A 461486-nucleotide genomic window follows, 5' to 3' on the forward strand; every position below is an offset into this window, starting at 1 on the left:
ATCGCGACCGGGGCGTGTGGAGCATCTCCAGAGACCGCTCCCTCTTTCGGACACTCTCGATAGCAACGCCCAGGACTCGACGGTCCCGCTCGTACGATACGCCCTCGTCGGCCACCGCACGACTCCGCAACGTCTGCTTTCGGGAAGACTGACTCCATCGCGGGATTCCGGCCCATTCCAGACCGGACGCCTGCACGCTCGTGCCGGCCCAGCAGCGTGGGTTCGGGATCTTCTTCTCCGCCGCTCGGCTTCACGAATGACGGTTGGGCGATTGGTTTAGGGGTACAATGTCTGCTTCGCACGATTCTGGACTCGGGCACGGCGGATGATGGGTTTCTATTATTCAAAAAAGGAGCCCGTATTGCCTAGGGACACCTGTATTCACTTGAGAAGTGTGCAACCTATGCTCCCAGTTCAAGGCGCTTAGAAATGGCACAGCCGACGATCTGTATACAAGATGGCGCCTGCCGAGCACCATGGCGGGATGATTATGGACCTACACTCGAGATTTTCTTTGGCCCGAAATTTAGCTCTGCAGAACGAGCTCATTGGGGAAATGAACCACAGGACATAGAGGGTCTGCTTGGTAGTACGTGAACACGGTACGAGATTCCATACCGACCACTCATAAGCACTTGCGATACTGTAATCAAAACCTCTGGAAAGGGAGGTACGTGGATAAAGTCGGCCGGTCAAGACCGAGCTATGGCCTCCCGTGTGCGGGCCGAGAACCCTCTCCTACTGGAGGCTTGGAGCGGAAAGGGAGCAGAGACAAGATGGCAGCCTCCGAGAACGACGTGCAACCCGCCCGGCGGACGCAGGCTCCGTAGCACGGCACCGGCGGCCCCGAAGACGAGGTGTGGCTCGGAGCCGGACGCCTGGCTACCGTGATTTGGCCTTGAGGTCACTCGACCCAACCCAGCCAGCAAATACGAATATGCGACGTGCTCTCTGAATGACACCACTTCTCGGCAGCCCGGCACCGCCGTGCAACCTGAACCCAGAGCCGAGGGCTTTGCAAAGCAGATACGCCGCGCGACGTGCCGACCGTTGCGAAGGGGTTGCAGCCCACTGGGTTATCTGCTACGAGCACCGTGACAGCTAGTTGGAGACTTTCCGGACAGAAGGTATGGACCAAGCCTCCGGACTTCCCCGGACGACTCCATGGGCACGATGTCAAGAGCTGGGTGACTTGCGTCTGATACCCAGCACGCCGGGTCCAATCGTTGCCTCATCGCTCACTCGGCTCCATCTCGCATCCTCGGAGGACAGCCCGGCTGGCTGCCCCGCGTCGCACGGGCTACCCGGAACGGTATACGGCAGCGATGTCAGCGTTGTCAGTCAGCTATTAGAAACCTGAGGATTCTGAATAGCCTTTGGGAGTGGACTTGGGTTTGGCTGGCCACACACATGGCCAGCCAAACAGGTTTTTCGGTATGATAGGGTCCGAAGCGCATGCGAGACTTGGATATGGTCTTTGAGTCGGGGATACATATAGCTCCCCGAATTTAATGCGAAGCAAAGGTGCCTTTTTTCAAAAAGTTAGCAAAGACTCTGGACCGCACGCTTCTTGGGCCCGGAATGGAACTCGACAGCTAGCGGTGGACTCTCGCGATTCGAGGAGACGCGCCTACAGTCACTCGAGTCTTCCACCATCACTTGTCATAACCGTCATCAGACAGCCCCCCCTTCAATCATTATGGCAACTCTGTTGGCGGGGCGACTCACCGTGGTTGTGCGCGTGGGCTCACGGCAGATGCTGTGAGCCAGCCTCTACCCGGCGCGGGCCTGTGCCACCGTGACATATCATGACAGCGTCCACGCCCGGCAAGAAGGACGGACCGCGCCCGGAGATGTCTTGAGCCCGCTCCAACCCGGCTCAACGCATCTCGCCGACGGAAGCTGGTTGCCGGGACCGTCCTGTCCGTCCGATCGTCACACCCGTCATCTCAACTCCGCAACGTGCCCAACAGCGATGTGCTGCATTGTCGCGTGAGAGTGTCTCATGGAGAAGGGTGGGATGGCGCATGAACAAGGGATAAACATACTCACGTGAGGGGTTTCCCGTAGTCTCTCAGCTAGGTAGGTGAAGCGGTCTGGTGGTGAAGCGAGATTCTGCGACGAGAACCTCCCGTCAGATTGATGGCGCATCTGAAACACGTCCGCGACGCCGGCTGGTCTTCAGGCTGAACACGACCGGCGGTCATGGGAGCAATGGATTTCGTGTTTCACTCCATCGGCGGACGACCACCGACTCCTCATTGGATGAGATGGTAAAGCCCGAATTGCAGGATGAGGTTGAGTTGATATGTTGCACAGCTGGCGGGAAACCGACCATCCTTTGGTGGCATTCGTCCCAAGTTGAAATGACCCCCGGAATCGAGGGCCGGGATACTAAGCGAGTCCCCGACTGCTCGATGAGCCAGCCTGATTTGGTCAATGGATCGAGAGGCGTGAAACTTGTTACCAAAGGAGGTCGAAGGCCATGATCCCATCTGGCTGATCAAATCCATTCGTCCAAGGGTTGTCCCGTCTCGAGGCGGGACTCCCGACTGATGGCAACTCAGGGACAGCCTCCCGACCGGTTGCTGAAACTTTACGAACGCGACTAGTTGATAGTTGCTCCCTTTCTGTTTGTAAGGTACACTTGTCAGGTTCAATCATCGACGTGGGCGATGTTGCAGAAACCCCGCTACCCCGTGTGAACGAGCGTCCCCGGCCTGCACATACACCCAGCAGCGTCCCTTCGAAGGAGGCTGCCTATAGCTCCGACAGGCTCAACCTAAGTTCCACGATGCTCGTCATTCGATTTGCTCAGAGGCTCGGACGTACGCGCTGCGTCGCTTGGGCATATTCTTGACACTGCAAGACGCCATATTGCCCCTTGGAACACGAGCATAGAGGTCAAGGTCTGGGTGAATTCCAATATGCTGGAGATCACAAACTTGATTCCGGTGGAGAACTAGCCGAATGCCAAATACTTCTATGCGGTTTGAGGTCATCGAGCACGAGGCACGGTATGCCACGACCGGCATCGGACGAAGTGCTTTACCCAGCTGTCCCTCCGAGTGCGATTGATGACAAGCTCGCAGTGCCTCAGAAGACAGCAGCAAGTGCCAAGCTTGTCCTTACATCAAAGCTGACTGCGGCGCTTGGCGGTATCTCGAGCGTCAAAGCACTTGCATTTAGCTCAATGTTTGTCAAGTAAACGAAACAGGCGCTTACTGCGTTCTGCAGCAGACTTGTCAATGACAAAAACAAGCTACAGCCTTGGCTTGAGCTGCGGTCTCGAGTGAGGTAGTCGTCGGCGTCGTTAACGGATGTGAGACTTGCCGAAGCTTGGCTAAGCTTCCTTGCGCGCCCGTCAGTCTGCAGATCCGAATGAGAGGGCGGATGGGCGAGAAGCCGCCTTCTGTCGTAGCATCAGAACCTCCAGAGGATCAACCGTCGTTCACCACAGATGCGAGACAGTGGAACACAGCATTGCTGTCTTGTCGGTCGAGTGTTCTGGCAATTTCAATTGTCAGACAAGACGTGTAGGTTCCCTCCTCTCTTTCTCAGGGTCCAAGTACCCTTTCGTTCACATGACACCTGATTGGCTAGCTTCGGTGATCTGAGCACTTGGCCTTGGAGCGACAGGCATAGGCCGCCAATGATATCCCCGTCATCAGGGTCTTTTTGAAGACATTTGTTCCTTCTGTCTCAAGGCGCTTGCGAGGGTGAGCCAGGCCGATCGTAATGCCAGCTCCATTTCCCTGTGTTGTCTCGTCGCATCGTCAATGAAAAGCATGACGGCACTTGAAAGGGCCGGCGCCTTGAGCGGCTTCCGGTCTCTGGCGTCTGTGGCTCTAATGCACACAAGAAGGTTGATGGAAATTGCCAGATCCACCAGCAATCTGGATACAGGGAAAATGACCACCGAGAGGCTACGGGATAAAGCGACGCTGGGATGGGTCTTCCTGGCGGTTTTCCATTTGGTGGCTGCATGTCCGGGGGGCGCACCCACAGCGCCAGACGGGAATAGTAGTTGCAGCGCCGTGAGCCGTCGCTGCACGGTTAAATTGGCTTCTTGTTTGAGCAAAGGCTGCTTCTCCCCTGGAGAGCTCCACCTTCTTCATTACTACACATCGGTTGTCGCTGTCTGTGTACTCAATCTCGTTGGCCGACGAAGGAGTGAAGCCATGTCAGGGTCCCGAACCGGACCGGGGACAACTCTCTGATTGGGGAAAGAGCTGTTGCGTTGCGCCCGCGAGGCTCAGGGGCCGAAGGGACGAATTATGATAATCATCTCGACATGGTTCGGAAAGCCCGCTGCAAGCGGGTCTGCCAGGTTCAGCGTTTGCCTCTTGCTACCGTATCACACCCATCGTACCGCGACTTACATATGGCCTGATTTCCTCCCCAGAGGCGAGTCTGTCGGTAACATCGGAAATGGTGCAGGAAACAGTGTATATATTGGCAAGTTGATTGGAGAGCGGCATCTGTCATACCGCTCGTGCCCGCCAATCGCACTACGGGGGATAGGGCGTTAAGAAGTGCTTTGATTAGGAACCGTGTTGTAGAGGCTTAATATGGTGGTCGTTATTCGGCTTTGGCTAAGAGCCATATGGCCTCGAGCCTGGCTTCGTTGTGGTATTGGGAGACCCATGGACGCTGGGCAGCCAGATGTTGTTGACGTCTTGGTTGAGCGCTGCTGAGATGCCACTGTGTTTGCATTATACGGCGAACACGAAGCACGAGAACCATTGACAGTGCGCGAGGCTTGCTCACGTCTTGAGCCTCGACCTTCAACGGCGTCGCAATCTTACCAAGATCCAGGGAAACCGAGGCCTGGACCCTTCAGCAAAGTGCAGCCAACTGGCGCTCGCATGAGGCTCGAGCCACAGCCCTGGATGGCCAGGTGCGCTGCATGACCTCATGACTACTTAGTTGAAAACGATTCCCGGATCTTGGGAGGAAATGGTTCATGCACAGTCTTTCGAGAGAACATTTGACTGGAAGAAAGTTACTGTCGGAGCGCCACCATCCAGGAGGGCTGCAATGAACGATCCCGGGCGGGAAAGGTTTCGTCGTTGTTTCCCCAGGCGCTCGGGTCAGAGTTCAAAGGATGACACAACACGGACGGCTGGGAGGGTTGCGAGTGTAGGAACCGCTGCCCGCCGACGAGTGAAGCTGGAGGAAAATGGAATGTTGGTTGCTCGTTCTTCGATCCTTTGCGCGCGGTCAGCTAGGTCGAAACAGCCTCTGGACGAGCCGGTTCGGCGAGAACCATTGCACCGTTTCATCGGATCTCAACGTCCCTTCCGTTTCTTCGTGTTTGGGCAAAGACGAGGTCCCAATAAGAGCATGCGAGATGATGTGCGACATTACAAAGCCGTCAGTTTGTGGCGGTAGCCTTGGACCGAGCACCAGCCGTAAGCTTGTGGCCGAAGCTGCGTGTAATTAAGACCTGTTGCGTTGGAAAAAGCACTGCCAGTGCTGGCGGAGAGATCTGTCAGTGCGGCACAACACTCTCGACTTTCGTGGGCATGGGGGGTTTGGGCCAGGACATGATTATTGGCTTGCCAGAGAGCTAGTTGAGGGAGCTTGCCATTGGGGTCTGCCAAGGCGATTATCACTCTGGGGAAGGCAGGATGCCAGACATGGCCGAGAGGTTTGAGCACCTGCACGATGGCGCAATCGATCGGGAAGGTACCTAACAGCAAGGACACGGCATTGCGGAAGGAGAGATGGGCAGTGGTGATGGGCGACCATGACCCGGTAAGTCGAGGCTTTCGAAAACGGCCCTCCTGGAGCTATCGGCTTGGTACTTGACGCATGCTGCGCGTGTTGTTCTCTTCACGGATTGATCCTTTCGTCGAGCTAGCGAACCAGGTATCGACGACGTGATGGGAATGACGGAGGAAAGCAGCCCATGATATTCCCCCGTCAGTGCTTTGATGCGACTAGTTCTGGCCCAGCACAAGCACTCTGCTAGTGAAAGGTGTGTCGGTACCTGCAGCAGAGATGCCGCCTCCTGCATGACACATGACTATGCTAAGTCATTCGAGGCAGCGACATCAAGAAAACCCTCACCCTCGCTCTCGAAATCAGACGGAGGGCATCGAACGAGAGCACAGGAGGAGCTGGAGTGATATAGACGAGTGTAACGCTGTGCGACGTGGCAGACTGCGTTCGAACCACTTGTGGACGCTGCGGGGGTTCGCTGTTTCCATAGACAGGCAACACGTCGAACAAACACCACCGGCGCGCGATGTGAATGGCGTGTCAAATGTGACAGCGCACGGGGGACGTGGAGAAGCTCTGGCCGGGAACTCTCGATATGAGGCCCCGAATCCCAGTTCTTGATGGATCCTACGGTACACCAAAGTCCGCAGTTTTCTTTCTCTATCTCATCCCGGGCAGGTTCGACCAAAAAAAGAAGCTAGGCGTTGGGGGCTGCCCGGACCACGCTTGGTTCCCAGGCCTGGCCTCCCTTGAAGTTGACGGAGCTGATTCCACCGGTGGAGGCTGGAAAGGTCCGGGATTCCAGTGTCCCGAAAAGGACAAGACCACAAATACGCCAAAGAGGCAAGGGATTTGATTGGAGGAAGGCAGCCAAAGGCCCCTGATCCCGAAATTGATTAAGGCCTTGGGCCGTGGCGTCAAGAACCTGGGGAGTGCGTGCGGGCCACGATACCACGGCACCCGTGCCTTGCAGGGATGAAATGAAGGAATCGCGCAAGACGTGTTGGTTGAGAAGAGTGACGGGAGCCGCGGGGACTGCGGGAAAGGCCAGGTGCCGAGAACAAGGCGAGGCGCATTGCAAAAGCCAAAAAGTTGGTTAAGCAGGGCGGCAGTCGGCGCTGCGGGGGATTCTAAAGTTCGGTGACTTGGACAGCAATGGGCTTAACCGGCGCAAACCCGCCGAGTGGATAGCGGACGCGGATGAGTTTGTACACCGGATAGGGAAAGAGAAAGATGGCTGACAGTTGGCAGGCGTTTATTCCCCAGAGGTTAGTAATGCATCGTTGTACGTAGACAGGTTTGTTTCAAGCAAGCCGATGTCTCGGAGATGGAGGCCGAGATGGCCATGTAGCCTTATCGTGCCCAGCACAGCACAGCGATGCCTCGGCGGTACGGGGAGTTAGTTGCACAACCACGAGCTGTTACCTGCGTTGGCTGCCGATAGTTTATTGGGCTGGGTTCGGGTCGAGTCGAACTGAGGAGGGTGAGATACTTTCCGGCCTCGAAAGGTCGAGCCGGGACAGGGCCCGAGACAGTGTTGGTACGCGACAAGGTTGCGAAAAATGGAAGGGAGCCGGAGGGAGACCTTGCGTTAAACTTCCAGGCGGGTGGGTGGTGGAAGAGGAGGACTGACTGGCGTCGGCTCCGAGGCCGAGGTGCGAGCAGTGGAATGTCAAGACCAGATTGGGATTATCATGGTGAGCGTCCCGGGCGTGGGATGACATGCTTCGAGGGCACATTTAGTGGGCTCGACGAGCAGCTGGCACACGTGGCTGATGTGGGAGCTGGGAGTCGGTGGCTGTAGGGGAGGTGCAAGACGAGCAAGAGATGAGAGGAGTCGGGAACGGGGCATGTTTTCGGCGATGCAGCTACACTCAAATCATCTGCATTTGTCACAGAGGGAATTGGAATTGGTCTTGGTCACTCGTGGCCGAGGCAACAATGAATGGTCTCCTCCTCGCTGTCCTGTTTCGTCGAATGCTCCTGGTTGGAGAGGACGAGACCGAGATGCAACTCAACCGAGATGAGGCAGGCGCGGGACGTGGTCTGGCTGCTGCTCAGTAAGCTCCTTTCCTCCCTCACTTGTCGATAACCTGGTACGAAAGGAAGGTGACAGATGGAAAAGCAACGGCACTCCTTGACCGAGGTGTTTCCGCATGTACAGTCTCCCACAATGCCGCATGATAGTTACAACAATGTGACTTGGGGAGGCCCGGCGCGATGTTGTCGGTTGTCAACAGACCATTTCCTTGCTTGCTGCCGGCACCTCAGCAGGTCCCAAAACAGACCGTCGGGGCCGTTTTTATTATGATTAGCCGGCTGTCCGACGGCCGGGAGATTAAGTTGTTTCCTCCCCTCTGAAGCCCCAAGACTAAAATGCCCTTAGCACGGCAGCTAAAAGACAAAGGCCAGCAGGGTTCGGGGACGAATACCTTGTTCGTTAACAGCGCAAACCCCTATTTGCTGGCAACCCTCGGGCAGCAAAGCATCGCATGTTCAATAGTGTTATTTGTCAGTATCTTCTCCCCGGTCCGTCTCAAAGTCAAGTCATGGGGTTGCGGCCGTCCGAGACGATGTGGCCATCGCTCTTATGCTAGAGGCGAAGGAGGAGAGGATGAGGAGGAGCAGGAGGAGAGAAGGGTGGCACGGCAACGGGTGATGATCAGGACGAGAGTGATGGATGCACACTGCAAGGAAACGTAAATGATGCCTCAAGGTCAATGCTGATGATGCATCACATACTCTTTTTGCCGAATGCCAACCTAATCCGTCTCTGTTCTGCTTTCGTGTTGTGCGCCTCGTCCCCGGAAGACAGGAGGGTCCTGCCACTAATTTCCTTCCTTCCTTTCTTGCCATCTCACCATCACGTCCAACCCCTGAAGGCAGTGGCAATACCTAGCCCTGGACAGGAACAAACAGCACCTGCAGCAGCCAGCAGGAATCGTCAAAACCCCATTTCCAACTGCACCCATCTCTTTCTGGCGACATCTTGCAGCGGCAGATGCAGACACAAGAACCATACATACGCTCGCTCGCTCGCTCACTTACTCACCGCACACCCATCCGGGAACCACATATTCGGCATCCCTGCTGGGTTACCGCGCTGCTGCACCCACTCAGAGGACTGAACCTGCACCCAATCCCGAGCCTACGTATCCCAACCATCATCCTCTCCCCATCCTTCGTCATTATCGCTCCGCCAGAAGTACCGTGACTGCAGAAGAGGCGAGCAAAGGTACCCCCACCACCCCCGGTAAGCACCTGGCTCTTGGTTGCATCCACGACCACGGCACCACACACCACCACGGCCGTCCATTTTATTCCCCGGCACCTTGTTGTGTTTAACCTTCAGATGTATGTCCCTGCTCCTGCTGCAATCACCCACGCATTACGAAGCGAATGCCGCCGAGGCCGCTACTCTAGTTGTCGGTGGGTGGGAGGGACGCACTATTGTCGTGGAATGGACTGAACTGATGTTCGAATGCTTCCCTCCAGGGCCTTCTCTTTCCTGTGCGCCGTCCAACCCTGAGATTCGACTGTCACTGTCTGCAGCAGCTGCTACGGACACGAATCAGCCTCCCTTTGCTCGTTACCAGGAACGGCAAGACGGGGAATAAGGGGTCCCCTTCATTGACAAACCGAGTCCTTACATCTCAGCGCTGGCCACCTTTGTCCTGGCCTGGCCCAGCTTCGCATTGCATTGCATTGTCCACCAGAAAACCTACACCTCGCTAACGCTAACAGCCACATCCTCTCCCTGACCTCACTTTGCTCTCAACCTTGCGAGTTGCGTACTCCCCACCTTCCCGAGAACTGAGTTTCTTGGTTGGCGTTTTTACCGTCCGCGCCCCCGGCAACACTCACTCCACGCCCGCATACGCCAGCTCAAGACAACGGGCACTTGTCTCGTTCACACACAGCTTGGGGCATTCCTCCCACAAAGCACATTGGGTACGGCAAAGGGCGGCCCCTCCCTCCCTTAGGACACTCACTGGTGGACGCCATTCATCTGATCTGATCTGCTCTCTGTCCCGGCAAGACTACGACCTCTTCTTCCAACTCTTCCTCATCTCACCTCGCCTTGCCTTGCTGTCCTGCTCTGGCCGCCTTACAACACGACACCATCTACCAGTCGCACCCCGATTCGCATCCATCTCATCGCTGCTGTCCGACTGGCTAACCTCAATCGCTTACCTGGGTACACCTGATCACTTCCCTGCGCTTCCCGGTCCTTTGTCCCCTCGGGGCTCGCTCGCTCCCAAGAAACATAAATAAACACACTACGCAGTACGGATACACACACGACAAGAAAGAGGCCGGTTAACTATATGCAACGGCAGTCAGGGTCATCCAGGCATCTCGAAACCGCTGCGAGGTTGTCCTGCGTTAAGCTCTGACCCTGCACACCCACCCCCTCACCCCCCCAGTTGAACCGCCGGCCAGTTGTCTTCCCGTCGCATTGCCCACCATGTCGCAGCTTGCGCTCCAGACTCAGAGTGCCCAGGGCTCAACTTCAGATTCTGATGTTTCTGGTTCGACTTCTTCCACATCTGGTCGCCCTGCCGTTACCGAATCCACCGATTCTCCTGTTCTCGCCGGTGCTCCTGGCACTCATCACCCTCGCCTCCCTCACCAAAAACACCCTCTTCACCGACTCCAGGTCGCAGATGTCTCCTCTCACTCTTCTCCTTCTTCCAAGGATAGCCCCACGACAGGCCTCTTGATCCCGGCATCTGATCCTGCAAGCATTAGCATCGGTACCACCACCACCGCTGCCAGTCACAGTCCCAGCAGCACCACCAGCCCTCTTCTTACTCCATCTCCAAGGTACGTTCCACTGCCTCCACTGGCGCTGCTTACCAAAGAAGAAATGGTCCACTCTTTGCTCTGCTTTGCTTCGCTCCCAGTTTGCCTGTCTGCTTCTCTCTATTGTGTCGCTGTGCGTCTTGCTTTTTCTCGCTGTCGCTGCCGCTGCCACTTCTTTTCTTCCTTGATCCTACTACCTTAACTTTCCTACGCCCGCAGTAAGGAATAAAAAACACCCCCAGTGACAGAGACCTACGAGTCGCTTGCCTATCCCACGCCCACGACTGTTTCTCAACGCGCGAAAGAGCGAGAGAGCACTCACCCACACTCTTCTCTCTCTTGGTCACCGGTCTGCGAGGATATCGTGTGCCATCGTCTTGGCGCTTCACGGCTCTTTTTTTTGGCTTTTCGTTTTGCGCCGACTTCTTTAGCTGCCGTCCATCCTGCTCCATTGTGGGACTCAACACACGACTTTGGCCTGGCAGCACATTAACTGATGCCCTCCTCCACCCTATAGATCCCTCGGCGCCCGATACCCAGCCCACTCCACGAGACTACCGCCGTCACTTCCCCGACGAGTCCCTTTTCGCCTCGCTCATCATCCTTTTTCCCACCAGCTGGGAATCCATACAAGCAACGCTCCCGAACCCTTCCAGACATCGTCACGACACCTACGGACGATCTCCGCTCGCCGGTAGACCTTTCAGGAGAGCCGCAGACATATTACCAAAGTGATTCGTCCAGCTCATCGATACCCGAACGCAGCACACGGCGGTATGTGTGCGCCCTGTTTCTATCTTCCGATTTGACAGCCCGGCCATCACTCCCCGCGCCGCCATGTGTAACACAACTGACAGCAGCCAGCCACAGTAGACCGAGAATATCACCACTGCCCACGAATGACCATCGAAGCTCTTCCGAGCCCGTTCTGACCTCGAGGCCTCTCGCAGGCTCGCTCCGATCTCCAATGTCTACTTCGGGGGCTCGGCCGCTGCAGCGCGGTCCAAGCCAGGCAAGGGCGCCCCGCGCAACTCTTCCATGGACTCTACCATTTCAGCCATCTCGACAAAATCGCAGTCCCAAAGGGGGGCGACTGCGAGCCAGTCTGACACCACAGACATTGCGGCGCTAATCAAGACGGCGGGCAGTCCGGAGGCGGTGATCCAATACCTCTTGAAAGAAAAGCATTCCCAGTCGCAACAAAACGCACAATTATGGCGCCTCGTCGATAAGCAGAGAGCCATGATCCTGGGTCTCAACAAGGATCTGGAGCGAGCGTTAAAGGACAAGGAGAAATACAGAAAGAAGTTGAAGGAGGTCATGTCGATATCAGAACCGGCGGGTGCCGACGGATCCAAATCCGCCAGCAAAGTTCTCAAAATGCCCATGAGCAAAGGAATCCCGACAGTCGATGTCAGTGCCCCAAGGAGCGGCAGGTTGTGGCACCGGATTCCCCTACTCTGGATTCCGACAGCCAGAAGCACTCCCCTGTGGATATGGCCATGGCACCCTACCCAATCACACCTCCAGCAGACCAGCCGAATGGCCCCCCGTCAGCCGTGGGTGAATTGCTGGATCCATCACACGAGATGCCCAAGGCACACGAGCACGCCTACGACCAGTTTAACCACGATGCAGAGGAGCACGCTGCGGAGATGGCTAGGAGGGAGCTCGAGGCTGAAGAGATCATGGATATCCCGATCAACATGGGCCTACCACCATCCCGAAGCCTACCAAGCCAACCCCCAAGCATGCCTCCGCCAAAGCCACCGGTGGCCTCCGAGTCTGTGTCCAATGCCGATGAAGGCCTATCACAGTTCCCTGCGCCGCCACCACGCAAACCCCCGCCGGCACCCTTGCAGCTCCAGGGCCAGACTCAACCTACCCGCGAAGACGAAGACAGCGAGTCCGACTTCGACGACCTTTTAGAAGTGAATGAAATCCTGACTGAGCAACGTGGTCGACGTAGGACGCGCGAGGAGGATGACCACGACAGGGAGATTTTAGCCATCCAAGAGGCTGAGAGGAGGAGCTTGTCGAAAAAGAGCTTAACGGGCACACCAACACATGCGATCTCGGATGCCCCTACGGAGTTGCCACCAAGCCCTCCCAAACGAATGCAACGCGACAACGTTCCGGCTTCGCTCGCTGACGTTCTGAGCGTCAGCAATCTCGAAGCTCCGCTCCTCAGCCCTGGTCTGCCTTCCAGCCCCCGTCCGCTAGGGGCCTCGACAACAGACAGCCCAGCAGCCAGTATATCATCATTCCCTGCCGCGCCTTTATCGCCTCGACCACCACGTCAGCCAATTCCTCTCCCTCCAGGTCACTCCCTTCAAACGCCAGCAGAGCCCATGGAGCTTAAGAGCCCCCAACCGCTGAACATTGTCAAGAAGGGATGGGACTCAACCAGCGATAAGAGCCGCGGAAGCCCGACTGAGCGCGGCCGCATCTTCAAAGGATTTGTTACCGAAGAATACCCTGATCTGCTGCTTCCGCCTAACGTCCTGCCTACAATCCGAGTCAAGGTTGCGTCCTCACGCATGAAGCCATCGCGCGCAAGTTTGATGTCCCTGACACAACTGGAAGAGGATCCGGTCTTCACCCTTGCCATATTCTCACGCTCTGAGCCTGGTGAGCTCTGGCGTGTAGAGAAGGACTCGGCGTCGCTCGCTAAGTTGGACCAGAGACTCAAACAATGTTCTGCATTTACCGCAAAGACACCGGAGAGGTCGCTCTTTAGCGGACATGCACCTGCCAAGCTTGACGCCCGGCGGATCGCTTTAGATCATTACTTGGAAGAGCTTTTGGATACACCCCTGGACACTGCGAGCGCCATCGAGCTTTGCAAATACCTGTCAACTCATACACTGCCCCCCAACGCCGATGATGCTGGCTCGATGGAGAGCATGGTCGAAGCCAAGGTCAAGTCGGGACCGGGCGGTCGTCCTTTCAGAACCGGCTATCTCACTAAGAGAGGGAAGAATTTTGGCGGCTGGAAGGCACGCTTCTTCGTTCTTGATGGTCCTCATCTGAAGTATTACGAAACACCGGGAGGCGCCCACCTCGGTACAATCAAGCTACCTAGTGCACAAATTGGCAAGCAATCCCAAAGCAATGAGAACCAGTCGCCCCAACAGTCAGCCAACTCAGACGACATGGACAATCAATATCGCCACGCATTTCTGATTCTGGAGCCGAAGAAAAAGGACTCGAGCAGCCACGTAAAGCACGTACTCTGCGCCGAGAACGATAAGGAAAGAGATCAGTGGGTAGATGCCTTGCTTAGATGGATCGACTACAAAGACCCCGAAGAGGATGAGAGCCACACTACGAAGCATCATGCGCAAGACCGTCAAGGTTCGGGCACGGCGGAGCGTGCCGAAAAGAAGAAGCAGCAGCGATACAAGAAGACGGCCTCACAACATCAGCCCTCCGAGTCTGACGGGCTCATAGGTGTTAGGTATGACGCTACGTCCCAAGGTGATCTCCCGCATCACGGCGCTCCTGCACGGCCCAGAACTGCCGGGCACATGCCGGAGAACCTTCATCCTGCCGAGGCGATGACAATGTCTTCTCAGCCGTCTATGATGATTTCCGCTCCGCGAGACATGCAAGTCATTGCAGACTCCGCCCAGTGGGGCAACAAGGCTGGACTCGGGGTTCCGGCCAACGAGGAGAAGAAGATGAAGAAACGCAGCTTCTTTGGCTTCGGTCCCAAGACGAGATCCTCGTCTGACGGCCAGGACTCGCTATTCGGCGGAAGTGAAGGAGGATCGTCGACGCCTCCTCAGGGCGGCTACCAGGGCCCCATCCGTCAGGCATTCGGAGCCCCGCTAGCCGAAGCGGTCAGATACAGCCACCCTGTCGATATCAATGTGCCATTGCCGGCCGTTGTGTACCGTTGCATTCAGTACCTGGATGCCAAGAATGCTATTCTTGAGGAGGGTATTTTCCGTCTGAGCGGCTCAAATGTCGTCATTAAGCAGCTTCGTGAGCGATTCAATACTGAGGGAGACGTCAACTTGGTCACCGACGAAACTTATTACGATATCCACGCCGTTGCCTCGTTGCTGAAACTCTACCTCCGCGAACTTCCGACGACCATACTCACCCGTGACCTTCACCTAGAGTTCCTGGCAGTAACGGAGATGTCGGGACAGAAGGAAAAGATTGCTGCCCTGTCCGAGTTGGTTCAGAGACTACCGCAGGCAAATGCTACCTTACTGAAGTACCTGATCGCCTTCTTGATCAAGATCATCAACAACGCAGACATGAACAAGATGACGGTCCGCAATGTGGGGATTGTGTTCTCGCCGACGTTGAACATACCAGCGCCGGTCTTTGCCATGCTTCTGCAGAATTACTTTGGCATTTTTGGCCTGGAGCCCGAGGAGTATGAGCTGCCCTCCTCGTTCGCGGAAGCAGAGTCGGGTCGTGAAAGATCTGGCTCCCTGCCGTCCATGAACAATGGGCTTCCCTCTCGACCTTCTTATGACACGTCGCAGCATGCGCGTCCTTCGACTTCAGCTGGGTCCAGCCAGTCACCGCATCGTCAAAGACTTTTGGAAGCCATGACGGGCCAGCAAAGGACAAGTGGCACGCCGCCGCCCTTGTTGCAAGATCTTCAAAGTGCCCGATCGTCGCCCACCCCCCGCCGAATTATCCAACCAATCGTTCCACGGCGTATGAGCCGCAGTATCTGCCACAAGGATACCAGAGCAATGGGTACCATGGACCGGGTCGCGGCTACGATAACGGTTCTGCCGGATACGACCAGCAAAAAAGACGCGAAAGTGCCATCTTCATGGGAAACGTGGTTGGCCTGAACCCTCAGAGCTCCAAGAGCCGACTACGAGAGGAGACGCAATTTTAAGTCAGGTCATCCTGCCACCTACTTGCTCTTCTCATTCTCGTTTCTACCCAATTACTCCTCAACATACCCATTCGTTCAAACGCAGCGTTGATACCATGCCTTGCACCTTTTATTCAAGTTTTGATTTTTGTTACCGCAAGCCTGACGGGCATGGACGACATGATGGCGCCAATATACCCGAACATATCACACCATTCCGGACCGGCGCCAAGCGCTCCACATACTATTTAATACCGATCGCTACCTTCGCAATCGTAGCTGTTTTCCGAATTTTTTATGTTTATGAGAGAAGGCTTAGATGAGCTGGGATGGGTTTACCGCCGTAGACGATGATGCTACCCTGGGGGAATGGGGGACCGGCGGGCCATTTCAGGGACAAGATTTGTATCATAGGGACACAGACGGTCGGCTTTCCAAGGCGCGACTGCCTCGCAGGAAGCCCTGGGCGGTCCATGTGTGCTCTGATTCGCGAATTCCAGCATGGCGTTGAAGGCATTGAACTGCGTCTGGCAGTTTGGTCTCATAGTTTCCAGGTTTGCATTTAGCGTGGGTGCAATACATCTTTGGATTATTAGTTTGTTGAAAATATCGTGAAATCTTTCATCAACTCGCAGCTCTGTGATGAAAATTGAGGTCACGGCTTTTTGTATGGTATCAGACTTGCCAGGTCTGCGCTTTTGTTCCACGGCACGAACGGGAAACCCAGACCTCGGCATCGTGGGTAACGCGACGGCCTGAAGCTGACTAATATTCGTTATGTAGTGTCGGAAGTATCGGCACTTCCCACATCGGCCCCAATGCACCCCGAGCGAAAGTCGGTATTTTCTGTCGCCGTCACCGATCATCCGATACTAACCCATACCACCGCACCTCGCCGAGCTCATGATGGACAACGGCGCCGCAGTCCTTGACCCAGCACTACGAAGCGCGGAGCCCTTGAGCCCCGGAAGCAACAGCCTAGACGGAGGTCCTCGAACAGCTGCGGCGCGCGACGGTGGCGGCGCGGCCGAGCGACACCAGGAACAGGCGCAGGGACAAGAGCAGGGTCATCATGTTCATCACCAACAACACCAACACCACCCCGAATCGCCCGAGTCGCCTCACTCCGGCCACGGCGGTGGATCGAGTGGCGAGACACCGCAGCACGATGCGCTACACGGCACGAACTCCGACGATCCCAAGAGGCCGCGCGCCTGCGAGGCGTGCCGTGGGCTGAAAGTGCGATGCGAGCCGGACCCGAACGACCCCGAGGGTCCGTGTAAACGATGCAAAAAGGCCGGGAGAAATTGCGTGGTAACGATGCCAACAAGAAAGAGGCAGAAGAAGACGGATAGCAGGGTTGCGGAGCTGGAGAAGAAGATTGATGCATTGACGGCGAGCTTGCAGGCCCGTGGAAGCTCCGCCGCGCCGTCGGCTGCTGCTGGTGGCAGCGGTGGTGGTGCATCTACGGGCGTGTCGGCAGCGAGGGATGAGAATCCATATAAACAGCAGGGTTGGGGCAATTACGGCATGACAAAGAACTGGAGTACGAATACCGTCGCGGAGACGCCAAGCATGGCCGCGGACGGGTTCGGGCTCGACCAACAACAGTTGCACGGCGGAGATAGAGGTCGGTTCGACACCCTGATCCCACCCGCCGCTGGGCAGAAGAGGAAACTCTCGGACCGCGGAAGCACACCAGGAGATATGACAGAGAGCGGTAGTGGAGGCAGGCCAGCGCCGCCGATACACATGGGCAGCGACTACGCCGACGTCGTGGAGCGCGGAATCCTCAGCGCCGAAAAGGCGGCGGAGCTGTTTGAGCGGTACAACACGCAAATGATGCCGCATATGCCGGCAGTGGTATTCGCGGCTGGCACGACGGCCGAGGAGACGCGGAAAACGAAGCCTTTGCTGTTCCTTGCCATCATGTCGGCGGCGTCGTCCGAGTCGCCCAACGTGCAGCGCAGGCTGGTCAAGGAGCTGATGCAAATCTTTGCCGAGAAGATTATCATTACAGGCGACAAGAGTCTGGAGATTGTGCAAGCTTTGCAGGTTGCCGTGATTTGGTACTGGCCGCCCGAGCACTTTGAAGAGCTCAAGTTCTACCAGCTCGTGCACATCGGCGCTGTCATGGCGCTCGACATCGGGCTGGGCCGGCGGACGGCCGGGAGGAAGATGCTGGTCCCGTTCCAGTGGCGGAACCACCCGTTCAAGCGGGCGTCACCGCCGGACCCGGCGTCCATCGAGTGTCGGCGCGCGTGGTTGGCCGCGTACTTCTTGGCGGCGAACACCTCGATGGCGCTGCACCGGCCGAATCTGGTGCGGTGGACATCCTTCATGGCCGAGTCGATGGAGGTGCTGCAGACGTCGGCGGACGCGGCGCCTACGGACAAATACTTTTGTCACCTCGTGTGGACGCACCGGCTCGCCGAGGAGGTTGGGATGCAGTTTTCCATGGACGACCCGGCCATTGTACCCAACATCACAGACTCGCGCACGCAGTATTCGCTGAGGATGCTGGAGAGGGATTTGGAGAAGTATGTCACTTCTGTACCCAAGGAGGAAATGCAGTGTAAGTGGTTTTGTGGCTGATGGCGTTGAAGACCTTGGCTAACACGGACAGCAACACTCCGCATGTCCTTCCACGTCCTTTCCCTCTACATGCACGAGATTGCCCTGCACACTCAAATGGACGATATGCGCCCGCCCTTCGACACAGCGACCCTCAAAGACAACATGCTGACCAGCCTCACACTCACAACCTCCCACATCAATGCCCTCTCAGCGTGCCTGTCCGCCATTGACGGCATCTTTGAGGCATTTTTGGCAATGGAAGTCCCCAGCATTCGCTGCCTGCCCGTTTTCAACTTTGTGCGTGTCGCGTACGCCGTTGTCGTACTCATCAAGATGTACTTCTCCGCTACGGCGCCCGGGTCCGAGTTGGGCAAGGTGATTGACAAGGATAACATGAGAGTGGAGTACTACCTCGACGCGCTCCTCGAAAAGTTCCGCGCCGCGGCTTCGGATGACCGGAGTCGACCGGCTGCCAAATTTCTGGTGGTGCTGGTGATGTTGAGGAGCTGGTTCTTGAAGCAGAGTAGAGGGCTGGCCGTGGGTGCGCCGCCGGAGGCGGTTCATTCGTCGTTCAAAAGTGCTCCTGCGCCTGCGGCGCCAGCGGCATCACAGCCCGAGCAGACCCCGGCGTCTACACATGCTTCCCGACCTACAGAGCCGACCCCTGCGGAGGAGCAGCAGCGGACGTACCAAGCGGCTCCCCCACGATGCAAGAATACCCCGCGGCCAACACGCCGCTACACCTACTCTCCGAAATCGCGACGAACGATCGCTCGGGCCGTGTGGCGAACAACATCCTATGGAATCCGCCGCCGTCGTCAGGAAGACAATCCTTTCTATACAACCCCAACGCCGTGACACCCACGCCGCTCGACGGACCGGGATCCGGCCCGACTACGGCGTCCAGCGGCGCCATGGACAATGCCACCTCTAGCACAAATCCAAGCGTTCCCAACGCTGCGGCGCCGTGGCTGAACCCGGCTTGGCAGTTCGACCTCCAGGACATTGGCCTCGACATGGGCTTCACCGAGGGGTTGTCGCTCGAAGAATTCACCACTGGGTTCGGCGCGAGCCCGGGGAGTCTGAGTAACGGAATGCGGTACGTCATGGCGCAGGATCCCTGGCTCAGCGGGATGGGTGGGCTCGGGGACATTTTCGACGGGATGCCCGGAGCGTCCGGTCCGCCCATGTTTCCCATGTGAAAGCCGCCATGTGTTACGAAGCAAGGAGTATGTTGGCGTCCCTAGCGTCTTTGGCTCTCTTACTTCTCAGAAGAGAAATCTCGGGAGACTGGCGTCAAACTGATGAGCTTGGAACCGCCGGATGTCACGGTTGGATGCCGTGGGACGGCCTGAATTCCATCTATACCTAACATCTCGCCTCCACTTGTCCTACAAGGACGCAACGTCCAAGACAACCACGATCGATACCCTGATATCCCCCTCCCCCATCCCCTCATACCAAAACACGTCATGACTTCTGACTCGAACGATTCACTTGGGAACAACTGGCGCCAGTCTATCCTCGGAAACCAAAAGGGAACGAGACGGGGCGCGAACGAAGGGAGACAGAAGACGGCAAGCAAATAAAAGAAAACAAGACCAGAAAAAGTTACTTTTCTGACACCTCTCAAGGGCCTGTTTAGGAATTTGAGGGTCACGGGGGCAGAGGGAGCGAGGACTACGACGGCTCGCCTAGGAACAGCGAGAGGGGTAAGAAAAACGAAACGGGACGGCTGAATCGCAATTCTCTCTACATGCCTCACATCTCAAACCTCCCCCCTCGCGTCGACTCCCCCTTCCCCCCCGACTTTCCTCTTTCCCGTCCAGCGGGTAAAGGAAGGAAAGCTTGCCCATGCCGAAAAGAAGAAGAAAAAAACTGTATTTTTCGCATCATGATACCTCGGGGAGACCCTGTACTTGTACTTGTCTAGTTGACTTGTCAGCTCGTCGGCCTGGCTGGAAAAGGTGGGAGGGAAAAGAGGGGGTGGGGAAAGGAAGAAGGAAGGGGAGCAATTGAGATTGCCCATCTTACAAATGGACGCGTGCCTCCCGGATGGGACGGTACAGCACTTGACAACGGTTGGCGTGCGCGAGTGCGTGATATCACAGCCCTGCCAGGAATGACAGCTGCTCGCCGCCGCCGCCGCCTCCTCCTCCTCCTTAGGGGCACGGCTCCCTATAGAGACCTCGATCCCTGCCTCGGCGAATGGGAACGGGATACCAAACTTCCGGAATGGAGGCCCATTTATACTAAATCCCACGCTGACGAAGGCTTGGGGAGGTTAGGTGCCGAGACTAGCGAGACGCGCACTCGTTCTTCTTTGCATCTTCTCACATGTTTTGTCAACATCTTCACCATGCCCGTTTCCATTAGCGGGTTATCAACAAAAAAGCTGTTGGACGAGACCACGAAACTTTGCATTCGGGCCCGAGCGTGTTTCTCTGGGTAGCTAAGTTCGGCGTTAGTCACCGGCCGTTAATCCGCCTCTCATCTCGGGCGATGTGCCCGCAGCCCTTTGTAAACCCGCCCCCACTCCGTCTTGCTCTGAGCCATGTGCCTATCATGCCCCCTCAAAGACACAACCATGGTTTCGCACACTTCACCCTCTGCTGCGCTGTCAACGTCCATGGCCCCCATCCTCCGTACCGATGCCTTCGCTGCTGCGTGACGGCCAATGATGCAACGATACAGTAACACTACCCCCCTCCCATACACCAGACATACTCATGTCAGTGTGTCGACACCATCAGCAATCGCCGTGATGGGCCGCAAGCAATAAGTCAGACGTCTTTTTCCGGACCAATTTTTGTTTTGGAACCCGAGGTCTTGCAATCTGCGATCGTCCTCCCCAAATTCCCCATGCCGTGTGTGAACTCCTTGTGAAATTGCACTTCCATTCCGCTTCCGTGATAAATATGAGACAGAGGTCTCATGTGCATGTGGTGTGGTGCTTCCCCGCCCAAAACGAACCGCAACCAGGCTTTGTACCAACCAGCCGAACGCCACGTGGGGTCAAGTTGACACAGGGAGTAACCCCCCAAGGTAAAAGATAAACAGACTAGGATGAAGAACGCTCGATACTGGTGAAACGCTTGATGGTCTTTTTCTCGTTTTCCGTTGGAAATTCATGCTTGTGTAGTGCGAAGCCATCGGGTATGGTGATGATTACGATGGCAACATCAATCATAGTAGCCTTGCCCGCATGAACTTTTCAATCCATGTAAAAGTCGCCTTTCAGGATGCGCTCCTGGAAGGCATCGGGCTTCGGCCGCTCAGGGGCCTTGGGCTTCATGGTAGCAGCCTGAGCAGGAGGAGCAGGCATCTCGGAGACGGACTTCTGGCGATCATGGGTACCGGCGTTGCTCATGCCGCGGGGAGGGGACGACGAAAGGCCAGAGCCAAACGAAAAGGATGGTCGCGGGCCCTGAACAGAGCTTTCCGCGCGAGACCTAAGCTGCTCGGACCAATTGAAACCTTGGTCTGGGCGCGAGAACACGTCAGAAGAGGATCTTTGCTTGTGTGCAGTGCTTGCCTGTGCAGTGCTGCTAGAGCGACGCCTGACCGACGACAGAGCAGCCGCGATGGACGAGGTGTTGGGCGGCGTGGCATCTACGACTGAGCCGCTGCCCCGGGCAGAATGGTGCATGCTGCTGCGTCTGTCGGAAGCAGGCGTACTGGGCAAGGGGGTAGCAGAGACGGGTGGTGGATTATTACCGTTTGATCCAGGGCTTCCACCGCCAGTGCGCATGGTGCGCATTGCCTGAGCTCCAAAGCTCATTCTGCGAGTAAAGGGTGTGGTGGGCGCGGTGCGGGCGTTGGGGGGGATATCCTCCTCATCGATAGCGTTCTCATCGATGGAGTCATTGGAGTTGGTTGATAGACTTCCCCGTCTCAGAGAGTTGAAGGCGCTGCCAGCGGTAGGAGAGGTGCCAGCAAGGCCGAGACCGGTGGAGACCGAGAGTCTCCGTCTCTGTGCGTCGCTGGTGCCAGGGAAAGCAGCTCCGTTTGAAGTAGAATTGCTTCTGAAAAGGCCGGCAATGGCCTGCTGGGTAACGGAACCGCGTCTCTGGCGATGCATTTCGTTTTGGTTGTTCTGGTTGTTGGAGTTTGAGTTGTCGGTCGACATGTTGAGCAGAGTTGGAAGAAGCGAATCGGGGGTGCAGTATATGTAGTCGGTCGAAGGGCTGTCGTAGTCAGAGTGTTTGTTGAGGTTGTCAAAGGGTAGTCCAAGTTTGGTGTTTCGGAGCGAGTCTTGTGTGGGGTGAGGTCTAGGAAGAATCGAAAGAGGGATCGAACGGGGGATCGTTCGACAGGTGCGGATGTGTGGAACACGGCGGTTATATATCGAGGTGGCCGATGGACTGATTTAGGGTGACACTAAGGGCGGGTTACGAAGGCTTGCTCACAAGGAGGGCCAGGGATGGGACGAGCGTACCTCTGTAGCGCGCCGTGGGATAGTGCCGATCAAGGGGTTTGCTGGCTGGTGGGAGTCAGAAAGAGAGACTTGATCGTCTTTGTGCTCGTTTGTGCCGGGGGATCGACGGACGAAGCGTCTCTTTGCGCGGCGGGCTTGCACAGTAGGCGGGTTGAAGCTCTAAATTGAGTGACGTCGAGCTTGCTTGGGGGGAGCCGGTTGGCAGGGCCAGAGGGTTTGCGCGTACTGGCAAGAGTTAGGGGGCGGATGTGCGGTGTTCTGTGGTGGTTTGGCTGAGATGGTGTGCTTGGACGCTTAGGGGTGTGCTTGGGGGATGCTTGGCATCGGGCAGCGGCTGGCTGGTCGCTCTGGAATGCTCAGCCCAGGACAGGCAAGTGATGGTGGGATGGCGGGTGCGTGTGGGGAAGAGGCAAATGCGGTGTCGGACGGTCGGCCGGTCGGCGTGTGTTTGAGAGCGCCGCCGATGCCTCTGGCGGTGATTTGACTGCGTCTGCAGAAGAAGCGAACCGCCCGACGTTAAACGGAGACACGCGCAGATGGCAAGATAGGCCCAGGAAGATTGGGCCTACGTATGGGGTCAAACAGGACAATGGCTGAATGACGAAGTGATTAACCGGCTGAGTGACGGAGCGGCAGAGCACACTATCGCAGTGATGTGCGTAGGTTTGGTGGGTTGCTGATGTAGTGCACTCGTCGTCTTGTGGAGGGCGAGAGCAGTCGATCGAGAGAGAGTTTGATGTCAATGCAAGGATGGATGTGCTGATTGAGGAGGGACCAAATGCGGGTTTCACTGACTGACTGTGCTACGCTGGGGCTTGCCAAGTTGTGATTCTGGAATGGATGGAGACGAGAGGGCTTATTTGATAGAGAATCGGACAGCTCGCGATTGCTCCTTCCTCTTTGCCCTCCCCTAGCTGCTTGTTCTGTCTGTTCCTTCTTGCTCCTTCCTGCCCTTCCTCTTTCCCGTTCTTGCTATTCCTGGTAGCGGCACCTGCACCTGCACCTGCACCCGCACCTGCCTGTGGTAGGTAATGGAGAATCTGTGGAGGGGAAGATGGCAAGGAACGGCACATAAAGAGGCCAGACCCCGGCCAGCCTGAGAGGGTTGGCGCGGAGGCTACGGCAGCATCCACCCACCCACCCTGACCTGAGCAAGCTCTCGTCCACGTCCCTTAGCCTTAGCAGGAGCTCGCAGATGCGTCGTCCAATCACCGACGAGATGGCCTCAGCGTTGCTTCCAGCAAAGACACCTTCGCGGTGCGCACCGGTACGTATCTCCTCTTAGCGTGGTGTCTAGTGCTGCCTTAGCGTATGCAGCCACTTGACGGCCGGCCTCTAAGCCAGCCAGACCCCCGCTTGTCGACGTCACCCAATCGAATGATTTGCGGGGAAATCAAACCAGCCGCCAGAGGTGGGAAAGAGCGACGTTTGGAAAGAAAAGAGGATGCGAAAAGGAAACCAGCGAGAGCCACTTGCGTTTGCTGCACATGCTACAAGTGCACTTGGGTCGGGTGCAAGCATGGACGCTAGCCATTCGTTCGAACCAAACCAAAACAATCCAAACTGAACCGAACCAAACCAAACCAAACCAAAGGAACCAACGCACCAGGTGAGCTGCAGAAGGATTCTGGCAAGGGCCTTCAGGCCCAAGTATCCGTTCCGCCCATCAGTCAGGGAAAGAAGGGGTCCTCTTCACGCTCCTTATGACTTTCTCTCGTGTCTTCCTCGGGAGTATCTTATTGAGAGTAGGAGAGGATTTAACCATCTCTCTCTATCTCTATCTTCTTCTCCTGGCTGCCCGTTTTCCCTTTCCCATCCTTTGCCCTCACCCCGGCTCATACCCCCCTCTCTTTCTCCTCTTTTTGTAGAAACGAGCGTCTCAATACGTACTGCATCTCCCCTCTGACACTCACACCCCCGTCTGGAGACTCAGAGACATTCGAATATCCACATGTCCCCCAATCCACCACCCGTACGGTTGCACCCAACCTGGTCGACATTTCCAAACTCAATGCCGCCTCCCGTCTGGACCACCAAACGGCACAAGGAGAACGGACTGACGTCCCATGTTGCGTGCCATCGCATGCCCGCTCTCGCCACCTGGGACCACCATGGACTCATCCGCGAGCACCACCATCTGCCCATCTTTGTGCCACCTAAAACATCTCGAGCTTCGAAAAAGAACCTTAAACTTTGGTCGGACGAAGGCCATGTCGCGAACTCGTGTCACTTTTTCAGACTCGGGACCCCGATGGCTCTGGCTTTTTCGTGAAGCTTTCCGGTTTATGGTTGGCGAGACCTATACATCGAATTGTCCATTTCCCTCTAGCAAGTTGACGCGCTCAACCATCTCCATCACCCCCAACTGTGATCGCTCTTGTCACCATCTCGTCCCCATCAGTCACGCAGTGTGCGCTGTACGTGCACGATTGGTAACCAAGCTATCTTCATCTTAGTTCGGTAGGTTGGGGCCCATTCCACTTTGGCAACGACGACTTGGCGTGCAGACGGCCCCTAGCAAGCGCTGCCCCGGATAGATAAACCGCCCATCAGCAACATGCACACCGCGCCAATAACCCTTGGCCGCTTGGACCAGGGTAAACTTCAGGCGGCACACCGGATCTAAGCAACGAGAGATTGGCGAGCTCGCCTGGTCTCTCAGCCGCTGGAGGCAAGGACGTGAGCAGTGGGGGGCTGCAGCCAGCAAAAGACCCTTGAGCCCTCTGTGGTTTTTGCCCGTCAGGAATTGTCGAAAAGTAACGTTGAGTGGATAGGCGCCTCCGCCCAGGTCACCCGAGTCAATTGACCAACCGACGCATGAGGGATACTTGTTTCCTTCGACGCATCTTCACGACTCGCCATAGAGTTTTCATGCTTCCTGGATGCCATCTCGGGCACTAGGCGGCAGGCTCCAATGCGGTGCCTGGTATATCGCAGCACATATTGGATTGTGCGTCGTCTCTTGTTTGCTGCAGAATCCCACCCCTCCCCGAACCTCCAACGTCCCCCTTAGACCAACCAAGATGTCGCCGCCAACCTCCCCGAACCCCAGTCTGGCTAGGTATCTTCTCTGTTCGACCTTCCCCCAGACTATCCACATCCGCAGCTCCCTCCCTGACTCGCTGCTAGGATCATGATCCGTCTTCATTCTCGAATGCACCCAACTCGGCTGTTTCCCCGCAAAATTCGGGTCCCGATAGCAGCTTGCACGCGGTCTTAGTGCTTGGCCAAATGGTTTCCCGACCTGCCAGGCTAGCCCTCCCGCTAGTCGCACAACAACCCTGAACCGTTTCTTGGCCATGGCGCCGGCTTATCTGGGCACCAAACCCAGACGGCCTAGTTTGTCTTGTCCCACATAGGCCATGCGTTTTGTTGTGTCACGAGAAAGCTTAATAACGAGAGGCCTGGTTTTCTGGTAACGACCATGGTGTCCGACGGCCATTCTGCCGCACCTTCCTGGATACACAACAGTCTCATCCTTACTTCGATGGGCGTCCTTTGCTATCACGCCTAAGCACACTGCAATTTCTTGCCAGAGGTTCGGCTCTGCGCCGCGACACAGGATTTCTCAGTGGAGCGTAAAGTCGCGCAACTGGCCTCGTCAGCAACATGTGCAATAATGGTCACGCGCAGCATCTTCTCCAAATCCTGTTACCCCGCCTTTTTCGGGTTCAGGTACAAGGTGCTGGGTGAAAGTTGACCAGTTTGCCAATCTCGATGCTTATCTCTATGCTCGGTTCGGGCTTCCCTGTCGGCACCCATGACCTAGTGACGAAGGTGACGGGATGATTTCCAGGGAGGGTTGAAGTCAAGCGGTTGCGCATCCCGCTAGGTTATCTCTGGAAATGAGTAACGGTCGTAACACCATGTATCGACTCGTAGAAGTACATGGCCGCTCTTGCGATGACACCAGAGTTACACCTTGCACCGTGGGATGCAGTCCCAATCGAGCCAAGTCCAAGTCATAACGGGGCTGCAACACATTCATACGCCTGACAAACCAAGTCAACCCTATTTCAATGGCTTTGAAATGTGAAATCGATGTGAATTGGCCCAATAGCCAAGTGTCCATCATCTCTGGTCTTGTCGTCGCGCGCGACAACTCTCAGAGACTTGGCCACTGCTTTTCCTGTTCGATGAACGGGTAGTAAAAGAGGCTTGGCTCCGCTGACTCTGATGCGTTCGACTGGGGATCACTTGCCCCGAAAGCCTCAAGCTTCCGTCATCAAGTCTTTGACTGAATGTGCCGGCCTTCCTTTTCATTGTCTCATCCTTATGCTCCGGAACTTGCGAGACATTTCTGGATTTCTCCGTTTTTGGGTCAGGCTGGCTGTCAGCCTAAGTTTTTACCAGACGTAATGTATTGCAAGAGAATCAGCTCAATAACACTGATTCTCATCGGCGCTGCGTTGATTGGCACGCCTGCAGTTGGATTGAAGGGCTTAGGCCTAAGCCTTCGCTAGTACCTCACGTTGCCTCGGTCTACCTAGTTGCCATAAGACCTGTATTATGTCTAGCTCTACTAATCTCTTCATTATCTCACTTGATTGTTCCCGCGGGTAGAATTGTAGGACGATAGAGCCAAGCAAAGGCGTAAGAAGAGTATGACGAAGCCTTGAGCCTTGTTGTTTGGTTACCGCCTATAGGGCGTAGTAGAAGAGCACAACACGACTGAACATCTGACCACTCCTTGGTAGTGGAAATGTGTTGAGTAGTATCATGGTCCAACCGGGGAGCCGGCCTCCCAGCAGTACTCATAACTGAAAGGGCACATGGTCTAGTCACGGTCGGAGAGCTCGGTTGCATTGCCAGCCACCCACGCGAGACGCCTTACTGCTGCCTGGCAAGAATGGCATAATGTTAGTAACCTCGGATACTTGGCGTGGGCTATGAGAAACTCGTCAGCTTGTGCAAGTAATCTGGGAAGAACGGGCTTGAATACATATCGAATGATACGTGCCGTATTGGTAAGGCCAGCAGCTAAGGGTTCTCCGAGTTGACGAATTCGATGTTTATTAGAGGTTAATTCAGCTGTCTACTACACCTTCTTCCGGAAGTAGGTACCAAGCAATCCCGTCCTGGACGATGAATCCTGTAGCGAAAAGCGAGTGTTTCACTCGCGGCTCGACTTTGCAGAAGCTGATCGAGCCTAAGTGCTTGGAGTTTCATTCCTGCGATCGGGGACATCTCGGTTACAAAAAGCATCTCAGCGGATTCATTGGCCATATTATTGGCATTAACAACGGGTTAACCTTGCAAGGTCGCCCATAACTCCACCATTCCTCTATCGCGGCCCGTATGTCTTGGGCATCGGAGCCGGAGTCGACTAGGGAAAAGGACAAATCTTATAACTTTCCTGGATTCTTTGGGGGTCAGCTACTCCTTGTGTATGGCGAAGGCCGCAAAACCGGTTTCATTTTGCTTGCAGGAGGAGCTCATTCGAAAAAGCGACGGTCGGTTGATCTTTGCATGGGACTATGATACGCCATGCTCGGAAGTAGCTTATCTGTGTGCTTCTTATTCGAGTTTGTCTCTTCTGGATTTATCCCCGGCTGAGTTTCTAAGATGTAACGACATCGTCATAAGTATACAACCTAGTCCAAAAAGCCATCCCCTTCGTCATAACTCAAATGGGCATAAAGACCAATGTCCCTGTCATGTTCAAATATGAAGGAAGCCCCCTACAAAGGTGTGCACATGCCGTCTTGTGGTGTCGCCGGAAGGGCGATTAAGACATCATCATGGCCTTACCAGTGAAGCTCGATAGAGAAGGCTGTTATGGGACCGGTCCGTTTCCTAGACTAGTTGACCAACAATGGGCCACCTCACCCTCTTTCAATCATAGTCTGTATAGGAAGACGAAGCCCCTTTGTCAACAGTCAAATCAGTTCTAATATAGTCCCAATTGGATTTAGTCTTTGTCCTTCGTTCTCTGACGCCTGGATATTGCGTTGACAGCGTTGGCTCACCTGAGACTGGGGGGGGGGGCTGGTTTCTCATATCTTGGCGCTTGATTAGCCTCGCAGGCGCTACTGCAATTATCAACACCAAAGCGGACGGCCTTGTTCGCATACCGCTAAATGACCTATACATATGGGTTCGAAACTAATATGAGAGGGGAGTCTTCCTTCGTCAGCCGAAGCACATTGTCGTCGTTGTCGAACACAAACATCTGCCCGACACAGCATAGAACCCTGAGCCTCTGCTACCTGGGCAAATTCGACCATTCAGGTGAAAGATTGTAATATAACCGCTCGGATTCCAGTGGACATCGGCCTGGAACCTCGGATTGACCTGACCATTGAAGAACCTGCGCTCAAGCTCTTAAAGACATGGCTGGCACTTCGCTGCAACAAACAATGTCACTTAAGAAGATTTGTATAACTTCTATCTTGACCACTACATGCGGGATATACATTCACACTAGCTATAGTAAATCGAATGCTAGGCTCGAGCTAGAAAGCTGGTTGTATAGCTGAAGCAATTTCAATGATTGCCAATGTTCCATGCTTCTTGTGGCCACTTTGCAATCATACAATGCTAGCTTCTCAAGACACTTGGGAGAACCGCCCAACTTTCGAATTTAGTGAAACTCTGAGAATGATTTTGATTAACGATCCAGGTAAAATAGTAATGTGACTTCTTCTGGTATCCATCGTTTGCTATTGCCTGATAACCTTAGGGTCAGTTTTGACCCTAAAGCCTGAGGAAATATGGACGATCTTGCCTTTCTTTTCATTGTGTGCCGGGATGTTTGTATGGGAGTATTTTCCGGACCTGTTGATGAGCGCTTTTCATGCACATGCACCTATTATCTTCAAAATCTTGAGGATACTGTTCTTGCTCTGGGGTCTGGATGCTTGGCTGATGCTTGGCTGAGCGATTTCATACAAAGCAACAAAATGATCGACCCGATGACATAGGCTAGGGTGTTGTCTTCATTTGGGTTATGCCCGGTGGACTCGGAGTCGAGTGGAAATCGGATACTTAAAGTTTGAGCTGGCTAGTTGAACCTTATAGCTATTTAGATAACAACCGAGGCTGCTTTGATCACTCAAGAAGAACACTAAGTAATACTGCGGAGTTGCTGCTAGCAGAGGTTCTTGCATGTAAAACATTAAATGATTTGCAGACGGCAATCGCACATTCACCACGCCAAATCTTGTTTGATTGTCACTTGAGTGTTAGGATAACTTGAGTACCATATCAAGCGTGCTTTGAAGCGAACCGGTCGGTCTTGGGGAATAACTTGGCATGAAACTTCGCAAGTGAAATAGCCACAGAAAGTATGAAGAGATGCATGGCCTGACACTAAAGTGACATAACGCAGAAAATAGCTTCGGGCTTGTCAAACGTGACTACATCTCCTAGTAATCCATACTTCTTATTCTTTCAACTACCTCTGGTTCTACTCTTATTTGTCTAGGTCTATCCACTTAGGAGGATGATAAAACGATAAAGAACGGAACAAGAGATGAGCCGCCGGATTTGGAAAACAACCCGGGGTATTCCAACTGTGTTAGGTTCAATTGTACATAATCTTTTAGTATATGAGTTCTTTGCATATGTATAACTGATTGAGATCTTAGGGTTTACGAGCTTGCACTTGATGTTCTTGCTTGCATTTGCGCCAAAGCACCCCTCCCAGGACAGACCGACCATATTCATTCGACAGGTAATAACGCCATATTGCAGTCTCTAGTGAAATGAGCGGATCAATTAGCGTAGAGTTCATCTTGTATCAATCTCGCTCATTTGGACGAACGGCTGGATCAGCTCTACGTGGAAGACGTTATTAGAGCCGATTGAGAATGGCTTCAATCACGTCAACTTAGTAGGAAGTAATTTGCGAGCCTAATACAAGCTTTGATATGAAGCGGACAAAGTCGGACTTTTTACAGCCGACGCATGGAGCAATTACTATACAAAAAAACCACCTGCTATCATGAGCCTACTCTGTGACTCATGCAAGATCTTGCTCTTACTGCCCATTCCCCAGAGCTTTTACCTAAAGGATTTGGAGCATTCCAGAAGCTTGCGTCATGGACATGTTCAGACCTCTAGTACTTGATTCCCTAAGAGAACCAAGGCTACAGTGGATAGACTCGAGTCTTGAAGACCGCATACTCGTGACCAACCTCTGTCTCATCCCTTATGAATGAAAGCAAAGTCGAGGGAGATCAAAACTTTCCTCGACGACCCGGAAGCATGAGCGCCGCACCGATCAATCTCCATAACCGAGTCAACGACCGGCAAAAGCTTTTTGGTGGTAAACTGCTAGCCTGTAGTCATACAAGAAACTCGTAAGCTGCGTCTGCGGCTGCCACCCTACCAACGAGCTGTTGTGAGCTTAAGAAGACTGGGGTGACCTTGGATTTGTGGTCCAGGTTGCTAGATTCCGACTACGCGTCACCCTAAAAAGAGTAAATGCCTGACAAATAAAGAGTTTCGCCTGATCCGCGGCCAAAAAGTCTCGACTTACATCTCCGCACAATGGGGCTCTTGTTACAATAGCTACCAGACACGGACCAAGAACCACTCAGGCCATAACTGGTGAATCCGAATGAGACGGGCGGCCTGCACGCTTTCCCCGAAATTTTACCTAGTCCTCACCACCATGCCGACTAGGTTGACCGAGGAGACTGAGCTGCTGTTACAACAGAAATTAATGGGCTGGTGCCGTGTAATCCCTCAAGCTTCATTGCGCGATTGAGACGGATGAGAAGATTGCCAGACACAGGGCTTATCGAGCTCAGGTTCGTGTTGACAGGTGTTGGGGCCACAGAGCACAACTTGACTGGGAAAATCAGTTGAGTAACGCAAGAACAAGTAAAAAGGCACTGACACTTGTAGCCGGTGAAATAATGAGCTTTCTTGACCTCGGATCGGCAAACCAGTGGAACGAAACGTCATGAGCATTGGCTCGACGACACAGATCTTAGTGGTAATGATGGGACGATAAGAATACTCATCTAAATCACCTACATCTAAATCACCTAGGCGATTGATTATCAGCTAATAGTCTGCAGGGGAAGAAATCTAGAATTACAGTTACCCCTTGAAGCTCCTTAGGCAGACTCCGTTGTGAAATAAGCGTCACAGAATTTTAGGTCTCGAACATGGTTCAAACAACAATGAAGGAGAAGCTTAGCAGTTTTCGCACTAGTAACCAGTTTTAAATCTTTGCAAACCCTCCTTGCTGCAGGAGCGTGCCATTCTAACCTTGTCGCCAGAAATCCAAACCCGTCTCTCTTCACTAACCACGGGGAAAGCGGCAAGGCGGATGAAAGACAAAGGCCGGCCAGACTATCAAACGGGACGGAGATACCCGCGGGAGGCCGTGTTTACCAGCCTCATCCCACTTCCTATCGATTTAGAAGGCCCACATGCGGCCGGTTATCCTGGTAATGCAGGGTTCTTCCTAGCAGCATAAACATCCTGGGAGCGAACGCGAGACTCGCCAAACCTTGTTTGGGTAGTCGCGCTGCTGGTGTGTGCATGCGTACTGGTGATACTAACTCTTTGTGGAATGCACTTTTCCCATGATGCCAACTCTGCCGACGGAGAGCAACACTTGTGGGGGGAAAATTGTCGTTTTTGGAATCAGATGTCACTAAGATGGCCCGATGAAGCGTGGTATATTCAGCTTACTTTCGAAAACCACAGACGTTACACTTTGGCTTAACAGTTGCAGATTATCGTTTTGTTCTATATCGCTATGTGTCTTGCAACCAAGCCCTTTCAGCCCAAGCAAGTCCTCGCGACACATTCTCGAGATGACGAGTCCGACAGGGCTTGGCGACCTCTTGCTGGTCTCCTAAACCATCAAACACCGTGCGCTAAGGTCGGTCACGGTTGCTGAAGCGATTGGCAGCTTGTTTATAGGTACAATTGAAACAAGCTCACGAGGCGGACGCCTACTTCTTACACGACGCGCCATCTAACCGAGTCAGACACTACGATGACCGGTACTTGGTGAACACAACTAGGATTTGCTGATTTGTCGCAGACGATCTAAATGCCCACAGAGATCGGGCAAAATTAGGTGGACCTGGTGCCTGAGTTGGAGGAGAAGGGAAAGCTTGACGAGAGAAGTCGGGTCCAGACCGCTGGGAACCGGACTGTGCGATCATCCTCACGAGCAACGGTTCTCGCCAAGGAATATGACTGGAGGATTGCGGGAGGGAAATTCGGCAACGACGATCATGGACCCAACTGTCCGTGCCGTATTCCATGGCCTGTCGCACTAAAATTCCTCAGGTTCGTACGATGGGGACGCTTCTGGTTGGCATGCATTGAATAAAGATTTGTGGATCCCCAGTCCCAGGGCGAGCAACATTGAAACACGTACGCTGATCCTAGCTACCCACTGGCTGAGAAGATCAGCCCAAAACACATGCGGGTAAACCTTCTTCTTTTCGACTCCACATGAAAGCTTGATTTGTACAGGCCCCAACATCAGACGGACTCAAAAGTGTATGCGCGGGGTCGCCGTTGTGGATAACATCTCGAAAAGCTTCACCGGGCAGGAGCGAAACCACCCCTGAAGGCGTCGCGGCAAAGAGCAACTGACTTCTATGTTGTGCTTTGGCAAGGGTCTTCGGCATTCTCGGATGAAGTGTATTTGCTGAATCGTGTTTGAGATGACGACGCAACGACGGTGTCTGAATATGTTCTTGTCCCATTTGACCCGCCAGGCAATGAGTACTTAACTCTCATGAAGATGCCCTCTGAACTCTCTCTCTCTTCACCAGTAACACACCGCTCCAGAACATCAAAGCGAATTACCAGCTTCACTCTTTACTCAGTCCATCACTTGCACCGCTAAAAAGCTACTCAAAATGCGCTACACTCAGCTTATCCTCTCCCTCTTCTTCTTCTTTACCTTCGCCATGGCTCTGCCTGCGCCGGCGCCGGTAGAAGCCGTTGCCGCCGCAGATAAGAACAATAACAAGAACGGCACCAAAGCCAACGGAACTAAGGGCGCAAATGGTAGAACTACCACTAAGGGAACCACAGCCAAGTCCAATGCCAACAACGGCAACAATGGCAAGAAGACTAACGCAAACGGCAACGACTGTGCTGCAGCCAACAAGTTGGCCACTGGCATTGCTAACAATATTGCGGTCCAAAAAGAGGAGCAGTCTGACGCCAACACCCTGACAAATATCATCAAATCGGGCAATACCGCCGGTTTCGCCTCGGCCAAGCAGAAGTTCCTCAATACGATCACCAGAGGCATGGATATCCGCAAGAAGAACCAAAGTATTGCGCCCAAGAATAACGCTGCCATTGCCGGCTTGAACAAGGTATAAATTGCACTTGTTCCAAGTCTACGAGATGTCGAAGCTAAAAGTGTGCGAAACAGGTCGCCGACGCCCAGAACAAGGAGTTGAGCCAGGCAAAGGGTCTGCAAGGAAATAAAAACGATTTGAAAACTCTTCAAACACTCCAGAGCGAGTTCACTGCAGGCATCAATCAGAACGAGATAAACAGGAAGGATGTGAGTGCGCACAAACGTTGATTATGCGGAAGGCTTTACTAACATGGAGCAATAGGCCCTCAAGGGTTGCTAAGCTGGTGGTGATGTGCTGGGATTCAGATCAAGGGACAAGACCGAAACGCCTTGAAGTGCTCTGAAATTGCTTGCAGAACAAGCCGAGTCTGTATATGGGGGATTCTTTGTAAATATAGCAAATCTAGCGGCTTAGGACATTCAAATGCACAGATGTTCCACAAAATCTTGTTAGAACGTGAACGAGATTCCGTCATTGTCAAGGACGCTTCGTTGATGGGAATGCTGCTGAGACTAATACCGAACTTGTAAAATCCGATGAGAGAAGACCAGATTTGTGAGGAGGTTTGCTTGGGGTTATAAACACCAATTTGAAATAGCCACATGTTAAGACAATGCAAGTTGGGTCGACTTCGTGTCTTACGTTGATACGAGTTCATTTATGACGTGGGAAGGTGTTGGCATATTTGTGATCACTAAAGCCAAGCCGATAGATAATATATTTTCTGGATCTTTGTGGTCAAGTGAAAATCGATAGGATGACTCTGTGTCATAGTAGTACTACCTGATACAATGTAAATAAGGATGCATTTGTCTTTACTTCCCAATGACCTTGAGACGATGTAGACAAGTAACACCGAATAGATATCCTGCCATTGAACAAACTGTCTTTCAGATTATTGCTTGCTACAGAAGCGATTTTTCGACAATAGAAAGCAAATATGTTGCCAAAGAAGTGGGTACATCTTTGAAACAAAAAACAATGTGCTGTCGTACTGACAGGCCCTTGGAGTCAACCCCTGAGCTGGGAACCTGGCTAAAAGCCTAATGCAAGCCGTTAGACTTTTTATGCTTAACGTATCTATGCATCTACATTAACTGTTTGTTCGATCTCAACCTACTATAAAAAGTTTACTTGATTATCTCCACGAGGTTGGTAAATTTCTGGAATCCCTTAGTAGTGCCGTAGTGATTCAGCCAGATTTGACGAGAATCATGACGACGTGGAATACAATCGGTTCACACTCATGCTGTAGTAGCGGAAGACAAACGAGACAACAAAGTCTTTTGGGCAACTTTGAAATCTAATAATCCTAAGTCTGGTTGAGTAAGAATATCTAAAGGACACAGAAGAAAATCCAATACATGGGCCAATATGACATGCACATATCATAATAGAGCCCGTCAACGGTTCCGCCCAAGACGGGTGTGAGCTGAGTACATATCCCTTGAAGGATTTATCCACACATTGGTCAGGCGGAAACACTCTTGACGAAAAAAGTGGCACACAAGGTAGACAGTTCTGTAACCTTGATGATGATCTGCCAATCCTGTGAATTGCCTATGGCGTTGATGGCTTGCCTTTGCTTCACACGTTGTCGTTGATCGTTGAAGCAGTCACAGACATAACCAAGGTCAGCTCTTGAAAGTTACGAGTTCACACCAAAATACCCATGTCGATCGAGATAATGGTGCTTTCCTGTGGATAAATGTATTGCTACTCTTAGACCGTGCTCTCTCCGCTATTGCAGATCACCTCGACGAAGCCCGATCCCTTGCTTTCAGATTCCGAACGAGATCATACAATTGAGGATACGCTGAATCATTGCTATTCGGTGTAAGAATTTACTTTTACCCTCATGCCTCACCCTAGAGCATCCTCTGCGCCCACTCGCCTCAATACATGGCTGAGGCCGCTCAATGACGAATGTAGTCTTATATTCCTGGAGTTTGTACACCAAGTCATTTGGAGCGAAAGATCTGTGCTGAACAAAGCCCTTCGTGCTTTTCTCCTGCTGCAGACCGGACATGGTGGGATGGCTTGGGCTCGGGCTTGAGAGATGTTTTCGTCAACGCCGAGAAGCAATCTTGCAGTCTCGCCCCTCGCCTGGTAATCCCACTTACCGGCCATTCACAAGACAAAGTACTGCAAGCTTAGGGACAGTCCGAGCAGTTTTGGGTGGGGAATAATCTTCTTTTCTATGGAGTGGACGTCGGGGAGTTTCGGTCATGAGCCCAAAGTGACAGCCACTTGCTCTCTGAGCTTCCGTCCACACCCGCACCCGCGCTCCTCGCCTCGAATCCCGCAATAAGAGATTACGTGCCGTGCTCGCACGGCAAGCCCACTGCGGACAAAGCCCACTGATTAAAGTTGGACTCGGCTTCATTTGAGCCTAAAGGAGTCGTGGCGCAGAGTCCAGTGTCCAAACCGGCCGCCAGAGGAATTTGACTTTGTAACGCTCAAGGGAGACTGGTCTTGTCAGCGGCCTTAGCGCGCCATTTTCAAATTTCTAGCCGTCAAATTTGAAGCTGAGGGATTGATGCAGACCGGTAGTCGTAGTTTGGCGATTGAATGATCGTCTCCTCGCATCGTGACTTTACTGGCTGGAAACTGGCTTAAGATGGACTTATGACTCGTAGATCCCTAACACGGGCAGTTTTTGTCGACTTGGGAATGCTGGCAGTGAGGGCGGGTCTCGAGGATTTTGTTCCAGGGCGCATCAAGTGGAAAGCTTCCGGTTGCCGAGCCGAAGATTCGGTCAAGAAGGCCGGAGAAGGCTGCTTTATGGGAGTTCTTATCCAACGAGCGCTGCCGTGGACCGCAACGCCGGTTCTCTCCCACCCTCCATCCCGATTCTCAACAGTCCAACATCCAAACTGACAGCTTGGCAATGCAGCCGATGCGGCGTTGCACCACTATTTTGGCCCGATCACCCATCGGGACGACGAACCGCCAAAGATACTTATTTTTCCATTACTTAATTCTGTATTAAATGTCGGTTCGCTAATCTTCTTGCGTTTAGCTGTGTGTCCTTATCGCTTCTTCGCTGCAGGAACTCTCTCGCCAGACAGGGTTTGTCACAGGTTTCATCAGTCGTGACCAAGGCCACATCCGTCCGCACCGGAAGCAGAGCGGCACAAGACCTGCGACGTTTCAAGTCTGCCGACCCCACCAAGCCTGTCCTGCTTCGTGCCTGAAGAGTCCTCGAAAACGTCTCTTTCGCCCAGGGATCATCCCAGGGTATCTTGAAGGGAACTCAGATCGTGACGGGTTGAGGGTTGTGTAGCGTCGTTAGCTCCCGTCCCTCCGGCCCTCGGTTGCATCCGATGGAAGCGAAGCTATGATCGCCGGGTCATCAGCGACAACACATTAGAGCCGTTCTTTTAGTGACCGGGATCATGCGGCCGTTGGGTTGAGGCTCGAATTTGGTATTTGTAGTCCTAGAGCCGCTCTTTTGGCCGGCTCTTTCGCTTTTTCATCCGGTCTTCGCTTTGCCCTGTCTCACTATTCATTCACATCGTGCTGGTCACTCGTTTCTTCTACTTGACTAATTTCAACACGGTCATTCCTATACAGCATTCCAGACTATTTCTTCATTATCTCTCCCGCCTACACGAGTCCGCTGATTGTCCTAGTAATCACTTCAAAATGCGCGCTTCGATCACTGCTGCTACGGCACTCCTCGCCGCTATGGTCTCGGCCCATGGCAACATAGTATCACCTCCCGCTCGTGGGCCTGGTGCGGCGATGGCTGCAGCCTGTGGAAAAGAGAACGTTCAGGTTGTGACATCAGACCCTACTATTCCGCTTGAGGATCTCACCAACCCCCCTGCGACTTGTAAGCCGACATCTTGATGTGATCCCAAGATTCCTCTTCTAATAGTACCACTTTAGGTCAACTGGATCTCTGCCGAGGTGCAAAGTTCGAGGACAACAAAGCCAACGTCCAGACCTTCAAGGCAGGCCAGGTTGTCAACATGAGAGCCGAGATACCGATCCCTCACGAGGGTCCCATGAACGTCTCCATCGTCGACACGGCCACGAACAAGGCCATTGGCGAGCCACTGATCGTTTTCGACAGCTACGCGGATGAGAAACTCGCACAGCTGCCTGCGAACAACACCAACTTCGACATCACCATGCCCTCCAACCTCCCGGCTGGCACATGCGCTCAGGCTGGCCAGTGTGTCGTGCAGTGGTTCTGGTTCGGCACCAACGCAAAGCAAACTTATGAGAGCTGTGTAGACTTTGTGATGGGATGAGAGGTTAATATAATGATGGTCTACTTCTGAGATAGAGATGTGGGTGGCTTTTTGAGGGCGTTTGAGCATGTAGATCAGCGTCACATCCGTCTGAATGCTACGTTACCATGAGCAAATTTATTGGTTTGATTGATGTCACGAATCTTGAACAACCCCTTTTCAGCTGCTCCGTTCATAAATGAGGTGATAAATGGCGGTTATAGGTTGCACAGTTGAGTCAGATAACCTGCGCCGGACCCATATCGTGCAACTTCCACAACTGTGAGGGTGCTGGTTGGTGCCTAGTCTTTCGCCAAGATACCTACGTAGTCCAGGTACCAAGTAACAGATCAAGTGGCATATTTTCCATGAAGTCCAACGAGGCCTCGTTGAGTAACATTCGCAAGCTTGGGTCGGCAGTGTCGTCGCCAAAGTCGGGATGACTTTCGCCGTGGAAGGCAAAGTCGTTTTCGCTTGGTAGATCGATAAAGTTCTGCCTCGGCGATACCAAGTTACTTAGCGGTACGGCTGTTAAAATCTCTGGCTGGGGCGCCGTAACCTGAAGGTAGGCTTGATCTTGTTCTAGATCCAGCTGTGGAAGGTTCCGAAATTGGCTATGGATGCGCTCGAGCATCTCCAAACATCTTTTGGCTGATCTGCTTTTCTGCGCTAGCGTTTTCAGACAGGCGCGAGATTTGGAGACTGAGTGCTGCCACGCAACTCTATCTTGTTCCGACTGGGCGGCTTTCGTGAGGTAGTTCGCTTCAAGGACAAGAGTTGCTTGGAACAGGAAGTACGTTGCGTACCAGATGATTCCCTGGTGCAGGGAGCCCTCGAATGCCATGCAAAATACTGCGATGTCGTGGATGCTCTGCATAGCGACACCGTGACATTTCTCTTCCGCGTTGACTCTGGTTGGCAGGTAGCTGTGTTGTAGTTGGCTTCCGCGCCAAAGGAGAATACGGAGGTTCTGCTTTTTCCAGAGAACGACCGCCCTCGGTGCTCGGAACCACAGAGGGCATTCGGTTGCGACGAAATAGTCGGGAAGAGCTTGCTGCCAGCGGTTAAGTTCTCGCTCCAAAGTCTCAGCAACGCGGTACTCGATTTTGGTGCCCGCAGTCTTCGCCAGCAGAAATTCGTGATAAACAGCATCGGCTATCTTTGCGAGTTCTGCATGTGCAATGATTGTCGAGTACGTCGTCGGGTATTCGGCTGCCGGAGGAACAGGTGCCTTCAATGGCAACTCCTGAGTAATCGTCAATATTGCTAGATATCCAGTTTATGGGTTATCGACCGTGGTACCTTGTCATCAATGTTCCGAGGAACTCGAGTATCCACAAACTCTTCGGACATGGCTGGTGGCCTTCCGGTCGTGATGTTGAAACCGCTCTCAAAGCAGTAGATAGTCCAGAAGAGCTGCCGACGTCGCTCATGCCCCAAGGTATCCTCCGACCCTGGTGGTTCCCGATGTAAGCCAAGACCCAGAGCCATTCTGTATGCCAGGCCGCTGAAGTTGTACCCCGTGTTGGTTCGGTCCCTCTTCTGCAAATAGTTGCTCATGAGCAAGAAAGCCTGTACAGTTTCAATAGTGCCAGATTCGAGCATCTGAAGTGATAGACTCGATCTCGCAGCACTGTAGTAACCTGATTGTAGATGTTCCGACTCAGTACTAGAAAGCCAGTGCCCAATGGCCAAGACCATCTGATAGACTACACGCCATGGCGAGGGGACCGGACGCTGTCTGCGTCCTACATCAACTCTTTCGCGAAAGGTCTTTTCGTGAAGAACAGGGTATGAGGTGTTGTAGAGAACGAAATATGCGTCTATCAGCTGGTTGGCAACATAAGAGGATTGAAGACCAAAAGACTCCGCCGGCAAGAGTCCTACCGAGCTTGAAGATCTGCGCAGACGTTTGCGATGCGGCGCTGGGTATTGTTGCTTGGCAGCGCTGGAGACGTGGATAACAGAGTCAATCTCCCCGAGTAACTGGGAACCAGAACTACTTCCTAAGAACCACGGTGCGCTCGTCGGTCAACCGTCCTCCGCAGGTGGTCTGGGATTGGCTTACCTAAGTATCCAGAGTCGTGGGTCGACAGCGTGGCCATGCCGTCATTCTCATATGTTGAAGACTTGCACTCTGGGGATAAGGAGCCCTCATGCCACTCGTAGCTGTGAGGGGTAATCTCATCTGATTCTTCTGGAGTATGCGAGTCATCGTCATCTCCCGCTTGCTGTCCGTCTGCATCTCTGAGGGCCGACTCAATATCAAGATCCGGGTTCAGCGACCGCAGGAGGTTTCGCAACTGCGTGCACCGGAGCTCGGCTTTGTCCAGGTTCTTCCGGGTCAGAGGCGTCCGATCGGGTGGGCTCTCGAAGCTGCACGTCTTGCCTGTTTTGGCGCAGTACGAACATGGGTCATTTAGAGCGTTACCTCTCATGCAGCGGCTCTTTCTCTTCTGGCAGTTGACGCACGCTCGAACCGTGGTTGAGTTGGAACATTTACGGAGAGAGCCCGGCATATCGGGCATGACGTCATCGAAGGGCGTCGAAACGTTGAGTAACAAAATCCTGGTCTCCAGCAGGTAGATATGCTGTCACGACGTAAAATGGAAAACGTTGTATGGCATCACAACGACCCACCAACGCTGCTTTCGAGATTTCCCTGCAACGGGCTGGAGGGTTGCCAGCCACAAACCGTGACTTTACCCCTCAAGAAACCGCTCTCGGAGCACTGTCGACCGAAACGACAGCGCCACACACCACAGCCACAGGTGCGGCGCGGCGTTGGAGATGCGGGGGATGCTGGGCGTGGGGGAACAGTGTGGGAACAGGGGAGAGGCCAAGACGACTGGCGATATGGTACACGTCGAAACTGTTCTTCTGGTAACACACGGAGGAACGAAGTCATCCTACTCCCCCATCTCCTGGTGAACAATAACAGATAACAACAGTGCAAAGAACAGTCGCATCTCTAGAAGCTCGAGTATAACCCCTAATAGACCCGAGCCTCCATCGAACTGAGAGACTGAGTCCTTGCTTCTTCATCGCGCATTACAGATATTAAGTAAGCATTATCTGTATTCTAATGTCTAGTCTATAGTCATAATCTACTCGTTATCCGTCACATTAATGACAGTCGACTTGAACTTCCTAGCAGGAACCTTGCGGTTAAACAAGATGTCCGCCTCACGGTAGGAGCGGTGCTTGAGCTCAGGAAGGAAGAAGAAGGCCATGACCCAACACACAGAGGCGGTAGCTCCCCAGACATAACCGCACTTGCCAGCGAGGTTCCACCCACTTGGGTTAAGCATCTGCGAAGCCAAGTAGATCATAGGGATTTCCGCAACGTAGTAGGCGGCACGGCCAACAGCGGTACTCAACGAGCGAAGTCGGACCGCAGATGTCTCGGCAATGATGGTGTATGAGATCGGTCCGAGGGTACCGGCGAAGACGAAGGAGATGAGGATACCGAGAACGGCCTGGGCGTAGTTGGTCGCAGTGCTCTGTTGGACGGAGGCGCAGATGCCAAGAATCATGAGCAACGTAACGTTGGTGACTGTGCCCCAAAGATAGATAGTGCGGCGGCCGAACCAGGCACTGAGGGGCCAGGAGAGAGCGTTGGCAAAGAGTTGGAGGCACGAGTTGATCAGATTGAGATCGAAAGCACGGTCATGAGACATTCCAGCTTCTGAATTAGGAAGTCAGCAGTCTGGGTTAGAAAAGACATTAGGAAGGACGCCACTTACGCTCAAAGAAGAAAGTTGCTTGGTTGGCGATCAGGTTACCAGCAAAGTTCTGCGACGCGTACATCAAGCACGTGATGGTAGTTCGCCTCAGGTCGACACCCTTGAACAGGTCAATAAGGCTGGGGCTACCACCCATCTGAGCTTCAATTTCGACGGTTCGCTCGATCATGGCATATTTTTGTTGATTCTGGTGAGTCGTGGCGCTGGAAGCACCGAGGCGCTTGACAGAGTGAAGTGCCTCCTCCTTGCGTCCACGGCGGATGAGCCAATAAGGAGACTCGGGGGCAAAGAAGATGATCACCATCAGCGGGGTCTATGATGAAATGTCGTTAGATTCTGTAGACATAGGTTGTGAAGAGAACAAGAGAGGGGGATATTATTCTCACAGGAAAGATCCATTGCAAGGCAAGAGGCCCTCGCCAAGCCCACTCGTCCGTTCGCTTGTTGTACCCAAGGGTAGCGCCGGCGACAATGATTGAACCGATAGACCAACTCATTTGTAGAGTAGCCGTGCAGGCACCTCGAAGGGCAAGAGGAACGATTTCGCTAGCGTAGGCAGGGCCAATGGCAATGAAGAATCCCCAAGGGACGCCTTCCAACGCTTGTCCGACCGTAAGAAGTTCGATGGAGTTGGCCTAGACGGAGTTCATTAGACGATGGGCTCCAGAAAGGGCAGGGTTGGAGCGACTTACAAAGAAGGAAACGAAAATTGTGGCGTTCATGAGAATCAGGGCGAAGATAGTAGTCAGACGGTAGCCGAAACGGTTGACAACGGGTCCCGCCAAGAAGACACCGACAAAAGCACCACATTGACCGGCTTGGAAAAGTGCACTTTGCCATTTGGTTTGTATAACATACTCGTCTCCCACCAAGACACCGTACTCCATTTGAAAGGCACGCTGGGCGACGAAGTTACCGTTCAAAAACATGTCGAACGACTCCATGACCTACCAGATGTCAGTTGTAGTCTTACGCATCTGGCTTTCCCAGAAGCGAGAAAGAGGGACTTACAATCGTGAAGCACATGATGAACGCCCAAAAGCAAGCCTTTGGGTGAGTCTTGACAGCCTCCCATAAACCCTGCTCGTGCTCCTCATTCTCGCCATCGAAGGCATCATTCATGAGGTCCGAATCGGCCAACACTTTGGAGTGCGCAGCATCGATGTGGTGGGCGTCCGTGTCTTTCTCGTTGAACCGGCCACCATCGTGCCCCTCCTCGACGACTCCTGTCGACATCTTAGGAATTGGCTCGTAGAGTTGCGGTGGTTGAGCCAAGGGAATGATCAACGAAGCCAAGATATCAAAACGAGGCTAAGTGAGCGGTGCATAAAGCCAAGGAGGATTAAGAGAATGCCAAGAGGAACCGCACGGCCAAGAATTGGGGAATCGGGGTATTTGGTCTTATACTTACGTCGGCGGCGCATCTGGTGGTAGGTAATGTTCATATCAATGTCATCGGTTGCACCTGTGTCCGACTTGTCGAAAGATTCGATATCCCATTGGTGCGCGTGTAAAGGGTTGATTCAACTGGGGCAATTGATCGTTTCCTTGTTGTGTCCGGGGTTTCCAGGTTTATAATAGGTGGAATATCTCTAATTACCGGGGTCATCAGCATTTTCACTAACATGCGAGAACGAGAAGATGGGTCTCCCCGGGTTATGCGGAGGCGGGGAATGGAGATGAACCCATTTTCGTCCCTAATCATCTCCAAAAGACTGGAGACTGGCCTCTAGCGGAATCCATAGCATGGACAGGTAGCCAGTGAGGGCTTGAAGATCTAAGTCGCGTCTCATTGAGACTTGATGCATGTGATCTCCCTATAGGTCTGATACGGTAACGCTAAACAGAGCCTGTTTTTGCCCTGGAGGAGACCTTGGTCTCCAAATTTCTCTCGGAGAAGGCACCCAAATAGGACTGTGAAAGAGGAATCTCTCCAACTTCTCCACCATTTTGTATCGGTTGCATACGAGCTACACTGTCAGCACACGTCAGACCAGAGAATGGAGAAGCGGCACAAACAACTTGCTTCCTCGGCCTGCACACGTGGAGCTGAATGCTAAAGGAAACCGACGGCCAGACAGACTAGCACCTGCGTCGAATATCAATCCATTGGCTCCAATCCCGAGAACCCCGGAAAACAGGCGGACAGTCATGAGAACGACGGCTGGATGACCTAACAACTAGGGTCAGGGTTCCAGGTACAAGTTGAGCTCTCCGAAGACTTGGAGCCAACTGATGTAGATAACACCAAAACATAACCCAATCTGTAGAATGGATACATCTAAGAGTCTTGCTGGTCATGGCATACGTTTCTCTCGTCACACAAAATATTGTTTACCGCCAGTTCCTCCAAGTGCGGAGTAGCACCAACAAAAGTGAGGGGGCAGACAAAAGGTCTGGAGCTAAGGTTCGTGCGGAGAAGAACTGAACTTTTTCTGGGGCTAACGGCCCCGCCGCCCCTGTAATGTCAAACCAGGGACGGGCTTGGCGAATTGGTAACGTAACTCCACGTCAGGTTCATCGATTCCCAGTAGTGTAGGTTGCCAGTGCTGCAAGCTGTTGCTCTAGCATATCATACTATTAGCGGTGGAGCATTGCAGCAGCGACCGCCTAACCTCGGCTGATTCCCCAGCCGTCAGTTCGAGAGGTTTCTATCCATCACTTTCACACAGAGTCCTGGGTTCCCCACTATCGCTGAACCTTTTCACTGTCACAGCATCGACTTTGGTGAACACGCCGATGACTAACCAAGCGTCGAGGTCCCCAAAGCGCCGTAACCTCACCTCGAGAACTACGCCAGCTTTTCCAGTTGTTTGCTCGATCGAGATGAGACATTTAGTACGAGACGCTAAGAGCCCACAAAGTGACTGGGGATTACCGTATCTGATGGTGTCGTAGCATTGCTGTTAACCTGAACCACAACTTGACATCACTCTTGAAATGGATCATCTTGCGCCTAACAAGAATTTCTGGTACAGTGGCGCTTTTGGCGGCACGAGGGTTTGAAGTCCACAAGACGATTGATTACACTTGTGAAAACGGCCTCATCGCAAAACTGGCATCGCAATGTCATATCTCTGAAACAGACGTAAGGTCCTCGGATCTGTATCGCGATGCCCAATTTGACAAGCGCACCACGCTCGAAAAACATTTCTTACTCGGCTAGAACATAAGCGTTAGCAGCACTCCTCCACGTGTTCCAGGCTCCGTGGTATTGGACCTGAGACACCGCATGAACCGCAGCAAGGATTCAACGCTATCTGGGAGATGGTGACCGCTGGCAAGGAGACCTTATGAGATAAGACGTATGTGAGTGCTTCACATAGACCCACACTCAATAATGCCTCTCTTGAGTAGCTGGCATTGTGCTTATATGCAGATCTTCAATGAGTAAGAAGCATGCTGGTATCATAGGTGAGCCGGCCTGATTGACTACTTGGTAGTCGTTACTGCTTGCAACGGTAAAACAGTAACGCGATTCCTCAATGAACATGGGTTAAAAGATCGACAATATTTCGGTTAGCTGGAAAGGAGCTTCGGCTCATGATCTGGAGTGTGACACTTATGTGCGCTCTCATGAATGAGACGATTCACTTTGCTTGAGAAGACAAATTTGCGTTCAAACAATGAAATTTTACCCAGTGTTCCACTCACAAACGACACAGGTTGATTCCTTTTCTCCATGGCCAAAGATGGTTTCTTCAGTTATAAATTCAATGTTGTCCAAGCAACTTCCAAATGCTCCACTACGCGGCTGCAGCACTATATATGCATAGTTGAGAAGTGCCTCAGCTCGGATTTGATGCCTGACTCTCGTTTATGAGCACGTTGACATTGGAAGACATCCAGTATAACCCGACCGTACTTTGGGGTCGCTAATACTTCACCCACATGCTTTCAGCCCTGACATAAAACGATACATCGATAATAGGCAAATTTAATTTAGCTCAACCGAAGTTGGGCCCAGCTGTTATCATGACTCATCAAACACAGCGTTCACCGGTAAACTGTGCCACCAGACTTTGCCAACCTTCCCCTGACTAGGTATCAAGCATCTTCCTCTCCCCCCCTATACAATCAAATGTTCTTTTTTTTTCTGTCTTACGAGTCATGCGATGGTTTTGTATGTCGTTTAGACTATCGGGCAAGACAGGGCCGATGAACTATTGGACGAAGCCATTCCAGGAACCTCTACCCCAACAACATCTCCATGTCTTCGGAGCACAGCACGCCGACAGATAGGTTCCAAGTTCGTGGCCACGCGAGGCCCTCGCTTCCTCAATTTCCTGACCAATGTTGGGTCCATAGCAAGCATAGTATGGGTTATCTGGGGTGAAGTTCCCGGTGATGCCTTGTCTTTATGTATAACGGTATCCCCTCATCTTGCACCAGTGCCGTGAGGCTTTGATCGGCTCAGTATCTTTAATATATTGTGTTGTAAACTGATCAAAAATATTGGATGCCTTTTAGTGAATACAAGCTTGGCCTTTACTTACTAGTGTTGAAACTCAGTAATTATGGAAGTCTCTTATGGAGAAGCCGGTGAGTAGTAAAATCTAACAGAGTAAGGATTTGGACCTTTGTGCGAACTGACTTGCATTTTTAGGCTACAAAGGGCTCATTCATGAGCCTTACATCCTTTTTCTTGCTTGCTTCTCAAGCATCGGCGGTTTGTTGTTTGGGTAAGAAATGCTGAATGCTATATACATATCTTAAGAGGCCAATAAGACTTACGATGAATCCATAACTACCAGTTACGATCAGGGCGTCATCAGCGGCGTTCTTGTAATGGACACATTTGTCGGTCCGAACACACCTTCCCAGCAAACAGTAGATATCTAACTATATGCTTACAGGCTAAGCAATTTCCAACACTCTCCAAAAATACAACACTTCAGGGATGGATGGTGGCTGTACTGACTCTCGGAGCGATGGTTGGTGCTCTGGTCAACGGTCCAATTGCCGATGGCCTCTCCCGCCGTTGGACCATCCTTCTTGCGAATGCCATCTTCCTCATCGGCTCCATCATACAAGCCGCATCGGTGAACGTTCCCATGATGTTCGCCGGCCGCTTTATGGCCGGAGTGTCGATTGGTCAATTGTCCATGGTCGTCCCCCTATATCTTAGCGAAATGGCGCCGCCGAATCTTCGTGGTAGTCTTGTTGCACTCCAACAGCTTGGCATCACAACTGGAATAATGATTGCGTTCTGGTTGGACTTTGCTACACAGCATATTGGCGGAACAGGAGATAGTCAATCCCCTGCGGCGTGGAGGCTTCCGCTTGCTCTCCAATGTGTGCTCTCTATGATTCTAGCTGTTGGCACATTTTTCCTACCGTACACACCCCGGTGGCTGTTGATGAAAGGTCAAATATTATGTCTATGATCAAGGACCTCTAGGGTTGCTAATATATAATTTCTAGATCGCCATGAGGAGGCCTTGGCCACACTCGTTCGCCTCCGACGCGTCCCCCAAACTGATCCGCGACTGAAGCTTGAGCTTTTGGAGATCAAAGTGGCCGCCCGGTTTGACAATGATACAAGCTTCAAGATGTACTCTGGAGTAACCTCAAAGCTCCAGCTCACCATCGCGAGATATAAGTCGCTATTTGTGGTTCGTCACCTAAATAGACGCTTGCTAATCGCGTGCTTGCTTCAAATCATCCAACAGTTCACTGGTATCAACGCCATCATATATTATGCACCAACGATATTTAAGAATATCGGTCTGTCCGGCAACTCTGTCGACTTGCTGGCAACTGGTGTTGTGGGAGTCATCAACTTCTTCTCCACTATACCCGCGATCATGTTCATGGACCGGTGGGGACGCAAGAAAGTATTGCTTATTGGTGGAGTTGGCATGGGCCTTTCGCAGCTCATTGTTGGCACGCTCTATGCCGTTTACAGAGACTCCTGGGAAAGCAACAAGTCGGCAGGCTGGACTGCAGCATTCTTTGTTTGGACATACATAGCAAACTTCGCCTTCAGCATTGGATGTGTTAACTGGATTATACCATCTGAGATCTTCCCACCTGGTGTCAGATCACAAGCTGTCGGATTGGCCATTGGAACAAACTGGTTGAGTAATGTAAGTTTTGAAGTTGTTTGCAGGACAAATCACTCACGATGGCAACTAGTTCATTGTCGCGCTTATTACGCCCAGGATGTTAGAGGCTATCAAGTTCGGCACATTCTATTTCTTCCTGGGTGAGTCATGCCATAATTACCTGATGGCTGGATGCTAACGACTTTAGCTTTCTGTGTCATCCTTATCATTTGGGTATATTTCTTCGTTCCAGAGACAAAGGGCGTTCGGATTGAGGAGATGGATAAATTGTTTGGCGGCAACCAAGGTGTAGCGGACATGAACAGAATGGCTACCATCAGACGTGAGTTAGGTCTTACGCCTGACAGTGGTGGCCTGAAGGCAGAAGCAGATGTCAATGTTGAGGTTCGGGAGTTGGAGAACGTTTGACATTCCGAAAAGAGAAACCTAGTCATTCAACTCTTAGCGTAGCGACTCGTGTTGCTCCTGCAAAAAGAAAAAAGAAAGAAACAGCCGATAATGTACGGATATGGATACAAAATTGCGCAACCACTTCGGTATCTCTCCGAAGCATCAAGGTTCTGCTTCATTATCAAGGAAGGTGATTGGATACTCATGCAGTTGCAATTACAACATTTGATCCGATTGGCCCCAGGGGTGTCAGCTCTTGGTACCGATTTCAGCCTACGAATGGGAGCTCCTATTCTTAAAACGCCCCTCCAACAGGCGAGATGAGTTGTGCTATGTCAGCATGCGAGAACATCTCCAAATTCAAACCATTGTGCACTCTGACTACCACGTCGCCTTCCCTGACCCTTCAACATTGCGGTTCGCGGTTGCTAACCACCGCAAGCAGTGGCCCTTATCAAGCCCTTCATCTTGGGCCTATTAAGTCGTACAAACAACCAGCGCATAGTTATTCTGCTACCCACTTGCGGTCAATGCTGACAAAATGTCATCCAATCATCCGTCGGCTGAGGATGATTGGCAGGGCGTGGCGGACGCCAAACTTCGTAGAAAGCTCCAAAACCGGTTGAATCAGAGACTAACTCGTAAGTCATCAAACACACCTGTCCCGTGTTGATTGAAACATGAGCCGATCCAATGGAATGTAGGAAAAAGAAAAGCTGCCCAACGGGAGGCCATTGCAAAAGCTCTCACAGCTCGTCGTGACTATTTCACCGCAATACCTAGACCAATCTTACCGAAGCCGCTAGCCCAGTCGGACGACACGGATAAGCCAGCTTCTGCAACTCAGGGGAAAAAAGAAAGCCTTCGGTCAAAAGATAAAGGGTTTGCTGTTGCCAACAGCCACCGAGCAGAAAGTCAGCAGGCACTTGGCCTTCTGAAAACACTTCCAAGGGGAATCAGTATTTTTCCTGCGACATATCCCGACCTAACGGATGCACATTTTATAAGGGTCTTCCAATATAGTAAGCATATCTACGTAAAAATCAGTCGAGAAGAAATTTGTTAAACATGTCTTCCAGCTATCACGACCTTACTACCTACGGTGGGCAGCGAAACGGCTACCGGTGAGCCTCTTCAAGCTCCTCTCTGCCGTGCCGCGATGTCAGACCCACTCGTTTTTCATGCTGTCTTAGTCGGAGGAGCATCTCAGCTCATATGCCGCACGAAGTCGATCGAGGATAACCGAGTACTCCTAAAGGCCGAGAGTCAGATCGCCCGTACAGTTCGTGAACGACTCACTGTGGGTATCACCACGATTTCTGACACAGTGTTGTTCGCTATCATGAGTATTGCCCTCAAGCAGAATACATTCCTGCTATCGCTAGCACCACAAGATATCTATGCTGGTAACTTTGATAGCCCAGTCAAAACTCTTGGCGGATTGGACTGGATGGCTATGATCGATGTGGCACCGAACCACACAACCATGTGGATGTATCTCTTGGAAGCCAGAGATGCTTCGCTCAGTGATAAAGTACCGGGACTCATTGAGTACTTACAGGGGGTGGATCTTTTGAGAGCCAGTGCGCTATTGCAAAAGCCCGGTTTGGAGATGCAGGAAACGTTCCGTTTAGTGGCAGAAAGAGTCGCTGCCACACGACCAGATATCACTGAGGCGGATAACTTTCATGTTGACACAAACTTCAAGAACATTCTCCTTGACATCAGGACATGTTGTCAGCTTATCGATGCCTTCCCTGAGAGAGAACATCCGCACTCCTCCAAGACTAGAAGGTTAGTTCATCACCGAAACCTGGTACTCTACCGGCTTTTGTCGCTGCCACCGGGAGTGTCAGAGATGTGCCGTCTCACCGCATTAATATTCAACTACGGCGTGTTATATCCGTTTCCAGACCCACGGTTACTCTTGAAGCTCACCGGAAAGCTTGCGCCTATGCTTTGTGATTCACAACACACCAAAAATGAAGATGCTGGGTTTCTGCTTTGGGCAGCGGTCATTGGAGGCATCGCGGCTGCTGGTACAGAGACTTATGACTCTTTTGCCGACAAAGTCAACGAGTTTGCTGGTGTACTTGGATTGGACAACTGGTCTAGCGCGTCGGCTATCCTTAAATCCTTTATTTGGCTTGAGCAGGCGTGTGGCCTTGGCGGGAGAAATCTATGGGCGCGGGCGCGGGTGCGGGTATTGAACACCAAGGTTCGCGACCCCTCTGCCTGTTAATCTCAGGCGAATAATAAAGAATCAACAGTTAAGACTAGGTCAATCAACGGGTTTCTTAAGACATCCTCGGAAGCCGAGATACTTATACATGGGACTGAACGGCGCCGCATCATTCCACAATCGTGTCTTTACGTTTCGGAATTCATGAAACATTATATAGCCTTTGAGAGATGGCACAGTCTAAGGAACTCGTACAGTTACTGGTCTCAACATATTTAAGTGAGTTTATCAGTTGTCCATCTTAAAGCGCCATCCGCTTTCAAGGTCTGCGATTCTTTAGATGACTTCCTACATACTGACCTTCCACATCTCGACCTTGTCTAGAGATCAAATCTAGCCAAGATTGAGAAGACATTTTTGTACCGATGGAACTTGCAGTTATAGCCTCAAAGGATCAAGCCATATGCTTGGGTCCTGCTGATTTGGTTCTGGCGCAGGAACGAAGGATGAAGCATCTAGGTCTGGTTGTACCGAAGAAGGGGGGGTAGTGTATTTCAGACGGTAAGAAGGATGACCTGCAAGTGCTGAAGACTCCAGAGCTTTGGCTTTCGGTATCAGATTTATGGACTAGGCGTATATCAAAAGCAACAGCGAAGTCGCTTATGGCAAAAGCTTTGTGCATATGTCCACAGTAATCGTAGAGGACCCATTTTCCAACTCAAACACACAAATAACAACACGAACCTCGACATGAAGGCCACAGCCATATTCTACGTCCTTATTGCCTCCATTGCTGGCGTCAATGCTGCTGCCATTAAGGAGAGCCAGAACGCTCTCAAAACTGTTGTAAGCACAGTCACCAAACTTCTCCATGTCAAGGAAAAGTTTTCAATTCGGTCAGAAACTAATAAAAGACCAAATCGAGGCTCGCTGCTACTGTGACGGCACATGCTGTGGCGGCTCTTGGTGCACCGATACCGACGTTGGACTCTGCTGTAACGATGGTCCATGCTGAAAGAAACCTCGTTGGGGCGTGAGAAGAATGCGAATCTTCATATAGCGCGTTTCGTCAGATGAATATGGTTCAAGAGCATCACTAAGGCAGAATGGCACTTGCAGGTATGGTGGTCCTGCAGAAAGAATTTAAAAATCTCTCATCGATTTCCCTTCACATTAATTCATAATGTACCAATGTATGAACAAAAACAGTGCATATCGATCTGTGATTGCGGAAGCCGTGTTTTTACTTCTTAGAAGTGTCATTCTGATTGTTCTAGATGCTAGGGAATCCCTTTCAAATAAGCTTTATGACCAAGGTCCCCCAAAACCCAACGTAATCTACTTGAAATACCGGTTTCCTATATGCTCCTATCGGTAGTCAAACCCAGTTTGCTTGTCGCCAACCTAGGGTCAATTACTATGCTGGACCCCAATCTGTGACTCGCAGTGTCCAAAGCCATCCGATACCATTTCTGGGAAGCCGAACACTGAGAGGTCATTATCCCGAGTCCATTTCCCCGATTCACAAGTGGCCCGATGGAACTGCCTCGTCAGAATACTATACTATTGGAGAGATTGTACAGACCCAAAGTAAGTGCCTGGAGGAGAGTACTTGCGATCTCCGCCCATGGTATTGATCCATGCGTTTTTTCGGATGCTACTTGTTTCCCCATGAAGATCAAGCACTTTGGTGAAAGGTTAGGTTAAATGACTGTTTGAGATTTCATGTATCCTATTGCAGGAAGTTTTTCAGCTAGTTTGTGTAAGCACTCAATGTGCTTCCACACTTCTAATCTCGAGAAGTTTGGTCGTTTGGGACGAACACGGCCCAATGTAAATCACGGAGTGACGTTTCTAATTGATGCATAGCACTCGGTGCACTCTCAACAGACTATTCTTAATCGAATAAATACGCCATCACAAGAATGTTGATCAGAAAAGAAAGAGCAGTGGTTTTTATCATGATAACTTTCTCAAATGGAAAAGTTGTTTTATCGTTCGCTGTTGGAATAGAGATTTGCACGCATTCGTACCTATCCAAGCGGCAATGCCACCTGTACATTAGTCAGCAGGATCCATCCTATATAAGGGCCAGATCTGCCAGATATCTAGGACTTAGAACATTATCGGCAGCAAATACATTGACGGTCAACCCCTATTATCGTGTGCCTCCAGCAACGCGCGAGCTATTCCGATATTCGCTACTTGTAAAAAATCAAGAATCTAGTCAGCCAACCGATGTGACAAAATGCGCCAGACGCTGCTAAAATGCCGCCTATCATTCACGAATCAGACTCTGCAGATGCGTCCGGTTGCACTCGTTCCTCCGATAATCTCGGGTTCCTCAACGCAAAAGCGAAGCCGACCATTGGCACACAAATGCACATTCCAGCAATACAGAGCAGCCTCTGGACATCCCTGTAGCTGTCAATGATAGCATCTCTAATCTTTCCGCCAACGGGGTAGTGCTCGATGGTCGAGAATGGCGAGTTGTAAACAGCCTGAGCCAACGTCGTGTTTGGCTGGAATGCAAGGTTCTGTTGCAAAGACGGGTAAAGCAGCTGTGTCCAAAGAGCTCCCGACAGGCAGTTTCCCAAGGCACTACCCACGTTGAAGACTGATAGATACAGGCTGGTGACAACAGCGACGTGCTCACGATCTGCGGATGCCTGTATAGACGCCTGAGTCGGGTACGCAAACAAGCCGCCCGCCAATCCCATGATAATTTGGCCAGCAATGAGACCGAATTTTGAACTGGCAGTTGCTCCCCCAGGATATAGGATAAGAAGACCGAATGATGCTGTGAAGATGCAAGCGCCTGCTACGATGATGCCCTTGAGTCTGCGGATCCTGTAGATGATGATGCCGACCAAGACACCACTGAAAACGCCAAAAAATGAGAAGAATGACAAGATGCGGGTTGACGTCTCGATGGAGAAGTCAAATGCTACCACGAGCACGGTATACAAGTAGTTTCCTTGGGTCGACCATGCAAAGTTGAGCAGACTCCGCACCGCCAGAGCTGACCAGACTCCGCGGTCTTTGAGAAGGCGGAAGGGTATAAGAGGGACTTGAGCATAACAACGTTCCCAAAAGACGAAGGCGGGAATGCATGCCAGGCCGAAGGCAAGGGGGACTATGATTCCGGGAGATTTCCAGTGGCTCACTGTCCCTCCGGCCAGAGTGAGGGGTGCCAACGTGAAGGAGAAGGCCGCGATGAGAATGGCCAGACCGACAGCGTCCAGTTGGTGAAATAGGTCAACCGCCGCTCTCTTCGACTCAGGGTGAGTCTCATACTTGCGCGTCCTTTTCCCGAAGGAATAGAGACTCGTGAGCAGCGGGGTGGAACAGATGGGCAAAATTATCGCCCACATACCAATGCCATATCGCCATGACAGGACGCGTAGTACAGCAGCCGTTACGTTTCCGCTAATCCATGTGTTGAAGACGAAAGGGATAGCTGGGATATAGCTGAAGAAGACCCGAGAACGCATCGACGAGAAGTCGGCGACGAGAACCTCGAGTAGTAAAACGATGCAGGTCCAGCCGATCTGGTATAAAATAGCGCCAACACAAAATAGCTCAACGGACGTCGCGCTGGCCTCTAGAAGCGTCCCGACAACATAGAACAAAATTGACACCGAAATCGCTTCGAAACGGCCATATATATCAGCGACCTTGGCGACTGTAGGTTGTGAGGCCACGGCGACGACGCTGCGCAGGACGTTGATGGTCGAGTGGGATGAGTGCAGGTTTAGACTTGAGGTGGCGTATGGTTGGTAGGTTGATCGGACCTGACTATCCAGACCGTAGGCGTAGCCGACGAGAAAGATCCCGACAAAAAGCCAGACACGCTCCGCATGAGTGATTTGTTCTGCAACGGTATCGGTTTGTGCAACCCCGGAGGACGGATCCTGGGGGGTTGCGTTGGGGTTCCTTCGGCTCGGTGCTCCGACATTGGAGGCGGTCTCGGATTCGAGGAGCGGCGATGTCTCACTGCCCGGGGCTGAGGCGTTGCGCTTCGTCCACAAGTTCGGCATCGTCTCAAGATTTACGTTCTCGTGTGATCGGCTGAGATGTTTGTGCTCAGGACAATTCTCGTAAGGTCTCTCAATGTTTCGTTGACGACCGTGGCCGTGCACTCGTTGTTGGAGACCACCCAGAGCTTGCGACCGTAGATTTCCTGATCATTCGTGAGACGGAGGGATTTTTTTTCTCGCGCGGTTACGCATTCGTATTACGCCTGCTCCAGGGGGTTTCAGTCAGCAGGGGTGGCTGCAATGGGAATACTTGGAGCGGCGTACGAAATCATGACCAAATGTTGGGAGGAACTTGGTGGGTGTGATTTGAGTGAAGGATGTAGAGAGAAAATCGACATCGAAACTGCCTGCACCTTGGGAAAACGAGCCGGCAGGAACCTGAAATCCCCCGACACTGGACCGGGGGATTCGTGCTCTGTCAGCAGGCGAAGACCGGGGGGACAACACACGCATCGGGTGATCAGATTAGATCATCTGATAAGATGCCCCATATTTCCCAGACCAATCAATGCACGCACTTCGGGATGGCCCGCCGCCTTAACCGCCAATATTAAATCTTCATTGTTCGCAGACTCTTCTTCCTCTCATTGCTGCTCAGAAAGAATCAGTCGATCAAATTGTATCAGTTGGAACTTTCACTGCGTTTTTTTAAGTGAGAAAATGCGTCGTGAAATCCCTTAGCGCCCGAGCAGCTTGTATTCGTTGACGCAGTGAGAGCTAGCGATAGTCTCGTCATCATCGACCCGCTAATTACAACATTGGAACCTCGGGTTTCCGGCATGCATCGGCTTCCTCTCCCCACCGTGCTGATTGTTGCAAAAACCGATTCTACGTCTTTCAATAATGGCACATATTCTGGGGATGTTCTGTATCATTGAAGACGCCGTTATCCCGATCGTCAAGACCAGCCCATACTTTTCCGTCTCCAGATGCCCACAACGGCCCGGGAAACAAGCATTAGGGGTCTTCGGGTAGCACCGGAGCATCGCATCCCAGAAAAACGACTGGCACCCCTGTACCCGCCCTTTGCGCTACCTGTGGTAGTCGACCTCACCCGGGAAACGGAAATTGAGCAATCCCCAATTGAAGATGGAGAAGTGCATAACTGAATGAGTCCGTCAGATACCTTTTGAAAATGTACCTGATGCGACTAGACCTGTCCTTTCGACGGTGCCCGCCCTAAGGAGACACTGCTATGCTATAGAACGGAATATGATTTGCATGTCTGTCTTAGACGTAGGGTGTTCGTCAACGTTCTGTATGCAATGTCGATAGGTCCATCTTCAAAACTAGATGGTACTTGATTGAATGAATTCAGACAAGTATTCCGATTAAGCCTTTTTTTCTTCTTTTTATGTGTGGCAAAAATACACATAAAATCAAACTGAGGTCAGTCTAGCGGTTATCCCATCAAGTGCCCACTAACGCCATTGCTGCCAAGGGCGGGATAGGCCAATAAGCTTCATTGTTTAGAGACTTTGAGCCGATCAAAGTTTCGGAAAATACTGCTCTTGGAGTAAAAGTGGGTAGAAAACGGGAAACCAAAAATGGCGTTAATTGGCACTCGATGGGATGGTCTGTAGATATCTGAATTATGAGATCTATTGGATGGAAGGGTCGGATCTGTCAAGGCGAAGGCAATATACATCATCAGCGGCCAATGTGGACCTTGTCGCCAGCAATGTCAGGCCCAGAGCTGGACCGGGTCTAGCTACCCGACTGAATCACTTCTTATAGCGAGACAATGCCAGAAGTCGGGATGACAGCATAGTAGATAACAACATCAAGGGATGGTCTGATCAACGGGCGACATTTAATCGGCTCTGACAGATAGACACGCAAAAGGATCACTAGTAATGTTAGGTGCTGGTGACCCCTTGAGACGTAAGAAAGCCAAACCTCAGAACCACAATAGTAGGCAAAAACAAGGATAATCCACCCAATTGGACCCACACGCGATAGCGGCGTTTTGCAATATAAGGATCATTTAGCACCCGGATTCATAGACAGAGGACTGACATTGACCAAACCATCGTGATGAACAGTTGAGCCAAAAGGGTTGTCAGTACTTGCACACTTGGGAGTGCTGCTGTCAACATCACCTCAATGATCTGGGCGCACTTGTCTCATGACAACTGCCTCCCCCATTTATGGTCGTCTCGGTCCTCAGGATGCCAGCTCCCCTGTCGGTCTTTGTCTCATTACCTGCCATTCGGCTCCTTAGTCGGAGACCTGTACAAACAAGCATTGATCCCTAAAATTAAGTTTACTCACATGCGGAGCCTTCCCCACATACATAGGGCGCCTCCGGTACTATCAGCCCAGCAGCTGCCACTGCCGCCCACGAGCGTCATAGCTTCCTTCCACCTTTTAGCCCAGCTTAATGGACCGTAGGCGTGCAAGCGCAAATGAACAGTGGGCTGACAATGACCGTACCGTCGCAATGAACCATTAGGTCAGAATGGTTTGCCATTGCTCGCATGCCTGCAAGCGCCGCTGTTCATATTGCTCAAGTGGGCTGGGCACACCTGCCCAATGACAAAATAGGTCACTTTCAATGCCACGTGCATCTGACCCCTGACGGTGCAAAACATCCAAAAGTCAGAACGACAACAGTAAACAAAAAGGATGATCCAGTCAGGCAAACACCGCCATGATCTGCAAAATGGGCTCTTCCAAATTTTCAGCCATCCGAATGCGTCGTTCCGATCCCGCATCAGCCCACGTGCATCTGGCCCCTTGCGACAATATGAGGTCAGAAGTCTGGATGTCGGCAAGCAGGTATCAACAGGGTTACCCCTGTGTCGTTTCTTCTACTCGGTTTTGTATCAACTATTGTGAACCTGTGTCACCTCACAAACGAGCGCCTGGGCTACGTACCTCTGTAATGCGGCTTGGAAGGATACTGCTGTCTGTTAGTCTCTGTTCTCAAAGTGTTCTTGTTTTGTCCTCTGGTCCTACCTATTTCGCTTCGTATAGCATATATCGCTATCTGCATGTCTTACTGAGCTTTTCCGTCGCTCTCAATCCAAGAGTCGCCTTTGTTTCCCAGGATAACGTTCAGCGCAAGTCCAATAAAACCAACAGCAGCCAACTCCAGCCCAAGGAGATGGATTCACACTGTATGCATCGGGCCGTAGTTACCGGACCTACAATTTGAGAAAAAGGATGGCAATTTCTAGGTAGACCGGACGATGTGGCGCAAAACACGGCCGGATGAAGCCGGACACATTGAAACAGGCGGTGAAGGGGCATCAGTCAGGGTACTACGACTCATAAAGGCTGATACGAAGAATACGAAGAATCATATGGCATGCCGAAGAGCTGATATTGAATCTCCTTTCTACCTTCCTGAAAGAAAGCGAGGATGGGGGAGCTTTAGGCCTGAGCTGATCATTACAATTGCCGGTTTAGACTAGTAGAGTGTTGAGTGAATGTTCGTATTTCTTGCGAGTCACTCTGCCCGGAGTACAGATTCATGTCCATGATCCACAGCCCTATTTCTAAGCTAACCCGAATCGTATCCCGAGCCTCAGCCCGAGTCCGAAGAAACCCTTGCTGTAGATCCTACTTACCAGTACTGTGGTATCTCTATCCGTATTCCGAAGGAAGACTCCGCTTTAAAAAAAAAGCAAAAACAATGGTCGGGTTAGATATACCACCCGTTTCACTTGTTCTTTATTTGCCTAATCATTCGAACGCGACACACTTATCTATTCACTCAAAAATCTACGCTATAGACAGAAAGGAGGCACTGGTTATAATTTACAAAAGAAGGAATGAGCTTTTCCCATTCACAAAAGCATAGCTAGAGGATTCCCTTCTCATATATGTTCGGTTAGATTTCGTGGTGGTCTCAACAACAGCCATGCCCCTACACAAAACTCATCGCCCCGTATTGGGAATCAAATCTGTCAAATCATCCCGACAAACTCGCATTCTGATTCCAAGCATGCCCGACTGACACAGGTATCATCGTGTTACCCCTCCCAAGCACCGGTCCAATCTCCCTTAATACGCATCGCAGTCAGCAACATCGCGACTTGGCTGTGAAAAGCCAAGTGCATGCGTGACTTGCTTGACCCTTACACTTTCAATAAATTGGAATGGTCACCCAGCGAGTCATTAAACCGTGCTTGTCTTCCAACTTCAAGTTAGGTAGTTGTGTCGGCTAATCCAGAGTTAATCTAAGCCTGGTCTAGCGCGGTGCCGAAACCCGATGGTCCTTGTGATATTGTCCCAAAGAAGCTGGTCCACAGTCAGAGACAACCATGTCTACTTGTAACCTCATGTCCAATCGCATCCCATCACCTCACAAGTACATATACACCGCTGCTGGAGAACAGCTCAAACAGAGTCTTACCCTGTTTCCTGAAATTAATATATTTTAATTTAAAATCATGAATTCTGGACATTGTTGCTTATCTTGACGGCTCATTAGGGAAGTAAGTTGGATTGTGTGATGACAGCAGGAGCAGTACGGACAAATGAAGCACGGCCAGATGTCAAACTTATAAGAAGCAGCTATTATTACCTATAGCTCTGTTAGAAAGCGATAAAGAAAGACAGCAAGAAAACAACTACTCCCCACACTTCAAAAAAAAAACTTCTCTCCAAACCACCTCCTTTTCCAAAAGAAAGTATCTTTACAATCTCCTCAAAATGCAGATTCAGGTAAGCTTTTAGAGTAAAGAGAGTTTCTACAGTTAACAGAAGCTGATACTACTTCTAGGTCGCTGCCGTGCTCCTTGCCCTTCTCCCAACCTTTGGCTGGTCGTGCGCTGTTTACAGCTTCTGCAACTGCCAAAACGCCGACGGTAGCTTCCACGAAGCAGCGACAAAGGCAGTTTGCGCCCAATTCGCCGGAAACTACGACAGATTCAGCGACGGCAGACATTACTGCTCTGCCAGAGTGGTCAACGCCGGTTCTGCCGGAGGAGTTGTCCTAGACTTCAACAACTGCCGCTTCTTGTCGGCCTGCCAGAAGCACGGTGCTAATGGTGGCTCTAACTGCTGGGGAAAGGAGTAGGCTGGGCGAGATGGACTTCGTATTAGATGGCTTGTAATGTTGGTGATTTCTTCGATTCGACTGATGATGGCCTGAGGGTCGTCGACAGCAGTGTTGTTGCACGAAAAATCATTAGTGAAAAGTGATCATCATGATCTGAGTGATCAGGTTGATGACTACAGTAATCAGGGTGGTTATCTTAGGAACAAGTTATAGATGAGTAGATAGTGGAAGGGAAAGGGTTCTACCTGTACTTCTTTTGCGAATTTAAATTTTCTCTTTCAGAGCCAATTCAATCAGATTTAGCTAGGCAGTGTCTGCGTACACTTGGGATTAGCTAAGGCCAACTGATACTCAAAACCAATCCTCAGAAACACGCAAGCAGCAACGTATCTTGTTGATATTGATAGCATCGGCGACGCCTTTTAGGGCTTGAGGTTCTTGTTTGGACTCTTGTCCTACACGCACATACATACAGCTGAAAGTAGTTATCTAATACATGCAGCATAACATTTTGATGACACTTTTTATTGATGATTTCAAAATGTACCTCCATCGTTCATCAGATACAATTCTTGCGTCCCGTTCGGATTACAATAACCCCTTCCGGCTAGTTGATTACTCACACATGCGGCCCAAATGTGCACACCCATAATCTATTAAATACATATACTGTCGAAATAGCTCGCGCGCTGCTGGAGGCACACGATAATAGGGGTTGACCGTCGCTGTATTTGTTGCCGAGAATGTTCTAAGTCCTAGATATCTAGCAGATCTAGCCCTTATATAGGCTGGATGCTGCTGACTAGTGTACAGGTGGCATTACCGCTTGGATACGTACGAATGCGTGCAAATCTCTATTCCAACATATACATCATTTTACGTCGACTACAAACATCGCAGAATCAATACTTGTGTTCTTCGGAGTACCAGAAATAGCGATACACAGCCGGTAAGAATTATCGCATATTGATTTCCAACTAGACTCAACTCATCCTTCGACGGAGATCAGGTACAATTCAAGCGCAAGGGTGAGCTCAACATCGTGTCGCGTATAGACACAGCTAAATGTCGCATCTATCGTTCATAATTCGACGACTGAGTCGATCTAAGCTTCATCTCCATCTTCGTCCAAAAATACGGATCTGCATAGGCCATTCCTCTGATTCGCCCTCTAGAACCTTGATGATATCTTTATTATACCCCGGCAGTGAGGCTGCTGACCATTGACATAGTTCAGCTCTTTGCCTTGTACCCTCCAATACATTGTTTCCTACCATACGGGGAACAAGTAATAGACCTGTCGGCATACGTTCGCTTGGAGAATACTTCTCTTTATCCTTGATACCTAGGAGTAAAACCACTGCACCTGGGTTGTTTCGGCTGAACTCCATGGCTTCTTCACTGGCAAGCTCCGGTCCATTAATAGCGGTCCAATGTTCCATGTCGTCAAGGTCGATTATTCCGCTTCAACCCGCCTTGCTATCCAAATGTGTACCAGCTTGTTGAACATGCATACCTTCTCGTGGAAATGTCCCCACATTATACCGCCTAGGTCGACAGTTGAAAACTGAGCCGTTGGAAGCATGTCCTTGAACACGCTGTTCCTTTCGCCGTATGTCTCATCTGCAAGGCGACGTGTTGGTTGTCAATCTTGCGAAATTCCCCACCCTTTGCGGACTTCAAGCGATTTTGTAAAAACATGCACCTGGCTCATGATGGGATCGCGCTTCAACAGTTTCCGTCCGAGCTCATCTTTCAGTTCTTAAAGCGGAAAGTTGCGTCTGGGGTCACGGCCTGGTCTGGACTTCCCAAGTCTGAATCCGAATACCTGCATGATGCCGTAGACGCGGTCTGCTTCGCGTGATGTCCTTTAATGTCGAGCAGCATCGAGAAGCGTAATCAGTAGCTGCCACCTAAGACCAGCCATACCGCTGCGCTCAAGAGCTTTTCTTAATCGTCGTAAATGTTCGTCATTTCGAGTGACCATTAGCTCGACCTGCTCATGATAGACAACCAGCTGTGAGTGCTGATCGCAAAAGCTGATGAAGTACTCAAGCAACACTGGATCTTCAGCGGGGGTGTCGCTGTCAGAAAAGATCAAGGACTCGCCCGTCCTAGTGAGAGAGATCGCCTTAGGGCAGAGATATAATTCCTGCAATGTCCAGAGGATTTCAAGGGCCCGGTTGAGGGGTCGATTAAAGTGCTCAAAGACGCCATGGGTCATATGTCGACACAGCACCCATAACAAATGACATCCACTTCATCCGGTGGGAAAATGGGTCCGTTCTCATACTGTGCCGCCGTCTAGTATCACACAACTGCCTGTTTCCACTATCAAGGTCACAGTCCTGGAGTTGGAAGGCTGGGGAAACAACTTGCTCGAGACCCACGAAACCCCACGCCGAGGATGTTGAATCAGCGCGGTACGCTAAGGCGTAGGTCACGAATGATGGAAATGGTCTTAAGTTCTAAAAGCCGGCCCTAATCCAGTGTCGCGACGAGGACCGACCAAGTCCCGGACCTTCGTGCTTGATAACGGCGATGAATGAGCCCTTTGTCACTTTCCAGGACTTCATCATGACCGTGTACCGGTGGATGAGTGCTCTCGAAGGCCAAATCCGCAGCACAAAAGACGTGTTCAGAGTAACTCCCGTGCCCCCAATATCGACCTGTTTCTCGATATGCTTGCTCGAAAGCGAAAGCGAATGTTGCTGGGTTAAACCAAACGTTCGATTTGAGGGCAGCGGGATATTCCCGATACCAAGAGGTATTTGGCAACTTGTTTTGAGCACAATAGGGCCCATCTATCGTTGTCCTATGGACCCCCTTTGCTCTGTTTTTGATCTCTGGTGCGGAGGAAAAGCCCCCGTGCCCCACGGGCAGAGGGGCTGGGTAGTCCATCCCACGTCGCATCTCAACCCCGGCTGAACCCATATGGATATCAACAGGGTAACGTGAACTCTATTATATTGAGGCAAACTTATCGGCGCTCTTGCCAATCTTGCTACCTCTCACGAAACTTTTGAATGCGCGAATTGTGCCGTTCGACCGATTGCTTGCATTTCTCCCCTATCTACATTCGCCACTGGAGCGCAGGAACCGCTTTGGCATCATTTTTTCCACGACGTTGGGCCATGTCTCATAACCATCCCCTACCTTTCAAAGTCAAGTTGTTACCTAAACTTATTCTGCGTTTTGTGTGCAGGTGACTGACTTCATTGGGTGGGGTTCATTACGCTGAGTGTGAGAAGCGATCAACCCTGTCGACCACGTGTCGTTACTTAGTTATCAGGAATCAAATTCTGGATAATACGGTAATCGTTGGAATTGCTGTTACTGAATCGCCGCAAGCGCGTGCATATTGCAGACGAGCGCTTGTCCTCCAGACTGTAACAGCCCTCTGGCATGAGGGGAAATGACACCAGGAGTTTGAAGAGAAGGACCTTGTTCGGGATGACGTGATGAACCCTGTGGTTTCCTCTTCTTGTTGAAGAAGGAGCATAGCAATCACATATTATCATTAACCTCTTTTACGCCCTCCATTTCGAGGACAGGAGACCCGGTGTCCGAGAAGCCCGCATCTTCTCACACCCCATCTATAACCATTAACATACAGACTGTATTCGTAGGGGGGTTACTCTGTTATGTTTCCTCGTTTCAAATCTCGGTTGAATGCTACTGACCATCCTGGAACTCACTGGCGCTCTCTCTGTCTGGCCTTGTCATAGTGCCATAGAGTTTGTACAACGGCCAACTCCACTAATTAAACTTTATTTCTTCACCTGCTGGTTCTGCACTTCGCTTCACCATGTGGTTGCGAATATTGCATGGGTCTAATCTCTATTTGGTATTGATTTTCCCGCTTCTGTGGCGAGCAATCATAGGGGCCTCTGTGGCCCCTTTAACTGAACCTGGCTGGAGGAGATGTTGTGCCCCTTACATTTTCTCTTCCACCTTGCATATACCCAAATCCTTTCGCTCGGCGATCAAACTCCCTTGTCTTTGGACGCAAAGGAAAACTGGAAGATACAGGTTGGCACACTGCTGAAGCTAGAAGTGGATCCTGGGTTGGACTTAATCGCCGAATGGAACTGGACCGGCGAACACCGAGCGCTCCGGGTCCCTGGCAGTTTTGGACCCCAAGGACGACGTTCTCATTCCTTGGCAGGGCCCCCGATTTAGCTGCTCGTTGAACCCTCATTCGCCGGTCGATTTTAAGTTCTCATCTATCAATAGAGGCCTAGCAAGACTAACATCGAAAACCTACATGGATTTGCAACAAGCAAATGTTACCATGGACTTCCTGACTTCCCGAACGCTAATCCATGGGGCCAAATCATTGCGCCCGTTGGGCTTCGAGACCAATGTGGTCCCGCAGGCATCAGATGGGTTATGACGGACATTACCAGCGAACGCGTTGCCGCTCTCTTGTACAAGTAAAGAAGCCAAGCCGACGAAACCTATCGTGAGAGTATAACGATCAACTTTTGGTTGCCTTGGAGGATGAATACCGGGATCCTGGGCATGGTCGGCAGGTACGACATCACGATAATTTCATAATACTCTTCAGCAACATACAGCCATGTATAATCGCAGTCACACTCTTTCGCCTCTACCTCCGGTCTTACGACATGGCCTGAAAGCCGTTGTCATTTTCTCTTGCCTTTCACTCGTCACATCTTTCACACTTCTCGTCTACCTCATCGGCAGACTGGCGCTCTGGTATTCAAGCACGAATCCGGAACAATCGCAATCAGCTACAGAAGCGAACCCTGTCGATGGTTTACCTCGGGAGCTTGGTTTCCAATACCACGAAAACGGATATGGCAACGAGAAGCGAAGACGTGTTCCGAATCAGTTTCTCATACTTCTGCTCAACGTCCTTCTGGCAGATACGATCCAGTCTTGCGCTTTCTTCCTTGACATAGTATGGCTTGTGGAGGATAAGATTGCCGACAGTTCACCAGCGTGTTGGGCGCAAGGATGGTTCATATCGACGGGAGATCTGGCTGCCACCGCCTTTATTGCGACAATTGCAGTCCACACCTACCTTACACTTGTACGAAAAATCAGGATTTCATGCAAGGTCTTTTACAGCATCGTTTTCTTCTTGTGGTTCTTCACACTTCTCATGTCCGTTCTTGGTGTAATTATTACCAACAACGGCGCAGACGCTGGAGGGTTCTATGTTCGTGATATAACTTGGGTAAGTATCCTTCCTATTTGGTAGCTGCCCTAAAGTTTGATTGCTGATATTGATGTGCTAGTGTTGGATCAACGCCAACTACGAAGCCATGCGCGTATATTTGCACTATGCTTGGATGATCATATTGATCATCACAGGAACTGTTTCTTACATTCTGGTCTTCGTTCACATTCATCGGAAGGATAAGGCCTTTCGGGAAGCGAAAAAAGCCGCGGCTGTTGCGGACGAAGTATCTTCCGATCGCATTCTCAGTCCCATAGGCCTGCCTCCTATAATGACGCACATGGACCAAAAGACCGAGGTACACAAACGCATCCTCTTCTTGTTGTACCCTCTTGTCTTTGTCTTATGTACAGGGCCGCTGGCTCTGGGTCGAATCATGAGTAGTGGCGGCGTTACACTCTCGCCGCAGTATCTCATCTTCGCTGGCGCCATGATCACCTCCAAAGGATGGATTGACGTACTCATATTCTCTACTACCCGAAGCGGCATCCTCTTTGATGCACCCGTCGACGAGCAAAACCTGGGACTCGACACATTCAACCTTACCCCGCTGGGCCGGCAGTATGGTCACAGAGTATGGATACGAGGTGGACGGCCGAGAGACTCGGAGCACCACGGCAGGCCACGTAATTTTCGGAAACCGTCTTGCCGCCAAAAGCATGGCTCTGAGAACAGCCATGATCGCAGCGAGAGCCAAACATCATTACACGAACAGGACGTGCTTGGCCTCAAAGGCATTCAGATGAAAACTGTCACACGAGTTTTCATCGAAGAGGCCGTCACTCCATCTGGTGATAGGAGACACCAAACTCGCAAACTGACTACAGTGCCTTCAGAAGAGACTGTTGGCGAGCGCGTTCAACAGAGCATTGACTCCTACAGGTGAAAGCAACACATCCAAACGACCATGTAGTTTCGTCCTCGGATCTCGTTCTTGCGCAGCGGTTGCAACTGCAGAATCCTACATGGTTAAGTGTCAATCGGTATGAGTCATTAGTGACCGCGGTGACTTTGTGGCGCCGTGGCTGGAGGCCATTGAGCTGGTTCTCGAAGATACGTCGTCGAGGCACCGCCACCACTTAGCTTTCGCACAAAACACACCTGAGTCCCAGACATAGACACCTATTTCCTTGCATCACTCACGAATTCCTCCGAATCTTTCAAGATGTCTTTTATTGCATTGGGCCTAGATGACGATAAGGGACACCAGTCGCCCATTCCTTTCCGCCAGATCAGAGCGCACTTCGATGAAGAAACAATTACTGTTTATCAAGCTTATAACTCGTACATCGCCACAGCAGCCGTTGAGGCTCAGAGACTCGACGCGTCGCCAAGCTTCAAACTCACCCGGATGACATGGATCAAACCAAGCTGGGCCTGGATGCTGTATCGCGCAGCATATTCGTACAAGGACCCGGGACAAGCGCATATCCTTGCGCTAAAGATGAGGCACGAGGACTTTATAGGCTTGCTTCGCAAAGGAAATCTGGCTCATCATGGAGGCGGAAGCAAAGATAGTGGCGGAGTAAGGATTCAGTGGGACCCTGAGCGAGACGTGCGCTTGGAGAGGCTGCAGCATCGCAGCATACAGATTGGTATACCCGCCAGCATCTGTCAAGATTGGGTTGTAAGAGGGATCGTTGGGATTGAGAACGTCACGGCCCGTGCTAGGAAGCTGAAGAGAATCTTGGAAGAGCGGCCTGGCATCAGTGACGACGAGTTGGTCAGTTTAGGTTTGCTGCCAGTCGAGAGGGAACTCGTGGTACCGAAAGATGTGGAGGAAAATCTCAGAATGAGCGACTCCCAGAGAACAAGTGGTCAAACGGTGTTGGAGTAGGATGTTCTAGTAATAAATGTCGCTCTGTATTTTTCCCCGACTTCATTGCAAAGTACAAGATGTTGTAGTTAGAGGCCAATGTCTATCCAACCGGCGGATGGCAATAGATTTAGAAGCTAAGTTATGTTCATCAACTAAATGTGCACAATCGATAGCACATTATGCTGTTTGAAAGTACGTGAAGTTTTGCACAAGTTTGATCAGGGCAAGAGAGAACTGCGACGGATTCGTAAGAATCTCGATTGTGAGATAATCAAGAAGAATGATTATCGAGATGCCAAGAGCAAGAACACCGTTTAGTAACCTTGGCGTTAACAACAGATTGACAATATCTAACCCCACTTTTCTTCTCTGCTGTGCTGACATGCCGGAGCAGTGGCCGTGAGATCTCCGGTTTTGTCTCCGAGAAAGCGGGGCCGACAAGCCGGAGTTTAGAAAACTAGCCGCGGGGTAACTCCAAAGTCCCTCACTCCCAGGCATCGAATCAAGGGCCCCGTTGCCGTCGATCGCCTTTTTCCTTTCCCAAGAAGCGACACATGCGAGGGTGACTCATATCGAAACCGCGGTACAAACCTTGTCGAGGCACACAGCAAACCGTAGACATGCCTGCAGGCGAGCCCAGAATCTGGCACTAATGCTTGGAACTGTCTACAGGTTCAAAGGCGCTACGCGTTACTTCACGTTTTAGGCTGCAGAGGCGTTCACGAGCTCTCATCCTCGGATAGTATACCTAGGCACCTAAGGAAACTTTGCAGGCTACCCCACCAGGTAATACCAACAGATAGCGCCGGGATACCTGACTTGGTAAGTGAAAAGTCAAACCACGTTGCTGTCTGTGATATATCCCTTGTAACAAGCAAGCTAAATTCCGGTGCACACCGCCTGCGTGTTCAACCCGCTGGAAAGCATGTGCATGTTCTTGGCCGGTCGTGTTGGGATACGAGCTGTGCTCATATGTCGGATGCGCTCCCATGCGCCTTGAGACAAGACATCACTTCCCGTTGCAGCAAGTGCCGGTCTGGGTTGTGGGTCATGTCAGCGAGTTGCAGCTCTTGGTGGGTCTCGTGAAATTGCTAGTTTTGAGCCGCAGAGGTTTCTGGAATCAATTTGTTTTTTCTTGACAAGACAGTCCGGCCTGAAGTAGATATTGAATTGTCCAATGGGGTCCTGGTCCTTCATTCATTGTCAAGGGTGCGGTGCTGCGCTCTCCTCAGGGAAGCGACTGGGAAGTCTGATCAACAATGCGTAAGTCACCAATGACGTTGACAAGGAATTAGCTTGACTGCGGGAATAGCAGAAGCTGCAGCAAACACCGAGTCTTCGAGTCGGACTGACGTCCGTGTTGTCGGCTAGCCACGTGAATTTCAGATTCTCTTGAGTCAGTAAGAACGCCATTATCCTTAAGTCCGTGTCGTGCTTCAGATGTTGGCCGAATGCAAAGCTGGAAACGGGAGCTGGAAGCGGGTTCGCCACCCACGCTAGAAGAGCGGTCGAGACTGGCTCAAAGTCCGGCCCCACCCCCAAAGGAATTTGGATTCCGCCTGCTGCTGAGCGAACGGAAGCTTGGCTCTATCGGGATTAATAATGACGCTTGTCTAAGATCCAGTGCACATGCGAGCTCCGTTGGCATACATAGTACAATAATTTTGGGCTGTATGTCATCATTGCGGCCGGTGTGGTATTCACCCTCAGATAAGGGCTTTCCGAAGGGTACCCATCTAATCTCTGCGTTGGTCATACATCTCTGCCACGGAGCTTACGCGATTTGATCGACTCCATAAGGTCGAATCCTGCCGAGACGGGGAAACGCAGCCAACACTCCCTTTTTATGCAAACCATCCATCGCAGGACCCTTGTGTCTGCGGGCTGACGGCCCGTCAAGGATTACAAAGCCAGCTCCGCGGAGTGCATGCCGGGACGGGTACCCCCAATTGAACGTTAACGGCGTGTGAGTCCGAGTGGGGCCAACTTAGCTTTAGACGACTTGACATAATAGACGCAGTGCCCTCAACGTGAGTATTTGTGTCTGGTTAGTCTTCTGGAGAGGCAAAGGCCGGCTCTGCACCTTCCGCATCGTGTTTCGCCGAGATTGCTGAATCTCATTGCTCGGTTGCCTTGTCACCAACCTCGCTTCCTTTTCTAGGCTTTTTCCCCCATAGACCCGGCTCATAGACTTGCGACCTCCAAGATACCCTTGCCGTTACCCGTTTCAGTATTTTGCAATAGCACCATGGCCGGAACATCAAAACCGGAATCCGATGGGCGCTGGGGCGAAAATGCGGCCGGCGACATCTCAGTCAACGCCGCGCTTGAGGAGTTTCACGACCTCGAGAAAGAATTAAGCACACTCCAACAAAGGCGCTCTGCCGCATACCACCAGAAGCCGAAAAAGCAAGATGGCGATGCTGGCGGCGAGAGCGATTCTACCATCGCGCCCAGCCTTTCTGGTGAGAACTCATTCGACCTGCCCGACTTCCTCAGGAGGGGAATCATGGACATGCGCACACCGAGTGGGGGTCCAGCGAAACGACTCGGCGTATCATTCAAGAACTTGACGGTCAAAGGCATCGAGTCATCGACAAAGCAGGTCGTCACATTTCCCCGGGATCTGCTAAACACGTTCGGGCCCGACTTTTACCATTTTATCACGAGCATCTTTCCGAGACTCAAACTTCACAATGAGCCCACCGTCGACCTCATCCGGAATATGACAGGAACAGTGCGACATGGCGAGATCATGCTGGTCTTGGGTCGGCCAGGTTCTGGATGTTCGACATTCCTCAAGGCTATTGCCAACCACCGAGACGAGTATGCCCAGGTTGACGGAGAAGTTTTCTATGGTGTTATTCCAGCTGAGGACCAGCTGCAACGTTTCCGAGGCGAGGTCGTCTACTGCGAAGAAGATGATCGCCATTTCCCCTCCCTTACGGTTTGGCAGACGTTGTGGTTTGCACTGAAAACCAAAACCAGGAAGAGAGAGCAGTGGACCATCCCGCTCATCCTCGACTCGCTTCTCCAAATGTTTGGTATCGAACACACGAAGAATACGCTGGTTGGAGACGAATACATTCGAGGTGAGTCAATTCCTTGATTACGGGCTCAGGAATGCGTAGCTGACCCTGGACAGGTGTTTCCGGAGGAGAACGCAAACGTGTGAGTCTGGCAGAAACGTTAGCCACACGAGCATCGGTGGTTTGCTGGGACAACTCAACTCGAGGCCTCGATGCCAGCACGGCCCTCAGCTTTGCCAAGTCGCTTCGTGTCTATACCGATGTCAGCGGACGCACTACTTTGGTCACGCTTTACCAAGCAGGAGAGTCGATATACGAGTTGATGGACAAGGTCCTTGTAATAGACGACGGTCGTATGCTGTTCCAGGGACCAGCCGACGAGGCGAAAAAGTACTTTGAGGACTTGGGCTATCTGTGTCCCCCAAGACAGTGAGTGATGGCGCGTTTCTTATTTTGGTTGCAGCAACTGATCTGACGGTTGCGCAGAACAACTGCCGACTTTTTGACTTCGATCGCCGATAAGAACGCCCGACACTTCCAACCCGGCCGAGAGGAAACTGCTCCCAAAACGTCCGAAGAGCTCGAGAGAGCTTTCCGCGAGAGCGAGCACTACCAGCGCATACTGGAAGATGTTGAGGACTACGAACGTGGAAGTAGGTCGGCAAACAACGACAAGCACCGAATGTTTGAGGCGACGGTAAAGGATTGTAAGTTGAGCCTTTCCAGCCGCCTCTTGATGCCGACTTCTGACATTCATTACAGCCAAAAGCAAAACTGTCATTGGCGATTCCGTTTATACCGTTTCATTCCTAAAGCAGGTCGCCGCCTGCACCAAGCGTCAAGCCTGGCTTCTTTGGGGCGACAGAGGCTCCTTCTACACGAAGCTCATCATCATCGTCGCCAACGCTCTCATCGTCTCATCCCTCTTCTACGGCGCCGGACAAGATACGTCCTCGGTCTTTGCAAGAGGCGGTATCGTGTTCTTCTCCATTGCCTTTATCGGCTGGCTCCAGTTTGCGGAACTCCTCCCTGCGATATCCGGGCGAACCACAATCGAGAGACAACGAGTCTTTGCCTTTTACAGGCCATCTGCCGTGGTGATTGCAAGGATGATTTTGGATTTCCCCCTGATCCTGATCATGACCATCCTGTTTTGCATACCGGTCTATTTCTTAGCCCAGTTCGACGTCGACGCGGCCAAGTTTTGGATCTACACACTGATTGTGTACACGGCGACTTTCTGCCTCACGACCATGTACCGAATGTTTGCATCTCTTTCATCTACGGTAGATGACGCTGTACGCTTTGTGGGTGTCGGTAAGTCTTCCATTCGCTGGCCAGGTACATTTCATAAAGACAAGGCGCTGATTCGACTTAGTTTTGAACATCATGTTCATCATGACAGGATACGTTATCCCCAAACCCGCCCTTCTCAGTGACGCCATTTGGTTTGGCTGGATTTACTACATCAACCCTGTCGCGTATGGATTCGAAGCGTTGCAGACGAACGAGTTCTTCGAGCGGCAGATGCAATGCAGCGAATCACAACTGGTGCCTCGAGGACCAGGCTCGGACCCCAATTACCAGGGATGCTCCCTCCCCGGGTCAACGCTGGGCAGCACAACGGTCAGTGGACCAGCGTACTTGGAGGCTTCGTTCCAGTAGTAAGCTCGCCGAGATCTTCCATTACTCCTCCCATCCCTAACAGTCCTTTAGCTCGAGGGCAAATCTGTGGCGCAACTTTGGAATCATCATTGCCTTTACTGTCTTCTATCTCGGTGTGACCGTCTTGGCCGTTGAGACGATCAAGTTCAAGGGCACTGGAGCCCAGTCCTTGATGTTCGCCAAGCGAGGAGGGGCGAAAACAGACGAAAGCGAGAAAGACAATGCAGCCGAAGAAACGTTCGAACCCATCGGCGACGGCCAGAGCGTCTTCACATTCAAAGACATCAACTACACTGTTCCTTATGGCAACGGCGAGCGCCAGCTACTCAACAAGGTTTGCGGATACGCCAAGCCGGGAAAGATGATTGCGCTCATGGGCAGCTCCGGTGCCGGCAAGACGACTCTGCTCAACACCATTGCCCAGAGACAGAAAATTGGAGTGGTGTCCGGCGAGATGTTAGTCAACGGAGCTAACTTGGGGCCCGAGTTCCAGAGAGGCACCGGCTTCTGCGAGCAGAGGGATATCCACGAGGGCACCGCGACGATCAGAGAAGCGCTGGAATTTTCTGCATTGCTCCGACAAGAGCGTGCTATTCCGCGTGAGGAGAAGATTGCCTATGTCGATAGGATCATTCATCTGCTGGAGTTGGGCGACTTGCAGCATGCCATCATCTCTTCCTTGACTGTTGAGCAAAGGAAGCGAGTCACCATTGGAGTTGAACTCGGTAGGTCTTTGCCTGGCCATGTAACGGCTGGAATAGCTTTGTTAATGAACATGTGCCCCATCAGCTGCCAAGCCAAAACTCCTTCTTTTCTTGGACGAACCGACAAGTGGCCTCGACAGCCAGTCTGCGTTCTCCATTGTCCGATTCCTCCGAAAACTGTGCGACGCAGGCCAAGCCATCATTTGCACCATCCACCAGCCTTCCTCCGACCTCATCGAGCAGTTCGACATGATTCTCGCCCTTAACCGGGGCGGAAGAACCTTCTACTTCGGCCCTGTTGGCACAAACGGCTCCGTCGTCGTCGACTACTTTGCGCAAAGGGGTTTCCCGTGCCCCCCGAGCCGGAACGTGGCCGAGTTCATCCTGGAGACGGCGTCAACGCCATCAGTCAAGGACGGAAAGCGCATTGACTGGAACGATGAGTGGCTCATCTCCGATGAGCACAAGGCGATTGTCGCTGAGATCGATCAGATTACCGCCGAGAGACGCCCGCCCACTACCACATCGGCCGCTCAGACTGAGTTTGCGGCATCCACCGCATACCAATGTCTCCTGCTGACGAAGAGGATGTTCGTTCAGCACTGGAGAGAACCCCAATACTTGTACAGCAGAGTCTTTGTCCACACCATCATGGGTATCTTCAACGGATTTGTGGGTTTCGCCAGGTCTTCGAGTTATGTCGAGGAACGTACAAGCTAACTTCAGCCACAGACATTTTGGATGCTTGGAAACGACATTGCAAGTATGCAGAACCGCATGTTTAGCGCCATCATTCTCATCTTGTGAGTTCATACGAGAAACAAGCCCTTCGGGCCTGTGGGAACCCTCTTGCTGACATGGAGACAGCTTCATTCCACCCACCGTAGTGAACTCGGTCGTGTTGAAGTTCTTCCAGAACCGGGGTCTCTGGGAAGACCGGGAGCTACCGAGTCGCACCTATGGGTGGGTTGCCTTTTGCACTGCCAACGTGGTTTGTGAGATCCCCATGGCCATTGTGTGTGCCACCATCTACTGGCTACTGTGGTACTTCCCCGTGGGATACCCGGCGACTGCATCGGTCTCGGGCTACACCTATCTGATGGTCCTCGTCTGGTCTCTCTTCCAATCGAGCTGGGGGCAATGGATCTCCGCCTTTGGACCGTCCTACTCCACGATCTCCAACGTAAGTTTTCCGCTAGTACCGAATGATAAATAGCACCAGCTCACATTCTGGCAGATTCTTCCCTTCTTCTTCGTCATGGTGGCGCTCTTCAATGGCATCCTCGTGCCGTACGCCTCCATTCCTGTCTTCTGGAAATACTGGATGTACTACATCAACCCAACAACTTGGTTTTCTCGCGGCGTTCTCTCCGCGGTCCTTCCACCGGCTGCAGTGCAGTGCAGTTCTGCCGAGTTTGCACGGTTCGACCCCCCACCAGGATCGACTTGCGGCCAGTATGCCAATCAGTTCGTTGACGATGTCGCCATGGCCGGATACTTGGAGAATCCCGACGCGACGTCCAACTGCGGCTACTGCCCATACCGCAACGGCGGCGAGTACATGCAGACGCTCAACGTCTATACTACTGACAAGTGGCCCTCGTTCGGCATTCTGGTTGCCTTTGCAGTCGCCAACTGGGCTCTGGTTTACTTCTTCGTCTACACCGTTCGGATCAGGGGGTGGACTTTTGGCATATCCACAGTCACAACGCAGTGCTCCATGATGCTGGGTCGACTCAGGAGACATAGCAAACAGACCGAAACCGAAGAAGCCTAGATTACACCTACGTTGGTACTGGCTTTTGAAGGTGTCGGCAAGGTCACGCATGCTGTGAGGCTCCAGCGCGCTGCGTATCAGGAGGAGAAAAAAACCACGTTAATAGGGAAACATGGCAGATGGACACATAATATAAAGCTTGGAGACGGGCATAGAGCCTGATAGTAGCGCTCATGCAACTCTAAGGACATGAATGGTTCAGCAGCTCAACTTGAGATCCCAATTTGCAGTAGAAATCAGAGACGAAGAACGCAGGCACCTTCAGTCGTGACCTATCCCGCGTGAAAGCATCCGGAAAGGTGTTCTGGTCCCCTGGGGTCATTGACTTCATTGTCCGGAACGATGACCGACTGATTGAGACGACTAACGTGTGATATGCCTTTAATTTGACGGCGGCAAGTCAATCATTGCTTAAAGAGTCTTCTGTGCGTCTTCTTCTGGGAAGTTTACAAACATACTGGTCACCAGGCCAGACTTGGCGATGGATTTGCAGTTGTAACTTTGTGGGTTACAACAAGAACGGAAGTGACTCAGGTATCGACCATCACAAACTTGGTAGGTTCGCAGCTACGGGCCGTTTAAGACCAAGGAAAAAAGCCACCATCAAACCAGCGTTGTATGTTGATGCCGAGATAGCTTTATCCAGTTCAAATTTAGTATTACGTCATTACGTATGAATATGGAACCATCTGATTTCGCCCTTCTATTGCTCATAAAGATATCAATGATATTACTGGCGCAAGTGCGACATTTTGACGGCCATATGCATCACAGGTCCTTCTTGAGGTCGTGCTCCTAAGTTGCGGCAACATGGTCAGTGGGTCGGACAACTGATGAATATCAAGGGCATGCAGCTTTCTGAAGCACCGCCCATGATAACGAAAGAAGCTTACAGGCTTGTGACTCGTCTCGTAGTCGACGTGGACAAACGCCCTCTCGACTCCAGGCAGCTTCTCAATCTTGATCTGCAGCGCCTCGGCCACGTCGTGGGCGATCTCGAGCCTTTCGTGACGGTCCATGACAATGTCAATCTCGACGATGTAGCGGGGACCGCTGTGGTAGGCACGAACGGTGTCGATTTGCTTGACGTCGGGCGAGTGGGTCATGGCTGTGCGCATCTTAGTCCCAGGCTACGCAATTGCAGGCCGGATCACGACGACTCACCGATGTACGTAATGAGCTGCAAGAACTCGGGGTCGGCAGAGACGCCAATCAGCAGCTGAAACTCCTCATAGGCCGTCCTCAGCCACAGGCCAGCGATGAGGCACGACAGGATGATGGCGCCCATCGGGTCGATCCACCACCTGATCTTGCTTCCAGCCGAAAAAGTAAAGATACCAAAGCCGTTGATAAAGAGGTCGTTCCGGTGGTCACGCCAGAGGATCTCAACCTGGGAGTAAATATGCTTGATCGACCAGCCTGCACCAAGGTCAGCACGCAGCCTCTAAGCAACCACATACACAACGTGAACTCACAGTACAACCAGAGACAAAACTTTGTGCCAAAAGCAATCGCGACGGCAATCACGGACGGGAAATGGAACTCGTTGGTCTCCTTGTCGGAACCGGCAGCCAGGTCTCTCGCGGACATGACGATCAGCACCAACGAGACGGAAAACATGACAAAGGAGAAGACAATGTTGCCGGCTGTCGAGATGCGCGCCCTGCCCGAGGGGTAGCGGCGCGTGTCGACCTTCTTCACGGCGCGGTGCGACAGCATAAGCAAGATGCCGGACAGCGGGTCGAAGACGGCGTCCGCCATGGTAGTGAAGAGCGACAGCGAGCCCGAGGCGGTGGCGGCGTACAGCTGCAGCGCGGCAAGGATGATGTTGGCGGCCAGGCTGCCCTTGACGGCGATCTGGTACTTGAGGTTGTTGTCGCCCTGCGTCTCCTTGGCCTCGCGCTCGTGGTCGTCGACGCTCTTGAGCAGGGAGCGGATCTTGTCGTTTTGCGAGCGGTAAAAGTCCTGTAGCTTGGCCTCCTTGGCGCCGCCGCGCGTGAAGCTGTGGTGGATGCGCTTGCGCGCCGAGTTGGACTGGGGCCTGGAGGTGAGCAGGCCGATGTCCGCGTCCGACTTGATGTGCGTGCCTAGGTTGTAGGGGTCGTTGATCTCTGAGGAGGAGAAGGAGCGGGATTCCGGGTCGGGCGCGCCGGGGAGCGGGGAGAGGTCGATCCCCGTGCTCGGCGCGCGGTTTGTGGTTGTTATTGTGGTGGACATTCTGGGTGATTAGAGGAAAACCATGAATGAAAGTTGGATTGATGGCGGTGACGGATGTCTAGATATCAAGGCAGTACGCCCGTCTAATAATGGGATGGGATGGGAAAGTTGAGACGGGGCGAAGTTGGGTGCGAGGGAAAGTCGAGTCGGGGATGCGAGAGCAAAGGTGGCAAGTCTTGACGAAATGGGGGCGGGCGAGGGATATTTGAAGCGAGCCAACAGCTGCTGCCTCGTCTAAAAATCCCTCCCGCGGATCCCTTGATCCCTGTTCCTAGCATATGAGCGTGATCTTAATGGGCTCTCTGATTTGGTGTGCGGCGGGTAGGATTTTGCCGCTTGAGCCTTTTAGGGTGGCCGGTCGCGCTGTCCCCAGACTCCAGTAGGCCGTGGCCAAGATCTGCTGGCGCCGAATTGCCGCCAAGGGGATCTGCGTGAATGGTGGTGGGTGGGTGAGAAAACAGTGCAGTACAGTAGGTAGAGAGGATTGGGGGGGGGGGGGGGGGGGGGGGGGGGGGGGGGGGGGCTGTGTGAGGGACATGATGAAGCCTGGAACCTAACGTAAGGGCTACAAAGCCACAAAGGTCCAGAATCTTCGCTACCTAACGGGCACGTGGTTTGTTTACTGTTGAGTTGGGAGGCATCCGTAAGTCGGTGTTGCATCAATGATGTGTTTTTTCCATCATGCACCCGCCGACTGTGTAATACGGTTGACTTTCGGGTTGGTCGCCGTTGTCCACAGAGCTTCGCCAGGATAAGCTTTTCGTACATCCTTGTCACAGCTCCTAGCTCATGCACATTTGGCTCTTGCTGCAAGAGTTGTGGCTTTGCCAAAAAATTCAGTCACGTCATTGTCGCTTCGCTCGTCAACTTTTGACATTTCTGTTGGATGTCTATGCATAGAGCTGGTGCAAATATCCCACCTGTACTGATACCAAATCGCGCAGACGCCTAAGCCAATCCTGCTGGACAAAAACCCGCTTCCTCATGCAATCGTGTGCGGTCATGCCAATGTCACCACCCATCTGATTCCAGAACATGTTCCCATATATGAACGATGAATTCACCCTCATCACAACAGAAAGGGAAAAGCTCCCGCCCTCTTAAAACGGCACGCCGTGGTCATTGTCAGAGCCGTTGACTGGAGCCCCGTTGGCTTTTGATGACATCGCAAGCGTCTTCTTGAACATTGGTGCCAACGCTCTGATAACGGGCTGAACGTCTGGTGCTTCCGGAAACGAGGAAATGCTCATTTTCTTGACCGCTGCGACGACGTCGTTTCCATCGCTCGAAGCAGACCCACGTTTGCCCTGCGCCGGCAATGCCTTGACGTCTTTGCCCTGGCGAACAGGGCCTATTGGTCTTGCAGGCGTAATGAGAGTCTCATCCATCAGGGATTGCCACCGGGCAAGATAGACGCCTGGACCAGCCATATTAGACGAGCCACCGTCAACAATGGCTTGCATGCGAGCAAGCGAGAGTTCGTCTAACTCGCGCAGGTAGGCAGTATGCGCATCGATAATCGGGATGAGCGCCTCCTTTGTCCTATCGGGAACCCGGCTGAAGATGCCGCTCAGTTGGCTCTCGATGCTCTCGCCGCCCTTGTTGGTCTTGTGGAACGCCACCAAGGAGTCCTTTGACCATGCTCTGAACTGATTCATGACCTCTGGGCAGTTCTTGCCGACGGCGTGCAGCCACTTGTACAGGAGATGCCTGTTGTTCTTGCAGAGCTGAACAAAATCCTCAACGGTCGGCATGGTTTCGGGGTCATCCTTTGACTTTCCCTTCTTCGGCTTGCTGGTGGCGATGAGCTGGTCGAGGAACGTCTGGGCGTCCTTGAGGTGGTCCGACAGATCGACCTTGTTGTGGACAGCGCGGATGATGGGGTCGAACCCGGCGACGGCTTCGCGTACTGCTTGGGTGAGGAGGTCGGGGCTCTGCTTGCAGAGGATGTTGATGATTTCTTCGCGGTCTCGCATGGCGAGCAGTGCCGCGTAGTACTCCAGGCACATCTTGTGTTCATCCTCGCTCAGGTCGGACAGCAGGACCGGGTTTGCCGTCTCGAGGATGACGGCGATGATGGACTTGTCTTCACGTAGGCTCTTGGCCCTAACAGCTTCGCGGTCGTCGTGGGACGAATCGGTGTGCGCCCGGATGGCATCGAGAGCACCCTTGCTCGGTCTGTTCTTTGCTTTGGAGATCCTGTCGATGGTCTTCTTGAACTCTGCGCAATCCCAGCCAAGAATGACGGAAATGATCCTAGTTCCCATATCAGCTACTGCGCATCTTGACAGTACAAGCCCGACAGTAGACTTACCTCTGCATGAGGTTCATGCCGTCAGCAGCATCCTTTGTTATGCCGAACCAGTTCGACACTGAGCCGACGCTAATCTTGGCCAAAAAGATCTTCATCATGCCGGCAATCATAGTCGCGGCGTTTCCGACCTTGAGGGTTTGCCGGACCATATTGTACGGCACCATCTTGTGGACCTGCTCCAACAGCTTGAGCAGGTATTGTCCCTCGGGAGATACAATCAGAACTTGATGGGCAAGGCTCGACAAGCTGTCTGTGTTAGTCATGGTCCTACGGCCGCCGCGAGCAGACCGTGACTTACTGAATGATGATGTACTCGTTCGCCGCGCGCGTCATGGGGGAATGCGAATCAAAGTCGTCCGTCTCGGCCAGGTGGTCGAGCAAGTCGTCGCAGAGATCCTCGTAGACGAGGTCATGCATGGCATCATCCCAGGCCTGCGCCAGGTCTTTCGCGCTCTTCAAGTCGTACTTTGCGGGCCGCGTGGCCGGGTCACTGTAGGGGGCACCGCCAATCATTCCTCGGGCGACAGTCTCGATGACGGTTGACGAAGCGGTGGCCAGGGTCTTTCTAATACCCAAAGCACCCTTGTCATAGCTTTCCGACAGGTCGGCTTCGGCCAAGTTTGTCAAGATGCCCTGGACCTGGACGTTCCAGAACTCGGGCGCAAACGTGGAAACGCCGGGAAGCTGCAGGATGAATCTCGTAAAGATGGACTGCAGCAGAGGCGCCGAGGACTCGGGGGCGTAGGTGACATCGGAGCGGGTACCGGGGCTTTGCGCAAAAGGGTAGCCATAGTTGGAGATGGTTTCGGGCTTCTTGAACTCCTCAACCTCGTGGTACGTCTCGAAGTGGGTGAGGATGTTGAAGAGCGCCTTGATCTGCTCGGCATTGAGGGGTGAGGTTTGTGGGAGGGCCATGACTGTTCAACGTGTGCCGCCGCTAGCCATGAATGTCCAGGGTCGTCGCGGTACTGGCAGCTGGGTGGACAGTGTCTGTGGTTGCTTGTCGGGTAGATATACTCGGGCGGTCGGCGGCGCTGTCTGTTTGCGACGCTGTGGATGGTGTGGACGTTGAGTGAGTGAAAGTCGTGAAGCGTGGGCGAGGTGAAGGAAAAGTCTCGTTTTCGGAAGGTCCCGGTGGTTGTCTTCAAACACCCCGTCGGTACTCCTGCTTCTAGCAAAATTGGGGGGGGGGAGGGGCACAGGTGAATGACGTCACAGCGGACGCTCTTGTTGGATTATTCACTGGAAAATGCACCGAGTCGTGTTGGGCTGAAGTCGAATTTTAAGTTGACGGGGGTGGGAGGGAGCTACATCACTTAATATTTCATCTTCGCAGTGAAACAAAAAAAAGGTAGAGAAGGGGTCTTTGACACGTCCCTTGAAGAAACCACGGCTGTCTCCGCGACACCCGTGTCAGAGTTCATGGCCTGCCCCTGTCGGACCCCGATAAGCATTCGGCTACCTGCAACACCTGCAGCATCTGCAGCTGTGCAATGATGTATGTATGTAGGTACCTTTCCCCATCTGTACGTGAAGCATCCTCAGAAGCATCTGATGCTCCTCTAACAGCATGTGCGCTCCATTCCTCCCGAGGCAACACCCGCTCAGCTTGCTCTCCTCGTTCGTCAGCTCTTCGGCCTCTTCCTTTTGCACCTTTGTGCATCAAATCAGATACGTGTCCTTCAATGCCTTTTCTCCCAAACTTCGTCGTTTTCCCGACTTGATTGGACGTCCCATCGCATCTGGCTGTCTCGGACCTTGGACTGCTGCCAAGCTTAGCTTCATGTCGGGGCTGTGTAAACTCCTTAATGCTACCCACCGTACACGAAATGGCCGAGTAATGAGCCCTAGTCAATCCGCTCAGTCAACTATCGCGAGCGGCTCCGTGAGGGGAGATTGGATCCCCCCAACACCTCCGGCAAATGGTTTTTGGATCGTTGTCTGTTTAAGAGGGTAGTCTGGGGTGAGAAGATTGGTTGCGCCAGTCCACGTTCGGCCACCACGTTCGGCGACCGGCTGGAACTCTTTATGCCTGTTGAGGCTAGATTTGCCTTCTTTCTCTCTCCGGGATCCGCCTTCGGCTCGTGGACGGTGACCCGGCCAACTGTTTCCTCTCGGCAGGCAATGCGGCACTGTAGATCCCCGCAATCGAGACAAAATGTCCTCAGCCTGTCATGACCCAAGTCAGTGTCCGCCCCCACCCCGGGAACGAGTCCGAGAGCTCGGGTCCAAGCACGAGCTCATTGCCCAGAATGGAAACCAAGCCACACGCAAGTCTTGGGCCCTCGAGCTGGTTTTGTAGTACGAATAAGCGTCTAGTCTCTCATGTGTTTGTTGTGGCTGAATCCAGACAGCTGGCTCAAACATCGTTACTCTTCCTCGTAATCCGAATGCGCGTTTCCCGTCCCGAGTCCGGTGCTGCTGACGAATACGCCATTGGTTTGAGGTAGCATCTGAGATAGTGACATGATTGACAAACACAAATAATTGTGATTCGGCCGCTACTTGGCACGTCTCAAATCTATCGCCGTGATTGAATCGGACTGAAATTCTTGTGCTTGACCGAGCAAGCACTAATTTGCCGATTGGGGGGTTCGAGAGGCAAAGTTTCCCTGAAATTCTGCATGACTGGCCGTATTCAGCCCAGCTGAGTGCAATGTCATCGTATTGTATGAGATGGTTTCCCAATTTTGCACCTCTTATGCGTTGCTCTCAGCTTCATCAATTCCTCGATCTACCAGATTATCTGAGGGTCTGACTTGGGCACAATGGATCAGCATGTCTCGGACAATGGGAAAATCCATGTGACGACATCAAGATCACGACTTGGGCAAAATCCAGCGGGGCCTGATTCACAACTGCTAGAGGCAAATGTTCAATCCCGAATGAGGCCCTAAGCTGAGCATCATCGTGGTATTGTTGAATCGCATATAGTCGAGATAGACCACTCTGACAAAGAAGTTGTCCACAAAAAGGTCGGCTCGTTGAGCCGGTCTTGGGACTCAAGCCCCTCCAGATCCTGATTGCAATCACTTCTCGACTCCGGATCAGACGGACCCTTCACCAGCCTTTCTTCGGTGTGGGAGGTCCTGGTTCCCTTTCATCCGGGTCGAAGCGCTTCGGTAGATCCGTCTGCCGAGTGTCTCCAAAGTTTGGACTCGGTTCCTTTTCGCCCGAGACACTCGATTCCCCACACCGCTGTCCACGAATGGGGATGTCGTGGCCAAGCTGCATTCCATGGCCTTCCTATTGTGCGCAATCTGGACAACAGGCAACTAGCATTCATCCAGCTTAGCGGTCCCGCCGTTGAAGGCTCAGTTTCTGAACCCCTGGATCATGCGGGGAAATGCTAGATTTGAGGTCCTCACTGCAGGGAGGATGCGGGGGACGGTTGATGGCATCCTACATGGCCCATTTGCCGAGATCCGCTGTTAATGACGCTGCCGGGGTAGCAAACAATAAATAGTGATGGCTCTGGCTCTTATGGCTCTGTTTTTCTGTTGTTGTTGCCTTCGATATACAGTGCCGCGGTTTCTCCTCCTGGCAAAGCCGGAATATCTGCAAATATGAAGTTGTCATTGGGTACACTACTCCTCGGAGCCGGCTCGGTGCTTTCTGCGCCTGCGCAGCGATCTGAGGTGGACGATAGACACACCCTCTGGCTCGCTGGCGACAGTACCATGGCCCCGGATGGTGGACATAATGGCACCCAGGGTTGGGGCGAATATCTGCACTATTCTCTGGACACATCAAAGATTCGGGTCAACAACTCCGCCTATGCTGGCAGGAGTGCACGCACCTTTACAAGGGAGGGCCGGTTCCAGCGCATAATCGACGAGGTCAAACCTGGCGACTGGGTAGTCATTGAGTTTGGACACAACGACGGTCGTGAGTTATCATGTCCATTGTGATTTTGTTGTGGATTTCTGACCAAATATGACAGCGGGAAACCCCATCAACGACACCGTGAAAAACAGAGTCGACTGTCCTGGCATCGGCAACAACACGTGCCCGGTGACTTTCAAGTAAGTCGCCGATATACCGACTGTACCGTGTGTCTGCTGACTTTGTTTACAAAGTGGTCAACCCGAAATCGTCCAAACATACACCACCTACCTCCGCAATGCGTCCTCGATCTTCCTCTCACTTGGCGCTAAGGTCGTGATCTCCACCTCGACCCCAATTAACCCGTACCAAACCGGGGCGTTCTCCTGGAAGCCGACCATCTACTCGTGGTACTCGTGGTACGTCGTTGAGTCCCTCGGCGGTCCCGCGGCCGGCATCTACTACGTCCCGCACGGCAACTACAGCGCCCAGGCGCTTGACGTCCAGGGTCCCGAAGCTGCCGCTGAAGGGTACCCGATGGACTCCGTGCACATGTCGCCGAAGCTCGCCGACTCATTTGCCGGCGCTTTCGTTCTGGGGCTAAAATGCGGGACATCGCCGTTGCAGCAGTATGTTGTTAATGCCACGTCGAGACTGGAAGGAAGTAGGTTAGGCACATGTCTCCAGGTCAACGCGACGCTACCTATCTGAGCTTTGTATGCCGTGAAAACGAGCGATATTATGCAGATATATCTCAGCGCTAGGCGAGTGACAACCACTGCCTGGAAACGACATGTACACTGGCCTGGAATGACGATGTTGATGAAAATTGAAGTTGATGTCTATGGCCATAGAACGGAAGTGAGGTTCCTCTGCTACTTGTAAATATGTACATATCATATTAGAACCATTCATCGTGGGTCTGTTAGCAGCTGCAAAAGGATATCGTTGCAGGGCCAAAGCCAGTTTTTCCATTAGTTTGCCGCCAGCAACATCTTGCACCGCATACTTCAATCGTTGAATTTGCACAGTTAAAGTCTCAAATTAAAACTGAGAAAAGATAAACTAACAAACGGGATACTCTATGAAGCGGTCAAATACAAACGTCAATGCTTGTCCGTCAAGCATTCGTCCTTAGAGTCAGGCAGGAGACTGACGTCATGTGCGTACAGATGGCCGATAACAGTCGTGGTCAACTAATAGGAGCGCTGGCAGCTGGAGCAGCAGGTGAGCTGAGTGTTACGGCCACGCTCGATGACCTGGCAACGGATGCCGTTACGGTAGGACAGACAGTATACAATGTCAGACTGGTGCTTGCTGATGCTACGGCCGCACTGGCGGCACTTGACGACATTAAGGACGTAATTGCACATGGCGAAGACTTTGGGGTCGGCAACGAGTCCTGAGAGATGTGTAAAATCCGGTCACTTAGCGTGAGTAATGCAGACGGTGTAGTCTAATAGATGTGGTGTGTTATCTTGATAACTTTAAGTTGAAAGTGATACCAGAAATCGTTCTGCAACGGAACTACTGGATCCATTATATCTGTAAGATAAAATAGAAAGACTCTCGCCAGTTTTGTTTGGCTAATACTTTTGAGCAAGAGCAAATCCTTTCAGCGTCATCAGTTCGTCAAGGGAACTTAGCCATTGTTGCCTGCCAATTGGGGAGACAGCATGTTCCAAGACACAGAGACAACTCTGCTTCTTTAATGTTTTCTCTGTTCGTTGGCAGCAAATTTGGCAACAGTCACACTCTTTAGAGTCAGGAACGAAAGAGAAACGACCTTGGTCAATTGAGACCAGACCATCTAGATCAAAGGAACTGTATTCTACAACCGTCGGCCACAACGCCCGACAGCTTCAAAGTTGAGGGATTTAGATAGAAACGTAAAAGAATATTATTGTTGCTGGCTTCAAAGTCTTGCATATTTAGAAGCCCGGGAATGAATCTCAGAAAAATTTTAGGGCCAATGTTCCACATCAATATTCCGTCTATGACCCCGACGCAGGCCAATTCATGGCGAAAATCCGCCACTAATTATGACTTCAATGGCCTTCAATAGGACGGTACATATTGAAATAGGATGGGTGGTGTTTTGAGCCCAATGGCTAGGGATTTGATCTTTGCTTTTATGTATTGTCTCATGATATTGGCCTAATCCGAAGGATAACTTGACTCACTCATCATCGTCATCCTTTTCATGGGGTTTGAAATCATCAGAAACCTGGTTATCCAGTATTATGACAAGTCTTCTATGTTGTTTTACAGTCAAATGCGATGAACACAGGAGCTTGGGATTTCTTTACCTTCATTTGCTGCTGTTATAAGCTATGCTATGCTATGAGATGGGCTGTTCGGGCCTGGGGAGTCCTCCGGAATAACGCTTAAGTAATGAACCTGTGTTCCACCAAAGTACGCATAATTGCCAGCGCCTTTCGGCACCATAGTCAGTCTTTCTCGGAGCTATTGAAAGCTGATGCGTCCTAGAAGAATCGAGTCTTCCGCGAGGTCACTATGGCCGTCGTAACCGTTCGATAAACAGCACGCCAATCATGCAGATACTATTTCTTCTTCTCACAGCAGGTCCATAACGTATCCAGATTGGGATCACAGTACCCCCTCTACCGCTGAAAACAACGTGGCAAAAAAGCTACACGGCAGTTTGTGCCTCAAGAACACTAGCGTTGGAATTTGCGGCCTATTCTTTCTTGATGTCTTCGTCTGATACTGGTACCTTCAACAGCCAGGCTAAACCCTTGAAAACGTCGACGTGGGCCTTGATCGACGACTTGAAGTTTAACCCTCTCAATGCAATGTGAGCATGCACAGCACCCGGGTACACCTCTAGCCTGGTCTTGACACCATGGTCCCTCAGAGCTCTTTCATACACATTTCCATCGTCCCTGACAAAGTCTGCACCGGATACCTGAACAAATGTCGGAGGCATTCCTTTGTGCGGGGCTTTGGAGTTGAAAGGCGAATAGTCTGGAGACTTGGCTTCTGGCACATACGCAGCCATCATCTGAGTGAAAATTGCTCTGTTAAAGAGTGCAGCGTCCGCGTTCTGCTCTCTGGAGAAGAAAAGGTCGCGGTACTGGGGAGAAACAACGTCTTCCTCCACAATTATCGGGTTGCAAGGCCACAGACCGGTAAGCGGAGGAGTCAGTGCCCCGGTGCCGTCGGCAATCCTTTGTGCTGTGACCGCTGCCAAATTGCCACCGGCCGACAAGCCACCGAGAATGAATCCGGCAAGTGGATCGCCTCCGAGAACATGGGCATTTGCGGCAACCCATTTGAGTCCATCCCAGACGTCGTTTGGTGCTGCCGGAAAAGGATTGACAGGCGCGAGGCGATAAGAGAGATTGATGACTATAGCGTTGAACAAGTTCGTTGCTATCCGCGCTTGCTCGCCCAGCTGACGACATTTGCCCATAACAAATCCGCCACCGAACAGGAGAACGATGACTGGCGACTTGACCCCCGACGACGTGGATGGCTTATAGATACGGGTCTCTGATTGGTAGCGTCTCGCATCCGAACATTGATCGAATATTCATAACCCATATCGTGGTAGCGAGGTACTGGTGGCTTGTCAAAATGGATATCTTGGGATCGGACAACCTATTGTATTTCCGGGCTGCGAAGCTCAGTCAGCATTGAAAATTGGGAACAAAGAATCCTAGAACCTCAAATAACATACTCAAGGCTACTCAATCGAGCGATTTTCCCTCTCGTGTCGTACTCCATTATCCTGGGACAGGCGGTTCAAGATATAGGTATAGGCTGCGAGGTCTTGCAAAGTATTCAAGTCTGTGGATCGGGGATAGTTGTCAGGTCACCTATGGCGATCACAGCTGCAAATGAGCAGATACTGGTAACGCGTGATTAACTATAGGAAGTCTAGATGCAGAGGGAAATATAGTGTGCGTATATATACCCCTAGCAAGGGATGCAACATGAAGCTGACCGGGGCAAGTCGGCCCGCACGAAGACGTCTCACGATATTGCTCTTTTTGAGAGGAACATCGTCTATTGACGGAGTTGATAAATAATCAGCTTGCACTACACTGTCTATGCCCGGACAGAATTACGGACAACTGTGGGTCGTTACGGATCTTCGTCTTAACCCGGATTCCCGACGTAACGTGGGGGTCGAGTTGCTCAACATCACAGTTAAAGTTTCGGTCGGCGAACTGGACTGAACTTTGCTACGCATCGCTTCTGGGACAGCTAATGGTGTCGCCTCACTTGTAAAAAGTGGTGGGATAATTACCTTAAGCCTCACTATGCGAGCCATGCACGTTGGCGATGGAAATCTTGTGGTTATGTACCTGACGACCGGCGGCCTAGGCGTTTTGATTGAGGACTCTCTGCTTATCTGTGAATGCCAACCGGTGAACTAAATCTTAGAGGACAAACCCTAGAGTCAAACGACATGGGTCATTTGCGACACAGATGAGTCCCTTAAGGAGCTGTCACAACTGTTCCAAGCTGAAGCACTTCAAGACGCGATGATAAGTCACTACTTGGAGACCGGCCATGGCACTCTCAAACCCCGATGTTTATCGCCGAAACATACAATCCAAGAATATTGACTTTATGACGCTGCCCATCATACCGATAATGCAGCCCTTTTCATTTGCCCGCTTTAATCTTGTTTGGTTGGCTTTAAAGAGATGGAAACTCCATTCGACATGTGCCGCGCCTTCCTATCCCGTAAATTTTGGATTAAAGCCGTGATCACAACATTAGGTTATACCATCAGCGTTCTAGGAAGGAGAAGTCAAGTACCATTGGCGTTCATGGTATCTGTTATTAAGGAGAGTTGGACCAGGAGCCTTCTTTGGTCCACCTGCGAAAGCTTTAATTAGGTACGCTACCATAAACCTTGTTTCCATAGGTCGAGTGCTGATCTCGAACACCTTCTTTTGACATGGCTAAGTATACACATCAAATCTTCTCATTCACCGTCATAGGGCGCGGCCGCGAAAATCACACTCGTTCCTGGTAAAACAAAGTCAGTCTCTGGCCACCAGCGAGGCAAATGGGCTACTGCCATACATGAATTGTTCATGGTCGTTGGTGGCAATTTCGATCCTGTCAAAGTTTTGACTTTCCAGATCGGCAGGCTTCGACCGTATCACATGCTCTTGCTTGGGTTCAGCCTCTTGCAAGATTACACTACTTTCCAGCTTTTTGTTGTCTGTAGTACTACCGCTCTTTGTGTCTTGCATGTCAAGAGTGCCTGCGACGGCAGCAGGCCCGGTCATGCTGCGATATGTATTCAACTCAATGTCTTCAGAGTTTTGGTTGCTAGGGTTGTTATTGTTGTTCTTGTCATATCCAAGTGTGGACGCCTTTTCCTTGATGAAGACTCGTAGCACTGGAATGGACGAGCCCACTATCGCAGTAGCTGTTTCGACGGCAGTCCAGATAGTGACGTCTTTCCCATTAACTATTTTGGCAATCAGTCTCCGAGTTTGGACAGTTTTCGGGGTAGTGACCACTTACAGAAGAAGTCTCCTTCTTCCAGTTGTACGAGATAGATGCCCTTGATGATTGCGCATACACCTGCCCTGTAGAACCAGATGATTAGTATCCGCCGCAGTTGGTCTTTGAGTGGGCCTGCTTACAACCATCCGAGACTCATCGCAAAGCAAATGCCGAGCTTTTCATGTCTTCTCAAGCGCATTCCCCAAATCAGCTTCCACGGTACCAGTGCCAAGACGAAGTCCATGAAGGCACACCAAGCGGCGTTGAAGATGCCGTAGTTGAGCGTCACTGACTCATCCCAGCAGGTCCCTTCCATTTGTCTGTTGAAGTTCTTCTGTACCGGTGTGCACTTCAACCACGTCAAAGTTGCGCTGGGAAGCATGACGGCGGTCAGAGTCACAACAGCAAACCAGACGAACCTCCTGTACCAGCCAGACGTGAGACGCAGCAGCGTAACACCGAACCCTACTTTGCTACCCGTTGAGGCGAAGCAGGATACAGAGGCTCCGACTGAAGTGTACATTGCGATTGTCAAAAGGTTTGTTTGTGGGTTGATGTTGTAGTAGTGCCGTCCGAATCCAAGATTGATACCCATTTGTGTGATTATAGACTCGATGAAGAGGCAGGTCTAGGCAAGTTAGTCAGTTTCTAAAGTCGTCATTTCCCTGGACTTGACTTAGGAAAGACTTACCCACGAGAATATCATTATGTAGTCGTCCCACCACAGTTTCTGGCCTCGACTCAGCTTGGCGTACACACGCAGAGCCAAGAAAGCGCCACAGAAGAAACACAGAAACCAGGTGACGGCACCTATCAGCGGCCCATGGGTCTCGATTGGAGCCATGGCGAGATCATTGGACAGAGCAGTTCCTTCCCGACTGTCACGCCAGTCGAGTAGCTAGCATGCGGGCGTAGGTTGAATCGTAACAAGCAGCCCCAAAGTCGACGACGAACAAACAAGGCCCACTTACGCGGGTTCCTGGCTCTAATAATGGGGAGCGGTCCAGGCCTGCCAAAGGACTCCGCGGTGATCGAGCTAGTGGCACAGCTTGGCTCTTCATGAACCACCTTCCTGAATAAACTTTGCTTGCGGCGCACGGTGGCGGAACCACCTCCCTCTGGCCCCAGCCGGGGCGGGAGTCGCAAGCGTTTCTGTCCTCTCATAGCAGCCAAACACGTTGAACGGGGAGACCGCTGTCGGCGATGTCGATTTAGGAAGTACAAATCAGATGGCCTTCGGTGACAGTGCTGAACTGGGCCAACCAAAACACAGTTCCAGATCTCAAAACAAAGTAGGGAGGTTCGGAAGACGGCCGGTTGTGGACTATGCCGCTAGCGACCAAAGTTTATTCGCCATTATGACGGGTTGTAGATCGATGATGGCAAATATCGAGACCGAATGGCCAAAACTTGGGCTCGCAAAAGAGGGACTTGGGGGAATAGGCCACATAGTTGCTCTTGCCCCGTGGAACATAGAGGCGAAAAATGCATTCCTGGTTAAATTGGGTGCCATTGGTGGTCTCTCCCCTTTCCCCCCATGTTTTCGGACGAGGTTGTCTTGCTAACTTGGCGATGTCTTGACTTTCTCCAAAGTGGAAGCCGTTGGACCGAACATCTAGATGATCCCAATCTCGAGTTGAACATCGGATCTGGCTTCGAACTATAACTTCCAACGCTAGTGAGATTACGCTGAACCTTGCGGTCACTGAAATCCTTCTAGTGATGTTCCAGACTTACGCAGCCTGTTTGGCTGCTAAAGCTCGCATATGCTCAGGCACTCCGTGTACGTCACCTACTGCATGCCTCTTCTATGCATCAGTTGCCGTCACGAATGTCTACATCTGCTTGGCACAGAACGTCTGTATGGTCGGTTTCATAACTTCCCTACCCTGCTGCTGACGTCGAAGTTTAAATCGGACAACGCAGCCCTGTGGTCTTCTCCGCTTAGCCACGGACCCTGAAGACACCACCGGCGGTGATTACCCCTTCGATACCCTCCCAAACCGGCGGTATCCTCTCGAGGGTGTGTGCTCGCACACCTTGCCGTGTGGGTTGTTACTAGTTCGGGCGACCATTTGGAGTCCGCATAGGGCCTCAGACTATGGTGAGACCCCGCTTAGTCCGGTTCACCGTCTACATCAGATGACCAAGACGGTCTAGATGCCTCTGTCGACGTTTGTTCCGACCTATTCAGCGAGACCGGTGGGTGTCTCATCAAGGTAGAGTCCGGTTTCTCAGATAAACAATGGCGAAGCCGGCTATTCAAACCGATGATGCGCGTAGGCAGGCTCGCCAATTGCCGATGGCGAGGCTTCCAAAGGTTCACCAAATATTATTTGATCCCCCGCGCATCGAAGTCGTGCTATTGCCAACCGGGCTAGGCTGTCGGTTTTGCTAGCCTACCCGACAAAGCCGTGCCTCACAATGGTTGCTCTACTCCAAAACATCGATCCCTTGGCCCTGCCGGTTTGTCTCGAGCTCTGGAACATTGGAATTTCCCCAGGCAATCCAAAATACGAGACATTTCAAGGGGAAGCTTAGTAAGGTGCACATGCATCCAATGCCGCAAGTATCACGGCCAAGTCGCATGGGGGCTCGGTACGGACCGCTGGATGGAGCCCTGGATCCGCTGTGGATTCAATCACACACGGGACGGGCTGCTTTTGAGAGTAAGGAGACCCGATCTCTGTAGTAGGAGCCGCTAGGAAGGGAGTATGTAAGTCAACAAAGTCCCGTGCATCGAGTCGGTTGGAATTTGGGTCCTGCTGTTCGAACTGGGCTATTTACCCACTAAGCTGAGATGCCAAACCTGCTTCAATGTAGGATCTCTTGCTGACGGGGTCTCACCAAAAGAGTCAGCACTGCGTTTGATGTGCAGAGGTGTTGTCGCTGTTGCACTGAGCCATCCATACCGCCTTAATGAGGGGTAGGGCACGGACGATAGGCAGCAAGCAGACAAATGTGAGATCTCAGTGCCCAAGATTGTGGCCGGGTGGCACATATGCAACCAGCGGAAAGTGTTGACACTCTTCCAGATCAGCACGTCTGCTAACCTCAGCGGCAACATGAACAATTGCACTGTCGTCACATTCTGCGGCATCAGCGGGCTTCGGGCCAGACGAACGGCAAGGCCCCGAGAGCACAAGCACCGGCGGGATGGATGGCCACGGAGCTGGTGGAATGAGGCGCGGAAATGTTGCCGTTAGTGGGCCGGTGCATCGAGAACGAAATGGAGTTGGCCCGTCAGTGTCGCGAAGCCATGGTCTCGATCTGAGATGCGGAAAACCATGTCCCAATCATGCCAATCATGGTGTAATGCACAGGGGAAACGCCAAGCACGTAGTGCATCAAACCAGTCCGCCGCGGTCTGCTCGGGAAGCCGGCCGTCAGTTGGTTTGGAGGCTCGCGACTAGTATCAGTAACGATACTGAATGTTTCAGAAATGGTCCTTTTCAGAATTAGAAAGACGAACGCACACGCACCGAGGGCCGAACATAATGGCGTTGTGAGCAAGCCACCCCGGAAAGCCTTCCTCCATCTGGTCCCCTGGTGCAGTCAAAATGGGATTAGATGGGATCTTGCATGCATGTCCCCAAATTCGGCCGGCGCCCCTGGGGTCTAATACTTGACTGGTGGCAATCCGAAGGGTTCGGAGGATGCTGCACTACTGCGTAGGTAGCAATCAGGCTGTCAATTGATTAGGCGAAAGTTGAAGGCTCTTCCGATTCGCCATCTTACATGATTCTGTAGGAGCGACCTGCGTCTGTCTTATGCCGGGCTGTTATTGGATTGTCTGATGTGTCAGGCCACATGTAAATCTGTATCTCGAACTCTCGCCGTCTTGGAAACATTGACAGGCTGGGCAATCCTATGGTATCGCTACGTTTTATTAGCACGCGAATTTCTCAATCGAGAGTTTGCTTCGTGCCGCCTTGTCAGCACCATCACTGTTCAGTCGATGCAGCGGACGGACCAACGTTGCCCGTCGGCCCCCGCGGCCCCTCGACATTATTCCGTCTTATTCAGCTCTTATTCTTCAAGTCCTGGTGGCCCCCCATTTCCGGCACTGCAGCAAGCGCTAGGTGCCGTCACGGCTACGACACCGTTGAACCGTGCTTAACGTTGGAGCCGGGAGGGCCTCCCCCTCCAAACGGCTCAGATTGGAACTCCATGCCTGGCACCGAGTGATAAGACGGGCCAATAAGAAAGCGATCGGCACGCCCTGGCAGATGCTGATAATCCGTCTTACTTTTTTCGGTGCAGGCTGCGTCCTTGGAACAACACCATGTTGTGACAGCCCTTGCGACTCAAAGTAAAAGCTAGACTCCTGGCCAGAACACGTGCCTTTCAGTCTCACACTCTGGAGGACAGTACTATGTAAGGTGCTATAGGAGAAACCCATGCAGCGCTCAAGGTTGGGGTTGGGGGGAAGCTGTCGCAGGACGCGCGGCGCGCCCATAAGCTCTCGTCTCCCCATGCTGCAGAGAGAATTTGATGAGGGTACCTCTTGGCCTCTCAGTCTACTCCGCGTTGACGCAGCACCATACCGGGGCTGAATGTCCTCACCAACACGGGCAGCCGTGACCTAACTGATCGGGCAAAGCTGCGAAGAAGCACAACCAGGGGGGGGGAGGAGGGGCGCCCACATCCCAAGATTTCCTCACCGGGTACCATCACAAAGCTACTCGGCCCACTCAGTGTGGTGCCGAGGCCGGCATGACGGGGATCATGCAAACAGGCGACGTGCAAGGCAATTAATCCGCCGCCAAAAGGGCATCCGCAGTGCTGTAGGAAAGTTTGCCCAGTCGCCTCAGAATGCCACAGAGGCTTTACTTAGCAAGCGTATCGCGGCCTCGAAGTCTCAGATATGCATGCCGCTACCTACGCCGTCTCCGTCTGATGTCGGGCGTCTTCAGCCCTGGGAAGAGGAAACTCAACTCAACGACATGCAAGTCTTGCTCGCTGACGACTGCTTGATGAAGCTTGTCTGTCCTTTTCTCCACCTTGTAGGCTACCTATTCTTATCCATCTCACTCATGCCTGCGCCACGCCTGCGCCGTTAGATTGGCAGCAGAGCTCGAATCGTCGTCCCCTGTCAGTCCCCGGTTTTACCTTGCCGTGCCACCCCCCCAGAAGATTCCGTACGAACTGTCGTCTTGAGAGAGGTAAGTACCCTTTTTGCAATGCTGATCCCACCCCACCGCGACTCGTATTCCGTAGCTCAAAGGGCCCGGCGTCTATTTCTTCTCTAACACTAAAAAGTCACTTCGGACTTGTCTCGCGGGATCATGATTTCTCGCCCATGACAGTCGAGCCACGCATGCGAGCGCACAGGACAAGCGAAACCCGCGTCGCCTACGTTCTTTTCCCCCCGTCATGGCTGCCACTCGGTCTTGTTTGCGCCGAGCGCAGGCGGTGGTCGGGAACGGCGCCGGCCTGATTCCGTGTCTCGCCGCGCTCGGACTGGTGCTTCTCCAAGCCGGCGCCGCCGTCAACCTCTGGAACACCCGCGAGCGAGGGCAGTTCAACTTCTCACCATCGTCGAGCTTGGCGATATCCGAACTACTTCGATTTCTAATAGCGACGCTTCTGTTGAAGCGCGAGACTCGCACGCGCGCCGCGAGCGCCGAGTACTTGTCGCTGGACAATAGATCGGACGAGCTGGATCATGGCAACGAGGATGGCCGGTCATCAAGCGAGTTTGCCGTCGAGAAGTTCTCGCGCAGTGCGCCCATTGGAAGCGCCAGGGCGCTGTGGCGCTATGCATGGGGAGACGCCGACGTCAGGTTTGGGCTCATGAGGATCGCTTTGCTGCAGATGCTCAGCAACAACTTGGTACGGGTTCCGGAGCGTTCGGATGAATGGTGCAACTGGACGAACGAGGGCTGACTTGGCATCCCATGGCGTAGATGTTTCTCAACTATCTGGTGACCGACCCAGGCACCGTCCATCTAACAAAGAGCGGAATCGCCATCGCCGCTGCTCTCTTCACCACGCCAGCCTTTGGCCTGAAAGGCCCAAAGACGCGGTGGATGGCCTTTCTGATTCAGGTAGGTCGCACGCAAATCCGTGGTCGCTTGGAGACACAGCTGACGACGTTAGACTTCTGGCCTTGTGCTATCCCAATTCTTGCCGCAACATCGCACAAGGGCATCCACGTATCAGCTCCATCTGTACACAAGCCTCGTGAGCCAAGCAAGCTTCAGCGCCCTGTCCGACATCTACAGCGAGAAGCTTCTGAAAGGTACCATCCTCGGCGCGAATGGCGCAAACGCCATACTGGGTGCACTGGGGGCGGTGCTCAACCTCTTTGTGCACATCCTCGTCCGACACTACAGCACGTACGAGCCCGCATTCCTCGACGGGTATGACAGTAAAGCCCTTTCGGTGGTGGTGTTGACAACTATTGTGGCTCTGGTAAGCACTGTCGCGTACAGGAGTAAGTTTCCCTTGCGCTGTGATGCCGGATACCAATGGCTGACTCCTAGTAGACGTCGATGCGTGGGTCAGATGGTTCACGAACGATATCACGGCTGTGGTTCTGCTACTTGTGTCTGCGTTTTGCTTCTCGTCAAAGTACAGTGACTTTCTCATCCCTGGTACGGCCCTTATGTTCATCGCCTCCTTGGCATACATGAAGTACGCGCCCTTGAAAGACCACATCTCGTCCCCTGTGGACTACAGGACGCACGATTTCCCGCCGTCCAAGGCTCAAAAGGTAAGTCTGCCGAGACTTTTGAAAGATCCAGACGATTGATATCGCGGCAGAAACTTAAGCTTGGTCTCCTCGCCATTGCCGGCTTTCTCGGCGCCGGGATCGTTCCGTTCGCAACACTCGCCGAGCCTCCCCACACCCCCGAATACAGACTAGTCATGCGAGACGACACTGACGGCCATTGCCTCACCCCTCCAACCAACATCATCACTCCATTTACGGAGAAGAAGGAGCCTTACAAAATCACATCAGGCCCGGGCAACCTGACCGCTTCGCCCTTCAGCAACACGCTCGCCATGATCCGCTGGAACGCAAAACGCATGGAGCGTGTACCGCTGCTGCTAAAATACAAACCCTTTTTCCACACTGTCCACATCTCCATGCCGGAGATGATGGACGACAAGCCCGAAGACTACCACAACCTTACTCACTCCCAATACGCGCACCACGAGACGATCTACATGCAGGTCGCGCACACGATGAAACTCATCCTCGATGAGCAGCCCGACATCGAGGGCCTGATGTACTTCCACTTCGACTCCTGGATTGACCCGATGGCTTGGGTCGACGAGAACCGCCAGTCCATCTGGTTCCCGACATCACATAACACGCGCCAGTTCGAGGGCGACGGGCCGCGGTACATGTGTATGACGGACTGGCAAAAGTTCCCGCAGTGGTGGGGATGGTACCACAAGTGGAACGAGAAAGCCGTCACCGTCAACGGCGAGATTATTAGGATGAACCGCGGCTACGCGGTCGAGGAAAAGGAATTCTGCGTGGGCTGGTCGGACATCTTCTACATCCCGCGGCGCTTCTTTGCCGACTTCATCTTCTTGTCCTACGTCTACGGCTGCGCGGACCTGTTCCACGAGGTGGCGATCCCGACGATGCTGAACATTATCGACCGGAGCCGCCGAAGCGAGGCGGCCAAGTTCCAGTCCGTCATTGACCGTATTGGAGATTGCTGGGGTGGATGCTGCGACGACTCGGCCACGGCGCACGACGTCAAGTGGACGCGATGCGGACACCGGCTGAGCTACCTGAACCATGAAGTTGTCGATGCGCATTACAGCCGTTTGGAAGAGCAAACGGCGTGGCTTGGCCAGACTGAGAGGGCAAAAACTGGGAACGGAAGGCGTTAAGATGACTTGTTTTTCAGGGAATGGGGCATTAGACGGAGCGTGTATTTGTTTCAAGATGTATTCACTTTTGTACATACCAAACTGTTTGGCAAGAAAGTTGTCCATGATGACCTCAGGTTACATTTCCTCTTTATCCTCCGTCTTTAGCCTGGACTTGCCTTGCCTCCGTCACTTCCTACATATGGCATCCAGGTACGATGTACTGCGCCATGCGACCCAACAAGCGAGTGCAACGTGATCAAGAGTTTGTTAGTGCCCCTCCATAGCACATGCCATACCGGCAATCAACAAAGAATAGAATCCATGTGAACAAGGTGTATGAGGCCCATGTGTTGTTCCAAAATAACAGGCAGTCTTCTTGAACATAATATCAATCCAGATCACTCCAAGAGTTTGCTCACGATGTTTGTCATGTAAGGGGTGGACGGGCGGCACAAACATCTATATGCACCGTCACAAGGTATTCCAGGTACATTTAGCACACTCAATATTCGTAAAAACACACAGATAAAGACCAATAGTGAACGTACTCGTGATGTGATTGACATCACAAAGAAGGCAGGAAGCCCTTTCTTGGGTTAGCGTTCTCGGTTGCTCTTTCCTTGAAGCCCAGTTCGACTTCACAATAATAGAAACAAGAGTGAACGTTGGCGGTGAGAGAAGGAGCCGGCTCTTGACATTCTTCGCTCTTTTCTCTTCTTTTGTTTCTGGAGTGTACTGTTCTTTCTTGAAAATAAAAACTCATCTTTCTCTGGTCTGGATTCTGCTTTCGAATCCTTACTCAAACAACCTCATTCGCCATCCGAAAGAAGACTTTCCTTCTTTTTACCTAACAGACCAACAAAACCAGAGCCAAACAAAACCACTCTACGTTATTCAAGATGAAGAACCTTTGTATGTTCGCTACCTAGCCTCTGGAGGGAACTTCGTCTCACATGTCAAACCACAGTGCTCATTCTCACCGGCGTCGCTGCCCTCGTCACGGCAGGCACTGCTGTGAACCCCCATAACACTGCCTACAATGCCCGTGAGGCCATCACCGAGCAGGGCCATGACCACAACGACGTTAATTCTGCCGAGGAGACCATCACCCTCCGTCGACGCGAGTGCGAGATCTCCTGCCCCATCAGCCTTGGCTACTGCTACTACGCTCCCTACAACTACAAGTGCGACCGTAACGGCAAACTCCAGTGGACCCAGCGAGATATCAACTGCGAGCACCCGACTTGGGGCTGCTGGTGCGGCTGCGACTGGCGCGTCCCCGGCATCGAGAAGAAGGGCGTCTCTAGTGCTGAGGTTGAGTTCTAAAGGGCTTGACACGGGCTCGACAAGGATTCGGTTGGGCTGATCATGGATGTGGGATCTGCGATCATTCAATGTTACTACAAGGAACTAGGCAAGTTCTGATTGGAATGGGCTCATCGCAAGCTCTCCCATCGAGTTTATAGTAGTAGGGCTCAGGCATCTCGAGCGACTAAATCGAAAATCAAACTAAGACCCACTACACACCAAACGTATTGGGACTGCTTGCTTTTGAACTTCTTGACTTGAGAAGCTGTATTTTCTTTGGAACAGTCTTGTTTTCTCTGGAATTTCCTTGCCAGACTAATATGAAGAAACCTAGTTGTCTATAAACGCTCCAGACTTCATCTGTAGTATTGTCTAGTACACAGGCGTAGCCGATTCAGACCGTCATGGTTAAGCCACTGCTGAGCCTAGAGTACATGCTCAGTCAATCATTCTGTGACGCGCGTGACACATGCGTTTACAGGCATCACATTAAGCCAAGTGTAATTTCCTCTACATTTTACAGAACGGTGCCTTCCTCTCTACATCGTAGACAACGTGATAAGAGTCACTCTCGGAACTTACAAGAAGAAGAATATCACGAATTCAGGAATCGAAAGCAGTGCATCTCACAGAATGTGTGACCTAAAAGGGCACTAAAAGGGCACTAAAAGGGCATATAATAAAGTGTGTCTACTATATTAATGTAACCTTCCTTAACAAATAACTTTGTCCTAATCTCCTACCGTTTCTACGGCCCGTGACCTCACAATCTCTCATAGCCTTGGCATATTTATATTAGTAAACTAGGCCAACTCGAACCGCCTTTTCTGCACAATTTCTCATTTTCCATTGGACCATGCGCGTTCATCCTGCTCTGTACCCGACAAACAATCAATCAGGTCTCATCATTCATCAGAAAGCTTGAGGATGCGGCGCTTGGTAGACACGGTTCGAGGCCGAAAGCAGCGGCGTCGCGACCAGGAAATTGAACGGCCGCCACCACCACTCCCTCTTCTTCCTAGCCAGCGGCCGCGGACTATTACGCCTGCTGCTACGGCCGCTGCTACTACTGCCGACAACCTTGTCGCCGCGCTCGGTACCTTCGCCCGTCTATCGCCGGAGCTGCGCCGACGCATACTCATAGCCGCCTTCGGCGAGCGCACTCTCCACTTGGACCTGCGGCTCGCGCCGCGCGGGCAGCGGGTGAGCACCTCGATATACCGTTCGCCCGCATATGAGCACGGCCGCGGGGCGGCGCCCCTCACCTGGTCTCGCGTTGTCGTGCCTCAGGACGTCCCGGGCGATGCGACGACGACTGCGAAGTCTGCGGGTTCCAAGACTAAGCCGGAGACGGAGGCGGACTGGGAGTGGGAGTGGCGCTGGTACGGCTGCGTATGCCACCGTGTGCTCCCCCGCGGGTCGGCTATCGAGCGCCACGCCTTCACAGCCCGCGGCAAGTCCCCGTACATCTGGCCGCACCGCGACGCCTGCCTCCAGGGCGAGGCCGAGACGTGCCGGCTGTGGCCGCCGGGGACAGACACGTGCGACTGCGCGATCGGCGCCTTGGGTTGGCTCCGCGCGTGCCGACAGGCCTACATCGAGGGCGTCGAAGTGCTGTACGCGACCAACACGTATTTTTTCGAGAGCCGGGACATGCTGGACGCCCTCTCTAGCCCTGACGGCAGCCAGCGCCTGCTCCTCCCGCAGCGTCTGGCCACGATACGGTCGCTCGAGCTGCGGTGGGAGGTCATGCTCTTTGGGGACCCTTACCTGCCGCCCATGTCTCGCCACAGCGACAAGGAGAGGATGCGGCTGGTCCCAGACTTTGCCGGCCTGATGGTGCTGTTCCCGAACCTGCGCTCCCTCGTCATCTCCTTCTCGGAGCATCTCTACAACGACGCGTCTGCGCGCCCGGCCGCTCGCCTGCCCGAAATCGACCGCCTGCTGCTGCGGCCGCTCGCTCTCGCGCTGGCGCCCATCGCGCCGCGTCAGGAAAAGCACGTCGTGGTGGAGCTGCCGTCGAACGTGTTCCGCGACCTTAAAGGTCTCGGCCTCGAGGAAGAGCAGCGAGGGGACGCATGGGGCCACGGCAAGGGCAGCTGGCTGCGGTACGCCATCGGCGAGTCGTCCTACTACTACATTAAGCAAGGTCAGGAGAGTAGCCTGCATTGGGACCACGACGGCAACGCGCGGCGCGCGTCCGACTACCTGAGTCGTTCGGGTCCGGGTTATGCCAATGCTATGTGATGGGGGATAATAAAGAAGGAAAAGAAAAGAGGTAGAGAGGCGAGACGATTTGCACGAGTTCCCTCTGTCTCTCTAATAGCTTTGCAAAATGCAATTATCTAGATTTGCCTAAATTCTAACTAATAACAAACATCTCATTACGCCCGCTCACCATGCCGTCCTGGATTGGCGTGGGCGTCGCCACGGCCCCGCTGGTTGTGGTGGTGCTCGGCACGGTGGCCGATGACGACTTGCCGGTGTTGGTGCCGGCCCCCCACCCAACGCAGACGTAAAAGTCGGGCTCGAGACAGTCGCACGCATCCTCGGCGGCCGGGTTCCAGGCCTTGAAGTCGGCCAGGGTGATGTCGCCCTGGGAGGCGATGGAGCTGCACGTGTCGGCACTCGAGACGAGCCAGAAGCTGGTGCAGTCGGACGCCATGCTTTCCTGCTTCGGGAGGTCTTCGGCCGCGGGTTCCGTCTGCTCCGGAACGGGCGTGGTCCGCATCGTCGGGGTTAATAAGAGGTCGGTTTTACAGCAGGGAACTGCAGGTGGTGGTCGCCAGTAAGGTTGCGAAAGACACCTAGCACGAAGCAAGGCCCAGGACCACCGTCGAAGCAATGGCAAGGCTCATCGAGGTCAAACTCACGTAGACTCGGGAAAAGCTTACTCGAGCTGAGGCTGGAAGCTACTGCAATGGATAGATCAAAATTTTCCTTTCAATGTGACTTTTCCTTATGCTCCCCGTGTCTATGGACCCGGCCTGGATCCGGAACGCCAGCTCGGCCGTCTGTGTAAATGCCGCCCAAGGTATCAAAGTAATCTACATCCCTCATGGTCCCTTGAAATTCCATTATAACCCCCACATGCCTTCCTCCCTATCTTTGCGAAGGGTATAGATACCTTGCCGGTTGAGGCTGCACTTCGGTCGCCGGCATCTCCACGGCATTCAACGGAGGTTGTGACGCCTGAGGGGGCGAGGATACGGGCAAAGACGCGAGCTCAAATACCCCGCCCTGCTGTTGCGGCGGCGGCGGAGGCGCGTACGCAGCCTGTGGGTGGTGTCCCCAAGCGTGCTGTTGCTGGGCCTGCGCGTACGGCGGCTGCGGCGAGTTGGTCGCCCACGTCTGCGCGCCGGGGCTCGCGCTCTGCGTGATCTCGGACACCGGCCTCCACCCGGGCTGCTTGTTCTCGTTCTTGTACTCCTGGGCGCCGATGTAGGCGGCGCCGAACCCGCCGCCGCCGCCACCGACGCTCGCGGACGGGCTGTACTCGCTATAGGGGCCGTGCTGTGGGTCCCGGCCGCCGACGGCGCCGACTCCGCCGCCGAGCATCGGCCGGTGGGACTCGTCGTGGGCGTCGCGGCTCTTCTTGATGCGCCAGATGTAGGCGGCGAGGCAGATGAGCGCGACGGCGCCGACGCCGGCGCCGATACCGATTCCGATCTTGGCCGTGGTGCTGAGCCCCGACTGCTCGGGTTCGGTCGTCGGCGTGGAAGTCGGGGTGTTTGTGACGGTGATGGTGGCGCCGCCCGTCGTGGTGGTCATAAAGGTGGTCGGCGTCGCGGACGTCGCCGTCGTCGACAAGGTCACGGATAGGGAGGCGGTCGCGCCCGTTGCGCCGAGGTTGAGGAACTGATCTTCCGTCAAGGCAATGGGCGACTTGGAGTCGGAGCATGCGGTGCTCATGGACTGGTATACGGTGCGCAGCGTGTCTTTGGCTTCCTTGCCTATGCACGTCGCGGCGTTTGTGACGAACTTGCCCTTGGCGTCGCTGCAGAGGCACTGGTTCATCGCGGCCACGGTGTCGCCGTCGCATTGGCTGGCGTCGGAGGCGGCGTATAAACAGGGCTGGGCCGTTGCCGGGTAGAGGTCAAAGTTGTTTTGGAATTTGGCGACGATGGGGGTCGCGAAGAGCAGGAAGCTCAGGAAGCCCAGGGCTTTCCTCCTTGCTGGCGCCATTGTTGCGGTGATGTGAGATTCCTCGGAATCGATGTTGGTCTGGTGTTGTGGTTGTAGAGTACAGGCAGATCGTTGGCCTTCAAGTCGTGTCAAGTCCTCGCAGGGGCCTGGTGGGAAGGTTGTTGGCGTGCGTCATGCAATTGTCAGTTTGAAGTCGAAATCCAATTAGGTTTCTCGTAGGACAGTGTCGAGATCAATTACAGTGAGATCTCGTCGTCGTCGTCGCTGTCTTCGTCTGAAGAGCACCCTGGTGAGGATCAAAGATTCGGATGTGGGAGCAGGGATGTTGTTCAATGTCGTCCAGGGGTATCGAGTTGATCGTAGGTGGCGGGGGTCGAACTTCGAAGCAACAGACCAAATGAACGAGGCGCGACGGACGGTCTTTAGAACAAGTGCGACAATGATTACGGATGAGCTGGGCTGAACTAAAAGCAAAGGAATGGCTGGTGTCGCTAGCGTCGAATGGACGGATCGAGGCTGAGGCTGGACCAGGAGACGGGGTGAGATGGACGAGTGAGTGGTGGGGAGCGATGTGATGCAGCGACCGACACAATGCAGAGACGATGGTGAGCTTGTTACCCTCCACTACCTGTCCTTGTTCATCTTGGTCAGTTCTTTTCTTCCCTAGGGCTGAGGGCTGAGCACCTCATGCGCAGCCATGGGTGCAGCCATGAGCGCAGCATGTGGTATTTCCCCTTGCGCTTTTCCCGAATGATGCGGTGACATTGAGACTGTAAGACACGGTTGGGGGAACAAGACTGGCTGAGAGAGCGAGGCACGGAAGTAATCTTGCAAGGGGCTGTGCCTGCAAGCAAGCTGCCTGCAGCTGATGTTCCGCAAGGTAACAACAACCACAGCAGAAAGGGACTCTCTCGCTCCTCGGGTGGCACAGGCAGAAACTTGAGGCACAATGAGGACATGAGCGAAAGCGCCGTGGGATCGGCGCCCATCCCGAATTCGACGAGCCGGGGCTAAATTTAGCGGTCAACAAGCCTCCAAATCGCCTGCGTGTGGGATGACCATCCCCCGACGGCCACACACACACGCCATCAGCCACATTATTCTTGCCAGTTTATTGAGTTCCAAAGGAGAAACTGACCACGGATGAGAAAAACCAAGAAAGAAGTGAGATTGTCGAGAAAGCGGTTCAATCAATGATACAACAGGCTGTTATCACACCGTGTATTGTAAGATCAAATCATAAGAGCCATGCATCTCAGTGTGCGATGAGTGAGGTCCATAGAATGAAACCCGTGTTCAAATTGCGACAGACTGTCTCATAAGGTTTTCCCATTCCACTCCTATTCTCCAGGAAAATTACCCATCTACCATCATCGACCTCTATTCCCTTCATCCCATCTCGCGCCTATCCGTGAGGCTCAGTTCCCACCCGGTCACCCGGCTGCCGCTGGACCCGAAGCACGCCGGCAAGTGAGCGAGCGTGCTCATGCTCCCGCCCATGTGCGCAACAAAGGATTCAACGATGCGACGGCCGTGGAAGGCTGCAACAACGGCTCGAAATAAACCGTCAAGCCACACGGATCCAACTTGCCGAAATCTCGCTGCCTACACTGTATCCTAGCCGAGGGGACCAGGACGTGGTAGCGCCCAGCCACCGCTGTCAGCACCTCATCTCGCTCCCATACTCGCCCACGCAGGCGCTATGTTCTGACTAAACCGAAAGCGACCCTTCTTTCGCCGTTGCTGTGGCCCTCTCAAGCCCCTTGCATCATACCATTCTCTCGATAATGCAGTCGCTAGCTGCACAATGTGAGCCTTGAAAGCTTGTAAAGACACCGCAGAATCGCCTGCTGGAGCGCATTGACTGGATGCAGCAGGATTAGATATCCTTCTTGATTGGAGCAGGCCAGACCATAGAACCACCGACCATGTTTACTCGCGATCAGCGTCATACCACACGCAAAGTATGCCTTCGCTTGTGCTGCCCTGAAACCCAGTCTCGGCTTGTCAGGAACATCACAAAGGACCGAACGGAGACGGGTGGCTTGAAGGCATGAGTTTATGTTGACCACGACGCTTGCGGCATCAACAGCCTCCATAGTTCACATGGATTCAGCCGCGATGTGACGGCTCTAATCCAGATACCCTTCTATTCCTATCTTGCAAACCCTCGCATATGATATTCGGAACATGTTCCCCAGCACATCCTTCACTTGCCCTCTTCGCCCACAGGAACAAGCCTGCCGACAATGAGATACTTGTTCTCGAACGTCTCCTCCCAGCCCCGCAGAGCCTCCTCCTCGTCGGGTCCCAGGCCCTCCAGCGTGTCCAGCGGGCCGTCCAGGTCCTCCGTCAGCATGTCCTCGTCGAAGCTGCCGCACGCCAGACCGCGCGTGGCGTCCCGGCCGGCAAAGTTGGAGTACGGGCCGCCGGGACCGTAGAAGTTGCTGCCCGCCGTGACGTCGAAGACGCGGCCGCGCACCGCCACGTACACGGGTTTGTTGTTCTCGCCGGTGAAGGGCAGCAGGGTGCGCGGGGTGAAGGTGCGGAAGACGATCGCGGGCGGCTCTTTCGGGAGTATCGGGGGCGGGGTCGGGCGGAGGAGGACGTAGATTGTGTAGCCGATGATGAGGAGGAAGAGAATGTTCAGGGGAGTGAAGAACGCATCGCTTCTGGGGGGAAGGGTTAGCGGCTTGTCATTGATTGAAACCCAGGGATGCTTCGGACGTGGGCAGGGAGAGGGAGGGTGGTTGTCTTGCCTTTGTGCGTCTTGCTGCTTCACGACTTGCTCCTGCAGTCGCTTGTCGACGTAGTCCATTGTGACGGTGTTTCGAATGCAACCGTTGCGTTTGTTTTGTTGTGCGAGGTCAGCGATGTATCCGACAAAGACAGCCTCTGTCGAATGGCTGCAGGCTGCGCAGATATGCGAGGTCGTTGGGGAAGGCGAGGTTGCTCGGGTCCAAAAAGGAAGCAAAGCGAAAGCCGTCTCTCCGTCGGAGCTCTCCAAGTTCCCGTCGATGGTTTGGAACCAGCTCCGTGCACTGCCGTGGCTCTGCCCCGCCAAAAGTGTCCCCTCGGACCTATGTCATCTTCGCTGTGATTGGTCATAGCTCCAGCGGACTCACGGGCTGTACATCTTCCGCTGTAGGACACGTGACGGCTACCACTATTGCATGCATGCAACAGCAGCAAAACGACATGGAATCGGGGCGGAACTCGCTTCATAGTCGAAACTCGTCTATAGTTCGCATTACCAGGAGGTTTCTGATGAATTAAAGCTCACTTGTCTGTAGCGGAGTCTAGTTTGAGTTGGTTGTACTTGGCGCAAGAGATCCATTGTGAAGCTCCTCGTTGGTGACAAGGACAGCCACTATGAGTCTCTCTAGCAGTCTTTTTCTAGTTCTCTTTTTTCCAAAACTTTTAGCCAAGTTCGCTGTGTCTCCGTCTTATCGAAGAAGTTCGCAAGCCTACACAGTTAATCCTTGCCATGGTATGTTCATGACGACACCGGGTCCATGTTTTTCGGGGTTTCTATGGAAGTGAATTCGCCGTGATCAAATAGTGGCCCCTCTCCCATTCCATCGAATCTTTGTCATGTTTCGCATTTTGTTAAGCTTGCGATGTACATGAGCTTTCCAAGCATGAGCCTCGCAAAAGCTGCGATATGAAAATCAGGCTGGTGTCTTCGGATTGACATGAGAAAACTGAAGATGTAAAGTCTTGAAATGCCCTTGGAAAACTAGGTGATTCTCCGAACTTAAGCGTACTTGAATCGAAATCGATCAATTTCGGACGAACTCTTCGATTAAATAAGCCTGCTTGGCCTCATGTCGTGCTTCTGGCAGGCTCACTGAACAACAAAGGCTCTTTGTCAACCATAGCTGTGGAATTTCCCGTTCATGCTGATTACAATGTCTTTGTGCCGTGACAACAACAGAGAACAACAACCTTTCAGACCAGCCGCCATCCGGCAAGTCTTTCTAAACAAGTCTTGAACATGACTACAGATTGGCGAACGGATTTGCGTCTTACACAAAGTCATTATCGATGTCTCGTAGCAGCAGCGCTGCCCGATGGCAGCTTCGTTAGAGAATATCCAATCACCATGTTGAAAACAAGGTCTTGAACAGAATGACTGAACACATTGATATCTGAAGAGACTCTTTGGTATTAAGCTGTCCAGTTATCAACCCAATGACGCTCCTCTCATCAGTACAACTCACAACAGACAGTTTCATTTCAGCTTTTCCTTCACTCGATTTCGCAACAGGTTACTCTTCCCTTCGTAAACGTACAAAGCCACGAGCGTCAGTCAAGATGTCCACTACTCGCAACAATGATAACCCTGGCCAAAGCGCCAGCCCAGTGCACCCTAGTACCCCGAATGCCACTCTGCCCTGTGACTATGCTGATCTCCAGAGCCAAATCCCGCCCACTCCGGACCATCTGATTGCCACAGTCGCCCAAAACCTTGGCGATAGCCCTCGTGGTCAACCAATGCGCGTCTACCTGCCAGACGGTATTGCTGCCCCCTCTTTACCTCCGGTGCCTGCCCCGTCCCGCTTCCGTGACGTTGACCCGCACCCGCTCCGATCTCCTTGGCCCGCGGAACCCAACACTAACTTCGGCCCGCTGAACAACTCCCCGCGCTGTCCTCACCAGGATGTCTTCCCTTGCTTTTGTCGCCGCAACACGGATCGCCGTGGTTTGGCCTGCCAGCGCTGCCGCTTTGATCACTGCTCCGTGTATTGCTTACTCCAGCGCGGATCCGTAGAGGAGCTCGAGTGCGTACTTGTGGCCGAGCTAGCTCGCGAGCGTGGTGCCCAACAATTCGAGCAGGAGCTTCGGTTTGCACTGGCCGCTGCTCGCCTGCGCGAGGCTGCTCCTGCTGACCCTGCTGAGCTGCAGCGTATTGCCGAGGCCGGGCTGATTGAGCTTGAGCGCCTTGACTTTGCTGCGGCGGATAGACATGGCACCGATTCGGCTTGAATGCTGATGAGCATAATTCAAAAAGACATGCGTCACAACTTTTGGGCAGTCGCTGTCAATGCCTTGCTTAAACAGGGAATGATTTCAGCAGGTAGGTGGTGGTATTTCGCATCAGTTCATGCTCATGCTAATAAACTCATCAATACACCCATATTACTGTATGTTTCCCCCATAAATGACATGTCCTAATTCGCCTTTCCGATGACCGGATGGTTCATCTCCCTCATTACATATGTGTGTCATGCATCATTTAAACAGCAGCGGCGACCTTGAGCTCCTTCTCGACAACCTTGACATCCGACTTGCCCTCCTCGGCGCCGTAAGAGTCACGGCCATCGGCGAAGACGGCCTCGAAGTCATACTCGGACCACCGGATCTCGGGGGCGAGGCCGGCGAACTTCCAGACGCCGTCGACCTTCTTGTACCAGTGCTTGTTGTAGCTGTGGGCGTGGCCCTTGACGGCGACCTCCTTGCGGGAGGCGTCGGTGTACTTCTGGTGGGGCACGCGGAGCTGGTGGTGGCCGATGACCTCGGTGTCCGAGACCTTCTCGTAGCGGGTGCCGCCGATGAAGTGCTGGGTCTTGAGGAGGGGGTTGCCGAGGACGGACTTGTCCGAGATCATGGCGATGAACTCCTCCGCGGGCATGGCCTCCCAGATCTTGTCGAGGAAGGAGCGGTAGTCAATCTGCCGTGGGGTCAGTACAGAGGTCCGTGTTCTCAAGGAAGGTTTGCCAGGCATGGGTCAAAGTCCCCTGGAGGAGTAGGGATCGCTGTTCGTTGCCGGCTAGGCCCGTTGCGGTTCACTCACGCGGAGCTCAGGGGCAATGCATTTCCTGAGACGGTCCCAGTCCTTGGAGTCGTAGCTGTCAGCCCACTCAAATACGGCTGTAGAGAGGCCGAGGTAGTCTGCGATCCGCGGTCAGCATTCCGTCAGCAGCGGTTCGTCGAGATTAGTACCCACCCTCGAAGGAGATGTTGCCAGCGGGGCTTGCCATGGTGTCTGATTGGTGAAAGAGAGTAAGATTGAAAATAGGAATTAGCTGGGATGCCAGGTGCAAGAGAGCAAATCGAAAGGTAAGCAGGGAATGGGATATCGGGAAGTTTATAGTTGGAACATCAAGCCATTGGGCTCCTGTTCTATCATCGAAGGATCAACGACCGTCCCATGTTAGCGCCAGGCAACCGGACTGCCGCCAAACGCCCGGGCCCAGGTACGGAGGCCCGGTCGTCGTGTTAGCGGCCCCCGCACCCCTTTTTCCAGGAGGGGAACGTGTGTGGGACCCCTAGGTGCTCTGCATCGTCATCCACCTTCGTTCGGACTCAGGTGGGGAGATGCCGGTGACCGTCCTGGCCTCTGCCCCGACGGCGCGAGAATGCTTGCCGCCATGCGTCAGCCTTGGGATGGCCATCCAATGACGGCGAGATCCCTGCGGGGATTAAGTTAGCACGATCTCAGGTGAAGGCACGAGTTGAGACGGCGGTCGAGACGTGTTCTTCGAGCGGGATTGCGCTCATTGGACGGAAGGATTCTACGGAAGGGTGGCGTTCCCGCGTTACTGAGGACCTGTGGCGCAATGAGCGCGATGAAGCGAATGCACTATGGCGGGCCGACATACGGATGAGCTGACAACCTGTTCTCCTAGTTCTTGTCTTTCGGTGTCGCGGTTTGGGTGGTGCAGCGCGTGTCCGCGTGTCCGCTCGCCCTTCGCTGTTTGCCTTTCGAGACGAGAGCCGCGAAGATGCATCAGTCGTCCGCCGTGTGGTGACTTGAGCTTTCCAGAAACTGTTAGCGTCTGATTCCATCCCGTCTTCGAAGTGCCAATCTGATTGAGACAGGAATTGCCTTTGTCCTAAGTTTGAGTTCCTCCAAACTCAACATGCATTGGCCAGAGGCCTTCCTTTGGCATGCACCCGAAATACCTTACCCCGCAGAACGCCTTGTCGATATGGCGATCTCGGTCTTGTCGCTGCCAGATACAGTGGTCTTAATATTGACAACACTATTGTCACATAACCGTCCTGTTTATTGGACATGACGCAAGCCGTCTGGCAGTAATTGAGTCACTCCGTATGTATCTTAAAGTTTGCTATCCAGATTATAATGAAAGGTCACCCTTTCGTACCTGAGAAGTCGAGATGAATCCAATGTGCTTTGTTTGAATACCGCCTGGTTTATTCTTGTCCCGTACAAAGTGATGTCTACATGCAAACGTCTCGCATGGTTAGAGCCCAGTCTCCAGCGACAGTGACCTCAGCGGCGACGCCACTGAGAGTCGTACTTCGCCTGGGTTGGGAAACCGCAGTAACTAATTACCTTGTCGCCTCGTCAGCCACGCCGTTGGAACCAACCAAAGGAGTTGTCGGACCAATTCCGAACACCAAATTCTGATGCTGCTAGCTAGCGCAAAGTTGCCCGCCGCACTAGACATGCTGGGCGTTTTCTTCAGCTCATGCTTCAGCCTCCTCAAGTCAACTTCACCATCAACCAGGCGGCAAGCATTGCGGCATCTGCGCGACCCCGCAACATACAAAAAACACTATCCAAAAACACGCGCGCATCATGCCAAGTCGAACAAGTAGAAGTGTGTAAAGAAGACCAGCTGACGGACCCTCTGTGATCAATTTTGTATGTTCGACTAATCAATATATATACGAGGACGAAAGAGAAGTATGTGCTAATGTCCAAATATCCGAAATGCAACAGCCAGAAAGAAGTCTTAGCAATCAATGCGACAATCCTTCACTCATTGTCCTCCAAACGCGCCTGCAAACAGCTGAAATACGCTTTGCTGTTGAAACGGAGTGGAGGCATGGCTTGACCACTCTATTTCGACAGGGTAAGAACACCAGGCTTGTAGGGCAACTTGTTGTAGTCACCGCTGGAGCTGGGCGAGCGGCCCTGGTAGAGGAGCTGCAGGTTGCACGGGTCGACGGTCATGGTCTGGTCAGGGTCGCTGCGAACCAGGTCGCCGTGGCTGATGTCGTTGGTCCAGGTGGCGCCGCTGTTCTTCTTGCCGGCGAACGGGCTGTTCTCGGTCGCGGCGTTGGCGGTCCAAGTACCGCTGAGGCTGGTGGCCGTGAAGGAGCGGAAGTAACGGCCGCCAGAGCCGACAGCCTCGACAATCATGAGGTACTTGTTCTGGCCCTTGACGGTGTAGACCTGGACAGCCTCGAAAAGGTTGTTGGTGGTGTCGCTCATGACGACCTGCGACGCCGTGCCGAAGCTGCCGGGGAAGTTGCCAATAGCCATGCTGGAGCGGTAAATCTTGCCGTTGTCTCCACAGAAGAACAGGTACATGTTCTTGCTGTCACCGATGACGGTCTGGTCGATGGGGCCGGTGCTGGTACCGGAGATGGTTCCGCTGAAGAGCGGCTTGACCGCCGACCATGCGTTGACATTGGTGGGGTCGGTCGATGTGCGGTAAGAGAAAGCAGTCGGGCCCCACTGGTAGGCGAGGATCCAGAGGTTCTTCGGGCGGAAGAAGAAGAGCGTGGGCGCGACGGCAGAGAAGGGCATCTTGGTCTGGCTCACAGAGCCCAGTTGAGACCAGTCGGAGACGAGGCCAAAAGCCATCGAGCCCCAAGAGGACCCGGTGTCGTGGGTCGTCGCATACACGAGGTGCTTGCCGTTGTAGGGGGCGGAGGTGAAGTCCTTAAGAGCAACCCAGGGGGACTTGGGGTTCGCCAGAGCGTTGGTCGAAGTCCACTTGTATGTGGTTGGGAGGCTGCACTGCGCTGCAACGTCCGCGATGGACGCGAGCAGCAGAAGACCGGCTGAAAGAAGGGATGTGGTAGACTTCATGATGTTGTCTTGTTGTGAAAAGGAGTGAAGATGAAGTTGGTAGTAGTGAAGCTTCCAGAAGGTTCACAGACTTTAAGTAGGGAACGATTGGATTTATATATCTTGACTCGCCAGCGGGAAATTGTTCAGTGTTGCAGATATGGACTTCTTTTCAGAGTGCGAAGATTATACGAGACGTTCGCAAACTAGTACGAGTGGAAACAACTTCACATTCGTGGATTAACATACGTGAAACAGATCGATAATTTCTGCTAGCGGCCGATTTTCCGTGCGGCGAAGCCTCTCCACTTCACCTATCCGAAATGCCTAAATGACTCCTGAGGACTATCGTCTTACTAGCGAACAATCCTGAGGAGACAGTACACCATGGTGGTTGTTGTCTGCGAAGTCGATCTGGCACATCTTCCGAGCAGTCGCATTGACCAGCTGCAGTACACAGCACGCGCACCAATTAACTTGAGCAGCTACAAGCGCTCTACTCTTGACAGACATGGGGTCCAAATGCCAAGCGCTTTGATCTGAGGATAATCTTGGTATCCCCGTGCCGTATAAGCTGAATGGCAGTTGGAAAAGAGAAGCGAAGCCCATTCCGGCGCCGGTGCCAAGGTGCTGATGAACCCTATCGTCAACTGTAACTACGGGGCTAAGATGTTGCGCGAAGCTCAAAACACATGCTTATAGCGTAGTAAGTTCAGCACTGAACCTCCGCTATTCCATCATCGGAAAGAAGACGGGACAAATCCAGTGAATGGGACGAACCGCCCCAACGCCAATGCGCCCAAGACTGTGCAAAAAGCTTAGCATGGCATGGGTGGCGATGCCAAATCCGCAATCATGCCGGTACTCTGTATTTCGCTCCACACAGGAACCATCGTGAGTCGAAAGGGGCGATGCCACGAGCCGGTACGACCAAACAGAGGTGTGCCTTAATTAATTTACTCGAGACCACTATGTCATTTTTCTGGTTCTAGCCCCGTGTCCCTGTAAGCCCGGGGGTCCACCAATAGGTAGCGTTACTACGCGCGAATCATCCGAGCGCGCCGTACTCGGGTGAGGTTGAATCTGGTATATCTTGAATGCCAAGACTCTCTAAGCTTGGCATATACTATCAACCCCAGATTTTTCATTCCAGTTGCCGTTCATTGGAACCTCTTGGCACGACCCTCTTTTGCCCATTTCTTTCTTTTTATTCCCGGGCCAATCAAAATGGTTGTCTTTGGCGCGCTTGCTACGGTTGTAGGCCTGGCCGCCTCAACTTATGCCCAAATCACAGTGGACACTAGTTCGAAGTTGCAAAACATCGACGGTTTTGGCTTCTCCCAAGCCTTTGGACGAGCCAAAGAGTTCGAAAATGCCCCCAAGGCTCTTCAGCAGGAGGCTCTTGACTTGCTTTTCAGCACCACCAAGGGCGCTGGCTTCAGCATCATCCGCAACCGCATTGGTTCTGGCGGTAGGGGCGACAGCATTCTCCCAACGAGCCCTGGCTCTCCTTCGGGCAAGCCCACCTATGTCTGGGACAACGACGACAGCGGACAAGTCTGGTTCACCAAGCAGGCTGTGAGCTATGGTGTCAAGCAAATCTATGCCGATGCCTGGAGTGCTCCTGGCTTCATGAAGACTAGCGGAAATGAGGCCAAGGCTGGGTAAGCATACACCTCACACAGGGCAAAACCGCACTGTTAAATGTTTCTTGACTTCGAAGAATGAGGCTTACAGCATCAAAACTAGGTATCTGTGTGGTACTACCGGCCACACCTGCTCCTCTGGCGATTGGAGACAGGCTTATGCCAACTTCCTCACGCAGTACATCAAGTACTACCAGCAGTCTGGGCTCAATGTGACACACGTTGGCTTCCTTAACGAGCCCGACTACTCGTATGTCAACTATATCTAGATGACTCCTCTACCATCGATGAAGCTAATAACCCGAGTCGGAGCAGACCAGGCTACTCTCAGATGCAGATCAGCTTCAACGCCCAGGAGGCTATCTCTTTCATTCCCACTTTGCACAAGACACTCCAGTCTGCTGGTCTGACGACCAAGATCACCTGCTGCGACGCCGTCGGCTGGGGTTCTACTGTGAAGTACACCAACGCCCTCGTTCCTGCGGGCATGGAGCAGTACCTGGGTCTCATCACCTCTCACACTTACTCTGGCGACGCCGACACCGCCCTCAACACCAAGCTTTCCTCCTGGGTCACCGAGTCCGGCATCACCAAGGCTTACGACACCACTTGGTACAAGAACGGCGGTCCAACCGAGGGAATGACATGGGCCAACAAAATCGCCGTCGGCATCATCAACGCCCGGCTGTCTGCCTACCTGTACTGGGAGGGCTTTGAATTGAAGCAGCTTAGCTCCGACAGCCACCTGATCGACACACTCGACGGCAAGACCGCCACTCCCTCTGCCAACTTCTACGCCTTTGCCATGTGGTCCAGATACATCCGCCCTGGAGCCCAGCGTCTTGCGACCTCCGGAACCATTGCAAACGTACTCACCGCCGCTGTTCGCAACACCGATGGCTCCATGGTCCTTGTCCTCACCAACAACGGCCTTACGGCTCAGTCTGCTAAGGTGTCCATCAAGGGGTTCACCCCCAAGACCTCGGCCGCCTATGTCACCGACAACACCCACAAGTTCGCTTCCACACAGTCCACCATCTCTGGAACTGCTATCTCTGTTTCTGTTCCTAGCAAGGGTGTCGTCACTGTGAAGCTCACGTAAATACTCAGAGCTCCTCACCGTCGCCAATGCGCAAGTACATATCACCCTGAGCACTTAGTGGCTCGGACATCTATCTTCTCTTCTTCATTTTGTATAATTTTCCGGGACATATTTCTTCTTGCTATCGTGGCTTGAAGCCCGTTTATAGCAATCTTGGGTACAAACATACCCAGTCTTGAATTCAATTTGAGGCTGCAGAAATCTTTCGTTTTTATTGCCCCGCCGTGTGATTAAAGCGTAGACAATAATGGACCAAAATAAGACGGTTCGCCGTGCGAAGCAAGGATATGCATTTCGTGGGTCATGTCGGTTGCCAGTTTGGATTGCAAGACGTCCTCTCGTTGTATCTGTGAATATTCCGTTCCATTCGTTGTCGAGTCAATTGTCCCGGAAACGCATGCTTCTGCTTTCGGCCTTTTTTCTACTGTCATTGCTAACTTGCCGTCGGACCCGACCCTCTTGATGTTCGCTGTTGATTCATTGACCTTTGCTTGTGCCATTGTCAACTGCTTGTCTTGAGATCGAAGATAGTGCATACAGCAGACGGCAGCGGTGCAATAAAGAACGCGGCATTACCATCAATGGGTTCTAACGGTTGACTGTGGCGTTTCTGCCATTATTGATGCACCTGGTTAAACGACTCTTACATAGGCAACTATCGAGCTGAGGAACCCAGAAATCTCTACTTCCTGTATCAAAGATACCAGTGACTTGCTGGGGCGGTAACTTGATTGATATTCGCATTGAAGCTGCGAAATTCCCATCCGGAGAGGGCATGCGGATGAAATGTAATTCCAGCGTCTTTAGGCATTGTTTCAAGCCGAACACACAAGCCTGCAGGGTTACCAGCCGCAACGATGCCGGTGGCATGGATTGCATGTCGAGCATGATTGGAGGTAAAAAATTCAGAGAATCAGCACGTGAGGTGATTGATCGACCAGTAAAATTCGAGATTGTCAAAGCCTGCTTAGACATCTTACATTACACTCAAGATTGACACATTGAGCGGCTGGCCATGATAATATAGCCTCTGATATTAGTCCAGCGCAATAGCTTATATGTGCCAAACTAAATATTGTTTACACCTTAAGTCGTTTGGTTTCATCAAGTACGTTGAACTTACCTCTCCACATGACTCGTCATGATACGCTGATATGTTTTATATGAGGACTCAACTGAAGTCCACAGACACTACCATAATTTCTTTGACACAATCACAATAAGAAGTTTATTCCTTATGGATTCTCCGGATCCGCACCCACTTCCATGGGTGTCAAGCCCAATCTTCTTTATTGGAGAGCCTTGATAATCTGCCAGACTGAGTACTGCTTCCGAGAGCTGATATCTTGGGCTAGCCCAGAAAACTTCTCTGAGTCCCGATGCTCTCCGCTCTGCTCCTGCAAATCACTGATTCTACTGACTAAGTCAAGTTCCACGATACCAGAAGGCTTCGGGAGCGGATGTGGTTGGGATACTATCCACCGGAATCCGACTCCAAATAATGACACCACTAATGTACCAGCGGTGATAAACACCCAAACAGTCCAAGGCTGGCTCACAAACCTCTTTATCGATTTTCCTCCCGTTGCTGTCGTCAGAAGCTCAGGTGGAAAGGTGCGCTTCTCCTCTGGCAGAGCGAGAGTGTAATTCGCATACTGCATCGCCGTGACAGCGAACTGCAAGGGTACAGAGAGAAAGTTCTGGAGCAGATCCACGTGCATCTGGTTGTCAGGGAAGGATTCGGTGTATGTCATATACTTCCATGCCCTTCTAGATATCGTCACGTCGATAGCCTTAAGATCAATTGGCGTCGGAAACTGTCTGGAGCGGAAGATACGATCGCAAATCAGTTCCATGTCTGACTCAAGCATTGGGACCCGGAATGGTTTTGAGACTGGTTGAACATGCTGTATAGAAAGGTCCTTTTGACTGTACATGGTGGTAGCGTTTTGTCGGTAAGCGGTAAACAATGTCTTCGAGACTATAGGGATTCTCATCCATGCTAGTTGCATCGCGCAACCCCGAGTGATTTGTGTTATGCTGGGACAAGCCCGCCAACCTAGGATAACAAAGTCAAGTCTCAGGTTTTGGGGTAAGAGGGATGTTACCAACCTGCTACAACGGAATCGCCCATTTGTCTCTTGCACATCTGCAACGCATTGCCCAACCGTGTTTGATAAACGTTGCAATCTTCCTCCAAATCAAATTCGAATGCTTCGGGGACTGGATCAAATGTTGTTACTAACCCAGGCGCGCTATGGATCATAATGGACTATGTCCGATTGAACAGTCCTACCTGTAGAATGGTGCTGTTCAACAAAAGGCCGACTTTCCGCGCTATCTCCATTCCTCCTGGAAGGGAGGAAACCGAGAAATCTCCATCACGACCCTCAATCTTCCACCGTGTGGCATATCGAGGATAGTACAACCCCAGCTACTTGCCTGATCAAGTGTATCAAAAACCAGGGGCTGCAGACGGAGCTTAAAACATGGGTTTGGGATTTCTTGCAAGTCGGCATTCATAAAAGCTGACTTTGGGGTCAAACTGACGTTCGGATTCCTTGCAACACATCTCAACAAATCAGTTTGATCCATGGCTGAGACTGCATTATCTATCATGGGAGGTGTCAAGCAAACACGGTCGACAAAACGAGTCAGCCATCCTGGGACTTGCTAGAAGCGGTTTCCAACCGCCACAGCCATTACCATCAGGCCTAGCGCACTTAGTGGCGAACACAATCGTGGTTCGGGTTACGTACCCGCTGGGGGTCTACGGAAGGAGCCAGGCGGGAAGTTCGAGTATTTTACGAGTGGTGTTGATCAGGTTTGGAGTCGTGAGCAATCACGCCATGCTGGGATTTCCTGGTCTATCCACCGCGTCGAAATGTGACAGGCCGAGAAATGGTGAAGGTTGACAGCACTGCCAGTCGGTGCCCCTGGTATCTTGGTGCATTGCTCAATAAAAAGGCGATACTGTGAGTCTATCCTTGCTTGGGATCCAATGCGGACTCCTACGTCGGGGTCAATTTGCAACAGGGCATATGCGGCGGAAAAGACAACTTGGCCTGACCATAGCCGCGATTGCAGAGGAAAAGAATCTTTCTCTTGGGTACAGCCATGGCTGACTAGAACTCGTGAATGAAGGGAGCTGCGATGGATAAACACACAGTACTAGAGCCTGGATATGCAAAAAGTCACTGTAGAAGAGAAGGGCACTCTTATCAACTTTGAAAATTTTGCTGGTATATTACATGTGCCCTCGGGATAATACATAGTTGTCAGCTTGGCCCGAAAAAGTTGTCAGCTTGGCCCGAAAAATTGGCTTGGCGTCGCGCGAGAAATCCGCTGTAATGATCTTAGCACAGCTGTTTGAGACTGCTGGAAAAGTCTATAATAGACTCAATTTCAATTATTAAAAGGGCAACAGGCATGCTATTGACCGCTGAAAAGCTCGAATTTAACCGGGATGAGGCCGCTGAGGTGAGGTTCACCATGTCGGTGTGTCCTGGTTTTAAGAGAGAGCATGAAACAGAGTAAGAGCGTATGGCAGATGGAGTGAAAGATCCGCTGCTGCAGGACTCCTGCATACTGTCCCAATCTCCAACAACTTTCCACTCGATTTGCAAGCGACGTATGGGCATTATGCTATGGTAGCGTTGGATGCTATCTAAGTAGTAAGGACTACCGCTCATTGCTGATAGACAAAAACAGGTAGTGTATGCAACTTTTCGGTCTAGGCTCACACGTTTCTCAAAATGGCATTGACTCAATTGCAAAGAACAAAACTTTCCTGCGCGAGTAATACCACTCCAGCTAATTAAGGAAAAAAGAGCTTGTGTGGGTAGGAAGGGATAGCGGATTCCAAGAGATTAGTCAGTAATGTAGACATCGGTTTCTAAGTTCATTGATGCAACACTTGTACAGAGAACGCTGTTTACCACACGGCGTGTGACGTGGGTTGTCTATAGTTTCTTGAAAATCATGATCTCGTTCCAATATCTAATTATTATAACTGTTACCTGTATTTGTGCTGGTCTTCATCTCCGCTCCCTAACAAGCCCTGCTGAGCGTCTAGCTCTGTCACCGTGTAGTGATGACCACCGGTGTCCGGTATATCAGGTTTTGGAACAGGAGCCCAGAGCTCCTGTCTAGGTATCGTTCCACCAGACAGCTCGGGCTGTGGTGTAGGCGCATGCAGCTCACTTAGCGGAAGAGGCTCGTAATAGGTCTGGGATGTGGTCCCGGTGTCGTCTTTGGCGTAGGCTGGTGCTATTTCAACTATGGCCCCCTTCTTCTGGGAGCGGCGACGGATGAACCAGAAAAGAGCGAGACCGATGATGACACCGACGACAGCGCCGACAACGGCTCCAACAATGGCGGCTATCGGGACTGAGGATTCAGAACTCTTCCCGTCCCCATTAACGTCATCCTTCGGATTTTTCGACACTTTGGAGTCATTGTGGTTGAACAATGCCTTCACCTTGTCAGAAGACCAATGGACGGAGTTGATGCCACTGTGCAGATGTTAATAACGCTAGCCATACCCTCATTCCATGGGCTCATCTTACTTGGTTTTGTACCAGTCCTGAATGGTACTGGAAGTTTCGTAGTTCTTTGCATCTGCATCGTAGTTGGTCTTCCAGGTCCAATTCGTCATGTCGAATAATCCCAGCCCCTGGGGCCAGGGGTCGGCCCCAGACCATCCGGTACGGCCATCCGTTCCTCCTACGGACAGCATCTGACGGCGACCGACGACAGCACAGGAGTGGTACCGCCTAGGGTTTGTTGCATCGTATATGACCTGGGTCCACACAAAGCCTGGCAGGCTGAGAACGAACACATCGTCATAGGTTTTGCTCTTTTCAGTGTTGGTCCCGCCAAACACAAAGCTGTTCCCCATCATTAGAACCACATCCCCTTGATTATGCCGTCTTTGAAGACTTCGAAACTTACATTTCGTAGGTCCCCCTCGTGCCGTTCACGCCCACACTGCAGAAGTTTCGCCGCGCTGTAGGGGCATTTCCAGTCGTCTGTTGCCAATACCAATCTCTTGTTATCGGATCAAAGAAAGTGAGGTTGTTGAAGTCCAGCCAGCCTGTGGGTGATTTCTGATCAGGATCCAGGGCCGAAGTAGATCCGCCCATGACCGTGATCAAACCATTCGGTCCAAAGGTCGGTATATATATGGCGCTGCCGCCATTCAGAGTACCGTTTTCTGAGAAAGCGCTGGTCGTCTCATTCGCCCACGACTTTGTTGTCATGTTGTACGTCACGATACCGGGAACAAACTGCGGAACCGGGTTCGGATTCGTCCAGCCAGAGGCTCCTCCCCCAAACCAGAAGCCCGCATCTGGCGTGCTCACAAAGGCGCCCTCCTCGCTTCGTTTCAAATCGGCGAAGAATGTCGGGTTTGTCGGGGTTTCCTTCGACCACTCGCCGCCTCCCTTCCCATCGGCTTCGAACTTCCACGACACAGGGTTCTCTCTCGGTGCGCCGTTGGGGGAGTGCCCTCCCCAAATCCATAGTGTATTGGTGGCTTCGTTCTTCCAGAGCGCTTGTCCGCTTCTGGCCTGAGACTCTTTAGAGAGTTCCTTGATCGTCACTTTGGATGCGGACCATGATTTCGATAAGCTGATCGATAGCGTGGAATTGACTGGGAAAAGAGTTGAGTAAGATACGGCAACCTCGACAGCAGGGTTCATTCAAGTGACTCACCACCGTTGGACGCATACGATTTGATTGGGCTCCCATCCGCGTCGAGCTGGGACACCTCGCCGCCATCGATGTAGGCGTAGTCACCGAGAACCGCAACTGCAACAGGATCATGTCAGGTCCAAGATGCTGAGACTGAGCGCATGGACACCGTACCTCTTGCGAAAGCGCGGCGAAGGAAAAGAGATGGCGAGGGGGCGGCAGCCAACTCCCAGTCACGCTTAAAGTGAGCGTTGACGACTGCAGGCAGCTGAAGCACAATGTAGAGCGGAGTCACCTCGAAAGGTGAATACAGCAGCATGGTGTTGATGAATAACGACGCGCCAAATAAAGAGCACAAAGGACAGAGCCGAAACGACTGGAATACCGACGGGAAGGAAGACCAGAATCAAGTCTCAGCCTTCGGTGACATGGCTCTGGGAGGACATGAATACTGGATGAACATTGAGGGATTGCCCGGAATCAAATCCGGTTTTGAGGGATGGGATGCATGCCTTAGAGAAGGAAATTACACATGCGCTAACTGCCTGCACGTCCACGCCGCTAGATTGCGCGGCCGCTTCCTCGATGAACCATCTCTCCCTGGCGTTGGACCAGAGGGCGCCATAATGGCACACGAAGGATCGTTAGCCCCCTTGGCAGGCTGACGGGATCCCGAGTCTCTGTCGAGCCCAAATCCTTTGTCCACTGGGAGTCGCCAAATTCTTCGCCGTGTTATCAGCTGCTGCACGTCACGCTCAACAAGGTACCTACTGAGCCTGGTTCGGTGAGGGTTGAAAGAAAGACGTCCTTTCCAATTTCATCATTCCCAACGCTACCAGATGAGTTCCTGTTGTCTGAATGCATGTCACTCGGACAGCGGATTGCTTCCCGTAAGTCATGTCACGCCCGCCCCCCTGTTCACTGAAGGGCATCCACGTAGGGTTCAGTGGAGAAACGTCTCTCAGGCACCAGCTTGATCAAATTAAGGTACGATCAGCAGCTTAGCTGGAGATCGGGTGCGAGATATGACAGGCAGAACTGTGACACGGGAGCAGCCTAGCCAGTCAACCACAGCACAACTGCCAGTGCATTTGGGAGCTGGCCCAGGGGCTGGGCGCCTAGCGGCGCACGCCTCCTCAACCAGAAAGGGCGTGAAGCACACATGTGGTGGTCGCTAGTGAGATCGAATGTCACCAACACCCCACCAGCGGAAGCCATCAACCTTAATTAATGTTCCTTGTCGCCATGTGATACATATGCAGCCGTCTATATAATTTTGTTCCCGCTCCTTGCTCACCAAAGATCTCTGTTTTATAATTTCCGATGCTTTGGTATCTTACCAACTGGTCATCGATCAAAATTTTGCAAATGTGCGTTGGCCGCCTGAACTTGGTCTGTGACACATACAGTGAAGTCTTCGAAAGCGCAAAGATCAATGTTTTCCCCAGCTGTCTCGCTGATAAACACGCTTCATCTTACATAGATATTGAAGGTTCTTAATTTGACATCAACCACATTCCTCGAGGGCAATCTTTTACACAAGCCTGACTTTCGTCGACTCTGTTACCACCGCTTGCGTACCGACTCGCCTCCACCGGATGCTTCATGCAGTAGGATTAACGTAAACATCTAGAAGGTGGGTTTCAATTGTAATCGTACCACATGGTTTCGTACCAAAGTGGCCCCTTTGAGGATATATTGAGTGCACGAGTTCACCTGGGCCGAGGATTGCTAATGAGCCGCGATCTCATTCTCAAGCAACCTACTAGCCGGTGAGTAGGCAGAGCCTGTATTTGGACCCAGCTCCGTGTAGCCAGAAGCTATTTCTTTCAATTCAGTTATGAGTCCGACCAGGATGAGCAAGTAGCATATATTAGTGCTGAAAGGCCGTTGTTACGACTCAAGATGAGCAAAACCCAACCAGCCCAAAGGGGCCTATTGTGTCATGAAACAGGACATGCATCAGTGCATGTTCTTGAGCTAATAGGTCACTTTCAACCACAGCCCACTCAGCGGCCAATGATCGATTTCCGCGCGACAAGCAAGGCGGAAACTTCGGTCAGGTAAACTCGTGGATCTGGGATTCCAGAAGTTAATCCAAATAGTACGACGAGGCATTAGAGAGCCTTGCGGCACTTACTACTTCGCCAAGTTTCGCACATCTCACAGCCTGCGTCTTAAGTCATTTGCGGTGAGACCAACATTTAGAGCCAAGGCGTTTGACAGATGGGTTTCGCGCGTTCAAGCCACAGGCTCCATGCATATGCCGTTCCCCTTGTTCAGTATCCTCCGGTGTTTGCCTCATTTGCGTATCAATCCTTGCCTTGCTGAAGGCATCAATTATGGTCTGCTCAGCGGTGTACAGCCTGGTGCCGGCAGACCACCATATTCCACGACATACGAGCAGCAGATAGGCTGCGGCACTTCTCGCACACCGACATTTGATACGGCACTCGGGTCATTTTCCTCTTATCTTGCTGCGTATATATAGACTGTCTCTAAAGACACCTCAAGTGACAGAAAGGGCAACTTTCAGTGAGCTCAATCTACGATACCTACGTACGCCCTAGCTACTAGAGACATATCTCTTGTTTCCAACCCGCCGTTAAAAGATACTGCTTTACTGGGAAGTCACGTAAACCCCCGGTTTACTTCTAAATATATTCCCGATTGGAAATCGACGCTGTAACCTACGGCATGGCGAATTTTGGTAATTTTTAAAACTCTCTCGTGTCGAACAGGAATGAAATCTCGCCTGCCCTGATCAACATCAACCTAAACGTCTCACTGTTTCGTTGCAACCCCGCAGCCGAATTTCTGCGCGTCAGCTCAGTGCTAACAGCTTGGAGGAAGAAAGAAGCAGAAGACGGACGTTGGCATAAAACTGCCTATTGCCTTGGGTTTCTCTTCAATGAAATCCTGCCGGACACTCCTGAGTTACTCAAAGCCTTTGGAACTCGGGCCTCGGAAATTTTGGATAGCCCAAATAGCAACCCCAAAGGCACGGCTGACGATGGACCTTTTCGAGACTTCATCGGCGCCGACGGAACGTGCATTTGGGCTGCCGCAACCTGAACGTCGGCGTCTATTGCGGCCTACCTCTTATCGTGCATCCTGGCACGAGTTTGGGACGCCAAAACAGCAACTTCCATCTGGGTTGAGTTGATCCGTGATCGCAAAGCTGAATTCCAAGCACTGCTGGATAATGGCAAAATCGTCAACCCTCACACTGTAATCGCCATACAACAAGATATCACCCGGGACGATCTTGCCAGATGGGATGCGAGTGCAAGAGCTTGGTTACGGAGGGCTGATCGTTCCATGGTCCGCAATCGCAACCAATTCGCCCTTATCATGGACAATGTAAGGACTCCATTCATTGACACTGGAACCACATACGAGAAGGTTATAACAGCCTGGAAACGCGCAATGGAGACGATGGAGAGGCTTTTCAATAACAAGCCCCAACAAGCTGACGACAGAATCATTCTGTTCGCAATATCATCTTGGCATTTGTATCCCAACCTGGTGGTCTTCCAGGAACGAGCTACCAATATCGTTTTCAGAGACTCGCTCTTCAAATGCTCAGCGGTTCTAAGTCTCGGGCTGGAGTATCGTATAGACCAGAGAGGCGACTTCAACAGATGGTCTTTTGCCTTATCACATCTCCGATATTATGGAGATCCTGTCAAGATCAGAAGCGAAGAGGCTCTTCAACGTGTTACTGGAGAACAAATATGGCTCGTTGCCCTCGTAGCTACTCTTCGTCAATGACAGGTCCAGTTGTCAAATTTAGAAAACTCAGTCGTTTAGTTTGAGAGGATAGGAAAGGTGATACAAAACACATCGCAACGAAATTTCGTTGAGATCTCTTAGCTTCGCAGAATGTGCGAGACCGTCTCGAAATTCTCGACTACATCCATACCGGAGCAACAGACAATCATGTCACTAGTTCAATTCGGGTACAGACGCGCACTTGACTTTCTCGGAAGCAAAGGAGGTGTACCGCTGCCGTACTTTAGACTCTGCGACCTCCAGATGTTTGAGGGCAACGGCAAACACAAGGCAATTGAGATTGGTTTCAAGTGCCTCCGGATGTTAGCAGCTCGAATTAAGCTATCACCAGAACAGGCCATTCCGAGCTACATCGATCGAATACCGGAAGGAGTCTATATGGAATGGGCAACCTTGTCGCCACAAGATTCATCAATGACAGAGGTTTCTTATAGTACTCATGGCAGTGCTCCTGTAAAACGCAACGTTAGGTGGATTTCCTTCCGTCAAAGGGTTGGCAAAGAGTACGCGAGAGATCAACGAATAGACCGACGAGTACGAGAGATTTCTCTTGCTGGAGAGGCATGCAAAGTTATCATGAGGCCAGGAGACGCTCCTTGTTACCCTACCAACAGCAGTCACCGTTCGGGTGTCGCCAAATTTCCGCGAAATTAGACATGGGACAGCCCACCGCCGCTTTTCAACAAGTCCGGAACTCCCACAGAATTCAGCTCTTTCAGAGAATTCATAGACATGCTCGGGCTCAAGTTCGCCATTTTAGTTCCGAGAGGAGAATGCACGGATCAAAACTGGGGGTGGCAGATGTGTATCTGCAAGCTTGTCTTCTTTGTCTTAACCACGATCCAGATCCTGATGCCGTTGTGCGCAAGATCCTGGTGAACAATGCAAAGGTATGTTTTTAGAAAGCGAGGATTTGGAATTATGGTGCTAACAAATTTCGTTAGGCAAAAGGACAAACTGCGCTCGGCCAGCAATCAAATTCCTTCGGGCGCCCAGCAAGTACAAGGAATCAGATCAACTCCGACAAGCATGCTACACCAGTAGGGCATCAAGAAGCGTGGATTCTCTCCCAATCAGATGCCTCGAAACCCTCTGAGAACTCGCTTCACAGTGCCCCCATAGAGTGGCTCGTATCGTTGCGCGCGCTGGAACTCGCCTCCACTCTTTACGCTAACATGCCAAAGGCCACCATATCGTTACGGATCGTAGAACAAGAGCTTCACAAAGCACGTTGGCTTCCGGAGTCCCTAAAGGGACTGAAAGGCGACAATGTTGGAGGCTTCAACCTTGCTCTGGCAACCTCTGTTGAGGAGCACAGTAAAGGGATGTCCCGCGACAATTCGCTTGGGTGCGTCGCCATGTTTGAGTCCGGCATTTTCAACATCGACCCTGAGTACATGAGAAATGTCATCGCCATCTGCTGCAAAGACTCCATTTTCGTCGCCGGGATTCTGCTCTCCGACCCAAGGTTGACATCATTGGGTAACTTGGGGATGAACGTTCGAAACCTTGTGGGGAACGTTGACCAAGGCAGCATGCTCCTAATGATTGCACCGGTAGAACCTAAGATACGCCCAAAAAGCTACGACGCGAGGACAATTCAACATCAAAGTTACGATGGGCAGAGAAGAGACAGCTTCCAAGGGACTTCACTACAACTATCGTTTACAGAGCGGAAAATGCCTCTTGGGTCGGTCATTGATTGTGGACAGACAGGTGAGATCGACCACGAAGTCGTTCAGGTAGAATCTGTTATCGCTGTGCAAGACAACGGTCGATGGGTTGCCGATATTCATGTTCTAGGAATCGAGAGGGAAGGCCTAACTTCAGTCGACTTCACATGCATCTGTGATCGCAGCGAGCTGCCTGAAGTTGAAGTTGTTGCGTTAGACACTTGGGAAGAACTCCTTGACCCGCCGGTATCACCTGCAATACTAAGGGCAAACAAAAACTGAGCCGCAAGACTGGCCGCTGCTTCTATCTTGACTCAACAAGGTCACAATCATTGTCTTGCCATCCTCGGGGACGATGCTGTCTGCTGGAGGTGCCTAAACGAAGCTTACACAGACCCCGAGCCTGATTTTCCAAGCTGTATTATTCACTAACATTTCATTCTCAACTTACTCTAACCCAATCGTAACATCTGCCTATACAATTGGCGCTAGGTAGAACGTTCGAGATTTATATCTGTTCATCAGAAACCCCATGTTAATTCCGTAGCGTCTGTCCAACATTGCCTTAACAACAAGGCTTTCATATTACTGAACCAAATCAATGATGTCGATGTACATATCATCTAAGTAAGCCTCGAACATTGGGACCAGCATGCGGAAAATTTGAACCTCTTCAGACAGTCACTGTTGGCTAAGCCTGGGAGGCTGGAGCAGCTAAGCCATCTCATCATTTCAGCTGCTGTCATACGTAATGCTCATTGCCGCAGACGCCGCCGGGTTCCACAGCAAAGGCCCGCTATATTCAAGGACATCCCGGTCGAGAAGCGGATTGTGGGATGATGGCTTCCGGCCTTGGGTGAGAAAGAGATGCCCGTGTGTCTATTAGTCCGGGAGGCCTAAGAATCTCTCAATAATTGCAGGCTCATATTTGAATACACCTACACTTAGGTATTCCTCCAGCTTCGTCCTGGCTTTTTAAGCATAGATTTGAACTGGTTAGGCGCATTGTTTGTTGAGCAATGAGCATCGAAAGTGATTTGACGATATCATTCATTATCCATTTGCTTCGCATCTCCCCCACTTGCCGTCTTCCTGGATATATCAATGGGACCGCATCCATGCCGATTCCAAGCTGGTCCACCCAGCCTTGAGGGAATATCTTGTTAAGCCTGGGAAAACAATGAGAAGCTCCATGACAAGCCCGCCTCTGTCAGATAGGCCCTCACTCGGAAGTTAACGGACGGCTTCCGGATGGCTAATCAGGTTGTACATAGAATGATGCCGAAAACGTTGCCTGCTTCCCCTACAAGACATCAGCGAGGCGAACTAAACCCGGTACCATGTCAATCCTTGGCGGCATGTAGCCGACAAAGTACGAACCTGACGATAGGCCAAATCCCGAGATCACAGCGTTCACCAGATTAACAACTGCATATAATAGTATACAATTAGGAAACTGGCTATTAGTAACACGTCTCTTTACCACCTTCTTTCGCAACGTTTGGCCGAATCCATCTCATGCCCATTATGGGAGAACAATCATCTAAAGATAACTTCAGGGCTTTCTCAGCAAGCTGACAGATTCAAACAGCTTGATATCAAAGTCACATTGTGCAGCCCTAACTTCCAAGGCAGGTGCATAATTCTAGGAGCTGTCGTCATACAAAATGAAACCCTGTCAGTTTATGGTAGCGACGATAATAATAAGGAAAGAAGGTTCCTCCTAGGTCATGGCCCCTCTGCTTCTAAATCTACTCACTGTGCATGAATCCTTGCTATCTGGGGCCCTCCATATGTACCAGCAGCCCTGCAGTGTTGTAATGGTCATTTCCACGGGTACATGACGTAGACGTTTGAATGAGCCCACAACCACGCTAACGCACCAAAGTTTGAGGCATGGGAGACATCGGCGCATCTAGGTTCCTCTATCACAAATACCCAGGCTTCCTAAAATGCGAAATCTGCTCGGTCTTTACTGCTATCCATGCACAAACCACTGCAAGAAGTTGGCCCAAAACGTTACGAATATAAGTGAGTACCTCATATTCACAAAGTCCGCTTAGTAGAGAGATTAACAAAAGGGTTTCGCTAAGATTAGACATCCTCCTACAGAGCGGGTACGCTAGGGGCGGTTGACCCCGTCGTTAGCATATTACGAATGATAAGCTAGTGGAATCGATCCGTGGGTCTGCAGGGTGAGGCTGGGCCCGCCATGAAGCCGGCTACACATTGGCTTCAACTTTGACCTTGCACTGAGGTAGCCCGGAAACCTATCCGAGTGGGCATAGGTGGGCTCTAGATTCGGATTGCAGATGCACCTCATCTTCGTTTTTTTGTTTCTTTTTTTTTTCGTTGGATAAAGAAGGATTCAAAAGTCTTTGGTTTGTTCCGAAAAGCTCCGGAGATAACAGTGCATTCCACCTTAAGAATATCTAAGGCGTGATATCTGGTAAACAACCTTGACGATCGTAGAACAAGTAACGGCGCCATCTGCGTATTTTCTCTCGTTACTGCGTCATTTACTATCAGTCAGCGATAGGGCTCAGCGTGCGGCTCCTCGGGGGTCCAAGTGATCCCGCTTGCAGAATTTGCAAGCGGACTGCAAGAGAGACACGCAAGAGCACGACGGGGGGTGAGTGTGGTATCGTTGATTATAAATAAAGCCGGGCAGCATTTGTGAGTCACCCATTTTCTGTGAGACACCTTGCATTTATTTGAATATACGCTCAATCCTTTCTACCACTATCACAATGCGTGCAGTCACTCTCCTGGCCTCGGGCTTCGTCCACATCGTCCTCGCCGCACGGCCTTTCCTCAACGAGCCTGATACAGGTATTGAAGACGCCCTTCCGGATCTCAAGCCAGGAGAACTTCCTGACTTGAGTACTATGGTCGGGCTGCCAGACTTTGACTACGCTGCCAGAAACTATTTACCTGTTCGCAACTACACGTATTACCGAAATGGAGCGGCTGGCGAGTGGTCGTATCGAAACAATCTCGAGGTGTTCCAGCGCTATCGCTTCAATCCGCGCGTGATGGTGGACGTCACCAACGTGGAGGAAACACTTTCGTATGTGCTCAATACCTCCTCTTCGTCTTGTCTATGACCACTGTTGCTCGGGACAGCCTCGCATACATTGAATGAGGCCCATAATCGACATTTACCTGAAGAAATACTGAAGAAACTAATTGGTGAAAACTTTTCATAGGACCTCTATTTTGGGATATAACTTCTCCGCCCCTTTCTTCATTGGCCCAGCTGCACGCGGTGACCTAGGCCACCCCTTGGCTGAGTTTAATCTTATGCGGGCCGCAGCGGCAGAAGACATCCTCTATATTGTAAGCCGTTAAAAATAAACCGAGAAATTTTGAGAAAACTGATAAACAATTTCATAGCCTTCCCTTTCTGCATCGAAGTCTATTGAAGAGATTGCAAGCTCCAAGTCAGATGGCCAGGTCCACTTTCAACAGGTCGGCTTCTCATGCAGTTCTCTCGGACAATATAACTCAGTGTTGGCTAATGAATGGAGACAGCTTTATCTGCCAGAGAACGAGACTGAAACCCAGAAATTGATTCGCAGAATTGAGGCAGCTGGCGCAAAGGCCATTGGCTTTACTGTTGACTCTGCCGCTGATGGCAACCGACAACGTGCTGCCCGGTTTGGTGTTCAGTCCGCGTGAGTTTGTATATGCCCCCAACAAACCGTTACATGGTTGTCAATAAGCAAAGTGTACTGATGTTCTTTCAGCGACTCCGGATGGACTCTCATTACTGTACAGTAATTCTGTTTGGTTTTCATATTGGGGATATACTGACAAACCTAGTGGGATGTTTATCACAAACTAACAAATATGACATCCCTCCCTATCGTCTTAAAGGGAATCATGAGCGTCGAGGATGCCCGGGCTGCAATTGAGCACGGTGTACCTGCAATCTGGCTCTCAAATCATGGCGGTCGACAGCTTGACGGTAGCCCGTCCTCTCTCGAAGTTGCCCTGGATATCCATGAAACCGCACCTGAGATCTTCACCCAAATTGAGGTTTATGCTGATGGTGGTGTACGATATGGAGCTGATGTTCTCAAGTTATTGGCCCTTGGTGTAAAGGCTGTTGGACTATCACGTTCGTTCATGTTTTCGAACGTGTTTGGACAAGAGGGCGTTGAGCGGGCAATCCAACTTCTCAAGCAAGAAATTGTGAATGATGCCGGTAATCTGGGCGTTCCTGATCTGAAGCAGATTGATGCTAGCTACGTCAGACAACCCGCAACTTAACCATACGTATCGGCTCAAGGCTAGCAATGATTTACAGGTCAAATGGACTACGAGCAACTGGATGGGTTAAACATGGATGAGAGTTGCGTTTAGTGGAGATAGCGTTACTAGTCTCTGCAGATACTATGTCGTCCTACACATTGTACAAGAGAATTGGGCTTATAAAGTAGTCATTTGAATAGCTCAACTTCAAAAATACGGGTTCGAATATTATGGAATGAACCTCGACCTCAATCTTCTATGACCAACGATAAGCAGTCCAACAAGGGCGAATCGACATTGGCAAGGGCGGTGTTACGAGCAGGTCAGGGCAACCAACTGCACCACAAAGCAAAAGCTTCGGTAATGATGCACCTGCATCATTCTCTCCTGTTCTGCACTATATGGCTACGCCGGCCAGCACCCCAACTGGTTGGGTCGTAACAGGCGGTCCCAGTGACAGCAGCGACCTCAGGACGTCGGTCCCAGACAAGCAATAGCATTACCTATGGGTATAAGACTGAATATAGGAGATTCTTGAACACCTCCATTACTCCTCAACAAGAAAAATCATGATTTACAATTTCATGAGTGCTTGCGTTAATCCTCTGTTGTAAAGCCGAGCGAAGTCCTGAATTATGCGACTAATCATCGTACACTCATTAAGGCCAATGAAAAGATTAACAAGACCTACTATCAATGTTATAAAAAGGTCCAACTCAGCTAAGTGTTAGTAAAGAATATCACTATTAGAAATTCAGTCGTGGCGTAATACTGAAAAAAGATTGCTGTACAAAGGCCGTGTTAGCAAGACGCAAGTAGTAATTGAAAAATCTTAGTAATCAGCAGCAGGAACAGTAAGTCAAGCAACTCTATTTCCGATTCGGACTATGTTTTGACAGAAAGACCAACTTCATAGTCAAATCAACGAAACTCGAATCTTACCGGAGCTGTCGATATCTTTTCCAGACTTAAATTCGGCATCAAGTAAAAAGGAATATAGACACGTTGGCATACGGACAAGCTCCCCTTACTAACAGTCCGGTCAAAGGGAAGTAACACAAATTGTAATATCACTACACATTTACTCATATAGATCGTTTTATCTACTCTGCGAAAATCAAGTGAAAGCAACTTGCGTCTGTTGCCCCAAACTGCATGAGTTTAGGATGAGGCTCGTTTGCTAGGGTCAATCACTAACCCATTCAGCTTTTCGGCACATTGTTCTACACTAACTGTAAAACACGACACGTCAGGTAATATCAGATGTAGCTCCCCAAAAGTAACAGAAAAGGACATGTGGTGGTGGCGTAGTTCGAGCTAGGTGCCCCTTCTTTAGCAGCATGATAAGCTTCAACGAAGGCTGACAGCAAATCCTTCCTTTTGCAGCTTCTTAGACGGCACAGTGCCGTTCAATCTCGGGTTAGACTTTACGTCATGTCGTCGCATGACCGAACAAGATAGAGAGCCTGAGTAATTTTGGTCATATCTTGAGATAATGAATCATTAATGTAACTTCGCTTACTTGCTTGGAGGACTTTCTGGCTGTGTAAAAGCATGCGTCAGGAGGAAGCTAAGCTTGAAACTTCGGAAACGTGCCCAATCAGAGCATCAGCTTTAGACTCCGCTACGTTGCTGTTATTGGCTAGACCACGAAAAGAGTTTTGCTTATTGGTGAATATACTGCAACAAAAGCCGGAACTTTATCTGCACGGGAAAAGGGTTTCCGTTAGCAACGGGGGTAAAGATTTACCCCTTTGCATCGCAAGATCTCTAATGAAAAGCTATGGAGACCAGTCCACAATTTGTTTTATGTAATTAAAATATTGGTTGCGTCTCGTTTTCACTCGCACGGCTCCTCACGAGAGAATGCTGAGGAAAGTTGGAGTTGAGCCTCCGTATTTCTCATTGATGTGTCGTTATCCGTATCGGATACATTCTCCAATTGTCTGCTGTTTTGAGTTGTCGGCTACAATTGCTAGACTTGCGGTGATATTTTATTTGAGAAGCTTGTGGTTTCGAGAGACCAACACCAGTCAGTCACTGTACCAGGGTGACGATTAGCGAAGGCCAAGCTTTCCGGGGAGTTAAGCAGCAAACAGAGTGGAAGTCTTGTAACCAAATTGTGCTCACATTCTCCTTGCTCTGCGCACTCAAACTATCCGTGCCTCACGGGAGCAGCTCGTGGCAATGTTGCCGGCTTGCCGAGCCAGCTACAGAGCCCCCTGTATGTCATAGTATTCTACACTTTAGCCCTAAAGTCTGTTCTTCATATGAACTAAGTGTAGCCCTAAACCTTCTGGTTTTGAGAGTCATGTTTCTTGGGCAAAGTACAATCGTAAGTCGAGAGCGAGCATGACTTAGCCAATGAGAACTGTTAGTTCGGTTCATTTTTGTGAAAGGCCCTCGAATGCGCGAAGACAGCTTAGGGATAGCGGAGGCTTCAATGATATAGTACGGATTGTAAAGCCCTTTCTATAAATGACCCATTTTTTTCCCTTGTTTGAACCCTGTTCTAGCATGAATGGGCGAATGGACGAGATCCTTTATCAGCACTGTTCTCTTCATCGTAGAGTTGCCGGCTCATATATGACTGGTCAAGAACTCAAGTGCGCCCAGTCAGTACCCGTCGGAAAAGTCCTAATCTTGAGCATGCAGATAACATTGTCCAGGCGGTTCCGTTCGAACACTCGGACTAGCTGCAGCAGATGCAAGGCGAGAAGGATCAAGGTAGGTTCACGCGGGCTTTCAGCCCACATCAATCTTGGATTTTTTGAATTCCACAAATGTGTGACCACTGCACGGTGTTGAGTTCCCATGGAGGCCACCATGCGCTATGGGACTCAATGTTGGCTATACCGATGGGGCGAGCTTGTCAGCCTCATCCTCTAAATTTCATCATCACTAACTCAATGCATCTAGTGCGACGAGAAAAGACCGGATTGCAAAAACTGCATCAAGCATGGCGTTGCTTGCACCTTCCCGACGCTCCTCTCGAAGTTATCCTTATCCCAGCATACTGGTGATCTGAATCTACTTGACCTCGAGCTTTTACATCACTATTGCATTTTCACTGCTCAGACGTTATCAGAAAATCCAGAGTTAGGCGTTTTCTGGCGTATGAACGTTGTCAGATTAGGTCTAGGGTGCGACTATGTCATGCGAAGCATTCTTTCTCTAGCGGCACTTCATCTTTCACTCGTGGACCCAGAAAGAAGAGATGGCCTACTTGAAAAGTCGACGGCCTGTCACAAGGCATGTTTTGTGACAGCTGCCGGCCTGATGAAGGAGACGCGGGAGGAGAACAAGGCACAATTGTATATCTTCTCAGTCTTAACCCTTTACATTGGTGAGTGAGTCTTCCAACGATGGTATCCTTGCTAATACTTTGCGACTAGTACTTGCTAATCTTCAAGATCTGCACAACATGCCTATATTAAGCGCAGACCAATCTGCAGACTGGATCGAGTTGTTTTGCAGGACTCAAAGCTTTTGTGTGGTTCTGAGTGATAACCTTTTGGCCTCGCCACTCATAACTCACGTAAAGACGCATGTAAAATTTCGTATGAGATCGCATCGTCACAAGCACCTTGCTAGACTGGAAGCGAATGTCAATGCGTCAGAGATTGATGAAGGTCTCTTGGCTATCTACAACCATGCCATTAACGAACTTCACAAATCGTATAGCATGTGCCAAGAGGCTTCGGAAAACCAAGAAGCACCAGAAGTTACCGACGTTTTCATTTGGGTTACAATGGTTTCTGATGACTTCCTGCCCCTGTTAAGGGAATATAGGCAAAATGCTTTGGTCATATTCTTGTATTTCTGCATGCTTTTTAGGCGGATGCGTAGCCAGTGGTGGCTGGACGCTTGGGCAAGCAGTCTCTATGTGAAAACATATTGGCTCCTAGACGATGAGCATAAGTCCTGGGTTGTAGATCTGGCAGAATAACATTGAAGACTTTTTACTTGAGATTATCTACTGCGGTGAAGAAGATAGGTCAGACTTACGGCCACGGTTTTGTGAAAGTGAGACTGTCAAGAGGGACAATATGTGGGCCTTATCTCGGCCTCGAAACGATAACTCATCAAAGAGGGGTCTCATTAATTCATGTAATTTCCGCCCTTCAACCTAAATGAATAGCATACACACAAAAGCGGCATTTGGCCCTTCATGTGTGAGAAGGCATTAGATAACATGGAAAGAAGGCAAACGGATTCCGAGATTTTTGATGTTCCCGTAGAACACGGATGCGTAATTAAGTGTCCTTTCCACATGATGGTTCAATCTGATGCTGAGGCACTCACTTAAGACCCTTGAAATTTCCTACGAGGGACAACCCAAGCAGCGTATTGAGCTGATGTTTGGAATTCTCGAACCAAAACATCTAAAAACTAATAAATGATCTAGCTGTAAGTGACAAGAGCTCATTGTGCTCGCTACACTCTTGTCGATCTAATCATATGTATCAGTCATATAGCGAATGTTTCTTAGAGAGTCGAACCACTCTTGGATGCTTTCCGCCTCTGTCTCTACCCCTTTTTCCTTCTCCATCGCGATCTTGATCTTGATAATTGTCTCCTTGGTTGACTCGGCCACGTCACGGGATCCGCAAACATATATCTTAGCGCCCTGCTCCCATAAATGGATAAGCTCCTTGCGATCGTGCCACACACGATCTTGAGCGTGCTTGCAGCCGTTACTTTTGTCTGACTCCCAGCTAAACGCGCGGCGCACTGAGACAGCACCTAAGGCCTCCCAATCGTCTAACTCTTCACGGTACAGGTCATCATTGTCAGGTGAGCGGCAGCCAAAGAAGAGCAACGCAGGTGCAAGAGTTCGACCAGCAATAAGCATAGCAGCGCGCTCTTGGATAAATCCGCGGAAAGGGGCAATTCCGGTTCCGGCAGCAACGAAGATGATAGGCGTTCTTTCAGCGTCAGATGGAAGTCTGAAGGCGGCATGCGATGGTCGAACTGCGACGTGAAGTGAGTCGCCTTTAGTGAGTGAGTCAAGATAAGATGAGGCGACGCCGATGAAGTAGCCTGAGCCTGAGAGTGAAGGCTTGTTGAGGACAGAAAATGTAAGTGATGCAGAGTCAGGATGTACCATTGGCGACGAGGAGATTGAGCTCAGTTGTGTTAGTAAAGCTTGGCATGGGATATGGGATAATTAACAACTTACTATTGTCTGATACGCATTGATGGCATCATTGACAGAAAAGCCCCAATCGGTAACTTGATACGAGAGTGGCGCTCAAGCAGATCAATGACAGATACGCGCCTGCTGCTAATCTCATCGGTGTAGGCCTCTCCTGATAAACGATCCAGTTCAGCCTTAGTTTCCATATCCTCCGTGTATTCTGAAATTGTCCTAAGGTCCTAAGATTTTGTCAGTAATGATAGAGCATTAATGTACAAAGTTTCTGCTTACTCTTCGCGTAGCAGGCTGGGAAAGCTCAACGTAAGAGCTTAAAATGTCATTAACAGGGACTGAGGTATTAACCGGGAGGGAGGTAGGTCCGTTCGTCTTGATGCTAAGGTAAGCATCACGAGTAAGGTGGAAATATCGCATTACGCGGTAAACGGTCTCTTTAGGGTTGATGGGGAGGATTGAAAGGTAGTCTCCAGCAGTATAGGTCATGCCCTGTGGAAGCTTGACCTCGATATGCTTCTTTCTGCTCTCAGGAGCAGTAGGTTTAGTAAGCATTACCGCTTCAGTAACAGTGGCTTCCTCAAGATGCTGCCGTAGGGTTGAGACTCTAGGGTTACTGATGACAACCTCTATGCTCTTTGCGTTGGTGGTGTTAACGCTAGCAAGCTTATACTTGCTTTTGAGTGCTGGCCAGAGAAGATTATCTTCCCAGAACTCGAAGTTTGTGAAGACCTCGTCTGTTGAGACATCCGTAAGGCCGACATCAGCGAGACGCGTAGCACCAAGTTGCTCAAGGGAGTTATCAATCAGCTTAGGAATTCGGTGGAAAGTGTGTACCCAATCCGAATGACCGCAGCCGAAGACGGCGTAGGATGTACCTTTTAGCGGTAGAAGGGACTTGTCCTGACTTTCGACCCAAGCCACGAAGTGTCCAGCATTTTCGGCAGGTTGACCCTCGTACGAGGCCGTAATGATTACGACGGGTCGGTCGGTAGGTAAGCTGCCATTTGCGCTGTCAAGGCAGTCAATCGTGGTAGGGCGAAAGCCATGAATAGCAGCATCTGTAGCGACGCGTTGTGCTAACGACTCACAAGTACCGCTGTTGGAACCGTACAGAATCGCTAACGGCATCCCGCTCTCCGCCTGTAGAGTATCTTTATTGGCCTTAGTGTAATCCGTAGTCTTCTCGAGCTGCGTTTGACCGCTTAAGCGGCGCTCCAGGGTCGTCGGTGTTAGACCGTCCCGAAGAATGGCACGCATTCGCAAGTCTTTTGGCTTTATAGTGAGAGTTTGTTTGAACGAGAAGCTGTAATTGGGGTCCAACACAAAGTTGAAATTTTGAAGCAGCATCGCCATGACCAGCAGAGACTCTTGCCAGGCGAAGGGACGGCCAATACATGCCCTAACGCCATTGCCAAACGGCTTCCAACAATTAGGGAATTTCCGTGTAATATTTGTGAAGTTGTCGTCCATCATGCGCTCCGGTTTGAATTCGTGGGCATCATTGCCAAAGACCGCAGGGTCAAGCTGAGCCGCACCAAGCAGGTTGATGATCGGCTCGCCTGCTTTAACAGGGTATTTTTCTGCAAGCAAGGTGTCCTCAAAGGCCTCAACAGTAAATATTGGAAGTGTCGGAGTAAGTCGCAATGTCTCGCGTAGTACGCCGTTAATGTATGGTAACTTTGAGAGGTGGTTAACGTTGATTGGGCCTTTTCCAACAACTTCATCAACCTCTTGCTGGGCCTTCTGATATGCTTCAGGGTTGACCAAAAGTCTCCATAATGCAAACGACAGTAATCCCGATGTCGTCTCATGGCCAGCCACCAAGAAGGTGATCAAATTATCCATGATACTTTCGTCTGTCATTTTTTTCCCGGTCTTTGGGTCGACTCCATCGAGCATTGCGGATAGTAAATCGCGGCGGTTGCTTTCTCCTGCCTTTCTTGTCTCTAAAACCTGCCTGGCTGTGTTTCTCAATTCCTTAATATCTTGGATGAACTTCTCATCCCTAGTATTAAAGAATACTGACGGTAGCGGTAGGCGACGCGATCTGTTGCCAGCCTCAGTCAGGAAGCTTCCCATAGCCTCAATGAAAGGATGAAGGTTTGGCGAATAGTAGCTATTAAATCGATAGCCCATTGAGCATAGAGCTACCGTGTCGAGTGTCAATCGAGTGAAATCGTCCGTCACCATGATATGCGTTTCTGGACCGTGCCGCGCCCACTTCAAAGCCAGCTGTGATGCGATATCGTGCATCTCGTCGAACATGTTGCGAATCGAGAGGGGACCAAAGGCTGGCATAAGCACACGGTGAGCAATGCCCCAATTCTCCTCTCCCATCACTGCCTATTTTCGTAATTAGGATTGAGATGTGCTTATTACAATTTGCCTACTCAATTCCGGGATTACTCACTGTAAAGAGACCATCATGTACGCCTTCTCGAACTTGCTACTTAGCAGTCAGGATACGAATACATGACAATAGCCTGACTGGACCAAACCTACTCTCAACGCCATACTGACTGATTTCTTGAATCGTTTTTCATCGCAGGTCTCGTTCACCAATGCGTGGGTGGAGACCAGTACCATTGACCGACCAGGGAATCGCAATCGATAGATTTCGCCTGAGTGCAGATGTCAGCTGTGCAAACATGACACAAGGGAGTTGCCTCTTCTCACCGTACTGGTCAGCAAGGGATAACATAGACCCCAATGGGAACTCGGGGTCGATTTCCTTGACGTTTCCGAGAAAAGGCAACCCGTATGGCTCCGGAATCTGCGCATTGTTTGACATGTTGGTTGGCGGATTGATGTGCATCTGTGTTAAAATCTCAAGCTACGTCAAGTAACATATGGTCTCAAAGTGTGCAGACTAAGAGAACACAAGCAGGTGATACGAACCTTTAAAAGACTTATAAACATATCTTAAGCCACACATGGTTCCACGACTGATCTCTTGGTATCATTTAGCGCTATGCCTCGGTCCATTATCATGATTAAAAATTAGGACGGCAGACCGGCAGAAAACTTTCCGTCATCCTGCCGAGAAGCGACAGCAACCACCACTGCAAACCAATCGTCGGTAAGAGAGACCTGAACGAGGTCGCCTCATCACTGACCTCTGCCACACCGTCATCCAGCGCTCGAATTCCGCTCCAAATGCTCCTGTGCACTTCTGACATGGCTTCTGGCCTATTACCACATTCTAGACTTCCCAATAAAATTAAGTTTGAACTCTAAAACGCTGTCAATGCTGCGTGTAGTTGTTGAATGTGGGTCGGAAATCTGCCGTATTTCCGGGTAAGCGGCCTATGTTATCCTTTTGGCTCTGTCGTCTCAATTTTTGTGATCAGAAAAGGGAACATCCGAGCCGAGGTCAGCGATTATTATAGGTGTCTCCATAATAGGTCTGTACAACAATGTGGCCGTTCCAGCTCTCAAACGTCACATTCATATTAAGGCCGATGGGATTGAAAAAGCGAGATACATAATTAATAGACGGAAACCGGCCTTGAGTAAGGATTACGCCGTTGTCACTAATCATGCTATGCACGTGATGTCTTGCGGGCGAAGACCTTAGACTCTCAATAGGACTACGTCTGTAATTTCCATAGACGGGAAAATATGCTGCCGTATCCATATGCGGATTTGTACCAACTTATGACGGGTTCTTTCCGCGATTCAAGTCACTATGACATACTCACTCTTGCCGAGTCGCGCTCCACTCGTCCCTCGGCACGTAGACTGATTACTCTTCGTGTTCAAGCCTGACTATGTATGCTTGGATCAGCTCGAGATTCGGGCAAGCCGATAGGTAGTCCAAAGTATGTGGGTTTACAGACCTGGGTGGAACAGAGGGCAAGAAATGAAGGGGTCTCATGCGGTGTTTCCTTTTCCTTTTTTCTTCTTTGTTTCCTTTTTTGAGATTACAGACTTGAGTGAAGTTGCCCCTTTCGTATTTAGTCGTCTTTCCACCCGGGTGTTGTTCTCACCATTTCCTACCTGTCTTTGGCATATAACCGAACCTCACTCTTCTCTTGACTTGTCGATTATAACTCATCTACGAAAATATCAGAGAATTACGCTCTAACGACAATACGTTTAGCAACATGAAGCTCAGTCACATATTCACGGCGGCTGTCTATTTTGCCGCATCTTCCGGTGCTGCATGCACCACATCCTGGACCGACTATTCCTGCAGCAATACCGAGCTCTATTGTTGCATGGACATAGCCTACCTCACTGTGCCGGCCTCACAATCTCAATCTCCGTACTACGAGCAATGGGTCAACGATTACATCGCTTCCAACTGCAACAGTTGCAAACCATGATGTAATATTCCGACGACTAGCAAGTCTCTGAAAGATTTCAGACATGGGTTTGCCATTGGACGCGAAGAAGATAGTAACAAGATTTGCATCGGATTTCGGTTAGGGTTATATGGTCGTCGACTGAATCAGTGGTTTCGAGATCCATGATTTACCGGCGTTCGCCTACGGGGCATAGACCCAGAGGGACTGGTTGGCTTCAGAATACTTGTAGACAGGTCACCATGCAAACAATTAAACCATGCATCATATTCTATATCATCCCATCAGTGCATATAAAAATCGCACCTGCTTAATTCTCACAAAAGGGCAGAGTGTCTCAACAGCAAACACATTGATCTAACTTGATCTGAAGAGCGTTTGCCAATGCTTCGATATCAACCAAGATTTGACAACGTAGCAGCTTTTCTTCTTTAGACAGAAACGGGAAACGCTGAATAAGTCAACACATGAGCCCATATTACCACCAGTTTGTGTGTGCCGTAGTTTTTTGCAGAGGTTTGGCTCTGGTTGCCCTCAATACGGCTCCACGACCCATAGGAAATACAAAAACCCTTAGACAATGATCCTTAGGTTTGTTACCCAGTAAATGTTTGTGAGAAGCAAGGAATGACGAACTTCTCGAAGCATCTGTGCCTCGTTTCTGGAAATAGGAAATTTATGAGCTACCTTTGCTAATCAACTTCAATCCCTTATCTTTTTAAGCAACCTAGCTCCGCTATATAGCAATAGTCCCTCATGCAACGCTCTCATTGAAGCAGTTGTTGAACCCCTTACTATATATAAATGCTTGAAAGGTGAGACAAGCGGCCTAGTTATCTGATGTTTGAGAACACTAGACATATCCTAATCGCTATATCGCTGCAGGTATCATGATTTTAAGGTTAAGTGGACTAATGACAGATTCATTTGTTCTCGAGAGAGACGATTGGTAAAACAAAATGAATTCAGGTTCCTGTAGTAGCTAGGCACTAGATGGGTACGTTTCCTTCTCAGCTTATTACCATGCGCCTTTCCGCGACCAATGAATATATGCCGTACCATTTAATATATCGACTCTGTAAAGCTGATTAATGCCGTATAGAATGACCTCGGATCCGTGATTAAAAAACAACGATCTTGAAAGACGGCAAGACCTGTGCTTACTGTCTAGATACTGTAAATAGGGTGATTAATTCGGCAATGGAACCCTTGCTTTGACGCTCACTCGCAACCATCGAAAGTTAGTCTTGTATTGAGGTGGAGTGGATATAAATGAGCTATCCTTGGGCCCAAAATCACCTTCCTAATACTTCTGACTCGTCAGTTTCAGAACCAGTTATATTAATGTCGCATTTTTCTGTCAAACGCTAAATCATTGACAACACATCGATCTAGTAAGAATCTGGACTAGACTTCGAAGCTTCTGGACTGAATAGGAAGTAAAACTGACCTTCGTTGCTACTAGGGGCTTCGTTAACAATGACCCCAATAACAGGCCTAGACCTATTAGGAAGAAGTATCCTCAAAGTTCTTTAGGTATGACGTTCGTCTTAAATATCCTTAGCTGCCCACCAATGTGTTCACTACTTCCTAGGTCTTCCACAACAAACTTGCTCATCATGAAGAACACTTCTAAGACATTGACCTGCCTCCTAGCTCTTGCTACGGTAGGGACTTATGCTGTTGGCTTACCAGGTGGAAGTAAGTGAGAAAAATCATCCGAAACAAACTTTTACTAATACTTTCTTAGGCAACTGCAATGTTCCGAACGACTGCCACAGTGGCGTGTGTTGTGAGCTATAAAAACAGTAATCATCTTTACTATGAGCTAACTACAACTTGAACAAAGTTCCCTTCTATGACGTTGATGGTTACCTCCTTTATCGTCATTGCTCTGGAAATGGGAATATTGGCGATGATTGTGGAGTGAAAGGTATAAATCACTTCACATGTTTGAATGGCGCCATTTGTCAAAACGATCGTATGTCTCAAAACCTGATAGTGGTGTTATGACCAGAGTGTTAACAGTAATAAGCGACTCGAACAGATAATATTGGAAAATGTGCAAGGGGATGAAGCGTAGACGTAGGAATTCATTAGGCACTATGTTTTAGACAAATAAAGTTCGCTGGACTTTCTCGTCCATTACACCTCAATTTCAAGTCGTTTCGTAGCACTGCAAGATCTGTTGAGGACTCTTTGAGACCCTGGCATTCTGACTGACCTAGCCGATATCGTTCGAGGATCTCGTGTTATTTGTGCCTGTCGGTTTGACAACGTTTCATCATAGAGATTAAGTTACCGCGCACAGGCTGTAACAAAGCAGCACCGGCAAGTCGGCACCGGTGAGTCAGCACTGGTTACTTGTCACCAGTACATCTACATCGGCAAATCGGCATCGGTAAGTCGGTGCTACATATCTTTTATCATCATCATCATTTGGAGAAATTATGATTCCGTGTCTTGTCAGCATGATTCAGACACTTTTATGCGCCATTTTAGATGGATAGTACATTGAGGATAGCCTGGAAGGCGCAAGCGTTCGTCATAATGCCGCATTTTCGACTGGTTTTACTTGTACGTACATAATCTAGGATATCCGGATCCTGCGGGTACCACCGTTTACTGATCAGCCGAGACTTAAGTTACCTCGGCTTTCCAAAAGTTCAATGGCACAAAATTGTATAAAACGATCAACGTAGATGTAATAATCCTAACCACCAGAAAGTCTGACCTATCTATACTATTCACAAACATCTTAAGCATTCAAAGCATTCTTATTCGATCGTCATCAACAGCAGAATCGTCATTCGAAATGGTGTCCGAAATCCACGTCATCTCTAAACGGGATCTTTCTCGGCATACAACTCTTGTTGTTGATATTCCTCTTCCGGAATTGGCTGCATCCTCCATCCGTGCCCGTACAACATTGATTGGCATTACATACAACAATCTTTCATACGCAAAACTTGGCGACTCGCTACAGTGGTGGAATACATGGCCAGTACCCGTCGGCGTACCATCCCCATACAATAACCAGGATGAATGGGGTATCGTCCCGGCATGGGGTTTCGCCGAGGTGATTGACTCAACTCTTGACTCTATCCCGCCTAAGAGTTTGTTGTACGGACTCTGGCCTACCTCTTCTCAACCTGTGGACCTACGACTTGAGCCCACCGAGCCTAAAGGGCATTTTCGGGAAATCAGCACCCATAGGCAACGCTTAGGGAGCATCTACAACCGCTATAACATCGTAAACCAGGCAGCTAGTTCAGAGGAGTCTAAAGCCTGGTACGCTGTATTGTTCACGGTTTGGAATGGTGGCTATGTGCTGAATCGGTTTATCTTCCCTTCGGAATTTGCACCCGTGCACCCCCTCGGCGTAGGAGCTACAGGGTGGGCCACTGAGGATGGTGATCTAAGTTCCACTGTCGTGGTTAACCTCTCTGCGTCGAGCAAGACTGGGAGATCTTTCACCTGGAACCTAGCCCGAAATCGGAAGCCTTTTACTGGACCGCTAGCTATCCTACAAGCCACCTCTCTACCGGAAGCCATAACCCCCGCCCCCAAGGCAGCATTCGAGATCAAGACTGTCGACTACGAGAACCTGCTCTCAAGCGAAACTGCTTGCTGGGTTGCTGGGTTTAAGCCAAAACGCGTCGTGTTAGCCAACTTTGGAGGCCCAACAACAGCCACGAAGCAGTTTCGTGAGACTATTATGTCAATACTCCCACAAACAACAACCGTCAAAGTCATTGTGATTGGGGGTGAGCCACAGCTCCTGTCACCAGAAGCAGCTTCGTCAATAATGAAACTATGGAAAGAATGGTCCGTAGTCCGGCTCAACACAACAAGCGTTGTTGACGCCGGAATTGCCGCGGAGGGCGCAGAGCAATATTTCCGGGAAGTTGCGTTAGCTTTTGAGCGTTTCCTGAATGATAGTACACTGGGCGATCTTGAGTTGACTTGGGGAAGTGGGGTCGGAGGCTTGAACGGAGTTGAGAGCGCGTGGGAGAATATCATTAAGGGAACTTTGTCGGCTAAAAAGGCATGGGTCTACCGACTGGGATAAGGTCTTAATTCCAGGAATCGCAACTGCTAATGATTATAGCACAAACACACACACACACACACACACACACACACTTGCAATGTGCTCTGCCCGGCGACAAAACAACAGTGCGATAAACCTCAGTAGTTGTACAATACATTTTTAACCAAAGTCAAAATGGGGAATGTGCCTCTTGGAGAATTCTCTGGGAAATCATTAAAATTTCGCACCTGATGATTCCTCAGTCACCTGGAATTCTCGGTCATCCCTTTAGGTCTCCAAGAATCCTCCAAATGAATGAACAAACTTTCCCGAACGTTTCCCAGAGATTTCCCAACGTCATCAGGAGATGGTCTCCCCGTGGTTTCACCGCCTTTACATCCTCCTGCTGCGCAATAAACCACCTACCGGTGATTTTTATTCTGATTGGCTGTTAATTCCGTGGCTTGACTATAGCACTTTTGTTCTGTTCTTCCTGTTAACTTCGGTTTGTTAAGATGTTGCTTGGTGTTCCGTCGATCAGTCATAGACCTTTGCAAGTACTTCTTGACAGGATGTAACATAATAGCAACAGTCTCCTTCCTTCAAAGACAGAATCTAGACTATTGAAGACAGGTTCCACATAAAGCAGATTTGGAACTAGGTAGGTGACAGCTTGCGACCATGCTAAATTCTTCTCCCATCGCTGATCTGATTGTCTAAAGGATCCCTTATGCTGCCCCGCGATCGAACTCTCCTACTGAGTTACCCATGCCCGACCGCTGACCCGGGCCTTCGGTTAGCTCAAACAGACCATCTATGGGACTTCCATCATAGGACCCCAACATCACGGTATTTGACGAGCTAGAACTCCGACATATACCCTTGACTTCTGGACGTTTGAGCTCGCGCATCCAGTATTGCAGCTGCATCTGCAAGACTGTCACCAATTGCATCTACAAGATTGAAGACATGCACGCCTCTAAAAGTCTCAGACCATAGTTGAAGCGCTGTTCTACCCATACTGCGAATGCGTTCAGCACTACTGCCAAAGTCCCCCAGCTTGCTGCCAAATGGGGTCTCTTTAATAAGACTGAAGATCATGCCGAGAAGCTTCCGCTCATCTTCTCTCAAAGCCTCTGTTCGCGACCGTTCAACGATGTCAGCAATCATATACAGCCATCTGCTGATAAGGCATGCACACTCTAAGTTTGAAAGCGCTAGCTCGACGCTCCAGTTTAGTGCTTGAGTATTCGCCACATAGGTGATACCGCTAAATACCGGAACGCTTAGTGCGTGTACACACTGCAGGATGGCTCGGTCGGTATGTGGTGATCGTGAAAACAGAGGTATGTTATCGTCGACAATAATGCGTGCAATATACCGAGGATCTCGTGAGGCGAGACTGCGGTGAGGGCCCAAGTCGGCGTTGATCCTGATGTATGCAAGCCTTAACATGGCTACAGCGTTAAAGCCTAAAGGGCCTTTAGACGATGTTGGATCGAGTGAAGATTCCTGAGTCGACTCCCATGATAACTGCCATTTTTGAAGCGCAACTTCAAATGTCCTCACAGAAGATGTGCTGAGTGGTGAGCTGTGATCCGATAAACACCCAATAGTGTGCCTCTCGAGGAAGATCTGCTGGAGTAGGCCGCTCATCAGAACATAGTTCCCAAGTGCTGAGAAGGGACCTGTCTTATGGATTTCCTGTCCGTCCAGTAGCTTCGAGAATACCTCTTGAAACCGGGATTCATTATGGCCGTACATTTGCCTCAAATCCGACCATGCCTCATTTGTGGTTGCCTCCCATTCAGAGCCGCAGTGTGGTAACGAAATGCCGATATCCCGGTTCATGATCAACGGGGGGACATCGAAAGCGATGCTCTGCAGGTTGAACAAGATGTATGCAATGAAGAGAGTCCTTCGACGAACCTCGCGCGCAATCCACTCGTGCCAAGGAGTGCCTTCTGCGATTGTGTCATCGGAAGAAATTCCGGCTTCCCGGACAAGCATCGCCAGTTGACTTGATATCAGCAGTGCATCTTGGACGATCGGACCGTCCGCCCAAGAAGCCATGGCCACAAGAAGTACCAAAGCTTGCATTGTATGGAGCTTGGAGTGTCCTGCTGTCATTGGAGAAAACCCCATGGAGGATATGGATGTGCTGGGGAAAGGATGGAATGATGTCTGAGATTGGGAAGATCTGGAAAGGTTAGGACATGTTGCCATGAAGTTTGATATCGAGCTCCTTGATCGATTCCGTATTTGTTCTCCAACGATTGCTTTTGCGGCGAAATAGAGCTCATAACCCCGTGCCTTTTCAAATCGATAAAAGGCTCCTAGAGCTGCGATCGCCAGAATAAGCTCTGGTGCAAGTGACTCTGGTGCAAGTGTTGGTGGGTGCAGGAAAGGGAAATGTTTGTGGAAGTCCCGAAAGTATCCCCCGATATAGCGAGAGAGTGTGTATTTGGTGGGCATGTCGAACCCTGCTGGAATGACACTTTTGTGTAAGAGTATCTTATCCCGCAGTGTCGTGTAGGTAGAACTAGATATTGGCCATGGAGAGCCTGAAATCCATACTGAGTTGATATCCAAGCTTTGGCCACTGGAGAGACTGTTCGCAGGGAGCTTTTCGACGTTAGGATGATGAGCTGCTGCTTCCAGGGCAGTGAGTGGGCGAAACGGCTTTGATGATCCGGAAACAAAATCTAGATTCTGCGCCCCTGACCTTTGGGAATCGCAATGGTTGAAATCACTAGCCCTATTCAAGATTATATGCTCTCCATCTGGCTGCCAGAGATCAGAGAGGCTGTAGTCGGTGTCGAAAAAAGCTGTAGGTAGAAATCCTTGTGGGTCTGAGCTATGAGACCATAACAAGTCGAAGCCATTGTCATTACTGAACGGAAAGTCTGTTGCATCTGTTTGAGCGCCTTGATGGAAAGGAACCTGTTGACAACTATTTGGAAGTTGGTTCAGTTCAGAAACATCTTGGCTAACTTCAGGGACCGATACGGTTGTGTGCAACACTGTAGGAATTCCCGGCAAGTTATGAGACTGTTCGCTGGAGATTGATGCCGACACATTATCTGCAGGAGTGTGCAAGCCGGCATCCGGCACATCTCGGCCAAGCCCATCCATGTGGTAGGGGTCTGTTACGCTTGACACTCTGACGTTGGCATCATATGAACCCTCACTGTTCGTTAAGCTGGGCGGGTGTGCAATCCTAATGTGACGAACAAGTAGGTCCCTACGTTCTCCTTCTGAGTACGAAACCGAGGGCGGGAATCACATATGACACGTACTGTCTTGAAAAGTTATGTCCACAACCGCATGCGAATGGTTTTTCGTTGGTATCTTCATGACACTGTTAATATACGGTCTCGGTTATCAATGGCATAGATACCCACGAATGCGCTCATGTCTCCGCAGATGTTCCAGGCGCTTAAACTGCGCGTTACAAAACCGACAAGGTGAGATATCAATACGGGGCCTTCCTCGGGGCATGGTGGATGTGGGGACGTGAACAGCTTAGGGGCGGGGGTTAAGCAATTGGAGAAAAAACAATTTTGCTGGTAATCAGGTATTATTATTAGCTGGGGTTGTAGACTTTATTCTTGACCGCTGGCGCTGCCCCTGTCAGGCAGGTTCCACTGACTCACGTGTACGTGCATGTGATTATTCCATCGGGTGCGGCAAGATCATCAAAAAACCCCTATGTGGAGTAAAGCCAATTATATGTTTTGTTCGGGCTTGCAGATGAACTCGTGTCCAATCAGAGCCTAAAATTTCTTATGTCTGGAGAAAAGATGGAGACTCAAGTAGACATGGGATTTTGACGTCGTGCCGCACCCGATGGAATAGTGGGATCTAGCGTCAGAATCGTCAATTAGGCCGGACACCTATCAAGTATCACGAAGGCAACATGTAGTATCAGCCTACTAGTCCAGGTATTAATAAAAACTTGAAAAACAGACGCAAATATGGGATGGATCAGTTCAAAAATTTAGATCTTCCTGAATCTCACGTATGCATAAAAGTAGTGTTTCTTGTTAATAGGTAGGCAGTTCAAGGTTAATGGTAAATATCCTGATATACATGCCATGGCAGCTTGACATTCTTGCTTTCATTGTTGTCGTCCTTTATCAATCTAGGTATACATCATCTCAGGGGAGACAACTAAAGGGCCAAGAGCAACCAGCGCTGTCGTTAGAGGTTAGTCCACCAGCCTGGCAATAACGCTTTTTCAGCACTATCAGCTTAATATAGTGTGGAACCCCTATCAACACACCCAACCAACCTCAGCATCTAGATTGGACTGAAGTTGCACATTTTAATGGCTGAGGCCCGTATTCTTAGAAGGGCAAGGTGATAGGGCCCTTCGACAGCGATGAAGGGTTGAAAAGACACGTTATTGTCAAGGAGGTCCCCTCAGGAATTTTCTTTGCAGTATAGTATGTCTGATAAACCTTAGCCTAGAGCGGCGCAGAGAACCAGGTCTGGTAGGCCAGCGCTCCGGTGGGGGTTGGTCAAAAGGCAAGCTTTGCAGCATCTGTGGAAACGCTGGTCATGATACAAGGCCTTGTCAAAAAGTTATCGAGATGTCTATCCCATCTAATTCCTGGTGGTTTCAATTGATCTGAGGCTTTGCGGTTACTTGATTGAAGCCACAAGTGGTGAAAATACAAAAGAGTGTATATGGCTGTGATATGTCTCAGGTAGTTATTGATGAAGCACATTGCTCGAATATTCTAGACATTCCTTTGCCTTTCGCAACCTACTTCGAGTACGTGTGGAAAACCTTCGCAATGATAAGCCACTTGCCGTCCTGCTTTAGTAAAGTGTGGTTGTCTGTGTAGTCATTACCGGCAGCGTCATTCTCCATATCCACCTTTACCACAGCTGTCGTCTGTGTAATGGATATGATGTCGCTGTGCGCGATAATGTTTGGTGCGGCACCCTCCTTCTCTATGAATGTCCACAAGTTGCTAATTGTCCCACCGAGCAAATGCCCGTCGGCAGAATACCCGTACATGGTTGCTTCAGGGTGAAATGACCTTGCAACTTGCTTTGCGTCCCCAGCCTTGAGGCCGGCCACGTAGTTTTCGACAACGGTGAGGACGTCTAGGTGATCCTGAACAGGGACGGTCTTGATGTTCATGGCCATTTTTTAAAAAGCACTAGATTCTTCGGTGGATTACATAGTCAGCTGCGGTGCCAAAAAGGACTGTTAGTGATAAGGGGAGTTTCCATTCTCTTACTTCTCTTGGTGTTGTGGATCATTAGAGGACTATAATTGTTGTGAAGTTGGATCAAGGTATGCGAAGAAACGATGGCTTGTAACGGTATATTGTAGGCTGCAAATATGTTATGAACATCTTCGCTCGATAAATTGAGTGGTTCGGAAAGGATGGGTATAGTCCTCTACTGCCAGGCTCTTCCTTACGCTGTGGATTCAAAGCATTTGGAGACGATATTAGAACATGGAATAAAATCTCCAAAACCCCCCCCACGCTAAAATCTAAAGTGGTGTGGGTGTGTGGACCTGAATTTCTACCCCAACACGGCCTCCAGCTCATCTCAGGTGGTGTACTCCACTTTCAGCTCCACGCCATAGGTAGTGCAATTCTGCTTGCTATTAACATACAGATTAGTCAGAGCAATGGCGTGGAGCATCCTAGTATTTGCATCTGTATACTCATTATTTGTCATCGGCCGGGCTGTTACGAAGCCCATGTCACGTATCCCCGGTTTCCAAGGCATTTGCGCATCATGGTTAAGGCATTAGTTTCTTTCTGATGTGGAACTAAATGAGATGGGTTGGTATCAATATTCACTCCAACAATTATCTATGATGCAGTAGGTCGAGTGCATCACTATACGTCTATAGCAGAATAAGATATTGCATATCACCTATTAAAACAACTAGAGCCACTCACAGTTCTTTCCACAGTTACTGTGAGAATCATCAAGGTTGTCATCAGTAATATCCATCGCAACAGTTAAACGAAGTGACGAATCTCTTCAAATCAATGGGCAAGGATGAGAAGAACCCCAAATCCACAAGAAATGAAAGCGCTGCGCTGCAGCTTGTCGAGGTAAGTAGATCATAGGCTCTCAAAGAACCTGACTAGTGCGTTAGCAGTACAAAACCCCCTACAAGCTGGTGACAGTTTCTGTTCCAAACGCCAGGGACGGCGAGCTTCTCGTGAGGATTAAAGCAGCAAGCTTCTGCCACACAGACTTCCAGGTTTATGAAGGTGTCTACCAGTCGAAATGTCCCATTATCCCATCGCACGAGCCTGTAGGTATAATTGTTGCGCTGGGAAAGACCATCGCTTCGAAATAGAAGGTGGGGCAGCGTGTTGGTGTTCTCAACTTCAGACATGCATGCGGAGAGTGTAATCAATGCATGTGGCATAAACAAGCATATGATGGTACTGTAGATGCCAGATTTTGTAAGCGAAGAGATATGGCTGGCATCACTGCAAAAGGAGGTTTTGCCGAGTACATGGTTGCAGACGCAATGACCACTGTGTTGCTGCCTGACGTTCTGAGCTTTGAACAAGCTGCACCTTTGATGTGTGCCGGGGTATGTTGCAATGATAACCCTACGCTCACAAATTTTCCGACGTGAGCTGATTGAAGCATCAGGCAACGGTGTGGAATGCGCTTGATCAATGCTCGCTCAAAGCTGAGCAGTCTGTCGCCATTGTTGGCATTGGAGGTCTCGGTATCCTCGCTGTTCAATTCGCAAAGGCCCGAGGCTTGCGGACAGTCGCCGTCGACAAATATCCCGACTCCCTGGAGCTCTTAACTGACACTGGACCTGGGCTGGAACCAGATCTATTAGTCGGAATTGATGATGACGATGCTCTTCAACGCATTAACAACTTCACCAATAACATTGGACTCAAGGCAGTCATCGTATGCAACGACAACGTCGCAGCAGCTGAGTGGAGTTTGAAACTACTTCAACCAAGAGGCATCTGTATTCCACTTGGTTTGCCTGAGAACGGTTATTTTTTTAATGCCTTCGATCTGGGTTTCAAAGAGCTCGTGATTAAGGGGTCTCTGTGCGCAAATACACAATCAGTGGAGACTATGATGAAGACTGTCGTTAAACACAATGTCAAAAGTCACGTCACCACAATCCCTTTGGCAGAGGCTCATTCTCTTCCTACAAAGTATATCGCCAGGGACTTCAAGGGACGTCTGGTGGTCTTGGTTTGAAAGGTGACCGCCCAAAACTGTCGACTAAGTTGTAATGGAAAATATCTTCTACTCATGCCTGAACAATGCATTGTCTTTTCGTCCGTGGACCAGCACCAGTAGCAACCAAGAAAAATATTGAACGCTACGGGGGCAAGTCGACCCGAGGTGCAGCGTTGAAGATTGAGGGGTAGACACGAGCAATCTTACTTGCAGTTGCCACCCACCTAATTGCGTCTCGTCTCTTTTCACCAGCAAGACAGTAAGCAAACCAAACCACGTACAGTAGCACACATTTGGACCTATAGCTCAAAACCCTCGGTTCTGGCTCCAGAATCCTATTCTATGCCATCTCACGAACATCAGCACTGTCAAAATTCCGACAAACAAACGCCAATCTGAACGCAAGACCTACTTCGTCCTCCGCAGCGCAGACGACAAGCCTGATAGTCAAATCCAACTGGGCCAGCTTATTTGAGGACCCTCACGTTCGCTACCGACCCACAGCCCCTCCCATCAGGCCCCTTCCCTGTAGACGTTGTTGACGTCTCTCAAGAACGACTAGACATTTGACATATCGAAGGGAGCAGCTGCTGAGATTGTCATATTCTTCCAGTACATGACTGCGCTCACAGTGGAGATGTCGGCCCGCATATCAAGCGAGTTCGCACAACCTTGGAGCGTAGCCCAGCTCGACACAAAGTTCCCTGAGCTAGGAATGGAAAATCAGTCGGAATACGTCACAGCCCGTGCGCAGGAGGCGGCAACCCAGAAGCTCCCTAAACGCGAGGGCCTTTTGAAGAAGGTGGTCTTCAGCAAGAAGGTTATCTATATGGTCATAGGTCTCAAGATCGTGGAGGCCACGCGAAATGTCATACAGGGCAAACGAGAGAATGGGCGGAACTGCAAAGCGAGGCCTAGACCCAGCGACTGGTGGGATGGTCATGGTTGGCTTACAGTCTGGGGCGGATCGATCCAGATATCCGTCAAATCATTCGGAAAGGGCCTCTGCTTTACATCATCGCCGCCCCTCTCGTCCTCCCCTTGGTCTCCACGATCACCGCGCGGTTCCGGAGGACGTCAAGGGTCCGTCCGGGTATCTTAAGCGGGGTCCATCTTTTCCAACTGGGAGATGTTCGGGAGGCACATATCCGCCGCTTTCTGAGGTTTGTCTTTTACTTCAATGTTTATACAACAGTCCACGTCTCATAAAGATTTGCAGACAAGTTTTGTTTTTCATGGCTATGTATATGTATTCGGCTACGTATTTTAGGGACTTAGGTTCCAAGTTCACCCTGTATATACATTTTCAAAATACAGTAACCCAGCGAAACTAGACTGCTAGGAACCTTTTACAGAATAAACCCAGACCCTAGCTATTGAACAGAAGTCCATGAAAGTCTGCAGCAAAGGGTACCGAGATGAGTTTTCGCGGCACTGGGAATCAAGAAAGTTAGCAAGTCTTATATGTTAGTTTAGAAAGACGGTGTCTTGTGCACTTAAGCTGTAGTATGGAGGAGTTTCTTTCCAGTAATATCCTGCGCAGCCTCCGTCTGGGGATTCAATGCACCAAAATCGTGAGAGGATAAGTATTGCGATTAAGGTGTTGTCAGAAAGAAAGAACATACCCCCCATCCTCCACCGCCTCCATCATCAACCGTACTCCAAATCAAATTCCCAGGCTCGCATGGGCTAGCCGCGTCTCTCTTCTCAACATAAGCAGGCGCATCAGCTGGAGCGCCAGGCACAGCAGCAGCGAGTGTGGCAAAGGCCACAATTGCGTAAAGAAATTGCATAGTGGTGAGTTGAAAGTTGTTCTGTGTGATTGTGTGATTGTCTGATTGGGCAATGTGCTGGTGGAGGCAGTCGAAATCGTAAAAGAAGCATCATTTTATATTGTTCGAGTTGAACTGCTGTCGATAGAACATCTGGGAAAGTAAATATAGCATCAAGAATTAAGGCGTAGGAGCAGATCACAATCTGAACGTGAGTGCAGAAGCTTGGTATAACTCATTGACCTTATCGTCTGGCTTCACGTGGAAAGCATAATTGATACGTAGGCCTTGGCTTGTTTTTGCTCCATATCGCCCCAGGTCGTTCGAGCTATATTACTGATTACTAGCATGTTAATTGGGCATCTCATCCTACTCAAAGCCTGTGTACTTTGCCATTGGACTCTGGCATATATCCAAAGTTGAGAAGAGAGATTGTTTCTTGCGGGCCCATCAAGCATTGCATGACTACAACTATACGCGCGGCCTTTGCGTTTTGTACAGTATCCGGTCACTGGTGCTTCTGTTCAGTATCAAGATCGCCAGCGGAGATTATATTATCCATCGTACACGCAACACGCAGATGAACAGTCAAGACCACAATAGTCGGAATTATCGGTGGTAAGTCCAAAAGACTACTCACAGCATACAGCTTCAAATTCGCGTGTCCCCTCGTCCCATCTTAGTCTACTATCTAGTTCTGCTACCCTTACCCAGCTCATGCTAACTCCCCGCATTATCTTGGACATGAACAGAGCGACCCGAAGACCCGAGCTTGTCGAGAAGGGCGTCTTCTTTGACGTTCCTGCATTCCCATCCGAAGGTTAAATTGATTAAACTGCTTAACGAATGAGAACCAAGGAATTCGCATCAGTGACCATATATTTTGCAATGGCTGTGTAACCCCGTCGTCAAAGCAGTTATGCGAAAGTCCTTCAAACTGAGCATATCATGATCGACGCCTGCCGTCCCCAGGCATGGCTCTGGGCTCCCGGATCATAGTGTACAACCGTATCGCATCCCCGTCGTCATCGCAAACCATCTCCTTCTGGAACACGAACCCCCATCGTCCGTAGATGGCCACGTTCGGCACATCCTTGCTGGACTCCAGATAGCACTTTACGCCCTCAGCATCAGCCTTGTCCGTCACGGCCTTCATCATCGCGGCCCCGACGCCCTTGCCCTGCGCCTCGGGCAGGACGACCATGATGTTGAGGAAGTAGTAGCCGCGCGAGTCGGTCCAGAGCTCCCGCTGGGCTTTTGCTTGCGCGTCTTTCCAAATATAGTACCTCTGTTGTGGAGGTCGTCAGCACGTCGGGATATGGAGGAATGGTTGTGAGCGAGGCGCACCTTGACGTTCAAGCCGCCTCTTCCATACCAAATGTTGTAGTTGACTTGTCCGAACCACAGACGCCAGCCCTCGAGCCAGTCTTTCCATGTCGGGGGTGCATCGGCGGGCCGGGGACGCAGCCACATGGCTACGCCCATCACCTTGTCGCTGCCCTCCTCCTTTGCGACGTGGAAGATGCCGTTGCGCATGCCCCATCGCATGCGGAGCGCGAGGGAGGCATAGTTCCTTTCAGGTCTGAACTGCGAATGGACTCATGTAAGCCCCTCGACCATCATCCCTTGCAGAAACCATGTTGACTGCGTGGACGGACAGCAACTCACCTTGGACTGGTCATAGACCCAGACATTGTAAGGATCTCCACTGAAAGCCTGTCTTTGGTGGCATTGGTGTAAGCAATTGAGCAGATTGCACGTTATCCATGATAAAGGAGATTTGATTATATGGATACCGCGAAGCGGACGCGTCACTCACTGTATGGCTTTCACGGCCCCAGGAATATCAGCCTCTTCAAGGTCCGTCACACGAATCGCCATGTTTCCGGCGGGGATGGGAACGGTGCGACCAGAGGTGAACAACCCCGAGCCTTCGAATGGGCGATTGGCAGGGGTTTCTTTGAACCAACTTCGTAATTCAATTCTGTGCTCTCCGCTCAATCTATCCAAAGCGTACACAGCAACACCGAGGGCACGTCATCTTTTTCGATGGTCGGCTGCGTCTGTCTCATTCCGTAGGGCAGGTCCTGCGGGGTAGATTATCGGCAGAGATAAGATCGCATAGAGTTTCCGCGTAAGGCATGGCCGGGGGGAGGGGGTAGCAAAGACAGGTGCGGTTGATTCGACCCCACGTCGCTGCGTGCCTCGTCCCCAAGGGGCCGACCGATGGACCGCGCAGACACAACCCCGCTGCGGTGCGTCTCGCCGACCGGCGAATAGGACCGTGTGAGCGGCGCGGAGATCTCGCGAGGTCCGGATCTCAAAGAAAAAAGTATAAACCTGCCAAAGGCTCCCGAAAACAGACTGTGACGACGGTCTGAACGTGCCAAACCTTGCGTCGGGTGACATCCAATGAGTTGGGGAAAAAGCAAAAGATTGGCCCCCCGCAAAGTGGCTGTCGCATACGTAAGATGAGGCGAAAGACGGCGCTGAGGCCACTCTCATCTCTCGTCGAGACCCCAAGTGAGATGGCATGCTGTGTTGAGTGTCGGGCATGAGACGTTAGTACGTTTTCTTGCTCGCTCATTTTTTGGCTTTGTTGCGTAACTGTGCGACCTCACGAGTGATTGCAATGGCGACGGCACTTATCACCCGGACGATGCAGATCAACCTGAGAGGATCCAAGATTTAGAACCTAGATCTAGTCCGCTGAATTATGATTATGATAGTATGCTATGCCTCGTTCGCCATGAGTTTTGTGAGTGGGGGACATGAAAAAAAAGAGTCCACCAGGAACTGTTATGGTGGATGGAAAAGGCGAGGGCTCTTCTAGCCCGCCCGTAGAATGAAATGCAAATCTCATCTCAACGTCAACATTTCGCCGTGCCGCCATGCTTTTTGGTCAATGGTTCGTCGGCCGAAACCCGCCAACGCAAAAACCCCATGCTCAAAGAATCCAATGCACATCGCTCCCGCTCCCCCTCACTGGTCCTTCTTCTTGTCCTGGGGGATCGGGTTGCCCTTCTCATCCACCAGACCCTTTTCGCGCATCACCTTGAGGGCATCGTGGAGGGGGTCCAGCTCGGGCTGGGGCGCGCGGTGGGAGTCAAAGTAGCTGTCGGCCCAGGTGAAGTACTGGCCATAGTTGACGGTGAAGTACATGTGGTGCAGGGTGTGGTGGGCGGGGCTGTTGATGTACTTCTCGAGCCAGTGACCAGAGATCATGTCACCGTCGTGAATGAGGATGGTCCAAATCTGGACGAGGATGAAGAGGCACAGGTAGAGGTACTTTTGCACGGGGCAGAAGAAGACGAAGACGCTGGCGGCAAGTCAGTACGGATGAGAGTTTGATAGGCGACGACCCCATTAAGGCTCAATTGGCGATCTTCAAAGGGGGAAGGGTACTCACTGGTAGGGCAGGGACTGGACGTACCCGTCAACGGGGTGGAAGGCGAGCGCAGCCCAGGGCGTGGGCACTGGAGACGTGGCATGTCAGTCAACCTAGTCGATTGGACGACGGGAAAAAACAAAATGCGTGAAACATGTCGAGCTAGTGATGGACTTACCGATCCACTTGTGGTGTGGCTTGTGGATGTACTTGTAGACGGAGGGGTGGTGCTCGAGGCGGTGAATCCAGTAGATGGAGATGTCGTTCCAGACCAGGAACAGCAGGGCCGAGACGCCCATCCACCACAGGCCGTACTCGTCGATGCGGGTGTAGAGCAGGCTCTTGCCGCGGACCTCGGCGAGGAAGAAGGGCAGGGTGAGGACGTCGATGACGGGGACGGCCTTCATGGAAGAGACGATCTCCTGGCGGATCTGGTTCTTGAGGAAGCGCGGGTGGTACTCGAGGCGGCGGTCGAAGATGAGGTAGTAGGAGAGGGCGCTGAAGACCCAGTAGAGCAGCGAGGCGCCGATCTGGGTGATGACGAGCAGCGAGATGCACTGGCGCAGGATGCTGTCGCGCGGCCAGGCGGAGCCATACGAGAGCGGTGACAGGGCGGTCGTGGACGAGTTCCAGTCCGACGACGAGATGAAGGCGGCGGCGCCGGTCGCATTGGAGGCGGCCGCGGTCTGCGCGGGGACGAAGTAGGCGTAGACCTTGTCCAGGACGAGAGGATCGAGGATCTCGAGGGCGACGTCCATGATGGGCGAGTTTCTCTCACTCACTCTCTCACTCGCTCTCTTCCAACGAACGGTAAGGGGGGAGAGGTCGCACAGTTGGGGGATGGGAGGCGGGAGTCGAGTCGCGGGTGCGGTTGCGGTTTGCGATGCAGTTGGAGAGCTGGGAAAGCTTATCTTGGGGCGGAAGAGAGGTTCCAATCCGTAGGATGTTGCACCGAAGTTGCGCTCGCGGCGGTCGGGTTTAACGTCAGGTCAGGGGCAAAACCGACGAGGACATTTTCTACCCTGGCGTTGGTTGTTCCATGCCAAATTAGTCAAAGCTGCTTTTGCCGATGCTGGGCCACTATGTTTGCCCTGTGCTGAGCAAGGTACCACCTGCCTGCCTGCCTGCTCTGATCTGCTGGGCGGTGCCAACCCAAGGTAACAAGGTGGAAAAAATTGGATTGGAAGAAAAAAAAAAAGGGACCAAACCAGGGGGAGAAGCGGGTGATTGTACGCCGCTAAGCTTCATCTGTTCATTTGGACGGGGGCAGACTGAATCATCCAGCCAGTCACAGCCATAGAAGCCCTGCATCGGTGGGGTTCGCGAGCTGGTAGCGTACAAAATGAAGGTACGCGCAGCGATGTATCCATGTCCCGATGTACCGCTGAACGTACCTTTCACGGTGGTTGTGCGGTTTGCTTTGGCGGTGCCGAAGGCGCCAAGCAAGACAGAGTGACTTGAGTGACAAGAGTGACATAGCAGTAGCGGCAGGTATCGGTCGCGTGTGGCACACACACACACACACACACATACAGCACGCACCTGCCTCGATTCAATTTGCCAATTTCATTCAAATGCTGCTCATTGATCCCATTGATGCCGTTGATTCGCCGCCCTGATTCGCCCATCGCCCATCTTGTCCCCTCCAACCCCCCTTCCTCCTCCAGCAGCAATCTTGTTGAGCTGCAGCGGCTTTCCTTCCAATTCCTTCCTTTCCTTCCCTCCCACTCGTTACTGTTCCTTCCGCTTGTCGTCGGGCGAATCGGAGCCTGGGCGCATCCCGAAGACGGAGTTACGACATGGTGCGCCAGCGCTCAGGGAGGGGCGGATCTCTCGGGATTTCGAGATGCCAGTCGAACCATTTCTCCCATGGTTGCCACAATTCCCACCCCGCCGACAACGGCATATCCCAGCTTTGTCCATGCGTTATCCTTTTCTGCCATCTGGATTTTCTTGGGATCGCCGCGCTTGTCTGTCCCATCTGCGTGGCCCGGGTGGTCATTTGCTCAACCTCCCACCGGCGCCTTTCCAGTGTGACGTGTAAACCTCCACTCGTCGCTCGTGCGTGTCAGTCTTCTGGAGGTCCTGAAAACGGTGCTTCCTAGCCGCTGGGCGAGTCGACGACGATAGCTGCACCACACTGAACAGAGACATGGCACTTCAGTTGAGCCGGCCGCGAGGGCCCATGCACATGGCCATCTCGGCCGAGGACCAGTGACTCGCTTGGTTTGAGAGTGAAACTGGGAATGGGAGGAGCCAAGACGAAGGCTGTGTTGCGCGCTCATTTCAATTCACCGGCGGTGTGTCATTCCAGCACACGGAGCCGTCATTCGCTATCTGCATGCTACAGCCCGAATACGCTCTCGGGGTCGGGGATGTCGCCGTCCCTCGAGCCCGGGAACGTGGTGGCTCCACTTGATCTTCGATTCACCTACCTACTCATGCACCGCGACGACGATTGGAGCGAAACTGCTGTCCAATCACACCTCGCCCGCGAGCGTCTACCTATATGTACTATGTAGGTCACGAAATGTTGGTACAGTCTCGCTTTCCGAACCCGAAATCGGGACCTGAACCATATCCAAACTCCAACTCGCGCTACATGATGTCCTGGCACAGCTATCACCGCAAGCGATGGCTTATGTAACACTCGCGCCTCGCATACGAGACGGGAGGATGGGGTGAGCGGCCGCGGGTGGGCCGAGTAAGCACTCTCTCAGCAGTGCAACCTTCCCGGTGCCGCTGCTGCCTAATCCTTCGGGGAAGCTCATTCGAGATGACAACTCGCTCCGCCCCCTCGTCCCATGCCATCACTTCTCAGCGGCCTCCACCACCGGCGCAACGACACGGACTCGGAGCGCCAAGGTCGGGCGTTGGGACCCTCTTCGGACGTTTGCCAAACACACCTGCATAGCTTGCGCCTTTGCTAGGAAACCAGGCGGCCATCAACAAAAGCCCTGTTCGAAACTGGCTGCATCAACAGACCCAGCTCGCGATGCCAAATACCGGCAAACCAAGTCCTAACTGCCACCTCTGTCGCCAGAGGAGGGTGAAGGTGAGGAAACGCCCACCGGGCCCCCTCGTCGGCGGCGAAACCCGTTTTCCGTCTCCGTGCAGCTAACACCGGTCCCAAAGTGCGATCTGGCCCGGCCGCAGTGCCAGAGATGCGTCAAATACGGGGTCCAGTGTCCCGGGTACCGCGACGACCAAGACCTGCGCTTCCAACACACCGATGCAGTGTCTTTTGGACACCGGAGAGGGAAGAGGCAACAACAGATCCACCCGCCGTCCTCTCCGGGGGCTTTAGAGGTGATTGCATTGACACCCGAGTCGACGGCGTCGCCCGTATCGTCACAGGAGTCAGGTAGCCCGGGTTATCAGTCTGCCGGGACGCCTCCCCTGCCTGTTCCGCGGTCGGTTCGTCAGCACTGGACGGCCGAGTCCATACCGCTCGTGATCGGCCTCTACTCGAGTTTGGATTTCCTCCCGAAACTGTTCAAAGATGTCAGACAGGACCACTGTCTCGTCCTTGCCAGCCATGTCTTCACTAGAGCATACGTCATCAACCGCTTTAGGCCGAGAATGGACCAACGAGAGCTGTCAGTGTGTCTTGGTAACGCCCTGGCCTCAGTGCAGGAGGCCGTCAAGAGCCCCAAGGTATACGCGGCCGATTCCACAATCGTAGCAGTCTGGCTGCTCGGGAACTACGAGGCAAGTCTCTTGTAATCACCGTCATACGTTCATGTCACACACTCACTCAGGGACCACTGCTAAGATGTTTTTCGGCAGCTGGTGATCGGCGGTCTGGAGCGACGGTCCTTCATGACAAGCCAGGAACGAGGGACCGCTCTCGAGGCCCCATGGCACATACATGGCAAAGGCATCATGAGCCTCATGCGCGCTAGAGGCGACCGCCAGCTGTATACGCGGACGGGCCGGCAGATTTTCTGGCTCATGCACAACATGCTTGTAAGTCGGCCAGCCCATCGCACTCGTTTTCATTCGTTCCACTTACACCGGACCTAGCAAATCCAACATACCATCACAAACACACCGTGCCCGCCAGAATTCGACCGCTGGTTCAACATCATTGAGCAGACTCTGCAACCCGTCGAGGTTTTGTTTCTGCAGGTTGGACGGTACATCTCCGCGGGCTGTTCTCTGCTGTCCAGAGTGATGCCCATCACGCGAAGCGGCGACGCGGAGCGGGCGTGCGCCGAGTACGAGCAGCTCCTGGCTGAATGCGACCAAGTAGAGCTCGTCATGGCGGAATGGATGCAAGCAGCCCCCGAATACCGGATCGACCCCGCGCCTGTCTACGACCACTTCTGGAACTCGTGGCGCGGCGCCCGGATCAAGATCCACCACATGATGATCCTCCTCACCAAAGTCGTCGAGCACGCACCGGACTGCCCTTTCGACCCCGAGGCGTTGCAGTCGCGCAGGGACCTCTGCCTGCAGATCATCGCGGCGACCAGCCGGGACGTCGTCGACAGCATACCCAAATCACTCGGCGGCAAGGCGCCCGACACGGACCCGCAGTCGCCGACTGCCTACTTCGACGCCGTCCGGCTGATATGGCCGCTGAGCCACGTGTACATCATGCCGACGGCGCCCAGCCACTTGCGGGCTGCGGCGAGAGAGGCGCTGCTGCGGATAGGGAGGGAGAAGGGCATCTTGACGGCCTTGACGCCGCGGGCGGGCGGTTACCACTTTCCCCCGGAGACGCTGAAGGGCATTCCTATCGATGAATTGGATGAAAGCGATGGATATTTGCCACGTATCTTGCCCAAAGCTGAGGCAAAACGTTCCGTAGTATAACGGAGCATACGTGAAATGCGTCACACAAGTGGTCCAAAGAACATGTAACAAAGTTTACCCGATGATTGCCCTGGTTGATGGGTGATGATGCACCGCTTTGGAATGCTACGTGGCTCAAAATAGGGTTACCAAAGGGCACGACAGGCGAAGACCAGCGAATTAACTTCTGAAATGGAACTACAATGGCACGGGGGATGGATGACCTTTCGCTATCATTTGATCTGGCGGTTGTGCGTTACTCAAGCGCCAGGTCCCCCCTGGTTGGCCACCTTACGCCCCTTGACATCAGAGTCGGCCCAAAGCCACCACTGGACAATCTTCCCACGCGGGTAACAAGCTTCGACCCAACGGTCGGATAGCATTTGAATGGATCCAAGGGTGCAGCTGTGTTAGGCACCCGCAAGCAGATCAACGTGCCCCGCCCCAGCAGTTCGGAGGGCGCGAAGCTTGTTTCGACGTTAGTGTTGACCTCTGTGGCCCGCCCTAGTGGAGGCGGGCGTTCTTGTTGTCAGCACGGCTTTTGCGTGCCGATGTATGCCATCCTCTTACCGAATGGGGAAACCCATTCGATGGGCTTCGCACATCCCCCTGCGATAGTGGTGTCTTTGCTGGCTTCCGAGTGGATGGGCTGCTCAGCCACCAGGCGGGGCAGTGGGCGGCGCCCTCGAGGCGCATTGCAAAAGATCATTTCCGGGTTGAGGGACATGCTTCCGAGCCAGCGAGCATCGTTGGCGCGTCGGTCGTCGACGACTCGCCCGTGGCTTGGGAGGGCGTCGGTGGATTGCGAATGCAAGCGAGTGCGACAAAGGATTCACCGTCTCATCTGCATGCTTGATCAACGCTGCGAAGGATTCGGGAGGGCTCCACGCTTTTGCAGGTCGAGGAGGGACGAGATAAATACAATGGCCACGCTCTCGAGATGTGGTGTTTCTGGACTCATCGGTCAACGCAACCACACAAACAACTCGACACGACAAAATGGAGGCGTTTCTCCAACCCAGAGCCGATAGCAACTCGGCCAAAGATGTTTGCACCAAGATTTCCCTCGCCGAGAGTCAGTGCAGCTCCTGGATCCCATGTCGATACGTCGAGCACTGACACACCACCCAGATGCCTCACAGCCCTTGTTCGGCAGCATGTCCTTTTACACGTTCAACATGATCCTGTCCGGCAGCTTTACCGCCGCGTCCTGCCTCATCATCTTCACCCTGATGTTGCTCCATGCGACGCACCTCAGCAAGAGCAACGAGCAGATCAAGTATGGCCGTCCTTGTTCCCGTGGTGCAAAGCGACCTCTAACAGTGGCAGAATCATGCGCATCTCGCTCATCATCCCGTTTTGGTCCATCATTTCCTTCCTGTGCATCTGCTTTCCGTCGGCCGAAGTCTATCTCCACCCGTGGCTCGAGTTCGTCCAGTCCATCTGCCTGGGTACCTTCTTCATCCTGCTGTGCGAGTTCGTCTCGCCCAGTGCGCAGCACAGGGACGTCTTCTTCGCCGCGCTCACGGTGAAGAACAAGAAAGCAGCCAACGGGGAGGAGAACGGCCTGGAGTGGTTCAGGGTGAGTCGGCGCGTCTGTGGTGTGTGCATCGTCCGGTTTCTGACGCCTCCCAGAAAATGTGGTTCGCCGTCTTCCAGTATCCAGTCGTCAGTCTGCTAGTGGCTATCGTGACTGCCATCACGCAGGCTGCGGGGGCATACTGCGAGTTCGAGAGCAAGGCGCACTTTGCCAAGCTTTGGGTGAGTCCATCTGTCTTGTTTGATACTCGACGTCCAGGAGTGGTGCTAACGGCGGGAAGCTGTCCATCATAAGCAACGTCTCGCTCACACTCGCCCTCATGACGGTCATCCGCTTCTTCATGCAGCTGAAGTCCCAGCTGAAGCATCACCAGCCAATCGCCAAGTTTCTATCATTCAAGCTGGTCGTTACTCTGACCTTTATCGAGACTGTAAGTCATGGCTATATACCTGCAAATCGGTATCTGGCGACCTAACACATCCTTCATAGATCATCTTCTGGATCCTCCGCGATACCGGGTCCCTGAAACCGACCCCGACGCTGACGGACGCGGACCTCCGCATCGGCATCCCGTCTATGCTCGTCTGCATCGAAATGCTTCCTCTGGCGGCGTTCTTCCACTACGCGTACTCCTACCGCCCCTACGTCATTGGAAGCGGCCGCATCCGCCGGCCCCTCGCGGGCGACCTTGAGGCGTACGAGCCCCAAACGTACACCGGCGGCCCAGGCGGGCTGTGGGCCCTAATTGAGATGTGGAACCCGAAGGAGATCATGGAAGCCATCGTGTTCGGCTTACGGATGAAGGCGGAGGAGCGGATACAGCAGCGCACCAAGAAGGGGTGGAACAATCCGGCGTACCAACCGGTGGACCAAATTCACGAAATGGAGAGAAGACATTGAAGAGACGAAGCGGATGGGCTCGGCGACGTCATGATTGTGCTTCTTTGGCTTTTGGCGAGCAATGTGTCTTGAAATACTCTGCGGCTGTATCTATGGGATATGCAATATAGACTCGTTTACAAAGCGTTGACCTTGGCAGCGTGCTCGTAGATGAGCGGCTGCGCCTCGGCGTCGTCTAGGTAGATTGTGAAGCCGTCGTTGTGGTTGCGGCCGTACGAGTAGTTGGAGTAGCCAAACTGCCAGTACAGGTCGGGCATCTCCTCCTCGAGCGTGATGGCCTGCCACTTGCCGAGGACCTCGGTTCGCGGGGTGTTGTCAACGACGCCCAGGTACTCGAGGCGCTTGTCGGGCGTCAGCCAGCCGTACTCCTCGTGCACGACCGGCTTGCCGACCGCGCGGCCCGACGCGGCGTGGTCGCGGATCCACTGCTCCGTCCACTCGACCGTCTTGCTCCACCAGTCCGGGTACGAGTGGAAGACGCCAAAGTCGATGTTGGGCAGCGCCAGCTCGTGGTCAAAATCGCTGCCGTCGGCGCCGTTGTAGGCCCAGTCGTCGGATTCAATGTTGAAGCCGCCCTCGCCGCCCCACGTCACGAGGTGCTTGTTGTCGAGGCTCTTGACGTACGCGCTCATCTCCTCGATCCAGGCGCCGAGCCGCTCCGGGGTACAGTCGGCACTGCGGGGGAGGTTGCGCACGCCGTCGGCGCCGCAGCGGGGCTCGTTGGCGAGCTCCCAGGCCATGATGGCGGGGGAGTCCTTGTACCGGGTGACGAACGCCTTGACGTAGCGCTTGAAGGCGTCCTTGATCACGGGCACGTGGTAGAACTGGCGTCCGCGGAGTCAGCATCGTCACGGGTCAGCTCTCGTGAGGGTGGGGGGCACACGCACATCGTCGTGGTACTTGCCGCCCAGGTTGACGGTGTACACGTCCATGCCGCCGTAGTCGGCCCAGTTGTTGGTCAGCGCGACGATCAGCTTGATGCCGACGTTGGTGGCAGCGTTGACGACCTTGTCAAAGGCCTCAATGTTGATGACGGACGTGCCGTTCCCGTACCATGTCTGGAAGATGATGTCGGTGTCGCCGGCGCCCTCGCCGCCGTACTGGGGAAGCCCGTCGGGGTTGTAGGTGGCGTTCTTGTCGTTGAAGCCCCAGGTGCGGAAGACCTTGAGCCCGGCGTCCTTTGCGGCGGTCAGACCGGCCTCGACATCTGCTTGGTTCTACAGGCTATTGTCAGTCTCGGAGGTGTTTTGCCAAAGCCAGTTGGGGTCGCGTACGTTGTCAAAGGGAAAGTAGTAGGCATTGCTGCCCGCAAAGTTGAAGTCCTCGCCGTCGAGCTGGAACTTGGTGCCCTTGACCGTGACGAAGCCCTTCCTGATGCAGGCCGCGGAGGCGGCTCCGCTGGCCAGGAGGCCAATTGAGAGCAGACCGGAAAGTTTGGGTAGCATTGTGGGTAATTGCCGGACGGATGCTACAGCTTTCCTAGCTCTTCCTGTCTCCAGACGCGCAACCTCCTAATGGAAGACGTGTGATTGTGCGCCATATTTATTAATATTGGTCTTGCTTCATGATCCAGACGAGTCGACGACAGTGAGCCGGGCCATTTCCCGTTTAATCACGGAGACCGTTGGACCGCGTGCCATCAGCTCGATCCGAGTGAAGTTGGAGATGCCAAGGGCAGGGACGGCGCACCATGCCATTTTGAACGCGGAGCGTGGCAGTCCGAAAGTTGGGGTTCGTCCAATGGTATGACACGGGAACGGAATTGGGGAACATCGACAGACCACCGTTGGGGGCGATCGTACCTGGTGTAATTTCAACTTTAAATCCTTGGGTGCACCGTCATCGATGCTACTCTACTAGGTGCGAGTAAACCGCAGAAGTTATGGTGAAGATCGGCCCCGGCGCCTCGGGGGAGACTGTGGGTCTGAGATTGGTCTTCAATGAATCTCCAGCTTTCGTCTCAGCTTCTCAACTTAGAAGACCTGGAGCTCAGATGGCCGGCCGGGCCAACAGTGAATGCAATGATTGACGAAATAGGTCATGCCGAGAAACACATCCAGATCTAGGAACCCCTAACCGACGGGATGGACTTCCTGTTCGGCCTAGAACCAGCTATGGTCATTCGTAAATCCGATCCATTCACTAAATCCTTTACCGCCCTTGGGCGTCTCCTCCCGGCCGGCAAGTTGGCCAGTCATCCTGCTCGCTCCGGCTTCTTTGGAGAACCGCTCACATGGCAACGTTTCTCCACCAACAAACTGTACCCTGACTTACATCTGGCGGTGGTTCCCCGCAATAGCCTTCTCCCCTGCCGCCGCCGCTTTAAGTGGGGAAAACGAAGCAGGATCGTTACCCTGCTAGTCTGGACAGAGCTCTCATACGGTGGAAGGCCGCAGCCCACAGTGGACGTCCCGATATGCGTGACTGCAGACGGGGTTTTCGACGGCCGTTCTTATGGCCGGGCACGCTACCGACAGGCCCAGGTAGTTGTCCAGATACCCCATGTCATGCGGGGTTACTTGCTGCGGGGCAGCTCCAGACGGGTGATCTATGTGTGCCGTAAACTGGTGTTGGCTCGAACGGCTTGACTGGAACAGCAGATCGTGGTTGAGTGAGATGTGGTACATCAACGGCCAAAATCAGCAGGCGGATAGATAAAAGGTGGGTCGGGGGAGTGGTTGCTCTGCGGCGACTCGAGACACAGCCCCAGCTCTTTGCCCAATGCGGCTTGTGGCAAAGTGAAAAGGATTAACGGTGCACAGCCACAGCAAGCTAATCTAGTACCTGTAACTTGCCGACGGCAATGTAATCAACTAGCGCATAGCTAAAGCGCGTTTCTGTAAAACTAACAACAGTTACTACGAAATGCAAAAAACGAGTCTGCGTTACTGACTTGATGGAACTTATGCCTCGTGGCGGAATCGAACCGCCGATCTTCTCATGACACTAGAATACTAGTGAGACGCTATACCACTTAGCCAACAAGGCTTGTTTTAGTGGGTTCAGTTGAAGCAATATGTTGCATGGCCACACATGCGGAAGTGGGCCCCTGAGACAGGCAGACTGGGGCACCACTCGGTCGTTCAGATGCGGCAGGATCGTCTACTGTCTTGATTCAGGGAGAGCAAAAAGAGAACAGGAGAACCAGGCACGATTAAAAGAATGCATCTAAGTATCATTGTCTATTTTGGACCCATCCCTTCATGAGCCTTGTGTGAGGAGTTCGAACGAACCAGAAATGACACACAGAGATGCAGTGGATGTGGTTTAGTGTTGAGGTAGATGTGGACCAGTTGGAAGTAGAGGTTACCATCGTACATAGCATTCTTTTTCCCGATAATGTTTTCGTAGATGAGACGTTACTCTTTCTTGTTCTCAAACTCCTTCATCTTTTGGATTGCCCGCTCTAGTCGGTCCGTGAGGATGGTGTCAAATCCTAGTCGTTCCTTGTCTTCAAATAGTTCGGAGAGTCTCTTCTTCCAAAGTTGTAGTTTACTCCAGCCTTGTTCCACTGTCGCCTTTCCAACTGTATCGCCGCGTGGCTGGGGCGAAATCACGTCCTGAAATACCAAGTCGGCACAACGTATAACCCATTCAGTCGCCACCCAAAGCCTTGACTCCAAGATGGGACCCTCATCCAGCGGCTCATCGAGGGCGCTCTGGAGTTGCCAAGCGGGAAAGTTCAGCCAAGGAGAAAACTCCTCTGTTGTGATTCTAGCGGTGAAATAATTAAGGTTCTTCCATGCAACTACGTCTTTTGGAGTCCATTCGTCGAGCTCGGTAGGATCTGCTGAAGTGTTAGTAAATGTTGTATTGGTCATCGAGAGAGAGGTAGGCCCATCAAACCATTTGTCCAATAAGTAATTCGCCAGGTGCGGCAAGTCTTTCCATAGAAGAGGCTCTTCCTATTGAGCAAAGTCAGTGAAAGAAGCTATCGATCATTGGTAAGCCTACTTCTTCAGTGGCGCCAACATGTCCACCATTTCGTCGCAAGGCCTGGATAGCGTCCACCAACATGTCCTGCCAGGGGTGTTCCTGCGGAACAAGATGGGCGACGTCTATTACGACCATCCAGAGATCCCATAGGAATCTGGATGCATTGTCCCTTGATGACTTGGTGGCACCCAGTTGTTGGATGGCATCGGCCAATTCCGACGCACCTATGCCGATGTCTCTTGCGTTTTGGAGATGTTTTGACAAAGTGTCAAAGATTTCCTTTTGAGAATCCGTCGTATTTTATTCTTCAACGGTGCTGAGATTGACCTCGTCCGCCATCTTGGTGTCGGTCAGAGGATGAGAGATTTGGGAGGGGGGACGGTGCGGCGCTGGTGAGAACTTGAGTCGAAGAGCCGGTAAGAACTGAGGGATGTGGGTAACATTAAAATAGTTCGGTGCAGAATGGCTGTACCTGATTGTGAGTTTGGTTGAGAGATTGCGGCATTGTATTACCATTGGGGCAGTGTAGGATGCCATTGTGAGGCCGCCAAAAGATGTATCGGTTGGTTTCGATTTATTGCAGCGCTTATCGTTTCCAACTCATCTCGAGCATTAAGCGCCAGTGCCGGCAGGCCTTGGGCCGCCTTCAAGGATGCAGTTGGTCGCAGTTGGTCGCCGCCAGTATCCCTGTCTGTCATTTTGCAACAAACAAGTGATTCACAAGTGACCATCCTTCTATTCTGAGCAATATGTTAGGAATGACCTACTTTTGGGGAATTAATGTTGAAGACACATACCCGACGGTGGGTTATCGGTGCGAGCAATTACTGGGACAACAAGTCTTCATTCATAAGCCAAGGTAGCTATTTAGGTAGTCGCAAACGACTGTATTGTTCTTGGAGCCACGATGTCCGCTCGATGAAGAGCTTGTGTGGGAGAGGATATGGAAGACAACGAAATTTCGTTGCTTGCTACGCGATTCCTGTCAGTGAGTGGTATAAACAACCAGGTTTTGAGAGTCTAGCCTATGGGAAACATCAGTTAGAATGGTCCGGTTGATGATAGAGGGCACATATTCCTCACGTGCAAGGCTAGTTTTAATCCATATTCCCAGTCTCCTATGTTCTATCCGACTGGTAACACGATACTATACCTAAGGTATTTTCCCATAATTTTATTATGTGTCAGTGACATCTGATATGATTCGGCGTATCTTGGGTTCGTCCATATGGGGTTCCAACTATAAAATCAGAGAGATGTGTTAGCTCGGACTAAACTGCAAACCAGTAACTAAGAGCGCTTACACCACAGTCACAGAACATGAGACGCAAGTTTGCTGATTACTATCTCCAATTTGTTAACGTCGCATCCCTCTATTCGGAAAGGGTGGGATTGGACAAGCGAGAAAGCAGTCACAATTGGCCACTGCGCCTTACTTCGATTGTTTGCCAACAATGGATCTAAGATCCTCATGCAATGAGCGCGTTATCAGCAGTAATTTGACACGCAGCAAGGGAATCCTCGTTTGTATAGCGAAGCTGGAGGTTTGTTCTGGTTCGAGGGTTGCCATCTCAGAAGCGAACTTAGGACTGCAACTTGGACCTCTGTGAGTCGACACTGAGGCACTCGAAAGACTGAGCAATCAAGTCTTCTCTGTGTTATTTTCGGACACCCTATATTCTAATCAGTGGCATTGGTACGGCTTTCATCGAACACCAGTAAGTTACTGAAAGCTAGATTTTCAAGCCGTTGCAAAAGTCACAAAACCCAAATACTCATGTTTCTAGTACTATTATATGGAAGCTGGCACTCCAGTTCTCTCGGAGTCTCATTGCGCGGTCAACTACCTTTTCAACCCCGGTCACATCCATCGAAGCAAACGGAGCCACACTGTTAATTCCGCATTCGGCGTCACCACCACGCGGGCTTGGCCCTCCGCGATCTTATGGCCGTGCCCGAAATCCACCAATTACCGAAACATGCAGAACCACCGCTTACCACCCGCTCATTAAAAACCTGGGGGATGCCCACGGTAATGCCATGCCGCATCAGTCCAGGGTCACTTGGTGATAGGGTGTCATCGCACTGTCCACGGGGTCACGACTTCATATATGGCAAGCAAGTTCACTCGTCGACTCCGCAACGACACTCTGGACAAGACGGCACAGGACCGCTAGCCAAGGAGCATAGCCATGACTTAATATCTGGTGAGGAGAGCGATGCCACGCAATATTGTCATGCCGTTGTTGTATTGGATATGGTGACCGCATTTCAATCGGTTGATTGCCGAACAACAAATTGCAACAAATGACAACCCAGAGCCGAGATCCGATGGATGCGTCTATATATCTGACGAGCCATACCTGGTTATCCCGCGGCTTTCCTCAATGTGTTGTCTTCTCATACTCACGCCGCCTGTCCCGTCTTCTACTAAGCTTTGATCGTCATGAAGACCGCCGTCCTATCCCTGCTGGCGATCGCCGCCAACCAGGTTTCCGCGCATGCAACCTTTCAGCAACTCTGGATTGACGGGGTGGATGTAACCACAACACAATCACGCCTAGTTGAAAGTGCAGACCGTGCTGACGTACTATAGTTCGGCGGGCAATGCGCTCGCCTCCCGCTCTCCAACTCGCCCGTCCAAGACGTCACCTCCAACAACGTTCGATGCAACGCAAACAGCGGCCCCGTGGCCCGCAAGTGCGCCGTCAAAGCCGGGTCCACCGTCGTGGTTGAGATGCACCAGGTACGTCCCGTAATCCGATCCTTGAACTTGGAAAGCAAAGTGTCTCCAGCAACAGCGACTAACCGCATCCTCCCGCCCAGCAAGCGAACGACCGCTCCTGCGCCGTAGAGGCCATCGGCGGCGCCCACTACGGCCCCGTCCTCGCCTACCTCACCAAGGTGACCGACTCGTCCACCGCGGACGGGTCCACGGGCTGGTTCAAGATCTACCAGGACGGCTGGTCCGCCAAGGCCGGCAGCGTCAACGGCGACGGCGACAACTGGGGCTCCAAGGACATGAACACGTGCTGCGGCAAAGTCCAGGTCAAGATCCCCGCCGACATCCCTGCGGGCGACTACCTGCTCCGGGCCGAGTCCGTCGCGCTGCACGCCGCTGGTTCGAGCGGCGGCGCGCAGCTGTACATGACGTGCTTCCAGCTCACGATCACCGGCGGCGGCAGCGCTTCCCCGGGCACGGTGCTGTTCCCGGGGGCGTACAAGGCTTCCGACCCGGGTCTGCTCATTGACATCCACAGGTGAGATGGAACCGAATTCTGTTCATGGTGCGGACGTGTGCTGATGGGGCGTTGTTGACAGGTCTTTGGCGACGTACGTGGTCCCAGGCCCGACTGTCTATGCCGGCGGCTCCACCAAGAGCGCGGGGTCCGGATGTGTGGGTTGTGAGGCGACCTGCACCGCCGGCTCCGGGCCGACCGGCACGGCCTCGAGCGTCCCGCAGGCCACCGTCACCGGCGGCCTTCCTGGCTGCGCCGTAGCCAAGTTTGCGCAGTGCGGCGGAGAGGGCTACACCGGCTGCACTACCTGTGCCGTGAGTGATCTTTGAACGTCCTGCTAATTTACGTTGATCATGATGCTGACAAACGCAAAGTCGGGCTCGACATGCCAAGCCGTCTCCCCTCCATACTATTACCAGTGCGCTTGAGAAAGCCTGCGGGTTTGAATGAGAGGTCATTAGTTGTCATTCGCGCGAAGTTTGATCTGGCTAACGTATCGTTCTGGGAGCATTGCTCTTGGACGGGGATGTTTCGACAGTTAGAAGATTGTGTGCTGGAACAAATGGTTATGCCGAACCCTAAGTGTACCAACGAGATTGAAAGTCCACGCAAATTCAGGCACGTCAACAAGAAATATGAAAGGTCGAGGGTTTCATCCATATAGTTCTAGATGAAAAGTATCCAGTGCATCACTAGGCTCAATCACAACGTGAACGCGATGATAACATGGTGGTTTCCTCGCACTGACTTGTGTAAGCGAAACTGGCCACCACGAGGGATGAAACTGTAATCATGCATTCTATTGATACACTCTAGGCTGTGTTGTCGGCTGTCAGCCATCTCTGGACCTCAGTTCATTCCCCATTAGTCAATCTGGATGCCGCCCCGGCTTCTCACGAAACGGTCACTCTTATGTTCGTACCTGCGGCTACGATTCGAGGCAGTGCGCCGTCCTGAGATCAGAGTGGCATTTCGCATTGACGTTGACAGGGGACGAGGCGATCTGGATGATCTGGGCGTGCTGGGGAGTTGCAGGTCTCTCTGTATTCTCGCAATGGCTGGACCAGGTCGTGACGTCCCGGTGGATCTGGCCTTGTTAGATGCCTGCTCTTCCCTCCATGTCCGGACGCGATCAGAATGGCTGGACCTTGGTCGCCTTTGCTCTTCTCCCACACAATCCTCTAGCAAGTCCATCGTGTTAAGCCAGTCCCTAGCATCGCGCGCCTCTTTCTCCACCAACGAAGCCCTTATTAGCATCGGCCGGCGACGTGTAGAAATCTCCAGTGCGTCGACGCAGTCTCCCAGTGACTTCTTCTCTGCCAGTATCACGCCAATGCCAGACATGAGCACCACCATCGAGAACTGATCCCCCAAGTCTCCGTACGCCGCCGAATTTACGAACTCGAATCTGGTGCCCAAGTCCAGCCTCGAACCCCGCGATACCAAGGCGACCAGCTCGTCGCGCTCGTCGGCCATCTTTCTCACTTCGTCTGGCGTCCGCTTCCTCCACAGCATCCACCCCCCGTTCCCCTCAGCCTTCGTATCCTGATCCCCCGACTATGTCGCCACTCAAAGTCAACGTCAACCAGCCCTTCACGGCGCGGGAGCCGCATAGTGAACACCCACTGGACGGCTGAGGCTCTTCGCCAGATTAGTTGGCTGAGTAGGCCCCAAATGCCTTCACTCGGCATTTGTTGTTCCAAAATAACTTTGACCGGCCCCTCATTTCCTGTTGACTCGAAAAGGACAACTTCCATCGTCTTCATCGTCTTCCAACCAGTCCGCACCACCGTGCGATGCGTGAGATTTGCTATTTTCGGATGCAAGTCAAAGGGGCCCGCGTGCAGATTGATGCCGACGTGATTTTCGGAGGGCTCATCATCGTTGCTGAGGCAAAATAGTGGGTTATCTGCGGTCTCGGCGATTCCGGAGTTGAAGATGTTGAATTTCATAGGGATTTGTCGGTCTGACCAACGGCGGCCCTGGTCGTCCTTCATCGCGAAAGATGTACGATATGTCAGCAATGAGAACTGTAGGGTAAGTTTTGGAAAGAGAGCTTCCTTCAATAGTGTGACTTATAGCCAACTTGAAGAATGCACCGCCCAACGTCGTCATCTGCGGCGATGGTTGCCCGAAGAGAAATTCTGACGAACCCAGAATGGTCGCAAAGATGTTTCTTGCGAAGTAACGACAGTCGGCGCTGCTAACTAAGGCGCAGGGGAAATGTAAGTAAACGGAGACTGCCTGTTGGTTCTTTAGAGAAGTCACGACATAAGACCATGGTACATGAAAATGTAAGGCAGCAGGTTCGACCAGTTCAGCCGGCCGTGCCCAGACGCCGTGCCGACCCGGAAGGATCCACATTTCCCGCCGACAGCGCTGTCCAGCCTCGGCCCAAGGACGCCGTTTGACTCAACGTGTTGTGGTTAAACGTAGGTAGGCAGTAATCAAATTAGCGAAAGGCTGAAATAGAAAAAAAATGGGGAAAAATCGGGGTACAAGCGCCCGCATCCGATCGTTGCCACCCTTGACCCGCCGCCTTATCTAAATCGTCAGCGCCCAATTTGTAGCTTAAAGCATTGCCAAACTTCAGAGGCCCTCATCAAAGCCACTGCCCTGCGTGCCATAGTGTACTGCGGCATTACGATAGAGCCCCTGAAATATACAAGTAGCACGCGCGTCCCTTTTGTAGTCTTATGGCTACCTGACAAAGGACTGCTCTTCACCTTTGTAAGTCATTCCGAACTATTCAGTCAATATGTAAATAGTGGCAATTAGTCTTTCGCACTCGATTAGATTTGTTCTTGACTTATATCATTCCATAACCTTTAGTCATTTCAAGCCATCCTCTTGCGGAATGGATTTCCAAAGAACCATGAGATTGTCTCAACTTCTGATGATCGAAATTTTGGAAGTAGCACAGTGAAAACACCAGACAACACAGTAAACGGAGGCGAATGTTCTTAGATCAGAAAGTGGACAGACAACTTTCGAGACTCGTCCTGCTAGCCTCACACGCTCCAAGTAGATGTTCGATTGCATGCTGGCATAGCAGCGTACCACAATAGCAGGCGATTTCTAACTCCATGGCTACAGTCTTCTCAGTCTTTGATGCGGTCGTCCATCATTCCCGAGAGACAGTACATATAAGGCACATCCCTTCTGACAGCCGGGACATTACCTCTGAAGAACACTTGGTTGAACAAGGAGAGTGACGATGGAAAGAATGTAGTCTGGGCGCTCTTGAATGGCGGTTGTTCCCGACAGACACTCGGTGGCTATGGCTTATCAACATCGTAAGATGCCAAGACGATACTTGCAAAAGCCAAGCCTTAGTCAGATTTCCTCCGTTCTGCTTTCTCTCCGCGCTTGCCAAAAGGAAAGAAAGTCGGGGCGACATCCAATTGAGTGTTTAGTGAGGTGCGTTCCTTGTCGACTGGCTTGGAATTACTTGATGATGAGAAGGCAATCCCCGCAGATCCCAGATCTACAAGAAGACTAGCAGGATTGAGAGTATCGCTTAGTAAAGAAGCCCGTCGATCATCATGATGTTCCATGGGGTACAGCCCATTACAGGTAGCCGGTGTTTGTTGGGACGGAGGACGTAGCCTATCCGAAGCCGCCACCGAAGGAGTGGAAGTCTTGCTTAGGTTGGGGGCCACGAGGATATTCCGGGATAATTGACAAGCTCCGGACACAAGACCGCCCGACCGGCAGGCGTTCGGTAGGCGTGCTACTCAAAGTGTGTGGTACGGGTGGGTGTGATCGGGGACGAGTCGGCCGAAGCTAGATGAACAAGCTCAAAGATCGCGTTGACGGTGCGTAAGCCAAGTTCGTTCATCCCTAGTTTCTCCTTCTTCTGGGGAGTCGCGATTCATGATTCGGCGCATAGTAGCGTTTGAGCTATTATTGTGGCCGTCTTGACATGTCTGATGCCAAGTAAGAGGCAGCCGCCACGCTGGCGACATCGAGCGAAGGATAGGCTAAGAAAGCAGAAAAACGGGCTTGGGGGCTTGGCATTTCTTGTACTCGAGCTTCAGTTGCTTGAACCACCTGTCCCAAAGACCGCTGATTTGAGGCGAATGCCTGCGCTGCTTTGGGAATCATAGCTGTTGCCATCTCATCTCAGTAACTGCATGCGCTACTTGTGCGATGGACCCTAGGATCCTCCGCAACGCGCAGAGTGGGAACGTTTTTGTCGCATGCTATTCCCAGCGTCGCAAACAGCACGGACGGCGTCTCACAGGCCAGGCGTTCTCTAACGTGAACGTGACTTAAACGGGTGGGTGGAAACTTCATCAGGTGGTGTCTAGCAACGACGTCGCGGCAACATTGCCATACTGGTAAACTAGTGAAACAAAATTCCAAAAATACGTGCACATGGGCGTCGTGAGTTCTAGGCTTCTTTCTAGAAGCTCTGGCCGGAATAGACTCGAATTGGTCTGGGATTAAGACAGCGGCTGGGGGTCGTGGGAGGCTCGAGACCCGAGGGGCGATGCACTAGTCTGGTGGTTGGTGATATGGCTCGATTGGTCGGGAGATACAGTCCTTCTCGCTCCCAGATGCAAGTCAGAGGCCGTCGGTCAGCGAGTTGCCTTCGATGGCACGTGGACAACGTCGCAACAGGTCTTGCGGCTCACCGCCGTTTAGGATCAACGAAACAAATCCAGTGACTTGCGCAGCAAAGATCTGAACGCCCTCGGGACATGTTTCCCAGGTGGTGATACGGCGGGTGGATACTGTGCTGCAAGAACAACTCCCAGGGTAACAGTCCGCGGCATTATGCCGGAGTCGATGGGGGAGAGGCTGGAAGGGGATTTCAAAACACTGATGGATGCGCTTGTACTATGTAGATGTTTTGCCTTGTTGCGGTAAGGATCAGGATACGCGCCGGTGCCTGGTAAGCCGAGTGGTGGGTGGGTGGTGACGGGAGTGGAGCGATGCGACAGTGCAGACAGACAGACAGACAGACAGACAGACAGACGCATATCCAGCCAGATGGTGAGCACGCGAAAAGGGCCCGGTTTGGCGAGGATGATGGACCCGTTCTTCTCCGCAGAGGCAGATTCGGGGGGTTTGGGGTCCAAGTGGAGGGTTTGTTGGAGAGGCGGGGTGAGCTGGGGACGGGGAAAGCAGGATTCGGTCTTCGATTCGTAATCACGGATGCTTGGCATCTCCTATGGTACGACGGGCGTCCAGGGGCAAGTCGAGGCGAGAGACAGCGGCACGGCGGGCGGCTGGCTGAGGCGAGTAGATAGTGGTGCTCTGGCAAGTCAACAAGTGCCGCGGCTGGTCGCATCTGCATCTCGACGCTGGCCGGGCATTACTCTGTGCTGTACACTAGTTTGAATCCGACAACAAGGGTCCGAATTGCTCGGACTGGCCTGGTCACCGGCGGGTAGCAAGTCAGCTACGAAGGCATGTTTTGGGTACATGGCTAGTTTCTTGGCAAACGCTACGATGTTGCGGGCGCGTCGTGGACGGTCTGGCCTGCGATACCCAGCGCAGCAACAAGGAACACTAGACCGAAGCAAGTTGATCGGGCATGACTCAAAATGAGGTTGAAGAACGGACGCAGGCAGATGACTCTTTTGAGTGAGCTAGACTGGAGACCGGAGCTTGGAGACTGCAGATTGCAGACTGCAGACTGGAGACTGAAGACTGGAGCCCGGGGTAAGGAAACGGGATAGTGGGGAGAATCGAAGAACGTGGGCGTCCAACATGCAGCAAGACGATGAGTGAGGGCGCGTGGATGACGGTTGCCTTTGGTCAAGGAGGGTCACTAGAGGACGGGGGTGAAGGCGCCAGCGGGAGAAAAATAGTCGGAAGATGGCCGAAGCCTCAAGGGAAAAAGAGTGGGGACCTGATGCTACCGGTGCTGCGCCCGACAGAGGGAGACCCCGGCAGGACCCGGTCGTGCCCGGACGTGGCTGCCAAAGTACGGGTCGTTTTTCTTTTCCGGCAGGGAAGCAGCCAATGTGTCGTCGACCAGTGCCAGTGGGGGTGGGACGGGTTCCGATGAAATTGCCCAACAGCAGAGTTTACCGTTCCCAAGGTTCTTGGATCGTTTTGTTGACGGGGCCAATTTGTGGCCCCAACCCGAACTAGACAGAGGAACTTCTGGGGGGAGGTGAGCGCGAAATATCCGTGGGGATGGATGGGCTGGGGAGACCAGGCTCGACAGTCTGGAGGGAAATGGACCATTGACTATGGACGGACGGCGGGATCAGTGCGCGAGTTTCCAACTCATAGTCCCTCCATGGAAGAACCGTCCGTCTCATTGGCCAAGAGGTGCTGTAGATGAGAGACGTTTTTTTCGCCATGGCACGCATCTGCTTAGCAGAGTCCACGGGTACGAGCGGTGCTAGCTGTTAGCACCACACTACCTATCACGCCCGTTAAGCTTAATTCCCCAGCATTGAGTATCCCCGTATCTCCTTCATCTTGTATGGTGGGACACGCGCGCTTTAGTGCCAATGGCCGCGAGCAGACGTTACCCCGTATTGCGGATCGGCTATCTGGGCGCGGCGGGGTTGAATCTGTCGCGGCTGTCAGGCTTGTCAAGGGCGGTTCGTTTGATCTCTCGTCCCGGCTGATTGGAAGGCGCGAAACCACGTCGGGTTCCCCTCCTCAGGTTCTTGACCTCACTTCATCGGTCGTCGTCGTCGTCAACGTCGTCAGTTTGCCAGCAATGCGGCGACTTCTTTCTCGCAGCGCCGAGCGACTTGGCGTAACGGGATGGCTTGCCGAGACGGACACAAGCACTTTCTTGGCAGAGTCATCGGCCGTTGCATCTTGGCCTACGTCTGGTGGGCGAGCCCGACCCCTGCCCGCACCTGGTACTTTACGCTGGTCCACGAAGTCTTGGCGGCGTTGGCGCTGTCGGCGTGTTGCTTCTGCCCTCCCTCCCTCCCCCCCCCCTCTCCTCGCACTTTTGCTGATGCCTGGCTGTCTTCTTGACTGCTCGCGTAGTGCACCAAGGCGGTAGCAACGCAAGGCCACATTGAAAGATGTGCACTGCAGGTGCAAGTCCTGCTGTGCCATTTGCGGCGTGGTGATTCGTACATAGAGATGATTGGCCTTGGCCTCGGCCTCGCGAGGCAGCATCGATAGAGGAGGGCGAGGGGAGGAGCGAAACGGGCCAAGATGGATGGATAGTCACGGGACACGAGGGATTTGGAAGGGACGACGGGGTCCAGGTCCAGCGCCTCCTGCCTTCCTTATCTCGCTTTCTGTCGGATTCCTTCCATTCCTCGCCAACGCTGGAAGCACCGCGTCGGCGTGGAAGGCAGGCGTAATCATGGCCGACCGGGTGGGGTACCTATGTTCCTTCCTTGGGTTTCCCCTCCATTATTCCTTCCCAAGAGCTTCGACGAGATTGCTGTGTACGACTTGGCCAAATTAGATACGTACCTGCTATAGTCAGTCGTTGGTTTGGTTTTATCTCTCATTTTCTCCGTTCCTCGTCTCCCCTCCTCCCCTACTTTTTCTGCCCCAGTTCATGGGTCATGAAGCCACTCCATTGAAGGATTCGTCGTGATGCAACACCACTCCCCTCCTCCCCCCACAGACCACACACGCGCTGTCCCCAAAACAGACAGCCAAGACCTCCTAGACGTGTGAGGCGCAAACTTTTTCTGGTGTTGACCCTCAATTCCTCTCTTCACTTGTTTCTTTCGGGTCCTTTCTTGTTGGTTCTGCTGCTCCTGCCTCACCAACTTGTCAAACCCCCCGTTGCTATTCCTAGCGTTCCACTCTGCTTGCTCTTGGCTGCCATCTCAGTCTGTTTCTTACACTGCTCCGACCGCAACAACTGCCGCGACGGCCTGGGTCAACGTCGAATCGCAGGCAGAGGTCGCCGTTTCGTCGAGGGAGGCGAACATGGTGTTCCGTTTCGCCGCTTCCTATTCTGGTCTCCGACAGACACACTCGACAGACGAAGGACAGGCGCATGTGCCATGTTGTGCAACCAAAACAAGCCCCATCATCATGATTCTCACTCCCGCCAACGCGACATGAGCTTTATTCTTGGTTCAGGAGGGTGTTGGGCCGGCGACTCCAAGTGGATTCATACACCTGCTTTGCATCCCGCCTCGGCTCTCATCGCATCTCACCTTGCCGCACTTGGACTTGCTGGGACGGACACCTCATCTATGTATGGTCCATCATTACAAACACAAACCAACTTGTACCCTCCAGCGTCCAGTCCGGTCCTCGTCACACAAGTCCCTGCCGCCGGTGGCTGCCATGCCCCATGCTCGTTGACCCCGTTCAACATGGGTCGATCCATCATGTGCCGGAGTGAAGGCCGTCTCCCACACACACGCGGATTACCGTGCTGCTCCTGAGAACCTAGCTAGCTCGGCTGGGGAGGCTATTGTATGCAATGTTCCAACGTGGACCACGCCCTCGTAACCATCATGACCCCTAGCTGTTCCTAGCTCAAACTCCCAACCATGGACCAGAAACCCCAGCCTCGCCTCCCCCTTGTCTGCAGCCGCCTCTTCTCCTTCGTTCCCCCTTCGTGCCTGGTACTCTTGTCCGACTAGTCGCTCCGCTAGAAAGCTCTAGCTCCATGACTCCCCTCATCTTCCAGTATACACCCTACACTTCTCCTCACCGTTCTCCTCCTCCCCCGACCCCGACCCCGCATCGTCAACTCCGTCCTCCCCACGCATCCATCAGTGACACCCTTGCCACTATTGGTCGGCCTGCCTGCACTACTCACCACGCTTCACTGCAGTGTTCCATCATGGGCGATGATCGCTTTCGAGTCGCGGGCGAGCTGGTGCCATCCCGGTCTCTCTGGCCCTCGACACCGTTACTCTTTGTTTCCATATCCTCTCCTCCTTCGAAACCATCCTATCCACTACCCCCTTGCCTGGTGAACTCTTGGCACCGAGACATTGGACTGGCTGGTGATTCGTCAACGGGGAGGGCCATCAAGGCTACTCTCAACTATATGAGGAACCTGGTGTCCCCCTCACCTCGTCTCGTTTTGCCGGAATCTGTCAGTCGTGCCTCATCCATCTGCTCCATCTCCTCAAAGCATATATCTCCCTTCATTGCCCTCATCCACCCTCCTGACAGTATTCAAGGAACCTGTCTAGAGTCGGGACCCATACACAAACGTCCAGCATGTCGACGTCGACCGCTCAGCCCGCCGACCCCATTGCCAAGGGCGTCCTGGCCACGGCGAAGCAGTCCTTGAAGGACCTCTTCATCTGGAAGCAGCGTACTGTCGTTGTAAGCCCGACGGGCGAGACGCACACAGAATGGCAGGACCCCGACCCCATCAAGAACCCCATCAGCTTGATGGCCCAGCTAAGTCCTCGCGACTGGCTTTTCTTCATCTGCGGTTTCTGCGCCTGGACAGCGGATGCCTTTGACTTCCACGCCCTCTCCATTCAGACCACCAAGCTGGCCAAGTACTACGACCGATCAAAGACCGACATCTCCACAGCCATCACCCTGACCCTCCTACTCCGTTCCATCGGCGCTGCCTTCTTCGGTCTGGCCGGTGACAAGTATGGTCGTAAGTGGCCCATGGTTCTCAACATGATCATCCTCGGTCTCCTTCAGATCGCCACCATCTACAGTAGCACCTTCCAGCAGTTCTTGGCTGTGCGCAGCTTGTTCGGTCTCTTCATGGGAGGTGTCTACGGAAACGCCATCGCCATGGCCCTTGAGCACTGCCCGTATGTAATCTGTATCCTCTGACCTCTGAACGCCCGCTAACATCTGCTCAGCTCCAACGCTCGTGGCCTCATGTCTGGTATCCTCCAACAGGGATACTCCTTCGGCTACGTCCTCGCTGCTTGCGCCAACCTTGGCGTCGGTGGTGGTACCGATACCTGGAAGACGGTCTTCTGGATTGCCGCCGGCATCTCCATCGCCGTCGGTCTCGTCCGTATCGTCTTCCCGAATCCCAACAGTTCCTCGAGGCCAAGGCCCACGGCAAGAAGACTGCTTCGCCTGGCGCCTTCTGGAGAGAGACCAAGAAGATGCTTGCCCAGGAGTGGAAGATGTGTGTCTACTGCATCATCCTCATGACCTGGTTCAACTACTACTCCCACACCTCGCAAGATTCGTACACAACCTTCATGATCGCCCAGAAGGAGATGGACAATGCCGGTGCGTCCCGCGCCTCTATCCTGATGAAGGCCGGCGCCTGCGTTGGCGGCACCATCATTGGGTACCTATCCCAGTTCTTCGGCCGTCGCCGCGCCATCATCGCCTCGGCTCTCATGTCCGCCTGCCTCATCCCCGCCTGGATCCTACCCCAGGGCGAGCGCGCCCTGAGCGCCAGCGGCTTCTTCATGCAGTTCTTCGTCCAGGGTGCGTGGGGTGTCATTCCTATCCACCTGAACGAGCTGTCGCCCCCTGCCTTCCGCTCCTCGTTCCCCGGTATCACCTACCAGCTGGGTAACATGATCTCCTCCCCGTCTGCCCAGATTGTCAACGCCATCGCCGAGAAGACGTTTGTCAGAGCCCCTTCGGGCCACAGCGTCGAGGCGTACGGCCCCGTCATGGGTATTGCGACGGCCATCATCGCCATGGGCATCGTCGTCACCACCATGTTCGGACCCGAGCGCCGCGGCCGCAGCTTCGAGCACGCCGTCGCCGGTGTCCAGGGTGAGGTCGCCGAGACCAAGGAGATTGACGACCACGACGAGGAGAAGGGCAGCATCAGGGCTGCCACCGTCGAGGATGTCACACGCAAGGAGTAGATCAGTCGTTGCCGGGCTCAATGATGCAAGTCTACTGTGTTTTGGATATGCTACCGGAGGGAATGTCAAGGATTTTTGGGGGAAACATGCACGGGAGGAGGAGGGAAATTATCCCCAAGGCTGAGGATGCTATTACAATACCCCACCAGAAGCGCTTGAGGCGCGCACGAAGCACGATTGAATTGAATGAATATACCAAAGAGATACCATCTTGACAACTGCTTGTTGTACGGTTCACGCGACCTTGATGATCTGCAATGCCCTAGTGTGACATGATGTTTCACATCACGACAGCTGCCCCGAGACAAGCTTCACGCCCAGCGGCGCCGATACCTGCCCAGCGGCTTGGCGTGAAGCTTGTGAGGGGGATGGGCGGTCTTCAACTTGCACGACATCTTAGTCATCGGCATGTAGCCCCTGGGCGGGCGACTAGCCTGATGCAGGCCGAACCGGTGGGACAAACTCGACGCCCCCTGATTCAGCGTTGCCCGGGCCCCTTTGCTCCACCGGGGGCCAAGATCGCTCTGAATCCCAGTAAGCGGCGGTCGGCTACAATGATTGCTGTGAGTGAGTGACATTGCAAAGGCGGCAAGATAGCGACCTCGGAACGAGATGAAGGGTTTTTCTCTGGTACAAACCCCTCTGGATTTTCTTGGCTTCTTGATTTTTTGGGGCTTCTTTTCTTTCTTTTCTTTCCCCAGTCATTTTGTCGAGCACATGTTCGCTGTTCTCACGTAGTATTGGTTGTGCCGCCCACATTACGGATCTCCCCAACGTCCTGCCAGAGGTCTCCAAGACTCACTCACCGCAAGGCATCTCTCAAGGTCGAGGTTGCTCAGTTTCGTAAAGAAATCGCGCCATGGTCGCAGCTGTGGCGTTCTCACTCAAGCCCGTATGTCTGCGTAAATTGTGTCGAGCACCCTTTTCGAGAACTGCATGGCTCCCGCAATATCCAAAGTTTGCTGCGGTTGGCCACCGTCGTGTCAATATCACACCACCAACCACGCGCAATGTTGCCTTTACAGACAATCACCTTACTTCCCTGCTACCAAACGACCCCGGATCCGAGTATTCAAATCTCGCGTTGCCCATCTCCCCCAGGCTTCCATTGCCCCAGGATCTCAGACTTTTTCCCTTGCCCCCCTTCCCCGCCTGGTCTCCATCGACATCTGGGGTTGACGACACATAGTTACGCAAAAGTTTTGTGCGGCCGCGGGGCCATGCTGAGATGACACTCGTACGATGAGCGGGACGGGGGGGCCGCTTTTGCAAGCGCCGCCCGCGCTCGAGAAAGCTGTTTCGTTGGCGTCCGTTGTGGGTACTGGAGAGGAGCCCATTATTCTCCAAGATGTTTTTTCAATGGGTCTTTCTTGCTCTTTATCCCCCATGACCCTCCCCATTTCTTTGCCCCGTTTTCGAACCTGATCTATGTATGGAGGAAGTCCGAGTCCCAGTCGACCCTGATTCCAGACCGACCATTTCAACTTGTCAGAAGTTGGGGTTAGTGGATCCGGGGGAGCGGTGCGGAGTCGGACAGCACGTAGAGGAGAGGCTGCGGAGAGAAGACCGGCGCTTGTCCAAGCGTGGGGTTTAATCATTTCGTCGTCGTTGCGACTAGCAGCGCCGAACTGAAAGGCGGTTTTGCTTGCTCCATCGCGAACCCGAGGGCTTGGCAACGTCCACTTTTCCTCTTCCATTTCCCCCCTTGTTGAGCGCCACTCTTGCGACAGTGATCATGATGCCGAGTGAGCCTCGTGACGGGGAGGCCTGTCGGCCGCCAGTTGGCAACAGCGTGGAAAAGGCCAGCCATCACAGGTTCTAGCCAACGGCAACGCCAACAGCGCTTCCGCTGGCCGAAACCCTTCTGTCTGCTGGATGGAAAGAGGCACTTTTATCAGCATTGCTTCTATTCCAACCCATACATTCGCCCGTTCGGTTGGACTGGAGTCACAGCGAAGACCCAGATGGCTCAAGATTTGCCTGCCAATAACCCTAGGTTGAGGGAAAAGATAGAACAGGGCAGGGCCAAGAGCTCCTCGTCAGACCAATCACCAGAACAAAAGGCCAGCAAGGCTAATGATAACCGGGCACCCAATCCACCAGATACAGTTACTATACCAGCTCGGTTCCAGGCGAGCCAAATTACAGCTGCTGGTTGACAGTAGATGCCGGTCTTAGACCACCGAGCCATCGGACCATCGGGGGGCAATTCCGCCTCGGGACTCGGGAACGGGAAAGGTACGCATTGGCCGAACCTCCCTGGACGAAATCGAGATGGCAATCCTTCTGTGCCGCACAAGTACCTGTCTGCGGCGTTGTAAGCCATCTAGACGACCGGACAACATCCGAGCAGGACTCCTGGGGGAGCCAAGGAGCCAAGAAGCTAGGCCCTCTTTTGCTAGCATGCCTGTATCGCGCATTCCATGCACGAGTGTCGTCCCGTGGCCGGGTTCCGTTCCCGCTGGATTTGGTAGCAGACGCCGCGCCTCAGCGTGTACCGTCTCCTCACCGCCAGGAGTCGGAGGCGTCAGCGAGGTGAGGCACAGGGATGGTGCGCCGCCTTGGCTCGTTAACGTGGTGGCAAAGCTCCCTCCGGCTTCCATCCCCGGGTCAGCACCAGTAGCACTCACGCCGAGTCTGCCACTTCTACTAAAGCCTTGTACTAAATAAGGCTCCCGGGGTTTGGCGGACAGTTCGAGCTTTCGCATATTCGTCATACAAATGAAGTACATTCGACTCACCAAGGGCCTGGAAGGCTTATAGGATATCATGATTTGGCATTTTTCTTATATATTGAAGACGTTCGATTACTAGATCACTCCCAATATTGTAGTAATGAAACATATCAGTACTAAAAGTGACTTCACTCCCGTACCTCTTGTCACTTTTGCCCCTCTCTCTTATTAATGTGCAGGTATTGAAACAGGAAAGCGTTATATTCCTCGCAACTCGGACCAGCCCTACTCATTCCCTATCTTGCCCTCCGGTATCGACACCTTGATGTTGCCCTCGCCCACACCGTCTTCCATAGCCGCGCGAATCTGCGTCGGAATCTTCCACTGCACGGCGGAACCTCTCCGGACGCGTCCAGATACCAGGATGCCTTCTCCACGGGCCCTCCCACATTGCTCGGCGGGTCGAGGCAGGCCATTTGAGGAACGCGCTCCGCTCCTCCTTGCCGAAGCCGATGTAATAGACATCGACCATCGCGAGCACGCCGTGGATGCGAATCTCGGCACGCCGCAGCACGTCCACCCCCGCAACGGCTCTGGCGAAAGAAGCGACGAGCGGCGTGAACATCTTAGGACTCGGAACACCACGTACCTGCTTCGACGGCCGATCCAAGTTGGCCGTGGCCAGTGACCTTGGGAGAGAGTCTGGAGCATCCGAATCTGGGCACACTGGAGCTTGTTCTGCAGCCTCTTGTCGCTGATGCTCGGAAAAAGGACATTGTAGCGAATGGTCTTTGCGAGATGGCGGAATTCAAGTTCGGCAATGGCCTGTTCAAACTGTCGGAGCGATGCAGCATGGTTGTTGAGCCGGACGGCCGTGAAGCAACGCGCCTGAACTAGACTGGTCACCGCCGTAGAAGGCTGGCCGATCTCGATTAAATAGACAAAGTCGAGTCTTTCGGATGAGAGTCCCATAATTAGTGCCTTGCTTGTTGTAAACGAAGTTAAGGTGAAAGCGGTGGCGAATGATTGTGAGTGTGGTTGTCAAGGTAGGGCGTCGAAAGGGGTGAGTGGGTAGGCGTATACAGTTAATATACCTTTGTAACAATCACTAGTGTATTGCAGACTGACAGGCCGATGTCCAAAAATCGACACGAGTGACTGGAGAAGTGACACTTTGAGGCCATCATCGCATGGTAGCAGGCACCTATGGTTAGGTTATAGATTTGCCGGTTGTCTTAAGCATAATAGTGCCGCAAAGGTTTTAAAAGATAGTGAACATGAGAGTCCACATGCCGTTCATATCTCTTTCCGTCTTCCAGCTCCCCGCTTGAATCGGCAGAATAAGCTTCGGTCTTGGCTTCAATCAACAAGAAGACCGTTGCATATTAGGTTTTGAATGCTTCCGCTGTCGGCAGTCTGATCGGCATAAGCTGCGACCTGCTATGAACATCGTAATCGTTGAATCGCCAGAGGGAGGCGCCAACAAGATGACAAGTTCCAGGTGGACTTTAGGCCAGAAGGAGAGACGATGAGATCGACAGGCTGTTGCACTTGATGCGGCTCCTATTCTCTCACTCTCCAGCTCTCTGAAAGTCTTTCGTATTCGTCCAGAGCCCCAGAGATTGGACCAAAGGCATAATGCTATGGAAGCCAATACTGCGATGGGTAAGCCCACTTCGATACTCTCTCGAAATTTTAGCACCGCTGGAGCCTGCTGGGTGTTGCTAGCAACAATACCAACAACATTGAGCTGCCGGTGTAAATTCTATCTGGATCTTCCAGTATACTCGGAAACTTTTACATCTCTTACCGCAGTCATGATTTCAAAGTCTTCGGATAAGCGCGTTCGTCAAGAGCGGGAAAGAAGGCCAAGTCTCATGTCCAAGCCATCAGTTGTGGCACCCACACCACGTACATACGACACAGAGAGTGGGATGGTGTGTTGCACACTCATGTTAGTACTCTCGTTGGTACTTATAAACGGCCGGTTCTTAGGCAACCAAGGAAGTAAATGTTTCTGTCATCCAGATTCCAAAGGACTGGAAGTGTCTCCGCGGTTTATATCCTCAACACTATACGCCATATATGGAAGTAGCATGCAGACTATCTTAGGTATTTAAAGATACAGGGGCGGTATCAACCCCAATGCAACGGTGTCCAGCCATCCAGACCATGATAGCTTGCGGTAAAGCACTTCCATCAAACACAAGGCACTTCTCCCACCGCTTCTTGAAACCTTCATAGCTCAGGCGCCGGTTATACGTCTCATAGACTTCCATAATGCGTTATGCGGACGCATGGAATGTAACCAACCGGAAATCAGATCCGTGATACGACTAGACCTACCAGAGTACCATGTACCCAAGGCCAGCACTCCGACCGCAACGGAACTCAACCAAGAAGGATATGGATCAGGGAAACCCCTATCCCAGCGTGAGTCTTCTTTCTACGTCGCTCTTCACACGAGCGTTCTGTTCCACGCTGCCTAATAGTTGCCTTATTACTGCCGACGCTTGCCAAAATTTCGTGGTCAAACTTCGGGTGTCGATGATCCATAATGGTTGGTATGGGCCTGCGCATAGTCTGGAAGGACGGAACATCACCAGGACGCAGTGAACCGCACGTTGGGTTAGGGGGATGGACGATATTGAGGTCTCTATCGCCTACAAACGGTACTGCTATGGATGAATTCATTTATCAGTCCTTCATGCGTAGTGGATTGTATCACATGGTGCAGAGCGTAAGAGAAGAAATGATGATGGTGTACTGGAGGTTTGACCACCTCAGGTGTCTGTCATTTGACCTATTCTGATACTTGTTCTGCTATATGATATACCATGCTTGGAAAGACTCGAAACCACATCCAATTAAACCAACGCTGAACCCTTATACAGACGCCAGACTGCCATTTATATGCTTGCTCTTCTAATGCTCCCTTTATCCAGAAACCGTCTCATACCGAGATCCGACTCCAAGTCCCGTGGTGCCTCTGCACCTTCCGTCCAATAACAAAGGGAATTAAAACTGAATTGCTTGGGCAAGGCTTTGCTGCGCACAAACTAGAAGCTGAGCAAGCCGCTCCTGCGCTTGCCCAGCGGATATACCATCAAGGCACTCAAGAACAATCCGACAGTGATGCCGATGGCTACCTGAATGACACTGAGGAGAACGGCGAAAGCAGAGTTGTTGAGGTCCGTAGAAGTACTGGTCGACGCAGTACCGTTGTTGTTCGTAATCTGGTCGGCGGACGTCACACCAGCCAGCAGCGACCCACCGGCCGCAAGACCACTAGGAACCTGCACGAATATCGCAGGCAGCATGGCTGCGGCCGCAAGCCCGTAGCCGACGGTCCGCTTTCGCTCGGGAATGACACCTTCAGCCTTGTCCTTCTCGGAGAAACCTTCGGTGGTTGGCGAGGAAGGTGCCGTTTCGGGTGTGTTTCCGCCCGGGGTGTGGACACCACTGGCACTGGCACCGGCGCCGGTCTGACCGGACATTTGATACATCTCCGGACGAGGGCGCTCGTTACGACGACGGCTCGCGCTGATGAAGCGCGGGGCCATACGGAGATCCCACCAGTCGAGAAAGTCAAGGCAATAATTGTGGGCGTGGCGACCCAGGCGGGAGTAGAGGTTAGCTAGCAGCCCGACCGTGAGTGCGCCAAGCATGTTGGAGATTTGTGCGTTCCCCACAAAGAAGTCGGACGAGTAGCTGTTCACAAGGAATCCTGCGAGTGAGATAATGATCATGACCGGCGTCTGCTTCCACTTGGCCTGGTTGATGATGCAAAGGCAGAGGGTGAAGCCCGGCACGAACAGAAAATACCAGTTCCTGTTCAGCGGGTTGGTGCAGGTCGTTCGTGATTCTGCGTGTTTGTCGATCATTCCATAGAGGGCAGTGCCGATTGTAGTGCCGTATCCGAGGAAGAGAGTGTAGATCATTGCGTAGACCATGCGCACACTTCCCGCCACCAAGTTGTGACTCTGCAACTCCAGACTGCTGCAGAGCACCATGTAACCAGGTAGAATGAGAGCGATAGAGCTCTGTGCCAGGGCGGAAAAGCAGAAAAGCGAGCCGTGGTTGATTGAACCAAAAGCGCGGGCCAGGAAGGATGTAACGATCGCAGCCGTGATCTCAAAGACGTTGGCGTACAGCTCATTGCTCGGTGCGAGAATGAGCTGCATCCAGCCTAGGATGCAGCCGAGGATGAAAGCAATAGGTAGATCGATGAAGCGTCCCTGGAAGGCGAAGGGGGCAACGCAGGCACTGGCAAGGCCGTAAATCGGCACACGCATCCAGTTGCCAAACTTCAGCTTGCGACTCGTAATGTTTTCAAGCATGATGGTGGCCTCGTCGACACTGATCAGATCGTGAACAACCTGCTTATAAATGTCGTGCACGTCGCGCAGTTTGCCTAGATCAACACCGTGCGCCGAGCGAACAATCTTGACCTCGGTTGTATGGGTTGCACTGTCGTCGAAGCTGATGATCATGCAACCGGGGATGTACAGAAACTGGCCCTCGATCTCAAGTACACGCGCCGACATCTTCATGTACTCCTCGAGTCTATGCGTCGGAGCACCGTACAGCATCAGCGCCCTGCACAGCTTGACGAGATACTTGTGCCGCGACAAGATTTGTGCGATATGCTTGGTGATGCGAATCTTATCGTCAGATTTGGAGGACCTGGAAGACCTTGGCGACGAGCCACCCCAGACACTAGACTTCTTTTTCTTCGGCCTAGATGGGGGCTCCTGCTTGATCTTCTCTGTGAACCCCTGGCTGAACACACTCGAAGCGGGACCGGCCATGGCGGACGACGACTTCAGGAGCTCTGCCAAAGCCACGGAGGAGCGCGAGCCCTGTTTCTTGTGGTAGTTGAACAATCCGCTGTTGGGGCGCGAGGGCCGGGGGGACCCGGGAGCCGAAGGGGGTGCAGATGCCGGCAGGGAGCCGGGGGGAGAGTGATTAGGTGTGGCCGTCCCCGGAGTAGTTGCACCCGGCGTGTTCCGTCCGCTGCTGCCTCCGCTACCATTCTCGTTGTACAACTTGAGAAGGGAGGAGAGGATACCGCCGTGATACTGTTTGGGCGGGGGAACATAGTCGTGGGCGTAGGACTGCTCCAGCGTGGGCGTTGCGGCTCCGGAGCGGGTGCCCGGTGGTGGTTGATATTTGAAGTAATCGTTCGGTCCTCGACCACCCTTCTTGGCACGTTTTGTGTGCGATCGGACGAGGTTCTCGGCATCCAGATGTGAGTTCTTTCTTGGACGAGACCGGACCTTGCGGCGATCCTCGGCGCCGTCCACTGCTGTGCTCAAGCCAGCGACTTGGTCCACATCCTCCTCGTCGCTGAAGGGGTTGTAGCCACCATCAAGCGAGCTACGACGGGATGGTGACGAGTAGTTCTCGACGCTGACGGCCAATCGGTTGGCACGTTGACGAGCCTCGAGTCCGGAACGCTGCTGGCGTTCGCCAGCGGTCCGCTCAGCGAGGTCGGCCTTTTCCCTCTCCTGCGGATCGTCGTAGCTGGTGTTCCGGCGCAGCACGGGACGGGGCCGGGCGGGTGTCTCGGAGGGGCTGCCATCTTGGTTCTCCGAGATGAGCACCTGGGTAAGGGCGCGGCGCAGCTCACCAGCGTCCGGGGCACCGGCTGGGGTGGAATCTGTATCCCGACGCGGTGTATCGAAGGGGTTAGCTTCGGGAGACATGGTCTGCGCGAAGTAGTCGTCGTCGACGACGATACTTGGTGGTCGGGTCTCTTGTTGAGGCTGGCCGTCACCGTGGAAGCCGACTCTTTTCTTTTCCTTCCTTCCCTGGGGAGTCACAGACGTAGGATGAAGCAGCGGCGGAGTAAGAAGCTTTCCCTGCTGTACTTGCTGGTCTTGCGGCGGGTTCATGAAAGGATTTCTGGACGAGCCAGGTTGGGGCGACTCGTTGGAGCTCGAGTTGGAGCTTGCCCCCGGGTCCTGAGGGGAACCCGACATTGTGCCGGTGTTAGGAAATGATCGTCGTCTTCGGTCGGTCGGCGGTCGCCGTCTCTCTTTTGGGTGCGCGATCTGCCTATCCTTCCTTGAGGACTATCTTCGCTGTTCCGAAGTGTTTACTGGTAGGAGGCAGCGGCCAACACCAACGAGGACGTGATGTAGGGGTTAGAGCTGCTAGTGGTGATGTTTGTGGGATGGATCATGTATCCAGGTATCATGAGCGAGTAATGACAATGAGATCGGGTGGGAGTGGTCAGTGGACCTCGCGGCGGTAGCACTCGTGAAAAGAAGGCGCCATCGTGTAAGAAGACAGGAGAACTGAGTTGAAGGGTTGGATGAAGGAGGGATGGAGGAGGGTGAGGGAGGGAGGGGGATGATCTAATGGAGCTGGAAGTTGGAAGCAGGAGGCGGAAGTAGCGGAGAGACGGGACGTAATGAATGGCAAAAAAGACAGGACGGACGGAGGAGGGGAGAATGGAAAGAACTGGAGACGATTCGACAGGCACAAGCAGGAACAGCGACGAGCAGACTGGGAGGTCCACGGCGGGTATGCTTGGTGTTTCTCAACCCCGGTGCTGGTGCTATGCAATCGGTACAAGGCCAGTGCTAGGGATTCGGCGTGTGTGGTGCGCATCCGCGTTATCACGCGAGACTGACGGGCGACGGAGCCCTCGTGCGAATCACTGGCTCGTCTGGATGGAAAGGCCGATGTTTAGTGTACGGAAGACTGGGTCAAGGTCGGGATATCCATCAATCCATGGGCCTTGAACCATGTTTGACGTCCGCATCCACCGAGTCCAGTCCATCCACGCCCACGGGTGGTTGTGGTCGGTCACGGCCATGGAACATGGACCCAATCCCACGCCTCGCCCGCAATGCCATGCGATTGCCCGGTTGCCCTGCCGTGCCATGCTAACTAACCCTGGGTCGAGCACCACCCTGCGCCTAGGCAAGAGAGTGAGTGGGTGGGCTTGCAAACCTGGCCAAGCAAGACGGATGGGCTCGGCTGGCGGGGCTCGAAGGGGGAAGAAAAAACACGAATGGGGCCCACACCAGTCGTCAGAGAGAAGTGGAGAGAAGCCGGCGATGTCGTGGTGGATGCGGCGATAAGCAGTGCAGAGTTCGTCGAGAGGCGTGTGTGTTTATGTGACTGTGAGGTGTGGTGCCCAATCCGAGGTGTGTGTCGTTGAGAAAAGGACGGAAAAACACAGAAGGTGAAAAAAAAGATGAAAAAAAGTTGTGTGATGTGTATGACTCCTGCCTGCAGGTGCAATGGTGCCAGAGGCAAGAACATGGAGGGAAGAGGGAACCGTAGGGAAGAGACCGAGGTACGTACCTCTTTCCTCTTTCTCTCCTCTGCCCCTTCTGTACCTAGCTGCGCAGCGGCTTAAGCCAAAGCCAAAGCAGGTGCAGCCGCCATCGAGGGGTTCCCTTGTGCTAGAAATGGCATTGTGCCAGAAAGAGTGGATCCAGCGGCAAAAACTACTATTACTATCAAAAAAACGCCCCTTCCGTCCAACGAATCGACTTTTCAAGTGGCTTGTGCAAAGTACCATGTGGCTTTTTGGTGAGGGACCGTAGATATGAGCGAGGGAGTGAGAGGGAGTGAGAGTGTCAGTAAGAACGGACAAGTAGGTGAATTAATCCATCAAGTGAGCAGTTGAGAGAGTCATACATAGCATATACATAGTACAGGTACAGAGAGGCGTGAAACCCCCTGGCTCGACATCTCCAAAGATTCCACCCCTCCCACCCCTCCAGCCCTCCAAGATTCCCCTTATCCCTGCTGAGGGAACCCTTAGCCGTCCATTCTTTGCGTCTTCTGTAGCCTCTTGCTTCTCGTAGGGTCTGCACCTCACCCCTAACCCCCCCCCCCGTGCCTGCCCGCGGTGACCCCCATGCCGTCATCAACTCACACCCCCGTCTCTTTGCTGCCCCTTGCCGTGGGCATCAGAACATCCTGCGCAGAGCTCTGCTGGGCCAAGTCGAACCAGGTGAAGCTCTGCTGAGCTGTCCGTACCACCGCCGCCCATCATTGCCTCTTCCCGCGACAGCTGCAGTCCGACCGCCTATCCTCACAGCTATTAGCTCAATCACTCCAGCTCACACGTGTCTGCAACAAGACAACGCAGTGGACTCGCGCCCGCCGTTATCAGTTGATTGCTGCGCGCGCGTGTGTATGTAGTTGATTGCGCTATAACCCCTCTCCTACTACTGTGCTAGACTCGGCCTTTCTGTCTTCTCACCCAAGCTTGTTGAGACGGCCGTCGGGAAGGCGAGCTGAGCGCGAGATGAGTGCGAGTGCGAGTTTTCCGTCAAGGGAGGTGAGGTGCGCACATCAATTCAATTTCGACCGACGAACATGCTAGCTGGCACACTAAGTAGGTAACTGGCAATTGCACACACGAACTGCTCCTAGACCAAGCCTTGGTCGCGTTCGCCCTCGGAAAGGGCCCAGTGAACGCCACGACCGCGCTTTCGCCGAGTTACAAACGCGATAGGAAACTCAGAGCTCTTCTCATGAGCCAGTGAGCCACCATCTCTTGGCGAGTCCGGCGATGTTCCGGCGGTAGCCCTGTCGGGCAACGAATACTAAGCCAGCACTAAGGGGCATTGGCATCCCAACTTTCCCGCGCTGGTGGCCCCATTGTCCCCGTTCCCAACAGAACGTCTCCAGCGCCATCTGACTAACTTGGGTGTTCCGCTGTGTGCCACCGTAGGCCCGTCGACCCCGTCGCCGGTGCCGTCGACACGGCGGTCATGGTGGTGTTCGAGGATGTGCCCTGAGAGGGTGTAAAGAAGAGGCACTCGGAGGGTGTGGGTGGTTCAGCACGGGCGGCCGGCCGGCGGCTAAGAAAAGCACACAAGCAGCCACTGCCGTAATTAGCGTTGTTGCAGATGTGATCGATGGCCAATCTTGCATACGAAACGCTGCTTCGTAGGGCCGATTGAGATAAGACAGCGAGCCGGACTTTGGTCACCGTTCGCCATTTGCCAAACCTGATTCAGGATTCGTCATTTTGCCGCTTGGTTTTTGAATTTTTCTCAGAAGCTTTGCACGCCCGACAATGAGCTTCTTCTCCGGGCGCCTTGACTCATCCCACCTGAGCCCCCTCCTCCCTCGGACGTTGTGTCCTGGGTGAGAGTTCATCCACTGCCACAACTACCTACTCTCAGACACGGCTCATCAAAATCCTAACGCGACGCACGCCAGAGAACGCCAATCTTGCTAACCAAACCTGTCATGTGTCACACTGCCATCCCGTTTCCGATCATCCGTGGACGCACCTGAGCAAGCAGAGACTCATTTCATCTCACAGACGCACGTCACACACAAATGCAGGTTCGCTGTACAAGACGAGGCACCTTCAAAATAACACAGGTCGCCCAATTCCTCTCACAGTCCTCCCCCTCCCACCCCTGGCTATCCTCAGAGCCCCAAGAGGCTAGCAGCGAAACAATCAGGGCAGTCCCCTGGCACAGGCTCATGGCGGCCCTTGGTGGCGCAGACCCCTCCCGATCTGGCACTTGTCTGGCGTGCCTGGGTTCGCCGTGGCACTGAATGTGGCCCCCATGTCCCGGGCCAAACATCCGAACCGCAGAGCCTGGCAAGCCTGGCCAATGCAAAGAAATGTGCAGCCCTCTCGATCCTGTATGTCCATTCCCGAACCACCGGTGCGATGACGGTGGCGGCCGTTAGCACAGCAAGGCCGCATGACGTAGTGCCAACGCAGGTTGCAATGCCATCCCCCCCTTTATCCCACTCTCCCGGCGGTCTAGCCAGCCAGCCGAGCTTGATGCTAGCGGTCTCGGCCATTTCTATCTTGGGAGGAGGTTACAGGTACGGTAGGTATGCGTGCTTGACAGCAGGACACCACCATGTTCGCCAAATCACTACGTACCCAGTATTCCATGGCACGTTCGAGAGGCTCTGCCGTTCGTTTCCAGCAGGCTCGTTGATCTTCCGACTCGAACGACGACCCTTACTCGATGATGTAAAACGGTATCCACAATCACATGAACATCACCTGCGGGATTGTGATCTGACTTTGAGTTGACGATCCTGATTCGTCACGGGCGGCTTTTCGGATGCTCCTCATCTTCGATCGCTACCTCTGTATATCATAACCTTAGCGGCCAGCAACGCGCGTAACCGTCCTCGTATCCTTACAGCCATCAGCCCGTCAACCTTTACTGTTGCTATCCTGAGTGAGGCTGTGAGGGCCGTTCACCATTTTCCCCTATCCCCCCTATCGTAGCACCCATGCGCCGCGCCGTACATTCACCCAAGCCGCGCCAGCGCTGCATTGCGGATTGCAACCTACTCATTCAAACTTTGGCCGGGTGAGCGGTGTGCGTCCGCCCTCCCGTGCCGCCCGGGACACCGGAGCTGGGAAAGCGTCGACCTGAGGAGTAACCGCCGCCAACCATCGTGAAGTAAACAATCACCCCCTCCACCCACCTCCAACAGTTTTGGCCTCCGTTCTAGACCACGCACCCGCGACGGGAGGAAGATGGGGTGACCCCTCCAACCCCCTCACAGCCCCTCAAGGTGAGCTCCGCGACTGCATGCACCCAAAGCTGCTGGGGTCCAAGGTGTGCTGAGTTGGGCCGCTGAGATGCCCTTTGCATCTGTATCTCAGCCCGCGCACCCGTCACGCCGCCGCAAACTCCCAGCCTCTCCACTGGGAGTGGGTATATCGACCGTTCCAGCTGGTGTCTCGCCCGTCCTTGTGATGACAAAAAGGGACCCCCTGCCGCTCCTCGTACATAGTAGACTCCTCTTCTCTCCCACGTCCCTCCTCTCGGCTTCCCCAATGCGGAAGTCCCGAGCCTCGATCCATTTTTCAGATATCCTCTTTTTCCAAGTCACCAAGACTCACGATCCAGAGGGTTTTCAGCACCATCACCCTCTCGCCTTCCTTTTCTTGAATCCCCATCCCACATTAAAGTCGCCCCCGGGGCCCCGACTGCAACTCTGCACTGCATCTCCGTTCTGTCCGTCCGTCCCTCCCTCTCTTTCCTAACCCCCTCTTTTCCCCTTAAGCTGGATCCGGTACGGGAGCCGAAGAGATATGCAGAATACGGTAAGCCAGATCCATCGCCAAGGCCAAGCCTTCGTGCTTTGCAGCGGATCCAAGAGGATTGCGTCTCCTCATAGATGTGGCCTGGGAACAGCTCGTGATTGCTCATACAATTTCTTCTCTGCCTCATGATCGCGAGATCCATCGAGCGGCGCTGACAGGCCCTGCTCGACGGTCGAGCCCAAATAGCCCTCCCACAATCCACATGTATGGCATTTGCAAAACGCCCCCTGTGCCGCTCTCATTGGGGTGCCCTGACCCATGATGTGCGCAAGGGGGGCAAGCCGAGAAAGCATGTCCGGGCCCGGGTCCAAGAGCTCCCACCTGTGGAGTAATTTTTTTTTGGCTCCTTTTCCCAAATCTAATTATCCTTTTCCCACGATAAGATTTTCCTGAAAAGACATAGAACGACTCCACCGGAATTCCAGAACACACAAGGGGCGCAAAGGAAGAAAAGCAACCCGGTGGTACCAAAATAAGATGAGACTTTCGTCTGGTCTCCCACTCCTCCCATGTCGCGTCCGTCGAAACATGGGTGGTATCGGGGCCATTTCGTGGTTCGTGCCGTCCCACAGAAGAGGACGGAAGTTGCAGCCGGTCTCCTAAGCAGAAACCCTGTTTTACGGACTCATGATAGTTGATAATGTGTCCGAACCAAGGTACGCTTGCCGGGGGTTGTGCAAGCTGCCGGTAGGCCAACGGCGGGTGAGGCCGCTAAGCTTTTCGGACACGGCACGTTTTCAAGTGTCATTCGGCATTGGACGATCTGTCCAGGCCAGAGTTCGGGATGAAACGAGCGCTGTGCTGGGCGAGGTGAAAAGTGTTTGGGGGCAAGTTTGCCCGCTACTGTATGGTGATGAATGATCCTGCCGCTGCTGCTGCTGCTGCCGCCGAGACACCCTGTCGAGATGTCGGTGTTGATGCAAGATAACGCGAGGTTGACTCAACTCAGTGACGTGAATCTGTAGGTCGTGAATCGTTGCAAAGTCGCGATACAACCCTGGCGCTGCATGTGAAATGGGTTCACATGTGAAGCCCTTCTACTATGTATGAGAAAAGCTAACCGCCGACGCGCGTCTCCGTCTCTAATTGCTTGCCGTCTGCAACCCGGAGAGATTCAGTAGCCTAATGCCTTATCGGCCAGTCCATCGTTTCATAGGGTCCTGAAGGCCCGATATGTCTGAGACCAGACACGAAGCATGTAAACAAAGTTGAGGCGCGAAACAAGTCAAGCCGGCCGGCAGGCAGAAGCAGAATATCGCTCACACATGGGTGTCTAGAGTTTTCTCTGCCCTCGTCGGTGACAAATGTCACCTACCGTCATGGTCGACTCGGATACAATACCGTCATAGGTAGGCGACCCCCACGCCCGCAGAGTGGCGGCAACTTACCACGCTCCTGGGCCCACTTGATATCAGATGCGTTTATACTTTTTCTTCCATCATGCTTTGGGAATGTGTAAGGGAGGCACTGTTGGCTTTGACCTGGAAACATGACAAGGGTCCTCTCATTTCCTTCCCTGGTTGGTGTTGGTATTGAGATGTGATTGCTATGCACGGATAGACCGCCTCTGCGGTATTATTGGTGGTCCAAGTGAAGCTATCGCGAGGTTTCGACGATTCGACGTTTGGCAAGACCTCTCTAAAAGAAAATGACTAGTCATTTCAAACCCTTGTGGAAAAAAAAAATGCTTTGCGGTCAAGACCCATGACGTCGGGTTCGAGACTTACCAATTTCCCATCGCAGCCCAACGCGACAAGGCCCCCTGTCGACATGAGGCTTGTTCAAGACATCTGCTAGAAGTGGACAGAACGGGTCGGTTACAAGACGGTGGATCAAATCGGGGAATTTCCAATCTCAGGGGGTTATCCATCGAACATCTCCCTCGGGATCGCCAGCGCTGTAGAACTGTCATCGACAGGAGGCGAGGCGAGGCGAGAATGATGCCACGGCAACGCCAGGCCTTGAATTGTTTTTGTCCGGTTGAGTTGGAGGTTTCCTTGGTTCTGGCCAGTGCCAAACTGACGACTTTTTCTTCCACAGACGCCAAACTTGGGTGATGGCTCTGCAATCTGACCGCAAGCGAACTGCTGAAATAGAAGTCGACCAATCAGTGACGAGACTTGTGCACATGTGTGTCTGTGCTCAAAAGCACTAATGACGAGGTCCTGAGGGAGTATTGCTGGTTTGCAGTTGGTGAACGAATCAACTGAATGTGTTGGAGGTTGTGTGTACGGGGTGCACAAAGTCATTGCGTGCTCCAATTTTCATTCAAGGCGGCTCAATATCTCTCCGAGCGGAGTCAATAGGGCTGCACTTGACCTGAAAGAGAGCGGTGACAGTCATGTATGGCAGAATTCAGCCGATGGATAAGTTGTGATGCATCATGTGAAGCGATAGCGCTCGAGCCTGACATGGCCGAGTGTGTAAAAGTCTTGCACTGTGACAACAATTATCCAATTCATTAGAGCAAGAAAAGCTTGACCATGCTCCTTATCCTGTCCGGTTGGAGATCGGCTCCTCGTACTTGTCCTGGAGGTCTATACTAATTAATGATTACAAAACCTTTTAGGCAAAATGAAATCAATGCATGGCGAATGTTCTCAGAGAAGACAGAATGTTGGAAAGCATTATCGTGTTTTTCCATTGCCTTGCTCTCAGAAGCAGGAAACCATATTTCCCAGGAACCCCATACGTTACAAGGCAGGTCGAAGTCTAATTGCAGCTCGATCGGAGGAATTGTTGATTGAAAACCGATTGTGACTGGGACCATGGAACCTCACGACGCAAGTCTTTAGGGAGATAGCCGCACAGCGCATAGTAACTAACGACCATAACCATCTCACACATCCATCCATCGGTCTAGGCCCTTACACTTAATTAACCCGGCAGATTTGACATTAGCCTCAATAAAAGATTGCACAACTATCGTCAACCGTTCTTGGAACCAAATTGTTCTAAATCCCTGCATTCTCAGACACAATTCGTTGAAAACCCCTTTCTCATATCAACTTGTCAATCGGTTGCACACGATGTTCCGTTACATCTTTAACAATACGGTCCCATTCCTCGCCCAGCAGCCATCGTCTGCCTTCCCATGGGCACTTATACCGGGCTTGACGCGATTGAAAGACACGGCATCGACAACCAAGAGTCTGTCGACAGGTCCGGGCGTGCACGTTGCGTCGCCATTAGACAACAATACCAGCTACACAAAGACCGGAAGCAACTTATCCCGGAACAAGAGGAGGATAATCGGGACCTCGAAGCTGAATACGATATGAAAATGCAGCAGGCCCTAGACCACTACAACAAAAATATCCGAAGCCTCAAGCTCGATGTCAACTACAATGGTAACGTTTTGAAAGCCAAGAAATTCAAGAAGAAGCTTTTACGTCGAATGAAAGACCTTCAAAACGAAAGACACCGCAACAAAGCTTGGCTGAGCTTGTGGTATGACAGGAGAGCATCTTGCTACATGAACGTCTTGAGGAAGGAGTGGCTTGAGTGTAGCTACTGTAGCGGTTATCATTTTTGGGGAGACGAGGTGTCTCTTAAGACTAAGCCCTGATTGGTCTTACTAGTTGCGGGACTGGATGAAGAGGACTGATCTCATATTATGCATGCAAGGAAGAGTATCAGAGATCCATCGTGATAGGCGTTTGAGCTAACTTGAATAGGACTTAGACAAGGAGATGGGTAAATAGGGTGCTAGGATAAACACGGGAACGGCCAATGTCAAGCTAGTCTTGCAAATTACCAGGTCGACCCTGAGAAATGCTCAAAGAATTCTCGTAGACTCTTCTAACAGTATACATACATCATATCCAGGTTTCTAACCTGTAGAAGCGTCGCTCTCTTTCAAAGGGTCCGCAAGTGAAGTACGTTGGTACTATTAAAATCAGGATTCTAACGAAGAGTCCTGTATCATAAGAAGCCATCGTTTGCATTAGTTGTATATGTTGTATTATGATAGGTACTAGCTGTGCGTCGTACCTTGCTGTTGTTGGTCTGTTATCATCTCGGACGACTCAAAAGAGCCAACATAGATTTAAGATAACTGTATTCCCTAAGCAGAAAAACTCACCTCGCAGAACGTAGCTGGTACTCTTGAAGTGTACACACGTATCTCGATAATCTTCATCAGGCTCCATGTCTCCGTACAGGATGTTTCTTAGACACCCCATCAATCGCTGAAGACAATTATTTTGTTGTTAGGCTCAGCGACTCAGGAAGTTTGAAATGAACATTGTCGGCTTCACCGATGGTAGATGAAGAGAGCAGAAGGATAGACATGTCGCAATTAGTGCTTTGCCTTCAAGAATGCCTATTGATAGGAAGTTGTTAGACAGAAAACGGTACGATAGCGTTTTTGCCACATGATAAGTGGTTCGCGACACACTCCTTCGGCCGGTTCATAGCTAACGGAAAGACCGTCTTGTTGAGAAAATCTCCGTTCTCGTTGCCTCTACATATGGAGATGGTAGTTTGATGGTGTCAAAGGACCTCACTAAACAAAACGTGTGCAACGGCGTCTTCCTCCTTGATCTGCTGGTGATACGTTGCTCTACTTCAGTTGTATGCTTGGAGCAAGTTGACAAAGACGCAAACGCTGGCGCCCCAACCATCTCATATCATTACTTTTTGGTAGGAACACGGAACAACCGCGATGACAGAAAAAGTTATTGAGCTGGTGGCCGTCGCTAAAGTGGGCTATAGCGGCGCAGGACCTGTAGTGTCTGCAACTGATGACAGAACAAGTCAGCACTAACACCGGTGGGAGTTAGCAGTGATGCCGCTTGACCCATTGAGCCAGAAGGAATGGTAAAGGGACGAGTACGACCAATCAGGAGAAAGCTGTCACACCTTTCCAAAGCCGGGGTGTCATACGCCCCCTTTGACGTTTGCTCTTAGACTCAAGCGCTATTGACTACAGGGTACCAGGCTCATTACCAGAATCTTCTGATAGTAAACATGCTCGTCTCTTCTTACTAGAGGGTTAAATTGAGAATTTCGATAATATTATGGAGTGTATGCCAACAATCTCGCAAGAATAAGGCCGCAGTTTGATGATAATATCTGCTTGAACTTCAGCTGCAGGGTTGAACGGTATGTCAATACTGGTGGAATTAGATACTACCGGAGATGTGAGAAACAAAACGCAACATTTCCAACAAAAAAAAAAGATATTAGATGAGACAAATCTTATCAATCTGCTCGGAAAGAACGATGATGGTCAGTCAAGGTCCCGCAGTGAACTTTGGTCAAAGGTGAAGGGAGTGATCGATCAATTTTCAATGGTTAAGCTCAGAGATGTCACCCAAGCAACATCATTTTCTATGGCGAAGGTTGGTCTGGAAGCATGCACGGAACCACAAAGGCCGCTTGTATATGGTATGAGCGTCGTCCGCGCCAGATGAGACACACATGCAGTATGACATGATGGCGGCTTATTCGTAGCCGCCAGTGCCTAAACCTAATTCGCATCATGCACCAACCATAATGTTAATTGACGAACCTTAAACAAGGGATGTCCCTGATGATTGCCAACAGGTGTTGATTCTTTCAGCTGCCACGCTATGGGGCTGTTTTTAGAACTCTTACCTGATTACTATGATTTCCTGCGGTATAACGTTGCAACGGTCTGATTTTCTCCTTTGAAAGCTTGGGCTTAGTATTTCTCCCAAGGCAGCAATTTTCATTTAGGTTTGGCGTGAACTTATGATGCAATGATATACCTCAATCAGACTAGTTGCTCAAGCTGCTTATGTCCGCGACCGAGTACGACGGACTTGAGCGAGTTGCAGTTAGGAACGCCTCCGAAGGAACCGGCCCAAGTAGTTGTCACACCCGTAGTGGTGTGCACCCGTAGGTGGTGGTAAGTAGATCTTTTAGAGGCTGACGGTTCGCTCAAGTGTCACCAATTTCGTTGCCCGGGATTAAGAAGCCGGCGCTAGGACGCTAGCAGGCAACGAAGCGAGCTTCGCGTGCTTAGTTATAGGATATCAGCCTACAATCCCGAGCTTTCTGCGAGATACCGATGTTTATCGAAATACTGTTTTTGACACTCTTAATCATCAACGTTGACTTACTTCTGTGTGGCATGAATAATCCAATCATAAACAGCGCACCCGAGGACTGCATGAGTTCAGACGAATCGCGAACAGGATATTCTTGATGAGCAACTAAACGTCTTGTGACTTCATCTCGAGGCTGGACCGGCAACTGCCGTGTTTGGCAATAGGATTGAAAAACAACGTGGATGCTTCCACCATCAGATGGTCGATTGTGAGTGGCTGGCATCACCGTGCCTTCTGTTTAACCTTTCGTTAATAAGGTGACAGGTACAACCAGTAGCTCTCATTCCGCCACGACAGATGAGCAGAAAAAGGCTTGATGAACGCCCTAAGTCTTAGCGACATCTCCACAAAGAAAACCGACCTCATTGACCTAAAGTCCTAACTTTACTCAGACAGCTGCGAATATCCCTTGTTTGGTTAGGCGAGCTAGTTACCGACGAGGCCCATATAACTGCCAGTGCCGATCCAACCGTGCGTGGGTCTTTTTCTATCCCGTCTTAGCCGTTGTAACCTTCGCGATGGACCTAAAAGCGCGAAAACGCGTCATTAAGACTGCACCCGCCTCAAACTTTGTGTATACCAACTGTGCTGTCCACGCGGTCAACCGCATGTCAGCCGCATATTACGTTGTAGCCGCCAAGGCTGGAGCTTACATGTAATCAGTCCCGTCGAGCCGAGCTTAGCTTTGTGATAGATGACCATCGTGGCGACTGTCGGAGAGGTTATTGGCTCAGAAATGGCTAGAGCATGGTAATGGTGTTTCCGGGAACGTCGCCAATTAGCTTTGGCGTATCTCAGAGCAGCTGGCTTGTTTGTCTCTTAGAGAAAGTAGGTATAAGAAGCCCAATATGCCCAGGCAAATGTCTGTTCTTCATCGGTTTCTGACTCATCTCAGATCAAGCAAGTTCCATAGTCAATAGACTTTCTTTCAACGCGGTGTTTCAAACCATCTGCTTTCTTCATCATTATCTACTATGCATACCCACGCCATCTTCCTCGTCAGCCTACTTGGAGCTTTGCCCAAGGGATATGCTATACCCGCACCGCAGTAAGTAATCGCACTTAGGAGTGAACGGAGTACCTCAAACTTACAAGAACCTCAGAATAGGAGACTATGGCGAAAACAAGGGTTCCGTGGGAGGTGTAGACCCTCCCGTTCCTTCTGTGACTGCTCCCACAGGTAACCTCAGAGGAGACGCTAGCCTTCTAGGGGGTAACGCCCGGCGTCCCGACCCCGATACTTCCGACTCCGCCATTATCAAAGACGTTCAGCTTGTGCCTGGTCAGCAAGCTGACGGAAAACTTGGTCTTTACCTCAACTTTGATGGCGTCGATGTTCCCCAGCCTATCCGCGGAGAACTAGGCTCCCCGGATCCCGGCCCAAGTACGTAGCATTCCTAGCGGAGATGGGAAGGATCCGATGCGAGGCTAAGGCGCTAAAACATAATTCCCGCAGGAACCTATGCTTATGAGAAGCTTAACCCCGACATTTACGCCCCGCCTAGCACCGACAAGGGCGATTTCGAGAACGCGATGTGGCCCCTAGGACTTTCTCACAACCGTCTTGGAAGCCAATCAGGCGCTGGCTGGGCCCGCCAACAGAACACTGACGTGCTTCCCGTCGCCTCGCGCATGGCTGGTGTCGACATGAAGCTGCAGCCCAATGCTTACCGCGAGCTGCACTGGCATACGTCAGCTGAGTGGGCACTTATGCTCAAGGGTAGTTGCCGCATTGCCGCGATGAACGAAGATGGTAAGAGCTTCGTCGATGATCTGACTGCTGGAGTAAGTCTATGTTATCGCCAACGCTATGTTTCCATCACACTGACTCATCCAGGATGTTTGGTTTTTCCCCAAGGGCGTTCCTCACAGCATCCAGGCGTTCGACAAGGGTACCGAGTTCCTTCTTGTCTTTGATAATGGAGGATTCAGCGAGGAGAATACATTCCTTGCTTCTGAACTTTTTCTTCGAAACCCGCTGTCAGTTCTCTCAAAGAATCTAAAGGCAGACGTTTCTGCGTTTGACAAAATCCCCAAGGACCAGCTCTATGTAAGTTGATTGCAGTGGATATGTCGAATATTGTTAAGGAATCAAGATTAACATCATGGTAGATCTTCAATGGCACACCCCCGCCCAAGGATATCCAGGAACAGAACCAAACCTCATCAGCTGGGTCCCTAGTTGGCGCAGAGTCCTACACCTACCATTGGTCGCAACAAAAGCCATTCCAGGTTCCCGGCGGTTCCGTCAAGATTCTCGACCCTCAGACATTCCCTATCGCAAGCAACTTTTCTGCTGCTCTTGTTGTTGTTCAACCCGGAGCAATGCGTGAGATCCATTGGCACACCACCAGCGACGAGTGGAACTACTTTCTCCAGGGTTCCGGCCGCATGACAATCTTCGACGCCCCAGATGCCTCCCGCACCTTTGACTTCACAGCTGGGGACGTCGGCTACATCAAGGTTGGTGACAGCCACTACATTGAAAACACCGGCACCGAAGACGTTATCTTTCTCGAGGTCCTTCAGGCTCCCAAGTTCTCGGACATTAGCGTCGCGCAATGGTTGGCTCTCACTCCTAAACAGGTGGTTAAAGATACTCTGAACCTCCCAGATGATGTGATTGCGGCTCTTCCCCGGGAGAAGGAGTATATCAAACTTGGAAACCCCAATATGACGGCGCTGGCAGATGGTGGAAGAAATTTCAAAAGAAGCTTTCAGGCCTAAGCCCAGTGCCGATTTTTTATGACTTTACGGATACTTTCAGCAGAAATGACTCTTAGATTATTTGTTTGAGAGCAGGAGAAACATGCTAGTGTTGCCTTCCAGTATAGAATAATGAGCGTTGCTTATCTTTGCTTTACCCAATGCCCATCGTGTCTCGTGAGTGAAAGATGAAATGTTCCTTTATTAAACAAGCAACGCCATCCATCAGCACAAGTGTACAACCAGAAGCAAACAAAAACACTATGAGGGACAGTTAATATCAGCCTCATAGTTTACATATTAGTTGCACCTTTCAGCTACCTAACTTCATGTGGGATGGAGGATGATTCGAGGAGGAATACATTTTTTATTACTAGTCATGTCTGGTGTGAGATGTTCTTGGCGGAATCCATTAGTGACTGGAAGGCCGGTGAGCGATTTTTTCTCCACAGCCTGTTAAAGCGGAAGCTTGCTTAGCATACTAAGCCTTCGACTGCTATGCGGAGTTGTTATAGGGATCACAAGCGACAAAGCATTGTTACGGCACTGCTTTAATTACTCAATTCACCACATAGCAGCGTAATCCCCAGATAACGGCGGGGGCGGCTTCAGTCGCTAAACTTGTGGTTTGTAAGATCAAAAAACGAAATAAAAATGTCTGAGCGCAGCAACATTCTCCAGGTACTAATGACTCCAAGGAGATCCCAATCCTTCATAGAGACAGCGTCAACCATTTTGGAGACCCCTCGGCATAAAAAACAACTTGCCCGCTCCGTAATGTGGGATTTGCCAAGAGTCAAAACCGCGGTGAGGGACATTACGACCCTGGCGACATCCAATAGCATGCCTAAAACGCTCGGTCACAATGTGCAGGACTACTGGCCGGGGTAACATCGATGGTCTAATCAACAGCCGAGCCTAGCTCAGTTTGGCAGCTCCTTAGGTTCGCGCGGGCTTGGCGATCATGATAAGCTTAAATGCTCCTGCCGCAAGCTCGCCATTGCCCCGAGAGACTCAATACCGCTTGTGGGCTCTTTGCTAACGGGCTTCCTGTTTCTGTTGTTTTTTTTGTACTGCGTGCCACAATGGCGGAGGCCGTCGCCTAATGAGATGCCTGTTCGGGGCAACGGGTCCTGCCGTCGTACAGGACGATCCTCCATACACGAGGGAGATGAGGGGACGGTTTTTCATGGTTTGTTTTGACTCGAGGACCATGTTGAGTGCATTTAAAGGGGACCTTCTCCCGTGTCTTGGCCTGAAAGGGGTCTTGACTGCGTCGTCGCATCAGCACCATCTCATCTCCAGACGCATCAGAACCAGAGTAACCTGAAAGATGCACTTCAACGCTGCTCTGGCCGTTCTGGCGGCCTCCAAGGTTGTCCTGGCTGCTCCTGCAGCTGATGAGGTTCATGTTAACCCTGCACTCCGATTGATCAAGACGTCCGAAGCCGATCTCGGTACTTGGGTCACGGAAGAGGAAAAGATCGAGAACTACGTCAACAAAAACGTTGGTTTCATTGACATCACCGACATCACCGTATGTTTCTTGAACGAATGTGGGATCAACAAAGGCTAACCAAACACAGGACGATGAGGTCCTTGCTGTGCTGTCCACCCCACCGGAGTCTGCCATCGAGGCCAGACAAGCCGTCACGTACCCCACCACGCTGACCCACGTTACCGAGGCCAATTCGTTGATTGCCAAGGTTTCCAACACTCAGCCTCAGTCTTGGCTCAAGACGTTGACCGAGTATGTCTTCAATGCCTCCTCGATTTCCCGATTTGCGTTCTGACGCTGCTCTAGCTTTTATAACCGCTACTATCGTTCCACCTATGGTACACAGTCTGCCACCTGGTTGTTCAACCAGGTCAAGTCTGTTGCTGCGGCCAACTCTGCCATCACCGTTACGCAATTCACCCATTCGTTCAACCAACCTTCTATCATTGCTAAGATTCCTGGAACCAGCTCCAACTTGGGTGAGCCAGGTACCTTTCTTTTCCACACACCAACCTTTGAACTAACGCTCCCCAGTGATTGTTGGTGCTCACTTCGACTCCACCGGCGGTTCTTCCACCGCCCGCGGCCCGGGTGCTGACGATAACGGCTCCGGTGTTGTCGTAGTCCTTGAGGCTCTACGCGTCCTCGCCAATGCTGGATTCAAGCCCAAGAATACTCTCGAGTTCCACTTCTACGCCGGCGAGGAGGGCGGCCTGCTCGGCTCGCAGGCTGTCTTCTCCAACTACAAGTCTGCAGGCAAGAAGGTGCTCGGCTTTGTCAACCAAGACATGGCCGGTTACTCGCCCTCTGGCAAAGTCTCCGTATACAACGATTACGTTGACACTGCTCTGACCAACTACGTCCGACTTGTCGCCACCCAGTACACTGGCAGCTCACCGACTAGCGACACCTGTGGATACGGATGCTCTGACCACGCCAGTGCTCGCTCCAACGGCTTCCGTGAGTTTCCTGCAATGTGCAGCATCCTTCTCATATTTCACATGTTTGCTGACCGGATTCTTCAGCTGCTGCCTATGTCTGCGACGAGCCTATTGACACTTCAACCCCTTACATCCACAGCCCCAATGACGTTAGTAACTTTCCGAACCATCTGCTAGTTCTCAAGTTGTTTCTAACCGGTATCTGTAGAGCTACGACACCATTCAATGGCCTGCCGTCCTCCGTCACTCCAAATTTACCGTTGGCTTTTTGGTAGAGGCCTCATACTTGTAGATAATTCAATGTCTAGTAGGGAGGACAATGTATATATCTTCGTGGACTCTGTAATGAAAAACTAGCGCGGATGTTTCACGTTGAATGTTATGTGCTCTACGTGGTGAATTTCTGACCAATTCCTTCCGTGTCCATGACTGCGTCCTGTTTATCTCCGCGCAAAACTGCCTCAAAGAGCAAGGTTTCCCGAGGATATGCAGCCAAGTATTCCAGTCAGATCACCCCCATTTTGTACACCCCCTCATTACGTACACTTTTTACGACCTTTCTATTGGCAGCAATACAAGACTAAATAATACAACACAAAGTTTTTTTTTTTTCAAAAAAAAAAAACATTACAGACTTGACAATCTCGACAATCTCGCTACAGTATAGTAGTACTAGTTCAAGCTGTGTTATAGTAGTTTTGTATTAAAACCAATGTTAGAGATTAAGATCTGATATAAACAGTCCAAGAGAAGCTAAGCATATGCTTAGATCTATGACTGCTTAAGTATCTTAGCTTAAGAACATTGGCGTAAGACTTTGTTAGTACTTAGTTACTAGTAAGTAAGTTCTGGTGTAAACTGTATATAAAATGAGTGGGTGTACGAAATGTGGGTAGCCTGACTCACCACAACCCATCTCCGTCAGTCGGAATTGATGACTTTGCAGAGCTTGTTGATGTGGTTCTAGACCTAGGACAAACGTGTCTAGCGTAGGGCGTGGTGCCCCACCTGCAATCATTTTAGACAAAAGTGTTGAATCGCGCAACCTCCATGGACGGATGACTCTTTCAAGGAGTCATCGCCTTGGAGCTGGGGTTGATAAAATAATTGCCGGTACAAGTTGAACTCCCTCCAGAAGACTTTTTTTATGAAATCTCATACGAATCTTCCAAGTCCAAGATGCAACCCTCAGAGCAAGATCGAGCAAGATCAGCTCCTATGCCTGAAACGTTTGAGCTAGATGCAACCCAGAGCCCTCGATCCGGTTCCAGTCATCGGGATCCCGAGTCAAGCCCGCTAGCGTGGCTTTGCGTCGTGGGTTCGTTCATGTTCCTATACCCATCTTATGGTAGAGTCTAGGTCCCTTTCTCTGTTCAATTCCATACCATACTTATTGAAACGCCAGGGTTCATGCAGTCTATTGGAACAGTTCAGTCCTATCTCCAAATAAACGAACTGAGTGCGTACTCTCCCCGTGATCTGGGATGGATCAGTGGAGTCTTCACCTTTTTGTGTTTGTTGCTCGGCATACAAGCTGGGCCTCTCATGGATGTCTATGGGACGAAACTTTTGGCCCCTATTTCGGTGGTGCTATACGTCCCAGTATTCTTCATTTTGGGCGAGTGCACAGAATACTGGCACTTCATCCTCTGCCTCGGAGGATTAGGAGGCATCGGAAGTGCTCTCACCTCGACCGTTGCGATGGCGGTCATTGGAAAGTTGTTCAACCGCCGCAAAGGACTTGCCATGGGCATCGCTCTATCTGGGTCTTCGTTTGCAGGTGTCACGATACCATTGATGCTGCGCTCGATTCTGCCTAGGCTAGGTTGGCAATGGTCGATGAGGATAATGGGCTTTCTCGTCCTTGGTGTAATGATTCTGGGCGTCGTATGCTTCCTCCCATATCCCCGCCTATCTAACCCTGTCCCGGGGGTGCCAATGGGGAGGGCGAGCGCGATGCTGAATTTTTCGGCTTTCAAATCCCCTCCTTTCGGTTTCATGACCGTAGGCTTGTTTCTCCTTGAATTCGTCCTATATGGTACTACCGGTCTTCTGCCCACATTCGCGATTGCTTCTGGCTTTGGATCCAATGTTGGGTTTTCCCTTATCGCAATTCTTAACGGCACATCCTGCTTGGGACGCATCATGGCTGGGGTAATTGGCGATAGGCTGGGGCATCTCAACATCCTACTTGCGATGATATTTATCACGATTGTTTTTACGGGCGCTATCTTTGTGCCGTTTGGAACGAAGCACATCGGGGCTTTGTATGCCTTTGCCGCTCTATGGGGTTATGGGTCCGGATCTTTCTTGTCTAGCACTCCAGGTGAGTACATCAGCATACTTTTCGCTGTGATTTGTGGCTCATGCCTATTAGTGTGCGTGGGGAAGACGTGCAATCCGAAAGACTACGGCAGATATCTCGGTAAGCCTGCTTTCTTCTAGTGCATGCTGGTCTTTCGATATTATCAACTGACCAGATTCACGCCAGGTACGATGAATTTCTTCGTTAGCTTTTCGCTGTTGGTGACTGTTCCTATTGGCGGGCAAATGCTTGAAAGCATGGGCGGGACAGCACTGTCGGGCTTTTACCTGGCCGTTCTTTTCCTTGGCGGCGTCTGCTACTTCGCCGCTCGTTCCTTGCTCCTGAACGGATGGCTTACTTTCAGGGCCAGAATTTGACTGAAGAGCACAGTGTCAAAACCTTTGGCATTAGAATGGTAAACCAGGATTGTAATCATTCAGAAATCTAGATTAATACATATAGCAGGAGATCTGATCTCTTTGCTAGTTAAGTGTTAAATTAGATTTCCTGGGTATATCCTACCCAGGACACAAGTATGATAGGAATCAACAATACACTTATTGCCTATCTTTCTTGTCTCTGATGAACTCTACTTTACTAGCTATTTCTTCTTTTCGTACATACATACACATCTTCGTACACCTCCTCTTTGTGCTTTTTCAAATCCATATACTTGGAATTCAATGCTTTGAAGAAGAGAACGTACAGGTAGGTACGGCCCGGGCCGGTCTCTGTCTTGGACTGGTCTGACAATTGGAGCGCCGGCAACGCCCTCAACATTTTCTTATATTAGCGGAACGGTGTCGACCAAGCTTCTCTACCTGCAAGACTCCTCCGGTGCTCTATTACCACAGCCCCATCAGGAAACGACCGACTTGGGTCCCTGAAGTGATAGCGCATGAGCTCACTAACATCACTATGAATACAGCGACAGTATCACTAATGACTCACACGCCTAGGGGATTATCTATACACTATTATTAGCGCCTGTCGCTATCCTCCGCTGCTATCGCCTATCGTAGGGCCCTTCGCTGCGCCTATTACAGCAGTCACTACTGACCACTGGTTTAGTACGTCATGATTGCGACAGTTAATCGCATCGGTCAGTCGGAACAGTCGAAAGGTGTGTGTGAGTGGCAAGGCCACGGATAAAAAATCAGGGCGAGGTTGCTGCTCTTATACCTAAAGCCTAATTATGCCGCGGACATCCGAAGTGGTGTGTTTCGGCTCAGTGATCCAGCCACAATAAATGCAGGATGCATTTTAACGCTTGGTTGCTTGAAATCTTACGTCTTTCACTGCCATTTAGAGGACAATCATGCGGTGTTCGGTGCGGGGGAAACATCCATCTTTCCAAATCAGCAGCTTATGGTCCCGAAATGATGACCACATGTGCCGCTCCCAGTTTCCCTTTAAACTTAAAAGTCCCAACCAAGTCACAACTAACAATCTCATCGAGACTGGTGCCCCATACCCTCCGCAAGCACTTGAAATTTTAGATATCTTCTCAAGCTGAAACTGCAGGCCTTGATACTATGAGCGATGCTGACATCGCGCGGAAAGCGCATCCTCTCGATCCACTCCGCCCTGGTGAGATCAGGCAGGTTAGTTGAGAACCTTCATTGCAGCAAGACAATAGTCATGTGAAAAGATTACCATCGGGTTTTTCCCTTCTCTGATTCAACTTAGGCTGCTAGAATAGTTCGTAAATCAAATGAACACGCGCAGATTCTCTTTAGGGCTATCTCTCTGGCAGAGCCACCTAAAAAAGAGCTGATAGATTTCCTTGGAAACGAAGCTTCTGGCGATATCAACTTGGTCTATCCGACACGGAAAGCTAGGGTTCAGGCGTATATTACTACAACTTTACATGAACTCATTGTGAACTTGGACACTTCAGTCGTCACCTCCGATACCGTTCTCTTTGGAAGACACTCGGAAATCGATGATGAGTTCATGTCCCAGGTCACTGCGGCTTGTTTGGCAGATAAAATGGTTCAACGAGAAATTGAAGCCTTGAATCTGCCAGAGGGAGCTGAAGTGGTTGTAGAACCGTGGCCATATGCCACAGACGGTACGAAGGATATGAAAGACCGATGGACCATGGTGAGACGAAAACACGATTATAGCTTCAAATCTCCCGGCTCACTGATCTAGGCATGGTTTTATATGCGTCTCTTTGGCAACCCGGATTCAAACTACTACGCCTACCCGCTGGACATATGTGCCGAAGTCTCCAAATTTCTCGAGGTTGTAGTCTATCGCTTGCCTTATGGGGAGCACGAGCAGACGAGTAATACGTCGGGAGAGTTCGATCGGGAAAAAATCCATTCCGACAGCGAGTATCATCCAGATTTAATTCGAGAACGTAGGACGACGACGAAACCCTACCATATCGCCCAGCCTGAGGGCCCTTCATTCAGCATTGATGGAAACCACGTCACTTGGGAAAAGTGGACTATGAGAGTTGGATTCAACTATCGGGAGGGCATGACGCTGCATAATGTGCGTTTTGAAGGTCGGAGTCTTTTCTATCGCCTGTCTCTTGCAGAAATGTTCGTGCCATATGCCGACCCTCGGTTTCCCTATCCACGAAAAGCGACCTTCGATCTAGGTAACGACGGTGCTGGCATCAACGCTAATAACCTTAAGCTGGGCTGTGATTGCCTAGGCCACATAAAGTATTTCGACGGATGGCTGAGCACGTCTTCCGGTGAGCCGCTGAAAAAGCCCAACGCCATCTGCTGCCACGAGATTGACGACGGTATCTTGTGGAAGCATAACAATTTCAGAACTGGCAACGCTGTTATCACCAGGTCGAGAGTTCTCGTACTTCAGACAATTATTACCGTCAACAACTATGATTACATCTTTCTATTCTACTTCCAACAAGACGGCTCCATGTTCTATGAAGTTCGCGCCACGGGGATCATGTCGACAGCACCGATCGATCTTGACACCAAGGTTCCGTGGGGTACCATTGTGGCTCCTGGTGTTTTGGCACCTTATCATCAGCACCTCTTCTGCTTGAGAATAGACCCTGCTATTGATGGACATCGAAATTCTTTGATGGTGGAAGAGACGCACCCAATCCCGTTCACTGGAGACTCGGGCATACATAATCCTTTCGGCGTGGGATTCATCACGAAGTCGGAAATCATTGACAAAGAAGCTGGTCTTAACCTAGACTTCAACACCAACCGAACGTTCAAGATTATCAACGAAAACGTAACTAACTCGACGACGGGTACACCAGTAGGCTTTAAGCTCCTACCACATTACAGTCAGCTTCTCCTAGCTCAACCCAGTTCCTGGCATAGTAAGCGAGCAGAGTACACCGCACATGCGGTTTGGGTGACTCGTCACCAGAACGAAGAGCTTTTCCCAGCTGGAAGGTTCACCATGCAGTCGACCGGTGGGGAGGGTATCGCATCCTGGATCAAGCAGCGCGCAAGTGATGGGCTGGCTATCGTGCGCAATGAAGACATCGTGGTTTGGCATACCTTTGGCTCAACTCACAACCCACGCATTGAGGACTGGCCGGTCATGCCGTGCGAGAAGATGGTCGTTGGGCTGAAGCCAGTTAACTTCTTCCAGGGCAACCCTGCTTTGGATGTACCAATTTCGTCACAGGATAAGAATCAGAGCGTGCTAGTGTCTGATGAGCCGTAGAGACGCATAGAATAGGACATGAAAGAATTTATCCCAGTTTGGGCCAGAACTTCTGAAGACGGTATTTAAGTTATCATGTGAAACATCCAAGATTGGATGGCATCTTAGAAATGTGTCTACAGAGGTTCAGCCAACGTATCAGAAATGGAGCCCTCCGACACAGACTCTATCCACGTCCCGATAACACAACAGAACTCGGAAAGGTGCATGCTCTCGGTTTCGGTTTCGGTCTATCAATAGGTGACGAAAGTACTGGGCAGCAGGCAGCCTTTGGTGTGGCGGAGCAAATGTTCCAGCTAGCAATACATGAAGCCTACTTCAAGGCGTTGGCTCACTTGGAGCATGGTGTAGTTGTAAGGCCGTCAACGACTCAGAATTGGAGTCATTTTGAACCCGTTATCCCATATTTTAGACTTTGTGGTGTTGTTTGGGCGCCCCTTGGCGCCCGGATTGCTCCGTCACTCGTGACTCAGTTACTCAGCTACGCAGATTGGACAAACTAGAAGTACCAGATTTCCCGAGACAGTAGAGTCTAGGGCCTCTGGCGGAAATTGTAGTCATAGCTAGCGAGTTACCACAATATCTAAATTTGACCCAGCTGTCGAGAGATCTCCATTCCGTAAAAAGCTATTTTTGTGATCAATCTCAGTTTTTGAAGAGGCTTACTCGCGCTCCTCATTACACTGTGATGTTGGACTGCTCCCGATAGTATTGAATCTGAAACCGGGCCAGTAATTGAGATACAAACCGATGTTGCTTGAACAAGCGTTAGGAAATGGCTAAATACCATAACAACGGTAAGTAGAGAACAGAGTCTTCTTGCATTTTAATGTTTTTGTGACTATTAAACACACTATTGGCCTTGTTTCTTGACGGATACACGTCGTTCTCTTCAAACTTCAGTAAGAGAAGCGGGCTTAATTGGTTGACTCTCGTGGACTCCATGCACAGATAGCTAACGTTGGACGAACACGATCAGCCCCCGGAGTTAGTTGCTTGAATGGGTGACCCTACGTCGCGGTGCCCTTGGATACCTCCCGGAACGAATCTCCAGTCGGCCCCACGTCAACCTGCTTCAGAGTGACAAGCCGAACAGTGAACTTCCCGCTGCGCTGAATCTGCGTCTGGATCTTATGGAGCCTACAATGGTAAGGACGCAGATATCTCGCATTTAGCCATGTAAGAGAATATTCTATAAGACTTCTGAGTTGCCCATCTCTTCTTGAAAGATATTCCTCACCCATCAAATCCATCTATCAATCTTTGACGAATGAGCCTTCCCTCGTAATCGAAATTCAACATCATTGATCCACAATCCGAAACCTTTCGTACAAGATGCACATCTCGTATATCTCTGCAGTTCTTCTCTTGGTGGTCGGAGTTACAGCCCAGTCTTGCTCCGAGACTCTCACATACTGTACTGGGGGAGCATGCCTGTGTTTCGCTGATGGAATTGCCGAGTCTTTGAATGACATCTGCAAAAGCAAAGGGTTCGAGCGATCTTTGGGGCCTTCTAAGACTACGACTGAAGCAGTAAGTTACTTTTTGGCAATATCTATAACCTTTCTTTAACCGTCTTCTTCAGGGAGTCCGTTGCGATCACCAGTGTTGCACTGGCTAAGCTAAAGGAGGCATTTCGTGGCATTTCGGTTTTGATCAATGCTAAGCAGCTTTCACATCATGTTTACTTTTCAAAGTGATATATCCTTCTTTTTGCATAGAGTTGCTTGCAAGTGACCGTGAATGACGCCGCTCGTTCAACAGAGGGTGTCGGTGGTCCACGACAAAGTCATTGTAGAAATCAACATTGCATATATCTGGACTTCTCACACCTCGTACCGTCCACTCTCTATTTAGTAGCTCCATTATTAAACGTGAAAGTAACTACATACTGACATCAGTACGCTTAAACCTGCACTTTGACTCGTTAGCGGAACTATTAGTAGACATTAGAAATGGCATCATGTTGCGGCCCAACCAGTTAGGGTGCTAGCTGGGGTATTTATATAGTGCAGAACAGGGGATAATGATGCAGGTGTATCATTATGGAAGCTTTTGCTTTGTGGTGCAGTTGGTTGCCCTGACCTGCTCGTAACAACTGAGATAGAAGTCCGGACGAAGTCGAAGAACATTTGAAACATACCGAACAGTAATGACTAACACTTTGTATCTAAGACTTTCTCTACCTGAACTCAACGGATCCCACAGATATAGTATGCAAATTGACAATATTGCGACACTATAGATAGGGTTGTCTTGTGTGATGTCTTTTATCCTATTCAATATGATCCTAGGTACAATACTGTTGTGGTAGATTATGGCTATGAATATTATGAATTGTTTCGACCTGGTTATATCACTGTAATTCTTTTATTCCCCGTTACCCATCACTGCGCTAGACTTTGCAAAGACGACCGTTCTGAGTAGGCAGACTATCCAGCTGATGTGTTATATACCAGCTCTCGCTAACAACGCCCAAGTTGGTGTAGAAAACTCCCATAGGATTGATCTTCTGTTTGAGGGCAAGCAGACGAGCGTAATTCTCGGTGCCGTAAAAAAAGTGTTTGAATTCGGGCTCTGTCACGTCATTCTCACTAGCATAGCCACCACCACCAGGAGTGACATACCGCCAGGGCTTCATCCACTCTTTGGTCAAGAGTTTCGACTTCTCAGCTCCAACTTCCATGGAAGTGCCAACATCCCACTGAAGGACCGAGATAGTAAACATAGCAAAACCACACCAGGCCGGATTGACCGCGTTGTCGGGGTAGGGGCCATGGCCGCCAGTGATACCGAAGCCGATGATTTGGCCACTTCTGTCGCTAAGACCTTTGAGAGCTTCAAAGGTGGCGTTGAACTTGGTCGCGTCTGAAGAGTTTTCGGCGGGGAAGAGGCGGCAGGCAATCTTCCCGGCAGTACCACCAACGATCTCTTCGGGGAATCTAGAATTCCAAGCAGGCAAGAAGCTCTTGTGTTCGGTGTAAGTCACCGTACCCACTTTCCGACCACCCCCCACTTCCGACCACCTAAAAATCCCTCATCGTCAACCTCATCCTCCAACTTCCAACTATCACAACTTTTTCCATACTTATCCAAATGGCCTCATCTTTCTAGGCTACCTTATTTATAGCCTAATGGTCCAGTATACTGAACATGAGCTTAATCAGGCGCTGGAGGCTATGTCCAATGGCGTTAGTCAGCGCCAGGTAGCTTGTACCTATGGCATCCTAAAGACTACCTTGCAAAACCGCATAACTGGCACCCAGTCAAGGGCATCAGCTTTTTCTGACTTCCAGAGGCTCTCTGTTAGTCAGGAAGCTAAGCTGGCTAGCTGGGTGCAGATCCAGGCTGACCTTGGGCTTGCGCCAATGCATCAGCAGGTCAGAGAATTTGCCTAGCGTATCCTGAATGCGATAGGCGATACCTAGCCTCTAAGAAAAAGATAAGTGAATGCCTTTATACGAAGAAACCTATATATTAAGGTCTAAAGAAGTTGATCTATTGATTCTAGACGTGTTAATAGGGTATCTACTGAGGTTATTAGGGACTAGTTTAAATATCTCGCGATCCTAGTAATATTAGCTATTTAACTAGCTAATAGATATAATATAGATAAGACTGGTATCCTTGAGGGCTAAGGAGTAAATGGGCTAGTGCTAGGCAAGGCAGAGACTAAGTCTATACATAAAAAGCAGCCTGGATTACGAGCCTAGGTATTTATTATCGAGTGTATCTTAGCTGAGGGCCAGGTATTATATCCTCTTATTATATATGAGGGCAAGATAGTCCAGCAGCAGTGGTTTCCTCTAGACCTTGCCCCTTATGATGGATAGGAGTTTATAGTAACAGATAATAGATAGACAACTGATAAGACTACTGTTAAGTGGCTACTAAAGGTCTTCTTGCCACAGACTACCCCCTAGCCTAATCAGGCCAGACTACTGATCCTAGATAGGCATGGGAGCTATATAACGACAGAATTTATGTAGTAATGCTATATTAATAACGTCTATTTGTTATTCTTGCCGCCACATACCTCCCATATCCTTCAGCCACTAGATCTATTAGTCTTCAGCCCAGTCAAGTCAACCTATCACAAAAAGCTTTAGCCTAACCTTAATAAGTAGAACAATTTAACTATAGTTAATAAGAAATACTTTATATCCTGTTATTAGTAAGTACACTTATCTAGGCTAATAAAAAACAACATTATAAGTAGCTAAATAAGTATAGGACTATAGCCTATTAATATAACTAGACCTCTTATAAGCTCTTTACTATTACCCAAAATAATAGCACTAACAACACCACTTAATAAGGCTACCTAAGGTATCCAAGGTATCCAAGGCATCCAGGATACCCAGGGTATAAAGGGATAGGAATCTGCTATATCTGCTGTTACATAGTCTACGCCTAAGAAGATAAAGGATCTCAACAGTCAACTAGACTTATTCAATAAGCTGGATCAAAGTGTAACTATATAACGCCAACTATTCAGAAAGGTCAAAAAAGGCTTCTAAGAGTAGTCCTTCTAGCTAGCTACTGCCCAGCACCAGATACAGCTTTTCCAAGCCCAAGTCAGTAATACGGCAGCAAGGAAGAGGAAGGCTGTTCAAATCGACCCTAATACCAAGTTCGCTAACATCAGCGATATACGGAAAGCCCAGATCGAGGCTAGCAAAGCTGAAGCTGACGCAGATGAATCCAGCGCATCTGATTGCCCTAGTGAAGCAGAAAGCTGTATCATAGTTGCATCTGGCCCTCGTCGATAGTCAATTGAAATAGGTGGTTGTGTTGCGATAGCCTCGTTTTTGGGTGGTCGGAAGTGGGGGGTGGTCGGAAAGTGGGTACGGTGACTTAGACTAGATCAATGGTGATCTCAAGCTCAGTCCATCTAGCAAAAAGAGGGGCGATAAGGGTCTTGAGTTCCGCACGGGTCATAGTGGGTGCAAACCAGGGGAGCATGGTGAAGATAAGAGAGCCCGGACCAGTCTGAAAGATATTCCAGTACTCGTAGTTGCCGGCCGCGTTCCAGGTAGGAAGACCCTCCCAATAGGCCTTGACACCAGCCCAGAAGGCATTTTGACCGACCGTCTCGCTAGTACTGGAACTGAAGGTCATAACAGTGACAATATCGAGCTTGGGGTAAGCCTTGACAATGTATGAGGTAGCAACACCGAAGGTGTTAATCATTTGGTCAGCCAATGTCTTTCAAACGCCGTGGGTCTTGCTTACTGCCACCGCCACCTCGGAGGACCCAGAACAATTCAGTATTCTGCTTCTCGTTAGCAGTCACAAAACATCCGTCAGGGGTGATGACATCAATGCTCAAGACCTAAGAAACGTAGTCAGTCTTGCTGTGTTATATGCTTTAAGGGTTAAAAGGATGGCCACTGATTCAGCAGCAATGCCGCATTTGGGCGAGAGTGGTGAGTGACCACCTCCAGCAAGGTGACCTCCGGCGAAGCCAACGGTCATACCCTCACCTCCAACAGCGGTCACGCCATATTGTTCAGCTGTTTGTAGAGCTCAAAGCCCTGGATACCGGCTCCAACCTTAATAGCGGGGCCAGAACACGATTTGGGCTTGTAAGTTTTGTAGAAGTTGATGCTTTTGAGGAGATGAGTCCGTATAGATAGAGCACCGGAACCATCGTTGAAGTCATGGCCAGTATTCTCTATCACCAAGCGAAGATTGAGGTTGCGAGCAAAGTTGACAGCCAGCTGGATCTGAGCAACATTCGTGGCTTTGACGACGTACGAAGGAAGGCCACCAATAGTACAAGTGTCAGCAGAGCTGTTGTCAACCGAAGGCGGTATGTAAATCAGACCCTGGTAAAAGTGACTCGTGAATGAGGTAAGGCGGGTAGGTTTTCTCAGGAAGTTTGGAATACCAAACACTTGCAGCTGCCCAAGAAATAACCCAGGCTGACGGAAATATCTTTTCCGTCAACAATGTCATGCCAAGACTGTTGCCAGTCAATAGCAAGCTGCCAACCCACTGAGACGAGGTCCGCCAAGGAAAGTTTTGGGGACGCCAATCTGCCCATCCATTTCGAGACCATCTATTTAAAGCGAAGTGTCCCCCAGCTCTTTCGATTTATCGTGAGATAGGTTCAAGTGTGTCGGCTCCCACGGCACACACAGCTTTGCCCTCCCTTTTGTCCTCTATGAAAACGTCCAGTCCATGTCACAGCTGGTTGAGAAACATTCTAGACACCCCCCACGCCGATGACCAAACGGTTGGTTAACACAACATCTGACTCGGCACGCTGTGTTCTCGGAGCAAAATTCCCAATGGGGACTTGCCTTTTTCGCAGTCAGTAGTCTAAGCCAACGGCCTGCGTCAATTTCGTGCGTTGACCACCCCGGGGCTGGGTCAACGGTTCACCAAAAGTTACCCAAAAGCGTTCTAATCCTGGATTGATTGTTTTTCTCTTCCCAGAGTGCATCGGGGTTCGCCTTGTAATCTTGCTCAAACATATAGCCTTTCGATATTAGGTTGCCGGTTACCGACATTAGCTAGCCGGCCACCGACATCACGACGTACGTCCCGGCAAGCAGTCGACCCAGCCTTATTTGGCGTAACATAGAAGCGGTCAAGCAGCCCATCAATTGTCTCTGCTGCTTCTTGCACAGCTTTTCTTCTCCTTCGTAAGACATTCCCAAGCCCGTAATTTCTATATTTATATTTTTAAACTGGACCGTGCACAGTTAACACCGTCGTCGCAGGCCTTCCTCAGCAGGTCTCCTCACCTTCTTGTTAAGGTTTGTTAATCAGCGGGACGATCCTTGCCTCGAATGCTTAGAGGTGCCTTGAGACGTTGCATTGGAATGAGTCGCACCAATCAACATGAGGCTTTCCCTCGGATCAGACGGCCCAGTTCATCTGATCCAACCTTGGGAAGAATCCATCTGCTCGTTTATACCCAACAACTTTGCCTTTCACGTGCTTTAGATTGCCGGCCTCCCATCTGGGTAGTGTACCATTGCCTTCGGGGATTCTGGGGGACTGGCAAGCAATGCAACCGCGGCGTTGATAGTTCCGCCCATCGCAGCCCTACTTCACCAGTCAGTTGTCTGATCCATTTGAAGGGGTAGCCCTCCTTCATTTCAGCGCGGGGTTAAGGAGGGTTTGCCTCTCTTTCGCGCCATATTCGCGCCGGGTCCGAATCCATGGAGCTCCAACTTGGACCAGAAGAGGGGACGCTCCCCTCCCCTTCTTACTTATTACCCGACTGCGGCACTCAGGTTGCATCACCCACCGAAAGAGGCAAATGCGACTGGGGCATCCCGGCGGAGGCTCTCCCAAATGCGCGTGGACGCTCCAGTCAATGGATGGGCCACCTGGCATAGCAGCCTACGATTGGCGGAGATTTACGTGCTGAACAAGCGAAGCGAACAACAGGCCCCCCCTCTCTCCTTCTCGAACCAAACGGAAATCCAGATTAATTGTGAGATTGTCTTACCTTGGGAAGTGGAGAGGAGAGGGGGGCCAACCGCAGTAGGACACTGAAAGGGTCTACCAAGCGAGCCAAATGAGCATGATGTGACGACGGAGATTCGAGGAATGCAATCGCTAAGCTTCTTCGAAACGAACAACGCTGCGTGTGGGGTCTGCGCGAAGGACCTTAGTGTGACCCCAAGTGCCGCTGCAGCTCGTCTGATTGCTGGTTCACTCTAGCTTTGTCGTATGCACTCTATGTGGCACAGGACGACGCCGGCCCCGTGGTCGATAGTTCCGCTTCAATGATCGGTCGGTCTCGCCCAAGAGTGAACCGAGAGGGCCCCGGACGAGTGGAAACAAACGTCGGTTCTTCGATGTTGACGATATTGAGGAGACACTGGCCAGAAACAGAAATGACTGGGATCAGGTTATGCCGGCAAAATATATTGGATTTTGGGATTTCCCACGTATCCCGGGCCATGCGGAAGCTTGTTGAGGAACGGTAAAACCCTCTTTTATGAGAGAGTCAGCCTCCTTGATTGAAGCTTCTCACAATCTCACAATATTCCTTCGCTCACTCGACCGTCACTCGCTTCTCACCAGACACTCTCTACTACCACCGAAACCATGCGCGCAAACCTCGCTGTCTTGGCCAGCTTCCTGGGCCTGGCCTCTGCTCTCCCGGCTGACGCCGAAGCTGTCGACAAGCGCCAGACTGTTCCCACCATCTATCTCTGCGGCGACAGCACCACGGCCAAGGGCGGAGGCGGTGGCGGCACCGAGGGTTGGGGACCGTACCTTCAGTACTCCTTCTCGACCAGCAAGGCCAAGGTCGACAACCGCGCCATCGGTGGACGCAGTGCTCGCTCTTACACCCGCGAGGGTCGCTTCGACACCGTTGCCGGCCTCGTCAAGTCGGGCGACTGGGTCATCATCGAGTTCGGCCACAACGACGGAGGTTCTCTCACGCCCACAGACAACGGCCGGACGGACTGCTTTGGTGATGGTGCCCAGACCTGCACGACCACCTACAAGTGAGTTTCTCTTCAAGCTGTTTTAGGAGTGACCATGTCTTTAATGTCAACACACTGACACGAATTCCAGCGGCGTCGCCGAGACCGTTCTGACCTACCCGGCCTATCTCAAAAATGCTGCAAAGAAGTTTAATGCCAAAGGAGCGAAAGTCATTATCTCGGCTGCGACCCCCAACAACGTCTGGGAGACCGGCACCTACAAATGGGGATACGACCGTTTCTTCTACTACGCTTGGTAAGCCTCCGATCGTTCTTCATGAAAGCGCCGCCCACGATGCTAACACGACCGACGCAGGCTCGCCGTCGAGCAGCTCGGCGGCCCCTCCAAGGGCTACTACTTCGTCCCGCACGGCGAGTACGCAGCCCAGGCGATGAAGAACCTCGGGGCCTCGACCGTCAACGCCAACTACCCCAACGACCACACCCACACCGCGCCGTTCCTCGCCGATGCCATGCACAAGGCCTTCGTCCTCGGCCTCCGCTGCGGCACCAGCGCGCTCGCCTCGCTGGCCAAGAACACGACCGCGTCCCTGACGTCAACCTACCTCGGGCCCTGCATCGACAACTACAACTCTACCGTCCACGCCCTGCTGCGGTAAACCTTATTTGACTGTTAATAATTTCTCCGAAAGTACATAAGCTAGGATTCAAGCACATATTTGAGGGGTCTGGGTAAGCCGGGAGCTGATGCTGGCTCCCCTACCCTGAGTAAATACACCAATGCACATATCAATGTTTCTATCTTGTCGCTGTTTTCCATGTTGCCTTCTGTCCGGGGTGTCCCTCACCTCAGGCCGACCGCCATTGACTCTCTCGGTATGGAGCCCTGTCTGGTGTGTGTTGCTTTTCCATCTGGACCGATGATCAAGTAGGTTTTAGCCCTTCGGCCGAGCCATAGTGTGGATCTTGGTTCGACATGTCGCAGGCTACAGCTTTAGGGATGCTGTCTCACGCATGCTCTATTCTTGTGCCGCAGACAGCCCTGTCATGTCAGCCGTCGCCCTGCCCGAAGGAATGCGCTGCTGTCATCATAGGCCCTCGGTTGGCAGGGGTGCTATCTATTACTGTTGGAAGCGGAGTGCGCCTTGTTGGAATGTCCATTATTGGCCAGATCATTGGCCAGGTTACGGCACCAAGTTCCTGCGATATCCCCAGAAACGGTTGCCTCCATATGATGGAGCCGCTGCTGGACGTGTAAGACCAACCCACATGTCTTTTAGAAAGAACATCTCCAGTTCGATGGCCCATTTTCTTTCCCACCTCACAATTGAACTCTCCACAGAGATTGACGGTCTCCTCAAGTAACTGAGCATCGAGCTGCATCCCGATCATCCCCAGCCGCCAACATGGCGTCCGACGACAAAATCTCACTAGAATTCATCACCACGGGCAACGTATGGATGCGCAACCCGATGCAGGGCCAGCCCATCACCAACCGTAACATCGCCTTGCGCCTGCTCCGCTCCTTTACGGGCGAATGGATTGGCCCCATGCCGCTCGGGGCCTTCCTCATCCACCACCCCAATGGCCCGATCCTGTTTGACACGGGCGTCTCGACGCACTGCACGGAGCCGGGCTACTTCCCCTGCTGGAACCCGGTCCCGGGCATCCTCAACAAGCTCGAGGTCACAAAGGAGGACGGCATCGTCGAGCAGCTCAGCCAGCGGGGCATTAAGCCGACGGACCTGCAATTCATCATCATCAGCCACTTGCACCACGACCACGCGGGCGGGCTGGAGGAGCTGGCCGTCGCGGCGCCGGAGGTGCCGATCTACGTCGGCTCCGAGCACTGGGACGCCTTCGGGAAGCACCCGATCTACGCGGCCATGCAGGGGTGCACGCCGGACCGCTGGCCCAAGGACTTCCAGCCCCGGATACTCGACTTTGAGGAGAAGCGCGCGGTCGGGCCGTGGGAGAGGTCCTGCGCGCTGACGGCGAACGGGACGGTGGTGGCGGTGGACACGCCGGGCCACGTGCCCGGGCACATCTCGCTGATTGTGGTGGGCGACAACGACGACGGGACGAAGACGAAGTACCTCCTCACGGGGGACGCGACGTACGCGATCAGTGTGCTCGAGAAGGAGGAGCCGGACGGCGCGAACAGCGATCCGGTGGCGGCGTTTGAGAGCCTGAAGAAGATCAAGGAGTATGCAAGGCACCACGACGTTGTTGTCTTGCCGAGTCACGATCCGGATACGCCACGGTTACTGAAAGAGAAGGTGATCTATCGGCCGAAGGACTAGGTAGACGCAGCGATGCAGAGTAGGGGTTTGAGGAATGGGAAGGCCGTTGTCATTTTGCGGCTTGAAGGAGAGCTGCAGTGTGCGATGCGAGCTTTATATTATGGACCTTCGTCGATGGGAGGCCAAATTGCTCTCTTGACAGTGCCGATGTCCTCGTCACAGGGCTATTCTGATTGAAGGCCAGAGACACCAATTGATGGGCAATGTGATACTTGGTCCGGACGTGAAGCAGTGCGGCGGAGTTGATATCTCACCAGAGTTAAGATGAAGTGAAGACAACCATCGCAACTGCACTGCGCTTGTAACTCGGTCGTCGCATCCACGGCCTCGAGGAACGAGAGGTGAGCAGTGATGGAGATGCGGCTCAGATCAGATCATGGCATGTGTACCTGCAGTGGGGCGCGCTCTGGACCACAGCTGAGATTCAGTGATCGATCGGCAAGTGGGGTTGCGAGCTGGCTTGTGTTGGAAATGATCGTCGTGGGAGGACTTGGGGGTCCCTTCGGGACATTTGCATCATTAAGCACATTCAGACGTTGCCCTTCAGAACACTCCCTCTCGATGCTGTGTAATTAAGTGTTTGCGTTTGTCCTACTATATTTAACCGCGCGTATTAGTACAAGGGGAAAGGGGCCTTGGACACGAGTGCGGAACTCCGGAGCGACAAGACGCTAACGACGGAAACTGGTGATGAGTGAATGCGAAGACGATGGACAACGCAGGGAACTTGACAAGTAACGGCACAAGTGCATTCTTCCAGAGTTTCTCAGCTGTACTGAAGAAGAAGAAAAGGCAAGCAAAGTCGCAAGCCTTCTTATAATATGGGATGGCGAAGCCGTGGTTCTGAACTGCTTGGAGTTGACGGCATTCGAGCGGCGCGGACTGATATGACTAGTTCGACGAGCCAATGAATTCTTAGCGCTTTACGATCGAGTACCAATTTTGGAATACGAATCCCGCCCTTGGACCCGAGCTGCACTCAGCCTCCCAGCTCTAGGCTGCATTCTTTTAACCCTTTTTTAAGCTTGTTGTGCTCCCTCGACACGAAAGACAGGGTATCCCACCGGAGCGACAGACAGGGATTCATCCGAGCCCGATGTTGATAAAGGCTTCCCTTTGGCCAGGTTCATGATCGGTTGCTCTGGGCGTGTTCCGCGTTTATCCAACAGGCCTGACAGAGCTTACTGGAAAGGATCGACTGTCACCATCACGGAAATGGATTATTCGACGAAGGAATCACCGCCGTTTAGCCCGCGGCGGCAGCGCATGCGCACAATCTTGCTCGGCCTCACCTACATCCTTGGGGTCTTCGCTTCCATCGTCCAGATCCTCACACTCATCGCTGGCAAATGGATCGTCCGTCACAGTGATGGCTCCGAACGTCTGGCCCTCTCCAGCCTAGCCATCGTACAGGTCAGTCACAGGTGCTGTATCTTGCAGTGGTCCCTCCATGGCTAACAGATTCCGCAGTTTGACGGCATCGTCCCCTCCCCCGAGTCCGACTCCTACCTCGTAACGATGCATTACTTCGCCGCCTCATTTGACTACGAGTACCCCAGCGCCTCGAAGGCGGGAATCGTCGGCTCCACGCCCCATCTTCCTTACGACCTCGCTGCCATCGGCCGGGACCTCTCGGTGCCCTCCGACGACTGGGCCTGCCTCCAAGGTCCCGAGCCGTGTGCGTCGCCCTACTTCAAGGCCTTCCGCAACGGCTACTTTGACCTGCCCACAACGCTGCCCTACATCTCTCTCGTCTACGCCCTCGTCATCGTCCTCTTCATCTTCGTCGCCGAGGTCCTGATCGCCGTGCGCCCCAGCTGGCTGCGCTGCCAGTGCTACTTCTCGTGCTTCAAGCGCTTCTGCCCGTGCCCGCGCGGCTCGCGCTCCGAGATCGAGGTGCTCCCGACCGTCTTCTGGGACCGGTACCGCCTGTGGACGTGGTGCATGCTGCCGTGCGCTGCGTTCCTGCCGCCGTTCGTGCTGACGCTCAACGGACTGATTGTCAAGAGTTTCCTGGGACGGCGGGAGGCCGGGAACATGAATGCGCGGTTTGGGACGGGGTTCGTGGTCCTGCAGGCAATGTGTTTTGGTGCATCGTTCGCGGCGGTGGGTTGTGTTTTGCTGAGGAAACGTCTCGGACGGGGGACAAGTTGGATGGATCAGCAGGGTATCACATTGAAGCAGTGATCCCGCGCATGTGGAGAAAGAATGATTCCGATCAATAGAGCATCCCGATCCCTGGACTTGATGGTCCCCCTCCTCCGGTCCAGACCCGGAGCAAACGTGGGGTCGCCAGCCGTACAGGCCGACGATGGCACACTCGAAGCCACTGCATCCAGATCCAATCTGATATCAAGTTGTGGAATTGTAGCTAAACCATACATTAGTTGTCTTAGCTCCATCCATTCCTCCAGCTCCAAGCTCCAGTGCAACTCCAGCTCCATGCCTAGTTCCCCACGCGATACGTCTCGTTAGCTTGGGGGCTGCTGGGCTAGACCTGGAGAAAGAGACAGAAAAAAGGGCTGAAATTGCCCCATTGACGAATCATAGATTCATCATCGATGGCGGTCCCTGCCGATCCTTTGCAGAGCGATCCGAAAATGCGGATGGTCGCACCACATACTGATGTCATCGCCCACCAGAGCAGCTGTCATCGATTTGCGCCTCGCATCAGACGAGGTGTGAGCGCGTTGGACAACGCCCTTCTTTTGCGGTGATGGATGATGCCATGCGCCCGTCAGAGCAAAGCCTCAGCAAAGGCTCGATTAAAATGAAGCTGGGCCGTAGGAAGAGGGGTTCGTCCCTTGTTCATACACACCATACACCTGATCATTCATTCAACTGTTACGCTAATAAGCCGTGATAAATTCGACACCCTTCAATCAACTTATACTCCACGAGACCATCCGATCACCTTTTTCATTATTGCTGATCATTTTATCCTCCTATACACACCAAAATGTCTCGTCAAAATCTCGCAGTACCCCTCATGGGCGCCGCAGCCCTGCTCGGCGGCGGCGTCTACTACGCCCGCAAGCCCTCAAACACGTCAGGCGATGCGTCTCAACAGATCGCCAATGCCGACAAGCCGCGCCCGACCTCCGACGAGATGGCCACGCAGGATCGGAAACGCGCCGCCGACGCGAAGCGCGACAACGGCCTGGGCGGCGCTGGCGTGGGCTTGAACAACAATACTGGAGGCGCCGAGCTCAGCAGCGGCACCCGCAGTGGTTCGAGCGGAAACCGGGACACGCCCAAGGGCCCTTCCGAGAAATTCCCATCCGACGCAGGCCAGATTGGCGGAGGATACGGAGGCGGCAACTCCAACACGAGGGCGATTGAGACGCATGGCCCTTCGATGAGCCCCGGATCGTCGACGGCGACGGGAGCTCTCGGTGGAGGCAAGAGCAATGGCGGCGGGGGCGGCAGCGATACTGCCAGCAGCTCGAACGGCTCTGGCGTCGGATCCAAGTTGCAAGGCTTCTTCGGTACGGGCGGAGGCCAAAATGGCGAGAAGAAGCGCCAGGCGCCTGTGGACACGAAGATTGCGAGCCATCACGCCGACACGCCGACGAACAAGGGGGGAAGCCCGTGGGATAAGCACAGGAAGGACGTCACGTCTGTTTCCGACACGGAGTCATGAACATTTGATAGCGTTTTGTACTATTAGCATTATGGGCATGGCTGGGAAGTTGGTCCTGAATTCAATCTGCATCAAAACTTGACCCCGAGTCGCTTCTCTCGCTTCATTTGACCCTCATCGACAACTATGACGGCCTTCCCGCTCATCCCACCAGTATGCACCAGCTCGATGAGTTCATGAATCTTGTCAAGCCCATGGAACACATTCGTCTCCAGTTTGATGCCATGATCCGCAACATGCTTTACCAGACCCTCGCTCTCCTTCTTTGAACACAGCAAGCTTCCTTTCACTCGGATATCCCGAAACACCAGCTCATGGAACGGAATCTTGACATCGTCAGGCTGCGCAATCTGGATCATGGTGCCGTGCATCTTCGTTACGGCACATGCTAGGCCTGCCGCGCCATTGGCATCCGACAGGTTGATCGTTGCGTCAGCACCCAGCCCGCCCGTTGCCTTTTGCACTTCCTCGACGACTTCTTTCTTTTCCCTTCTCGCGTCGAGGACCACATCGGCGTTGCTCTTCTTCGTCAACTCTAGCCCTTGATCACGAGCGTCGACCCCAACGACGCGCAGGCCCAAAGCCTTGGCCATTTGCACTCCCAAATGCCCCAGTCCGCCGCCCGAACCAATGATGGCAAGCCACTGCCCCTTGTCGAGGCTGGCCTGCAACACGCCCCTCCAGACCGTCCTCCCGGCACACGCCAGCGGCGCCGCACTCAGGAATGAGATCTCATCGGGCAAGGCGACGGTGCTTCTCGAGTCAACCTTGACGAACTCGGCAAAACACCCGTCCACGTGCACGCCGACATGCCCGTCGATGTTGGTGCAGTACTGCCGAAACGTCTCGGGCCCGGTGCAGTCGGGGCACTCTCCGCAGGGGTGTAGCGGCAGACCGCACATGACCCTGTCTCCCGGCCCGAAGTCGCGGACGGAATCGCCAATGCGGACGACGGTGCCGGACCCCTCGTGCGAGGCAGTGCAGGGGAGGGCGGTGCCGAAGACGCCCGAGAAAACCATGCCGTCGGTGTGGCAGTAAGACGCGACGGCTACTTTGACGAGGAGGTCGTAGGGCCCGAGAGAGGCTGGGACGGGGACGGTGGTGAGTTTGTAGGGCGTGTTGAAAGCCGTGACTTGCACGGCCTTCATCGTTTTGGGGATTTCGGTGGTGGCCATGATTGTGATTCACGGGCTACTCAAGCCTTGTGAGGGTGTATGATTGAGCCAACGTTCAAGGATTGGGGGAGTTATGTCGGCCGGCGAGTCTTGGATGTGTTTCTCCAAGGAAGCACGTCTAAAGATATGGATGACGTCGAATGGTTTGATGTTGTGGGTTTAGGTTCCGCCCGGACTCAAGCCGGATTTCGCAAGCACAACAAGCCAAGCTATTCTATAGAGTTGCAGCGAGGTCGATGTTGTGAGGCTAACAATTGATACTTTTGCTACTACATATCACTGAGGTTAGCTTGCCTTATTCTTTGACAAGCGCAAAACGATCGATTGTCGTCGAGGGCACTGCTTGGGCACTGCTTGCTTCATGCCATATTCGTAGTGGCACATTCTTCGTTGTTCGAGTGGCCACCAGCAAACACCACTTACACCTTGTCACGAACAACGCTCGCTTGCTCTTCATTTTCCCATTACAATCTTTCGGAAGGGGTATCTTGCATCGCCACGTCCTTTGAAGATGGGACATGTCTAACTAGAGACTCTGCCATTTCTCAAATGACTTCAACACTGTCAAACTCCAACAACCCGAATGCCGCCATCCTTGCCTTTCCACGGGCACGCTTGGCCCCGTGTAAACCTGCTGGGGGTGAATCGCAGCCAGCTTGGCTAGCTCCTTCAAGCCGAATGTGCTCCGGCCCATCAAAGCCCAAAAGTCGTCGAAGAGTATTGACCCGAGTACCCTGAGGGTACCATCGAACTCTTCGCTCGGCGTCTCAGCATCTCGTCTCCTCTGGTCCCGCCGCCTGTTGTCCGTTCCCCTCTTATCGGACGCCTTGGCGGCCAGAACAAAACTGCCCAAGTCACCGCGAGGGATGATCGGCTCCGCGGTGTCCGGAACCGGCTTCAGGTACGAGTCGATGGCCGCCTTATCGGCAGCCAAGAAGATTGCCGCTGGTGTCAGGAAGCCTTCGCAGGCGGGCGACTTGCTGTACTCCTCGTAATGCCTGCGCTTGTCAGCATTCATCTTTTCGTCACTCTGGCCGGAGACACTCACCGTCTCGCCGCCTCGATGTCTCCCTCCGAGATTCCATGCTCCCGTCCATCAATCCACCTCAACTTGCACGCTGGCTTCACATCCGCCGCGCCCTTCAACCCCTCACCCCACCCCGTCACGTTGTCTTTGAAACTCTCCAGGAACTGCTTACACTCCTCGTCCGAATGCTCGTACGAGATCCTGTACCCGATGAAACCCCAGACCCGCAACGGGGGCCGGACCGCCAACCGCATGGTGTTCTTTAGATTCACAATCCACGGCTCATCCGCCATCTCCGGCTCCGGCCCGCGCAGCTCCCGCCTCGCCTGTAAGTACTCTCTGACCTGCAGTCGACACGTCCGCTCCAGGCTCTGAGGATCCGAGTGCGAGCGGCGCACGCCGTTGCGCGCGTCTTCGAAGGCTTGCTGGACCGAGGCTGTTCTGCTCAGGTACCTACACCGGATGCCATACACCCGCGAGCGGACGCGCATATCGTAGGAATACTGAGTCATCGGCTCGGCACCGCCATAGCCGTTCCAGTCATCCCGGAGCCTCGGCGCCGCCGAGGTCAAGGTCTTGAGTGTGAAGCCGAACAGGGGCAGCATGATCTTGGTGTCGGCTTTGTTTGTAATCTCGACAAGATCGTGGATCGAGTCGAGAATCGCCATCTGCGTAGAGGATACCTGGTCGTTTGGGTCGCCCGTCGTGTTTCGTAGCTGCAGGATGAGCATTTCCCGTAGCTCGTCGATCCTTTCCATCACCCACGCATGAGCCCTCGCCGCCACGGTCTCGAAGTAGTCGACCATGTACTCCTCCCAGGCCGCCGTTACCGAGATGGGACTGCGACCCTTCTCCTGTCGGTACGCGTTTAGAGCCCTCGAGAAATCGTGGCATGCTGTCCAGACCCCATTGCACGCCTTCCGCATGCGCGACTCGCTGTGCGGGAGGTTGAGATACTCAAAAGCGTCCACCACTGCGCATAGGTACTGACAGGCTCGCTTCATGTTCTCCGGCCCGTGCAGCCCCTTTTTCCGCCACCGCGACAGCGACATGGGCGGCAGGCCGTGTAGAAGCCGGGTCTTCATGTGGTGAAGGTCCCTGTCACACTCTGTGCTCGTGGTGTTGACAATGGACAGCAAATCACCCATGCCCGACACAGCAGCCGTCGCGCGGTTCATGGCCGAGTCGACGCGAATAGAGCAGTTGTTGAAGGGCGGGGGCGCCCATTCGTTGTACGGCCTGATAAAGAGCGCAGTCTCGTCTTCCTCGGAGAGATGCAGCTGTGTCGATGGTTTGCCGCTGAACAGGTGGCATTTGCCCATGAGAACCCAGGTGAAGCCAATGAGGAGATCGATGGGCAAGACGTGGAGGTCGGCTAAGGAGATGAGATGAGGATGCCGTCGTGATGCAGATCAAGCTGGAGGTCCATGGTCACTTACGGGTCATGACGAGTTGAGGATGGGTGTAATTGGGGTTGACGATGTCAACCCCCTGCGGGATGTTCATCTCCTTTGGGTTACGCCAAGACATGTCGCGATTCGACGCTCTGGGGCACTTTTTTCTTCCAAGAGAATGTACTCGATTTCAAGAGCAAAAGCGTGGCAATAGCATCGTTGGGACTATTTTATATCCCTTAGCCTCCAGACGTTCGGATGAGCATGCAATGGCGACATGTCTGCCTGCTAGGACCCTGTCAGCGCTGCCAGATACGGTAAGTATATTGGAGTAGGGACCGCTGTGAGGTCAGATCCTAGTGGTTCAGTAGCCTGGGATGAGGGGCCCGAACGCACAAAAAGGGCATCGCTGCCTGGATGGTACGATGGCTCTAGCCCACGGGAATAACTCCAATGATATCTAGAATAGGCTGCGGACATGAATTCGAGTATAGAGGACAGCGCACCAGATAGGAGGAAATCGATAACAAAAGGAGTGGGAGTTCCGAGAACAACCCTTCATCCATCATGAACATATGCCGCGACCGCTGACCAAACGTCTTATAAACATCAAGTTTGAATGGGATGGAAGGTTTCATACTCCTGTAATATTGTCATCAGCAACATCTTGCAGACAGCCCGGTTTGCGACCCGACCATTGAGCTTGGCTTACTGATGGGAAATCTGAAGCTACATCAATGGATCGATGGGCTCATGGGATGGGCATGAGGGGCTGTCTAGTCATTGTTGAAGCCGACGACTGTGAGGCAAATGTGGATTGCTCGGAATCCAATCCCAATAGCCCCCGCCAAAGGACGCTATAAGCAAGAACAATTTGCCAGCATGTGATACGGATTCGGACGTCAGTACGTCATATCTATTTGTCATGAGTTTGGTGAGACTACATGATGTAGACATTTTAGACATTAACTCTTGGTTTCCCGTTGAGCGCGCTATGGGATTCTGGTTGACGGCTCAGGCAAATTCAAGGATAGGTTCAGGGAATCCCATCGGGGTCAAGTTCAACGTGACAGCGGCGTTGTTTCATTGTAGCGCAGACGTGAGACATGGCTAAGATTTATATTTGATTGATTAATGCCCTAAAATTGCTCCTCTTACTTTCTGGAGCATTGCTCTTCCAAGAATTCCGACCGAAGCGGTTCTCGAGCATATAGTAATCCCATCCCTTACACACAGAACTCCAGCGCTGCATTATACAAGACACAATATGTACTAATGGACACGGTCGCGGCCAGCACCGCTGGTAAACGCCGCACGGTCGTCCGCCCGCGAAGTCTCAAAAGCCTCATGACCGAAGGGGCCAACCCTCCTTCTCCCGATACAGAGGCGGGCCGGGCATGTCGCCCTCCATCTCAAAGACCTCGTTGTCCTCGGGCAACTCCTGCGGCCTCTCCATGGTCTCCATCTCCATCACCACTGTCGAGTCCAGCTGCGTCGCCGCCGGCGAGTGCGGCGCGTCCCCGACGACCGTCGTCCCTGTCCCCGGCCTCGCCGTGCTCGGCGACGTCAGATCGAACGACGTTTTCCCGGACGACGCCTTGTTCGCCAGCATCGGGGGCGCCAGGGAGTCCGACTTGGCGTCGCTGTTGTGTGCGTTGACGCGCTGCGCTTCTTGCCTCCTCCGCCGCCGCCACCAGAGCATGAACCCGATCAGTGCCAGAGCCAGCGATCCGACGACCGAGCCAACCGCGATCCCTATCGTCGTGGCCACAGGAATCCCTCCGCCGCCTCCCGAGGACGAAGTGGTGTCCGATCCCGCCGCCGCCGTCGATCCAACTCCCGTTGCCGTTGCAGTTGCCGTTGCCGTTGCCGTCGCTGTTGCCGTCGCCGCCGCCGTCGCACTGATGCCGCCCGTCGATGACGGCGCCGAATACTTTGACCCCGGGACCGTGGGGTCTGTCTCGAGGATACTCAGGTCCGACGCCTGCCACCGCACCTGCACCGCAAACACGAGCGCGAGTTGTGACGTTTTCTGATTGTCGCTGTTGTAAAAGGTCGTCGTGGGCACCGTTGATATGCACTTGCTGTACGCCCACGAGTCCGTGTAGCAGGTGTGACCCGTCGGGCAGCATAACCTCGGGGTCTCACCGGCGATGACTGGCCCGCCCAGGCCGACGTTGCCGTTCTTGCGCGTGGCCAGCGAGGTCGGGAACGCGCAGCCCTCGGTGTAGCCCGACGGGCAGATGGCGGGCGAGTAGAACCCCCAGCTGTAAGCGAAGACCTGGTGCCATGACGTTGGCATACATACCTCGCTCGACAGTGGGGGCGTGATGGTGTTTGTCCAGTACAGGCTGTTGCAGAAGTCGGGCGTCGTGAAGACGGTCGTCAGGGGCGCCGCGCCTCGTTGCGTCGACAACGGGTTCGGGTCGGACGTCGTCGTCATGACTGCTGCTGCTTGGGGTGGTGGTTACTGGTCGTGGCGTTCTTGCTGATGCTTGGATTATATGCTCGCTCCCCGCGGGCTTGCGCGGGCGACCAAGCAGTGCGTAAAGTATTTCGTGAAACGATTAGGAGATGTGCCCCTCAATGGGGTGTTTGACGCCTCGGATTGTCTATCGAGCAAAGTGATTTTCCCTCTATACCATGGTCCTTCCGCCCTACAGATCGCAGAACGATGGTGGTAATCTTGTCGTTTTTCTTAACCTCGTGGGTCTCCCTCTTTCTAGAATCTCCCGAGATCGATTCGGAGTCGGTTCTTTCGGGAACCCGAGCTTGTCGTTGTCTGTTGTGTGGGCCACCTGTTGGAAATGCAGTCTTGGAAAAGCGGGAGATCTTCCACCGCCCAATGTTCTGCAAATTTCGATCGACGGTGAGCAGCTCGAGTGACAGAGCAAAGAGACGAGAATGGTCGGATTTGGCAGATAATGGGCAATGGAAAACTGATAAAGCAGGAGCACAGTCCAGCTGTCAAAGATGAAAAAGACCAGTCCAGTCCCGGGGTATTCACCAATTCCCAACTGTCCGATGGCCGGGGGCACCAAGGATGTCGAACTGGGGCACACTGGACATTCTACATGCGTGATGGGTCACCAACCTGGGAAATGGTCCCAGACCGGTGCTTTAGCGGTCTTGGGAGGCCTTCAGGCCGGTCCCTATGTGCGCTGTGTCTCTCCCTCCCTCTCTCGTTTCTCTAGTGTACTCGGTGACCGCGGCCTGCCCACGAGTCATTATTGGGCAACCAGGGGAAAGCTCCACAGCCGTCATAAATGTCGTAATAATGCTCTGGTTTCCCAGTCTTTTGCCAGCGTCTTTTCTGCGCTCCCCGCTAGCCGAATTGAAGAGCCGAGTTGCCGCTAGCCGGTAGTTGACCGCGCTTGTGTTGCTTGTTGTGCTCGCAAGCGGCTCTGATCTGCAGATACGACAGTTCTTCCCACTCTGAAGTGCTGTCCGTTCTCTTGTTCGCTTCAAGAACGGACAATTGTGCGCTCTTGGCGGCTGTGGTGGACCGTGGAACTACACCATACGTCAAGTGGCGAGGACCTATGCAAGCTACGGTGGTAGGGCGAACAACGGTCTGATCCGGTAAACTGACAGATCGACATGTCGGCCACACCGCAAAGGTTGAGACGGGAGAGTTAGGTACTATCGAGCCCATTTGCTGCGAAGTGGCCAGCACGTGAAACGCAATGCAACGTTAATAAACATTAGCAGATGAGGACGCCCACGGCACCCTGCATCCCAGCAAACCTTTTCGGCTAGCACGGAGGAGGCTGCAGGCCTTTCATGAATCTCTAACGGCCTCAGCCAACAAACCACTGTTGAAGTTCGAACGAGACGTGTAGCATTTGCATTGGACACAACGCCGAGACAACATAACGACCGACTTGATGCCATTATGAGGCTCAATGATATATATCTCTTGCAGAGCGAGGGGCAGAGTGCTCCCATGCATGCTGCACATCGCAAATCGGGTGGCGGCGTTCACTACAGCAGTGCGTGCATTGAGAAAGAGGCATGCCGAGAACTGCTATATGATGCTTGACAACCTAACCATCACCCTCTGTCACATTCGAGAAATGCAAGGGACAGCTCGTCAAGAAGTCAAAATGCGCGACATGGATCACCCAGGATTTGGACATTTGGACTGCTGACTCAATTAGGAAAAAACGCCCACGCGAGTCCCATAGGGGTGGGTTCTCCTAGCCCGTTGGTTTGAGACTGCCCACACGGTCTGGGGCGCAGCGGCAATCCCTGGGTCGTTTTCTGGGCATCAGGAGGCGCAATCAATCCTTTGCACAGCCGCCGTGCGTCTTCTCTCTCCCGCCATTTTGCTCCGTCCCAGGACCCTCAAGGCCCAATTTCGATAGAGAGCCCGCAGCAGGAGGTGTCCTGGCAATGAAGCAGCGAAAGGACAAGCTTGGCCCATTAGCGCGCGTTGTAGGGCATGTGGGCAGCCTTACTAGACGAAAAGGAGGGAACATTTGCTCAGGCCCGTAGGTATGTATCTACGGATATCTACTTCGGTATCATGACGAAGAAGAACATGATCGTTCGTTGGAGGTGTTCAGGTCTTGCTTGTGATCAGGTTGAAACACTGACTAGCTGCAGAAATGACGACGTAGAGACCGTTACCGCGACAATTGAAGCCGCACCAGCTAATCAACCAACAAACAAAATTCCACGACGGATGGATGGTATTTGGGACAGGACTTGTTTGCTTTGAACTATCATTCGATTTAATAATGATGGAGAAAATTGGGTAAAGCCTTCTAGGTGAAAGGGCAAAAAGATTGCCTCGTGGCGGAATCGAACCGCCGATCTTCTCATGACACTAGAATACTAGTGAGACGCTATACCACTTAGCCAACAAGGCGCTGAGGAAAAAACTTGAATTTAGTGCTCAAGTCGATAGCGCGCAGTCTCTCCAGTCCTGGCCATTGCCAACAGCACTCCCTAATGCAAATAAATCTTCCTCGAACCTTGCAGTGTATACAGAACAATAGCTCCCATTTTCAAATTGCACAATTGAAGTTATGTACGCTCATACCTGATACGTGGTAGTCAGGCAAAGGCATGCCTTTCTGGAAGAATGGCATTCTAACAGAGGCCTTTTGCGTCTTTGCATCAGGGCACGACACGGAACGTAAAGCCTTTGTCTGCTGTATTTGGCTACCGACGCGATGCCTCGACTCTAGATAAATGTTATAGAATGCTCAGCTGAGAACTTTCAACTCGGGAGAATAGCGGAGAGTCGAGTAGTGACCATACTGAGGCCATGAGGAGGCAGAGAGGATATTAGTCTAGGAGTATTGTGTACTATTCTACAGTACCTATACCGAACAAGCATTGAGATACATGTGCCTCTGTTAATAGAACCTTCCGAGGATTAAGCTGAGGAGCAAAGGGAATATATCCATTTTGTTCCGCATTTCTTCTCTCTGAGGTAGTCTGCTCACCTGGCTACTCGGCGTCATCTACAGGCCATTGGCAGATAACTTCAAATTCCTTACATCGAGTTTGTAACTCCGACGCAGAAGGGTGGTGCTCTTCCCAATAAGGCCAACATATTTGACGATGGCTAAGGCTGAGAGATCGTAATACGGCACGTTCTGCCAGCTAGATAAGGCTACAGACTGCGCGCTTGCGGCCAATCAGCATGTTCTTGTCTGGACATTTCTCTCAGAATCCCTTCCCCCAACGTCAGTGTAAGTGCAGCTGGTTCCAAAGCTGCGTATAGATATACTGGACATCCGGTAATGGAAGCCAATCATGGGGTTATGGGCCCAGAAGTAAATCAACGCACGATCAGTGCAAGAACTTTGGTAGTTGAGATATTTTGATACAGGCCTGTGGCATGAACATATCGTGCGCATGTTAAACATTTTGGCTCAGTAGCAATGTGTGACAGGTAAAGTACCGAGCTCCAGAATGAAATGCAGCTTTGTGAAAGACCCTCGGAAATTTGTAAATAATCAAGGCGGCGGGCACACTTTGTGAGTGAGAGAATAGGTAGTCACTCGTGGCTGATCAGCACATAACTCCCCGCTGCAAGCGACTTTGGTAAATGGCACCCAAGATAAGCATCAGGGTGGGATAAGGTGAGATAGCTAGCTCCTTGAAAACGAGACTGATCGAGGCCGACTCGAATGCAACAATAGACCGACCAACTACCGCACAGCATGTGCAAACGGCACGCGGGTGCCGAACCCGTGGAGGCTGAGTGTGGAGGCGGATGGCCGGCCGCCCCCGTTCCTCTAACATGATGTGGAACCCAGTGGCCTGCCGAACCGTGAGCGCTGGACTGGATTGAGGACCGAGGTGATTGGACCTCAAGACGGCAGAATCTGACTGAGCGTGGTATCCGCAGTGGACCCTAGTCAGCGGCTGCTTACTGTGTGTCTCCTTTGCCATGCAAGGGGTAAGCAGTAGTAAAGAGGCGGAAGGTGTTTGCGGAGCAGGATTGCTTGTCGCATCGTGCACGACCGCCGTAATTCTTCACGTTGGATCGAGTGAAAATGACTAGGAACTCTTGGCGCGTTGGTCTATCTTGTGGGAGTAGTGAACACAACTCCTAGTCGGAGGTCGGAGGATCCACCCCCGACAAGGGGACCTTGACGGCCAAGGGCGAGGATTCGTGCGTGGAGGTGCATGTGGCACAGTTGACGAGCAAATCGCAGCATAGAAGGAGCGGCAGAGTCACTGGCCGAGTGGGCTGTTTCCACCGGCCTCGAGGTTGTCTCAAACGGATCAGCTGCGGGCGGTGGCTTTGATGCAGGGACGCCGGTGATTCGGGGGGACCAGTGGGAGTTGGAGATAACGCCAATGTCAGCACCTTGATGGACCCTCTCGGAACGCGTCTATGTGCCAATTCGGAAAGGGTTGTGCCGGGGGAAAAGATGCCATAAGACCAGCTGACGGCGCACTTCGTGGACCCGAGAGCATTCCATGACATCTACTCTTCCGTCGTGCCTGTGTTTCGTCCTCTTGTCGCTGTTGTGGGTGATCCAACTTCGAGCGTTTTGCTTGACCGACCGAAAGGTTCCGGCCCCCCGTCACGCCCCCCAGGTTTCGACCCCAATATCCACCCTCTACCCCGCGATATGGACGAAGAAAAGTCGCCCCTGATGCGGATTCCCGCCGAAATCCGCATGATGGTTTATGAACATCTTCTGGATGATGGGGGAGAAAGAAGACTCGCGGTCCGCAACAAGGCGATGCACCAGCTGCCGACGGGTATCCTGAAAACATATCGCCGCTCGCCGTATCGAATCATCGAGAGATCCTTCCACCGCCAATGCTTCGAAACAACATACCACCTCGCGTCAAAAACAATCATGCACCCCGCCATTATGGCCGTTAACCGCCAGATCCACCGCGAGACCAGCCACATGCTCTACGGCCTCCACGGCTTCGACTTTGGCGGCGATGTCGAAGCAGTCGTCCCTTTCTTGAGGGAGCTGACGCCCACGTCGCGCGCCATGATTCGAGAGATCACGATTCGCAAGGACGGACCGTTGTACTACTGCGAGAGCGACCGGCTGGACTGGGCGAACCTGTGCAAATACCTGCGGGGGCTTGACAAGATGATCCCCAATATGAGGATAATCGTCGAGGGAGGCAAGCCAGCGGCGGCGTGGGAGGGTCCTCAGAGGCTGGGTGTGTCGGACCTTCGCCTTCTCGCTCTCATCAAGCACGACAGCATGGAATGGATCGCCGAGCTGCAGAAGGTCGAGGGCATCGAGCATCTGGAGATTGTACCCCACATGCGCCATCTTCCTGCACCGGGCACGACTTCGACGCTCTTGTTTGCAGCATTCTCGGCTTCCATTGATACGGCGTTGGTGGAGTATCTGCGGATAGACTGCCAGCTTCCGGCGACTGCTGCTTCGTCAACCTGAGCTGAACATTCGAGGAACCTCGCAAAGAGACTGTAGTAGTGCGCATGAGCTTGGCTCGAACTAGCAGCTGGGGAGTGCTTGAGCCATCTCGGGAAATCGGGGCAAACTAACCCATTGAGTGCGGGGATACTCAATTGGGTCGATATGGGGGGTAACGCGGAGAAGGGAACAAATTGAGTTGGCGTTTTGGAGTCGATGACAAGCGAACATGGTCAGCTGTAAGGAGTTTGGGTTTCGGAACTCGTTGTGCTTGGGGTATTGAGTCGTAAATATCTCCTTAGGCTCGCGCCATGACTGCCCTTCCCTCATGTTTCTAGTTATTTACTTTTCCAATTTCTCATGAAGAAGTCTTGCTTAGGAGCGAGACCCTCAGGTTGTGACGCCGAGTGAACTGTCGCTGTAGCGTGTGATGATTAGTGCATACCAGGCGAGACTGACATGGATGTTGTCGTCGTTGGACTGCGATGTGGGCCATGCTGAATAGCAAAAGTTCCGCTCCCGAGCTGTACCTAGTAGGAGGGTCGGGGAGCGGGATTGAGTTCCGGACGGTGCCCCGCTCTGACCGCTTGAGCATCACGTGTCGTTGTGCTCCGACCTGCGCCGGAGCTCGGCGACTTATGTAATCAAAGTATTAGATAATCTCGCATCCAGGCAGCCCGATTCTCTGGCCAGCCACTGGCAAACGTCTCCACTAAAGAGAACTCCGTGCCAGCCAGTGGCCTTCACACCAGCCAAGCCGTCAGTGCCACGGCCCAGTCTCCAGCCACGGACAGTCCACCGAGCTCGCATCGCACAGCAAGCACAGCCCAGCCGCCGTCCCGACCTTACCTCACCAGCACCAGCACCAGCAGCACCTGCCTGGAGCCAGCTAACCTGACTTTGTCGTCAGCCTTTCAGAACACTCAACCCGACCTCGCCTCGCACCTCTTTCTGCACCCGCGCCAACGACACAAGCCGGAATCCTGTGTTCTTCTTCATTGCGCGATTACTCCGACACCGTTTCTACCGCACCGAACCGTCGTTTCTTCTTCCCTCCATGAGCTGCTACTAAAACCCCCTACATCGCCTCGATCGATAGCTACCCCGCCGGCTTTACCTCGACATGTCTGCGACTCCGGTACCGCCTGAGGACCAGGCGCGCCTCTTGGAGGATGCGCTGGTTGCAGTGCGCCAGCAGACTGCCCTTATGAGGAAATGCCTCGACACTCCGGGCAAGCTCATGGATGCCCTTAAGTGCTGGTACGTCATCATCTGCCACCGGATCCCCGGAGCCTCTTCGAGAGAGCCTTGCCTGCGATCCCGATAAGCCTCAATGGCATAGACTAACCAATCGACCCCTCGCGCGTAGCTCTACCCTGGTTTCCGAATTGCGCACGAGCAGCCTCGGTCCGAAACAGTACTACGAGCTCTACATGGCCGTCTTTGACGCCTTGCGCTACCTGTCCGTCCACCTCCGAGAGAACCACCCGGTCAACCACCTCGCCGACCTTTACGAACTTGTCCAATATGCCGGCAACATAATTCCGCGCTTATACCTCATGATCACCGTCGGCACTGCCTATATGTCGATTCCCGACGCGCCTGTCAAAGAACTCATGAAGGATATGATGGACATGAGCAGGGGCGTACAGCACCCGATCCGCGGATTGTTCCTGCGATACTACCTGTCAGGCCAGGCCAGAGACTACTTGCCTACGGGCGACGGTGACGGCCCCGAGGGTAACCTGTCCGACTCCATCAACTTCATCCTCACCAACTTTGTCGAAATGAACAAGCTTTGGGTACGTCTGCAGCACCAGGGCCACTCCCGCGAGCGCGAACAGCGAACGAGAGAAAGAAAGGAGCTGCAGCTTCTGGTCGGAAGCAACATTGTACGACTTAGCCAGCTGGTGGATCTGGAGACATACAAGTCGGGCATCCTTGCGCCTTTGCTGGAACAAGTTGTACAATGTCGCGATGTTCTAGCTCAGGAGTATCTCTTGGAAGTCATTACCCAAGTGTTCCCCGACGACTTCCATCTCCACACGCTGGACCAGTTCCTCGGGGCAGTCTCCCGATTGAATCCGCATGTGAACGTCAAAGCTATTGTAATTGGCTTGATGGATCGCTTGTCGGATTACGCAGAGCGCGAGTCCAAGGATGAAACGGAGGGCGACCGAGCCAAGTTGGAGGAAGAGGCACTGGCAGCCTTGTTGGAAAAGACCAGCTTGAAGAACGACAGCCAAGCATCGGCGTCCGGTGGACAACCAGGCATCCATGACGACCCCAGCAAACCCGCGGATTTCAACACCAACGGTGCCAACCCGCCCAGCGAGAACGAAGCTCGCGCAGCAGAGGACCTTCCGCCCCCAGACGAGCCGACCCCCTCAATCGCAGATACCGAGGCTACTGCTGTCAATGGTGATGGGGCGGCGCCAGAGAAGGGCATCCCGGAGAACGTTCAGCTCTACGAGATTTTCTTCAGCCAAGTCAAGAACCTTGTCGAGGCGCAGCATCTCCCTATCCAGGACACAATAGCATTGCTGTGCTCGTTGACAAATCTGGCACTCAACATCTACCCCGAACGTTTAGACTTTGTCAACCAGATCCTCGACTACGCAACCATCAAAGTCAGAGAGAACGCGAACAATGCTGATCTGCATTCCCCCCCGCTCAGCAAAGTCTTTTGGCTCTGCTCCAAGCACCCCTCAACCGCTACCTTTCCATCTTCACCGCGCTCTCTCTCCCTACCTATGTTCCCCTCTTCCAATCCCAGTCGTACCCCACGCGCCGTGCCGTTGCCGGCGAGGTGGCTCGGACTCTTCTCCGGGACCAAACTCGGATCTCGACCCCTAATCAACTGGAGAACGTCCTGGAGGTGCTAAAGGTGCTCATTAAGGAGGGTTCTCAGGCGCCCTCCAACTATCCTGGAGTTGCGCAGCGCCGTGCTGTCGAGACGGACGAGACGATGGAGGAACAGGGCTGGCTGGCCAGAATTGTGCACCTCATTAATGGCGAAGATAATGATACACAGTTCCGTCTGCTGCAGATGACTCGTAAGGCCTACTCGGAAGGCAACGAGAGAATCCGCACGACAACGCCCCCGCTCATCACTGCTTGCATGAAGCTCGCAAGACGCTTCAAGACACGCGAGCACTACGAGGACAACTGGGAGACCCAGAGCAACGCGCTGTTCAAGTTCATGCACTCTGCCCTGAGCACTCTGTATACCCGTGTCAACGGCGCCGGCGCGGCCGAACTGGCCTTGCGCCTCTTCTGCGCGTCTGGCCAAACAGCCGACATGACGGGCTTTGAGGAGGTGGCCTACGAATTCTTTGCTCAGGCATTTACCGTCTATGAAGAGGCGATTTCGGATTCGAAGGCACAGTTCCAGGCCGTCTGTGTCATTGCAACAGCGTTGCACCAGACGAGGAACTTCGGCAAGGAGAACTACGACACGCTCATCACCAAGTGCGCCCAGCACGGCAGCAAGCTCCTGCGGAAGCCGGACCAGTGCCGCGCTGTCTACCTCGCAAGTCATCTGTGGTGGGCAACGCCGATGGCTGTCAACGGAGAGACTGACGAGACTGGCGTAAGTTACCTACACCAAATGACAGCTGTTCTGTATACTGACTTGTTACACAGTTGTACCGTGATGGCAAGAGAGTGCTCGAATGCCTCCAGAGAGCACTGCGCGTTGCCGACTCTTGCATGGAGACGGCGACGTCGATTGAGCTCTTCGTCGAGATCCTGGACCGATACGTCTACTACTTTGATCAACAAAACGCGGCGGTAAGTTTAGACGACACAATCTACCCAAATATTAGCAGTTCTAATACCAAGCTAGGTCACGACCAAGTACCTCAACGGTCTCATCGAGCTTATCCACTCCAACCTTGCCGGCAATCAGCAGGACTCGGCCTCGGTTGAGAACAGCAAGCGCCATTTCTACCACATTCTTGAAAGCATCAAAGGCCGGCAGTACGAGGGCGTTGTTCTTTACCCGAAATGAGAAGGCAAGAATCACTCGGTTTCCGAACGCTCTACAGTTCATGACATGCCGCACGAGAACGGAGAGATTGCAACGAAAGCTATGAAGAGATGCTTTTCTTAATTAGCGGCTGAAGCCTGCACTGAGGGGACGAAGGGCTTGAACCGACAACGCCGGGGACAAGGACAGGAAGACGTGTTCATACGATAAGCGCATGCAACGAATCAGGGGAAACGCGGGGAGTGGATGATTGCCAGACGATGAGAAGGGGAAAAAACACTTTGCATGTGGCTTGTAGCCTTTAGTTGTACATATGTGTACGTCTTTTCCCATTGAAGCGATCGAACTTTTACCTCACACGCTGGTGTCATGGACTCTCTGAATGCTAGACATGGTGCGTACGACGCTGCACAATGATCTTCTGGCCTCAAGTAAGGGGCAGCAAAGTTTGGAAACCTCCAGTCTTGGAACTATGTGCGATAATTCTGTCCAACCCACAACGCCTCCCCCTTCGCGTCCTCGATGCCGGCCATGTCCATTAGATGATACCAGCACTGCAAATGAAAACTCGGCAACGAGACCCTCACATAATTCTCACATTTCGCGACCGGCGATGCATGTTGACAGCGGCAAGTCACATCTTTATCTGCAACTACCGACACCTATCGACGACGAATACTCGAGACATGTGGTTTAGAAGAAAAAGAAGAAGAAAAAAAGCCCCCAAACTCCTTGCAATGCCAGAAAACACGGAGACAGGGTCCCGGCGGTGCCACCCTCACGGCACTCGGGGCCCGAAAGGGCCTCTTAGACAAAAGAAAGAAACAGACGCAAGAGGAAATCTTTTTGGCGATATGCCGCGGTTGTGTGTGCCCCCTCCCCTTACGTGGTAGTAACGAGGGGGGCCATGGCTCACGTAGGGGATGCACAGTCGGAGGGAGACCCCCCCGTCTTGAGATATAGAAACACAAATGTCGAAACAAAGAAACAAAATGCTCAACATGAGAGAGAGAGGGAGTGAGCCGAAAGGTCGAGGTGCTCGCTGTCTTCAGCTCTCCGTCTTCTTCTCCCAATCCAGCAACATGGTTGTCGCCTTCTGGATGATGCCCGCCGTTTTCTCGACCAGCTTGTTGGCGAGCTCCCAGTCGCCGGCTTCCACGGCGTCGCGGATGCCGGCGAAAGTGACGGGCTTGTTGCCGGACCAGGCCTGGGGTCCGAAGATGACGTGTTTGAACTGCGGACGGTTGGGCATCTGGATAAATGTGTTAGTGTTTTGTGTTGATACCGAGGAAGGGGAACGTGTGGGATCCAACTTACACCACCGCCTTGTTCAAGGTCGAGTAATGCCGTCTCAAATTCAGCCATACGGTTGTTGAACCGAATGCGCTTGTCACCCATATCGCCCGACTCCCATCCATTGCCGGCCATGACGGTGCTCTCCCACGTCATTTCCCACAAGGAGAAGGCCTTGAGGGTGTTCTTGAGCACATCGACGAGCTTCTTGAGAGGTTCCAGCGAGAACTTGTCCTGCGCGCTCGCGCCCCTGTGCTCACAGAAGTTGGATAAGTCGTTGATATAACGCTCGATGCGGTCGCCGTATCCGATCATGTCGAATGGCAGGATGGGCTTGTCCGCGAGCTCGAGAAGGAGGAGGCCGACAACCTGGCCCATCATAACGTGGTACGTGAAGTCGGGGTCGCCGATGCGGTTGACCCATTCGTTGTTATCGTAGCTGGACTGGGCCGGGAACCGCGCGCCACGGAACCCAAGATCGATCGAGCTAGTGCCGACGATGTTTTGGAAGGGTACATAATCACCGCCCATGCCGAGGTCCTCTAGATCAGCCTCGCGCTGGTCCCAGAGACCGCGGAGTGTGGCATTGAGGCTTTCGTCAAAGACGCGGTCGATGACGCGGTAGACAGACTGTCTAAAGACGGGCGATCCAGCGGCGTGGAACTCGGTGCCTGAGACGGCAGAATCCAAGTTGATGTACGCGAATGCATTTTGCCTCAGGAGTTCTTCGTTGCGTTCCACAAACTCCGTTGAACCAATCATGTTGTACTCCTCAGCGTCCCACGACATAAATTCGATGCTTCGGAGTGGGCGCCAGCCCTTGGCCACAAGGGACCCAAAGATGCGCGCCATCTCGATCATGATGGCCGTGCCGGAGTGGGGTTCGGTAGCGCCGAAAGACCAGGCATCGCGATGGTTGCCTATGATGATGGACTTTTGGTCTTGCTCGATGCCTTCGATCTTGCCGTAGACATTCCAGATGCCCTTCTCCAGGACGACGTCGTTGTCGTTCTTTAGGCGCACGATTGGCGATGACAGGTTGCCAGTCCACCATTCGGCGACGTCAGGAACCCCTCCTGCCCACTCCTTTGGCACCTGCTCACCATGACCCTTGAGGTGCTGCAACAAGATCTGTGCGTCGCGCCAGGCTAGGGGCAAGCTTGGAATCTTGACCAGGCCCTTGCTCTCGTCCGGCTTCATGCGCGGCAAGTTCTTCTTGCTCTCCCATCCAGGGGTCAAGGGGTCGCCGATGACCCAGTTTGACAATGCGACGGAGCCTCTCTGGACACCGTCAGCGGGCATGAAGCGGCCGTTTGGCGCAACGTCGCCCAGTCTGAAGCCGTCATCCGCCGGGTCGCTGTAAACGATGCATCCCGCAAAGCCCGCCTCCTCGGCGGCCTTGACCTTGAGCGCAAGATTTCCCTGCGGGCCGTAGTAGCGAACGAGGGCGATGGCGCCCTTGGTGTCGATCCCGCTGTCGGCTAGCTTTTTGAAATCGGATCTCGCGCCGTAGTTGGCATAAATGAGGGGCCCCTTGACATCTCCCGACTTGGAGTGGCCATGGAACACAAATGTCTGATGTCCCGCGGCTTCTCCTCCGATTTCCTCCTCTTCGAGCTTCGCAGTCCACTTCGCCTTCCCGTCGTCACCCAGAATCTCCACCGCTCGTCCTCCAGCCTTCGGGTAGTTCAGGTATACGTAGTACTCGTCGACGTTGACGTAGTCCAGTCCGGCTCTAGTGAACATGGACTCGACATCCATGGCCAAAGCGTAATCGCCCTCAGTTCCTGCCATGTGGGCGTATTTGGTATAATGGGCCACGGACGCCTTCATTCTGCGGTCCTCGACGTTGCCCTGCACATACATGCGCACGTCTTCGGGGTTGAAGCGCAACCCACCGTTCATGCGCCTGGCCATGCTCGTGAAAAGATCGCTCATGAAGAGTGCGTAAAGGATACCCATGACCAAGACAATCGCGAAGATGCGGGCGAAGATGATGATGGCCGCCCGCGCCTTGTCCTTGTCCCACTGCGGCAGTGTAATCCGCGGTCTCGTCGTCGTCGTCGTCGCATTCGCATCGTTTGTATCGTTGGAATTTTCGTTGGGGCCGGAGGGCAGCCGGATAGTCGGGCGTAGCCTTGGCAGCCGCCATCGCCAAGACCGCCATCGTGGCAAAGAGAGGGAGAAGGGTATCCTTTTTCCCCATATTGAAGGGCGTGATCTGTCATCCGGATCGCCTATTTCCAGCTCCTGCATCTCTCTGCGCACGTAGGCCGTCTCGTCGCCTTCATCATCGCTGCCCCATGCGCTATCTTCGTCTTCCGACTCGACTGTTGGTGGGCGATAGCCGTTCGGCCGGCGAGACGATGTCGCAACGCCATTTCTGTTCAGTAGAGACTGCGACTCGGTCTCGTTCCGTGAGCGATCGTCTATCGGGGAGCGTGGCATTTGCCATTCGGTAGGATCGGCCGGGCCGTTGGTGGCAAGGGCCTCATCGTAACTTGGGATGGGCGGCACGGTTTCGTACCGCTGGTCGTGATCCGAAGGCATCGTCGCGGGCGTCACCGATGAAAGGTATCGGCGAAGTGTAACGTCAAGCAGGTATTCGGCGGAAGGGGTCTATTAACATCCGTCGCAGTGTGGGGGAGTAACGAGTGTTATCGAATCGGTCGGAGCCAGGCGGAGATGCTGGAAAGGAACGAATGGTGGAAAACCGCAGCAATTGCAACGCAGTCGAAATGTACTATGACCGAAGAGAAGGGGCGCCCATGGATGCTGCTGCTGGGCAAGCAGACATTGACCGGGTCGATAGGATTAGGGACAGCTGAAAAGGGTGCGTGTCCACAATGTCATTACTGCAGGCGACGAGGAGGCTGGATGTCAAGATGGCAAATGCTGGTGATGATGTCGAAACACGAAAGTTCGTGATTTGGCAAGGATGGACATGGAGGTGCAGTGGTGCCGTTCTCCGTGCGGCAGCGTCCTGTGGGCAATCCAGCCAGTCAGCCAGTCCAGTCAGTGAGTGCAGCCGCAGTTAGCGTGTGGCCCGAACTCCCGAGTCCACTGCAGACACGGTCGAGGTCTCGGGGAGGTCCCTTTTCTTACTGTGGCTGGCCAATGAGGGACATCGAGTGTCCTCTCTGGGCGCTCGCTGCGGAGAGGTCACGAACGGCTTACGCGGATTCGTCCTCGCTAGCGAATGGAAGCCATGGAATCCGTGGGAGTGAGGTCGCCGAGTGATTACATAAGAGTTTCCCAGAAAAGCAGTGAATCCACCGAATTATGTCATCTGCACCGCCACTCTTGGCCACTCACTCCCAATAGATCTCCCCCCTGTGACAGTAGGCTTGACTGAACGCACTAACACCGCTAACACTGCTGCTATGTACACCATGGAGTACGTACTGCCCTGCACGCTTCAAATGAGGAGACATCCCTGCCGCCCCTTTTCTGATGACGAGACGTGGACTAGGTAACCCCCACCCCTGCTCTCCACTGGCAGCCACCTGTTCCTAATGCCCATGTCGCCCAAATGCCCTGCGCCAGCTATCCAAAACGCGTTCCTCGTTCTCGGGGCCTTTCTCGTACGGGTGTCAGGTCGGTCCGGCTCCGGGAGGCCCCTCCGAAATCCGGAGAATCTGGTCTCGTCCGTTTCTCGCCCGGTGCCATGATCGAGTTGTAAGACATAACATTCACATATCATCGACCAAGAAGAAACTTGAGTTGCCTTTCTCCAGCGACCAACGTCAAAAATCTTCGCATATCTCCGGCTTTACCACCCAGTAGCTACTGTAACGTTGCCCGAGGCCGCACCATCTTCTACCTTTCCTATATCAGCCTCGAGCTCTCCTCTTCGACCCCAGATGGACAAGTTGCTCCTCGCGATGTCAAGTCGGACATTGTCATCACGCCCCTTGATCCCTTGATCGGATCGGACGGCTCCCACGACAAACGTCTTATGCTGTTTGTCGCAAGTGTCTAGCTAACTGTCAGCACCAAGGACCTCATGTGGAAGCCAACTTTGTTTCTTCCTAAGTGATGTTTGCTAATAGCAAGCATCCAGTACTAGTATGTTTGCCACACGCTATTAGATGAGTTATACAGGGCTCGCCCTGTGTTCTTACTAGGGCTAACACCGCACAGTGCCCTTGTCAAGTGAAGCCCGTCCTTCACGCCCTGCACATTCTCGGTCTCCAAATTGCGACAGACCACGGAGTCCCGCAACATGTCTACGCTGACATGGTGATACCCCAGAGGAGGGCGCGTATGCTCGACAGCCCGCCACCGACAAGAATATAACTCTCCGCCGTCGCTGATCTTCGAAGCTCGCCCGATTGCAACCATAAGTTATTTCGAATTGTCCCAGCTACGTGCTTTACCTTAGGCACAGTCGTCGCTGCTGCTGAGCAGCCCAAGAGGCCATCGTCAATCGTCATCTACTCTGATAACACCAGCAAATGGCAAACTTGTTGAGCTGCGGCACCTCGAGAACGTGTGCCGTAACAACCCCCCTGACATGTGTTCATGTGTCTCGACGATCACAAAGCAAGCTTTGCATTCGTCCGCCATGTTGGCCCATGATGTCTAGACAGCGCCCTGCAATTGTCTCAAACTGTCTCAAACTTAGCAATATCTACTGCTATGGGCGAGGATAAAAACTCTGCAAATGTCCAGACCAGACGATCAAACGTGTTGGGTATAGAGTCCTGAGCACTCTCGCCGTTGCACTTAGCCAAACTCATTACCACCCACCGCAAGGTCAATTTGGATGTCAACTCCGAAGCCATCATGGCGTTCTGACTCTATGCTTATTGTACGTTTCATTTGGGCATTGCCATGGACAGCCAAAATATATCGCTTGTGCCGCGCATGACCGCAGGGGTTTTCTGTCGTTTATCTATCTGCGGAAATGTGGCATAATCACCACCGGCTTTGCAGCGCACCAGGTTTCAATCTTGTTTCCTGCACCCACTGCGACTGATGTTGGGACACGAATGGGAATGTCACTGATCGTACTGACTTTGTTACTTCGGGAAATGAAAAGCGAAAGCGTATGATGGTTTCGTGAAAATTCCGCAATGTTTAAACGCGTCGCTTCAATCGTGACCTATTCCAAGATGCCGTCCCGCTGATCTAGTTCCCTCGAACCCAATAGAAACTCCCCACGCCAATGAAGATGTTGTCGCGCCCAGACTCTCCCAGCAAGCATGGCAAGATCCCTTCCAGTGTATCCCAATGTACGACAACCCAATCCTGATATGACCGAATAACCGACGCCGAACCCAGAGAAACCAGTCCAATACGGTCATATCCTCACGCCCTTAACAATCGCCATTTGAACCGAGTCGTTGCTCATCAAGCAAGCCAGCTCCAGCGTGATTGCATGATGGAAGTAGGCCGCCATCGTGCCGGGACTGCAGCCCGCCTCGTTCCTCGCCGATTCCTCAACGAGCTCCGCCATCTTGTAGCCCAGCGACAGCCGCCCGATGATTAGCTGGTTCGCTTGAATCACTAGCGGGAGGTCTGGATACCAGTCTGGAGGATGTTCACGTTAGCTCCATTGCGCGCCAAGCCAGCAGTCGCTGCATCCCTCAACGAACCTCGGTCAAAGATGAAATGCCTTCTGCAAGACTGAATGTCAGCATGGACTCCTCTTTCAAAGGATTTTCGCACTGGGGTTTTCTTACGCTTGTTCTCCGCCCGGTACCGCAGTCAAAGTGCTCGAGCGGCTCGAGCCGCTGGAGCTGCTCTGTGCTCTGCCTCGCATGTTTTTGATTTCAATCCCTTATTTGCACTGGGACGTCTACACTCGACATGCAGACACAGCTGTCGTCTCGTAGTAAACTCGACACAAATCCGGGGAAACATCTCCAAGAAGTACTTCTAGGTTTCGCTATCTGGTTATATGTGGCGTCGTACAAAACGTCGGGCGTGCGCATGTTTGAGCAGGTAATGACCTAATCGGGAAAGAACCATTTTTTATCCAACTCAACCCTCTGTCAACTCGACTGTATTTACTTGCTCAGCCAACACACCACTTGGACTTTGGCAACTTTCTACAGTTTCTTGTACGTTTCAATAATTTGCGCAATGTGGTTGTAGAATGGTGTTTCTCCAGCCGGCCCATTGCGTGAGAAATCGCCACAGCTGGAGAATATTCTATCGGTTCGGAGGACAGTCCGAAGGTCCGTCCTTCAGAGACAGCGTCGCTCGGATCATCAGCAGACCCTCAGCAGGCCCCAGGCAGCTTTGTACTTCGTTTGTTCGTCTTTTGAGACATTTCGCGATAGGGAAATTTCGATAGGCATTCTCCGCATGTGACATCGTACGACTTTTCTAGATTGGAAACGCTGTCAGCCATCCGATCGAATCCAAACTGGCGGGGAAAGGGAGCTAGAGAGGCCCAAGCAGCTAGGATCCAGAGAGCCGGTAAGGCTCCTGATTCGTTTTTATAGTCTTTCAGGATCGTTATTGGCCCGTTTTGTATTGGTTTTCGTTCTCGTTGTACAGAGGATAGTCGCAGAGCCTTGTAGGGCATTCGTATAGGGTTCCCGTAACCCGAACTGTGGCAAAGAGCGAGTTGGTCCCAACTTCGATCCGCAGAGACAATAGTTTTCGCTGGCAACCCCTACCAAAATGGACCGAGACCTCAATCGTTAGTGCTTAGGCTGATTCTAGCATCTTTTGGCTTCTGTGAGTCGAACACAAACGCAACCGTCTCCTAACATTAGCGCCGCGGTTACAGAAGCCAAGATTTCTTGGCTTGCCGCATTCCGTCTCTCTGTACACTTCTCCAAACAACACAGATGGACCTTTTGGAGTAGGGCCGGCCTTACCATCAACCATTGATATTTGAAAGAGTATCTCTGAATGGCGTGGAGGATCTAGAGAAACGTGCTGTCACCTCCAAAAGTCTTCGTTTCCTTAACACCTCAAAGTCGACAAGGCTGCGCAGATTGTCTCGGGGTTCCTTATTGTTCCTTATTAACCGTTGTAGGTCATCGAGAAAAAACTGCTCCTGAAATCTGTTAGAAAATGCTTCCAGTCTGCCAGGGCTTTTTTCCAAACTGGAATCTAGAGTGCAACTTGCCGCTGCAGTGCTCCTGTTGCGGTTGATCCGACAACCCAGAGCATCTTTGCCTTTCCAGTCGGCGACAGTGTCGCATTTCTATTAACCTTTTGAGTTTCAGTGGCTTTCGCGTTCTATGATTCGTTGACAAGAACTTTTATCAACTCTTGCCTGTCCTTGCTGGTGTCAGAGGGAAGCAAGACGGCTTTGTCGAGCGCGTCTGCCGCCGAGTCAGACCGTGAAGTCACTAAAGAAGGCTCCAGAGGCCAAAAATTTGTCGGTCAAGAGTTTGGGCTTTCTGAGACTAGAACTGAGGCAAGGAAGGAACAGCAGTTGTGCTGCTCTCCCATTGCCGCGCGGTGCAGTCGTCAGTCTTGCGTGCGTTTTTTCTCTAAAGATCATGATCGATGGAAAACACGTTTATTAATTCGACCTAGTCTTGTCTATGGAAAACTGCGTCTCTGTTAGATGTTGGGGAAATCATGTGTTGCTGAGACGAGACCGATAGCGTACCTATTTCAGTGTGCTGTTTCTATGCTGATAAACAAAAACATTACTGGGAAAGAGGGCAAGCCGCTTGGCCTCTTGCTATACTTTGTTATGTTTTGCCGGGGGGTGTGCTATTACTAACACGTCCACATCCAAACTGTTAGTTCCCAGTTGGCTTGATTTGGGCCAGTATCTCGGCTATCGCCAACCCAGCTGCTGGAACCGGGCAAAGTCCATGGGAAGAGGCCATACTTCGATCTCTCGCTTGGTCGATAATTGCAGAAGTTTCGTTTGGCCCATGCCACACCTTGGTGATGGCCAGTGCATAGTCGCCAGTGAGAATTGAGGTCTGCTGCAACCCAGCAGTTAGGTCAATAGGCAGGGTTGACAAGGTAAATAGCTCAGGCGCCCAACTATGCGCCCATATGAGCAATCATGGACAAAGAGTCTGGCAAAAGGAATATAGAGCTATGCTATATGTAAAGAAGAAACAGTGAATGCTCAGATAATGTCACAGCATCGAGAGACGAGGGTTAAGAAAATGCTGGCATGGCCAGCAAGGGGGTTTTGGCTAGATGAAGAACCTTTCCGTGGCTGTTAGTGCCCGACGGCGTCTCCGCAAATGTTCGTAGTCGGGATTCTCAACACCACCATAATAAGTAGCTCCTAAGAGGTCTGCGCAAAAGTCACAGCTTGCAGTTTTGCTCCGTATTCGGCACTCATAAAAACTTCATTAGGACATCTGAAAAGGTGAAGGCGAAAGAGCCTTTACGATCCGTTTGGGGCTAATCAGTCAAAGCGGAAAGGAGGTTGAACCCAGACAACTCCGTCTTCTCGACATCGAAGCATGTCAGGGAGGTGTCAGGTTTGGAGTGACTGTGAACAATGGGACGACACTGCCGAGCACAACGAGGCTGCCGCAACACGGTCAAGCCAAGTCGGGAAGCAAAATGGGTCCGGTTAGAGCTGCCCGCGAGGGTGTCGTTGCAAAGCTACTGCCCGGTTCGCCCTGCAGTAGTGTGAGACGAGGCCGTCGCAGGACCTCATGACATTTCGATTCTCAGTTAGGACTAGGTAGCATTAATAGTGCCGACTTGCCTTTGCGTGCTTACGGTGGAAATTCCTAAGACGACATGCCGATGTGTCAAGCACGGGATGGATCGGATCAGAGCGCTGGCGCGGCGCCAGACGAACTGTCGGTCTAGAGACACGGTCTCGAAGAAGCGGGAGGAGGCCCAAGATGCATACATCTCTTCCATTCTTGCAGGCCACGGGCTCTAATCTTTTGAGGAAGTTTGCGGGGGACTGTCGGCTTCCTCGGCTGTGCAAATGGCTTTTCGTTATTCTAGGCTCTACGAGGGGCTCATTAGCATCCCTGATCGGCACCCCCCCTGAGCATTAAGATGAGAACGACAATGAGATCGCAACACGCCAATGAAGAAGAGCACAGTCCGCTAGCGGCGGCAATGGCCAGACACGAAACCACCTTCCATCTTGATCGTTCCGGCGATCCGTCGAACTCTAGAGGACAAACATCGCGCCGGCGAGAACAGCAAAGGGCACTGCAAGAACACCGAGTCACGGCGACGCAACCCGAGTGTTGTATGTCCCACACCCATCCCACTATCGCTCAAGCCCACAGATGGCTAAGGTTCTCGGTTGAATGCTCTTAATCCTGACGGCAACCCCAAAGGGGAGATTACACGGTGGGAAACATTGCCAACTTAGGAACGTTCGCCTCAACATGGTGGACTCTTTATTACGTCAAATTCTGTCGCTTTCGTAGTCGGTTACTGAAACTTATCATCGGCCTGGCAGGACTGGATGAAAATGCACACCATACGCATCTCCTGCTTTCCATTGTTTCTTCACGAGCTGGGAGACAGGGCTTTCGGGCCCTGAGCCATTCTGTGACGCCGGCCACTGCTAGATCGCCCTGAACTGATCTCACGACTCGGGATAACCCGGACGACAGGGAAAGAAAGGGCCACTCTGTCGTTTCTTTGGCGCATTCTGGAGAACTATAAAAATCGGTCGAAAGGCTCTGAAGGGTAAGACAGGTTGTGGGATGGCGGCCCAAGCTAACGTAGTTCGTGCGTTGCAACTCGAAAGGGGGAGGGGCACGTTTAGCCGCTTTAGCGCAAGGCGTTGGCGAGATCTGGAACCCGCTAAACTGACACGAGCACCGCAGACAAACTGACACGGACAACTGGCTGGTAGGCGTTGTATGGCCCGCAAAGTTTTCAGTCAACGGAGTAGGCTGCTGAGGCTGGACTAACCCTCGCAACCTCGTTCCCACCCCTCCAAGAAACTCACTTGACGCCCTCGGGAAAGGGGAAAATTGGCAAATTTCACCGAAAGAGACGGCTTATTTCAGACGATCTTGACACGAACGGCCAGGAACCAGGAAAGACTTGCGATCAACTACCCAAAATGAAGCGTCTGTTCACCTTCATGTACACGTCCTACTCGCCTCGAAGACTAATCTTAAAAACGTAAAACGTCGGTATTTGTGATGTTTTTGTCTTTCTTCTTTGTGCCTCCTGGCCTCTTTGCCCACCCTACTCCGCGTGGCTAGACGGGTCCTCCTCGCCTAAGTATTCGTCATTACTCATCGTGGCGCATTTCTGTATCGGCAACAAGACTCCCCGCAGAGACAGTCTTTGTCCAAACCGCGCCAGTAGCTCCCAGAATAGTCCACCGTGATCTCATGTCCGGCCTCGATGCCTTTGCTCACCAAAATAATGCGCTGCGTGCTCATCCATACAAACTGCTGAAACTGCGCGTTGGATTTGCAGCTGTGGTTGACAAACCTGGTGAAGTTGCCTTGTCGGCCCTGCCAGATCTGGTAAGCCCGAACCCCCGTCGAACTGTCCATGACGTCCATGTTCTGCAGGTCCTTGGTGATCAAGCCAACAAACTCTCCTATTGCTGCTCCGCGCTCGAAGGGGCAGAGCGCCATTAGTCCGTTGTTGCGCCCATCTGGCGTTCGGAACACCTGCACCGGGCACGGGCTTCGGCCGCCGGATCCGAATAGCGTCGGAAAACAATAGCAGGAGTTGATCTTGGGGTCTTCGGACTGCTCCTGTCCGCACGAGTGGCATGTGTGCTTCCCTTGGACACAAGCCACCGTATTCATGGGCGGCACCCATCGGGGGTCGTCGGTTCCCCACGCGCTCATGTCCATGACGGAGTGTTCTAGTTGTTCGAAACTAAAATAGGGATCGTATTCGAGATATGTCGACCGAAGCGGCACTGGGTCCGACCCGTCCTGTCGAACAACCCAATCGTGCGGGTGTCCGCAGAAGCGTCGTTGGGCTGCCTCTCCGACGATGATAAGCAACTGCCGCCATGTGGGATGGAGAGTGTCGGCGGCGACCTCGATTCGTGGCCGCAGGCATCGGAGCCGCTGCATACTGTCCGTGTTGAAGCCAACCCGGTATTTGCAGAAGCGGTAGAGGCCCATGCCGGCGAAGACTAACGCGGCCCAACCGCCGGCGTCCTTGATCTCCTTGTAACCGCGCCAGATGGCCATCTTGTTCCGCAGCTCTTTCTCGGACCACCCAAAGTCGTTGCACGCCTCGATTAGCGCCGCCTTGCGGCGTTTGGTCGGGGACATGCCCGGATTTGTGATGGCGAGTAGCTCGACATACGAATCAAAGTGCTCGATCCATCGCGCTTGGACAATGACCTCGATCGAGCGGCATGCGCGGCTTGCCTGCGTAACCTTCCGACAGAAGATGTTGCTGCGGTTGAAGGTTCCCTCCATGTCGATTTCGGCCATCGTGCCGTCTGTCGTCGGCGCCTGAAGCAGACCGAGCTCAAGCTGCTCGGGAACGTGGATCTTGCCTGCGTTGTTGATGGTTGCTGTTGCAGCTGTGGCGGTCAGTTGCCATTGTTCGAGGAGACTTTGAGGATCTAGACTAATGCCGCCGTGGATCTGCTCCCAGACGCTGACGACAAACTTCTCAATAGATGATTGCTGCGGAACAAACACAGTCTCTGATGCAAGAGTCTTTGTGCGCTTAGGCAAATTGTTCGTGACTTGCATGCGCCGCTGGCTTTCCGGTTCTTCTTCGAGTACTCGCCCAGCTCCCCTGACTGGTCGCAAAGCCCCCGTTCCTCTTCGATGCGAGGCTGAGCGAGCTGGTTCAGACTCCAGTGACAGTTGCGGTCCCTGTGAAGGCGCCCGATGTGCTTGCACAAGCGACATAGACCGGCTGCTGCTTGTCGGGCCTTCGTCCATCATGTCTGGGCTGATGGTAGGAGGCGTCGTGTTTTCGACATTTTCCCTTCCAAGACTACTCGCGTTCGGGCTATTTGTTGCGCTTTGTGATATAATGCCGGACAAGTCTACCATTTTCTGTGTTTTTGGTGGTTAGTCGACAACGTTTCGTGACCAACCGCCATGCTCCAAATTTGACAAAAGCAACACGAAAAGCCCAGCAACAATCAAACGATGCAAATTCAACATTTTTTGTTGGCGTAGTAATCGAGATATTCTGATGTGCTACAGTGCAATAGAGTCCGCAGGCAGGGCTGAGCATACCCGTCGGCACCAACGTGGTTCGGCCCTTAACAGTAACAAGAAGTCGCAGACTTACCGAAACAACAGGAGAGCGGGGTGAATGCCCCGGGGTTCCAGGCTCGCCATCCTGGATAAAAGCTTCAAATCGAAGCACCGGGTTCACCAGATTGCCTGACGAATAATCCCGCAATGTTTCCGCAAGCTGATCTAGAATCACGCGGCTCAGGCCTTCTCGTAGAGTGTCCAACTGCTGTTCAGGGGATGCCATGGTTCGTTCTTAGCGGTCAAAACGAGTTGAGAAAGACAGCCAACGGGTAAAAGAAATAAAAATAAGTCGTTTCGCACCGCAAAACCCAACTTGCCTATGATGGCATGTCAGAACAGTTTTCCACGGGAAACTAGGACGATTGACAACGGTGCTGACGGAGGGGGAAATGTGTGAAAGAGACGGCCTAAACAGAGACGGACCAGAGCTTGTCTCTTTCGTAGTCAAAGGCTTGGTTACTGGATATCATGGCTGGGCCTGCTTTCGGGTAGGCAAGCGGCACCAGGCATCAACTTTCAACCGTCGAGTGTGGGAGGCAGGCACTGTTTTAATGGCGGAGAAGTGAACAGGATAGTAGCGAGAGATATTCAGGGTCCACCTTCCTGCTGGTCTTGTTCTGGAGGTGGGGTCGACAGGCCAAAAGCAAGGTAAGCCGAGCTTGTCTTAGTCTCTGGGTGTCTATTATGGCTGAGTGCCTACCGTGGCCCGGTGGGCGTGGTGCGAGTGGCATCGGCCGAGCGAGCGAGGAGCACGACGCCCAGAGTCTAGCCCATCAAACGCCGACCTAACTTGGTCCAGCAGGGATCGTCGACGGGCAGATATTACCATTTTGCTGCGTGGGCAGAATTTCTGAGGTGGAAGGGGGTGGGACTGGGCAGAACGGTCCGCCTCTGCATCATCCAGTTTTTGACTGTGTGTTCCCCTGTTAGCTGCAACGCCGTCACAGCCACATTTGAAAACCGGCTTGACGGAAAGGGTTTCCTTTACGTGTTTTGCAAGCCCGGCAGAAGCAGGCTGTCGTTCTTGAGAGTCTTCGCAACTTGGCTTCGCTGTATGTCAGGGCTGCTGTGTTTCGAACGAACTGACCCGCTTGGTTGTCGCCTCAGACTTCTCTCAGACGGAAGTAATTGGGCGCTAGACAACTGCAGCGGGCACAGCACTTGGAACGTCCAAGAGAAAAGCGTCATACAAATAGAGTTTACGTGGCGTCGGCTAGCCGACGTCATCCTCGACCCAGTAAGGTTGCCTGGAAACAGCAAGTCTGAGCCCAGCCACAAATATCTTGTTAGGGCTGCTGTTCGACTGTACTATTGTTGTGGCATTCTGGCCGAGAACCGGTCTCTTAGCCCAAGTATCAAAGCAATGGAGCCGAGAGATTTGCCGGCGACCATTCATGTTGCCGTCAAACGCCCTTTTGGGGCGAGCTTCTGAACCCTATTATTACCAGTTGAGCCGCCCCTGGCTCTCCTCGCCCCCGACGTTTGTAGCCCCTGGCCTTATTCCCTTTTTTGGACAGCTGTAGTTTCACATGCCTCTTTTGGGAGGCAAGTATCTCAGGACTTTGGGCTCGACCTTGACAACCCCATTCTGAACTACAGTCTTACCGAGCAAGTAGGTCCACTGATAATATTACTTTTGGTCGTTGGAGACGAAGTTTAGGTGTAAATACAGAAAAACCTTACGCTCTATCGTACCGCTCCGAGGTGCGATTCCAATAGATTTTCACCATTGAACATAGACCTGCCGAACGGAGATATTACCAAACAAGAGCTAGTTCCCTACTTGCCGCGGAATCGTTCGACAACTTTGCTACTTCTTGCCCAAGTCGTATCAAGTTAAGTGAAAACCTTCAGGGATGGTGTCGCGAAACCGACGTACTATGAGATTGAGCGCCGCCGAACCTATTTTGCACTTCTTATGCTGCTGACAGGTTTTGCGCTTAGCTTACGCGCTTGTTACGTTGTCTGGTGTTCCCTGAGAAGGGCACTGTTGCGAGCTGTCGTAGAGCAAGCAAGCCGGCCACTATAAGGCCCGTGTTTCGGCGTTCTTTCTGTCAAACTTTTCTCTCCTCCCTGAATGGGTTGCGAGACACATGTGCTCGGACGAGCCTGTCGTCGTGTCCCGTTGGGGTATGTCTGATACGTTCCCAAAAACTCACTTATCGGCAATTCATCTTTAGTTGTCTAGCGCACAGGGCTGACCAACGATGTGGCATGAGCTACCATTCGGCTGGTCCTGTCTGGTGGTTCATGCATTGTCCAGGATTGGACAACACCAGGAGTCATGGGCATTTTAGCCTATTCTGGTAATGTCAACTCACCCCTGGGATCCACCGGCTCGGATCACCATTGAATCGATCAATTGTAGGTCCTTTTGATATCAACTAAGCCCTTTAGACACAACTTTCTACGCCATCTCCAGGAGTGTAATATCTTGTAAAGTCAGCTCAGTGCTTGGGTACTCTGGTAGGAGACTCTGGCGAGCCTAACGGAACCCCAGTGAATGGATGCACAACAGAGGGGCCTATCATCCAAACTCAACCTGGTCACTTATTTCAACATTTCTAGATCCGATCCAGCTCTATTGCACAGCTTTAGAATACTTTCGGGAGTCAATACCTTATCAGGTTGGACGGCAAAGGTGCGCCGAAAATTGGCGCTAGAGATCGGGTTGATAGACTCTTGATACTTCTGACAAAGTACTTTGCCATAGACTTGGAATATGTCTTCAAAGATACCATCAATGTTGATTATGCCTTCGGTGAGGCCGAGAACTCCGCTATCATGACGATCGTCAGCCTCTGCGGTAGGGACCACGGAGATTACCGTAAAGTGGCACGCACAAGGGGTTACGAAGACGTGCTGCGTCTGCGGCAAGCAACATCCGATGGGCAACTATCCTCTCGGCTAAACGCTGGCGGACCTTACATGGGCTGATACTAGTGAGCTTATACTCCTTGGACTTAGGATTTTCAGGCAATGAGGTCTAAGATTTCTTGGGCTGCCGACCGATGATCACTTCATCTGTTAAGCCGGTGGCGTCAACATACGTGATACGCCACAACCCGACCGTAGAGACCTGGGCCGCTGTGCACCGCTTCTCGGGAATCTAGCATGAAGTTCGAGTCCGAATAGTCCTAGTGATTGGAATCGGAGCAAACCTAAAGTACTCTCATTGATCCCGCAGGTCATTGACAACGATCCAAAAGAGGGCAAAACCTCCGTTGATAGTCACCATCCGCTCGTCCCATTTTATATAGTGGGACGAAGTCCCAAACAGCGACCGTCGGACGATGCTGTTAGCACCATTGTATTTAACAGTGCAGTCGGCGGATAGCTATAATCTCTTCCTACCTATTGTCCTGTTCTCCGTGTCTAGTCAAACTTTGTTCTCCGGATCGATGCTTGTCACCCGATGATGACACAGGTACCTTATCATTGGCAGATCTTTAGATTGATCGTAGATCAACCGAGTCAGGTTACATATGGGTAGTGCAACCATAAGATGTGAATAATCCCCGTGAAATATGGGTTTTAAGGCCGATGATGTAGGTTTCATCCGGCTTGCGCGAGGTGATTTCTTCGGGAAGGAATCCGCGTTGCCGTACATCCCTGAGTATCCCAGCTCAATTTGGAAACCCTCGTGGCTGAGGGAGTGCGGTGCGTGACCCTCGGGTTTTTATATCTAACCTGAATGTCTGCTCCATTGTCGTAACGGGAATGGTGTCCTTAGCAAGCAGCAGCCGCAGCAGTCCATTTGCAGGGCCTGCCCCGACCACGAGAACCTAGGCACCGTACCCAGCCAAAGTTTGACGAAGAACAGACTGGTCAATGTGTTTACGCTTTTCAGCCCTGGGAACATGACTAGCTACACTGTCAAAGACAGTTCAGAATTGAGTCGATATGGGATTGCTGGAAGAGATTAACCAAGGCACAATTTGAAAGAACCATGCTTTGATGTCAAAACTCACGAGACCGAAATGAGCTTAATGATGGTCAGTCAAATGGAGTACACATTAGCAAAGAGGAAATTCAAAATGGGAAAAATATAACCCCCCCCACCCCAATCCCCCCTGGAACGTGCAGTATTCGGTATGTCATTTTCTCATTCCATGTTGTATCCAAGTTCCCAAGAGCGCCGTTTCCCCCCTCCCATCGCCGGCTTTTCCTCTGATGATGGCACATCAAGGATGACCGTTTTTCGGTTTAGCCTCCACAAACACCCGTAAACCCCACCACCCATCACCAGTGATGTAACATACAATGTCCCTCACATGGAGTACTTCTCACTCCCCATTAGGTCGCCTCGTTGAACTCTTGTCAGGCACCCAGCGGCCCACACCTTGTCTGCCTGACGACGTATTTTAGACACACCTATGTTTGTCTAAACCTAAAGTGATGTGAATATTCTGTCAAGAAGACCAACGAGGTAAACCATGTCATCGTTAGATGAATCGATGGACCCTTGTGGAGGAGGTGGCACCGCGAGCTGAATTGTTACACAGAGACTAGCACATAATTGTGACTACGGTACATTAGGGTGCTTTAGCATTGACAGGTGCAACATAGCCTCAAATGTGGTTGAACGAGTCAGATGTCCCCGATCTTGCGTGGTGACAGCAGTAGTGGACATCTAGAAAAAAAAATCAAATTGGCAGTCCTAACCCGAATTTTTATGTATCGAGACTAGTCCATGGTGTGGCTTTGTCAACTCTCAGTTAGACAAGCTTATTCTGCCAGCAGCTAGAGCAAACAGGACCTTCTCCAGGACTTCAGAAGAGACGCCCCTCAGGAACTCCGCCGCCTTCATCCTTCTTCGACTGCCAACGCCGACGTTGTCAAGCTCTTGAAACGTCCCGTAAGGCCCGAAGGCTGCATGGCAACTGGAATTCCAAGGCTCTTGAGTATGGAGAAACGCGATGAACGCCCTACGCATGTGTTCTCCAATCTTTTCGGCGGTGGGAGAAATAGATAGGTCGAACCCACCAAAAAGAAAAAGTAAATCGACCGCGTGATGGGCGCCATTTGATGGCTGCCAAGGATTCGGCTCGTCAACGAGATAGCGATACGCCGGCCTACCTGCTGCTCGAAACAGCCGAGCAATGTTCTCCGCTGGAAGAAGAAATTTGTAGTCATTGATAAAATCTAAAGCCCCAATTCTGCAAGATGAGGGTCTGTCGGGATAGATGTTGTAAAGCCTCTTCAGTGCTTCCTGATGTTCGCCGGCTAGGTTGAACGCGTTGACAATAGCGGAGGTATCCATTGCCCATACGGCTGCTCTCCAGATCACAGCCTAATTACTAAGGTCAGTGTCAGTCAGTCTCGGGAAGATTGAAGGTCTCAAACCTCGTTCTGCACATCGCCTATCATCAACCTCTCCGCTACCCCTATTTTGGCCTGCCAACCATCAAGTGCGGGATCCGTTTCTAGAAACCATGATTGTATGTTTGATGATTCTAGAGCCTTCACCACCATGCCCACGGGAGCAGTACTAAGCTCAAAATCACCTAGTGCATGAAGGTGTCTACGTAAGGTTTGACGTAAACTATGAGCTTTTTCCTCCGATAGAGGAGGAGAAAGGTACAAAGAGCCAGAGGAGAGTATGGCTCCCCTAATATGGGCACCAGCTGCCAGGTGCGCATGGCAATACACCGCTCCAGCGCTTTCTCCCGCAAGAGTAATATTTCCCTAAGAGCAGAAGTTAGTAGGAGTCTTCTGACCAGATTGCAGTATGATGAAGTACCGGATTGCCTCCGAAACTGGATACATGACTTCGGACCCAGCTCAAAGCTAAAGCTTGATCTTGCAGGGCTAGATTCTTTGAACTATTCCCGTCTCCAAATGCAAAGATGTTAAGTCTATACTGGATTGTCACGACGATAATAGGTCTGCCCTGTTTTGTGGTGTACTCTACCAGATTTGTCGCATCTGAGAAGACTCCAGTCAATCAACACGCTAAGATGCGCGCCATTTTTGTCATATATTATGTCAAGGATAAAGGAGGAAGGGAAGTTGGGCTGAGTTTCATACCACAAAGTCCAGAAGCGGCGCTTCCAAAAGTCACCGCTTGTGAGCCACCTGAGATGTCTGTGTTAGTACTACTCAAACGCATCGCACGCAGACATTTATACCATGTATCCAGACCAACACAGGCAATTGTTCGCCCTTCAGCGACAAATGCGATTTGGATGTCGTGACGTCTAGGTTGAGACATTTTAACTCATCCTCTGGCTCTACCGGCAGCTTGTATTCGCTGGGAATACGCAAGAGATGCCTAACATCGTTGTGCACTTGCGGGCACCGAGGTCTACATGGTCAAAGAGCCAGTCAGCCTTTGCCAATGCAACGCAGTACACGGCAGAGCCAAGGAGAAACCATACCCAAAGCTAGTACAATCAAACTCCAGCGGCAAAGCCCTCATTGGCCCGGGTTTTGCGAATCGTAATGGAATCTCGCCGTACGGAATTCCCCGGAACTGGACAACGTGCCCAAGCTCAACGCCAAGTAGCGTCGAGCGCAGAGAATCGCTTTCGTAAGCGTAGGTCGGCATTGTTCCAACTGAGGAATAGACGCCGGAAACCTCCCGGGTTATGGTTGCCTTGACCGTGGTTCAAGCCTTGATTTCGAAGGAGTCGCACACCGGACGAAAGACCAAGGTGCGAGGTGGAGAACCTGCGATGAGTAATGTTTCCTATGCAATGAGTTCTATCGTTGACCCCGCACGCTTTCTGTCATCCCCAGTCAGGCTTGCGTCGCATGTTCCCAATAACGAAAATAGACTCAGCAATCGTGCAATGATAAAGTCTCCTTGATGAACGAGATAGTTCTTGGGATGATTAGATACGTGTAATGTGACATCAGTTGTGAGACCAAGATTCCCTCGGACGATGTCCTAAATACTTCGCAAATCAAATGCTAAGGATGAACGAGAGACTTCGCAGCTAGCCAACTTCTTCTTTTCCCAATCTTCCTTCTTCAACAGCACAACGAGCATATCTACCACACCAGCTAAAGAGGCATGTGGCATATAATCGGTTTTTGGAAGACTCAACCAATCATATGCTTTGTGCAGCATTGTAAATGGCGGCTTACTGAGGGAACAGAAAATTCTGCCACACCTTAAGTAAAGCATCCAACCCAATCTCTTCGCCTAACTCAAGAAGAGATTCGTACTTTTCCGAGTTCACCCCAGCTTGCTTGTACATTCTCGTCCCATTTTCATAAACCATCCGCCCAGCGCCATCCTGAAACCGCTTCCATGGAGCTTGGCCATGAACAAAGTTGATCACATCAACGGCAAACGATTCGGCAATTTGTCTCTGTTTTTCATCAAGATGCTCGTTATAATTTTGGAAAAGGAGTGCGACGTCCAAAACATGGGTACTATGGCCTTTGAAAGGGCCATCCCACGGGTTGCCCTCGGCAAGTTCTAACAAATAGGAGTCGCCGTGGAAGCCTTTTGCAAATGACTCTGCTGGGGCGCGGAAACTAACATCAGATGCAAATTGTAGAATCTTAATAAAAGCGTCGTCGTCGCTGGCCGCCTCGGTAATCCCGTAGGCTTCGAGAATGCGGGTGGCGACACTGGGGTGTTGCGATAGCGACGAGCTGATGGACTTAATGAACCGGACAGCAATGTGTTCTTTACGCTGTAAAAGACCCGTGAAGCCGAAAATACTCGCCTATTTGTTGATCTTAGCCGAGAATCTCACTGAACTATTGACCAGGGTAACAAAACTCACATCTAATGGCGCGTATCCGACCATGATGGCTTGACAAGATGTCGATTTGGGAACTAACTTTCCGGCTCTGGTCGTTTCGAAAGTCGGCGCAAAGGGAACTGTATCTTTGTCTATGATTGGAAGGAAGGGTCCGGCCTCTTCAAGTTTTAAAAGAAGGTCTTGAGACGCATCCGACAAAGCCTTGATACGTTCGCTTGAAGCTAGGTCTTCAAGCCTCAAAGCTTTGAGCACAGCAAGATAAGAGCGCTCGGCAATTGCCGAGTCAAGCGGTCCAAGTAATGGGGAGAGCCACCCAAAACTACGATTCGGGATACGAGTGCCTCATTCGAGTAAAGTAAACGGGTTGTTGATACTGACTTAGTTAGCGGAGATCTCCGCAAACAGCTGGTCTTGCAGTCTCTTGATCAAGGACTTACCGCCGCCGGCACTTTCACCGACCACTGTTACTTGCTGAGGATCTCCACCGAATCCAGCGATGTACTCTTTAACCCACTTGAGCGCGATCCTCTGATCGTGATGGCCCTGGTTGCTTTCAAAACCTTCCTTTTGAAGCTCTTCCGAGGTCAGAAAGCCAGGAGCACCCAGTCGATAACTTTGACAGAATCATTCAGCCAACTAATGTAACGGATCTAGGGTCAAGAAGATATTTGTCGCACCTGATATTGATGGCAATTATGGGCTTGCCTCGCTTCCTGGATAACTGGACGATGCGCTTCATGTCATATTGCGGCCACCAGTTTGAGCCAGTAACGAAACCCCCACCATGAATGAAGACCAATACAGGCAATGGTTGAGAAATTTGTGCTTCAATAGGGACTGTCAAGTTCAAGTTGAGACATTCAGTACTTGATATCCCCGGAAACTCGCCCACTGAGATAGCTTTTTGAATGATTATGTGCTCGTTACTGACTCCCGCTGGATCCGAGATTACTTGCGGGCTGGTGACACCGTTAGGTTATGGTTCGATGAATGATACCGTAGGGAAAGAATCGCTCACCCGTAACGCGTGGCATTCAAGCCACTGTTTTCATATTGAACAAGCTTCGCGTTGTCAAACCAGTGGTTCAAGGTTGCGTATTTGACACCTAAGAATTGGACCACACCGTCCGACGTGCTTCCCTCGACTGTTCCAATAACGGGATGGTCAAATTGCTGCAGCGTTGAAGCCATTTCGAGCTCACACAATAGCTGATCTAGGAGCAACCAGAATGCGGCAGACAGCCCTCAGCTTGAAAGCCAGGACAATCGCAGTAGTTGAACGCTTTGCAATAATGTTTCAGGGCTAAGGGAAGTCTTCCATTGATGGTCGAGATGACTCTTCTCAAGATGAAAGTTCCATACAGACTTGAATGAGGGGAAGTTGAGCCTGGTAAGCCCCGGGGTTTTCACCCTGTTTCGCGCTAAACGAACTGCCGAGCTTCCCTGAACTCCCGACAAAGTTGCCGGAAGTTAGTTACCCCACGCTATGTCATTGCGCCACACCGCGAGACTGTCAGCTTCAGGGCAATGTACCTCAAAACGGATGTATGCCGAGAAAGACGGGTTGATGCGAGAGGTTTCAATTTGCATCTTCCCGCAGTAATTATTAGAGGTCATCGCCCAATCGGTGTGTACAACAAACTGCAACCCCCTTTAGTTGCGTTAGTGTAGCGGCGCCCAGGTACTTTTAATGGATTGGCACAGGCACGAGTAGCGCGGACACCATCGCGCTGGGGACGGAGCAATACTTAAATACATTGGCATGATTCTAACATTTAATCGTCATTATTTCTCGATGAAATGATCTCCGAACTGTCTGCCTGGTGTTGTTGCCTGTAGGGTGGACAGGGCGTAGTCTAATCGTTCCTGCGGACACCAGAGGACTACCGTTATGATGGAGCAATGCTATGTAACATTGCTACCGTAGCATTTGCTTTTCGAGATTATTGATAGGTAGTACATCTTATCGTCACCTCTCGGAGCGAATCTAATACTGCGGCTGAGGTAGCCGATTGTCCTCATTAACGCGCTCATAGACCATAGCCAATCGTTCTAGGATGTCACCCATGCGAACGGTGATACCCCATACCCATGTCTGATCGATCCGTGATTAGCTACGTGCCCTAAGAAAGATTGAAAGCATTTTGGTGTTAACTTCACTTACGTCTTGTAAGACCAGACTACACGTCCTTGCCAGCCCAGCGGCGATAGACTTGCCCTGGCCCGGATCATAGTCCGCGTCTTCAAGGACAATTTTCATCTTTCCCAGAACTTCAAGTTCTTCAGCGCTTAGGTCTGTACCTTTCATGGCATCAATCTCAACAGAGTGGACCCACTTGGTAGTGAAGAGAACTATCAAAGTTAGTTCGGCAACTTATTTAACGCGTTATAAACTTTTCTAGACATCATACCATTATCCCAACCGGCGACAGCATGTTCTATACTCCATCGAAAAGCAGCCGTTTTGCGGACCAACAAATGTCCCATTCTGACTGGTACTTGGAAGCCTTCCAGTGCTCTTTCGACCGCCCAAAGAAGGTTTTCGTCTCTCTGAAGTCTCATATTGGCGAATCTGGTGACTGCATTGTCGATTTCTTTTGGATCATCAGCAAGTAAAGTAAGACGATCAAAGCCTGATGTTGTATCGAAGAGTCGGATATATGCGGCTCTGAGTATCGGCAATGAGCTGAAAGACAGTGATGCTATATCATTATCGTCAGTCTCTTCCAATTGCCTCTTCCTCGTCTGGTTCAAGAGCTCATGGCATCTATCCAGAGAACCTAGAGCGGTAGCCAAAACCGAATTTCCCAAGGCAGATTGGGCCCCTTTCGATGAAAAGCAGAATGACTTGGAAGTACGTGAAATTTGGGAGAGCTGCCAAGTGTGCACAAGCACAGCATGCATGAGGACAAGGGCGGAGAAGGGTGAGATGAAATACGATTCGAACCTCGCTTTGTCCGAGTTTTCAGAGAGGACGTCTTCGAGAATCTCTTTCGTGGTTCTCAAGCCGCTCTTGCTGTAGCTCGATCGAAGTTCTTGCCATTCAGTTTCTGAGGAAGCATTCCAGAGGCCCTCGTCATGAAATTGTTCGATTTCCAGGTCTTTGTTTGCATCGAAGATTGGGTTAATGCCGTATGTAATCATATTGACCACATTCATGACGTAGATGCCGCCGAGTAGTCTTTTCCAAGATTCACGCCGTGCCCATTCTGCCCAAGTAAAGTGAAGCAAGCCAATATCGTCGTAAGTGACTTGACTTCGTCCATTTGCATATACCTAAATGAAGGCACATTAGGTTAAACATATTCTCCTGTCAATGCTACAAACGGCAATTACTTACTAAGGTGTTGAAGTTGGATTCACCTATAGACTGAATTGCTAGGTCTTTATCACCGCTGAAGGTAGCAAAGAAACCCAACAGAAATTTGGTTTGAACTACCCAAAGGGGGCAGTCTCTCGTCAGAATCTGACTGGTGGGTTAGTCTCAAGATATAGGGAAAAGAACTACCGCAACCTACTGGTTCTATCAATCTGACACACAAGTCCCAGAGACGCCGTGCTCGGCTGCGGTTTAGCCGATATAAAGCCCCGATACTGCACATTGCGAGGACCAAAGGCCCGGGAATATCTCCCTGTGAAAGAGTTTGCAAATGAATTATTGGGAAGTGGCAGTGGTGACAATCCAAGTAGCTAGAAAGAAAAGACTGGCACATTTTCAAGGATGGGATGTCTTTTGATGCGTCGGGCCCAGTGAGACGCCTGTTGATATCTCTGCAAATCGTATCATGCATTTGCTTGTTCATGACGAAGTTCGGTTTTGAAGGCCGACTGGATTCGAGCAGACATGGAAGATTTCGCTCCGACAAGCCTCGAGACACTGGTTCAACGCCTGCCACCGCCAGATCCCGTGTCATCGTACGAGAAGTATTCTGCATTGAAAGTGGTTGATCGTGAGACATTCCTACTGAGTCATTCGTGATCCTAGATCCATCATCTTGATGAGATTGAATTCCAAGCCAGGTAGGAGTTTCCACGAGACCCAGATCCTGATTGAATTCGCACGAATCTCCAGACATCATCAAGAAGGACTGAGAGGTTGAATCAGCAAATAGAGAGTCCAGAGACCCAAAGTTCAGAACATTTTCTGTAAGGGTTGGCGAATACCACGAGCTGCTGTGGCTATCGCTGTGGCCAATCCTTTCACTTGGCTGACCATTGTTGGGCCCGATGATTGGGGCAGCTTCATGGCTGTGGATGTGACTTGAACAATTGTCGGAATCTGCATTGAAAGGTGACGCGAGTTCACCACTGGTTATTGTAGTTGACGTAGTGTGTTGACAAAGAGGCACTGAAGCTGTCCCTTTGTGCTGCCGATAAAGCCGTGAATTATGTGTGGCGCCTTCATGTTGTGTTGCGACCACAATGGTGTTTGAAACCAGAGTTGATGTACAGGAGTCTCGACTTTGGGCCTCTTTTGATGGTGGTTGGCCTGAAGGCGCGCGGCATGTTTGGCGATGGCGCTTGGGGAGCGTTTCTCTGTCGCTTGCCGATGCAATCGATGATGCATCGTCTTCTGACTGGTTCGCGATTGCTTTCCCATTTTGTTCCGCATGCAGAGTTCGCTCATGCCTCGTCACAAGATCCCTATAGAACATGAGCAAGGCAAACGCAACTAGTTGACTGCGTGGAAAACTTACTTTCTGGAATACCTCTTCAAGCAGTACTGACATGAGTATGGCTTCTCGTTGGTGTGGCTTCTCTCGTGGCGAATGCAGTGCTCGCTGCGCTTGAAGACTTTTGAACAATGTGCGCATTTGTACGGCCGGATGGCACGACGAGCACGCTTTCTGCCCGGACTTGAATCGGTAGGTAACAAAAGTTGCCCTGTTGCTTGGGTGGGCAGGGATGTTCCTGAAGTCATGAGGCTAAGGTTCGACGCAATCAGATGAGAATGGGGATGGTCACGTTTGTTAACTTGGGTCTGCACCGATTCGGTTGGATAGTTGAACGGATTACGGATGACTAGCGGTGGGAAAGACGAATCGGGTCTTGGGGAAAATTCAACACGCTGTATTACCGCTAAGGATCATCTCCGCGCCAAGACGGACGGACGCGGACACTGCAGGCGGGCCGCACTACCGCAGCCAGTGATCACTGAGTCATTATTAACTGCCGTTGATACAAGCACTGGAGAAATATTTGTGGGGTTCATGGCGCTTGAGCATGGATGAACCGGCGCTGAAATTGAGTGACGAAAACTGAAAATAAAAGAACATTGACCATCATTGGTCTTGACGCATGTCTTATCCATCTAAATGCGTGGGTTTTGTCAAAGTAGTAGCTTTGGACAGAACCACAAATGAGTCAAAGGATGGAACCAGATAGTTCTACTTGCCTCAAGGCTTGTTATGCGATCACCATGAACTTTGGGTTAACCCTAACGCTTCCCAGATACATGTAGGGTCCATCCCCCCCCACTTCTGAGGCCCTTTGTGCTCAGAACCTCAGCCCGTCTACGGTTATGCGGGACGAACCGAGCCTTGAAGGGCCGCGAGGTACTGATCCCTGGTTCGTATGCCTCTTCCGATAGATAGACTGGCATCTATCTGTCATGGGGAACCTTATCTTGAACGCCCAAAAAATCTTAGCCAAGCGACGAAGATGTTCTCTGCAAGATGTAGGCTAAGGCAAATGCGCCTGCTGTTACCGAAATCAAAGTTTCTCGAACTTTAGAGTCATTTGGAGCAGCATGTACACCTGCCTTCTCAAGATAAGCTAACCACTGCGATGGATTAAACATTTCTAGACTAGTCTATTTATCCTGGTGAGAATGACGTGCGTTTTGCAGGAAAGCGATGACAGTTCTCTTGTCAATGTGGTGATTATCCAATTGTATCTTCCAAAAGAATAATGAAAAATTTCCCGATCATGTCTGACGTTGTGTAATGAGAACTACCTGCCCAAAAATTATGGAGGCCGACCTCTGCCTTTATCTTGTTCACCACTCTGAGAGCTTACAAAATTCGGGTTCAAAAGAACTGCTGGAGAAAACCACTGAGGCCCTGCACCAGATCTCCTAACCACACCCGTGGCACCCAGCTTCTCATAGTATGTCTAACGGCTGCTACAGAAAACTTCCTAGAGCTCTTGTCTCTGGAGCAGTCGCCTTGAGCCCATGCCGTTAGTCCGCCCACATTGCTCTTTAAAGGGATGATCGGTTTGTCTGTGTAGCAAATATGCCAGCAAGTAGATGCCAAGATCTACAATCCCATCATCGAAGTTGCGGAAAAGCAAACAAATTTTCTTGGTCTGTCGTTGCACTATTGTATCACAACCGGAGAGTCTTTTTTTGTTTGAGAATAGACGACCCTACTAGTACCCAGGTAGGAAATGGGACTCCATAAGTGCTTGTCAGCGCAGAAGATTGTATACTCGAACGTTTATGTCGAAGGTCTGGCGCACTTCATGATTAGCTACAGTAACGTATTCATATTGTTTGGCGACAACCTTCCGTAATGGCCCACATTTCCATAAGACCTTGGATGTAACTAGTGAAGGCACTCCGTGCTGCATGCTTTTGAGGACAGGTGCCTTTCTTTCTTTTTTGGTAAGGAAAAGATACCTAACCAAGTTAACAACCATGGCACACCAAGTTTTTGTTTCTCATGAGTGTTTTAAAATATATTTGTAATGTTTCTTTTTCATTCTCATGGCAAATCATTGTCTGGTCAACATCGTCCACATCTCCATTGCTGTGCCCACACTGCAACACAACCCTTCTCCGCCTTTGTCAGTCATGACTGAAAAGCCCGGTCCCCGCGCGCTAAGGGAAACGAACAATGCGGGCTGAACTCCAAGACAAGTTGCGTCAGAGCGGCCCCAACTCGGCAACTCCACACGCTTGGATTTTCCCATTCGAAGACCATGTGGAGTGGCTTTTCTAGCTCGATGTGGGGTGAAGCTTTCCGTAAGTGACAGGGCACCAGTTCATACAAAAGCGCAGGTAAGCTCCAGTGAACTATCATCATCGTCACCCCTCTTCCTCAACCGCTCCTCGCGCTCCTAGCTTAGCTTTGGTTACAATGGCGGCACAAAATCTTTCTCCAAAGGATTTCCAGAATGCATTCCATTGGGCAGCGACGCAAAGCAACGGAACGGTCCCTTCTTTCGCGACACGCCCGAACGATCCGTACACTTACCAGCCTGGCTTCAACAACAGTTTCGAATCTGAAGCTATTGCCGGCACTATTCCAAGAGGACAGAACAGTCCGAGAAGCATAAGATATGGACTGTACGCCGAGCAGGTTACGGCTTCAGCATTTGTAGCTCCCCGTCACGCGAATAAGAAGGCTTGGCTTTACAGGTCTCGACCAGCTGTGGCTCATCAAGGATTTGTGGGCTGCCTTTCAAAAACTTGAAGTCGCCCAGTGCTGTTGGCTGACCTGTCTACATAGACCGAACTTCCTGACAACAAGGACACGGAGTCCACCTTCATCCCCATCAACCCTCGAGTTCATATTTCGCCGACTCAACTGGCCTGGAAGCCCTTTCCGATTCCTGACGGACAGGATGTCGATTTTGTCCAGGGACTAAAGACTGTGGCTGGTTCCGGAGATCCTACACTTCGAGAGGGGCTTGCCACTCATGTCTATCTTTGTAACAAGAGCATGACGAAGAAAGCCTTCGCAAACTCTGACGGAGACTGGCTCATTGTCCCTCAACAAGGCGCCCTCGATATCCAAACTGAGTTCGGCTTCCTCTATGTGCAACCAGGGGAGATCTGCGTTATTCAGCGTGGCCTTCGTTTCAAGGTTAAAGTCGAGGGACCGACGCGCGGTTACATTTTGGAGATCTGGGGATCCAACTGGGAGCTTCCCGAGCTGGGTCCTTTGGGAGCCAATGGTCTAGCCAATGCTCGTGATTTCTTACACCCCGTCGCAGCGTACGAAGTCACCAAAGACGACCTCTGGGACATTGTCTACAAATTGGGCGGAAAGTTTTTCAACAGCACACAACGTCATTGCCCTTTTGATGTTGTCGCCTGGCACGGTAACTATGTCCCATGGAAATACGATCTCACAAAGTTCGTAAATGTGGGTTCTATCTCAGTTGATCACATCGACCCGTCGATATTTTGCGTCGTGACGGCCAAGTCCAGAGACCCCACTGCGCCGCTCGCGGATTTCCTAATCTTCTCGCCGAGATGGGATGTTGCGTCTCACACTTATCGACCACCCTACTACCACCGAAACTGTGCCTCTGAGCTCATGGGTTTGATCTATGGCGAATATGGCGGCCGTTCCGACGAGTTCCAGCCGGGAAGCATCTCGTTCGAATGCGGGTTTGTTCCTCACGGTGTTGCTTATGAGCAATTTGCCGCGGCATCCAAGGAGGACCCTCCCGTGATGCAAATATCGCTCGGGTCTATCGCTTTCATGTTCGAAACCAGTCGGGCTCTCACCATCACCGATTATGCCTGGAACAGTAAGGAAAAGCATGAGCATGATCCAAAGATGTGGGACGATCTCGTGGACAACTTCTCAACGTTTGAAATTGATCCCGAATTGATCAAGAATAGCGTGAAGAGCTGAAATTTGAACTACGAGAGATCGTTTGTGCGCTAGCCTGATCTTCAATTTAATACTATAACGTCAACAGTAAAAAACCAATAAAACAACTGATCCTAAATTTGCCACCTTGTTTCTGCCCGAGATGACAACATCGCTAGGCCTCCATTCCATATTATAAAGGTTTCTATTCCAGGGGGCTATAAAACCTCATCCGGTTTTCAGGGTCCCACTCCGCCTTTGTGATCTTCAATAACTCCAGCCTCCAGTCTTCCCAACCGTACATAGCCTCCAGTGGCTCGTTACCATGCGCATAATTCACATAAGCCCTCAACCTTTTCGGATCGTCACTAGCCTCGAGCAAGTGGTTTCTTAGTCTCTTGCCGTGTTCCTGAGCGACTGCGTCGATTGAAGCATTAGGTTTGTACATAATATATGGCGTGACCAGAATGTTATCATCACGATGTGGAAATGCGGACGCCTTTTCATCGATTATTTTGACGCCTTGAGTCGAGTATCCCTCCAATAGGAAGAAGGATCCTGAAAGCTCAGGAACGCGCTTCGACATGTCGGCAATATCGTCGAAGACCCTCCGAACGGCAGGCAAGTCGTAACTCTTGAGACCGATTGGAAATCTAAGGCCAGTGAAGCCTTGGGCACAACCAAGACTTTCGGATCCCATAAAAGTCAAAGAAGCTAGGTCAGGCATGGGCGCTGAGCCAGTTTCGACGTTTACATAATGAATCTTGTGAAGAGGCTCCGTATATTTCATGGCGGTGTCAAGAGGGCCGTCATAAATGACACCGTACCAGATGACAGGCTGTGAATGATCAGCTTGCCAAAAGAACCCATAATGGACGGCGATTTTGAAAACCTACACGTTCAAGGTCAATTTCTGGAACATTAACGAAGTAGATCCAGTGCGTCGTTTCGGGCGGCTGAGTCTTCATCATCTTGTTTGTTAACTCGAACACCTCCCCGAGCTGCTCACCAAGAAAGATGAAAATTTCGTAAAACCACTTCGAGTTGTTGATATCGTGAACACGATATTGCCACTCGGTCACTATTCCGAAATTGTGCCCGGCTCCCCGCAACGCCCAAAAAAGGCCAGAGTTTTCATTTAGAGATGCTGTTACAGCTTCGCCGTTTGGGAGAACAAGCTTTGCTGAGACCACTTGATCAGAAGCCAGACCATACTGTCCCTGAAGCCAGCCGTGACCACCTCCTAGAACAGGGGCGGATATACCGACGCATTCGCAGATACCGGTTACTACATTCCATCAGTGCCGGATTCATTGACGGTTAACTGCTTCACATGATTTACCTGTCTGTTTCCCTGCCGCCCAAAGAGTGTTGACCACTTTCTTCACACTGGCTCCTCCTCCAATCGTTGCAATCTTACCATCCTCGGCAATGTTGACCGTGTCCCATTCTCGAAGGTCGATTATGATCACATTATTTGCCTGGCTCAGTGATTCTGTTGCGCCATGGCCACCAGATCTGGCAAGAAAGGGGAGTCCGTACTCATTCGCCACTCGGATCTGCAAGCAAGTTGTAATTGTCAGTCTATTTCCTTCGATGCACTCTCTTACTAAAACACATCTCTCTCAAGGTTGAAAAGCTGAGAGTAGCTAATTAGCGGCCTTTCGTTCTTACTGTTGCCTGAACATCGTTCTCAGTGAAGACTTTGACCACAACACCGACATCTGGCGAGTGCCAGTCTCGCCATCTACTTGTGTGGTTGATGAATAAAGGTTCGTGTTGTAGAATTACCGATGCACGAGGCGATAACTGCGGGGAAATTTCTGCCGAGAACTCTGGCCACGAGATTGTGCTTTGAGCAACCAAAGACGCTAGACCAAGACGACTAAGAACATTCTGGGATGACGCTATCTTGTTCACTGCCCAAGCCAAGCCGGCAGCAAGGAACTCCATGATTCTACCCTGAATGAACCGTTCAATTTTGCACTCTGTGTAGTTCGTTCTGCTTTTGGAATGAGATTACGACGCTAGTGAGAGGCCCTTTGCTAGCATCACGTGCGGTTCAGAGAAGCATATACAGAGACACGGTCGCTTCTAGCTGACGTGAGATTTTAGCAACGAGATCCGAAAGCAGCGGGTGTATTCCGTTGGATGCCAAGAGACTTGGTTTTTGCCAAGGACGGGGTAGATCAATCAAATCTTTCAAAGCTGGACTACATGCATATGTGTGGAATGGACAGCGGTGAAGGTCGAAAATGCAATCAGTTATCTAGACTAGTAATTATCAGGGCTACTTTTAGAACCTTCCTTGAATACCCTTATTAACTGAAGTTTGGATGCACAAATCTGTAGCGCAAGGCCTAGTAACCGGTCTTTGCGGTACATCCTCAACAATTTCCGTAGATAATCGCTCGATCTTTTCAAAACTTTGGTCAGTGATGACATCACTATTCACTATCCTTTGTTGCATGGTAGGATGTCAGAATCTTCTGGGTAACAGACTAGACCATAGGTTATATCAAACTCAACGATACCTAGCAGGTCAGGCTATCAGGACTCGAGTACTCCAGGCATATTACCATGTCGCAGGAGGGGCAGCTGGGCAAGCGGTATATGGGACTCGTACACAACTTGGCTCACTACTAGAGTCCAAGGTAATAATACACTGCCTGCTTGTGAGCAGCCGCTTCAATGGTTAAGCCCACAAGCCAGAAACAGCAAGACTCTTGTAGTACTGGATGCTTGAGCTTTGACTGTAACTGTAGAAATTGTATGCAGATGGGTCACGGAATCAATGTAAGATGACACTTGACGAGTTCTTGACAAATGATTAGCAAGAGACACATACCCTTACGTACTAAGTTGGTATCACACAAGTCCTACTAAATTCCAAACACGCTCAAGTAATCCTCCTTAACCTTACAATGCTTTGTCCAGAGTCCCCTTCTTCACGAAATCCTTGGTTGCAAACTCCCTCTCTCCGCCTGTGGCGATGTTCTTGTTCTTCGCCTGACCCTGCGGGTCACCGGCCGCGGTGTCCACTGCCGAATTGAACTTGCCACGGATGACTTCTCCAACGCCCTTGACATTATCGTCAGTATGGTTTGTTAGCCTTCTGAGATTAGGTAGACTCACATGTCCTTGAGCAAAGGCCCCCTTGATTTGCTGACCGATACCCCCACCGCGCGTCGTCGGCGCGTCACCGCCACCGATGGTGCTTGCAGCGGCCCTGGGGGTATGGTGCGTCTCCGGAATCTGACCAGTGGTCGTAGTCTGTTGGGTAGTCGTTGTCTGGGTAGTTGTAGGGTTCTGGTAGGTGTTGGCGTTCTGCGCGTCGAAGGCGGCAGTGTTGATGTTGGAAGCCATTATGCGAGTTGATTTACTGAATCTTCTTGTTGGTGTTTCAATGTGAAAGAGAACTGTACCAAGCCTCTGCAGTGTTTCGGTAGGAAACTGGGCGAAGAAATAAATACCACGGCCGATGATACTCTGAAAACCACTTAATTGCCTCCAAAACGTTGCCATTGGCTCCAAACCTGATCAATGATGCGCCAAGGGGTGACGTCACAATAGCGCAAGCCTGCCCTGTAAAGGGCGATCTGTGTGGACCGTTTCTCACAGATTGTCGCGTTGATGTCAGCCTCAATTGATTTTGTTATTTCCGGCAAGCTTGTTTCATGTGTCACAGTTGCCGTTCGCTGACAATTTTCCCAGACCCTGCATTTGGACGACTTGGTGGCTTTATGTGGGGGGAGAGGACATATGATAGACAATCGATTGAGATAGGTATTCATCATCTCACAACCGGTAATTATTCAATGTTTATTAGTCATCAAAAGTGAGGCAGAGGGTCTCTTTTTGGATTGAGATGTTTGTCGGGGCCTTCAGTAAAACCTCTTTGTGAACATCGAGAATGCATCATGCAGTATGCCTCTCCGCAAAGTCGCTAGGCAATCATCCAGATGCCACCAGGAAATGGTACTCATCGAACAATAAGTTCATCAAAGCCCAAGGAGGCAGGTCTCCTTTAGAGGTACATGTATGACTGACTGTTAGCGTCTAAAGGCTGCTCGTAATTGTTACCCACTGTTGGCTATCGTCGCACGCTCATGTAATGTCTACAAAAATCGTTTCGTGTGTAACAATATCTGTATGGCTTTCCCCAGTTCACATCGACTGCGGTGTAAGCACTCTGGAAGCTGATAAGGACACGAATGGCAGAACATATTGCTACTTTTAAAAAGACCTTCATCATGCCAGTAGTAAAAGTTGGTTGCAGAAAGATTTGATATACAATGTTTACAGACCCCGAAATCAATACAAAAGAGAGAAACAATGCTAGCTGCCTCTTGGAAGCAACCTATGAGCATGATGGTTCAAAATCAGCCAACACCCTAAGGCTTATCTCTGGAAAAATCGCGAAAGAAACGGTAATATGCATCTTCGGTCCTCCTTCCCCTCCGTCGTCTATTCATCAATGTCTCTCACCAAAACCCCATCAGCACAACCCCAACGACAGAGACATACACCCACTGCCCAGCAGCCAGCCTGTCCCCAGCGCCATAATAGCAGCGATTCCCATTGCAACTCGTTCCCCCTCCGCCCCATCCACTGCCTCCGCCGCCTCCTCCCCAAGCCCAGGCGGCACTGCACTCTCCCTCGAACTCGACCAAATCCGTCCTCCCAAGTGGACTACACAAAGACTCCTCCTGTTCGACGTACCCACTACCACCATTAGAGCACGATTGAACGTCGCTCCATTGCCCGTCCGCGCAATGTTGGAACTTGTCCGACAAGCAGTTCCACTGGCCCTCGTAGCCGACGCACGAAGCCTCGGGGACGAGGTAAAGATGGCCTAGGTCCTGGAGGGTTGTGTTTGTTGTTGCCTCTTCGAGAGTGTTGGCGACAGGAGAGGATGATGCGACAGTACGGTCGACGAAGAGAGTGAGAGAGAAAAGGAGAAGGGTCGAGAGGATGCCCCCACGGCGACATGTTTTGAACTGGGGAAACATCGTGAGACTCTTTTCGGTGTTGACCAGGGGCAGGACTCTTGGGTTTTTGGTTTGAGACCCCTGAGGTTCGGGGCTTGATTGGTAGAGGAAAGCGTCTCAGAGTTTTGAGAGAGTGAAATGGGAGGCAAGGGTGTTGTAGGTATGTGGTTATAGACAGATCGGGGACTTCTTCTCACATGCTAGCTTCCCAACAACCCCTATATACTTTACTCCTTCGTCACTTTTCGGTTTCCAAGCTACCATTAAGTTGGCCGAAAAGCGCCCGAGATCAGGGAAGTCAAGACTACCTATCTGAGGGAATGACGAAGATGATCAATGATCGCCTCGATCCCTCTTCTTAAGCCGTCATCCCAAGGTCCCCGAGCAGTCTGTGGTTCACGCTTGTCAAAGACCTTTTCTCCCGCTCCATTGTCTTGGATGAATACTGCATCTGCTCTGAAAATATTGGGGTGGATTACCAGGATGCCTAGTTATTGAGTTGTCAGCTGTTCAACCAAGCTGAGGAACGTGTAGCTTCGTTATTGGGCGGCCGATGATCTAGTGTCCTCGTTGAGTGAATCTCACCTTAGACCTTGCGTCTCGTTGCAGTAGCGATGCAAAGGAAGAGGGAAAATAGGCAGGAATTGTCAGCCTGCCGGGACGGATACGGGGATGTTGCGTTACACTATATTTCGTCAAATGAGGCTAGCAAAACCTCCGGCGTGTTCTTGCATAAGCTCAAGCGCAACGGAATCATCGGCACAAATCCGAGAAGTTCCACCCTCTTTAGCCAAGGTGGTTTTGGACTCTTGATCCTGCAGGAACGCAGCCAAGAGCATAAATGCATAGGGAAGGCACACATATTTTTACGTGTGCGTGACTTCACCATCAGCTTTTTTGCGCTAGCGGAAGAACACATGCTGGATTATTCATGAACCGGTTCGCCATTGTCCAACGTGTCTTGCGTTGGTGATGCTGCTAGCGTACTAGCGCCAAGCGCTACCAAATCTCCCAACAACCAATGAGACAGCATATACTGTCAACTTCAGGAAAACAATAGGGAGCTTGCTTAAGTGCGAAGTAGAATAACCCTTGGGCAAATCCTGTCGGTCGGACCTCAGATTTCAAGTAATCGGGAACATACGGAGCTGTTCCCCAGTCTCCAACAGCCTGGCATCGCGCACATGCAGGCAGTGTTGCCTGACTACCAGCTAGACAGATGACATCACTGTTAGGAGTGGCCAACAGGCAAGGTTCCGCACGACATTTTCCTTCCTGTCAAGTGCTTTCAAACTTGTGTCACCAGATGCCGAGCATACCCGATTTTCTGAGCCAAGAACTGTCAGCCAAGAACCCATGGCCCACGGCCTACAACCTTCATCTCCCGTGTAATTCCATCTCAACCAAACGGCTCTTTCAATACGCGTAGACGGAGTTTTGTTTGCACATTCACTAACCTTCTGAATTTGAATAACCAGATGTTGTCATTCACATGGCTAATAGGCAGCGAAGTCCTCTAATTGATCTCCAACTAATTACAGCCGTCTTGTAGGGACTCGGCCATAATCCCGAGAAGAGTCTAACGTGTTCAACTTCACGGACAGCTGCCAGGGCACTATGGGATTCCAGTCATGGCTCCAAATAGCATGAAGTGTGAAGAGCAGACAGTAACTTGAACTTACGCAAGAGTCAGAGCATTCGGTGTATCCGCAGCAGCTACCAGGGGGGCGGACAGGGCCTCTTTGGCGACTGAATAGCCCGCTACCCTCATCATTGCTCTGGACAGCTGGAGTAGCTAAAGCCAGGGAGGCAAAAAAGTTGATAAGTGCGATGTAATACCTCATCGTTTCGAAGTGAAAGAAAAGATAGTGTATCTGTATCGTTATGCTGTGTAACTTCGTAAGAGGAGGGTTTAAAGGCCACGAAGATGTGTGGACTGAATAAGGCTTTGGAAGGCATCTACTTCGTTCATATATATACGCTTCATTCAACGGAATCGGACCTTTTTGTCTTACCGTCAGATAGAAGTAGCACATAAACCAATCTATCTTAGTCCCGCCTCTTTGGCGACTGACGAGTTGACTTGGGGAAGTTACACAGCCAGGCGGAAATTACTCATGTCACGTTTGGCAGCTGTCTGATACAAGCTGACACTCACCTCCGATTCACCTACGACTATAAAAAAGCACTAATCCATCCTGATTACTGAGCTTCGGCACGGAAACAGTGCCAATTGACACCGACAATCAATTTAGGTTTTCCTTGGCTGGCATCTTGATACATCCATCAAAGTGGGCCTCTTGAAGGGATGTGATGCTGTTACCACCATGGACTTGGTTACAAGTCAATAGTCCATTTTTAGGATTGCTTCAAGAGCACGTGATATGTATAAAACACGAATACACAAGAGATGTATCAACATCACAGCTTGTCTCTTTACTAGCATTCTATGAGACAATGTCCTACCTACGATTTGATAAAACTATGATTAGTGGCTCGCTGCCGATTTCCAGCTTGAGTTTCTTGCTTTACGCCCTCATTCGGTGCGGCTCTGGCCATCTATCAATACCTTGCTGGAGCTGCTCAGTCTTCATCAGAGCTGTGGAATACGCGTCACGGGCAAGATGTAGCAGGAAAAGTGTTGACAAGTAACGACATGTTTGACTGTCTACATTCTATCTGATTAAATATTAGGAAACCCAAGGACGACAGCGCGTTCCAGCTCTTGGTTTGTGCTGCTGTGAGCCCTATTCACAGTCTGTGATGGCATTTTGTTCTGAAAGATGCATCGTTTCTCGGCCGTCATTAAAACAAATTGCTTGTGAAGAAGTGTATCGTCGTTGGTTTTCTAAGCCAGGCTACACCGTGAAAAGGGCAACCCATGTGAGAACCGAGCAAAAACTACGTAAATCGTACATGACATAAGTCGTCCTGTTAATGATATTGTCGACGGCTTGCTTCACCGGCGGTAGCGAGGTGTCGCACTGGCGGTGCCGTTCCACTCGGGGTATTTACTGGTGTACCAGTCTCCATCGTCGTAGCTCTGGGTAGAGGTTGGGATAGATGATGTGGTGATACTGACGACGCTGGTGATAAACGTTGACGGTTGTGTGATGGAGCTGGGCACTTGCTCCCATGTGGTTTGGGAAGTGGTCTCGTAGGCTTGGGTAGGAGTCGGAAGAGTGTCAGAAGAGGTGGTGCTAGGGAGTGCAGTAGAGCTTGAGCTTGTCGTTATCGATGTGGATAACGAAGTAGTGTTTGAAGGTGGGACTGATGACGGTTCCACGGGCGGTACAGCGTAAGTAGATTGGATGGGGGTAGCCGTCGGCGGAGGAGGCTCGACGATAGTTGTGGATGATTCGACCGGAATTGATGCCGGGTCACTTGGGGCCACCCACGTCTCCGTCGACTTGGGAGGCTCAATCGCTGATGTGGAAGGGTTGGCGGCCGTAGACGCGGACACCGACGAAACTACCGAGGTCCATGTTGTGGGAAGTGGCTCAACTCCGCCCGTGGAGGGACTGACGGACGGCGATGGCGAGACACTGGGAATAGTTGGAGTTTCCGTTGACGGAGGAGGAGGCTGAATGATGGCAGTGGAGGAGAAAATGGGCGCCAACGATGTGCTCGGCGCTGCCTGAGTCTCCGTAGACGGCGGTGGCTCGACCACAAGTGTCGATGAACTCGCGGGTGCTGATGGCAATGCGCTTGGAGCAACCGATGTCTCTGCAGCTGCCGTTGTTGCAGCCGTTGAAGCTGATGTGGGCAGAAGAGGTGTCGATTTAGCCGTCGGTGTCACAGTTGGGTAGACGGTGACGGTAGATGGCCCTCCATCAGAAGTGGCGTCGACGTTGACGATGAGGAGCGATGTGGATGTTGTCTGGATGGCAGACAAGGTCTCGCTGGCGGTTTCTGTGACCCTCTCCGTGACGGTAATCTGGACTGGTGACTTGGTGACGGTGACAACCACAGGACTGTCGGTGCTGGGACTTCCCTCGACGTTGACAACCGAATAAGTCTTTGTTGGCTTCGCGTCACGGAGGTGCAGCAGACGATCGAGGAGGGGGATCGCGTTGGCTGCTGTGGAGACGGACAACAGCAGAGGAAGGGGAGCGGAGGGGCGCATCTCGGCGATGGACCAGCAGCTGCTGTTGTTTTGCGTACAGAGTACTCTTTGAGGGCGTCGCTGGACGGATGCTTAACGGACGATGCAGCTTGGACAACAGACACAGATGGTGGATATCAATGTTGGTCGAATACGAAGAGAAACCTTTCAGGTATACGAGGGACAGGGTAAGACAAAACTGGGGAAGTGAGAAATAAAAGCAAACAGACCTACCACGCGTGGGAGCCATGGTGGTTTTACTGCGCTGCACTAGCAAACGCGGATGGCTGGTGATGGAGCACCTCGAGGAGGTGGTGATGGGAAATGTTGGTGGTTGGGAGGCTCCAGCTGGTGGTTCCAAGGAGCTGCAGCAGCAGATCCAGGGGTGGCATGGAGGGGTCTAGCGCTGGTTGGCCAGGGAGGTAGGGCCGCTGGGGGAACAACACCCAGGAGAAGCCAATGGCGGGGGAGCAACATGCCTGAGTCTGGTCTGGGCTGGGCTGTCATGGAAGCGTGGAAAGCGTGGAAAGCAAGGAAGATGACGGGAGGTGGGACGAGCCAGGTCGGCCAGGCACGCACTGCTTTGAGTTGGCTCGGTTAGCTTGTCGGGGAGGGACGGTGTGGCCAATGAGAGGCGGCCATCCACGGAGCTGCTCCCCAGCCACCCGGCGTTCCTGTTCCCGTTGGAATGCAGCCAGGAGACTTGGAAGACGCCATCAAAACCATACAATGCCCCGCATACACGGAAAAAAAGGTGGCGGTTGCGATGGTGAAACTGGCGCAGCAGACTCCCCAGTGACGGTGCCTCCATCTAGACTGGAGGCGCACCTTTAGAACCTGGCTGATCTCGCCTCTTCCATCCGTGGGTTTTTCAAAGTCTCCATGGCGGTGATTATGTAAGATTTCGTGGCTGATGTTCGGGGTCTACCGGACAGCTGGGGGTGGCTGAGCACAGTGGCATGTGGCGTGTGAACCGAGGCGCTCTGGAGAGTGTGGCTTGCCCTTTGCTTCGTTGCGCTTCCATTTTCCAGACGAACCATTTGCCTTCCTCCCCTCACCGGGCATACGTGCGTTTCTAGGCCTGTTTCTGGACGTGTTTCTGCCAGATCCACTCCCCAAGCTTCTTCAGAAACTAGAGTGCCGAAGACGTGCGTGCATGGGCAAGGAAGCTCTGGCCCCCATTGTGCAGGTCATCGTAGGGCAGCGCAACAGGGTAACAGGGTCGTTGTCGATCAACCCCCCAGGTTGGATCGCTTGCGACTCTTTATAGATGCTGATTATTCAAACGGTAGCAGCTCCGACTGGTTTCACTCCCGCATCTTCACGACAATCGTTACAAAGGCTTCAAACTGCAGAGAGTTTACACTGTGACCTCGCATCGGACTGCGGCTCTGGTCAAAAGAGGCGAGACCTGGCTGCTGCTCCTCTGACTGTGCCGCCTCCAGCTCGCTCGATTACGCATCTCTGTGGCGCAAAATGAGCCCGACAGGGTTCGCGGCGTGAGCGATGGAAGTCTTGGGGACTGAGGGCCACTTTCTGTGGACCTTGGTCGCACTGCCCAAGGACGCCCAGAGCTTCTGCGCAGCGTCCTCGCCATGACGTTTGGCGCGTGCTCCAACTAAGCCACCATCCGCTGCTAGTAATCTCTGGGCGGCCATCATCAGCCCAATGATTTTGGCTTTCACTGCGTGCAGGACCGATTCGGCCGTTCGGGTTTGACGCAGGAGCACCTGACGAGACGGAAAGGATCACTTCCCCAGAACGCGCAATCTTGCCTCACTGCCACGACGGTATGACTGACCATTGCTTTCAAGCTTGTTAAATAAGCTAACCTGCCCAGTCCACCCTCCCAAGATTCCATCATCCGACTTTCCGTTTTTCTGCATCTCCATCACCTTCGAGCAGCCCCGCAGCCAATTTCAACCTACATAGTACCTTACGTACATACGCCAACACCAATACCCCGCCCTCCTCTGACGCAAGGCCCCCCCGATTCTCCCAGCGTCATACAACCGATTGAACTCTGCGCATCGCATTCAACACACCAATGTCGTATCCCGGCCAGTACGGCTACGGCGCCCGTAAGTCGCATTCCACTGCTCTTCTCCGTCCCTAGGTGTTCTTCCGACAATCCGACTGACCCCTTCCAGAGCCGCATGGCCAAGGCTACGGCCAGCAGTACCCTCCGCCTCCCCAGGGTGGCTACGGCGGATCGCCTTATCCTCCCCAGCAGGGCCAGTATCCTCCGCCGGCCGGCCCCCCCCCGGCCAGTACGGAGCGCCTCCGCCGCCGCAGGGGGGTTACTACCAGCAGCCTCCGCCCGGTCAATACCCTCCCCAGGGAGGACACTACCCTCCTCCCGCCGGACCCCCCCGGGCCAGTACCCTCCCCAGGGCGGACAGTACGGCGCGCCTCCCCCGATCCCTCCTTCGCCTTACGGACACTCGCCTGCACCCGGAGGCTACGGCGCACCGCCTCCCGGCCCACCGCCGAGCCAGCAGTATGGCGCTCCGCCGCCGCAGCACTACGGACCTCCGACGCCCGCGTCCCTGGGCTATGGCCCGCCTCAGATTATCCAGTGGGATGGCTCCCCGGACGCGGCGGCGGCGCGGGCTGCGATGAAGGGGTTCGGCACGGACGAGAAGGCACTGATTCGCTGCTTGGCAACCAAGGACCCCCTGCAGATCGATGCGATCAGAGCCGCCTACCATCGCAACTTCAAGCGCGATCTTGAGCAGGATATCAAAAAGGAGACGAGCAGCTGGTTCCAGAAGGGCTTGGTGTCCGTCGCACGCGGCCCTCTTAGATCGGATATCTACAACCTGTACGAGGCGATGGACGGCATGGGCACCAAGGAGAGCGTTCTCAACGATGTCCTGCTCGGACGGTCCAACGCCGACATGCAGGCCATCAAGAGCGCATACCAGCAGACCTTCAAGAGACGCCTGGAGGACGACGTTAAGGGCGACCTCAGCATGAAGACGGAGAGGCATTTCCTCATTGTCCTTGGCGCAAACAGGGCAGAGGATTCCGCGCCGGTTGTGCCCCAGCAGGTCGACTCGGACGTGATGGAGCTGTACAAGGCCACCGAGGGCAAGGTCGGCACGGACGAGATGCTCGTCTGCAGCATCCTCAGCACCCGCAACGACAACCAGATTCGTGCCATCAACCAGGCTTACGAGCAAAAGTTCCGCAGGAAACTCGAGGATGTCATCAAGAAAGTGAGTTGAGTCCGCCACGTACAACATCGAAGAATACTAACATCGCGTGGAAGGAATTTTCTGGTCACATGGAAGACGCCCTCCTTTTCCAGCTCCGCAACGCCGTCGACAAGTACATGCATGCTGCTCAGCTCCTCGAAGACTCCATGGCCGGCCTCGGCACAAAGGACCACCTCCTCGTCGCGCGCGTTGTACGGTTCCACTGGGACCGAAACTTCCTGGCCAACGTCAAGGGCGCATACCAGACCAAGTACAACCGCAGTCTAGCGGGCAGAATCAAGGGGGAAACGGGCGGCGACTACCAGAGGTTGATGCTGGCGTGTATTGGCGAGAACATTTAAACGACGGGCGCGAAGTTAGGACTGTAATGATACCCCGGGTTGGGACGGACTTCTCATGATGATGCCTCGGGGCCAATGGGTGGACGGGCTTGGCTAGGTGGCCATGAACCTATGATGAAATGGTTTACTGACAAGAGTCAAGAGCCAACATGATTATAAACAGCTATTTTTGTAATGAAATCCAGAGCCTCGTTCTGGGCTTGGCGCTCACTCATGATGTTTTGCTCTCGCGGCGCGTGGGGATACGTGAGGGTGCATTGCCATGAAGGTGGGTCCGTAGCGTATCGGGCACGGGCCACACGGCGCTGTCCTGAGTTGCCGGGCCATTTCCCCGTCCCGCAACATTGACACAGCTGGTGAGCAGTAAATGGACTTAATTTGGGTACTTTATTTGGGACTACAAAGCATGCTGCTCCATGAAAAAGTTGTAGTTGTAAATATATGGTTTTGAATCGAGCGACAAGACCAATGTTCTGGCCAGCAGGCTTCAATTTTCGCATTTACACTTCTGCGACAGTCAAGGATGCGGAACACCGCCCCACCCCTTCGTCATAAATGTAGAGGAAAGACCAATCAACAGGGATCCAGGGTCCAAATGTGGGTCGCTCTCGCCGAAGGTTCTATAGCAATATAGCACCTGCTCTGGCAATTACTTATAGCGCCGCCTCCTGCCTGAGTAGAGGCGCTAGGTTAAGCTACTTTACTAATCGTGAATGAGCCCCACCCCCTACCTTTTCCCTTCTATTTCTTTAGTACCCCATTGCAAATTGCACGACCCCCCTGTCCCAAGTGTTTTCAGGCTGAATCGCAGACCAACGGTGACCACGGACAAAGTCGCGATACCAAAAACGTCACGAAAAGACGTGTCAAAGCCCTCGTGGACGCGTCAAGTCGTGGAGAGTAAGCTGATAGCTTCCTACGAACTTTTGCATCCCGAATTTAACGCTTGTGTAGCTTGCATTGTCTGCTCCAGGTCGGCGGCGGACCTTCCATCTCAGATTGTTCATCAGCAGTCACGTGGTAGCCAAACCACCAGAGTTGCGCATCCCCAACTGCACTTACATCAATCAGCGACAGTGCCGCTGAGTCTGAGAGCCTTCGTCCGTGATGGCTTCACCAGCGCTGTCGTTAACCCAGCCGAATGGCAACGGGACCGGGCGTGTTGGTACTGGTTCGCGCTCGCCATCCAACTTCCTCTACCCAGCGCAGCGGGTGCCCTCCGCGCCGAAGCAAACGCCGGTGCCGGTGCCTGATCCTCGAAACCCGGCTTCCGGGGGCAACACGACTTTTACTCATGCCGTCGCTTCTGACCTGCCTCAAGCAGCAAACATAACGTCTTCCGCGAACGATGAGGAACAGAAAGCACGGCGCTTTGCAGAGGATTATGCGAGGCTCAGCGCCGCCATGGCAGAATGCGATCCGGATGCCGTTAGACGTGCCATCCGGGACAACCACGAGAGATGCCTCTTGGGATCCCACTACCACACGGCTTTTCTTGTACGTATGCCACTTTTGGTGGCCCATTACCTCGATCGCGGGGCTTGGGTTCCCACCTACTTCCCATAGCAAAGGGAACATCACTGACTCCTGCCCAGATGAACGTTACCATGCATCGCGCAGACGATGGGATCCTTCAAAGAGCCATCCGGGACTTTGGCTCCAGGATTGTCTCCGCGGGAAAGCACGACCTAATCGGCTGGATGAGTCAAGCTGACATCGACGAGGTCGCCGACAAGATCATCGCCAAGGCCAGCAATACCTTCCTCGACAAGGCCCTCGTAGCTCGTCTACCCACCATTGAGGCCCGCCGCCTGGTCAACGCACTCGCGCGGGCGGAGAGGCTAGGCTACGATGCCGCCGACATTGTCGAGAACGAAAATGTCATCCCGTCTCTGCCGAGCAGCACTCCTCTGACCACGGTTCAGCAGTACGACCCTGCGCAGCCCCTGACTTCAACGCCAACCCAAACGACACAATTGCCCTCTCAAACATGGAACTCAGCAAATGTATCTGACCTGACGTGCCCGACCTGTGGGCATGTCTCCCCAGGACCGTCCGCTCATAAACATGTAAGTTTTGTAGTCGTGAAACGAGAGCAGTAAACTGACGCTTCGCAGCACCTTACAAACTGGCTTTGCACCAGACCACTGCCGCCCGAAGGCCCTGGCGGAGAGACATACGTCTGCCCCTTCTGTGCCCAGAGGCTCAGTATCCTCGGCGCCCTGCAGTATCATATGCTGAACAAGATATGCGGTGACTTTGGCGACATCAAAAGGGAGCAGATCCTGCCCACCAAGCCGCCTGCCGGCCTCAACCCTCACACCAAGCGACGAGCACCGGACAATGCCGCGACTTACGTCTCCTCCGGCAGCAACAGCCCGGCGCCGCAATACCCGCCGGCTCCTCCTGCTGCCACGCAGACACCGCGCACAGCGCGGCCCAGTGCTCAGCCCGGCATGTCGCCAAACGTGCCCCTCGGCACGCCTCAAGCCAAAGACATGAGCCACCTAACGGCGCATCAGATCGAGGCATTGAAGGGGGAGCTACGGCTGGCCGAGGAGTCCTTCAAGATGAAGATTAACGACACCCAGAAATCGGGCGGCGACCCAGACGAGGTTCAGAAGAAGCTCACGAGTCTGAGGAACTCGTACGCATGCAAACAGAGCACGATCCGCAAAAAGTACGGAATCAAGCTGCGCCAGCGACGTGGCCGTGAGGAAATGGAGCTCGAGCGCGCGAGAATGGGTATTCCCGACCACGTGCCTCGCGCGATCGCGACGCCGACCAGGGACGTCCATGCAGACAAGCGGGCTCGTATCAACGGCGACGGTGATGCGACGACGACACTGGCCGCTCGGCAAGCCACGCCCATCAAGACTGTCGCCGTGACGGAGATGGGAAACGGGCTCAACGGATCAACCGCAACAGTCGCAACGGAGGACCCGACTCTGAGCACGTCGCAGGCGCCGAAGACGTCACAAGGAGAATCGAGTCGGCCATCGTCATCCTACCAGCACGGGAGCTACCGTGTTGAGGTCCACTTGCCGAGTCCGTCCAAACAAACGAAGTCCGCCTCGCCCAACGGCACGCCGGGTGACACCACCGCCTCTCGGGTGACGTCCGGCGGAACCATGACGGCCGAGAGGCTGCTGCAGAAGATACGCGGGGCTTCTGGCGCGTCCGGTGCTTCGGCTGACGACAATGAAGAGGACAGTTCTTCGGACGACTCGAGCACCGAAGGCGAGGACTGAAGAAGCCGCCGCTGACTGTATTTCTTCATCGGGTGGACGGGTCGCTTTCATCATTGTTTTTGCTGGGAAGACTGCATCCAGCATGGCAGACGCCCACGACTACCGCAAGGAGTCCTTTTTTACATCGTTGCGAGATCTGTCACTTTTCCAGATCGCAACCGCCAGATACCCACATTGCTTACTTTCTTTTCAACTTTTTCAACTTTTCTTCCAGATTTTATCGTTTCAAAGGGCTTGGTAGGCGTTGATGCCTTAGCGGGCACCGGACAGGATTTCGATCTGTATCATCTCGGACACATTGATATTTGGCAAGGCGAGGATGCTTTGCGCGAACCCTCCCTACCTTACTTTAGCTTTGCTGCATCACTCGGGGGATCGCGGGTCAGGGGCTGTGCCTGCGGGTGAGGATCTTACAGTGCCGGGGACAGGAGGTTTGGGCACAGGCAGTGGTATTCTTTTGAGGATTATTGCGAATAGACAAACAGACGAAGGAAAGCAATGCGATACACATGGTGGCTTGACTGGTTTATTTCTTTTTTGCTCCACAGCGGCTTGGAACCCATGAATGTGTGTGTGTGTGTGATCGGCAATGGTGCAGGCCGGCATGGACTTGCATGCGCTTCCGGGCTGCCAGCTGTTGATGCCAACCCAGCCCCCCCCCCCCCCCCCCCCCCCCCCTTCGCACTCGGGGAGGTATTCGGGAGGGTTTGGAACGCGCTGGATTCACGGTACAGATGCAGATGGCCTCCGGGACATACATGGCAGGTGAAGGCTTAAGTCGTATGACTGACAAGCATGGGGCTCCGTAAGGAACATGTGGCAACTGAAGGATGCTGTCGCTTCAGGAGGGACGCTGGGGGTCCCACTGGCCAAGGCCCGGTCGGGCGAGGTTGTGTCTGTAGCACGTTGATGCAGTGCCGGGGGGGGGGGGGGGGGGGGGTGTGCGGTCGGACGGTGACTCTGTGAGAAAGGGGGGTGCACTGGTTTTCTTCGTCTTCACTGAGGGTTGACAGCAGGAGCAGCAGCGGCATCGAGATGGAGCGGTCGTCGAGCCGTGAGAAGGCAGTTTGGACCGTGGAGTTGCGAAATGACATGGGCGCAACGCTCGAACGGATCGGGGTTAGGAATCATTTTTCCAATTTTTTTCTTCCATTTTTTTTCAATCTTTTTTAGAGGGCTCGCCCGATGGAGATTTGAGATGAACGCCACGCCACTCGGGAAGTATATCGGGGCGTTAGCGTTGACGCCATGGATAGGTATCCTTGACGGTGTAACCCGTCTCTCCTTGGGAGGGCACGCGGCGGTTGCTGGCGATGCCCTACCATGCGATTGTTGCGCCGCATGCTCTACACTACAAAAGGAGACGGGGGCGCCCGTTGGATCTCTCTCGAGAAGGAGACGAGTGCGGTTGCGTGAACGAGGTAGGCTGGTGGTCGCATGCGCGTGGGGGGGGGGGGGAGGAAACCAAACCGAGTGCGCCTGGCGGGCATGTTGGGCGGAGTTAGGGAGATGCAGCCAGGGGGGGGGCTTTTGTTTGAAGCCTAGGAGAAGAAGCACACAGATACCTAGAGAGCGTGTGATGGGCAGCGAGCCGTGCGGCGCCGTGCTTCACTTCGCGTCTTGCATGTCGGCCGGGTTTCACTCGCCCGAGGGCTGTCAGCCGTTTACATACAGTAGGTGCTCTGTAGTAAAGGCAGCCCGGGTGTGCGTCTTGCGCTGAGCGGATGGGCGGCATCGACTGGGGCGGAACGACGCGCGCAGTTCGTTCTGCAGGCGGCAAAAGAGAGTTGAAGGGGAGGAATTTGGAGCGTCGAGAAAAATGTGGCAGTCAATGTGAAACGCGGGCACCGCAGGAACGGTCCCCTGGCTTCATTTTGGGGCGTCCAGCGCCCGAAGGCGTGGCGTGGGAAAAATCGCGGTGCCTTTTATTTTATATTCTTTTTTTTATTTGACATGCAGATGTGGTGTTCGCGCTGGGCCCGACGAAGACAAGCTCTGAGAGGGTGGGGCGAGGTTGGCCACGGTGCCACGGCACTCTAATGGGTGGGTGCGGCGATGGGGGGGAGGGTTCCAAGTTGAGAGAAGGTGGGATTGGGATTGGCGGGTTTGACGGGGTGTTTGTTTGTGAAACATTGAAACCTTTTTTTTTTTTTTCTTTCTCTCTCTCACTCGTATGGTAAGCTCATTGACACACACGGCCGGGACGGCGATAGTTGGCCATTGGTTCTTGGTTCTTGGTTCTTGATTCTCGGATCCTGGCATTCAACCTCAAAAATCATCTCCCGCCAGGGGTTGTGAGGGCCTTTGTGATGCCACATCCCTCGCGGGGGACCATCGACTGGACCACGACGCAACATGGGCCAGAGAGACCAAGCCACCCCTGGGCTCCCAGGCCGTGCCGCCGGCGAGGCGCACCCAATGAAGCACTGGGGCGGCCTAGCTAGCGTCTGCCTCTCGATCTGTCGATGGAGCGGGAGATTTGCGCTCGTCGTCCGTGGTCGTCCAGCCTCCGCCGCCCGGCATGGCTTGTGCCCGCTGCAGAGCCAGCCTGCGAGCCTCTGCGATGCACACGCTCTGCTGCCGCCGCTGCTGCTGCTGCTGCTGCGGTTGGGGTTGGGGTTTTGGCGGTGGGCGGTTCGCACTCTCTCCCAGATACCTGGGCCCAGACCCCAGACTCGACCACTGCAGCGCCAAGATTCCGGGATCGCGAGGCCACGGCGAGGGTAGACCGTCACCGAGACGCTGCTGTCGTCTGATGCTGAGACTCTGGTGGGCGGGCCCCACGGAGCCCTTTGGCCTTTGCTGCCATGTCTCTGGTGCGTGTCTCCCGTCTGCCAGGCAAGGCCCGGTGAGACTCTATCCTGTCGCCTGGTCCTAGGCGATCGTCGCGTTGCGGCCGGGTGGTTCTCGGTGGAGATGAGGGGAGGTTCAAGTGTTGTTTTTTATTCCTGTCTGTCAATGTTTAATAATAAGTCTGGTCTGGCATGACCGCTCGAGTCTCTTTTTTTTTTCTTAAGCCTTGGATCCCTTCCCGTTCTTTTTTTCCCCCGTCTTGTTTCTCTCCTCGATTCCCTTCTTGTGTTTGTCTCTCGCGTTGGCTGTTTTTGTCTTTTGACATCTCGTGAGGCGCAAGTCTCTCTCTCTTATTTGTAGCCTCTTCTTTTTGGTGTTGCCCGTTCGTGACCTCGTCCGCCCAGCCAGCTAGCCTGTGCTTCGTACCCAACCATCCATTACCCCAGTCTCGAAACTGGATATACAATCACCTGGCCTCTGCGACGGCCTCCCTTCCATAATTTGGTCCGTCGAAGGAGGATTCAGCATCATCATACGGGCAGGGATAGCGACTTCTCAGTCTACTTAATTCGACAGCGGTAGAGAGCCGGCCTGTTGCATGGTCGTCTTTGAACTCCAAGGCACCGCGGTATCTGGCAAGCCCATCGGACCCCCGCCATCTCCACCACCGAACTCGAACGCGACTTAGACACCAGAGGTCGAAAAGGAAACTCTTCCTTTTAACCAGATTCAGAGAACCACCTGGAAGACGGGCGTCGTCGAAGACGAAAGGACAGAACCAGGGGCCTACCCTTCCCCCGAAAGGCGCACTCGAGCCCAGCAGCGGTCACAGCGTCAAAAACGCCCAAAGCAGCAAGCGACCACCAGATTCATGCGAGCCGGAACCCGTTTGGGCCGTTGGCAAGCGAGGCAAACCCAACAAGCGAGGCGATAAGCGTACCAGCAACTCCCCCCAAGGTTCAAGGGAATCCTCCACGGGAGCGGATCCGAAACATCAGACCGGAGGGGTGTGAAGCGCAGACGACAGGACATCTGTCGGAGAGGGAGAAGGGACGAGAAGACGGCGAGCTGTCATTGAGCAGCGCGTCCTAGGTCCGTGGTGCAGCGCATCCTGCGTTGTCCGGGTCCGAGGCCCGGCAGTCTTCCTGCCCGCCGAGCTTGTTTGGAGAGGCGGCAGTCGTACTTAATCATCATCCTCTGTCCCTTGCCCTGGGCCTGTCATTCATTGAGACGAAAGACTGGAGCGGCAAACCCGGGTAGTCGGCGGCGACACTGACAGCAATCCATTCATCGAACCCATTGACGACAAATAGACGGCAAGTGTTTCGGCCCCCCTCTCTCCAAGCGGCTCGCAAGGGAAGAGGACGTTCCGCGTCGCATCGCCCCCAAGCCACCTTTGTTGCCGGCGGAGGGTTGCAATTTTACAAATCGCGGATAGAGGACGGGTGGAGATACGGGCGACCCCTGGAGGGAAATTGCGCAGTACGGGAGCAGTGAGAGGGACGCTGCGTGAGTGGTGGTAAAGAGAGAGAGTGAGGAAGAGTAAGAGTGAGCGTGACCGAGAGTGAGACTCTCAACCACTGAGATGAGCGTGTGGGACGCCGCCGTAGGCGAAGGGCGAGGTGAGGGACGTGCAGGCGCGACGACGGCAGCGACAGGGGCAGGGCCAACCGCTATAACGGACCTGCAATTAGGACAAGGAGGCCCGGTGGGTCCGGGGAGTGACGCCAACGCCAACGGCGCCCCGCCAGGTACGAACAACAGCAGCACCACCAGTTCTGGACAAGGAACAGGAACCGACGGCGGCGGCGGTGGTGGTGAAGGTGGACAGGCCCAGCAGCAGGGTGGTGCCATTGGCCGTCGAACCAACAGCCTCAAGATTACCGGCAGCCCTCAAAAGAAGTTGAAGCCGCCGCCGCAGCTGCACGAGAGGAGCCTGCTCGTGACCGGCTCTGCCTCTGCCGCGAAAGGACACCATTCGTCAACCTACCGCCATCCCGAAGCGCCGCCGCCCCATCGCTCCCAGTCGCTATCCGTACATGAACACCAACACCAACAAACAAGCAACACGCAACATCTGCGGGTGCATCTGAGAGGAGGAGCCGCAGCACACGTCCAGGGCCAGAGGCAAGGACCGCCGCAGCAGTACCAGCCCGTCCAGCCGTATCAGTTCCAGGTGCCCGGAAGAGGACCAGCAGGACTAGGAGTACCGTCGCTGGCATCCCCTCCCCAGAATCGAGACACCATCGCCAACTTCAACAAGAAGCATCGCCAGACGCACAGCTCGACGAGCGCCTTGCACCGCCAGACCTACTGGCCCGACAACTTCCGCAACCCGCGCCACGGACTCGGCATCCAGCATAACACCACGCCCCCGACGACAACGACCCCGAACAACGAGACTGAACGCCCAAAGACGCGTCCCAAAGAGAGTGCGCCTGCTAAAGAGTAAGTTTGCTTTCCTTGTGGTATTTTTTGATCGCGTGATGCGAGGTTCCTGCGAGAGGCGACGGGCGAGGGCAAGCCGAAACGACAGGATACGCGACGAACAATGCGTGCCGGCCTACATGACGGAGTATACCAACAAGGAAACACGCACGCACGCACACCGACTCGGCGGGGGGAACAAGGAGCAACGAACACGGCAACCAGCTCCGTGTCCGGACCTCCGTCGTTCCTGCCCACCGGGTCTCGTCTCTGGGCTCTGGGCTCTGGGCGGGAAACAACACCAGTTCTCGCTCCCCGCCCTCCTTCTCCGCCAATCTTGATGCGCCAACCGACGGGATCAAGCTCAAGCTCAAGCTCAAGCTCAAAAAGCAAATCGCCCATCACCGTCCCCCGACGCGCCGGCCATCCCAAGTCGCCTTCCTGCCGCCCGACGTGCCGTGTACGCCATTAGGCCTCAACGCCGGAAGTGACGCGTATCAACCCCTTCCTCGAGCCGCCGCTCACCACTCCCACAATGGCCGCGGCAGCCTCCTCTTCGCGCATGCTCCTCGCCCACGGCGACGTCTCTCGCGACCTCGACTCGCTCCAGGAAGCCTTTGCTAACATTCCTCGCTCCCGCAGCAACCTCGACCGGCTCGCGCCCCCTCGCAACCACCGCGATACTTCTGACTTCTGGCGCCCTCCTTCCTCCATCTACTCCGTCAACGACAACTTTGTCTCCCCCCTTTCGCCAGACTTCGCCGACGTGGCTGCCTCGGGTAATTACGCCTCCGCCGCGGCGGAAGTCTCCCCCCCGAGCTCTCCTGAGCCGGAAGCTCACAGAGACGGGTAAGTCATGCACCACCGCCAAAAGCAAACAACGAGCACACCAAAAGCCGGCCCGTTGTCTCTCATTCCACGTGGCGTGGCCTCGGCGTTTTTGTCCTGGACAACCGACCAGTACCAGTCAACCGCTGACCATGTGTTTCTCGTTCAGGACCCTTATGCAGCACCGCAGTGTCTCGCCCATGACCGACTCTCCCCACATGTCGCAGCAGCTCGATGCCGGAGCTGAGCACGGCCGTCCGGGCCAGCAGCCGACCCCGGAGCCTCAGCAAAAGACCAACATCCCAATGATGCGCCGGGAGCGTCGCAAGAACCAAGAGGCCGCGGCTCACACGCTCCGCGAGACCAAGTCCCAGCAGCGCCTGCGGATCCAGCGCGAGACCAGGTGGGATGACATGACGGGCGAACCCACGTCCCAGGACACGGGCCGTGCGGGCCAAGTCAGACCACAAGAGTACGCCCAGGAATTCGGGGCGAATCAGCCTTTCGGTAAGTCGCCAGCCGCTATGAGGGCCATGCAGAACGCACCACAGGCGCATCAAACTTTTGGTGACCGGCTGCGAAGGTTAAGGCCCAGCGGCGGGAACCAGAAGCAGCAGCCGCCGGCCGAATCTGCCACTGCTGTTGAGGCCATCGACGAGCGCCCGCCTTGGCGCGGCGCAAGCGGACGGACGCCCATCGTCAACCCAGTCCGTGACACCAAGCCCGCAGAACCTCTCAACATCCCGCCCCAGGGCACGAGACGCGCTGCCGTTGGGCCTCGGCTGCCCATCGCAGGTGTCGGTTCACCACTGTCCCCTGTCAGCCCCTCGAGATCTGAAACGTCACCGCGCTCAAGGACGCCCACAGTCAGAACCATCATCAGCGCTCCCCGCCAGCTGACTGCTTCGCCCTCCGTGTCCTCACCCTCGGCCACTCGAACCCCGCCTCCCGCACAGTCCTCATATCCCAGTCCTCCCAACTCGGGCGCGGGCGTCCAATCGCCCGTACATGCGACGCCCGAAGCCACTACTGACGCCAATGTCGCGACCCGACAGCCTGCACCCTTGCATGGCCTACCCTTCGCCCCTAATGCAAATCTCGGCCGCGACAAGGCCATCCGGAGAAAGCCTCCTCCCGTCAACTCGCAGCCTCTGCATGCACCGAAGCCGTCATACTCGTCGAGCGTCTACTCTGACCTCACCATCCAAGCACCAGACAGTCACGAAATCTCACCTCCTCGTGCTCCTGCAGTAGCCCAACGCGAAGCCGCCGCCAGAGATAACGACACCGCGGGTCAGCCTCCCTCGAGGTTCAGCGTCACGACCTACGCCGCCTCGACGCAGGATACACCGCGCGAATCTGCAGACACGGATCGGCCCCCGGTTCCGTCACTACCAACTCCGCCTCAGCAGGCCGACGGCGTCATGAACCGCAAGCGTCCGCCTGTCCTCAACTCCCCGAGCCCTTCGATCAACCCCGACGAGCCCTTTGTCATCTCCTTGTCGTCCCCTTACATGTCGGGCGCCTTTGCCGAAGACACCTCGCCGCCTCCTGCCCGAACACAACTCCCCAGTCAGCAGCAGCAGCCGTTGCCACGGACCAGCTCTGCCAGCTTGTTCAGCAACTCGAGCCGCCCCGATTCGGTCTGGTCCACTAGCAAAGCCTTGCCGCCGCCTCCGACCGAGATCTCCATGGTCAACGACCGCGTTGGGTACCTCAACGCCCGGCTGGAGTCGCTGGGCAACCGTCGCATCAACATCAACCAAGCCATCAAGCAGATGACGGAGCTGATGCCAACCGACAGCATCCTGGCGAGCGAGGCCGTCCTCCGTAAGCGCGAGGCCGAGAAGCGCAAGGTGGAATCCCTCAAGGTCGAGCTGGCCGAGGTCCAGCGCGAAGAGTACGAAATCGGCCTCAAGCTGCACCGTGCATACAAGAGGATGGACCGCAACGCAGAGTATGAGCCGACAACGCTCTGGGTGAGGAGAGTTACTGGCTAGTCCTGGCCCCTTGCGGCGAGGGCTTGCCTGTACGGCGCCTGTATGGGTGCCGCAGCGCCTTGTTCATTCCTGGCCGTTCAGACGCCAGGTTTGGGTGTGGTTTGGGTTGCGGACAGTGGCTGAAGCGTTTCATAGGAGTTTACGCTGTTGAAGACGGGTATTCGATGCAAAGCACGGAGTTATGGGCTCTAGTCTTACACTTTGTCTACTTTACACGGTTCTTGGGAGGCTGGGAACCACGATCAGGTCTGGCCTCTCGAGGGGTTTGTTTCTCTTCCTGTTTTTGATACCTATTTTCCCCGCGCATGAGCTGTAGAACAGAAATTCAAGAAAACACTTGATCCCCCAAAGACGGGCGGTTTCGCCGCTGCTTGGCGACCCAATGTTTTGAAACAGTGAACGTGATGGGACGAAGAGGGCCTTGATGCAAAGGCGATCCGCTTCGGTCTGCCGACGACTGTCTGTGCGCACACTCTCCATGTAAGAGTGTGCACACATCTGACCAAAGGCACTTTTTAAGTACGGCCGAAGCTTTAGGGGAGAGCGCGACGCATATGCGCCGATCCTCCAACGCCGTCCTGATCGGCGTTGCAGACAGGGATATGGTGGCCTTGGCTATCTTATCTGCAGCGGCGGGGGGTTCGTTCGGATGAGGGGCGGGGGGTAAGTGTGTCCCCCGTCCCAGGTATGCGTGACGTCCTCCAACTCAATTCCGACCTTGCTTTGAGGACCGCATGCCGCCGGGGAACCGGAACGGAACGGGACCGGGAGTCTTTTTTACCGGCTTGGGGGACGCCATGGATTGACGACCGCGGGGAGTTTGGGTCTGCTTCCGCTGTCACTTTGTGAGGAGGCGTCTGCGGCGTGATGCTACTGCGTCAAAGCCAAGGGCGAGGGTATGCATTCTGGGGAGGGGAGGTATCGACGGGTACGACGTCTTGCTTCCGTAGGATTTGGGGTTCGGCACGTCGGTGTTCGTCTTTCGCTGGCCGGGAGAACGGGAGTGTGGGAGCGGCGATAGCGGGTACGGCTTATAACGTCTTAGTGAGAAACCCTGTTCAGAGTAGAACGGCAAGGCCTCTCCCGATGCTAGAATACTACGGCTTTCTTGTAAAGACTGTGCTCGACCCGGCGTCGTCGTCCAACCGTGGAGAGCGCCGGCGTCATTAGGATAGTCTATTGGTACCGTGCCGTGAGACTTCTGGGTGCTTCGTTGGATATGGAGAACTAAGAAGTGGCACTCGTGCCGCACTGGTGCTCAAGTCTGGGTTTACTACACCACCAGATGAGCATCAATCCTGCTCTCTGGAATGAGTGACAATAGATTCCGGTGTACAACTCCTGATTGTCTTCAATCCTTAGGGGTATAGGAAGACGTAGAATACAAATGCTTGAAGCCGAGAGAGCTCGCCGCAAAGTCTGAGGGACCTGCGATGTCGGACACCGTCGGTGAAGACTCGCCTCACAGGAAACCAGCATCAATTCCTACGGTGTGCGCGACTCCAAGACAAGGAGCTGTACAAGACCATGCATTATAGGATGGCAAGTCTCGTGGGTTGCCATGTTGTTTCACCTTGATAGGGAGCCTTTTTCTTTCGTAGAGCAGTTGTTGTTTGTCATAAATCGTCTACCGCACTCGAAACCCCCAGTTTACACTTAATTGTCCAATTCAAACACCCGCTTCACATCGTGATAATCCGAACCTAGTCCGCATCGGGCCGTACAGAGCCCTGAATGTCATATTAAAGACTTTGCTCCAAGACCTCTGACCTCTCATGTACGTTCGACAAGATACTCGACCACACCCGTCAAGATCCTTCCACAGATTCACCAATTTCTAGCCGTTTCTAAAGCCACCCACATTCTGCTCGTCAGCTGCACGACTTCTCCTCCATGATCGGTATCCAAACTGAAATTGCCACAGCCAGACGCCAAGCCCGATCAATACGATGCCAACAAAGATGATCACAACCGCGACGATGACCATAGCCGCGAACCACGCGCTGACCTCTGAGACAACTCGCCATCCCCCCTCATTGTAGCCAGACTTGACTGCCAGCACCACCTGCATCGCCGAGAGAATCAGAGACAGTGCTGCGAACACGAACAGGAGGGGGGCGCCAAATTCTTTCAGAAAATCGCTTATTTGCCAAAACTGCTCTTCATAGAAGAGTCCGTTCGGGAACTTCCTTCTCGTCGCGGCCGCAGGTTGAAAGATGCGTACAGCCCAGTGCAGTCGTGACAGGCGGAGCTGGCCAAAGCGCCACCTAAGAGACACCTCGTCGTCACTGGCATTAGAAAAAGACCGGATAAATGCCACGAATCTGACATACGGTAGCTCTTCTGCTGCATCCATTGGTAATAGGAAAGACGAAGGGATGAGATGCGCCTCCCTGGCTAACTCAAAGTCCGAGGGGTAGCGGATCAGGCGGTCGTACGAACGCACGAACCCGAGTGCCTTGCCGCGGTATTCGTTTCCAATGGCGAGGTTCTCATCCCAAAACGAGTGGCTGAGCAAATAGTGTGGTAAAGGTTTGATGTAGACGGTGTTGTAAGTCAAAGCACCCACTTTTCGGCCACCCCTGCTTTTCGGCCACCCAAAAACGAGGCTATCGCAACACAACCACCTATTTCAATTAACTATCGCCGAGGCCCAGATGCAACTATGATACAGCTTTCTGCTTCGCTAGGGCAATCAGATGCGCTGGATTCATCTGTATCCATTTCAACTTCGCCAGCCTCGATCTGGGCTTGCCGTATATCGCTGATGTTAGCGAACTTAGTATTAGGGTCGATTTTGACAGTCTTCCTCTTCCTTGTTGCAGTATTGCTAACTTGGGCCTGGAGAAGCTGTATTTGGTGCTGGGCAGTAGCTAGCTGGAAGGACTGCTCTTGGAAGCCTTTTTTGACCTTTCTGAATAGTTGGCGTTGTGTGGTGATACTTTGATCCATCTTGTTGAATAAGTCTAGTTGACTGTTGAGATCCTGTATCTTCTTAGGCGTAGACCACGCAACAGCAGATACAGCAGATGCCTATCTATCTATACCCTGAGTATCCTGGATACCCTGGATATCCTGGGTAGCCTTGTTATGTGGTGTTGATGGTGCTGTTGCCTTGGGTAGCAGCAAAGAGCTTAAAAGAGGTCTAGTTGTAGAAACAGGCCATAGTCCAGTATATTTCCAGCCACTTAGAATGTTCTTTTTCGTCAGCCCAGCTAGGCGCGCCAGCTGATAACAAGATAGGAAGTGTTTTTTACCTACTATAGTTGAATCGTTCCATTGGTTGAGGTTAGGCTGGAGCCTATTACGATAGGCTGCCTTGACTGGGCTGAAGACTGACTGATCTAGTGGCTGAAGGACATGGGAGGTATGTGGCGGTAAGAATAACAGATGGACGTTATTAATATAGTATTGCCACATAAACTCTGTCGTTGTATGGCTCTCATGCCTATCCAGGACCAGCAGTCTGGCCTGATCAGGCTGGGAGGGGGCAGTCTGCGGCAAGAAGACCTTCAGCAGCCACTCAACAGCAGTCTCATCAGTTGTCCATCCATTCTCTGTTGCTGTAAACTCCTATCCATAATATGGGCCAAGATCTAGAGGAAACCACTGCTGCTGGACTGTCTTGCCCTTATATATCACAAGAGGATGTAGTGCCAGGCCCTCAGCTGAGATACACTCGATAATAGATACCCAGGCTCGCGATCCAGGCTGCTTTTTCCGTATAGACTTGGTCTCTGCCTTGCCCAGCACCAGCCTATTTGCGCCTTGGCCCTCAAGGATACCAGTCTTATCCATGTTGTATCTGTTGGCTGGTTGGATGGCTGATATTGCTGGGATTGCGAGATATCTGAACTAGTCCCTGATAATCTCAGTAGATGCCCCATTAACACGTCTAGAATCAATAGATCGACTTCTCTGGACCTTGATAGATGGGTTTCTTCGTATAAAGGCATCTAACCATCTCTTTCCTAGAGGCTGGGTATTGCCCATCGCATTCAGGATACGCTGGGCAAATTCTCTGACTTGCTGATGCGTTGGCGCAAGCCCGAGGTCAGCCTGTATTTGCACCCAGCTTGCCAGCTTAGCCTCTTGACTAATAGAGAGCCTTTGGAGGTCTTCAAATGCTGCTGCTCTAGGTTGGCTGCCCTTTAATCGACTTTGCAGTGTTGATCGTGGTACCCCCTATCGCTTAGAGGCATCGCGAGCAGATACCTCATCTGCAATGTCGGCAAGCGCTCGATTGACTTCAAATTCGGTATACTGGACCATTAGACTATAAAGAGTAGATGCTAGAAAAATAAAGCGATTTGATGAAGAATAGAAAATGTTGTGATAGTTAGAAGTTGGAGGGCATCTAGAAAATGGGTGGCTGGGCGGCATTTTCGGGTGGCCGAAAAGCAGGGGTGGCCGAAAAGTGGGTGCTTTGACTTAGTTCCAGACCAAGTGCAGGTTAGGGTCCTCAGTAGGGATAATCTTGCGGCCCTTCTGGAGATGTTTGTGAATGGGGTCGATGTGTTTGCTCGACTTACGGGCAAACAGTTCAAGATTCGGATACAAATCCTCAAGCACAGGGCATGACAGCTCGGCGTCAAGGAAGTCGGCTAGTCTCTCGGGAGCAACCTGGTGCGGAGCAACCTGATGCATAAGCTCGACCATTGCAGCGAACGGAACATCGCCCATTTCTCCAAGAACAGAATCGAAATTGGATGCCGTAGAAGTTGATAGTCTCCGTCTTCTCCAGAACAGCAGAAGCGGCGGTGTACATAGACAGGACGATCAAGATATCGAACACAAGTAATCGGTACCCGATTGGGCATCAGGCTGGCCAAGAAGAGGGGTCTGACAGCATTCAGTCCCAGGCACCAAAAAGGTCAGCCTCCAGCAGGCTGGCCAAAGGATGCGACAACCAAAACACAACAACAATCACATACGATCGCCGTCCAGTCGTTGTTCTGTGCGCACATTCTATATCCTCCCTTTCGACCATACTGAAGGAACACCGATTATCCCTATCAAGCGAGTTGATGAATTGCTCTGGCGACCATGGACCACTCCGCATCGCTCTACGTTCTGATCGTTTTGCTGTCGGTCGCCTTCCTCTACGACCAATTTACGAAGAGAATTCCGACCCGAAAGAACGATGAACAAGGCCCAAAGTCACCTTTCGGGATTATGCCAGTAGGCGATGCTGACTTACCAACGCGAGTTGACGGGGTTGAGTAGGCGCAGTCAAACCTGTCGTTCACAACCAGAGTCACTAACTAAGGCAGCATTGTCTTCATCCATGGCCTGGGATCAAACCCCGACACAACGTGGCAAGCCAAAGCCAGCCCTCGTGAAGAAGCGCTGATTAATAACGAAAAGTTCGTGAACTGGGTCCGCGACTTCCTCCCCAATGATCTTCAGACGACCCAGCGAAACATTCGCATCTTCTTCTACAACTACGACACGTACTGGAAGAGAGACGCAATAGAGTTTCGGCTTGAGAGCCTTGGTAATGAATTCCTAGAGGCGCTTTACAGTACACTTTACAAGTCTGAGTCGGTGAGTATCCATAGCGGCATAAGCCCTGGTAAATAAGTGCTGATATCTGCGGTTCCAGGAACAGAGTAGACATCTGATTTTCGTAGCACACAGTCACGGAGGTCTCGTAGTCAAGCAGGTATGTTGGCACGCTACAGGCAGTCGTGTACACCGACAAGCCTAACTTGGGCAGGCACTTGTTCAAGCCCAGCTCGACCAAAGGTTTGAATTTATAGTGGGATCTACAAAGGCGGTTCTCTTCCTGGGCTCGCCACATCGTGGAACCAGCTTCGGCAAGTGGGGTTGGATGTTTGCTCAAGCTCTGCGGCCCCTTGGTTCAAATCCATCAATCCTAGCGGACTTGGGGTATGATGCGTTTCCGTTGTACGACTTGCATAAGAACTTCGTCAAGACTACTACTCGAAAGGATTTGCGAATTTTCAACTTTTTTGAAAAGCGGCCAACGCTAATACTTCAAGTGTGGTTCGTTCAATGGAAACAATTCGTAAGTAGACCGTCATGCCTGATGGAATGCGCTGACAGCAAAACCAGTGCGTTCGTAAGCAGTCCGCCACGTATGAGGCGGAAGACGTTCGAAACATCGGTCTGCCTGTGGACCATTACGGTTTGAACAAATTCGGATCCAGAAGCGCCGCCTATGAGACCATCAAATCGAAGCTTCTCGAAGTAACCAAGGACCTAGCCAAGCAGGCAAAGCACCACTACTCCGTTCCTCTCGAGAAGGTAGACACTTACACCGAGCGAGTCAAGGTGTCCAAGGAACTTGAAGACAAACTGGAATTACGACGTGAGAAAGCAGGCGTCCCGCATGCAGCTGTTCTTCACGGCTTGGGCGGCAGTGGTAAATCCCAGATAGCGCTGGATTACGCTCAGCGACAACGAGATCGATACAACCCCATCCTCTGGCTCGATGCGACGGACCAGGAGTCAATGCGATCCAGTTTCAAGAGATGCGCTACAGAGCTCCAATTATTGGACGAGCGTGCTGAGAACCAAGGATCATTATTCGAAGATTCAGCCGTCCAAGCAGTAAACCGATGGCTTCACAATAGAACGGAGGCGGACGATGAATGGCTTGTAATAGTCGACAATGCCGATGATATCAGCTGGGGCGTCAAGGGAGTTATACCGAAGGGTAAACGCGGATGCATCATCATAACCAGCCAATACGATCTATGTACACAGCTGCTTAACAAGGACTGTGGCGAGATTCGCGTTGGTAATATGTCACCGACGGAAGGAACGAGGCTTCTCCTCAAGCATCTGAGTCTAGACGCGGATTCAGCTTCTGAAGAGGTTCAACGCTGCTGCAACGAGTTAGTGGCAAAACTTGGACGTCTTCCGCTGGCCATTGATCTTGCTGGTGCCTACATCGGCATCAACGCTACGCCCCAGGTTGCCCTGTCACAATATCTTGCTGATTATGACAGGCATCACAGTGAGCTTCTCAAAATGGATAAATTCCAGGGACTGCGACCGACGAAAAGGACTGTGTGGACAGTGTGGAACGCCACATTAGAGAAGATCAGAAAGGATAATACGACTGGGAGCCCTGACTTGCTGCTAACGCTCCTTGCACATTTTCAAGGCAAAGTTGTGCAGGAGGAGATTTTTCGCCTTGCAAGTCTAGGCATGGCAAAGGTCAAAGCTGAGTTGAGCGAGACAGATCAGGTGGTATTGCATGATCTTGAGCAATTTCTTTCGCTCACAAATGACGGGTGGGATAGTTTCCAATACCGACAGAGCCACGAAGTCTTGGTGCGTTACCACCTACTGCAGAAGGTGGAGAGGACAGAGAAAGTGCCATGGGCTGGCGTGACGATGCATAGCCTGGTACGGTGGAGGGCAAAGCAAAATCACAATGACAGACCATGGCTTTGGTGGTACAAAGCACTTATTGTGGCGGCGTGCGATCAACTCATTCGCGAAGAAAAAATCGAGTTTCGTCGACACTTGATCGTGCATCTACAAGACATCGACAAGGTATCCACTGTCGAGGGCCAAGACACAGAGAGCTTTGAGACTTTTGCAGGGGAGAAGCTGGGTATAATATACTATGATGAAGGCCGCTGGAAGGAGGCCGAAGAGCTAGAGGTTCAGGTGATGGAAACAAGAAAGAGGATGCTTGGAGAGGAGCACCCTGACACGCTTAAAAGCATGATCAACTTAGCTTCGACGTACACGGAGCAAGGCTACTGGAAAGAGGCTGAGAAGCTACAGGTGCAGGTAATGGAGGCAGGAAAGAGGGTGCTTGGAGAGGAGCATCCTGACACGCTTAACACTATGAACAACTTAGCTTCGACGTACACGGAGCAAGGCCGCTGGAAAGAGGCTGAGGGACTAGAGGTCCAGGTGATGGAGACAAGAAAGAGGGTGCTTGGAGAGAATCACCGTGACACGCTTGATATCAAAAGCAACCTAGCAGTAACGTTTCAGAAGCAAGGCCGCTGGAAGGAGGCCGAAGAGCTGGAGGAGCAGGTGATGGAAACAAGAAAGAGGATGTTTGGAGAGGAGCATCCTGATACGCTTAAAAGCATGATCAACTTAGCTTCGACGTACACGGAGCAAGGCCGCTTGAAAGAGGCTGAGGGACTAGAGGTCCAGGTGATGGAGACAAGAAAAAGGGTGCTTGGAGAGAATCATCCTGACACGCTTGATATCAAAAGCAACCTAGCAGTAACGTTTCAGAAGCAAGGCCGATTGGACGAGGCTGAGAAGCTACAGGTGCAGGTAATGGAGGTACGAAAGAGGGTGCTTGGAGAGGAGCATCCTGACACCCTTAACAGTATACACAACTTAGCGTCAACGTACAGCGAACAAGACCGCCAAGAGGAGGCTGAGGGACTAAAGGTGCAGGTAATGGAGGCAAGAAAGAGGGTGCTTGGAGAGGAGCATCCTGACACGCTTAGCAGTATGAACAACTTAGCGTCAACGTTTTGGGACCAAAGCCGCATAGAGGAAGCTGAGGAATTAGAGGTGCAGACGTTGGAGGCAAGAAAGAGGGTGCTTGGAGAGGAGCATCCTGACACGCTAAACAGTATGTACAATTTGGCTTACATCCGAAAGTCCAAAGACAGATGGGAGGATGCTATCGGTTTAATGCAGGAATGCGTAAATCTGAGCCAAGAAGTTCTTGGTTTTGACCATCCTCGTACAAAGGCTTCTTCATCAGCTCTTAGTCGGTGGCAAATACTGCGGCAACAGGAGTCACAGGGAGCAAGTGAGGCTATCGTTAAATAGAAAACTATGGAGTCCTAAAAGTTTGAACCTGGAAACGACATTCGAACCGACTAGGGACTGTTGTTTAGATATCCACATGAATCAAAATATTTAACTTTTGGCCTTTTGTCCTAGAATTTGTATCTGAACTTCATATACCTCAATTACTAGTAGGTCTGTTAAGAGTCTACTTAATGTGCATCTTTCACCTTTTCAAATATCAGCTTGAAAAGTCAAGAGAAGCGAGAGAAGTCAGGCTGCAAAGGTGTTGACTGAACAATTGTTGGTAGATGATAGAACTGCCTTTTAGGCTAGTCGTAAATCGTCATAAATTAGCGATAGGTCGACAGATGCGAGTATAGACATCTGAAGCAGAATCATTGTTCAATCAATCAGTTAATGCCTACTCTTCCCTCAAGTGCACCTTCATCTTCATATCATATCTCGGTCTGGCCTCCATACCAACCATCTGGAAAGCCAGGTCGCCAACCTTCTGGTCCAGATCCATGTAACCAACCCTCTGTGTCGTACCATTCACAATCGTCTCAAAGTCGAACCACCGCACTGTCAAAAGCAGCATGATGCGCAGCTCATCCATTGCCAAATCCTGTGCGATACACGCTCTAGGGCCACGCTCGAAAGGCCGCCACGCGAAGCGGTGCATCTTCTTGGCCCCCTCGCCCAGGAACCTGTCGGGTCGGAAGCTCTTGGAGTCCTCGCCCCAGACCTTCGGGTCCATGTGCGTCGAGTGCGCGCAGGGAATGACCATGAGGTTCTTGACGGGCCAGCGGCGGCCGTTCCAGTCGAGGTGGGTGACGCCCTCGGGCGCCTGGCGGATAGTGAAGCCGATGGGGAAGAAGCGCAGTGTTTCTTTGATGACGGCGTTGGTGAAGTCCAGGTTGTTGGTCTTGGTTGGGTTCGCGACGAGCATCTCGACCGTGGTGTCGAGGTCCGGAGAGAAGTGCTCGTCGTGCTCCGTGCGCAGGCGGGCGACGATGTCGGGGTACAGGGAGAGGAACATGGTTACCCAGGTGAAGGTGTCCGTGGTGGTGCCGTGGCCGCCGAGGAGGAGGGCCTTGAGGCTGTTGCGGGTCAGTGACGGGTTCTTGCTAAGGTGACTGATTGCTGGTATCACTCACTTCGTGACGGCGGTATCGATAAACTCATCGTCAAGGGTCGCGCCCTGTCCGCTCTGGATTCTGTCGAGGACGATCCGGTCCAGGACACTCTTAACCTGCCTCCTTGAAGGCAACTCCTTCTCATCCTGAAGAATGCGCAGTCTCTCCTTCATCTCACCAGCGAGGGTGTCCCTCACACGGTCCTTGAGGGCTTGCAAACTCTGCTGAGCTTTGCGCTTCTTCCACGGGTTGCGGGTGCCAATGAACGTCGTGGCGGGGTTAATCGAGGCACGCAAGTCCTCCAGCAGCGGCGACCCGGACCTCTGCGCCTCGAGCGAGACGCCAAAGACGATCTTACCAACCACGTCAAAGATGGTCTTGGCCGACTCCTCTTCCATGTTAAAGGCCTCGTTCTTTCCCGCAAACTCGCGCAGCCGCTCGTGGAAGATGAGGACCTGCTCGGCAATCATGCCGACCATGGGTTTCACGTAGGTCGGCGTGAAGCCGGAGCCGACCATGCGGTGGTTGTACTTCCAGCGCTCGCCGTTGGAGGCGGCGATGCTGTCCTTTCCCGTGAAGGGGCGCAGGAACTTTTCGATGGTCGGGTGCTTCGGGTATGGGTTCGTCGTGAGGACGAGCTGGGCGGCGTCCGGGTCGGTGATGACGACCTGGGACTCGACGAACGGCCACATGTCAACGTAGAAGATGCCGCCGAGGTTGTACTTTTGCGCCATGATGGTGTAGATGTGCTGCGGGTGGGTGAAAGGCGGGAGGGTCGCCGCCAGCTCCTCCCAGATAGTGGTGTGCGCCCAGATCCATGAGTGTTTTGGCGGTTGAGGCTATCCAGAAAGATGCTGGGTCAGATCGCAACGCCATTGAGCTTCGTGGGGGATTGTAGTCAGCTTACCAGGCCTCTGAATCTAGTCCGCATGTAAATTGCCTTGAAGAGCCAGTAGACGACCGTGGCAATGGCCACGGTGGCCGCGATGAGCCAATTTGACACGCCAAACATTGTGAGCAGTTCGCAGGCTTGTTCCTCAGTCCTTCAAAAAGACGGCAAGAAAAATGAGACGAGAGGAAAACGGAGTTTCTCTGTCCGCACAGGCAAAATACAGAGAAAAACCCCTACATGGTGAACAGATGGCGGGGTCTTAGGGTCTGATCGGTTTACGACCTATTGCCCCGAACCTCTACGTAATGTCCCATTCTATGTAAACACGCAGAGGATAGAAAATGCCTCTCTTTTTCTTCCTCTGACTGGGTAGGTGTGTAGCCTTTTCAGCAGCGATAGGCCCTTGAGATGTGATCATCCTCCCAGCAGTGGGAGTCTTGCTAGCAAGGGGGTGTAAGCCGGTCTGCGGTCCTTGGTCGAACGGTGGGGTCTGCAGGATCAGATTAGATGATCTGATAAGATGACTGCAGAGATGATCGGTCCAGGATTGGACGAAGCTAGCATGGGTGGGAGAACTTACATCGTAGGCATTGGCGAATGAGTAACACCATGCAGGAAGTTCCCGGGCAGCTCGTGATGAAGGAGGTGGTTCGAAGCGCCGACTACCCCTCCCTACGTCGGCCTAGTGTCTCCAGTAAGTTTTCGTCTGCTTAGTGTACGTGCAAGCCTGGCCAGTCGACCAATGACCCCTTGAGGATTCCGCAGTGCTTCCTTCTTCATCGGACCGGTCCGCCCACGGCACTTACGACTGGACAACTCTTCTTACCCGTCCACATTGCGGGATGATGAGCTCGGACCTGGCCGGGGTTTGTCATTCATTGCTTGCCTGTCAACTTGTCAGGGCTCTTCTGCGTGGTGTCTATCAAATTTTGACAGGCGGAGAAGAGCTAGACGGGATGTGGGTGGAAGTCCGCCGACCTGTCTCCGAAAGTACGTGAAATCCTCAAGGATCACTAGACCTAGTGAGGACCCGTGTAAATATAAAACAGCGACTCCCGGTTGATCTACCTAATACTGGGAGGTGAAGCCCAACCCGGCACAGAACAAGCGATAGAATCGGACAAGCAAATTTCCAAAGTGGACGCTTCGTACGCCCTGGACAGGTAGCGGAACCAGCTGCTTAGCGGTGGACTACGATAATTGTAGTCGGTAGTACGTCGATCCCGTGCCAGAAACAAGGAGGCAGGCCCCACCCTTTTTGTGCTAACATGCATGGCGCTGGATATTGTTGGCTTCTTCGTGCCGTCGTCTCATGTTCAGCGGGTATTTATTACTACTGGAAACGGATGTGGCAGCGAACGCGACACTCGCCCGACAGCCCTCGGAGGACGCAATAGGCCGAACCGCTGCGCGCGTATTTACATGGCCCCGAGAACGGCGGAACGGGCGTGTTTACGCATGCTGTGGTTGAACGGTCTGCCTGTGCCTGTGCGAATCTAGCCCCTGTTCTGCAATGGAAACAAGCTTTCTGTCCCTTTCTTCTCTCTGGCATCGGCTCGTGGCGTTGAATGCACCAACGGGCGTTAAGTTTGAGCCTTGGTGGCCAAACCTAACGCTACACTAATGCATGCCTTCTTATATGAAGTTGGATTCTGCCGCCTAGACAACCTTTCCTGACTACTTCCGTTGTAAATGATGGCCGGACGGACGGTTCTTCGCACACAGCAAAAAAGAAAACCAAACAGATTAAGAACAATGGTTCATAGACTTGGCGGGAAGATAGTACCATGAACTACAAAAGTTTCCGAAACCGAGAATCGAACTCGGGGCTATGCCTAACCACTCATCGAGATGAGAGGGCATCATGTTGGCCACTACACCATATCAGATGTTGCTGGAGGATTCAACAGGTTCGCCATTCATCAAGCGCTATGCGACAGAAGTGGAGCGGTGATGCCAGGTTGGCCCTTGGTTCACTCCACCGGGTTTGCCCGCCGTAGAGGTGATGCGATTGCGAGAACGACGGTTAGGCTGCGGGGAACAGAATCTCGGGTGCATTGCAAGTAAGGTAGCTTGAAGCTTACAAGACGAACGGAGAGGATAGAGTTAATTACTGCGCTATTTCACTAATGGGCATTTCGATCTCACAGACTTTCTGGGCGGAAACTTTCAGAGTCGCTTCGGAGGCCGAGACTGCCGCTGGAGACGGATACAGCCGGGAATCGAGTGCCGGCTGCTACTTATGTTCGGTTGGCGCCGAAATTCGGTTTGCTGCATCGTTGCAGATTCGCAGAACCGTACGCAAGTAGTATGGGGCTATCTTTATTTATTCATCACACACCGGTGTATCCTATTTCACGTATGAGTCTTTTTTTTACATTCGCTTACAAGCTAGGAGGTAAAAGTAAAGCCAAAAAAAGGGTCAGGAATACAAACAGTATAGGATACCGACCCGGATCACCGAGCGGTTTGCCATACCCCGCGCGTGTCTCCTACTGCCATGCTTGATTGAGGATGCACGTCTGTGTGATGCAAGCACCGCAGCAACGCCCTTCCAAGACAACACCGCTCCCCGACAAAAGGGTAATGACAAGAACGAGATTCGAACTCGCGCGTGTTTCCACACCAGCAGGACAGACTCTCACCTGAAGCTGGCGCCTTAGACCGCTCGGCCATCTTGCCATCTGTGAAAGCGGATCGCGGGTTGGGGCCCGCTGTGGGATGCTACCGCGCCGGACGGGCCCATGAGAACACGGCGGAGCTGGCTCCGGAAGATAGAAACATCACGTAGTCATGGAAGCATCGCAGGAGATGAACAACTCAAAAGTGGTATTGCGACTCGAGAGAAAAACGAAAACTAGCTACAGTGTGGTATCATCCCAGTAAAGACGCAGTGTCGCGACGTCAGTCCGTCCCCTGCGCGTTCATCCGATGCGCATCGCTAAGCGCTGCCGGAAGCTTATCATCCACCCACCAGCCATGATACAATGTCTGTCCTGACAAGCCCATGTGACATTCCGTTGCTGGAATCCTTTAAGCAGTTTTCTTGCCAGCGGTGACCTGTCTGCCCTGCGACGTGTAGCGGACGTACGCGTAGCCGCCGGCGGCAATGACACCGATGATGACGAAGTTGCCTGTTGGGGGTTGTTAGCACGTATACTCTCCTAGCTTTTAGAGAGACGTTGGGGGTGAACTCACTCAGGACAAACTTGCCCAGTCCGCCGACTACGTCGATGGCGCCCGAGAAGACATCCGAGATGAGATTGACAACGCCGGTGAAGAAGCCGATGATGGTGTTGAAGAAGGTCTGGAGGACGTGGTAGAAGGCGTTGAAGATGGACGAGAGGAGCTCGTAGAAGCTGCTAAAGAGGTCCTGGAAAGCGTTGGTGATGGCCATTTCTGTGGTTGTTGTGTTGTGGTATTGGTTGTTAGACTGGCAGTGCAATGTGGGTGAGTGATGGTAGCTTGGAGTTGGAGTGACGTGATGCGGCAGTAAATGGGATGCTTTTCAGAGCTTCGCAACAGTTCGAGATCGAGACACGACCTGGCCGGGCCGTTTCCTTTATGGTGGCACGGGGGCCAGCAAACGTCCAGGTGACGCGATGCGCCCGAGACCTGCCTAAGCCCATTCGAATCCAAGCGGCAGGAAGGCGAGGAGCTGACGCCGGACCGTCTCGTCCAAAAAAAGTCGCCCGTGACGTCTTCATCGTGACGTCACCAGCCACACCCACGCGACCACCCACACGGCGCGTTCCAGCCACACGATGCACCAAACTACGGAAGCGAGAAGAAGGCGTAACATCCAAATACCCAAACTACCTAGAAAACATCGCGAGGGGAGGCGCTGATTGGATTGTTCACGCGGGAAGGAAGGCGAACCTGTCCCGCCTTTTGTCAGTCTGGCAAGGGGGAAGATGTGTTCCGCCCCTTTTTGTGGCACACCCGTCATTCTCTCTCATTTCCCGCAGTCAAGCCACCTTTCTCCTTGGCCTCCTCCCCGTGGCCCCCTGTCTCGGAGTCTTGCTCCCCTCCAAAGAAAGCGTGCGGAAGGATAGGGTAAGCGGCAGGGGCCCATGGGTTTGTGACTTTCGATGAGGGAGTTATGAGAGAACCATGAAAATGACGGTGTCTGAGGAAAGACGTACGTGTTAAGAATTGGCTGCGCCGCTGTCAGCTTTCAGGTACCGACGCAAAGGACTGCATATTGACCGTTTTGTTAATGACATTTATGAGAGAACTTATTCCTTTAATGTTATTGGATAGCCTCATTACCCTTGACCGGTCTACCTAAAAAAACCAGCGTCATATTTCCAATTCACTCGCCGGCCGGGTCAACCGAACAATGATCCACAGATACTCCCTCATCTTTCTCCGACATTGGCTTTGGGTATCATGCTCTAGGTGTCTTTGTTAGACTTGGTGGTATTCGAGCAGGCTCGCTTAGCAGGCACCCGCGGACCTTTTCCACCGGCAAGGTTGAGCCTCAATACTTGCCATGTTTAGCATCCTGCCGGTTACTCAATACCACTTATTTCCTAGATAAAAGGGCAGCAGGGGGGGATCAACCTTCCGCCTGATCTTGTCCGTCCCACGCAACAATAGAACAATACAGTATCAGATCAGTGCGGGCTCATCCCACCGGTCTCGGCCGTTGTGTCTTCTCAGTCTCCATGAAGCTTACTAGAGATTTTCCCGGACAGGGCCTTAAAATTGTGGCGTGATAGTCTACTTCTGGTGAAGCGGCTCAAAACTACGGGGTGCCAAGACTGCGGAACGATTGCATGAGTGGTACCAGCATGAACAACATGCTGGACTACATTGGAAACCAGCCGCCATAGACGACCGTTTTTGGCGCTGAATGACCTAATTATAATAGCTTGGTATTTTTTCTCTCTAAAGCCCACCATCTGGCATTGTGATGGGAACCGCAGTAGAATGTAATGTTACGCAGTTGACCTGGACATGTTGGTCCATGAGAAGATCGTGTAGTACGGCCGACCCCAACGGAAGCTACTTGGACCAGTACCGGATTGCGACAGACGAACGCCAGCGACACGCATACGAGTCGGTCTGGTGGTTACATGTGTTCAAGCTCACTGCTTGCAGATAGCACCAGAACCAAGATTGTATGTTTAGCTATGCCACAGGCGATAGACTGTATCTGAAGCGTGGCTGCCTTGGGACACCAGACATTGCATCCCAGTGAGTTCGAAAGGCATCGTCGCCGTGACGTGTTTCCAACCATAGGAGGCCTCGGATGTGGACAAGAGCATCGTCCCAGCTGGTCAGCTGCCTCGCAACAGCCACATCTCTTGCTCTCCTCATGAGCCAATCGTAATGCTCCGTCCCGTTTGAGGCCGCCATGCCTATGGTCAGGAGCCAGACATCCAGGATGCCGTCTATGTACGGTATTGATTGGAGATGCTGCAGATGGTCCATGAATTGGTTTAAAATCGTGTTGAAAATGACTACATGCGAGTAATACGTCGGCCCTTGTACGATGAACATGTAGAGTATAATGCCGTATCGTATGCACTCGGAAGTCGAGGACTGAGGATCCATCTCACTCGGACTTGACAGCAGCAGTCGATGTATCACAAAGCAGGTGAGGTCGTGGAGTCGAGTAGGTGCTAGAGGCACTTGCCGAGCCCGCCGAAAGATGTTGCGCAGCCGCATTAGCACGTTTCTGACGGCAGGGTCGATATCAACGTTGCTCAACTCCAACAAATCCTCCTGGAAGGCGGTTGTTTCCAGTTGCCATTCGGGAGGAGGAGGAACTCCATCGCCTATTCCGGTGTCGTCTTGTGTTTCGAACTGGGGCTGGCCCGTGACAATCATCGACACCCTTGAAGGTCTGTAAATACAACGCCTCCAACTCGGAAGCGGACCTTCAACTTACCAGCTGACCATTCTCGCAGTAAGCGGACTCGTTTGTCTCACTGAATTAATACCGCCTCTCATTGTGACCAACCTCTTCGCTCCATCGACGTGCATCTCACTGACCCGAGTGTTGCCCTTGCCAAACTAGCACAGGAGCGTCCTCGTTAGTGATCGATCACAGTGTGCGGAGGGGGCACTTTTGGGTTAGTCGTAATCTCGAATCTCACCTCTATAGCTGCTAACGTGATGACCGAGTTCATCGTCCCATCCTGCATTGCAAGTGACGTGTCTTCGACTTTGCGTCGAAGCAAAGCCACTGAGTCGGCCATTAGTATCTCGGAAGACTGGAAGCCCTTCTGGGCGAGGAGCTCCTCATCAAGGCATGCCGTCTGCAAAGAGACGTGGAATAGTGCTGGGTCACCGAGCGCCAACGGCCACCACGAGACGAGAAAAGGGTTCGAGGTTGCGCTTAGGTCTAGGGGGTAGTATTCGAACGCAATCTTGTGGAGAACTGCATGGGTTAGTGAGCTAGCCGTCGACCACCGCATAACCTTAAACTGAGGATTTGCGTACAGCTATGGATAAGGCGTTGGACCTGTTCTCGGGGAAGTCTGGTCTGTGGATAGGAGTCGAAGGGATCGAGAGACCCGAACCGGTAGTTGGTCAAAGCACCCGATCCGTCAAGAGCTCCTGATGACGTTGCCCCAGCCCCCGGCGCTGGTCCGGAAGCTGCCGGCGCGGCCGTCAGGGGTTCGTTAGCATAAGAGCACAGGACCTTCCGCTTGATACAGCGAGAGCAACGCGGCGTGCGGAGGTCGCAGCTGTGCTTAGACTTTGCACAGGCGGCACAGGACCGACGAAGAGTTTGGCGCATGGTGCGGTTGAGAGAGAGTGTGAGTCGACTTGCTCCCTGCGGATATGATCCAGCGAGGTTCGCAGCAACAAAAGGAGAAGGATGAGAGTGACCCGATGGGCGGGGATGGTCTGGGTGGGCTTTGAACGCCGGGACGGGATCCAGATCCGCGTATTCCGTGTTGCGTTTTCTGCGGTGCCCTGACCAAAAGAGGACTAGTCGCCGCAGTCCATCTTGCGACATGGACTTCTGCCCCTTGTCGACTCCAGTTTTTCTTGGCTGACAAACAAGAGGGCGTTGCCAAAAGAGGTTTAGTCTCCGCAGGTCATAGATACACCAAGGGTTCACAGGGCTGGCTTTCGCCATGTTGTGAACGAGACCGAACCATTCTTCGCAAAGGGTGCAAGTAGGGACTGGCGTAACGAACCCCTTATATTAATGAAATGAGCATTTGGAGAGCCATGGGCTGGTTCTTATAAAGAAGGCGTATTCTACCATCCTCCCTCTGCTGTGTGTTTTGAGATAATCTTCTGCCATTAAGCCCAGTACACCAGTATGGCTTCGGCGATTATCGACACACCTGTTGCGCAGCCCGAGCTGCAGCCAACATGGTCCAACAGCACATCCCAGTTTCCAGGTAGCCTACCAGACTTCTTTGCGGGCTGGTCTACCTGGCAATATGTTGTGACATTTCTGCTCGGTGTTGTAGTCTACGATCAAGGTATCATTAACTTCGAACATGTGGGTATTTATTCCAGCTAACACTTGCTTTAGCAATGTACCTCAAACGCAAAGGTTCGATTGCTGGTCCAGCATTCAAGATTCCACTCATGGGCCCTTTCATTCAAGCCCTGCACCCAAAGTTTGAGGAATATCTTGCACAATGGGCGAGTGGCCCGCTGAGTTGTGTTTCCGTTTTCCACAAGTACGTGAAACTGCCAGAATACTCTGTCGGGTGTTAAACTAATTCGATAATTCCAGGTTCGTTGTACTTGCTTCCGACCGAGACATTGCCCACAAAGTCTTCAAATCACCCGCTTACGCCGAGCCGTGCATCGTACCCATCGCCAAGGACATCCTTGGCCACAAAGCTTGGGTCTTCCTCCAGGGGAAAGCCCATGCTGAATACCGCAGAGGCTTGATGCCTCTGTTCACCAACAAGGCCATGGCAACCTACCTTCCGGTCCACGAAAAGGTGCTGGGTGAATACTTTGACAAGTTTGTCGCTGCGAGCAAGGAGAACCAGGGACAGCCCATGGCCTTCATGGCGCTCTTCCGCGAGATCAACTGTGCTCTTTCGTGCCGCACTTTCTTCGGTGACTACATCTCGCAGGATGCTGTCAAGAAGATTGCCGACGACTTTTACCTTGTCACTGCCGCGCTCGAGCTCGTCAACGTCCCATTGTCGATGTACATCCCTTTTACCAAGGTCTGGCTGGGCAAGCGTGTGGCGGATGCGGTTCATGCCGAATTCGCCAAATGCGCTGCTGCTTGCAAGGCCAACATGGCCAAGGGCGCGACGCCAACATGCATCGTCGACCACTGGGTGCTTCACATGATGGAGTCTGAGAGGTACCGCGAAAAGGTTGCTGCGGGAGAGACAGACGCGGTCAAGCCGACCAACATGATCCGCGAGTTCACGAATGAGGAGATCTCGGAGACCCTCTTTACCTTCCTCTTTGCCTCTCAGGATGCATCGAGCAGCGCCACAACGTGGCTGTTCCAAATCCTCGCCCAGCGACCTGATGTGGTTGACCGCATGCGCGAGGAGAACCTGGCTGCCAGAGGCGGGGATAGGACCAAGCCCTTTGACCTGCCGATGTTGGAGTCGCTCACCTACACCAACGCTGTCGTCAAGGAACTTCTACGCCTTAGACCACCCGTCATCTTCGTTCCCTACCTTGCGACGAAAAAGTTCCCGGTTACCCCCAACTATACGGTTCCCAAAGGGTCCATGATCATCCCATCATGCTACCCAGCCTTGCACGACCCGAACGTCTACCCCAACCCCGAATTCTTTGACCCCGACCGCTGGATCACCGGAGACGCGGAATCCAAGACCAAAAACTGGCTCGTCTTCGGCGCAGGACCGCACGACTGCCTCGCCAGGAGGTATGTGCCGCTTACAATGGCGGCGATGATTGGGAAGGCGACGTTGGAGATTGACTGGAAGCATCATGCTACGGAAAAGTCGGAAGAGATTAGAGTATTTGCAACACTGTTTCCTATGGTAAGCTCCATCCGCTAGGTGCACGTAGACTTGTACTGGTCCAACCTGAGATCAATACACGGCTGACTCGAATACAGGATGAATGCCAGTTGAGTTTCACACGGCGGTCTTAGCCCTGCATCTCAAAACAAAACAACGTTACACTGGAAGAGGTCCGATGTATCTTAGTATGTGGGGATGGGGATTCTCAGGAATGGAAGAGTGTTCAGAGCTTTCAGGTTTGCTATCTTGCACTTTCTTCTTCCTAAATCTTATGTAGAATCAAGTCTGCGGACATCACAGTTAAGCTTTGATGATACCACTCAGTGGCCTTGTCACATGGGAACTCTCTTACGCTCAAAACGAGACTTTTGTCTTATAACACGAGGAAAACACTGCAAGCCGAGCTGTGGCTTTTTAAACTGAGATCGCAACGAAATCCTTGTTTCCGTATCCATTGAACTTGGTGGAGCCGACGGGGCTATCGTCAATCTTGAACGGTTTTGTGGACATCGTTTGACAATTCGGAAACGGGTCGGTTAGCTCAGTTGGTTAGAGCGTGGTACTAATATTTCACCTGGAATGTTGTGTGATGCCAAGGCCGGGAGTTCAAGCCTCCCACTGATCACATGCCTTTTGCCAATAGACGGAATTGTCTGTTGTGTATCAAACGGAGTGCTATGGCAACTTTTTCTAGTTATTCGGGTCGCAGAGATCGGGTGTTGTGGTCTAGAAAGAGGAACTTTGCTCACTTGGCTGGACCGAGTGAGTGTGTGCGTGCACAGTTGATTCAGTTATTAGGACGTTATTTGTTACGTACGCCAGAAGCGTAAGCACCCATCAGTTTTAACTTGTACTACAGACATTAGATCTTGACAAGGAACAGGCCCCCTGTTTCTGTTAGCTTCACTGTCCTGTGGGATTTTCGGCTCGTTCTGAGTGAGATTTTTGACCGTTTCTCCTTACAGTCCAACTCAACTGTATAGCGTTCACCTATATCTGCCCAAAGTTCTGTTTCTGGCAGTCGGGGCAAGCTATCGCTCCCAAAAGTCGTTGCTCACTGCACGCAAGTATCTAAGCCGACCACACTGTCTTAAGAGCCAAGCCGCTGACAGCTCATGCGATGTATCTTCGACGGAGGACAAAGGGCAGTAATCCAGGCCCAGAATCCTAGCTACTGGTGGAATTTTGCGTGGTCCTGAGTGCCGAATCCGATCTTGCAATGTGCATAGCAATACCTACCGCTCGCGGGTATGCTCGATTCTTGCTTCTTTACTTCCCTCTCAGGGATTCTTGCTTATGTTGGTCCATTCGCAAAACCTTGGTGATGGCGCAGGCGACTGCCTACTTTACCTCATACGCTAGCCCAGGCACAAAAATTCTCGGAACACCCTCCGGATGCTAAGGCCATTTACCAGACGTGGACACGGCACCGCTCCTGCTGCTCTGTCTGACTTCATGCGACGACAGCCTCCATGACATGAGGATTTGGCCTAGATCTGCCCAGCCAATTATGCATGTATCACAAAAGCGTCTTGGCCACGCAAGAGGATGACCGTCTTTGCAGAGGATCTAGACTTCTGGGCACAAGCTGTCATCGTGATCGTCTAATGCCAGCTTGAAGATTAATGGTGTGAACCACATCCCATTGGGCCTGCGACTCACCTCATGTGGCTTGTTGGATATTCTAGCATGCGATGTGGCAGTGACAAGATTAGAAAGAATCAGGATAGATGACGAACGCTGTTCGATGTAAATTTATTCCGCACCGTCTTCACGATGCATGGGCTGGTGGTTGTCCATATGTTGGATGGTCCTCCGCTTGACTTCCAATGCCATTGTGCTAGGAAGAGGCACTCGTATACTTACCTGAGAAGAGAAATCTTGCTTTCTAGGAATCGGTCATGTACATAAGGGCAGTCCTCATAGTTCTCTTGGGCGCTGGCGTTGTCTCGGCTCAGCTCAACTCCCTTGCCGTTAGATCCGGGCTGAAATACTTCGGTATCGCCGTTGATAAGTGATGGACAACCAGCGATAGCACCTACATGGCCATCGTCAGCGACACCAGCGAGCGCGGATCACTGGTCTCCGACTACAACTTAGAGTATGACGGCGTCAAGACCAACTGCGTCGACGAGGCCGCCGTCACCATTGTCCAGATCGCCAGCGCCCCTATTCACGGTGTAGGCTTCTAGGATCACTTGATCGTCGGCTCAACACCTGGCCGCAGCGCCCTCGCAACTGCTCTCCGCCGCTTCACTTCCCCGACCTCGAGGTCGCATACCTGAGCTTGATGTTCGCCACTCCAGCCTCCCAGTCTCCAGCACTGCCCTCGAAATAAAGGGCAACGGCTATGCCAATGTCGTCGGCTGCTGTTTGGACGTGGATAGGTGCGTTGGTTTCACCATCTGAGGCTTCGCGAACAAGTACAGCTGGATTCCCGAGACATTTAGTGGACAGGGCGACGCCCTTCTCTGGGACGCCAACTTCAACAAAAAGCCAGCGTATACCATTGTCTCCTCCATGCTTGCTGCCGCTGCAACCGGTAGCATTCCCACGACCACACTTACGCCTACCGTCACGAGCTCCCGCGTAACGGTGCTCGTCACTGTTACGACCTCTTCCCGTGCGACCACGACCACGGCTGCATCGGGGGCGGAGCAGGTCCGTTGGGGACAATGCGGCGGCAATGGGTGGACTGGGCCAACTCAATGCCAGTCTCTGTGGACCTGCACGAAACAGAATGACTTTAACACCCAGTGTCTCTAACCAAATAGTAGCTAGTCGGCTCCACCTCTATTAGACCTAGAGGAGGGGCTGCTCCGCAGCTCTTGAATCAGCAGTGAAAGGAACAGATGACTACGCAAACTGTGATTACTTCCTCTGCTTGTTCCTAACTTCATTATGTGTAATTTTGTCCAGCAGAAGGCATCAAACCCATTTATAAGGCAAGCCCAACAATGCTTTCGGGTACAGAAGGGCGCGCATCACTCCGTGCCTGCATATGCAGTCATCTGTCAGCCACCATTCGGAGTTAATGTATGAAGAATGTAAGTGTGCGGCTCTGGAATCCCTCTGCAAACCACGGTTCAAAATGGTCAACGACGACTCTGCTCAAATGACCCTTACCGAAATACTACAGTCCGGTATTCTCCGCAATCTCCAGGTTTCTGGGTTGTCTTATGTAGGGCTTCGCTCCCAGAAGAGTACAACCTTTGACAAGGAACTGCGACACAGAGCGGAGCGGACTCTTGATCAATTAAGATTGCAGAGACAAAATGGACCTCGGTTTGTTTAATTGCCCCAAGAAACCCCGCCTAGCAAAGACCAACAGAGGTCGAGCCGAACTCCGACTCCATTCAGTTTGGGGTAAAGTCAAAGGATGCTGGCATAGATAAAATTAGCTTGAGAAACACAAAGGCTGGGACAGGCCTTATCGCCAATGAAGTCATGAAAAATAAACGCCGATGTCAGCTATCCTTCATCGCCTATCGCCGAATAGCGGCAGGGCCTATTTGTAATACAAGCATTCAAAAAAAGCGGCTTAGATTGATGTTACACAAGCAAGGATTAGCTGATGGGTTGAAAGGCTAACCAACGATCAGATCGAACTGCCACACCGCGCCGATGCGCCGGAGGATCGGCCATAATCACCTTAATTACTATGCTCCGTGAATACATGTACCTAGCAGGGCAGCCAAGAGAGTAGTTTAGAAACCGGCATGGAAACGGCATGGAATGTGGCCCGTGCTTGTCAGCAGGTTGCAGCAAATAGCTGCACTTTGCCGCGGCAATTAGTTTGTACGTGTGGCATGACTGTACTGCGTCGTTCATGAGCAGCTTTGGCTCATTCTCCATTTCCAGTCTGTTGACTTCCAGTAAACACCGAAACTTATCTGACTCGCGACAGTATTTGGCTAGGGATGCGGCCTACGTAAGTAACATTCAGCAAGCAGGACCCGTAAGAGGACCCGGGGTTGTTGGAGAGTGCTCCAGTTACAGGCCTGGGTACCCAAGGGTAGCCCACTCAAGGTTCACCATCTGCGTCATCATAGTCCAATGGCGGCCAAGCTACTGCGTAGTATCCGCGAACCAAACTCAACGTAGCGCTGTTGGAGCTTGACACCGCCAGAACCCAGAGTCAAGCACAAGCGCACCTCCGGCATTGACGGCTGTTCCTGGTGTTGGTGGGCTCCATATCAGTACCAAAAGGCTCTGGAGCTGCAATTGTTTTAGGCATAATGCCGTCTTAACTCCAGCTAGCTCCGGCATGGATGATTCTCGATGACATTATGGACGAAAAATCGGACCCTAGCTCTCAGCACGCGGGGATGCCGTCATGGACGTTGAGTTCGGAGGAGAATCCGAGCTCTTGATGCATATATAAACCAATTCGCCTGCTCGTCCACGTACGTTCAGTTTCTTGGTAGCTAAGAACGCTTCACCCCACGAATTCGCAAACAAAAAGACACCTCAATCCCCTCAAGTACTCGAGCTGTTTGCAACCCTCAACCCACCACAGCAATGACCGACTACAAGTTTGAAGGATGGCTGGGCCACTCCCCCGAGAGCGTCAAGGGAAAGATGGAATGGGGCGCGTTCGAGCCCAAGAAGTGGACGGAGGACGACGTCGACATTGAGATCTCCCACTGCGGTATTTGCGGTTCCGACCTTCACATGCTGCGCTCAGGCTGGTCCGAGACCCCTTATCGTGAGTTTCCGACGCTTCCATTACCCCACCTTGCCTCCCAAACGCGGGGCATCCTGTAAAACTTATTCCTCACTAACCTTACATGCAATAGCTTGCTGCGTCGGCCACGAGATTGTCGGCAAGGCCGTCCGCGTCGGCAAAAATGTTAAGCACGTCTCCGTCGGTGACCGCGTCGGTGTTGGTGCTCAGGCCCGTTCCTGCATGCAGTCCGACTGCCCCGAGTGCTCCACCGGTCGTGAGAACTACTGTGGTCGCGCGAACGTCAGCACCTACGGATCCGTCTATCCCGATGGTGAGGGCAAGTCTTATGGTGGTTATGCCGATTACAACAGAACCAATGGACATTTCGTGATCAAGATCCCCGAAAGCCTGCCGTCAGAAGATGCCGCGCCAATGCTTTGCGGAGGCATCACGGTCTTCTCACCGTTGAAGAACAACGCTTGCGGACCCGGCAAGACTGTTGGCATTGTAGGCGTTGGTGGACTAGGACACTTTGGTGTGCTCTTCGCCAAGGCCTTGGGCGCCGACAAGGTTATTGGTATCTCGCGTAAAGCCTCGAAGAAAGATGAGGTTCTGAAGCTGGGTGCCGATGAGTACATTGCTACAGACGACGACAAGGATTGGGCCAAGAAGAACGCTAGGAGCATTGACCTCATTGTTTCTACTGTATCAAGTGAGAAGATGCCTCTTCAGCAATACTTGACGCTCCTCAAGGTCAACGGTACCTATATCCAAGTTGGGTAAGTCTTCCCTGACAAGCACGTAAGGCTTCACGAAGCTAATCTGTTCTAGTGCTCCGGACGGTGGCAACCTTCCTCCTATCAATGCTTTCACTCTTCTTATGAGCGGCATCAAGGTCGGTGGCAGTGGCATCGGATCACCCTCTGAAATCAAGGAGATGCTGGACCTGGCGGTCGAGAAGAAGGTGAAGCCTTGGGTTCAGAAGCGTCCCATGAAGGATGCCAATAAGGCGATTGTTGATATGGAGGCTGGGCATGCTCGCTACAGATATGTTCTGGTCAATGAGAAGCATGCTAAGCTTTGAAGGAATGAAGATGGAATCATAACTGTAGTTAAAGTGACAAAATGATGAGATGACGAGATGAGCAGTTTCAAAGTATTCCAATTATAAGTATACCTTGAATGAACTGTGTAATAGTATCTCAAAATGATTAGAGTTGAATCAATCCTGTGCTTATCCAAATGCCCAGTTTTTCCCGTTTAACGCTGTTAAAAGCCTGTGTAGATGTGACAAGCATCAAGTATAGAGACAGCACGTCCAGTTCAACTCATCAAAACTTCATGACGTATTGTTTACGGCACACCTGCGTGCAACGACACAGTGCCATGAGAAAAGTCCGAAAACCGATAGGGAGGGGATGTGGGTGGTGCACTTCAGATGCGGGGGTTTTCAGACTGTTGACATGGCACTGTAGTGTGTTGGACCGCTTAAGTCATTCTAGAAGGATATGTATTACAATTAAAGCCTAACTGGCAACGTCTACAGCATTGCGTCCAGTCTTGGAACGAATTCAATCTCGTTTACCAAAAGAGGTTTCACGCTAAGACAAGGTAAAATAGATATCTAGCTTAGAGGACAGAATCAGACATGCGAGCACCTGGGTACTGTGCCTTAAGGCCTTCGTCAAGACTCTTGCCGCCCACTGTCATATCTTCGAAGGCTGGGCAACCCAGGTTCAGCATAGCCGTTCCAAGAGTGTCGGTGATCATGCTGAGAGGTTTCTGGATGATGGAGAAGATGGTTGACAGGGAGTTTGGCGAGACCGTCTTGAGAACCTCAAAGACGAAGCACAGCAAGTTATTACCTTCCAGGAGCTTCGTGAGATTCAAGACGCCACCGGTAAGATCGCCCAGGTTGACTCCGGCATAGCTGTTGAACTCTCCCATATTACCCCCGATGCTGCAGGCCAAGCTTGTCAGTGACAATGTCTCGAATAGATTTTGAAGTTACTCACCTTCCCAACTCGGGATACTTGAGGATCAGATCAACGAGGTCCAAGTTTAGCTGGACCAAGCCGTAGTCGACAGGCATGCGATACCAATTCTCGGGGATTCTTTCCCAGCCACGGTTGTATGTGAGGTTGCCTTCTTCGCCCTGTACAGCAAAAAAGCTCTTGAGGGTCTTCTTGTCTATAACATAGTCAGCACTCAATTCCCCATACAGGACCAGGAGCACTCACTAAGAATACCGTCGGGGTTTTCGGATGAGTAGTTTGCAAACATACGACAGGCGAAAAAGTAACCTGCGTTACGCGCGATCATACCGGTGAACGGACCGTAGTAGAAGTAGGGATTGGTTGCGATGGTCTCGTTGAAGCGGATGGAGGCTCTCTTGGCGAAGACGTCAAAGTTGTAGTCACCTTCTCCGGATGACATATCGTAGAATGACTGGAACTGATCCATGACCATTGTGGAGGCATCTCCCGTCACGTACAGATCAGCTCGTGTGTTGGATGAGTCGCCTTCGATAATGTTATGCGAGCCATTAAGACCTCGAGGCGTACCAAGAAGTCCCAGGACGTTGCCGAGAATGTTGTTCGATGCACTCGAGACGTCGCCGATGGAGAAGCCAGGGTTGAGTGACAAAGGATTGCCCACGAAGACAGTACCCAAGACCGCCAATATTATCGCAATATCCACCCCCATTCCGAAGACTTGGTTGATGGCTCCTGCGACCTCTGTCACGCTGGTCACTCCATTTCGATTGATGTAGCCATGGTTTGCCAGAGCATTCAGTCCTGGACAAGGGCCGCGCTGCGCGCCGTCTTGGAAGTCTGGTGCAATAAATCTGTGGTCGCCGGCCACATTGATAGGGGTGGTCATCGGGTCGAAGAGCAGCCTCTTCTCGTGGGATTCATGGAAGATACCGGCCAGCTGCTTAGAGAGTTTTGAACCAACATCATTCTTGAGAGCCTCGTTAACGTAGGCCGGGAAACCGACGACGCCGCTGCTGAGGCAGGGCAAAACTGAAAGAAAGTAAAGTGACTTCATGTTGAAGCCTAACAACAGAGCGCAAGAAACGGATTATGCGTGCTTGAATGAGTGACTGGTATGTGACTGACGTCTAGGAGACAAGTCAATAATCTAGAATGGGAAAATTGCAAATTGGAACGACGTTTTTGGTCAATTCTTTTACCACCTAGCTCTGGCGGGGCCCGTTTCCGCGGGCTGTGGCAGCGAAGATTGAGATCAACCCGAGCTGGGCTTACCGTGGCCCTGGAAGAGTGCCGGCAGCTAACTAGACATGGGTGTTTTCTGACTTGTCAATCGTGGCCCGCAAGTCCGGCCGACTGCATTCTCCCGTTCTTTCCCCCGTTACAACTTTTCAGCAACGGGCGATATCGAGTCCGAGGTCAAGATTGGGGGCCATTATCAGGACAACTTGGGAAGCTCGGTGGACAACCCCCCTTGTCTGTGTATTTAGCAACAAGCGAAGTAACGCTGTTTTAAATGAGGAGTCGTCACATCCATGTATCGAGGCCGCCCAAAGTTTGACAGGTTGAGCGATCTGCATCCAATTCGAGCTCTTAGGTTTTGAGGCGTCGACGGACTGGCCGGGAGCTAAGGAAATTTCCGCCGGCCTCATCTGAGTGGCAACATCCATGGCCCAGACGCCCACTGATCAACCGGATAGGTACTATGTAGGATGACTGGTCGGTAATGTTACATCGAGACGTCGAATCCTCGAATCCTCGCGAGCAAAGCACACCACTGCGGCCCCTGAACGATGCAGTAATACTGTTTCAATGGCTCAAACCAACGAGATGTGCCGCACATCGACATACTGTCCGCAAAATCGAGGGGAAAATCTCGATATCTCGTGTGTCAAAGCAGAGTTTAATGCAATTAAGGCGCTGTCCGTTATCCTTGTTTTTCTAATCCAGCGCAGAAGACCGTGAATCGCTCAACAAATTCCGTAGCAAGACGATGGAAATTAATTTCACAACGAGCACCCCCTGTGTTGGATCCCTGCCTTTTGCCGTTTTCATCGACTCAACCCACAGCTCATGAAAGCTTTTGTGGATTCGAAGTCGTAATTGTTCTAGTCGGGGTTGCATCTGTCCCAATTGCAAGGTCTGAAACACAACCCTGTATGTCATAACCCACGATGCAACCCCACTGGGCGCATGGAGATGCCCAAAGTTCGGCACTCCATATCTGCACGTTTTGGGGACTACTTCGTCAGGAAGAGACGGCATGCGATATTATTGTGCTCCTACTAAAGTTTAAGATGGTTTACAAAAACGGCTGGATGCAATGAGTGATTACATGGGTAGAGACCACAAAAAGCCTGGAGATACCTGTACGGTGGTTTTCGCCAAGGCCTAGCCAAGGAGCAGAAGAGTCTTTACCATGTACCATGAAAAATATAGTAGGGCGGGGTGTCAGCAACCGTTTGACGTAGTTCATCTGGTGGCCCATGTCAGCTCGTTGACAGGCGCCCACAAAGTGGACTGGCCCTGTCTGCAGCCAAGTTCCCGGAACCCGGTCCATCTTTGACGAAATGGAACGATCGCGTATGTACACTGAGATTTCGGCAGATGGGGGAAGATTGGCACTCTTGTGCAAGAGAGACGGACTTCAATAAGTCTTCATACCAGCGGGATTCGATGTTCAACTTTCCTCCGTGTTCCCTTCTCTTTTCGTCTTCCTCACTTGCTTTTGTAGCCCAATCAGGCGAAATGAAACTCTTTGCAGTCCTCTTCATGTTGGTTTGGTGTCAAGGCGTATGGAGTCTTACCAAAACCACCGACACCCCGGCGTCGACAGAGACCCCTCCGTTGTGCGGCGTAAGACAGGCCCTCCTCATTAGTCGGTGACTGATTCTTGACTGACGCCGACCAGTTGAAATGCATTCAAGAAGTGACACTGGAAACAGGACTGTGCTCACTTACAAATGCGACCTGCATATGCACCAATGTTCAACTGAACCAAGAGATCTCACTATGCGTGAGTGCTAATTGCACTATCCGAGAGTCGTTGCGTATGTTAGCTTCAGTCATATTAGTTCCGCATCTTACTTCTACTAACACTCTTCTGAAGAGGTTCAGAGCTATTCCAAACACACTTGTGGCGCGCCATCTCGCGACCGAACCGCTTTAGTATGGGTTATCGGCATTGTGTTTCTGGCCCTTGGCCTTCTCGCGTTTGTTCTCAGGGTCATGGCCAAACTTTTATTGGGCGGCCAGTCTTGGGGAGCAGACGATTGGGTGATGTTGATAGCTGTTGTACGTCGACTACATTTCGGCATGCCTCAACAAATCGAAGACTGACACTCTGCTAGGGTATCATGGTACCCCTCAATAGTCTTTCCGTTCCGAGTAAGTTTTTTGCAAAGGCAAATAGTTGTTTAGAACTGACTTGTTTCAATATAGTTTCCAAAGTCGCCTTGGGTAAAGATATTTGGAATGTTCAACCTGACAACGTTACCCAATTTCTTTATGTGCGTTCCAATCCCAACGCTCTCAGGATGAATGAAAGCTGATTCATGACGACAGATGTTCTTCTGGGACGAGCTTCTATATTTGGGTGCTTTGCCCGTGACCAAGATTTCGATCCTCCTCTTCTACCTCAGGATCTTCCCCAAAAGGGATATAAGAATCAGTTGCTGGGTTCTCATTGGGCTCAACGTGGCATACATCATCGTCTTTGAACTCATCTCAATATTCCAATGCATTCCTATTGAGGGTGCCTGGAGAGCGTGGGATGGGGAGTTTAAGGCAAAATGCAACAATATCAATATACAGGGTTGGGCAGCCGCTATCGCCAACATCTTGCTAGATTTGGCCACCCTGATTCTTCCCCTTAGAGAGCTTTACAACCTTTCCTTGTCTACTAAGAAGAAGGTTATGGTCATGATGATGTTTTGTGTTGGATTCTTGTACGCCTCCACATCGCTGTGAGATTGTTGATTCGACGGCTAATTCTGTCTGTAGCGTCACCTTGGTCAGTGTTCTCCGACTGAACTCTTTGGCGAGTTACGCCACAACCAGCAACGCAACTCGTAAGTCATACTTTTTACCCACGCTAGACTTGGCATTAATGGAAACATAGAGGACTACGTCGAAGTCGGTTATTGGAGCACCATCGAAGTCCCAGTCGGTATCATTTGCGCCAGCATGCCTGCCATCCGCTCCTTGTTCAGTGTGGCCTTTCCCAAGGTGTTCGGCACCACGCAGAGAGGTGGCAAGTCCAGCTACGCAAACATTTCGGATCAACAAAAGCCGACATCAGACTCCCAGAAATTATCTTCAAAAGCCTCGTCACAACCGGCGATTCGAATCCATAAAGAATTCTCTCTCAGGTCAGGGCGTCGAGATGATGTTTCATACACGGAACATGAACTCACAGATATACCTTTTCGCGATCCGAATTCGCGTGCTTCATCGGAAAAGAAGCCAACAACTCCCCACGAATCTGTTTGAACATGGTGTTTTGGGCATTTTAGCGTTCTAGTTTTCCATCTTCTCTTCGCAGCACACGATTTAGACACAAAAGAATTCGTCCCCGGTGTAGTCTCACAAAGTCCTGTTTGCGGAAATGGGCAGCGAGATACCATCAACATACTATAGTTACATAGTGAATAATACAAACTGTCATTACTGATGTACATTCCGACTGGATGAAATGCTCATCTGTTGCTACTGGCTGTATAGAATCGGATTATGGGATCAATGCATTATCCCAATCCGGTTATGTCTCCTTGACAGATCTCTACCCCGGTGCCCCCAGAGCTAGATTTGTTCGGTCTGAAGCCGCTTGATGGGAGGTGATTATCACCAAAATTGGAAAAAGGTGGAACCTGCTGCCAAACATTCTGATCTGATGTTACAGAAGCACGAGCCGTGGGGAAAGTCCGAGCGGCAGGGGAGGGGCCTTTTCAAGGGTCTCCTCAACACATGGCAGATCCTTGCCATATCTGGGTTGCACGAGTCTTCACCTCTTTTGTATTTATCTACCGACCCTCCGAGGTTCCATTTTCATCTACGTCCCTGGCGAAGTAATCTTTCTCGAAGGTTTCAGTGGCACATAGTGGGGGCTGGCCGACGCCTTTCCCATAGGATTTCATTAGAGTCAAGTGCCCTTGTGGTCGCTGTCATTGTGATCATCTGCCTTGCAGCTTTAGCCTAGCCGGGGGCTATGGAACATTCCGCAAAAGGGACCGCCTCCATAGTGCGAGTCAAACTCCCTGCGCAGCGGCGGCCAGAGCGGAGGCCAGAGCGGCGCTCATCAGCTGTCGGGACCAGAAGCTCTGTTCAACTTCAAGCACAGCGAGTTGCAACTACGCGACTACACTGCTTGAACAATGAGCCGAATATTGTTTGTGTTACATCACTGCGGAAGGCTCTTGGCGTCTGCATGCCACACTTTTGAATCACCAAGGACGTGGATGACTTAAAAGTAAAAGCTGTAAGGTTTGTTGCGGCATGCGCCCAGTCTGCTATGTCGGCAACGTTAGGCGTATTATGTGATACGGGCTGCGTCTTACAAATGTCTTCTGCGCTACCTGTCGTTCTGACCTTTTCATGGCCCCTGGGCTGTTCGGCTAACTACAAGACTGGTAGACCATTGGCTGGTTGGAAGATACTGGGATGATCAGCGTTGCCCCTATTCCTGGCTACTTACGGAGATGGTATAGTCTGGTGAGTAGGGAAACAGTTATGGTAATGAGTATCCGTAGTACACGTGTACTGTGGCCGTAGTGGGCATTTTGGTACAGCGCTTCAGGAAGATCGGCATCAGGGCCTGAGTGCAAAGGTGCAGCAATGCAACGGCAGCCATTAGAGCTCCATTCTTTCGCACAATTTCCTAGGTCGTTTCAATCATCCGTTACAAAAGCAGGGATGAGTGGATAGACCAGTTTCTGTGCCCGCTTAAGTAATATCTGCCCTCTCTTTCGGTCCTTCTCGGCTTGCGATTCAGTGTCTGGGCATATTGCTCGAGCTTTTCTTCTGTTTGTTAAATTCGTCATCTTGAAACCTAACTCCATGTTTTGAGGCTCTGTACGATCTATCCGACCCATTGTCACTCTTTTCTTGGAAGCAGATAGTGCTCCACCGCGCCCACGATGCGCTTTTCGCTCGTTATCACATTTGTTGCCGCTGTGGCTGACTCGGTTTCTGCCATGTAAGTTCGTACCTTGAAGAATGCCAAGAGATCATCAACGTTAATGAGTCCTGAATCAGCGCCGTTCCGTGGAGATCTGCTCAGCAGAAGCCTCGTCACGAACCCTTCATTAACAGACGTGCTGCCAACGCAACGCTCGATAGTTACGACTATGTTATTGTCGGCTCTGGTCCAGGAGGAGGACCGGTTGCTGCTAACCTTGCCATTGCCGGCTACAAGGTTTTGTTGATCGATGCCGGAGGGGACTCAGGTGACTCTTGGACTGAGAAGGTTCCGGCACTTCATCTCATGTCAACTGAGTTCGAGGACACAAGATGGAACTACTTTGTGAGTCTTTGGGCCGAGCACGAGTTTGTCATATGGCTAACGCGAGACAGGTCAACCACTACTCCGATCTCGATCAGCAAAAAAGGGATTCCAAGATGACGTACGAGATGCCGGATGGCAGCTTCTACGTTGGACTGGACCCCCCGGCCGAGGCAACGCCTCTCGGTGTTTGGTACCCGCGTGCTGGAACTTTGGGCGGCTGCTCTCGCCACAACGCCCTCATCTCCGTCAATGCCCATGACAGTGACTGGTCAAAGATTGCGACTCTCACCGGCGATGATTCATGGAGCCCGGACAACATGCGATCGTATTTCGAAAAATTGGAGAAGAACATGTATCTGCCATCGAGCATTGTCGGACATGGCTACAGTGGCTGGCTTGGAACCTCCCTCACGTCTCTTTCTCTTGTCGTGGAGGACCAGAAGCTCCTTTCGCTGATTATCTCTGCTGCTTCGGCTATGGGTAAGAGCCTTCTTGGACTGCTGCTCAACACTGTCGCCGGGCTTGGCCAGGTTTTGCTTCGTGACATCAACGCTCCTGGCCAGACCAGCAAAACTGGACTTTACCAGGTTCCGCTGGCCATGACTGACTCCATTCGCGGTGGTCCTAGAGACTTGATTTTGGATACAGCCAACGCTGTCAACTCGGATGGGTCACGCAAGTATCACCTTGATATCAAACTTGATACCCTCGTAAGTGAATGGCGTTGGTACGACATGGCTCATTGGCCTTGTGCTAACGCTTTCAGGTAACTAAAATCCGCTTCGATGAAAGCGGTGATAAGCCTCGCGCTGTTGGAGTTGACTTTTTGGAGGGCTCCAGCCTCTACCGTGCCGATCCTCGTTCCGGATCCGCCTCTACTACGGGATCTGGCAATGTCAATGCCAAACGAGAGGTGATCATCTCCGCTGGCGCTTTCAACACGCCCCAGCTCCTCAAGCTCAGTGGTATTGGACCCAAAGCAGAACTTGAATCTTTCAACATCTCGGTTCTAATTGATCTCCCGGGTGTTGGAACCAACATGCAAGATCGGTACGAGGCTACAGTCATTGGCAAGACCAACAGCGATTTTGTCATAACCAGCAAGTGCACGTTCCTTGAGACATCCCCTGACCCTTGCCTCGAGCAATATCAGCAGGGTCTTGAGCCTATCTCGAAGGGTGTCTACGCTACCAACGGCATCGCCATTGCCATTGTGCTCAAGTCTTCCGTTGCCGAAGACGAGCCTGATCTATTCATCTCTGGCGCACCAGCCAAGTTCAAGGGATACTTCCCTGGTTATGCTTCCGATTCATTGGCCGATGCGCAGCACTGGGCCTGGATTATTCTCAAGGCCCACAGCCGCAACAATGCTGGCACCGTCAACCTGAAATCAACCGACCCTAGAGACATGCCCCTCATCAACTTCAACTATTATGACACCGGTGTCAACAGCGACGGAGAGGCCGACAAGGACCTACAAGCCACATATGAAGGCTTCCAATTCACCCGTAGAGCCTTCGACGATCTCATTCCGCTTGATGGAAGTTTCCCGGAGGTGTGGCCTGGTACCAACGTCACCAGTGAGGATGACGCCAAACAGTTCCTGAAGGATGAGGCATGGGGACATCATGCTTCATGCACTTGCCCCATTGGATCTGATGATGACTCCATGGCGGTTCTCGACTCCAAGTTCAGGGTCCGCGGCACCGAGGGTCTGAGAGTTGTTGATGCTAGTATCTTCCCAAAGATTCCCGGCTTCTACATTGCTTTGCCTTTGTACATAGTGTCGGAGAAGGCTAGCGATGTCATTATACAGGAGGCTCAGGCGTCGACTGCTTGAAGCACGACCATACATAACCAATTGGGTTGTACATTCCATTCTCAGTCGTGTTGTGACTCAATCAGCCATTTACAACGCACATTTTTCCGTAGCCTACAATCATAATACCCACGTGCCAAAGTCACCTTCTTTATAGACCATAGACCACGGTTTCATAATGAGAAACAATCTAGATAGAAAGCAAGCCCTTGAAGACAGCCCTTTCGCGATAACCAATGCGGTCATCAACGTGTTTTTTGGTTTTCAAAGTGAGATAGCATTGATAATTGACTTCAAAGTCCTTGCTATTAGAAAACATCAAGGTTTGGTGGCAGGATTTTGTTGTTAAGATTTGTTGTAAAGACCTCTTTCTCGAGTAACTGACCTGCTACATAAACCGTCGGTATTGCTGCTTCTGCTGCTGCTGATAACGCTGCTTTCTCCGCATGTGCGCCATCTTTTCCCTTTTTGGCCCTCTCCTCGGTAGTCGTGCCACTAAAACGACAAAGTACAGGGAAAGACACAGCCGAGGACTGATGGGTTGTACAAGGTATAAGCCCCGCCTTTCTATGTGTTGCTCTAAGGGCCACTCGACAACGGGAATCAGTGCGGGAGGTGTAGCATCCATAACTGCAAGCAGATGTTATGGTGGCGAGGCTACATATTGCACATGTAGTGGCTGCTACGTTGACTCTTACGCAGTTACTAATATTAGTTATTTATTCATGACCCACTGAGGCTCAAAACGCTCCTTGTTGTCATGTGCTATGTGATGGGTTATTGGACGCGTGCAGGGTGATCAGGTCCATAGAGAGCGATGCGGTGTGGTGGACAACCACAACCTTCCCCTATAGCCACGCAAGATGTCTTTAGCCAGCCGCGACTCAGCTGTCCTGATCAGGTCAAATCTGCCCTGATCGGTCTTGGCCGCAACGCGATGGATAAGTAGAGACTCCCAAAGTTCTTGTGTAGGTGTGATCAGGTTTCTGTTCATCACGAAAGACAGAAAGGATGCTTCCTTGGGCGCAGAGAAGTCTGATGAGTGTGTGTTGGTTATTCGTTTTTGATCTAAGTCGTAGAGGTTTCTATACCCCTGATCAGACCCTGCTTAACTGAGAAGTCAAAGAAACCAAACGCAAAGACCACTTCAATGGGAGCAGGAAACCCTGCCCCGTTCCATTATCCTGCAGCATGCTGGACTCTACAATCGATTTAGTTCTGTACTGACTGGCGTCGATCTTTTAGGGCTCTAGTCCCGTCAATGTGTATGGATAAATGTCTGCCCACCGACCTTGTTCGGGCTGATTAGCCCAAAGACTGATATCTTGCAACTCTCAGGTTCAAAAATTGATTTGCCGAGATGAAAACTTCCCCGCAAGTAAGTTCGCCTGATTTTTTGCTCTTATCCTTGGCTAGCAACCCGCTACCATCTGGCTGTGTTGTAGCAGAGTGTTGGTAACTTGAACCCTACAGAGACGAGAGGGGGGGGGGCGCTTGTCAAGAAAAATAGATAGCAAGAAAGATAGTAGTAAAAGCTTTTACCCTGATGAGTGTACCATAAATTTCGCAGAGCTCGGCGGCCAAAAAAAATTGTAATACTACCAAGAGAAAGGAACATGGAGTTGCTTCGCATGCTTCCGAGCGGAGAATTACTATCGGAAATGTGGGCTCACAGCCTCACGGCTAATCAGTTAAGGATAGAGTTTCAGTGACGGAGACCAATCCTTAACCTTAGGTATACGACAGGTCCAGATGTTTCCAAACATTTTTCAAACATTCATTCGATAGTATACATCCTTGTGGGTACATTGGCCTGATCCACTAGGTTGGAGCCTCAGTGGTGCGTTCATGTTCACCGCGAGAAAGCAGTATTGACAGGTGCGTCAGTTGTATGGTTAAAGGATTTTCCAGGACATCCATGTCAGAACCCAGTATTTAAGGGAAGAATTTAGTGGTCGGCTCGGAACACTGAGAATGTTACCAACAGAATTGAATGGCGGAAGTGAGCGGAAGTGAGCGGAAGTGAGCGGAAGTGAGCGGAAGTAGACGGAAGTCTAGCGTTCTTCAACCGAAAAGCCGCACTGCGGAATTCAGGAACCAATAGACTTAGGTTCTGGTAGGAGCCGGATCGATCATTCAGGGCAGAGCTATCTCTGGTGTACACGTCATTGTCAGAAAACTTCATTCATCCCAGCAACCTGAGGTTATCGTGAAGACGATCGCGTACAATTTCCGGTTATGCCACAATGGGCCAAATGAACGACGCTTGTGCGTTCGCCGCTCTAGTGTATTCCTCTGTTGTTGGACTGTCTGATCCACATTTTTTTCATGGGTTCAACACTGGAGTCCGAGGATGCCCCTCGATCTTAATCATCACGAGAACAAAAAGTGGAAATCGGCCTGTCCGTAAAACAAGCGGTAAATCCCCACACAAGGCTATGAAAGGGCTTACAATTCCTCGCGGAGGTAGCACTGAAAGGTCTAGTTCTCCAATGACTGCATGGTTAACTCCACAGTACTCAACTGTTACCCCATGGGTCTGGTGTGTTGCCCACGGGTTACGCTGGGATGGGAATAGGTGTCCCACATTCTTCGAGGAGCAATATCCGAATACCGGCATTCGCTCCGGGGCGGGATAACCATGACGTACACTACAATCCTCTCACGAGACCTCTCACTCCGGGACACTAGGAGTTGGAGGCTATCAGCTTTTGGGCTCCTTCGGCATCGTGGTCGGCTTCTGAAGTCTTGGCCAAAATCCATAGGACGCGCTAATCGGACATCAACTATGCTAGCAACCGTTGTTTTGCCGGCAGCAGGCCTCTTTCTTGAAAGCTGCGCCCCGAAAAGCTCGGGTCCCGCACAATCATGACCCAAGGTGAGGAACAGGGCCGATTAGACGTGCGGGGAAGCCGGGGGCAGCACAACGTTTTTCTCCGATCTGGGATGACCGGTTCCGTGGTGTTGGCCCCCGATCATCAGAAGCATGAGCAGCTTCCCCTAAAGAGATACTCGAGCCGCCATGACGAAGAGATTTCTGAGCAAAACCTGTGTGTCTGGGCCTCTAGTGTCGGCGCAATGTCGGGCCTCCACACAAACACCTGTGTCCAGAGTCCACTCATTTCAACAGCGGGGGCGGGGGCTGGGATTAGGCTGGGGACGAGGTTCGATGGAACCTTTCTGGTTGGGGGATTAGAAGTTTGGACGGGGTTCGCGCAGAACATGCTTGACAAAGCTTGGAGTCTCCAGGTTTCCCAGTTGTCACCCGATCCGGGCCCCCCACAAAACGGCTCGTGTTCCATGTCACTTGCAGCGGTAGTTCTCCGGAAGTCAATTTCAAGCCCCGACAACAAGCTTGCCATGTGTTGCCATGAAGTCTTGCTGTGTAAGTCTCGTGACTTCATATGGCCAACAACCCAAGCTACCAATCGGCGTGATGCGGAGTTCCCGTAGGCAGTTCTCGAAGCCGGGCGGTGAAGAGTGGTCGATGATTCTTGGTCTCCCAATGACTCAATATACCCGCTTAACAGTTGCCTTTTGTGATTGTATGACTAGTCATGCCAGCTATAGTTGGGAATGAGCCCCCACAAGCCCGCACAAGGACGGATGGCCATTGGGATCGAGACTGGGGATTCGGTAAAATTCCGTCCCACGTGTGCTGTTGAATACTTCTGCCCCGGGTTTCTCCGTCGCTGCGGCTACCTCTTGGTTAATCTACGGTTAATTTCCCTATCCAATGTCCCACCTCTTCCTTGATGAGGCCATTCGGTCGTCGAACGTTGCGGGGCCGACTTATAGAGAATGACGGTGTGGCTTACCAAAGACAAGACGGTCATGTTCAGGTTTCCCCGACTTCTGGGTCTCCGCGCGGAGTTGGCGGAGGGGCCTGTCCACATCTTCGGAACGCAGAGGACGAGGATATGGGTGACCGACGTTGCCGCCGACCAGGAGGATGTGACATATAAAGGGCGGTATGTTACCTCGATCATTGAGTCTCAGGATCTTCAGCACAAGCGCCAGGCCTCAGTTCAAAGGATATCAAAATGTCCGCCGCTCTGTCTCTCTTTCTCTCCGGCCTTCTCTTGGCACCTTCTGTCAATGCTCAGGCATATGATGCAGGTGACCGATCTGAAGATGCCTTCAGTTATATTCAGCCTTTGAACACGACCATTCTCGGTCCCATTGGCCATTCCCCGGCTGTCTACCCTTCTCGTGAGTACCTTGGCATCGATATCCGACTGTGATTTGAGCTGACCCAGCATGAAGCGAATACTACGGGCACGGGCTGGGAGGATGCTCTGGTCAAGGCTCGAGCTTTCGTTGCCGAGCTGACGATTGAGGAGAAGGCCGACATGGTGACTGGTCAGCCCGGTCCTTGTGTCGGAAACATTGTTGCCATTCCTCGCCTCGGTTTCCAGGGGTTGTGTCTTCAGGATGGACCTCTTTCTATCCGTGTGGCCGACTACGCAAGTGTCTTCTCCGCAGGTGTCTCCGCTGCGTCCACCTGGGATAGAGACATTCTCTATGAGAGAGGTCTTGCCATGGGCAAAGAGTTCAGGGCCAAGGGTGCTCATGTTGCCCTCAGGTCAGTTTAAACTTGTTGACTTTCGAGTTTGGGTCCCTCTAACCGTCAAATAGCCCCGTTGCTGGTCCCCTTGGGAGAAGCGCCTACTCCGGGCGCAACTGGGAAGGCTTTTCTCCGGATCCCTACCTTACAGGCATTGCGATGTACCAGACTATCACTGGCCACCAAGATGCTGGAGTACAAGCAACCGCTAAGCACTGGATTCTGAACGAGCAAGAGACGATGCGCAATCCGTCTTTCGACCCCAACGGAACCTCTACCGACATTACCGTACAGGCTCTGTCTTCCAACGTGGACGACAGGACTATTCACGAGCTTTACATGTGGCCTTTTGCTGATGCTGTCAAGGCCAAGGCTGCTTCTTTCATGTGCTCTTACCAGCGCATCAACGGCTCGTACGGCTGCCAAAACTCCAAGTCACTCAACGGTCTTTTGAAGACTGAACTGGGGTTTGACGGTTACGTGATGTCGGACTGGGGAGCGTAAGTTTCCCTGACCTATGATTTCCCCACGCCTATCAATGAACCAATCTAACACCTCCAACAGTACCCACACCGGTGTTGCTGCCATCGAAGCAGGTCTTGACATGGACATGCCTGGTAAGTTCTTTTCAGCATTTTTCTATTTCAGTTGCCCCTATCTTTATTGCCTCCTTGCCGGGGACTGGCAGAATATACTGTCAAGTCCAGTTGTCACCAATCTATTTGGCTCACCGTCTTGCGGTTGAGCGTATCCATTCGCCTTTTCACCTTGTCCCGTACCAAACCAACGAACTGTGCCTTTAAGCCTTCAGAATGAAATGACTAACAGAATCGCAGGTGGTCTCGGAAGCTATGGCATGGACTGGACTTCTGGCTCCTTCTTCGGCGGCAACGTTACCGCCGCCGTCAACAACGGCACCCTCGATGTCACTCGTGTCGATGACATGATTCTCCGCATCATGACCCCCTACTACTGGCTCGGTCAGGACAAGGACTTCCCCAGCGTCGACCCCTCTACCGGCGACCTCAACACCTTCTCTCCCAGGTCCACCTGGGTCCGTGAGTTCAACCTCACCGGCGAGCGTAGCCGTGACGTCCGCGGGAACCACGGCGAACTGATCCGCAAACACGGCGCGGCTGCCACCATCCTGCTCAAGAACGAAAACAAGGCTCTCCCCCTTAAGGCGCCTAAGTCTATTGCTGTCTTCGGTAACGACGCTGGTGAAGACACCCAGGGCTTTTACAACCAGGATGACTTCGAGTACGGCACCCTGTCTGTTGGTGGTGGCTCAGGCACTGGCCGTCTCACCTACCTCGTCTCTCCCCTCGAGGCCATCAAGGCCCGTGCTTCCAAGGATGGTGCCCTTGTCCAGCAGTGGCTCAATAACACCCTCATTGTCGAGTCAAACATCACTGACCTCTGGATCCCTACGGTTCCTGAGGTTTGCCTTGTCTTCCTGAAGACCTGGGCTGAGGAGGCCGCTGACCGCCAGCACCTCGAAGTCGACTGGAATGGAAACGATGTTGTCGAAAACGTTGCGAAGAACTGCAACAACACCATCGTCGTCACCCATTCTTCTGGTATCAACACCCTCCCCTGGGCCGACCACCCCAACGTCACTGCTATCCTCGCTGCCCATTACCCTGGCCAGGAGTCTGGTAACTCCCTCATCGATATTCTCTACGGCGACGTCAACCCCTCTGCCAGACTTCCCTACACTATTGCCCTGAACGGCAGCGACTACAACGCCCCTCCCACTACCGGTGTCAACACTACCGGCTGGTACGACTGGCAGAGCTGGTTCGATGAGAAGCTTGAGGTCGACTACCGGCACTTTGACGCCCACAACATCTCTGTCCGCTACGAGTTCGGCTTCGGTCTCAGCTACACCACCTTTGAACTCGCCAACTTCAAGGCCAGCCCCGTCGAGGATAACATTACCTCCGTCCCGGAGCAGCGCCCCATCGAGCCCGGTGGCAACCCCGCCCTCTGGGACACCATCTACAATGCCACGGTCTCTGTCACCAACACTGGCGAGGTTGATGGCGCTGCTGTTCCTCAGCTCTACGTCACCTTCCCTGCTGACACCACCCCTGCCGGCACTCCCCCCAAGCAGCTTCGTGGCTTCGAGAAGGTTCCTCTTGCGGTCGGCGAGACTAAGACCGTCGGATTCGGTCTGATGCGCCGCGACCTCAGCTACTGGGACGTTGTCTCCCAGGATTGGCTCATCCCTACTGGAGAGTTCACACTCAGCATTGGCTGGAGTAGCAGGGACTTGAAGTCTTTCGCCAAGATCACTCCAGTGTCGGCGTAAATTTCTGGCGACGTTTTTGTAGGGGGACTACACGATGCATGAATTATGACTCTGGATAATATTAATAATGTCTGGACATTAGAATAATAAAACAGTTTTCCGTTGAAATTTTCTTGCAAGGTGATGGTGGACATCCGCTGCTCAGAGATGTGATGTTTTCGAACAGAGATTCCAGAATATAGACTGAAATCGATGCTGGCGGCATTTCCAAGAGTGTGTAGGTAGTCACACGTATTAATAGTTATGTATAAACCGCCACAGCGTCAGTGTTTCTAGTTCTTACTAGGAAGGTCGCCCGAGCACGGGAGACTCGGGGTAGCGCGAACTTACACGGAAAGGAGGTGGCTTCAGCTAACTTAAGGCAAGGCAAAGATAGAATGTGGAAAGAGTTTGAGCCATGATCGCTAATATTCAGGCCATCTATCCAAGAAAAGTGCTCGATTGAGTATCATCCAGTCTAAACTATTGTGTATGTATCCTAGCAGGTTACCGAATTTGGAGTGCGAACCAGAGTTTCCGGTATTCGGGCTGCGAAACAAAGTCTCGGAAAGGAATACAAGGATTTGGCTTGGAGTCTCATGGGCGGTTGCATTTAACATTGATCAGACGATGCCGTCACAGCACCATTTTTGGATGTTCTGGCCGAGGCCAACGGCCATCTTGAGCGCGGACTTCCCCAAGCCCACAGTGAGAGAAATGAATATAGTTGTGCCTCTTCCGCCCGTTTTGTGAGTATTCGGGAGCAGCAATTTTCATCAGCGTTCTTGTCCTTGAATTTTGTTTTGTTTAGCAGCAAGATGGCAAATCTCGAAGAAACCGTCTTGCTCGAAAAGCCTTCGGGCGCAGGATCGTCCGATTCAGTCACATTTGGAGTTGAGCGCATGAACTTGGTAAGAGCAAGCCTCCGTTGCAGCATCGGAGGGATCTGCCGTAGGAGTTGCTGACAGATTGTCAAGGTTCAGCGAGGAGTTTTTCATTTCAAGACTCTTTACCTTTTCACTAGGAGCGATATCAAGACCGTGCTCGCGCCTCAAATTATCTTCATCCTTTCGGCGGTGCTCAGCCGCCAGCCTCTCACGACAGTTCAAAGTGAGACGATGCCTGAAGCTGTACAGCGGCTGCCCCTAGCGATAGTGTGGATATGGCTCAATCTTGTTGTGTGCGGTATCTCGAACCAACGCCTAGAAAACTCGATAATCGAAGACGGACTCAATAAACCCTGGCGCCCACTCGCTGCGAAGCGACTGACTCCCGAGCAGGCGCAAAGATTGCTCCTCGGGATGATACCGTTAGTAGTCGGTACCAGCGCAGTTTTGGGTGGGTTCAAGCCGACATTGTCGATGATGACGCTACTTTGGATGTACAACGACCTCGACGGCAGCAGCATCAACATTTGGGCACGCAACGCCATCAACACAGGCGGGATCATGTGTTTCAGTGCTGGATCGCTTGAGGTTCTCTCACGGGGAGAGCTTTTGCCCAAGTCATGGGCTTGGATCGGGCTGACTGGTGCCGCAATTGCGACGACTGTCCAAGCATTGGATTTCCCTGACATGGAGGGAGATAGAGCGCGGGGCCGGAAAACCATTCCACTTTTATACGGCGAGACTGTTGCTCGTGGCGGCCTTGTGGCCATGGTCTTGATCTGGTCGATTGTATGCCCGATGTTCTGGGAGCTCCGGCCTGTCTTCTGGGCTGCGCCTGTCGGCGTGGGAATCCTCATGGCGGTACTGACTATGTTTAGACGGGACGAGAAGTCTGATAACGTTGTGGCAAAGCTGTGGTGTTTGTGGATATCCGTTCTGTATATTTTACCTCTCTTTACTAGATGATGAGAAAACATGGAAAAGTGGCTGGGAATGGTGGACATCGAGAGAACTCAAGTCGGGAAGTTGAGGCCAGGGACAATTGAGGTATTCATAGCGCATCGCATTGCCATTAGCATTGTACTCTGTCGATGGACACTTGGATAAGTTTCGCTGGTATATAATTAAGGTTAAGAAGGAACTCGAGTTCCACCTCCAATTGGTTTCGTTAAATGGTCACATGTATGTCAAAGCCTTAGATCGAAACAAACCTTTTAGTGTTGGCCATGTTATAGAAGCAATATGGGGTCAGGTGGTGTCTAGTTAACTCAAGCAAGCAGACAGTTCAGTCATAACACCTTGCACATGGTCAGAAAGCTTGTGTGCACCACGTGTTTCTTCATTAATTCTCGGCATTTTCTTTGATCTAAGTCGCAGCTTTCAGACGTCATCCGTGTCGAAATAGCTTAAGGGCGGGAACCCCAGAGGGCAATTAATGACTCGGCGTCCATTGAAGCGAGCCCCGAGTGGGAAACGCAATTAGTGAGAGGGGACAAACAGCTGGGGTTCAGTGCAAGGGCTCCCCTCGAAGCCTCTAATTGACCTGGCGCTAACTGGTGGACACGAATATATCCGCCCAACTAATCCGGAGTGCAGGCAGTGGGCCTCTTCGGTGCCCGAGAACCGCATTTCTAGGTGGTGTTCGCACCATTCTACTGGATTTTCCAGTTGTCTTTCAACGCTGCATATCCTCCCCACAAGCTTCCATTCCGGCAAAGAGCGGGGAAATGGAAAAGTGGCTGGGCATGAGGGACGCAGCTTGGTAGATAATATAATTGCAGCACACCGGCACAGAGTCTTAAACCGTTCGCGGTTTCAAGAGATCATACTCCTTACAGCACTTGGTGGAGTATCATTGTGGCTCAAGGACTTTCCAAGATGATTTTCTCGAGAGCAACTCTGATAGGGATGGCCTTCACGGCTGTTCTTGCTTCTCCGTTGGCAAACACTGTTCCTTTCAACTGGAAAAACACGGAATATGTGTAAGCAATTTCTCTCGCCTTCCCACGCTAAATATGCTGCGAGAAACTCCTAACATACATAGACTCACCTTCGGTGATTCGTACACGTTCATTCAGGGGACCGAGGGCCGTTGGGCTTACAGCTTCATCGGATCTCAGTTGAATATCTCGTTCACTCCGGAACAGCTTCTTGGTGACCGCATCGTCCCAGGCCAGAATACGTCCTCGGCTGGTGGTCCCAACTGGGTCCAAGAATTAACCGGATGCAAACAAGGTTACCCTCGAGACTGTGACAAGCAACTTTGGGGGTTTGCCTACGCGGGAGCTGACGTCTCAACCACATTGTGAGTGGACCATCTTGCATGATTGGTGGTCACTTTGTGTTAACATCCCATGAGCGTTCCGTTGCACTGGAACCACACCATATCATACGAGAACCAGATCTACCAGTGGGAAACGTATGGTAAGTCAGTCATTGAAGCCGATAGCAATAAGGCACTGGTGGCATCGTGGATCGGGATCAACGACATCAACGACATGGCCAACTTTCAGCTTCCTTTCAACGGCCTAAACACATGGGAAGAGCTGTATACCGCTGTTATCACCGAGCAATTCTCTGCTCTTGAAACTGTGTACAATGCTGGCTACCGGAATTTTCTCTTTTTGAACCTGCCTCCCCTCGACAAAAACGTAATTATACAAATCCTTCGCTAATCGCATTGCTTATTCACATTTGTAACTAACTTTCATTGAGCCTGCTTCACAGGCAAACCCGACGCGTCTGCCAAGTACAACAATGATCAAGACATTCAATGATGTCGTCAACCAAACCGCCAGGACCTTCTCCGAGAAGCACCCTGGCTCAACGGCTTTGGTTTTCGACACTTACAGCTGGCTCACAAGGGTTTTCAATGACGCGTCGTCCTATGGCATCACTAACACCACATCGTTCTGCCCCAGCTACAAGGCGTGGGACATCGACACGAACTACGCTGCCTACGGTTGCCAGCCTATTGGCGAGTACTTTTGGTACAACTCTGGGCACATTACCTATACCGTCCACAAGGCTCTGGCCGAAAAGGTGGAAGAGTTCCTGCTTCAGAAAAGCGTCGGTCGCTGTGGTGGGAAGAATCAAACGGAGAGTGCATGGGGAACACAATGGATCAACGGTGAGTCAGTATGAGGACAGGAAAGGGCTGTCAAAGGTACATAACAAATCATTATTCTCATGTTGACGTTAGCCTCGTGGGTCCTAGTTTTGGCATTGTCGATCTATTGATGGGTTCCTTATTCCCAAAAGAAGCGGCGCTCTTACCAAATTTTGCCGGGCAGTGTTCTGAAAAACTACTACTTAGAGGATCTGGTGGTGCGACAACTTGGGGGAAAACTTAGTTCGCTCTGCACGTCCAAGGCATCGACGTCGTGTCAATGACTTATGCCCTGCAAGACAAGAACAGCTTTTCGCTTGGTGGTTATAAACATCGCTCTAACAGACCTCCCAAAGGAGTTGTACGTTGTCCTTCATATGAGAACCGCATTGGATCATGAAGCCCTCAAATGTCGAGATTCTATTCTAAAAGGCTCATGACTGATGATACTTCACCGAACCGCCTTGCCGAGTTGCCGATATCGACACATGCTTACCCGTGCCAAGATAGGAAGGTCCATGTCTTCGCCGAATCGGCACCTTGGGATTAGGAACATATGTGACCCACTCTCTCGATCCTTCAGGACGTGGCCAACGCGTCACGTCTTGCGTGCGAGGCATTGGGATTCTCCCACATAAAACATTGACAACCTCACTGAATTCTAAGAGGTTGGTTTTCTGTACTCCAGCTTGGGACCCGTTGTCCAACCTCAAGATGTTTTCCTCCGCGTCGCTGTTGCTAGGCGTGCTTATCGGCCTTACAGCCGCGCAATTCCCGCCTACCCCAGAAGGGGTCAAGGTGTTGAATTCTAAATTTCACGAAAATGTCACAATTTCGTACAAAGAGGTAAGGCGCATCGCTCCTGAACTCAATTCCATCAACCCATTGACCGTCCATTGATAGCCTGGGATCTGTGAGACGACGCCGGGCGTCAAGTCGTACGCCGGCTACGTGCATCTGCCACCTGGTACTCTGGACGACGTCGAGGGAGAAGCGCAGGACTACCCAATCAACACGTAAGAGATTTCCCGGAGGGGTACCTTGACCAGAACTCACAGATAGGACAGCTTTTTCTGGTTCTTTGAAGCCCGTAAGGCGCCGGAGAATGCGCCTTTGGCGATATGGCTCAATGGCGGACCTGGCGCATCTTCCATCATGGGCCTTCTCGAGGAAAATGGTCCCTGCTTCGTCAACGAAGACTCCAAGACGACTCGATTGAATCCCTGGAGCTGGAACAACGAAGTCAACCTCCTATACATCGATCAACCTACCCAAGTTGGGTTCTCATACGACATCCCGACCAATATTTCTATCCATGAATATGACGATCCCGAGTTCGGTCCCGGTATGTACATGATTCCCACTGATTTCAGCGACGGAATTCCCGAGGCCAACTACACTTACCGGTATGGGACGGCTTCCAGCCAGAAGCTCTCGCACACTTCCAACACCACGGCCCATGCTGCCCATGCTTTGTGGCACTTTGCTCAGACCTGGTTCTTTGAGTTTCCCGGCTACAAGCCCATTGACGACCGAATTAGTCTCTGGGGGGAGTCTTATGGAGGACACTATGCGCCTGGCATATTCCAGCACTTCCAGACCCAGAACGAGCTTATTCAGAACGGATCCTCGCCGGAGAAGAATGCTCAGTTCTTGCACCTTGATACGCTCGGGATTGTCAACGGCCTCATTGACCTCTCCATTCAGGGTGAGGCCTGGGTCACATTCCCCTACAACAACGTGAGTAAAGATACATAACATGGGAATGCTCGCATGGTATCGGAAACGCTGACATCGAGACGCAAAGACATATGGAATCCAAGTTTTCAACCAATCCATCTATGACCAGCTGCTGCACAACTGGACGCGCCCAGACGGTTGCAAAGACCGCATTCTTGACTGCCAAAAGGCCCTCAAGGAGGACAGCCCTGTCTTGGCCCATGAAGTCAAAAAAAATGTTACTGAAATTTGCGGCCAGTTCCTTCAAGAGTGCGCCTACAAAGCCGTGGAACTGTACCAAACGATCCCCGATAGCAAGGGTTGGTATGATATTGGACATGACAAATACGATCCCTTCCCGGCTCCGCATCTCTATGGCTACCTCACCGAAGGTGAGATCTTGTCGTCGCTTGGTGTGCCTCTTAACTACTCGGAAACGGGCGGGGCCGTGGGCAAGAGTTTTAGCCATACCTTCGGTAAGAGAGCCCCATTCCCCCGGATGAGGGATCACTTCAGACGAACGGTATGCTTAAGACCATTCCAGATATGCTCCGGGGTGGATTTGGCGAGTCAATTGGGTATCTTCTCGACCATGGAGTCAAGGTTCATTTAATGTGTGAGTCGTCCCCGCTCAGTCCAATCTGGAGGCTGCGTTTATAGTTTTGTTCTCCCTCTTGTTCTAATCCGGCTGTCTAGACGGTGATCGTGACTATGCTTGTAACTGGGTGGGTGGTGAAAAGGCGAGTCTGGCGATTCCATACAACCGATCGATAGACTTTGCGAACGCCGGCTACGCTCCGCTCATCACGCCCGACGGGGTGACAGGCATGACGCGTCAGTTCGGAAACTACAGCTTCTCGCGGGTTTACCAGGCCGGCCACGAGGTGCCGTCATACCAGCCGGTTACGGCGTACGAGATCTTCATGCGGGCAACGTTCAACAGGGACATCGCAACGGGGCTGATCCCCGTGACGGATGAGTTGTCAACCGTTGGCGTCAAGGACACATGGCACATCAAAAATATCCCGCCACCGCAGCCGGACCCGGCTTGCTATGTGCTCAAACCATCTACCTGCCGTCCCGAGGTCTGGGAGAAGGTCGCCAACGGCACCGCGTTGGTGAGGGACTGGTACGTTATCGGGGATGCTGCTGGTGACGCAGGTGGTGAAGGCCAACCGATTTCTGAAGAGTTGTGAAAGCTCATCCTAGCTTGAACGTTCGTTCGAGGCGCGTCGCAAGCTCGAGAGCTTGGGAGGCAGTGTCGAGACCGTCGGACAAGTGTGTTTCAGTGATTGGACGTATGAGGGGAACTCGTTAGGAAACATGCAGCGCTGGTAGCAGCCCTGTGCCCTAGCGCCGGTGTCCACTGTATTTTAGTTACAAACCGCCCCTTTTGGTTCTGCTCGCTTCCCGAGGTTCAACAACGAAGGTTTTCGTTGCTGGCGCGCAATCCTTGTCGGTGTGTGATGTCGACCTGTGCCGGAGGACGGGATGGGTCTCAAACTTAACCATCTGAAAGCTTTACCAACCGGGGCTCATCGGCAAGACAGACGACCCGCCAGCTGGCGGCATTTCGTCCGACCCGAAGACTTGAAAGACCTTGGCGGGAGGATGTTGCGCCGGCGGCAGAACAGCACAGGCCCCCCCGGGAGGCGCAGCGCCGAGAGTGTGGACTGAACAGGGGGGGTTGGCTGACGCTGTGTTTTTTTGGGTTTTCAGACGGAGGGAACAGAGAGTGATGAGGGACGAGGGCGGCCAACGCGCGAGTAGCATCGGCGGGCTCTAGACGCTTGGGACCAATGCCATGTACGACTATCACATGCTAGTTTGGGAGACGGGGTCGAGATCATGTCAAAAGACGCAGCATCCCCAACCTTCCTCGACAATATGGGTCTCGAAAAGGCAATGCTCCTTGATATAAACCGGTGCTGTTCTCTTCGCTTGTTGCCCCAGCTCCACTGATCTGCTGAAGTGTTTGGACGTGTCCAGTATTGGCTGAAACAGAACTGAAACCCCCGTCTCCTGGCAGAGACTAGAGATTCGACCCTTTTTCAAGGCCGCCTGCCACAGAATATCAGATCAAGAGCCAAACTGCCCAACTATTGGGGAAAAAACAACCCCAGGAAACGACTCGAAAAGGCCAGACAAGAAAGCGGATACGGATCGCGTCGCTAGGAGCACAGAACAAACATGGACAGCAAGTCGTTCTCATCGCGCATCAGCGACTTGGTCAAAGTAAGCGGCAGCAGACCCCAATCTTGCGCTCTTCAGTGGGCATAGCGCATGATTCAAGTAAGCACACCGCTAACCAGGTCGGCTGTAGTTTCTATCATCCGTTCAAGGCGACCTATCCAATGTCACCGCCCCTCCCTCTTTTCTGGCACCGTCATCGGTAGTCGAGGTCGGCCATTGCTGGTGCCAGCGGCCCGGGGTCTTCGTCGCCCCGGCATTAGAGTCGGACCCTGAGAAGCGCAGCTTAAAAGTGCTGCGTATGATTCTTATTGCTATGCGTAGCCAGTTTTACGTCGCCGGCGCGCCAAACGTCAGCATCAAGAAGCCTCTCAACGCATTTCTGGGAGAGCTGTTCCTCGCTTCATGGACGGACTCCGACCGCAAAGCCAGGACAGAGCTCGTCGCCGAGCAGGTTAGCCACCACCCACCCATTACTGCAATGCACATGGGCAGCAAGGAGCACGGAATCCGGGCAGATGGCTATGCGCGCGTCGAGATGACGTTCTCGAGCAGCGTGAACATCCGTCAGATTGGACACGCTGTTTTGCACATTGACAGATATGAGGAAGACTACCTCATTCCCTTGCCAGAAGTCAAGGTCCGCGGCTTCCTGAACGCCTGCTTGTACCCCGAGGTTTTGGGAACATATTACATCGTGTCCAACACGGGTTACATCTCAGAGATCAAGTTCTCAGGAAGCGGCGTTTTCAGAGGAAAGAAGAACTCATTTGAGGCGCGGATGTACCACAAGAACGACAAGAAAAACACAATCTATGAGTTGCAAGGCTGCTGGAGCGAGGGCTGGACAGTCAAGGATGGCAGGACGGGCGACATCCTGGAGAAGTACGAGGTCGACGCGCTCGAGAACCTCCCTGCGCCTATGGAGATGGAGCCAGTTCAGAACCAGGACCCGTGGGAATCAAGACGTGCATGGAGTGGCGTTATTGAGGGGCTGAGCAAGAACGATTTCCGGGAGACGGTAAACGCAAAGAGCCAAGTGGAAGAAGCCCAACGGCGCATGCGGGCCGAGGAGAAGAAGAAGGGCGAGACTTGGGAGCCGCTGTTCTTCAAGAGCATTCCTGGAGAAGAGCACGACGTGTTTCATCGGTTGGCTAAAGGCGTTGATTGGCAGTTGCACGACAAGCATACCAAGGGCGTTTGGAGGATTGATGACAGGAAGAGGGATTCCATACAAAGGCCATTCAGGGGGGAGTTGACTCCACTGGGCTAGAATCTTTAATTTGGTTAGACTCAATGTCGATGTGTTACGTTCTATGACAAACAAGGGGCGCCTGGGTAGGATTTTGCAGCTGCATTGAATCAACCTCATGTATATGTCCGTGCGACTACAACCGCAGGGCTATTTTTCCAACTTGCCTGCCTTCCCACAGATACTGAATAGCTTCTTCCGCTCCCTCAAACCCATAGACAGTGTCTATGATATCGTCGAACGTTAGTTTCGTTGCCGATATCGCAGCAGAAAGGTCTTCCAAATCAAGTCTTGAGCCAGCGTTGATGTCCCTTGAACAGGATTAGCCCCAAGCCAGCAACGGTGAGACGCTGACACGCTCTTACCTGACATTGACTCTCCTATCGATGATGGTCGACACGAACTCCTTTAAATGAACAGGCTCTTGTTTGCCTAGATATCCGACTTGGCTCACAATACCACCACGGCGTGTGCACTTCATACTCTGCACGAGCGATGGGGTGCCCCCGTTCTCAACGACCAAGTCAACGCCGACGCCATCTGTCAGTTTCAACACATCATCTTCCCAACTGGGATTCGCGACGTAATTGACGCCCTCTATGGGCGCTAAAAGAAACGATTCTTGAACTGCCTTGATCTTTGCGTCGCTGGAAGAACTTAGTATGACCCTTAAACCAGAAGCCTGCGCCAGCTTGAGTGCAAACATGGCAACGCCGCCTGTTCCTGGTTTGATTGTTAGAAGTCTTTAGACACTGTTTGGAAGCAGTTTGCTGCGAGTACCTTGAATCAGGACACTTTGGCCGACTGACAGGCCCTTGATCGCAGACCAAGCCGTCGTGCCAGCGTATGGAATGATACTGCAGTTGACCCAGTCGAGATGAGGAGGTAGCTTAGCCAGCAACTTCTCGTCAAACACGAGGTGATCCGCAAGCACAAAATCCTCATCCGCAGCAAGCCAGGACCGCCCTGGCTCGTAGCCGGTAACGAACTCGGTATCGATAATGGGCGCTACTCGGTCACCCACAACCAAGGCTCTCGCCTTGTCACCCACAGCAATGATCTTGCCCGCGGCATCGTTACCCAATACGCCATTGGGCAGGACGGGTCAAGGGTTTCCCCTGTTGGCAATGTTGGCGTCGCGATAGTTGAGAGCCACAGCGTGAACTTTGATGAGGACTTGCGTCGGCGTTAGGGGCAAGGGGAGTGGCTCGGTCATGAGTTTGACTTTTGGCGCGCCGGTGTGTTGGGAGATTCACTTTCTCGGTCATGACAGTCAACTGGTAGGGTGGTCCGTTGATGCCCAAAAAATGACGGTATTTGTTTAGCGCTTCCGAGTAACAATGAAAGTGTATGGATACGTTCTCACAAATGATGACAAGTAGAGTACCAGCAACTGTGAAGTGACGGAGCGTTGCTTTCAAGCCTCTTAATAAAGAGTAAGAGAAGCAAGGCTGTTATCCTTGAGGATTACAAATAGGATTAATATGGTAATCGCAGACCATATGTTTGTTGCAGGAGTTTAATGATGCCAGGGCCTACAGATCAGTAGCAAAGCACCACTCAGAATCTGACATGAGGGAATTCTGGTGGAACTCCATCATGAGCTTACATGCGGGGCACTTACTTACTTTCCATTCCTTCTCTATTACCCAGGTCTTACGCTGCCATATGACAAAGAGGATGGATGATTCCGCCACCCTGAGCCAAGTCAGATGAAAGACACTCTCCATGCCCATTTGCGTTATAGTGCACAAGTCTCACATAACTTTAGTGTTGGGTAGGTCTGCCATCAGAATTGCAATGGAAAGCCTCATTAGTCATCGGAATGCCACACGGCAGAGAAAACGATCCCTGCCTGAAGCCAATCTCCATCGAGATGCACACAAACAGGCGATTCAAGGTGAGGAACGATAACCTCTTCTTACAACACACTGATTGGTGTGACTTCTCAAACTATGTGGTCGCAACAACATGGAATCTCTGTTGTCAAGTAGTGGCACGCTCAAACACCATTTAGATGGACTGTAACCCGAACAAGATGTTGTGCGGACCAAAAGGGGAAACAATGTTAAAGGACCAGGCCTTTGTCGGGGCGATTATAAAATAGGAATATGGGGCAGTTTAATGTCACGCCGTGGAATCTGGCTACATCGAAGTTAACTTCGGATAAGGTGCCTAGGCGAATAATAACACATACAGCCATCTACAGAAGGTTGACACCGAGCCATCACTACCCTTAAACTATGGAAACGAAATTCCTGCGGCATTAGAAAAGATCGCCCTTGAATGTCAAAAGTGTTCAGCGAGACCAATACTATCTCAATGATCGATAGACAATCACATGTCGGCGTAGCCCGTAACGACCGCCCAACTATCTTACCACCTTTGGCCAGGATCCCAACACCCTCCGTGATGGTCGCGATTCTGGTGTAATAGAGCCCAGGTATCCCATAAGCCAGGGCATTAAATGCCTCAAATCGTTTCGTGTAGACAGCTGCTTTGTGAATGAATACGAATATCTTGCTAGATGACGAACAAGTCGCGCCCGTGAAGCAGCCTTGAAAGCGCATGTCGCCGTGCGCCGTACCACCGTATGAGTATAATACATGATGGATCGATGTAAATCGAGTGGAGTCTTCCCAGGGTTGAAATTGAAGTAAGTACATAAGATTTTTATCTCCACAGCGAGTCTCTGAGGTGTTGATCAGGGCCAATGTCTCCCAAGCCGTACCATTCCTCCAAAAGCATTTCGAGTCTATTTCTAGTGTCCTTGTCGTTTAGGATTGCACTCATAGTTTCATAGTCTCATGCAAATAAGCGGCCACCAAGAGACTTGACGAACTCTTCAACGTACGGACCGGTCAATTCGATGGCATGGTAGATGAGCTTCCACAATTTTGCAACCATCTCTCCGAGATGAGATGCACGTTGTATCCAAAGAACTTGGCCAATTCTAGCAAAGAGTGAGACGCGGAAATACAGAAAAGGCTTCGAACCGAACTGGATATAGTGATTGTTCGGTCCTGAAGCCTAGGGAGAACGTAGCTACATCGAACCATGCCTGGTTCGCTAGCATGGGAAGTCCTTGCCTGGGCTGTCGCAGGGCGTCATGAGGAGCAGACTTATGTTTCCAGCAATGAGACATGCTTTCTAGGCTTTATAACGTCTCTTCCAGATTTTCAGACTGTAATGTAAGGAGACCTGTATCAATGAGGCCAAGAAGGCGCAAAAGAAAAAAAAGTCCCTGGAAGACCGACACCCCCTTCGAGATGGTAGTGAAAACGCAATGCTGAAGTTCGACTTTTTGCCTCTTTTTACCAGTTTCCATGCTTTTTCGGGATGACCAAGATTTCAGGGAACGACGTTTCTACTTCTTTTTGTATAGCGATGCTCTAGAATTTGGAAACCCCCAACCTCACGAACCGCTATGCTCCAAGCCTGGTAAAGCTTTTCGAGGAACACGTCATCCATACCGTCCTCAATATGGTATTCATGAGTAATGACATGTAGCTCGGTGTAATCAATGAACTTCATCGCAGTCTACACCCGACTGAACGACTTGGCATTGCTCATGCCTAAGATACCAGAGAGACGTTTCTCCAGTGACTTTCCATCACGAAGGCTGTGGAGGGTATCTGAGGTCATATCGTCTAGACAAACCAAACTGAATTTGGCGTGCTGAAAGATCATAGGGATGATGGATATTATTCGCGTCTTGAGCATGTCCTGCTACTGCGGAACGCTCAGGTAGTCGTACCACATCTCGATGCCAGTACGGTATGAGGCCACTTAATAATCCCACTTTTTGTTGAATCTGCAGATAGGATCTTTTGAATTCTCACAGCTTAAACCATAGCTTATACCCTGATGTTAAGAGCCTGACCAACAACTTAGCAGGCGGGGCTTCTGAAAGGTTGAGAACGACCAACGCAGCCATGCGAAATGTGACACATGAGCCAATCTGACGTTCGAGAAGCGTTCGAAATACTTAATCCCTCAGTACTATGTATGAGGACCTAATGCAGTTGGGATATCGACGCTGACAAGCATACAGTGTGTAATATACCATTCAGCATTCTGTGTGCCTGGAGACTATGACCTTGTGACCGCTCGAAATAACTTAGCGTAACATCTACTTCCGAGGCCGCGACGGTACTTACCCAATATTGCGCCCAGTTGGCCCACAACGTGGATAGGGCTGGCCTGGGCAGAGTTGAGACATACCGCGAAACCTCGTGACACCGTACTGGCGGGTACCATCAAGTTGCAAGATCTTCTATTTCTCATCAACGCTGATGTTGACGAGAAAACCATTGAAGTATGCGGCCAATGCAAAGTATCCAACACAGTAGGGGTTTGTCTTGTGTGCGAGGTTGCTGTCATGTTTAACATTGAGATCACCGCTATTACACCATGAAATCTGAGCCTCCGCGAGTTGATGGTAGATAAAAAAACCGACGCCCATCTTGCCCATTTTATGCATCCCGCAAGAGCTCCAAGTATCGGCTAAGATTCTTACTACCATATGCTGATTCACCCCCTACTGAAGGATATTTGCCTTCGAGAAGATACTTTGCGTGATACATATGATGTTGAGCTCCGGGGTCTACGAGCGAGTCTGTTTAAATTCTCGCTTTGTATACATTCAATGAAGTTATGAGAACAGACAGATGGACAACAAGGTGATCGGAATTTTCGCCACAATATAAGACAAGAGCCGGCTGCTTGTGTGTAGCCTTGTTGCTGCCGAGTACAGGAGCAGCCAAGATGGCAAGACATTCCACGTGTAGGAGGCCTCCAGCGTAAATGTACTACAGGATCGCGTCAGTTTGAGCCGAAAAGACTCCGTCGACGCGATCGACGGAGCAAAGAATGGATCCATCAAGTTTCACGAGTCATTAACTGCGGAGGAACGAGGAACACTGCTCAGGAAGTAGTACGACCTCGCCATTGCTAACACCGATGGCTGTGGGTACCAAACATAGCTTTGAAAAATAAGGGAGTAAATCGTTTCAGATCAGCTTAAAGTGGCTTTGGTTCTGTCTCTTGAAAATGACAGGCCATTTGCTGAGGCTAGTGGTAAGATAGTCTACGCAGCATCTTTTATTGCATAGTTTGCCGACGAGGCCACGCGTCCATACAGCGACACTATTTCTTCATAATACGCAAACACTGCGGTCTTGACAACCGGAGAGCCTGTAGGTTTCTGCAGTATCATCACCCTATAGAACTTCCCAGCTGCTGTGATCACCCGCAAGGTTGCACCTGCATTTGCCGCAGGAAGCTCCATCATTCTCAAGCTCCCGAGCGAAACTCACTTGAGCTTTATGGCACTTGCCAAATTGGCTTGCAATCCGCCAAACATGAGGTACTCACATGGTGCCGACTAAGAACCGAGAGGCTTCATTGGAGCTTGCTAACAAGCACATCGTGAAGAAGCTCAGCTTGGCCGGCTAGACGGGCTTGTCGGCAAGCTCCACTGGAAGCACGATATAGCGCATGAGCATGGGGCTGAGAGACAGTATCCCATTCATTGTGTTTGATAACTCCGATATTGACCAGGCGGTCGAGGGTGGGTTGGTTTGCAAATTCAGATGCTCTGGCCAGCCTTGCGTGGTGAGAATCAAAGCCCTGCATATCTTTCGATGTCGAGTCAACACAAAAGCTGTGCCAACCGATGCCTGGTTCACGAAAAGGTCCAAGTGGAGTTCATCGAGTAACTTACACAGCGCGTAAGACTATTCAAGCTTGGCCGAGGTATCGATAAGGGTATGACACACGGTCCTCTCATCAACCCCGCTGTCGTTAAGATGGTTAAAACCCACGTTCAAGATGCCATCAACAAGGGTAACATTCTCCATAAGCGAAGAAACACCCCAGATCGCCTCAAGAGGTACTTCCACGAACCCACAGTGATCAGCGGGGTCACGATCGAGATGGAGATTGCACTCAATGAGACCTTCGACCCCCCGGCGACGATCTTCTCCCCCCAGACTGAGGCAGAGGCAGTTGAGTTGGTTTACGTTACCGAGTAGGGTCCGGCTGGCCCGCCTGGGTATTCCTTCAACGACGACACCTCCCGCGTCATGCGTGTGGCAAGTCTCTTGGACTGCGGGATTTTGGGAGTCAATACAGGCTTATTAGCGCAGCTGAATCGCCGCTTGGCGAAGGCAAAGAGAATGGACTTAGTCGTGAGGGCGGTGGGTATGGTTGGCAGACTATAGCGTAGAAGAACATCAGGTCCGTAGCAATCGGTGACCTGAGCTTCAACTGAGGGTGACGTCTCTAAGGTTCAGGGTAGCAAGTAGAAGGGTCAATGTTTTAGCATTCTTCCAAGTGTACTGCGTATGGTAAAATGAAGCAACAAGTCGAGTTTCTGTTTCCAGGGTTGTTCCATACAGCCGTACTGGAAGAACTGCATAATGACGTCCGTGACACATATGGTTTTGCGCCGTGCCGATCTCATCTGCATAGTTGAGGCTAAAGTCAGTTTTCCCGTACTGATGCCACGCGGAAGCTTGAGCTTATTCAAATATTCCAATTAGGCTCCTTAAGAGCAATTAAATTGATACGGGCAAATCTAAACCCCGCAGATGATTTCACATGTCTCCCGTAACTCTGCCCAAAACTCCAGACGTAACGATCCAAACCACCTACCCAAAACCCAAACTCCGATCCCGTCCCAAGTCTAAGCAGTAATGACAACACCGGTCCTTTGAGATTGCTTTTCAAGATACTGTCCATACTCAGGCTGAACGGCGGCCAACTCCTTTTTGGTTTCTGCTGCTGCCAATGTACCCTTGGCCAACTCCTCCTCTATCCGTTTCAAGCACTGGTTTGCGGGCGATGGGCGGTGAACAGTCAATAGCTTGACGGCACTGGTCGCCTTTTCCAAAGATTCGATATTGCCTCTGTATGACTCGCACGGGTTGGGCAAGGTGATGTCTACCTTGCCCTTTCCAAGACACCTCACCAAAGACCCGAGTAGCATGCTGTTGCACTCCTCGGCGTCTGGTGAGCTGTGATAGTATCCTTTCATGTATCGGCATCCCTCTTTGAGGCATCTGTATAGTATGACAAAGTGGTCCAAGTTTGCAGAAATCAGTGCCTGTCGGTGCTTGGCGATGGTTTCTGTTTAAAGAGAATGTCAGCTTTATGCTCCGTAACGATGTAACGATCCTGCACAACTTACCGAATGCTCCTGGAGGCCGCAAGTAGACGATTTTGTTAACGGGATAGTTGTATCCCTCTGGGCCTGACTTCCAGCTTCGTGCCGAGTGTCCGAACACTAATCGTCCTTGTAAGTCGATCATCGACTCGTATGTTATCTTCTTGAACATCTTCTCGAAAACCTCAGAGTCGCCCAGTTCCCATGCGACGCAGAGCAGATGCGCGTCGTCGGTTTGGTGCCTCACAGCCTGCATCCATGAGCGGGCCCATGGTCGAATGATGACTGTCATGTCATACTTTTCCGTGATGGTTAGAATGTTGTAAAGTCGCATCAAGGGAAGCTTTTCGGGGACGAGGTGGAAGTGGCCGTGAACAATGTTTAGCAGAATTTCCATTGCCTCTGTCGAGTCTTCGGGCAAGTCGACGCTCCATTCTACGCCATTCTCCTCCGGGCGAGACTCCGCGAATCCACCAAACAACATTGCCTTCAGAACCGGGGAGCTCCGTCCGAGTGCCCGTGAGCAGACAACAAAGTCTTGTGGGCGCTCGTCGACATCGGCGCCGACACAGAGTCGCAGGTCGCCGTTATTGTCGAGGTAGACGGTCGGCGAAGAGATGAGCTCCGTCACCTCCTCCGTCACCACCATAGTGCAGGTAGACATCTTGTTGTCAATAACAGTCTGATCAACAGGACGGTAAGGTAAAGACTCAAAGGAAAATGTCGGGCCACCGAAGAGGCTCTTGGGGGCGGTAGTTGAACACATCTTGACCGTATCTCATCTGAGACTCTTCAAACTTTCTGCTTACAACAGACCGCAATGGTTGGGCGCACGCGGTTGGTAAATATGTCGACGCGCCAAGGAGTCAATCAGTCGACGAACGGACCGGGATGCTGTCTATGCAGCAGGCATAAAGGGGTCCGTAGATCACAGTGTGAAATTTCGATGTCATGACTAGTCCTTGTCGGGTATCGGTCCCTTTTCTAACTTTAGGTGAAGATGGGTACCGAGAAATTGGGACGAGATGTATCTTAAGCCATGCGTTATAGCCTGTTGGTTCTAAGAACAAGTGGCCCCGTTTGCTGCCCAAATGGCATGAGCCCTCGGAGTATGTACACGTAGGACAGGTAACCAGCCGCCCACCGACATAAGACCTCCAGAGTTAGTACTACCCAAGGCCCCGGAAATCCTGAAATCCCGATGCCTCTGCTTCGAGAAATCCGGGTTCTTTGTGTATGCAAACAAGGAAAACAGTGGAGCAGAGGCCGAAAGAAGCATGAAAATCAAGGCACAAAAGGCGTTCAGACCCTTGTTCGCCGGGATGGCCACTCTGGTGTTCCGTTACGCAGGGCGGCTGAGAGTGTTGGTCAGCGGTCACACCTGCAAACAAAAGATGTGAAACCTAAGCTGTGCTTGACTCAGGAGCTATCGCGACCGAATTTGCAACAAAGCTGGAAATTGGGATGATGAGTCGGTTGTTCTGTGAGACTTAAAGTCTGACTTGCGGGATGCAAAACATTGTTGTCGTCATTTTTCGTTTCCTGGCAAACCCTAACGGTCGGATATCATTCTTGGGTGCTAAGAACCATGAATCGTTAATATAGACACAAAATTGGCACCGACTCGGGGACCACTTACAAGATCCGGTTTGGTCCATGGACCCCCTTGCTGGGTTTCTAGGGGAAAAAGATTTCTGATCAGCCTGGAAAAGTTGGACAGGTTGACCCCCGCAACCCCCGCCTTCAGGGTCCTACACACCATAACGGGAGTTGTACCATTTCCTACTTCAGACAGAGGGGCATGTTTTTCCCCCGATTCAAGTGCATGTCCCCCCTGCGCAAGTGCCGTCCATCTCAAGGCACGCGGGACCAAGTTTTTGATCACCAACTTGGCTCTAGCAGCCGAGGCGGGGACGGTTTGTTATGGATAATTTTCTTCTGAAAACTGTTATCCCCGATATGCGCTTTGATGCAGCGGCCAAGCCCAGTTTGTCTGCCTCTTCTTTGCCGGCTTCGAACGATGTCTGCCAGCTGGAGTGCAACATCAGTGTTCCTTGTTTGTTGTGTCGGGCGAGCATGACATTGCGTCGATGGATACCATCTCCACAAATGTGCACGACATTTGCCGTTCCCACATGATAAAGGCTGTGCGGTATGCTCGGGGCGGGGTCATCGATAACTCGAAAAATTTGTGGAGAACGTGTGAGGGACTATAGGAGATGTAACTTACACGCCCTCTTTTTGCATAGCAGGAAAAAGTCGAGCGACCCCTTTCTAACGGGCGACTGCAGCCTCTGTACCCTTTGGTTTCTGGTGAAATTCAACGTGCCCAGGTGGTACAGTTACACTGTTTCTTAGATACTACTGATGCTGTCATTTAACGAGGCCTTCGTACCTGCACGAGTGAAGAGAGGAGTGGGTGTCTCCCTCCAGACACACACAGTCGCGTCGCACCCCCTTTCGATCTACAATCTGCATTCGTGCTTCAACCCATCAACTCGAAGGAAACGACAGCGCTCTCGGATGACATTAGCCGCCGCGGAAGCAGCCTGCCACATGGTTAGGAAGGGTACCACTACCACCATGTGGTGTTGCGGAACGACGGCTTCAGAGGGTTCCGTCACGGTACCAATTGTGCTTTCATGCCCAGACATCACACTAAGGTTGTACCCTGTAGAACACTTCCGAGGCCTTCGGCGTATTTTCTGATAGCGAAATGGTCTGCGAGAACAATAGTGAAGCTGACAAACCCGATATGTGGTGTACCGTAGTGGACTACGATCGTGTCAGGAGGCTTGATCAGTGAAGTATATCGCTTAACTAGGGCGGGCCATAGGGAAGAACAGATCACTGCTCAGCCTTGAGAGCTCAAGGCTGAAGTCTGTCTAACCGACACTTAGTTCCACAAGTACAACCATGTAATGTTTGTTGACGCAGTTGACTGTCTTATCCATGACAACAAAATCGACGTTTGTTACGCCTCAAGAAGGGACTATTGTGCAGTCCTTAATACCACTGCCACCTCTCAAGTTAATGATCGGCAAGCGCCGTTTGTGAGAGACGCTGGCAGTGACACATAGACTCCTGTTATGCCGGTAACTGATGGCGACGGGCAGGATTTCAAGATCCACGAACGGCCACTCAAAGTAGCCATGAGTCAATAATAGATCGTTCGGGTCCGTCGAGGTGACCTTTTTCGTATCAGTGGGCTCGCGACGGATCCTATGGATTGTCCAAGTACTATCCGTTGTGGTGTTGTTTGTCAAACATTATATCTTTCTCCCTGCAGCCTCCGCGGCTTTTTCATGCTGCTCGGTAAATGAAAGCGGACAACCATAGAAAGGGTAGACAGGAATCGACCATTCTCAGAAGGTTGACTATCGTCCAGCTACTCGTTCATGTATCTTATGGTTGCATAGTTCAAAGCGGCTAATTCTTGGTCATCCAATACGACAGTGAAAGATTGTGGCTCGTCGCTACTACAGGTTAGCTGATACTCAAATACGCCCACCGTGGTGGCCAACGGCCAGGAGCAACTGTACAGGGCTTACGGAGATATTTAGTGGCTGCATACTAGCTAGTATATTAAGCGTGCTACTGATCCTGGGAGAGTCGTGCCCTGATCCAGTCTTCGGACACACGCCGGGCTTCGAGGACGGTCGAAATTGTAATCATGTCATCAGAATCATTGCTCTTGGTGCCCCAGCGCCCAAACCAGAGTTGTCGAGGAGTCTTCTCCCGCGACCAAGGCCTCCTAGCTTTGCTCTATAAACACGCGATGCTGGAAACTGCGGCTTGACTGCTTAGTGTCCTGAGCATTGAATTTTCAAGGTTTGCAGAATTACTCATCGTGTAGGGTCAATGCAGAGCAATGCGGAGGGAAAACGTCACAACCAGTCATGTGAATGTTGAGCTCGGGAAAACGCCTTGGGAGCCGAAGACTTCGGTTTAATTAGTCGCAAATCACACTTCGGTCTATTCTAGGTTATAAAACCAAGAGTGCAATCTTTGTTAACTTTCAAATGAGCCTAATGACTGAAGCTAAAGTGAATCGACAAATGAAAAAAGGTTGTAACGGTATGCCAACTGAAAATCGAGTTCAAGTCCGTGCCGTTTTTGTCTCAGGATCAATTAGTCCAGGGCTGAGATGGGCAAAATGAAAACTACCAGATGCCTCTCGTTGTAGAGAATCAGAAACCTAAGAAAGTCTAAGCTGTAATGGCTTCCCGCTAAGGTGAAGGTTCTTGGCGTCTTGTAAGTAGCAAGGAATGTTGCAGAAATCCTCCCACACGCCGGATGCGCCGAACTAAACCTAGCTATCGGTGATGTAATAAAAAGGTACGATTCTGGAGTTGCTTGGACACCTTTAACGGAACCAGCTACACCCTGAGGTATCACATACAGGTTTAGTGTGTGACTTGATATCGAGGGACCCGTTTTCCGACGGTTTCTATTGTGGTGATGACCATATCATGGGCTGCTCTCTTGAAATCATTGGAGCTTATGTTGTTGCTTAACAGACTAGGTAGCCCAGCCAACCCACCAGCTACATTCAACGGCTTTAAACAACACCCACTTCTGAATACCCGAATAGGCCACTAATGCCTGTAGCCAGTGGTTAACAGGTTATGCATCCAACGACTGTACCCCACTGGATAAAGTCGATTGACCAGAAATGGAAGGCAAAAATGGTGGCAGAAATAGCTGCCTGTTACACGGTCAATGGCCTGGGGTGCTACGTTCCTGCATGGTCTATTTATCCTGAACCGAAAAAATCTTCTCATCTGCACGTCAGGCTCAACCCGCCCCAATGATGTCGTCGCGCTTCGTCGACCGAATTTCTCCCCGCAAAGCCAATGCGGAGGATTGTAGTTCGCCGTGTTTTTTCTAAAGCAATCTATCGATTTGTATGAATGTTTTGTCTTATATATCTTCTGGTCGATCCACAGGTGCCTTCGCCGGAAGAGAAGTTGTCTGCCGAAGCCTGTCATAGAGACGTCCGTATTCGAATAGTGCGCAATCCAATATGAGAGCTACTTGGCTCATTGATCTTGGTGCTGTCACGTCCGTGATTGCGCAAGAAGATCCGGAATGAAGACGGCAGAGCTACCCTAACTGTGAAAATGGACCCCTCTCCGACAACAAGGTGTGTGACCGCACGTTGTCTCCGCCTGAGCGTGCTGCGGCTCTTGTAAAGGTCATGACGACAGAGGAGAAGCTCTAGAACCTGGTCAGGTATGTGGGCAAGAGCCTCCAGAGTCGTTCTTTTGAGAAGAATTAAGCAACAAGAACTGACATCTCACAAAGCAAGGCGCTAGGAGCTCCTCATATCAGCTTGCCTGCATACAACTGGTGGAGTGAAGCACTTCACGGTGTAGCTTATGCTCCTGGAACGTATTTCCCTGAAGGCAATGCGGAGTTCAATTCTTCCACCTCCTACCCTATGCCTCTTCTGATGGCACCAGCGTTCGACGATGAGCTCATTGAAGAGATCGGCACTGCCATTGGCATTGAGTCTTGAGCCTGGGGCAATGCTGGTTGGGCCGGACTCGACTACTGGACGCCCAACGTCAACCCTTTCAAGGACCCACGTTGGGGCCGCGGGTCCGAGACGCCTGGTGAAGATGTGCTGCGGGTTAAACGCTACGCCGAATACATGACCCGAGGCCTCGATGGACCTGTCCCTGAGGAGCAGCAACGCATTATCTCGACTTGTAAGCACTACGCCGGGAACGACTTTGAGGACTGGAACGGCACCAGCCGGCATAACTTCAACGCCAAGATCACGATGCAAGACCTTGCCGAGTACTATTTGATGCCTTTCCAGCAGTGTGCTCGAGACTCCAAGGTCGGCTCCATCATGCGTGCATATAACGCCGTCAATGTTGTGCCTTCCTGTGCCAACACGTACCTTCTCCAGACCATTCTACGCGAGCATTAGAAGTAGACGGAACACAACAACTACATTACGAGCGACTGCGAGGCTGTGCTCGATGTGTCCGCGAACCACCATTATGCGCCCATCAATGCCGCTGGTACTGCTCTCTGTTTTGAGGCCGGCATGGACACGAGCTGCGAATACAGTGGCTCCTCAGATATCCCAGGGGCCTGGTCACAGGGCCTACTCAAGGAAGAGACTGTTGACAGAGCGCTTCTTCGACTGTACGAGGGCCTTGTTCGGGCCGGCTATTTCGATGGCGACGAGGCGATTTACGCTTCTCTAGATTGGAAGGATGTCAACTCCCCAGAAGCTCAAAGTCTCGCGCTTCAGGCTGCCGTTGAGGGGATTGTCCTACTCAAAAACAATGGTACCCTGTCCCTGGACCTCAAACCCTCTCACAAGGTGGCCATGATCGGCTTCTAGGCCGATGCCCCTGAGAAGCTGGAAGGCGGCTACAGCGGGAGAGCCGCTCACCTACATTCCCCGGCGTACGCTGCCCGGCAGCTTGGCCTGGATGTTGCGGTGGCAACAGGCCCTGTTCTTCAGACGGATGCTGCGAACGACAACTGGACCGCCAGTGCCTTGGAAACTGCCAAGGGAGCGGACTATATGTTTTACTTTGGCGGCTTGGATACCTCTGCCGCAGGGGAAACACTCGATAGGACGAACCTCGACTGGCCAGAAGCGCAGTTGAGTCTCATCAAGAAGTTGAGCAAGCTCGGAAAACCGCTTGTGGTCAGTCTGCTCGGTGATCAGCTGGACTACACGCCTCTATTGGAGTTTGACGAGGTCAGCTCCATCTTATGGGCCAATTGGCCTGGTCAGGAGGCGGACCCAAAACGCTTAATGGGCTTATCATACCACCTGTAAGTACGTCCAGGATACTTGCACGTCGGCCTCAAGTGCATGTTGGTCATCGGTATTAGGTTCGTGTAGCTTGATGGGTACTGAGTAACTGGCAGACGGCCAGCCGGGCTCTTCTCTCCAGTGATGAGCTGCATGATAGCAACCACTACACGAGTTTCAAGGCAGAAGTGGAGAGTTTCCCTGAGACGCTGAAGATCTCGCATCTGATGGCCGAGTGCAAGAATGAGTTTCCTGACACATGCCTGGCCCCATCCTTGCCGGTTAGCATCACCAACACTGAGGACCGAGCCTCTGACTATGTGGCTCTCGCTTACCTGTCAGGCGAGTATGGCCCGAAACCGTATCCCATCAAGACCCTTTCGGCCTACAAGCGCCTGCGCGACATCGCGCCTGGGAAGACCGCGACGGTTGACCTTCAATGGACACTCGGCGATATTGTTCGCCATGACGATGAGGGCAACACTGTGCTCTATCCGGGCGAATACGCCATCACGATTGACGAGCCGACCCTGACAACGGCCACGTTTACGCTTGAGGGCGAGGAAGCCGTGCTCGACAAGTGGCCGGCTCCGCCTAGCTAGGTCCTCGGGGCGACTCATAAGTTTATACGTGTAGTGTCGGTGCAGCCAGAGGCGGAGTCTGAATTAAACGCAGAAAACTACACATGGCCAATTCTAGGCTTGTAGTTGAACAACAAACTGTTCAATGGACATCACGCCGGTTGATGGACCGTTGTCCTGTTGAAACTTCCCCAGCGTGCATTTGCCCTCAAACGTACTGGTTGTCCTAAAACTGTGTTTCCAATGATGGTTCACGCTGATGCTATGAGAAATCTACCAGACGAAAAGAAGACATCTTAACGATGCTAGAGAAGGACCTTGGTGGTATGCTTGATGACGGGAACTCTAGGACGATTCAACCCATTGATCAGCCTTGAACCAATAGTCGAAGGAGCATTCTGTTACCTTTGTCCAACCACAGATGCTTACGGCCACCACATTGAGGCCAAACCTGATGCTCTGACAATCCCCGAGGCAGACCGATGTCCAAGACGCGTGCCTGGCGGAGGCAACCACAGGGACGGCTTTAGCGCATCGACGCTAGTAGGGGCACCCGCCTTTTAAAGCGGCTGTGAATGGCCCGAGGCGTTAGGCGATTGACTGGCCGGCCCTGCAGCGATGGTCCGCGCGCTGGTCCGTGCCATCTGCCGGCAGCAGTGACGTTGGATCCATTGTCACTTCTTCAACTCACCACTCATCCTTTCGCGGCCTAACCACCCATGGAATTCGACAACGAACCTCACAGCGGCCAGAAGAAGTAATACCGTCCAATCCGATCTTAGTTACCGTCATTTTCAAAAACCAATGATGTCGACGTCCTACCAATAGGCCTCAACCAGCTGTCACCACAGTGGCTGAAAGCCGGCTACGCTTCCCGGTCGCCATGGCGTGGCTCTGTGGTCGCTTTTGACTCACCGGCATCCGGGGCTGAGTCCTGCGTATACAATGGTTTGGGCCAGCCACTAGGACTTTCCGCCTCGGCCGCCTCACGGGTCGCGGACCAATGTGTCCTGAACGATGGAGACGGGCGCGGCCGTCGTCGCTTTGGTAGCGCACCACCAAGGCTACAGCTTTGGCGCATCGAGCAGGCATCTGCATATTAATTGACATCGTCTCATCCCTCGTTTACGGATACTCTCGTACTCAATTCAACCCCTCTTTCTCCTCATCTTCCATAGGCTCGACACCAAACTTACACTCGATTTGCAGTAATATTGAAGACTCGACTGCCGCAATGCACATCAGCGAGGCGTTTGATAGAGAGGCGCTCTCGGAGAAAGCCTGGCAGTTGCGCTGCAAACTGCTTCCTCGCAAGGAAGATGCCGGTCGGCCCATCGAAGACATTGAAGGAAGCCTTTCCGATGAAGACCCCAAAAAACAGCCAGCCAAGAACTCGACATTTGGTGTCGATGCCACTGTCAAGACCCTCTATGAGGGCAAGAACAGCTGCAACGGTATCTACGACTGGGTCGACTTCCCTCCCAAACAGATGAGCAAGAAAGTGGCAGAGAGCCAGGACCGTCCCGCCATCAAGGTCTACAAGATCAAGGATATCGAGAAGCCCATCATCGGGGGCCGCTTCTCCTTGACCTACCACCAAATCAGCATCCAGAACCCGACGCTCGTCGCTGCCCTGGAACCAATTCTTAAGAAGGAGGATTTCCACATCGACCCCAACGACACGGCGACCTTTGAGGCTCCCTTCCGCCCGTTGTTCTTCTGCTACGACGAAATCTTGGAGCTGTACAAGACGACCGACGACAGCTCGCTCAAAGGCTATCTGCAACTCCTGGTGCGGACTCTGGATGACATGCTCGGCGAGACGCGCGAAAAGAAACGGAAGTTACAAGCTAGCGGGCTGATCAACTTCAAGATGGCGTGGACCTACCTCCCGAGAGGCTCCATCATCTACAGCAATGCCTGCAACACGGAGATGCTGTGCAAGGTCGAGGACACGGCGTACGAAAGGGTTGACAACGTTTTGGTTCTTAGCATCAACTGCAAGATCCTCACATTCAATGGCGAGAGTTTTGTCTGGGACGACCACAAGCTCCAGATCCCAAGGTTTTCCGGAAACAAGCCCATTCGCGACCTCGACCACTACCCCCTGCAGTTCCACGAGAACAAAGAGGATATCCTGCAGCGAACGCTCGCCAGAGGTAAGAGGGTTCTGGATCTCCAGGGATTGACGTACTGCACCTACAATGGCATTGCGGTTAGTAAGAAGAGCAAGTACAACGTGGAGGGCAGGATTCTCATCGATGTTGTTGGTTACAACAAGTACGAACGGACTCAGGGGAAGAGGGAACAGGACGACGCTAATACGCGTCGAAACCGCGTCAACCAAAATCAACACAACCTTCGGTGCAACGAGGTTGCCGATGATGCGGAAGACTCTGAGCCTAAAAAGGCCGACGCCCACATCGACAAGCATCTCGGCGCAAAGGAGCAACGGAAGAACAAGGAGGATATGCTTGACCGGGAGGATGACCTGGTGTTTATGTCTCCCTTGATTGAAGGGTTCGCCTTGAAGAACAAAGTCTGGTGTATGTTGTCTCGCCTCACCCTATTAGCATTGGTGTTCCTTCTGACATAAGCAGTGGCATTTTACGTGGAAGACATTGAGCCAATTGTATGGAACGACAAGGCCTACGATCATTTGGTCTACGACGAGCAGCAGAAGGATCTCGTCTTGTCGTTTGTCGAGAACCACGGACTCGCTAACAAGAATGCAATGGAAGATGTCATCGTGGGCAAGGGACAGGGTCTCATCATCCTGCTCAGCGGCCCACCCGGCACCGGCAAAACCCTCACCGCAGAGGCCGTCGCTGACCGGACTCATCGTCCGTTGTTCTACCTGCAAGCCGAGGACCTAGGCATTAATCCCTCGACTCTGGGCGAGAAAGTCAAGCGGGTGTTCGAGATGGCTACTGAATGGAACGCCGTCATCCTGCTCGACGAGGCCGACGTGTTCATGGCTGAGCGGAACCCCAATGACATTGCGCGTAACGAGCTGGTGTCCATCTTCCTGCGCGAGCTGGAGTACTTCAGAGGCATCATCTTCCTGACAACGAATCTGTACAACACCATCGACACGGCGTTCCGGAGCAGAGTGAGTCTGCACCTGTTGTTCAAGGCGTTGAGCCCCGATGCGCGCGAGCTCATCTGGCGCAAGTTCTTGGGTAGACTCCCGCAAATCGGGCCAGTCGGAACCACGGCAGGCGAGGTCGGTCTGCTTTCGGACGAAGATATGAAGGAGCTGGGGCAATGGCAGTTGAATGGTCGCGAGATCAAGACGGCCGTCAAGATGGTCTCCAAGTGGTGCGATCACAAGAACTACGAGATGAACCTGGCAAGGTTGGAGAACGGCATCAGGGTGACGAGTCCCCATGCCTCCAAGCATAAGCATGCGGAGGATGATGACGATCTCTACAACTGACGCTTCAAGTTAGTATCTGGGATCTGTGTACATAATTAATCGACCGAGTGCTTCTTTGTTGGCATGCACTATTAACAAACACATCCCAGTATCATCAAGGATGGGATGAAGTGTCATGGGTCACACGTGTGCCTTTACCTCAACGGGCAGGCGATGAGAAGCAGCCCGGGCCTCCGAACAGGGCCCCACTAACGATTTGCGTGTTGGCGGGTTAGCGTCCTTGCCTAGCGCATAACTCACCCTGAGTGCGAGTCGCACCTGCCCCGACGTCGCCCCCCCGGAAAGCCTTAACGCATCGAACCGTCCCACGGATGCGTCTCCCTTCTCATACCCCCAACGACTTTCCCTCCGCTTCCCCAGATCTTCGACTTGCCATTGGGAATCTTGGCAGTATCAAAGGAGGGAACTCAGAGACATGGACGTCGACTCGGAACCCGAGCGCAGAGGCAGCACCAGCACCGGTACCAGCACCCGCAACACACGCAAGCCGACGAGTCCGCCCGCCGGCGCGCCCACGCCCGCGGCGACGAGACGCTTCCGCTCGGCTTCTCAAGCCGAGGCGGCTCGCACCTCCAACGCATGCCAGATTTGCCGGGACAAGAAGGTGAAATGCTCAGGCCAACGGCCCTGCAAGTACTGTTCCAAGCGGGGGCTCGACTGCACCTTTTCCGCCTCCGAGAAGCGGAAGCTCTACTCCATCTCGTACGTCGTCCTCCGTCTGATATTGCTCTAGATCAACCTGAGCCCAGTTCGTCAACTTGATGGCTGAGGGTATACCCACTTGTCGTAGGCAGATCCGTGAGCTCGAGGACAAGGTGGCCTTCTATGAGCGCCAGGGCCACGAGAGGTCGGCTCTAGGCGCGGCGTCCTCCCCGGCGCCGACATCGCCCATGTGGAGGGTGCCCACGGGCGGGCAGAACCCAGATGCAGACGCGGCTCACAATGACATGAACGTCGCGCAAGTTGGCACCGGCCTTGGCGGCAGCGTCGCCACCCCCTCGGTTTCTTCTGGCCTGGGCCAACCTCGGACAGTCATGTCTCAGCCAGCCTTCTCCCCCACGCTCGAGAGGGTGCGAACTGGGGAAGCCGTGCCCACGTCTACGACGTCGCCTGTGCGGACCGGCAGGGGTGAGTGGGCCTTCTCATGTACTCTCGCCAACGACTGTGTGCGCGTCGGATGCTAACGCCGGTGGGGAGGAAGTAGCCATTGCCCCGGAGTCGGCTCTGTCCTCGAGCGAGACCTTTGGCTCTGAGATCAAGACGCTGCTTGTGTCCCGCTCGAACCCCGGGTCTACCGTCAGCCCGTCAGCCAGCGCCGTGACCCCGGTCCCCCACATCGACCGGCGCGGGCTGGAGGCCATCGGGCCGTGGCCGACCGAGGAGGAGGCCCACGCCATGCTCGACGTCGTCATCTTCAACGTCGGCATATCCCAGCAGCTCTTTGATGTCCGCGCCTTCTCGGACAATCTCTCCGTGCTGTACCACGAGTCCAATGCGGAGGTCAGGCTGCCGGAGATCTGGATCGTGGAAGCGTTGCTGGTCTTTGCTGTCGGTCGACTTCTGCAGGGCAAGGATGATGAAAACGGCGATCTTCCCGGCACAAATTACTTTCGAGAGGCGGTAAAACGGACACCTCTGCTGAGTGACCTGCGCAAGCACGGTATTATAGGGGTTGAGGTCATGGCTTTGACGGCTCTGTACCTTCAGATAACGGACCGCAAAGATGATGCGTACCTGCATGTAAGTCGACCCTGGCTGGGTCTAATCGACGAAGTACTGACGGCCCTGATCAAGTCGAACACTGCGTTACGGCTAGCTATCAGCCATGGCATGCATCGTTTCAACAGCAGTCAGCATCTTCGACGGTCCGAGAACGTCCACAGAAATAGGCTTTGGTGGTCTATCTACATGCAAGAAAGGTAGCAACCATGATCTGTCATTCATCATGGAATCATCACGACTGACAAATCCAAGGAGGTTATGTGCGGCTGGAGGTTACCCCATGTCTATTGAGGACTACGCAACCACTACCAAGCCGCCATACGAGGTTCTCGGGTTCCCGTCTGCCACGGCGTTGGGCGTCAACGTCGAAGCGGCTAGGATCACCGGCAAGATCACCACGAGTATGTAATAACGGATACTTGTTTTGAGCCGAAATACATGCTGACAGAACGGTAGCTATATACTCGCAGAAAGACGGTCCAGAAGCCTTGTTCATCAACAACGTCCAAGACATCTTACATTCGCTGTACGAAGTTGAAAAGACCATGCCGGCCGAGTACTCGATGGAAATCAAGCCATCCGGCCTGACCGTGGCCGGGCGCCCGTTTATGGAAGCACCAACCACGACATCGAGGACCAGCTCCAGTTTGTATACCTCTGTGTACTCAGTGTGTTCCTCTTTCCATGCCCTTTCGATGGCAGCTTACTGACCTACCTCAGGCGGTGATTCATACTGTTCGACCTATTCTGTTGTACATGGCTCGCAACAGCCGAGACCCCGAGCGAGAAGGTTCCCGGAACGAAGTGAGCCCGGCACTGGTTCGTCTCGCAGAGATCTGCGTTGAGGCCGCCAGTAAGAGTCTCGTCATCTTGCAGGAACTTCGGAAAAAGGAGATTCTTGGTACGTCTGAGACTCAAGGCCTTTCGAACGTCAATGTTAATCGTCTGATGTGAGCAGCAAAAAATGCCTTCTTGGACCTTGACGCAACCTTTTCCGTGGGGTTCGTCTTCGTCCTGGTCGAGGCGATCAACCCAGGAAAAGGCCTCGGTTTTAAGGGCATCGACGGGTCCAGGGCTATCCTCCGGTACCTCGTCACCCTGGGTAACCGAGCCGCGGGGAACCGCCTCGCCGAGCTCGACCAGATGTGTACGCATCTTGCGCTGCCAATCCATCAGTCAGCCGGTCAAACCCCGCAAGAGTCATTCATGGACCTTTTGACGCAGACATTTTCTTTTTCGAGCGGTTACGGGAACGTCGATTCGGGTCCTGAACGGGCATCAGCTGGCGTCGAAAACGTAGGCTCGGGCGTCGAAGGGGATAATAACCGGCAGGGAGATGCAGGCGCGGCGGCGGAAGCCTGCAGCGACGTTGGCCAGCACGACTTCGGCTTCAGCGGCGCCGACTTGGCAAGCATACCTCTCGAGGGCGAAAACAGCCTCTACTGGGTTTACCACACCCCGGGGTTTTTGTTTACTGGCGTCGAGCAGACCGACTGGGAGTCATTGGAAAATCAGATACCGTGGGGCAGCCAGCATTGAGCGTCGTCATCTGTTGTCCTCGGAGACTATAACCGTAGATGGAAAGGGTTTCTGATGCCGGAGATCCGAGACTTTGGCGCGTCTTGCAACAGTGAGGAAAGGAGGAGGAAGACTGACTAGTAACCCGGAGAATAGACTGGGCTGGTCTTGGGCCACCTGGACAATTCTGGTGCCGCTTCTGGATTCCAGCTTTGGAAGATGGCTGATCAGTCGAAGGTTTGCTGCGACCCTCGGATATGGCTGCCGAAGGGGAAGACGTAGCTCAGGGTCCAGCTTCGGGTTCCGCACGCGACACTCTATTCCCCCACGACCACCACGAACGCATCCCAAAGTAGTGCCGGTTAGCCCTTGGTCACGTCTTGGCACAGCGGCTGTCTCCTTCCCCGTCTTTGCGGAGAGCCTGGGGCAACCCCCGCAATCCGTAAACTCCACGACGAGCCGGTGCTTCCCCAGGGGGTAGTCAACCCCAGATGGAGGAGGTTGTTGAGTGAAAGGAATCAAGGAGCAGGGCAACCCGGCCATATAAAACATTGATGTCCCCAGCACCCAACAAAGTAGAAACTGCCATCTCTTTATGACCAAGGTTTCTTCCACTGCCAGCCAGTACGGTACCCGGTCAAACTCAACCTTGTTCGCAGAATTGAATAGATTGTTCGCTCCCGTCCTGACCCAGCACTAATTGCCGTTCCCTGGGTCGCCAACATATACCTCTCTCTGCAACTTCGGTCGACCTCGCAGCACCACGCCGGTACCATGTCGACCAAGAGAGAAGAGTCTCCCGCGGCTCTGGCCGAGGAGCTCGAGATGACCAAGAAGCAAGACGAGGAGCACGTGGCCTTTGAGCAAATCAGTCCAGAGGAGGAGGCCGCCCTTGTGCGCAAGTTAGATAGAGTCTTGATGCCGCTCATGTCCTTTGTCTACTTTTTCCAGTGTAAGATGCCCATCGTTGCATCTTGTTCACATTCACGCTGACCGCGTCTCCAACAGACCTCGACAAACAATCCATCAACTACGCCTCCGTCTTCGGCCTCCGCAAGGACCTGCGCCTGACCGGCCAGGACTTCTCGTGGGTCATCTCGCTCTTCTACTTTGGCCAGCTGTGCTCCGAGTACCCCGCCGCGTACCTCATGGGCCGCCTCCCCATCACCCTCTTTGTCGGCGTCACCATCATCGTCTGGGGCGGCGTCGAGATGTGCCTCGGCGCGACCCACGACTTCAGGGGCCTCGCGGCCGCCCGCTTCTTCCTCGGCTTCGCCGAAGGCGCCGTCTCCCCGGCCTTCATCATCATCACCTCCAACTGGTACCGCCGCCGCGAACACCCGATCCGCGTGGCGACCTGGGTCTCCATGTCGGGCGTCTCGCAGATCCTCGGCGCGCTCATGATGTACGGCATTGGAGGCGCGGCGCAGATGGCCCTGGAGAAGTGGCGCGTCATGTTCCTGATCAGCGGCGGGCTGACCTCGGCCTGCGGCATCGCTTTCTGCCTGCTCATGCCAAGGGACACCACGACGGCGTGGTTCCTCAACGAGAGGGAGCGCGAGGTCGCCACCAGGCGCCTGGCGCTGGACCGCGGGACCCGCGACAGGGCCGAGTTCAACACCAAGCAGATGTACGAGGCGCTGAAGCAGCCAATGACGTGGATGTATTTTATGATGGCGCTCTGCATCACCCTCACCACGCCTATTCTCAAGGTAAGCGCCTGGCGTGCCCCGACTGTGTAAAGTAACCGTTTAACAATCGGCGTTCTAGTTCTCCTCCCTCGTCATCAACGGCTTCGGCTACTCCCCCTTCAAGACAATGCTGGTCGGCCTCCCCGGCGGCGCCATCAGCTTCGCGACCATCTGGGCCAGCGCGCTGATCCCGCGCTTTGTCCCGGGCACGCGCGTCTACACGTCGATCGGGCTCTCTCTTGTGCCGCTCCTCGGCTCCGCCATGCTCCTCGCTCTCCCCGTGAAAGGATCCGAGTGGGGCATCGTGGCGAGCACGTGGCTCGCGGCGTGCTGCAGCTCCCTACTCAGCTCGTCGGCGTCCATGATGGCGTCTAACGTTAAGGGCAATACCAAAAAGTCTGTTGTCAGCGCTGGCTTCTTTATCGTGTACTGCGTCGGGTGCATCGTCTCGCCGCAGGCTTGGACGGAGAGCGACGCGCCAAGGTACACCAAGGGGTGCATCCTCAGCATCGCGAGCTGGGTCGCCTTGATTATCACGTATGCTGTCTACGGGTTCACGCTCAAGAGGGAGAATGCCACGAGGGACAGGCTCGCGGCGGAGGGCCACTACGAGTACGACGTCGGTGGGCATGATGGCGGCGCGCAGGCCGTGCAGATGGGGGTTGCGGTTGATTCGGACTTGACGGATGTGCAGGACAAGGCTTTCAGGTACAACTTGTGATTTAGAGGCTACAAATTAGAGATTGCCTCCCTTTTATGCCTGATATCGTTGATTTTTATTTAGATGCCACATGCCATATAAGCTGCATACCCAGTAATATCCCTTTGATGATATGTCCTGGCCTTTGGCTTGATCACAGTTCCGTCGAGGAAACCCGACTTCCCCTGTGGTAGACTCTGTCAGAGTTTGTTGATCAGACGATTACTTGCACCCTTCCAATAGAGGCTTTACAGAGCAAAACCTTCACGAGGCAATGTTACTTGCGCCCCGTCGGGCAGGTTCCGACTTGACAAACTTGAGGATCGTTGTTTGGGAGCATCGGACGGCGTTGGGACGGGCCGGATTGCCATGTCAAAGGTGCATGACCAAAGACGACAGCCACAAGGGGGTTTTCCAAGTGCACCAACTGCCCTCGGATCTCATAGCCGACACCCCAAGTTGGCTTAATGCAGAAAATCCCATGCACCGACACCCGAGTCAGGCCTAATCAGTTTATGAAATGTGACACAGTCGTGCAGCTGTTGTCTGGGCCTTGTTAACGCAAGGAAAGTTGGCTCTACTGCGACTTGTTCAACTTTGACAGCGTCTTCTTGCGTTGCTTGATCATGTAGGTATACATGGTGTACGATCCTTTGGCGGGGTTCAGTTGTCAGCTTCGAAGAGCGCAAATGTTTAGGACAACGAGGCTGAGTTATGATACACACCTGGAATGTAGAGGCACAAGCAGAAATAAAAGATGGGAGGAAGCACGGCGCTGACGCGGCTGGCGGGTTCGATGGCGAGGTACAGCAGCCAGAATTCGGAGGCGATGCCGGTGGGGTAGAGGGGGTAGAACATGGTATATCTACCATCATCAGCTTCTTGTTCCAGTGTCCGGGCGGCCTTTGTGTCTTTGAACGTACCGCAGCCAGACGAGGGCGTCAGATGCCTTGCCGTGGAGGTTCAGGGCCAGGTAGGCATAGCGAATTGTATCAGCGGTAGCCCACGACAGCAGCAGCGCGACGTAGGCACCGGAGGACGCCGTGCTCTCGGGGAAGCTGTAGCAGACCATCCAGACAATGATGGTGCGGGCGACGACCTGCAGGGCGGTTGTGCCGACTGGGGATTTGACGAGGCCTGGTCCAAGTCAGTAATGTCTCAGTTGACCTCACCACGTCTAGCTTGGGATGGGCTATGCGTCGTGTGTGAAGCAAGAATGAGACCAAGTGAGGGAGACGACTCACCGACGGCGGAGTGCACGACTTCAATCAGAGTGAGCGTCTGCACCCATCGCGACCGGGCCTCGGCCGCTTCGTATACGGCGAGCTGGCCTCCCGACGCGGCGGTCGTCGCGACAGTGATGAAGATGGCGGCCCATAGAGATGCGAAGAGGGCGTTGTATAGCGTCAGGTACGCCACTCTTGCGCCGCCACTCTCTACGTTTTGAACCTTGCTAGCCATTGCGTCTTGAAGGCTTCTTTAACTACTCTGCTGATCGGGGGCTCTGGATAACCTCAACTCTGCAGTGTCGCATTCAAAAAGAGCTCGGGCCACATTGTGACTTTTCTCTTTTCTTGGAGAAATTTGAGAATCCCCTGTCTTGGCACCGTCTCCAAGCCGAGGCATGCTGACTAACAGCCCAAGTCGCCAAACCCCAAATGAAGGAATCAAACTCCACTATGGACAATTGCAATCACCCATCGATGCCAAACCAGGAACAACAGGGACCCGCCCCTTGGATGCTGAGAAGTCAGAGCGAGTTGGCGGGAAGAAGCCGTCTGGCCGGGAAGGGGACTGAGAGAAGCCGAAAACCCCTGCCCGATGTCTGTCATGACGCGGTACGTATCTCCCGGGGGCCTGGGCGCTGTCACGATGCGGCCCCAATTGGCCAATGACGGTGCAGCCTTTGACAAGCTGGGGTCCACTCGGACAGAGCTCGTCCGCGGCACGGGGACGGAGCCTTTCCGATTTCTTCCCAGGTTTCTCAGGAGCGTTACCGTGCTACACCGAGTCTGCCGCCGCTTTTAGACGGTGGGAGGCCGCTTGGGATGTCACGATGCCACGGGCGTGATCCGGCAACGGGAATGGGCGTTGGATCAGAGTCAATTGTGTTATACCTAGCATCTTGGATCAAACCATAGAAGTTGTTTCATCAATCGCAGGGCTACAGGTTGCTAGTTTGGGTACGTCGCATATCTTCAAGGTTCATCTTAGCCTGTTCTCCTTAGAGATTGGCCAGAGGTCACGATATCTTAGACCCAGAGAGTTTGGAGAGATGGGTTCTTTCATAACAAGTCAGTCAAGCATTTCTCGGAAACCATTCGGCGAATTATTCAAGGATGGGAGTAGCCAAATCATATACATCCTCAGACGCCTAAAATGAAAGCACTCATAACAATGTCAATTACATGGCTGTTCCATCGCATCATATGGAATAATAATGCCATGCTTAGCAATACCAACAACCATCATCTAATGAGCTGGCGAACAACACGTCCATCACTCGTAGAAACAGCCACTAAGCAATCCAATCAGGGGCACGGGAAAGGCCATTGAATGGCAGCAGAACGTGCACATCAGGGGGGTCCAGTAAGCTAAAGCAGCGGCTAATTCTGTCACGCAGCCAGGAAGCTCCAACTTCAATTTTCCCTCGACATTTCCCGCGTCCCTTTCTAGTTTCTCGCCCCAAAATTAGAGTCAAGACTCGTTCAACACCACGAAACACCACCACTGCCGACCGACAAGTCCAGTCGTTTGTTCTGTTCAACACCTCTCTTCCCTCCTCACACTCACTCCCTCATAGTCGCAAAAATGATGCGCCCCCAGCTCCAAACCGTCGGCCGTATGGCCAAGCCCACGACCAGACTCGCATCTGCCGCCCGATCTCACATCACCAACGCCGCCTCAAAAGCGTCGACCCGGTCCCTCGTCACCGCGACGCGGAACACGGCCACGAGATCCGCCTCTAGCGCATTCCCCGCCCTCGCCTCCTCCCAGTACCGATCCTTCAGCACGACACGCATCCAGCATGGCGAGGTCATCATCACCGTCCCCCAAATGGCCGAGTCCATCACCGAAGGCACCGTTGCCTCCCTCGGCAAGCAGGTCGGCGACCGCGTTGAGGCCGACGAGGAAGTCGCCAGCATCGAGACGGACAAGATTGACGTTGCAGTGAACGCCCCCGAAGAAGGAACCATTGTCGAGCTCTTCGTCGCTGAGGGCGACACCGTCGAGGTCGGCCAGAAGCTCGCGCGCATGGAGACCGGCGGCGCACCCGCCGAGACGAAGAAGGAGGCCAAGCCCGAAAAGACGGAAGAGAAGAAGCCCGAGCCCGAGAGCAAGCCCGAGCCTACCGCCGCCCCGGCGCAGGAGCAGAAGAAGGAGCCCGAGGCCCCCAAGCAGGAGAGCAAGCCCGCGCCGGCCCCCAAGCCCGCCGCTCCTCAACAGAAGCCCGCCGAGCAGCCCCAGGTGCCTTTCGGCTCGACCGGTGCCTTCTCCCGTGGCGAGCGCATTGAGAAGCTCTCGCGCATGCGCAAGACCATTGCTACCAAGCTCAAGCAGTCCCAGAACATGACGGCGTCGCTGACGACCATCAACGAGGTCGACATGTCCGCCCTCATGGCGTGGCGCGCAAAGAACAAGGAGGACGTCATGAAGCGCCACGGCGTCAGGCTCGGATACATGGGCGCCTTCACCAAGGCGACCTGCCTCGCGGCCCAGCAGGTGCCCCAGCTCAACGCCTCCATCGACACCGAGAAGGAGATCATCACCTACCGTGACTACGTCGACATCAGCATCGCCGTCTCCGCGCCCAAGGGCCTGATCACCCCCGTCCTGCGCAACGTCGACAGCCTGGACATCATTGGCATCGAGCGCGGTGTCGCCGAGCTAGCTGCCAAGGTGAGTCCCACCCCTTCAAACCTAACCCTGAATTGGCGCAGTTGAGCAACTATGCTAACAATCCACCAGGCCCGCGACAGCAAGCTCTCCATGGCCGACCTCGAGGGCGGCAACTTCTCCATCAGTAACCCCGGCATCTTCGGCTCGCTCTTCGGCACCCCCGTCATCAACTACCCCCAGGCCGCCGTCTTCAACATGAACGGCATCAAGGAGCGCCCCGTCGTCGTCGACGGCAAGCTCGAGATCCGCCCCATGATGTACATCACCGTCACCTACGACCACCGCCTCATCGACGGTCGCGAGGCCGTCACCTTCCTGAACATTGTCAAGAGCTACATTGAGGACCCCGCCAGACTTTTGCTGGCTTAATTTCTACACGTCGAAACACATTCATGCATAGAGGAATAGAGAAAGAGAGAGTGCGCGCGCGCTAGGCTGCGCAGAGAGACACTCGCAAGGTCGATGCGGAAAGTGCAGTAGCAATAACCAAGGATCTGTATTTTACTTTGTAAATGGGCGGGACCAGGCTGATGGCATCGCCTTGCGGGCATTGGGGGCGTAAACTGCAGCATCTTAGATGGATTTCGGTCGTAGATAATGGAGAGTTCAGCGGTCAGGATCTCCCTCTTTCCCAGTGATAACACGGTTTACAAGCATTGCTTGTCACATCTAGACGAGCTCAGGTTTTCGTAAACGAGTGCATATCCTCGCACGCATCAATATGAAGGCATCTCATGCGCTGCGTTGGTACGGACCACAGACCCACCCCATCCAAGCCACGCGGGGTTATTGAGGCGGCGGACTGAGGGTGGCGCTTCCCCGCCATCCAGCAAGTCAAGTCTCAACTAAGCAAGTCACTGCGACGCCTCATTGTCGTAGAAAGTAGCTAGACGCGTCCTAGTCGCCATTCCGGAGGTAAGTCCCGGGAGGGTGGTTGGCTTGGAACGGCAGGCGGGGCACGACCCCAAGTTCGGCTTCGACATCCGAGGGTCACCTTCTACTCTTCATAGAGGCTGGCCAAGCAGCTTCTGGGCAACCATCTCTCACTCCGTTGCTTTGTTTGGAACACCCAGTTGTGTGTGTGCTGTAGAGACCGAGCTTGCAAGAATGGTATTTTCAAATGGAGAGATTACCGGCAGCTCTATCATTTGCCACGCAAGTAGCCGATCTCGGGTTCGCGTCAGTCTCGCCGACAGACCAAAGCCCAGTCGGCTCAGAAGCATTGGTTATGCCAAGAGAGATGCTCCCCGCATGTATATCGCAAAGAGGAGTCTCTCTAAGCTTTTGATAGCTCTACTGCTTTTCTGTAGACCTCCTAAAGCGATGGTGAAGACTTCGACGTTTCTCCCCCCCTGAGCTAAATCTTTCTTTCAGCATCTCTCCTTTACAAATCCATCAATTGTCCACGTGCATAGGCTTGATACCCCCAGTTCGCGATAGGTTAATCGTGAGTGCGACAAACCTTCAGGATGCTCCGTTCTCTGTCCACAGCCTCCCGAGGCGTCATCAAGAAGACAGGTCTCGTGTCGTGGACTCCGACGTTGACCTGCTGTGTAAAACACGCCAATGTCAGAACATCGTTTTCAATAACGCAACGAGCCTCCTTCACCAATGGAGCTCGCACTCTGTCACCACAGAAGGGCAGGTCATACGCCACGACCGCAGAGGCAGTTGATCTTCACGCACCTCCGGTAAGATCGCCAATAGCACAAATATTCACGAGCCTCACCACTAATATGGAACGTCTAGAGCCCGATAGACTCCTTCCTCCAAGGCGGTTCGGCGAATTATGTCGACGAGATGTACGCCGCATGGAAGACCAACCCCGCCAACGTTCATGTTTCGTGGCACACATACTTCCGCAAAATGGAAGACCCCTCTGTACACTCGACACGAGCGTTCCAACCACCGCCAGGCCTACTGCCAGAGCGACACACACCAGCGCTGACACACACTGCCACGGCCGCGTCAAGTGACGGTGTAAACTACCTCAAGGCACAGAATATAGTTCGAGCGTTCCAGCAGCACGGTCACACCGCCGCCAAGATCAATCCCTTGGGCGACCTTGGTAACGCGACGGTGAAGCCGCATGCTGATATCCCCAGCGCGTCGAACTTAAGCAAGTACGGATTCTCTGCCGCGGACTTGGATCGAGAGATCCCCCTAGGCCCGGAACTTCTACCTCACCTTGCCCAGAGTCATGAGAGTATGAAGCTGCGCGACATCATCGCGGCTTGCGAGGACATCTACTGTGGCCCTTTGGGCATCGAGTACCATCACATCTCCGACGCCGCCAAACGCGATTGGATCCGCGACCGCATCGAAGCCTACAATAACTCCGTTACATCCTCGGAGGAGAAGAAGCGCATCCTCGACACCCTGATTTGGGCGACCAGTCTCGAGCGTTTTCTTGCGGCAAAGTTCCCCAACGAAAAGCGCTTCGGTCTCGACGGTGCTGAGGGGCTGGCCCCTGGGCTGGCCGCTCTCATTGATCGCTGTTCAGAGGTCCACGGCGTACGGGATATCGTCATGGGAAGCTGCCACCGAGGCAGGATGAACCTCATGAGCACCGTCTACGGCAAGGACTTTGAGACGCTGTTCCGCCAGTTTGCGGGCACCGATAAGTTCGACACCGAGGGTGGTCAGACGGGAGACGTCAAGTACCATTTCGGCATGGACGGGCAGAGGACGACGGCAGGGGGCAAGACGATCGGCATTTCCATGCTTCCCAACCCGTCCCATCTTGAGGCTGTGGACCCGGTCGCCCAGGGCAAGGCCAAGGCTGTGCAGCACATCAACAATGACGTCGACCAGTCCAAGGTCATGTTCATGGCCCTTCATGGTGACGCCGCATTCTCCGGCCAGGGCCCCGTGTACGAGACGCTCAATCTCTCGGGCCTCAAGGGCTACGAGGTCGGCGGTACCGTCAGGATCATGGTCAATAACCAAATCGGCTTCACCACCGACTCACCCGACTCCCGATCGACACCCTACTGCACAGACCTGGCAAAGTACATCGAGGCGCCCATCATTCATGTCAACGCCGACGATCCGGAGGCTGTTGTGTACGCCAGTAAGCTCGCGGCGGACTGGCGCGCCGAGTTCCGGTCCGACATAGTCGTGGACGTGAACTGCTACCGCCGCTTTGGACACAACGAGATCGACCAGGCGAGCTTCACGCAGCCTGAGATGTACAAGAAGATTGCGGAGAAGAAGGCCCTGCTGGAATCCTACATCGAGAAGCTGGTTGGTGAGGGCACCATGTCTGCCGAGGTTGTTGAGCAGCAAAAGGCGTGGGTTTGGGAACAGCTCGAAGAGAAGCTGGCCAGGAGCAAACAGCCCGCGGAACAGAGTGAAGATACAGCGCCACATAACACTATCGAACCAACGACGTCAACATCCGTTGAAGAGTCTACTCTCGCAACGGCGGCGCAGGCAATCACTAGCGTCCCGGAGGGCTTCAACCTCCACCGCAACCTCCAACGTATCCTTGCCGCCAAGAAGCAGGCCTTCGATGCCGGCGTCCTCGACTGGTCTACTGCCGAAGCGCTTGCCTTCGGCTCCCTGGTCATGGAGGGCAAACCTGTTCGCATCAGTGGCCAGGACGTTGAGCGCGGCACCTTCTCCCAGCGCCACTCGGTCTTTCACGACCAGGACACTCACGCCGAATACACGCCCTTGAACCACCTGCAGGATTCGCAGGCGGCATATACTGCCGTCAACTCCCCTCTCAGCGAGTTCGGCGTGCTGGGTTTCGATTACGGATACTCGCTTGCTGCGAAGGACGCATTGGTGATGTGGGAAGCGCAGTTTGGAGATTTTGTGAACAATGCGCAGGTCATCATTGACCAGTTTATTACATCCGGCGAGGCAAAGTGGCTTCTCAAGTCCGCGCTTGTCATGTCCTTGCCGCATGGGTACGATGGACAGGGCCCAGAGCACTCATCTGCGAGGTTGGGACGGTTCTTGGAGCTAGGGAGCGAAGACCCAAGAAGCTGGCCTGCTGACCTAGATGCGGCGAAGAGGGAGTGTAACGTGCGCGTTGTCTGTATGACGACACCGGCGAACCTGTTCCACGCTTTGAGGAGACAGGTTTACTCGCCGGAGAAGAAGCGTAAGCCACTCCTGCCACTTTTATCATGATGGCCCTGCTAACATATCCAGCCCTCATCATCTTCTTCTCTAAGTCCCTTCTCCGTCATCCTCTCGCTCGCTCCTCGGTTCAAGACCTAACTGGTACCTCAACCTTCCAGCCCGTCCTCGCCGATCCGGAACACGGCGCCTCCATTCTCCCCAGAGACGAGATCAAGCGCGTGATCCTTTGCAGCGGACAGGTTTACGCCGCGCTGCACAAGCACCGCGAGGCCAAAGGTATTAGAGACGTCGCCATCACGCGCATTGAGGAGCTACATCCGTTCCCCTGGGCAGAAGTCAAGGAGAACCTCGAGTTGTACCCCGGCGCTCAGACGGTTGTATGGGCGCAGGAAGAGCCGTACAACGGCGGCGCGTGGCAGTACATGCGCGATCGGCTGGAAACGGTGGCCAGAGAATCGGCAGTGTTGGGAGGTAAGAGGATCGTGTATGCCGGACGTGGGACGGGGGCTGCGGCTGCGACGGGGTCGAAGAAACTTCACCAGCAAGAGGAGCAGAAGCTGCTCGAAGACGCATTCGGTATTTGATGCATAACATAAAGTTATAATCTACTGCGATAAGTGGACTACCCAATTTAGTTATGTTTAGCCAAAAATCGGCAGAAATCTCGCCGGATCTGTTTACAAGACAATAATCTTTTTCCTGCTCTGTGTGATATGTCAAGAGACTTACATAGTGCAATTTCTGTTTCTTCCTGTCTTCTACATCAATCATTTTTTTACTTTTTTCCATTCCTTTGCACTCTCTGCAGGTTGCTGTGGCAATAAACATGAGTAGAATAGGGGCAAAGGGGGCAAAAAAATTCCCATTAGCTCAACTGTTTCGACTTCAGATGAGAGGTAATGGCGGGCTACAACAGGCACGAAAGCGGTTAGAGGGCATGCCCAGATTCACCTTAATACTGATAAAGAAGGGGTGGTCGGAAGAATCTTTGGTAACTTAGGCACAAGCCAATTCAAGGCATTTCCAGGGCCGTTTGAAGCATGGTGCGAAAGGTCTAGACTTACGGGACCTAAGACCTCGTGGCAGCGGGCCGAACCATGACATCGATGAGGTTGACAGCATCCAATAAGACAACGCTTCGATGTCAATTTGCGGGGTCCTCCCCAATATGTCTGAATTCGGCATCCATATCGGATGTTCAGCTGAACGTTTGTGTCAAATCTAAGCTTGCTTTGGCTAGCTTACCCAATCCCCAGTCATCCTAGGGTGGTTGTGAGATATTCAGCCAGCCATCAATGTGAATTCACGGAGCCAATGCAGGTTGCCCGCGCTATCATCATACCAGCTGGAATTGAATCAAAGCCTATAGGTCGATTTTACGAGGGAACAATATCATGGATGCAAACGCCCTCCAAGTGTTCGAGACGCACCACGCGTAAAAGAATCTTGAGAGCTAGAGCTGACAGATAGTACTTCACCGGAGGGCGAACCCGCTAGCCGGATTCGGTTTTATCTCATTGCTCCAATGTCCAGAGCCTCGCAGCAACATTTGAGTCTAGTTACTATAAAGGTTGACAGGTTCTCTCCAGTTTACAGCTCGAGATCAGCCTCACTCAAACTATCATCCATAAACACACGTTCCATTCTTCTTTGACTGTCAAAACTTCATCATGTCGGCCTCACAACCCGGACCCGTCGACTCGTACAAGTCTCAGTGGGCTCGTTATGTGTCGCGCGCATATTTTGAAAAGGACGTCAATCTGGTGACAGCGAGATTGGGCGATATGGATTTGGGTGAGGAGTACAATGGACTGATCAATAACGGCGTCGCTGGTCTCGCCAAGGTTACCGAGAAACTCACCACCGGAGGCCTTACCCCAGATAACGCTGGAGAATTCAAAGTGGGCATTGTGGGAGCCGGCGTCGCGGGACTCTTCACTGCGCTCCTGCTCGACTGGGTTTGCGAGAAAGTTGAAGGACTCAAGATTGAGTATGATATTCTCGAGGCCGCCGACAGCAAGCGGTTCGGCGGTCGATTGTTTACTCACTATTTCGATGATCCTCCTCAGCGGGTGCACGACTACTATGATGTTGGTGCCATGCGTTTCCCGGATAACGACGTTATGGACAGGTACGTGTTACCGATCAAGTACTACTACTCCACTCGATCGCCTGCTAACTGGTGAACCCAGGACCTTTCGTCTCTTCAAGTTTTTGGGTATTGACAAAATAAAAAAGGGAGAGAAAAGCCCCCGCAAAGAACCCAACGACCCTCCTGTTCTAGTCCCGTATTTCATGGAAGACACTGAAGATGTCTGTCCTGCAATGTTTAACGACCGTCGCACTGTTGGCCGGGTTTATAAGACGGAAGGGGTCATAGACCCTTACGAACTAAACAAGGGCATTCCAGACGATCAAAAGATTCCAGATCAGTGAGTCGAGATCTCGTTATATTCAGTTGCTGAAATTTACCATACTAATCCTTGCTTGCGCCATTTTAGTCTCCTCAAGAAGGATCCTAGCGACCTCTTCACAGCAGCTATCCAGCAGTACATCGATGCTGTGAAAGACGGTCTGGACAATCGCAAGACCGCCCCGTCGCTTGATGCCAGTTCTGCGAAGACTAACAAGACCAAAATGTCTGGAGGCGAAGATTTGTTCTGGAAGATGCTTCGGCAGTCAGATAGAATGAGTGTCCGCCAGTTCCTGCTTTCGTAAGGATGACTCAAAAGCAACTTGAGAAAATCTATAAGCTAACATACCCCTGTAGCACAGATAATCCGTCCCTTGTGACCCCTGAATTGCCTGAGGGAATCCAAGGCCCCGGATATAGCTACAATACCGTGCAGTGGATGGAGACAGCGACATAGTAAGTTATTTGTTCTGTGGCATGGGTTGCTTGGTGATTACTCGCGATCACTAACTCCTATCTCTCAAGCGGAACTGGCTGGTACGACCAATCGCTTACTGAAGCTGTTCTGGAGCACTTGGATTTCGATACCAAGAAGCCTATCAACGATCACTGGTGGTGTGTTGATGGTGGTGCTCAGAAAATCGCCGAGGTAATGATGAAGAAGCTCAAGAACCCAGAATGCATCAAATTCAACAATCAGGTCGTTGCCATGGACGCACACACCAGTCTGCCACGTCTCAAGACTGAGGAAATCACGCTCAGGATTCGCGATACCACGGCAGAGCCCAAGAGCCTCGATGGAGAAAGAAACGAGAATTACTTCACTGTTTTCAATTCTACGACCCTTGGATCTATGGATCGAATGGACTTGTCGAAAGCGGGTCTGCTATGGGATACGAAGCAAGCAATCCGTTGTCTGGGTTACGGTGCTTCGTGCAAGGTAGGTATGAGGTTCAAGACGCCTTGGTGGCGAATGGAACCTTTTTGTATCACGCAAGGTGGCCTCGCGCGAACCGATCTTCCGCTACAGGTCTGCGTTTACCCATCATACAACGTCAACGATTCCATACACGAGCCTGCGGTTCTGCTTGTCTCTTACACGTGGGGTCAAGAGGCGCAGCGGATTGCGAGTCTGATATCGTCCAATACTCCCACCGGGGAAGAAGAGCTCAAGAAAATACTTCTTCATGACTTGGCAATGCTACATTCAAGTGTGGCAAGCCCCTACGAAGAAACCCTAAACCTCATCACCAGGCTCTACGACACCCACCACGCCTATGATTGGTACCGGGACTCTCACATGGCGGGCGCATTTGCATACTTTGGGCCGTGCCAGTTCTGGGACCTTTACCCGGCCATCACGAAGCCCAACGCCTTTGGACAGCTGTATTTCGTGGGAGAAGCGGCATCCGCGCATCACGCTTGGGTCGTTGGCGCCCTTGAGAGTGTCGTCCGCGCGGCCTGGTGTATGTTCGACCTCCTCCACCAAGGAAGCAAAAAAGACCCCAAATTTGGAAAGGAGGGGTACAAGCCATATCTTAAGGCAATGGACCTACTGGCAAACGATTCTGAGGAGAACCTGCCGTTTTACCCGCTGCCTACGGAGTTGCCTATGCGTCGCAAGGGTGAAACAGCCGACGATGTTGACTTGGACGACCACCCCGACCGTAATGGCAAGGATAACCCAATGAAATTCGGCGCGGCGTTTTGCATCATCAGTGTCATTGAATCTATCCTTGACGAATTGGATAAGGCAACTGGAGAACAGTCATTGGAACAGTTTCTCTAAGTCTATGCGTCCCCGCAAAAGTTGGGAAAGGATGCTGAATTCCTGTTGATTGTCGGATGGCGACTTATAATTGAAGTTGGTTGTAAACTGTAACCGCATTTACTGGACTTGAGAACAGAAAAAATCTTATAAACAAAAAGTTGTTGCTGTTGCCAAGGCTTTGGATGACGAGATGCCTCGCACGGCGTTCTGAGAACCCTTCGCGAGATTTGGTCAATATACAGTCGCCCGCGGATTTGGTGCGGCAGAAGCAGAACTTGCGTCATAGTTGAGACAAGTTATACATGCCTACGTAAAGATGGCGATAATTCTGACCATCTTCCAAGCGACTGTCGCTGCTTTAATGCACCCATATGCAGTTGAGATCATTGACGTGGGCCCCGTCTAGAACGACCAAGATTGAATTTCGGCCAGCCTGAAAGCTGCCCCGACGCACTGAGCAACGTCTTGGTCTCGATCAGTGAGGTACCACAAACAGCCAAGTTTCTTAACCTGTGTTTAGCTATCACACAGCTAGCCTAGCGTTCTCACACAAAAATTATACTTGCGAAGTATTCGGTGGTTGATCTCCTTATTCGAACCTGTCATAGGAGGCTCTACAAGATGTTTCTGATGGAGCCGTCACGAAAGTCCACCATGTGATGCTGCTTTACGTTTATGATGACAAGGAAGTGCAATGAAACTACTCAGTATTCCGGTGTGTTCTTACCAATGACATCGCCTCGACCAGAAACATTTGGAACAATTGGAACAGGACTGCTCAGATTCGGAGACAGTCCGGCATATCGTAGTCAAACTTCACTGTCCTGTCTGATTGCGACGTTGATTGTGTCGCTGTTTTTGATGGCTTCGTCTGCTTAATTTTACTCTTGCGACAGAAGCTTTGCAATAGTTCTTTGCTGATACGGTTATGTTTTGTTTATATGAGTTGGTCTTTTGTTATTGTTGGCTCTGCTACACATACAGACTGTTACCATCATTTCCTTCTCATAGTGAGGGAGCGTGTTGTATTCTGTTGTTTATGGCAGCCGAATCCCCATCAGACTTGAAGAAAACACGCTTCCATTTGGGTAATTGGGGAATGTGTCACAACCCGTCAAGGTTACGTATGCGACCTACTGCCGCTACGAATCAGTTCAATATCAATGTTTTGCCCAAAAACCTCTACTTTGGTTCTTCGTGCATCGGGTGACTTAAGTACCAGGATAGTAAGCCATCGTGTGAAACTGCATAGATGGACCAGTCTAGATTGAGGTAAGCCCTGTTCCTATCCATGTCAATGTCAGACAATGTCACCGTTATCATTGGCTGTGTTTTGAGCCTGTATGACATTGCATCTGAGAAAACAAAATAACGCTTAAGCGTGAAATCTCAGCACTAGACCGCGAATGAATTCGTAGTATCCATGTTGCATGCAACCAAGGTACAGAGATGACTGCAGAGAATCCTTGTAGTCGGAGGATACGATGCGACCATGCACATACCACTTTCCTTTCCCGCCTCGGTAGGCGCCGCATCGATTCGCTGAAACCCTTAAGGGGAAAACCTGCTTTAAGTTTTCGACGGACCGCCGTTCACATTGGTCTTTTGGCTTGCTCTACTTGACTTCCTTTCGTCAATTTTGATTGTTAACCGCCAGGAATATGGCATTATCAACGGCACTCTCGAGCCGAAGCGGCCCTAAGGCTCAGCATACGACAAATGTAGATGGTCCAGGCACCGTCGAGAAGAGTATGCAATTGGGTTGGAGGCTTCCACAAAAGCTTCCACAAAAGCTTCTACAAAAGGAAAGTAGAACTCATTGCTGACCACTGTCTTGCAGATATTTCTATCGACAACACAAGCGACGAAGATGCAGAGCTGAATCGCCTTGGTCTCGAATCACCAACGAAGCGAGACATCGGACTACTGGGGATCGTTGGTCTAGGATGGAATATCTGCAACAGTTGGGCAGCGATATCGGCAACGCTTGTCATCTCCATCACTTCGGGCGGACCGGTCACTTTGCTCTACGGCATCATACTTATCTTTGTGCTTGGGGGCGCGTGCGCTCTCAGCATGGCTGAGATTGCTTCCGTTTACCCAACAGCTGGAGGTCAATATCACTGGACGAGTATTTTGGCACCAAGACGTCTTAGTCGTGGCCTCGTAAGTGATCTCCATGCGTCTCATGGTGCTTTCTTTGAATGTTGACAATTTGCCAGAGCTACTGTTGCGGTTCCATCAACTTTTTGGGCTGGATCGCAAATGGTGCGGGCTTCATCATTCAGATGCCTGTCATTATTCTATCACTTGCGGCATATCTCGACCAGACATACATGCCCGAGACTTGGCACATTTTCTTGATTTTCCAGGCTTTTAATGTTGTATTCACTGCGTACAACATTTTTCTCATGAAACGCACCGCCTGGATCCACGATGTTGGATGTAAGTTGCAAAGCACCTACAGCTTGCGCCGGGCTTACCGATTTTGTAGTCTTTCTGTCGCTCGCCGGCTTCTTTGTTATCACCGTCACATGTCTGGCACGTTCGAAACACAAGCAGGATGACGCCTTCGTCTGGACCACGTTTGTCAACGAGAGTGGATGGTCTTCGAGTGGAATTGTTTTCTTGACTGGGTTGCTCAACCCTAACTTCATCTACTCAGGTCTCGATGGTGCCATCCACCTTGCAGAAGAGTGCACGAATGCGTCCTCTGCGATACCGAGAGCCCTTATATCAACAGTTACAATTGGCTTTGTTTCGGCTTTTACATTCAGCGTGGCTATGTTGTATAGCTTCACTGATTTCGAACCGGTGTTGTCATCGCCGTAAGATATTTCTCCTCCCTCATACCCATCTTTTTGAGACCCTGTCCACCCCAGCATCCAAGGACCCAGAGTTTCTCTAGGAGTATATGTACTGATAGAGGTTTCCTGCAGACTTCCTATCCTCGAGATCTGGTCTCAAGCCACCGGGTCAAGCGCAGCGGCTACAGTTTTTGTCGTCGTTCTATCTGTATGCGGTTGTTTTGCATGCACAGGCGCCTTACAGACTGCTAGCCGACTCACCTGGTCTTTTGCTCGCGATGATGCTATCGTCTTCTCTTCATTTCTGCAAAAAATGCATCCCAGTCTCGGAGTTCCCGTCAATGCTCTCCTTGTCAACTTTTTTCTCGTATTCGTTCTTGGTTTCGTCTTCCTCGGCTCCTCAACAGCTTTTAACGCTCTTGTTGCAACCGGCCTCATTCTTCAGCAGGTCAGCTTCGCATTCCCAGCAGCCTTGGCTCTCTATCATCGGTCCAGGGGGTCAGAGGCGTTTGAAAGAATACTGCCACGACGAAAGTTCAAACTGCCGAACTTTGTTGGATTAGTTGCCAATCTCTTGACAATTGTTTTTGGTATTATGGCCTTGGTCTTTTACGAATTCCCTGTCGTTATGCCCGTCTCTGCATCTAACATGAGTATGGAATCTCGCCCCCCCCCCCCCCCCGCGTTTTATCTACCATTTTACTGACTCAAGAGCAGATTACGCAGTTGTGGTAATCGGTGTGATGGGGCTCTTCTCTGTGGCTAATTGGTTTGGGTACGCAAACAAGAGATACAAAGGACCACGACTAGACTAGACTCAACTTATGGCATACGCTAGAAACCTGATACCAGTTCATGGATCTATTCACATACAGCGCACCAAAGGTTGAAAATAACGCCAACTGCATTCAGTACCTGTGATCATCTAAACGTTTATAAAGTTCTTTGGGCTCAGCTACGTCTTCATATCTAGTCAGGGCTATCAAGCTTGTGAAAGTTCTTGCGGATTGACAACGGTCATACTGTCGGAGAGATGACTATCTTGGGCCTTGTCCTCGTCACAAATACAATATTCTGTTGCTAGTTTACCATGACTGTAGAGCAACTATGGCACGAAGTAGCCTAGATTGCGTTCCCAACAGATCAAGTGACAACTAGCTGTGCTCACGTGCTGCACGTCAATCATTTGTTTCTCTTCAATCAAGTAGTCTTCTTAGGCCATGAACCCAATCCCTATTTTCTTTATTTGGCAGAAGAACTTTAATTCTGTAGTCACGACTTCGGCATCGGTGTCTCTGCTCTGCCGGAGCTTGAATCCTAAACGGCAGGTTTTGTGGTTACCATCGTCATCGTAAAACGAACCTCCGCATGAGGATGGTGTCCAAGCGACCCTCGAAGTGCAAATAGTGTACATAATTCTTCTAAGTCAGCAGAGGTCTATAGCATTGTTTAACGCTGAACATTGGCACTAGAAATTACTGCATGTTCTTGTTTCCCTGACATGAGTCTTATTACACTCGTCCACACTGGTCGTTTAGACGTTTGATATCAACGGTTTCGCCAAGAAAGCGGTGAATATGGGCAACCACACCTACAGTTGGTGAGGTTACAAAACACACAATCATTGGATTGGCCATACCTTTTGCGTGCTAAGCCTCTATCCCATCCCAAAGATTTACGTTGGCCAATATCCTGACAATTGGGACATGATGGCCGCCATCGACCCTTTCAGCCTGGGTTACTTCTCATGGAACAAGTGGAGACTAGGTTGGCTCTCTGACGATGAGATCGAGTGCCGTGTTCCGCCTGTTTGCGACACTCTGATCAACAGCTCCTGATCAACGACAAACATTCTTTCATAACTTGGGACTGCTGGCGGTGGTAACGCTTTGGCTGTGTAGCATAGTGAGAGGGCGGCACTGATGGCTGAGGAACGCTCGGAGAATGGTGACAAAGCTGATGGCTATTACATGAAGGGTATTAGGTGTAAACCCCGGCTAAGGCCCGGAATCGTGTTTGATCGAAGGGCTAGACAATGCACTTTTGAGCTTCGATGGCTTGAATGTGAACACTTACGTGGCAGCAGATTGGCGTGCCACGGTGACACTGGTAGAGCTGAACAACGATGACTTCACGATCCGAATAAATGCAGCATAAGTACCGCCGCATGAGGCCCATTCGACACGCCCGATGAGGTTGAGACTGTACCGGTTGAAGGAAGACTCTTAATGGTGTTCTGTCAAACGTCAGCATTCTGGAACGAGTTCCTATTTGAGGCAGAAGAAACATGTCAAACGTATCAGGCTGCCCTCATTTTCGTCTCCGCAATTTGTGCAAGTTGTGACGCATATGTGGCAGTCAAACACACCATTTGACAGAACCAACGTTTCGTATGCTCAGACTCAAAACACTGTTGAATATGAAGCATGAGACGAGCATAGTAACGTGCGGAAGAAACAAAGTCTGGGTTCTTCTTGAACAGATCCTATTCCTTTCAGACTTATAGAATGGGTTGGTGGGACTCGGCGAACCCAGTGGAATGTGAAGAGCGTCCTAGCTCATACTAAATCACAATTACCCCAGAAATCTCACGATTATTGGCCCTTGTGAATAATTGAAGCTCCGTTTCGGCTCCGTGTTTGGGAATGTTGGAAAGACCGATCACACTTGGTCAACTACTAAGTGTGTATCTTCTGGAGACAAGAAACCAGTACGCACCACGAGTGTCAATAACTTGGCAAATTCGATCTCGGGATACTGTTCAAATTTCACTTATGAACTACATTAAAGAGAATTCAAGATGCAAATGCCGATAGATTTGATTACTGATCCGAGTTGCAATTGGTTTGGGGGTGGCAGACTCTGTGTTGTGGGTTTTCCCCTTGATTCCGACTTCAGACGCCTGACTCATCCAGTCATCCGGTTGTCTGGTCGTCTGAACATTCTGTAAATTGTTTCCGCTCGTGCGCACAAGATGAACTGCGAGTCACGGGCTTGAAAACCTCGACTTATCCCTCCAACAAGCCGAACTCCGAGGGAGAGGTAGATCATGCCACAAAAGCAACAATGATGTGAGCGACTGCCTGCCAATACGTGCATCACCCCGTTCTTTTGTACGCATCTAACGGCTACCACCTGTTAATGCAAGCGAAAGATGGCGCGCAAGGTTGGCTAAGGCCGCGTGGTGATGGTGTCTGAAGTTTCCCCCTGGGCGCTGATGCGTCTGAAGTCTCTGATCGTCTGAAACGGTAGATCTTAAGGCAGGCAACGAGTTGAAGGTCCACTTTCGGTGCTGCATGAGCCTGGCAGAGTCATTATCGTTGCGGCTTAGACGGCATTCTGATCCGATGATGAGCTGCCTTCATCACCCGAAGAAGGTATGAACTCGGCGACCAAACCACTTTTATTGGCGATATGGATTTTGACTTTCCGTGACACTTGAACGGGACTAGGGATGTCCTGCCTGCATTCCGTGCCTCGTCGGGTTGCACGCTGCAACATGCTGGCCTTGAGCGCTTATCGCCCTGGTCCCATGGCTTGGAAGACAAACAATCAAGAAGGTGGCAACCCTCTGGAATATGCTCGCATCCAATGATGAATTGCAGGCTGAGAATTTGCAGACCAGTGTTATTTAAGCAACAGGCACCGTTCGGCGCGAGATGCCGAAAACGATGACCTTGTCCCAGCCACCACTCCTCAGAACAGCGAAACCCATTTGAGGTACAATTCGCCTGCCAAACATGCATGTAATCAGGCACTCAAGACAACTGTAGCGCGGGTAGGTCCCCCTACGCTAAGCCTTAAAAAAATTAGAGGCTACCCCTTACCCACCGTCCCCGAGCGGCGTCCTTACGATCCGGATACCGCCAAGGGCTTCTATTGGTCTCTAGAGGAGTTAAGCATTGTGCAATGGGACCTATGTGGGCTTTGGTAAGCATATACAGGGGAGACCCTCCCCCTTCTTCCCCAACTTCAACCCATAACCGCCCCCGTCCCTGGCGAAACAAGCTTCATGACAACCTGCGGCTGATTTTGTCTGATCTACCGCCTCATCTCTCCTTAGAACAAGCTACATAGACCTGGTCTCTTTCGTCGCCCTACCGAAATTGCCCATTATTCGCCGCAACCCTGTCCAAAGGCTCTGCCGATTTTGCGGCCTGTGTCACCGTAGTTGGTGCAGGGCCTGCCAGAACAAATGGTCCCCGGCCGGGTTTGCGTCATTTGATACGGCGATGGCTTCAATCCCTGTCCAAGTTGCCTCATGAGAGATTGACTTGGCCGTGACGTGGTGACCCGTTGCGGCAAACACTCAACCCCAGCCAAAGCCCGACCATGATCTCGGGTCCAGTGACTTCCTGTACCTGGCAATATCACCTCGCCGGTTTAACCGATTCAGCTCGTCTCATGTCGTCCCGCGCGCACTAGCCCCCCGGCACACCACTTCTGGGGGCGGTCGGCCTGGACTCCCCGAGTCTCATTACACAGAATGGCTAGGAGATATTGGCTGAGCACGAGGCTCTTACTACGGACCGTCCGAATTTCGATGATGTACCAGGGATTGCTCCGATCATGTTTTTCGTCCAATCTCTTCTTTATAAACCGGACTGATCTCCCTCTCGGTATCATTTCCTTTCTTCTTGGCTACAGCTTCATCTTCACACGACACTCTCTTCGTCCGTTTCACTTCATTCTTTTCAGCCTCGAGTTCTGTGAACTCTTCCATTCTTTGCACCGCTTGCAAGTTATTCCCTACAACTTACAATCTTCCTAAACTCTATTTTCCCGTACTACTTCATTAGGCAGAAGGCCGGTCTTTTCTGTTCCAAGCACTTTCGACGTCAATAACTTCACCTTCAGTCAAGATGAAGTACCAAGCTGTTGTTTTTGCCACTTCGGCTCTCCTCGGTCTTGCGGTGGCCAGCCCTTATCACCGCATTCACGAAATCCGTCGTGTCAACAAGCGTGAAGTTCCTCAGGAACACTCGCACGAGATCTTCCTCAACATTACCCGCGAATTCCTCAACATTAACAACCCCAAGGCCATTGCCGACCCTGTTTTCGGTCTTCTCGGCGACGGAGCGGCAAAGGCTGGCGCTGGCCAAGTCACCAACCTCGCCTGCTTGCAGCAGGAAACCGCTGACCAGGCCTTCACCAACGCAAAGGCGACCAAGGACATTCGTGGCATGTCTGCTGCTTTGGTCTACCAGAGCCTGGAGCGCAACACCGCTGGCATCGGCTTGAACAGCGCGGCTTGCACTGACAAAGCCGTCAACCCCGAGATCGCGGCTCTTGTCAACAAGCACCAAGACCCTGCCGGCGACAACGCTGCTGCTAACAACAAAGCGGTTACCCTTGAGTTGGCAAAGCAACTCGCTTCGATTGGAGGTGACCCCATGCTTGCCCTTGAGAGCGGCACTTTTGCTCCTGGCGACAAGTCCGACACTACCTTGGCGGGCAACACCTGTGACGACCAGAATGATCCTAATGGCTGCATCTTCACCCAAAAGAAGCTTGTTCTTGATGCTACGCCTGATGAGATCACCGCTGCTATCCAGGGTATCACCTCGACCATCACCGGAGGCACGGGTGAACTGAAGGCAACCCAAATTGACTTCGCCGGTCTTCCGGTTGCTGGGCAGTCTGGTAGCGCTTCTGGCTCTTCCACCAACACCGCTCCTGCAAACGCAACCACCTCGAACACCGGCAGCTCCACCAACAAGAAGGGCACTTCTTGCAAGGCTGCCAACAACAGCAGTGCAACTGCCGCCGCCAGCACTGGCAGTGGTACCAACGTCCAGACTTTCACTGGTGATCTCGGCGGCCTGCCTCCTCCGGTTATCCAGAGCTCCGGCACGCGTCCCTTCTCCGTCAACGGCGACACCTTTGTCGGAAAGGGTGCCGCTCTCGGCCGCTCCTGTGACGTCCAGCACAACGCCTGCGCCCGTGCCGCCAACAGCGGCCAGCTCTCCGGCGGTGTTTCCCAGTGCGACGACCAGGATGCGAAATGCCGCGCCCAGGCGAACCTGCGCAAGCGTTTCTTCAAGCGCCAGGCCACTGACTTCGGCTCGTGCAGCGACCCCTCCGTTGTCTTCAAGAGCGGTCTTGCCGATCGCCAGGAGGCTGCCTTCATCGCCAACAACCAGAAGGACTTCAACCACGGCTCTGCGCAGAAGATCGGCATTATTGCTGGATTCATTTGCCAGCGCCTGCAGGATAGCTGCAAGGCCCCCCAGGCTACTGTTGATAGCTGCAAGCAGGCTCAGACCGCTGCTACAGCTGCTACCCAGGACGAGACTGCTGCGAATGTGTTCAACAGCATGCTCATTGGCGGCGCTTCCGGATCTAACGTCACTGCCCGTGCCACCTTCTGATGGTGAAGGGCAAGGAGTAAATGGATACCTTTGAGGGTTAACAGGAGTCATTTGGATGGGATATGAGTTGTATTTTTCTGGTTGTATCATGACTGATTTGGGAGGCATTGTTTCGGTAGATACCTTGCATATGGGTCAATGTCATGGATGGTTTCTGGTGTATCTCACCTCAACATCTTCGGTTCTCAAATGCTTATGAACGTTATTCTCGTACTCTCTACCGTTCACCTAGAACAGAGGTCGCTGGGAGTTGATGGTGCTGCGTGATATAGACTTTCCTGGGTCCTGAAAAGTTGTGCTAGTAATGAAGATCTCTAATATGTAGCGAAGCCCGCGAAATGGGGCTAGCTTCTACGGTCAACGTCATGAACAGATTACGGTGCTTGATTTCTTCAATAATTGTATTAGGCAATGGTGGGCACCACAAATTAAAAAAGGTTATCTAGCCAAGCTCTGCCGTCTTATTCATGGAGAGTTGTACTTGAGGTACTCTCCAGTGGCCGTGTCAAGGGTCAGGTTCGTCTGGACAACCTTGCCGTTCTTCAAGCTACCGCTCTCAGCGACACCTCCTGGGACAACAGAGCCGTTGTTCCAGCGGTGCAGCTTGTTTTCTCCCGCCAGAACAGTGAAGTTGGCCAGAGAGATTTCGTATCCTTGCTTGACTCTCGTGGTGGGGATGCCGAAGAAGGAGGCGTTGACGGCATCGTAGTCGATGCTGAGCTCGTAGTAGCCTCTGTAGAAGAGATCCTGCCACTGGAGCTCGCGGTTCGCTCCCGTCAGCCAAGCTGAGCCGGCGTTGGCGTTGGCCAGCGAGATGTTCTGGCCAGCGGGGCAAGGCGAGCTGACTGCAGAGCCCGCGAACTCGACACCGACGGAGCCAGAGCCAGTGTTCTGGTCGTACTCATGCTCGCCGAGCCAAACCAGGTCCGAGACCCACGAGGCGTGCGAGTCGCCGGCAAGGAAGATGGTGTTGCTAACGTTCTGCTCGTACAGGACTTGGAAGGTGCGGTTGCGGTTTGCTTGGTATCCGTCCCATGAGTCATAGTTGAGGGGGTTCGCGTCGCCCAAAGATGCGCTCTCGTTCATGCGGCTGAAGACGATCTGGTTGCCAATGACTCTCCATGTTGCGCCTCGGGAGGAGCTCTCCTTGAGGGTCTTGTAGAACCATGCTTCTTGGCGGGGTCCCATCAACGAGCGGCTGGCATCGTTGGAGATGGCATGAACGTAGTCGGTGTTAGTGTAGACATCCGTAATCTGAAGCATGTCCGGTTAGAGAGGGTTCGTGGATGCAGGGCTTGGATCTCAACTTACAGCGCGGTCATACTGACGGGTATCAAGCATGACCAGGTCGAAGAGGCTGCCGAAGCTGAACTCTCTCCAGATTCGGAGGTTGTCGTCCATATCGACTTGACGGATGGGCACTTGAAGTCGTCAGTATCTGCGAAATTTCAACTGGGAACCCTGACTTACTCCACTCGAAATAGGCACGCACAGCGTTCATCTTCCGCTGGTCCACTGATACACCTCCATCGGTGATGAAGGATTCCTCAGTGTTGTTCAACTCGGAAGCGCCGTCTCTCCAGGTGTTGTCAGACACCTCTGTTCCGAGTTAGCACCAATCCGAGAGTTAGTTATAGTTTAACACGCACCGTGGTCATCCCAAACCGGGATCCATGGGAAGTTCTGGTGGCTGGCAACCAAATCCAGATCGGTTCTGTAAGTTGCAAGACGCTTGCGGTAGTCGTACAACCTGTAATCTGGTCAATACCGGACATGATGCGGAAGAAGAAAATTACTGACGTGTAGATCTGACGGTCAGGAAGAGGGATACGGCCAAGAGAGTTACCCCAACCGTACTCGCCATTGCCGTACTCGTAGATGTAGTCGCCGAGATGAATGACGTAGTCAACAGAGTCCTTCCTCACCGGGTTTCCATACGCATTGAAGAATCCAAAGGCTTGCCAAAAGTCAGTTCTGTTACAGTCTCCAGATACAAAGGGCAACTTACGGTAGTTGCTGCAGGAGTATACCGCAAGCTTGACAGGTGTGTCAACCTTGCCGTCCTTTGTCGGGATGGTCTTGGTGCGGCCGATGGGGGACGTGTTGTTAGAGTTGCAAATGCTGAATTGATAATCTGCATTACGTATTAACAATCTGGACGCACATGTGTGCATAGAGACTGGAAATTAGGACTTACAGTACACGGTGTATGGTGCCAGCTTCTTAGCCTCAACCTTGACCGTGTAATCCACATCGGAACTCGTGTAAACGGTGCCTGAGTCCACAGCAGGTTCGAGGGTCTTGCTCGTGCTGATCTTCCAGTCCACGCAAACCGGAGAGTCACTCTTCTGGACATACTCCTCGGTGCTGTGGTCGTACAAGGGGACGTAACCGCTGACAGTCACGTTGCTCTTGTCGTTGTCAGCAGTTGGCGCCGCTCGCGTCCAGAGGATGACGCTGTCCTCGTAAGGGTCGCCCGAAGCAACGCCGTGAGTGAAGTTAAGCTTTGCGGCGTCCCAGTGCGAGTTGGCGTACGTGCGCTTGGCAACCTTGTTGATTGAGACACCGAGCGACGCATGATGCTTGGACGGCGAGAAGTAGTTGAGGTTACCACTGAAGGCTGCCGATGCTGTGGCGGCAAGAGCCAAGCCAGCAAGAATTGGCTGAACCATTGTGATCGACTGTCAATTGCTCTAAGGAAACAAGTGCAAGTGAACTGGGACTGAAAGTATCAGGAACCTGTCGAGAAAGAGGGCTACATAATGCCATTGCTTGGCGGGCAGAAGCTTTCCATTTATCAGTCCCTAATTCACATAGGATGCCGATGTAGGAGAGCTTTGAGAAGCTTCCGAAGCTCCCATCCTAGCTCATCCTATTCAATTGGATGCTCACCACGTGCGTTGTTCAGACAGCCAAGCTCGTGGGTAATCATCAGGGTCATGATTGGCCGTCAAAACTACTGCAGGAAACACAACAACGTTAATTTTTTTTCGATGACGAAATGCCCAGGGATTACCGCAGAATATCAAATATGAGCCCCTCTTCTTATTTTTCGCGAACTTCCCGATAAGCATTGGGCCGAAGAGGCGCGTCAGTAAGTCGATTTTCTCAATGGGGTCCTTTGGACTGCGTCTCTCACACGTGCGCAGAATCCCCATGATAATTGGCGGCCTGGGCGAGGTGGGGGCCAGTCGACCCGGCTCCTCGGCACCGCTTTTCGGCAGGGGGTTTCTCTACACCCGGGAAATAGGAACAATAAGACGGGACGCCCGTACAATCCTCCAAAAACGATGGATATGTCGCTGATTTTTGCAGATGGCTTACTGTACGGCGGTCTTTGCACAGTTACTACCTCGGCTTCCAGAACTCGTCAGTTCACCTTCTTACTTTGGAACTATCGACCGAGCGATGTAACGGCATCAAAAATTCAGATGTCCCAGCGGCTGCCACCGGACAACCGCCCATTCCTGTATTCGTGATGCCGACTCCAATTACGCGGTTTACGAAATCTACAAATTGCTGAAGTGAATACATTTGGAAAGACCCGGCTTTTTCTGGCTGACATTTCTGGCTATCTTAAGAACTGGATGTATTTCCTGCGCCGGCCCCTTGTGGTCAACGCTACATCCATTGCATACTTCCATTATAAAATATGTGTGTGCGAAGGAGCGTCCTACCTGGACTCGATTAACTATACTGCGATGATACCAGATGTTCCGTATCATCTTCTAGGCATAAACTCACCTCAAAGTCCTCCAGCTTTGTCTTTCAATCTCTTAAGGGCTATCAGGCTTACCACACTCAATTTTTCGAGGTAACAACTTTGTCCCCTGATCTACATCTCGAAAACTTATAAGGAACACTGCTTCTCAATGAACGTTTACCACAAACGTTGTGTTATAAGCATGGGCCAAAGAGATGCTCTCAGCTTCTTATGAGTGCCGCAAAATTATTCCAAGTATCCTGCCGATTTGAAGAGAACTCTCTCACTATAGAGTGTACTATTAAGTATGGGTGTTTCTCGATTTTAGAAAAGCAACCTGTTTGCGTACTTAAAGCACATGTCTAATCCATAAAGTTTACCCGATGCCGACAACTTACAATAATGCAACTTTGGCCTTTGTTCTTCAGCAAGAAGAACCATATTCCATTACATTGTGACTTGATTGCTGCAGCAGGCTCTTGTTTTGAGCGGATTTTTTGTGAAGAACATAAAACTTGGCTGGTTTCCATGTTGTTATTGTCCAACCACTAATGCACTTGCCCGGATGAGCTGGAGTACCACTGGAGCAGTACGATGAATCACTATAGCTTTGAAAGATTTCAACACTAAGTAGCTTTATCGTGGTCGCGTCCTCTGCCCAGAGGGTACCGGCACATACCCCGTCGCTGGAAAACGAGAAGGTAAAGTTTGTGAGTGTGAGCAGTTCCAATTTTCAAAGCCAGCATAGCATAACATTTTTCCAGTTGTTGGAAGGCACGTCAAGACCTTTCAAGGAGTTCCAGGTCTCTGGAGACGTGCAAACTTCGCCTAGAGCATGTTTCTAAAACGACATAAGCTGCTTGGTCCAGTCAAAAACGCTCCGCAACTTCTCCTTCCCGCACGAATGGTCTGCGGCTGGACGTAGGGTTGGATATGGGTACCCACACAAATGGTCTGTGTAGTATGGGTTACCCATATAGAAACTCCAGTTACCCAAAGAGGCCATGCCCAGTTACCCAATGCCATGGGCTACCCAAAGAACCCATGGGTATTCCTAAAGATTTGCTGGGTATTATGAGTAAGCTAGACGAAAAGCTATAGAGCGACAAGAAGGGTGGGGGTTAAGTGGACTTAGTCCAGGCGTTGATTTGTGTTTCATGCCGTCAGATTTTTATAAAATACGCATGCCCATCACTTTGGGTATAAGTCCATTTGGGTATTTGTGGGTATTTCCAAGCCCATCTGGATACGTTCACAACATCTTCACAAGTCATATCAACTCGGACGGCTCAGAATCAGTTGATGTCAACTTCAGTGAATTAATTATCGTATATCATGAAACCCCAACCCTTGCAACAAGCCAAAACTTTCACAGCGTATTCACTGGCCTTCAACCTCTTTCACAACCCTCTTGACAACCTCATCCAAATTCTCCTCCGCAACGCCAAGCTTAGCGATATCAAAGGCCTTGGCATTGTAATCACCTCCCCAGCCCTCGCGCATATGGTTGACGTAGAACCCAGTCAACATGGCAAGGTGATCGCCCTGCTTGAACTTCTCCTCGCAATCGGCAACAACAGCTGCGGCGTCCAGAACCTCAACCTTCCAATCCTTCTCCTCCGTGCCCGTCGCACGCAAAATGCTGTCGAGCATATCCCGCTGTGAGATGTGAAATGACTTGAGGTAGACCGGCTTGTTCCGAAGTGCCTCAGGCTCCGACTCTAGAAGGCTCAAAACACCTGCGGTCCCCTTGGCGGTAGTGCCAAGAGTGGTCGTGATGAACTTGGTCTTGCCACCATCAAACAGCTTCGCCGAACGGTTCTTGATGTCGATACCCCAGAAGCCCTGCGCAAGGGACCAGTCGAACCAGGGGTTGTTAATGATGGCGACCCAGCTCATGCCCAGCTCCTCAATCAGATCGCGGAACTGCTTCTTACCCGCAACCAGGGGGCTGGCATCCAGGAGCTTGGACGGCGCCAGGTCGGAGCCGAACTCTGTGGGAAGGACCCACTTGACACCTGCCTTGGCCGCCGCGCGGATGAGGGGCGCCTGGCCGGCCATGAAGCTATCGAAGCTGAGTTGAAGAACGACAACATCCTGGCCCTGGAAGGCCGAGACGAGGAAGGACTCATCCGAGTAGTCGCCCTTCTTGACAATCACGTCGGAGGGAAATGTAGCGGAGGATCCTGCACGGGCGACGGCGGTGATGGTGTGAATGCCCTTCTCGCGGAGGGCATTGAGGGTGAGGCCGCCAATGTTGCCGCTAGCACCGACAATGGCGATCTTTCGTCCTTGTTGTTCAGACATTGTTTTGCTGTTTCTGTAGTTTCCGTTGACTTTGGAGGGGTGGCGGTGATGGGCTGTAGATTAAAGATGACAGAATTGCTAATGCTGAAGTATTATTGATGTTGTCGATGCAGATGCTGCAATGAATGAAGCTGGTTTGTCTGGAGTGCTGTCTTCTTTTCATTTTCTGAAGACGGCGACATCTCTCCTTTAATATTTATCTCAAAAGCGGGATGACTAGCTGTTTCCATGGAACACTCACTAGCCGTCTTTTTCCAAGATCAGGCACGCGACTTTTTTCCTCCCGAGTCGAAATGTCACGTCAGCCTTCAGCGGCGCTACAGCGCCAAAGCCTGCATTCAATGTGTGGAGACAACGCTGAAAGAATGCTTTGGAATGACTAATGAAGAGGCCGATTTCTAATCTTTACGGGGCTGTAAGCCTTAAAGGATCCGGAGCCGGCACAGATGCTGCGGCGGGTCAGCGGCCTGCACGGGCTCGGAATTAAAGTTAACCGCTTGTGGATGCCTCGGCTCGAACCAACGGACTTTAACTTCCCTAATCGAGTAAAATACAGCGTCTTCTTCCGTGATACCTCTGACCTTTGAATAATCAAGTTACCGGCAACGACATCCGGTTAATCTAGCGCCATCTGGAGTGACCAGCTCTAATGAAGAATCCCTCTTCTACGCTAATTTGTCAAAGCAAACCAAACAGCCGCGCGGTTCACAGAAAAATAGAACTTCAGTACGGTGGATCTAGCCATTTCAAGGGTTTGGTCCTATAAACATGTTTTGCAGTGGTTGAGTCTCGGTCATATCTTCAATAATGAAAGCAGAAAAAGCAACTGGGACAGATCAAGTAGTCACCCCTCTCCGTGCCTCTATTTTTTGGTAAGTTCTCACTCTCTCCCGTGCCTTGTACACTAAGAAGGAGGCGAGAAGACCTTCTCTTCGCCTTCGTCGAAAATATCAACCTCGGTGGTTTCAAAAAGCCTGGTAGGAATTTCGTTATGGAAGAGGTAGTCCAATTCTTCGTATGTGCGTCCTTTTGTCTCGGGCAATCTGAAAAATGCCCAGACGCATGTGGCAAAAGCCGTACTACCCCAAATGAACCCAGTAGTTCCTTTGAGGTCCCATGCGTTTGGGTTGATGAAAAACGGCTGGATGGCAATAGCCATCAGATTCATAATGTAGTATGTGAATCTTGCAACGCAAATCGTCTTCTGTCGAAGACGCGTTGAGCCGACTTCTGCAGGTATTGCCCACCCCAGCTGGCCGACAGACAGCTGGAATACAAAAGTCCAGACAAGGGTGAGGCTGGCCTGTACCCAACCGATGGGCTCAGTGGCCGCGTTCGGCATGCGTCCAATTCTGTCGAGGATGCCGATGAGGAACAGAATCGTGGCCGTGGTGAACATGCCCCAAAGGTAAATGCGACGCCGGCCAAAATATGGCATAAGTGCTACCCAGTTGACAACGGTTCCAACAAGGGCTAATGAGGTTCCTCCCACATTGAGGTCATAGTAATCTTGTGGCTTCAACCCGGCTTGCTGGAAGAAATAGACCGAATTATAAGCAAAACTCGAGCCGGAGAGTACCTGCCCCGCAAAGGCGACGCAAGCAATTTCCGTCCTACGTCTCTCCACACCTCGGAAACAGTCCCAATAGCTGGTTCCGGTCTGATGTTTCTGTTCCAGCCGGTCGGTCTCGATGATTTCTTTCAACCGGGCTTTGGCATTCACTTTGTTGATTTTCCGTTTCTGAAGTCGGGATAGGGCCTTTTCTGCTTTGTCAAGCTGGCCAGTCCGGACGAGATGCCACGGGGACTCGGGAGCAAAAGCCAGTAAGGGGATGAGGAGTACCGGCCAAGACCATTGCAGGGCGAACGGGATACGGAAGGACCATTCGTCTTTTCGGGGTAAGAGTCCGGCGAGGACAGCAGCGGACATTAGTTGGCCGATGATGAAGCACATGTTGGTCCACGTGGTCAGATACACGCGCAGTGCCAGAGGAAGGACTTCGGATGCGTATGCGGGCGCCGACGATGCGAATACGCCCCACGGCAGTCCGCATGAAATTTGACCGAGCATGAGCATGATTTTGTTGGTGGCGAAGAAAGTGATAAAAATGCAGCCGGAAAGGACGAACAGGGAGCTGATGAGGGCGAACTTCTGTCCATATCTTTCGACGATGAAGCCATTAGCAATGACTCCGATGATGCAGCCAAAGGTACTACTGTTTCCGAGGACAGCTTGCCATAAAGCAGACAACTGATCCCGGCCTTCGCTGTCTTGCCCATCGCCGTATTTCTTGGCGAACTCGGGGTGAGCGAAGAAGCTTCCCATGAGAATAGTGTCATAGCCTAGGCAAAATGGTCAGTGTTGTGCGCCTGTTAATGGCTGCCATTATCTGCATTGTCTAAGAAGCACCTTCCTCGTAATGTAGCGTGGACGACTAGACAAAAGGAAGGTAGAAAAGCGAAATTAAGGCGGAGAGGAATAGAGATTGAGAGAAAACGGAATTATCGTGAGACATACCCTCCATTATCACGCACACAGACACTATCAAGCTCCAGAAAACAGCCATAGGATACGCGCGGATGGCCTCTCGAGGCGTAAGGCTCCGCTCAGCGTTGATTGCATCCTTGAATTGTACGTCGACGTCGGAAAGCCCCCGAATGTGGGCCGGTCGGATAAGTCCCGAGCTGGAGGAAGCATGGTGTTCGTCGTTTACCGGATCAAGGTTATCTAATTCGATATCGTCGGAAATCGAAGACACATCATCCGAAAGTAGAGCGAATGCTTCATCGTCGGCGTCGTGAGAATCAGACGCCACGTGAGAATCAAGAGATGACCTCGGCGTGCTCCGCCCAGAGGAGAGATGCTGGAATCGGACGCCGTCGTGCGAGGGGGACGACATGGTTCCCTCAAGTGTCCATTGCTCTACGTGACAATATGCGAAGCAGCTGTGATGGTCGGTGTTGGAGGGATAAGATGAAGTGCCTTATCTGGTTGGGTGCACGTCTATGATGCGCCGGATGAGCTGGAAAGTGCGAGTCGCGTTTCAGAAACAACCTGGCAGTTCAGCTTGGAGCCAGCTGGCTGCAGATGTGTGTGGGGTACAGATATACCTACCGGGCCCGAGTGCCAACGGCGAACCGGCCAGTTGGTCCAGGTCCACCCAACAGATCTGGGGTCAAGCGTGCGCTAATACGTGTTGGGTAATCAATCTCTCATTGGTCAAAGATTTAGGTCCTTGAGGCCTCACGAAACATGCGCCGCCTTTTTGGTGACATGATGCCAGATACCATACATCTTGGGCCTTAGTTGTTGATGCATCTAACCGGAGATTAGCATCGAATTTATTTGAGAGGCAAATATGACTGTTAACACCGGAATTTTCTAGGGCTACGCCCTACGGCGTTTAGTATAAAAGGGTGCAATAGTTCGTTGGCAGGGGCAGCCTCCAACTGGTCAGTTCGTGGCACGCACAATTGAATTCACCACAAGTACCTTCTATCCCTTTGACACGGAAAAGTGTTCTTTGAATTTGCAAGGGCTCAGTTCCATACACTCCCCATTATACCGACAAAACAAACCTCCGCAGGGGCACATACATTGTCACTGGCTCCAACGCTGTCATCAGCTTCGAGGCCGTCAAGCGCCTCGTTACTCTTGGAGCGTCCCCGTGTTTTTATTGGAGTCAGATCTGTAGAGTAGGATGAAAATACTAAGTCCCGGATCGAGGCCGCCACCGGCATCACAATTGTTGCTGAGGTATGGTAGCTTGACATGGCTTCCATCCACTCTATCAGTGCTTTCTCCGCGAGAGCCAAGTCCGAAGTAGGCGAAATTGATAATTTTATTGAGAACGCAATAGCTGCGCTTGAAACGCGGTCAGTCTCCAAAGGAATGGATACGTCAATTATGGTGAATGCCATTGACACCGTTCTACTCATCCTGCTGCTATTGCCGAAGATGAGGGAAAGCGCCAGGACTACAAAGGCTGCACTTCATATTGTTATCGTTGCGTCTGCTCTTGGATTCACCCAGCTAAAGCTTGCAGATGGTGGCATTTTTGCAGCGTTGGGCGAAGAAGGAAAATCGCACATTCATAACATGTACGCAAACATATCGCCCAAGGTTTCGAGCTAGTTCTTCTTTTCTCTTTTGACCCCGAGAAACATGTATCTTCCCGAAATTCTTTCCGTTCATGACATGGCTGCGGACATCCATGCGATTATTCGAGCTGATGGGGTCATCATTGACGAAGTGGAACTTCGTTCCTGATACCAGATTAATGCATGCATCCACTCAGAGCAATATTGCAATTATCGACAGCGTAATAAGAACGCAAGAGAAATCATTGAAGCTTTCTCATCAAATATCAGAAAGATAGGAAGGATGAGGATAAGCTGACGTCGTACGGAGAATTGACGGAACGATGGTAGTGGTCATGATCCGGAGATAACGGGGGTAACATCTCACAGTCCTACCTAGCACCTTGGATGCAACCCCCGACTCATTGTTTCTCATCGTTATAGAATCAAGATTTAATTCGAGTCCTTCTTCGAAGACAACTATTACATCGCACTAGCCGAAGGAGTGATCCCAAATACTTCATCGAGTAATTGCCATGCAAGTGCTACGGCGGCATCGAATGCCGATGATGACTTGAAGCCCGCAAGGATAAGTGCTTAGAGCAGCCGGGTTTAATCCTTCCTTGCCTCGCGAATACTATTGATTGAAAAGGCTTGCATTTCCGCCATTAAGAGAACCTCTATTTGACTCGACGAGTTTGACACAGACGTCCAAGCCAGAGTCAGACAGGGATCACAGCCCAGGGTGACTGAAATCCCCCGCACACCACCACCTATCAGAGACTGCCTACTCCAAAGGTTGGGGACTCCACAGTGATCAAGCTGCCCGGATAAGACATTAATGAAGCGCATATTTACCCCAACAATTAACCACTAGGTACTGCCACAGTGACCAAGCGGGCAATCTGACCTCGGCCACGGTAGTGGCAGTGTTGGTCAACGCAGGGGGAGCGGCTTGCTTCGGTGCATGATGCGGGCCCCGATTCTTGACAGCAGGCAATGCGGGGAAGGCTGCACGACTCACCAACCCATCTCTAGTCTCGGTCAGGAAACCGAGCTTCAAACTCCTCCATCTCCATCCGTACCCTTGATTATTGTTCATTCCGCGTGCATTGACCTCTGCTAGAACCCCTCGTTATCTCCACCGCATTGTTCGCTGCTGTAACTTGACCTTCCTCAACCACACTTCTCTCCTCGTCCAACACGATCTAGGTTGCTGCTGAAATAGTCCGCTGCCGGCCTAAACCTAAGAAATCAGCCCGGAAATTGGATCGTATAGACAAGCAGCAGCGTGTCATTTCCACCTAACCTTATTCCTGGTAAAGTTCAAAATGGCAACGGTCGTTGAGAACCGAGACGGCCAGACCATCTATCGGTCTCCCAATACCATTGACCTTCCCAAGGTCGATCTACTTACGTTCCTCTTCGGTGAGTTCAATCGTCACGGAAATTATGTCTCACCTTATATCGCATGGTTGGTGATATTGACTGATCTAGATTCACCAAACGAGAGGCTTCGAGATGGGACAATCCTCCACGCCGACGCGGCGGATCCGTCTAGGTCAATCACAAAGTTGGGCCTGGTGAAGACTTTTAAGCAACTCGCACACACCCTTCGGCATCAATATAACATCAACAAGGGTGACGTTGTCCAAGTCATATTTACCGGTCACTACATGGCCCCTGCCGTCTTCTATGGCATCATGGCCGCGGGAGGTTCGGTCGCCGCATCTACCCCGTCTTCGTCACCCCCAGAAATCGCACGACAGATCACCTTGACCGAGAGCAAGATGGTGATTTGCAGCCCCGACCTTAAAGCTCTCGCTGCTGCCGGCGGCACTGCTGCTGGTTTGCCAGACGACCGCATCCTCTACATCGGCGACAGCCATGAGTTCCGGCTCTTTGAGGCCAAGTCCGACAAGCAAGTATCTCTGTCGGGAGAGGAGCTTGACTGGGAACGCGTCACGGATCAAACGACTCTAGAGAACACTGTTGGTTGCTTCATCTATAGCAGTGGCACCACGGGCATCCCGAAGGCAGTCAAGATATCCCACGCAAATATGATCGCTCAAACCATGTTGATCTCCACGCCGACCATAGAGTACTATAAAACCCGCCCCGGCATGGAGTATATCACTCTCGCCCACTTGCCTGCAGCTCATATCTCCGGTCTTCAGGCCTATATTGTCAACCAAACTTACATGGGAGGCATAGTCTACTGGATGAAGAAGTTCAACTTTGTAGAGTTCATCGAGTACGCCAAGAAGTACAAGATTACGGCCTTCTTCAGCGTGCCTCCCATCTATCTCATGATTGCAAAGTCCCCACTCGTCAAGGACCATTTTGACAGCGTGGAATTTGCATTAACGGGAGCGGCCGCACTCGGGAGGGAAACCCAGGCAGAGGCGCAGAAGAAGATGGGAAAGGGCAAGGCGGTTCTTGGCCAAACGTGGGGCCTCAGTGAGACGACAGGCGGGTTTACAATACTACCCCGGCACCTCACGGATGAAACCGGCAGTGTCTCGATGATTGTAGCAAACTGCGAAGCCCGGTTGGTCGACGACGAGGGCAAGGATGTTGAGGTTGGGCAGCCTGGTGAGATGTGGTGCCGTGGCCCGATCATCACCAAAGGGTATTACAAGAACGGCAAGGCAAACCAGGAAGCATTTGTCAACGGATGGTTCTGTACTGGAGATAGGTTATCCTTTAAGGATGGGAAGTTCTATTTCGTGGATCGCAAAAAGGTTTGTCCATCGGCCTGTGGGCGGTCAGCTAGAAGATCTTCGTGACTAACGTGCACTAGGAGCTCATCAAGTACAAGGGCTTTCAAGTAGCTCCGGCTGAGCTCGAGTCTCTGCTAGTCACGCATCCGAAGATTCAGGATGCTGCTGTCATTGGTATAGAAGGCGAAGGCACCGAGCTTCCAAGGTACGAAAAGGACAGTGTCTAACCCTTGACACCCAGTGCTAATACAGTCACAGGGCTTACGTCGTCGCCGACAAGAATCAAATTTCTGCTGAGGATATTCAAAAATGGGTAGCTGAACAAGTTGCGAGTTACAAGAAACTGCGCGGAGGCGTCGTCTTCATTGACGCCATACCCAAGAGCGCATCTGGCAAAATTCTTCGCAAAGACCTGAGGTCATTGGTGAAGCGCGGGGCCGGTGCAAAATTGTAAACCGGAGGTTGTAGTTGACTGTTAGGATGTCTTTTACTCAAATCCGTTGTGGCCTAGTCACAAGATCTGGATGCGCGGGTCCAAAATGTACCAACTCAGGGCTTGGCCATTAGACAGTAGATGCGAGATTCAGTGGGATGACTTTCATTGCATGATTCGTAAAGTGATTCACCGCATCCACTACTTCTTCCACAACTCAGCCTCGGTGATAATTAATCAAAGAAACCTTGCTATGGGTCATCAAGGTTTCTGTGACGGACGGTGGTGACACGATTTGAGTATCCCAGTTGCTTGGATTGCCGGCTGATGAATGGGTTCGGTTGGCTAGCCCCTAGAAGTGGAAAGTTAAGGACCGAGGGCCAAAGATTCGCACTCTCAGTACATGGTAGACGTTCAAGAGCCAGTGAGAACTCAAATTCACTTCACTCAATGCTGTGAATGAGTACATGTATCTCCGAAAACAATCATGCATAGATCAAGGTTCTAATGAACGAATTATTTTAAATTGCCCTTCCTCCTTCCTCATCAGACTGTGTTTCTAACAAGGAGTTCGAGAAAGAAAAAAAAACAAGCCCAAATACTCATATATTGTCTTTATAAAAACCACACGGCCATTGATCCTCCTTTTCTAACATTTGTCTATTTTCTCCGCTATCGCGTCCCACTTTCAACCACCTCCAGAAAACAGACATTATGAGGTTGCATAAAGCCCTCAAAAGTCTTGTATCAAAACGTGACAACAGTCACACTGAACAGCCCATCACTTGCTGCAATCATGGAGTACAACTTTTTTTACCCTACAGCAACTTTACTCCTCCGAGTGCAGAAGTGCTTCATGGTACCAGGCGCAACATCCGCCACGATAAAGCTTGGGTCTCCGACATTCGAGCTGAACGGTCTTTCACAGGAGAGCCTTTATCTCCACCAGCTTCCACCTTGGAAGTCATCACACCAACAGGCTCGTCTTCAACATATCCAAGAAAAAATATCACAGCCTGTGCTGAGAGATCATTCGTCTTAGCAGAAATAGCTGCTAGGGTGGCTTACACTTCTCGCCATGATAACAACCCCACGCAGCCTCCAACTATCTCGAACCTACCCAGCCCTCCCACCAAAGCTGAGCTTGCGCTCACCGTCAAACGCAAGCCTCTTTCAAGTGACTTGACATATTTGCAAAGCCGCAGCACACCCAGCCCTCCGCAAAGCACAATCACACATGAGTCTCGCTCGGGCCCGCCAAGCTATTTGACTTGCGAAGGCAGCGTTGGTAGTCATAGTGCCGCGCCCAAGATCTACGTTTCCACGCCTACCCCGCCAGTTCAAGAGGACGCCCACTCACGAGTTGCATCATGGGCCTCCAATACCACTTCAATTCGACCTATCATTGAGAAGCAACTGGATGTCATTTCGGGAGGGGCACCTAGTCAGGCGTTCGTGTCCCCTGCTTCTACTCCGACAAAGCCTAACCGAAAGACAAAGAAGAGCACCGTCGCTACGAGTCATCTGTCGAGGGGATCTATGCGATCGTAAAGTTGGGCTTGTAGCGACAATGGAAATCAATCGATAATGGTCAGAAAGTCTGTTCGCTACTCGAACAGCCACGCCCAGAAGTTCACACCGAGTGAGTTCCACTTTAAAGAGTTGACTGGTGCCTTTCAGAGTTAGTGTTGGTAGTTAGGTCATTGTTTCAAGTAGAAGGATTGACGTCAAGATAGGTTAGATCGCAATACAATTCTAGTCCATAGTCGGCAGGAAGTAAGCTGACATGACATACGTGCACGATGCAACACTATGGTGACTGAACGCGACAACTGGTTCACTTCGTGTGTTTTTCTGCCTTGCTCGTATTGCGTACGAATCCTTTCAGAAGTTCTAGTTTTGTTGCATTTTGCCAGGTGAAGTGAATCCTGGACCCCAGTCGGTCATCCGGCATGACCAGCCTGCATGGCTCCTAAGGAGCCGACCCGAAGTTGCATCGCTAGATAGCGATGAACCTTTCGTTCGGCCACGATTACGAAAAGTATCAGATTGTGTGGATATCAGCTCCCACCATGCAGCCCTCAACACTAGACGGATGGACTAAAAAAGGATCAGATCCTCTACGACTCTGTCTTTCACTTGGCGTCAGTTCATGCCATCGGATCGGGGCCAGAACCCACATTTGAGAACCGAATGTTACCCTCAAAAACTGTGAGCCCCATAGCCCATCAGCAAGAGTGACTGGGCAAGGTTCAATCACACGAACACATCCACCACACACGCAGGTCCATTCAGCCCTGGACCCACCAATGTGCAACTCCGTCCAGAGACAATACTCCCTGGTTTCACAAATTGCTGACCGGTGAGGTTCTGATGGTCAGATCCATCCCGAAGTACCTTTTCTGACGTGAAAGGCCACGAGCCAAAGTGGCCAGTCGGCGAACGCGCGTGACCCCCGGCAGTGGGGTCGGGACCGTCCGTCAAGGGAGCTGCCGCCGCAGTCCAATCTCGATGACAAGGATCTGGCCAAATGTAGTCATACCTCCATCCCCGGTTCATCGTGGAATCCTTCCATGGCACATAGGTCCATCCTCGTGCAGCTTCCACAGTCGCCACTGTCCGCCGGCATTGACTTGAGGCAATCTAGAATGTGTCGCCCAGTAGTCCCGAATGATGTCGAGTCCCACGGCTTTTGTCGGTGGCAAGCTTCTATGTGCGTTGGTTTTCCTGGAAACTGGTATCGGCTGGAATTTTTGATGTCGATCCAGCCAACCTGGGTGTCTGCATGACAGCGCCACATCCGTAAAACTGATAATCTAGCCTGGAAGACCCTTGAAGTTATGTGCTTGGCTTCTTAAGGATTTTCCAGGGTGACTTTTGGATTCTGCAGTCGAGAATGCCCCCTGGTGGCTGGCGAAATCACATCACACTGGCTAGATCGTGAGTGATTTTCCTCCCTTGAGAAGCTGCACGACCCCTCCCTCACCTGCAACCTGCAAACAATGCCATTCGCCTCCTCGCATTCCCTCGCGTTCCTTCAGTCAGCTCTAGACCCACGATGCAGGGCGTCGGGGTGGTTTAATGATACGACATCTAGGCATCGGCGCTTCCTTAGGGTCAACCGCCCGATCATGACGTGTGGAAGACAACGCTCCTGGATAGGGTTCACGATGCAGGAGTGGTGAGAATTCTTAAGTTTATAAGTAGGACTTATCTTCGCAAGTTTAAATAGTCTTGTTTCCAGCCACTTATCTTGATCAGACAGAAACTCAAGCCGAACATTCTAAACCACATTCATCATGCGTTCCTTATTCCTCGCATCTGCAATCTTTGCAGCCACCCCAGCGCTGGCCCTGATCCGCTCGCCCCAGCCAACTTTATCCAATGGCCAATATGTTGTTGGAGGATTCGGATATGCTAACCGAGCAGTCTTCGACTTCGCTGGAAGAACTAGTCTGCCCGACGGCTTGTATGCCAGCACCTGGCCTATTGGTGACACACACAAGTTCGACGCCTCCAATGTTGTTGTTGGTGGAGGTTACCTGAACTTGAAGGTCCCTGGTGGTCAGCGCGCAAAGCCTTACAGCTGTGCTGAAGTATCCACAACCTTTGACAACATCAAGTACGCTTCTGTTCGTACTGTTGCCATCCTGAGCGAGCCTGCTGGTGTCTGTAATGGTAAGCAAACTGTATCTTGTCTACGTCGATATCAGTAGAGCACCTTGTTCTAATAACCCACTAGGCGCGTTCTTTTACAAAAACGACACTCAGGAGACTGACATCGAATGGTTGTCTGATGCGGCTTCCCTTAGCAACCAGGGAACTCGCAAGCTCTGGTTCACCAACCAGGATGCTGACCTCAATGGCGTCAAGACTTACAACGCCGTTACGCCTCCTGCTAACCCGACCACGACTGAGCACGAATATCGTCTGGACTGGACCCCCGGTCGTGTCCGTTGGTTCGTTGACGGCGTTGAGATCTGGAACACTACCAGCGACGTCCCCAACACCACCGGCCCATGGGTCTTCAACAATTGGTCCAACGGCGACAATGGCTGGAGTGCCGGTCCCCCTGCCATCCAGGCCGACTTTAAGATCAAGGATATTTACATCTACTACAACACCGCTAGCGCGTAACCTAGAACACGAGAAGCTTTGAGCTGAGATAAGCTATATGGCGAATTCTGACGTATTCGGTGGTATCAAAAACAGAATGAATACAGCATCAGCATCGAAATTTACAAAGCGATTGAAAGGGTCCGAATTCTCATATCGCAACATCGCCATTTAGCTATGTCTCTATTATTGTCGAAGATCTGAAAAAAGATAGTAAAATGCTTATCTGTCATTCCCGTTCCACATAAAGTCCCCTTTCTTAATATTAAACATGTGCCACGTTTTATTCTGCCCATTTAGCCCGCACATTGGCACCCACTTCATTCATCGATATGACCTTGCGCGGCTGACTAACGAATAAACTTCAACAAGCATTTTGGGTCTCGAGTTCTCATACTAGATTAGAAAGATACGCTATCTTGCCCCGTCCTTTAGCGAGCTTCTTCACCATCCTCGTGCTCTATAATTTCACAAAAAACTCTCCCTAAAATTTTATTTTTCGGTGCCGTTATGGAATGGTCCTACGTCAGACATAGTAGACCTTCATGAATAGAATGCAAATACATGGTCCGCTCGTAAACATATTGAAGGCGTTTCGGAGGCTTTTAAGATCAGTAAGAACCTTTACGGACCTATAACGATATACATAAGATCATTTACCATAACTCACAATCTCTAGATAAACAGAGTTGCTTCTTTGAGGGAGCAGATCGGCGACTGATTTCGATATGCCTCAGACGTTTTCTCTGTCTTCATAGGCGCTCAAGCTAAAACTCCTACGTGTGTGTCACTGATTTTCATGCTTATATTATTCTAGCATAGTCTCGACTGACTTGTTATGTCCCCGAAGAGATATGTTGGCTTTGTAAGGTTTTTTTTTTTTTTGGGGGGGGGGGGGGGGGGGGGGGGAGTGGGGAGGGCTCGCTGTGACCATATATACATCAGGAGACAGGGAAATTTGCACCGCAGATGCTTCAAGCACTTTCTAGACAACCCTGTATGGGCTGACATAACACCCATCATCCTGCTTTTTCCTTGAGACAGTTTCATGGAACTTGAGTCAAAGTCGACTCGAGGCAATTTTAGCCTTGCATCGAGGCACCCAACACTGGGCCAGAAGGAACCCTGGACTAAGTTTAGTTCCGTAATAGCGCTTCTCGCCGGCGTTGAGGGCGCGAAAACCACCTGCAGTACATCCATCTATACAAACAACCTAAATGGCTTCAAGATGAAAGCGTACATGAAGGTAAAAAGCGGAGAGAGGACCCGCCCCTTGCATTACGCCCGTGAAGAGCCTGCATATCGTCCGGGGACTTTCCAAAGACGGGGATGGTGACACCTATGATCTAAAACAACTGCAGCTTTATGAACGAAGATACCATCGGATGGCGTCTTATATGCGGTCATCTTGCATCTTCTGGCAGCTTTTGGAGTGGTTCGTGCTAGTGTTACTTGTGAGATAGAGATATCCGCCCCAAACGTTTAATTGGGTCCCATAGCTTTGGATGCAGAGGCACCGACGAACTGACACTGTGCATGAAGACGTTTGACAAAGGCCCCAAAGTGGCAGGGTTGGCCTAGGTTGCCTTCGATATTGCAGTGTACCTGACGATCTCACGATTTTCGGAAAGGCAGCATGTATCCTTGGAACATCAACAATTTTCACACGATTCAACAATGAGTATCCTGAAGTAGGCTTGGTGCTGTGGTCCAATGACCGGGTCATTCCTCTTGCCCGTTCGATTTCAATCTCTATAAACTTCTCACCTTTAGGGTTATATGGCCGGATGTAAGCAGAACACCTAGAGAACATCATTCGAGATGGTGATATCGTTATGACAACGATGGTAGACATGGGAAAGGATTCCCCTCCCAACAATCATGCTCTGCCAGTAAAAGTCCCGAGCATCTAGACATATTTACATCTCATATCGCATATTGATATACAGTGACAGTCCGTTCGCAGGCAACATGTAAGGGCTACTCCGTGGTTGGTGTTAGCACCCAATTCTGTAATGTAGATCTACAAGTTGTGGTTAGACCTGGAATAAGTGCCTCACATTGCAAATGAGATTTGCCATTGGAGGAATTTGACTTGAGAACTGTACATTCCTCTCGGCCTAAGCAGAATGCTTGCTGGTGCGGTAAAATGTTAAGACAAACCGATGTCGAGACATCGTCCAAGAGGGACAATCAGGCAAGCCAACTCACTAGCATGGGTCGACAGCAGCGCCGCAGGTTGCCAAGTAATATTCTCATGTCTCTAGTGGTGGCATCTCAGTCAAGCAACCCAACCATGCGGAGACCGCTTAGACTGTTGACCCGTGGCAAGCATATGCATCCCGTCACAACGCCACTCTACAAGTTCCCCGCCTTCGGGTTTTCGTCGGGCGAGAATCATTCTTGGGCCATGGTTTGCTCCGATTTCAAGTTTGAAATAGCGAGATGTGACGCTGATAGCATGTCGAAACTAGGCTGTTGCATCCTTTGCAATGAGTAAACATTCGGCAGATTACTTGTGCGACGTGTTACACAGGAGGTACTATACGTTACTGAGTTGCAAATCATGATATCTTCAATCCTGTCCATGACCAATTCCTGCCACCGGGCCATGTAAGATGCATCAATTTTTTCACATAAGTTGCACGATCATCACATAGAACCCTGCAGACTCATCAAGACTATACGATAAATAAATCAAAAATTTCCGTCCTCGCAAGATCGACGCTCGACTTTACCCCATCATCTCCAACAACGTCAGGCCAGCCTCTACCCCGCAAGATTATCGGCCAATCCAACGAAAATTTATCGAAGCACAAAAAGGCCAAGCCTCTATCGTCTGGGGAAAATCCCACCTCTCTCGTCTCCGCAAAGGCGGTGGAAGGTGTGCGGGTCCGGGGTCGCACCGCTGGGCTGGGATGAGGTCTGGTGGCTAGCTAGCCAGCCAGCTGGGACAAGTATCTCATCTACGCCAAGCTTTGCCAAGGGACTTGTAAGCACGTTCGTGAACAGTGATTCACGGGATTTTTCAAATGAATCTTCCGTTGCAAGCCTCTAGCTCTTCTTCCATTTGCATCCTGGCAACCTGCAGCAATACCAATGACTAGTGATCGGAGCTCTGTTAGCTACGTAATCAAGCAGTGACATAGCTTCGCGAGCTTCAACAGTGCAAGAGCGTGGTCTGAAATTTTGGTGGATTGAGGCTATATAAGATGTACTTTGTTCGCAACTCCTCTTGCAGCTAGAAAGTGGTCATAAGCGCGTCACACTTGCCAATTGAGTCTGGACATCTTTGTTAAGCCGTTCTACGATAGCCTCTCTGATCGACATCTTTGCATCAAGCGACTTATACAAATCATTCACCATGAAGCTAACCACTGCTTCCCTCTTCTCTCTATTGACTGCTCTGACACACTCTGCCGCCATTGAGCGTCGCCAGCAGGGTGATGGACCGAGTGGCGGTGCCGATGCGACTCAGGGCGACCTCGGCGAGCGACCACCGCCACGCTTCCCCTTCCCCATCACGAAGTTCCCAGTTGCCAATGAGACCGTCGTTTTCACCTCAGCCATGTACATTCTTCCCGGTCAAGTCTTTGACGGTGGAATGAAGCGCTACGAGCGTGTTGAGGGCAGTTGCAGCGAGCAGGCCGGTGAGTCCAGCTCAAGAAGGGTGCTTGAACATTGAAGAACGATGACTGACTTTTTACTCTTGTACTTAGAGGGCACTGACGCCGATGCCGTCTTCAACCTCCTTCCTGGTTCCACCATCCGCAACGTCATCATTGGCAAGCATCAGTCTGAGGGGATCCATGCTCTAGGCGACGCCTGGGTCGAGAACGGTAATATGACATTCCTGCCTTACAAAGCTGCCAATTAACGAGAACGTAGTCTGGTGGGAGGATGTGTGCGAAGATGCCCTTACCTCGAAAGGCTTGAACACCCAACTAAGGGTTATCGGTGGAGGCGCTCGAAATGCAACCGACAAGGTATATATCAACATCAAGGGACTTTTGTGTCTAATAAGGGTCATTTCCAACTATATACGTGTACTGACTTTGCTCTAGATCTTCCAGGACAACTCCCTTGGCGGAAAGTATAACATTACTGGGTTCTATGCTGATGGCTTCGGAGTTTGTCTACCAACATCTTATCAAGAGGATCTCAAGCTAACGTTTTGAAAGACTTTCTACCAGTCTTGCGGCAATTGCCTTAATCAATCTAAGAGAAATGCAACAATTCAGAATGTGGTAGCGATCGGAGGCAATCGAATGGGCATTGTGAGTGATTTCGAGGCAACGGCAAGCTTTTGGGGCAAGTACTAACGTTGTCGCGTGTTTTTTTAATAGATAAACCCTAATTATGGCGACGAGATTAGAATCAAGAACACCCAGTTGAAAGATCTGAAAGTCATGGTCGACAAGGAAATTGCCAACAATGTGCAAACAGTTCCTTATACAATTGGAACCGGACCTGACGAGAAGTACGCTCTATACAACGAAACGAGGGATTCCATAACGGAGTGGGACGGTACTGTTACCAATGCCTACGTGCCTGACGAGCCGTATGAGTGGCTCGAGGCTTATTGGCCCGATGGTTTCAACTAAACCCAGTGGAATATCATATGGGGTTACAAGTCGACAGATGTCACATAATGCGAAAAGCCCATATTAATGCTTACTTTAGATGCTTTTCTATGATAAATGATCCTTTCGGATAATAAAGTCAGATGCTGCATTTACTTGTAATGTTGAGAGTGGCCGATTGACTGCTCTGGAGACTTCCAGTGCGGATGGCCTCTATACTGGCCGGGCCCGTTTCCACTTCATCCCGATGCGTCCGCCACAGTTTGGTCTTTGAATTCGTAGCCCTTGAGAACAGGGACGCCCATTGACCATTATAATTTCTTTCGAAATTTCGTTTGCTCTATCTTTTTCCTTTCTTTGGTTTATTTACATGCCGGTCTCGGATTTTCAAGAGCCGCCGCATCTTAAATAAAACCTTGAGGAAGGCTTTATGCGGAGCGATTAGTAGCTCAAAACATATCACGGCACGGACATCGTCATTGAACGGGTAACACTCAACCTTGTCGGGATATCTTTTTAAATCGAAATATGGGTGTTCGAGAATCCGGTCTATGGCAGAGTAAAAGGCCTCCTCTTAAGAGTTAGTAATGGACGACGTTCGTGTGGAATCAAACACCCCTTGACCTCCCTGAGTGCCAACGAAGCGCTGCTGTCCCACAATGTCTCACTGTGCGACCACCCAAAAGCCACCGGGTAAAGACCGAAAATGCGCACTAACGAATCGAAGCTCTCAACTGAGAAACATCTTCCAGGGGCTTCACGCCGATTGGTGTCGCTTAGATGCTGAGGGGTTGTTAGACCAAAAAGTACATGCAACGTGGAGAGACAGTGAGCAAACAACAGTTCGTAGCAAGAACCCGAAATCGAAGACATCGGGGAGGCGCATTGACGAGCAAACGCGTGCAGCGAGTAGAGAAGACCATTGTGTTTTCTCGAAACTGTTAACGGTTCATACCAGTCAAAGAGGCTGGTACCGCTATCGAAAACGGCGCTGACATCATGGGATAGATTCCGGTAAAGTTCACTTGTCAAAAAAGGCCATGGTCCAAGTGCTAAAGTGGTTCATCAATCGCCAAGCTCGTATCGAATTGTCTCAATCTCTGAGATTTCAGCTCAAGGGGGAGGAACGTCCATCAGTTTCTTCTTCAGGGTTGATGCAGAAGGATGTTCATTCACGGAATCGGATGCAAGCTTGCAACACCAACCTTGGCGATGTGCCCCGACAAACATTCCAGTATAAGACAATGACCCACGCCATCATGGTCAGTGTGCAAGGGGTGCTACTTATCCAGGCGCCCCGGCTCCCTCCTCTCTACGATTCTGCCCAGCCATTGCGCTTTCCCGACAACGCGCGCGCGAACCGTCACGTCCTTGATCGATTCTCACTACGCCAGTCGCAAGGTTTGGTGGGGGCCACCGCGACAGAAACGCACCTGGTAACTATTGGGGGAGGAGAATGAGGGAAAAAGAAGCACCATGAGCGCTCCAAACCCCTTCATCACAAACGGAACCTGCTTCCATGGGCCCGGCAAGGAGGTGAAGGAGTGGTTCCCTTGTGGCAATGCCATACTGGGAGACAAAACCTGCTGTCAGGGCGGCGACATGTGCTTGTCGAGCCATGCTTGCTACAATGGTCGATTCGGAATCACGTATCTTGCTGGCTGCAGTGACCCCGAGTACCGCCATCCGAGTTGTCCCGATAAAGGAGCATTTAATGGTATGTTGCCTTGATTGAGTCGTTCTTGAAGTGGGATGAGCTGACGAAGGAGTCGACACCTAGATCAACCATGGGCTGGCCTGGTCTATTGCAACGGTACATCAGAAGAATGGATTGCCTGCGAACAATCCGCACGACCCACGACACTCACATCAGCAGACGCGTGCTGGTGTCCACAAACATCCCGAACTGTTGCCTTTACCGACTCTTCGATACTCCGTAACGTCGTACAGCTACCCACAGCGCTGGGAGGAAGCGTGATATGGCAGCCCGGCTACGTCCCGATCCCAACCCAACCAGACACAATACCAACGCCTACAGCTGCCCCGACAAGTATGCAAACAACAGCAACGACAACCGGATCGAGCTCACTGCCACCATCGACCGAAACCGAGTCGAGGTCAGGGGAGGCACGCGCTGGGCTGACTCCGGGCGCTAAGATTGGTATCGGCATCGGGGCAGCGAGCGGAAGCGTGTTCCTCATTGCGGTCCTGATATATCTCTACTTTGCCCGACGCAGGTGGCGAGACAGGACATTAGCGGAGCGGGAAATTGCAGAAATGAACGGACCGGATCCTGGCTTTGGAGGGTCGAAGAGGGATTCTCGCAAATCTAGCGCGAACACGGAGCAAACAGCAGAGCTGGAAACAACCGTGGCGCGGCCAAGGTCAGAGCTGGATAGCACTCCGGTCCTAAAGTACGGCCATGGCCACGACAGTTTCCCAGCAACGGGAACAAATCCAATTGGTCCGATTGCAGAGTTACCTGGATAATGATTCGAATAGAGGAGGAAGAATAGAGTAATACCCAGAGAAGATTAGATTAAATACATTGAGTAGGTTCTTTTGACAAAGCCTCGCGCCACTGTGCGAAACTCAAAAGAGTATTATCCAAGCCGTCAACTAGTGGCGTTGCCAGCGTATGAGTTCAAGTTGTTATGTCCTTTGCAAAACGAAGAGTTCACTAAAGGCACCATAAGATTTAGGCCTCAAGTTCGTAGGGTCAGTAACTCATAGTCAACAAGTATTTTCATTCAATTTCGTATCTGAGTCTCAATGTTTCCAAATAGCAAGTTACGCCTGGAGCCGTCCGAAACTATCGTACAACAGAAGCTAGTCACAGCCCTACAAGTAGGACTGTCTCATCATTTCAAAAAGAAACGCGATTCAAAAATACGCCGCATCCTGAGCATCAAAATTCCCAGAAGAAGAATAAGATTGCTCACATCCTAGCCAGTCTTCTTCTTTCCTCCGACATTCCGCAGAGATTTGACATCCCGGCCCCAAACAACAGCCAAAGTCGCACCACCAGGTCCAAGGACAGTAGTCCACGTTACCAACTTCCCGAAGTCCGTTACAAGTCCCCCCATACCCTTCCTCTGATACGCCATATACAGGATCCAGCTCCACGTTGCCGAAGACGCGCACCACATATCCCATTGTAGAAACGCCAAAGTCCCCCTCTCGACCGATGCCATCTTGGCCGTAGAAAACGGCGACGGAGGGACGAACATCTCCTTCAGGAACTCGATTGCGGGCTGCGGAGCCCATTCCGAGGTCCAGAAGACGTAAGCGAGAACACCATATGATGTTAGGGCGACGACTGGAAGGGTGGAAGTATAAATTTTGCGCAGGTCTCTGGCCCTGTTTCGAGCGGTTGGGGTTTGGGCTTTGGGCACTACCCCCAAGGCACCAATGGCCTGAGATAGGATGAATTGCGCGATGCCAGACCACAGCGGGAAGGCCTGCCAGATGGCGAGAAAGGCCTCTTGTGTGTGCGGAGTGATAACACTGGGGGACGGAAGCGCCGCCAGTAGTGTTGGTAGGGCAGCACCGATGGTTAGAGATCCGAGTAATGCTCGGGCCTGAACGGGATCGATGGATATTGCCGCCGCGAACGCGTCTGGGCCAAGAGCATCTGGAATGGGGGAAGTGTAGATGTGGACAAGGAAGTATACGGGGAGTGTGACGCCGATAGTGAAGACCTGCCATGCCAGGCCCCAGAACGTCGTGCTGCGAAGATATCAGTCACATCCTGACCCGGGAGATACCCATAAACACTCACTAAGAGATCAGTTTCCCCCGGTTACCAGCCCTCAAACCTTCGGCCTGGATAATTACATGTATCGCCATCAATTGGCCAATCATGAAGATGCAAAACAGACTGAGAGTAGGGTCTTTGCCGGCGACAATTGGCTGGAAAAATCGCACGAGCATGGTCAACAGGCCGTCCAGGGGCTTGAAGGAAGTGAACTTGATCGGCTCCTCGCGGAGATGCTCCTGGATGACGTCAAAGAGGCCATTAGTGGCGGCGAGGTCGTTGATGGCGACCTTTGCGAAGTAGAAAAGGGAAATAAATACGACGGTGAACATGGCTCGAGCCATTTTGATTGAGTGTAGACCGGAGAAGGGAGGTGTAGTCGCAATATCGTCGTTTCTCAACTCGCGGTCATGTATGAGAAATGGAGGCGGCTGGGAGCGAAGCTCACCGGGATTGTCGGGGATCAGCTGACCGACCACCTTCGTCTGATGATGCATCCGCCATCAGCCTCGGGTAACAGGTGGATAGCCGTCGGCAAGAGGAGCAAAGAGCATAGGTACATACGATACAAACTCTGTTCGCCGATTCGACTTGTCTGGTTGAAAAGCTAGGACGTTTTGCATCTGATGCGTATGAACATTGAAACTACGAATATTGAAGCCTTTTTGCGGTTCCCCAACGCCTTTCATGCACCCCCAAGATGATGCAGTAAATATTACAGATAATGCGTCGCAGCGTATCATGCTGTTTTTGTCGCGCCAACTCTATGTGCTTGATGAGTCTGGATATCCGGCCATCAGGGCTATGATGCGATGCAGAGGCGCAATCTTCTTTAATAGTCAATCCGAACTCTTGCTTTCTGGCAGCGCCTGGGGAGACTCCAGCCAGCCGCGCGACGCAGCGTCCTTGATGCTCGCGAACCAGACGTTGGCCATTTTGACGTAACCCGCATCGCTCGGGTGAGTGCCGTCGACGAGGTCGCCCATCAGAGGCCCCTTGTCGGAGTGCATGTCAGCAAGAACGATCTTCTTAGACAAGGCTTGCTGCTCCTCAATGAGCGTCTTGTACTGCTCGTTGACCTGGAGGACGCAGGCTTCGGTGGTGCTGTTTCCGTTGGGGAGGAGCGTGGACAGAACAATCGATGCCCTCTTAGAGGTGTCCCAGATGTATTCGAGCATCTCGAGCATCCGGACGTGGGCGTTGTCGGTGTCGAAGGATTGTGCGCAGTCATTCGTGCCAGCGTTGATGAGGACGAGGTTCGGCAGCGTCGTAGGTACAGATATCTTGGCCTTCTCCAAGACCTCCTCGATGCGGAAACCCGACCATCCCTCGTTGTCGTTGTCCTCCATGGTGCCGTTGGGGTGGGAGCCCACCATGTCTACCGGGTTCCCGTCGGCGACTAACAGGTTGCGCAGCGCCAGTCGGTAGCCGTTTCCGTCTGTAGATTTCAAGCCGTATGTGATTGAGGCGCCGAGGGGCATGATGCGAAGGGAGACGTTGCCGCCGACGAGGATGTTGAAGTCGGCTCTTGGATGCAGTGTCGGGTAATGCTGCGCGGGGGCGGCGTATACTGCTTGTGTGTTAGTGGCCGTTGGAGAACACCAGGAGCATTGGAAGGCCATACCAGCAGTGGTAGAGGCCAAGAGCGTGGCAGCCCAGCGGAGGAGAAAGTTATTGGTATGCATGATGGAGGTGATATGACAGTGAGATCGGGGTGGCTTGCGGCTTCGGACAGCGAGATAGGCAAGTGACCGGTGTGGAGGTTCAACACAGAGGAACGGTACGGAACGAAGCTTCACGATGAGGCACTAGGGCGGTGGAGGACGTTAAATACAAGGCGCCGAGTGAAAGGATCGGGGTAGCGTCGAGAACATGGGCTCATCACTGGGAAACGGATCGCATTGTGCCAAGGACACCCCTTGGGGCATCCCGGTACCTTACTTGTCCTGACCGTCATGCTTGCACTGTTTGCACTGCTTGATCTACCTAGTTCAAGGAAAGCCGCTTCAGAAGGATCGGACGGCTTATTGCGATGTTTATTGGGCCGTGGCCACGTTGGAATTGCCGAGTGGACGGGAAGGGGGTGACACTAAGCTGCGCAAGGACGCGGGGTGGTCGGACAAGGGTGACGGGGGGTAGGTCTGGATGACATGTCAAGGCGAGAACTAGCATAGGGGACGGGACGAAAATGAGGTCAGTAGAGCGGGATATGGAAGCGAAAGGATTGTCGAGCCGGCGGAGGAATGGTGGTGTTGTCATACGTGTGATCTCGCATGAGGTATGTTGGAGTATGGCCCGACCTTCACTCTATGGACACTATGAGATGAAGGGCACCATAATCTCATGTACTGTACTTCACGCCGTGGATGGCTCTCATAGAATCGGAGAAAAGGGACATCGGCAGCGGGCAAGCCGCCCAACTGCCAGGCTTCTCATCTTAGTGTCGGCATCTGAGAGTCGTGTTTAAACCCCGAGTGCAACTCCCCACAGAAAACCAAAGTGATGTCTCGCAGGGAAAAGAGAACTTTGTCCCGCATTAGGCACCTGCCAACTGTTTCATCACCCCTGTTGTGTCTCTGTCTCCCGCCTCGCTTCTGTCGAGCCACCGCCTTCTCCTCTGCGAGCTCGGCCAGACAACAGAATCTCATCTCCTGTGGTCAGGACCTCACACAGGATTTCTGGGTTTATACTTCTCTCAGTCCGTTGGGATGCACTTTGGCACTGCAATAAGAATAAAGGAGGGAAGTGGCAGGGTGAGACCGGAGGTGAGGAGGCTAACTGAGTGAGGCCCGTAGGTGAGATCTTGGCACCCGTGGCGGATTTCTAGAAGACGGGTCCTCGTGGTGCTGTTTTTGGCGTCAGCCCGCAGCCTTCGCTTCAACCCCTCCATCCCTGACCACCCTCTTTTTCCAACTCAATCGACTCAATTCACGCCTGAGATCAGTGGCTTGCATGGAGTGGTATTGTCCGAACTCTTGGTCCCAGCAATTATTTCCCGATGGGGGCCTAGTTTCATGCAAGCAAACACAGCCGCAATTCTCCAGCCTCGTTAGCTTCCTGCTCCTATCTCTCAAGCTTCTCTGGCTGCCCCTGACCAAGTCTTGCTCGACTCGTCCTGCTGGCCCGGACTGCTCTTTTTCCGACTCCTGCGTCAGACTCTCTTCTCGGTCCTGCATCCTGCGTGTCCCGCCGTGTCGCGCATTCCCACTGTGCTACTCGGATTCCCACGTCCAAGGCCTGCCGCTCCCAGGGGCCACCGATCATGCGAGGGAGTCTGCTCGATGCCGAGAGGCTTCCCCAGCCCGGGCGCCGTCCGATGTCTTGCTCGATATCTTACGGCACTGACAGCGATGAGTCTCGACGCGCCCATGCCCTCGCGGTCGCCCCGAGCTGCCTGACGTCACGATCGACAGCGCCAGTAAACCGCGCAGGCCCAGGGTTTCCATCAACTTCGCGAGGCCTACCACATTCTCCTCACCACCAACAGTGCGCACTAATAGTGGAATGGTAAGATCAGCGATCGGGGCTCAGTTCAAAAAATCTCGTTCCGGGTAAGCAGCGCAGCGGCGTAGGCGAGCCAAGTCTCGAGCCCGGCAGAGATGTTCCGAAACTGCACCCTCGCAACCCGAAGATCTTACACGCAGGACTCTGCAGACCAAATCCCCAAAAACGTGGGCGACAACAGTTTACTTCCCAGAGTGCGCGCCAAGTGGTGTTTGCTGATCATAACGGAGCGCCGATCCTTGCAACGTTGCTCCTATCCATCAAGCAATGCGAGGGGCCGGTAAAATACACAGAGTGAGCTATAGTTCACCGAGTCACGCCTGTACACCGAGTCCGTTTGCAGAATTGCGCTTCTCCCGCTCACGGCCCTCAATCATCCTAAAGGGGCCGCCGAACCGTTTGGTTCCTTATCTGGACCCAGAACACGGCCGGCGTCATCTGATGAACTCCAGGCACGAGTTTCCCGCTGCTTAAGAACGCTGTGTCGCTACGGATGACCAGTGACAAGTGACATTGGTCTCAACTCAACTTATCTGCGACCAATGGCCCTTCGCGCCGTTACACCCTCCAGCGGCCCGCTGGAGCGTTCCGTGCTAGTGCACACTCGGCTTCACTCAGACATTTACACGAACACCACCAATGTGATCGGTTCGAGGTATCAAAAGGCAGCACCAGAAGCCTGATTGCCAGATTCATGTGACCCGGTGGCTATCACGATGGCTTCGCGCGCGGCTGCGGCCATGCTGTGGCCAACGGTTCCTGCGCCTTGATCGATTCGAGATAAAGGGTGTTGCTCTCGAGGAGTGACGAGCCTCTCATCCGCTTTTCATTCACAAAATTTCGTTCGCATCAACTGTTGAAACCACTACCGCAGCGTCTGCCGAGACGACTGCCGCAGAATCATGTCGAAATCTCTTCCACCCAGCCCGAGCGATGAGCGCTCTCCACTCCTACCCCATGATGCTCTTACCCGCGACGATCCAGACTCCTCCACCAACCTCGTCCTCTTCCGCCGCGCCATTGGGATCAACACATGCTCAGAGCCCCGCGACGACTGCAACCTTGAAGCTGGCCGCACCACCGCCCTCGGCATCTACGCCGGGACCATCGCCGGCCACCGTCGCTTCCGCACCCTCCGCATCGTCGCCACCGTCCTGGTCTACACTTGCCATGCCACGCAGCTGGTCATCGGCGCCGTCCTGACAACCATGGGCCCGTCGGCCGGCACCCACCGGGTCGGCATCACCGTGTTGGGCGGGGTAAACACCGCCGTCGCGGGCGTGTTGACTTGGATGAAGGGCCAGGGGGTGCCGGACAAGCTGTGGAGAAAGGAGATGGCGTTTCGGCGCTTGCTGGATTGGATTGAGGAGACGGAGGCGTTGCTGATGCTGGGGACCATCGGCGAGACGAGGGAGGAGGTCGGCGAGTTGATCGCGGCTGCTTTCAGGAAGTGGCATTTTGCGAACGAACGGGGTGAGGATGGGAGCTCGGACGACTATCATAGCGACGAAAGTAAGGGAAGGAAAGGAAAGGGGCTTACAACGAATTGGCTGCGAGGATGGTGATAACCGAGGCAGCCGCTTCACTCGATTCGTTAGTACTTGCAGAGATGTTTCGATACCCAATCTTTCATCCAACTGGATTGATACAAGTTATTGTCTTGTTAAAGCCTCAACTACAATCTGCTGTGCCCCGTAAACCATCGTGAACGCATGCCTTCTCACAGCTTGGCTTTGACAACAACACTATCCTCCCGATTCCCCTGGTTCCTCTCCCCCCTTCTCAATAGTGGGACATCGTCCGTCACGCCGGGAATCTCGTTCTCGCACCACTCATGTCCACCCAGCCCATTGACCAACGCTCTCCCGAACCCGTTCCCTTCGCCCTTCTTTCCAACAAGAACCTCCTCGTCGACCGTGCCAATGCATAGGCTGGCCCAATCCGCCCCCTCGCTGCGGTAGTACAACCATGAACTGCACCGGGTGCAGAATCCTCGCGTCGCTGCGGGAGTGATTTGGTATTCCCGTAGCGTTGGGGTCCCAGCGGCAGACCACTGCAGGGCCATGGCACGCGGTGGAAGGCAACGAAGAGGGCACCGGACTGTTTGCGGCACTGCGTGCACTGGCAGGTCATGGCGCTGGAGACAAAATCGTGGGAATCGGACAGTGTGACCGTGTAGCGAAGGGCGGCACAGAGGCAGCCTCCGGTTAAGGCTTTTGGCTTGGGGCCTAGCTCTGAAGATAACATTTTGAACGATTTTGTTAAGACAGTTGGCGGTTGGTGAGGTTATCGTGGAGTTGAGTGAGAGTGGGTTTCAGTGGCTTGCGGACACTGGATCAGCGTCCGGAAATGACACTGAAACTAATTATCCAAGTTGAAGGCTTCGAATCAGTTTGCGTGAAAAGGAAAACCAGAAGAGATTGCAAAGACGCAGGTGACGCTTTGTATTGTGCCTCTGTGTCAGGTTTAAGTGTGGAATGTGACCGGACGGCTACGTCAGAGTTGTCGTTGACGCGCCCTTCGACGCGGGCTGAGTTGAGCTCTTCGCCAAGATTAATAAAAAGTCATCTTGCAAGCATCAAAAGCTAGCGCAGCTACAGGTGTTGCGGTACAAGTAGAAATGTGGTAAAGCTGTTCATATTCTAGTACACTTTCTCGGTCGGCCGTTGTACCTACGGTCGTATTCGCCCGTCTTAGCTTTGTTCTGATAGCAGATTCATGATTTATGCCTCACTCAACGTGCTATGCATTTCCCTGATCTAGTACCATCACACCAACATTCACCGGTCCTCCTCATCTTCGGCGATCCAGTACGCCTCGACCTCGGCAATGCACGTCCGCGCCGGGACCGTCACGGCGATGGGGAACCCGCCATAATCCGGGTCGTCGTTGGGCATGATCAAGAACTCGCCGCTACGCGTCTCGTCGCCGTTGTAAATCCGCAGCGTCCGCAGGTCATCCTTCTCGTCCACCTCCTTCTCGGTCGCCGCAAGGATGCCCGTGAACGTAGCCTCCTTCCGCATGCTCTTGAACTTCACGTTGAACCCGCGGCCAACTGCGAGGAACTTTGCGGCGCCGAGGTGGATGATAAGGCCGCCGCCGGGGCCGGGCTTGCCGAACACAAAGGCGCGCTCGATTGTGACCTCGATGTCGCCAAAGACCTTGATCCACTTCTCGCCCTTGCCGGCTGTGTTCACCTCCTCGTCGAAGAAGAACCCCATGCGGTCCTCGGGCTTCGCTGCGAGCAGGTACGGCGAGATCTGAGAAAGCAGCTTGAACTCCCGGCCAACCAACTCTGCGCCCGTGTCGATACCGAACGGGCTCGCGCCCAATGCCCCGTAGGTTCCGTATGACAACCAAACCCTCCTCGCACCGTTCTCGTCGCGTCGCTGTTCTGGGATGAAGAGCGGGTTTCCTTGCGCCGTGTAGTCTCTGCAAACCGCCTCGTAGTTGTGGAAGTACAGATCCGGTGCTAGGAAGTCGAGAGACTTCTCCTTGGTGAAGATTGTATTGTACCGCCAGATGTCGAGAACGTGGGGGCAGGGGCCGCCAGAGGGGTACACGCCAGGCTCGGCTCCGCCACCGACCACAATGGGAACGCCGCGGAGGTCGAGTTCTGATGGGTCGTCAAAGTTGAGCCATGTGTTTGTGTACAGCGGGATGTCGTATTCCTTCTTTCCTGCGGCAGCCACGCGGCCGACGTAGGAGGAGATGTGGTACGCCATGAAGGCCTCGTCGGCTGATGGACCGAGGCCGAAGACATCGTTCCAAGAGTGAATGCCTGACGCCGGAGGATCGGCGAAGCGGGCTTTGAATTTTGGGTGCAGGTCGGCCGATTTCTTGTTTAGATGTCTTAGGAGGTCCTCGGGGACAGGTTCCGCGAAGGCCTTGTCTGCGCGATGAGAGCGGTCGCGGGAGTCGCCCAACAGACCCGTCTCGTTCTCGACCTGGATCATGAGGACGGTATTGTGCTCAGCGTCGACCTTTGCGAGGTGCTTGCACAGCTCGGCAAACGCTCTGGAATCAGCCTTGCATCCCTCCTCGCTGAGAGGGGTGACCATCTCGATGGTTCTCTTGACGCCGCCGGCCTCGAGACACTGGACACGCGGGAAACGTTTCGTATCGCGCTTGACCCAGTGCGGGGCGTATGTCGAGATGCCGTTCTTGTAGGTTCCAAACCAGAGAAGCACGAGATGCATGCCGTGCTCTCTCGCGCCGGCCAGCACAGCGTCAAGCTCTGAAAAGTTGAACTGGCCCTCGACGGGCTCGATGTCCTCCCAAGTCACGGCGCCGAGGAGAGTGTTGAAATGATTGGCCTTCATGGCGGGCCAGACCTCGGACATGAAGCGGGCCGACGAGAGAGACGAGTTGTGCAGCTCGCCCGAGAGCATGAGAAAGGGCTTGCCCTTGAGGATGATCTGAGTGTTGCCATTGCTGCGGCGGAGATGCGGAAGTTGCGATTCTGGGGACTGTTCGAATGCTGTCATGATGGGCGAAGGACTGAGGATTCGTGGGTAGCGGAAGAAGTGGGACAGGGGAAGGATGGTAGAATGAGAGACTAAGGAACTAGAGGTGATCAATGGGAAACAACCGTTGCTCGTCGTTGGGTTGAAATAAGTTCAGATAACTTCGAGCAAGCATTGCCCCGAGCTACTTCTCTGCCATCGGACTGTGTCTTGGAGGGTCCTCATCGACACAAACTCCGCTCTCACTTCCGACGACAGCTGCTGTATGCCCCTCCGCGTGGACTGCTGCTTCGATGAGTAGTCGGAACACCGCCATTCGCTCGCTTCGGGGCGTTTGTAAAGGAAAGACGCCCACACTGGTCGCGGAAATCAGAGTAATGTTTGCAGATCATCTGATGGGCTGAGACGGTCCGAACCATCTTCGGCTTTTCTTCGCAAGATGAAGCTCATGCACGGCGCAAATCCTGCCAGGGAAACAAATGTGGGTGACACCGGGTAAACATATTCGGACTCACACCACCCTGCATTAGATATGACGTATGACTGAACGGAAGGGAACTAGACTCTTGTTCGGAGTTTCTGGGTTCGATGTGACTTGGCTCGGAAATACTTCGCATCTGTTGCGGCTGTAGCTCTCCTGACAACCCACTGTCCCCAGAATTGCAAGTCTCCGCAACCCACACACAGAGAACATCGGGTGGGTGTGTGGAGTCTAGCGTTGCGCTCGGCTGCCGCCTGAGTAGGTATTGCAGCCCCCACGTAGCGAGGTATCATGGTCGGTTCACGCAGGCAGTTTTGGTTTGGCTGAGTTCCTTTGATTATTGTTTCTCCTCACTGCCTATTACTCTGTGGGCTCTCAACACCAGGGGGCCCCGGCCAGCAGTCTATGTCATCCAACTTTCTTAGGAGTTTCTCCAGCTTGTGTCTGGCACTCTCACTCACCAAGGCCTCCGGGGCTCCGCTGTCACCAATATTCATCTGTTCCATGTATGCCGCCCCACAGTCCCTCAGCTTCGGAATCAAAGAGTATCCATTCTGCTCCAGAACGTGCTGGGGCATATGATAAAGGATCTCCAACAAGTCGTCAACAATGCGTTGATGCTCCAACGCACGCGTCTTGACGGTGGATCCAAACTTCTGCAGCAGATTGGAGCGGATGTTGAGGCTCGTGATGAACAGATTGGCAATTTGTGTGTCGTGGCCTTCCGTTATGTGTGCTGGCCGGGATAGTCCCCCTCGCCAGCGCAGCTCAGGAGGGAAGTTGTCAATTATTGTTTGGATCCTAGAGAGGAAATGCTTCAGGGCCTCTTCTTGCCCACCGTAGAGGCTAACAGGGGCTGTTTGCGCCTCATGCCATGTCAAGAAGAGGTCACTGAGCTGATTCAAGCCCGGTACATACGTCACCGTGTCGCCGTGCCACGGTGGCAATTCCGCGGCCGACAGTTGTGGTCCCGTGTCGAGTTGAGAGTCTGTCAGCGGCAATGGGCGTAGGTGGGCGCGGTTCTCTTGGTGGGAGACGATGCTTACAGACAGTCTTCCGAATATGTCCGCACTGCTGTAAGGTTGAAAATTTTGTCAAACGAAGGTTGTTCTTCATCTCAAGTTCTCGGGGGTTGTGTGTGTGCAAGGGGGCCTCGCCTACTTACCAATACGACGCAAAGATCAGCCAAAAGAGCCGCTTCAGCAACTGCTGTTCTGACATGTCCAGATCGGCCATGCGGTAGTACGCAAGGAACCTCGCACACGCCGCTGCTTCGGACATACCATGGAACGACCCCATGTCCCCTAGCCCGTCCTCGTTCAACGAGCTAGCTGACGTGCCGATATTGTACATGGCAATGCACCAATCCAGCGAATACGAAGGCTTCCTCAGTCCATGGTCTAGGAGGTGCTGCTCCTCGATGAAATCCAGACACCGTTCCACAGTCACAGGACTGTAATCCGCCCGCCGCAGCGTGGCCACGGTCGCGGCGCAGACGCTCACCACCAACGCGCAAAAAGTGCGGTCTGTGTTGGCCTCGCCGACTTTAAGGCGGTGCATGAACCGCCGCCTGTGCAAGACTGGCGCGAGAGCGTGGACCTTCTCGAACCAGTCGTCCAGCATGCGGCGAACGAGGTCATCGGACGCGAAGAGGGCAAGCCGGTTGTCGTGTTGCCCCGTGTTGGGGCTCGGCGCGCCGATGATGGCGCGCAGGTCCGCTGCCGAATGGGCGGTGGCTACGTCGTGAGACTGAGTATGAGATTGAGACGTCTGAGTGTGGTTCGAGGAGGAAGTGGGCGAGATCAGGTAGGCGAGGCCTTGGTCTGGTGAGGTGATGTCCGATGCAGATGCAGCCGGGCTCTGATTACCGATGGTTGATGTCGCCGCCCCTTGTTGCCGCCGCTGTTGTAGCTGTAGCTGCTGCGCGTGTCTGTAATATTCAGTTAGTGTTTGATGCGTGTGGGCAGCTCCCTGTGATGCAGGGCCGGGATTTGAACGGAACTTGTTCGGCGGTCCTCTCCGTCGGCGCGGCCGGTCATACGTGCACTGGATGTCGAGGAATGTGCAGCCTTGGCATCGGCCCTCTCCTGTTCCGTACAGGCACTGCCGATCAAGTCAACCCAACTTGGTCTCTGGACTTTGGTGAAGCAACGATGATCAAAGTCATGACCGCCAGACTTATCGATTTCCGGTATGGAGTTAGGCAATAACTATCTGAACACAGTCTCGTGGGATATTCAGGATTGTGGCTCACCCTGACTTTGCGGGCCCGGCATGCGTCGCAGGCGTTCTGGTTTCTAATGATCTTGGCTTTCGTCCTACCGCTGACTGGCGAGGCGGGAGACGTCGGAAGTGGGGAGGGAGGCCCGTTTCCTTCCGGTGATGGCATTACTCGGTTGATCTCCATGGCTCCGCGCAGTTATTCAGACCCTCTTTGAGAGTTAGAGCACACTGACGGACAAGACTAGATCACATCAGACAATTGGTCCAAATTGCAGGCGGCAGGCACCGATCCCTGTATGAACCACCGCAATAAAAACCGAAGCTCCGGGGCTGATGCGGCGCAACCCAAGGGTGGAGAGGAGCTTCAGGTTCCCGGTTCAGGCGACGTTGAAGCTTGAGCTGCTGTTGTGGTAGGCTGGATCGGCTGTATTGCGGAGAGAATGGATCTCGTCAAAACGTGGCCGCATGGATCAAGACGGTCCAGTGATATTCCCGCATTCATTCTGCCCAAAACCCAAGACAGGATAAGTGTAGGAAATGGGGGAATGGAAGGGGGGAGACGAGAAGAGAGTGTGAAGACGTTGATCCGAGGAGAATTGTCGGGAAATGCTTATTTGAACTCTCCGCATCGCCGGCGCCGCAGAAACGTCGGATTTATTGTTTGTCGACCCCAGTCTCTACGCACTTTGTGCAGGGGAAAGCCCCGCACTGCGGCGTTACGAATGGAGCCGAGTCAGGTCCAGACTCTGAACGGCATAGCTCCAGACCGTCCAAGAACTCTATCGTTTCCTGTTTCGTGTGCTCCAACGAATGCTGTTTTGCTGCAGATGGTTATTACTGCTGCAACTGGCTGTGCGGGCTGGTTGGCTGCTGGTTGGGTCACCTTCTCCCCCAGACAATCCATTCTTCTCCTTCCCGGAACGCTGGGTTGCGGCCGGTGGTCTGGTCCCTGACTACGGTGGGTAGCCAATCGACTACTGCGTTCCTCTCTGCAGGGTTACGCAGTCGAATAATGTGACCATGCGAGCAGTTTTCCCCGGAAGCTGATGTGGGGAAAACAATATTGGATCTTGTCTTCCCGTCCTCACTTCGTCCAGTCTTTTCTCTGGATTCCAGTGTTCCACCCCCACGGGGATTTGTCGCTCCAATGACGATCAAGCCTTGGACTTCTTTCTTGCTAGCCCGGAACCCGCTCAGCCACGCCTCATAGGAAGAAGTTATCCTCGCTCTCGAATTGAGTGGCCTGTTTGCTCGGCAGCCTTGAGTGTCATCGGGTGAAGCACCTCGAAGTGGGCTGTTCGAAAGGGGGGTTAGTGTGCGTCGAGCGGAATTGACACAGCATGCCCTGGAAGAATCTTCGAGTTATTATAAGTACACTCATCGGTCTCGAGTCCGGGGAATATGGGATGAATCCCCAGTAGCGACAATCCAAACCCTTCTCTCCGTTGTTCAGTTGTAGTTCAGTCATTCAAGTCTCAAGAGGTCGTGAACAAAGATGGACCTTAAGCAGAAAGAAAGTCACGGCGTCGACCATGTCGATGTTGCCAACATGAACGACGCCCATCTGCAACCTCCGGAGGCAACAACTATACCCTGGTACAGACAGACACAGCTTAGGAAGCTTTATTTCAACATGGTGTTTCTCTTCCTAGGCTCGACAACCCTCGGGTATGATGCCAGCTTGTTAAACGGTCTCCAGACAATGCAATCATGGCAGGGCTGTAAGTCATCAACAACTTCTTAGTTGATCAGGGCTTGGCGTCGATTCCCATCTTATATGGCAAGAATCTCGGATGAGGTTATCCAGCTGTTTTGCTAACCAGGCTCTCTCCGCAGACTTTGACCATCCGTCCGGAAGCCGACTCGGAATCTTTGGCGCCATGCCCGGTTTTGGCGGTCTCTTCGTCCTACTCTTCGCACCCTACATTGCCGACGGTCTTGGCCGAAAATGGGGCACGGCCATCGGTTGCATGGTTGTCATATTCGGCGCCCTGCTTCAATCATTCCCGGTGGGAGCCGGTACTAGGAGAGACGCAATGTACCTCATCGGCCGCTTCATCATGGGAGCTGGTTCGAATATTTCCAACGCCACCTGCCCTCTCTTGATCACTGAGGTCGCTCATCCACAGCATAGGGGTAAGGTTACGACCCTGTACAACACTTTGTGGTACCTCGGAAGTATCATATCGGCATGGACCTGTTTCGGAACGCTTACGAACCAGTCTGGCAACATCCAGTGGACGCTACCCACGGGTTTGCAGTGCATGATGCCAGGCATTCAGTTGCTGTCCATCTGGTTCCTCCCAGAGAGTCCGAGATGGTTGATCAGCAAAGGGAAAGAAGCCGAGGCCAAGAGAGTCCTTATCAAATATCACGGTAACAACAACGAAAACGACGAGTTTGCACACTGGGAATTGGCCGAGATTTCTACTACGTTGAGATTGGAGAAGGAGGCTTCCTCGCAGAGCGGCTGGATGGAGTTGATTCGCACCCCGGGCAACCGCAAACGCTGTGGGTTAATCATCGCGACAGCTATTTTCTCTCAATGTAGTGGTAACGGCTTGGTGTCGTACTATGTAAGTGAATGGCCATGTTCGCTATCGGGGCGTTGACTGATGTGACTTCCTCCAGCTTTCTGTCATTCTCAGTACCATCGGATTCAAAGAGTAAGTTATGTTATCTATAATGCCCAGTGGTTGTGCATGAAGTCTAACAGATGTGCCTTCCAGCTCGATCACTCAAGCGTACATCAACGGCGGCCTTACAATTTGGTCTTGGCTTGTCTCCCTTACTGCAGCCTTCTTTGTCGACCGGATCGGACGCCGTGTGCTCTTCCTCTTCGCTGGTGTGGGCATGTTGATCTCCTTCTCCATTTGGACAGCCTGCAGCGCGGTATACGCCCAAACCCAGTCAGCCTCAGCAGGTATCGCTGTTGTTGCCATGATCTTTGTCTTCTACGGTGTCGCCGGAGCTGCATGGCCTGGTCTTACCGTGTCTTACACGGTCGAGATTCTGCCATTCAATATCCGTGCTAAGGGTCTCAACCTATGCTTTTGTTTCACTGCTCTCAGTGGTGTTTTCAACCAATGGGTCAACCCATTGGGGCTTGAGCAGTTGGGATGGCGGTTTTACTTTGTCTATATTGTTATGTAAGTGTGTGATGTCGCTCTATCAGAGTTAAATTGCTAATTAGCTTTCGATACAGTCTGGTCATCGAGTGTCTGGTCATATATTTCTTCTTTGTCGAAACTAAGGGTCCGACCCTGGAGGAGATCTCCATGCTTTTCGACGGGAAGGACTCTGCGGCTGGACTTGCCAGGATTCACGCCCAGACAAAGGTCGGAGAAGTTGAGAAGAGAGGGATGGCGTAAGTACGATAATACATAGACGTTTAGTTAGAGGCACATAGGTAGCCGTAAGAGCCACAAGAGGAAGAGTAGATTGATTCAAAGCCCCTTCTAGATTAAATGAATTCCACAGATACCTGTATGTCTTGAGAAGAGATGTTATTGCTGAGAGCTTGCCGTACGCAGTAGGGCCACAAGGTTGAAAGTGGTTTGTATTCTCTAAGTGTATTTCATCACGAGGCCGCTTACAGAGTCGGGGGTCGCTGACAAAGCTAGGCGAGGTCGCGTGCAAAGCTAAGGCGGTCTATCTAGGCAGCATTGGCTTTTACCCCGAGGTATCGTATCAGTGGTACTTGTCAAATTACCAGAAAAGCCTTCAAGCACCTATATACTTGAGTGCTGGTCTAGATTGGCACACGCTTCTTTTCCGTATTTTCGAGACCCGATGTTGCACGATGACAGACCTAGACTCAACATTATTGATACGCGCAGCGAATCCGATACCGAGGGCGATTTATTAAAGAGATTCTTCAAAGAACCTTTGTGAGTCTTGCTGCGGTGGGTTCGGATTGCTGTGCAGATGTGTGTGGTTCTGTCTCGCCCATCATTTGCAGGCGGGCTACCAACTTCCTCTCACTACATCTATCAATGTTGCAGTATACAGGTGCTACCCCTTTCACGTTTACTTCTTCCAGTAAGCATCTAAACTTCTTGGCGTGGCCTAAACACCCCGCCTAAGCTAAGAAAAGTCTCCGGTTGTTGGCTCGAAGATATGGGGATTTCCAAGTGAAGATAGCTTGGGTAAGCTAGCAGACTCTCATTTGATCCAAGAATAGAAGTACCGCCATATAGCTAGCTTGTCGGTAATATGAAGTTTTTGTGTTATCGCCATGGTCATGTACAAGTTCAAAGTGGTACAGCATGGTGATGAACGATGTTTGATTATATCCGCTTCAATTTCGATGCAATAAGCCTCCGTCTATACCACTTTCTAAATCAATCCCAGGCATAATTAAGGCCTACCAAATCACCACATCTTTGCTCGCATCATATGATCGCAAGATGATCCCATCGGGTAGACAGCACGAGGCCGCTTAGCATACGGGAATGTTGATGCTGTCGCCAGGCTGGAGCAGGAGAGGATCAACACCTTGGTTGGCGTTGAGAAGAGCGTTCACGTCGAGGCCGTATCTCTGGGCGACGAGGAAGAAAGTGTCACCAGAAACAATCGTGTGTTTGGTGGGGCCATCCTTGACGCAGGTGGCGTCACCATCCTTGGCCAAGCAGGAGGTGTTGTCGGGGTTGCAGACTTGGGTAGGTACTTTGAGGACCTGGCCGAGGGAAAGGAAGTTGGGGTTAGCAAGGCCATTGGCGTAAGAGATGTCGCAGATGCCAGAGCTGAACTTCTGGGAAATCTTTGTCAGAGTGTCGCCAGAGACAACGGTGTACTCGATAGCGGGGCCCGGGGAGCAGGTCGCGGTGGCAGTCGCCGATGCTGTGGTGTTGGTGGTGCCCGAGGGCAAGGTAGGAGTACCCTGCTGTTGAACTTGTTAGTATGAAGTTGCTGATGGATGCGTCTCACATTCGATGTAGTCATCAAGAGCTTGGAAAACTAGTTTGGGGGAAATGGTGGTTCTAGCGAACTTACAGGAAGGGCGGCCGCAACACCAGCGACAGCAAGGATGGAGAAAAGTCCGGAAATCTGCATTTTGATTGATTTGAAAGACTTAATAGATATTACTGAAACAGAGCGAGGTAATGAGAGTCGGTATAAGAACGATTGTGGGTTGTAAGCGAGAGACTGGATCGAGGAGCTGGAGGCTAATGATAACTCCAGAACCTTCAGACATCATCGAAGACCATTCCTCTACTTATACAAATCCTCGTCAGCCCCTGATAAAAGAGGAAACCAACACCAGCGGGTCGCCTTCGGCAACGGAAATGTGCACGTTTGTGGGACAAAGGGCTCATGGGGCTGTGTGAACAGCGTTCCCGCTGTTTGTTCAATCCGTCTTTTCCGTACTTCTTCCGCGTCTCTGCCGGGTGTATGCTAAGATGCTGCTGGTGGGACTCCGGGTTCGCAGGGAGATGTCTACCCCGAGCCGCGCAGTTGGGTTTCGGCAGACTCGGCCATGGTCACGTTCCAGCAAGTCAACGACTTAAACCTTGAATTATGGGGTATAAGGTCCCCTTATTGACTCGTGATGTCTCTCACATCCAGGACAATCCTTGTCTATTGATCTGCTGTTATTGGGAAGTTGAGACGGTTTTTCTGGAAGTTCAATATAGATGTACTTGATCCTCTTTAATCGATATTGACTTTCATCTAATGACGTGGCTGTCCTTGACTTCACCAATATGATGCCGGGCTTCGCCATCGCCAAGTATTGGCATTCTTGAATATGTTGATAAAGCTGGATAAACTTGCATGGCTGATTGCTATTAGCTCTGATATCGTGTGCAACCGAAGAATATACTCTCAAGCCGGAAGTCTCCTAGAAGAGGAGAGGACAATGAGGTCTATGTCGGCTTTGATGATGCTAGCAAGCCATATAACACACATGTATACCTCGGGCAATTAATCTAGGTTTGAGCCTCACTCAACTGGCGCCCCACAGCAACGTCCGGATGCCCGTCTCATCGTACGTTCGACAGGTAGAGAAACAGTATCCAGGTTTCAGGTCTCAGATAGTGTCCTCTTCATTTATTTCACTCCCGGATCATGGGTTTTCCCAAAGCACAAGCACAATTTTTCTTTCCATGTGTCTGCTTGCGTGTTTGCCCTATGTGTTTCTGTTGTGTTGACCACAATACCGAGAGAGTTTTTTGGGGTGAAAAATATCAGTAATCCTTCTCCACTCATCAATAACACCTTCTAGGTCCTTCCTGGGTCGGCATTGGACTGGAGGTCCAATCTCCGCGTGGGTCTGCCGAGACCTCCACAGTTAGCCTGAGTCAAGTCACTCGGTGAAAATGTCGCATTGTACAACACGAGAGGCGGTGCTCGTTGTTACCGGGACCACGTTCCAACAGCAAGATTGCTCAGGACAATAGTTTAGAAAACACAATGCCACCTCTTGTGGTCCAGAAAGGGGCGGGAGGGAGACGGGATGTTCAACTTCCGTATCCTTCACCTAGAGCTTTATCTAGTTATTGAATTTCATCAATCACACAGGCGTGCTGCCTTCAAGAGCACGGTTTTGGTGCAAATGCCCCTATGGTTTGATTAGACCATCTACAAGCTGGTCTATTTTTGGGATGCATTCGGCTTTCAATAGTTACCAAGCTTCACTTACAGCGGGAGATCCTCTGTGCTGAAAGTAGTCATATATTAACAGAGAAATTACCCGAAATGGGATCAGATGCCACTGCCGTGCTTGTTCCTGCGAAGCTAATCAACCGACAGGGCTGTCCTGTTATGAACCCGACTCGGCGCGGTAGAACATTCAAATGGCATAACTTGAAGAGTTGCCCCATCGGTCTTTCATTCGGAAGCTTTCCCAAAAGCCTGCCGTTTTCCGGCAATGCTCTCCGTAAACGGCGAAGCAGAAACTTTGAGTTACGTCGAGAAGATCATGCTATTTTATTGTAAGATCAAATTTGAGGCTTGGATAGAAGTTGCACCCATTTACCTAACGTGTTTAACGCATCCGCAGGTCGGACGTTTATTATCTGGTTGCAGGACAGAGAGACACCGTTAGAAGACAAGGTTATTTGTGATCTGCTCAGATGACACCGGGCTGTCCTGCAGCTCTCATGGCACTTAAATTACTGTGTGTATGCGTAAATGTGTATGCTACTGCAGCGTTCCAATGTTCTTGGCCTACTGTGCTACGACCAAGAGTGCCTTGTCGTGGGATCTGGAATTTTACTTGAAAGCAGCTGAGTCAAACACGGTTGACTATCAACATTAACTAGCTCACGACACCTCCATAGGGATTGTAAACAATGACAAAAATAGGAGTGGAAAATTATTACCAATCCACAGTTCTACAGTAACGATAAGTTTTTCTCCCTTTACTTTTGAACAACAAACCTTTCTGCTTAACAATACTGTTTGAAAAAGGGTAGTCATGAGGCAACTGGAGACAGGAGGCGCGGGCCAACACCAGCCACATCTGGCAAGGTGGGGTCGCGCACATCGCTTCAACGAGTGGCATACGCTGGCTTGTTTGACTTCCCTTCTCCATCTCCAACAAAAACCGGCAATTATTGCCACTTCTGAAGTGATTTTTGCTATCACTCGTACAAAAATTCAACCACCTGTGAAACCAACAAGTATTCATTTAAATGTATCAAGAAGATGTAACTGCATCGCATTCGCCTATCTCCAAATGCTTTTGTCCAGCCAACGGAGATTCACGCCGAAATCTAGCTGGACCTAATGACCAGAGAGAGGGATATGACGCCTGGCTATCCTCGTAAGCTACATGCTGATGGCTCATCTCTATTTCCGAAATGCAGCAGTGTCTATACAGTGATGCTACTTTAAAGCTTTACATGCAGGATTGCCGATGGTGTAGTCAAACGTCAAGTCTAGCCAGCTTCTCCGCACAATGGCGGAGAACCCCATCAGTTCTCCTCACTTCATCGGCTGCATCCCCAGCCTCCACCTTTAGCCGCCCCAGATGAACCCCAGCCCAGATGTTGCGCACCAATTGGCACTCATCTTTGAACCAGGTTCGGCACTCACAGGGGCGCCTTATTTGTGCGCAAGTGAATATCACTTGGCACTGAGTAACGGTTCCGGTGGGTTGGTGCTGATGACGAGGGGAATCCCGAGACTCGCTGGGGACCGATTGTTCTCATGACATCAACTTGAAGCCACTCTGGTGAGTATAAAGAGCCCCCAGGTAGGAAATCTTCTTATTGGATTGGGATGCAGCTTTTGCTCGGAATTACGGAACCCAACATGAAGCTTCATCTGTCATCAGTCCTGCTGGCAGCGGCCGCCACGGTCGTAGCGCAGGACACCTTCTCAAACCCAGTCTTGTGGCAGGATCTTGCCGATCTCGAAGTCATTCGTGTCAATGACACGTACTACTACACCGCTTCCACGATGCACTACTCTCCTGGTGCTCCCGTACTAAAGAGTTACAACCTGGTCGATTGGGAGTTCGTCGGAAACTCCGTCCCCGAACTTATCTTCGGCGATGAGTATTACTTGAACGGTACCTCCCGTGCATACGTAGGCGGGATTTGGGCCAGTAGTCTACAGTACCGCGCGAGCAATGGCGTTTTCTACTGGTATGGCTGTATTCAATCTGGAGAAATGAAGACTTGGATTTTCACAGCAAGCGATCCGGCTGGACCATGGACTGCGCAACCGCCCATCGATGAGTGTTTCTATGATTTGGGTATCCTAGTCGACGACGATGACACCATGTACGTCGCATACGGAAGGTACAACATCAGCGTTGCTCAACTTTCTCCTGACGGACTGAAGCCAGTGAGGAACGAGGTACATTTCACATTTTCCTAAAGGCCTAATGGAACTGATTGCTGATCTGCGTTTAGGTTGTTTGGGTCGATCCAGTACGATATCTGGAAGGAGCCCGGTTCTATCATATCAACTCAAGCTATTACATTTGGTTGACTAAGCCCGCCGATGGCCAGCATGTGCTGAAAGCAGACAGTCCATGGGGACCATATACCAACCGCACAGTCTTGGACAGAATGGCCTCTCCGATTCCAAACTCAGGAACACCTCATCAAGGTGGAATCGTGGATACGCCTGATGGCGATTGGTGGTACATGTCTTTCTTGGACGCCTACCCCAGTGGACGCATCCCGGTTCTTGCGCCGCTGACGTGGGATGAAGAGGGATGGCCTCACATCGTGACCGATGAAGCTGGCGGCTGGGGCAAGACTTATCCGATACCTATTCAGACCGATAAGACGGTTGATGCAGCTGGCGAATACACCGACAAATTCGACGGGTCCAAGCTTTCCCCTGAGTGGGCTTTCAATCACAATCCCGACAACACAGCCTGGAAGCTAGGTGCTGAAGGGCTCACACTCCGTACTGCAACTGTTACCGACGACCTCTACAGTGCGCGCAATACCCTCGCCCATCGAATCTTGGGGCCAAAGAGCAGTGGCACATTCCGCCTCAACCTTGGCAACATGACTGATGGCGACGTGGCTGGCGTGTCAATCTTCCGCGACGAGTCGGCTTACATCGGTTTCCGAAAAGAGGGTAGCTCTCTTAAGCTCATCGCTGTGCACGACATTGTCGCTTCTGAAAGTTCTGGCTGGCAAACCACTTCCAACGGTACCGTTGTTGCTACGGCGAGCGAAACCGATATTGACTTGTCTGAAGTCGCCAATGGAATCACGGACATCTACCTCCGGATTGTCGCAGATTTGCACCCGACCTTCGGAGTCGACGCGAATAACCCAGCCCAGTTGCTCTATTCCACCGACGGAAAGAACTTTACACAGCTAGGCCCCGATTACTGGTGCCACAACAGATGGCAATACTTCTTGGCTTTCCGTTTCGCGGTTTTCAACTACGCTACGAAGTCATTGGGTGGTTCGGTAGTCGTAAAGGAGTTCACTCTTCAATTAGTCGAGTAGATCCTACGAATCAAGATAGACAAATCTGTTCCAATGAATAAAATCCTTCCCAGAGAGATGTTTATAGTTCAAGGTTGAAAACCGGTACCCTCGTCAAGCGAAGACCAACTGATAGCGTAGATGTATAAAAATAAATAAAATGGCTATTCCCCTGCATTTGCCCAAGACACACAGCTACGAGATTTTTCAATGTTCCCCAGAGACGGTTGCACTAGCGAGGCGTATCTGTCACGGTCTGGGTATGTTCTGGAGCAAACTTAAGTAACCATCAAGCATTACTGCCGAAACAGTAAAACACAAGCGAATGGTACGAAAGGGTGTTACGAACTCGGACGCGCATGAGCGATCTTACGTACCAAGCATTAATGTGCTTAGCCCACTAAGATACCTCAGCCCTAAGAAAGAAGAAAAGAAGAAAAAACAAGAACAAAAGCCGTCGTCCATTACGGTCACAAACCAGTCTCCGCCACGGCACGCAATTACGGGTCACTGCGGCTGGCGGGCGTCTCCAGGCGCGCGAAACAGGATGAAGGCCTAAGCCTACCTTTATGGGAACCCGATCTCAGTCCAGTCCCATGGTAATGACCCAATGTCAAGGGTTGCACAATACCGGCTGACGGGGCTGGAATCTTGCTAGCTGCTAGCGACGTAGAGCGCATGCACCATTCCGTCTTCAGGTCCCCGCATTCGTAAATAACTTTACCGCAGATACAGACAAAGTACCGCTACCTATTGATCATCTGGTATTATCCCACTTCCTCAAGTCTTGGTGAGTGCCGCCCATCCAGGTTTCCAATGTACCAAGGTCAGGCAAGATACGGTGCATGACGCACGAAGGCAGCTCATATCGGATCGGCGCTTCTTATTCTTTTGTACTTCACAAGGTCGCAATGACGGCTTGTAACAGGACGTGATGTATTCCCAACGCTTATGGGGTCCTTGTCTCACCTCCACAAGGGCCTAGAGCGCCCCGATCTTTGATCTAAGTGAGTCAGTCAGAAGCCCAGAGCCCGCACGCCGCTGTCATGTTTTTGAGTGGCTGAATTGACAATGTAATCATGTATGCTTCAAGATTAGCGCAGTTAGATCTGCATCGAGTTTGCGAGTCCTTCACATGAAGTTAAAGCCACAGATTGATACATTCGGAACAGGATGGGACTCTTTAAAGGGCTGGCCCCAGCCAACACGGGGGACCTGTCTGTTGACAGTTTCCCTTGTCCAACCTCCAATCCTAATCTGCTCTGCAGGGACTGGACAACGGTCTATCACGACACAACACCGTAAACCGAGCCTCTCTGGCGACTAGGCAAAGATGAGAGGTATCCCGGCAGAAGCACTGATTGTATGTTTACGTAATCCTTTGCATTCGGACACATATCTCGAACTAACCCTGTACTATTACCAGGCCATCGAGTGGTCGTTAATCAGTATCGCCCTCTGCCTCATCATCGCGAGGCTCAACCTACGACTCTTTTACCTCAAGTCAGGATTTGTCCTCAGCGATGCATTCATTGCTGCGGCTTTCGCGGCTGGTGTCGCGCTGAACGCGGTCGATGTCACGCTTTACCTCCGGGGGGTCTACGAGCCGGGCATCGATTTCAAGATGACCACCTGGGTAGCGACGGAAGAAGAGTCAGTTTATGTGTACAGGGTATGTAACTTGATTGCTATTTCTCTGCATATACCAGCCGGAAGTAGAACACGAATGAGCTGACACGTTTGTGATACAGGTGCTCTATTTTTTATATTTTCCATTTTACTTTGAACAATATTTCAACAAGGGGACGCTTATTTGTCTGTACTATGAAATATTCGGCAAGGGCTCTACCAAGATCCGAATCTCACTAGCCTGCCTTGTGTTTTACTGTGCCGCTGGCTTCATCACGACGATGTGTATGATTTTGTTCTCCTGCCAGTGGGGCTGTTATTGGTACGATCTACCCTTCGCTGGGTTATTTCTATGATTGCTAATTATGTATTGCAGGTCATACACTGACTCCTGCCCCAGCGTTGTTGGAAAGTAAATGACAATCTCGGCTGGGCTTTTCACTTTACGTCGGATATCTTCAGTGAGTGACATTTCAATGCATATTCGCCTCCTGCTCACCAGAGAAACCCAGTCTTCGTCCTTCCGCTTGTTTATATCAGCAAGTTGAACATGTCAAAAGCGCAGAAAATCAGTGCCAGCATTACCTTCAGCATCGGATTGATCAACATCTTGATCACCCTCGCAAGGTGGCTCGTAGTTCAAGCTGTGTTCACTCCAGAGCCAGCTCTCAACACCGGAGGTAAGGCTACCCGTAGCTTTTTCAAATGCCCCCTTTCCCAGGCTTAAAATTCTTTGCAGAGGCTTTGGCAATCGCAGACGGCCATGTCGGCTTAATCGTCAGCATCTTACCCTCACTTCGCCCCTACCTACGCATTTGGCAGGACAGGGGCATTTTGCGTTCAAAGACCAACGCCACATCCGAGGACCGCTCCAAAGACGGGACTTCTTCAACGTCTCGAGTCTTATCCTCCGATGGGAATCCCAGTAATAAAAGCGGAGAGACGGTCCATGTTTAAGGGTCTGCTCCGTGGAGATCGAACAAGTTTATAATGAGATGATTGCCAGTGAGCCTTTGCGCGTGTCTGAGTATCTGCTGGAGTGGGTTGCCTGACCCAATATTCAAAACGGCGTTTCATTTTCATGTGGATATAAGGATGTGATGTTTTCATATTCGTCATATCATTCCGACATCGTCTCCATCAGCCCTTCTCTGCACTTCTGAGACTTGCAACGAGAAGGGACGGAAGAGAGTGTTGAATGAGCGGCATCAGAAGCCTAAACTGAGCATACTTAGCGTCTGTATTTTTTTGTACAATTTCAAGACATTCTAGGGATGGGCAAAAATATTTTGACGAAGTGGTCGCAGAGGGGGCTGCCGGATATAATACAATAGTTGAATGATTGACATGATGAAAACAATGCTCTGGTCCACTCTTGGGCAACCGCCTACTTCAACGATGAACCACAATGTTGTTTTTCAGTCCCAATGATAGGTTTCTTGCTCAGAAATATTCCAAAGCAAGGTGTGCCGGGAAAGGCCCAATGGGCGTTTGCGCAAAGCCGCTATGCAAATGCTTGAGCTTCGCCTCGGGATGTTAATCACCAGCCACTGACTGGCAATTTCGCCAGCCTCCACAGACTTTTGCAGACTTTTACTCAGCTAGGTGACTGGAGCCATGGTTTTTTTCCGGCCTGGTTGGTCACTTGAACACGCTGCCATACATCCCATGGGTCGCTGGAAGACTCCTCATCCATTTGTGTAGCTTGAGTGCTCATAGAATCTCAGGCGAAAGCATAGGCTATACAGGAGTTGGACTGAGTATCTTGCTCGAATAATTGAAGCTCAAAAGATACACCTCCCGATTGATTTGGTAAAATATAGCTGGCTGCTACAAATCACTATGCAACCCGCGCTCCCTTCTCCCAAAAATGATAATAATAGAAACTATACACAAAAAGTCGAGGAAAATAACAAATACACTTTAAAAAGCCATCAGAGCTCATAAAAAGCAAAAGATGAGGACGGCCCGACTCGAACGGACAACCTTCTGGACTGGAATCAGAAGCGCTACCATTGCGCCACGCCCCCTTGATTATTGCTGTATACAGCCTCCCGATCGAATGAAGAGAAAGAGAGAGCCGGATGAAAGCTTCTCAGGGCGTGGACAGGCTGTTTGACGATGTGACAGAGGCGTGCAGTCGCTGCGTGTTGGTCAGGAAGCAAGTGTGTGAAGTCGTGAACAAACGGGGCTGACCGAACTCACCGAGGAGCGGTGGGTGGTGCACGGCCCATGTTGCCGGAAGATTTTGCCGCCGGGCGGTCCTTCACCGAGGTGAACCTTGCATTTCGCGACTCCAAGCTTCCGTCGCATTTTCCATCCAGCGCCGCCTCCAACCTCCAACACCCGACCTCCCGCCCCTTCCTCTCCCACCGAAACGAGGTCTCTTTCCCTCGGACCACCGCGCAACTTTCCTCCTTCAAGACAAACCGGTCCCAAAAAGCAACAGACCTCTTCGATTAACGACAAAAAGAAGCAAACAACCTCCCAAAATGGACTACCAGAACCGCGCCGGCTCCAAGTTCGGCGGCGGCGGCGTCGCCTCCTTCTCCGCGACCAACGCCGACCGCCGCGAGCGCCTGCGCAAGCTCGCGCTCGAGACCATCGACCTCGACAAGGACCCCTACTTCTTCAAGAACCACGTCGGCTCCTTCGAATGCCGCCTCTGTCTGACGGTCCACCAGAACGACGGTTCCTATCTCGCCCACACCCAGGGCAAGAAGCACCAGACCAATCTCGCCCGCCGCGCCGCCCGCGAGCAGAAGGAGGGCAAGCAGAACATCGACCCGGCCACGGGCCTGCCCATGGGCGTCGTCGGCGCTGGTTTCGGCGCCGGCGCCCGCCGCAACATCATCAAGATCGGCCGCCCCGGCTACAAGATCACAAAGATCCGCGACCCCGTCACGCGCCAGCAGGGCCTGCTGTTCCAGCTGCAGTACCCCGACATCGCGCCCGACGTCGAGCCAAAGTGGCAGGTCATGAACGCCTTCACGCAGCGCGTCGAGGAGCCCGACAAGAACTTCCAGTACCTCCTCGTCGCCGCCGAGCCCTACGAGACATGCGGCTTCAAGATCCCCGCCCGCGAGCTCGACAAGCGCGACGACAAGCAGTTCAGCTTCTGGGACCCCGATGCGAAGGAGTACTGGCTGCAGGTCATGTTCATGTCGGAGCGCGAGGAGAGGTACGTCGCGGCGCCGGGTACGAGGAGATGAGGCAGGGGAGGTTTGTTAAATTGGAATTTTGGGGATTTGTATAATTGGGGTGCGTGCTGGCGTATGGTTGAGGCGAAGATCTGCTGTGTGGGAATCCGGCGGAGATCATGGCAGATCTTGACATGCGACGGTGTCCCGACCAAAGCTCAGCAAACATCCGGGCTCGCAGGCGTCCGAATTACTCAGTGGAACGTTGTAGGGCGGATAAAGCAGAAGGCAGCTTCATCAAGATATCACGGCGTACGGCGTAGGTCATGGGAAATGTAAGGATGCTCATTAAACCTTCGAGGGGTACAGACGGGCTAACACGAACCTCAAAAGTTGCACACAGTCCAGTCAAAATACTAGGGTAGTCGGTTTTGTTCTCAAATGCATCATCTCGATTGCATCTATCTTTCCACTACTGTTGCCAGTCGTCCTCGTGTCTCCTGAATTTCACAACAGCGTCCATGACTTGTATGTAGATCCTGCATTTCCACTAGATCTGACGCCTCCCGCTCGTCTCCCATCTTCCGACTCCTACTCATGCGTCTCGTGAGAATGTATGCTCTAGGCATCCGCAGCCCATCTCGATGAAAGCCTCCAGAGGCACATCCCAGTCCGCCTCTTCCATCTACATGATGTGTGCGATTTTTGTGTCTTGATGCGCATCAACGCCCTTTATGCAGTAATTGAAAAAAACAAAAACGGTAAATGCAAGTCTTCATGACAAGAATCCGGTGTATTGGATCGGTAGTAAGCAAAATGCAGTGACCAGCAAGACATTGCCTTGTGCTCCCCCGCTCCTCTTCGCTTTGCTCAACGAAACAGATGATCCCCAAAAACGAGGAGACTGTAACACTGAGCGGACCACCAGTGATGTGAATATGACGCTTATCGGAAGTTGTTGTCGAAACGCTTGAAGGTGTAGCCGATAAAGGGCAAGCTCATCTCGGGAGACTCCTCGACCACCGCAGGTACACCCTGGCGGGCTTGCTGGACGGCTTGCGCCTTGAGAATGGTCGCGTTATCGGTCTGGTCAATCTCGTCGGTCGGGAAGTAGGTGGTATCAATGGCGGAAGTCAGGCGAGGCTCGAAGGGTGCTCTGATGCGACGCAGGCTGTCAAACTCGACGCCCCTGAAGAACGAGTGCTGCTTGATCTCGTGCGCGCCTCCGCGACCCAGACGGTTCTCCGTGTTGCAGATCAAGCTGCATCTTTGTCAGTTAAAGAGCAAAACAATGGGGCGCGTGAATTACCTTCTGATCAGATTTTCAGCCTCCACACCGAGCTGGATGTCATCAGGGAAGTACAGCGTCTGTCTCCAGTTGACAATCTTGCGGTACGTGTCGTGGCTGTCTTCGGCGCAGAAAGGAGGCCATCCGACCAAGCACTCGAACATGATGGTACCCAGTGACCACCAATCGCAGTCGAAAGTGTAGCCATGTCCCGTGAAGATCTCAGGGGCAATGTAGTCGGGCGTTCCGACGGTGGAATACGCCATCAATCTCCTCGACCGACGCCAGTCGTTGATCTGGGATCGGTTGCTGACGGTAAGGTTGATCTGGTCAATGGCGACAGAGTTACGGTCACGCGGTCTGTTGGATCGACCTTGCAGCAGTTGTTGGTAGTAATTGTTGTCGTGAAGGCGGTTGAAACCGGTGGACAGACCGAAATCGGTCAGCTTGACGTGACCTCCGCGATCCAAGAGAATGTTGTCGGGTTTGATGTCACTTAGGGTGTCAGCTTCAGGAACTCATAGCCTGTCAAGACATTGAACCTACCGATGGATGAAGCCCAGCTTGTGAACGGCCTCGATCGCAAGAACGATTTCGGCAATGTAAAACCGCGTAATGTCCTCGGAAAAGATTTCGTACTTGATCAGCATCGTCATCAAGTCACCTCCAGGCAAGAACTCCATCAGCATGTACAGGAAGTACGAGTCCTGGAAAGTGGTGTAGAGCTTGACCACCCAGGGACTGTCAGACTCGGCCAGAATATCTCTCTCGGAACGGACGTGGGCGAGCTGGTCCTTCTTGAACATCTCCGTCTTGATTAGGGACTTCATGGCGTAGACCTTGCCGTCATTCTTCTTCTGCACTAACTTGACCTCACCGAAAGCGCCCTTGCCAATGATCTTGATGGTATTGTAGTTTTCGGGCTTGTCCTTGGTCCGCAGGAATCGCAGGTACTGACCCTCCTTGCGGCCAGCCGTGGACCAGATCTGCTCACGTCTTTGCTGGCTCTGGCCGGGCTCGGAGAGCTTGGCCTCCATCTCGCTTTGTCTGTGTGCCGGCACGGTCAGTATGTTACATCGTCACGGCGGACCTCGGTGCTCACCTCTGGTTGCGTTCTCTGGCGCGCTTCACGCTGTCCTTGAAGAAGTCGGAGGCCAATTGGGTGCATTTCTTCTGGTTGTTGTTGGCGTTCGGGCCGTACTTCTCGTAGAGGCGCTCAGGAGCCGGGGCGAAGGCCTCGACAGGCGCTGCCGACTGGGTGGGCATCGGGGGCGTCGCATAGTGTCCATAACCAGACGGCGCCTGCCCTGGGGCCCCGGCAGTGCGAGGTCGCTGAGCAGGCGAGGGACCGCGAGAGCCATATGGTGATGCCCGGGCAGCGCCGCCTAGATTCTGATGGGAGAATTGGTGAGCGAGACCGACATTGGGATCGTTGGTGCCGGGCGTGTTGGACCGAGGCTGGTAGGCAGCATTGTAGTCTCCGTGGCCCTGAGGAGGGTACTGGCCCTGCTGCTGGTTCTGCATGAAGTAGCCAGAGGGAGCGTAACCGGCGGCGTACGGCTGTTGCTGCTGCTGAGGCGGCTGCTGCTGCTGCTGATGCTGCATGCCGGCCTGCTGCTGATGCTGGCCTTGGTGAGGGAAGACGGGCTGGGGGAAGGTGGAGGGCGTGGTGGGATACTGTCGGTCGCCGCCAGGAGCCAAACGGTCGTTGTTGTTCCCAATGTTGAGGTAGAGGCGGTTATTATTGCCCTCCATGTCGAAGGTTTCGTCTTGACTCGGGGGCACGGCGTGTGCGGGTAGGGGGCTGCGCGGGCTGTGCGGGCGCGACTAGCAATATGGCGGTTTAATTGACAGCGTGCTATGGCCAAGGGGATCGTCGAAGTGAGGCAGCGGCTCGAGTGCTATTGCGGCTACAAGCTAGACGGCGGGGAGGCTGCAATGGAGGAGGGAAGGTTGCAGCCGCAGTGCGCAGGGACAAGGCGGGTGGTTGGATGGATTGGGGGCGTCCCCCGGTGCGGTTGTCGAGGAAGAATAGATTGCGGTGGGCGGGTGGGTGGATGGGAGGTCCTCGCAACCCACTGAGGCTTGATGAGGAAGCGTAAGTGCGTACCCTCGTGAGATGAGCAGAGGTCAAGGGCTGGGGACAACGGGATAGGAAAGTCGTGGACAACGGTTCGTACCTTGTGGTGTCAAGGGGCGAATGGGGGGAAATGGCTGGTGGTTGTTTTCCTCAGTTGACGAAAGGGGGAGGAACTGTCGATAAGGCGCAAAGGTGGCGGAGAGGGGCTCAAGGCTCTAAGGGGTGATTCTCCCCGGGTGCCAACTATGAGTAAAGGACGGACTAGTACTGTCGGGACGAAGCTAGGTAGGGTACTAGCAAAGGTAGCTAGCTGTCTGTCAGGTAATCGGGATCTGAGGCGGCCAAACGAGGTACCTCTTGGCTTGAGCGAGGCGTGGGGGGGAAAGGGCAAAGCTGAAGTTGAGGCAAGGTCTCCGTAGAGAAGGGAGAAGTCGAGGTCACGAGACCGGCTTGTGCTAGTCTGATGCGGTGGTGCTGGTCTGGTTGACGACAAGACACTCGCCGTTGACGGATGGCGGAATAGGAGGCGGTCGAGGGGTAGTCGGTCCAGGCCAATCCGATGCTTGTGTCGAGTTGAGTGGGAGAATATTCGGCCAGGCCTTTGGGACTTGGGACTCAGCACTCACGACTTGGGGTCGGTCTGAGGAGATTTGTGACTTGTTGGCGGGGGTGTCTGCGAGGGAGCCACAAAATAATTAGGAGAGGTGCAGAGGCGAAAGGGTCGGCCGTGGGGCGGAGGGTAGCTGTCCAACGGCCAAAGTACCGATGTACCTCTGTACCTCTCGACGGGTCAACGCAACTGGGTTCAGTGTCATTCAGTCAGTCCGTCCTCGATGTGTCGAGGCCGTGTCAGGGCTACACACACTGCTGCAGACGTCTGCCCTCCCAAGTCAGAGCCTAAGCCAAGGCACTGCCGGAGGGCATGAGGCCAGCAGAGACCAGCAGAGACCAGACGGAGACTTGACATTGGGAATCCAGGGACTGGGCCGGTTCAGGAGACGCTGGCACGCTGAAGCAGAGACGTGGATCTGGGTGGCCTTGGAGGGGGCCTTGCTGGACCCCAACTACCCCTGAGATTCGAGAAAGGACGAGCTGCGAGTGGCTGGATGTTGTCGAGGTGGGGTCGGAGTCGCATCCACTCATCTGCTGGGATTCCCTCCGCCGCTTCTCTTCTCCTCCACCTGAAGTTCTTGACGACCTGGCCCTACGAGGGGAGCAGGGCACAAAACATGGTTCTTGACTACCGACTGTGCAGCTGAGTTATCACGCCTAGTTTTTTTTCTCTTGGGGATAACATGGCTGTTGTTGCAGGTGACTGGACATTCTTCAACACGCAACGCAAGGCAGTCTTTCCTTTTTCTGCTTCTCGGTCGTCGCTGCTGCCCGGTCGGACCCACATCATGTGCGGGGCGGCAGACACCGAGGAAGGAGGGGCGGGGACGACAATGCTAAGCACCGGCAACTGCAAGAGCGAGAGAGAGAGAGGGAGGGGGAGAGAGAGAGAGAGAGAGAGAAAGGGATGTAGGCAGGTGCTTCGTTGTTCAGGGACTTTTCCCCCTTGGAACTCGCTTAGCCCGGCTCTTCCAGCTACCTTTGCTCAGCGGCCCCTCTTCACCGACAGTTTAGCCAGAATCTCGATTGCGTCTTAGTCACCGAGCTCTAATTCAACCCACCCCCAACGCCCTTCTCAGCCACTGGCGAAACGACACAAACCATGGACGGTGAACTCGGCCACTCCAAGAACCCTGGGTCGACTGCCGTGTCTCGCGGCTACAAGTCGCCTTGCTCGGACGATGAAGCCGCATTCATCCGTCCACCTGAGACCGAGAACTCGACAGATGCAACAACTACTTTGATAGCTCCATCCTCCGTCTTCGCGATTGGCTTTTCAACCGTCTCTATCGCTTGCCCTTTCTGTATAACGTCGTCTCAACATGCTGCCGGATTCCTCCTCCCAACTGGCCGTCCACCACAGGCGACTTCAGACCGTTGCAAACACCCCTCAAAGCGCTTGAGCGGTCGCATCACTTACGCAGCCTGCGGGCCCGCCCCAAGCATGGCTATCCCTTCCCCCACGTTCATCTCTCCCATTGCCGTCTCGTCTCGCCCTTGACCGCACGTCACTTCGTCCCGGTGACAGGGTTTCACCCGACCGCGTTGAAAAGGCTTCAGTCGCTGCCGGAGGTGCTACTGGCTCGTTCTACTCCCCTTCTCTCTACACAGCCAGAAGCCTGAGAGGCAACTGTACCCAGCAACCTGGCGCCCCTTGCGCGCGAGATATCGTCGGCCATAGACAGCCGCCGTGAGATATGCACTTGGAATAAGTAGCCCTTCATGCTAAGCACGCCGTACCCGCTGAATACGGTCGTTACACCCGTCACGGCACGAGGCTTCCAAGCTCATCCGTGGCACATGGCAACGCTACACGCTTGGCCCTCTGCATAGCATTCTGAATTCTCGATGTTGTGGCAGGTTGCAGCTTACCGGCATCCCGATCCGTTCAGCTGCATTTGCCCATCAATAACAAGCACCGAGAGCACACACTTCCAGGTTGAGGCCCACAAGATGCCACAAGCAACTCACCTCGAGCTCGTACGGCGGGTACTCGTGACGGGAAAAGACCACAGGCCACCGCCACACAATGCTTTTCAGCTCGATGACGAGGCTCGCGGTTCAAGACGGCGTTCGGCTCAAAGGACGCCCTGTGCCTGTATCAGATTTTGCCCAGTGATCCACGGACAGCCCCATACTCGTTGCCATCGCCGCCCAATGGCAAACACAGGACAAGCACCCATTTCATGATGCAACTGCCTGCCATCGCGACTTTTTGTTTGTCGTTCTGCCAATGAGTCGATCATGCACCCAGATCTGCCGTCAACTCTGGGGATCGCCAGGCCATCGAATTCACGCTAGACGCTGCCGCGTGGATCTCGGCGGAGAGTCGGGTCCAGACACAGGGACGGATTGCTTGTGCTTGAAACTCCTCCGGCAGGCTTCTCGAGGATTGAAAATTTGAGAAGGGATACTGCTCCAAGCTCATCTAGCTTCATCAACACCTGACATGGCTGTATTTCCTGTACATTCATCTGGCCATCGGAACAAAAGTAAACAAAAGATTTAAAAAAAAAGTCGCTGATGTTGAAGGTCTCGCTACGCACGGATCTCAGACCATATGGGGAAAGCGGTCGGGCGATAAGCCGCGCCATGCCGTTTAGGGACGGCTAGATCCGATAATTCGGCGAAGCTCTTATCGCGACCAAGAGGTAAAATTTCCAAAAACCTCATTCCCGACCCGGCCTCAAGGTGTACGATAGGAGGCATTGCGAGCAACCACCTTCTCGAGCGCATCCTCTCTGTGATGCCCCATTGACGCCTGCCGACTCTTTATACCAACTAATACCTACCTGCCTGGTCCACACCCGAACCATGGCGGACTCCAAGCCCACGCCGCCCGAGGTGAGTAAAACCGCGATACCGTCAAAGTTACCTTCCCCTCTCAGAACTAACAACACCCTTCCTAGGCGGCCGCAGCCCCGAAGCCGACACCCTCAGCCCCCGCCTCCGCTGCTGAGGGCTACAAAGCCGCGAAACCGAACCCGGTCTGGCAGATGATGGGCCTCCGCGGGCCCCCCAAGCGCCTCCCCTCGCGCAACTGGATGATCTTCCTCTCCGTGACGGGCGCCATCTCCGCCGCCATCATCTACGACAAGCGCGAGAAGAACCGCGCCACCGCCCGCTGGGCCCGTGCCGTCGCGCCCCTCGCCCAGGAACCCATCGGCCACCCGTCCCAGCTGCCGCGCAAGCTCACCGTCCTACTCGAGGCGCCCCCCGGCGACGGCCTGCGCGTCGCCCAGGACCACTTCCTCGAGTACATCAAGCCGATCCTTGCCGCCTCCGGACTGGACTGGGAATTCGTCCAGGGACGCCAACAGGGCGACGTCCGCGCCGCCGTGGCCGAGAAGATCCGCCGCCGCAGGAGCCGTGAGGAGAGGCCTGACGTCGAGCTGCTGCTGACCGAGGAGAACATCCGCGACGCCATGCGCCAGAAGAACGGCATCCCCGAGTACGAGGGCCCCGCCGGCGACATCGTCATCGGGCGGCACACGTGGAAGGAGTACGTCCGCGGCGTGCACGAGGGCTGGCTCGGCCCCCTCGACCCCCGCCCAAGCCCGAGGAGCCCCCTAAACCCGAGACCGCCCAAATGACCGAGGGCCCCGAGACGACAGCAGCGGAGGGCGCCGCCGCCGCCGCCGGCACCGAAGAAAAGAAGGACGAAGAACCCCCCAAGGAAGAAAAGAAGTCCGACCGCCCGCCCCAGCCGGTACCCCACAACACTCCCCTCGACTACCCGACCTCGCACCTCCCCCTCCACATCCCCGCCGAGTTCTCCCCCTCAGACGCCATTCCCTTCCCGCACCTCCTCGGCTTCGCCGGCACTTTCACCCGCATGCAGCGCTTCCTCAACCGCCGCCGCCTCGCCGACGATATCGGCCGCCAGGTCGCCGCCGCCTGCTTCGCCGCGTCGCGCGAGTGGCGCGAGGAGCCGTCCGAACACCCGGACCAGCCGTACGAGCAGCAGCGCGCCCTCGAGCACGAGGAGCACAACTGGGTTAAGAGCGTGTGGAAGGAGGCCGCCGAGGCGCCCGAGTCAGCGGACGAGGCGGAGCGGACAAAGGAGCGCATCTGGACGTCGCCCGTCGTCATCGACCCGCGCATCGCGACGCGCATGCGCCGGTTCGAGATCCGCCCCGAGGACGAGGAGCGCGCGAGGCAGATCGTCGTGCCGGAGGAGGAGGTCGAGGGGTGGATCAAGGGCAGCCTGAGGGCGCTGGGCCGCTGGGGGTGGGATGCCGTCAGGGGGGACCAGCGCAAGGGCCCCAACGTCGGCGACATTGATGAGTGAGTGTGTCATCGAAGGCTTCCGTCCGGGAGAAGAGAGAGACGCGAGGAGGGCTGTATAACTATACCCCGGCCGCCGGTGACGCGGCGGGCTCAAAACATATTGTAATTCTAGCTTGTAGTTTGATTGTGTGCTGCATGGACGGGGCGCGTGGAGGGAGGGGCATTATAGACCAGGTTCGTCGAGCAAAAGCTCACTCAACCTCCGCTTGATACGAATATTACCGTACACTCCTCTTTTCGTTCATCATGTATCGTCCGAATCCCATCGACCCATCCGTCCGTGCTATGGGCCTCAGCCCGCCCCTCGCGCAGAGATCCCATTCTCCAGGAACGGCACACATGGACTCCTCATCTCCAGTCCCCTCAATCATCGTCCGAGTCCGAACCATACGCCACGAGACTCAACTTCCCCTTCACCGGCGCAGGCGGGCTGCCCTTCGCGGCCTCCTCCTGCTCGCCCCCCTGGCGCGTCGTAGCCGCCGCAGCCTTCTCCACCCCCTTCTCCTCAGTCTTCTTCGCACCCTCGCCCGGCGCCCCCTCCCCAGACTTCTCCCGCTTCACCCCGAACCCCCTCTCCCTCTTCCTCCGCTTCCTCGGCCCGACAGTCCACTCCTCCTCGGCGCCCGCGCCGTCCCCCGCGCGCTCCCTGCCCCGCCGGACGCGACCGCTGCAGCGTCCCCGCCCCTCCGGCCGCGGCGGCACCGTCGCCGTCGTCGTCGACGGGCCTCTTCTGGTTCTGCGCCCTGCGGAACGCCGCGAGCCCCTCCTCCGTCTCCCGCCTCACCCGCTCCTCCTCGGCGCGCTTGGACTCGCGCACATCGTCAAGGAAGTCAATCTCGTCGTCGTCGAGCGCGCGGAACTGGTTCCTGATCTTGTTGGCCTCCTCGAACGCGGCCTGTTTCGCGGCTATCGGCGCGCTGTCAGCCTGGCGGTACACGCTCTCTCGCATCGCCACTCAAACATCTGAACAGCGGGAGAGAGAGAGAGAGAGAAGAAACTCACCCTTGTTCGCCTGCAAGACATCGTAAAGGCTCCTCTCTCCGCCCTCGACGCTCTTGATCCGCGCCTCCTCCCTCCTCTTCCGCTCGGCCTCGAGCTCCCTCTGCACAATCTCCCACTCGGCGTTCTTCTTCGGCTCGGCAGCGACCGCCGCGGTCGCGTCGTCCCCCTTCTTGGCCTCCTCGGCGGCAACAGCCTCGCCCGTCTCGGCGTTGATCGCGCCCGCCGACACGAATCGCGACATCTTTTTCCCAAAGCCTCGTGCTCTGCTCCTAGCCCCCTTTGCGCTTGGAATAAGAAAGAAGAAAGAAAGAAAACAAAATCGTCAATAGGCACCTCTTTTCTCCTGCTTCTGCAGAGTTGAGGCTCGGTTCTCGGCGTCTCCCAGGAAAATAGAAAAGGGGAGACAGACCGTCGAGACGCGCGCGCTGGCCAAGGCAAAGGACTCGCTCGACTTCACACGTATACAGATACACCCTCTATCCTTTTCTTTCGTTCCCCGTCTCCTTGCGCAGTTTTACAACGCAGATGTCCGAGGTCTGGTGGGCCACACCTCAATGATGAGATGTCGTTAGCTAGTTTCCAGTGGCTAGGTGCACAAGATGCGTTGAGTGAGGACCGCGGGCTTGGTTGAGTAGAAGTGTAGGACGAACGTTGAAATCCGGACGAATCACATTGCGTGCTCCAAGGGATTGACCCCGCTAGATCTGAGCACCCACCTTCAACCCCAGGACAGAAAGCGCTGGTGGTGGCTTTACCTCGTAATCGTTGCCGCTCCAGTTCAATCGTCGCTGACCATACAGAGTAGTTGCTCAGTAGCAGTCTACTCATCACAATACAAGTACACCCTAGATACAAAGCCATCACACCTTCTGTCAGGATCATATCACTGCCAATTGTCAAGTAGATCGTTCCTCATGTGTTTTGTGTATTTTTTGTCTGGTTATTCTAGGATTGCCACCTTTCCCAGTACTTGATAGGGCTGCGCATGTGCCGTCAGTCGCCTTATGAGCATGCCGTTTGTATCCTTACTTTTCCTCCAGTCTCATTCTCCCTGGACCCAAACCAACCGACCTTTTGATTGACGGGTTACAAGCCCCTTTGCATGGCCATGTGCTTCCATGCCAGCCGCTGCTGTACGGTCGTAAAGGCTTGCGCCAATTCCCCCCCAAAAAAATAAAGACCCTTTCTCGTCGTAACCATGTAAAACCACAATCCGTCGCCAACCGCTGAGGAGTGAAATCCGCATTATCCTTCTCCTCCATCGTCGTCTCAACTCCTAGCCATAACGCTCTAGTGAATGCCAAGTTGACACGAAAAGAAAAGAAAAATAAACGTCTAAGAATGTCGTGAACAGTGAAAAGCGACTGAGCATGGCGACTCACTCTCTTGACCGCTAACGGTAAAAGCGCAAAGACGCATGCCAGCCAAACAAGGAATGCATAATAACAAAGTGAAGAAGAAAACTCCAAGCCATTCTTGGAAGAAGTGCCTCCCTTTTAACCAATCAACTCAATGCAGAACACCTCTCCGTGTGAGTCCAGTTTTTTTTTTCCATTCTCGCGAAACAAAACAGTTGCCCGCACATAGTCAGCCGATAACATGATCCGTATGTAGCCTTCGCTGAGGTATCATGCAAGTTGTCCCTTTTTTCTTCCCGCCGACGCAGCAGACCAATGACTTTTTGGCATATGTCGAGCTTGTCGGGCAGTCAGACCGCATCAGGTCCTACTCTTGATTGAGAAGGCCGACCAGGGTTGTGCCGAGAACGAGGTGTAGTTACAAAAAAACAAAAAAAAAACCAGCGATTCCGTGACGTGCCACAAAAGAAATGGCTGAGGTCGGTTGGTGGGGTTTGTCGAGTGTTTGTGTCTGCCAGTCAGGCCCATGGTCGAAAGCCCCGAATGTCTAGATTATTCGGAGCTGCAGACATGCTGTGTCGTGGCTGTTTGTCGGACGTTTGGCGCACGAACGAAGAGACAGGCGGAAACACAGGGCACTCCCACCCACAGCCTCACCAGAACACACCGCCGCGGAATCTATCGAAAACTCCATGGGAATCGCAAGTGTCGACCTTGAAACGCCGATGATGAAATTTATCCGTATACCAAGGGGGAAAGAATTAAAGAAATATGTCATTAAGGGCCGCGGCTGCAGGATCGATCGACCGTCTGCCACACAACCAAGTTCGAGATCCTGGAAAGGATTGCCGAGACAGAGTGCGTACGGCAAGACGGTTGGATCGAAGCCAGCCCGTGGGCCCGTGTGTCGTAAAGTCGAATGCCGACGTGGGACCATTCGGTCAAATAACCGCTTCTTTCGGTTTCTCGTCGTGAGAGGGTATCTGAAGAATGCAAATGTATCGTCATGCGAGAAAAAAAACAAAGCCTGCGTCTCCGGTGACGCTAGACCTCCCAAACTTTTCCGATAACAAAATTCCCTTCCAGTTTCGTAGGGCGGTGATGACGCCGCCAGGTATCGCGATGAACTCAGCCCATGACAGGCTGACCGAAGCCGGGGTGCGCAAAATAGGCGGGCGGCTTGACAGTGGGCCCGACGCAATTCGCACAACTACACTCGGCAACACCATGCTCCCATATGTTTTGCGGGTAGCTGTAATGTCCAGAGAAGGTCTGCTGGTTGTGGCGATGACCGTAATAGTTGTGAGATGGCTGTTGGTAACGGGTGTTCCACTGGGCGCTAGCAGCTGCCTGGGAAAACCAGTCATTGTACCGGGCGTTGGCCGAGGTAGCCGAGTTGATGTACTCGGGGGTGCCGTAACCAGAATCCGGTGGAGTGAGCGGGGCGGACTGCCAGTTCCAGTTGCCGTAGGCCTGCTGGTGGGCAAGCTCGTTGCGCTTGATGGCCTCGTAGCGCTCATATTCAGCCGCCTGCTGCTGAACAAACGTATGGTATGCGGACCGTCCACCATAACGATTCATGTTGGTATCGATGGCAGGCACAAGTCTCTCCCGGTTGGCTCTGGCAGTGGCCTGGTCCTTGAGGACCTTCCAGTCATCCCAGCTGGTGAGCCAAGCCTTGTAATCCGCGCTGTAGTCTAGGTTGACGTATAGGCACCAACCAGACTGCTCTAGCCACTCATGTTCCAGAGCGTTGAGCTCGGCGACGGGAATACCGCTTACCTCAGACCAAGAGCGGTTCTGAAAGGTGTTGTCGTCCAAAAACTTGCTGCCAAGCAACAGAGACACCGTCAACATCCGCCAAACCTGGCCCTCAGGTACCGTGTACGAAGGGTTGTTCTGCTTGAGCGTATTGACCCGCTTCGCAAGGTAGTTCATTCCGAGGAGGATGGTGCTCTTGGGCAGTCTCGTGGAAGACAGGATCTGCGAGACAAACTTGCGGAAAGGGGGCGTGACAGCGGTGGTCGACAAGGGCATGACCACACGGGTTGCCATCTCGGCAACGAACTCGGCCATTTGGTCGACCTCGTAGTCAAGGACAGCACAGACACCTCCAGGCATGATGGCGGTATTGAGAGTCCGACGAAGACCGTGAGAGGACCTTTGTCGGGGAGGAGAAATTGCTCGAGGCACGCGGAGGGAACACTTAGCAGTGGGAAGAGAGCCGCAGTGTGCTAGCGGTGATGTCCAAGACCGAAGGAGACAAGATGTCGGGTTGGTGAGAGGGTTAGTGACGAGCCCTTAGTAACTGCGAATAGCCATCAAGTGTAATCGTGTCGACTGCGGAAAGCGGGCGTCTAGAGAATGAGTCGGGATCAAAGAATGCGTTACGCGTCGGCGGTTTAATGATCGCTCGAAAACCCTCCGGGAAAATAATGTTTCTTCACGTAGAAGACAGTACGACGATGGCCGGCTCAAAAACGGATGCTTGCACGGAGGATGGTCGTCGAGGCGTCAGAGAAGATCCAAGGACCGCTGGACACGGGACGAAGAAAGTCGTGTGAAGGGAAGAAAGGCGGCAGCTGTATCTTAGCTGGTAAATGGTCAGCAAGAGTGTCCTGGGATCAAAAACTTTGACTGTCTGTGCCTGAGTCTGACACACAAGCTTCGTCGAATGATGCGTCATGTAGTGGCGGGCCGGTGTTGGAGTGAGAAATTGCTGGGAGGCGACAAGGGCAATGGCTCCCGAGAAGGGTGTCCCCTGTGGAAACCTAATGCAACTTGTACCAGGTTGTTCCAGCACACCGGGCGCCGAGGAAACAACCAAACACTGCTTGGTGTTGGCGTTGGCAATGCAGACAAGTTGGGTGACGAAAGGCTGAGCTGCTGATTCAATCGTGGACATGGGTGCATCGCGTCAAGGTCCGGCCATGTGCTGTTCGGCATCGCTCGTGGTTTGGGGCGAGTATCGGGGAGAGAAACAGTCGACTGAAGCTCGTGTACCAGACTCAAGGAACAACCCGCGGTCGGGTTTGGGCCTTGAGGAAAGAAAGCAAGCTTACCTCGAGAAAGAAAAACACAAGAAAATCGTCAGGTACGCGAAGGTAAAAGGACGGTGTTGCGCGATGGTTGTTTAGGTAGGAGCGCACGCGCGGTGATGGCGGTGATTCTGGGTAAAACGAATAAAGGAACCACTCGACCTGATGTGGTCGGGTTTGCTGAGTTTGACAACGGTAGTCGAATCGAATCGGCTGGACGTCGCGAGGAAGAAGGAGGGCGAGAACCTGAATCCTAGGTTGTCGACGACTTGGATGGGAGTTGTGAAAGTCGAGGACGATGAATTTCGTCGGGATACGGCGGATTCGAGGGGTTGGGTACGGAGAGAAGAGAGGTTTTGGGGGAGGGGAGAAAGGGAGAGGAATAAAGTCGGAAAAGAAGAATTTCGAGGAGTGAAATGGATGGGACGGGTTGGGATGGATGGGATGGAGATGGGGAGAGAATGGGGATGGGGGTGAGGATGTAAAGTGGAGAGAGGAATGATGGCGGCGTGCGTGTGAATGGAGGCGAGAGGAGGAGACCGGGAGGGCGGAGTGAGGAAATGGGTGGGAGGGTATGGTAGTACAGCGGTTCGTAGCGGGCGGGTTGGCAAAAGTAGCGAGCCAGGTTCCTTCCGCGCAAGCCAAGTACCTTGCGGCACAAAAAAAGGAGAGGTCGGTACTTTGGGGAAGCACGGTGGCAGTGACAGGCTGGACAGGATAGCCCGATGGGAAAGTGGGCTCCTTCTGCTCGGGAACTTGGGGACGGAGACCAGAAGGGAAGGGACCCGACCCGGTAACAGATGAGTGGGAGAAAGAAAGTGAAAAAAATACCTCGACTCCTCTCACACTGCAGCACCATCGTTCGGGCACCAGGGGGGAGAATGACCAATACAAAACAAGTCAAATAACATAGAGGTTACCTTAAGCAGCACTGCCTTCTCGTACCGGGTACCCGATGTCCCTGTCTCTCCAGAGGTATTTCACGAATCAATCACCAGCGAGACGGAGATGGAACGATTCACCCATGTGCCCTGGGCGGGATGGTTTCTTCCTGGCCTGGACTAACTTTGGACGCACACTGGCTGCTGGGACTGGAACTGGAACTGGAACTGGGACGGATGGGACGGGGCGACTGGTGCAACATGTCGGGTCTGACTGGCAGTTGTCGTCGCACCCCCCAGCTTGCTTCGGCCGGGTCGGCGGCGTTGGCTTGGAACTGGCACTTTGGGGACATTGGAAGCATGTCCCAGAGCCAAGGGAAGTGAAAGGGGAGGGTGGGCAAGGGAAAGAAAAAAATACAATGGAAAATCGAATAAAAAAAGGACAGGCGGGTCCTGCGCCTGGAACTGGACGTGGAGACGAGAGGGTGACTGGCTCCGACGGGACCACGCGCTAAAAGACGGTACGGAGATACTTCGTCATCGGGAAAGGAACGTACTGCGGACCCGTTTTAGGACAGGGCGGGACACTGGACTGAGAAAATGGTGGATAATTGAGGATTGAGTGCGTGGGTTTCAATCCAGCGTCCTCAGATTGGACGTCGTCAAAGAGGGAAGGGGGGGCGTTTCTTCCCCCTTCCTTTCCCTCGTCCCCACTCTTCGACACCGCTTCTACTATGTACTATGTACTACGAAAAAGCGAAAAATGGGAGACTGGGGGCTTGTCGCTCATTGGCTCTGCTGAGTGTGATGGTTCGTGGCAGGTGCTGCTGGGTGGGTGGACCTTCGAGGTCAACGCCGGCGCACACGCTCACACTGGCATTGGATTCATGGAACTTACCTCACTTAGCAGTTTTGGGTGTGGATGGCTAGTTGGTTGGTTGGTTGGATGGGTGGATGGATGAGCCGGTGGATGTGGGTGGCCGCCGGTGAATGGAAAGGAACTTTAGCAGGCAACACGAGCACCGACACGACACGACATGACATGACGCACGCAAAGGGTCAGGCACCTACCTCACTCTTGGTATTATGCTACCCTTGGTATTCGGTCCAGGTTGCTGCATCGGACACCTCGCGGACGGGGAGACGTTCTTACTTCACTCGCCGATACAACTCCGACCTGAGGGTGTGTATCAATGTGAGAAAGCGAGTGCTCGGGAACAGCAGGAGGCAGTAGCAGGAGCAGGAGCCATCTCCGTATCTAGAGAGGCGGGCAGGCAGGCAGGCGCGGTAGACAAAGGAGGAGCAGGTGCCGACCAGCAGGAAGGAGCACAAAGAAGCGGAAGACAGGAGGCACTAGCAGGAGGCAGGAGCAGCAGGAGGGCAGGGGGTGGACAACACCTGCAGCATGGCACCTGCACCCTAGCGCTGCAGGAGCGCTGCCGGTGTCTGTCCTGGTGCAGGCGCTGCTGCTGTTGCTGTTTCTGTTCACTCTGGCCAGTGCTCCTGCCTTTGCGAGGTGCTGGTCCTGGTGCGCTGCCTTTCCCTTCTTGTCCGATTTCCCTGGCCCACCATCCTCCAATTAAAGAGTTCGGTATGGGTCCTTGGGCACAGTCGGCGTGAGAGTCTGATTGGTCGGGTGTCGGTCGAGTAAAACCAGCGCTAAAACGCGACCACAACACACCCAAAAACACACCGGAGAATCAATACCGGCACAGCTAGATGAGTGTGAGACTGAGATCGACCCGGCCCGTCGAGGACAACAGTGACGACGGACTTCAGCCTGACGTGCCATACGGATACGCTGTCTGCGCTGTCTGCTCAACACGAACCAATTGTCCATCGTGGCAACGGCGGGGACCCGGAGAATACTGCAAGTCTGGTGAATCACAGACGACAAGTTGATGGGGGCGGCCACCACGCAGAAAAGCAAAGCTGACAGAGGTCGACACAGTAACAACAAGGACAGCTCAATGCCATTGCCCGGAGTACATCCTGCACGGAGTCCTCGCCCTCGCCCGCAATTTGAGTCCTCATCTTCATCTCCAGTCATCATCCAACCACACGGCAGAACAAAACATGGATACAGCATTCATGTAGGTAATAGGATGCGTTTAGTCTACCTGCGGCGACAGCATTGTGTTATGGACGCCTCCCAACGAACAACTGGCACCCCATTCCAACACCTACCATATCCCTGCCGCCCACGCCTGGGCGTCTCAGGGAAACAAAAGCCAGCAAGTCATCCGGCCCTCAAGAAAAGAAAAAAATAAGAATCGTTAATGGCGGTTCGGCTCTAGCGTTCTCTAGCAGTTGGGATGACCCAGTCTCCCGAGGCTTCTAGATGTACTGGAGAGTATTGGGCTAGCCTTGTGCAATTTGTGCCAGTCGCCTGTACCTTGCATATGGGTCAAGGAGGCTGTTTGTCGTGAGTAGAGCTGGTACTCGCATCAACCCGCCGCACCGAGGCAACCTGACTGGTACCTTTTTCCTCTTCTCAATATCCCTCTTCCATGACACTTTGGTGCTTGCTTGGCCGCTGACCGCCTTCGCAGCTCCATCCTCCACCCCGCCTGCATCGCCTTGGTCCCCATTTTCTTACGCATCTCATCCCGGGGGCGTGTCAGGCAGCCCAGCCCAGACCACGGACCAGACCAGACCAGATCAAACCAGGCCAAACCAGGACCAGACTTGGCCTTTGCAAGACTCGCCCACACGCACACCAAAGCACCCCCTGGCACCACGGCCACCACTGTGGCTCCTCTGCCCTCTGTGTCTTTGCGAGCCTGTCTCGCTGCCTCTCCCTCCCGCCTTTAACCACCGGCCTCTGCTTATTTCGGGCCTCGGCGAATGGCAGTCCAGAGGGGCGACCCCTGGTCACGCCCGTTACCTGCGATCCCGACTGCAAAGGGCATGGGACAGTCTGTGTCGGTGGACTGTGCCCATCATCCGATCTGCTGGGTGATCGCTGCGGCCCAGTCACCACCCAGGCTTGGTTTCGCTCTGTCTTTGACTCTTTCCGCGCCGAAACCCCCAGTCCAGCGAAGCAGATTCCCAGCCGATGACGATGGGATGCACCCAGCAGCACCCACTCACCGTCACCATACCGACCACTAACGCATTGTGCCGTGCCAGTACCTGACGGATATTGACCGTAATGAGGCGTTGAGGCCTTGTTGACTATCCTTGCATTTGCCTCACCTTCGCCGCATTGCTGTTGCCTTCTACGACAGGACCAGAATGACATCGGCAGATCAACGCAGTCGAATCCATAGTGTCATGACCTGCGTTTGGCTTGATCACCTCTCTGGGTTGCCCTTGGAGCATCGCTCCCGGTCTAGGCTCACCAAAGGTCAGTTGCCTTCGCGCAGCTGTTCATCGTCCTCACCATATGATTGCCTCAGCCCAGGACTCAAGTAGCTCGACTGCAGCACGCGAAGCCCTGAGGGTACGTCAGTGTGCTCCATTTTGCCTCGTCAAGACGGTGTACCGGTAGCCTCTTGGGTGCTTGGCCACCCCTGATCACAATCTCCAGCCGACTGCACGAGCAAAAATGAACACCCCAAATACAGAGCAGAGATTTTGCAGTTTCATTACACAAAAATTCCTCGCTACAAGTGCGAAGCACTCCGGATAGCGTGACGAGCCTGTCGGGGAACCAAAGGCCCAGCCAAACGCGGCATTTTGGTATTTGTTGTTTCCACAGCATGGCCCAGCAAAAGCTTCAATGGAAACGAAAGTACATGCATTTTTACATCCATCCTTTCAACTTGGAAGTTGGATGAGATTGCAGTAGCACCAAGAGAAATACCGCACGCTCCACAACCCAGGACACCGTGCCATCCACAGTGTTCAAATGCCCCCATGGATGCTCTTCTTCTCTACCATCACCCCTCGAGGGTAGGTAATCTGGCAGCGGAAAGGGTCCACTAGCCAAACATGGCTGGTACACCGAAAAAGAAAAACCAATTTCACACGCACGCACACGGCCAGACGACACACGTACGCAACAACACCCAACAACAAGCTGTTGGCTCGCTAGCGTTCCTCCTACGCAGTTCACACGCAAACCAAAACATTGACAGCCTTTGCCATGGCGATCTTACTGCCCCGAGCTTGACGTTGGTCCAGGCGGCCCTCGCCCTTGCCCTCGCCCTCGCGGCTCACGGCTCGCCTCCCGTAGGAAGGACATGTTTTCTTCTGCCACTTCATCCCCAACACCGAGAGCCAGACCGTCCGAATATCACTGGAGCCGCATCACCTCCCACACAGATGATGCCCGGTCAGTCAATCACCGGTCTAATGGTCTCGGTCTGCTCATTGGTTGCAAGATGATCACGACCCGCATCCCTTGTGCACCGGCCTTAATTGACCGTCTTTGCTGAGTGAAGGCCATCCTCGAGCTTTCATGAGCCTTTGCCATCGCTGCATTGTCGAAAATTGGAGAAACAAGACGCGGTGCCCGGCATGCAGGGAACTGCGATGCGCACGGTACTCTTCTCGCTAAGATCATAACCCCCGACCAACTTACCTCCTGGACTATTCGGAGGTGACAAAAGGCTGGAGCATCCGTGCCTGAGAGCGCGATGCGCACTCAACTCCATTATCGGAAGCCCTCTGATGCTGATCTAACCAACCAACTTTATCCCTTAGTCACAATGCAATCACGTGCCTCATGAACATTCCTGTTGATCTCGTACCCGGGGACGCGTGGGGCAACGGAGTCGCATCGCCACTAAGTCAAACAACCGCCATGCTTTCCGGTGAGACATACGATCAGTCTGCAGCGCTGCTTCTTTAGTTTAGAGAATATTCTCCCATAGGACAAGGCATCGAGGCATCAGAATGGAAATTAGGAATCCCACCAGGCCTGCCAGTGGTTGCCGTTGGTGACAATGCCAATTCCCCGGACATTAAACAGGCCGAATGAGTTGGAGAAATCAAAAACGGGACTTCTGATTGGATAGAATTTCTGTCCAAAGGCCAGCCGCTCGATCGTCCCAGGACCTTGTCAGCCAGGCGGTCTGCATAACCGAACCCGCGCCTCAGGGCCATCCACGAACTTCCCAGCCCTGCATGTAAAACGGCTTCACCGTTGCATCAGGGGTGGTGAAGAAACCCTTTCGGTGCTTCCATCAAGTATTCGTCAAGACATAGCATATGGCGAGACGGAGACCGACTGTTATGAAGACAGCAACCATCTATAAGGCAATCGTCGGTGAGATAGGACAGTACTGCCTTGTCCTGATCATGAAGAGTGGCTTATTCAAGAATTGTTGGTAGGTTGCCAGCAGTGAAACTCATGAAGAAACCATCTGTCCAGCTGGGTGTACGTTAGCCTACTATGGTAAAAGCTTGGAAATGCTCGCGTCGTCGCGTCCATTGCGAGTCAGGGCGAACCTGATGGACAAAAGCAAAATGTTGGAGGGCGACTTACCATGGCGACTCGGTATGACATTCCCTCACCCAAGTCGACCTATGAAATGGGTTCGATCCAAATAGACATGCAGCCGGTCGACCCGGTTGATCATGGTCACACCCCAGGTGTGCACAACATCGAGGATACAGTGCATCCTAAGCCGTTCTGGACAGAGTGGATACTCCTGGAACAGGGTGTCTCTGGCAGTGCCTCGTGTTGGATACACGCGTGGACCGCCACAACCCTAGAGAGAATCTGGCGCAGAATATCAAGACTCCATCAGCATGCAGGACGTGACACATTGAGATTCTCAGGTGCAGCCACCTAATGGGGGTATTTCGCCAGGGAGCCGGGCTGACGATCTACATAGTACGCCTTCCCTTCTGAGCCATCAACAAGGCAGTTGAGTCAACAAGCCGAGCCCAGGGTCGGAGAAAGGAACAGATGGAGAGGCACGGCTGCACCGAACGAGGACGCAACGCCAGTCCACCGGCGTGCCAACATTTGGGCTGGCTCTTTGGGCCTCACTGACACCTAAGCCATCTCACTTTCCCTTGAGCACGGCAACCTGTTTCTATGAATATCTCCGTCCTTTCAACTGCGCCATCAACCGGCTACAACGCTGCGGGACACTAAGGGGGTTTGGACCCTTAAAACGGAGACTCACGAGGACTGACAGCTGGCCTGCCTTGGATACGAAGAATGGTTCACTACAGAATTGATGACAACTCATCTCTCGTCCTGGCCATTCGTCCGCAAGACCAAAGAACCAGACCCAGTGACCCTTTGCCGTTTGGCTCAAGCGCCTAGGGTCTCCCATACACATACACGTTAAGAGACGACACCATGAAAGCCTACGAGTTTTTTAGTTTTTTTTTAGACCCACAGGCGCAGAAAACATGCCACGCTGCCATGCTCAAGTTCTCGTGCCTGTCCAAGGGTCCAACTCCACCATCCATCTTTAGCGGGTGGCAGGGCATCTTCCATCAGGGCTCCGTCAAGTGGATGCTCGACTTAGGCCAGCCCGAAAGACATTGAGCCGACTTTTGGCAATTTTGGGACTGTTTTCCAAGTCTTGTCGTGTTTTTCCTATTCTTCATGGTTCCCCTCTTTTAGCATGCCAACAGCCACCGTTAATCGGATTACCTGCAGATTCGAGCTATTAGGCGCCTTCACCGCAACTAACTTTCGAGAGGGGGGCATAGGGAGAGCTCCGATCCGATCAGATATCCCTCGTGGCCAAGGATCCTGCAGAATACCACATCTGGTCAACGGGAAGCTCTGATCCATGGGATTGTGCATTTCAAGCCATAACAAGGACGTGCCAGCCGCAATTGCCGACGGCGAGTGCCACAAATAGCAGTACAAGACCTTTCAATGCTCGATAGTGCCGGAATCTCGAGGTCATCGTCGGGATCATCCAGCGGCTCGAATTAGGCACCACTGGGCCGGGAAGACGCCGATGTCATGTTGTCCAAGCTCCGACTAGCAGAAAATGAGATGCACGTCGACGAGAGATTTGTGTCTTCAGGGTTCATAGAAAGCCATCAAGCCAGTGGAAAATTCCGTTCTGCGCGAGTTGATCACTGTTCAACTCGTCATAGTTGACCAGCGATCTTCTCATGCCTATCCCTTCTCGAACACGATCTACCAGAGGACAGACGCCGAGGAAAAGTCTGCGGTCCGCTATG

General features: G+C 52.3%; 125 protein-coding genes and 6 non-coding genes across 131 annotated transcripts; 72 read left to right on the forward strand and 59 right to left on the reverse strand.

Moving 5' to 3' along the window:
• Positions 1-16291: 16291 nt before the first annotated feature.
• On the forward strand, positions 16292-19164 carry ColSpa_08286 (transcriptional regulatory protein DEP1; the record flags this gene model as incomplete). Its single annotated transcript, XM_049274498.1, has 3 exons — positions 16292-17960; positions 18012-18520; positions 18541-19164. 3 exons carry the CDS (start codon positions 16292-16294, stop codon positions 19162-19164), a joined length of 2802 nt encoding a protein of 933 aa, XP_049130455.1.
• A 2012-nt stretch (positions 19165-21176) lies between these two features.
• ColSpa_08287 (uncharacterized protein) lies at positions 21177-22091 on the reverse strand (the record flags this gene model as incomplete). Its single annotated transcript, XM_049274499.1, has 1 exon — positions 21177-22091. The coding sequence occupies one exon, from the start codon at positions 22089-22091 to the stop codon at positions 21177-21179; it is 915 nt and encodes a 304-aa protein (XP_049130456.1).
• An 11150-nt stretch (positions 22092-33241) lies between these two features.
• ColSpa_08288 (uncharacterized protein) lies at positions 33242-33715 on the forward strand (the record flags this gene model as incomplete). Its single annotated transcript, XM_049274500.1, has 1 exon — positions 33242-33715. One exon carries the CDS (start codon positions 33242-33244, stop codon positions 33713-33715), a length of 474 nt encoding a protein of 157 aa, XP_049130457.1.
• A 3630-nt stretch (positions 33716-37345) lies between these two features.
• On the forward strand, positions 37346-37959 carry ColSpa_08289 (uncharacterized protein; the record flags this gene model as incomplete). Its single annotated transcript, XM_049274501.1, has 2 exons — positions 37346-37535; positions 37592-37959. 2 exons carry the CDS (start codon positions 37346-37348, stop codon positions 37957-37959), a joined length of 558 nt encoding a protein of 185 aa, XP_049130458.1.
• Positions 37960-38260: 301 nt separating this feature from the next.
• Positions 38261-39543, reverse strand: ColSpa_08290 (regulatory protein LEU3; the record flags this gene model as incomplete). Its single annotated transcript, XM_049274502.1, has 2 exons — positions 38261-39184; positions 39241-39543. 2 exons carry the CDS (start codon positions 39541-39543, stop codon positions 38261-38263), a joined length of 1227 nt encoding a protein of 408 aa, XP_049130459.1.
• A 401-nt stretch (positions 39544-39944) lies between these two features.
• ColSpa_08291 (uncharacterized protein) lies at positions 39945-40466 on the reverse strand (the record flags this gene model as incomplete). Its single annotated transcript, XM_049274503.1, is given in 2 exon segments — positions 39945-39991; positions 40007-40466. 2 exon segments carry the CDS (start codon positions 40464-40466, stop codon positions 39945-39947), a joined length of 507 nt encoding a protein of 168 aa, XP_049130460.1.
• A 579-nt stretch (positions 40467-41045) lies between these two features.
• Positions 41046-42920, reverse strand: ColSpa_08292 (general alpha-glucoside permease; the record flags this gene model as incomplete). The annotated part of the gene is made up of 5 exons (XM_049274504.1): positions 41046-41626; positions 41685-41997; positions 42071-42319; positions 42377-42631; positions 42696-42920. The coding sequence occupies 5 exons, from the start codon at positions 42918-42920 to the stop codon at positions 41046-41048; spliced, it is 1623 nt and encodes a 540-aa protein (XP_049130461.1).
• A 3695-nt stretch (positions 42921-46615) lies between these two features.
• On the forward strand, positions 46616-48160 carry ColSpa_08293 (major facilitator-type transporter ecdD; the record flags this gene model as incomplete). Its single annotated transcript, XM_049274505.1, has 5 exons — positions 46616-46979; positions 47109-47299; positions 47357-47773; positions 47823-47892; positions 47985-48160. 5 exons carry the CDS (start codon positions 46616-46618, stop codon positions 48158-48160), a joined length of 1218 nt encoding a protein of 405 aa, XP_049130462.1.
• A 2914-nt stretch (positions 48161-51074) lies between these two features.
• On the forward strand, positions 51075-51361 carry ColSpa_08294 (uncharacterized protein; the record flags this gene model as incomplete). The annotated part of the gene is made up of 2 exons (XM_049274506.1): positions 51075-51170; positions 51239-51361. The coding sequence occupies 2 exons, from the start codon at positions 51075-51077 to the stop codon at positions 51359-51361; spliced, it is 219 nt and encodes a 72-aa protein (XP_049130463.1).
• Positions 51362-52606: 1245 nt separating this feature from the next.
• Positions 52607-54364, reverse strand: ColSpa_08295 (siderophore iron transporter 1; the record flags this gene model as incomplete). The annotated part of the gene is made up of 1 exon (XM_049274507.1): positions 52607-54364. The coding sequence occupies one exon, from the start codon at positions 54362-54364 to the stop codon at positions 52607-52609; it is 1758 nt and encodes a 585-aa protein (XP_049130464.1).
• A 4662-nt stretch (positions 54365-59026) lies between these two features.
• On the forward strand, positions 59027-59393 carry ColSpa_08296 (uncharacterized protein; the record flags this gene model as incomplete). The annotated part of the gene is made up of 2 exons (XM_049274508.1): positions 59027-59038; positions 59097-59393. 2 exons carry the CDS (start codon positions 59027-59029, stop codon positions 59391-59393), a joined length of 309 nt encoding a protein of 102 aa, XP_049130465.1.
• Positions 59394-64506: 5113 nt separating this feature from the next.
• On the forward strand, positions 64507-65470 carry ColSpa_08297 (uncharacterized protein; the record flags this gene model as incomplete). Its single annotated transcript, XM_049274509.1, has 2 exons — positions 64507-64581; positions 64643-65470. The coding sequence occupies 2 exons, from the start codon at positions 64507-64509 to the stop codon at positions 65468-65470; spliced, it is 903 nt and encodes a 300-aa protein (XP_049130466.1).
• A 279-nt stretch (positions 65471-65749) lies between these two features.
• On the forward strand, positions 65750-66421 carry ColSpa_08298 (uncharacterized protein; the record flags this gene model as incomplete). The annotated part of the gene is made up of 1 exon (XM_049274510.1): positions 65750-66421. The coding sequence occupies one exon, from the start codon at positions 65750-65752 to the stop codon at positions 66419-66421; it is 672 nt and encodes a 223-aa protein (XP_049130467.1).
• Positions 66422-68651: 2230 nt separating this feature from the next.
• ColSpa_08299 (brefeldin A resistance protein) lies at positions 68652-73578 on the forward strand (the record flags this gene model as incomplete). Its single annotated transcript, XM_049274511.1, has 10 exons — positions 68652-69495; positions 69549-69861; positions 69919-70139; positions 70195-70749; positions 70811-71096; positions 71149-71822; positions 71887-72473; positions 72534-72604; positions 72669-72984; positions 73018-73578. The coding sequence occupies 10 exons, from the start codon at positions 68652-68654 to the stop codon at positions 73576-73578; spliced, it is 4428 nt and encodes a 1475-aa protein (XP_049130468.1).
• Positions 73579-74346: 768 nt separating this feature from the next.
• On the reverse strand, positions 74347-75795 carry ColSpa_08300 (metal tolerance protein 4; the record flags this gene model as incomplete). The annotated part of the gene is made up of 4 exons (XM_049274512.1): positions 74347-74373; positions 74472-74686; positions 74743-74997; positions 75054-75795. The coding sequence occupies 4 exons, from the start codon at positions 75793-75795 to the stop codon at positions 74347-74349; spliced, it is 1239 nt and encodes a 412-aa protein (XP_049130469.1).
• Positions 75796-76895: 1100 nt separating this feature from the next.
• ColSpa_08301 (uncharacterized protein) lies at positions 76896-79024 on the reverse strand (the record flags this gene model as incomplete). Its single annotated transcript, XM_049274513.1, has 3 exons — positions 76896-78051; positions 78110-78355; positions 78408-79024. 3 exons carry the CDS (start codon positions 79022-79024, stop codon positions 76896-76898), a joined length of 2019 nt encoding a protein of 672 aa, XP_049130470.1.
• A 2651-nt stretch (positions 79025-81675) lies between these two features.
• ColSpa_08302 (rhamnogalacturonan acetylesterase) lies at positions 81676-82645 on the forward strand (the record flags this gene model as incomplete). The annotated part of the gene is made up of 3 exons (XM_049274514.1): positions 81676-81997; positions 82053-82134; positions 82189-82645. 3 exons carry the CDS (start codon positions 81676-81678, stop codon positions 82643-82645), a joined length of 861 nt encoding a protein of 286 aa, XP_049130471.1.
• Positions 82646-83094: 449 nt separating this feature from the next.
• Positions 83095-83340, forward strand: ColSpa_08303 (uncharacterized protein; the record flags this gene model as incomplete). Its single annotated transcript, XM_049274515.1, has 1 exon — positions 83095-83340. One exon carries the CDS (start codon positions 83095-83097, stop codon positions 83338-83340), a length of 246 nt encoding a protein of 81 aa, XP_049130472.1.
• Positions 83341-84635: 1295 nt separating this feature from the next.
• On the reverse strand, positions 84636-85370 carry ColSpa_08304 (AB hydrolase superfamily protein; the record flags this gene model as incomplete). Its single annotated transcript, XM_049274516.1, has 1 exon — positions 84636-85370. The coding sequence occupies one exon, from the start codon at positions 85368-85370 to the stop codon at positions 84636-84638; it is 735 nt and encodes a 244-aa protein (XP_049130473.1).
• Positions 85371-87566: 2196 nt separating this feature from the next.
• ColSpa_08305 (uncharacterized protein) lies at positions 87567-88274 on the reverse strand (the record flags this gene model as incomplete). Its single annotated transcript, XM_049274517.1, has 2 exons — positions 87567-88058; positions 88122-88274. The coding sequence occupies 2 exons, from the start codon at positions 88272-88274 to the stop codon at positions 87567-87569; spliced, it is 645 nt and encodes a 214-aa protein (XP_049130474.1).
• Positions 88275-92806: 4532 nt separating this feature from the next.
• ColSpa_08306 (uncharacterized protein) lies at positions 92807-93319 on the forward strand (the record flags this gene model as incomplete). The annotated part of the gene is made up of 1 exon (XM_049274518.1): positions 92807-93319. The coding sequence occupies one exon, from the start codon at positions 92807-92809 to the stop codon at positions 93317-93319; it is 513 nt and encodes a 170-aa protein (XP_049130475.1).
• Positions 93320-93339: 20 nt separating this feature from the next.
• On the forward strand, positions 93340-95287 carry ColSpa_08307 (uncharacterized protein; the record flags this gene model as incomplete). The annotated part of the gene is made up of 4 exons (XM_049274519.1): positions 93340-93480; positions 93596-93869; positions 93922-94148; positions 94199-95287. 4 exons carry the CDS (start codon positions 93340-93342, stop codon positions 95285-95287), a joined length of 1731 nt encoding a protein of 576 aa, XP_049130476.1.
• Positions 95288-96168: 881 nt separating this feature from the next.
• Positions 96169-96595, forward strand: ColSpa_08308 (uncharacterized protein; the record flags this gene model as incomplete). Its single annotated transcript, XM_049274520.1, has 2 exons — positions 96169-96181; positions 96237-96595. 2 exons carry the CDS (start codon positions 96169-96171, stop codon positions 96593-96595), a joined length of 372 nt encoding a protein of 123 aa, XP_049130477.1.
• A 909-nt stretch (positions 96596-97504) lies between these two features.
• ColSpa_08309 (uncharacterized protein) lies at positions 97505-98824 on the forward strand (the record flags this gene model as incomplete). The annotated part of the gene is made up of 1 exon (XM_049274521.1): positions 97505-98824. The coding sequence occupies one exon, from the start codon at positions 97505-97507 to the stop codon at positions 98822-98824; it is 1320 nt and encodes a 439-aa protein (XP_049130478.1).
• A 115-nt stretch (positions 98825-98939) lies between these two features.
• ColSpa_08310 (lysM domain-containing protein) lies at positions 98940-99308 on the reverse strand (the record flags this gene model as incomplete). The annotated part of the gene is made up of 1 exon (XM_049274522.1): positions 98940-99308. One exon carries the CDS (start codon positions 99306-99308, stop codon positions 98940-98942), a length of 369 nt encoding a protein of 122 aa, XP_049130479.1.
• A 371-nt stretch (positions 99309-99679) lies between these two features.
• ColSpa_08311 (uncharacterized protein) lies at positions 99680-100762 on the reverse strand (the record flags this gene model as incomplete). Its single annotated transcript, XM_049274523.1, has 1 exon — positions 99680-100762. One exon carries the CDS (start codon positions 100760-100762, stop codon positions 99680-99682), a length of 1083 nt encoding a protein of 360 aa, XP_049130480.1.
• Positions 100763-102932: 2170 nt separating this feature from the next.
• ColSpa_08312 (damage response protein 1) lies at positions 102933-103541 on the reverse strand (the record flags this gene model as incomplete). The annotated part of the gene is made up of 1 exon (XM_049274524.1): positions 102933-103541. One exon carries the CDS (start codon positions 103539-103541, stop codon positions 102933-102935), a length of 609 nt encoding a protein of 202 aa, XP_049130481.1.
• Positions 103542-105040: 1499 nt separating this feature from the next.
• Positions 105041-105712, forward strand: ColSpa_08313 (uncharacterized protein; the record flags this gene model as incomplete). The annotated part of the gene is made up of 1 exon (XM_049274525.1): positions 105041-105712. The coding sequence occupies one exon, from the start codon at positions 105041-105043 to the stop codon at positions 105710-105712; it is 672 nt and encodes a 223-aa protein (XP_049130482.1).
• A 250-nt stretch (positions 105713-105962) lies between these two features.
• On the reverse strand, positions 105963-106707 carry ColSpa_08314 (SDO1-like protein; the record flags this gene model as incomplete). The annotated part of the gene is made up of 3 exons (XM_049274526.1): positions 105963-106397; positions 106521-106618; positions 106674-106707. The coding sequence occupies 3 exons, from the start codon at positions 106705-106707 to the stop codon at positions 105963-105965; spliced, it is 567 nt and encodes a 188-aa protein (XP_049130483.1).
• Positions 106708-108536: 1829 nt separating this feature from the next.
• On the reverse strand, positions 108537-109514 carry ColSpa_08315 (putative alpha-L-arabinofuranosidase B; the record flags this gene model as incomplete). The annotated part of the gene is made up of 1 exon (XM_049274527.1): positions 108537-109514. One exon carries the CDS (start codon positions 109512-109514, stop codon positions 108537-108539), a length of 978 nt encoding a protein of 325 aa, XP_049130484.1.
• Positions 109515-110720: 1206 nt separating this feature from the next.
• Positions 110721-112241, forward strand: ColSpa_08316 (endo-1,6-beta-D-glucanase neg1; the record flags this gene model as incomplete). Its single annotated transcript, XM_049274528.1, has 3 exons — positions 110721-111157; positions 111243-111389; positions 111455-112241. The coding sequence occupies 3 exons, from the start codon at positions 110721-110723 to the stop codon at positions 112239-112241; spliced, it is 1371 nt and encodes a 456-aa protein (XP_049130485.1).
• A 4015-nt stretch (positions 112242-116256) lies between these two features.
• ColSpa_08317 (Kelch repeat-containing protein) lies at positions 116257-118254 on the reverse strand (the record flags this gene model as incomplete). The annotated part of the gene is made up of 5 exons (XM_049274529.1): positions 116257-116755; positions 116810-117130; positions 117195-117894; positions 117957-118052; positions 118110-118254. The coding sequence occupies 5 exons, from the start codon at positions 118252-118254 to the stop codon at positions 116257-116259; spliced, it is 1761 nt and encodes a 586-aa protein (XP_049130486.1).
• Positions 118255-126153: 7899 nt separating this feature from the next.
• Positions 126154-127084, forward strand: ColSpa_08318 (cytochrome b2, mitochondrial; the record flags this gene model as incomplete). Its single annotated transcript, XM_049274530.1, has 3 exons — positions 126154-126473; positions 126613-126742; positions 126800-127084. 3 exons carry the CDS (start codon positions 126154-126156, stop codon positions 127082-127084), a joined length of 735 nt encoding a protein of 244 aa, XP_049130487.1.
• A 204-nt stretch (positions 127085-127288) lies between these two features.
• On the forward strand, positions 127289-127678 carry ColSpa_08319 (hydroxyacid oxidase 1; the record flags this gene model as incomplete). The annotated part of the gene is made up of 1 exon (XM_049274531.1): positions 127289-127678. The coding sequence occupies one exon, from the start codon at positions 127289-127291 to the stop codon at positions 127676-127678; it is 390 nt and encodes a 129-aa protein (XP_049130488.1).
• Positions 127679-132113: 4435 nt separating this feature from the next.
• ColSpa_08320 (bifunctional cytochrome P450/NADPH--P450 reductase) lies at positions 132114-134714 on the reverse strand (the record flags this gene model as incomplete). The annotated part of the gene is made up of 3 exons (XM_049274532.1): positions 132114-132789; positions 132843-133039; positions 133092-134714. 3 exons carry the CDS (start codon positions 134712-134714, stop codon positions 132114-132116), a joined length of 2496 nt encoding a protein of 831 aa, XP_049130489.1.
• Positions 134715-145926: 11212 nt separating this feature from the next.
• On the reverse strand, positions 145927-146316 carry ColSpa_08321 (uncharacterized protein; the record flags this gene model as incomplete). The annotated part of the gene is made up of 1 exon (XM_049274533.1): positions 145927-146316. The coding sequence occupies one exon, from the start codon at positions 146314-146316 to the stop codon at positions 145927-145929; it is 390 nt and encodes a 129-aa protein (XP_049130490.1).
• An 865-nt stretch (positions 146317-147181) lies between these two features.
• ColSpa_08322 (alcohol dehydrogenase) lies at positions 147182-148382 on the forward strand (the record flags this gene model as incomplete). Its single annotated transcript, XM_049274534.1, has 4 exons — positions 147182-147247; positions 147295-147453; positions 147499-147741; positions 147804-148382. The coding sequence occupies 4 exons, from the start codon at positions 147182-147184 to the stop codon at positions 148380-148382; spliced, it is 1047 nt and encodes a 348-aa protein (XP_049130491.1).
• A 619-nt stretch (positions 148383-149001) lies between these two features.
• ColSpa_08323 (uncharacterized protein) lies at positions 149002-149466 on the forward strand (the record flags this gene model as incomplete). The annotated part of the gene is made up of 1 exon (XM_049274535.1): positions 149002-149466. One exon carries the CDS (start codon positions 149002-149004, stop codon positions 149464-149466), a length of 465 nt encoding a protein of 154 aa, XP_049130492.1.
• Positions 149467-151082: 1616 nt separating this feature from the next.
• Positions 151083-152017, reverse strand: ColSpa_08324 (putative N-acetyltransferase; the record flags this gene model as incomplete). The annotated part of the gene is made up of 4 exons (XM_049274536.1): positions 151083-151424; positions 151484-151723; positions 151805-151856; positions 151956-152017. The coding sequence occupies 4 exons, from the start codon at positions 152015-152017 to the stop codon at positions 151083-151085; spliced, it is 696 nt and encodes a 231-aa protein (XP_049130493.1).
• Positions 152018-153118: 1101 nt separating this feature from the next.
• ColSpa_08325 (lathosterol oxidase) lies at positions 153119-154282 on the reverse strand (the record flags this gene model as incomplete). Its single annotated transcript, XM_049274537.1, has 3 exons — positions 153119-153455; positions 153570-153612; positions 153703-154282. 3 exons carry the CDS (start codon positions 154280-154282, stop codon positions 153119-153121), a joined length of 960 nt encoding a protein of 319 aa, XP_049130494.1.
• A 2237-nt stretch (positions 154283-156519) lies between these two features.
• Positions 156520-157250, forward strand: ColSpa_08326 (beauvericin cluster-specific repressor BEA4; the record flags this gene model as incomplete). Its single annotated transcript, XM_049274538.1, has 2 exons — positions 156520-156579; positions 156660-157250. 2 exons carry the CDS (start codon positions 156520-156522, stop codon positions 157248-157250), a joined length of 651 nt encoding a protein of 216 aa, XP_049130495.1.
• Positions 157251-157409: 159 nt separating this feature from the next.
• ColSpa_08327 (uncharacterized protein) lies at positions 157410-158345 on the forward strand (the record flags this gene model as incomplete). Its single annotated transcript, XM_049274539.1, has 2 exons — positions 157410-157493; positions 157551-158345. 2 exons carry the CDS (start codon positions 157410-157412, stop codon positions 158343-158345), a joined length of 879 nt encoding a protein of 292 aa, XP_049130496.1.
• Positions 158346-159323: 978 nt separating this feature from the next.
• ColSpa_08328 (transmembrane protein 234) lies at positions 159324-160764 on the forward strand (the record flags this gene model as incomplete). Its single annotated transcript, XM_049274540.1, has 6 exons — positions 159324-159399; positions 159456-159603; positions 159654-159906; positions 159960-160085; positions 160145-160294; positions 160354-160764. 6 exons carry the CDS (start codon positions 159324-159326, stop codon positions 160762-160764), a joined length of 1164 nt encoding a protein of 387 aa, XP_049130497.1.
• A 116-nt stretch (positions 160765-160880) lies between these two features.
• Positions 160881-162209, reverse strand: ColSpa_08329 (putative mannan endo-1,4-beta-mannosidase F; the record flags this gene model as incomplete). Its single annotated transcript, XM_049274541.1, has 3 exons — positions 160881-161588; positions 161652-161981; positions 162039-162209. 3 exons carry the CDS (start codon positions 162207-162209, stop codon positions 160881-160883), a joined length of 1209 nt encoding a protein of 402 aa, XP_049130498.1.
• A 1461-nt stretch (positions 162210-163670) lies between these two features.
• ColSpa_tRNA_229 lies at positions 163671-163752 on the reverse strand. The gene is given in 2 exon segments: positions 163671-163706; positions 163717-163752. It is a non-coding gene; the product is annotated as a tRNA-Thr (tRNA).
• Positions 163753-168867: 5115 nt separating this feature from the next.
• On the reverse strand, positions 168868-169415 carry ColSpa_08330 (uncharacterized protein; the record flags this gene model as incomplete). Its single annotated transcript, XM_049274542.1, has 2 exons — positions 168868-169031; positions 169115-169415. 2 exons carry the CDS (start codon positions 169413-169415, stop codon positions 168868-168870), a joined length of 465 nt encoding a protein of 154 aa, XP_049130499.1.
• A 7662-nt stretch (positions 169416-177077) lies between these two features.
• Positions 177078-178669, forward strand: ColSpa_08331 (carboxylic acid transporter; the record flags this gene model as incomplete). Its single annotated transcript, XM_049274543.1, has 3 exons — positions 177078-177637; positions 177689-177845; positions 177875-178669. The coding sequence occupies 3 exons, from the start codon at positions 177078-177080 to the stop codon at positions 178667-178669; spliced, it is 1512 nt and encodes a 503-aa protein (XP_049130500.1).
• Positions 178670-184403: 5734 nt separating this feature from the next.
• On the reverse strand, positions 184404-187328 carry ColSpa_08332 (universal stress protein A family protein; the record flags this gene model as incomplete). The annotated part of the gene is made up of 2 exons (XM_049274544.1): positions 184404-184717; positions 184961-187328. 2 exons carry the CDS (start codon positions 187326-187328, stop codon positions 184404-184406), a joined length of 2682 nt encoding a protein of 893 aa, XP_049130501.1.
• An 8181-nt stretch (positions 187329-195509) lies between these two features.
• ColSpa_08333 (uncharacterized protein) lies at positions 195510-195983 on the forward strand (the record flags this gene model as incomplete). Its single annotated transcript, XM_049274545.1, has 1 exon — positions 195510-195983. One exon carries the CDS (start codon positions 195510-195512, stop codon positions 195981-195983), a length of 474 nt encoding a protein of 157 aa, XP_049130502.1.
• Positions 195984-199466: 3483 nt separating this feature from the next.
• On the forward strand, positions 199467-201219 carry ColSpa_08334 (oxalate decarboxylase OxdD; the record flags this gene model as incomplete). The annotated part of the gene is made up of 5 exons (XM_049274546.1): positions 199467-199540; positions 199596-199876; positions 199949-200277; positions 200330-200542; positions 200605-201219. 5 exons carry the CDS (start codon positions 199467-199469, stop codon positions 201217-201219), a joined length of 1512 nt encoding a protein of 503 aa, XP_049130503.1.
• Positions 201220-202531: 1312 nt separating this feature from the next.
• ColSpa_08335 (leucine aminopeptidase 1) lies at positions 202532-203929 on the forward strand (the record flags this gene model as incomplete). The annotated part of the gene is made up of 6 exons (XM_049274547.1): positions 202532-202735; positions 202824-202948; positions 203003-203175; positions 203231-203656; positions 203722-203786; positions 203846-203929. The coding sequence occupies 6 exons, from the start codon at positions 202532-202534 to the stop codon at positions 203927-203929; spliced, it is 1077 nt and encodes a 358-aa protein (XP_049130504.1).
• A 4566-nt stretch (positions 203930-208495) lies between these two features.
• Positions 208496-209614, forward strand: ColSpa_08336 (copper amine oxidase 1; the record flags this gene model as incomplete). Its single annotated transcript, XM_049274548.1, has 1 exon — positions 208496-209614. One exon carries the CDS (start codon positions 208496-208498, stop codon positions 209612-209614), a length of 1119 nt encoding a protein of 372 aa, XP_049130505.1.
• Positions 209615-214471: 4857 nt separating this feature from the next.
• On the reverse strand, positions 214472-214807 carry ColSpa_08337 (uncharacterized protein; the record flags this gene model as incomplete). The annotated part of the gene is made up of 1 exon (XM_049274549.1): positions 214472-214807. One exon carries the CDS (start codon positions 214805-214807, stop codon positions 214472-214474), a length of 336 nt encoding a protein of 111 aa, XP_049130506.1.
• A 2880-nt stretch (positions 214808-217687) lies between these two features.
• ColSpa_08338 (rhamnogalacturonan acetylesterase RhgT) lies at positions 217688-218693 on the forward strand (the record flags this gene model as incomplete). The annotated part of the gene is made up of 4 exons (XM_049274550.1): positions 217688-217919; positions 218121-218139; positions 218165-218329; positions 218390-218693. 4 exons carry the CDS (start codon positions 217688-217690, stop codon positions 218691-218693), a joined length of 720 nt encoding a protein of 239 aa, XP_049130507.1.
• Positions 218694-219440: 747 nt separating this feature from the next.
• On the forward strand, positions 219441-220337 carry ColSpa_08339 (N-acyl homoserine lactonase AttM; the record flags this gene model as incomplete). Its single annotated transcript, XM_049274551.1, has 1 exon — positions 219441-220337. One exon carries the CDS (start codon positions 219441-219443, stop codon positions 220335-220337), a length of 897 nt encoding a protein of 298 aa, XP_049130508.1.
• Positions 220338-221552: 1215 nt separating this feature from the next.
• Positions 221553-222524, forward strand: ColSpa_08340 (uncharacterized protein; the record flags this gene model as incomplete). The annotated part of the gene is made up of 2 exons (XM_049274552.1): positions 221553-221750; positions 221799-222524. 2 exons carry the CDS (start codon positions 221553-221555, stop codon positions 222522-222524), a joined length of 924 nt encoding a protein of 307 aa, XP_049130509.1.
• A 772-nt stretch (positions 222525-223296) lies between these two features.
• ColSpa_08341 (uncharacterized protein) lies at positions 223297-223980 on the forward strand (the record flags this gene model as incomplete). Its single annotated transcript, XM_049274553.1, has 1 exon — positions 223297-223980. The coding sequence occupies one exon, from the start codon at positions 223297-223299 to the stop codon at positions 223978-223980; it is 684 nt and encodes a 227-aa protein (XP_049130510.1).
• Positions 223981-224051: 71 nt separating this feature from the next.
• Positions 224052-225155, reverse strand: ColSpa_08342 (alcohol dehydrogenase 2; the record flags this gene model as incomplete). Its single annotated transcript, XM_049274554.1, has 1 exon — positions 224052-225155. One exon carries the CDS (start codon positions 225153-225155, stop codon positions 224052-224054), a length of 1104 nt encoding a protein of 367 aa, XP_049130511.1.
• A 526-nt stretch (positions 225156-225681) lies between these two features.
• Positions 225682-227712, reverse strand: ColSpa_08343 (uncharacterized protein; the record flags this gene model as incomplete). The annotated part of the gene is made up of 3 exons (XM_049274555.1): positions 225682-226153; positions 226204-227557; positions 227622-227712. The coding sequence occupies 3 exons, from the start codon at positions 227710-227712 to the stop codon at positions 225682-225684; spliced, it is 1917 nt and encodes a 638-aa protein (XP_049130512.1).
• A 1209-nt stretch (positions 227713-228921) lies between these two features.
• ColSpa_08344 (uncharacterized protein) lies at positions 228922-230019 on the reverse strand (the record flags this gene model as incomplete). Its single annotated transcript, XM_049274556.1, has 2 exons — positions 228922-229857; positions 229885-230019. 2 exons carry the CDS (start codon positions 230017-230019, stop codon positions 228922-228924), a joined length of 1071 nt encoding a protein of 356 aa, XP_049130513.1.
• Positions 230020-232367: 2348 nt separating this feature from the next.
• Positions 232368-232449, reverse strand: ColSpa_tRNA_228. The gene is given in 2 exon segments: positions 232368-232403; positions 232414-232449. It is a non-coding gene; the product is annotated as a tRNA-Thr (tRNA).
• A 2227-nt stretch (positions 232450-234676) lies between these two features.
• On the forward strand, positions 234677-235474 carry ColSpa_08345 (uncharacterized protein; the record flags this gene model as incomplete). The annotated part of the gene is made up of 1 exon (XM_049274557.1): positions 234677-235474. One exon carries the CDS (start codon positions 234677-234679, stop codon positions 235472-235474), a length of 798 nt encoding a protein of 265 aa, XP_049130514.1.
• A 1102-nt stretch (positions 235475-236576) lies between these two features.
• On the forward strand, positions 236577-239465 carry ColSpa_08346 (vacuolar protein sorting-associated protein 4; the record flags this gene model as incomplete). The annotated part of the gene is made up of 6 exons (XM_049274558.1): positions 236577-236707; positions 236823-237712; positions 237893-238083; positions 238131-239045; positions 239099-239245; positions 239301-239465. The coding sequence occupies 6 exons, from the start codon at positions 236577-236579 to the stop codon at positions 239463-239465; spliced, it is 2439 nt and encodes an 812-aa protein (XP_049130515.1).
• A 1027-nt stretch (positions 239466-240492) lies between these two features.
• ColSpa_08347 (putative glutamate synthase [NADPH]) lies at positions 240493-243287 on the reverse strand (the record flags this gene model as incomplete). Its single annotated transcript, XM_049274559.1, has 2 exons — positions 240493-240696; positions 240762-243287. The coding sequence occupies 2 exons, from the start codon at positions 243285-243287 to the stop codon at positions 240493-240495; spliced, it is 2730 nt and encodes a 909-aa protein (XP_049130516.1).
• Positions 243288-250856: 7569 nt separating this feature from the next.
• ColSpa_08348 (Set1 complex component ash2) lies at positions 250857-252541 on the reverse strand (the record flags this gene model as incomplete). The annotated part of the gene is made up of 2 exons (XM_049274560.1): positions 250857-250888; positions 251167-252541. The coding sequence occupies 2 exons, from the start codon at positions 252539-252541 to the stop codon at positions 250857-250859; spliced, it is 1407 nt and encodes a 468-aa protein (XP_049130517.1).
• A 7415-nt stretch (positions 252542-259956) lies between these two features.
• On the reverse strand, positions 259957-260634 carry ColSpa_08349 (uncharacterized protein; the record flags this gene model as incomplete). The annotated part of the gene is made up of 2 exons (XM_049274561.1): positions 259957-260550; positions 260611-260634. The coding sequence occupies 2 exons, from the start codon at positions 260632-260634 to the stop codon at positions 259957-259959; spliced, it is 618 nt and encodes a 205-aa protein (XP_049130518.1).
• A 1942-nt stretch (positions 260635-262576) lies between these two features.
• Positions 262577-263076, reverse strand: ColSpa_08350 (uncharacterized protein; the record flags this gene model as incomplete). The annotated part of the gene is made up of 3 exons (XM_049274562.1): positions 262577-262684; positions 262754-262941; positions 263001-263076. The coding sequence occupies 3 exons, from the start codon at positions 263074-263076 to the stop codon at positions 262577-262579; spliced, it is 372 nt and encodes a 123-aa protein (XP_049130519.1).
• Positions 263077-268256: 5180 nt separating this feature from the next.
• ColSpa_08351 (homogentisate 1,2-dioxygenase) lies at positions 268257-269180 on the forward strand (the record flags this gene model as incomplete). The annotated part of the gene is made up of 1 exon (XM_049274563.1): positions 268257-269180. The coding sequence occupies one exon, from the start codon at positions 268257-268259 to the stop codon at positions 269178-269180; it is 924 nt and encodes a 307-aa protein (XP_049130520.1).
• Positions 269181-269343: 163 nt separating this feature from the next.
• Positions 269344-271091, reverse strand: ColSpa_08352 (FAD-linked oxidoreductase chyH; the record flags this gene model as incomplete). Its single annotated transcript, XM_049274564.1, has 5 exons — positions 269344-269637; positions 269893-269976; positions 270035-270426; positions 270481-270697; positions 270813-271091. The coding sequence occupies 5 exons, from the start codon at positions 271089-271091 to the stop codon at positions 269344-269346; spliced, it is 1266 nt and encodes a 421-aa protein (XP_049130521.1).
• A 966-nt stretch (positions 271092-272057) lies between these two features.
• Positions 272058-272504, reverse strand: ColSpa_08353 (uncharacterized protein; the record flags this gene model as incomplete). Its single annotated transcript, XM_049274565.1, has 2 exons — positions 272058-272219; positions 272274-272504. 2 exons carry the CDS (start codon positions 272502-272504, stop codon positions 272058-272060), a joined length of 393 nt encoding a protein of 130 aa, XP_049130522.1.
• A 4584-nt stretch (positions 272505-277088) lies between these two features.
• ColSpa_08354 (uncharacterized protein) lies at positions 277089-278255 on the reverse strand (the record flags this gene model as incomplete). Its single annotated transcript, XM_049274566.1, has 1 exon — positions 277089-278255. The coding sequence occupies one exon, from the start codon at positions 278253-278255 to the stop codon at positions 277089-277091; it is 1167 nt and encodes a 388-aa protein (XP_049130523.1).
• A 1433-nt stretch (positions 278256-279688) lies between these two features.
• Positions 279689-279892, reverse strand: ColSpa_08355 (uncharacterized protein; the record flags this gene model as incomplete). The annotated part of the gene is made up of 1 exon (XM_049274567.1): positions 279689-279892. One exon carries the CDS (start codon positions 279890-279892, stop codon positions 279689-279691), a length of 204 nt encoding a protein of 67 aa, XP_049130524.1.
• Positions 279893-280281: 389 nt separating this feature from the next.
• ColSpa_08356 (annexin A7) lies at positions 280282-281796 on the forward strand (the record flags this gene model as incomplete). Its single annotated transcript, XM_049274568.1, has 4 exons — positions 280282-280315; positions 280385-280504; positions 280575-281455; positions 281509-281796. The coding sequence occupies 4 exons, from the start codon at positions 280282-280284 to the stop codon at positions 281794-281796; spliced, it is 1323 nt and encodes a 440-aa protein (XP_049130525.1).
• Positions 281797-282903: 1107 nt separating this feature from the next.
• Positions 282904-285047, forward strand: ColSpa_08357 (uncharacterized protein; the record flags this gene model as incomplete). Its single annotated transcript, XM_049274569.1, has 4 exons — positions 282904-283293; positions 283392-283865; positions 283914-284508; positions 284725-285047. 4 exons carry the CDS (start codon positions 282904-282906, stop codon positions 285045-285047), a joined length of 1782 nt encoding a protein of 593 aa, XP_049130526.1.
• A 4378-nt stretch (positions 285048-289425) lies between these two features.
• Positions 289426-290292, forward strand: ColSpa_08358 (uncharacterized protein; the record flags this gene model as incomplete). Its single annotated transcript, XM_049274570.1, has 1 exon — positions 289426-290292. One exon carries the CDS (start codon positions 289426-289428, stop codon positions 290290-290292), a length of 867 nt encoding a protein of 288 aa, XP_049130527.1.
• Positions 290293-290802: 510 nt separating this feature from the next.
• Positions 290803-293095, forward strand: ColSpa_08359 (uncharacterized protein; the record flags this gene model as incomplete). Its single annotated transcript, XM_049274571.1, has 2 exons — positions 290803-291116; positions 291265-293095. The coding sequence occupies 2 exons, from the start codon at positions 290803-290805 to the stop codon at positions 293093-293095; spliced, it is 2145 nt and encodes a 714-aa protein (XP_049130528.1).
• A 1837-nt stretch (positions 293096-294932) lies between these two features.
• ColSpa_08360 (uncharacterized protein) lies at positions 294933-295451 on the reverse strand (the record flags this gene model as incomplete). The annotated part of the gene is made up of 1 exon (XM_049274572.1): positions 294933-295451. The coding sequence occupies one exon, from the start codon at positions 295449-295451 to the stop codon at positions 294933-294935; it is 519 nt and encodes a 172-aa protein (XP_049130529.1).
• A 2690-nt stretch (positions 295452-298141) lies between these two features.
• On the forward strand, positions 298142-301882 carry ColSpa_08361 (nephrocystin-3; the record flags this gene model as incomplete). The annotated part of the gene is made up of 4 exons (XM_049274573.1): positions 298142-298254; positions 298369-298642; positions 298815-299126; positions 299189-301882. The coding sequence occupies 4 exons, from the start codon at positions 298142-298144 to the stop codon at positions 301880-301882; spliced, it is 3393 nt and encodes a 1130-aa protein (XP_049130530.1).
• Positions 301883-302264: 382 nt separating this feature from the next.
• ColSpa_08362 (putative sterigmatocystin biosynthesis P450 monooxygenase stcS) lies at positions 302265-303991 on the reverse strand (the record flags this gene model as incomplete). The annotated part of the gene is made up of 3 exons (XM_049274574.1): positions 302265-302979; positions 303001-303818; positions 303887-303991. The coding sequence occupies 3 exons, from the start codon at positions 303989-303991 to the stop codon at positions 302265-302267; spliced, it is 1638 nt and encodes a 545-aa protein (XP_049130531.1).
• A 1682-nt stretch (positions 303992-305673) lies between these two features.
• ColSpa_tRNA_227 lies at positions 305674-305760 on the reverse strand. Its single transcript is given in 2 exon segments — positions 305674-305708; positions 305724-305760. It is a non-coding gene; the product is annotated as a tRNA-Glu (tRNA).
• Positions 305761-306458: 698 nt separating this feature from the next.
• Positions 306459-306553, reverse strand: ColSpa_tRNA_226. Its single transcript is given in 2 exon segments — positions 306459-306502; positions 306516-306553. It is a non-coding gene; the product is annotated as a tRNA-Leu (tRNA).
• A 351-nt stretch (positions 306554-306904) lies between these two features.
• Positions 306905-307268, reverse strand: ColSpa_08363 (uncharacterized protein; the record flags this gene model as incomplete). Its single annotated transcript, XM_049274575.1, has 2 exons — positions 306905-307005; positions 307070-307268. The coding sequence occupies 2 exons, from the start codon at positions 307266-307268 to the stop codon at positions 306905-306907; spliced, it is 300 nt and encodes a 99-aa protein (XP_049130532.1).
• A 1739-nt stretch (positions 307269-309007) lies between these two features.
• ColSpa_08364 (uncharacterized protein) lies at positions 309008-309781 on the reverse strand (the record flags this gene model as incomplete). The annotated part of the gene is made up of 2 exons (XM_049274576.1): positions 309008-309716; positions 309771-309781. The coding sequence occupies 2 exons, from the start codon at positions 309779-309781 to the stop codon at positions 309008-309010; spliced, it is 720 nt and encodes a 239-aa protein (XP_049130533.1).
• Positions 309782-311159: 1378 nt separating this feature from the next.
• Positions 311160-312852, forward strand: ColSpa_08365 (cytochrome P450; the record flags this gene model as incomplete). The annotated part of the gene is made up of 3 exons (XM_049274577.1): positions 311160-311349; positions 311379-311529; positions 311586-312852. 3 exons carry the CDS (start codon positions 311160-311162, stop codon positions 312850-312852), a joined length of 1608 nt encoding a protein of 535 aa, XP_049130534.1.
• A 494-nt stretch (positions 312853-313346) lies between these two features.
• ColSpa_tRNA_223 lies at positions 313347-313441 on the forward strand. The gene is made up of 2 exons: positions 313347-313384; positions 313406-313441. It is a non-coding gene; the product is annotated as a tRNA-Ile (tRNA).
• Positions 313442-314858: 1417 nt separating this feature from the next.
• ColSpa_08366 (uncharacterized protein) lies at positions 314859-315154 on the forward strand (the record flags this gene model as incomplete). Its single annotated transcript, XM_049274578.1, has 2 exons — positions 314859-314996; positions 315044-315154. The coding sequence occupies 2 exons, from the start codon at positions 314859-314861 to the stop codon at positions 315152-315154; spliced, it is 249 nt and encodes an 82-aa protein (XP_049130535.1).
• Positions 315155-315172: 18 nt separating this feature from the next.
• On the forward strand, positions 315173-315582 carry ColSpa_08367 (endo-1,4-beta-xylanase 1; the record flags this gene model as incomplete). Its single annotated transcript, XM_049274579.1, has 2 exons — positions 315173-315203; positions 315227-315582. 2 exons carry the CDS (start codon positions 315173-315175, stop codon positions 315580-315582), a joined length of 387 nt encoding a protein of 128 aa, XP_049130536.1.
• A 1755-nt stretch (positions 315583-317337) lies between these two features.
• ColSpa_08368 (NADP-dependent alcohol dehydrogenase 7) lies at positions 317338-318569 on the forward strand (the record flags this gene model as incomplete). The annotated part of the gene is made up of 3 exons (XM_049274580.1): positions 317338-317524; positions 317616-318264; positions 318317-318569. 3 exons carry the CDS (start codon positions 317338-317340, stop codon positions 318567-318569), a joined length of 1089 nt encoding a protein of 362 aa, XP_049130537.1.
• Positions 318570-319496: 927 nt separating this feature from the next.
• Positions 319497-320536, reverse strand: ColSpa_08369 (dothistromin biosynthesis peroxidase dotB; the record flags this gene model as incomplete). Its single annotated transcript, XM_049274581.1, has 2 exons — positions 319497-319675; positions 319726-320536. The coding sequence occupies 2 exons, from the start codon at positions 320534-320536 to the stop codon at positions 319497-319499; spliced, it is 990 nt and encodes a 329-aa protein (XP_049130538.1).
• Positions 320537-322491: 1955 nt separating this feature from the next.
• ColSpa_08370 (uncharacterized protein) lies at positions 322492-323448 on the forward strand (the record flags this gene model as incomplete). The annotated part of the gene is made up of 3 exons (XM_049274582.1): positions 322492-322495; positions 322649-322773; positions 323044-323448. 3 exons carry the CDS (start codon positions 322492-322494, stop codon positions 323446-323448), a joined length of 534 nt encoding a protein of 177 aa, XP_049130539.1.
• Positions 323449-325613: 2165 nt separating this feature from the next.
• On the forward strand, positions 325614-327821 carry ColSpa_08371 (oxygen-dependent choline dehydrogenase; the record flags this gene model as incomplete). Its single annotated transcript, XM_049274583.1, has 4 exons — positions 325614-325672; positions 325789-325999; positions 326050-326691; positions 326748-327821. 4 exons carry the CDS (start codon positions 325614-325616, stop codon positions 327819-327821), a joined length of 1986 nt encoding a protein of 661 aa, XP_049130540.1.
• A 3780-nt stretch (positions 327822-331601) lies between these two features.
• On the forward strand, positions 331602-334681 carry ColSpa_08372 (putative beta-glucosidase I; the record flags this gene model as incomplete). Its single annotated transcript, XM_049274584.1, has 6 exons — positions 331602-331771; positions 331828-332012; positions 332067-332385; positions 332439-332867; positions 332932-332984; positions 333204-334681. The coding sequence occupies 6 exons, from the start codon at positions 331602-331604 to the stop codon at positions 334679-334681; spliced, it is 2634 nt and encodes an 877-aa protein (XP_049130541.1).
• A 797-nt stretch (positions 334682-335478) lies between these two features.
• Positions 335479-336513, forward strand: ColSpa_08373 (fumagillin beta-trans-bergamotene synthase af520; the record flags this gene model as incomplete). The annotated part of the gene is made up of 2 exons (XM_049274585.1): positions 335479-335571; positions 335629-336513. 2 exons carry the CDS (start codon positions 335479-335481, stop codon positions 336511-336513), a joined length of 978 nt encoding a protein of 325 aa, XP_049130542.1.
• A 6052-nt stretch (positions 336514-342565) lies between these two features.
• On the forward strand, positions 342566-343838 carry ColSpa_08374 (oxysterol-binding 4; the record flags this gene model as incomplete). The annotated part of the gene is made up of 2 exons (XM_049274586.1): positions 342566-342610; positions 342699-343838. The coding sequence occupies 2 exons, from the start codon at positions 342566-342568 to the stop codon at positions 343836-343838; spliced, it is 1185 nt and encodes a 394-aa protein (XP_049130543.1).
• A 340-nt stretch (positions 343839-344178) lies between these two features.
• Positions 344179-344909, reverse strand: ColSpa_08375 (zinc-type alcohol dehydrogenase-like protein; the record flags this gene model as incomplete). Its single annotated transcript, XM_049274587.1, has 3 exons — positions 344179-344540; positions 344598-344877; positions 344898-344909. 3 exons carry the CDS (start codon positions 344907-344909, stop codon positions 344179-344181), a joined length of 654 nt encoding a protein of 217 aa, XP_049130544.1.
• Positions 344910-350505: 5596 nt separating this feature from the next.
• ColSpa_08376 (uncharacterized protein) lies at positions 350506-351751 on the reverse strand (the record flags this gene model as incomplete). The annotated part of the gene is made up of 2 exons (XM_049274588.1): positions 350506-350948; positions 351010-351751. 2 exons carry the CDS (start codon positions 351749-351751, stop codon positions 350506-350508), a joined length of 1185 nt encoding a protein of 394 aa, XP_049130545.1.
• Positions 351752-356516: 4765 nt separating this feature from the next.
• On the forward strand, positions 356517-358374 carry ColSpa_08377 (putative exocyst complex component sec8; the record flags this gene model as incomplete). The annotated part of the gene is made up of 5 exons (XM_049274589.1): positions 356517-356522; positions 356570-356872; positions 356933-357328; positions 357350-357792; positions 357915-358374. 5 exons carry the CDS (start codon positions 356517-356519, stop codon positions 358372-358374), a joined length of 1608 nt encoding a protein of 535 aa, XP_049130546.1.
• Positions 358375-359587: 1213 nt separating this feature from the next.
• ColSpa_08378 (vacuolar protein sorting-associated protein 41) lies at positions 359588-361792 on the forward strand (the record flags this gene model as incomplete). Its single annotated transcript, XM_049274590.1, has 2 exons — positions 359588-360899; positions 360954-361792. 2 exons carry the CDS (start codon positions 359588-359590, stop codon positions 361790-361792), a joined length of 2151 nt encoding a protein of 716 aa, XP_049130547.1.
• Positions 361793-362207: 415 nt separating this feature from the next.
• Positions 362208-363715, forward strand: ColSpa_08379 (proline utilization trans-activator; the record flags this gene model as incomplete). The annotated part of the gene is made up of 3 exons (XM_049274591.1): positions 362208-362494; positions 362583-362920; positions 362997-363715. The coding sequence occupies 3 exons, from the start codon at positions 362208-362210 to the stop codon at positions 363713-363715; spliced, it is 1344 nt and encodes a 447-aa protein (XP_049130548.1).
• A 79-nt stretch (positions 363716-363794) lies between these two features.
• ColSpa_08380 (uncharacterized protein) lies at positions 363795-365053 on the forward strand (the record flags this gene model as incomplete). Its single annotated transcript, XM_049274592.1, has 4 exons — positions 363795-363915; positions 363971-364182; positions 364235-364415; positions 364473-365053. 4 exons carry the CDS (start codon positions 363795-363797, stop codon positions 365051-365053), a joined length of 1095 nt encoding a protein of 364 aa, XP_049130549.1.
• A 753-nt stretch (positions 365054-365806) lies between these two features.
• On the forward strand, positions 365807-367444 carry ColSpa_08381 (putative transporter; the record flags this gene model as incomplete). Its single annotated transcript, XM_049274593.1, has 3 exons — positions 365807-365984; positions 366041-366744; positions 366803-367444. The coding sequence occupies 3 exons, from the start codon at positions 365807-365809 to the stop codon at positions 367442-367444; spliced, it is 1524 nt and encodes a 507-aa protein (XP_049130550.1).
• Positions 367445-368116: 672 nt separating this feature from the next.
• On the reverse strand, positions 368117-368884 carry ColSpa_08382 (putative voltage-gated potassium channel subunit beta; the record flags this gene model as incomplete). The annotated part of the gene is made up of 3 exons (XM_049274594.1): positions 368117-368288; positions 368347-368560; positions 368668-368884. 3 exons carry the CDS (start codon positions 368882-368884, stop codon positions 368117-368119), a joined length of 603 nt encoding a protein of 200 aa, XP_049130551.1.
• A 1350-nt stretch (positions 368885-370234) lies between these two features.
• Positions 370235-371692, forward strand: ColSpa_08383 (dihydrolipoyllysine-residue succinyltransferase component of 2-oxoglutarate dehydrogenase complex, mitochondrial; the record flags this gene model as incomplete). Its single annotated transcript, XM_049274595.1, has 2 exons — positions 370235-371323; positions 371393-371692. The coding sequence occupies 2 exons, from the start codon at positions 370235-370237 to the stop codon at positions 371690-371692; spliced, it is 1389 nt and encodes a 462-aa protein (XP_049130552.1).
• Positions 371693-373123: 1431 nt separating this feature from the next.
• On the forward strand, positions 373124-376002 carry ColSpa_08384 (2-oxoglutarate dehydrogenase, mitochondrial; the record flags this gene model as incomplete). Its single annotated transcript, XM_049274596.1, has 2 exons — positions 373124-375437; positions 375488-376002. 2 exons carry the CDS (start codon positions 373124-373126, stop codon positions 376000-376002), a joined length of 2829 nt encoding a protein of 942 aa, XP_049130553.1.
• A 1086-nt stretch (positions 376003-377088) lies between these two features.
• On the forward strand, positions 377089-379620 carry ColSpa_08385 (putative bifunctional amine oxidase; the record flags this gene model as incomplete). Its single annotated transcript, XM_049274597.1, has 6 exons — positions 377089-377549; positions 377611-377850; positions 377920-378132; positions 378189-378287; positions 378357-378771; positions 378862-379620. The coding sequence occupies 6 exons, from the start codon at positions 377089-377091 to the stop codon at positions 379618-379620; spliced, it is 2187 nt and encodes a 728-aa protein (XP_049130554.1).
• A 2058-nt stretch (positions 379621-381678) lies between these two features.
• Positions 381679-382434, forward strand: ColSpa_08386 (choline transport protein; the record flags this gene model as incomplete). The annotated part of the gene is made up of 3 exons (XM_049274598.1): positions 381679-381768; positions 381825-382047; positions 382070-382434. 3 exons carry the CDS (start codon positions 381679-381681, stop codon positions 382432-382434), a joined length of 678 nt encoding a protein of 225 aa, XP_049130555.1.
• A 4837-nt stretch (positions 382435-387271) lies between these two features.
• Positions 387272-388780, forward strand: ColSpa_08387 (uncharacterized protein; the record flags this gene model as incomplete). Its single annotated transcript, XM_049274599.1, has 1 exon — positions 387272-388780. One exon carries the CDS (start codon positions 387272-387274, stop codon positions 388778-388780), a length of 1509 nt encoding a protein of 502 aa, XP_049130556.1.
• Positions 388781-389245: 465 nt separating this feature from the next.
• ColSpa_08388 (alkaline phosphatase D) lies at positions 389246-391452 on the reverse strand (the record flags this gene model as incomplete). The annotated part of the gene is made up of 5 exons (XM_049274600.1): positions 389246-390034; positions 390092-390201; positions 390528-390737; positions 390789-390914; positions 390978-391452. The coding sequence occupies 5 exons, from the start codon at positions 391450-391452 to the stop codon at positions 389246-389248; spliced, it is 1710 nt and encodes a 569-aa protein (XP_049130557.1).
• Positions 391453-393863: 2411 nt separating this feature from the next.
• Positions 393864-394790, reverse strand: ColSpa_08389 (pinoresinol reductase 2; the record flags this gene model as incomplete). Its single annotated transcript, XM_049274601.1, has 1 exon — positions 393864-394790. The coding sequence occupies one exon, from the start codon at positions 394788-394790 to the stop codon at positions 393864-393866; it is 927 nt and encodes a 308-aa protein (XP_049130558.1).
• Positions 394791-395694: 904 nt separating this feature from the next.
• ColSpa_08390 (maltose permease MAL31) lies at positions 395695-397690 on the reverse strand (the record flags this gene model as incomplete). Its single annotated transcript, XM_049274602.1, has 2 exons — positions 395695-397133; positions 397309-397690. The coding sequence occupies 2 exons, from the start codon at positions 397688-397690 to the stop codon at positions 395695-395697; spliced, it is 1821 nt and encodes a 606-aa protein (XP_049130559.1).
• Positions 397691-400201: 2511 nt separating this feature from the next.
• On the forward strand, positions 400202-402047 carry ColSpa_08391 (putative acyl-coenzyme A synthetase; the record flags this gene model as incomplete). The annotated part of the gene is made up of 4 exons (XM_049274603.1): positions 400202-400298; positions 400368-401614; positions 401674-401798; positions 401852-402047. 4 exons carry the CDS (start codon positions 400202-400204, stop codon positions 402045-402047), a joined length of 1665 nt encoding a protein of 554 aa, XP_049130560.1.
• Positions 402048-405701: 3654 nt separating this feature from the next.
• ColSpa_08392 (beta-glucanase) lies at positions 405702-406163 on the forward strand (the record flags this gene model as incomplete). Its single annotated transcript, XM_049274604.1, has 1 exon — positions 405702-406163. The coding sequence occupies one exon, from the start codon at positions 405702-405704 to the stop codon at positions 406161-406163; it is 462 nt and encodes a 153-aa protein (XP_049130561.1).
• Positions 406164-409506: 3343 nt separating this feature from the next.
• Positions 409507-410019, forward strand: ColSpa_08393 (pectate lyase H; the record flags this gene model as incomplete). The annotated part of the gene is made up of 2 exons (XM_049274605.1): positions 409507-409792; positions 409862-410019. 2 exons carry the CDS (start codon positions 409507-409509, stop codon positions 410017-410019), a joined length of 444 nt encoding a protein of 147 aa, XP_049130562.1.
• A 532-nt stretch (positions 410020-410551) lies between these two features.
• On the forward strand, positions 410552-410746 carry ColSpa_08394 (uncharacterized protein; the record flags this gene model as incomplete). Its single annotated transcript, XM_049274606.1, has 1 exon — positions 410552-410746. The coding sequence occupies one exon, from the start codon at positions 410552-410554 to the stop codon at positions 410744-410746; it is 195 nt and encodes a 64-aa protein (XP_049130563.1).
• A 2924-nt stretch (positions 410747-413670) lies between these two features.
• Positions 413671-414826, reverse strand: ColSpa_08395 (epoxide hydrolase aurD; the record flags this gene model as incomplete). Its single annotated transcript, XM_049274607.1, has 2 exons — positions 413671-414454; positions 414507-414826. The coding sequence occupies 2 exons, from the start codon at positions 414824-414826 to the stop codon at positions 413671-413673; spliced, it is 1104 nt and encodes a 367-aa protein (XP_049130564.1).
• Positions 414827-415321: 495 nt separating this feature from the next.
• Positions 415322-416167, reverse strand: ColSpa_08396 (multidomain esterase; the record flags this gene model as incomplete). The annotated part of the gene is made up of 2 exons (XM_049274608.1): positions 415322-416052; positions 416107-416167. The coding sequence occupies 2 exons, from the start codon at positions 416165-416167 to the stop codon at positions 415322-415324; spliced, it is 792 nt and encodes a 263-aa protein (XP_049130565.1).
• Positions 416168-418888: 2721 nt separating this feature from the next.
• On the forward strand, positions 418889-419551 carry ColSpa_08397 (uncharacterized protein; the record flags this gene model as incomplete). The annotated part of the gene is made up of 1 exon (XM_049274609.1): positions 418889-419551. One exon carries the CDS (start codon positions 418889-418891, stop codon positions 419549-419551), a length of 663 nt encoding a protein of 220 aa, XP_049130566.1.
• Positions 419552-419706: 155 nt separating this feature from the next.
• Positions 419707-420051, reverse strand: ColSpa_08398 (uncharacterized protein; the record flags this gene model as incomplete). Its single annotated transcript, XM_049274610.1, has 1 exon — positions 419707-420051. The coding sequence occupies one exon, from the start codon at positions 420049-420051 to the stop codon at positions 419707-419709; it is 345 nt and encodes a 114-aa protein (XP_049130567.1).
• A 715-nt stretch (positions 420052-420766) lies between these two features.
• ColSpa_08399 (uncharacterized protein) lies at positions 420767-422473 on the reverse strand (the record flags this gene model as incomplete). Its single annotated transcript, XM_049274611.1, has 1 exon — positions 420767-422473. One exon carries the CDS (start codon positions 422471-422473, stop codon positions 420767-420769), a length of 1707 nt encoding a protein of 568 aa, XP_049130568.1.
• An 810-nt stretch (positions 422474-423283) lies between these two features.
• On the reverse strand, positions 423284-425340 carry ColSpa_08400 (uncharacterized protein; the record flags this gene model as incomplete). The annotated part of the gene is made up of 3 exons (XM_049274612.1): positions 423284-424004; positions 424099-424844; positions 425188-425340. 3 exons carry the CDS (start codon positions 425338-425340, stop codon positions 423284-423286), a joined length of 1620 nt encoding a protein of 539 aa, XP_049130569.1.
• A 1311-nt stretch (positions 425341-426651) lies between these two features.
• Positions 426652-428527, forward strand: ColSpa_08401 (lactose permease; the record flags this gene model as incomplete). The annotated part of the gene is made up of 5 exons (XM_049274613.1): positions 426652-426877; positions 426993-427732; positions 427788-427822; positions 427886-428305; positions 428362-428527. 5 exons carry the CDS (start codon positions 426652-426654, stop codon positions 428525-428527), a joined length of 1587 nt encoding a protein of 528 aa, XP_049130570.1.
• Positions 428528-429597: 1070 nt separating this feature from the next.
• On the reverse strand, positions 429598-430211 carry ColSpa_08402 (intracellular hyphae protein 1; the record flags this gene model as incomplete). The annotated part of the gene is made up of 2 exons (XM_049274614.1): positions 429598-430041; positions 430152-430211. The coding sequence occupies 2 exons, from the start codon at positions 430209-430211 to the stop codon at positions 429598-429600; spliced, it is 504 nt and encodes a 167-aa protein (XP_049130571.1).
• Positions 430212-433415: 3204 nt separating this feature from the next.
• ColSpa_08403 (non-reducing end alpha-L-arabinofuranosidase) lies at positions 433416-433985 on the forward strand (the record flags this gene model as incomplete). The annotated part of the gene is made up of 1 exon (XM_049274615.1): positions 433416-433985. One exon carries the CDS (start codon positions 433416-433418, stop codon positions 433983-433985), a length of 570 nt encoding a protein of 189 aa, XP_049130572.1.
• A 194-nt stretch (positions 433986-434179) lies between these two features.
• ColSpa_08404 (putative beta-xylosidase) lies at positions 434180-435082 on the forward strand (the record flags this gene model as incomplete). Its single annotated transcript, XM_049274616.1, has 1 exon — positions 434180-435082. One exon carries the CDS (start codon positions 434180-434182, stop codon positions 435080-435082), a length of 903 nt encoding a protein of 300 aa, XP_049130573.1.
• Positions 435083-436394: 1312 nt separating this feature from the next.
• Positions 436395-436791, forward strand: ColSpa_08405 (uncharacterized protein; the record flags this gene model as incomplete). Its single annotated transcript, XM_049274617.1, has 3 exons — positions 436395-436424; positions 436488-436733; positions 436771-436791. The coding sequence occupies 3 exons, from the start codon at positions 436395-436397 to the stop codon at positions 436789-436791; spliced, it is 297 nt and encodes a 98-aa protein (XP_049130574.1).
• A 1857-nt stretch (positions 436792-438648) lies between these two features.
• ColSpa_tRNA_225 lies at positions 438649-438720 on the reverse strand. The gene has a single exon. It is a non-coding gene; the product is annotated as a tRNA-Trp (tRNA).
• Positions 438721-439182: 462 nt separating this feature from the next.
• Positions 439183-439902, forward strand: ColSpa_08406 (pre-mRNA-splicing factor sap62; the record flags this gene model as incomplete). The annotated part of the gene is made up of 1 exon (XM_049274618.1): positions 439183-439902. One exon carries the CDS (start codon positions 439183-439185, stop codon positions 439900-439902), a length of 720 nt encoding a protein of 239 aa, XP_049130575.1.
• An 873-nt stretch (positions 439903-440775) lies between these two features.
• On the reverse strand, positions 440776-442642 carry ColSpa_08407 (serine/threonine-protein kinase csk1; the record flags this gene model as incomplete). Its single annotated transcript, XM_049274619.1, has 4 exons — positions 440776-441091; positions 441140-441613; positions 441665-442165; positions 442221-442642. 4 exons carry the CDS (start codon positions 442640-442642, stop codon positions 440776-440778), a joined length of 1713 nt encoding a protein of 570 aa, XP_049130576.1.
• Positions 442643-446624: 3982 nt separating this feature from the next.
• ColSpa_08408 (mitochondrial import inner membrane translocase subunit tim54) lies at positions 446625-448101 on the forward strand (the record flags this gene model as incomplete). The annotated part of the gene is made up of 3 exons (XM_049274620.1): positions 446625-446654; positions 446720-447316; positions 447367-448101. The coding sequence occupies 3 exons, from the start codon at positions 446625-446627 to the stop codon at positions 448099-448101; spliced, it is 1362 nt and encodes a 453-aa protein (XP_049130577.1).
• A 362-nt stretch (positions 448102-448463) lies between these two features.
• Positions 448464-449343, reverse strand: ColSpa_08409 (uncharacterized protein; the record flags this gene model as incomplete). The annotated part of the gene is given in 3 exon segments (XM_049274621.1): positions 448464-448746; positions 448766-448995; positions 449248-449343. 3 exon segments carry the CDS (start codon positions 449341-449343, stop codon positions 448464-448466), a joined length of 609 nt encoding a protein of 202 aa, XP_049130578.1.
• Positions 449344-451588: 2245 nt separating this feature from the next.
• ColSpa_08410 (meiotically up-regulated gene 80 protein) lies at positions 451589-452581 on the reverse strand (the record flags this gene model as incomplete). Its single annotated transcript, XM_049274622.1, has 1 exon — positions 451589-452581. The coding sequence occupies one exon, from the start codon at positions 452579-452581 to the stop codon at positions 451589-451591; it is 993 nt and encodes a 330-aa protein (XP_049130579.1).
• Positions 452582-461486: the final 8905 nt, after the last annotated feature.

This window comes from Colletotrichum spaethianum (genome assembly GCF_022836535.1).
Source record: "Colletotrichum spaethianum MAFF 239500 DNA, contig22, whole genome shotgun sequence".
In the NCBI taxonomy this organism is placed as follows: domain Eukaryota; kingdom Fungi; phylum Ascomycota; class Sordariomycetes; order Glomerellales; family Glomerellaceae; genus Colletotrichum; species Colletotrichum spaethianum.